Here is a 576,716-nt window from a genome sequence, read left to right as displayed (position 1 = left end):
GGCTGCTGCCTCGAGGGACGGGTTGAGAGTAAGCTCACCTGTGGCCTCTCTACGTAATGTGGCATTGAAATCCATGTTCTCTAAGGCAAAGAGAAAAACACAAGACACAGCACCGTTAAAAAAACACATATACACCAGTATGAAAAGCCTGAACCGGATTTGAACCGTGGTTGCTGGGGCTACAATGCAGAGTACTAACCACTATACGATCTCGCCTGGCCAACAGCCCTCTGGCGAAGATGACGTAGCAGGACTTCATCACTACATCTGTAAGGAGGGGATTGGCAGCTTTTGCTGAGGTTTCACGGAAATCCTGACGCATGTGCTCGATGAACTCCCTCCTCAAAGCTCAAATGTCGACTCCAACGTAAGAGCAAAGTGTTTATTTTAATGTTAACAACAGAGGGCGGGGCAATTGACTTACAATGGGGAAACTCTTCGCCCGAACATGTTTTAAAAACTGCCCTGACAACTCAACTTTGGTCTTTTATCTGGCCATGCTTTCCTTAAAGGTCCCTCTTAAGAAGGCATTTGTAAAATCACATCAAAGGCTATGAAGTATGTACACATTGTTTTAGATTGTTGTGTACTACATTGTTATATACCAAGTTGCAATGACAAACCATCGAGCAGACCTGTACCCGTCAATTTGGCTGAGATGGTCTGCAGGTACTTAAAGTGAGATGCGATTTTAAAAGCTGCCTTCATAGCAAAGTCCGAGGGCAAACTGGCCATATTAAACACCAGCATCTTAGACTGCTCGGCCACGCTACCACATAACTGCAGCAATGGAAGACCATTTTTCACCACTCTATCTCTCCGAGCGCTTTACATGAATAAGTCAAAGAAGGAAAGGCAGGACTTCAATAACACGAAAAGGGCACATGGTCCCTTGACGTGACCCGGATTCGAACCGGGGTTGCTGCGGCCACAACGCAGAGTACTAACCTCTATACGATCACGGCTTGCCAACAGCCCTCCGGTAAATTTGCATTAGCAGGACTTCGTCATTACATCTGCAAGGAGGGGATTGGCAACTTTTGCTGAGGTCTCACAAAATTCCTGACACAAGTGCTCAATGAAATCCCTCCTCAAAGCCCATATGTCGACTCCAACGTAAGAGCAAACTTTTTATTTTAGTCTTGAAAACATAGGGTGGGGCCATTGACTTACAATGGGGAAACTCATACTTTTTTGATGTAGGGGTGTTCAGTCCTATCTCTGGAGGCGTTGCCACCTGTAGATTGCGGTTCAGCCAGTCAGACGTGTTTTCAAAACTGCCCTGACAACTCATCTTTGGTCTTTTATCTGGCCGTGCTTTTCTTAAGCACTTTGAATTGCCCCAGTGTATGAAATGTGCTATATAAATAAACTAGCCTTGCCTTGCCTAAAGGTCCCTCCAAAGAAAAATGTGAAAAATCACATAAAAGGCCATAAAGTATGTACAGTCGTGGCCAAAAGTTTTGAGAATTACATAAATATTCGTTTTCAAAAAGTTTGCTGCTAAACTGCTTTTAGATTTTTGTTTCAATTGTTTCTGTGATGTACTGAAATATAATTACAAGCACTTCATACGTTTCAAAGGCTTTTATCGACAATTACATGACATTTATGCATAGAGTAAGTATTTGCAGTGTTGGCCCTTCTTTTTCAGGACCTCTGCAATTCGACTGGGCATGCTCTCAATCAACTTCTGGGCCAAATCCTGACTGATAGCAACCCATTCTTTCATAATAACTTCGTGGAGTTATTAGTGGGTTTTTGTTTGTCCACCCGCCTCTTGAGGATCGACCACAAGTTCTCAATGGGATTAAGATCTGGGGAGTTTCCAGGCCATGGACCCAAAATTTCTACATTCTGGTCCCTGAGCCACTTAGTTTTCACTTTTGCCTTATGGCACGTTGCTCCATCGTGCTGGAAAATGCATTGTTCTTCACCAAACTGTTGTTGGATTGTTGGAAGAAGTTGCTGTTGGAGGGTGTTTTGGTACCATTCTTTATTCATGGCTGTGTTTTTGGGCAGAACTGTGAGTGAGCCCACTCCCTTGGATGAGAAGCAACCCCACACATGAATGGTATTAGGATGCTTTACTGTTGGCATGACACAGGACTGATGGTAGCGCTCACCTTTTCTTCTCCGGACAAGCCTTTTTCCAAATGCCCCAAACAATCGGAAAGGGGCTTCATCAGAGAATATGACTTTGCCACAGTCCACAGCAGTCCATTCACTATACTTTCTGCAGAAGATCAATCTGTCCCTGATGTTTTTTTTGGAGAGAAATGGCTTCTTTGCTGCCCTTCTTGACACCAGGCCATCTTCCAAAAGTCTTCGCCTCACTGTGCGTGCAGATGCGCTCACACCTGCCTGCTGCCATTCCTGAGCAAGCTCTGCACTGGTGGCACTCCGATCCCGCAGCTGAATCCTCTTTAGGAGACGATCCTGGCGCTTGCTGGACTTTCTTGGACGCCCTGAAGCCTTCTTTACAAGAATTGAACCTCTTTCCTTGAAGTTCTTGATGAACCTATAAATTGTTGATTTAGGTGCAATCTTAGTAGCCTCAATATCCTTGCCTGTGAAGCCATTTTTATGCAACTCAATGATGGCAGCACGCGTTTCTTTGCAGGTCACCATGGTTAACAATGGAAGAACAATGATTTCAAGCATCACCCTCCTTTTAACATGTCAAGTCTGCCATTCTAACCCAATCAGCCTGACATAATGATCTCCAGCCTTGTGCTTGTCAACATTCTCACCTGAGTTAACAAGATGATTACTGAAATGATCCCAGCAGGTCCTTTAATGACAGCAATGAAATGCAGTGGAAAGGTTTTTTTGGGATTAAAAGTTCATTTTCATGGCAAAGAATGACTATGCAATTCATCTGATCACTCTTCATAACATTCTGGAGTATATGCAAATTTCTATTATAAAAACTTAAGCAGCAACTTTTCCAATTTCCAATATTTATGTGATTACATTTACATTTAGTCATTTAGCAGACGATTTTATCGAAAGCGACTTACAAGTGGGGTAGGTAATGGAAGCAATTAGGACAGCATAAGTACAACAAAAGCATAAGTGCAATCAAAAAGAATGTTCATATAGCCTAACACAGTATACAGAATCATTCATTCATACATTTTTTTTACATGAAAGTGAGATGTGATGTAAAAGCTGTCTTCATAGCTCAACTCGAGGGCAAACTGGCCATACAAAACCTCAGCTGGCATCGGTGGGATTTGAACCCACGCCTACGAAGAGACTGGAGCCTTAATCCAGCGCCTTAGACTGCTCGGCCATGCTATGCGCTACTTCCCTAAAATTGTCTGCAAAAGACGCGCGTTCTCGGACTATGATGCATAAGTCAAAAATATGCAAACGTGGCCGAAATAGCTCAGTTGGGAAAGCGTAAGAATGAAGATCTAAAGGGTGCTGGTTTGATTTCCCAGGTTCAATCCTGTGTTTCGGCAAGCATGAATCTTTCCAATGCTTTGCTCTCGTTACGATAGAGCTTGTGACTTCACAAGACCGAGCGGCTTATTCTTAGGTATCTGGCAGGTTGGAAACAAATTGACATTGGGTTTCATGGTGTATTGCTTAGCACTCTGCACTCTGAATCCAGCGATCGAGTTCAAATCTTGGTGAGACCTCTCATTGGAAGTCTATGCTTTTTCGAGGGGTCCTTGCCAGGGATCGTTACCGCCCCACAGTATTAGCCTATGTCCTAAAACGTTTACACTGTCAGGTAAGCCAAGTGAATTTCATCTTTGTTTATTTCCAGAATAGTGTTGTACTTATGGAACGATCAACCACATATAAAATGGAGGGTCTTTGTAATGATAAACTAAGACAATGGTAGGTTTTCAACTAGGTTTCAGTAAACCTCAAGTTAAAGTAGCATTTGCTGCTTTTCACACTATAAACAGGCCAACGGTACACAATGAACCAATGGTCAATACACCCAAAGGAAGGCGGAAAATAAATATAACAAATTGCCCATGTCTGAAACGTTAATGCGATTGCACACAAACATAAATAGATTAAAAAAGAAAATTTGGGGAGAAAGATTTTTCATGCCCTGGGCTAAGGACTTATTTTGACATTTGCCCAATAATAACGGAAGATAACAATTTTCAAGACACTGGAAGAAGAGGGCAATGAGACGCAACACAGCACACATCCACACTGGTTTATTGAAAATGCAAGTAACAATGCAAAAAAACCAAAAAAAAGCTCAGCCCTAGGGCAAACTGATCTCGGCTAGCTAACAGCCCTCTGGCAAGGTTGCGCTAGCAGGACTTCGTGACTTCATCTGCAAGGACCAAATTTTTTATTTAAATTTTAACAATAGAGGTTGTGGCCATTGACTTACAATGGAGAAACTCATACTTGTCTGATGCAGGGGTGTTCAGTCCTATCTTTGGTGATAGGTGATGGTCAGCAGGTACATGAAAGTGAGATGTGATGTAAAAGCTGTCTTCATAGCTCAACTCGAGGGCAAACTGGCCATACAAAACCTCAGCCGGCAGCGGTGGGATTTGAACCCAGGCCTACGAAGAGACTGGAGCCTTAATCCAGCGCCTTAGACTGCTCAGCCATGCTATGCGCTACTATCCTAAAATTGTGTGCGAAAGACGCGCGTTCTCGGACTATGATGCACAAGTCAAAAAAATGCACACGTGGCGAAATAGCTCAGTTGTGGATAAAACATTTAGATATAACAATTAGCCTTTTATGCTTAACCTGAACAAGAAAAAGCATCCTAAAATATAAAAAAACATGTTAATGTTACTACACTTAACACATTATTACACTAATTTCATGTTTAAAAAAAATGATGAGCAAATTGTTAGTGTTGCTTTAATGAATGTTTGGCATGTTTTGAACCTTATAAGCAGAATGTGATTTTTCAGAATTAGAAGGTTCTACATTTTTAACCAGTGCAAACGGATAAATTTAAATTAAAAAAACCAAAGCATTTATTTAAAGGTTTTGTAAAATGCTTTCAATGTTGACTCTTATCTTAAAGAAAAGAGCAGATTCTGAGTTAGTGTCGGAACCAAGAGTGTTAAGACACATGAAAATCCACTTTATCTGTGTCAAACCAGTTTAGTGTGTGTTTTAGGGATTCATTCACTTTTTGTGGGTACCAGTATGAGCTGAGCAGTGTAGAAAAGATCCAAAATCATCCACTTTGTCATTGTTGATGTGAGTTAAAGAGAGAGAGAATATCTGATGTGATGTGTGTCTTTAAATCATTTGCCTTGAAATTCTCAGCCTCAACCCAAAATGTAAGAGATGTTTCCCCCTAGTGGTGATTATGTGGTATATGTTGGATTTTCAAACTTGTGTAATTATGCTTTACAATCTAACTTTGTATAACTTATAATCAACATACTCTATAATAAACCATCTTGTTGAATTGAAGATGAGAAGACAGATGAGTTCACAGGGTGACATAAACCTTTCAAATCTATTTGTTACACACATTCTGGGACTGTATTTTAATATATTTAATCATTAAGGCAAACAGTGATTGTTCTTCTCCATTGATTATTTAGAGCCATTATGTGTTTAATATTTAGGAATAACATGTTTCCAGACTTGTAATATTCACAAAGTGTTTTTGTGTGAGTGTTGATGTGTTTCAGTGACTGTGGGCCTCAGAGCGCAGTAATACACAGCAGAGTCACTCACATCTACATCCTGAATGATCAATGGAACAGTTTTTGTTGAAAAGTTCAGTGTTGTATTAAATCTCTTCTGATATTCAGGCTCAGTTGTTCCTCCACCAAAGGAATATTTACTCAGAATGAATGTTGGTGATGTGTTCGGCAGCTGTTTGTACCAGAAAAGATATGCATTTTTATCAGAGGTAGAAAAACTGCACTGTAGAGTAACTTCATGTCCTTCATTTGAAGGAATTCCTCCTTGAGTCTGTTCAACACTGTCCTTTCCTTCACATTCTGAAAAACCATGAATCATTTGCATAGGCTATATTAAAGATTAAAAACAGATATAGAGTCAATAATAAAAACAATATTCTAACCTGAATAATGTGCTGTGAAGATAAGAGTAATAATCACTAGCTTTGACATGTTCACTTACAATTCACTGATACACTTTAATGTTTTCTCTCTTTGTGTTTTCAGTTTCTGAGGTCAGACAGACGTATATAAGTATCAGAGGAATGATGCCTCCTTGTGGTGAAAAGATTGAAAGGGTTTTGTGGAGCATGAACAATTTACATTGTATTATCAACATCTACATGGCCAGTGTTTTTCTGGGTTTAAGCCAGGATAGTTCACCCAAAAATAAAAATTCTGTTATCATTTACCACCCTTCAAGTTGTTCAAAATCTGTATACATTTATCTGTTAAGAGACGGGCATTTCTGATCCTGCAGGCCCGGTTCCTGTCAGATGCAGAAGGGTGGGCTAGCAGATATCCTGTCATCTATATACTCCAACCACATATAATAGCTGCAGAAAAAAAAGAATAGCCCATTTCAAAAGTATTTTTTTCTGATAGGAATGTGTTTAAGTAAAATCATCGTGTGAACTCCTGACAACATTTCTCCCAAATTTCATAATTGATTTGCATTTATTTGCAGATAATTTACTAGAGAAAAGAGGGTAAACCAACAGAAATGATGATCCGGATTCTTTTAACTTAAACATCGCAACAAAACAAGTTAATATTCAGCTTTAAACAGCACAAAACTAATGTTTGTACAGGTTTTAGAAAAAGTAAAAATAATGTTTCATGAAGTAACCCTGATTTTTAAAATGAGCTCATGATCATGCTCTCAGTCTTTCGTAGTGCTGTTGCTTTGTCACTCTTGAGGTTTCCTTTTGTTGGAATTCAACAAACACTTCAATATGACTGCAATACATGAGGGATACACAGTATTTTGCTTCCACCTGTAGCATGCTTCTCTCTTACAAACTAAAGATGCTCTGTGAGTGATACTGCTTAAAGCCAATAGAAAATACAGCATATTGGTGTTTTTTTATAATTTCTAATGCCTAGAACCGGCCTTGGCTCCAGCCCTTATTAAACACACCTGAAGAAGGCTTTTACTCTGACAGCAAGCAACTATTGATCCATCAATGTTAAAAATGTTGATTTGACAATGTTCATGGCATTGAATATGGGTCAATGACAAATAAGATTTTCAAGAAGAAAAAAAAAATATTTTAAGCAAAACAGTTTGAAAATGTATTTTTATGTCCAAAAAATGTATTGTGTTGATTTATATTGGTTTTACAGCATTTTAGGGAGCATTAATTCATTATTAAACAAGATTTCTGATTTTACCACCCAGAAAATGTCAGATGGTGCGACCATATATTAATTTAAAATAATATACATTTAATGTATTTAGCACTGAGTATTTTTCCCCTCATATATAAGAAATTTAACATAAAATCATGCCAAAATATTTTTTTAAGAATTTTATTGAGAAAATTAACATTTATTTCTCAGTTTTGTTCTCTGTTTGTATGTTCGGACGGTCGCACCACCTGACATTTTTGGTCTTTCAAACACCAAAACTCAAAAAATCTATTGAATTTCAATGAAATGAAAAGGGTTTCTTATAAAGGACATATTGTAGATCCATTTGATATATGACATGTATTTATTCAAATTCTTTTTAGGAAAATAATGAATTTGGACACAAAAAATACATGTCACGTCATTGACCCATATCACTTTTGCACCTGCAGTTAATTAAAAAAATGTTGAACTTTGAAGAAACCACCATGATTGTGATCGATGTTTGCTTTAGTTGAACTCTTAACTCTTGATATTTAGGATTCATTTTTCCTCATGTGTTGTGTAATACATAAACATGTCAAATCAATTATTTTTAACATTGATTCAATGGTTGCTTGCTGTCAGGGTGAATACCTGCTTCATGTGTGTTGAATTATTGAAGCTCCAACCAATAACGTCCTCACACCCTTTAAAAAACTCCACATTATGACCATATCGAAACGTTCTAGTCTTAATTTCAGTAATGTTGTGCTGTATATAACAACAATAATAGTAAACTGTATTGATATGTGTATTTAATATACTGATATCATATCTCTCTCTCTCTCTCTCTCTCTCTGTCTCTCTCTCACAGAGCACACAAACTGATAAAACATATAAATTCAATGTAAGTCGCGTTTGATAAAAGCATTTACGTGTAAATAAATTCATACATGCTGAAGCACAGAAGAGAATAAGTGTATAAACATCCATTACACATGCAGCACTGAATTCAAGAGAGGACACAGAATAGTTTCATCTCAGTGTGAAATGAGCAGATCAATAAATCTACTGTATGAAGCTCCTCCTCTTCAGACCACATCATGATTCTCATTAATATTTCACATTCACTCTCTTCTGGGTATTATTAATATGTGTTACAAATTATTTTATTAATCAGAAAAATCAGAACGTCAAGTTATAATATGTATCTTATACTCATTATTATTGCGAGTGGAACTTTTATTGGAGTTTCTGAAAAAAACACAATTTCTTGTTTTACTATGTAATGTCATTTTAGATATTTGATTTATGATATTCTTCAATAATTCATCAGCCTGTCATCCATCTGTCCTGTCTATCCTGATCAGCCTGTAGAAGGTAAATCATTTTTCCCTTTCACAAGTGTGTCAGGTTTATGTGAACTGTAGTTGTGTTTTGTGTCACTGTGGGCTCCAGGGCACAGAAATAAAGAGCAGAGTCTGATAGAGCAGCAGAGGAGATCTCCAGATGAACATGTTTATCATTTCCTTTAGTAAGTTTAGCAGTGAATCTTTGATCTACATCAGATGTCTTGTCTTCTTTCTGACCATCTATGATGTTAAGAGGAACTGAGGAGCTGATCTTGGATACTGACGGTACCAGAATAAAGTGACTGCAGATGAATAACTGCAGAATAATGAAACACTTGAACCCTCAACAGCAAACTCCTCAGTTTTGTTTATTTTAATTTCAGTTCCATGTGTGACACCTGCAAAAGTAGATCTGATATAAATCTGTGAAGAGTTTGTGTTTAGAATCAATCATAAATGTGGTCAGTGATTATATGTTATTTAAAAACCATAAAGTATATAGACTATAACAGTTTATGGGTCACATGATCTCCAAATTCTGGCAACTTATTTACAAGTATTGAAGAAAAGAATAAAATACTTACATGTAAAGGCAAAGAGCAGAATTACAGAATGGAGAAACATTGTGTTTATTTAGTAAGACAGCTTGAATGTTTACTGTAACCGACTGTGAATGGATTTCACAAGATGACATCATAGATGAACTTTGAGCTCCTCCTCTTCAGATCAATAGTAGCTCACATTTTAAAATCTGCTTAGACAAGCAAAGTGCATTTGAATGAAAAGTTTTACTTACAACCAATGTATTAAAAAAGAAATTAAAGCCAAGGCAACAATAAATGATTGTGTTAGATGTTACTGAAATTATTTTACCCTGAAGATTTAATGTGACACTGATGTCAAACATTTTATTAGAGCTGTAGTCTTGTTTTTATCAGTAGATCTCAACCTTTTTACAATCTCAAACTATCCACAACAATATTATAAGGTCCTTCTCACTCTGTCATGTTTTCTTATGTTGTGTTTCTGAGTTGAGTTTTATTCCTATTGTGTTTTTTTCTACACAATAGAAGTACAACCAGCAGAGGTTGTACTTCTTACATCAGCTGAAGAAGTTCAACTTACCGCAAACTCTATTAAAACAGTTTTACTCAGCGGTCATAGAGTCTGTTCTCTGCACATCCATCACTGTCTGGTTTGCTCAGGCACAAAGTCAGACCTCAGAAGACTACAGAGGACAGTTCGGACTGCTGAGAAGATCATTGGTGCTCCCCTGCCCACCCTCCAAGAACTGTATACATCCAGAGTGAGGAAAAGGGCTCAGAAAATCACCCTGGACCTCTCACATCCAAGCCATCATCTCTTCACAATACTGCCGTCTGGTCGGCGCTACAGAGCACTGAGCACCAAAACAACCAGACACAAAAATAGCTTCTTCCCTCAGGCCATCTACCTCTTGAAAAGTTAATTTATTTTTTTAATTTTTTCTTGCGTGCAAGACTTCTTATGTTCAATTAACTCTGTGCAATAATAACAAAGTGCAATCTTCAATATCCTTCAGATAATACACTATCTATTTTTTATACAACTTTTTCTGTAAATTATATTTCATCTTGCTGTATATAACGCATACCTTTTACTGAAATAGTCTATTATATTGTTTACTTGTACATATTTACATACACACATAACTTTACTCTCTATAGCTTTACTCTTATGTTTACTGTATTGTATTTCTTAATTTTTATACCCATAGGCCCTTATTTAACTCATCTGTGTAACTGTTTTTTATATTGTTTGATGGTCTGTGTGTTGTTGCTTATTCTGTGTACTGGATGCTCCTGTCACCAAAACAAATTCCTTGTATGTGCAAACATACTTGGCAATAAAGCTCTTTCTGATTCTGATTCTGATTCTGTGCTCTGTCATCAGCTGTAGTTAATGATTTTAATTCATGTTTTGTTACATCAGTTACTGATGAAGTTCACACCTGTTTCTGTTAAGGTTTCTATATTAATACTGTCTGGTCAGCTCCTGTTTTTTATCAGTCTTTGCTTAAATTCAGTTGGAATTATATTTTGATTAAATGTATCTTCCTCGTATTCAATGGATTGTGTTACACACCCACAATTTCTGTTGTTGAGTTTAGTTGTAAAATTATAATGCTTGCTTTGTCTTATTTAAATAATTTAAGTCTTGCAGCTCTTTATATTTCGTTGACAACTAAGCAACTAGAAACCCTTTAAGGGTGAGCAGCGCCCTCTTCTGGTTATATACAGCTATTGCTATCTTTATATACAAGTGATGTATTTTTGTACAGTGTTGTTGTGTTTTATGTCACTGTGGGCCTCATGGCACAGTAATACAGAGCAGAGTTTGATAGAGAAACAGAGGAGATCTCCAGATGAACGTGTTTCTGCTCCTGCTCAGTGAGTTTCACAGATATTCTTTGATCTACATCAGACGTTCTGGCATTTGTAGCGCCATTGTAAGTAAGCACAAGAAATTCAGGAGCTGCTCCGGGATACTGACGGTACCAGTGAAGATAATCTGCAGAGGAATAACTGCAAGATAATGTGACATGTGAATCCTCCTCAGCAGAAATATCTTCTTATCTGCTGTGATGTCTGATCCAGAAACAGCATCTGAAACACAAGAGGTACTATTACAATACAGAATCTTTTACAGAACACGCACACTGATAAAATATATAAATGCACTGTAAGTCGCTTTTGATAAAAGCAGTTAATATACATACATGCTAAAGCACAGAAGAGAATAACTGAATAAAAATCCATTACAAATGCAGCACTGAATTCAAGAGAGGACACAGAATAGTTTCATCTCAGTGTGAAATGAGCAGATCAATAAATCTACTGTATGAAGCTCCTCCTCTTCAGACCACATCATGATTCTCATTTATATTTCACATTCACTCTCTTGTGGGCATCATTAATATGAGTTACAAATTATTAATCAGAAAAATCACAAAGTCAAGGTATAAAATGTATCTTATTCTCAGTGTAATACATGTCCATTGTTATTGTGAGTGGAAGTTTTATTGGAGCTTCTGAAAAAAACACAATTTGTTGTTTTACTATGTAATGTCATTTTAGATATTTGAGTTATGATATTCTACAATAATTAATCAGCCTGTCATCCATTCTGTCGTGTCTATCCTGATCAGCCTGTAGAAGGTAAATCATTTTCCCTTTCACACGTGTGTCAGGTTTATGTGAACTGTAATTGTGTTTTGTGTCACTGTGGGCTCCAGGGCACAGAAATAAAGAGCAGAGTCTGATAGAGCAGCAGAGGAGATCTCCAGATGAACATGTTTATCATTTCCTTTAGTAAGTTTAGCAGTGAATCTTGGATCTACATCAGATCTCTTGTCTTCTTTCTGACCATCTATGATGTTTAAGAGGAACTGAGGAGCTGATCTTGGATACTGACGGTACCAGAATAAAGTGCGTGCAGATGAATAACTGCAGGATAATAAAACACTTGAACCCTCAACAGCAAACTCCTCAGTTTTGTTTATTTTCATTTCAGTTCCATGTGTGACACCTGCAAAAGTAGATCTGATTTAAATCTGTGAAGAGTTTGTGTTTAGAATCAATCATAAATGTGGTCAGTGATTATACGTTATTTAAAAAACATAAAGTATATAGACTATAACAGTTTATGGATCACATGATCTCCAAATTCTGGCAACTTATTTACAAGTATTGAAGAAAAGAATAAAATACTTACATGTAAAGGCAAAGAGCAGAATTACAGAATGGAGAAACATTGTGTTTATTTAGTAAGACAGCTTGAATGATTTCTGTAAGCCGACTGTGAATGGATTTCACAAGATGACATCATAGATGAGATTTGAGCTCCTCCTCTTTCAGATCAATAGTAGCTCACATTTTAAAATCTGCTTAGAAAAGCAAAGTGCATTTGAATGCAAAGTTTTACTTACAACCAATGTATTAAAAAAGAAATTAAAGCCAAGGGCAACAATAAATTATAGTGTTTGATGTAACTGAAATTATTTTACCCTGAAGATTTAATGTGACACTGATGTCAAACATTTTATTAGAGCTGTAGTCTTGTTTTTATCAGTAGATCTCAACCTTTTTACAAGACCTCATATTATCCACAACAATATTATAAGACCATTCTCACTCTGTCATGTATGTTTTCTTATGTTGTGTTTCTGTGTTGAGTTTTATTCCTATTGTGTTTTTTTCTCTTTCTGTGCTCTGTCATCAGCTGTAGTTAATGATTTTAATTCATGTTTTGTTACATCAGTTACTGATGAAGTTCACACCAGTTTTCTGTTAAAGTTTCTTCATTAATACTGTCTGGTCAGTTCAGTTTTTTATCAGTCTTTGCTAAAATTCAGTTGGTATTATATTTTGATTAAATGTATCTTCCTTGTATTCAATGGATTGTGTTACACACCCACAATTTCTGTTGTTGAGTATTGTTGTAAACTTGTAATGCTTGCTTTGTCTTATTTAAATAATATAAGTCTTGCAGCTCTTGATATTTTGTTGATGCCTCTTCATAAACCCTTTAAGGGTGAGCAGCGCCCTCTTCTGGCTATATACAGCTATTGTAATCTTTACATGCATGTGATGTATTTTTGTTCAGTGTTGTTGTGTTTTGTGTCACTGTGGGCTCCAAGGCACAGTAATACAGAGCAGAGTCTGATAGAGACACAGAGGAGATCTCCAGATGCACATGTTGATTTTCATTTATTTTTCTGAGTTTAGTAGTGAATCTGGGATCTATTTCAGATGTCCTGCTCACTTTCACTCCTTCAGTAATGAGCACAAGAAATTCAGGAGCTCTTCTGGGATACTGACGGTACCATTGAAGATAATCTGCAGAGGAATAACTGCAGGAGAACTGAACACTTGAACCTTCCACAACAACCTCTTCAGATCTGTCTGATGTGATTTCATTTCCAAAACTGACATCTGGAGAAATAGACCAACAGTTATTTCACTATCCAATATTATAAATAAACTTGTTATTCAAACATTACGCATATAAAGTTAACAAGTACATTAACATTTTTTATGTTGTTCAAAATTATATAAAAGTGCAAAACATTATTTAGGGATTAAGTAGATTAAAACTCCAAAAATGTGTTATGTATAATATTAAAGTAGACGATTTACACACAAAGACAGAAAGCAGAATAACTGAATATTTTTGATACCACTGATGACTATTTACTAAAGATGCATTATATTTACAACATATTGTCACCGTCAATAGCAAATACAGTTTCATAATGGGCATATGGCCTTAGTGCCTGTAAATGAGCGTTAAACATACATTTATGTTTTATCAATATAATACAAACACATTTTGTTATGATCATTTTTGTTTTATTGTTTTTATTTAAACTCATTATCAGAAGGTTTTAAATTTCAATAACAAATCAGATTCTGTGCAGTTTCTTACCGCCAGTTGATGACATTAATATTATTATCCAGATCATCGTGATGTACTCTAAACAGACTTGTAGTCGTGATATAGAAGTCATCTGCTCTGAGGTTTGTGTATCAGATGATGTTGTGTTAAGCTCCTCCTCTTCACACTGTATGAAAACACATTACAGACACACAACAGCAAAACACACATTAAAGATCACAACACATTAAACGTGATGCATGTGCATGTGAGGATTTGATTAAATTAGCGTTAATTAAATATACATATACACACTATATTGCATAATACATTCATATTGCTTCATGTTAGATAAGACAGTTGTGTTTTCCAATTGTGATCCATAAAGTTTGTTTATTTGACTTTTGAGGATGTTAAGAATTGTAGTTTTACACTGAACAGTATTAAATATAATATCTGAGTCTTAACTCTGTGGTTGTTCTCAAAACTGCTGGTTTAAGTTGGACAGAAGATCATCTCATGATCACCGTGGGCTTCAGATCACAGCAGAGTCAAACACACACAGGTTTTGAATTGTCAAAGGAAAAGTTTCATTTGTGTCTTTTGTGATGAGACTTGCGTTAAATCTGTCTATGAACTCTTTGCTGTTCTCTTCACTATACTTGTCCTTTCTTATACAGCTTTCCTGTAGCTCAGCGGTGAGAGCATTGCATTAACAACCCAAGGTTGTGTGTTCTCTATTTGTCTTCATTACTGGACTGTTCGGTTCGGTTCAGTATAAGAAAGATATGAAAGATTAATAATAGAGCTCATTTATATTCACACATACTACAGTATATTCAGATGTCTGCACGATAACCAAACCCCTTTCAGCTCAACATTCTGGCACTCTCTAGTGGAAAAGATCAGGTGTTATCAGATTTAACCATTAACTGGACTTTTATTTTCTCATATCTCTATTGCTTTGTTCACATTAATTTCTGTCGCTGTCGATGTGTCTATTTGTATATAAATTGTTTTTCAATTGTGCTGTATGTTACTATGGATTTATTCTCTATGAATTCTCACACTTGTTGATTGATTTGTTAAAGATAAAGAACAGAGATAAATGTACAGTATAGTGTTGATACAGATGTACCGGTTCATTTACAAGCTCAAAAAATGTTTTATGAAACACCTTCTACGTAAAACCTCTTCATTTCACAGGTGTGGCCACATCCCCTTATTTCCACAGCTGTGGTTATGAAAAGTAACAGTGCTTTGATGTGGTTTGATTAAACACAGTTTAAAGCACATTGAGTTTTTGTAAAGACTTTCAGGCTTTTTGTATCACTGGGCTACATCTCTCAGAGCACAGTAATATAGAGCTGAATCTGACAGAGACACACGGTCTGTTATCAGTTTAGTGGATGATTGAGATGTTTCAGATTTAAACCGCTTGTCTTGTATAAGCTGATCAGCTTCGTGATCGAGCACCTTTGAGCAGTATAAACTGAGGTTCTGTGTTAGGAAACTGTCTGTACCAGTAAAGCCAAACATCATTGCTGACTGTCTCATATGTGCAGCTCAATGTCACAGAATCTCCATCATTTCTGATTATATTTGCGTCTCCTTCTGGTCCAATTCCATCAGTAAATCCACCTGAAATAAAATTAATTATATTTATATCACATTTTGGCTCTATCTTTAATCACACATGTTTTAAATAAAACATTATTCACTCTTTAAATATATCATATCAGTTATATTAAATTATATTTGCTTTGCAGGTAAAATGTGGTCGTTGTTTCTTCTGATATACTTGGTAACAATGAAATATTTACCTGAGACTGCAGTAAAAATCAGGAGAAGAGTCATCTGTGTGTCCATTTTAACAGCCAGACAAGTTCTTCTTGTACAGGAGTTTGTATTGCTGATCGATTATTGAAGTATTAAGCACTGATACCTTACACACTGAATGTGGTTTTACTGCAGATTGTCAAATGTGAAATTCTGGTGGTTTGAGTATATTACTGAAGGGTAGATATGTTTCAGATTGTTGTGTAGGTGGGTGTGGTCACTGAAGTGTTCTCTCAATGAATCAGAAGTGTTTAGTAGTGCTGTTTATTGTGTATATTTTAGTATCATGATGTGACAACAAATAATAATAAAAAAGCTAATAACACAACACAATCCAGTACATTACTTAAAGAACTTCACAATTATAACATAACCTGATATACTGCAAGTTTTCTTTTACTTATACATATTTGGCAGACCCTTTATCCAAAGCGACTGCATCCTATACATTTTTTGCAAAGGCATTTGCAGTCCCCTGAGATCAAACCCACAACCTTAAGTTGTTAACACAATACTCTTACCACTGAGCTATAGGAAAGCTTTTCCACAACAATTGTGTTTTAACACACTGTTTGCTAAGAAATCACGTACTAATTACTTATTTTTCTTATTGAATCAGGAGCCCATATAAAGCAATAAATAATCAAAATAATTGTGATTTAATGACATTTAAAAAAATAACGGCTGCAAAAGTGATATTCATTCAATGCAATGAACATTGATAAATCCAGATTTTTTTTAAATTGTGGTCACTTGCTGTCGGGTGGTTATTGCTAGCTGGATATATTTTTTTAGATATAGTTGCATGTTTCTGTTTGTGCTATCTGAGAAAAGCCAACAAGAGAGATGATCAAAACAATAAAATATATTTAATTCAGGTCTGAATAAACGATTTTTTAAATATATTTCAGTTGAACAAGGGGGATGTTTATTAATCTTATATGCTGCCCCCTTCTGTTTATACTCAGAACAGTTTTAAAATACATGTTTAATTTATAAAGCTCTAATAGCAGATCTTATTCTTGATGTTGTGATTTGATGCAGTTATGATCATTTTGGAACCACTGAATGGAGATGACTCATCTCAGATGAGGTAAACCTCTTTTCTTTAATAAGGATAATGTTGCAGTTTAAACCTCAGACATGTCTGAACTGCAACGTGCAAGAAAACAACTGTTGAGAATTCACATTTTTAAACCACTTTTTATTGTAATTTTTGAGATATCCCTGATATTCTTGCATAAATGTAACTACAGTGGACAAATATCTCTTCAAACAAAAACAAAGCGTACATGACCACTCAAAATCTCTTTTAAAATATGTGTAAAAATCGTGTTTACATGCCCTATAAGAGCAATTACAGAATATCTGACTGATGATGTCATAAATTCATGCATGAAAGGGTTCAAGTAAAATTGTTGTGGTTGATTTTATGGTTCTACGCTGACTTTATTGGTACAATTAACTCTACATTGATAATATGACAGATATTATTATGATATAAAGATGAACATTTCTGTACATATATGATTGTGCAAATGAGATATCAGATAATATATTTCTATATGAAGAAGATGAGAGTGTTTGATGTTTTTGTATGAGTGTTGATGTGTTTTAGTCACTGTGGGCTGCAGAGCGCAGTAATACACAGCAGAGTCACTCACATCTACATCCTGAATGATCAGAGGAACTGATCTTGTGTCCAATCTTGCATCAAATCTGTCTTTAAACTCAGAACTGTTGCTTGATCCATATTTGTATCTCATCAGTATATATTCAGGGTGTTTGTTTGAGCGCTGAATGTACCAGTAAAGATATGGATCAGATTGAAGTGTTTCATATTCACACTTCAGAGTAATCTGCTCTCTCTCAATGACAGTTCTTTCCTCCTTCGGTTGATTGACAGCGTCTTTACCAAAAGATCCTGTAATACAGAAGATCACAGTCACACAAACATAGATTTATAGACAAATCATTAAAACTTACTGCAAAAAACTTTTTGATTGCTTACCATCGAAATGAAATGTAGAAATGACTAAAATTAAAAACTTGTAAGTCATCTTTGATAAGTAAAAGGTAAGACTGTCGTGTAAATGCTCAGCTGTGGGAGAAACTTTGTTTGCTGTCTGTCATGTGGACTGATTCCATGATAATGTTCAACAACAGATGAGTTTGTTAAACAGGAGTCACAGTCTCTGTTATGTGTTTTCATGTGTGTAGATATTGCCATCTACAGGTTAATAGTGATTTATAGTTGAAGAATATATAGTTGATGTTATACAAATCACAATAACTCAAGTAACAAAGGGTCTTTGCACCAGTTTCAAAAATTAAAAGCAAGATAAAAAAAGAGACATTAATAGACCGATTATGTTAAAGTAATTTAACTTCAGTTAAATCCGTCATTTAGGGTTAGGGTTTGGACTTGGACATTTTGGGCATGGGGCAATAATAATTTAAGGTGTTTTATAGATTATAGTTGAGCTGTGTCTTCATCAAGAGCTCAATCATAGTTTATGTTTCAGTCCATGTGGAGATCAAACCACAGTCTGCAGGTGTTATTGTGATAGTGGGATAAGTTGATGGGTAGTATTTTAAAAACAAGTATTTAAGATACGTATGTAAAAGACACACAACATGCACACAAAGGGCCTGTGTGGTTTTACACTTAATATTTGTTTTGTTGAAAGTAATTCATTTGGTTGTGTTTCCTTGAGTTGGGCTCTTGACTCCATTCCATTCCATTTTCTACCGCTTATCTGAACTACCTCGGGTCACGGGGAGCCTGCGCCTATCTCAGGAGTCATCGGGCATCAAGGCAGGATACACCCTGGATGGAGTGCCAACCCATCGCAGGGCACACACACTCACTCATTCACTCACGCAGGCTCTTGACTCTTACATTTAAAATCTTTGATTTTTTTAATGTGCTGTAAATGTGTGCTTTCAATACATATTTTTTATTGGGATGCAAATGAGACTCTAGAGCACGTTGTTGGTTGTCGAAACTTGTAGCTTGATACACAGATCTCATCTGGATTGTGTGCTGTGTTTCTAATCCTGAGAGAACATCATGATGTCAGGCAGTTTTTCTAAGTTAACTCACTATAACTGATAAAGTTGACACAATTTTCTATTCTTTCAGGCGTTAAAAAATGATAAGTTTTGCTTGTTTTCATTCACATGTCAATTATTTTTGTGATTTTCTTCCAAACTGCATAAAAAAACATTCTCATTATTTCAAAGGTTTAATGCATGTTGTCAATAAGAAAACACAAACACACAATGTAATGAGTTAAAGTGTCACAATGTAAACTCACATTTATGCATCAGTGAACATTCAGTAGCAAAACTGAGGACACGCCAACCAGAATCTCAGAGTGATATAAAGAGGAGCACAGGTGATAGTACTTTAGACATTGAATAATCAGGGGTATTACATACAGTATAATAAACGTACACAATACAATAACAGACCTTGATATGAGAGAAGTTTTACTATTCTGTATCCAGTAAACTGTAGCACATTTAAACACTAAAATTAATGATTGTCAAGTTTATTTGTAGCATCTTTTGCATGTTCTGTATTTTTGCAGAAAACTTATTTTATAAAAAATATTTGGTCATTAGACCAAGAAATTGCTCTTGTAAATATCTTGTAACAGAATTAGGCCAAAGATGCATGATGCCATGTTTATTTTAATATGAATGCAATTTTATACTGTATTGTGTTGCACACTCAGTGTTGTTATTTGGATGTCTTTGAAATGAATATTTGTATATAGAGATTCAAATGATTCTTACACAAGGTTTTTGTATGAGTGTTGAGTGTGTTTCAGTGACTGTGGGCTGCAGAGCACAGTAATACACAGCAGAGTCACTCACATCTACATCCTGAATGATCAGAGGAACTGATCCTAATGTTGAATTCAGTGTTGCAGAGAATCTCTTCTTAAAATCAGGCTCAGTTGTTTCTCCACCAAAGGAATTTCTGCTCAACATTAATGTTGGTGATGTGTTTGGTAGCTGTTTGTACCAGTAGAGATAGAAAGTTGTAGCAGTAGTAGAATAACTACACATTACAGTAGTCTGATCTCCTTCATTTGCTGTAAATCCCTTTGACTGTTCAACACTGTCTTTTGCCCAACATGCTGGAAACAAACATGAATCATTAATCATCAATAACATTTAAGTAATCTGACACAGTTACTAAATTATTAATGTTCTTACCAAATTCATGTGTTGTAAAGACAAGAGTAATAATCACCCATTTCACCATGGTTGAGATATTAAAACATATGTTCTTCTGTCTTTACTCTACATGTACTGTTGCTCTCTCTCTTTGTGCAGCTTCTTTCTTGTTCCTTTCATTTCTAATCCTGACCAAGATGTATTTTAAGATGTAGATGTCACGTGATACACTTATCAAGAATGATGCCCCCCTGTGGCAAATCCATGTATGAACAGCTCAATGTTCAGAAGTTTGAACATTTTGGGGTACAGATCAGCATTTTATCCGACAATATTGCACTCTTGATTGAGAAATAATCTGTTCATGGTGAATAAGAACTGACTTTGTATATAAAATCTGCTTTGATCTGAAACTTGATGATTTGATGATTTCTATTAGGTGTTAAATACGGGAGACATACCAAATTTGGTGGTGGCTCTACAGGAACTGACTTGATAACCATTGCGAGAGTATAATATGCGTTGTTTATTTGTAATGCTAATTTAAGAATTTCATCTACATGACCGTATATATTTCAACATTAAATACTGAGGATCACTGTTTAGAAATTGTATGTATGAGTAAAGTGTAACAACTCTGCTGAACAGCTCAGTGTCACAGTGTTGTCTTCTTTAACAATACTATCTGCACCTTCATTTGACCCAATTTGCTCCACAGTCATCACAAAAAGGAATTATCAAGTCCTATTACAATTAGTCATTTTTTTATATTTAACACCTGAAAGACAATCCATGCATCCATGCATTCCATATAGCAGTAGCAAACAGTGACCTTTGAACCCAGGCCCTCAAGCACCAGAAGCAGACGTCTCTGTGGGTTCAGATGGCCCTGATGGTTCAGAACTGCTATATAGCAGGTGAAAATAAGTTTGTGTCATGAATAGTATAAAGACCTCAGTATGCAAAATAAAACTGAGAAATACTGGATGGTCTACTGCTTCTGCCTTCAGTAAATATAAAAAAATGTATGCTCAACATTCTGTCCTTTATGACACACGTTATATTTGCAGTATGTATTTATTTGCAAGTGATGTGAATAAAGAATGTGTTTTTTTTTTGTGGATTGAAATCACATTTTCAAACTGTCAATTTAACAACTGATAAACAAAAATATTTGACATTGTTAACTTGTGTTTTCTGTCATTGTGGGCTTCAGTGCGCAGTAGTAAAGTGCAGAATCTGTTACTTCAGCAGGAAAGATCTCCAGACTCACAAGATTTTTGTTTTGATCAACTTTAGATAAAAGACGAGGTGGAAGGTCTTTTGTGGTTCCGTGTTGATAAATCCAAAGCAGAAACTCTGGCTTAGATCTGGGAAACTGACGATACCATTGAAGGTAATTTACAGCTCCACCATATTCACAGGAGAGAGAGACTTTTTCTCTCTCAGATGCAAATGTCTTGTTTTGTAATGATGTGATTGACTGTGCAAATGTGTCACCTGAAAATCAAGTATAATGCATCATATTTAAAATGGTTTAATAATAATAGAAAAGAATGAACTCTAAACATCAATCAAAGCTTAAATGTTATTACAGCAAGTAAACTTCACTTACTTTTCATGAAGAATAACAGAAGCAGAGCACAGAGAATCATCATGTTTTCACTGTGAGAAGTGAATAACGTTTGGTGATTATTTTTATCTTTTTCTAATCTTCACAGGCTCCTCCTCTCTGTCTGTGTAACTGCACTGAATGACAACACTACATTCACATTATTACACTTCTCCACAACATCTGACACTGAATAGAGCATTGTGTCAGCTGTTTTTTTACCAGTAAACACAAATGCTAATAAAAAACATACAGCTTGAATGAACTGCAAGTCACTTTTTGTGATTGTAGCTCAGTGGTAAGAGCATTGCGTTGACAACTCAAGGTTGTGTGCTCGATCCCAGGGTATTGCAAATACCTATTTATACTATAAAGCAATGTAAGTCGCTTTGGATGAAAGCGTCTGCCAAATGCCTAAATGTAAATGTTACGGCAGCAAACTCTCTTGATTATTACGCCGGAATGGTAGTGGGCCTTTAGTTTCTAATCAAATTGACCTAGAAAATCGCAACTTTTCATTTTACGCCTGTCTTAGTACACGATATAACTACAGAAGAGTCAAGTTTTAAATAGGAAAAATATCGAAACTCTTTGGTAATTTTTGAACACGATGGTCTAAATGGATTCAATTATCTATGCTAAGCTTTGCTAAAAGTGCCATCGCCAGACCCGGAGATTGGTAGAATACAAACGGTAAAAATCAATTTATTAAAACTTGAAGAGCTGGAAAATTGGCCTATTTCCAAAAACAGTGGAGTGTTTATGTGCCATAAAAAACACAGAATCTGAGTTTATCTAAACATAGCAGATCTTTGAGATAAAACAACAGAAATGTCATTCATGGCTTTTAAAGCACACATAGCTCATCTCACATATAACATGATCTACTCATTTGTGTCAAACATGGAGAGATCAATGCTGACCCCTTGTGGTTTACAAGTGAAATCCATAAACACTTGCCAAAAAAATTTAGAATATGTCACAATATGCTTTCAGTATGATGAAATTATATAAATATATAAATGTTTTTAGTAGTAATCTGAATTTTTTATCAAAATTATTTAAGTTCTGAAAAACCCTGTCAGCACATTTACAGTGGGTTATAGACAGATGTAGATTCTGAATTATCAATGAAACTGACACTGAGAACACATTGAGATTTGCATTAAATCTCTCATTCCGTTTGTCATCTTTAGATAAAAAAGAACAAAGACCACTGAAGGTTTAATTGTCACAAAGAAGAGTAAATAGAAAAAACAATTTCGTTTTTAAGTGAACTTCTCTTTAAGATGTTATTACTCGAATAGCACAGTGATAGTGTTCTCATAGAAACAAAATCACTTTAGATCCAATATCATTAAAAAAAATATTTACATTCAAATGAAATTTCAATACTTTCAACTGGCATTGGAGCAGGTTAGTGTAGCGACAAATGAAGTTAGGAAATATAATGTTGTGTGTGAGGTTTTTGTACAGTGTTGTTGTGTTTTGTGTCACTGTGGGCCTCAGGGCGCAGTAATACAGAGCAGAGTCTGATAGAGACACAGAGGCGATCTTCAGATACACATGATTTTCTTTCTCTTTGTTGATGACAGCAGTGAATCTGGCATCTATATCAGATTTCTGAGTTTTCACACTGTCTGGAATAAACACGAGGAATTCAGGAGCTGATCTGGGATACTGACGGTACCAAAGTAAAGACCGAGCAGAGGAATAAGTGCAGGATAATGAAACATCTGAACCATCTTCAGCAAACTCCTCTGTTCTGTTTGCTGTTATAGTATCTCCATTAATGACTCCAGCTGTAAAGAAAAACTTTTGATTTAAAGAAATCTGAAATTGAAGCGTACGATAGTTTTTGTTCATCACATTATTTAAGTAAGTTCTGACAAAATAACTTACATAATACGGCGACGAGCAGAATAACTGGATAAAGTTTTATTGTACACATGTTCACAGAGACAGATCTGAGCTTCAATCATATGATGTCAAAATTTCTGTCAAGATCAAAACAAGATCTACTTTGAGCTCCTCCTTACTCAACCACCAGCCAATGCAAATGCATCAACATGTCATTTTCTCAGTATCACGTTTAAACATTTTTGTCAAATTGCTGATAAGAGCCATGTAGCCTTGTGTTAAAATGTTATTCATATTTATTTAACAAATATCCTTGAACAATTTTATCCACAACATTACAGATTCAATGTAAGTAAATATAGATTATGTTTTAAATGTAAGATTTCCATACGAAAGAAAGTGACACAGCGGAACGTATTCTTTTTCTGATTAAGTGTTTTTTTTATTTTATAAGTGTAATGATGATGAACAATATACAGAATTTCCAGTTGACTTGAAAGTCTTGTCTTGTAAGTGTAGGTCATGTTTAGACGCGAGAAACAATTTACAATTGAAATAAAAGTTTCATACAAAGCATTAAAAGTACATGATCTTTACTCAAAGAACAGTGAATTTGACTAGCAGCAATAGAGTTTATATATGTATGCTACACTTGCAGTGTTGTGTTTGAGGTTTTTGTTCAGTGTTGTTGTGTTTTGTGTCACTGTGGGCCTCATGGCACAGTAATACAGATCAGAGTCTGATAGAGACACAGACGAGATCTCCAGATACACATGTTTGAGATGTTGTACAGCATGTGAATAGAGACGAAGAGCAGGTTCAGATGTGTTTGAATATTCTGTGACTGACAGTAGAAACTCTGGTTTTGTGTTGAGATTCTGTCGATAACACTGGAGAGAGTTAACAGTGACACCACTAGTGATAGTGTATTTACAAGAGAGAGTCACATTTTTTCCCTCAAACTCATGTTTTCTGTAAATGACGGCTCTATTGTATCAGCAAATGAAGTTCCTGTGAAAAAAAGGAAAGAGACTCAATTAATCAAGCTGTTAAAAATTATAAATGTAATGAACAGTATGTATTTAGTTTATATTATAACTGAAAATAATTAATATCTCTAACCGATGTAAAGTAGCATTATTGTCCAGGTAAAGAGAAACATGATGTGTTCAGAGATTCTACATATAGTGAATGAAAAAACAGCATCAGATGATTCTCTCTCTCTGTCTCTCTCAACATCTTTGTGAATAAGCTCCGCCCACTGCTTATATACTGTATATCACTTAAAATGTGAAAATAAACGTTTTTGTTGTTGAAAGGAACTCAAAGTTAACACATACACTCTGTAAAATGTTGAGAGTTCTGAGTTGAGATGTTTGACAATTTGAAGATAATCTGAGTTGAGATGTTTTGGGCTTCAGACACAGCAGAGTCACTCACACTCACATCCTGAATGATCACAAAAACTGAGGATTTGTTCACATCTGCATTAAATCTTCAAGTTTGTTTCACTGTTTGTTTGATCTTTTGCAGCTTGTATGTTGGGAATCCGCTGGGTTTATGTTGGTACCAGTAAAGATAAGGTAAAGGGTCACTGGATTTGTATGTACAGTTACATATATATATATATATATATATAAGAAGATAGATAGATAGATAGATACACTGTATGAATATGAGGTACCGTATAAGTAACCTTAGGTAAGGTAGCAGTTCCAAAATAGTTTTTGTTAATAGTTGGTATGTGTGACGAGACCACAGTCATTTAGAAATACATTACACAAATACAGTGAAAATAAAGTAGCATTTTGAGGGTTAAGGTCTGTTACCATGGTAAATTTGCGCGCAACGAGCACAGTAGCCTATGACTGACAGGACTGGAAAGTTCGTTTTTTTTTAGGTGAGGGAATTTTTATTTTATAACAAGTTATAAAAACGTTAGAATAATGACACCGATATAAAACTTGACAACATCTCATTTGACCGTAAATACTGAATGAGGAAAAAGCGTTTTTGATAGTCAACCGCTTTCACGCACGTCTGTCAAAATAAAAGTCTAGCGTCAGAAAAAAACAGAATTACGTTTGTTGTTTCTTTGAATGCACACTCCGCAACCCACTCAAAACGTTTTTGCGACCCACCAGTTGAAAACACTGCATTAATTTATGTTTTTTGATGACTTAAGGTTAACTAAAGAGCATGAGACGTCATCCTGCTGGTCAGTAACGTTATTTGGCAATGGCATAGCCTATTTCATTCTGTAACAAACATATTTGTATTGTGCTATTGTTTTTGTTGGTGTTAATCATTTCTTTCAGATATTAACGATGATCACTGCGTTTGTCTTACCAATGGTGGTATCTTCCTGTCAGCAATTAAGTTACAGTTTGTCTGTAAGCTTTTTTTTATTAATGTACAATGTTGCCAGATATTGCTATGAAAAACAAGCAATTTCAAAAAGAAAGAAAAAGATATCCGAAATAAGTTCAAAGCTTGTGTTTTGTGAATAAGATTAATATATCACTAACACTAACGTTCAACTTTACACTTTATAAACGTCCCAAGACTCCCAAAGTGTCACAATAAATTGGAAAAACGAGTAAAAAAACACGTATAGTGTAACAGCTTCATGTTCAAAAGCACTTTGAACTCTTGTTGGTTGATAAACAAAATCTACTGTAATCCATTCTTCCCAAAATATAATCAATAAATAAAGTAAACAACAACAATAATAATATCAAAACAAGATCATAACGTTTCAGGCATATATGTATTCAAAAGTAACAAGTAAAAACATGAGAGTACATCACATTCAGTTCTGACACATGGTGGCCAGGACTGCAAGAATTTAAGATTCTCTTGAACATGCATACTACCCTTGATAGAAGCCATAGATTCTTCTATATATCTTTAAAATACAAATATTTTAGTTACAAAAACCCATCTATCCACTTCACAATACATGTGGTAATCCCCTGCAGCCGTATGGGTTAGTTTTATGATGGACATATGCACTTTTATGTTTCAGCTCGAAAAAAATGGCCACCATCCACCGCCATTGTCAAGCCGTGAAGAGCCAGGATATTATTCAATACTACTCTGTTTAAAGAAGAAGGTCATATACACCTGGGACGGCTTGAGGGTGAGAAAAATATAGACATGTTTAATTTCTGTACTTGAGCGTTCCTTTAAAGTAGAACAACGTTTCTTGCAGTTTTCCTTGTTTGACTTTCAGAATTTATTTTGTGCCACGATAAGCAGGTCTTAGAGGGTACATTTTAAATAAATTATCTTAAAAATGTGTATGATACCTGTACTATTTTTCTTTTCTATTTTGTTCACAAGATACTCATGACTCCCTCTACTGGCATCTAGAAACATTGCATTACACCATAGTTATATCAGTTTGACGGTATCCTTATGTTGTCAAAAAATGAAATTTTAACAGAATATTTAAAGAATGTGTAAATGTAGTATATGCTAAATATAAAAAATTAACAGCTTAATTCTGACTGTTTTAATATACATACATCTCCAGACACACACCAACAAAAAACTTTACCATGATCTGTTTGAATACTCGACTCTGTTTGTCTGGAAGGTATGCATTTCACCTGTCTGGTCAAAAATTGCATATCTGAGGATATTTGATATGTTATGTTTTTGCTTTATTAATACTGTACACACTCAATAATCTCTTTCTTTAGTATCAAACAGGTGTTATCACATATTGATTACGTTCAGGTCTGAGAAGATTGTGGTTTGTAATTGTGGTTTCAGAATTCATGTATAAAGCGTTCAGGTTTTTGTGCGATATGCTTCATGTTTTGTATCACTGGTCCAGTACTCTCAGAGCACAGTAATATAGAGCTGAATCTGACAGAGTCACATTATTAAAATTGAGTTCTGTTGAGCTGGCCGATGTACTTGCTTGAAACCGTTGTTCAGATGTGTCTCCTCCACCCCACGATCGAGCACCTTTATGTGCTACATATACAAGTTCTCCATTAGAAAACTTTCTCTACCAGTAAAGCTGAATATTGCTGTGTGATGTACTGTATGAACAGCTCAGTTTTATAGTTTCTCTTTCATTCGTGATAGTTTTTGTCTCTTTATCAAGATAAATTTTGTCCCCAGCAATTAAACCTGAAATTAAACACACACACATAATCTAATAGATTTATAACAGTTATTTATAGACAGACCACAATAAATCATGATCAATATACCTGTTGTCAGAATGAGAATCAGTAAACAGTATTCATCCATGTTAAAATATGGCTTAACATAAGAAGTTCTCTGTAGTGTGTATCAGACACTGTGAGTCACTGTAGATCAGGGGCCTCATTTATAACCAATGCGTACGCACAAAACATTTCCTGAAAGAATCATACGCCACACCAGCAAGCAAACTCTAACCCAGGAGACACATCGAATTTGCGACACAAATGGCGAGTAAGTGAACTCAAATCAGATTACGGAAAGTCAAAGTTAGAAGACAGATTACAAATATTGATGCCTCACACACATTTAATTTCACTCCATATCATACGTAAGATCCACATCATATTTATATGTTTTGTAAGGATTTGACTTTTCCCCTGCGACGTTAGGTTTAGGTGCGGGGAGTTTGAGGAACCATTTATCAATGCTTTGCCAACGTGTGAAACTCACATTTTTAGGAGTGTGTCCTAAAATACAGGTATGTATGACTTCTTTTTATATCTGGTTATATATATATAAATGTCTATGTCTGTGAATCAAAAGTTGTGTTGGGTGACATAAAAAAAGATGGTGCTGACAGACATGAAAAAAGTTTCATGCCTATGCCACAAACTGACTTGAGACGGGTTGGACAAGACACATGAAACTGTGATAAAAATCCAGCTTATCCAAAGGAAACCATGTTTTTATTTGAAATTTAGTAAAAATAGAAGTTATCAAAATGAAACAAAAAGGATAATTTTACCTACACACATAATCAGAAAAAGTGTCTCTGAAGTGGTCTCTGAATATTTTTTGAGAAATGTAATGTGACATTAATGTTAAACAGTTTATTACAGCTGGTTACAGATGTTTTGCATTCAGTGGTTAAAGTAAATGTTTTCTTCATCTTCATTATTAGTGGATCTCAACCTTTTGACTTCAAGGACACCCATTGTCCACAACAATATTTAAAGGCCCTCCTCACTTCTCACTCATTTCTCACCCACTCATTAAAAGTCTTGCAGCTCCTTTTGAGTTTCTCTGAAGCTCCGACCCCTCGTTGAGAAACCCTTTAAGGGTGAGCAGCGCCCTCTTCTGGTTATATCAAGCCATTGTAATCTTCACATGCAGGTGATGTATTTTTGTTCAGTGTTGTTGTGTTTTGTGTCACTGTGGGCCTCATGGCACAGTAATAAAGAGCTGAGTCTGATAGAGAAACAGAGGAGATCTCCAGATACACATGTTGTTTTTCTTTTCTTTTCTGAGTTTAGTAGTGAATCTGGGATCTATTTCAGATGTCCTGTCCACTTTCACTCCTTCAGAAATGAGCACAAGAAATTCAGGAGCTCTTCTGGGATACTGACGGTACCATTGAAGATTATAAGCAGAGGAATAACTGCAGGAGAACTGAACACTTGAACCTTCCACAACAACCTCTTCACGTCTGTCTGATGTGATTTCATTTCCAAAACTGACATCTGGAGAAAAAGACCAACAGTTCATTTATTATCTAATAAAGATCTTATGCTTTAAAATATAACGTACGATCAGTGTTGGGTAAGTTACTCTGAAAAAGTAATTAATTACTAGTTACTCATTACATATTCAATAGTGTAATTAGATTACTGTCCAAATTACTCTGTCCAAAAAGTATTTAGTTACTCATTACTAATTACTTTCTATATACTACATCGACCTTTATTAGTTAAGTGATTCAAGGATAGACATGAAACGGCTTTTTAATTCATTCAAATAAATAATATTATTAACTAACCAAAGTATAACAAATGTGAGCACAGATTTTAAAGTAAGACTTTGAATTTTGATGTCAATTACACTATTGCACACGCATATATTTCACAAAGTATTAAGTTTAAGTACATCAAAAGTAACTGTAATTAAATTACAGAAAACATACGAGTAATCCCTTACTTTACTTTTTCAAGGGAAAAGTAATTAAAATACAGTAACTAATTACTTAGTAACTAGTTACACCCAACACTGCGTACGATATCAACCATTACATTAAGGGTTTTATGTTACTGTGGTACATTTCAATCCTCAGACTGAAGAAGGCATTAGCCGAAATGTTTACCTTTGTCCCTCAATGATTAAATATAACACCTAAATACATTTGTAGTTCTGTGAGTGTGAATTATTTTGTATGGAGACAAAGATTTAGATTAATGCACCACAACAATAGAAGAAAAACAAGACTGCAGTGCAAACAACTTGTGGAATTGTGGTACGATTCCAACCTGTACAAATATAACAACACATTTTTAAGGATTTAGTAAATATACTAAATGTGTGGTATGTACTGTATATTATGAAGGTATTTAGTAAAATACAATAAAGAGAAATGTACTTACACACAAAGACAGAAAGCAGAATAACTGAATGAAGTGTCATTGTGTTCTCAGTGAATCTCTGCTACAGTCTCTGTCAAACTGAACAAGATCACACATCTCACACACAAACCCCTCCTACCATCACATAACATAAATGGAACGGAAATACAGACTTTATACTGTTTAGAGAAACTAACATAAAAAGAACACATTATATACTTCATAGTTTTTAACATATCATACCAGTATGTTTATAGTTATAAGTTTATATAGTTATAAGTTATATAGTTTATAGTTTTTTTTTTTTTTAAGAATTTTACTGTGAATGTAATTTGAGGAAATCTAAAAGCATAGCAGAATCTGTGACTTTAACAGAAGAGATCTTCAGATCCACACTGATCTCAGGTTAGCACGTTCGCCTCACACCTCCAGGGTTGGGGGTTCGATTCCCGCTTCCGACTTGTGTGTGTGGAGTTTGCATGTTCTCCCCGTGCCTCGGGGGTTTCCTCCGGGTACTCCGGTTTCCTCCCCTGGTCCAAAGACATGCATGGTAGGTTGATTGGCATCTCTGGAAAAAATTGTCCGTAGGGTGTGAGTGCGTGAGTGAATGAGTGAGTGTGTGTGCCCTGCGATGGGTTGGCAATCCATCCTGGGTGTATCCTGCCTTGATGCCCGATGACTCCTGAGATAGGCGCAGGCTCCCCGTGACCCGAGGTAGTTCGGATAAGCGGTAGAAAATGGAATGGAATGGAATGATGATATACTCTAAATAAACTTATGAAGGTGATATAGATTAAATCTGCTCTGCAGAGGTTTGTTTAAAGTTCCCATTATATTCTATTTTTAAGTGTCCTAATAGTGTATGTGACTCCCCAACAACAGGTTTACCTGCATCCCAGTTCAAAAAACGCTGTCATTTTCTATAAATATGCATTTAATATCACCCACTTTTCTCAAAGATCTCTGAACAGATCTCTCCATGCAGTTCGGTTCGGTTCAGTTTCTTTAAACCACTCCCTTTCACAAACCAACTGTGCTCGGATTGGTCGACGACCCAGTCCCCATTTTTAGTTGCATGTTTTGTGTTTAACAATTTGTTTTCAACTTTCTTATCAAACAGTCATTGAGGACACTTATCAAATGGCCTGATGCAAGTTTCGGCTTTGATAGCTGGAATAGCCACAGCCACTGAAATCTATGAAAACTCAAAGTCATTTCTTCCACCTCCATAAGAGATTAAACAAATTTAGGAAGGTTAACATTAATTTGTATTATTTTTACTGCTGCCATTTGATCATCTTTTTATCTTTCTCCATTACAGTCAGTGTTGAGGCTTAAAAACGTTTACTGTAGATTCTTCTCTGTTCATTCACATCCTGAGTCTGTATTAAATGTTCAGCAGGTGTTTTGATTCTCTGTCTTCAACAGTCTTTGTGGTTTATTTCTGTGGTTTTACGTTTATTTGATTGTGTCTGTTCAAAGCAATAATTGTGTGTGTGAGTTTTTGTAAAGACTCTCAGGCTTTTTGTATCACTGGGCGTCAACTCTCAGAGCACAGTAATATAGAGCTGAATCTGACAGAGACACACTCTTAATAATGAGTTCAGTGGATGATTCTGATGTTGTTGATCCAAACCGACCGTCTGGCATATTCTCATGACTGCTGTATGTTCGAGCGCCTTTCCACAGTATAAACTGAAGTTCTCTGTTTGGATATTTTCTGAACCAGTAAAGATAAACATAACTGCTGCTGGTGTCGTATGAACAGCTCAAGGTCACAGTATCCTGTTCTTTCTTTATGATTATTGTTTCTTTATTTGGACCGATCTGATCTGCAGTCATCACACCTGTAAGTAAATAAATAATCAAGAATATTGGTATTAATGATTTACAATGTTTTTATTCATGTTGAAGTTTGTACTTCATTCTATTACACCACTGGAATAGAAAACATTAGTCATTTACCTGTAGTTATGATGAAGATGAGAAGCAGGTGTGTGTTCATGTTTGTGAAATCAGTTGTGTATTGATGTTGTGTATGATCTGAGCTGTAGATTTGTGTTACTGTCACCTCACACAAGAAACTTCCTGCTGTCTGTCAGATGATGCTGTGACTCTTAACATACACAACGTCAAATCATCCACTTGTCATCGATGAGTTAAAGAGACAGAATAACTGATGCAAGTCTCTCTTTAATACATTTCTCTTGACATTCACATGTGTTGAGATGTTTCCCCTAGTGGTGATAATGTGTTGGAGTTACTTTAATCATTTGAGATGTTAAACCACAGAGTTAATTGTGGCCCCAAATGACATAAAAGGCAAGAATTGAACTCAGTGCAGTCACACATGTCTCTAGCTTTCAGATTTTATGTCACATTTATATTTTGTATTCATGCAGGTTCAACAGATGCTGGGTAAAACGTTTCCAAATATGAATCAAACGTCATTACACCATAAAGCACAAGAACTGCTAAGGTTCAGGTTTTTTTGTGAATGTTTCAGTTTGTTTAGTGACTGTGAAACAAAAAATATTTTAACTATTAATATTAATATGAACAACTATATGAAATATATAATTTTACTACAAACAAGCTCTACATGTCTGTTTTTATTGTGTACCCCCTACAGGCGTGTTTAAGATTCCCATTTTTTGGTGAAGTCTGCCCTCTGGTGGAATATTTCCATGATTACATCAAATGCATCTTTCAAAACTTGTTTTAAGGAATTGTCCTTCATACTTTCAATTCACAGGTCAACTTACTTTATGGAAGACCTCTCTTCCTCTTTCAGAGAACAAATACCTTTTTAAATAGACACCTAAGGGGCATTAGTGAAAGTTCAGACTCAAGAGCACAACTAAAGCAAACACTGATCACAATAATGATGGTATTGATGAAATTTCAACATCTTTTCAAGTTCAACATTAATTGTGGGTGCAAACGTGACATTGATTCAATGGTTTCTATCTGCTCTCTTGTGTACAGTGACTGTGAGATGATTTTCTGACGATGAAAATGCTTTGCTGATTCTCTGGGCATTACAGCACTGTAATATTTTGACTAGTCTGTTATTTATATGATCTTATTGTGAAGAGTCAGTTTCATGTGATTTTCATCTTTAGCAGATCACCGGTGTTTCAGAGAATCAGCTTCTGCAGCTCCAGGATTCCTGATACTGATGATATGTAGATTTGTGATCACAAGTTTCATATCTGACCCCAAGAGTTTTTATATGAGAATTTAGATGTGGATCCCACCAAAGCTTGGTGACAATCGCATGAATCTAGGAGGAAACAATGAGGAGTATTCAAGAGTTCACAACATGATGTCACGGTTCTGCCTATCTTGGTTGATTTATTCCTGGTCTTGAGGCAGAACCGAAACAGAATCCTCTGTTTCATGTGGGGAGAGACGTTTGTTGACCTTTTGGCCTTCCATACTCTCCCCGAGTCTCGTCTGTGTTCCCGCCCTTTCCGTCTCATTAGCTTCCCCTTAGTGTTTGATCTGTTTCACCTGGCCCCTAATCAATTATCCTGTGTTTTGTCTCCCTATTTATAGTCCTCATGTTTCATTGTCATGTGTGCGTTCATTGTAAGTGCTTCCTGGCTGTTATGCTGTGTAAAGAATCGTTTCTTAGAGTCTCCCCTTGTCAAAGTAAGTCTAGTTTATTGTGAGTTACTGTGGTCCTGTCTAGTTAATATTTAGTGTCTGTTAGTTTAGTATAGTTTGTCTCCAAACCAGTTTTGCCTTTGTCTTGTTTTCCCCATCGAGGGTTTTTGCTTTGTTCCTGTTTTGTTATCATTAAAGTCTTGTTAACCCCTCAACCATCTGTGTCTGTCATCTCCTGCCTGCAATTGGGTTCCCAAGCCATGTCTTCCCTGAAGATTCATGACACATGAATCCAAAGTGGTCGACTGAAGTGTGGATTGTGAACAATTCAAAGCTTTAAGGAAGTTGTAGAATTGTAAAGTGACAAGACATATATCATAACTGTTTTTGTACGGCGTCAAAGCGTTTCCTGTCACTGTGGGCACCAGAGCACAGTAGTAAATCACAGAGTCTGTCACTTCAGTGTTAGAGATCTCCAGGTCCAGCTGTTTCATGTTCTTTTGAGCTTTAGCAAGATGACGGCCCTTCTGATATGGAGCCACATCCTCAAATGTTTGCAAGAGAAATTCAGGTGCAGTGTTGACATTCTGTCTGTACCACTGAAAACTTTGTATATTACTTCCACTGTAGGTACATGAAAGAGTGACCGTTTCTCCTTCCAGTGCATGAATTTCAACAGAGAGAGGTATTGCTGCATTTGCAAAAACATTTTCTGAAAAGAGTAGTTGTTTTGGTTCACTGTTAGTTTTTCTGGTTTTGAATTTAAGTATGTTGTATATGTTACATATAACAAAATATATATTAACATGTAAACATTCAATTTAAATACCTATAATAAGCACCAAAACTGTGATGCAGAAGAACATTATTCTGACTGAAGCTGATATGAGATGATATTTGAAGTGATGTCCAGTGAGGTTGTGTTAAGTGTTCTGTATGTTCTCTCAGAGCTCCTCCTCAAAGATCAAAACACTCTCTTAGAAGGTTAGAAGCAAACACCTCTTTTTCTATAATTGATCTGAAATATTATATGTTTTAATTAAGATGCAAACATAATAGGTTGTAGTAAATGTATTTTCTACAGTAGATTTTATTACAAAACAAATAAACAAACTTTTTATCGTATGGTGAACCAAACCAACTCTCACAGCTCAGCAATGTTGTTTTTGTTCAGTGTTGTTGTGTTTTCTGTCACTGTGGGCTGCAGGGCGCAGTAATACAGAGCAGAGTCTGATAGAGAAACAGAGGAGATCTCCAGATGAGTTTTCTCTTCATTTAGTTTAGCAGATATTCCATGTATTGGAGGATCAGCTGGCTGTTTAAAGTTGCTTTTACTTATGAGAAACAGAAACTCTGGTCTGGAGCTGAAGTATTGACGATACCACAGGAGATTATCACTGTTATAAGCGCTGGTGAAGTTACAGGACAGGGTGACAGAGTCGCCACTGACAGCAAATGCAACAGAAGAGAGAGAAGTTATTCCTTCTCCACTCACAGCACCTGAAATAGACAAAGATCATTGCTGTTTCTTATTATTTTAAATCATTAATCAAATATTGATTCTTGCCTCATTTGTGATTGAGAAATATTTACTTATGTCACATGAAAGTCATGCATTTTACCTGGAAAGTAAAGAATGAGCCAAACACTGCACAGAAACATCATGACTGATCACCTTCAGCAGTTTAACATCTATTGAGAACTATTTCCACTGACTGGTTTTCATTCGTAATGGTTAGATTTAGTGAAACAAAAGCAATTTCTGTGTAAATACTGCCCTCTACAGCACATTTACATCTATCACGTTGTTCCTTGGGTCTACACTGATCTAGTGACTCTAATAGTACTGAGGTTGTTACTGAGGTGCTCTAGGCAGTTATTCAGACATTTTTCTTCTATAGATACTTTATGTAAGCATGGGTTTTACTGCTTTTATTTATTAATTTGCTCACTAGAAAATGCTATTATGTGCTCTATTATTATCATCATAACGTTTTGTGAAAGTAAGTGGGGTTTTGGAAACATTGTTGCATAACCAATCATTGTATAGTTGGTTTTAAAATAGCAGTTTATAAGAGCAGATCCTCAAAATACGTAGGTATATTGACAAAACATGTTTATATTATTCATTAAGAAATACATTGTAGTAGTAATTTGAGATCATCTCTAACAAGAAATATCATGCCAATAATTTCTTTGTATATTTTCGTTTAATGTACATGGCATTTTTAAAGGACCATTTCATTTACTCATTTAGCAGATGCTTTTCTAAACAATGACATTCAAATGAGCAGTGACCATTGAGATGCTCTCTCTTACAGCAAGAGTGCAGATGAAAACCATTGAATCAATGTTAAAAATGGTTGATTTGTTAATGTGAATGTCATTGAATCAATATCACATTTGCACACGCAACTAATGTTGATTTTTTTTTTAAAGTTCAATAAACCATCATTGTTGTGAACATTGTTTGCTTTATTTGAGCTCTTGTCTCTTCAATAAGTTAATTCTTCGTTCAATGCTTGCAATAACGTTTCAATAACAACACTTGTCCATTGGAAAATAAAAAGATAAGGTTATCAGTGAAATAAACATTGACAAATCACCATTTTTAACATTGAATGATTGCTTGTTATCAGGGTTGTTATGAGTATTTGTGTTTAAATCACACCAAAAACATCTGAGAACACAGGGATGTTTTATTATGAACATGACAAGTAACATTTCATCACCTTTAAAACTATCATCATGCCTGTCTGTCTGTCTTATATACTGCATAAAATATAGGATGAAGAAGACACACAAAACACGACGATAAATAGACAGCTATTCACTTATGTTTTGTGTTGTGGTTGTTTTCTTTCACTGTGGGCCTTTAGGCACACTCAGGGCTGGATTGGTAATCGGTCATGCTGGACATTTTCCTGGTGGGCCGATGTGCTTTTTAAGGTGGTACATCTCATACACTGTTTTGTAACCTGGTAAATTGATTTGTGTCTTACATCTTTCTGGCAACGCAATACATTTGTAAAAAAACAGATAGAGCGGCCCATGAGACACTTAATCAGTACCCATTGGTTCTCTTTTAAATGACATTTGGATGGACCAATCACACTACTCCCTGGCTGTTGTGAGATTGCAGCATCAGTGCACCGAGTGTGTCAAAATAATCAGAAAGATTATGAAGAAAAGCAAATGAGCCACAGAGATATTACACAACACTGGCCTTTATGCAGACGCAGCTAAATGTCATCAGGTCCTGTAGCTGAGGCTGATTATGGTTGTGGACAATGAAGTGGAGATTATGAACTAGAAGAGAGAGATGGAGAGAATATAAAGTGCTTTCAAAACAGCGATACCTCTTGATAAAACTCAGCTCAAAAACACACGTGATCTTTGCAAAATTATGATGATGACAACACTCCAATAAAACAATTGCACTTTCAGCCTGTGACTACCTCAGTTTGTGCTTTTCTATTGATATTTTTAACTAGGTGCCTCATTGGCAGATGTTTTTTTGGCCTGATTTTCGTAGATCGTCTGCCATATTGGAACATTGCGCACAAAAATGTTTTTCATTACCAATATTTTGACTGAATAACTTGATGTAATTTACAAAGGATTATACAACATAATGTAATGAATTAATTTATAAGTTCACTTGACACTGGGTTGAACTCTTCATCTTGACAATGACAGCTGCAGATTCATCATGTGCTTAGAGCTTTATTTATCTTCCCCTTCAGAGTCATTTGTCAGAAATAATAATAAACAATATTATTATTAAAGAATTCTGAATTTAAATCCTGTGACATTGTTACAGTTTAAATAGCATATACATGATAAAAGATTTAATATTGAATCTTTAAAGCCGTCATCTGTATAAAACCCAAATTCACAGGTGTCTCCACATCCCCTTATTTCTAGAGCTGTGGTTTACACACAATAATAGTGGTTTGATGTGGTTTCATTAAAGCACATTGAGTTTTTGTAAAGACTTTCAGGCTTTTTGTATCACTGGGCTCCAACTCTCAGAGCACAATAATATAGAGCTGAATCTGACAGAGTCACACTGTTAATATTGAGTTCAGTTTGAGATGAGTAATACTGAGGTCCACTGTTAGGATACTGTCTGTACCAATATGTGTAGCTGCCGGATATTTTATGTTTGCAGCTCTCTGTCACAGATTCTCCTTCTTTTCTCATTATATTATTATCAGCAAATGCACCTGAAATGAAATTGTATTATTTTATATGGTGGCATCTGTAATCAGACTTTAATAAAACATATTACAGTTCAGTCTGTTAAATCATATATCAATTGATAATTGCTTTTGCAGTAAAATGTGGTAGTTTTTTTCTATCTCTTACTTTGTAATATAATGAAAGTATATTTACCTGAAACTGCAGTGAAAATCATGAGTAAAGTCATCTGTGTCTCCATTTCGACAGTCCAGACAATACAGAAGAGTTTGTATTTCTATATATATGTGTTTAGCACTGATGTCTTACATGGAATGTAGATTTACTGTATATTGATAATGAAAAGTGAACTGACTGTGGTGGTTTGTTACTGAGGAAAGTGAAGATATGTTGCAGATTATTATGTATGTGGGTGTGGTTATAGTGAAGTGTTCACTCAGAAGTGTTTCTAAAAAGTCATTAATGCTGATATACTGATTCAAGTTTAGTATCATGATCAGCACAGACTTGAGAACAAAAAATAAAGCAATTTCTCTTTTTAATGAATAAACAATTCTTTGAAAAAATGGCCCTTTTAGTGTCAACCCTCTTTTACTGCTTTCTCATTTCCTCCTCACTTCATGTGTTTTGTTCAGCAGGTGTTTAAACACATTCAGTTTTCTTTGTGGGTTCTTTGGGAAATACATGTGGTTTAATGATGCGATAATTTGGCAAGTGAGTTTTTGTAAAGTCTTTCAGGCATTTTGTATCACTGGGCTCGACAGCACAATAATATAGAGCTGAATCTGACAGAGTCACACTTTCAATAATGAGTTCAGTAGATGTATCTGATGTAGTGGTCTTAAACCGGTGGTCTGGTGTATCCTGATCTTCACTCCATGATCCAGCACCTTTTCTCAGTAAATATTGAGGTTCTTTGTTCAAATCTGATCTGTACCAGAAAAGCATAACATCGCTGCTTATTGTATTATATGTGCAGGTTAATGTCACAAGTTCTCCTTCTCTCTTGAATATATTAGTTTTCTTGTCCTGTGGACCAATGCTGTCAGCAAATCCACCTAAAATCAAAATGACAGCATCACATTAATACATTTAAAACCTTAAGTCAAAAGCATCATGTGATCTTATTTTACATAATTTAAAGATATTAAAAGTGTTTGTCTACAGTGTAAGTGATGTTTACCTGATATTGTTATGAAAATCACTAGATATCTCTCCATCTTAATGCATCAGTTTATGTTTGTTTAATAGTTTATGAAGACAGACTTATGAGCTTTAACTACAGTATTTGGGTTTGTTGGAGGTTCATAAGCAGATAGATTTATAGATAACTGAAGTAAAGAGATGATCTGCTGTTTCTGAATTGTGTGGGTGTGGTCAGTGACATCAGTAAAAAAACACTTTCATCATTTTGTGGGAAATATCGATTATACATTATAGCCGTGTAAAGATACACGTGTAAAAAAATATATTGTGTCATTTTTTAAACATAAAACATGTCCCTGTTCATGTTTGTGTTTATATTTTATTCTGCAGAATGTGGCAGTATGAAACCAGTGATATACAATGATCATGAAAGTGAAACAGAAATAAAGAAAGCAGAGCTCATGTAGTGTTTTTGTGTGAGTGATAAATGTGTTTTAGTGACTATGTAGGTTATCCTCTGATCTGAAAACATTTAAGTTAATAATTCAGTTTGAATATAATACAAATAGCACTGTTCAATAAAAATGTACTTGAATAAAATATTCTGATTATAATCATTATTATAGTCAGTTTACAGAATTACATGTGAATATAAATAAACTCTTACTAGATTCTTCATTAACCCTTTACTTCCTGAGTCTGTATTTAATGTTCAGCAGGTGTTTTGATTCTCTGTCTTCAACAGTCTTTGTGGTTTATTTCTGTGGTTTGATGTTCATTTGATTGCTGCTTTTCAAAACAATAAATGTGTGTTTGAGTTTTTGTAAAGACTCTCAGGCTTTTTGTATCACTGGGTTCCAACTCTCAGAGCACAGTAATATAGAGCTGAATCTGACAGAGTCACGCTGTTAATAATGAGTTCAGTGGATGTGGGTGATGTAGTCGACTCAAACCGAGGATCAGAAGGAGTACCAGTATCAGTCCATGATCGAGCATCTTTCCAGATTAAATACTGAAGTTCTGTGTTTGGATATTGTCTGTACCAGTAAAGTGTAACTCCACTGCTGCTTGTGTCATATGAACAGCTCAAGGTTACAGTCTCCTGTTCATGCTTTATGATTATTGATTCTTTATTTGGACCGATCTGATCTGCAGTCATCACACCTAAAACAAACACACAAGAATATTAGCGACCTTGCACACAGTCATGTAATAACATTATTGTAAAATCTATTTTTTTTAAACTGTGTCAAGTTGACATTATACTGTAATTTACCTGAAATTATGATGAAGATGAGAAGCAGGTGTGTGTTCATGTTTGTGATGTCAGATCAGTTGTGTGTTGATGTTGTCTGTGATGTGAGCTGTAGATTTGTGTTACTGTCAGTCTCTGCACCTCACACATAAAGTCACATGAAACTTCCTGCTGTCTGTCAGATGATGCTGCTTTATTTTTCTTGCCATTGTTTAAAGTAAAGCTTTTGCTATTTCTTCCGGAGAGCACATAAAAATATACAGTATTTATAAATACAATTAGAAACGTTTTATTTATGTTGATTCATAAACATCTTTTATTTATTAAAGAATTATTTTTCTACATTTTGTAGATCCTGTATTATCAATTAAGCTTTTCTAGAGCTATTTATTTTTCCCTACTTTTATCAGTTTTATTTCTATATTATATAAGTATAATTCTACAGTGATATATAACAAATCAATAATGGCAGAGGAACTGAATCTGACTTCACTTCAGACTGAAATCTCTCATGAAACTCAGTCCCATTATCTCCTCCATATTTACTTCTCCTCAGGATGTATTTAGGATAGTCATTTACTCTCTGAATGTACCAGAAGAGATCTGGCTGAGCTGAATCTGTTTTGTATTTACAGTGTAAAGTCACTGATTCTCCTTCAGATTCAGAGATTAGTTTTGCTGGCTGATCAACTTTATCTTCTCCATGACACTCTGAAAAAATAGAAGTAAATGTATAAAACCTATTATAATGATATGAAACATTCAGTATTTATTGGAAATAAACTTACCATAACACATCAATGTAAAAATAACCAACTTCAACAACCAAAGTGTCTTCATTTTCATGTGGTGACTAAAATATGAAGAAAAGATAAATCAGTGAGTTGAGATATGGTTAGTGTTGAGTGAGATGTAAAAGACAAATGAGATGGAAAATATCAGAGGATGAAAGTTTGTGTCAACATTGTGTGTTCAGCGCCACCTTCTGGATTTTATTGCAAAGTTTTTCTGAGTTTCACAATATGTCACCAATATTAAGGGCCAAAACATAAAGGAATTCAAATAAATGTAAAGTCTTATTGCATACTATGTAATATTTTAACAGCTAATGTCCAAAAAACTAACAATAATAAACAATTGTTTTGTAAAATAACTTTAACCAAGATGAATAAATGCTGTAAACGATTGTGTGTGTGACATAAAATTAAATGTAAAGTAAGCAACATTTCATTTTACCTCAACCATACACAACCACATTTATTTAACTGTGCGTTTGGCTAAATTGTGTTTCGTATTTGTTTGTGTCACATTACATCACAGAAATTTAAAATTGTTGTCAACAAAAGCATTGTGTCTGGTCCAGTTTTGTCCATTTGTCACAGTTGTAAATTATGTATATAGTCTACTAAATGATAAACATATTAACTATTACACACAAAAAAATCTGAAAAAGACTTAAATGATATTATCTATAGAGTTTTAGTGTTCAGAGGGTTTTTGTACAGTGTTCATGAGTTTTCTGTCATTGTGGGCTTCAGTGCGCAGTAGTAAAGTGCAGAATCTGTTACTTCAGCAGGAAAGATCTCCAGACTCACAAGAGTTTTGTTTTGATCAACTTTAGGTAAAAGACGAGGTGGAAGGTCTTTTGTGGTTCCGTGTGGATAAATCCAAAGCAGAAACTCTGGTTTAGATCTGGGAAACTGACGATACCAGTGAAGGTTATTTACAGCTCCACCATATTCACAGGAGAGAGAGACTTTTTCTCTCTCAGATGCAAATGTTTTGTTTTGTAAGGATGCTATTGACTGTGCAAATGTTTCACCTGAAAATCAAGCATAAAGCATCATATTTAAAATATTTCAATAATAAAAAACATTGAAGTGTAAACATAATGTAAAGCTCCAGTTCTAATACAGTACATTACATAACGTATACAATGTCTAAAGCCAATTATCATTAAACTTCACTTACTTTTCATGAAGAATAACAGAAGCAGAGCACAGAGAATCATCATGTTTTCACTGTGAGAAGTGAATAAAGTTTAGTGATTATTTTTATCTTTTTCTAATCTTCACAGGCTCCTCCTCTCTGTCTGTGTAACTGCAGTGAATGACAACACAACATTCACATTATTACACTTCTCCACAACATCTGAAACTGAATATGAAAACAATAGAAGTATTAAAGTTTACTATAATAATGAGGCGTGATATTGTCGAAGTGACATCTAGCTTCTCTATGAGATGAATAAATTGTATTCATGTCAGTTATTAGAAACACAAGGAGCCCATCTCAGTATAAGACCAACTCTGAAATGTCATTTGTTGAGAGATCAGTGCTGACCCCTTGTGGATGAAAAGTGAAATCTAGGAAACACTAAAAACATCACAAGGTGCTTTCAGTATGATCTATAAATGTTTTTTAATGAAATCATATTATTTAACAAAGTGATTTAAGCTTGGGTTTAATTAACTGAATTATCTGAATTATCAAAGAAACTGTCAGTGAGGACACAGTGAGATTTGCATTAAATCTCTTAATCAATTCTTCATCTTTACTGTCAGATAAAAAAATAACATATGAGAATGAATTGGCTCAAAGGCAAGTTAATAATTATTAATATTCTTTTTTTAAGTGAACCATTTAACATATTATTACCCCAAAATAACTGGCTGCCATTTAATTATTTATTTCAAATCAATTCAGAACAAATGTTTCAAAACATTATTTTCAATACACAATGAAATGACATACTTTTAGTGTAGATAATGACTTTCTTACTACGCTATTGTTAATGATAAGTAAATAGTAAATGAGTTTGAATAAACGTATGGTAGCAGGATAATATAGAGAAAAAAGAAGTTATAGAGGTATATGACACAAGCAGTGTTGTGTCTGAGGTTTAGGTTCAATGTTGTTGTGTTTTGTGTCACTGTGGGCACCATGGCACAGTAATACAGATCAGAGTCTGATAGAGAAACAGAGGAGATCTCCAGATACACATAATTGAGAAGTTTTACAGCATATGAAGAGAGACGAAGAGCAGGTTCAGATGTGTTTGAATATTCTGTGACTGACAGTAGAAACTCTGGTTTTGTGTTGAGATTCTGTCGATAACACTGGAGAGAGTTAACAGTGACACCACTAGTGATAGTGTATTTACAAGAGAGAGTCACATTTTTACCCTCAAACTCATGTTTCTTTGTAAACAACGGCTCTATTGTATCAGCAAAGAATTTCCTGTGAAAAAAAACAGCCTACAATTATTAAATTAAATTAAATAATTGTTGATGCATTTTTAATGTATTTATTCATTCAACTGAAATGTTGTTTAAAATGTTATGTCTTACCAATGTAAAGTTGCATTATTGTCCAGGTAAATAGAAACATGATGTTGTCAGAGAATCTGCATATAAAGAAGAAAACAGCATGAGATGCTTCACTCTGTCAGTGACACAATCATCTTTGTGAATAAGCTCCGCCCACTTCTGATGTATAATCTAAAAAAAATTGAGATGTGTTAGTTCTTGTAAGGAAGTTTAGTGTGTTTTAGTGACTGTGGGCTTCAGAGCACAATAATACACAGCAGAGTCACTCACACACACATCCTGAATGATCAGAGAAACTGAGGATCTGCTCACATCTGCATGAAATCTTTCCTCAAATTGTGTTTCACTGCTGCTTGATCCAGTCGAGAGCTTTTGCAGCATGTATGTTGGGAATCCATTGGGTTTATGTTGGTACCAGTAAAAATAAGGTAAAGGGTCACTTGTTTTATATGTACAATGAAGTGTAACAGCTTCATGTTCAAAAGCAGATTGAACTCTTGTTGGTTGATCAACAGAATCTTCTGTGTTGCATTCTGCAGAAGAATAAACAAAAATAATGTAAAAAACAATAATATTATCAAAACAAGATCAAAACATTGCAGGCATATAATTGTTATTATTATTATTATTATTCAAGAGTTACATATAAAAACTAAATTAATTATTTAAGTCAACATTAAATACACTTTACCTTGAATTGCAGTCATTAAAAGTAAATGTATCAGCCAGATGAACATTGTTTGTAGGTAACAGGCAATAAATATTGTGCTGATGAAAAAGAGTCAATTTACTGTTTATTTTTCACAATGTGAGACTGTTAGTTTTCTCTGAACTACACACAGATGTAGGAGGAGTTTATCACATCTGCAGTTCTGACATATGGTGGCCAAGAAGTGAATTACATTATTTCCTCAAAAAATATTATTTCCCCCTGCTTGACTTGACCCATTATTAACATTTTTTTAAGTTTTCATATTTTGCATATTCCATATATGTTAGATATTTATACAAAACATACTGTATTGTGTAAAATAACAATGAAGTTTGTATTAATGTAGGATGTGAAATAAATGAATAATTAACAGTTTCATTCTGACTGTGTTTTAACTGTTAAAACATCTAGACATCGCATAAAGGAACAAACAAGGAAACAGATCTACAAAAACAAACACGAATATAAATACAAGAGTATAGATGTAAAAAGATGAATAATTGCTTGTGTTTGTAATTTGCTCTGTTTGTATCATTTGCCTATTGGAAGTCTGTATTCTTACAAAGAGTTGAAATTGACACATTCATGTAACAAAATAACTGAACATAATAATACACACAATGATCTCTGACTTTAGCATCAAGCAGCTGTTACCACATGTTTTATTATATTTGGGGCTGAATAGATTGTGGTTTTGATTATGGTTTGTATTACAGGTTTAATGTAAAAACATCTATTAGGTTTTTGTACGACGTGTTTCATGTTTTGTATCACTGGGCTCCAACTCTCAGAGCACAGTAATATAGAGCTGAATCTGACAGAGTCACATCATTAATATTGAGTTCAGTGGATGTGTCTGATGCTGTTGCTTTAAATCGTTGATCTGAAGAATTTTCAGCACTTAATGATCGAGCACCTTTATACGCTAAATACAGAAGTTCACTGTGAGAAAACTTTCTGTACCAATAAAGTCGAACATCACTGCTGGTTGAACTATATAAACAGCTCAGTTGTATATTTTCTTTTTCTTTTACGGATTGTAGTCCCTTTATCTGGCTCGATTTTGTCCCCAGTCACCAAACCTGTGAACAATTAACACAAAATAATACAATTTACTTTAGCAAAGTTGGAAAATACTAATTATATTGCAACAACAGTACAAAATCAATGAAACTCTGAAATAATTACGTTTTTGTATTCAGTTATTTGTAAATCTTTGATTCTATAAACAATACCTGTTGTCATGATAAGAATCAGTAAACAGCATTCATTCATGTTAAGTAAGATGATCTCTGTGTCGAGTCTTTCAGATCTGTGTTTGTGTGTCAGACACTGTAAGTCACTGAAGTTCACATATGAAGACACACATCAACTTCCTGTTCTGCTCCTATTGGTCATCATGAGGGTCAAACTGATCACAAAGGTTTTATTAATATTTATTACATGATTCAAAGTGTTCTGTCAGTCTGAATGTATTCTCAAATTGTGTTGCTTTCTTATTTATGAACACATTAAACAGTCAGTTTGATTTTGCATGTTGGAGTCTGCATCAATGTAACATAAGAATTTCATTACATGAGGATTGTCCTCCTGCGCTGTTTGTTGTCTCTGTATTATTCATTAATGTCTTGAGTTTTGTATAAGTCAGAGTTTTGTTTTCTGTTTTGCTCTCCTTGGTCGAGTTTTTTATAGAAGTGTTTTGTTAAAGCTGTTGTGTGTGTCTGGTTCCTGTTCAGGTTTCTGGCTTACACATACTAACCTGACAGCTAACTCATATTCAATAAGTGCATGTAAAAGATTTAAGCCGTGTGCAGTTTACAATGAGTTTCAGGATCTGCATCTGACTTTTAACTTTGTGTCATTAAGAATAAGCATAAGAAATGAGCTGACGGTACCAGCTGATAATTAGATGTATAACTGAATGATAATATAAGTTCTGCACTCACTCTCTTTGCTCTTTTGACAGATACCGTTGTGTTCATCCTGATCCTCCCCAGCACCGTCAGGTCAGACCCTGTCTATACATCCAGGGGTAGGCTCTCCCTTTGCCGTCATTTTCAGGCAGGAACAGAATCTGTAAGCCTACAATAACCCTATAGAGCAACTCAATAACAGCTCACATTTTAAAAGTCTGCTTCGATAACCAAAATGCAAAGTTTTACCAAAGTTTAACAATACAATAACAATAAATGAATGCTTGTGTTTGCTGTGTTTTGAGTTTATTTAATTTGAATGAACATAGTGTAATATTGATGTATATTTAATGTAGTATAATACATTGTTGTTGTTAAATGTAATTGTCATTTTAAAACCTGTTTTGATTTGATTGTCCCACAATTCTCTTGAAATGTATCTGCCCCAAACCCTGGTTCAGTAGCACCATCTTCTGGTAATATACAGCTATTGATAATATTTCACAAGCTTTCACACCTCAGTAATGAGCACAATAAATCCAGGAGCTCTTCTGGGATACTGACGGTACCACTGATGATTATTAGCAGAGGAATAACTGAAGGAGAACTGAACACTTGAATCTCCTAAAACAAACTCTTCAGATCTGTCATTGTGTTCTCAGTGCGTTAAGCATCGCTCTCTCTCTTTCTCGCCCACCCTGAGAGCCGCCATTGCATCGCCAGCGTGCATGAAACGGGTAAAACCTGACTTGTGTTGCACGAAACAAATCAAAACACTTTAACAATATTTCTAGTGTACATTTCTATCATTTTTGTGTCTTTAATTTGTGGAAAAACTGCCCAGGTTTCGTTTTACGGATAGGCACCGCGACGGTCTCCTTCCTTTGGGTCCTTATGAGAGACCGTGTTTTTTTTTTTGGCATCCAATAATTAATTGTTTTTTTGCGACCAATAACATAAAAACATGCATTTAGGGAGTTGCCATCAGCCATTAAAATAAAAAAATAAATCTATCTGTGGTTTTTATTGCTGTAAACTTTTTTCCTCAACGGTCTGGCAGTGGACCTCAATGTTAAAACAAGGTGGCCAGCCCATTAGCCAATCAAATGTAAGAAGGCGGGAGTTACTGTTTACAGGGCCAGCGTGCTGACCAATCAAATCAAAGAAGACAGCTTAGTTTCGACTGCGCAGTTATGTTAGATGCTAAACTTTCACTATTTTACCGTTTTTTAACAAAATAACTGTTAAGTGGTAGAATCCATGCAAACTACAAAACACCGTTTTGAATGAGAATATGTAATTTACTTGATTAATTTAATGTACACATGCCTCATTATTTCAGGTTCTAATTGAGAAATGCAACCGTTACATTTCAAGGTAAGAATGAAATTAAGAGAAATAAATGTTAATGTTATTTAAATTCATGCATTTGGCATAGTCGCTTTTATCCAAAGTGACTAACATTGTATTATTATACTTACACATGTTTTTAACTAAAAGGGGACAACCTCGATGACGTATGATGGAGACAAATGTGACTTGCGGAGGGCGCAGCTCTTGTGTGGTCTGTGCTCAAGATATGAAGGGACATTTCACGTAAAAGTAATGAAAGCCATTAAATTGTTATCACAATACTTCAAATGTAAGGTTTTTGTGTTTTTATACGACTTTCCCCCATCCCATGCCCTCTGCAGATCCTCCACAATACAAACCCTCTGGGACTTGAATAAGTGGATAGTCGGCTACCCAGCACAATGGATGCAGACAGCCTTCAATAACTTTGGGGTTTTGCTTTGTACAGTAAATTTCAGTACCAGTAAATTAATTTTCGTATTTTATCTCGTATATTAATTACATAAGATGGCAGAAATGGAGATGAGGGAGTGGAGGGCCTCTCTCAAAACAGGCATTGCTGACAGAAGATCTCTGGCTCTTGCGTAGGTATCACGCGTCATCTTTGTAAGGATATTCAGCACTTGACATACAAGAGGTAGGCCTATGTGTTACATATGTTCTCATCATTATAAACATTCTGAAAAGCCAATCCAAGTAAAATGCTTTCTCATTGTAAACTACAGGACAATGGAGGAGGTGAAAAGAGGAGGAATTGTTTCTCTCATCAGTGATTCCGAAATCCAGGTATGTATATTCATCTGGAGCACCAGAAGTCTTCCCAGTTGGCCCCACTGATAGTACAAAGGAATGGAGGGCCCGTCCCTTGAACATGGACAGAGCTGGTGTATTGTGGTATGTTGCGAGGGTGTGTTGGGCTGCTCTTGACAAAGAAGTCCAGGGCCACTTTTTAGTCCTAGTCAAGCCCCTGTATGTATCATAACATTTTAGAGGATAAAAAAATATGTATAGTATAGATTGCTGATACAATTTGCTCTTCAGGACATCTTCCAGGGGATCCATCAAGGCTCCGTAAAACCCACATGGAACCAGTGGTGACAATACAAGGCTGGAAAGTCATCTCAGTACCCCAAACGTTTCATCCTGCATTGTCGGCGCATATGGAGGACCTCCTAGCAAAAATAAGCAATGTTCCGTTGGAGGGCAAGAAGAAATAATTGCAAGAAAACATTCAGCTGGTTTTTAATTAACTGATTCCCGAGATACATTTATTTAGTAAAAAGAGGGGTACTATTGTATATTACTATTACATAATTACTAGACGTTGTGAAATTTACATAACTTTTTTTTGCCAAACAGCTCAGCATTCTGTTACTGAGAAGAACCGAAGGGTTCAGTACATTTTGGGCAGAGAAGTCATATCTTGTGGAGTGTGTCATTTAAATCACCAGATAGATTCTTCAACACAGCAAGAGAAGTGATTTCTGAGTCTTCAAACTTTTCTTTTGTTCTCCGACATTATTCATTTTACATTTTTAAGGTTTATTGGTGTCAAGTTTTGACATACTGTCTATGTTTTGCAGAAATCCTTTGCCTACCTTTTGACTGCAACAACGTTTAAAGGGATAGTTCACCCAAAGATGAAAATTCTGTCATAATTTTTGTCAGATCAAACCTGTATGACTCTCTATCTTCTGCAGAACACAATAGAAGGTATTTAGAAGAATGTAGGTGACCGGCGTTGTTCCATTGTCCCATTGTCCGTTTTGCCACTTTCCTCAAAATATCTTATTTTGTGTTCTGCGAAAGAGATAAGTCATACTGCTTTGAAATGAGTAAAGAGTGTGAGTAAAGATTACAGACTTTTCTTTTTTTGTGAACTTTTCATTTAAGGCAGGGCTGCCAAAATTACTGTAGGGCAGGTGTCCTGCAGAGTTTTGATCCAACCTGCCTCAAAACACCTGCCTGCAAGTTCCTGCTGGGCTTAATGAGACCTTGATTAGCTGCTTCAGATGTGTTTGACACTGGCCCTCCAGGACCGAACCTGTGGACCCTTGCTTCAAGGTAGGTATCAAATTGACTAAACTTACTTAAACATTATGTTGTTATTATGTATTATACTTGAGTAAACGCAAACCTTATTATACTAAGACATACATGATATGTACCAATCCCACCTTTTTTTTGTTGTGTAGTTGGGGAATGACTGTTGGGCATCTGAGATATCAGCTGACATCTAATTGCTGTAAGGACATCTTCGGACCCCCTTCTGTCATGATGTCCATATGGTCTTCCAGGAAACCCAATCCGGGCAAGGCACTCAAACTTTTGTCATGAAATAGCGATTGATATGAAGTCTTACACAAGCACTTAATATTAACAGTAAATATCTATTAAACCTTATAATACAATACCAAGACATACATGATCTGTAATAATCCTGTCAGGTCTCGGGTCTGATCACATGTTTCTTTTTTTTCTTGTTTGTCTCTGTGTTTGTGTTTTTGTCGAGCACACAGAGTTGTTTTAACAGCTCGCTATGTGCTTGAGGTCGACCCCTTCCCATTGTGGTCCCAGTTATTACTTCACACTCTGCCATTAGATATCCTATTCAGCTTTCTGTGTTTTTCTGTCCTGTGCCTGACGGTTTTGGGAAAAAAAATAGTGCTGACTGCCATAGTTAACCCAATGTAGTCTTGTCTTATAAAGTATTAGTCTTACCTGTATCTCATCTTGTTTCGTTCAGGCTCCAGTGTCTTTTGTTGCATGCCAGTTTTGCCTTCAGTTTTCTCCCCTGGCTTTCCTCTCTCTGGGACACTTTGTGGATCTCTGAGTTCTCAGCTATTCAGCATCTATCACAGTTCTGCAGCAGACTTCAGTCAAGCAGTGGATTATATCTCTCCCAGAGACGGTTTCGTCTGTATTCCCGAGTGGATTATATCTCTCCCTTGCACTGTGTCTACACCGGACCCGACATGCACGACGTCTTGCCGTGCCGCATTCAATGTGGACAATATTTGGAATTTATAAGGGGTTCTGATGCGTTTGTAATGTCTTTTGTCGTGTCCGGTGTAGACATGGTGCTAGTGGGTTTCGTCACTCCCCAGAGCAGGTCCATCTCAGCCAGGAGGCACTCTCAGTCAAGCTGTTCTTCCCCCCGGAGCGTCCCAGTCCCACGCTGACAGCCCCAGCCTCGTCACCTCTCTCCCCCGACCTGGCCGAGTGCTTGAGCCTGTTGCCCCAGTCCAGAACTGTCTTGTGCTATTTGTGACTTTGCACTGTCTGTTTATTTAATAAATCTTGTGTACGCTGCATCTGGATCCGGTCTCGTTCATGAATAATCCCACATTTTTGTTTGTGTGTTTGGGGAATGACTGCTGGGCATATCAGCTGACATCCAACTGTTATCTTTTTTGACAATTTTTCTCAACTACCTAAATCTTATTGAGTTTTCTTTACTTGTCATGGTTGCATTTGGCTTGTTAAATGTGGTCATGAAGACTAAAACAGAATAATTTTACCAAATGTTGCAACGGTGGATACTTGACAATATAGACTATATAGTTAACACTCTGAAATATACATCCTTTTGACGGCCATGCTAGAAATATGCAGTGGTCTTAAATATTTTGATTATCTTTAATAAGCATCAATATGCACATTTTGTTTCCACTGTTTCGTCTGAATGCTATGTAGCAAGTGCCATACACAAACGCCACCCCTGTCATTATGGTAAACTTGCTTCCTTTAGTGAAGGTCTTACCCCTGGTAATTCTTTATTAACAGCTACAGTGTTGTTGTCTTAATGATTTATGTATGTTGTTACAAAGTGAGGTTAATTGTGGAAGTTGTACTTTGCTGGTTTCCGTTGGAGCTATAAATGTTAAATGTTTTATATAACACATAAATTATGCTCCTGTAGAAAAAAAAACACTTTAATCTGTCTGACTCTGGAGAAACAATTACTAAACCAAATTAATAACACTGTCACTAGATACATTCAGATTTTTGTGCTCTATTTAAACACGATGTTTGTAAGAATCTAAGCAATTTTCAGTTCTTAGACATCATCCACTACCGTAGTAGAACAATATTGTATTTTTTATTTTGTTGAACACTATAATAAGATAGTTTGAAGGATTTGGGAAAAGTCTGGGGCACCATTGACTACCATTTAATTGATCTTACTATGGTAGTGAATGATGTTTCTATAACAACATGCGAGGAACGTGATTGGTCGAGAAGGCTCAATCTCGAAAACACAAAATGGCGGATGAAACGGCCGTTGGATCAAGTTTTGTATGAATGACTGTACGTTTTATTTTTACTTTCAACAACTTCTGATTTTTAAATATGTGATTAGTTATTGCAAAACGCTCTCTGTCTTTATTAAATAAAATATTCTTCCGTAACGCTTACATTAAATCTGTTTCTCTGAGCTGTTTTCGTGTTGAGACGCTGCATCCGAAGTCATGGCGTTCGGCTGTTATTTGTTATACTAAAATAGCGCATTTGTCAACTTTTTGTTGTCAATAAAGTTAAGATTGAACACATTGCTCTATTGACACTTGAGACCTGCTAGCTCAAGGGCACAAACGTTCTAAACATGACGTAACAATGAACATCAGCATCATCGGCATCTTTCAGCTCCCATATAAACAGTTCACACACTTGGTTTGCTCACTCGCTTAAAGTTAACTTACAGCACGATATTAACAGTTATTATGGGGCAGATATTTGGTAAAAGCGACGAAGCTCACCGCTTCGACGACCATGTGTACAACCAAGGTACAGACGAGGAGATGGATATTTTTTGGGCGACGGCTCCTTCGATCGCATATGCGATTTGCGACGAAGACCCAGATGAAGATTTATTTTGGTCTTCAAAACTCAAACCGTCTATCATAGATACTTCTCGTGAACCATACGAAGAGGTTGATTTCTTTTGGAAATATACACCTGGCCCGCCGACAATTAATATGAGATTTGAAGGCGTCGAAGCGGTGGATTTATTTTGGTCTTCAAGAGCAGGTCAAGATAAGAGAGATCAGACTCCCGAAGTAGTCGCTTTGCCAGCTGACAGACATGGGGATGGTAAGTAATATAATTAACGTTACTTTATGTACACTTCCATTCAAATGTTGAGGGTTACCTCACTTATCCATGTTTTCCAGTCGTGCAGTTTTTTGAGGTTTCACCGAGAGATGCTTTTAAACGTTATATTAACTCCTGTCCTTGTGTGGATCATGATATGCCCCATGCCATCCAATGCCCAATTTACAAAGCGCCAAAAACGAATATCTTTGTCTTTAAAACTAAAGCATACAAAGTCAAGAGATATTTTACACAAGTGTCCCTAAACTTTTGAATACAAATGTAGTGAAGGATGATGACAACAAATGTAATGGTTTATGAACGTAAAACAATCTGTAAAGCCTGGATGTGGTCATTTATTGCTAAGGTTAAGGTTTTCACCTTATATTATTATAATTATTTAAGAATGCTTGTGAAAAGTTTAATGTTAAACATGTGCTGATGAATGAACAGGTCCTCTTGTTTAGAATCTGAGTGAAATTTGTACTATAATACTCTCCTTTCATTGTACAATATCCTGCTATCAATAGGATTGATTAGTAATGTAGGTGTTCATTATTTCATGAATAATTCTTTGCTTTTTTTCGCATTCGACTCTACAGACGAGATTCCAGGACAGAATATCCCTCAAGAGCTTCTGGAAAATCTGGAAACTCTTACCCCCGAGTCTTCGGTCAGTCAGTCTGAGGAGAGGCTGGAGGACAGTGAGATACCCAGTGTGGTCATTCAGGGTAAACTTCCACAATCCAAACATTATCATACACACTCGCACACACACACATACATACATGTACACAATTTTGATCTAATTCGTCTCTACAGATGAGATTCCAGTACAGGATGTCACTCGTGAACTCCTGGAAACTCTTACCAGTGAGTCTTCGGTCATTCAGTCCGTGGAGACACAGGAGGACAAAAAGAAGTCCAGTGCGTGCATTCAGGGTAAATTTACTTCCATAATCATACACACATACACGTACACAATTTTGATCTAATTCGTCTCTACAGATGAGATTCCAGTACAGGATGTCACTCGTGAACTTCTGGAAACTCTTACCAGTGAGTCTTCGGTCATACAGTCCGTGGAGAAGCAGGAGGACAAAAAGAAGTCCAGTGCGGTCATTCAGGGTAAATTTACTTCCATAATCCCAACATAATCATTCACATACACACACACACACACACACACTCTTTGATCTGATTCATCTCTACAGATGAGATTCCAGGACAGGATGTCTTTCCAGAGCTTTTGGAAAATCTGGAAACTTTTCCCAATGAGTCTTCGGTCAGTCAGTCTGAGGAGAAGCTTGAAGACAAAAAGAAGTCCAGTGTGGTCCTTCAGGGTAAATTTACTTCCATAATCACATATATATATATATATATATATATATATATATATATATATATATATATATATACACACTTTTGATCTAATTCGTCTCTACAGATGAGATTCCAGAACGGGATGCCTTTCAAGAGCTTTTGAAAGATCTAGAAACTTATTTCAGTGATTCTTCAACATCAGAGGAAGATGACTCCGTGATCATTCAGGGTAAATTTGCTTCAGTAATCCCAACACATACACGTACAGTACACACTTCTGTTCAGATGTAACCATAATAAGTATATATAAAGACAAATGCTGTTGAAACAGTTTTGGGTTAAGTATTACTACTGCTTGGTGTTTTATATCAACTTAATTTCTCTTTTAACAGAAATCAATGGCGAGAAGTATGAGATCAGAGACCTGCTGGGTAAAGGCGGTTTTGGATGTGTCTTTGAAGGGACCCGTGTTAAGGATGGCTTGAAGGTTTGAAGCTTCTTTTCTAGTGCTCATCTTTTTAACATCCTTTTTTTATCAAACCTTAATTTATCCTATGTAAGTCCATGACTTTAGTGCTCCATCCATTGAAATCTGACCGAATTTAATGTTGTAAATGTATTCTAGTACAGTTCTGTTCAGAATGAATGCTTACACAAATCCATTTTTTTTATTTTGCTGATCAGGTGGCAGTGAAATGTGTTCAGAAGACCCGGGATGTGATCAAGCAATACATCAACATTGTAAGTAGCTTTTGATATAAGTTTTATATATGTACAAACTTAATTTTGTTTGAGACTGATCTAAATCCTTGTTTGTTTAGCCACCTTCATGTATTCATGATTCATTTTTCTTTCTTCTAGCCGGGTCATGATGATCCCCTCCCATGTGAGGTGGGTCTTCAGATACTTGCTTGTGAGGGAAAAAATGTTCCTGTGATCGTCCAGTTTCTGGACTGGCAGGAGTTTTTGAAGGACTACCTCATAGTCCTGGAGCGCCCTTCTCCCTGTGAGGACATTCTCCATTTCATGGATCGCACAGGAGGCACCGTCACAGAGAACATAGCTCAGTTAATCTTGAGGCAAGCGACAGAAGCGGCTGAAATCTGCTGCCAGCGGGGGGTTTTCCACAGGGACATAAAACTCGAAAACCTTCTGATAAACCCGATCACACTGGAGGTCAAATTAATCGACTTCGGGTGCGGCGATCTTTTTAAACTATCAGCCTACAGAGAGTATATGGGTATGTTTTTTCACTTTCCATTATGAACAGCAGTTTACACAAATGCTAAGATGATATTTTCACATCATATTTTTTGCATGCCAATCTGTTTTCTTCAGGCACACGACAATACGTCTGCCCCGAATATTATAAAAGGGGCTACTACTACGCCAAGTCGGCGACGGTTTACTCCCTCGGGGTGGTGTTGTATGCCATGCTGTGCGGGAATTATCCCGGTGTTCTAAGCCTCAGACTGATCAAAGAGAAGACATGGAGCAAAGACGGCTTGACTGAAGGTGAGATCTTCATCTGGTCAACTTAAGTTCTGAATGATAGAAAACAGAACCAGTGGTTTGATAAAAGAATTGAATAAGATGACGAGCATTTGTGAAGTTTAAAGTGACATTCAGATGAATTCACAGTTTAAGGTAATAATCGTCTCTTCTGTCTTTCTGAACAGAATGCTGCAGTTTGATTCGAGTCTGTCTACAGGAGGATCCAGAAGAGCGTATCGATCTGGAAAAGATCAGAGACCACAAGTGGTTTCCGGTACTGAGCTGTTTATACACCTGACACCCAGAAAAAAAAGGGATTTGAATTTTGTTGTTGGTTTATTCTAAAATGTGGAAGTTGGCAAGTCAGTGTATGTCAATATAATATATCTACACAACACACCACTTACATTAATGTTCATTTCAGCCCAATGATCCCGCAGACGGCCTTCTTACTCCAGAAACTTCGGTCCGTCCGTCTGAAGAGGAAACTGAGGATGATGAGAAGTCCAGTGTGTTCATTCAGCGTGAGTTTACTTTCATTACTCCAACATATAAAACTGATCTACTCTGAGTCCTTGGTTCTGATTGGTCAGTAGCTGTTTTATTCATAGAACAATTCTGTGCATCACTACTAACCTCAGCAATGTAAACATTCTGTTATTTATTTTTGTGAATGTAATAACATATTCAGCAACAAAATTCTTGTTTATTTCGTTTTTTTTTTTAAACAACTATATATTTTACATGGTGAACAAATATTGTTAAAATGGTTTTAGCTTAAGTACGGCTAATCTTTGGTAATTCATGTATTTATCTTTTACCAGAAATCAATGGCCGGCAGTATGAGATCACCAGGAAGCTGCATGAAGGCGTTTTTGGAACCATCTTTGAAGGGACCCGAGCTCAGGATGGCTTTAAGGTTTGATTTTTTTCACTCGTTTTTTTTCTATCTTGTGCTCATCTTTTTACCATCTCCCCCTTTCCTTTCAAACCTTAATGTATCCTAAATCCATGACTTTAGTGCTTGATTTATTTAAACCCGACCAAACATCCTCTTTAATGTTGTAAATGTATTGTAGTACATTTCTGTTCAGAATAAATGCTTACACAACTCCATTTTTTGTCGATCAGGTTGTAGTAAAAGTTGTTGAGAAGACCAAGGATATAATCGAGGATTATATCAACATTGTAAGTATCTTGTGCTGTTATTTGAATGAAAATATCTTCATAGTCTTTAAGGACAGACTTAAGTTTGAGACTGAGCTAAATCCTTGTTTGTTGATCCACCTTCATCTATTCTTGGTAAAAAAAAATCTTTCTTCTAGCCGGGTCATCCTGAACCCCTCCCACGTCAGTTGGGTCTTCATACGCTTGCCTGTGAGGGAGAAAATGTTCCTGTGATCGTCCAGTTTCTGGACTGGCAGGACTATTCGGACCACTACCTCATGGTCCTGGAGCGCCCTTCTCCCTGTGAGGACGTGAACAGTTTTGTGAAGCGCAGAGGAGGCAGCATCAAAGAGAACGTAGCTCGGTTTATCTTGCGGCAAGCTATCGAAGCGGCTGAAATCTGCTGCCAGCGGGGGGTTTTCCACAGGGACATAAAACTTGAAAACCTTCTGATAAACCCGATCACCCTGGAGGTCAAAATAATCGACTTCGGATGTGCCGATCTTCTTAAAGAATCAGCCTACACCGAATATATGGGTATGTTCTATTACTTTCCTTTATGAACAGCAGTTTACACAAATACTAAGATGATATTTTGAGAAGCTCTTTTCTCAGTTTTGAGACATCACATTTTTTGTATTCAAATCTGTTTTCTTCAGGCACAGAAAACTACATCTGCCCTGAATTCCTTGAAACGGGCGAGTACCATGCCAAGCCGGCGACGGTTTACTCACTTGGGATGCTGTTGTATGCAGTGGTGTGCGGGAAATTTCCAGGCTCCCTGAACCTGGACCGCATCGCTGAGAAGATCTGGTACAAAGATGGCTTGACTAAAAGTGAGATCTTCATCTGGTCAACTACAGTTCTAAATGTGGTTTGATAAAAGAATTGAATTGGATGATGAATGAGAGCATGTGTGAAGGTTAAAGTGACATGTTTTAATCGTCTCTTCTGTCTTTCTTAACAGGATGCTGCGATTTGATTCAAGCCTGTCTACAAGAGAATCCAGAAGAGCGTATTGAGCTGGCAAAGATCCTTGACCACAAGTGGTTTCAGGTACTGGGTGGGGGGAATGGCGCGTCATGGGTGGGGGGAATGGCGCGTCATGGGAGGGGGGAATGGGAGGGGGGAACGGCGCGTCATGGGAGGGGGAACGGCGCGTCATGGGAGGGGGGAAAGGCGCGTCATGGGAGGTGGGAATGGCGCGTCATGGGAGGTGGGAATGGCGCGTCATGGGAGGGGGGAATGGCGCGTCATGGGAGGGGGCAATGGCGAATCTTAAACTAAAAAAAAGTCTTGCTGTTAACTCTTGACAAGTTGGTGAATGTACACCGGTCTGTTACTGTGGGCACATTTCCACTAGGGGTGGCACGGTTCACAAAACCCACAGTATGGTTCGTATCAAGGTTTTAGGGTAACGGTTTTCGGTTCTGTTTCGGTTCTTGTTGTTATTTTTTCTTTTAATCTTTAACACTCCAGAAATATCCTGCAGCATATGATATAGAATATTAGCTTATTTATCCACAATTTAGGATATAGTATTAACATTTTTGTAATGTAATCATGCACTAACTGAATTTGACTTGACTTTAAGCACATTTTTGGGACCATCTTTGAGTAAAAGCTAGGTGAGTTTTTATACAGCAAGAGAGAAGATATTGATGATGACATGCGTTTCGTTTATTTGGCAAAAAAAAGAGAATGTGTACCGTTATCTCTACAGGAACTTGTACCTTTTAAGCAAACAAAGATTGAAATTAACTTGCATTTATCAAACTTCCAACATCCGTGTAGCTCTTACAAAAAAAATATTTTAATAGAAAAGAGAGGAACTCTACAAGCTCTGTCTTTTAAACAAGTCAAAATACTTTAAACATAAATATATAATATAATGTAATAACATAATATAATGAGGCTATAACAATAGCAAAGGCCATAATCTCAAAGTCAACCATAAGTTTAACCATCTTAACACAAAAACAGTATAAACAATGCTTCCATTCCCTGAGAGTGAGGATACATTTCTTTCACTTGAAATTAAAGTGCAGTATTTGGAAACTAGACATTAAAGTGCCACTGTATATATTTAAATATTTAAAACAACAAAAAGGCTGGATATCAAAATTGATATAAATTGTTGCATAAAAAAACACTCCTCTGTCACTTAATTTTCATATTCTTCTGCAAGAATATCAGTTAGTTCACATTTTCTGCCAAGAGGCGAGACCTAGTTGCAGTTACTATGTCCCCAGCCGTTGAGAAAACACGTTCCCTTGCCACAGATGTACCTTAGACAGTGAGGTTACGTTGGTCTTCATCCACAGAGAGGCAGCCTGTGGCCTTGTATGAGGTGATCTCTTCATGAATGATATCTTACAAACGCTTTGTTCTTCTTTCCTCTGTTTTATAAAAATCTGCAAATAGATTTGTCATAGCAGATTTGTTCTGGGGAGGAGAGGTCTCTGATGGCCCTGGCTCCGCTCCTGAGGATGAACTGAGCGCTGGGGCTTCACTGCTTTGACCCTGATTAGTATATGACAATATAGACATTTTGTAAATGTTGATAACAACAAATAGCTCTCTTGGCAGCAAAATATTATTCTCTACTGGACGGTGGGAAATAGAAAAATATTACAAAGGCACAAACAGATTATATATGCTTGGTTTAGTCAAAAAAATAAAATAAAACTGCAATTATCATTAGGATAAAAAACTAAAAAATTATAAAATATTAAATAAATCAAATTTAAGTTAGATACAAAAAACAAACACAATACCTGCTTCTCAATGTTTACAATGTCCGTGGTTAGATCATCGTAGATTTTCTGAACACAGGCTTCTTCCAGGTAAAGCAGGGACTTTAATCTTGGATCAAGTGCTGTGGCTCTGTGCAGATTATCCTGAACACCAGGGTCATTGTATCTGCTTTTAAGGTCTTTAGTGATGGCTGCCTTAGCTTCTTTGATTGTGGTACTGTCCTCTGCACTTACTGTCATGGATTTCAGTATCATGTTCTGCAGTGGGATAATCATTGAAACTCAGGGGGATGTTTCTGTGCTCATGAGGGTGATTACATTCTTCAGAGGTTTGAGAATATTAATGAGACCCTCTGCCAGTTTTGTCTCACTTTCAGTTAACAATGCAATGTCCTTGATTTTCTTCTTCATATCCTTGTCCATCACGGCAGAGTAGATGGCAGCCTGTTGCTCCACATAACGTTCTAACATGTCATATGTGGAGTTCCAACAAATTGTTACGTCGGGAATTAATTTGTGAACAGGCAATCTGTGGCCCAAGTCCCGCTGCTAAATCGAGAGCATTCACTATATTTTTAGTATTATCTGTAGTAACAGGAATTATGCTATTTACCCTCTCCAGTTTCCATTTCGCCACCGCGTCTTTCAGCATTTCAGAGAGATGCTCACTGGTATGACTTTCATAAATGGGGCGTGTTTTGCAAAACGCATTTTCTCATTTCCCACTCCGAAGTAATATGGTGAGCAGTCACCATGAGGAAACTTTCAGTGGCCCTGGAGGTCCATCCATCTGTAATGAGAGCTACGTGGGCTTTGTTGGACAATTTGTTTTCAATTTCTCATCGTGTCTCGTCATACAGTTTGGGAATTACAGTGGTGCCGAAGTCTCGGCGAGAGGGAATATTATACCGTGGCACCAGTACATTCATCAGCTGAAGAAATCCTTCCCACTCAATCACTCTGCACGGTTGCATATCTTTTGCTATAAACATCCCTAATGCTTTAGTTGTGGCTATTGCCCTGTCCGAATTATCCCTGAGAGGTTGCTTAAATGCTGCGGACAGTAGAAGTTGTTTCCTAACCGGCTCTCTCCTGTTTGTGCTTATCGACACATTGGCGTGATGTCTTCTCAAATGAACTGTCATACTAGAAGTGTTGCCATTAGCATATTGAATGCATTTTGCACAATGCTTAAACACATTCGTAGTTCTAGCTACTGTTTTATTTCCGTTGTCATCGTAAGTAACATGAAATCCAAAATGTTCCCACACACCGGATTTGAACGAAGCTGGTGCACCCGCCAACTCCGGGCAGCCTTCATTATCTCCTCCATTTGCCATTTCTGCAGCACTCCTTACTCCACTTTTACTGTCTATGTTTGTTCGCGCGAAACTGTCTGAGGGCGAAAATGTCTGAGCACGGGGCTACATTGCGCATGCGTCGAACCGTTCTATGCACACACGAACCTAGCCGAGATGAGCGAACCGAACGGGTCGGGTGTCTTTTCATGTACCGTGCCACCCCTAATTTCCGTGCCACCCCTAATTTCCATGCCTTTAAACTTGCTGAATTAAAGTTCTAAAAAAATTGATGGAATGACAACTTATAAGCTACTTAAGCGTTTAATGTATTCAATCAAACAGAAAAGTTGCACACTTTGATATAAGCCTTTTTTATGAGACTTTTTAGCCCATAAGTAACCAGTCTACTTAATGAGCAAAACTCACTCACAGCCTATGTTCACTTGTAAAAATATTACAATGATGTACAGCAAGTTAATTTAGGAAACCTTTTTAAGAAATTCAGGAATATGTAAATTGAACATAAAACACCTGAACAGCAGTGAAACATGGCTTGCACATCTCTTAACTCATTCCCAACCAGCCTATTTTTTTAAAGTTGCCCGCCTAAGCCAGCGTTTTTTTACATTTTCATCTAACTTTAATGGCTCACAGAATTTGTCTGTAAAGAATATATGGACAAACATATGTCAAATGAAAGAACAGAGTCTCAGCTTTTAAACAAAAGAAACCGTATTCTTCTATCTTCATTTGTTCGTTTTTTATCACTCCGTAAATCTGGGAAAAATGCATTACTTTGATTTAACAGCTAAGATAATTAGCGTTTTTTGTCAAAGACTCTGCGCTCATAAAAAAAAATAAACGTTCCAATTCAGTATGGGTACCACTATGGGTACTTCATTTTCCGCTCCTCGTTCACTCTTCGCTTCTTCCTTGCTCACTCTTCGCTCCGCGTTTGCTCTGAGGCAAAAATGTGTGTCTAAGTGTCGCTTTAGTGTCATTTTTATATTTTTTTGTTAAATATCACCTCTGCACAAAGCTAAACTATTGTTGATAAATTATGTTAAAACATACACAGTCAATAATATATATATCTTTTTTTTCTAAACCAACACGTTACAGCAAACGAAGAAATAAGTTAAAACGCCAACCGAAATATATACCTATCTAGCTCTTTGCAGAACGTGCAACTAATGTACATGCAAGGTATGTAGCCAGGTTGTGCAATGTTCGCAAAAAAATGCATGCCTTCAATTCTCCTTTGGTAAGTGGATGGCGATAGCATTTTGTAAGTTATATAAAAATTACACTGTGTCGACTCGCCATAACATCTGTATGTTATATGTATACGCTGCAACTGTGCGACAGTGACACGCAACAAGAGATCGTACAATGATACTGCATTCGATTTTCATTGTAATTAGTAAGAGTTAAGCATTTATTGTTGACACACAGCGTTAATTGACAGTATTACCAACATTCAGATTTTCTTTCTTTTTTTGAGTTAAACACTTTATTATGTTTCTTAGAAAATTTCTAAAAATGTTATTTTAGAAAATCGTTCTTTCTATCTGTAGTTTGCAACTGTGCATTACATATAAAAACACTGCAATATGGGCTCGTGATGGAGCGCAGCGGAGCTCTCTTGGAGTGGAGAAAATGTAGATGCTCCAGATTTATAAAAAAAAAACAGCTTCTCGCTCAGGTCAAAATTACATCACTCCGCTCTCTTATACACTCCTGCTCCGCTCACATACTCTGCTTTACAACCTTTAATGCATTTAAATGTGACCAAATTTCTGTACTAGTGCGTAAAGTATGAATCGTTAGCACTGATGTTATTATATTATGTCTTTATGTGGCCATCGGTCTGCGCAGTGGAGTCAAACAACCTTTCTACCCTTGAACTGGCCCTCTCCTACCAAACTCACAGCGCTCTTTGTTTGACAGATGTTTTGGTCCTCAGTCATTATAACTCTGGTGTCTGTGTTCATGGAGAAATACTCACCTGCACATTATCATTGCTTGTGGCCGAGAGAGTGTTGTGTTTGGCGGGACAGAAAGGCGCTGCTGCTGTAGGAGCAGCAGTGTAGTTTTTGTGGGAGAAAGCAGAGACTTCGGCATCAATCTTTTGTAAATCGTCATTTTTCTCCTCAGATGTAGCAGCGTTTCTTTGTTTTATTTCCCTGCGGCTTTAGCTTCATTTTGCTGCTACCACACACTGACACTCTTGCTATGGGCAGTTCTAATTCTACTAATTCCGCTACTGCTTTAACTTTCTCTAACTGGTGTCGAAATTGTCTAGTGCATGTACGGTGCTGATGGAATGGTCCACTCTAATCTATAGTGATGATTACTTAGGGCTCTACTTGGCCGCTGTAATGGTTTATTGGTTAAGTCCACACCTTCCTTTTTGGGCCCCTAGTAGCTCGGGGCCCCATGCGATTGCCTACCTTGGCATAATAGCTAAATCCGACCCTGGATTAAATGCGCGTTGAGTTGTTGGAAACAGTTGTCATAATGATGATGTTAAGTATATTTGTGCATGTAAAACCCCCTCAACATTTGTGTTGAATTCAGAAGTTTAATGTTAGACGTATTAATAATTAAATCATCCGTTAACAATATTTCATCAGTTCTCTTCGTAGCATTTATATACTTTGTCCAGCAACACATATATATTGAAGAGAACTTATCGTGATGGAAACTTCAGAGAGATATATTTAAGGCAAAGTATGTGACGTGCATGCTTATGTGTCAGAAAACCACTTCCCGCATTTCAGAAGTGCAATGACATTTAAAGCCTATTCGTTTTCAAATCATGGGTCGCGAGACTTAAAAAAAGGGGTCGATGGTTTAAAAAAAATAGGTGTATGTGAGTTATCCTAGGCAGACATTCAAAATTGTATTAAAATCTAAACATATTTTTCATAAAATCATTGTCTAAAATAAATAAATAAGCTCACCCTAAACCTAACCACTCTGCTGGAAAAACACTCACCGTATGTTAAATTAAATGCAAATTAAACACTGGATAAAAGCGTCTGCGAAATGCATAAATGTAAACTATAAATATCATGATCTACGGTGTCAAATGCAGCCGTGAGATCTAGGATCATAAGTACGGCGTAGTTGCCCGAATCGGTGGCAAGTAGTAAATCAATAAAAACTTTCAATAGAGCTGTCTCTGTGATTTAAAACCAGACTGAAATACCTCATGAAAACCATGTACATTTAAAAATGAGTACAGTTGAATATAGACAACTTTCTCTAGTCTCAGATTAATCCAAATTAGGTTTTTTAATAACTGTTTCCACAATTGCATGTTTAAATGATTTTGGTACCACTACCGTAGCAGGACTGCTATTTATGATGGATTGAATTTTAGATCCAATTGTTCCAAAGGCCTTTTTTTTGGAGGAGGAACAATATCCAGGCTACGAAAAGATGGTTTCATCTTACCATCAATCTCTCACAAAAATTCAATAGATACAGAGGTGGAAAGTAATGAGTTACATTTACTAGCGTTACTGTATGGAGTAGGTTTTTTGTGTACTTGAACATTTTTAAGTAGCTTTTAAAATCTTTAATTTTACTTGTAATTAAGTATGATTTGTGTGATGTATTGTACTTCGTCATATTTAAAATCACATCCGTTACGGAGTAAAAAATATAATGAAAGCATTGCAAGGGAAAAAACGCAACCGAAAATTACTCCAGTGAATAATAGGCGCAAGTTTGAGTTTGCGCCGATAACACAAGAGCGATGAACACAGAGAATTTAAACTTCAGTATAGTGCGCCTGTCCTTGGTTAAATCCTTTGATACTCTGGCCCCTGGCCACATTTAAGCAACCATTTCAGCTTCAAGACAGGATTATGGACGCTGTGCAAACTAGCATCTTATACAATTCCTAATGTGCAAGAATGTAGAGGTAAGATAAATAATATTTGTTTAAATACTACTCGTACCCTTGTTGCACTGGTAACAAATAAAAAGTTTGAACCGTATAGTAAAATTCAAAACAACATTGGTGCATAGTGCTTATATTGTAAGTGTTAAGTCCAGCTTTGTAGACGCATGGTTCACTAATGTGTCTGCACCACATTTACGCAGTGTAAATGGAACCGAACTGAACAACTTCTGCTTGACATATTTAAACGTGCATCATATGTCTCTCTCTTTTGTAAGCGCTGTCCACGAAAGTCATATGAAAATGTGCTTGATATTTTGTGCATTTTGAAAAGCATCTCAGCCCTCCTGGGAAATGACTGTTTTGCCAGATCATATTGTTGAAAAGAACAGCAATGATAAGCAATAAGGCAAAAAAAAACTACTGTTCACTTTATTAACTATATAATGTATCTGGAGCTTCATAAGAAAAGACTGAACAACAAATGTGAAGCTCTTAAAAATATGTAAACATGGCAACACCGCGATAGTGCTGTGAAGCTCTAAACATAAACGAAACACAATTCAATTCAAGTTTATTTATATAGCGCGTTTCACAATGTGCATTGTTCCAAAGCAGCTTTACGGGGGCAAACAGGAAAACAGAAAAGGTAAAACACAGCACAGTGCATGGTGTTTATAGAACCAGCAAGATTATTCTAATAAATAATATCTAATTAATAAATAAATGCAGTCTCCCGGTGAGCAAGCCAACACTGCCCTGCTGTGGCGAGGAACCCAAACTCCAATGATTGATTAATGGAGAAAAAAACCTCTGGAGAAACCAGGCTCAGCCGGGAGGGCCAGATCCCCTCTGACGTGTCATAGCTGCACTCAGTGACCCCAACCTAAAGCCACCGAGCAAATATCAACGAGTGCTCTCGTATTTGTGCTCTTGATCTGCCTATAGGCTAATTAATCATGTAGATGTTAAAACACAGGGCATGATTTAAACCAAATAAATACATTTATTTAATTATTTATTCCTGTAATAGAATTTGCAAGCATGAACTTACACAAAATTGTTACTGTAAAATAGTAACCATAACGGATTAACAGAACAGAAAACCGAAAAAAAAATTCTCTCTATCCTATTATTACTTGTCTAGCTTTAAAAAAAAACAAAGTGCACAAAATTATTACTGAAGAACAAAGCTTTTAAAACGGCTTTTCCGTTTTTGTTCAGTGTTATGTTTAGACACAATAATATAACAAATGAACACGTTTCCCTTTCATTACACTTTTTTAAGTGAATTTATAAACAAAGTGCACACAATTGTTTGGGAAACAAAATAAATAAAGTGGTTAAATAATAAAGTACTTTAAATCTTTGGCTTTTTACCCCCGAAGGCCCACTGTCATACATCGCAGTTTGCAGTGTTTTTTATTACTGTAGCTGGCCTAATCTGTAGTTGGGGTTGGGCATATGTCAATCATCTGGACCTGGTGGAATTTCTCCCTACCTCGGGATGGGCATCCCAGGGCGAAGGCAGAAAGAGAATAAATTGCGTAGCTGCTGTTCATTAACTCTGCATTAAGTGAAAGCTTGGCTGGCTATTCCAGACTTTAGGTGCTACATATGAGAAAGCTCGACCCCCTTTGGGGATTTAGTTATTCTAGGTTTTATTAAAAGTCCTGAGTTTTTAGATTTTAGAGAGCGTGATGGGTTGTAATTTGATAAAAGCTCAGTTAAGAACTAGGGGCTAAACCGTTTAAAGCTTTTATAGTAATTAAAATAATTTTAAAATCAATACGATACTTAATGGGTAGCCAGTGAAGCGATGATAAGACTGGGGTTATGTGATCGTATTTTCTTGATCTGGTAAAAACTCTGGAAGCAGCATTCTGAACTAACTAGTTTGTTTATTGATAATACAGGACAACCACTAAATAGAGCATTACAATAATCATGAATGCATGTATAAGCTTTTCTGAGTCAGCAACACATCAAATATTTCGTAATTTGTCAACATTTCTAAGGTGGAAGAAAGCTGTGTTTGTGATATTTGAGATGTTATTTTTAAATGACAGGTTGCCGTCTAGAATAACGCCAGGGTCTTTAATTGTATTTGTCGTAGTAACAGTGCAGGCTTCAATTTGCAGGTTGTAATTCAAGATATTCTGTTTACGTGTTTTTGGTGCTATAAGTAATATTTCTGTTTTGCTAGAGTTTAAAAGAAGGAAATTACTAGACATCCAATTTTTTATGTCTTCGATGCACTTTGCCAGTTTGGATAGCTCGAAGGAATCATCTGGTCTTCATCTGGTCTTCATAACAGTGGAAGCTAATTCCATGTTTTCTAATAATGTTGCCAAGGGGCAGCATGTATATGGAGAAAAGCAGGGGTCCTAAAACCGATCCCTGAGGTAATCCATAATTTACTTGCGTGAGATTTGACGGTTTCCCATTTAAATGGACGTATTGATATCTGTCTGATAAGTAAGATCTGAACCATTGTAGTGCCTTAGTATTAGTATGATATGGTCTACAGCAGCGGTTCTCAACCCTGGTCCTCGCGCCCCCCCGCTCTGCATGTTTTTTGTATCTCTCTTGTTTAACAATCCCTGAACTGTGTTCATTGCTCTCTAATCCCTGCAAACAGGAAATCAGCTGACGTTAATTTAAGAACACGAATTTGCGCAACACTACTGCCTGCAGCGTCTTCACACAGACAAAACCTACTAAGGAAGGGTTATTTAACTGTAATCTTGAGGTTTGCACAAAATTATGCCCATTTCGTACTGGAATCATGGCAGAATATTTAGTGATGTTTACTTCGCAGAGCTCTTGCGGGCGTATTGAACAAACCTCCGAAGCGGTAGGAGAAGCATACAAAATATGCAGAGCGGGGGGGCGCGAGGACCAGGATTGAGAACAACTTGTCTACAGTATCGAAAGCAGCACTAAGGTCAAGCAGGACTAAGAGTGAGATGTTACCTTTATCTGACGCAATAAGAAGGTCATTTGTAATTCTAACGAGTGCAGTTTCAGTGCTATGATACGATCTAAAGCCAGACTGAAACTTTTCGGGCATGTCATTATTTTGTAGGAAGGTACACAGTTGAGTTGACACTACTTCTAGTATTTATACAAGTACGGGAGATTTGAAATCGGTCTATAGCTTCCAAGTTCATTGGTGTCTAAGTTTGGTTTTTTGATAGGAGGCTTAATTTCAGCCATCTTAAAGGGTCCTGGGACATGGCCTAGATTAATTGACAAGTTAATAATGTTATAAATGGGCTCAATTGCAATAGGTTGTAACTCTTTTAATAAAGTACTCGGAATGGGCTCTAATAAGCATGTCGTCGGTTTGGATGTTGCAATAAATTTAATTTAATCTTCCTGATTTATAGGAGAAAAACGCTGTAGTTTTTCTTTTTGGGGGATGGTCGATACTAATTCTTCAGACACACTTGGAGGTTTGATTTTAGCTATGTTTTCTTGTTTCATGAAGTCATTGCTACCAAGGTGCGGCGGAATAGCCAGGTCCAGTGAAGTCTGTTTGTTTGTTAATTTAGCAATTTTACTAAATAAAAACGTTGGATTGTTTTTGTTAGTTTCTATGAGGTTACGGAGGTGCTTAGCTTTTGCTACTTTTAGTGCCTTTTTGTAACAGTTTGCACTCTCCTTCCATGCAATTTTAAAGACCTGTAATTGGGTTTATTTCCATTTGCTTTCCAGTTTACGTGTTTCTCTTTTTAAGGCGCGAGTGGTGCTATTGTACCATGGTGCTATGATCTTTTCATTAATCTTTTTTGACTTCATAGGTGCGACCGCTTCTAATGTATTAGAGAAAATAGTCCCCATGTCGCTGGTCATGATATCGAGCTATTCTGTATTTGTTGACAGGGTTATTAAACGCGTCACATCTGTCAAGTTCTTCATGAAACTATCTTTAGTAGTTGAGGTGATTGTTCTACCCTGTTGATAACGAGATATACAAGTGATTTCTGCAGTGCGCAGTGTACATGTTATAAGATGGTCATCGGAAACATTGTCTCTTTGAGGTATTATATCGGTTAGATCGGCTCTGTGAGATATAATCAAGTCTAGTGTATGATAAGTCGATGAGTGGGTCTATTGATGTATTGTGTTACACCAAAAGAGTGTAGTAGCTCTTTAAATGCTACTGCGAATGGACCGTTAGCAGTATCTACGTGGATATTAAAATCTCCTACAATCAGAACTTTATCGACGTTAACATATAGGTCCGATAAGAAGTCTAAGAGAAACCAATGGTTTTTTACTTTTGTTTGGAACAATTATGTTCAATGCAAGCACTTCGTCTGTCTGTGTTTTAGTTAAAATTGCCTCACTTACCAGTCTTTAACCAAAAACAGCAGATACGTATCAAACGGATTGGGATTAATGCTTCTTGTTAACTGCGATCAACGGCAATGTTTCAAGCCTTTATTTATTATATGCCAAGTCCTGCTGGAAAATGAAATCAGCATCTCCATAAAGCTTGTCAGCATGAAGTGCTCTAAAATGTCCTGGTAGAAGGCTGCGTTGCTTGTGGACTTCAGAAAACACAGTGGACCAAAGACCTCTTTTCAGATGAAAGGACATTTAGCATTCCATTTGGACATCAAGGTCCCAGAGTCTGGAGGAAGAGTGGAGAGGCACACAATCCATGTTGCTAAAAGTCCAGTGTGAAGTTTCCACTGTCAGTGATGATTTGGGCTGCCATGTCATCTGCTGGTGTTGGTCCACTGTGTCCACAGTCAATGCAGTCATCTACCAGGGTATTTTAGAGCACTTCACGCTTCCTTCTGCTGACAAGCTTTATGAAGATGCTGATTTCATTTCCCAGCAGGACCTGGCACCTGCCCACACTGCCAAGGGTACCAAAAGCTGGTTCAATGGCCATGGTTGTATTGTGCTTGAATGGCCAGCAAACCCGCCTGATCTGAACCCAAAAGAGAATTTATGATGAGAGACACCAGACCCAACAATGCAGATGACCTGAAGGCCTCTATCAAAGTAACCTGGGCTTTCATTACACCTGAGCAGTGCCAGAGGCTGATGCCTCCATGCCAGGCCACATTGATGCAATTCATGCAAAAGGAGGCCCTACCAAATATTTAGTGCAAAGAATTGAACGTACTTTTCAGAAGTCTGACATTTCTGATTAAAATTTCATTTTTTTTATATGATCTTATGTAATATTCTAATTTTCTGAGACACTGATTTGGGTTTTCATGATCTGTAAGCCACAATCATCAAAATGTCAAGAAATAAAGGCTTGAAATATTTCACTCCATGTGTATTGAATCTATATAATATATGGGTTTCACATTCTGAAATGAGTGACACAAAGTATTGACCTCTTTCACGATATTTGAAATTTTTTTTAGATGTACCTGTATTTAAAATTATGCACTATGACTAATGTTGGTGTGGCACAAAACAGGAGAGGTCTCCCTCCCCCTTTTAAAAATAACTAAGTAACTTTTACTTTGATAATATTCTACTCAAGTAAAAGTAGAAAGTATTATGTATAGCATGTTAAAAATTTACTCAAAGTAGTAGTATTTATACTTGACAGCATGACACAAATTATTGACAAATGGAGAGAAGAGATATATTTGCTGTAACATCCACGATCTTGTTAAAAAAATTTTTTTCACATATCTCTGCTGAGGACTGAAGGCAAGTGTATTGGGAAGTATTCTGACCAGAACACAAGGCTTGTGGGAATTGTTGTAGATCATATTTGAAAGATACTTGGACTTTTCAGATCTAACAGTTTTTTTTTAATTGTATGCAATCTGTCTTTTAAAATGAGTTCCGCTAATATTCAGCGATGATCAGCACTAGGAAACACTGCTATAAGGGACTTGACATTTTCCAGCAAACTGCCACACTTTTCCCGTCGTCTGGATCTCTTCCTCCGCTGAGAAGGACACAGGGTTCGACAGACAGGATGCAGGTATCCCATGCAGGTGCAGAGGCGAGGGCAAGGCTGAGCATTTTCACATCTGGTACCTGTCTGTGACACTCTCCGCCGGTTTAATTCTAATGTAAAGACACATCTCTTTAGTCGAGCTTTCACATAATGTGTCTTGATTCTTGCATTCCAGTTGTATGTCAGATTAATTGCAAATTATTATCTTTGCCTGAAATGTTCTGAACAGCAGTTATGATAATTATTCTCCATCTGTTTTTCCGTCTCTACCTCGGGTGCCCATCTCGAAGAAACTAGATTACACCGTCTCCAGTTTAGATCTGGATTCTAATGAAGACTTCATAAGATCTTTGCAAAACTCTAGTTGATGTAAACTCTGGATCATCATGCAAAACTCATGAATTCTACAAATATGGTAATCTCTCTGATTACTTTATCATTGCTTTAAAAAGCACATTAATTTAGCTATTTGTAAATAATAGAATGTATGTATACAGTGTATTTCTGATATCACATCTTATAAGAGGTTTTGTCTGGTAACTTAGAAACATGTATTTTCTGTAAAGCTGTGAATTGAAATGAAATAGTGTAAGATTAATTTTAAACAATAAATTCTATTAGTTGAAATGTACTGAGGTCCTGTGACACTTCTTCATCGTGTTCATCATGTTTAAAACAGATTTTTTATTAACTCGCTGAAGTTCATACTTGTTTAATCTGCAAACAGTTCAATGAAATAATTTGTAATATGATAAACATGATTGCCATATAAGAATTAAAGTGTGAATAGACAGTTTTAACGGACGCGTGCGCGCCTGGACTCCCAGCTAGGAAAAGTTTGTTATAATAACGTTCCTGAAAGGTTTTTCAAAACGTTCTGAAATCATTCAAGATGTCCAGTTTTTTTTGTTTTAAGAACCCAAAACCAACTGACAAACTACAAGAGAAACACAAGGGCTATAAAAACATGATAACATGACGACACACCTGCAGAAAACTCATTAAGATGAAACTACAAAAGACTAATCACTCTTCTGTGCATTCAGTTCAAAATGGCCTCCAAAATCTGTTCTGATATAAAATATGATCATTTTAATAGAATCATTTACATAGACGTATCACTGATAGCAAGCAACCATTCTCACTTTTTATCAATGTTAAAAACCGGTGATTCGTCAATGTTAATAACATTTGATCAATCTCACTTTTGCACCTGCACTCAATTGGAAGAAATGTTGATATTTCATCAAACCAGCATTATTGTGATCAGTGTTTGCTTTCGTTGGGCTCATGACTCTTGTGCTTTAATGTTAGATGACCTTTGACCATCCGTGTGTGTTAAAATACATTTTTAATGTGGCAAAGAGAACAAAGATCTAGTAGGATCAGGTAAGGATTGTGTTTTCATCACTATGAAGTATTGTAACTGTGTCTGACTTCTGTTCGGATGTCTGACATATACAGTTTGTCTCAACTCTACAGCTTTAATATTTTACTGTGAAATCAAGTAAATGTTTGATTCATTATCAACATGTGGCGACAATGTTCCTGTTCAGTGTTGCATATTATATTTATTAACCTTGATGCTTTAATCATATTTTAGACTTCATAATATTTTTTCGGATAGTCTTCATAGTAATTATGTTGTGCTGTATGGATTTAAGAGTATTGATATCGGGTCTGTGTGGTTTCTGTGGGGTTCATGGCACAGTAATACAGAGAGTCTGATAGAGCATCAGAAGAGCTCTCAAAATGAACGTTTTTCTGGTTCTGTTCAGTGAGTTTCACAGACATTCTTTGATCTACATCAGACTTTTTGTCATTTGTTGCGCCTTTGTAAGCACAAGAAATTCAGGAGCTGATCCGGGATACTGACGGTACCAGAGAAGATAATCATTAGAGGAATAACTGCAAGATAATGTGACTGGATTTTTTTTATTAAAAACTCTTCAAAGTCTTCATTTTGTGTGTGAGTTTTTGTAAAGACTTTCAGGCTTTTTGTATCACTGGGCTCCATCTCTCAGAGCACAGTAATATAGAGCTGAATCTGACAGAGAAACACTCTTAATAATGAGTTCAATGGATGTTTGAGATGTTACTGACTGAAAATGATCTTCTGGTATATCCTCATAACCCTTATATGTTCGAGCACCTTCTCGCAATATATACCGAGGTTCTGTGTTCTGTCTGTACCAGTAAAGATAAACATCATTGCTGGTTGTTTCATATGTGCAGCTCAGTGTTACAGATTCTCCTTCATTTCTGAGAATATTACTCTCCTCTTCTCTTGGTCATATTCTATCAGCAAATCCACCTGAAATTGAATTCATTGTAATTTATCATACAGTATTGTGATTTAAAGAAGTTTTTGTCTTGTCATCTAAATGACTTGTAATACCTGAAACTGTGATGAATATGAAGATGAGCATCCGTCTGTTCTTCATGTTATTCATCCAGAAGAGATCTTTAAAAACCACAGTGTTCATTTTAGGTGTAATGCGCTGAATGAATGTGTGAGAGCAGCTGGAGGATTAATGAATGTATGTTTCTGAGCCAAGTTTTGTCAGTGTTGTGTGTACTAACAGTGTGGGTGTGGTTACATGAAACTTAAAAACCTGGTGATGTGAGGGTGGAACCTTGAACATAAACAAATGACCATGTCATGTTCTGTTTAATGTTGACTTAAGTTTGTATTGTTAGCTTCGTTTCCAGTATTCTTCAAATTGCGCAAATTGAAATTGCTTATTTGAAATGCCCTCAATTGTTTGTTGACAGTGACTGGTGTTTTTGTATGAGTGTTGATGTGTTTTTGTCACTGTGGGCCTGCAGAGCGCAGTAATACACAGCAGAGTCACTCACATCTACATCCTGAATGATCAGAGGAACTGATCTTGTGTCCAATCTTGCATCAAATCTGTCTTTAAACTCAGAACTGTTGCTTGATCCATATTTTGATCTCATCAGTATATATTCAGGGTGTTTGGTTGAGTGCTGAATGTACCAGTAAAGATATGGATCAGATTGAAGTGATTCATATTCACACTCAGAGTAATCTGCTCTCTCTCAATGACAGTTCTTTCCTCCTTCGGTTGATTGACAGCGTCTTTACCAAAAGATCCTGTAATACAGAAGATCACAGTCACACAAACTGTGATATTCACAGAGAAAAAAAAATGAAATTATACAGCAAGAAAAGGTTTATGAAGGATTTTTGATTGCTTACCATAGAAATGACAGATAAAAACGACTAAAATTAATATCCCACAAGTCATCTTTGGAGAAGTCTGATAGTAAAAAGTGAAACTGTTATATGTTAATTCTCAGCTGTAGGAGAAATTTTGTTTGCTGTCTGTCAAGTGGACTGATGTCATGATAATGTTCAAAAACAGAAAACAGTCAGTTTTGTGTTGTCATGGAGGTATTGCCATCCTCAGGCTATAAGTAGTATTACATTTCCTGTCATTCCTGTCTACGTTACATTATATGAATTTCCAAAATGAGATCAAAAATCATGTTTTTTTATTTTGCATTCCAATTAATATCAATCAAACGGTTGGTTGGTTTTGAGCCAGAATAACAACAAAAAATTCAGCTAACTAACACAAAAAAGACAATAAAACATAACATAAAAAAATGAATTTGGAAAAGCATAGTTATCTCAATATGGAAGCAAATTCTTCATATAATCACCCTCTTATTCACATAAAGGCGTTAAAAAGTATTTAGGTGAAATGTTTAGAAATCTATTTGAAAAGGCTGTTGTAGAAAGATTCAAAGTAGTTTTGTCCAGTATTTTGCAAACACAATCTTCAGCGAGTTACATAGTCTTAAATTAATGCATAGAACATGGGATCAAGCGTAAGTGAAGTACAAGAATATTCTTCAAACTGGTAATCCTTTCTACTTCTACTGTTTAGTATCTGTTAGCAAAAACATTTTAAATGATGTGTTTGTCTGTTTATAATCAGCAATCAAGAAAAAGGCGGAGCAGAAAAAAGCAGGTGGTGGTCCTGCACCCCCATATTTTACCCCCTTAGGCTAAATGAAAACCGACCCATTGTAAAGGGCATCCCTGGGGGCAGCTATCCTTAGACCTAAAGCCAGCGACCAGTAAAAGCAAAACCTTAATAACAGGTAAATGAGTTTTAAATCATCTTGCTACACTGTAAATAATTTATTGCTTCGTTAAATTATGTCTATAATCCAAATGGCTGGTACAGTCATTTCAACAGATAAATATTGAGTCAATTGCTTTGACTTGAAGTTGAAAACTGCATAACAAATGTAAAAATATTTTGCAGTATGTCATTGCTCATATTTTTTCCTAGTGTATTGTAATGCCATTGAGTTCTCCACTTTTGTGTAGTTTTACATAATACACCATGTTCCCAAGAAACCTGTTCCCAAGAAAGTGCTGGCTGAAATATGCGCAGTAAGTTGACATTTCTAACTTTACATCAAAAGGAAAGAAAGTGCAACACTTTGTCACATTAAGCCCAAGGGCCAGCTCTTCTGCCGGGGTATAATGTGGGGGTGCAGGACCACCACCTGCTTTTTTCTGCTCCGCCTTTTTCTTGATTGCTGATTGTAAACAGACAAACACATCATTTAAAATGTTTTTGCTAACAGATACTAAACAGTAGAAGTAGAAAGGATACCAGTTTAAAGAATATTCTTGTACTTCACTTTTGCTTGTTCCCATGTTCTACTGGGTCCTAGCTGGCTCTGACATTAAGCAATTATGAAATTATTAAAATAAGACTATATACTGTAATAATAAGTGATATAATCATAACATGGAACACTTATGCATTTAATTTGTCTGCTACTTTTTGCCAGCCCTCTCTCCTGGCTTTTGCACACTTTGAAGTGTTCCTTGGCGTTATAATTATTTTTTCAAACTCAGCATACCCTTCCAGTAATAATTCTTGCTCTGCTGCGTTGAAAAACTGAGCAGCCAATAGCAGCGTTGCTGATCAATGATTCTATATCGATACATATCCCCTTTTAAACAAGCGCATGAACGCGCAATTATCTCACTAACTCAATCCAGCTATACTAATCATAACAGCAGGTGTGTTCGAAGAACCCAATTAGCCAGATCATGATTAGCACGATTATATCATCTTGGATATCTCATTTGATCTAGGATGTTTTGAGCAACGTACGAAGAACGGGCCCCTGCTCAGATCAGCAGCGCCTAAAGTATGGGATCAGATTTGTTTCATTATTCTGAATAAATAAACTACGATACGCAAATAAATATAGAAAATTTCACAAACATTTTTTAAATCCACATATTCACAAAAAAGCGAACCATAAATACATGTAAAACGTTCCACAAAAATAAATGGAATTCGCAAATAAATATAATGAGATTTGCAAATAAAAAATATTTACAACTGCATTTTAATGATATTTATTTGTAGATCGCTTTCTGTGCATTTGTGGATCGCTGCACGCATTTGTGGATCAGTGCACATTTGTGAATCGCTGCACGCATTTGTGGATCAGTGCACACATTTGTGATTCAGTGGACACATTTGTGGATCAGTGCACACATTTGTGATTCAGTGGACACATTTGTGGATTGTTCTCTGTGCATTTGTGGATTTTGAAACATTTCTAACGTCAAATCGTGCGCCGAATCCACAAATAGGTGGACTCCGCCCACTATCTACGCAAGCCAATCGGTTAACTTCCGCTTTTGTTGTCCAATAGGCCACGTTCTAACTTCAGCCAATCACGTTTTGCTCTGCACTAAGATTCAGGGAGCTAACATGGCGACTAGGGGTGGTCTAAAATGAGTGTTATACTAAAAAATGATAATTGACTCTTCTTTATTCTATGTAATGATTTCTTGTGTTTATATACATTGTCCATATTGTTACATATATGCTGTATTTAAACGTGTATGACTTGATAACAGCGTGCACGGACTGAAGTGGAAAATCCCGGTGACTAGGGAGTCGAGACTAATTTGGTCTGCCAGCCGGCCATTTTATTGTGTTTTTATACCAAAGGGTTAAATTACGATTTTTTTGCAGCTGACGGTGTACAGTTTATGTAGGCTATATTGCAAGATGATCATGTGGGAAAAGTCTGTCCACAATTTAAATACCGTAGTAGTATAATACATTTACTAAACAGCTCACATAATGTGACAAGACACAGGTAACAAAATAATAAAAAATGAATATGTAATAGACAATACACATATGGAAAAAAAAAATGTCAAAAGAGAACCGGATGCTATATTTTTGTGCCATATATACAAGTTAAAAGGTGCTATAAAAAATCGTGTAAGGTAATGGGATAGCAGTGTTTCCCCTACCATTATATAAGGGGGGCGCCCCGCCCTCCTAACGGCTCGCCCCGCCACCCTTGGACGTCAAGTAAATTTGATTTGATTTTCTTTATAGCGCCAGATTACAATTTGTTATTTTATTAAACAAACTAAATAACCCTTAAGTAATATGTTATTTATCTTATTTCCACGATGGCATGTCTTTTCTGTCTGTGTTTGCGCGTTTACAATTATCCCAATGAGTGCGCACACGCGCTCACACAAACAAACATTAGCGGACAGAGAGCGCGCGGCGGGAAATATGTCGCTTCAATCAGATGAAAACCAAATGAAAATATTTGCGTTTTTTAAGCGCTCACAGGGAACTGAAGATGGCAAAACTCACTCCACTGCGAGTAGCAGCCGGAGTAGCTCTCCTGCTCCAAGTCTAAGTGTTGCGCATCCTGCCCCTGACAAACATCAAAAGTCCATTCATCACCGGATGGCGGTTAAAATGTATATTAATGAATTACATGCCGCTTACTATTCACATATTTGTGTTTAAAAAAAATTTAGTCAGGACATTGTAAATCTGCTGATTAAATAAGACAAGAGATATTTAATACGCTATGCAGATGGCTCCGTGTTGTATGGGAATGTCACGTGATGACGTTCAGAACAGCGTCCGCGTCCGACAGGATTAATTTCCAATAAATGCATCATAGAAATTAAACCGTCTCACAAAAAAAGCCCATTTAAAATTAGTTTATCATATATAGGTATTAACTAACATTAACGAACAACGAATGAGCAATATATTTGTTAGTATTTATAAATCTTTTTTTAGTTCTTTACTTTTTTAAGCTCTGCCCCATTAATATTAACAAATACTTCTATACATTTAACAAAGGTTATTTGCCAAAGTCAATTTTAAAAAGATTTAAATACATTTATTTATATTTATATATAACATTTTTTTAATTTTACAAAGCATTACCCTCCCAGACAATCAATGTATGTGACTAGATAGATAGAAATACATATTTATTGCACAGTGGGGAGAACATTTAACATTTCAACTGTTCATGGCGTAGATGGCCTGAGGAAAGAAAATTGTCCTATGTTTGGCTGTTTTGGTGCTCAGTGCTCTGTAGCGCTGAACAGACGGCAACAGTTCACAGAGATAGTGTTGCGAGAGATTTTACGAACCATTTTACTCGCTCACTCTGGATGAGTAAAGTTCTTTCAGTGATAACGGTAGTTGTCTACCAGTGATTCGCTCAGTAGTCCGAAATATCCATTGTAGTATTCGGAGTTTTTATGTGTCCCGAGCATGTTTACTGAAATTGAGATAGAATAGGCTATGTCGCCTCTAAATGCAGCAAGTTTTAAATTACTTCATCGATCAACACAAAATTACAATGCTAGAGCACTTCAATAAACTTGAACGCTTGAACGTTTCTGCAATCTTTACGTTTGATGTACACGACGCGGAAGAGCAATTTTTTTGTTAACAGACTGATTCGAGCCTACCTGAGCATGCTCGTTTTTTTCTAAACAAAAACAAAATCTTTTTTTTTTGCAGGTCACTGGCATTGTAAATGTAACGGGTACCGTGGCAACGGCACCCGGAAGGGACAGATTATTCTCCTGTAACACACAGGAGAGAAACGAGGAGACAGTGTGTCACGTTCAAGCTCTCTGGAGTAATTTATTCACAATATCATTCAACAAATATCTGTCTCTCAAAGTCACATTATGCTTCACATATCACTTTTTCAATGTCTTCTTAACATTATAATGACTTTCAGTGTTCATGTCAATTCAAATTCTGCTATAAAATAAACTTTTCTATTTCACATTTATGTTCACTGACTTTGTATTTTTATATTTCACTCTATTCATCAAAAAAGAAATACAAAAACCATAGTAATATACCTCAATTACTCCTATTAAATGATTAAACATTTCTATTCACAATATTTACCAGTATCACATTAATACAATGCTGCAAATCACTCTCAGAATTATTAATATACTTAATATATAACTTTAAACCTTATTTAACACATTAACCATTATCAATCGACATTCAATACACATGTATAGTACATTTAACAATTCTTATTCACCTTTAAAGCTTATAGAATACCTTCATGTGCATTTGCATAAGGAAAAATGTATTTTTTTAACTGACGTGCTCACCAACGTTACATGTGCGTTTTCAGCAGGCTGCTAATCAGTCGAGCTTTTCTCTCTCGCTTCAATCAACTCAAAAACAACCTCTGACGAACATCACTTCTCTAAAACAATTCACTTATTGTCTAAACACATTTCAGCATGGTTAAATTAAACTTTTAAGTGCTTTTATACATTTACCCACCTGTAACACACAGGAGAGAAACGAGGAGACAGTGTGTCACGTTCAAGCTCTCTGGAGTAATGACAAACTCACGACTCGCACAGCTTAACACCGTTCGCTCGACTCTGCCCCTAACGGTCAGGAGTAGCATTGCACACTACTGATTACAAGGAATCACATTAAAATAAAAGCCCTTCTGAATGTTTCTTTTTTTCAAAATAACACAATAACATTTTCAAAATGAAACCAAAATTTTTAAATATACCTAAAGTACAAGTAACATACTTGTGTGATCGTCACATAAAGCAAAATCAACCCCGTCATCCCGGGACACACCTTCCGCATATTTTCCGGGATCTCTGTATGAAAAGGGCTTTACTGAAATGGCCAGTTATATCCAGTGCGTTTTGTGCATTTGTATAGAGAACTCATTCATTTGTGCAATTAGCTTCAATAAATTTTTATTTGGCAATTCATATTTTGCTTCATGCTTTTTTTCATCGAAGAAAAAAGTTGTGTTGCCTCCCTTGCGTTCTTAAAGCCCCCGTTGTTTTTTTATTTGCCATTAAATAATGGATATACACGGTATTTTAAAGCTGTCCTATATGTCATTTAAAAGGCAGCAATATATACATAATTTTAACCTAACAATAATTAGCACTAGGTAAAATTGAGACGTTTATCGTATAACACGCTACTGAGAACACTGCCACATCCATTATTATCAACTACAGTAAATTAATTATCTTCAGTTGTAGCCTATACCAATATTTACGATGGTAAGTTTCGAAAACACAAATTTTATAGGCCTACGTCATTTACTTTGGTCACCGGAATTTTCCACTCCAGTCCGTGCACGCTGTTATCAAGTCATAAACGTTTAAATACAGCATATATGTAACAATACGGACAATGTATATAAACACAAGCAATCATCACATAGAATAAAGAAGAGGCCATTATCATTTTTTAGTATAAACACATATTTTTGACCGCCCCTAGTCGCCACGTTAGCTCCCAGAAACTTAGTGCAGAGCAAAACGTGATTGGCTGAAGTTAGAACGTGGCCTCTTGGACAACAAAAGCGGAAGTTAACCGATTGGCTTGCGTAGATAGTGGGCGGAGTTAAATACAGCATATATGTACCAATACGGAAAATGTATATAAACACAAGCAATCATTTCATAGAATAAAGAAGAGGCAATTATCATTTTTTAGTATAACACATATTTTAGACCGCACCTAGTCGCCATGTTAGCTCCCAGAATCTTAGTCCAGAGCAAAACGTGATTGGCTGAAGATAGAACGTGGCCTATTGGACAACAAAAGCGGAAGTTAACCGATTGGCTTGCGTAGATAGTGGGCGGAGTCCACCTAATTGTTGATTGGGCGCACGATTTGACGTTAGAAATGTTTCAAAATCCACAAATGCACGGAGAGCAATCCACAAATGTGTTCACTGATCCACAAATGTGTGCACTGATCCACAAATGCGCAGAAAGCGATCCACAAATGTGTGCACTGATCCACAAATGCGCAGAAAGCGATCCACAAACGTGCAGAAAGCGATCTACAAATAAATATCACTAAAATCCAGTTGTAAATATTTTTTAATTTGCAAATCTCATTGTATTTATTTGTGAATTACATTTATTTTTGTGGAACGTTTTACATGTATCTATGGTCCGCCTTTTGTGCATATGTGGATTTAAAAAATGTTTGTGAAATTCTCTATATTTATTTGCCTATCGTAGTTTATTTATTCAAAATAATGAAACAAATCTGATCCCATAATTTCGAGTCTAACAGCCGGCCAAACACAGCACAGACGGATAGTTTAAAACAAGGCAAAATTGGGGTTATCAGTGAAAATCTAATAAACGTTTAACCGTAGCCTAACCTAAGAATTTACCGGTCATCAATTAGACAGCAAACGACTACGTCATCTCATAGAAAACAAAACAATGGCTAAATAATTATTGTTATTCATCAAAACAACTTACATCTTTTACTTAGAAAAATAACATTTAAACAGTAGGAAAAAAATGAAAGAGAAAAAGTGAAATGTTATTCATACAATATAGTTACAGTAAATTTGATAGATTATGAGACTAATGAAAATATGTAAAATTAAAAGGTTAACGCTTTGTTAAAATAAGTAAACAAACAAACAACCAACAGTGAACTTCAAGGAGAATATGTTTTATTTCGTCATACCCTGCATCTTCTCCCCGGTGCTTGTTGTGAAGTTGATCATCACCTAATCTGCCAAATAAGAAATTAAAAATATGTGTGAGAAAAGTATTTTTTACTTTAATGAAACTAATTAAATCTAGAGTCATTGTCTTTAGCTTGGAGACACACTACGGAGGTGCAACATAACTTTAAAAACTTTTTTAATAATATTATTATATTTTCTTTATACAATGCCATTAATTGATTGATGTTTTATTCAAAGCATTTACATTTACATTTAGACATTTAGCAGACGATTTTATCCAAAGTGACTTACAAAGAGTTTAGGAGCAATAAGCGATAGTTATTCAAAGCATGTTAGATCATATTGTTGTTAAAACGTACCTCGCCAAAGCACAGCTATATAAACGCTATAAATAAAATATATTCTTTCATAACAAATTCTAATAGGTTGCACATGTTGGATTCTGATAGAGTTTATGGGTACACGGAAACACGTATATGCAAGTTAACCTGTTTAAGCTAACCACAACATGGCTCCACACTGTTAGCCACTAAAATTATAGAGTTCCTACACACATGACAACAAATATTGTAGATAAATAATGAACACAAATCAAAATAAGAAAAACACAAAAACAAATACAAGACAACAGTATGTTGTCATAACCTAAGAATAGACCAGTCATCCATTAGACAGCTAATAAACGACCACGTCATCAAATAGAAATCAAAACAATTGCTAAAGAATTATTTTTATTAATCAAAACAACTTAACTTTTATTAAGAAAAATAACATTTGACCAGTAGGAAAAATAAAAACATGAAATAAACAAAATTACATTTTATTAATACAATATAGTTACAGTAAATATTATTGAATATGATAATGATATAAAATATGTAAAATTGCCCACGGTAACTTAAGATAAAAATAGAATGACAATATATGTTTTTTAAACTTGGCCCTATTCTAAAATAATACATATAATACAAATCAAGAGCGAAATTAAAAGCTTAGCCGTATTGTTGGTTTACTTATTTTAACAAACAAATAACCAACAGTGAACTTTAAGGAAAATATGAATAATTGGTTTTATTTCTTCACCTCACCTCCCATCTCTCAACATATTGTCTTTATACAAGACATAAATTGATTTACGTTTTATGCAAATCGCCTCGTTCTAAAAACTTATCTTGCCAAAAACAAGACTAACTTTATTTATCATAATGATCTAAAGACTAAAATATATACACGGCTTTCATATCAAATTCTAATAGGTTGCACATGTTGGATTCTTATGGAGTTGATGGGTAACGTTACACTGAAACACTTGCATGTGAGTTGATATGTTTAGGCGAACCACAACATGGCTCCACACTGTTAGCCGCTAAAATGTTAGGGTTCCTACACACATGATAACAAATCAAAACGAAAACACACACTTACACGACAACAGCAGGAATATCATATCACGCTTGCTGTTTGTCCGATTCTCTCCACACTGCTTAACGAAATGATCTCTCTCAATTCAAAATACGCTTTCTGACGAGATCTGGCAACAGTGATCGCTACTAACTTTCAAGTCTTGCGTTGCCAGAAGTTTCAGTAGGGCTACAGCTACCATCTAGCGTTTAATAATTGAAGATCGAAAATGAACCAGTCTTGACATGGGCTACAAATAGCTGGTCTGAATTGGAGCAAAATCGTGGCAACGGAAAAACATGTCAAGTAAATTTAACCAAGCGCCTTAAACACTGTTGTTTTTGTTCACATGATGGAATATCATGCATCATAGAAGTTTGTTTTAGGCAAAAACGAATGATTCAAGTTTATTTGGGCTAGAGTGGGTTACTGCTCAGGCCGGCCTATTGCTGCGTCCTAATACCCCCACTTGCGGTCTTTGCATTTGACCACTTGACTACTTTCATGACGTATTTCCTGTTTTTGGCCCTATAATGTTCTAATGGGCATCAAGATCCCAAGTGAGTGTAGTGTTTCTAATCCGGTGGGACACACTTAGCAAGTCCGAATATATAACGTCAACTAAGGTGGTGTTTCTAATTATGAGATAAAATGCCGTTTTACGAACTCTGGAGTATTCACTAATAAAATATGTTACACTACGTTTTACTACGTAAAAATATGTAATATCTAATAATATAGTGAAGTCAAGTCAGATTTATTTTTATAGCGCTTTACTTGTATCAAAGCAGCTGTACCCCGAAACACATGTTAGCCAAACGTAGATTAAATAAAGATATAACCTTAAAATGTTGTAGTCTAACATACAATGGAAAGCTTGCCGCAACATCTCGCGAGACGCGAGCAAAAAGTCTCATGATTCATATCCAGAGCATGATGCATGATGGGATACACTTAGCCTTAATATCAACTTAGTGTGGGTTTAGTGTGCTTTAGGTGCACTACTATTTGCTATTTATAAGACATTGGACACACTTTCGCTTCCTGTCGCATGCAAGCGCTCTCAAGTGGCCAGGACCAAAAATGGGGATATTTGGATGCTGCCATGACATGGTCTATGCTTAATTGAGATGTTAAAATGACGGCTATTGCTTTCTGGGAAACCAGCAATCAATTTTGCGTCTAAAAGATGTCTATTAGCGGTCCAAACATAGCCCAGACGGCTAGTCTAAAACAAGGCATAATTTGGGCTGTCAGTGAAAATCTAATAGACGTCTTACCATAGCCCAAGAATAGTCATCATTAGACAGCTATTAAGGACTACATGTATATGTTTAATAGACGGTGAATATGGGTGTAGGCTAAAACTAGGCTGAATTTGGGGTGTCAGTTTAAATATAATGAACGTCTAACTATAGACCAAGAAAATCAAACAGTCAAAATATAAAGATTTTATAAAGGAAAAGATCAATTTACCAACTTGATACAATACAAAATCATAAAGTATAAAAAAGAAAATACATTAAAGAAAATGGAAAATTACAAAATATGTATTCATTTATTTTCTATATTAAGATTCCCAGCAACCCATTTTGGTGCATGTCTCTTTAAATGATTAGTTACAGCACAGCATACCCCATCCCCCTTCCGTCCAGTGTCTCAACAAATGTGTAGTACTACCATGGCAATGGTTCAGATGAATTGTGTTTTTCAAGCTCCTTTGCGGTTAGTTTGGTTTAAATCAGCTCAAATCATTCGTCCGGAAAATCCTTCACAGCAAACAGCGCTTGTACGGTCCCATGATGATAAAGTACACCTGCTTTATCATCCTGGACAAACAAGCAGGTTTTTACTTGGTTTCTGAGGGATTTGCACTAAAAATAAAATAATCCACTTCGGTCTCTTCAAAGGTTAGGACTCTGTGAAAGCACTACATTGTATGAGGTCCACAAACTTTAGCCATGGCATCACATACACAGCTTTTACTTGTGAAAACAATGTTAGCAGCGCTGTGGGTGGAATTGTGAAGATTGAGGGGCGGTAAATTTATAAAAGGATCCTGCATCCACATCACAAGCAAAATTTTAAGATCGATTTCTCACTTGCTTGCAGAGAAAGGCTTACCAAAACAAAGTTTCTCAAACAAAGATCTTGTTTTTCACACTTTCTAGGTTGTTAAATGCACCAGTGACCAGATTAAAGCACTTAAATACAGAAAACAAATTGACTTATTGCTCAGGCCCTTAAGGTAAACCATTCCTTTACAGGACAAAAAGGTATATCATTTATGGTGTAAAATTTCGTTTAGGATGGTGTAAATGAATCGTAAATGACAGAACTGGTATGGCCAGGTTTAAGCTTTATCCTCAAAAAAAAAAAAACCTTTATCAAAGCTTTAAATTTAAAGCAAATCAGAGAAACTTTTTAATTATTCATTCAATTTGACTTTATTTCAGACATCAACAGAGAGCGGTGGAAAGATATAAGGATAGAAAGGACCATGTGGCTTTTGGGTTAGTGTCAGATAGGCTGGTGTTACAGTAACATCTGCGGGTAATTGGGATGGTTTAAAATAATGGTGGTTATATGTGGTATGGAGGGTATCCCGGAGGCGTTGCTTGCAGGACTGTTGAGGGAAATGATGGGGGCAGCTGGTGTATCATAGGTGATTGGACTTGGCTTCCAGGAGTAAGAGTTGAAAAGAAATGAGTTGAAATCCAGACATGGTCACATTTGCAAAGGACTAGGTCATGGGACAAGAGATGACAACAGGGTAACCCTGCAATAGCATCCGCATGAAATAATTTCCTCCCTGAAAAACAAACATCCAAGTTGGTTTTATAGCTTTTAACCCTAAAGAGCAAAGTAAACCTGAATACCTGTTGTTCAACACCACATCCATCATAGGGTGTAGCATAAACAAGACCTCCAGGAGTGGGTGAAGTGCGTCCACAATCAGGTGGCAAATGGCCAAGAGGAACAGGCGCAGAATTACCTGCGAGACACAAGTTAAAAGCGTCTCAATACTGAATTTATTTTACAATATCCATGCCGGAGACTTTCACCTGCAATTACAATGGAAGACCAATTATCTAGCACTGGAACGAATCAAGGTGTAACAAACTTACAGCTTATGTGGATCAATTGTGCATAAACACTGGAATATGGCCCGTTTTAGAACATGGATTCAACACGTTTTTTTACCTTGTTACACTATTCATTAAAGGTCCAGTGTACTGGTCAAGTGAAATTTAGTGGCAAAAGGCCAAGATGTCATTTTGATTTGGCTTTGACGAAGGATATAAAATGTTCTGTAGAGCAGTTTGCCCGTTTAGGGCTTCTGTGTAAACATGGCAAATTACATAAAACTGAATGCAACAGTTAGATTTTATAGGATATTTAAGTATCGTGTATATAGTCAAACTGACGCTAAATGAAACTAATACAACATACAATTTATGGTAAATTTTGGCAGTGAATGGTCACCATAAGCAAGTCACAAAAACAAGCGGGAATTCCCAACTTACCCCGACAAAGCTCAACTTGGTCCACACCTGAACCAAAGAGTTGCAAATTCATTAAATCATCACCACACCTCAGCTTTGGAGACATTGCAGCCCAGCCTCTTTCCGATGAATTTCCGAATTGTTCTTGCGTTACTTCGCTGCCCTGCAGATCTGCAATACAATGCAAGTGATTCATAAGACATTTAAAATTCAAGTGCATTCCACTTGATTCCTTTAATACCATCATGCCTGACCATCTCTCTGACAAACTGACCCAGCTCTCCGTTTCCAGCCAAATCTGTTAATGGATCGGTAACCTTGTAACAGACAGGCAGCAACTAGTGAAGCTGGGCAAACTCACATCTGGGACTCACAATCAGCAATGGTGCCCATCAGGGATGCATGCTCTCCCCACTGTTCTTCTTTTTGTATGTAGTGCATTATTGTGATTTACTTTTTATTTCTATCTTTATGTATATCTGCACTATATCTGCACCATGTGTAAACTATTTTGCACTAAGCTCCTGTTGCAAAGTGAATTCATTGTGTGTGTAAACATACTTTGCCACAAAGCCCCTTCCGGTTCCCCTTCCGGTTCCCCTTCAGTTTCAGATTCAGATTCCGGTTCCCCTTCAGTTTCAGGTTCCCCTTCAGTTTCAGGTTCCCCTTCAGTTTCAGGTTCCCCTTCAGTTTCAGGTTCCCCTTCAGTTTCAGGTTCCCCTTCAGTTTCAGGTTCCCCTTCAGTTTCAGGTTCCCCTCCAGTTTCAGGTTCCCCTCCAGTTTCAGGTTCCCCTCCAGTTTCAGGTTCCCCTCCAGTTTCAGGTTCCCCTCCAGTTTCAGGTTCCCCTCCAGTTTCAGGTTCCCCTCCAGTTTCAGGTTCCCCTCCAGTTTCAGGTTCCCCTCCAGTTTCAGGTTCCCCTTCAGTTTCAGGTTCCCCTTCAGTTTCAGGTCCCCCTTCAGTTTCAGGTCCCCCTTCAGTTTCAGGTCCCCCTTCAGTTTCAGGTCCCCCTTCAGTTTCAGGTCCCCCTTCAGTTTCAGGTCCCCCTTCAGTTTCAGGTTCCCCTTCAGTTTCAGGTTCAGATTCAGGTTCCGGTTCCCCTTCAGATTCAGGTTCCGGTTCCCCTTCAGATTCAGGTTCCGGTTCCCCTTCAGATTCAGGTTCCGGTTCCCCTTCAGATTCAGGTTCCGGTTCCCCTTCAGATTCAGGTTCCGGTTCCCCTTCAGATTCAGGTTCCCCTTCAGATTCAGGTTCCGGTTCCCCTTCAGATTCAGGTTCCCCTTCAGATTCAGATTGCCCTTTCGTTACAGATTTCGTTTCAGAGTCGTCATAAATGGGGAAGTCAAAATCAGCAAACTGCTCAACAAATCCCTCATCTTCTGACATATCAGACAATGTTTGATCATCACTGGTTGATTCTACAGCGCTCCTCGGCATATCTGCAATACATTACAAACATTTTGTAACCGACATTTCAATTACTTTTGAATCAATATACACTACAATGATGCACAAGTGCATTACATACAAGAGACAGTGTCGTCATCAATGGGGATGTCAAAATCAGCAAACTGCTCATCAAATCCCTCATCATCAGACGGTTCGGACCACATTTTGTCCCCTTCGTCACTAGATGTTTCTACAGCGCTCCTCGGCAGATCTTCAAAACAATACAAACGATTCATTACTGCATTTAAATAACGTTTGAATCAATATACACTACAATGACGCACAAGTTCATTACATACTAAAGACGGTGTTATCATTGGGGTAGTCAAAATCAGCTAACTGTTCAAATCCCTCTTGATCGGACATATAAGATAACATTTTATCCCCTTCATCATTGGTTGTTTGTGTCCCAGACAAATGTAGCAAACTTCTACAGTGTATCAAAGTACTGAACGTAAACGCAAACAGTATCACAAATTCAGTTCCTCTGCTTTTACAAAACGCCATTCTGTGAGCGGGTCCTGGAAGAAAGTACATACGCTATTAGTGCACCAACAAGATACTGTGCTGCTTTATGAGCTCCCATATTGCTCGTTTGGTCAATTGTAATGTCAATGGCCAATCGCAAACTTAGTTCAATCACTGACGTATAAGGTTCAGGTGTTTTCAACGACTCTTAGCAGACGATCGGCGTATGAAATGTCAATTGCGAATTGTTCTGCACAGCGGAAGTCTGGCACGACAGTTGCTTGGTTTGCGTTTTTCTCCCTCAATGCCAGCAAGCAATTTCGAGTCTAATAGCCGGTCAAACGCATCCTAGACGGATAGTCTAAAACAAGGCAAAATTTGGGTTATCAGTAAAAGTTTAATAAACGTCTAACCGTAGCCTAACCTAAGAATAGACCAGTCATCAATTAGACAGCAAACGACTACGTCATCGCATAGAAAACAAAACAATGGCTAAATAATTATTGTTATTCATCAAAACAACATACAACTTTTAATAAGAAAAATATAATTGAAACAGTAGGAAAAAAATGAAAGAGAAAAAGTTAAATGTTATTCATACAATATAGTTACAGTAAATTTGATTGATTATGAGACTAATGAAAATATGTAAAATTGCCCAAAATAAACTTAGGATCAAAATATAAAAATTGAAAAAATACATTGGTAAATAAATAAGCCCTTTTCTAAAACAATAAATCTAATACAAATCAATAGCGAAATTAAAAGGTTAACGCTTTTGTTGGTTTACTTATTTTAACAAACAAACAACCAACAGTGAACTTCAAGGAAAATATGAATAGTTGGTTTTATTTTGTCATACCCTCCCATCTTCTCCCCGGTGCTTGTTGTGAAGTTGATCTTCACCTAATATGCCAAATAAGAAAATAAAAACATGTGTGAGAAAAGTATTTTTTACTTTTTAAATCTAGAGTCATTGTATTTAGCTTGGAGACACACTACGGATGTGCAACATAACTTTTAAAACTTTTTTAATAATATTATTATATTGTCTTTATACAATGCCATTAATTGATTGATGTTTTATTCAAAGCGTGTTAGATCGTCTTGTTGTTAAAACGTACCTTGCCAAAGCACAGCTATATTAATAAATAAAATATACTCTTTCATACCAAATTCTAATAGGTTGCACATGTTGGATTCTGATAGAGTTCATGGGTACACGGAAACACGTATATGCAAGTTAACCTGTTTAAGCTAACCACAACATGGCTCCACACTGTTAGCCACTAAAATTATAGAGTTCCTACACACATGACAACAAATATTGTAGATAAATAATGAACACAAATCAAAATAAGAAAAACACAAAAACAAATACAAGACAACAGTATGTTGTCATAACCTAAGAATAGACCAGTCATCCATTAGACAGCTAATAAACGACCACGTCATCCAATAGAAAACAAAACAATTGCTAAAGAATTATTTTTATTAATCAAAACAACTTAAAACTTTTATTAAGAAAAATAACATTTCACCAGTAGGAAAAAAAAAAAAAAACATTTTATTTATACAATATAGTTACAGTAAATATTATTGAATATGATAATGATAAAAAATATGGAAAATTGCCCAAAGTAACTTAAGATAAAAATAGAATGACAAAATATATTTTTTTAAACTTGGCCCTATTCTAAAATAACACATATAATACAAATCAAGAGCGAAATTAAAAGCTTAGCCCTAATGTTGGTTTACTTATTTTAACAAACAAATAACCAACAGTGAACTTTAAGGAAAAATGAATAGTTGGTTGTATTTCTTCATCACCTCCCACCTTCTCCCAGGATCTATTTGTGAAGTTGATCATCGCATCATCTGCCAAATAAGAAAAATAAAAACATGAGAAAACTATTTTTTACTGTAATAACTATAATTAAAACGAGTCATTGTCTTTAGCTTGGAGGCACATTAGGGCTGTGCAACATCACTTTTTACAACGTTTTTAATATTCTTATTATATTGTCTTTATACAAGACATAAATTGATTTACGTTTTATGCAAATCGCCTCGTTCTAAAAACTTATCTTGCCAAAAACAAGACTAACTTTATTTATCATAATGATCTAAATATATACACGGCTTTCATATCAAATTCTAATAGGTTGCACATGTTGGATTCTTATGGAGTTGATGGGTAACGTTACACTGAAATACTTGCATTTGAGTTGATATGTTTAAGCGAACCACAACATGGCTCCACACTGTTAGCCGCTAAAATGTTAGGGTTCCTACACACATGATAACAAATCAAAACGAAAACACACACTTACACGACAACAGCAGGAATATCATATCACGCTTGCTGTTTGTCCGATTCTCTCCACACTGCTTAACGAAATGATCTCTCTCAATTCAAAATACGCTTTCTGACGAGATCTGGCAACAGTGATCGCTACTAACTTTCAAGTCTTGCGTTGCCAGAAGTTTCAGTAGGGCTACAGCTACCATCTAGCGTTTAATAATTGAAGATCGAAAATGAACCAGTCTTGACATGGGCTACAAATAGCTGGTCTGAATTGGAGCAAAATCGTGGCAACGGAAAAACATGTCAAGTAAATTTAACCAAGCGCCTTAAACACTGTTGTTTTTGTTCACATGATGGAATATCATGCCTCTCAAGTGGCCAGGACCAAAAGTAGGGATATTTGGATGCTGCCATTGTAACCGGAAGGAACCACAGTCGGGCGCTCTAGCGAGGAGGCTAAAGACCGCAGTCTCTAGCGACTGTCGCTAGAGAGTCCTTGAGGTCGGGAAGTGAGGTTTACACACTGCACAGCTCTACACTAGCTTGCCTCCGATACACCATGACATGGTCTATGCTTCATTGAGATGTTGAAATGACAGCTATTGCTTTCTGGGAAACCAGTAAGCAATTTTGTGTCTAAAAGATGTCCCAAAATTTGGGGCTGTCAGTGAAAATCTAATAGACCTCTTACCATAGCCCAAGAATAGACAAGTCATCATTAGACGGCTATTAAGGACTACATGTATATGTTTAATATACGGTGAATATGGGTGTAGGCTAAAACTAGGCTGAATTTGGGGTGTCAGTTTAAATATAATGGACGTCTAACTATAGGCCAAGAAAATCAAACAGTCAAAATATTAAGCTTTTATCAAGGAAAAGATCAATTTAACAACTTGATACAATACAAAATCATAAAGTATAAAAAATAAAAATATATTAAAGAAAATGGAAAATTACAAAATATGTCTTTATTTCTATATTAAGATTCCCAGCAACCCGTTTTCGTGCATGTCTCTTTAAACGATGAGTTACAGCATACCCCACCCCCCTTCTGTCATGTGTCTCAACAAATGTGTAGTACTACCATGGCAATGGTTCAGATGAATTGTGTTTTCAAGCTCCTTTGCGGTTAGTTTGGTTTAAATCGGCTCAAATCATTCGTCCGGAAAATCCTTCACAGCAAACAGCGCTTGTACGGTCCCATGATGATAAAGTACACCTGCTTTATCATCCTGGACAAACAAGCAGGTTTTTACTTGGTTTCTGAGGGATTTGCACTAAAAATAAAATAATCCACTTCGGTCTCTTCAAAGGTTAGGACTCTGTGAAAGCACTACATTGTATGAGGTCCACAAACTTTAGCCATGGCATCACATAAACAGCTTTTACTTGTGAAAACAATGTTAGCAGCGCTGTGGGTGGAATTGTGAAGATTGAGGGGCGGTAAATTTATAAAAGGATCCTGCATCCACATCACAAGCAAAATTTTAAGATCGATTTCTCACTTGCTTGCAGAGAATGGCTTACCAAAACAAAGTTTCTCAAACAAAGATCTTGTTTTTCACACTTTCTAGGTTGTTAAATGCACCAGTGACCAGATTAAAGCACTTAAATACAGAAAACAAATTGACTTATTGCTCAGGCCCTTAAGGTAAACCATTCCTTTACAGGACAAAAAGGTATATCATTTATGGTGTAAAATTTTTTTTAGGATGGTGTAAATGAATCGTAAATGACAGAACTGGTATGGCCAGGTTTAAGCTTTATCCTCAAAAAAAAAAAACCTTTATCAAAGCTTTAAATTTAAAGCAAATTAGAGAAACTTTTTAACTATTCATTCAATTTGACTTTATTTCAGACATCAACAGAGAGCGGTGGAAAGATATAAGGATAGAAAGGACCATGTGGCTTTTGGGTTAGTGTCAGATAGGCTGGTGTTACAGCAACATCTACGGGTAATTGGGATGGTTTAAAATAATGGTGGTTATATGTGGTATGGAGGGTATCCCGGAGGCGTTGCTTGCAGGACTGTTGAGGGAAATGATGTGGGCAGCTGGTGTATCATAGGTGATTGGACTTGGCTTCCAGGAGTAAGAGTTGAAAAGAAATGAGAGTTGAAATCCAGACATGGTCACATTTGCAAAGGACTAGGTCATGGGACAAGAGATGACAACAGGGTAACCCTGCAATAGCATCCGCATGAAATAATTTCCTCCCTGAAAAACAAACATCCAAGTTGGTTTTATAGCTTTTAACCCTAAAGAGCAAAGTAAACCTGAATACCTGTTGTTCAACACCACATCCATCATAGGGTGTAGCATAAACAAGACCTCCAGGAGTGGGTGAAGTGCGTCCACAATCAGGTGGCAAATGGCCAAGAGGAACAGGCGCAGAATTACCTGCGAGACACAAGTTAAAAGCGTCTCAATACTGAATTTATTTTACAATATCCATGCCGGAGACTTTCATCTGCAATTACAATGGAAGACCAATTATCTAGCACTGGAACGAATCAAGGTGTAACAAACTTACAGCTTATGTGGATCAATTGTGCATAAACACTGGAATATGGCCCGTTTTAGAACATGGATTCAACACGTTTTTTTACCTTGTTACACTATTCATTAAAGGTCCAGTGTACTGGTCAAGTGAAATTTAGTGGCAAAAGGCCAAGATGTCATTTTGATTTGGCTTTGACGAAGGATATAAAATGTTCTGTAGAGCAGTTTGCCCGTTTAGGGCTTCTGTGTAAACATGGCAAATTACATAAAACTGAATGCAACAGTTAGATTTTATAGGATATTTAAGTATCGTATATAGTCAAACTGACGCTAAATGAAACTAGTACAACATACAATTTATGGTACATTTTGGCAGTGAATGGTCACCATAAGCAAGTCACAAAAACAAGCGGGAATTCCCAACTTACCCCGACAAAGCTCAACTTGGTCCACACCTGAACCAAAGAGTTGCAAATTCATTAAATCATCACCACACCTCAGCTTTGGAGACATTGCAGCCCAGCCTCTTTCAGATGAATTTCCGAATTGTTCTTGCGTTACTTCGCTGCCCTGCAGATCTGCAATACAATGCAAGTGATTCATAAGACATTTAAAATTCAAGTGCATTCCACTTGATTCCTTTAATACCATCATGCCTGACCTTCTCTCTGACAAACTGACCCAGCTCTCCGTTTCCAGCCAAATCTGTTAATGGATCGGTAACATTGTAACAGACAGGCAGCAACTAGTGAAGCTGGGCAAACTCACATCTGGGACTCACAATCAGCAATGGTGCCCCTCAGGGATGCATGCTCTCCCCACTGTTCTTCTTTTTGTATGTAGTGCATTATTGTTTTTATTTACTTTTTATTTCTATCTTTATGTATATCTGCACTATATCTGCACCATGTGTAAACTATTTTGCACTAAGCTCCTGTTGCAAAGTGAATTCATTGTGTGTGTAAACATACTTTGCCACAAAGCCCCTTCTGGTTCCCCTTCAGTTTCAGATTCCGGTTCCGGTTCCCCTTCAGTTTCAGATTCAGATTCCGGTTCCGGTTCCCCTTCAGTTTCAGGTTCCCCTTCAGTTTCAGGTTCCCCTTCAGTTTCAGGTTCCCCTTCAGTTTCAGGTCCCCCTTCAGTTTCAGGTCCCCCTTCAGTTTCAGGTCCCCCTTCAGTTTCAGGTCCCCCTTCAGTTTCAGGTCCCCCTTCAGATTCAGGTTCCGGTTCCCCTTCAGATTCAGGTTCCGGTTCCCCTTCAGATTCAGGTTCCGGTTCCCCTTCAGATTCAGGTTCCGGTTCCCCTTCAGATTCAGGTTCCGGTTCCCCTTCAGATTCAGGTTCCCCTTCAGATTCAGATTGCCCTTCAGATTCAGATTGCCCTTTCGTTACAGATTTCGTTTCAGAGTCGTCATAAATGGGGAAGTCAAAATCAGCTAACTGCTCAACAAATCCCTCATCTTCTGACATATCAGACAATGTTTGATCATCACTGGTTGATTCTACAGCGCTCCTCGGCATATCTGCAATACATTACAAACATTTTGTAACCGACATTTCAATTACTTTTGAATCAATATACACTACAATGATGCACAAGTGCATTACATACAAGAGACAGTGTCGTCATCAATGGGGATGTCAAAATCAGCCAACTGCTCATCAAATCCCTCATCATCAGACGGTTCGGACCACATTTTGTCCCCTTCGTCACTAGATGTTTCTACAGCGCTCCTCGGCAGATCTTCAAAACAATACAAACGATTCATTACCGCATTTAAATAACGTTTGAATCAATATACACTACAATGACGCACAAGTTCATTACATACTAAAGACGGTGTTATCATTGGGGTAGTCAAAATCAGCTAACTGTTCAAATCCCTCTTGATTGGACATATAAGATAACATTTTATCCCCTTCATCATTGGTTGTTTGTGTCCCAGACAAATGTAGCAAACTTCTACAGTGTATCAAAGTACTGAACGTAAACGCAAACAGTATCACAAATTCAGTTCCTCGGATTTTACAAAACGCCATTCTGTGAGCGGGTCCTGGAAGAAAGTACATACGCTATAAGTGCACCAACAAGATACTGTGCTGCTTTATGAGCTCCCATATTGCTCGTTTGGTCAATTGTAATGTCAATGGCCAATCGCAAACTTAGTTCAATCACTGACGTATAAGGTTCAGGTGTTTTCAACGACTCTTAGCAGACGATCGGCGTATGAAATGTCAAATGCGAATTGTTCTGCGCAGCGGAAGTCTGGCACGACAGTTGCTTGGTTTGCGTTTTTCTCCCTCAATGCCAGCAAGCAATTTCGAGTCTAATAGCCGGTCAAACGCATCCTAGACGGATAGTCTAAAACAAGGCAAAATTTGGGTTGTCAGTAAAGTTTAATAAACGTCTTACCGTAGCCTAACCTAAGAACAGACCAGTCATCAATTAGACAGCAAACGACTACGTCATCGCATAGAAAACAAAACAATGGCTAAATAATTATTGTTATTCATCAAAACAACATACAACTTTTAATAAGAAAAATAACATTTAAACAGTAGGAAAAAAATGAAAGAGAAAAAGTTAAATGTTATTCATACAATATAGTTACAGTAAATTTGATTGATTATGAGACTAATGAAAATATGTAAAATTGCCCAAAATAAACTTAAGATAAAAATATAAAAATTGAAAAAATACATTGGTAAATAAATAAGCCCTTTTCTAAAACAATAAATCTAATACAAATCAATAGCGAAATTAAAAGGTTAACGCTTTTGTTGGTTTACTTATTTTAACAAACAAACAACCAACAGTGAACTTCAAGGAAAATATGAATAGTTGGTTTTATTTTGTCATACCCTCCCATCTTCTCCCCGGTGCTTGTTGTGAAGTTGATCTTCACCTAATATGCCAAATAAGAAAATAAAAACATCTGTGAGAAAAGTATTTTTTACTTTTTAAATCTAGAGTCATTGTATTTAGCTTGGAGACACACTACGGATGTGCAACATAACTTTTAAAACTTTTTTAATAATATTATTATATTGTCTTTATACAATGCCATTAATTGATTGATGTTTTATTCAAAGCGTGTTAGATCGTCTTGTTGTTAAAACGTACCTTGCCAAAGCACAGCTATATTAATAAATAAAATATACTCTTTCATACCAAATTCTAATAGGTTGCACATGTTGGATTCTGATAGAGTTCATGGGTACACGGAAACACGTATATGCAAGTTAACCTGTTTAAGCTAACCACAACATGGCTCCACAATGTTAGCCACTAAAATTATAGAGTTCCTACACACAGTGGCGGTTCTACATTGAATCACTCCCCGGGCGAGATCCGCTCTGGGTGCCCCCCCATCTACTCCCACCCATCCGAGAGAAAAAAAGCCATGTTTTACCATAACTATATAAGTGTAAGACGAACCTTATATTTCTCAATTGCACAAATCCTTCAACAGAACATTTTAAAAACACAATTCTGCACAAATCAGTATAAGTTATCAGAACTTAAATATACTCTATGTACATAAATGTTGCAACATATGTACATGATGTACATATGTATCATGATGTAACACGACCAGAGAACAACAACATTAAAATATTAAGAATAATATACAAATAAAATATAGAAAAAATATTCTAAATAGCACAAATCCTTCATCACACAAAAGCAAATCTAATTATTACACTATTGCACTAAGAACAGAAAACACAAACTAAAACCTGACCTTTCTGGCCTTCCTTAATGCAAAATCATCAATAATGTCATCATACGAAATCTGCCCCCTATTGAGTTATTGATACTGATGATAGGAAGGCCAGTGAGCTGTTCTTGAGACATGGTTGACCTCAGGTATGACTTGATCAACTTTTGAAAAGCTCCTCTCTGCTTGAGCCACAGTGACTGGCAGAGTAAGTGTAATCCTGAGAGCAGTCCAAAAGTTGGGGTAGATCTCTGATAGATCCTTATCATGCATAAAAGTGATAAAATTCAAGGAGGCTGATGGTTTTTGATGGCTGACCAGTGACAGAGGATTCTCCAAAATACTTTAGAAGTGCCCATGAATTTGCAATTGAAATTGACATCAAAAGACAGTAGGCTACAGTATAACTCTTATGAATTGCAAATTTAAATAAACATGCCCTTACATGCCAAATGTCTGTCATGACTCATTAGACGCTTTATTAATCTAATCTAAGGGAGGAACAATTAGCTCCTTGGTTACTGCCTCAAATTATATTCTTTGTCACGCAACAGAGTTATAGCAAATGTTTGCCTTTGAACACATCCAGACATATGTTAATTTCGTTGGCTAATTACAGGGCCCAACATTAACCCCAATGATGGAAATAAATAATAACTTTACTTGTAACAGTTTTGTTGCAAAGCACAATCTTATGGTGAAATTAGATCTCGTGTTTGTTGAGTTAAGACCGAATTATTGTTGTATAAGCATCATAGCAAGAAGGCTAACAAACGTAAGAGTTAACGTTACCACCCATTAACATTAGCCCTTCATTGATGATGGATAACGTCACCGTAATCATACAGAGAGAACGTAGTTACATACCTTTATCTTTTGCTCCTTTCTCCGCTTCTACTTTGATTTTTTCTTATATTGGGCACCTGACGGCTTAAACCTTTTTCTCTCCATCGCTGTCATGTTTATCTGGCACTCGACAATCAATACTAAACCACTTCACCTCCACATAATCGTTTTGGATTAACTTTTTTTATTAGCCATTTCACACACAATGCAGAAAAAAAACGTGGAAAAATAGGCCTGTGCTTTAAAATTATGAATGAAATGTGCGTTATTTAGAAGAAAGTCAAGGTGTGACTGATTTTAGCCCACTAAATGGGCCCCCCTCCTTGTCCGCTCCATTTGGGAGAGGTGAACTGTCCATCAGGGGATCAGCCCCTCCCCTTTACACTTTTCACACAGCTTCTGCGCTTCTCAGCAAGCAGGGGCGGCGATTTGCCAATTCCCCACACAGACAGTTATATTATACATAATAGAAACCTGCTTTGCGGCGCGGATTATTTTTCTTTTTCAAGTGCTTGTGCCGCCCCCCACGTGTCGTGAAAATTTGGCGCCCCGGGCGGCTGCCCGGTTCGCCCGTGCCTAAAACCGCCACTGCCTACACACATGACAACAAATATTGTAGATAAATAATGAACACAAATCAAAATAAGAAAAACACAAAAACAAATACAAGACAACAGTATGTTGTCATAACCTAAGAATAGACCAGTCATCCATTAGACAGCTAATAAACGACCACGTCATCCAATAGAAAACAAAACAATTGCTAAAGAATTATTTTTTTAATCAAAACAACTTAAAACTTTTATTAAGAAAAATAACATTTCACCAGTAGGAAAAATAAAAAAAATACATTTTATTTATACAATATAGTTACAGTAAATATTATTGAATATGATAATGATAAAAAATATGGAAAATTGCCCAAAGTAACTTAAGATAAAAATAGAATGTCAAAATATATTTTTTTAAACTTGGCCCTATTCTAAAATAACACATATAATACAAATCAAGAGCGAAATTAAAAGCTTAGCCCTAATGTTGGTTTACTTATTTTAACAAACAAATAACCAACAGTGAACTTTAAGGAAAAATGAATAGTTGGTTGTATTTCTTCATCACCTCCCATCTTCTCCCAGGATCTATTTGTGAAGTTGATCATCGCATCATCTGCCAAATAAGAAAAATAAAAACATGAGAAATCTATTTTTTACTGTAATAACTATAATTAAAACGAGTCATTGTCTTTAGCTTGGAGGCACATTAGGGCTGTGCAACATCACTTTTTACAACGTTTTTAATATTCTTATTATATTGTCTTTATACAAGACATAAATTGATTTACGGGAAGTGAGGTTTACACACTGCACAGCTCTACACTAGCTTGCCTCCGATACACCATGACATGGTCTATGCTTCATTGAGATGTTGAAATGACAGCTATTGCTTTCTGGGAAACCAGTAAGCAATTTTGTGTCTAAAAGATGTCCCAAAATTTGGGGCTGTCAGTGAAAATCTAATAGACCTCTTACCATAGCCCAAGAATAGACAAGTCATCATTAGACGGCTATTAAGGACTACATGTATATGTTTAATATACGGTGAATATGGGTGTAGGCTAAAACTAGGCTGATTTGGGGTGTCAGTTTAAATATAATGGACGTCTAACTATAGGCCAAGAAAATCAAACAGTCAAAATATTAAGCTTTTATCAAGGAAAAGATTAATTTAACAACTTGATACAATACAAAATCAAAAAGTATAAAAAATAAAAATATATTAAAGAAAATGGAAAATTACAAAATATGTCTTTATTTCTTTATTAAGATTCCCAGCAACCCGTTTTCGTGCATGTCTCTTTAAACGATGAGTTACAGCATACCCCACCCCCCTTCTGTCATGTGTCTCAACAAATGTGTAGTACTACCATGGCAATGGTTCAGATGAATTGTGTTTTTCAAGCTCCTTTGCGGTTAGTTTGGTTTAAATCGGCTCAAATCATTCGTCCGGAAAATCCTTCACAGCAAACAGCGCTTGTACGGTCCCATGATGATAAAGTACACCTGCTTTATCATCCTGGACAAACAAGCAGGTTTGTACTTGGTTTCTGAGGGATTTGCACTAAAAATAAAATAATCCACTTGGTCTCTTCAAAGGTTAGGACTCTGTGAAAGCACTACATTGTATGAGGTCCACAAACTTTAGCCATGGCATCACATACACAGCTTTTACTTGTGAAAACAATGTTAGCAGCATTGTGGGTGGAATTGTGAAGATTGAGGGGCGGTAAATTTATAAAAGGATCCTGCATCCACATCACAAGCAAAATTTTGAGATCGATTTCTCACTTGTTTGCAGAGAAAGGCTTACCAAAACAAAGTTTCTCAAACAAAGATCTTGTTTTTCACACTTTCTAGGTTGTTAAATGCACCAGTGACCAGATTAAAGCACTTAATACAGAAAACAAATTGACTTATTGCTCAGGCCCTTAAGGTAAACCATTCCTTTACAGGACAAAAAGGTATATCATTTATGGTGTAAAATTTTGTTTAGGATGGTGTAAATGAATCGTAAATGACAGAACTGGTACACCCTAAAAAATGCTGGGTTATTTCTGTAAACACATTTTTGGGTTAATTGTGCTGGGTCATAATTTTGGTTGTTTGAGGTACTGTAAACACACAGTTGGGTTGCTCATGCTGGGTCAAATGGAATGTAGGGGTTCTTTCACCACTGAACAGCTGGGTTGGGTTATTTTGACCCAACCGGTTTGTTAATTTTTCCACTTCATCGAACCTTCTGGATCCTTCACGCGTCTCCTTGTCAGACGGCAACGCACATCACAGCAAGCTGATTTTATAAGGTAAATTAATATGATAATATGATTATTTTTAATAACTTGTGGTAAGAGCACACTGATTTTACTGTTTAATGCAGTATTTGATCTGTCGCTGTGGGGAGGAAGTGTTTTATTCTGTGATTGATTAACATTAAGTAATTTAGCAGCTTAGCATGCTATTTTTTTTACAAAAAAAGGCCTTAACAATCGCTTTATCGTTATATTATATATATGTGTGTACGTGTGCATATTTTTACTTTAAAAGGTTTTTATCCTTCACGTTAAATCCTCATGGAAATGTATGAACTAGCCTTAGGTCAGAAATACATGGTATAGTTCGGTTACTGTTTGCCTACTGTATGGCTTTGTAATGTTTAGTCAGAATTAGATAATTTCATACAAAACTTAATCTAAGGGGATATTTTTTCAAGTGTCTGTGACGTGCCGGATCCAACCAACTAGCAATAATTAAAAATTTAGCATTTTCGCGCTTTTTTCCCTCAGGTAACGTTACCGTTAGCTGCATTAGCTAAAAGCTATGCCTCTTAATCTCACTGATTATTACAATTAATGACAAGAATAATGTTTGGAAAATTAAACAGAAATTTCCTTCTGACACACGACAGCAAATGATAGAAATAACTGACTTTTATTCCATTTTCCAGCTGGTAAAAATACTATTGTTCTAATAGTTTTGGCCATCACTGTGTGATATATGTATCCTCAGAAGTAAATGATATACAATATGAATGTAGTGAATGAAGTAAAATACTAAAAGTGAAGTTTGAAGTTTTCTTCTAAAATTAGCATTTTTATAAGGCCTCTGTGTTTGTTCATTAAATGCATTTTAACTTAAATTTTAGTTATGTTTTAAGACTAACTGTCATATATTTAACAGGTGGGGACTTTCATGGTGGAATACTTGCAAAACGCTGAGACCAGTGATGTAATCTGCACATTTTGTGCCTTTGGGATGAGGCAGCAACGACATCCCAGACCTTCGCCATTGTTTCGGGACATGCCATTGAAACTGACTTGTTGCTCAGTTGATCTGTTTCAAGTCCTTTTCTGTGCTTGATGTTAACTAAGCAGTCTCTTCCTACTTAGAAATTTCTCCGGCATCAGTTTATCGTATTGATGGACATGAGTGAAGAGGGACGTTTTTGAGGACACTTGTAACATGCTTTAAGTTGTCACATGTATTGTCTGTTGTTTTGAGTCTTTGTTTGGCTTAGTTTTAATGGCACACTGTTTGGACTGATTCTCATGTGCCAATAATATATTTTTGACTGTTCTAATGCTGCAATGTTGACATATAGAATAGGAATCCTAATTCACCCAGTTTTGTGTTTTTAAAGAAACTGATCTACAAAAACTTGTTTTTATGTGTCTGTAGGTGTTGGATGAAATGTATGACAATTGCACCCATTCAATAAATGTAAAGAAATAAATTTAATAAAAACGCATATTTACAATTGCATTTGTTTTTGTTTTGTGTAATTGTATTACAAAAAAAATATAATTTTACATTCCCTTGAGATTATTTATTTTTATTGGTAAATATAAAAGTAGCAAGGCAATGGGAAAACATATAACCCAATGTTTAGGTTATGTTAACCCAGAAACACAGTTAACCCGACCCACTAGTTGGGTCAAACAAACAACCCAGCATTTTGGGTCAAATGGTTCAACCCAGCACTTGGGTCAAAATAACCCAGCGCGTGTTCTGTCCCATAGTTACCCAGCAGCTGGGTTAAGGTTGGGTTATTTTCTAACCCAGCAATTCTTAGTGTGTATGGCCAGGTTTGAGCTTTATCCTCAAAAAAAAAAAACCTTTATCAAAGCTTTAAATTTAAGGCAAATCAGAGAAACTTTTTAATTATTCATTCAATTTGACTTTATTTCAGACATCAACAGAGAGCGGTGGAAAGATATAAGGATAGAAAGGACCATGTGGCTTTTGGGTAAGTGTCAGATAGGCTGGTGTTACAGTAACATCTGCGGGTAATTGGGATGGTTTAAAATAATGGTGGTTATATGTGGTATGGAGGGTATCCCGGAGGCGTTGCTTGCAGGACTGTTGAGGGAAATGATGGGGGCAGCTGGTGTATCATAGGTGATTGGACTTGGCTTCCAGGAGTAAGAGTTGAAAGAAATGAGTTGAAATCCAGACATGGTCACATTTGCAAAGGACTAGGTCATGGGACAAGAGATGACAACAGGGTAACCCTGCAATAGCATCCGCATGAAATAATTTCCTCCCTGAAAAACAAACATCCAAGTTGGTTTTATAGCTTTTAACCCTAAAGAGCAAAGTAAACCTGAATACCTGTTGTTCAACACCACATCCATCATAGGGTGTAGCATAAACAAGACCTCCAGGAGTGGGTGAAGTGCGTCCACAATCAGGTGGCAAATGGCCAAGAGGAACAGGCGCAGAATTACCTGCGAGACACAAGTTAAAAACGTCTCAATACTGAATTTATTTTACAATATCCATGCCGGAGACTTTCATCTGCAATTACAATGGAAGACCAATTATCTAGCACTGGAACGAATCAAGGTGTAACAAACTTACAGCTTATGTGGATCAATTGTGCATAAACACTGGAATATGGCCCGTTTTAGAACATGGATTCAACACGTTTTTTTACCTTGTTACACTATTCATTAAAGATCCAGTGTACTGGTCAAGTGAAATTTAGTGGCAAAAGGCCAAGATGTCATTTTGATTTGGCTTTGACGAAGGATATAAAATGTTCGGTAGAGCAGTTTGCCCGTTTAGGGCTTCTGTGTAAACATGGCAAATTACATAAAACTGAATGCAACAGTTAGATTTTATAGGATATTTAAGTATCGTATATAGTCAAACTGACGCTAAATGAAACTAGTACAACATACAATTTATGGTAAATTTTGGCAGTGAATGGTCACCATAACCAAGTCACAAAAACAAGCGGGAATTCCCAACTTACCCCGACAAAGCTCAACTTGGTCCACACCTGAACCAAAGAGTTGCAAATTCATTAAATCATCACCACACCTCAGCTTTGGAGACATTGCAGCCCAGCCTCTTTCAGATGAATTTCCGAATTGTTCTTGCGTTACTTCGCTGCCCTGCAGATCTGCAATACAATGCAAGTGATTCATAAGACATTTAAAATTCAAGTGCATTCCACTTGATTCCTTTAATACCATCATGCCTGACCTTCTCTCTGACAAACTGACCCAGCTCTCCGTTTCCAGCCAAATCTGTTAATGGATCGGTAACATTGTAACAGACAGGCAGCAACTAGTGAAGCTGGGCAAACTCACATCTGGGACTCACAATCAGCAATGGTGCCCCTCAGGGATGCATGCTCTCCCCACTGTTCTTCTTTTTGTATGTAGTGCATAATTGTTTTTATTTACTTTTTATTTCTATCTTTATGTATATCTGCACTATATCTGCACCATGTGTAAACTATTTTGCACTAAGCTCCTGTTGCAAAGTGAATTCATTGTGTGTGTAGACATACTTTGCCACAAAGCCCCTTCTGGTTCCCCTTCAGTTTCAGGTTCCCCTTCAGTTTCAGGTTCCCCTTCAGTTTCAGGTTCCCCTTCAGTTTCAGGTTCCCCTTCAGTTTCAGGTTCCCCTTCAGTTTCAGGTTCCCCTTCAGTTTCAGGTTCCCCTTCAGTTTCAGGTTCCCCTTCAGTTTCAGGTTCCCCTTCAGTTTCAGGTCCCCCTTCAGTTTCAGGTCCCCCTTCAGTTTCAGGTCCCCCTTCAGTTTCAGGTCCCCCTTCAGTTTCAGGTCCCCCTTCAGTTTCAGGTCCCCCTTCAGTTTCAGGTCCCCCTTCAGTTTCAGGTCCCCCTTCAGTTTCAGGTCCCCCTTCAGTTTCCCCTTCAGTTTCAGGTTCCGGTTCCCCTTCAGATTCAGGTTCCGGTTCCCCTTCAGATTCAGGTTCCGGTTCCCCTTCAGATTCAGGTTCCGGTTCCCCTTCAGATTCAGGTTCCGGTTCCCCTTCAGATTCAGGTTCCGGTTCCCCTTCAGATTCAGGTTCCGGTTCCCCTTCAGATTCAGGTTCCCCTTCAGATTCAGGTTCCCCTTCAGATTCAGATTGCCCTTTCGTTACAGATTTCGTTTCAGAGTCGTCATAAATGGGGAAGTCAAAATCAGCTAACTGCTCAACAAATCCCTCATCTTCTGACATATCAGACAATGTTTGATCATCACTGGTTGATTCTACAGCGCTCCTCGGCATATCTGCAATACAATACAAACATTTTGTAACCGACATTTAAATTACTTTTGAATCAATATACACTACAATGATGCACAAGTGCATTACATACAAGAGACAGTGTCGTCATCAATGGGGATGTCAAAATCAGCAAACTGCTCATCAAATCCCTCATCATCAGACGGTTCGGACCACATTTTGTCCCCTTCGTCACTAGATGTTTCTACAGCGCTCCTCGGCAGATCTTCAAAACAATACAAACGATTCATTACCGCATTTAAATAACGTTTGAATCAATATACACTACAATGACGCACAAGTTCATTACATACTAAAGACGGTGTTATCATTGGGGTAGTCAAAATCAGCTAACTGTTCAAATCCCTCTTGATCGGACATATAAGATAACATTTTATCCCCTTCATCATTGGTTGTTTGTGTCCCAGACAAATGTAGCAAACTTCTACAGTGTATCAAAGTACTGAACGTAAACGCAAACAGTATCACAAATTCAGTTCCTCTGCTTTTACAAAACGCCATTCTGTGAGCGGGTCCTGGAAGAAAGTACATACGCTATAAGTGCACCAACAAGATACTGTGCTGCTTTATGAGCTCCCATATTGCTCGTTTGGTCAATTGTAATGTCAATGGCCAATCGCAAACTTAGTTCAATCACTGACGTATAAGGTTCAGGTGTTTTCAACGACTCTTAGCAGACGATCGGCGTATGAAATGTCAAATGCGAATTGTTCTGCGCAGCGGAAGTCTGGCACGACAGTTGCTTGGTTTGCGTTTTTCTCCCTCAATGCCAGCAAGCAATTTCGAGTCTAATAGCCGGTCAAAAGCATCCCAGACGGATAGTCTAAAACAAGGCAAAATTTGGGTTGTCAGTGAAAGTTTAATAAACGTCTTACCGTAGCCTAACCTAAGAATAGACCAGTCATCAATTAGACAGCAAACGACTACGTCATCGCATAGAAAACAAAACAATGGCTAAATAATTATTGTTATTCATCAAAACAACATACAACTTTTAATAAGAAAAATATAATTTAAACAGTAGGAAAAAAATGAAAGAGAAAAAGTTAAATGTTATTCATACAATATAGTTACAGTAAATTTGATTGATTATGAGACTAATGAAAATATGTAAAATTGCCCAAAATAAACTTAAGATCAAAATATAAAAATTGAAAAAATACATTGGTAAATAAATAAGCCCTTTTCTAAAACAATAAATCTAATACAAATCAATAGCGAAATTAAAAGGTTAACGCTTTTGTTGGTTTACTTATTTTAACAAACAAACAACCAACAGTGAACTTCAAGGAAAATATGAATAGTTGGTTTTATTTTGTCATACCCTCCCATCTTCTCCCCGGTGCTTGTTGTGAAGTTGATCTTCACCTAATATGCCAAATAAGAAAATAAAAACATGTGTGAGAAAAGTATTTTTTACTTTTTAAATCTAGAGTCATTGTATTTAGCTTGGAGACACACTACGGATGTGCAACATAACTTTTAAAACTTTTTTAATAATATTATTATATTGTCTTTATACAATGCCATTAATTGATTGATGTTTTATTCAAAGCGTGTTAGATCGTCTTGTTGTTAAAACGTACCTTGCCAAAGCACAGCTATATTAATAAATAAAATATACTCTTTCATACCAAATTCTAATAGGTTGCACATGTTGGATTCTGATAGAGTTCATGGGTACACGGAAACACGTATATGCAAGTTAACCTGTTTAAGCTAACCACAACATGGCTCCACACTGTTAGCCACTAAAATTATAGAGTTCCTACACACATGACAACAAATATTGTAGATAAATAATGAACACAAATCAAAATAAGAAAAACACAAAAACAAATACAAGACAACAGTATGTTGTCATAACCTCAGAATAGACCAGTCATCCATTAGACAGCTAATAAACGACCACGTCATCCAATAGAAAACAAAACAATTGCTAAAGAATTATTTTTATTAATCAAAACAACTTAAAACTTTTATTAAGAAAAATAACATTTCACCAGTAGGAAAAAAAAAAAAAAACATTTTATTTATACAATATAGTTACAGTAAATATTATTGAATATGATAATGATAAAAAATATGGAAAATTGCCCAAAGTAACTTAAGATAAAAATAGAATGACAAAATATATTTTTTTAAACTTGGCCCTATTCTAAAATAACACATATAATACAAATCAAGAGCGAAATTAAAAGCTTAGCCCTAATGTTGGTTTACATATTTTAACAAACAAATAACCAACAGTGAACTTTAAGGAAAAATGAATAGTTGGTTGTATTTCTTCATCACCTCCCATCTTCTCCCAGGATCTATTTGTGAAGTTGATCATCGCATCATCTGCCAAATAAGAAAAATAAAAACATGAGAAAACTATTTTTTACTGTAATAACTATAATTAAAACGAGTCATTGTCTTTAGCTTGGAGGCACATTAGGGCTGTGCAACATCACTTTTTACAACGTTTTTAATATTCTTATTATATTGTCTTTATACAAGACATAAATTGATTTACGTTTTATGCAAATCGCCTCGTTCTAAAAACTTATCTTGCCAAAAACAAGACTAACTTTATTTATCATAATGATCTAAAGACTAAAATATATACACGGCTTTCATATCAAATTCTAATAGGTTGCACATGTTGGATTCTTATGGAGTTGATGGGTAACGTTACACTGAAACACTTGCATGTGAGTTGATATGTTTAAGCGAACCACAACATGGCTCCACACTGTTAGCCGCTAAAATGTTAGGGTTCCTACACACATGATAACAAATCAAAACGAAAACACACACTTACACGACAACAGCAGGAATATCATATCACGCTTGCTGTTTGTCCGATTCTCTCCACACTGCTTAACGAAATGATCTCTCTCAATTCAAAATACGCTTTCTGACGAGATCTGGCAACAGTGATCGCTACTAACTTTCAAGTCTTGCGTTGCCAGAAGTTTCAGTAGGGCTACAGCTACCATCTAGCGTTTAATAATTGAAGATCGAAAATGAACCAGTCTTGACATGGGCTACAAATAGCTGGTCTGAATTGGAGCAAAATCGTGGCAACGGAAAAACATGTCAAGTAAATTTAACCAAGCGCCTTAAACACTGTTGTTTTTGTTCACATGATGGAATATCATGCCTCTCAAGTGGCCAGGACCAAAAGTAGGGATATTTGGATGCTGCCATTGTAACCGGAAGGAACCACAGTCGGGCGCTCTAGCGAGGAGGCTAAAGACCGCAGTCTCTAGCGACTGTCGCTAGAGAGTCCTTGAGGTCGGGAAGTGAGGTTTACACACTGCACAGCTCTACACTAGCTTGCCTCCGATACACCATGACATGGTCTATGCTTCATTGAGATGTTGAAATGACAGCTATTGCTTTCTGGGAAACCAGTAAGCAATTTTGTGTCTAAAAGATGTCCCAAAATTTGGGGCTGTCAGTGAAAATCTAATAGACCTCTTACCATAGCCCAAGAATAGACAAGTCATCATTAGACGGCTATTAAGGACTACATGTATATGTTTAATATACGGTGAATATGGGTGTAGGCTAAAACTAGGCTGAATTTGGGGTCTCAGTTTAAATATAATGGACGTCTAGCTATAGGCCAAGAAAATCAAACAGTCAAAATATTAAGCTTTTATCAAGGAAAAGATCAATTTAACAACTTGATACAATACAAAATCATAAAGTATAAAAAATAAAAATATATTAAAGAAAATGGAAAATTACAAAATATGTCTTTATTTCTATATTAAGATTCCCAGCAACCCGTTTTCGTGCATGTCTCTTTAAACGATGAGTTACAGCATACCCCACCTCCCTTCTGTCATGTGTCTCAACAAATGTGTAGTACTACCATGGCAATGGTTCAGATGAATTGTGTTTTTCAAGCTCCTTTGCGGTTAGTTTGGTTTAAATCGGCTCAAATCATTTGTCCGGAAAATCCTTCACAGCAAACAGCGCTTGTACGGTCCCATGATGATAAAGTACACCTGCTTTATCATCCTGGACAAACAAGCAGGTTTTTACTTGGTTTCTGAGGGATTTGCACTAAAAATAAAATAATCCACTTCGGTCTCTTCAAAGGTTAGGACTCTTTGAAAGCACTACATTGTATGAGGTCCACAAACTTTAGCCATGGCATCACATACACAGCTTTTACTTGTGAAAACAATGTTAGCAGCGCTGTGGGTGGAATTGTGAAGATTGAGGGGCGGTAAATTTATAAAAGGATCCTGCATCCACATCACAAGCAAGATTTTAAGATCGATTTCTCACTTGCTTGCAGAGAAAGGCTTACCAAAACAAAGTTTCTCAAACAAAGATCTTGTTTTTCACACTTTCTAGGTTGTTAAATGCACCAGTGACCAGATTAAAGCACTTAATACAGAAAACAAATTGACTTATTGCTCAGGCCCTTAAGGTAAACCATTCCTTTACAGGACAAAAAGGTATATCATTTATGGTGTAAAATTTTGTTTAGGATGGTGTAAATGAATCGTAAATGACAGAACTGGTATGGCCAGGTTTAAGCTTTATCCTCAAAAAAAAAACCTTTATCAGAGCTTTAAATTTAAAGCAAATCAGAGAAACTTTGTAATTATTCATTCAATTTGACTTTATTTCAGACATCAACAGAGAGCGGTGGAAAGATATAAGGATAGAAAGGACCATGTGGCTTTTGGGTTAGTGTCAGATAGGCTGGTGTTACAGTAACATCTGCGGGTAATTGGGATGGTTTAAAATAATGGTGGTTATATGTGGTATGGAGGGTATCCCGGAGGCGTTGCTTGCAGGACTGTTGAGGGAAATGATGGGGGCAGCTGGTGTATCATAGGTGATTGGACTTGGCTTCCAGGAGTAAGAGTTGAAAAGAAATGAGTTGAAATCCAGACATGGTCACATTTGCAAAGGACTAGGTCATGGGACAAGAGATGACAACAGGGTAACCCTGCAATAGCATCCGCATGAAATAATTTCCTCCCTGAAAAACAAACATCCAAGTTGGTTTTATAGCTTTTAACCCTAAAGAGCAAAGTAAACCTGAATACCTGTTGTTCAACACCACATCCATCATAGGGTGTAGCATAAACAAGACCTCCAGGAGTGGGTGAAGTGCGTCCACAATCAGGTGGCAAATGGCCAAGAGGAACAGGCGCAGAATTACCTGCGAGACACAAGTTAAAAACGTCTCAATACTGAATTTATTTTACAATATCCATGCCGGAGACTTTCATCTGCAATTACAATGGAAGACCAATTATCTAGCACTGGAACGAATCAAGGTGTAACAAACTTACAGCTAATGTGGATCAATTGTGCATAAACACTGGAATATGGCCCGTTTTAGAACATGGATTCAACACGTTTTTTTACCTTGTTACACTATTCATTAAAGGTCCAGTGTACTGGTCAAGTGAAATTTAGTGGCAAAAGGCCAAGATGTCATTTTGATTTGGCTTTGACGAAGGATATAAAATGTTCTGTAGAGCAGTTTGCCCGTTTAGGGCTTCTGTGTAAACATGGCAAATTACATAAAACTGAATGCAACAGTTAGATTTTATAGGATATTTAAGTATCGTATATAGTCAAACTGACGCTAAATGAAATTAGTACAACATACAATTTATGGTAAATTTTGGCAGTGAATGGTCACCATAAGCAAGTCACAAAAACAAGCGGGAATTCCCAACTTACCCCGACAAAGCTCAACTTGGTCCACACCTGAACCAAAGAGTTGCAAATTCATTAAATCATCACCACACCTCAGCTTTGGAGACATTGCAGCCCAGCCTCTTTCCGATGAATTTCCGAATTGTTCTTGCGTTACTTCGCTGCCCTGCAGATCTGCAATACAATGCAAGTGATTCATAAGACATTTAAAATTCAAGTGCATTCCACTTGATTCCTTTAATACCATCATGCCTGACCTTCTCTCTGACAAACTGACCCAGCTCTCCGTTTCCAGCCAAATCTGTTAATGGATCGGTAACCTTGTAACAGACAGGCAGCAACTAGTGAAGCTGGGAAAACTCACATCTGGGACTCACAATCAAGAAATGGTGCCCCTCAGGGATGCATGCTCTCCCCACTGTTCTTCTTTTTGTATGTAGTGCATTATTGTTTTTATTTCTATCTTAATGTATATCTGCACTATGTCTGCACCATGTGTAAACTATTTTGCACTAAGCTCCTGTTGCAAAGTGAATTCATTGTGTGTGTAAACATACTTTGCCACAAAGCCCCTTCTGGTTCCCCTTCAGTTTCAGGTTCCGGTTCCCCTTCAGTTTCAGGTCCCCCTTTCAGGTTCCGGTTCCCTTTCAGGTTCCGGTTCCCCTTCAGTTTCAGGTCCCCCTTCAGATTCAGGTTCCGGTTCCCCTTCAGATTCAGGTTCCGGTTCCCCTTCAGATTCAGGTTCCGGTTCCCCTTCAGATTCAGGTTCCGGTTCCCCTTCAGATTCAGGTTCCGGTTCCCCTTCAGATTCAGGTTCCGGTTCCCCTTCAGATTCAGGTTCCGGTTCCCCTTCAGATTCAGGTTCCGGTTCCCCTTCAGATTCAGGTTCCGGTTCCCCTTCAGATTCAGGTTCCGGTTCCCCTTCAGATTCAGGTTCCGGTTCCCCTTCAGATTCAGATTGCCCTTTCGTTACAGATTACGTTTCAGAGTCGTCATAAATGGGGAAGTCAAAATCAGCTAACTGCTCAACAAATCCCTCATCTTCTGACATATCAGACAATGTTTGATCATCACTGGTTGATTCTACAGCGCTCCTCGCCATATCTGCAATACATTACAAACATTTTGTAACCGACATTTCAACAAGTGCATTACATACAAGTGCATTACATACAAGAGACAGTGTCGTCATCAATGGGGATGTCAAAATCAGCCAACTGCTCATCAAATCCCTCATCATCAGACGGTTCGGACCATATTTTGTCCCCTTCATCACTAGATGTTTCTACAGCGCTCCTCGGCATATCTGCAATGCAATACAAACATTTTGTAACCGACATTTAAATTACTTTTGAATCAATATACACTACAATGACGCACAAGTGCATTACATACAAGAGACATTGTCGTCACTAATGGGGTTGTCAAAATCAGCCAACTGCTCAAATCCCTCATCTTCTGACATATCAGACAATGTTTGATCATCATCACTGGTTGATTCTACAGCGCTCCTCGGCATATCTGCAATGCAATACAAACATTTTGTAACCGACATTTAAATTACTTTTGAATCAATATACACTACAATGACGCACAAGTGCATTACATACAAGAGACAGTGTCGTCATCAATGGGGATGTCAAAATCAGCCAACTGCTCATCAAATCCCTCATCATCAGACGGTTCGGACCATATTTTGTCCCCTTCGTCACTAGATGTTTCTACAGCGCTCCTCGGCAGATCTTCAAAACAATACAAACGATTCATTACCGCATTTAAATAACGTTTGAATCAATATACACTACAATGACGCACAAGTTCATTACATACTAAAGACGGTGTTGTCATTGGGGTAGTCGAAATCAGCTAACTGTTCAAATCCCTCTTGATCGGACATATAAGATAACATTTTATCCCCTTCATCATTGGTTGTTTGTGTCTCAGACAAATGTAGCAGACTTCTACAGTGTATCAAAGTACTGAACGTAAACGCAAACAGTATCACAAATTCAGTTCCTCTGCTTTTACAAAACGCCATTCTGTGAGCGGGTCCTGGAAGAAAGTACATACGCTATTAGTGCACCAACAAGATACTGTGCTGCTTTATGAGCTCCCATATTGCTCGTTTGGTCAATTGTAATGTCAATGGCCAATCGCAAACTTAGTTCAATCACTGACGTATAAGGTTCAGGTGTTTTCAACTTCATGCGACTCTGCGCAGACGATCGGCGTATGAAATGTCAAATGCGAATTGTTCTGCGCAACGGAAGTCTGGCACGACAGTTGCTTGGTTTGCGTTTTTCTCCCCCAATGCCAGCAAGCAATTTCGAGTCTAATAGCCGGTCAAACGCATCCCAGACGGATAGTCTAAAACAAGGCAAAATTTGGGTTATCAGTGAAAGTTTAATAAACGTCTAACCGTAGCCTAACCTAAGAATAGACCAGTCATCAATTAGACAGCAAACGACTACGTCATCGCATAGAAAACAAAACAATGGCTAAAAATTATTGTTATTCATCAAAACAACATACAACTTTTAATAAGAAAAATAACATTTAAACAGTAGGAAAAAATGAAAGAGAAGAAGTTAAATGTTATTCATACAATATAGTTACAGTAAATATTATTGATTATGAGACTAATGAAAATATGTAAAATTGCCAAAAAAGCAACTTAAGATCAAAATATAAAAATTGACAAAATACATTGGTAAATAAATAAGCCCTTTTCTAAAACAATAAATCTAATACAAATCAATAGCGAAATTAAAAGGTTAACGCTTTTGTTGGTTTACTTATTTTAACAAACAAACAACCAACAGTGAACTTCAAGGAAAATATGAATAGTTGGTTTTATTTCGTCATACCCTCACATCTTCTCCCCAGTGCTTTTTGTGAAGTTGATCATCACATGATCTGCCAATTCAGAAAATAAAAACATGTGTGAGAAAAATATTTTTTACTTTAATAAAACTAATTAAATCTAGAGTCATTGTCCTTAGCTTGGAGACACACTACGGAGGTGCAACATAACTTTTAAAAACTTTTTTAATAATATTATTATATTTTCTTTATACAATGCCATAAATTGATTGATGTTTTATTCAAAGCATGCAAGATCGTCTTGTTGTTAAAACGTACCTTGCCAAAGCACAGCTATATTAAGCATAAATAAAATATCCTCTTTCATACCAAATTCTAATAGGTTGCACATGTTGGATTCTGATAGCGTTTATGGGTACATGGAAACACGTATATGCAAGTTAACATGTTTAAGCTAACCACAACATGGCTCCACACTGTTAGCCACTAAAAGTATAGAGTTCCTACACACATGACAACAAATATTGTAGATAAATAATGAACACAAATCAAAATAAGAAAAACACAAATACAAATACAAGACAACAGTATGTTGTCATAACCTCAGAATAGACCAGTCATCCATTAGACAGCTAATAAACGACCACGTCATCCAATAGAAAACAAAACAATTTCTAAAGAATTATTTTTATTAATCAAATAAACTTAAAACTTTTATTAAGAAAAATAACTTTGACCAGTAGGAGAAATAAAAAAATGAAATATACAAAATTACATTTTATTTATACAATACAGTTACAGTAAATATTATTGAATATGATAATGATAAAAAATATGGAAAATTGCCAAAAGTAACTTAAGATAAAAATAGAATGACAAAATATATTTTTTTAAACTTGGCCCTATTCTAAAATAACACATATAATACAAATCAAGAGCGAAATGAAAAGCTTAGCCCTAATGTTGGTTTACTTATTTTAACAAACAAATAACCAACAGTGAACTTTAAGGAAAAAATGAATAGTTGGTTTTATTTCTTCAACACCTCCCATCTTCTCCCAGGATCTATTTGTGAAGTTGATCATCGCATCATCTGCCAAATAAGAAAAATAAAAACATGAGAAAACTATTTTTACTTTAATAAATAATTAAAACGAGTCATTGTCTTTAGCTTGGAGGCACACTAGGGCTGTGCAACATCACTTTTTACAACGTTTTTAATATTCTTATTATATTAGTATGTAATGTTTACTTGCATTTGATGATGTCATAAACAATTAAACACTTTTTGGATTTACGTGTCTTAATCCGACCTAAACTAAGCAGTTGAAATTAGCCCATATAGCCTATCGCCTCAATTTCACCGGGAAAGGAGACGGCACGTAACCCATCCGATTTAGAGCAGATCGATCATGTAATGAAATGACACAACATCGTGCTGATATTTTTTAAATATAGAACATGACAAGATACATCAACAATATCTGATCTAACTAGACAAAGATCGAAAATGAACCAGTCTTGACATGGCCTAGCGAGAAGGGTCTGTTTGCAGACCAGATGCACTCTCCGGCCAGATGCACTCAGCAGCGCACTCCAACAAATGCACTATTAGACTGTGAATTAAAAGCACCTACAGGCCAATTGTAAGTATATTTATTCAATATTCAACTTATTTATTTATTTATTCTCATACAATATTAAGTCGAAGTTAAAGTGTCGTTTTAACTATATGTGACCCTGGATCACAAAACCAGTCTTAAGTAGCACGGGAACATTTTTTGTAAAAGCCAAAAATACATTGTATGGGACAAAATTATAGATTTTTCTTTTATTTAAAAAATCACTAGGATATTAAATAAAGATCATTTTCCATGAAGAAATTTTGTAAATTTTCTACCTTAAATATATCAAAAATTTATATTTGTGAGTGGATGGCCTGCTACAGTGCCTCTGAGGGACAACTTTAAAGGTGATTTTCTCTGTGTTTGGATTTTTTGCACTCTCGGATTCCAAAGTTATAAACGTCTGTATCCTCGCCATATATTGTCCTATCTTTTACAACTTATACATCAATAAAAAAGCAAAATTATTCAGCTTTCAGATGATGTAAAAATCTCAATTTCAAAAAATGTACCCATAAGACTGCTTTTGTTGTCCAGGGTCACATATTCAATTCGAACAAGATTAAGTCGAAGTAAAAGTGTTATTATGAATTATTTGACAAATGTAATCGAAAACGTTCTTTAACATTATCAGACGAATGTTGTAAGTATATTGATTTAACGATTCACTCAGCTCACGATGCGATTTATTCAAGATTTATTTTTACAAATTGAACAATTTCCCATGTAATGTTTCTTAAATACGATGCGATTCACGTTTCTTTGTGTAATAAATTATGGTTTATTGCTAATAAATAATACTGTCTGGGTCTTTCTTGGATTTTTATGCATTTTTACGAAATATCAGCCAGTCCACGTTTAGGTTTGCAGTGAACATAGTGGCCCCTGCTGTTTAAAAATGTATTTCCATTCAGTTCACACCTCAACCGATTTGAATCGTCACTATGGGATGAATTCCGACTCAAAATGATTAACAAATGCACGCACAGTCATCCGTGAACGTGATACACGTTCCATTTGTGTTTTACGATTCACAAACAAATGCCTTATGATTTGATTCTGTGAAATTTAGATTTGAATAAACACAAAGCGATTTGTACAAATAGAGGCAGATTTGTGATTGCCATGTTTTATTTTGTGTTCATGTATATTGATTTTGCGCATACCAATGAGAAGTTGTGCATTTGTGTATCCTGCAACGCGCGTCCATTTATCCTGTTTGGTTCATTCGGATTTTTATACTTTCTTTACGCGGTTTTGCATTGGACAATCCACACACGCAACTGCAGATCCATGCGCAACCATGCATAAAATAAGAACTACCACTAGATGGCAGGCTTACGGAAACCATAGGTGCTGGTCCTATCGTTAGAATATCATCAAAAAGTTGATGCATTTCACTATTTCACATGTCACTACAAAATTCAAACATTTCAAATAATTTAAACAATTTGAAGTGAGGCGATTGTCTCAGCACACCAAGGTGACTAGAAACATGATGTTGTCCAGTCACGACTTCTTGTTGCACAACATCAGGGCAAAAATATTAAAGTTTTAGGGGTGGTTTTCCGGAAAGAAATTAGAATAGACTAAAATAAATGAAATAACTGTCCAAACTGAAAAAACGTATGCTGAACAAATTTTGCGAAAAACTAAATTTGAAGTTTACTAAACAAAAGTAATAGACTTATTTCTATTGACTGCAACAACAGTCATAGGCTTTTTGCTACTGTGGAGAGACTAACAAACCCCCAAGTCAAGTCCCCTTCTAAATGCTTTCTGATGACAAGTTTGCAACTTTTTTCCTTGAGAAGATAAATAATTTCAGAATGGCAGTCAGCAAAGCCCTGCATGGCACTCAGGTCAGTCTGACTTTATTACAACAATCTAAGAAATTAGCAACATTATCTGAATTTCAGACAATTGATCAGAAAACTTTGGAGAAAACAGTAACGCATCTTAAGTCCTCGACATGCAACCTGGACACACTCCCCGCATCCTTTTTGAAAAGGTGTTTAACTGTTTTAGAAGCAGATCTTTTAAAAATTGTAAATACGTTATTTCTCTCAGGAACTTTCCCAGAGTCCCTAACAACAATAAATTAATATTATACACATCAGAATGGTTTTTCATTTCTGTCTCAATTTTTGCTCACAGATGCATCAGTCAATAGTCTAGCAGGTGTAAAGCACCTGATACCAAAGTGCACTTCTTGTTTCACATTGTTTCATTGCCCTTTGGACATGGATATGGAGGCCTCAATTTTGCAAGAACAGACGTGTCTCCTGTCCTGCTCTTTATGTCTACATAATAAAACTTTATAATTAAACCATTGATTAACAAGCACCTGTTTATTGTAGAATGAGACATTTATGTATATATGTGTGTTTGTTTATAATTTTAGGCCGGAAGAATACGTGTACAAGAAAAGGTTTTATTTAGTAATGTATTTTCATTATTAGTGTAGATGTTCATTAATGTATTTCAGCTATAATTATAATAAATACCTGGCCTTGACCCGAACCAGCATTCACGGTACTCTTAAAAAGCAGTAACCTTTACATTTTATTAATAGAATCTTACAGTTCTTCTCGTGAAATACGTTTGAGCTTGCATGTGACGAGTGCGCATGTGCGGCAGAGCGTGCATGTGTCGAGTCCGCATGCACGGCTGAGAGTGCATGTGTCTGACAGTGCATCTCGTCTGCAGACAGATGCTATTGCAAAGGCCGGTCTGAATTGGAGCAAAATCGTGGCTACGCAGAAACATGTCAAGTAAATTTAACCAAGCGCCTTAAACACTGTTGTTTTTGTTCACATGATGGAATATCATGCATCATAGAAGTTTGTTTTAGGCAAAAACGAATGATTCAAGTTTATTTGGGCTAGAAGTGGGTTCCTCTCAGCCGGCCTATTGCTGCGTCCTAATACTCCCACTTGCGGTCTTTGCATTCGACCACTTGACTCAATGGCGTAGATTTGGTTTGAACCTTGGGGGGTTGAACGTCCCAGATAGCCCACAAACATCACGGAGACGTCTATTTGATGTGTGTGTTTACATCTGGAAGACATATTTTTTAGAGTGTTTGCTCATCTGCAATACGTCTATAGGACGTTTCCTGTTAGAAGATGTCTTTAAGATGTAATGATTTAGAATGTATGTTAAACTGACATAAATTCTAACATACAAGAGATTATAAAAAGAAAGAAATTAAGTATTGAAAGCGCCAGTAGGCGGCAGCGATTCACTGTTTTAATGAGTGAGACACTTAAATTATTCATTCATCCAATTCGTTCAAAAGTCAGATTATTTTAGGAAGAAAACAAACATAAATGTGAATGCTTTTGTCATGGATAATTACAGACAATATTGAAAAATGAACTAGCAAAACAGATGGCTGCTTTGGTAACTTGTTATACTGATAGTTATAGCTAAATACATTTCAATGGATTAGCTAGCTAACATATATGGTGTGTACTTAGCAATTATTACACAATATTCTCATACCTCATTCTCAGTACATGCTTTATTTTTTTTGCTTCCCTCTCTGACCAGCAGTTAAATATAGTCCGCTGTGCAGCACTTCTCTTCATTTTTGGAGTACGTTAAGTTACCCGTGTGCTCTCCCATTCAAACACCACTCGCGTTGTTTTGGTGAAAGTGCGACTCATTGGTTGGGCGTTACCAATCGGTTCAATCTAGGGGGAGTATTTTTTGTCTAATTTATTATGACAAACTCATATTTGATTAGGAACAAAATTATTGTCACAAAATAAAGTAATTCTACATATTTTTCATTTGATCTACTGTGATTTTCATGTTGAAATATTGGAGGTGTTGTAACTGATGGATTTGAATATTGGCCCCCCATAAACTACGCCTTGACTTGACTACTTTCATGACGTATTTCCGGTTTTTGGCCCTAATGTTCTAATGGGCATCAAGTTCCCAAGTGAGTGTAGTGTTTCTAATCCGATGGGACACATTTAGCAAGTCCAAATATATAACGTCAACTAAGGTGGTGTTTCTAATTATGAGATAAAGTGCCGTTTTACAAACTCTGGAGCATTCCCTAATAAAATATGTTACACTACGAAAAAATATGTAATATCTAATAATATAGTGAAGTCAAGTCAGATTTTTTTTTATAGCGCTTTACTTGTATTGTATCAAAGCAGCTGTACCCCGTAACACATGTTAGCCAAACGTAGATTAAATAAAGATATAACCTTAAAATGTTGTAGTTTAACATACACTGGAAAGCTTGCCGCAACATCTCGCGAGACGCGAGCAAAAAGTCTCATGATTCATATCCAGAGCATGATGCATGATGGGATACACTTAGCCTTAATATATAGCTATTGTTGGTTTAGTAGGTGCACTACTATTTGCCATTTATAAGACATTGGACACACTTTCGCTTCCTGTTGCGCGCAAGCGCTCTCAAGTGGCCAGGACCAAAAATGGGGATATTTGGATGCTGCCATGACATGGTCTATGCTTAATTGAGATGTTAAAATGACAGCTATTGCTTTCTGGGAAACCAGCAAGCAATTTTGCGTCTAAAAGATGTCTATTAGTCGTCCAAACATAGCCCAGACCGCTAGTCTAAAACAGGGCAAAATTTTTGGCTGTCAGGGAAAATCGAATAGACCTCTTACCATAGCCCAAGAATAGACAAGTCATCATTAGACGGCTATTAAGGACTACATGTATATGTTTTATAGACGGTGAATATGGGTGTAGGCTAAAACTAGGCTGGATTTGGGGTGTCAGTTTCAATATAATGGACGTCTAACTATAGGCCAAGAAAATCAAAGTGTCAAAATATAAAGCTTTTATAAAGGAAAAGATCAATTTACCAACTTAATACAATACAAAATCATGAAGTATAAAAAATAAAGAAAATACATTAAGAAAATGGAAAATTACAAAATATGTATTCATTTATTTTCTATATTAAGATTCCCAGCAACCCGTTTTGGTGCATGTCTCTTTAAATGATGAGTTACAGCACACCCCCTTCCGTCCAGTGCCTCTACAAATTTGTAGTACTACCATGGCAGTGGTTCAGATGAATTGTGTTTTTCAAGCTCCTTTGCGGTTAGTTTGGTTTAAAACATCTCAAATCATTCGTCAGGAGACTAAAAAAATCCATCACAGCAAACAGCGCTTGTACCCAGGATGATAAAGTACACCTGCTTCATCATCCTGAGCAAACAAGCAGGTTTTTAATTATGGTTTCTAAGGGATTTCCACTAAAAATTAAATAATCCACTTCGGTCTCTTCAAAGGTTAGGAATCCGTGAAAGCACTACATTGTACGTTGTCCACAAACTAGATATGGCATCACATACTCAGCTTTTGCCTGTGAAAACAATGTTAGATGCACTAGGGACCCGATTAAAGCTCTTAAATGCAGAAAACAAATTGACTTATTGCTCAGGCCCTTAAGGTAAACCATTCCTTTACAGGACAAAAATGTATATCATGTTTGGCATAAAATTTTGTTTAGGATGATGGCCTGGTTTAAGCTTTATCCTCAAAACCCTTTATCAAAGTTTTAAATTTAATTCAAATAATCCGAAAAACGACTTCATTATCATTCATTCAATTTGACTTTATTTCAGACATCAACAGAGAGAGGTAGAAAGATATGATAAGGATAGAAAGCACCATGTGGCTTTTGGGTTAGTGTTGTAGAGGCTGGTTACATCTGCTGCCGGGGGAAATTGGGATGGTTTAAAATAATGGTGGTTATATGTGGTATGGAGGGTATCCCGGAGGCGTTGCTTGCAGGACTGTTGAAGGAAATGATGGGGGCAGCTGGTGTATCATAGGTGATTGTACTTGGCTTCCAGGAGTAAGAGTTGAAAAGAAATGAGGGTTGAAATGCAGACGTGGTCACATTTGCAAAGGACTAGGTCATGGGACAAGAGATGACAACAGGGTAACCCTGCAAAAGCATCCGCATGAAATAATTTCCTCCCTGAAAAACAAACATCCAAGTTGGTTTTATAGCTTTTAACCCTAAAGAGCAAAGTAAACCTGAATACCTGTTGTTCAACACCACATCCATCATAGGGTGTAGCATAAACAAGACCTCCAGGAGTGGGTGAAGTGCGTCCACAATCAGGTGGCAAATGGCCAAGAGGAACAGGCGCAGAATTACCTGCGAGACACAAGTTAAAAGCGTCTCAATACTGAATTTATTTTACAATATCCATGCCGGAGCTTTTCACCTGCAATTACAATGGAAGACCAATTATCTAGCACTGGAACGAATCAAGGTGTAACAAACTTACAGCTTATGTGGATCAATTGTGCATAAACACTGGAATATGGCCCGTTTTAGAACATGGATTCAACACGTTTTTTTACCTTGTTACACTATTCATTAAAGGTCCAGTGTACTGGTCAAGTGAAATTTAGTGGCAAAAGGCCAAGATGTCTTTTTGATTTGGCTTTGACGAAGGATATAAAATGTTCTGTAGAGCAGTTTGCCCGTTAAGGGCTTCTGTGTAAACATGGCAAATTACATAAAACTGAATGCAACAGTTAGATTTTATAGGATATTTAAGTATCGTATATAGTCAAACTGACACTAAATGAAACTAGTACAACATACAATTTATGGTAAATTTTGGCAGTGAATGGTCACCATAAGCAAGTCACAAAAACAAGCGGGAATTCCCAACTTACCCCGACAAAGCTCAACTTGGTCCACAGCTGAACCAAAGAGTTGCAAATTCATTAAATCATCACCACACCTCAGCTTTGGAGACATTGCAGCCCAGCCTCTTTCAGATGAATTTCTGAATTGCTCTTGCGTTACTTCGCTGCCCTGCAGATCTGCAATACAATGCAAGTGATTCATAAGACATTTAAAATTCAAGTGCATTCCACTTGATTCCTTTAATACCATCATGCCTGACCTTCTCTCTGACAAACTGACCCAGCTCTCCGTTTCCAGCCAAATCTGTTAATGGGTCACTAACCTTGTAAGAGACAGGCAGCAACTAGTGAAGCTGGGCAAACTCACATCTGGGACTCACAATCAGCAATGGTGGCCCTCAGGGATGCATGCTCTCCCCACTGCTCGTCTTTTTGTATGTAGTGCATTAATTTTTTATTTCTATCTTAATGTATATCTGCACTATGTCTGCACCATGTGTAAACTTTATTTTGCACTAAGCTCCTGTTGCAAAGTCCATTCATTGTGTGTGTAAACATACTTTGCCACAAAGCCCCTTCTGGTTCCCCTTCAGTTTCAGATTCCGGTTCCGGTTCCCCTTCAGTTTCAGATTCCGGTTCCGGTTCCCCTTCAGTTTCAGATTCCGGTTCCGGTTCCCCTTCAGTTTCAGTTTCAGATTCCGGTTCCCCTTCAGTTTCAGGTTCCGGTTCCGGTTCCCCTTCAGTTTCAGATTCCGGTTCCCCTTCAGTTTCAGATTCCGGTTCCCCTTCAGTTTCAGATTCCGGTTCCCCTTCAGTTTCAGATTCCGGTTCCCCTTCAGTTTCAGATTCCGGTTCCCCTTCAGTTTCAGATTCCGGTTCCCCTTCAGTTTCAGATTCCGGTTCCGGTTCCCCTTCAGTTTCAGATTCCGGTTCCGGTTCCCCTTCAGTTTCAGATTCCGGTTCCGGTTCCCCTTCAGTTTCAGATTCCGGTTCCGGTTCCCCTTCAGTTTCAGATTCCCCTTTCGGTACAGATTTCGTTTCAGAGTCGTCATAAATGGGGAAGTCAAAATCAGCTAACTGCTCAACAAATCCCTCATCTTCAGACATATCAGACAATGTTTGATCATCACTGGTTGATTCTACAGCGCTCCTCGGCATATCTGCAATACAATACAAACATTTTGTAACCGACATTTTAAATTACTTTTGAATCAATATACACTACAATGACGCACAAGTGCATTACATACAAGAGACAGTGTCGTCATCAATGGGGATGTCAAAATCAGCCAACTGCTCATCAAATCCCTCATCATCAGACGGTTCGGACCACATTTTGTCCCCTTCGTCACTAGATGTTTCTACGGCGCTCCTCGGCAGATCTTCAAAACAATACAAACGATTCATAACCGACATTTAAATAACTTTTGAATCAACATACACTACAATGACGCACAAGTTCATTACATACTAAAGACGGTGTTATCATTGGGGTAGTCAAAATCAGCTAACTGCTCAAATCCCTCTTGATCGGACATATAAGATAACATTTTATCCCCTTCATCATTGGTTGTTTGTGTCCCAGACAAATGTAGCAAACTTCTACAGTGTATCAAAGTACTGAACGTAAACGCAAACAGTATGACAAATTCAGTTCCTCTGCTTTTACAAAACGCCATTCTGTGAGCGGTTCCTGGAAGAAAGTACATACGCTATAAGTGCACCAACAAGATACTGTGCTGCTTTATGAGCTCCCATATTGCTCGTTTGGTCAATTGTAATGTCAATGGCCAATCGCAAACTTAGTTCAATCACTGACGTATAAGGTTCAGGTGTTTTCAACGACTCTTAGCAGACGATCGGCTTATGAAATGTCAAATGTGAATTGTTCTGCGCAGCGGAAGTCTGGCACGACAGTTGCTTGGTTTGCGTTTTTCTCCCTCAATGCCAGCAAGCAATTTCGAGTCTAATAGCCGGTCAAACGCATCCCAGACGGATAGTCTAAAACAAGGCAAAATTTGGGGTATCAGTAAAAGTTTAATAAACGTCTAACCGTAGCCTAACCTAAGAATAGACCAGTCATCAATTAGACAGCAAACGACTACGTCATCGCATAGAAAACAAAACAATGGCTAGAAATTATTGTTATTCATCAAAACAACATACAACTTTTAATAAGAAAAATAACATTTAAACAGTAGGAAAAAATGAAAGAGAAGAAGTTAAATGTTATTCATACAATATAGTTACAGTAAATATTATTGATTATGAGACTAATGAAAATATGTAAAATTGCCAAAAAAGCAACTTAAGATCAAAATATAAAAATATACAAAATACATTGGTAAATAAATAAGCCCTTTTATAAAACAATAAATCTAATACAAATCAATAGCGAAATTAAAAGTTTAATGCTTTTGTTGGTTTACTTATTTTAACAAACAAACAACCAACAGTGAACTTCAAGGAAAATATGTATAGTTGGTTTTATTTCGTTATACCCTCCCATCTTCTCCCCAGTGCTTGTTGTGAAGTTGATCATCACATCATCTGCCAATTCAGAAAATAAAAACATGTGTGAGAAAAATATTTTTTACTTTAATAAAACTAATTAAATCTAGAGTCATTGTCCTTAGCTTGGAGACACACTACGGAGGTGCAACATAACTTTAATATTATTTATATTGTCTTTATACAATGGCATAAATTGATTGATGTTTTATCCAAAGCATGCAAGATCGTCTTGTTGTTAAAACGTACCTTGTGATAGATCTGGATAGAAACATACATTGTTTCTTGTTTAATTCATTTTATTATTCTATTTCATTTATCACATTTATTACAATATTCATCATATGTATTCATTCATTTATTTTATTATTCACTTCTATTCATATTATTCGCTCCTTACTTTTCTGTTGTTTAACCTCATTGGGAGTTGTATTGTGTCTTATGCTGATATGAGTCTCCATCTCAAGGTCCATAATAATGTCATGAGACAATGTTTTGATACTGTAATCTTGAATGGTTAAAAACACATATTGAATCTGTTTCTAGTCTGACGAAGTTTGGCAGAGCTTGACTGAGCTTCAACACACAACTGAGATTATTCAATAAATCATTTGTCTGTCTATTTAACATCACTTCGTCTCCTGCCTGCTGTTCTTCCCTTCAGCTCTATATCTCCCTGGTGGTCGGGTTAAAGGATTGACTCACAATGGAGTTGATATCTCCAGGTGTAATTTGTTCCTGACGGAGAGAGATCTAGTGAAACTGGACTCAAAGTTTGGATCTATAAGATCTACAAGCCATATCTCATAGTTGGATCTATCACTTGCCAAAGCACAGCTATATTAAAGCCATAAATAAAATATACTCTTTCATACCAAATTCTAATAGGTTGCACATGTTGGATTCTGATAGAGTTTATGAGTACACGGAAACACTATATATGCAAGTTAACCTGTTTAAGCTAAACACAACATGGCTCCACACTGTTAGCCACTAAAAGTATAGGGTTCCTACACACATGACAACAAATATTGTAGATAAATAATGAACACAAACCAAAATAAGAAAAACACAAATACAAATACAAGACAACAGTATGTTGTCATAACCTCAGAATAGACCAGTCATCCATTAGACAGCTAATAAACGACCACGTCATCCAATAGAAAACAAAACAATTGCTAAAGAATTATTTTTATTAATCAAATAAACTTAAAACTTTTATTAAGAAAAATAACATTTGACCAGTAGGAAAAATAAAAATATGAAATATACAAAATTTCATTTTATTTATACAATATAGTTACAGTAAATATTATTGAATATGATAATGACAAAAAATATGGAAAATTGCCAAAAGTAACTTAAGATAAAAATCGACAAAATATATATTCTAAAATAATACAAATCAAGAGCGAAATGAAAAGCTTAGCCCTAATGTTGGTTTACTTATTTTAACAAACAAATAACTAACAGTGAACTTTAAGACAAAAATGAATTGTTGGTTTTATTTCTTCATCACCTCCCATCTTCTCCCAGGATCTATTTGTGAAGTTGATCATCGCATCATCTGCCAAATAAGAAAAATAAAAACATGAGAAAACTATTTTTTACTTTAATAACTATAATTAAAACGAGTCATTGTCTTTAGCTTGGAGGCACACTGGGCTGTGCAACATCACTTTTTACAACGTTTTTAATATTCTTATTATATTAGTATGTAATGTTTACTTGCATTTGATGATGTCATAAACAATTAAACACTTTTTGGATTTACGTGTCTGAATCCCACCTAAACTAAGCAGTTGAAATTAGCCCATATATCGCCTCAATTTCACAGGGTGGACTAAAAGGAGACGGCACGTAACCCATCCGATTTAGAGCTAAATCGTGACCACAGATCGATCATGTAATGAAATGACACAACATCGTGCTGATATTTTTTAAATATAGAACATGACAAGATACATCAACAATATCTGATCTAGCTAGACAAAGATCGAAAATGAACCAGTCTTGACATGGGCTACAAATAGCTGGTCTGAATTGGAGCAAAATCGTGGCTATGCAAAAACATGTCAAGTAAATTTAACCAAGCGCCTTAAACACTGTTGTTTTTGTTCACATGATGGAATATCATGCATCATAGAAGTTTGTTTTAGGCAAAAACGAATGATTCAAGTTTATTTGGGCTAGAAGTGGGTTACTCTCAGCCGGCCTATTGCTGCGTCCTAATACCCCCACTTGCGTCTTTGCATTTGACCACTTTACTACTTTCATGACGTATTTCCTGTTTTTGGCCCTAATGTTTAATGGGCATCAAGTTCCCAAGTGAGTGTAGTGTTTCTAATCCGATGGGACACACTTAGCAAGTCCGAATATATAACGTCAACTAAGGTGGTGTTTCTAATTATGAGATAAAGTGCCGTTTTACAAACTCTGGAGCATTCCCTAATAAAATATGTTACACTACGTTTTACTACGAAACAATATGTAATATCTAATAATATAGTGAAGTCAAGTCAGATTTACTTTTATAGCGCTTTACTTGTATTGTATCAAAGCAGCTGTACCCCGAAACACATGTTAGCCAAACGTAGATTAAATAAAGATATAACCTTAAAATGTTGTAGTTTAACATACCCTGGAAAGCTTGCCGCAACATCTCGCGAGACCCGAGCAAAAAGTCTCATGATTCATATCCAGAGCATGATGCATGATGGGATACACTTAGCCCTAATATATAGCTATTGTGGGTTTAGTGTGCTTTAGGTTCACTACTATTTGCTATTTAGAAGACATTGGACACACTTTCGCTCTTCCATCCTGTCGCGCGCAAGCGCTCTCAAGTGCCCAGGACCAAAAGTGGGGATATTTGGAGGCTGCCATTGTAACCGGAAGGAACCACACCTGCATTGGACGGGCCTCGAACCGGGTCGGTCTGGCATGAGAGTCGGGCGCTCTAGCGAGGAGGCTAAAGACCGTAGTCTCTAGCGTCTGTCGCTAGAGAGTCCTTGAGGTCGGGAAGTAAGGTTTATACACTGCGCAGCTCTACACTAGCTTGCCTCCATTACATTCACCCCCCTAAACCTCACTCCCAATCCGGATCATGGCACCAATGTAACCGAACGAACCACACCTACACCAGGTGGGCTTCGAATCGAGTCGGTCCGGCATGGGAGTCGGGCGCTCTAGCGAGGAGGCTAAAGACTGCAGTCTCTAGCGACTGTCGCTAGAGAGTCCTTGAGGTTGGAAAGTGAGGTTTACACACTGCACAGCTCTACACTAGCTTGCCTCCAATACACCATGACATGGTCTATGCTTCATTGAGATGTTGAAATGACAGCTATTGCTTTCTGGGAAACCAGCAAGCAATTTTGCCTCTAAAAGATGTCTATTAGCGGTCCAAACATAGCCCAGACGGCTAGTCTAAAACAGGGCAAAATTTTGGGCTGTCAGTGAAAATCTAATAGACCTCTTACCATAGCCCAAGAATAGACAAGTCATCATTAGACGGCTATTAAGGACTACATGTGTATGTTTTATAGACGGTGAATATGGGTGTAGGCTAAAACTAGGCTGAATTTGGGGTGTCGGTTTAAATATAATGGACGTCTAACTATAGGCCAAGAAAATCAAACAGTCAAATATAAAGCTTTTATTAAGGAAAGATCAATTTACCAACTTGATACAATACAAAATCATAAAGTATAAAAAATAAAGAAAATACATTAAAAATGAAAAAAATTACAAAATATCTATTCATTTATTTTCTATATTAAGATTCCCAGCAACCCGTTTTGGTGCATGTCTCTTTAAACGATGAGTTACAGCACACCCCCCTTCCGTCCAGTGCCTCTACAAATTTGTAGTACTACCATGGCAGTGGTTCAGATGAATTGTGTTTTTCAAGCTCCTTTGCGGTTAGTTTGGTTTAAAACATCTCAAATCATTCGTCCGGAGACTAAAATATCCATCACAGCAAACAGCGCTTGTACCCAGGATGATAAGAACACCTGCTTCGTCATCCTGGGCAAACAAGCAGGTTTTTAATTATGGTTTCTAAGGGATTTCCACTAAAAATAAAATAATCCACTTCGGTCTCTTCAAAGGTTAGGAATCCGTGAAAGCACTACATTGTACGTTGTCCACAAACTAGATATGGCGTCACATACTCAGCTTTTGCTTGTGAAAACAATGTTAGATGCACTAGGGACCCGATTAAAGCTCTTAAATGCAGAAAACAAATTGACTTATTGCTCAGGCCTAAACCATTCCTTTACAGGACAAAAATGTATATCATGTTTGGCATAAAATTTTGTTTAGGATGATGGCCTGGTTTAAGCTTTATCCTCAAAACCCTTTATCAAAGTTTTAAATTTAATTCAAATAATCAGAAAAACGACTTCATTATCATTCATTCAATTTGACTTTATTTCAGACATCAACAGAGAGAGGTAGAAAGATATGATAAGGATAGAAAGGACCATGTGGCTTTTGGGTTAGTGTTGTAGAGGCTGGTTACATCTGCTGCCGGGGGAAATTGGGATGGTTTAAAATAATGGTGGTTATATGTGCTATGGAGGGTATCCCGGAGGCGTTGCTTGCAGGACTGTTGAAGGAAATGATGGGGGCAGCTGGTGTATCATAGGTGATTGTACTTGGCTTCCAGGAGTAAGAGTTGAAAAGAAATGAGGGTTGAAATCCAGACGTGGTCACATTTGCAAAGGACTAGGTCATGGGACAAGAGATGACAACAGGGTAACCCTGCAATAGCATCCGCATGAAATAATTTCCTCCCTGAAAAACAAACATCCAAGTTGGTTTTATAGCTTTTAACCCTAAAGAGCAAAGTAAACCTGAATACCTGTTGTTCAACACCACATCCATCATAGGGTGTAGCATAAACAAGACCTCCAGGAGTGGGTGAAGTGCGTCCACAATCAGGTGGCAAATGGCCAAGAGGAACAGGCGCAGAATTACCTGCGAGACACAAGTTAAAGGCGTCTCAATACAGAATTTATTGTACAATATCCATGCCGGAGCCTTTCACCTGCAATTACAATGGAAGACAAATTATCTTTTATAGCTTGTTACACTATTCATTAAAGGTCCAGTGCACTGGTCTAATGAAATTTAGTGGCAAAAGGCCAAGATGTCGTTTTGGCTTTGACGAAGGATATAAAATGTTCTGTAGAGCAGTTTGCCCGTTAAGGGCTTCTGTGTAAACATGGCAAATTCCATAAAACAAAGCGACAGTAAGATTTTATAGGATATTTAAGTATCGTATATAGAGTCAAACTGACACTAAATGAAACTAGTACAACATACCATTTATAGTCAATTTTGGCAGTGAATGGTCACCATAAGCAAGTCACAAAAACAAGCGGGAATTCCCAACTTACCCCGACAAAGCTCAACTTGGTCCACACCTGAACCAAAGAGTTGCAAATTCATTAAATCATCGCCACACCTCAGCTTTGGAGACATTGCAGCCCAGCCTCTTTCAGATGAATTTCCGAATTGTTCTTGCGTTACTTCGCTGCCCTGCAGATCTGCAATACAATGCAAGTGATTCATAAGACATTTAAAATTCAAGTGCATTCCACTTGATTCCTTTAATACCATCATGCCTGACCTTCTCTCAGACAAACTGACCCAGCTCTCCGTTTCCAGCCAAATCTGTTAATGGGTCACTAACCTTGTAAGAGACAGGCAGCAACTAGTGAAGCTGGGCAAACTCACATCTGGGACTCACAATCAGCAATGGTGCCCCTCAGTGATGCATGCTCTCCCCACTGTTCTTCTTTTTGCATGTAGTGCATTATTGTGATTTACTTTTTATTTCTCTCTTAATGTATATCTGCACAATGTCTGCACCATGTGTAAACTTTCTTTTGCACTAAGCTCCTGTTGCAAAGTCAATTCCTTGTGTGTGTAAACATACTTTGCCATAAAGTCCCTTCCGGTTCAGATTCCCCTTCCGGTTCAGATTCCCCTTCCGGTTCAGATTCCCCTTCCGGTTCAGATTCCCCTTCCGGTTCAGAGTCGTCATAAATGGGGACGTCAAAATCAGCAAACTGCTCAACAAATCCCTCATCTTCAGACAATGTTTGATCATCATCACTGGTTGATTCTACAGCGCTCCTCGGCATATCTGCAATGCAATACAAACATTTTGTAACCGACATTTAAATTACCTTTGAATCAATATACACTACAATGACGCACAAGTGCATTACATACAAGAGACAGTGTCGTCATCAATGGGGATGTCAAAATCAGCCAACTGCTCATCAAATCCCTCATCATCAGACGGTTCGGACCACATTTTGTCCCCTTCGTCACTAGATGTTTCTACGGCGCTCCTCGGCAGATCTTCAAAACAATACAAACGATTCATAACCGACTTTAAATAACTTTTGAATCAATATACACTACAATGACGCACAAGTTCATTACATGCTAAAGACGGTGTTATCATTGGGGTAGTCAAAATCAGCTAACTGCTCAAATCCCTCTTGATCGGACATATAAGATAACATTTTATCCCCTTCATCATTGGTTGTTTGTGTCCCAGACAAATGTAGCAAACTTCTACAGTGTATCAAAGTACTGAATGTACTGAACGTGAACGCAAACAGTATCACAATTTCAGTTCCTCTGCTTTTACAAAACGCCATTCTGTGAGCGGGTCCTGGAAGAAAGTACATACGCTATTAGTGCACCAACAAGATACTGCTGCTTTATGAGCACCCATATTGCTCGTTTGGTCAATTGTAATGTCAATGGCCAATCGCAAACTTAGTTCAATCACTGACGTATAAGGTTCAGGTGTTTTCAACGACTCTTAGCAGACGATCGGCGTATGAAATTTCAAATGTGAATTGTTCTGCGCTGCGGAAGTCTGGCACGACAGCTGCTTGGTTTGCGTTTTTCTCCCTCAATGCCAGCAAGCAATTTCGAGTCTAATAGCCGGTCAAAAGCAGCCCAGACGGATAGTCTAAAACAAGGCAAAATTTGGGGTAGTCAGTAAAGTTTAATAAACGTCTAACCGTAGCCTAACCTAAGAATAGACCAGTCATCAATTAGACAGCAAACGACTACGTCATCGCATAGAAAACAAAACAATGGCTAAATAATTATTGTTATTCATCAAAACAACTTACAACTTTTAATAATTTAAACAGTAGGAAAAAAATTAAAGAGAAAAAAGTTAAATGTAATTCATACAATATAGTTACAGTAAATATTGATGTTACGATTATTACAGTTACAGAAATGATCTCTCTCAATTCAAAAGACGCTTTCTGACGAGATCTGGCAACAGTGATCGCTACTAACTTTCAATTTCAAGTCTTGCGTTGCCAGAAGTTTCAGTAGGGCAACAGATACCATCTAGCGGTCAAGAATTGTAATTGCACATACGTTTAATTTGTTAAAATTAAAGGAAAATAATATCGTAAATTCTATGGTGACAGCGAATATAATAAAAATGATGTAATGAATGTTTACTGGCAATTGATGATGACATCCAGGCTAAACCAAGGCGTTGAAATTAGACCATACATCGCCATTTTGGCCGGGTGAACTAAAAGGAGACTGCACACAACAGTGGCGGCTGCTGATCTTTTAAAGAGGTGAAGCTCATTTTCGGCCTAAATCAAAAAAAATGTCCATTTATTTATATGTAAATTCTGCCCTACGTTCCTTTTCAAGAAAATGCTCTGTAACCCTGTCGTACCAAATAGGCTCTTTTCCAGTGACTTGACCAGTGTTCTCTCAATGGCCAGCAGAGCTAGGCTGCTTAAACGGCCTTGGCCCATTGTGTTACGGGTGTAGGACTTGAGACGCTTTAAACAGGAGAAGCTCCTTTCTACACCTGCAGATGTAGCTCCAATTGTTGCCACTAATGAGAACAGTTTGTAAAGCTGAGGCATTGCACTGTCCAACTCCATGTCTTTAAGGAACACCAAGTAATCACACAGCTTTCCCCTGTTACTCTGCAAGTCCTGATCTGAATACAGGACTTGAAGTTCAGACCTCAGTCTCCCTGAATCAAAGTGATGGCCATAACTTTTCAGGACACTTTGGGAGGCCTCCTCTGGAAATGCTTGTCTCATGTCATCAAATTTCCCTGGATTGACTAATTCTAACAAAAGCATACTTTCCAAATTTGAAAAACGTCAAGGAATCTGCTCCAAGATGTTATCAAGGATGGCCATGTACAGATTTCTGTAGCGCTCTTTGGGATCCTCCAATTGGGTCAGACGGCGCTTTCTCGTGGGCTCATCTCTTGGGTCTGATGTGAGATCTGCTGCTTTGGCATAAACGGCTTGGAAAGCCCCCTCTGACCTCTTCTCTTTGACAAATGCAAGAAGAGACTCAATTCTTTTCTTGCAGTAAAGAACATCCATCGCTCTCTGCTGGACAATATCAAAGACCACATCAGTCTCAGAGAAGATTTGTTCATATGTGTACAACATGAACACAAACTCAAAATCCTCCAGTTTCCTCACGAAGCCTTTGGCACAATCCAGTGTATCATCATCCATTGTCGTATCTGCAATGATGTTATCAAATGTCTGCAGTAGGCCATCATAATTGTTTGCCACAGTGCTCACTATCCGTGATGTGAAATTCCATCGAGTAGGAGCGTCTCTGGGCAACCTTGAGCAGCCTGCAGACTCCAGAAAAGACGTCCTCTTTGCAGATTTTGAGAAAAATGTGGCAAACCCAGAGAGTGATGCAGAAAAAAATCTGCACTCAGGCAAGCATTTGGCCCCCTGTGACAGCACCAGATTCAGTCTGTGTGCATAGCAATGCACAAACATTGCACTGGGGGCTATTGCTTTCACTTTGGCCTGCAGACCATGGAGGGCTGAAGCCATGACAGCAGCCCCATCATAGGTCTGTGCCACAAGCTTATCCTTAAAATTGTAGCCCTGCATGTTCTCATTTAAAACATCAAAAACGGACTGAGCATCTCGCCCCCCCACAAACATAAAAAATCCAATGAAGCGCTCCTGAATTTTACCTGCACTATCCAAATAGCGAGCAATGACAGAAAGTTGGGCACGGCAGGATATATCAGTGGTTTCATCCACCTGCCATCCAAAAAAGGAGCATACTGAATTTCATCTCTGATCTGATCAGAAATGGTGGCTGCAGGAGCAGAGATCAAGTCATTTTGAATAGTGTGTGACATACCAGAAAACACAGTTGAGGACTCGAATTGTGTGGACAGGAAAGAGTTATATTTAGCTAATGTTTCTGTGAACTCTCTGTAATTCCCCTTGTTGGATGATTCACTACTCTCATCATGTCCCCTAAATGACAGCTCCTGCCGGCCAAGCAAGGATGTCACATCAATAAGGCGGTTTAGGAAGGCCCTGTTTTGTTTTTGTTTTAGTTTCATTATGTTTAGCCACTTGAATGCGAGCACCTTCATTGATTGCATGCTCAACCCTGATCCTGCCCATGCAACTTTATCTTGCACATGCACTCACATGTTCATTGCTATTTTCATACCTTTTATATGCCCTGTCAAAGTTTGACAGATCTCCAAACCCCAATTTTGACCAAACAACACATCCATGAGATGGTTTCATCAAGAGACATGGCCAGCAGTACATTTTCTTTTTCACAGCACTTCCAGTCAGCCAGCTAACTTTGCCATACCAGGAGAGCTGAAAAGACCTGTTACTTTTTCCCTATCTTTTGCACTAAATCAATCTTAGGTGTTGATCTGCCCTGCTGTTTAATTCTAAGTTTCTCCTCGTAAGGAAGACTTTCTAATGGCTTTGCCAAAATCAGGTCGACAATTTTAGCACTGTCTGCCATTGTGTGCAGTTTGCTAGCTGGCTAGTTCAGACTATATGAATTAATGAACAAACGATCTAATATATATATATATGTAACTCAACAAGAGGAAATGTGGGAATTATGTTAAACTGAAACAATGAATGTGGTGTGAAATTGTGTGAAATATATGATGAAGGTTGCAGCAGTTTGTCTTTCGACTACACATCCAAAATCCGCGATGGGACTGAGTTGGAAATGGAGACACAGAGTGATACGCGTCATAATCTGAAGACCACGCCCACACCAACCGTCTCTTTGCATTGCGAGAAGCTGCCGCCTCCTCGTCATTTATGATTTATAACAAAAAGAAAAAAAAATGTCTAAAGCTGATATGTGACAATGTGTATAGCAAACAAGCTAAAAAAAAAAAAAATACGTTTTTATAAGCTGTCGACCCCAAAAAACGAGCGTTTTAGGACATAAAAGTGGATTAAAAAGAGATGACAGACCCTCCAATCATCACGCAGACGCTCGGAGTCCGGGCCAGCCCACTCCTCCATTCATCCCAGAGACGCTGAGCGTCCGTGGGCGGGACATAATCGCAGCATTATCCAATGACCGTCTTGTTTCTAAGCACTGAAAAAAACTGTTTAAAGCATCCCCGTTGAAGTCAATGGACGCTGGGCTTCAACAGAGTAATGCACTGTACGCTACGGGAATGAATGAGAAGGAAATCGAGTCAGCCGACCTAAGTAGCTGATTATGAACGAAATTGTTTTCGTTTGAGATGAACGTGTTTAACGCATTTTTAGTCAATAAAATGTTAACATAATAGTACATATATTTGACCATTCATTTTTTGACAATTATAGGGGAAGCTGAGCTTCCCTTGCAGACTTAAAGAAATCGCGTCTGGCACATAACCCATAACATAATATTTTAAACAAAACCATAAACTTTATCTAGTTATTATGAAGAATAATGAAAACATTGGAACGAGTAACGTCCTGACCGGACACATGCAGGCTGGATGGAGATTGACAGATGGGTTCCATTTGTGCCAAAAATGTGTTGACTGCTATGTTTCTTGTACTTATCATTTGTCTTTGTCTGTGGTCGTTGCCTACTTGTTCAGGTAAATCAGTATATGTTGACGTGTATGTTGTCCGTTGAAGTCGTCTTAATCTCAGTGGCGGAGCTACACTTTAAAAACTGGGGTGGCAAAGGGGTGGCAAGGTAAAAATAAATTATTTTACACAAAATGTATATAGATTAAATTAAAGTTGTTTATTTTCCAAAATGTACACAATTTTATATGTATTAAGTATACAGCAAAAATAGAACAACAAGTATTCAAAGTGCTCCTTGGACTAATCAAGTCCAAGAGAAAAAACTGAGGTAAACTTGGACCTGTCAAAACAAGGCAGGAGTAGGCTGTTGTACACATTCAAACATGTACTACAAGAATAATAGTAGAACAACAATACAAAAAAAACATAGAGTCCTTTAACACTGACTCTAATGATAAACTTCAATAGTTGTACCAGGTATAACCTGCATCTACCCATGGTATGGCACCACCAAGTTCACAAATACAAACATTCAGATTCAGAACAGCATAATTCTGTGGTTCTGGTGAGATGAAGCAAAATATTTTACACACCTCATGAAGAAACCATAATTTGGAACAATTTGCTTGTTATTATTTACCATGAGTACACCGTTACTAATAATACAAATACTAAAGTAATACATGACGACAGAATCTGAGTATATTGAGGTCTAGCCTATTTGACAACACAAGGAAAATTGCTTAAAGACATCTAGACATGTTATGTTAAGTAAGGGATAATGTATAGCGTGGCGGTTGTCATAGCGAATACAACACCGACAGGCTGTTTATGAGCCCGGCGTGAAGCGGAGGGATCTTAAATCAGCCTGAAGGGGTTGTATTCGCTATAACAACCACCTCGCTATACATTATCCCGCTTATTACATGGCTACCTACCAAATAAATAAATAATTTGACACAACATATTGATTTAAAGGGAGTTTATTGATTTAAAAACTATTTATATTGCTTCCGCTAAAGAAAATAGTCCGTTCGGTCTCTACGGTTAGAATCCTACGTCCATGGCAACGCTCTGTTTTTCATGACAACGGTCTGTTATACTAAGATTAGTGCTGCATTACACGTGCCAATATGAATAAGCCTACCTAATGTCTGTGATTGTTGCTGAACATTTGCTAACGACATGTTTTAAGCATATTCACGCAGGCGTGACAGTATTAGTCAGCCAGTTTTACGACTAGTAATGCTCATGAAGTATTAATGCTAAGCACTAAAGTGCAACGTCTCCCTTACTTCCCGTTTAAACACTACTTCGTTTAATTTAATACCAATAAAAGCCGTACATACCAGCAACATGCTCTTCATCGATCCCGTGAGCTGTCGGCGTTGTTTTGGAGCCGTTTGGAGCACGTCACGAAGGTGCTGCGTGTCAGCTTAACCAATGAAAAGTGTAGCAGCAACAGCACGCTGCGGCTGCACGCTTGTGCGTGCTGCGTAAGGATGCATTCACGTCCGCTGGGAGATTTGGGAAATGTTCGTAAAAATCTAACAGTGTAATGTTTTCAGCGGGGTGGCAAGGACTTCGTCTGGGGTGGCAATTGCCACCCCAACTAGCCCTCTGGCTCCGCCACTGCTTAATCTGTCGTCCTGCAGTCTTTTTCACTGTCGTCCTCGCTGTCGTCCTATCTTTTGTCCGTTCTGTTGTCCTGTCTTTCGTCCATGCTGTCATCCTGTCTGTCGACCATTCTGTCGTCAATTCTGTCGTCCTTGCTGTAGTTTTGATCTGTTACCTTGCTCTGTTAGCTTTAAAATTTTAATTTAAACTGTGTCAAATATATGAACAGACACAGACGCAAAGATGTCCAAACAAATGTCTTTTCATCCTCACAAAAAGGTTTCCGAAATCCAGTGTGCCGGTGTTTCAGTGTGAGGTTCAATATAGTTTCACCTCTTGATATCTGTACTCTATGTTTTAAGTTCACTGCACAATGCATAACAAATATATTCTATAACATGCACAACAAGAACAAAATACAGAGTCAGATCGATGTCCATCGAATACTACATATTCATGATAAATATTGTTAGTCTTCCTGGCATCCTTCCAGTTACGAGTCAGACGTGACTTCCACGTTGCGTGTTCAGGAAAAAGTAATAGACCTGTAGGATGATAAGTCGATTGTTTGGACATCTTTGCATCTGCTCCTGTGCACAGATTTGACACAGTTTAAAAGATTTTAAAGCTAAGAGAGCAAGACAACAGATCGAAACAACAGTAAAGACGACAGAACGGACAACATCTAGGACGACGTCAGGAGGACAGACAGGACGACAGCACGGACGACAGAACAAAACGATAGTAAAGCTGACAGAACAAAAAGACAATAAGGACAACAGTGAAGAAGACGGCAGGGTGACAGGTTAAGACGACTTCAACAGACAACTTACATGTCAACATATACTGATTTACCTAAACAAGTAGGCAATGACAAAGATAAATGTTTAATACAAGACACAAAGCAGTCGACACATTTTTGGCACAAATGAAACCTCATACATAGTTTCTTAATTATGCAATATTGGTGTATTCTTCGCATAAAGCTATCAAAATACATGACGTATAATACAGTGCATGAAAACTTTTGAGGTGGGTTCCAGATAATTAGGTATTTCCACAGGTAGGCCTAATCTTACGTATCGGATTTGAATGGAACCCGTCAGTCCGATTTCCGATCCATCCAAAAAGACCCGTATCCAGAGTATCGGATAATTTTTATTATTTGGCCAGTTAGCGCAGATATTGTTGGTGTATCTTGACATGTTCTTTGTTTTAAAAATATCAGCAAGATGTATTGTCATTCCGATCTATAGTCACGAGTTATCCCGAAATCGGTAGTCTGTGTTCATTATTTATCTACATTATTAGTTGTTATGTGAACCGTAACATTTAAGCGGCTATCGTTGTACAAGTATAAGCCACGTTGTAGTTTGGTTTAAATGCTAAATTAACCTACGTGCTCTTGTAACTTTAACACCAGTGTTTCCCTTAAACGGTGCCCTTTGTACATTTATCTGAATGTTTGTAAGCATAATTTATGTGGAACATTTTATCATTCGTTAGGAAATACACAAAAATCGTGCACGCTTTACATCAGCATGAGAAGGTTTAGATGCTTCGTAACATAGGAAAAGATCATAAATGTTCTTTGGGCATTGTAAGAATATAACTTTTTATCAAGGTAGAAGACTGAAGAGTCTGGTCGATGGAACACACAAAGTTTCGGATCTGGAGACCAAGAATGACACAGACACAAAAGTGCAGTTGTGCAGTATTGCAGACTCAAAGTCCAATGTTTATTAAGTATGGGTCCAATATATATGCATAAAAGGGGAAATGAGGTATGGCATGGAAAAATACCAGACCTCTGTGTTAATAATTTTAGCAAAGGGCAGCACGTAGTTGGTCCCTTATTCTCAGCATCTGGAACATGCTGTTATCTTGTTACAGACACTTGAAGTCGTAACTACTCGATGACATTTAAAGGCTAGACATAACATAACTCATACTTTTTAAACATCATAAGCAGGATATATTGCTTAAACAGTCTGGATACGGAAATGCATTTCCCACATTTATTTGGGACCAGAAATAGATTTCTCACAATTTGTGAGGGACACAGGCAAACCCCACCTTCTCATAGGCTTAAACCATTCAGTTCTTTATAAAACTAAAATTAAAATTTGAATAAAACGAAACCAGTGTAAAGACTTCAGAATTGTTGTGATGTTATCCATTGGATTTAATGACGTTAAGGCCTGGTTTCACAGATAAGGCTTAAGGGTAGTCACCGACTTAAATGAATGTTTGAGATGTCTTGAAAGTTTATTTTACACCACTTCGCTACAAATGATGTACAGTGTACAATGACTTTGTCAAATTTTTGTTTAGTGGAAGGGTTGTGATGTCAAATTTTCTCATTCATTTATTTTGTATTTGACAGATGCTGTGATGACAAAATTTCCGACAGCAACGCAGTTAAACCGCATGAACGCAATTGGAAGGCATTTTAAACAAGCACAAGGGAGAGCAGGGTGGTGGTAATATAAGTAAAACAAAATAATGATTCGCTGGAAAATGTCAATATCTTAATATAGAAAATAAATAAAAATTATCTTACAAACTTTTATTTTTATTGTAATATTTGTTTATTGCATTTAAGTCTTCATTTATAGATTATGTTTTGTCATTCTCTATTTTCTTTAATATATTTCACTTTCTAATTTGGTATTATATCAAGCTGATAAAATGGATCATTCCTTAATAAAAGCTTTATATTTTGAAAGTTTGATGCAAGTCTATTCTTGGGCTATAGTTAGACGTTTCACTGACAGCCCAAATTTTGCCTCGTTTTAGCCTTGATATTGATATTAGACCATGTTGTAGTTATCTATCATCCCCCAGGTCGGATTGGACATTTCTTGGAGGAGTTAGATACACTTAATAATTAAGTTATTACATACTTATAATCAACCAATCGTTGTTTCTTTTGTTAAGATTGAGAGTCTAATCGCACAAATTGTGTGGCATTTTATGAAATGTATACATTTTTCATTGGTTTTATTTATTCTATCAAACATCAGAAAAATAATACTACCAACCAAAAGAATTCCGTTCTGGCATTGTGTGACTGAATATGTTTTTGTTTAATGTTAAGTTTAAGATGACAAGTCTTTATTTGGGGGCAACAAAGTGATCCACTCTAGACAAACGGGGGCTCATAACGAAATAGTTTGAGGACAACTGACTGTATGAACTGCATCACAGATATCTTACCCACTTCTGATAGAAAAGTATGCCTTAAAGCCTGTAGTTATGTCTATGCATAACACCATCAAACCTTTTTGAATGCATTAAAAAATAAGTTATGATAACCACTGATCAACAAATTCATTCAACGTTTAACTTTAGTTGTATTCATAATGAACCTAATCTCGCAACTATAATGAAAACAGAAGGATTTCATAATGATCCTAGAATTTTGGACCCTACTGGGGAGTAAAGACTTTTTTTACTGTGGACAATGTGTGTGTTTGGTGACTGTGGTGAAAGCATTTTAAAAATGTTTGAAAGTGTCATAATTGAAAATGGACATGCACATTCTGGAGAAATGTGTTTTTGTGTGAGTGTTGAGTGTGTTTCAGTGACTGTGGGCCTCAGAGCGCAGTAATACACAGCAGAGTCACTCACATGAACATCATGAATGATCAGAGGAACTGAATCTGACTTCACTTCAGACTGAAATCTCTCATGAAACTCAGTGCCATTATCTCCTCCATATTTACTTCTTCTCAGGATATATTTAGGAAAGTCATTTACTCTCTGAATGTACCAGAAGAGATCTTCTTGTACTGAAGATGTTTTATATGTACACTGTAATGTTACTGAGCGTCCTTCAGTGTCTGTAACAAATTTGTCTGGCTGATCAACATTCTCCTCTAAACGGCACCCTGTAAAAATGTAAAAACATTTGATTGACAGTTTGATACCAGTCATAAATAATCTATATGAACATCTATATGCATGTGCAGCTGTATATGATGACAATACATACCGATAATGAAGAGTGCAAAAATAAAGATTATCCTGAACCTCTGTAACATGTCTGTGTCAATGTTGATTGTCATGTGGATGAATCAATCAAAAATAGTTTTTTTTCTTTTGTTATTGTAAGTGTAATAAGAGGAGGAGCTTGTGGGTCTATTAAAAAAGTGTATTCTTAAATATAATATTGAGTAGATAGTGCCCTCTTTTGGTTACTTGCAAGTATTACATAGGTCAATAATGTCATATTAAAACACTCATGTAATGTCAAATGATGCATTTAACCAGTAACCCATATTTTCTTTACAAATAAAGTATTTATATTTAAAGTACAAATATTTATGTATATTTAGTTGCTGAATAATTTAACAATGCTGTCAAATATGTCTGTGAGTACTCTTTACTAATGCTTTAGTAAGTTTTTACGATTTAAGATTTTATGATGTTTTTTCCTCTTGGTTCTTAAAAACAACATCAAATGTATTTACCAGAACTAATATCTCAATGAGGAAATCTGCACAATAAGAATCTGTATTTTGCATTGCACCTGATGTTTTAGGCATATTTGATTTGTCTGATATCCTCATAACTGTAACTTTGGCAGCTCCAGAGTCTTTTTCTCTGTGTTTGTTATTTTGTCTCATTGGAAAAGGTTTTTGTAGTGAGCCGATGTGTTTCCTGTCACTGTGGGCTGCAGGGCGCAGTAATACAGAGTAGAGTCTGTGACTTTAACAGATGAGATCTTAAGATCACACATGAGCTTGTCCTCTTTTTGTGACTTTAACTGAGAATCTTGGATCGACATCAGACGGCTGAGCTTCTTTTTCACTGTTGATGCGAAAAATAAAATCAGGATGAAATCTGTCAAACTGACGGTACCAGTGTAGATACTCTGCAGAGGAATAACTACAGGACAATATGATATCTGAACCCTCCTCAGCAGTAACATCTGTTCTGTATGGTGTGATGACATTTCTAAACACAGCAGCTAAATAGAAGAGAGAGCATTTCGATTTTTTGCGTGAGAATGATTTTAAGCAATACTCATAACACAAAATAAATTAATGAAGATTCATTGTTCAAGTGTTCAGTCTGAGAGAGAGAAAAAAGCATTTTAACCATTGTCTCTGACAGACACGACTGCATCATTTCAGACACTGAGTCCCTCCTCCTCCTGCTGCATTATGCATAAATCATAGTTTTACAGCCTGTTGTTTGCCCCTCGGCTCTCCACCTGAGAGCGCCATGCTGCTCTGTGTTTCTGCCTGTGTTTTGGTTTAAGATTGAAATTTGCTGAAAGAACGTCTAACTTTGCTAAAATTATCATTAACATATTTTACATTAAGTGCTTGCTATGCTAGTATGTATATGAGGCTATAGGTAGTGAAATCAAACAAATCTCGTTCCTACTGTTTTAGTTCGCTTATAAACTATCATAGCATAGAACTCGGTGGTTAGCTAGCGAAAAAAACTTGCAGAAATGTTAATTTTGCGTGTGATGACTTTAATGCTTTTCCTAGGCGCTTGAGGCTGGTATCAAAATAGGTAGACCCACCTTTGAGGTCGGTGAGTACAGCTGGCATCCCAAGGCTTTCAGCAGAGAAGATTGTGGAGTTATGTCCCCTGTCTACTGTGGTGGCTACTGCTCTGAGGTGGAGCCCAAGAGTCCGATTCTGAGCCCAGTCAAGCCCAAGAGTCCATTCCTGAGCCCAGTCAAGGCTAGGAATCCATTTCCGTCCAGTCCACGACTCTGTTTCTGGTCGCTCCACTCTGGTCACCGATCCAGCCGGAGCCACCTAAGCTACCAAGGGCTCCACCGAGTCCACCCAGACCACCATCTGCGCAACCAGATGGACAGTCTACTCCACCTACTCAGCCTGATCTGCCTCTGCTCTGGGAACCGCCCTCTGCTCTGCCTCAGGCTCAAACACCATGGCCAACGCCACCAGTTTCATCAGCTCCAAATCTGACCCTGCTCTGGTTCTTGCACTTGACTCTGCTGACTCTGCCCTGGCCTCCGCCTTCAGCCCAGTCGGATCCATCTCCTGCCCTGCCAGCTCTACCTCCAGGTCTAACCTGGCCTCTGTCTTCAGCCCAGTTGGCTGTACTCTGCCTCCTGCTCTGCCAGCTCTGTCTCCAGTTCCTCCCTGGCCTCCTCCTTCTGCTCAGCCTGTGTATGGCAAGGCCCTGTGCCCGGTTAGAAGAAGCACCTTAAGTTTTTTCCTTAAGTGTGACACTTAAGGGGAGATTTCCCTTTAGCAAAGATAATAAGAGAATAACTTAAGTAAAATTTAAAATATATTTAAGGGCACACTTAAGGGAAAATTACAATGGTCCCCAAACCCTCCCCCGGTTCCGCCTCCACTCAACGGCCCTCCTCAACTGTTATTTTGAGGGTGTCTGGAACCAGCCCTTAACGGGGGTTGTGTCCCAGCCTGTTGCTGTCGCCTCGGCTCTCCACCTGAGGGTGACATGTGGCTCTGTGTTTCTGCCTGTGTTCTGGTTTAAGACTCCCATTTCCCATAATACATTGTGTCCTGTTATTGTCTATTTGTTTCACCTGTGTCCCATTTCCTGATTGTCCCTGCATCTATGTGTATATAGCCTAATGTTCAGTTGTCAGTTGATGTATGTTACACCCATGTTTATCTCTTGAACTCTTGGATTTCATCTTTTTCTTTTGACCTTTTATTACTCTGCGGACTTTAATAAATTCCCTTTAACTGCATTTGGATCCGCTCCCTATTTTCCCTTGTCCGCTCGCAACACACAATAGCGCAATAATATTTACTAATATTTTTTCCTCATGCAGAGACGATAATAAAACAAAGTAAAATATCTGGATAGCTCTGCTATTTTGAAATATTAATCAAATGGAAATACTTGGTAAAACATATTAGAAACACATTGAGAAATTGTGCAAATGTGAAGACAACAGTCTGATTTTAACAAAAAACAATAGCATAATTTGAGAATATAACTATCCTTTTTGAACAGAGAAATATGCAAGCAAAGATAGAAAGAACCTTCAAATCAATGTCTAATTGCATTGAATCAATATCATATAATTACTTCAGAAAAAATGATGACATTTTAAGAAAAACACATTACAATGGTTATCAGTGTTTGCTTAAGTTTGGCTCTCAAAACCTTTTTTCTATTGTCAGGTTAGGGTTTTCTAACAGTGTGTTTTATGAATGGACAATGGCACCGTCGACTGCTAAATGGTGGTGTAATTATTATGAAATTACTTGAATCACTGATAAGTGTATTAAAGTATTAAAGTATTTTTTATATCGTACCAATCACATAAAAACACAGTGTGACATTTAGACAGTATTGCAGCTATCATATATTCTCAAAGACAAACTAACTTCAATTTGCTGAAATTGTAACATGTTCTCACTAAACACATCATTCTCCTTTTTTAGTGCTATGAGAGCAGAAATGGCTAAACTGGCTGAGATTTAAGCAGAAGGTCGACATCGCCTTGTGTGCATATACCTCATTGCTGAAGGAGAATTATTGTAGAGAAGGGTCAATAAAAGTCCAACTAAAGCAAACACTGACCAACATGTGGTGACATCAAACTAATTCTACAAGACGTCAGTATTTGGAGTTAATTTCCAATGGGAAAGTTTCAAGGACAGATCTTCTTTAGTCTATAGTCATGGTGGTTCATTAGCATTACATTAGATGCTATCAACATGCACACTGAAGCATAATGCTCATGTGTTCAGATTAATAATGTTGAGCAGTTGGTTCAACAAATTACTTCAAGTTCGATTAACTTCTCATTTATTTTTATACTGTACATTTATTGTACTCCACTGTAGTGTCAGTAAATCACAGTATTGTGAATTTTTTGTATTATAAAATTACTAAGAATCTAGATATAGTACAGACAACACCTTAACGCATCAGTCCAAGTTCAGAAATAACATGCAGTTCACCTTGCGCACACAATAAAGTCTATGTGTAGGAATCACTGTAATATAATAAATGAAAACAATAACATTTTCACTTAAATGGGGGGTTCCTAGCATTTCACTTTAAGATGAAGTGTAATGTTGCAGTTTCACACTAAATCAAACCTGCAAATCCACAACACGCAAAGTTCACAGAAAAGTGAGATATTTTCATTAATTCAATGGAGGAAAGCCTGCTTTTTAATTGACTGGGTTTGTGTTATTAACGTGTCAACTCTAAAATATAAGATTAAAGCAGTGTTACAGCTGTGATATTTTCCTATAAAGTAACAAATAGATTCACAAACTCTTACACTCTTAAACAAATCAACAACTCAGTTTATTTCAAACAGTCTCATCTAATGATTTATCTCCATGTGAAAACTGAAATTTGTCTGGAAGCTCCACATCTGAAACAGTTTAATTTTGTACAGAGGTCCATTGGACGTCAATATCAGACATTCAGTGGATGTTTTAAAAAGTTGTAGAAAAACTTTTCAACTTCTTTTCAACCTCGACAACGACATAGAAATGACGTCCTTTAGACATACTTTGCTTAGGCTCAAACAATTCTAGAATGATAAAACAACAAAAAAACTACTAGATACAGGTTTTTTTCTACAAATGTATTTTTAACAAATCAGACTAGACATGTCACTCACATCTTAAGTATGTTTTCCTTTATTTGGCAAACTCCTTCAACACCCCAGACACGTGTACAGTCTTTCTTCAGCATGAATTCGAGCTTGTGTTTCTTAAGACTAATTTCCTGTTTCTGTACAGGTGTGTGGACGTTCTTTAATGTGAACCTTCATGTGGTCCACAAGATTTCTTTTGTATCTAAAACTCTTTTCACACTGTACACATGTGTATGGGCGTTCTCCACTGTGAGTTCTCATATGGACATAAAGACTGTTTTTTTGTACGAAACTCTTTCCACACTGACCACATGTGTATGGACGCTCTCCACTGTGAATCCTCATGTGGGTATTAAGATTTCTTTTATCTGTGAAACTCTTTTCACAGTGAACACACATGTATGGACGCTCTCCAGTGTGAACTCTCATGTGGATATCGAGGCTGATTTTTTGTATGAAACTCTTTCCGCACTGAGAACAGGTGTATGGGCGCTCTCCAGTGTGATATCTTATGTGGACATCAAGACATTTTTTTTGTGCAAAACTCTTTCCACACTGAGGACATTTGTATGGACACACTCCAGTATGAGTTCTAACGTGGGTTTCAAGATTGCTTTTATCTGCAAAACTCTTTCCACACTGAACACATGTGTATGGACGCTCTCCAGTGTGAAGTCTCATGTGGGCATCAAGAATGCTTTTTCTTACGAAACTCTTTCCACACTGAACACATGTGTACGGGCGTTCTCCAGTGTGAACTCTCATGTGGACAACAAGATGTTTTTTTTGTGTGAAACTCTTTCCACACTCATCACATGTGTATGGTCGCTCTCCACTATGAATTCTCATGTGGTAATCAAGATTTGTCTTCACTGTAAAACTCTTTCCACAATGAACACATGTGTATGGCCGCTCTCCAGTGTGAGTTCTCATGTGGACCACAACATTTTTTTTTTGTATGAAACTCTTTCCACAATGATCACACGTGTATGGACGCTCTCCAGTGTGAATTTTCATGTGGTTATCAAGATTTCTTTTCTCTGCAAAACTCTTTCCACACTGAACACATGTGTATGGGTGTTCTCCAGTGTGAACTCTCATGTGAGCTTGAAAATTAAGTTTTAGTGCAAAACTCTTTCCACACTCATCACATGTGTATGGACGCTCTTCAATGTGGATTTTCATGTGAGCAGTAAGTCTTCTTTGGCTTGAGAAATGTTTTTCACACTGAGGGCAGGTGAAAGGCTTTTTTCCAGTGTGGATTCTTATGTGCTTCACAAGCTGCTCTTCACTTTCAAATCCATTTCCACAATGAGGACAAACTGATGTTTCTTTCACTTCCATTAGATCTAAAATCAAAGGAAAGAAGTATTTTATAGTTATTTTATTTGAAGTATTGTTTTTTTAGTAAAGTCTTCGATCTGTCAACATAAACGCATGAATGCATGCAATTAAAAGCACAACATGTAAGATCTTTGTATTAAAATATCCAAAAACCACAAGCACAGTGGAATATACACTCACCTAAAGGATTATAAGGAACACATGTTCAATTTCTCATTAATGCAATTATGGTGGTGGTGTAATGGTGTGGGGGATGTTTTCTTGGCACACTTTAGGCCCCTTTGTGCCAATTGGGCATCGTTTAAATTCCCCAGCCTACCTGAGCATTGTTTCTGACCATGTCCATCCCTTTATGACCACCATGTACCCATCCTCTGATGATAATGCACCATGTCACAAAGCTCGGTTCATTTCAAATTGGTTTCTTGAACATGACAATGAGTTCACTGTACTAAAATGGCCCCCACAGTCAACAGATGTCAACCCAATAGAGCATCTTTGGGATGTGGTGGAACGGGAGCTTTGTGTATCCCACATATCTCCATCAACTGCAAGATGCTATCGTATCAATACGGGCCAACATTTCTAAAGAATGCTTTCAGCACCTTGTTGAATCAATGCCACATAGAATTAAGGCAGTTCTGAAGGCGAAAGGGGGTCAAACACAGTATTAGTATGGTGTTCCTAATAATCCTTTAAGTGAGTGTATATATATATATATTCACATGTGTACTTTCATTATACAAAACCGCATTAATTCAAAAACACTCTTACACTTATTACCATAGCAAAACTATATACAAAAGCTTAAAATGCATTATTATAGATCTAGTCACCAAACAGACCTGCAAAAACAATTGGTCATTTTTATGATAAGCATAGAATATATTTTGAATAATCAAATTTGATTAATACCAAGAAAACATATTTTTCTGATATATTACTATATTATATTTACTGATGTTCAGAAATTGTTATTTTAATACCATAAAACCTAAAAAAAAAATGTGTATGTGTATGTGTATATATCTCTTATGCATGTGTATGTAGGAAAGACATGTTCACGCAAAAACACACACACATATGTGGTTAACGAGGACTCTCCATAGACAATGATTTTTCTACTATACAAACTGTATATTCTATTACCTAACCCAAACCTAAGCCTTCCCTTCACAGAAAACTTTTGCCAATGTTTTTCTTTTTTAAATAGTTTCATTTAGTACTTTTTTTTGTGATTTTGTTTACGAGGACACAGGAAGTGTGTTCGTAAACCATGTATACATGCACACACACACACACCCACATGTGCACACACACCTACACAAAATCACAAAGCTGAAAATTCAAAATGCACTTACACTCTCTCTCGCACACAAACACACACAGAGGTTTTAGGTTTATCTCTAATCAGCAGAATTTTACACATATGACCTAGATCAATATCCAGAAGAAAAAACTAAGATTATCGTTTAAGTGATATCTTCATAAAAGTGGAATATTTCACAATCAAGCTAATGTTATAGTTGAGGAATTTTGTGGTGAATATGTACAAAAATAATTCATATCTCCCAAAATACAGCATTAATGTATAAATGAGAAGTATACAAAAAAAGGATATATTATTAAAAATATTACATATATTAATGTATATTCAATTTTACCAGTAGTGTAAACCATTATGAGGGTTAATTAAGAATCAAAAATGGACACCAACCTCTTTGTTCTGGAACATCTTCAGTTTTTATTCTGCTGGTGTCTGTATCACTCATCCCTGATAGTGAGAGAGCAGATGAATGAGTCATGAATGAGTTTTGTTTGTTAATACCAAGCATGCATTGCAGCTAGAGGTGTGCACAACCTGTCAAATATTAGAACAATCGATCTGCAACAATAATTAGAAAATTAAAATGCTATTTGAATAGGTTTTTGATAAGAAAAAAAATGCTATCACAAAGGTTCTAAAGCAATTGTTCTGACAAGATTGTTGACAAAGTTAATCTAGTCATACCAAGAACTAGAGGTTGGCGGAATGGCCAAAAATCTATTTCACTGAATGAGTAATTTCATTTCAGGCTAACGATATATTTCGTGAAACAATCTCCCATTATAATTCTATATCTTATACCTAATTTTTCTTAGATTGATTTAACTCATTTGTTTATCACAGTTCATTTAAATGCTCACCATAGTTCAAATGTAGGCAAGTTGTGAAAATGTACTAAAGATATCAAATTAAGTTCTGATAATCAGATGTATTATTTATTTATATTTATCTTATGGCTATATCTTATTTATACAGTAGGAAGATAGACAACATGTATAACAATGAAGTATGAATATGCACAAAAATGAGAGTATATATGACTGGTGTTATAAACTGGTGTTCATGGGGTCTTGTAGTACTGTAGGTCTTTATCGCTCTAAACTCTCTATTAGATAAAACTTTTAGTGTGTTGCGACTCTCTGTCTTTAGGATTGTTTATTCTCGGGCTTGTTTTTGCACTTCTAAATATGTGTTGAGAATGAGCTTTTTTATAGGCTTTTTTATATTCACTTTTAGATAGACTGAATCTTTTGTTCCCACACTTATATTTTTGCAATTTTAAGTGTCTGATACATAAACGGGCGATTTTTAAAACACCAATAACACAGAAAAACAGGTATTCACGCCATATGACCTCTTAAAATTTCCAATCTGCTTGTTCTACGTGTGAATGAGTGGTGTGGTTTTGTGTACTGTGGTGGGCTTTTTGGCATCTGGCGGACGCGAACACATAAACTGAATCAGCGCTGCTCTGAAAGAGTTTACTTAAGGTGCATTTTACCGTTTCATTTGAGAGAAGCTGCTGTCAAACTTTGCAGCAAGCCGTCAAAATTAAAGTTCGGCGTCAAATTAAAAGTCCATTTAACCGCATGAGAAAAATGCTACTAAAAATGTGTAAAACTAATAATTAAAAAGTAAGTAGACTTAAAACAGCAGATCATAAGACATAAGACACTCGTTCATATTAACAAAGTTGTACACCACAAAAAAATTAAACACAGAAAAATTAAAAAAAAAATGAATTTGGGAAAAAATTTAACTGAATTTAGGAATAAAACTAAATTGATTTCATAGGGCCCTTGTTATTAATTAATGAGGCAATGAGTTGGATGTCGGAATTCCAATTTTTCTCTCCGAGCAAAGTAATTACTGTAAATAGCAACAGCACAGACTTTAATTACATTTTTTAAAGAAATTTCAATTTTAACTCAAATTTGAGTTGCGGTGATGACCTCAACACCGCGGTCGGCCTCTCATTACTCTCAGTTTATGCGATTGTGAAAAAAAATCTAATTAAATAGATGAAATGCAAAAAAACATGTTTGGTGTTCGGTATTCATCAAAGTGTTTCATTTTTATTCTGCTTCGGCCAAGAATTTTCATTCTGGTGCGTCCCTATCAAATTCCGGCCGACATCCCAAAAATTGCCCAGAGTTAAACAGGTTAAGAAAAAAGTCAAATTCAATTTAAGATTAATAAAAAAAAAGTATTCTGCCCTCATAATCTTCAATTAAAATGTCTCTTTGGAATGACTGTTCATTTTAAATTACGTATGTAAGACGGCATGGGAGGATTTAAATTTAAATCTGCTGCCAGTTCCATTTCAATGTGCAACAGCTGTTTTTATGCATCCAAACAAATAGCATTAAAAGACGAAGGCCACGCCCACTCTTTCTCATTAGATATTCCATTTCACTCGGAAATGCCTCATAATACGTAAAAAGGAGGAGGGGACTTTATGCGTTTCTAATATCTTTTGTCGTGTCGCGTCGCTCCGATCGCGTCCGGTGTTAGTTTGCATGTGATCTCCATTCACTCCAATCTACAATACGGTCTATTTCCGACATCTTTTTCAAACTTTATCTGAATGAATCTCCATCAACGTATTCAGAGATTTGTGTCTATAATATCTGTATGCGTCAAGAGAGGAAGTTTAACTGGTTTGTGTTTAATGTCATAAAATAAAACATGAAAATAGGGTTCGTTCACTCATAAAAACCAGTGACTGGGATGCGATGCACCGAAAGACCTCAGATGCTAACTCGCTTACGGGTTTTGCATATAAAAACATCATCTTTAATGTACTATATTCCAGAAGTAACTCTTACCTGTTAAAGGTCTTGTTCTCAACGCCTCCGTTTCTGGTTACGTTTTCCCGACTCAGTCCTTCTCGTGTTTCTTGACTTCTTTTAACTTATATATACAGCTGCTTCGTGTTTATGTTCACTAGCTTGAACGGACTTACAATTGTATTGGTTAACCCGCGGGGGCGGGGATCATTTCAAAGTATCGCGACAGTACACTGCTTCTTATGTTTTTAATTTACTCTCGCGGTATCTTGATGTCATACGCTGATCCATCTGTGCAGCGCGCCATGAGGTTGAACACTAACTATAGAGAATGGCTTTGACAGGTCTTATGATAATGCACCTTGTTTGAATACCTCGTATTTTGATTTTTTTCCCCCATCAGATTACATAAGTAATTGAGCACCACTGGCTTCTTCCCATCTAACCACAGTATCAAATAGATTGCTATGTTTTATTTTGACATGCATTACAGTCAGTATTAAGTATATAAGATTTCACATAATGTTCTTTACTGTATTAAGGGAGATTTTATGTAGAAAACAGTATTTGACCAAAATGACTTTAGCTCGGTTTTCACAAACTGGGTCACTTATGATCACTCTTACACGGTCAGTCATTTACATTTAGGCATTTTGCAGATGCTTTTATCCAAAGCGACTTACATTGCTTTTATCCTACACATTTAACATAGGTATTTGCAATCCCCTGGGATCGAACCCACAACCTGCTCTTACCACTGAGCTACAGGAAAGCTTTAACATGTGTTGCAAATGAACCAATTATTATGTGTTAGATTATTTCAGCTATTTTAATAACAATATAAAATTATTATAGCTACAGTAAGTTTATAGAATATGACTAAAATCTTGTGAAAGTTTATGGTTAGGCATATTCAAATCTCATCATGTTTCCAACCATGTTTTACATAATCATTTTGTCATGTTTTGTTAAATCTCTAAATCTTTGAGATTCTCTAGAATACTTTCTTAAAAGGTATTTCTGATTGATTATTTTTTTTAGGTCAAACATTGTAAAATCACAGTTAATACTTACTAATGGTGATCAGAGATCTTTCTCTATATAGCATCAGTGTAAATGGCCGCAGCATTGACACAGTGATGGGCAATAAAGAAAACATTAAGCAATCTGCTACAAACAATAAGCTTTTGACTGGTCTCATATAGCCTAACACAGTATACAGAATCATTCATTCACACTTTTTTTTATGGGTAGAGAAGAAAAGAGTAGAGAAGAAAATAGAGTCAGAACAGATCAGTAAGATGTTGGCGGAAGAGATGTGTTTTCAGGTGTTTCTTAAAGATGGCTACAGAATCTGCAGATCTTGTAGCAGCGGGCAGGTCATTCCACATAGGTGGAACAGATCTGGAGAAGGTGCGGGAGAGAGATTTTTTACCTTTATGGGATTGCACCACAAGACGCCTTTCGTTTGCAGAGCGTAGGGATCTGGCGGGTACATATGTCTGTATTAGGGAGTGAAGATAAGGGGGTGCCGAACCAGTGGTGGTCTTGTAGGCCAGGAGCAGAGTCTTGAATTTGATGCGAGCGGGTTAGCCAATGTAGCTTAATGAGTAGAGGAGTGACGTGTTCTCTCTTCGGTTCATTAAAGATAACTCTTGCTGCAGCATTGTGGATCATCTGTTGAGGTTTGGTTGTGCAAGCTGGAAGTCCACCCAGTAGCGCATTGCAGTAGTCCAGTCTGCAGGACTAGAGCCTGTACTAGGACTTGCGTAGCATGCTCTGATAGGAAGGGTCTAATTTTCCTGATATTGTAGAGGTATATTGTATATTGTACATTATACAATTACAGTATGTTAAAGATTTTATGTTATTGTAAAGTGAGCTTGAAGGGTACACTTTGAAAATGTCAGAGCTTCAGTGTGACAAGTGACTGATCATCAGTTTTTTCAAAACTACAGTGATTTATAACAATGTTTTACGTTAAAGCAACCAATACAAAGCAACTTGAGCTAAAAAAAGGAATGTAAAAAAGCATATTGCTATTAAAACTGTCCAAAGAGTCTGTTTATATTCTTTAGCAGAGGAGATCTTTAGAAGCATGTTTATCCTGAAGTCTGATGGACATATGTGCTTGAGGTGGAGTAGATTGGTGATTATTGAAAAGATCCACTGGATCTAAGAATGGGAAAACAAGAAGTTGCAGTAAGTATATGTATTTCTGTCAGGTTCACTACCGTCAAACATAATTGACAGTTAGCATAAAGTTTAGACTGGTGGTACGGTTATGATCTGGGCAAAACTGAATCTAGAGCTCAATGAGGACCCCCCTTAGGGTAAAAGACACTGAAGTGCAACACATAATTAAAAAGTAGTTGAGACTTATGAAAAGGAATAACTAGAGGCAAGTCCTGACTGTAAATGTGAAGTGGAGCTGGGGATGGAGGAGGGTCATTTGCTCCTGTGCAATGCGATGAGCTGCTATTAGCTGAATGAATTTTTAAACAGAAGCTGAGATTGCATCATATTTCTATAGCTAGAAGAGGATCAGCTGATGCAAGTTTGACTCAATTTAATCAGTTATTACAGTATGTTATATGTCAACAATATTAACAAACCATATAAAAAAACTCTTATAGTGAGACTTTACTTTTTTGAGCATAACTGTTAAATCCAGTAAATCGTGACATGTATTTAGACTGTTCTTTTTCAGATAAACACTGTTTTTAGCATTTTATTTTAAGATCATAGTAAGATATGTCATATCCCTTTAGTATCCTGCACCACAGGAATCTTAAACATAACACTGAAACACTTTTGATGGATAGGAATGCTTATGCCTTAAACCCTGCACTTATTGTACGTCTATCCACACAGGTGTTACCACATGCTTTATTACATCTATTCAATTCAAAGCTGACTAGATTGGGGGTTTTATGTGGTTTGTGTTTACAGCTTCAAAGTGAAAATAACTGTTAAGTTTTTGTACGACATGTTTCATGTTTTGTATCACTGGGCTTCATCTCTCAGAGCACAGTAATATAGAGCTGAATCTGACAGAGAAACACTCTTAATAATGAGTTCAGTGGCTGTTTGAGATGCTTCTGATTGAAACCGTTGGTCAAAGGTGTTTTCACCACCATACGATCGAGCCCCCTTCCACAATATATACTGAGGTTCTCTGTTTGGATACTGTCTGTACCAGTAAAGATAAACACGACTGCTGCTGGTGTCATATGAACAGCTCAGTCTGACAGTGTCTTCTTCATTGGTGATGACTTTGGTCTCTTTATCTGGATAGATATTGTTTCCAAAAACCAAACCTGTAAAAAGTAAGCACAGTGAAAAAGATTTTTGTTTTATTTAAAGCAAGGTGTAACAAACAACAGACCAGCAATACTCAGCATGTGATCAGCAAGGCAGCTGGTCTATTCAGGAGAAAGTTTCTTAATAAATAATGTACCTGTTACCAGGATGAAAATAAGTAGGAAGTAACTATCCATGTTAAATAAGATGAACGTTCTGTGTTCAGTCTGTCAGTGATCTGATCTGCCGATTTGTCATAAAGACACACATGCACATCCTGCTTTCTGAATCTCTTTTTTTGTTGGTGTCGGCGTCATCGGCTGAGGATGCAACATCAGTTTTGACTGATACAGAAATGTACTGCCAATATACCAGCAGACAATAAAATGCAGGAATATTGCTGACAAGTTCTGCTTTTAAAGATATCACATTAACAACTAAAACAACAGCAGCAGACAAAACAGAATATAAAAAAAAGAACAAGCATCACACAAACAGTAAACAAAAGTCCTCCTTGAGTGCAGTAAACCGGTTTTTAATAAAAAACAATCTTCATACTAAAGCATATCCACATGCATCAAGCTTCTGAACAATGGCAAACTGAAAGCAGAAACTCTCTCAAACAGCATAAAATGATTTTATTCCACTGCGTTGTGCTTTAGTTTGTACTGCCTACTCCTTTGCACCATAAACTTGAGGTCATGATTTTATCAAAGCAAAATCACAAGCCAAATTCTGAAAATCCAGGATATTTTTAATTCAACATTTAACTCAAGCTACACAACTCACAAAATGTTAGGTATATTCGACTTTTGGGTGATATTTCAGAATGCACCTAAAATGCACTGTAATCTTTACAGAACTCAAAGGAGTAGTTCACCTTCAAACTGAAATTTCTGTCATAATTTACACGCACTTGTCATTTCAAACCTGTATGACTTTCTTTTTCTGCAGAACACAAAGTATATTTTGAAAAATGTTGATAACAGAACAGCACCCCATTCACATCTATTGTAACCAATACCAAGTGAACGGGGGGCTGTTAAGTACATTCTTCAAAATATCTTATTTTGTATTCTGCATAGGAAAGAAAGTCATACCAGTTTGAAATGACAAGAGGGCATGAATGAATGAGACATTTATATTGCGCTTTATTGTGTGTTGCTGTACACCCAAAGCGCTTTACAATCATATGAGGGGGGTCTCTCCTCACCCACCACCAGTGTGCAGCATCCACTTGGATGATGTGACGGCAGCCACAGTACAACGGCGCCAGTGCCCTCACCACACACCACTTATCGGTGGAGAGAAGAGATAGAGCCAATTCAGAGGGGGTAATATTAGAAGGCCTGTGATGATGACAGAAATTTCTTTCTTACACTCTCCGAAAAAAGGTACGATTTTGTACCAAAGAAGGAACAAACCATTGTCACTGGGGCAGTACCTTTTAATGGTACACATTTGTACATTAATATTGGCCTTGAAGGTACCTCCCCAGTGACAAGCACTTTTGAACCTTAACAATGAAAATGTGTTCCTTTAAACACTATTACAGGTAATTTATCGTTGTTATACCTCACATTAAACAACTAAACTGAGAAAGCATAAATTAATGTAAATACATTGCATCAAATACATAGGTGTTTGAACCAACACTGTTCTTAAGCATAAACTAGAATCTACTTACCAATAAAAATGTTTTTTTTTTTAAAACATTCCTCTTTTGCATTCAAACAATTTTAGTAAAACGTGTATATATAATGTAAAATAGAATTTCCCATCAACAATATAATACTTGTCATAAACTGCAATACAATTTAAATACTGCAATACCGGTCATTAGTTAAGTTATGGTTCATGCAAAAATGAAAATTGTGTCATCATTCTCTCACCCTCAAGATGATCCTAACCTGTATACATTTATTTTTCCCGCTGTATACATTTACATTTATGCATTTGGCAGACGCTTTTCATCCACAGTGACATATATTGCATTTTCCTATACTTTTGTTTTCCAAACATGTGCAATCCACTGGGATCGAATAAACGACCTTGCATTGTTAACACAATGCTCTTACCACTGAGCTAGAGGAAAGCTACATTTCTTTGTTCTGCTGTACTGATGGTAAGATATTTGGAAGAATGTTGGTAACCAAACAGGTCTCGACCAAATTGCTTATCTCAGGAAAACACAGTGTGACATTTAGATAGTGTTGCAGCTATCATATATTCTCAAAGACAAACTAACTTCAGTTTAGTTGTAACATGTTATTACTAAACACATCATTCTCCCTTTTTTAGTGCTATGTGACCGGAAATGGCTAAACTGGCAGAAGCACGACATCGCCTCGTGTGCATATACCTCATTGCTGAAGGAGAATTAGTGTAGAGAAGGGTCAATAAAAGTCCAACTAAAGCAAACACTGACCAACATGTGGTGACATCAAACTAATTCTACAAGACGTCAGTATTTGGAGTTAATTTCCAATGGGAAAGTTTCAAGGACAGTTCTTCTTTAGTCTATACTCATGATGGTTCATTAGCATTACATTAGATGCTATCAACATGGATTAAAAATACCTATGTAAATGTATAGGATAAAAGCAATGTAAGTCGCTTTGGATAAAAGCGTCTACCAAATGCCTAAATGTAAATGCAAAGTTCACAGAAAAGTGAGATAATTTCATTGATTCAATGGAGGAAAGCCTTCATTTTAATTATCTGGGTTTGTGTTATTAACGTGTCAACTCTAAAATATAAGATTAAAGCAGTGTTACAGCTGTGATATTTTCCTAGAAAGTAACAAATAGATTGAGAAACTCTTACACTGTTACACAAATCAACAACTCAGTTTATTTCAAACAGTCTCATCTAATGATTTATCTTCATGTGAAAACTGAAATTTGTCTGGAAGCTCCACATCTGAAACAGTTTTTATTTTGTAAATAAAAATAAAATTTTATTTTTTCGTCAATTTCAGACATTCAGTGGATGTTTTAAAAAGTTGTAGAAAAACCTTTCAACTTTTCAACCTTGACAAAGACATAGAAATGACGTCCTTTAGACATACTTTTGCTTAGGCACAAACAATTTTTAGAATGATTAAACAACCTAAAAAACTACTAGATAAAGGTTTTTTCTACACATTTATTTTTTAACAAATCAGACTAGACATGTCACTCATGTCCAAAGTAAGTTTTCCTTTATTTGGCAAACTACTTCCACACCGCAGACATGTGTACAGGCACTCTTCAGCATGAATTCTAGCTGGTGTTTCTTAAGACAGCTTTTCTTTTTCTGTACATGTGTGTGGACGTTCTTTAGTGTGAACCTTCATGTGGTTATTAAGATTACCTTTATCTCTGAAACTCTTTTCACAGTGAACACACATGTATGGACGCTCTCCAGTATGAATTCTCATGTGGACATCAAGATTTCTTTTATCTGTGAAACTCTTTTCACAGTGAACACACACGTATGGACGCTCTCCAGTGTGAACTCTCATGTGGACATCAAGGTTGAATTTTTGTGTGAAACTCTTTCCACACTGAGAACAGGTGTATGGGCGCTCTCCAGTGTGACATCTTATGTGGACATCAAGATATTTTTTTTCTGTGAAACTCTTTTCACACTGAGCACATGTGTATGGACGCTCTCCAGTGTGAATCCTCATGTGGGTATTAAGATTTCTTTTATCTGTGAAACTCTTTTCACAGTGAACACACAAGTATGGACGCTCTCCAGTGTGAACTCTCATGTGGGCATCAAGGTTGACTTTTTGTGTGAAACTCTTTCCACACTGAGGACATTTGTAGGGACGCTCTCCAGTATGAGTTCTAATGTGGGTATCAAGATTTCTTTTATCTGTGAAACTCTTTTCACACTGAGGACATGTGTATGGACGCTCTCCAGTGTGAAGTCTCATGTGAACGTCAAGAATGTTTTTTCTTACGAAACTCTTTCCACAATGAACACACGTGTATGGTCGCTCTCCAGTATGAGTCCTCATGTGGACAACAACATGTTTTTTGTGTGTGAAACTCTTTACACAGTGAACACACACGTATGGACGCTCTCCAGTGTGAATTCTCATGTGGGTATCAAGATTTCTTTTATCTGTGAAACTCTTTCCACACTGAGAACAGGTGTATGGTCGTTCTCCAGTATGACTTCTCATGTGGATAACAAGATTGTTTTTTTGTGTGAAACTCTTTCCACACTGAACACATATGTATGGACGCTCTGCAGTATGAACTCTAATGTGGGTATTAAGATTTCTTTTTTCTGTGAAACTCTTTCCACACTGAACACACGTGTATGGTCGCTCTCCAGTGTGAACTCTCATGTGGACAACAAGACATTTTTTTTGTGTGAAACTGTTTCCACAGTGCACACATATGTATGGACGCTCTCCAGTATGAGTTCTAATGTGGGTATCAAGATTTCTTTTATCTGTGAAACTCTTTCCACACTGAGGACATTTGTATGGACGCTCTCCAGTGTGAATTCTCTTGTGGATATCAAGATGGATTTTATTTCTGAAACTCTTTCCACACTCATCACATGTGTATGGACGCTCTCCAGTGTGAATTCTCGTGTGGACATCAAGATTTCTTTTTTCTGCAAAACTCTTTCCACACTCATCACATGTGTATGGACGCTCTCCATTGTGAGTTTTCATGTGAGCAGTAAGTCTTCTTTGGCTTGAGAAATGTTTTTCACACTGAGGGCAGGTGAAAGGCTTTTTTCCAGTGTGGATTCTTATGTGCTTCACAAGCTGCTCTTCACTTTCAAATCCATTTCCACAATGAGGACAAACTGATGTTTCTTTCACTTCCATTAGATCTAAAAACAAACAAATAAGTATTTTATTAGCATTTTATTTTCAGTATTGTTTTTAAGAAATTTCCTAGATCTGTCAACAGTAACACATGAATGAATGAAATTAAAAGCACAAAATGTAAGATCTTTGCATTAAAATATCCAAAAACCACTAGCACAGTGCCACATGTTTATACTGTTATACTGTCAAATACACACTATGCTATGTCAAAAACATATGTGTTTTAAATGTAGATCCGAATCAATAAAATAATTTGACTTAAAGTGAAAGTAACCTAAAACATCTGTGTCACATCATAAAGAGAAGATGAAGCTCTTGTAGCATTATTTTTTATTTTTGTAGCACATATCTTTTAGTCGTTGCATATTTATTTTATACAGTGAAGACTGTACAATATTTTATTTTTATTGATCATTCAGTTTTCATCTTGAAAACTATTAATAAATAGACCTACTTGAAACATTTAATTGTTGTTTGAAATGTAATTGTGTGATTATGATGATAAATCTATACAACCAGAGCATTTTTCAGTAATACAGTGTAAAAGTGTAAAAATAACATGGTATAATACATATGTAAAATAATATATAAAATATGCATTAAAGCAGTTTCATGCAGTCGTCTTTATATTTTTTCTAATCATTTATTTTGGGGCTGGTTGTGGATCACATACTATGTGGTACCGATATTAGATTACGGTACCGAACCGAAGCCAACACACTCCCCTGCGTGGCAAAACACCAAGAAAAGGAGAAACAAAGAAACCGAAACTTAAACACGCAAGTATTTGCTGAACTTACAGATGGACTCGATCCTTACGGCTTCACTACGACTTACAGATGAATCAGGTGTTCATGGACACTGAGATGTTGCGTTGACTTGTGTTCCTGATATTGTATGTAGGGCTGCAACTAACGATTATTTTAATAATCGATTAATCTGTAAATTATGTTTTCGATTAATTGATGAATCGGATAAATACATAAACCAAGAAAAGCATTCATTTCCAACCCTTTATTCAAAAACAGAACTTAAATCTTTAGAAACTGCACAAACATGTTGCTCCTTGAACATCCCTGAGCTGTAATAATAATAATAAAATAAAAATGGACTAACACAAAAAACATACACATGTATGTTTTATATCTGCCAAATATATCGATTTTTTTTTTAAATAAAAGTGCCACCTGAGCTGCCAGAACAATAAATAATTTATAAAAAATAAAGAACAATACAAATCAGAAATTTGACAGGATTTGTTTGAATGTCAGAACTCGCTCTCAAATTCACTTGAAGTTTATTCATTACATTATTACCATCATTGTAGTAAGTGCAAGCTTCATTTATACACCACATTTTAACAAAGCTTAAGATGACCGAGTGCTATAAAAGAACTTTAAAATTAAATTAAAAAGTACAACACACACAAATATATTTGTCAATAATAACCTATATGGGAAAAAGCACAGAATATATACTGCAAACATTGCTTTTCTAACTTAGTAGTTTTGTCCTGTTGTCAGTTCAAATATCAAAAAAATCTTAAATCAAGATACATTTACTAGACACATGAAATAGCATAAGAAATTATGTCTTGTTTTCTGAAAAAACACCTCAAATTAAGTGATTGTTTGCTTAAAACAAGCATAATTATCTGCCAATGGGGTACGAAAAACAATCTTAATGAGATATACTTTCAAACAGAAGTTATAATCATCAATTAATTTTCTCATGCCATTTTTCTTGTCTAGTAATCTTGATTTTTTTAGATACTTGGACTGGAAACGAGAAATAAATTACTAAGAAAGGCTTTTTTTGCAGTGTAGCTATACATGACAACAGATTGATAAGTGAATGGTTCAAAAAAGGCTAGTGAATAAAAACGTGTTTTTATGCTTGCAATGCAAAGTGCAAAGTAACTATACCACCCCTGCTTATTGCTAACTTGTCATGCTTGTCAAGCTGGATAACGAGTAAACATAAGCACCAGGGACATTACGTTCCTCACTTCAAAACGGAACAAAAGTAGGATTCTTTAATGACTTAACCTGCTGTTGAACTCCCTTCCTCCTCATCAAAGACAAGTTTGTGTTTCAGGTGCTGGATCATTGCCGTGGTGCTCCTGTGCCATGTCGCTTTTGCATATTTTGCAGTTAACACAGTTTTTCTGTTTATTTAGTGTGAAATGCTCCCGCACATTGGATGACTTGGGTCGCGCGGATTTCTCTGCCTCCGTCATGTATCTTTGCTCCGCTCGTTTTTTTTACTTTTGCTCCGCCCCGTCTATGACGCGCCAAACTCTGCTAGCATCAGTGCGCGAGAGAGACCGAGTGTGTTCACTCCGCTCCGCGCTCAAATAAAGTTTTTTTAATATAATCAAACGTCTCCGTGTCGCGCGACACAACGAATCGATTATGAAATTCGTTGCCAACTCTTTTAGTAATCGATTTTTATCGATTAAATCGATTCGTTGTTGCAGCCCTAATTGTATGCAGTCATTTCACGTGGTAAAATGACGACACGTATACCCTCTATTCCGTGAAAACTACCCACAGACGTTTTTAAGGCGTTTAACAAAAAAAAAAACATTCATAAAAACCAGTGACTTAGGTGCGATGCACAAAGAGCTAAAATGCTAACTCGCTAACGGGTTTTGCATACAAAAACGTCATCTCTAATGTATTCTTTCACGAAAAAACTAGGAGAGGAAAAATTTAGAGCAAGTCCATAAAGTCAAAATGCATGCAGAGCACTAACCTGATAAATGTCTTGTTAACCAGCAGTTCGTGTTTACAATTGTATTGGTTTCCCCACAGGGGCGGGGCTAGAGGACGAACGCACGATGTTGTGATTTTCGGTGACCCTATAGGCGGAGTGAACATGAATATTTATGAGTTTCACTTAAATATGTGCATTCGAAGTACCGCGACAGTACACCGTTTTTCATCTATTTAATTCAATCTCGCGGTGTTTCGATGTCATACGCTGATCCGTCTGTGCAGCGCGCCATGAAGTTGAACACATAACTACTAGAGAATGCCTTTGATAGGTCTTTTTTCATTTTATTTACTTATGAAGCACAAATAAACACAACAAAGGTTGACCACTGTGCTGTACAAAGGAGACAGGTAATATGAAAGGAGTAAAAGAACACACAAGCATAGTAGAAAATAAAAACATTACAATTATAACTATTAGATACAATTTAGTATTATAGTGTTTTAAAAGTAAGGCTAAGTAAATGCAACTTTAACTTAGATTTAAAATCATGAACAGAGGATGATGTAATACGAATCCCAGTTTTATTTCAATCGTTAATTTGACTTTATGATTGCTATTTTTGACATGCATTGAATGAAGTATTACTAATACTATGGTTATATTTTCATAGAATGTTCTTTAGGAAGAAATGTATATGCCAAAAATGAATTCAGCTCGGTTTTCACAAAAGGGGTCACTTATGATCACTGTAACACAGTCAGCTGCACCATATACATATTTCTGCAAACACAAAACTGGTTGCTGTCTTTTTATTTCACTCATGGCTGCAAAATATGCAAAGTCCCTAGTATCTTTAACATGTGTTGTAAATGTGCTATTTATTACGTGTTCGATTATTTCAGCCATTTTAATTAAAACTTTAAATTGTTATCGCTATGCAAGTTTATAGAATATGACTAAACGGTTGTGAAAGTTTGTGGTTGCTCATTTTACCATTTCACTATGTCTCCAACCATGGAGCATTGTATGTTTTAGGAATGTTAGGAATGTTCAATTTCCGAAAAAGACTGAAACACTTATTCTTAAGTCTGATTGTTATATAGAGCAACCGCCACAAAGCCATCACTTCTCTATATAACATCAGTGTAAATGGCCACAGCATTCAAACAGTGATGGGAAATAAAGAAAACATTCAGCAATCTGCTACAAACAATAAGCTTTTGTCTTCTTGATGTACACATCTACAAATGTGCCCAGACAGAAAATATTTTGCTAATAGCAGTAAGTGGTTGAGACATAAAGACTATAACTGACTGATGAGGACTCGTCTATTTTACTGACTCAGTTATTTTATACAGTACATTAAATTATATCAAATTATGTACCACACTAGATCGTGTTTGACAATATGTCAGTATTTGTGGTTAATATGTTTTTGCACTCTCAGATTCCAGAGTTTTAAACTGTTGAATCTCTGCCAGATATTGATATTGCTTAATTATTCAGCTTTCAGATGATGTAAAAATCTAAATTTACCCTTAGGACAGTTATTTTTGTCTATTTTTAAATTAAGAGATTAATGTTTAAGTTTTTGCATATTATTATCTATAATTTGGATATTTGAAGTAACTCCAGTTAAATCTAAAGATTGTTTAGCAACATTGCACAGATGCTTCATAGTGCAGGGACAAACCTAACCTAACTAGCGTTATAATATTATGTGCTACAATAATATATCACTTACAGACGATACTGGATTGTATTTTCAAATCCATAACATTATGAATGTAGTTTAATGATGGTCTGGCGATTTACAGGGATGTTATTTTGGAAGATTGTATATTATTGTAAGGTGAGCTTTGAAGGGTACACTATGAAAATCTCAGAGGTTCAGTGTGACATGAAAAGGATTATTTCATAAAAACGTCCATGTATATACTTCATAAACAGACTTTGAAGTAAATCTTTATAAGATGACTCATAAGTAATTTTTGCAGCAATAAGATGAAGATTTTCTTATAAAATTGTAGTTTATGCTGATAGAACCAACTATGAGATATGGCTTGTAGATCTTATAGATCTAAACTTTGAGTCCAGTCTCACTAGATCTCTCTCCGTCAGGAACAAATTACACCTGGAGATATCAACTCCGTTGTGAGTCAATCCTTTAACCCAAACAACAGGGAGATATAGAGCTGAAGGGAAGAACAGCAGGCAGGAGACGAAGTGATGTTAAATAGACAGACAAATGATTTATTGAATAATCTCAGTTGTGTGTTGATGCTCACTCAAGCTCTGCCAAACTTCGTCTGACTAGAAACAGATTCAATATGTGTTTTTAACCATTCAAGATTACAGTATCAAAACATTGTCTCATGACATTATTATGACCTTGAGATGGAGACCAATGGATACTCATATCAGCATAAGACACAATACAACTCCCAATGAGGTTAAACAACAGGAAAGTAAGGAACAAATAATATGAATAGAAGTGAATAATAAAATAAATGAATGAAAACATATGATGAATATTGTAATAAATGGGATAAATGAAATAGAATAATAAAATGAAATAAACAAGAAACAATTTATGTTTCTATCCAGATCTATCAATGCTCAAAGATGAAAGTGGCATGTTGTCTGCACAAAGAGGGAGCCATCTTATCTTATCTGTCTAAGAAAATAGAAATAAGTTCACATCCATTTAGTAAGCAAGTAAGTCATTTTGTGATTTACCATTTTGGACATAAAATCTCATTACATATAATGTAAGAACATTATTTTTGTTTCAACCATGGGTACCAAACCATGCCTTAATTCTGAATGAGTTTTAATTGGTGTGTGTTTGTATATACCTGTGTCATTATGTTTTGAATTATTATTTTTTATAATTGTTTTTTCTCTCTTTCATTTCTAAATTTCTTTTTTTGTGATAACTGAGTGTGTTTCATCACTAGGGTTGAACTCAGAAATTTTGGCTGCTGATTCTCCCTCATGCTGGGGCCTCTGATCTCCACCTGAGGGCGACATTTTACTCTTTGTTTCTGCCTGTGTTTTAGTCAAGGACTCCATATCCCATCATGCATACCGCATTGTGAATGTCAACTGGTTTCACCTATTTCCTGTTTGTCCCTGGACCTGTCTATGTATTGCCATTGATTTCAGTTCCAAATTGTCGATAGTTGTTGAATTTTGTGTCTCGTGGTTTTAGATCAGGGGTTTTCAAACTGTGGGTCGCACAGTGGCATGAAGTGGGTCGTATAAACTTGGTTTTTGATTGACTCACAAAAATACAGTTTATTCCAAGTAATGACTGGCACTAACAATAGCTTGGATATTTTGCCATTAGATAGATTGGTGTTGCAGCTCAAATGTAATTTATTCTATGCAGGGAATATAAAAAAACTTGTAGTGGATGAATGTGTAGAGAGATGCGGTGAAAAATTAAAATTCTGTTATCATTTACTCACTCTCAGGTTGTTTCAAAAGAAATATATTTGTTAGAATGTGATCAAATTTCAGATTTGTGACATGATCCACTTCCATAGTAGGAAAAAATATTGTATATTTTTATTGTTCTGTTGAACACAAAGTGGGATATTTTGAAGAATTTAGGAACACAAACAGTTCTGGGCACCATTGACTACCTTCGACTACCTTCGACTATTGTTCCTACTATGGCAGTCAATGATGTCAGAGAATTAAAAATTGCTAACATTCTTAAAAAATATCCTTCTTATTTATACAGGTATAAGATGACATGAGGGTGAGCGAATGATGAGAAAAACTTTCATTTTTTGGGTGAACCATCACTTAAATGTTAAGACTTTTGCATCTATTTGATGTGTTTGCTGTGGTTCTGGGTTCAATTGTTCAGGTAAACCCCATGGTAAGCCAACACAAAGTACATTGAAGAACTCAAATCAGTTCCCCATCAATCAAAACCTCAAAATTTCTCGAGTTGATTAAATCTACTTATAGAACGTTTTCTGTGACTGTGAGCTTCAGGGCACAGTAATACAGACCAGCAGAAAAGATGTCCAGATACACATTAATTTGTTTCTTGAATTTTGTGATTTTTAACAGAGAATCTTGGATCGACATTAGACAGCTGAGCTTCTTTTTCACTATTATAGGCGAGCGCAATAAAATCAGGTAGAAATCTGTCAAACTGACGTTACCAGTACACTTTTAGTGAGAATAGAATATAATAGAATATTTATTTTTTGTTATTGTACAGCTGTGCAACAAAATTTTTGCTGTCTGTACAAAAGAGGGAACATGTACACATACACATGTATAAGCAAAGATATACAAAAAAATATATATAGAAAAGAATGGGGAGTGTAAACAGGCATAAACTCTTGAGCAAGTATGCATATGATATGAACAAAGTCAATACTGTACTAGTGCAAGTACGCATATAATGCAAACAAGAGGTAGATAACCAAACGTGCAATGTATACAAATATAAATAATTCAATAAAAATATGGTGTATTTGTATATATGAAAACTTTAAGCAGCACAGTCTCGACTCAGTCCTGAGTAATATCTTAGTCGATTGAGTCTTTGATAGCCTTTGGAGAAAAACTGTTTTGAAATCTGGAAGTGCGTGTCTTGAGGGATCGAAAGGGTCTTTCAGAGGCCAACATGGTGAATAGGTCATTGCCAGGGTAAGAAAGGTCTTTTATCTTTCTGGACCGCCATATACATCTGGTGCTGTAGATGTTCTACAGAGAGGACAGCTGTGCTCCTGTGACTTTCCATGCCGAGTTTATGAGTCTCTGCAGAGCTTTCTCAATCTTAATCAAAGCAGCTTTTTGTTTGTACATTTTCACTACCAGGTACAAGATAAAAAACTAGCTTTTCATAGCAATTTAACAATACTGTATAATAAATATAATATAATACCAAATAATAGTAATTTTCATTTTATCACATTACATATGTACAAAAAAAAAATGGTGTCAATAATTTGTGAAATCACCACAAGACTGCACAAAGGGAGAGTTAGGACCATTTGCTCAATCTGTTGAAAAAGTAGAAAAAGATCAAATGTAAAATTTCAAGCAATTCCTGTAAAATATTTTTTTTTCTAACCTTAAATGTTTAATAAAATTTTCTTGGAAGGGCAGTACTTGTTTTAATATTACAAAATAATCAAAACAAAGACTATAGATCAGAGCAACAAGTCTATAAGAGCAAAAACTACAGAGAGCAAATGTCCAGAATATCCAGAAATGAATTCAGGAACAAACAATTAAGAGGAATGATCAAAACAATTCAGACAAAATACTTATTATTTAAACATTTAGGTGAGAGAAATGACTGCTTTCTAACAGGACACAACAGCACTTACGTTAAGACTAAAAAGAGCAATCTCATGAAGACCAAGGCCATTTTAGTCTTGAAGATCTCACAGTGTTGAGTCTCTAAAACAAAAAAGTTGAATTTGCGGTTAAAAATGTGATTTTGGTGATAGTTTTGTAACATAAAAATGTTACGCAAGTAGTCATATGCTTGTGGCCATCAGATACTTTATTATGACCTCATGCTATTCATTACAAATATTACAAACTTTATTCATTTGTGGCTTTAATTATATGGAAAGATTAAGGTGATGTCTTTAAGTAGATCAAATTTACATCTTATTTCAGCTTGCATGTCTGTTTTTCTCTCTCACCCGCTGTGTACTTGAGTTACACTGGAAAATACAGAACATTATCAAATCTGTATTATTAAAATTAAAGCAAATGAGCAGCATTAAAAGTTCTTTGTGCTTTATCTAAGTAAAAAGATTAGCTCCTGGTTTCAGAGACGAGGCTGAAAACTATCCCAGGGGTGTAACAAAAGGACACGCAGGGCACACACTTCAGGGAGAGACATGTGGTGGGGCTCCCAAAATTATCTTATGACACAAATAAATGGGACTTTTATTTTGTCATTAATTTGTTCCTTCCAGTTTGTGCTGATCACAATATCTGTTGTTGTTGCTAGTCAATTGCAAACGATAGCCACCATTGTTCTGAAGCGTAGTAGATGATTCTTTGCAAATTGAGTAAGATAAAATATCTCAAAAATGTTGTCCCAAGTGTCACTGATGCAGCAACTGCCCTGTAGCTTTTTTTTTATAATCCGCTAAATGTGGCAAGTGGCGAGATGACATTTTCTAAATTAAAACTAATTAAACCGAGAAACACTGTGGGGAAGGACAGACTTTCTGAGATTGCCATTCTCAGGCCGTGGGAAGAGCGGTCAGCACTGAGACTGAGACTATTAATCGCATTATGGATTATATCTTGAAAAAGCTCACGGCTATGGAAAGGAAAATTGATGATGCTAGAGACCAAAATGGACAAAGAGAGTAGCCGTGGAATTGGAATGCGGTTTACTCGCCTCAAGACGAAACAACTGCAATCTTATCTTTTCGGCCCCCCATGTACCAGGATTGGCCTTGGCCGATACTGGAGAAACAACCCTGAAGGGCAATGTGGCGAGACGCTCTTGCGTTCCCCCCCCCATCATACACACACACACAGACTTTTGGACCTTATCGCTCATACAGACACACACACAAACACAGACTCTGACCGATTCCAAACCTCCGTAGCTTTGACCCACCAGCTTGGCAAGCGGGCCGGTGTTAAGCGCCGTAATGGCTGCGGAACCGGATGGCTGCTTGCCGGAACTGGATTACTTACCCTGTTGCAAGTCTTGTCTATGTGTACTGTGCTTTTGGTTTTCTCCCCACCTTCCTCACGTTATGCTGTACTTCCTTCTTTATACATTTCGTTGCATTGTACTTGTACATGTGTAATTACAATAAATTGAATCCAATCCAATCCAATATCTCGATTTTTCCTTGACACTGGCCGTTCCTACGGTTCGCTTTCGAGGGTCAGGCATATCAGTACAGAGTCCTCCCCTTTGGTCTGTCCCTGTCTCCACGATTCTTCAGATCGTGGAGGCCGCCCTTTTTCCCCTCCGGGAGAAAGGTGTGCGAATACTTAACTATCTCGACGACTGGCTTATCTTGGCGCACTCGCGAGATCTGTTGTTTACACAGAGGGACCTGATGCTCCGGCACCTAGATCAATTGGGCTTTCAGGTCAACCGAGAAAAGAGGAGCAAACTCTCAGGCAGTCGGCAGTCCCCCTGAAACAATTTCAGAAGCTCCTGGGACAATCCTGGGATTGATGCACATGAGACCGCTTCAGCATTGGCTACAGAGTCGAGTTCCGAGGACGGCGTGGCACACCGGCAGCAGGCGTATGGTGGTAACTCCTGTAACTCTCACCACCTTTGCAAGGTTTTACAACCTTTGCGTAAACCCGGTGTCAGCCCACGTCCCACGTGGCGGCCTGGTGCTATCAGACGCAGCAACACCCCCACCATGGGCAGTTCCGTCTGGTATACCCTCATGACAATGGTTCCCACATATGGTAACCCATGAGCTTCCCCAGGTGGACCTCCACCTCGCGGTTAACTACCCAGTCCGCACGTCCCATGTGTTCTCCTCCAAGGACGAGACCATACTCATATCCACCATATTCCTCCCCACGGGTAGGAGGTGACCTCTGCAGCGCTTCTCTGATTAAGAGTCGCGCTCACCCGGTGTAAACTGAGCCGGACGGCCTCTCGCCTGTAGAGAGCCAAGGCCCCGTCCGTGAAGGTTACCGGTCAGGGCTGTACACATCTTTCTCCAATAAAGCTCTGGGATCCCCCGACCACCACACTGGAAGGTTACAGTTTCACGAAGCTTCGAGCTGACACGCCCAGGCTTGTTACCGTCGCTTTGCTGAGATACAGCGTTGTGGCGTTTTTATATAGGCAACCCCATCTGTAGTTCTCGACACAACGTCGAGAGACCGACAGAAAGGGAACGTCTTGGTTACGTATGTAACCTCAGTTCCCTGATGGAGGGAACGAGACGTTGTGTCCCTTATGCCACGAACACGTATCGTACTCTGCTGCAGTTTGAGAGGATCTCAGGCTCTACAGAACAAGAGGAAAATGAATGCTGCACGCCGGCTTCCTTTTATGCCGGATATCCGGGGGCGGAGCCCGGCATGCAAATTTCATTCGCCAAATTTCATTGGCCTTTTCTATAGTAGTCAGAGTTGATAGGTTCTCAAGGATGAACCCCATCTGTCGTTCTCGACACAACGTCTCGTTCCCTCCATCAGGGAACTGAGGTTACATACGTAACCAAGACGTTTTCATTCCTAGTCAGAAAACCGATAGACTACGGCAAACAGTGTGTGTGTGGGTTAGAATGGTGAGAGAACTAGTAGCTAGGTTGACCAGTGTAGCACGCATGCATACAGTTTGCCAGGTCCATTAAATAGAGCCGCTTGTTTGTGTGAAATGCATTTGTCGTCTCGCTTATTTCTGTATGACGTTATGGCGCACCGCTATTTTACTCAGTCTTATTCTATTTTGCAAGTGAAACTTGTTTTCTGGCTGCATTGAGTCCATGTAACTAGATGCGGACGCCAAATCCTGTTATTTAAACATCCCATCTGAGAGTTTATTTCCGAACATTTTACTGAGTGAAACAAACAACCTGCCAAAATAAAATTCTGGCTTACTACAGCAGATTTATGTGGACAAATATATTACTATTTAATAAAAAAAGGAACTTTGATAAATTAAAACTAATTTAAGTAAACTAAATGCATCATGCATAAACTGAATTTAGCTGTGTACCTTTTAAACAGCTAAATGATTCTTTCTTTAAATGATTCTTTAAAAAAAATTATGTTTACATACAGTATTTGTATTATATTGCATTTTTTATGTAATATGGCAATGGAATGTATGAAATGGGTTTAGTTTTCACAGATGTGCAATGTCAGCTATAAACATGTTATTTTTGTCTAAAAAGGAAACAAATTAGTTTTTTCATTTTAAGAGACCCATCTTACTTTCTCTTGTCTATTGCAGTTTAATAACAAAAAGTCATTTTAATCTGAATACTTCCTTAATCGACGGAATAATTGGTAGAATACTCGATTACTAAAACATCAATAGCATCAGCCCTATGAAGTCTACAATGTATTTTTACCTTTTGGTCTCTGATCCAGTGTCGCCTCATCGGCAGGATGTGGAAATGTTTGTTCTCAGCTGTTCTAGTGTATTTTGTTTATTAAATTCAGTTGGACTGTTCTGCAGTTTTCCAGTTGGAGCACAGCAGTGAGGAGGATGTGTATTCTTCAATGTGTATTCTTAGTAAACAACTTGCTTGTATTTTTATGAAAATACTATTTAGATATTATTTTGCACTTGAAATACTTGTAATATACCTCTAACTCTACATGTACAGGTGATTCAAAATCTTTAATTACATTAACATATTAATGTTCACCTTACTAGGAAAATTTGAAGTAAGCTAAACCAACAAAATTTGTAAATTCAATTTTCTTCAGTTCAAATGTAATTCTATAGCACCAATTAAATTTTTCACAGCTTTACAAATTCTTATTAATATCATAAGTATATTAATATAATAAGTAGTGACAGAAGAATAAAACAGGAAATTATGCAATAGAAATGGCAAATACAAAAATAAATAACTTAAGAGAGTCAAAACATTCATTTGAGGTCACATGTAATAACTGTACAAAATATTTGTACATATATCTGTACATATATATATATTGTTGACATATAACAGAGTATATATCATATATATGAAAGGTATTCAAGGTCATCCATTAATGTATTTTAAAACAATCACTTTTAGAAGCCTCCAAGTGCAGTACTTGTTGAGAAACTTGACTGTCTCTCTCTGACAGAAGATTGGGTTTGTAACAATCACAGTTCTGTAAGAAAGAAAAACAATATTCCAATCCTACTAACATTACAAATATGAACAAGTGTACATGCCATTTAAAGAATCAGAAACATCCTCTTTTTTTGTATCAGTGTCTTAAATTGAAATATTGTGTATAATGTTATGGGAGACAACAATATATAGTTATTTGATGTAAAGAAGAATTCTCAACGCAGTGTTTAGAATATATAAATCTTTGTTCTGATCTTAGTATCTGATTGACCAAGCTGCATTTTCTAAAGAGTTTATATACAGACTAGGAATGATTTGTTTATAAATACACCTTTAATTCTTTGTATTCCCCGAATGAAACAAACTAACACAAATTTAAGTGTTTTTATGTTTTATGACAATTTACAACACGATACTTACCATGTTTCCACTTGTTTCAGAATCCAGCTTCTGCAAATGAAAGTGAAAATTAGTCTACATAATCCATAGAGTATGGATTAATATTAAAAGCTGTTAATATATCAAACATTTACAATGGACTAAATTATGCAAATCACTAGTTGTGGAATTCATTTTTTAAACTCCATATTAGTCTGTATTCTAATACAGACTACGTGTTTCCAGTTTTCAGTTCCTGGGGACCCACATTTCGGAGGACCTGTCCTGGACCACCAACACCGCATGCCTGGTCAAGAAGGCTCACCAGCGTCTCTTCTTTCTGAGGACACTGAAGAAGAACCAACTGTCTTCAACTATCCTGGTGAACTTCTATCGCTGCACGATAGAGAGCATCCTGACCAACTGCGTCACAGTCTGGTACGGGAACTGTTCTGTTGCTGAGCGCAAGGCACTGCAGCGGGTGGTGAAAACAGCCCAGCGCATCACAGGGACTACACTCTCTTCCATTGAGGACATCCAGAAGAAACGCTGTCTGCGTCGAGCTCGCAGCATTCTCAAGGACTCCTCTCACCCCGCTCATAGACTGTTTACTCTCCTACCTTCCGGTAGGCGCTTCAGGTGCCTCCGGGCAAGAACCAGCAGACTAGGAAACAGCTTTTTTCCCAGAGCTGATTCATTACTGAACTCTGCTCCCCACTGATTTCACTACCTCTCATAACTTTAACTTAATGCTGCTATTACAATGTTTACATTGCACTATAGGGCTGCCATGCATGACTGAACTGTACACACCAGTACTTCATGTATCTGCTCTACCGGACTGTTTACACACACTCAGCATCATTTGCACTCTATTCTGCTCACTTGCACACCAGGAATATCACACTGAATGCTCATTTGCACTAATGGACTACTCTCATAACTGCATTAACTCATCTACTGCACTGTAACCTTAATAACTGCATTAACTCATCTACTGCACTGTAACTCATCTATTACATTATTGCATCTATCGCATAACTAACTGCATCTACTCATCTATTGCACTATAGCTTCAATATCTGCACTAACTCATCTACTGCACTGTAACTGTATATCTGCATCTACTCATGTATTGCACCGTACCTTTAATAACCACATTAACTCATCTACTGCACTGTAACTTTAATAGCTAATGTCTGTAACTAATGCACACTCAAGTCACTTGCACTATTGTATAGTCTATATTGTTATCTGTTCATAACCTCCTGTACATTAATGTTCACAGTATATAGCCTTCTGTATATATTGTTCATAGTACATACCGATTGTCATATTTTTATAGTACATGCCCATCGTAAATTATTTTCCTAATATTGTATTCTGTATTTATTCACACTGTATATCTGCACTTGCTAATTGCACTTCTGGTTAGACCTAAACTACATTTCGTTACACTGTACTTGTATATGTGTAATGACAATAAAGTTGAATCTAATCTAATCTAATCTATTCTGGCAACATTAACTCATCTAAAATAATCAAACAATTAGCAGTTGCTAGTTTGTTAATCTCAATTCAACACAGTGGAGACATGTTTTTACAGTCCTATGATGTAATCGTAACATGGAACTTACTTAACATTACTGTTATGTCGTTGAACACTGAAAATTTATTTAGCCATTCAGAGATAAAAATATGTTAGATATACATACCTCACGGTACTTCATCACTTTCATTCACTCAGTACATGTCAGTATTTAGAAAGTGACCTATTTGTCAGATATGGTGAACCTCTGCTTTTAACCCATCCAGTGAATAGTGAACACACGGACAGCAAGTGGTGAACACACGTACACCCAGAGCAGTGGGCAGCTATCACTGCAGCGCCCAGGGAGCAAGTAGGGGTAAGATGCCTTGCTCAAAGACACCTCAATCCTTACCCACCGGCCCTGAGGATCGAACTGGCAACCTTCTGGTTACGTGTCCGACCCTTTAACCATTAGGCCACGATTGCGAGAGGGACTCCACCTACAGGTTGAACTGTAAAATGCACACATGTAACTTACACTTTAAAGTACAGCTAAATGAATATGTTGAGTTTAATTGGCTTCTATAATTCCGAGTTTCCATTACTTGGTTAAGCTAAGAAAAGAAAAATGTCAAACCAAAATAACTAAAAATTTTAAGCAAGCATTTAAGTTCCACATATTTGTATTAATTTTATTCCAACCCAAATCAGACTTGTTACTGTATAAATTAAAATGTTTTATGAAGTTATATGACAATGTGAAAATCTAGAAAAAAATATAATAATTCTGAAGTATGTAAAGCTCTAAGAAAATAAACTTAACTTGCTGTGGCAAAGCTTGGCACTTTGTTTCTCAATTGTTTTTAGGGGGTTGTTTTGGTGTTGCTAAGGCATTCTGGGTCATTGTAAATGAGTTGTAAGGTGGTTTTTATGGGGCTCTAAAGGATTGCTAGGAAACGGCTTGATAGCTTCACCACCATCATATGTAAGATCACTAGGGCTGTTCGATTAATAATTTTTTGGAGTCAAATCCAATTCCTGATTCCAAGAATCGATTCCTAGTTGTTGTTTTCGATTCCTGTTCATTGCCCTGTTTTACTACGGATTTTTATTTATTATGTTAAGATGTACATATTTTTTTGCAATAAAATTGTATAAGCTGTCACTTTTTACATGTATAAATTGTTTATTGTTTCTATAACAAAAACCCTAAGATATATCGATCATGTCCTGCAACTGCAATGTATGATTAATAAAATAATAATGTTAAATTTAAAAAAGAAAGAGTGTATAATCTAATTTACTAGCTGTTTTCAATAAGTAAAGCACAGGTCAAATGATTATTTTAAAAGTTATTCAGCAGCATACACAAAAATACTTGAGTAATATAGATAGACAGATCGCTAATCAGTAAATAGTATTAAAAATATATAAGATGCATATCAATGCGTATTAATATTAATGTCTGCTGACAATTTCAACACACACCCAGAATGTTCTTCTCATGAATTACACCCAATGATTGTGAAATAGCTTCCAAAGAAAGCATACCTTTGTGTGGGTTAATGACTAGAGATTAAACTAAAAAAACACCTTAACAATCTTCACTACACAGTTGTAAACTTTTGAAAAAGAAAGCTTTATGCTGCAATGCATGCTGATAACATGATAGTACAAAACTTATTCATGACTCCCATGTACTGCAGTTAATCTGTATAAGTTTATTGATGGTAACCATTGATGAGATTTGTGTGATGAATGTTAATGTCCAAGTGTGGCCATAAAAAATATCCCCATTTGTCACCATAATATTAATAGGATCAACACTAAAAAGCTTCTTAACTTTACCACTGATTGATACTTGTCATTTAAAGCAATCAACGGCATGTTAATATTACTGTTCAATGCAGTCCAGACAGGTGTTGAAAGGTGTTCTGTCCAGCCACTTTAAACAGACGACCAAGTTCATATGTTTTGAGACTGTGCTTTATATACATGTATTCACTTCATGCACATTCTGAGCTCATCACTAGATAGACAAACTTGTGTGGACACATCAGAGACAGTTGTTGCCTAATGGTTAGAGAGTCTTACTTGACTGACTGCTGGTTTGATCCTCAGGGCCAGCAGGTAATGACTCCCCGCATGAATATTCAGTGGTGACTGGTTAACTGGGTTGTGGCCTGTCGCTGTAAATACAGTATAAATACATATACGTGTGACTGTAAAACAAACCAGTCATTCAGAATTCCCTCACATCAAGGAAGAAGCATCCAGCATCATCACGGCATTACATTCTAGTAAGTCTTTCATAACTTTGAATTTAAACAGCACTAGGTCAGTTTTACCTAACGATGTTTTGACTTTATATCTGTCAGCCTCAGACAAAACATTCAGACATTAACAAATTAACTGACAGTTTTTTGCTACGGGATCTCCTATGTCAGTAGATACTTTGAACAAAAACAAATTTCTTAAGACATTTTTTTCTACTATGGTAGTTAATGATGCCTCAGAACTGTCAATTGCTAACATTTTTCTAATTATCTTTATTTTAAACATGGTTTGGAACAACTGGAGGGTGAGTAAATGAGGACAGAATTTTGAGTGAACTTTCCCTTAAAATATTTTTTTTTATGAGAAAAAGTTGATTTTACTGTAACTTTGTCCACAGTAATTCTAATTCATTGTAGTCTTTCTAGCTGATCAAGAAGGTGCTGGTTAAAGTTTAACTTAAAGTTTTATTTGAATTATATTCCAGGCTGTAACAATGAACTCAATATACCCAGTGATATTGGCAAATACAAAATTCTCTATTGACCTGTTGAAAGAACTCTGCCTGAAAGACGAAACATCCAATGTATTGTTCTCACCTCTGGGCATCTCCTCTGCATTGGGCCTGGTTGTCCTGGGTGCCAGAGGTAAAACTAAAGATCAAATGATGACGGTAAGTTTAATCAAGCCTCAAGAAGCAGTTGCCTTATCTGGCTCTATGATTAAATTTTATTATCAATATTTATTTAATTTGTGTAGCATGACTGATAAACTTAGACGATCATTTTTACTTAAGAATTTTATAATAAATATTTTATAATAATAATATAATAATATATATTTTAATATTAAATAATAATAGTTTAAGGGGAGAGATACATAAAAAGATGAACACTGTCAACTCTTAATCAGTTTTAATATTATATTAAATACTATTTTTAATGTTCCTATCTCTTATACTACAATTCACTAAAGGTCATGTTTTGTTTTTCTCAAGAGTCTCCACTTTGGCCAGATGAAGATCATGTACCATGATCTCTATGAGGCAATCAACAAAAACTCATACTGCTACAAACTGATTATGGCTAATCGACTTTACGGAGACAGAAGCTGTGATTTTAAAGATGTGAGTTGGGAAATAATTTTTTTTTTTTTTCTGTTTAAAAATACTCAACATTCACTGAAAATGGCATTTTTCACACCCCGTACAACAATCTTATAGAGACTCTCTGCTTATTCCACCACTGCTTACAACTTACAACAACAAGAACAAGAACTCTTTTAATATTGTCCTGAAATAAAGCGTTTGAATTGTATTTGTCAAACATTTCATTTTTTAGGATTACTTTGATGAATATGATTACGTTTTATTTGGTGGCCTCAGAGCTGTTGACTTCAAAAACAATCCGGAAGATGCAAGAGCGAAAATCAACAAATGGGTGAAGAAAAACACTGAAAGTAGGCAACTGAACTGAAACATAGACGAAGTCTGTATATCACTTTATAAAGCCTTTGGACAATATTTTTGTATTGAAAGAACCAGTGTGTAACATTAAGGAGGATCTATTGACAGAAATGCAATGTAATATGAAAGGGATAATCCACAGCTAGCCGTGCATTAATGCATGACATGCAGGCCAAGAACATCCTTTAAATCCTTCAATGCACGGTAAGCTTTGGATTATTCCGCCCTGGTCTTTTGCCAAGTTAAAGCTGTCATTGATGATTACAATGTATTTTTTGATCAGACAGGTGAAAATGACGATTATTTTTGTCAGTTAATTTCGAACATTGATCGAACTGACTGGAACTATCTGTGCATTAAATGGTTTTAATGCACACCTTCCAGCCAATCAGATTTGAGTATTTACACAGACTATGGTATAAACTTTATGAAGAGTTATGTTTGTATTCTCTTAGTATGAGCTATTTCTACCTAAATTAACCACAGACCCCTTTACATAGAATTTGCGCCAGCATGTTTCTACAGAAGCTCTAAATAGACAAACCACAGAACGAGTTTCTTAACTACTTTATCTTACTAAGGCACAAAGCAAAAACGTGACATCACGTTTAATTCTGTAATTCAACAACACTTTTTTTAAACCTGTCCGACACCTGTCAATCATGTTTGTTTTTATTGGTACACAATTTTTTAATGATTTTTTTATCCATATCACAGATGTTTTAATCGTTTTATTATAGAGACATTTGAAGTCTGTTGGATAAAGGTGATGTGGATAAGAACACATTGCTTGTTCTTTTAAGCATCATGTACTTCCAAAGTAAGTGGAGAAGCCATTTCCAGTTCAGGACACACAATTCCAGTTTAACACCAATCAGGTAATATTGTCAGATATGACATTTCTTTGTCCACCAAAAGTATAAAAAACAAATATCATTCACTGCTGTGAACTCACTGTAAAGCTTTGTCTCTTCTGTTTTAATGCTTAGAAATAAAACATTGTTTGTTTATTCTATTAGTAAAAAACACTTCAGTCAATCAGTGTATGTGAGACAGCACAGTATCTATTATGTCTTTTCTCTCTATGGTTTCAAGGATGGAATCAAGACTGTGCCAATGATGTGTCAGACGAGTGACATTTCCTTTGGCTACCATTGATGAAGCTGACTGCAGGATTCTGGAACTCTTCTATGAGCATAAAGATCTCAGCATGTTCATTCTACTCCCAAATCAAAATGATCTAGAGAAGGTACAACAAAAAATTCCAATAAAATCATATACTTTAATAGGTTTAGTTCTTACACAATGCACGGATTGTCTTTGTTTCTTTTGTTAAGATTGAAAGTCTAATCACCTATGAGAAGCTTCAGGAGTGGACTCAGGAGGACAAGTTTTTAATCACAGAAATGAAAATATGTCTGCCCAAAATGGAAATGGAGATCACGTACAAACTGAATAGTATTCTCACCAGTCTGGGAATAATTGATGCCTTTACTGATAATTGTGATTTTTCTGGCATGGCATCTAACCCATCGAAACTGTCCATGTGGTACACTTATCTGGTATTTTCATAAATGAACAAGGCACAGAGGCAGAAGCGGGCACTGGTCCAATAACCACAATGCAGAATTCAGAGAAGTTTGGTTCCGCTGATGGTAATCCAGTGAGTTTCGTGGCAGACCACCCCTTCCTTTTCTTCATCCGCCACAATGACACCAAGAGCATCCTCTTCTGGGGCCGCTACTGTTCTCCGTAATCCAGTGAACCTGAATTAAAGAGCAGGACAAATTCTGCTGGGGTCGGTTACAAATTGGGCTGTTATCATTACTTAAGGTCGTAATCTTGTAATCATTATTGCTTTAAATAAAAAATCATAATATTCTTCAACATTCCTGATAATCTTATTCTCTGAGACCTTACATGTAATTTAGCCATATCAATAAACCATCTATGGTACATAACAAACTCTTGTTGCGACTCTTTACTCTTTTGAGCATACACGTGTAAAATACATTCAGACTTTCACAAGTTTTGATAATGTTCTTTTTCAGAATTGTATTGTAAGGTCATAGTTAGTTAGGTCATATTACTTAAATCTGCGTTTTTCAAACTGGGACCCAAGCCCCCCCCCATGATGAGTCCGGGGGGCACTGATTGTGTGGCATTTTATGAAATGAAGAAACTTTCAATGGTTTTATTTATGCTATCAATCAGACAAAATAAGACTTTTAAAAAGAGAATTAAGTGTCATAATTGAAATGGGACATGCACATGCTGGAGAAATGTGTTTTTGTGTTTTTGTGTTTTTGTGTGAGTGTTGATGTGTTTTAGTGACTGTGGGCCTCAGAGCGCAGTAATACACAGCAGAGTCACTCTTGATCTGGCTTCACTTCAGACTGAAATCTCTCATGAAACTCAGTGCCATTATCTCCTCCATATTTACTTCTTCTCAGGATGTATTTAGGAAAGTCATTTACTCTCTGAATGTAGAAGAGATCTTCTTGTACTGAAGATGTTTTATATGTACACTGCAATGTTACTGAGCGTCCTTCAGTGTCTGTAACAAATTTCTCCTCTACACGCCACCCTTAGAAAATGTAAAAACATTTGATTGACACTTTGATACTGGGCAAAAATAATCTATATGAACAATCTATATGCATGTACAGATGTATATGATGACAATACACACCAAGAATGAAGAGTGCAAAAAGAAAGATGTTCCTCAACCTCTCTTACATGTCTGTGTTAATGTTGAATACGCTTTGACATGTGGATGAATCAATCGATAAGAGATATTTTCTTTTGATATTTTATATGATAAGAAGAGGAGCTTGTGGCAAATTAAAAAGCTTGTGTTTTTAAATATAATATTGAGTAGATAGTGCCCTCTTTTGGTTACTTGGAAGTATTTCATAGGTCCAATAAGGTCAAATTAAAACACTCAAGTAATGTCAAATGATGTATTTAATCAGTTTTTGTTTTATTATTATTTATTTTTGTATATATATTATTAACCTTTCAGGTTTTGATGTGTGTTTGAGTTACAAACTTTACACATATTTAGTTGCTAAAGATATGCCAGATATGTCCGTGAGTATTCTTTAAAATGGCTTTAGTAAGTTTTTTATAAAATAAGATTTTATGATGTTTTTTTCTCAGTTCTTTAAAAATCAACAAATGTAATTAACTGAACTAAATTAAGCTCTATAAGGAAATCTGCACAAAAGGAATCTGTATTCTGCATTGCACCAGATGTCATTGGTTTATTAGATTTGTCGGATATCCTCATAATTGTAACTTTGGCAGCTCCAGAGTCTTTTTCTCTGTGTTTGTTATTTTTTCTCGTTGGAAAAGGTTTTTATAGTGAGCCGATGGGTTTTCTGTCACTGAGCAGAGTCTGTGACTTTAACAGATGAGATCTTAAGATCCACATGATCTTGTTCTCCTTTAGTGACTTGAACTGAGAATCTTGGATCGACATCAGACGGCTGAGCTTCTTTTTCACTGTTGTAGGTGAGAACAATAAAATCAGGATGAAATCTGTCAAACTGACGGTACCAGTGTAGATACTGTGCAGAGGAATAACTACAGGACAATATGATATCTGAACCCTCCTCAGCAGTAACATGTGTTCTGTTTGGTGTATTGACATTTCCAAACACAGCAGCTAAACAGAAGAGACAGCATTTAGATTTTCTGCAGGAAAAAAAATCAGCAAATCTCAACACAAAATAAATAAATGACCAAATACAATTACATACCTGATAATGTAAAGACTAGAAAAAAAGAATGAAGATTCATTGTTCAAGAGTTCAGTCTGAGAGAGAAAAAAGCATTAAGTAATTATAATTAAAATATACAGTAAGATTAAAGCAGTGTAACAGCTGTGATATTTTCTTATAAAGTAACAAATAGATTAAAAAACTCTTACACTGTTACACAAATCAACAATTGTTAATATTGATTTAATGACTTACATTTACGCCTTTGGCAGACACTTTTCTCCAAAGTGACTAACATTGGATTGTATTATACATTTGTTTCTGACTATGTGCTATCCTCTGGGATCGAGCCCATGACCTTAGCATTGCTAGTACCATGCTATAACAATTTATTGCTTTATTCACCTTATTTTTGGCGTAAATCTGGGCTGCCATCTTTGAGCCATTTATGTTTATTTCTATCTTATTTATTACTACCATCGCGTTTGTTTAGGATGTGTTAGGCATATTTTGCCTAAAACATGGGAAATTCAAACTTGTTTTTAGATATGACCTTTTAAGCTCATCTAAAATGATACCAAAATCTAAACGATTAAAAATAATCCCTCAAACCTATTTTGAATAAACGACAAGCATTTTTGAGCTCCAATATTTAAATTGTGCACCGTTAAACAGCGTCGAGCACTTGTGACTTTTCAAAAAAAGGTTTCTGATGGTAAATGTACCTTGTCCTGTGTGTCGCAAAAATAGAAAAAAAACACTAATGTTCATGTTCAAATTCATTTTATTTGTATAGCACATTTACAACAGCCAGCAGGCTGACCAAAGTGCTTTACACAAGAAAACATTTATTCTACATATACAAAAACAGACCATGCATGCACAAATTTAACACACCCCCATATCATTGTAGTCAACAGTTTAAAACAACCTGAATTAAAAACTTTAATGGCCAAATCACAGTAGTCAATACACTAATGAAAATAGATATGTTTTAGCCGAGACTTAAAAACAGACAGAGAAGGGGCTGTTCTAATCTCCAGAGGAAGGGCATTCCAGAGTTGAGGGCGTAAACATTTCACAAGAGAAGTAATCGCAGTGGAATTGTTTCTTTTAATAGGTATATAGATTTGAGTATCATCTGCATAGAAATTAAATGACACTTCATGATTACGTAGAATAGAGCCCAGAGGAAGCATGTAAAGAGAAAATAGGGAGGGAGCTAAAATCGAGCCTTGTGGAAGGCCACAGGTCAGGGGTGCAGGAGAGGAGGTAAAATAACCCAACTTCACTAAAAACTTTCTATCAGACAGGTATAGCTGAAACCATATCAGAACGTAAGCTCTTAGACCTACCCAAGATTCCAATCTTAATATTAGTGTGGAGTGGTCTGTGGTATTGAAGGCGGATGAAAAATCTAGAAGAATTAGAACCACAGAGTCTCCGGAATCAGTAGAGAGGTAAATATCATTTAACACTCTCAAAAGAGCAGACGCAGTGCTGTGAGCAGACTTAAAACCAGATCGATACAAACTCATAAATATAGTTGTTAACAGAAAACATTGAAGTTGATTTAGAACAATTTTCTCCAAAACCTTTGAAATGAAAGGTAAGACCGATTTTGGCCGAAATTATTTTAGGTCAGAGGGATCCAGTGATGGCTTCTTGAGAAGGGGAGTGACCATAGGGACTTTAAGATAAGCAGAAACAGAGCCAGTTTGGAGACACTTAATAATAAGAGACACCAGACCTGGCCCAATCGAATTAATAATTCATTTAAAAAAATTTGGGTGAATGATATCACTAGAACAGAAAGAAGGTTAAAGCTTGCAAATCACCTTCTTCAATTCCTGGATACTGATAGGTTTAAAAGCATTTAAAACGGCTAAAGCAGATGACACGATTGTGGACACAGTTAAAGTGGGGCAGACGCTAAGTCTTAAGTTAGTAATTTATTCACTGAAATATCTCGAGAACGCTGCGTCCGAATCCACATACTATGAAACTACTAGCTTTTAATTAATCTGTACTTACATTAAAAAAACTGAGTTTTCTGCTATTTTTATTTGATAAACTTTTGAAATGTGACTGTTGCTCAGCTCCTGTGGCATCATGGGATAGAGAAGTGTCCATCTGATGCACACTTACAAATCTTTTTACTGCACATTGCTCTCTGTTGTTTACAATATAACAAACATGAACTAAAAGACAAATAACTAAAGTAAAAGATGCTGTACAATTATATGATTATTGTTTATTATGGTTTGTACATGCAAATACAAGCACTCCGGTCAAGTTCTTCACTTTTTGCATCCGTTGTTGTCCCTCCTGCTTTGCATCACATTTCAGTATTTGGTTATATTGTGAGTATTCGCAGCGCATGTGTTATGAAACTGATGATGTTTTCTTGATTAGGTGTGTTTCTTCTGTTCGCATTCATTTTATTCCATTGCAGCGCATTGACACCAAGCGGCATCACACATGGTTTTGTGCACTCTCCAGTGCGAGTTCTCATGTCTAAAGTAAGTTTTCCTTTCTTTGGCAAACTACTTCCACACCGCAGACATGTGTACAGGCGCTCTTCAGCATGAATTCTAGCTGGTGTTCTTAAGACTACTTTTCTGTTTCTGTACAGGTGTGTGGATGTTCTTTAGTGTGAACCTTCATGTGGTTCACAAGATTTCTTTTGTATCTAAAACTCTTTTCACACTGTACACATTTGTATGGCTTTTCCCCGGTGTGAGTTTTCATGTGAGCATGAAGAATATATTTAAGTTTGAAACTCTTTCCACACTGAGGACAAGTGTACGGGCGTTCTCCAGTATGAGTTGTCATGTGGACATCAAGACATTTTTTTTGTGTGAAACTCTTTACACAGTGAACACACACGTATGGACGCTCTCCAGTGTGAATTCTCATGTGGGCATCAAGATTTCTTTTATCTGTGAAACTCTTACCACACTGAGAACAGGTGTATGGTCGTTCTCCAGTATGACTTCTCATGTGGACATCAAGATTGTTTTTTTGTGTGAAGCTCTTTCCACACTGAACACATGTGTATGGACGCTCTGCAGTATGAACTCTAATGTGGGTATTAAGATTTCTTTTATCTGTGAAACTCTTTCCACACTGAACACACGTGTATGGTCGCTCTCCAGTGTGAACTCTCATGTGGACAACAAGACATTTTTTTTGTGTGAAACTGTTTCCACATTTAACACACAAGTATGGACGCTCTCCAGTATGAATTCTCGTGTGGATATCAAGATGGATTTTATTTCTGAAACTCTTTCCACACTCATCACATGTGTATGGACGCTCTCCGTTGTGAGTTTTCATGTGAGCAGTAAGTCGTCCTTGGCTTGAGAAATGTTTTTCACACTGAGGGCAGGTGAAAGGCTTTTTTCCAGTGCGGATTCTTATGTCCTTCACAAGCTGCTCTTCACTTTCAAATCCATTTCCACAATGAGGACGTACTGATGTTTCTTTCACTTCCATTAGATCTAAAATCAAAGGAAAGAAGTATTTTATTTTCAGTATTGTATTTAAGAAATTTCCTAGATCTGTCAACATTAATAAATGAATAAATGCAATTAAAAGCATGACATGTAAGATCTTTGCATCGAAATATCCAAAAACCACTAGCACAGTGTCATATGTTTATATATATATATATATATATATATATATATATATATATATATATACACAGTTTATGTTGTTATACTGTCAAATACACACTATGCTATGTCAAAAACACAAAAGGTTCACATAAGCACAGTCCGTTGTGTTTTAAATATATATCCATATCAACAAAAGAATTTGACTTAAATGACAGTAACCTAAAACATCTGTGTCACATCATAAAGAGAAGATGAAGCTCTTGTAGCATTATTTTTATTTTTGTAGCACATATCTTTTAGTCGTTGCATATTTATTTTATACAGTGAAGACTGTACAATATTTTATTTTTATTGATCATTCAGTTTTCATCTTGAAAACTATTAATAAATACTTGAATACTTGAAACATTGAATTGTTGTTTGAAATGTAATTGTGTGATTATGATGATAAATCTATACAACCAGAGCATTTTTCAGTAATACAGTGTAAAAGTGTAAAAATAACATGGTATAATACATATGTAAAATAATATATAAAATATGCATTAAAGCAGTTTCATGCAGTCGTCTTTATATTTTTTCTAATCATTTATTTTGGGGCTGGTTGTGGATCACATACTATGTGGTACCGATATTAGATTACGGTACCGAACCGAAGCCAACACACTCCCCTGGGTGGCAAAACACCAAGAAAAGGAGAAACAAAGAAACCGAAACTTAAACACGCAAGTATTTGCTGAACTTACAGATGGACTCGATCCTTACGGCTTCACTACGACTTACAGATGAATCAGGTGTTCATTGACTTGTGTTCCTGATATTGTATGAAGTCATTTTCATGAGTGTTTTGCATTTCACGTGGTAAAATGACGACACGTATACCCTCTATTCCGTGAAAACTACCCACAGACGTTATTAAGGCGTTTAACAAAAAAAACATTCATAAAAACCAGTGACTTAGGTGCGATGCAAAAAGAGCTAAAATGCTAACTCGCTAACGGGTTTTGCATACAAAAACGTCATCTCTAATGTATTCTTTACCCGAACAAACTAGGAGAGGGAAAATTTAGAGCAAGTCCATAAAGTAAACATGCATGCAGAGCACTAACCTGATAAATGTCTTGTTAACCAGCAGTTCGTGTTTACAATTGTATTGGTTTCCCCACAGGGGCGGGGCTAGAGGACGAACGCACGATGTCGTGATTTTCGGTGCCCCTATAGGCGGGAGTGAATATGAATATTTATGAGTTTCACTTAAATATGTGCATTCGAGTTTGTGCGGCTGCTCAGACTACTCAGCGGATGATTTCAAAGTACCGCGACAGGACACAGTTATTCATGTATTTAATTCACTCTCGCGGTGTTTTGATGTCATATGCTGATCCGTCTGTGTAGCGCGCCATTAAGTGAAGCACACCAACTACAAGAGAATGCCTTTAATAGGTCTTATCCTTATTTGAATACCTCGTATATTAGTATTTTTTCCACATCGGATAACATGAGTAACTATGCACCACTGGCTTCTTCCCATCTAGTTTCAAATAGATTTTTTAATTCTCAAAGGACTCGAAATAAACTTTTGTTAATTCATTATTCAAATACAAGTGCCATTCTTATGTGACCACGTGATGCTCTAGCGTTTTCGACTTCCGATGGCAGAACTCTCTCTATTAATGGCTCTGGAGTGTGTGAAGATGTCACACCCATACCATATTCGCGAGTTCCGCTCCTCAAGCTGTTGTGATTGGTCGGTCCTCCTCTCAGTGCAGGTGAATTCATAAGCTTTGGCTTTAAACAATAAACAGTAACTTCACTTCAGGGTATACTTATGATAATCATTCACAAATAAAAATCACAATATGTCAGTTTTATTTTAATAAAGCATATTTATGCAGTTGGCCTTCACATATTAAATTCACATATAAGAATCTACAAGCACTTGATACCATTGAATTCCCTTGGATAAAACAAGTGTGGAAGTAAGTGATGTTTTGAGGTCCCCACAAGTGTTCTTTACCTCAGTTGTAAACGTGAATAGACTTACATACATATCACTGACTCACGTCTTTTTATAAAGTATAACCCATATTCTCATTTAAACTATATTGTTTGTGCTCTAATGTGGGAACGGACATGAAACGCATCCTTGCTTTAAAGGCGTTCCCGTGCCTGCTCCGAGCAAAATCAACCCAAAAACTCAAGGCATAATTCCTTTAATAAGTGACTCTTCAACAAGTTTTAAAAAAAAAACACTAACACATTTACAGCATATGATGATCTCTGACAAGAGAGTCTCAACAAACACATCTGTAAAGAAACATGGTGACCTCCAGAGTACAGGAGTATTAATACTCAAGAATCTTGTTATAAATTGTCTGTGTTATTCCACATGATATCAGTACTCATCAGTCGTCATTGTCTACCAGGTCTAAAAGACTTCAATGAGAGTTTGAATACGTTTGAATAATTCAAAGTAATATGAATAAAAAAATTCTGCTATAAAACAAAGACTGTCACTCAAATAGATGGTCAGAAATGTATTAAATAAAATGAATATCTTTATACAAAACAACCCTTGCATCAAACACAAAGCTTTATTTGGACTGACATTTGAACATAATCTCTCAATGCACCATGAAGATAAAAATCCCTATATACGTATACGTTTTGCTCTTAAATATACTGTAAAAATTATGAAATAATGATGCCTTCGTTTTTTCGGTCCTCATCGGCATCGAATTCTTAATTATGTGAAATTTACTCGTTGTTATAAGGATTATTTGCAACGAGTCATCTTTTTATTTTATGACATTTGTTGGAAAATGTCTAGCTGCGCTGTTTTATTTAAGGTTATGTTGATTCACAAAGACCGAGAGAACAAAAATAACACCGTTGAGATCCTCCTGAAAAGATAAAAGCTGTTGATATATGTCCGTTCTTCATACTATCCATAAAGTAAAGTTACATCGGATAAAGCTCTGCAGAAGTAACGCTCTTGTTTATAAAGTTTAATCCTTAAAACAGCTGCTCAAATCACAGATTTCCTCTTTCTCTCTCTGTAAAGCAAGTGCACGGAGATGTTCATACTGTTCAAGTCTATTACATACAGTACATACATAGTCAGATCTATAACTGACATAAAAAAAAGGATAAAAAAAATATGATCATCCTTAAGAGTCTCTGTCTTTAAGTAGTAGCTGCACCGGTCAGATGTGGAAGTTCATCTTGAGCTGATGGAGGAGGATCCTCACACTGATCTGTGGTATCAGTGTCCGGCTGCTCAGGGTTCAACTGCGGCTCATCTGTGGACTGTGCGGTTCGAGTACAGTTTATTGGTTCCATGACGATGGGAGGAGGCTGAGGGAAGAAACCGGAGTAGGATGAGATACACAATTTATCAGTTCCACCTAAACATCTTATACTTTCACACAATTGATGGTTTCAGCGGCAACAACATAAACAAAGGTGGCTCAAACCTAACTTCCGGTAGACCTCCGTAAAGAATCAATAATTGTTGAGTAGTTTAAATTTAATTTAAAACAATAAGCATACAATAAGATATGAATATAAATTAAATACAAAATGATAACCAGACCGGAAGTTAACTTTGGGCCAAGCGTGTGTTCGCGATGAAACCATCTCGATTCAATAGTCTGAGTCAACAAGGATAATTTAAGATTTACAATCTGATTTAAAGAAATAATGTTTTGTTAATGTGGAATATTAAATAAAATGTGTTAACAAAATCTGTGAATTTGTAAGTCTGAGCAAGTGGATGTATTAAAGCTCAGCAAAAGTGGCATAACTAAACACAGCAAACGGCTACAATTCATCTCATCTTCACTGTTTAACGTTTTTAACTTTCATAAATTGTAAAAATAAAAATGAATAAATAAAACAATTTTCCTAAAATGGTTTCAGACTATTGGACCCCCTATATAGGGTATTTGTGACGTAAAGAAGCAGAAGATTGCAGAGAAAATGACCTCTCATCTATAACTTGAGTAAAAGAGAGATCACTTTTTCTCAGGGATGATAAGATTTAGTCAAACTGATTATAGGTTTACAAAGCACAGATTAAACATAAGCGCTGAGGAAATGACATTTGAGCCTTTTCTGACACAAATATAACTGATCACACCTACAGGACAGATCTGGTCTACCCAAAACTAAATGAAATGTCATCTCATCATCTATAATGTCCATTTAGCAGAGCCCAAAAACTTCTTTTCTGTTAAGCTTTCAATTCAGTTTAAATACAGTAAAAATATGATCTTGTCATTTAAAGCTTTCAAAATGGACTTAACAAGACATTTAAAGAATCTGAACCAATTTTTTTGAAACTAGACATAATACACCTGCCGACTATTTGAAAGGTTTCAGACGAAAAACACTGACAGATCAAATCTGCAGACTGGCACAGACCTTCTTTAACAAGTCCAGTCTGAAAATCGGGGCAAAATCTGAGCAAAAGTCTTGTAATGTATTTTAGCCTTTAGTCTACACCGACGCTGAAGGATGAGGTGACGTTCTTATCATTTACTCAACCTCGAGTTGTTCCAAATCTGTGTAAATGTCGTTGTTATGATAAACACAGAGAAAGATATTTGAAAGAATGCTTGAAACCAAACATTTCTTCTGTTTGCTGTCCTACATTCTTCAAACTATCTTCTTTTGTGTTTAACAGAACAAAGACATTTGAAAAGTCCTTTATTCTACTATGGTGGTCATACTAGTCATTGGTGGCGAAAAACTGTTTGACTATAAGAATTCTTCCAAATATATCTCTCAAAGTTATTTATACAGATTTCGAACAACTCGAGGGCGAGTAAATGATGACAGAATTTTTATTTTGGGCTAAACTGTTCCTTTAATGAGGTGTTTTTTATTTATAAGGCTTACAGTCACCGGGTCTTTGCTATCTATGTTGCAGACATCTCAGACATCCTGTGTTATGGACAATTACAGACGACTGAAAAGGAGATGTTAAATTATAGTTTAGAAAAACGCCAAACCCATCCTTTAAAGAAAACACCCACAGTACAAAAAATGAGAGCGGAACAAAAACACACGTGGGTTGTTTTACTCAACTGTAAGTCTAGCAACTGTACATAACCCTAGAACTGTCCCGACTGAAGAAGGCACTCATATCAAACTGGTATTCACCACAAATCCACTTCCTGTCCAGAACAACGGCAGCTCCTTGCGCCACAGCGCCACCGCGAGGCTGGTGAGGAGAGTACAGGGCACCAGGTACAAGAGGGCGGGCTGGCCCATCTGCATCAGAGCCAAAGCCACGAATGTGATGAGCAGACCGATGCCGTAACCTAAACAGAGACAGATCTTAGATCAGATGCTCCATTTAATCTGCACATGATTGACCGTAAAATGTCTATGAAAGATAAACACTGGTATTTGGAGCACGTCAGTCACAGTGTCATATACCGCATTTATGAAAGGTGTTGCAATATGAAGGTTAACAGTGTCTTACCAAAAGTGCAGGCCAGGAAATAGATTCTAGATGTTTGCATGAGAATGTCAAATCTGTGACAGTACGCTACAAGCAAACCTGAGGACACAACATGAAGAGGAATGTGCATACAATCATTAAAACAATGAATAATAATATTGAAACATGTTACGTGAGGGATAATGTACATGCAGCCGCTTGTTATCGCAGAAATGAGACTCGACACCGAAGGGGCTTTTTAAGCGATAACACCCAGCTGCTTGTAAATTATCCTGCTTGTTACATGGCTACTTGCCACATGAGAAAAAAACTGGACATAAAATGTGAATTTGAAATATTTGATTAGCTCACTTTAACCGAATGCAGACCTTCCGCGAGGAAAAGCCGTTTACTTTCGGTTTTAAAGTAAGAAACGACTGTCAAACGTCACAAACAGGCAACTTGGTTTAACGGTTTGTAAATATAATCTCATATATGTTATTGAAAGACATATTTATAATAAATTTTTGTGTAATATTAAACTGCCCCTCTCAAAATGGTTTGCAGAATCCGTGTTACAGGGTTATTAGTTTTGAGGGGTTGTTATATGAAAATAACAACCCTTTGAATGCGACTGGCCAATCAGAATCCAGCATTCAAATGAGCCGTATAATAAATGGTGATGTCAAATTTAAACAAAGTTCTTGAAATAAAAGGGATAGTTCTCCCAAATATGAAGATTCTGTCATCATAGACTCACCTTCGAGTTGTTCCAGATCTGTGTAAATGTCTTTGTTCTGATGAACACAAGGAAATATATTTGGAAGAATGCTTATAACCCAAAAGATTTTATCTCCCATTGACTACCATAGTAGGGAAAAACAATGGTGATCAAAAATGCCCCAGAACTGTTTTCTGTCCAACATTCTAAAAAACGTCTTCTTTTGTGTTCAACAGAACAAAAAATATTTAAGTCATTTTTCGTACTATGTTAGTCAATGGGGTCCAAGAACTGTTTGGTTATAAGCATTCTTCTAAAGATCTTTCACTCTGTTCATCAGAACAAAGGCATTCATACAGATTCGGAACAATTCGAAGGTGCATAAAAGATGACAGAATTTTTATTTTTAGGAGAATTATCTGTTTAAAGAAATCCGGCACGATGTTAAATTGTTGATACTGTTCTGAATGTTGACGTGACTATATGAAGGACGATCATCTGCGTTTACCTGGTACCAAGATATCCCCGAATCCCAGCAGAGAGAAGGGTCTGTCACACAGGACTAGAGGAGAAGGGTTTAGCCTGGGCACTTTCAGCACCATTGGAAGCTGACGAATAAAAGAATGAAGAGATTCAAGCAAACAAAACAAACCTGTGTGTCAATATACTCAGATTGATATAAACAAACCTTCTCATGTGTAGAGGAATCAGAGGGTCCAGTCGCCACCTCCATCATGATACTTTCACCACTCTACACAGACGCCATTAAACACAAAAACACTGATGTTAATTCTCAAACACACCTCTTCCGTTAGCAGCTGACCAATCATTTCTGATTTCTAGATCTTTACTATAATATCTAAAAATATATTTTAAAAAAAACTTAGCTATTTACACTATAGTAGGCTTTGTGAGACATGTTTTTTGATTTTATAAATTAGTTTGGTATAATTTGAGCTGCATAATTGTTTACAACAAAACAAAGCGTATCAAAGGGATAGTTCACTCAAAAAGGAAAATCCTGTCATCATTTATTCACCCTCGTGTCATTCCAAACCGATATGACTTACTTTCTTCCGCAGTACACAAAAGAAGATATTTCAAAGAACGTATGTAACCAAACAACATCGGACCCTACTGACTTCCATTGTATGAGCACAAAACCACTGAGACATTTCTCAAAATATCTGCTTTTGTGTTCTACAGAAACAGTCGAATACAGGTTTTGAACGACAAGGAGAATAGATGATAAAATAGTTTTTATTTGGAGGCGAGCTTAAATATAGCAAGCTGTTTGCATTGTTGATGTTATAGTGCGACTGTTTATAGCTTTCAGTGTTAAAAAAAGCTTCATACCTTAGTTAAGAGCGGTGTTATGAAAACAAAAAATACATCATAGATAAACAGGACGACCAGCAGCATAGTGCAAGCCTGTAAAGAGAAGAGCCAGTGAGTGAGTCAATGCTAGAGTCTGTGAAACATTGCTCAGCGTCCGTCAGTATTGTTACTGACCTTGAAAGTGGGCAGTCGTATTGTTTTTAGCATGTAGAGACAGAAAGCAATGCCTAGCGTATCCTGAAGCACCCACGCCCACCTAGCAAACATAGTTTTGACATCAAACACAGCGATAGTACTAAAAGGGCCGAGACACGTTGCCTTGAAGCGGTTTTATAAAGCTTACTGGTCTTCATTGCGGAAAACTCCCCAAGTCACACTGACTCCGATACAGAAGGCTGAAAGAAGCAGCATTCGCACCTGCGGCCGCTTGTGACAGTACGGCAGGTTATTCTCAGGTATCCTGTCAACATAAACACAAAGCATTTCATTTAACACCAGTCCAAGAGATGTCGTCTCGTCATTGTTATGCAAATGGCTAACCTGCATTTCCCGAAGGGTAGTCTTCGAACAAACGGCCAGAGACAACTGTACAGACCGACAGCAGACGCCAAACAGAATGTGGCTATTGTCATATACACTGTGGGAAAACCAAACAAAATGAGAAAAAAAAATCAGCACCATCGTATAGAGTCTTGGGTGAGTAACAGCAAACCGTGAATAATTTATTTACCCAATTGATCATAAAAGAAGTACAAGAGCACCAGCATCGAGCAGCACATGACCACAAACACACAAATCATGATGGGGGTGACGTCAACAATCTCCTCATCGTTTTTCTCGGCACTGTCGTCTCTCTTGTGCTTCAGATAACGTCTGCCAACACACACACAGACAGACAAGGCCCAAAATTCAAGTAAAAAATGCTATGTTTGGACAGTGAATATATTAGGACTGGAACAATGTGCTTTAGAAAGGAAAACGTCAACCAGAAAAAAAACCCTCCTTTGGACCCTTAAATATCTAGGATGCCTCATTTTTTTCCAGAACGGCAAAACATACACATACATGTTCCAAGGTTTTGATTAGTGGTGGGCCGTTAACGGCGTTAACGGCGTTAACGCAGTGAGACTATTATCGCGCGTTAAAAAAAATGTCGCCGTTAATCTATTCTCAAAGTTGGGTTGGGAGCTGGGTCTATACTACGCAAGCTATGATGTCTTTCACCTTGATATTTTAGCGCGGATGTATACCAGCTTAACTGCACTGTACGGGGCGAGAACGAGATTTTTAAACTCGCGTGATTCGCGTCATTCGCGGAAGCGGAAGCAGAAGCCGCCTCATCATCTCATAACCAGGGCTTCATTCGCGCGATTCGCGCAGCAAGTAGGTCTATTGGCTCTTTGCATTAACATATAAATCACTCGCGCTTGACACGCCATTCGCGTTTGGTCTGAACACAACATAACGTTACTGTGAAATTACCGCATCAAACGTGACGTGCTAACATGAATGCAGCTATGAAGCCGCCGGGTTTGCTTCAGGGAACATTAATTTTTAAGAAGCTTCCCAATAGAAACATCGACAAGACTAAGGTTGTTTGCACCTTGTGCAATGCGGAATTGGTTTAAAAAAACACTTTCTCTCAACAGGTAGTGGTCTAGCTTTAGTTGAAACCAGTAACTTTGTATTGAGATCTAATGTATTATGGCTCCTGTATGACATATTGCTTGTTGCTCCCTCACTCTTTGTAAGTCGCTTTGGATAAAAGCGTCTGCTAAATGACTAAATGTAAATGTACTGTAGGAGCTCTTCCAGTCTCAAGTACCACCTAAACGCAAAGAATCCCTTAGCTAATGCGGAAGTAAACACAAGTTAATTTTCCATCCATCCATTTTCTACCGCTTATCCGAACTACCTCGGGTCACGGGGAGCCTGCGCCTATCTCAGGAGTCACAAGTTCATTTTATTGAACATAATTTAATTTTCATCACCAATTATCATAGTAGAACAGCTTTCTCAAGCAGTTTGTGATGCATTTTGGAAACAGGAGATGAGCCCCTGGTCTAATGCGCCACCTGGCTTTAGACACCCGTTCTCAAAGACTTACTTTTAGTCATTATTTGGGTAGCACACATTCTGAATGCCTTCGGCAGAATTCAAATGAGCCATTTTAATCTAGATTAATCTAGATTAATCTTGGAATTAATCTAGATTAATCTAGATTAAAAAAATTAATCTATGCCCACCACTAGTTTTGATAAAATCTTTTAAAATGAAGGTGTTTGTTTAAATGTAAAAGTATTTTTTGTTCAAAATTAATTTTGTCAAGATATTGATTTCATCAAGTAGAAAACTTTAAATATACATTTTTCATACAGGAGACTGAATAATGTTGAAAAGTGGCCAATAAGAGCTCAGAACAGATGGGAATTCCTTCGAAAAAAGCATCTCCGGCTAAGAATTCATGAAGCTATCTTATAAGATGCCGAACCAATGTTTTGACAAATTCTAGGCACATAAAGCATAACAGTTCGATCCATGTTTTTAGTCACAATGTAATTCAAACGTAAAACGTGACAAAACATTTGTTTTATTCTATACCCAGATAGCACAAGCCATCTGGCTCACGTCTATTTGACTTCTGCATTTACATCTGCAATACATAGTGTGCGTCTGAACGTCTGTAATTCGTCTACTAAAGATCTGGAGATCTGGATAACATCTGTTTCGTAAAAACATCTGCTAAACATCTTAGAAAGAGCATCTTTACATCTATTCTAAATCAAACATCTTACAGACATCTTGTAGATGTCTATTCTATATGACGTCTGACAGCAGACATCTCAGAGACGTATTGCAGATGAGCAAACTATGTATTGTAGATGTCTTGCAGACATCAAATAAATGCAGACATCAAGTAAAGTAAACGTAACCCAGATGTATGTGTGCAAGATGTCTGCAAGACATATTTTTCTACGTTTGCTCATCTGCGATACGTCAGAATTATCAGGTTAGTCTGTAGTCGTATCAATTTACTCCTTTACACATACATCTGGAAGACGTCTATTTGATGTCTGCAAGACATATTTTTCTACGTTTGCTCATCTGCGATACGTCTCTGAGAAGTCTGCTGTCAGATGTCACATAAACAAAGGTTTCTGTAAGAGGTTTGTGATTTAGAATGGATGAAAACCATACTTAGACGTTTATCATATGTTTTGCAGATCTCCGGATCTTGAGTAGCAATCTTACAGATGTTCCTGTGCTATCTGGTCTTTTATTTATTTTAATTTGGGGAAAATATTATTAAAGATTGAGTGAGTGACAAACTTTGGAATGTAGTGTATGTCAAATTGGTACGAAAATGTATTGTGGCAGGTGTGGGTTTACATAGACATGAAGGTTAGCTTGTGATACTCCAATTAATATGATGATTGTGGTGTTTATCACTAAATGCTAAAACATTTAAATTAAGTTTAAAAAGATCATTTTCCTGGGATGCATGATAAATTATCGGTATCGGCCAATACTGATAACTGAAAGAATGATAATCAAATTAAGGCCAATCTATCATAGCCGATATATTATGAATTATTTCCGCTGGCCGAATCACACAGTTAAAATCCAGTACAGCACTGTCTTTCTGTCATGATCATTTCCTCACTCTTATTAGCAAAACATTGTTGAAGTACTATGTAGATATTTATGAATGTCTAATTATAGTAACAAAAGCATTTGTGTCTTGAGACCTGTTAGACTTGTGGCTACTGAGAACACCTTACTGGGTTGCTCTGGAAAAACATCTATAATTTGTTTAATAAATAAAAAATTTACTAGAAAAGTTTAAAAGCTAAAGAATCTTGAATTAGTTGAAAGTAGGCTTGGAACATGATTTTCAGGGGGATGTTCAGTCTCAGAAAATGTTATATTGATATTTAGGTACTGCATATCGGCCAATATATCGGTTACCAGCTTCCAATGTTTAAGAATTATCGGTTAACGGCCAAAATGTGCGTATAAATGCATCCCTAGCATCTCGAGTCTTTATGAGCTGCAATATTTCTTTACCTGTCAACCTAGAAACCTGTGTTTAGAGGCTGTAGAGTACCGGTTATAATGTTAAATATTAACTTTTTTGTTTCTTGCACAGACCGATCAATTTTTTTCAAAAGTTTCAGCTAAAATCTTGCTTTCTGTTCTACCAAAGAGACAATGTCACCTACATCCAGGATGGTCTGAGCATAAGTTAATTTACAGCAAACAGTATTTTCTATCATTTTAAGTGCGTTATTGTCCTCATGTTAAAAATAAACAACTCTCACTTCTTAATATCTCTGCTGCCGGCCCAATATCCTCCAACAGCCACAGTGCCCACTGCCATCAGAAAGATGATCACCATGTTATAGTCCACCACTGGTTCATGAGGCGCATACATGGCAACCTGCCTCTTCTCCCCAAACTTCTGAAAAAAAGAGAGGCAGAAAGACCTTTAATGCTGCTTTCAAGGTCCGCCAGCAAGCTCCAACTTACAAGTCAAAGTTGTCGTTGTGCTTTCAAGTGATTTTGTCTATTTACCATAACATTTCTATTCATAATATATAAAATAAATGCAACAAAGAAATTAACAACAAAATCGGCTGATTTACCTTAATGATGTCCAGCATGTCTTTATAGCTGAGCAAAGCCACTGGGATTCCGATCTCTTCATACTGGGTCTTGTTGCCTGAGGGTGGCGTCTACAAATGATTTCAGACAGAACGAAAAACAAACTCATTCTTTAAGTAAAGCATCTTTAACTGTCAGTCGTGGCACATTAGGTGTTAAATTGACTTACCAGTCTATCTTTGCTGACGATCAGAAGTCCCTTGGCACCGTTAATCTGTGCCAATCTGACTTTCTCATAGAAAGTACAGTTTCCTCTCATCACCATTGGGATGGTGTTTGGAAAGCCACCCTCAGGAACATCCGAGGGCGAGCAGAGCACAGAACTGGTGAGATCATATGTCTGCAGGCGTGTCTTTAAAAACATAAAGCCACTAGTAAACAGTTTTATTATCCATCATGTCCAATATAAAAGCAAGCTTTTTAACAGTTTGCAATAAATTGGATTTGTAAATATGCTTTCACTAACATGAACTAACGATAAAGAATGATCAACATACTTTTTCTGTGTCTTTTGATCTCTGTTACTGTAGTCAATACCAAAACAACTGTTGCTATTTCTTCACTGTGTGTCTAATGTTTAACAGTTTAAGCAAAATGTTAAAATTACCTTTAACAAAGATGAATAAAAGCTGTAAAAATATTGATCATTGTTAGTTCATTTTAGTTAATGCAACTAATGTTAACAAATACAACATTATTGTAAAGTGTTACGATTTTTATATTGTTTGTTGTGTTAAAATAATAAGGGATACTAACTGCTTTACTGAGGTCCTGAGGTAGTCGAGCCCATTGAGAGTTGAAGAAAATGCAGTAATCTTTGCCTTCGTTTTTACCCAAGTCACTGAAATGTGCCATACCATATTCACCCAATACCTGTCAATCACAATAGACACAACTCACACCACTGACAAGTTTGTGTATTTACTTCACATTGTGAAAGGAGTGGATCTTTGATATTATAAAGAAAAGGTAATAAGTAAGGGATAATCCACGGCTAGCTACGGGTGGTTGCCTCCGCGAAGTGCATTAAAATCCTTTAATGCACGGCTAGCCATGGATTATCCCGCTTATACCATGGTTATTTTCCAAGTGTTTGTTTATGTTTACAGTGTCTTTTTAGATCAAACAGGTGAAAATGACGCTTATTTTGTAAGTGCATTTTAAATGTAATCAAACGGACTGGAGCTACCCATGCGTTAAAGGCTTTTAATGCACACCTTCCAGCCAATCAGAATCCAGTATTCAAACAGACCATGGTATAAGTCTTATTGCAGGTACAGATTGGTTCTGGGTATAAAACTATTCTACTGTATATGAGAATGTATTACTAATGCATAACTTCTTTATAATACATAGCAATAAGTGTACAGTATTTACTCGCCATTTGATAACTCTATATAGATTTAAATAAAATAAAGAACAACATGTTTAACGATTTTGTTGTTCTTCGATTTTATTAATTTAGTATTTCTATAAAAAAATTACAGACAACTTATAATATAAAAAAGTATTTATAAACTCATAGCAGCATGTAGTGTTTAATAAACAAATAAACATACTCAGTGTTTGCCAAATTCAGAATAAAAGCTCTTCATGAAAGAAGCATAATACACGAGTGGTTTTCGACTAAAAACGATCATTTGATCAGTGTTTTGTGTTTTATTTACAGTAAAAATAGAGAGTATGTGTCATGTCAACGGGAATACACGTCCGCGAGGGCCTCGTGAGCACGAGCCTGAAAGCAACGTTGCCAGTGACGCACATGATCGGCTATATAACGGTACACCATTCCTATTGAAAAAAACAATGTTTTTAATGTCGATGTCCTACCTGTTCAACCAAAAGAGCTGCCCAAAGGAGACTTGACAAAAACCTCATGATGCTAGATTGTTGTCGTCTCCCCCATTTGCAATTCCCCACAGCGCCCTCCTACGTCCTCAAGGATCAGCTGTTCCGGGATCTCCCGCCCACATTCTGCAGTACGTTCACTATTGGTCAATTTGTCGGCTCCGAACCTCTGCTCTTTATTTATTGGTCTTTGATGCGATCAATCGGTGTTTAACCACGCCTTCACCAAAACGCTTCCACATTTGCGCTTTTTTCTTTTGACATCATTACATTACACAGTGTTAAAGAGTTAGACGATTATGTGATTATGTGATATATGATTGTAATTCAACTAAAAAAGTTTTTGCTGGCTTATTTTTCACATTTCAGAATTTTTGATATTCTGAAATATCAAAAATATCAAATTGTTTACATTCTTATTTGTCATGATTTCAGTTATAAAAATGTCACTATAGTCCCAGACACTGATAAGTTTCTGTTCTGTGATAAAATTAAAATGCAACATAAAATGTTTGCAGGCTGTATTTGATATCTATACACACAGTGAATCCCACTTCTCAGTTTAATGGCTGTTGCTCTGCGTAACCATTTTATACAATAATGGTCATCCAACAAACATTTAATAAATCATAAAAGTCATAAAATGTAGCATAAATAATAACAAATCCTGCTATTTTAGATTAAATGATTAGATTCAACTTTATTGTCATTACACATATACAAGAACAGTGTAACGAAATAGTTTAGGTCTAACCAGAAGTGCAATTAGCAAGTGCAGGATATACAGTGTGAATAAATACAGAATACAATATTAGGAAAATACTATACAGTGGGCATGTACTAAGAAAAAAAACTTTACAGAAGGAACGTTCTATTAAAATATGACAGTCGGTATGTACTATGAACAATACAGAAGGCTATATGTGAACATTAATGAACAGGTGGTTATGAACAGATAACAATTAGACTGTACAATAGTGCAAGTGACTTAAGTGTGCATTAATTGACATAGCTATTAAAGTTGCAGTGCAGTAGATGAGTTAATGCAGTTATTAAGGTTAAAGTGCAGTAGATGAGTTAATGCAGTTATTGAAGTTATAGTACAGTAGATGAGAAGATGCAGTTAATAGAGTTATTCAATAGAGTTAATCATTATAGCAAAAATGCTATATTGATGTTGTTGGAATTTTAAAATGTTGCAGCAATTGTGAGCAAACTGAACCAGATTAAATTAAATTACTCTAAATACAGCTACAAGTGGTCTAAGCAAAGGCATGTTAACACCATGAGTAAATTTGTGTATTCATATTCATCCGGTTACTTGTGACTATATTGTAAATGCAATTAAAAAAGTAGTATTCTCATTATATACCGTTCTATATTGAGAACAGCTTCAAGAGCCTATTTTAATGTGGGCATGTCCGACAATATATAGGCGATAAGAATTCTCCTGTAAATGATCACAATTATGATTATTGACTAAAGCATCACACATACTCATTCTATTTTACATGTAAACCTTTGTGTGTTATGAGGCTGTTATGGCAACATAACAGGAACAGTTCACGAAACAAGCCGTAACAAGTTTTCTAACTTAAATCAGAGCTTTGAGTGTACGAACACCTGGCAGGCTGACGACATCCTGCGGCGGAGCCAGAGTGACGTCAGTGGGCAAGCCACGCCTCTCAAGAGCGCTGCAACCGGAAAATACTCATTGGTTGAGGAATGCAGGGACGTTAAGGTATGTAAAGAAACTTTACGTTTTTGGATTTCTAGATAATCTTATCAGGAATACAGCGCATAACACGGGGCGAAATATTTCTTATAAGTTATATTGCGTGAAGTGTTTTGTTTGTGTCAGAGTATGTATTAGCCTGCCGGTGTTGTCCGTATTTTATGGGACTTAGCCAGATGGCTACCTCAAGCAGTCACTCAGTGTTTTGTTAGATACTTTGTGGATAAGAATAATATGTCAATGCTAAATTAAACGATATCAGGTGATTTGTTGTATATAAATGGTTTCGTGTCATGTTTGTCCCTGTGTAAAAACTGCATTCTGGAATTTGTAGTTTTTTTATAAACATGGACGGAAACATAAAAGATGTCGTATAGAGTTAAATTATTGATAATGTACAGCTTTTACACTGCGGTGTTATTCAGTTTAAAGTTACTAAGAAAGACGGTGAAAGTCTGGCAGCTCTGGTTCATGGCGGTGACGTGTATAAGAATGGAATGTCTCTAAAACCTTAACATGTTCAAATCCAACTTCCGGTGAGGTCATGAGTAAATACGGCTGCATGTGGACCCTTCTCAGTCCCCCTTATCTATTTAGTGGTTAAGAAAACACAGAACGTGAAAGAACAGTCAGAAACCATTTATAGTAAAGCTTCAACCAGGGGACCTGGGGACACTAGGGGGCCTCAATACACCTCCAAAATGACTTCAAGATGACTTAAAAAAACACTATAATAAGACACAACTGCTAAAATCAAGACAGTTTTAGCTTTTTTATTAGAATATTTTATTGAGTAGAAATTGTCAGTTGTTGGAGGCCTTCGAATACTGTTTAGACTGTCTAGACTTAAGGAGAATATACACTACAAGACTTTTGCTCAGATTTTGCCCAGATTTCTAGTCGGGACTTTTTGCAGAAAGTCTGTGCCAGTTTGCAGATTTTATCAGTAAGTGTGTTTCTATCTGAAACTTTCAAAAAATCTGCTTTACATATTAAAAGTCTTGTAGTGTATTCAGCCATTAGTAAAAGTTAAGCATTGTAGTAGTCCTCAATATTGTATAAATCACGACTGTTTCTGGTTGTTTTCCAGCTGAGCGGTCAGTTGAAGTCAGCGAATCATGGCTGGCTTCAGACAGGAGGATGTGGAGCTTTTCTACGTAATGGGAGAGGAGTTAGGAAGGTAAGATATGACATCACTCTTTACAAGTCCGAGCAACACTGTGTTTAACCCTGACTTAAACCGTGATCACACACAAACAGAATCAAGATCTTATATTTGAATGTTAGCTTTAAATGCTATAATTATGTAGCGATGAAGGCCTTTAATTATATAAACACATAACGATATCTTGTTTTTATTGTATCGTCAATGTCATGTGTTGTTGGCTTTGGGTTGACTTGACAACACCGTGTTTGTTCTTCTCGGTGCAGTATAAAAAACCAACATTATTGTACCAAGGCTTTTTTCACAATGTCTTGGAATTTAAATAGCCTCAACTCATTGACTCACAGACACGCACTGAATCAAGTCTTTCTATATATGGATGTGTGGCTTTCTCTGCTATGCTGCTGCAGCATGACATCACTGACTCACAATGCATGCGCTCTCTCCCTCTCGCTCTGCTCGAGTGCAGCTGTTGTGTAAATAAGACGGCGAGAAGCAAGACCTTCTCTGAGGCTGCTTTGTGCAACATTTCTTCTTTAGAAAAAGTTGTATATACCTTTGACGTTAGTTAGCGTTGACTGCTAAATTAAGTGGCATTATTGCTATTAAACTTTACTGTATTTTGAAGGCTCATGGATGAACAAGCATTAAAGTGATATTTGAAATTGTGCAGCTTTTATTATGAAACGTTTGTATCCAGACTTACAATGTATGCCTAGCAGACAAAAACTTGCAAAGTATGAGAGACTCAAGTTATGTCTCGGTAACAGAATATCATAGAGAATTGGTGAGATCTGGGACCAGCAAGCAACCACAATGTGCATCCTAGCATTCAGACCTCTCACTTCTCGTTTCTTGAGATGATGTAATTGTTTGATCTGTTCTCAGTTAACCTCTGCTTGGTTTCTGTTCTCATTGTCTCGCAGTGGACAGTTTGCCATCGTGCGCAAATGTAAAGAAAAGAGCTCTGGAACAGAATACGCTGCCAAGTTTATCAAGAAGAGACGGCTGTCTTCCAGCCGACGGGGCGTGAGCAGAGAGGAGATCGAGCGAGAGGTGAACATCCTCCGAGAGATCCAGCACAGCAACATCATCACCCTCCACGACATCTTTGAGAACAAGACGGATGTGATCCTGATCCTTGAGCTGGTGTCTGGAGGGGAACTCTTTGACTTCCTGGCTGAGAAGGAGTCGCTGACGGAGGAAGAGGCCACACAGTTTCTCAAGCAGATCCTGGATGGAGTGCACTACCTCCACTCCAAACGCATAGCGCACTTTGACCTGAAGGTATGCAGAATGGTTTGAGGCTGATGTGTTTTGTTAGCCATGTCGATTGCTGTTCACTTAAAATATTTTGGGGTTGGGTGACATTAGCCTCATTGTAATGGAAATGTGAAACAAACATATTCAATCACTGCATCACTTTTTTTCCTGCAGCCTGAGAACATAATGCTGCTGGATAAGAACGTTCCAAACCCCAGAATTAAGCTGATAGATTTTGGAATTGCGCATCAGATTAAAGATGGAAATGAATTTAAAAACATCTTTGGAACACCTGAGTTTGTCGGTAAGTCCATTAAAACACAATTTTATATTTTGGCATTATGATAATATTTAAAATAAGCATTAACTCAGCATTTATTCATCTAAATATTTTATTTAATATCAATACAGTTATTCGTGTTAGTTCACGGTGAATTAACTAATGTTAACAGACACAACTGCTGATTTAAAGAATTTATTAGTAAATGCTTCATGTAGCATACACCAAGATTAATAAATGCTGTAGACGTGTTGTTCATTGTTAGTTCATGAAATAACTAATGTTCACAAATACAATCTGATTGTAAAGCGTAACCACATTTTTTTTTTACAAGTATTAGGAGTCTTATATTGATAAATCTTTAAAATATGTATTTTGTAGCGCCGGAAATTGTAAATTATGAGCCCCTTGGTTTAGAGGCAGACATGTGGTAAGTCCGTTATTACTGTCAATCCTTATTTGAAAATATTATTTAGGATTTGCAAACATAATTCCTTGAACGTTTTCTGTCATTTCTGTTTTTAACCAATGGCATTCTTTGCCTGCAGGAGCATTGGTGTTATCACATATATACTGTAAGTATCAAATTGTGATCTAGTTTTTACTCCATGTTTTTTTACATGCCGTTGTTCTTTGCTTTATAAATATCAATGCTTTTTTAATGTTCTTCAGTTTGAGTGGTGCTTCTCCATTTCTTGGTGAGACCAAACAAGAAACGCTCACCAACATCTCAGCTGTCAACTATGACTTTGATGAAGAGTACTTCAGCAACACGAGCGAGCTTGCTAAGGACTTCATTCGCCGACTGCTGGTCAAGGATCCTAAGTTAGTACGCGTTTTTTGATCTTAAACATTTGCTGTCATCCAACGAGGAATTACAGGAATCAAATACTTTGTAAAATGACATTTAAATTCAATATTTTCCTTGAAATTTTAGGAAGAGAATGACCATTACTGACAGTCTCCAGCATCCCTGGATCAAGGTTCGAATGTTTAATTTCTCTTCCGAGTTCTTTCACGTAGCCATTTGTGCTTCTTTTGACTCTCGGCTTCTCCCGCTACAGGTCATTAAGAGGCGTAACGTGAGGCCAGAGAGCGAGAACAAGCCAGAGCGCAGACGTCTGAAGACCACACGTCTCAAAGAGTACACCATTAAATCCCACTCCAGCATGCCTCCCAACAACACCTACATCAACTTCGAGCGCTTCTCCATGGTCATGGAGGAGATAGCTGTGGCCGAGGACGGCCTGCGAGAGCTTGAGAAGAACCAGCGCTCCTGCAGGGAAGATGTGGCCGCTCTGCTCTCCATCTACGAGGAGAAGGAGAGCTGGTACAAAGAGGAAAACGAGAGCATCGCCACAGATCTCAATCACATCAAACTGGAGCTGCAGAAAGCGCAAACCCTGCGCAGACAGAGCCAAGAAGACGCCCGCGCCGCCATGCTGTCGGCCAACGCCCTCAAACGCAAGTTTAGCCGGCTAGAGAACCGATTCGAGGTCCTGGCTGAGCAGATGGGCTCCGAGGTGCGCTGGGTGGAAGAGCTGGTGCGCTCGATTTCTGCTGAGAACGACGCTCGCAGCACCGGCATGGCATGAGCAACTCTTTGCATTCTTAACGCAAAATTATCTAATATCTTCGCTTGGGCAGATTTAGAGTATTAAGGGCAGTAAGCTTCATGCCTTTAGGGTTTACATGCATCAGGAGCTAGCAATGCAAAATGTATTACTTGAGGTTAAAGTGATAGTTCACCCAAGAATAAAAATTCTGTCATTTACTCACACTTTTGTCATTTCAACCTGTATGACTTTCTCTCTTCAGCAAAACACAATAGAAGATATTTTGAAGAAGAGGTCCAGTGCTGTTCGGTTACCAACTTCCTTCAAAATATCCTCTTTCATGTTCTGCGGAAGAAAGAAAGTCATAAAGGTTTGAAATGACAAGAGGCTGAGTAAACAATGACAGAATTTAAATTTTTGGATGAACTATCACTTCAAGTGTAAGCATTTGCCTGTGTGTTGCAATAGTCGCATGTGATGCCAGGCTGTTGCCAATGCATTGCAGTTGTATTTAAAAAGATGTGCCAGTAAGCATTAGCACACTCGACTACTATTGCAGCATTACAAATAGCACTTGAAGTAAATGTACATTGTGAATAATGCACTACACATTCCTCTATGAGGAGTAAAGAATCTCAATTGCCTCCATTGTGCTGCAGTCGCTTTTATTGGGATGTGCGTCCGATGCAAAGCTCTGTTCCACCGATGCAACACAAATGCTAATTTTATGCAATAGAAGGTGCTGGGAAACTGCTTTATTATTTAATATAATACTCTGCTTAAATCATTTACATCATGCTGTTATTTTACATATAAGTACTTTTTTTGTATATAACACACACTTCAAACATTCCATTTGTCTCGCATGACATTCCACGTGCAGATGAGTGTCAGTAACATGACGTCAAGCTCATTTGTACAGTACAAGGTTCATATCAGTTTGCTTATAGTACTGTACTCTCATTATTTGTTTTATTTACAAATATAATATTATATATGCAAATAAAAGAATTGAAGAATATGGTTACGTTGTCTTTGTTTTGGGGAGTTAAGGAGCAACTGGGTGGTACAATTTAATGTCTAAATGTGAACATCTATCAAACTTCTTATCTTGATTTCAACATGTCCAGAGCTGATGGATGTCCTGGAGTTTCAATTATGCAAAGGAATTTTTCCATCTCCATTATCACATGGTCAGGTTTTGTAAGTCAGATAAACATTTGGATTTCAGGGGATGATTATGTTTACTTTAATATCTCAAACTAAAGTGCATCTAAGGGGGGAAGGAAGGTATACAGTATACCACATGATCCTGCATCTGGCGTCGGTATGATTCGTACCAAAATAACTGAAAGTGCCTAGACGTGCATGAGAACTGTGCATGGACAGTGTCCTTACAAAGATTTACACACAAGGAATGTTTCCAGGAAAACACTAGATCTTATCTAAAATAATAATGTCCAAATATTCTTCCATTGGGAGTAAAGAAAACAACATTGTAGATTTGCTTGATGTAGCTGTCACTCACATTCAGAGCCGATGCAGTCCAGCCTCAATTGGAAAAACAAAGCTGGTCCAGCCCTGACTGTATATATAAACGTCTCTGTCATTCCAGGTCAGTTTAGTCTGTATGCTACCTCGCCTCCATCACTTTCATGATGGCCCGGTCCAACTCGGCCCAAAACACCTGCAAATGGATTCTGGCTGTCCTCACGCTGTGGTCCATGGTGTCTCTGATCATCATCGTGGTGTGGGTAACCTGGCCCCCCAAAGCTAGCATTGAGCAATGCCAAGCAGAACAACAGGCCTTAATTGAAAAGATGGAAGGAGCCAAAGTGGTGAAAGAAAAAGAGCAGAGTGTCTTAAACTCAACGCTGAAGCTAAGCTTCGAGAACCAGACTGATCTTCAAGAGGAGCTGGAGATTATTTTGGAGAGCAAGAGAGAAATAAATGCGTCTCTAACTGAGATCTTGCAGCTACAAGTGAGTCTTAGCAAATTATTACTAATAGTGAATCATTTTATCTTTATAAGACAATAAGGAAAAAGCCAACATGGTATACCACACTATTTTGGACTTGGCTATGGATATTTTTTATTGAAGTACTATTATATCAATATATGCGAGTTCTGACTTTTAGTTGTATCTTCTTTAGATGATCTTAAAGCAAAATGAAACTGCTTTGGAAAATAAATCAATTCTGCTCCAGAATAAACATCACAGACTTTCTTCCGAGCTGGCTCAACAGCAGGGTAAGAGCGGCTGCTATACATACACATGTGGGAATTCACTTATGACAAATTTGTTGGTCACATTATAACATTATCAATTATTATTATGTCATTGTTAGAACATATATTTCTTTGCTGTTTTGTGTGTAAAGTAGGCCTAACTAAAAGTGGATTAAAATTTAACGTTGGAATAAAACGGGTATTAAATGTGAAATGAAATCTAAGTCAATGTAATAAATGTGCAGATCTTATTGAGACAATGTGGATGAATCTGAGCAGTGGAGCTCATCATTTGGATTCGTGTGAAGCTTTACGCGTTGCCGCGATCAGCCAGCAGATGGCAGCAGAGAGTCAGAGGAAAGCCTGTCAATCCACAGCAGTTTATCTGGCCAAACAACGGTGAGTCATTAAAACACAAACATGTCAGATGCATGATGACTATTTTGCATTCATTTTTTATTTTATCCAATTGCAGAGAGAACTGCTAGATGAAGAAACGAAGGACCAAGGATGTCCAAACCTTGAACTCAATAGGACAGAATTGTGTTCTCTTCTCCTAAACATCAGTTACATTGTTGCCTTCAAGAGATACTATCCAAAATAAATGCTTATATTCAGAGCTTTATTGGATAAGATTGTTACATTCTAACACATTGCGTTTCACCATGTTGTTGTCATTGCATAATAAGTTATAACTTTAGCTTGGTATCATATCTGCTTATATGCAATCCTCTTTATACTGAAACGGCTTCTTACTTTGTAAAGTTAAATATTATCTGATAATTTATCATTCTGTATTAATAGCTTAACTAATGCATTCAGTTTTTACTATTTTTCTCTAATCACAACTGAACATAACTGTAGCCTACATATCTATTATTCGGGTGCTTGGCCTCTCATCTTATCTTAAAAGAGGCACGTAGGATGACATTTGTTTATAAATAATATGCATTTACAGTTTATGTTAAAATATTAAACACAAGCCTGCATAAATAATAAAACATTATTAGGGCGGATGGATGAAATAAGGTATTTGCATTAGTCAACATACTACAAATAGTTAAATTATGGTTACTGTGCCCTTTTTGCGCAGGAAATGTGTGTGATCGAAAATGTGAATTACGCAACAAAAACACAAACATACGTGCAAAACAAGACAAGAGCATGTTGAGTTTTTAGGGGATCGGATGATGAGAGGGGAGGGAAGAACGCAACACACAACTTCCGGATTCAAAACCGATCAACTGCTCGCAGCTCGAGCGTTGTAAACAAGACAATCCAATGAGTAAGTGATTCTCGCTCAAATTTTGAACACTTTATTAATGTTAAACAGTGGTAAGTAAACCCGCGTTTAATGACTTTGTGCGTAACTTTACTCTGACACTTGCTGTGTTTTCATTGGCTGTGCATGGAGCTGCTAATGCTAACGTCCCCTGACAACACGTCTTCGGGATCTTGGGTTCATGTGGAAATTTGTATTTTAACTAAAAGTAATATCACAATTGAAGTAAAAGAGTATTATTATACGTGTTTCTTTATATCGGTTGTTGCACGTTTTATTTTAAAGCTAATGTTGGAGTTACATTAACGTTATATATGAAATTGATACCAAAATAGTGCGTTGATTTGGTGTAACGGTACGTTATACGTTGGTAAGCTCTCGTTATCAGTGCCGAAATATGAGGAGGTTATACTGATAGTTTTATATGATGTGTTGCTAATACAATCTATTATGTTAGTAAAGTAGGATTTAAAAAAGCTAAGTCAACACGACAACCTGTTCAATGTGCATGGGTCACGTGGTTTTGCAATATTTTCTCAATGCATGTCTGACACTACTATGTTTGTTATGAATAATGTATTATTTTTCCCCCTAAACCAAAAAACACATTTATTATTATACATTTTTATTCTATTTATGCAACAGATTTGTGCATCTCAGTCCCAGTTGATAAAGAAAACTGTTGGTTTGTTTAAGACCGTTTCATCGCTGACCCCTAGTTAACTTCCGGGTTGTGTTTGGCTAGGGTCTAATAATATAACTATATATATTAAATTTATGTTTATATACATTTTTTATAATGTTTATTGTTTAGTAATTGTCATTAATCATTTTATTAAATAAACAATTTGTTGAATGGGTCCTGTAAACCGTATGGTACATCTGACGGTTGCGCTTGGTATCGCAGTCTAAATTCAAAATATTGGAGAGACAATTTTAGCCAAGTTATGGTTTCTTCTTGGTTTCTTTTGATTGTTTTCATTATTAATCTACAGGCACTCCATTGTTTGACAATGTGTACCAGAAGTTAACTGCAGTGCACACATGCGCAGTAACTAGGGATGCACCGATATAAAAAATTTGGGTGAGAACCGATATATTGGCCGATATAGTAATATTAATTTAACATTTTCTGAGACTGAACATTATTTTTCCAATGTAAAGCATGTAATTTACCAAGCCAACTTTACACTAATTCAAGATTCTTTAACTTTTAATCTTTTCTGGTAAATTTTTTATTTAATAAACAAATGATAGATGTTTTTTCAGAGCAACCCAGAACGGTGTATTCAATAGACACAAGTCTAAGAGGTCTCCAGACACAAATGCTTTTGTTACTATAATTACATTCATAAATATCTCCATAGTACTTCAGCAATGCTTTGCTAATAACAGGATGCACGCTATTATCAGCAGATTAACTATCGGCATTGGGCCGATTTAGAAAAAAGCGCCGATATGCCTCGCCGATATGACGATGTGTTGATTAATATGCGTTTGCGTCTATTTGCGTTTTTGTACTCCAGCGAGTACTCAATAATTTAATATTTGAGCTCATGAAAAACAAATATTCGAATATTTGTTTATTTAAATTAAGTTAATAATGACGTAATTTGATACGTTTTTATTTTGTCACAATTTCACATCAAGCTTATAATTATGATTAAATTTTCATAACGTATTAATATTATATCCTGTATATAGTTTTTTAAATATAGAAAAATACATAAAAGCTGCATTTAAACCTACCCGTAATGGGATAATTCAAAAAGAAAACATACGTAACAAAATGAAAAAATTGCAACGTACAGTGAGTATATTGACAGTCTGTGTTATAAAACAATATTGTTTATATTGTTTGACATGTTGTTGATAAGAAAAACAAACATATAGGCTATTTTACTCTGGTGAAAGTCTGTTCAGTAAGCCGACAGTGAAAGCCAACAGCGGAGAAACCGCGGTGATCTTCTCTAATTCCCGGTAACAAAACCCAGATCTGACAAGAATATCTGTCTTTATTGTTTATAATGTTGATAATCAATAAAGTAAACAGGCTTGAAACCTCCAAGCCGACAGTTAAGATCCTAAAAAAATACCTCGTGCAACATAGACGGAGCAATTATAGTGCTATAGATCAGCGCCACATATAAAAAAATGTCTTTGTCCTTCACAGCCAGTGTCTTACTTGTTGAGCTTTGCATTGCATTTGCATCAATAAATAAGATAGGCCTTTTTATTTCAACTGAGGTAAGGAATCACACCTCATTTCAAAATAAACAAAAAAGGCATGTGTGAGAATTTAATAACAAGATGTAACTTGAAGGCGACGACCCTAGTTGAACTTCTAGAAGGAAATCTCAGGCTTTTAGCTATGGAAAAAAGTACCAGTCTTATTTTAAGGCCAAATAACAGAAGACTACGCTACGAACAAGTTATGGTTATAAATTAATTATTGGGAATCATTTAATATTACGTCGGTATTTTTTATACCTAATGTAAGTAATGTTAACAAATTCTGTGGCTTAAAAGTTCTGAAACATTTTAATATGGTGATGTTGGCCGAGCATAACACACGATCCGGGCATCCGGTGTGTAAACTTAAAATAATTAAATAGATGCAATCTGAGTGAATAAAGATTTAGGAACACATACAAATTATTATTTTTATTTTCTGTGTATTATAAGATCATTACAGTTGAAGCGTTGATGCTTTAAATAAGACGCGACAACTCTATAGGTCTTCTGTAGCAGTGACTTAAACTTGTGTTGACGCAGTTTATTCTTATGAAAAAAAAGAATATTGTTATCGTATTTTTAATATTCGAATAGTAATTGAGACTTGTAAAAATCAGCACATTCGCACATTAACCGAGAGCGCAAAAAAATACATCTCTGCGCTCATTAGCCGTGCACTGCCTATTTGATTAACGTTTTTAACTAAAAAACAGAGTAAAATGAAAGTTAAACCTGCACAACGTTCATCGGGAGTAGACTTTGAACTTCGGCTATTTTGAGCATAGGCTATCGGCTTAATTGAGGTGGAAATTATCAGCATATCGGATATCGGCAAAAATCCAATGACAGAAAGATAGTGCTGTACTGGATTTAACTGTGTGCACCTGAAGTGATTCAGCCAGAGGAAATTATTCATAATAATTCATAAATTGATCGCGCATCCCTAGCAGTAACGTTTATGTTTGTTTATGTTGTCACTTTGAAACCGGCATCTATATTGACCTTTTTCATGCTAATGCCGATATGCCGATATTTTAACATTGATTGAAACTTGTCCTAAGAATCAGTGCATCTCTTATCTCATTGTGGTTTTCTCTACAGCCTGTCCAAACAAAACCGTCCACAATTCTCCCATTGTGCTAAGACATCAATTGCCACAGGAATGAGTTCCTCAGATGACAACTTCACTTCACATCGTCGAAGGAACCCTCACAGGAACTGTCGGCCCATTGTTGAAGAACCGGACAAATCCCACACATCTTCTTCAGTTGACAAAGTTTCCGTTTTGCATAGTAACAAAAAGACAGCAGATTTGCATCCTGCCAGATCACGTGGGTTATGCAAAACCAGGAAAGACAAGCAGAAACCTGAAGCAGTCAGTCGAATTGGCTCTCCTGAAAGATGCGTAAATGGACACTTGTCTCCAAATTCGCATGAACCTGAGCTGAAAAAACGTCTCAAACCCAAACAACCGGCAAAGACTACGAAACGATCTCGCAAGGGAAGAACGAAATCGGATGTTGAACCTTGTGAGAAAGCTGACGTTCCCTCTTCAGATGATGTCGCTTGTTTTGAAAGACTGGAAAATTCAGAACCCACTGCAAGCGCAGAATCACAAAAATTTGGGAAAACAAAACGGACATGCTCTCGGCCCCCTAAAAATGTTTCTCCAGGACTTTCCACACGCACTGCATTAACTCCTCAAAAGCAGAAAATCTCCCGTCACACTAAAAATGATCGAAGTCCCAGTCCACACACACCAAAACGCCTTAATGTCCAGCCCCGCCCTCTTCTAAGCTCCACACCAAACCTCAACACTCTAAATCGAGCAGACATAAGTTGCTCGCCGTGTCATCAGGACGTCTCACAGTCTAGTCCCGTAAAGGTATGTGTGATATTCATTCAAGCACGATTGAGTGTTTGGTGTATTAACCAGGTTTTATATTTTCGGTTTTCCTGTCAGCTGTCTTCCACAGACGTCAAGCCAGTAAGAAAGTGCAAAACCCAGAGGCTCCTGGGAGCGGAGAGACCAGCGGGACGCAGAAAAAGAATTGTCCAGGAGCGTCCAGGTTCATCTCGCCCACCAAAACACAGCAGGAAGAGTGAAAGCTTGTCAACAGAATCTCCTCAGAAGGAGCCCTCGGTTGAGACGCTGCCTACAACTAGAACGGAGGAACTGGGTACATAGACTTTTTCCCACAATGTTACTGTGATGTAATAATATAGATCAAACCCTATTATATGCACTCATGCTTTTTCATGTCAGCGAATTTATGGCTGTGATATAATGTGTCCAGCAGATCCGAGCATGTCCTCTGACCTATCCATCGAGCTGAGCCTGCAGGAGGAGCTCCAGCCATTCTATCACTCTCTGTCCCTGCAGGAGGAGGATCAGGATAATGAGGAGGAGGAGCTTCCCAGTTTCTTGCAGGACAACAAAAGTAAGTGAATCTGTTTAAAGTCAGTTCTGATGGGGCTCAGATCTGGTATGTTGGTGCACAATGTAATAATGCAAATGCTTTAACCGTAGAGCCTTCCTCAATCTCGGAGGGACTTTGTGTGTGGTGTAAACTGAGGAAATACCCCTACTGGCCGGCAGTGGTAAGTACAAGGACTGCGCATCATTCTGAGAATTGTGAATTCATAGAGTTGAATTGAAGGATAGGCCACATAAAAATGAAAATTCAGTTATCGTTTACTCACCCTCGAGAAGTTCCAAACCTGTATACATTTCTTTGTTCTGCTAAACACAAAGAAAGATATTCGGAAGAAGATTCATTTTTGGGTGAACTGTCCCTTTAACGAATGTAAGGAATTCATGGAACTGCAGCAATTTCTTAAGACATTTCAAAAATGTGAAAATGTGCAGTTGATGAACAACTCACTTATCTGTTCTGTAGGTTAAAAGTGTCAATCACAAAATCAAAAAGGCCAGCATCCTCTTTATTGATGGCTACATAATTGACCAGAAGAGAAACAAGAAAGGGTAAGAATTCACCCGTCATCATAATGCTCGTAGAACACCTAAACATTTCTAACTTATAAAAAAAGCGTATCCACACTGCAGTTTTGTTAGTTTGTTTATAGTATCCTTATCTTTAAAACATGGTATTCTTGGCATTGAAGATAAAAAGGAATTTTGTTCTTGTATAGTTGTTTTCTAGTATTTATTTGTACTCTGTTTGTAGACTCTATAATTTTGATCGGTTGGAATGTCTTCATTTCTTTCTTTTGAAGGTTTTCTGTGTCAATGCGGACCCTAAAGCCCTTTAACTGTGAAGACTATAACTTACTTGTGGTAAAGTATAAAGTTGTCTTTATATATCATTATGAACTATAAGTAAGTGTGATCATGCCTTTTAATAGAAGCATGTTTTTCTTTTTATAGGACATAGCAAAGGCAAAGTACGGCAGTGCATTAACCTGGTCTCTGGAGCTGATATCAGACTATAAAATTCGAATTGGTATTCACCTCTAGTTATTTTGATGCTTTAAAGAAAATCAAATATATCTCACACAGATTTGAACTTTAATGTTTTACACGTAAATGAAGTTGGATTGAGAAATGGCATGTAAGACGTGTTTCCTGTTTCCTGTCAGGTTGTGGCTCCTTCGTTGGTTCCCTTATAGAATACTGTGCTGCTGACATCAGTAGGTCCTCTCTATGACAAAAACACTCAAGTCCACTTGCTTTCTAATTCTAGAAGTGATGGTGTAATTCTGTGATCTCAGGTTGCCCAGTGAGGAGGAAATACACCGAGGGGACGTCTGTTTTGACCTTCCCCAGTCAAGAGATCCTGAGCGAAGAGAATCACAATTTCGATAATTCGGAGGACATCATTTTGGCAGAACACGATGATCTCTCAAAGAAAGTGCTGCCGGACCGAGCCAAAGCTGCGCGGAATCGCGCCAATGTCCACCTCGTTGACTTCATAGTCAATAGGCGAAAAGTCGAAAACCGCTTGCTGGTACATTTTTTATTAAATGTGCACAATGAAATTCTGAGGACACGATGCATGAAGTGACGCTCTTGGTTTCTGGTTGACAGGCAGTAATCAATGGCGATGAATCATCTCAATGGATCCGAGCCCTCCGGAAGCCCACCCGGCAGTGGGTCGACGTCTACCTGGAAGACGAGGAGCAGGTGGATAAAGTGTATAGTTACCTGAAGGAGGTGTGTGACAGCTCTCCACATACAAACGCCTGTCTGGAGAGAATCCAGGCCGACCGGATCAGTTTTATTCTGGATGTGCTTCTGCCTGAGGTAAACGCATTCATTTATTAAAACGTTTAATAATACTGTACTTGTGCATGTTGAATCAATAAAATAAAATGTGTTGCAGGCAATTATCCACGCCATTGCTGGAGTCCACAAGCTTTCTCTGGAGAAAGCAGAGGAGAAATATCGCAGCGGGCCGTGCTTCAGTAACAGGTATATGATGAAGACGAGCGTTTGTGAGGCTGTTGGACTCGTAACCCCTAAACCTGAATCTTACATCCATTTTGTTTTTGGTTTCAGAGAAAGACAAGAGTTCGACATGATGATTGAACAACAGATGAAGCTCAAAGAAACTACACTGCGTCGAAAACAAAAAGAATAAAAACAAAACACGTATTTTAAAGAAACACAGATCATTTATATAAAAAAATCTCTTTGGACAGCACTTAATCATTTTATACAAGACATGAAATACAGATTGCTTTAGCCAAGTAATTAAGTTTTGCAAATAAACTAAATGTATTTTGATATTTTGTCTTTGCTGCTGTGTCTGTGGAAGAGTTTCTTATAGAAACTTGAAGACCTTGTTCTCTAGCATATTCAGTAATGTGATCCAGATGCTGGAGTCGTCAACGTGTGGTGCTGTCAATGTGTATGTGCCTGGCTTGCTATGAACTAATACATCATTTTCATTTGTTACTTTACCTAAAAATAAAAAATGACTCGCCCTCGGGTCATTTTGAACCTGTATATGACTTCTGCACAGCACAAAAGAAGATTTTTGAAAAACGCTAGTATGCAAAGAACACTGAACCCAATTGACTTACATTGTTAAAACCAACATTTTCAAAATATATTTTTTATCCACAGAAAAAAGAGTCGCATAGAGGTTTTTTAATGGCGTGAGGGTGAATAGATGATTACAGAATGTTCATTTCTGGGTGAACTGTCACCTCAAGCAACTGTGGGAAAGTTGTGTTTTATTTGCTTATAATGTACTATTTTTAAATGTCAAGCGGTGTGTATTAAATCTTATCTCTAGATGTTTCTCAAAATCTGTGAAATGTTCATCTTATTGTGGAATAATAATTAGTATTAACTATCGTTGTGCGAGTGCATTAAAGTACCGTTGCCATTTTTGCTACTTGACAGTTCAGGAGCTTTGCAGATTGTTTCTATACAGCCAAAGACTAACTTCTCATTGTTTTTCAATAAACTTTTATTGTACAACACCCACATATACAGTATATACTCTGAATTATTATAAACAAGGGAGTTCTTCTGAAAAGACCTTCTTAAAACAGTTGTGTGTAAACGTTTCGCTTTAAATACTTTGTACATGATGTCCCATTATGTTCAGCGTCTGTATCGTACCTCATTCTTCAATATATAAAGGTATTTTCTAGCTTGTCTGTTTCCTTTAAATACAGAATACAAGTTTGCAATATACATCAAATATTATACACGAAACCCTGGCCGCAAATGGTCCAAGTTGGTGTTTTCTCGAACGGAATGAGTTCAGAATAACAAGCTCACCGTGAAACGGGTAAGATCTTGTCTGAGGTATCTGAAGAGGGCAGAGTCCTCATGAATGTCTACAGTATCGATACAATGGCCACGTGTTTACTGGAACAATGGCACTTAAGTGGAAGTAGATCTTCAAATATGTTATGGCAGGACGGGACAGAGGGGGCATAAACCATATTTGAGACTTGGAACACCGCCCAACTCTCAACGAGACGATGGACTCTAAGGATCTTTGAGAGAGTTTATGCGTGCACAGATTTTGAGAGCAGGGCCCAGTTTAATGTTCATCGCGCTCATGAGGTGATCCTCTGTCAGCAGTAACAGCGCCTGTCCGTCAATCTCCTGTGAGCGAAACTCTGCGGCGAGCTCCTGACACCCTGAGAACATCCAACAGGAGATGTTTAGATGTGTGACCACGCAATCCTGCATCTGTTATATCAAAATTATATGAATCCACTCAATGGAGTCCAGTGGTGTGAGGAAGAAGAAACATTCAAATGCATGTACCTGGTAAGGAGGCGATGAAGGAGCATGCGTTCTCAACGCTCCACTGCGACGGTCTTGAGTCAAGAAAGCAGACAGAGCTGCTACAACTCTCCACCCTACTCTGTTCTCGCTCTCTGTCCTGCTCCTTCTCTCTCTCCACCTGCAGACGCAGCCTGGTTGTCATCGGGCCCGGTGGATCCTCCTCCTCTCTCTCGATCCACATTGAGGAATTGGAAACCCTCTGACTGTCATCGGTAGGATGCGACTCTTGCAGCTGCTTAAGGACACAGTTTGTTACAGAAAGTCACGCATGGTGTGATGGTCAGTCGTTGGATGTTCCGACTGACCTTTCTGAAGTAGTGCTCCCTAGACACGCTTTTTACACGGCTGGGCGGTCTCCCGCGCCTTCCCATGGGTCTGTGGGGCCAGCGGCTAATTTTCTCCGTCCTCAACAGGTTAAGACGCTTCTTACAGCTCACATTGAATCTGTGAGAGATAAAGAGAGATGATTGTGTTCGTCGAGGCAAGCGTGCACAGTTTTGCCTCTCAAGTGCCATCTCTGTTTAAACATAAAATTAAAGTTACATTGCATAGTTTTAAAAAAAAGTCAATTTAAGGGGACAGTTCACCCCAAAATGAAAAATTATGTAATTTTTTCACTCTCATGTGCCTCAAACATGCGTACGAACACAATAGAAGATATTTTGAATAACGTCTCAGTGGTTTTGTGTTCATGCAAGGGAAGTCCAATTGTATTTGGATAAAAGCGTCTGGCAAATGATTGAATACATTTAAAGTTGAATGGGGGTCAATGTTGTTTGTTTACCAACATTCTTCAAAATATCTTCTTTTGTGTTCTGCAGAAGAAAGAAAGTCAGACAGGTGAGGAATGACATGAGGGTGAATAAATGAAAAAAGATTTCTCCTTTTGAGAGAACTATCGCTTTAAGTAAAAGAGAAAGTTTCATGACAGAAGATAAAAACTTTGGGGAGATGTGTGAGTCCTTCTCTCACCTTCTGACGCACGTCATGGAGCAAAAGCGTTTGGATCTGAGGAAGGTGTGAGCGAAGCCTCTCTTCCCACAGAACTCACATTCCAACACATCGCTCATGTTTTCAACGGTCTGTTCTGAAATCAGAAGAGAAGCTGTCTTAAAGCTGTCATGATGATGTCACGCATCTTTTTGAACGTCAAGACAAGCGCCAATGAGCCCACCATCCTCAGCGGGCAGGTCGTCCATGTCAGAATCGCTCGAGTTGTCTGGATTGTCGTCATCCATCAGGGCCGATCCTCCCTGAACGTCTCTCTCCCCATCTTCTGGCAGCGTGGCCTGCAGGTTCAGCTCTCGGCTTCCCGCCGCGTGTCTTACCTACAAAAAAGACAAGCACATCAACACTGGACCTACCAAGCTGTTTCTGTGGTTTGGACGTCTGAAAGTATGGACCACTTTGCGACGAATGCCAAAATGGATGAGTAAGTACACATGGCCGCAGACCCCTCGCCGAGCCTCACCGTATCGCTTTGTGCTTTTAGAGACGGAGAGATCTTTGAGCTCGATGGCTTCATTATAGAAGCGTTCACCATGGGCGCGATTAAGGCCTCATGGCGGCTGTGAATTGCTACATTGTCAACCAGTGGACATACCGGGAACGGCTCCAGGCCCTCTCGGATGACGAAGCCCTCAATGAGGTGTGTGAGGATGTGAGGTCTAACGATGGCCTGTGAGGGCTGACCCTCGGGGTTCCCCGGAAGGCTGGCTGGGGGAAGCCTGCTGGAGCTTCTTACCGCAGAAGAGAGGAGGGGAGGGGGGGAACCCTTGGCATAGGTGCGGTCCTCCGACGTGTCGATCGCAGGCGCTACGCATGGTTGGTCCTGATCAGCTGTGCGTGAAGAAGAGCTCTGGTCAGACGGTTGAGCAAAAATCTAATTATCGGTCTTAAGTTTGGATTCGTGGACTGTACCTGTGCAGTTTTCTGGGACTGCTGCTACATCATCAGAGGTCGTCTGGGGCTCGGCCGGTGGAGATGCTGGTGGTGGGGTGGGCGTTTTGTTCCTCAAACCATTCTTCATGAGATTCATACCACCAGTTTCTTTAAACAGCTGAGTCGCCTGTCAAATGCCAGAACAGAAATAAAAAGTCTGTCATCAGTTATTCATTTTTAAACCTGCAGAATTCAAAAGTATTTTGTCTCAGTGGTTTTGTGTTTATTAAATTCTGTTTTGTGCAGTGTAAGTGTTGTTTTTTGGTGTTCTTCAGAGTTTTTCAAAGGTTTGGATCCACTTGAAGGTGATATAATAAGAATAAGAATAAGAAGAAGGAAAGTATTTGCCCTTTTTAGGTGAACTACCCCTTTAAAGCTGCAATTCGTATTTGCCTCTCTATCGCCATCTCTCTTTTTAACATCAAATTACAGGTTACTTTACATTTTTTTCTGTTGAAGTGGGTATAAAAATATGGTAGTATTACCATATTGGTAGTATTTTTAAATGATGTTTTATATTTGCTTAATAACTGATCTGTTTTTTTCTGGTTAAAAAGAAGCAACTTCTTAAAAACAGAAGTTGTGTAAGTAAATTATATTTTATTTAATCCAAACCTGTAAGATTTTCGTTCGATTTTGCAAAGCAAAATGTGTTTTTAAGATAAAAAAAGTACCATGAATGTATAAAGTAGTCAAAACAACGTGTGCTGTATTCAAAGCTTTCTAAAACCTCTGCAAGAGCTTTATGTGAGGAAAACACCAAAGTATACGTAATTATTCTATAGAAATCTTCTCCTCGACATAATAACGTCAAGGAGTCATTCGAGACGTTAAACTGAGGTCCTGACTCCCTGTGGTCATTATAAATCGCATGGCACTTTTCATAAAGTGTAGGGTGTAACCCCTGTGTCCTAGCCAGAGTCCCTCCACTGGCCCTTGTCAATCATGGCCTCCTTATAACCCCCCACCTTCTCTGAATTGCCTCTATCTCTCCTCTCCACCTATAGCTGGTGTATGGTAAGCGTACTGGCGCCGTTGTACAGTACAATGGCTGCCGTTGCATCATCCAAGTGGATTCTGCACACTGGTGGTGGGTGAGGAGGGACCCCCCTCATATGATTGTAAAGCGCTTTGGATGTACAGCAATACACAATAAAGCGCAATATAAATGTCTCATTCATTAATTCATAATTCCTCTCTTTTGTGTTCACTTGAAAAAGAAATTTGCTTTGCTGAAAAGAATAAAAAACAAATGAGGTCTTTTGCAGAACTCCTCTGCATTATAAAACTCCACAGACGGCTTTGATGCATACTAACCGCAGGTGCTTTTGTCTGTGTAGAAGGCTGCACCTTTAGGTCCACGGCCACTGTCTGCGGTGGTGGAAGAGTTTGGAAGGGAAGTTGAACCAGAGCTTCAGCGACCGGAAGTTCTTCTTCAGACACCAGCACATGGTCAGACTGGACGGCCACAGTCTGAACGGAGCGCAGAGACAGTCTCGGCGGCTGCATCAGTCTGGGCAGGGCCATCGTGAGAGGAGGGGGACAGGCGAGCGGTGAATACTGGGAGACGGGCTCTAGTGCCGCGCCCAGGTGAAGGGGTGGCGGGTTGGGGAGTGTGGCGGGGGTAAACGTAGAGGTAGACACTACAGCTGGCGGATTGGCTGGGTGATTTGTGGAAGGGGGCACAGAGAAGAGATCGGTGTGCTGTGATTGCACGGTGGCTGTGGTGGGAGTTGTACGGGTCTGATGGGCGAGGGGTGGAGGAGAGCCGGCCCGTGACGTGACACGCAGAGCGATGGGCTGGAGTTGTCTTTGATCGCTGGTGCTCTGCTGTATAAAGAGATGGTGTGGCGCCACCCTCTGGCTGGGAGGGCAGTGCAGATGGTGTCTGACCAGAGTATGAGACTGGACTGGTGAGAAAGTTGCTGCGGTAGAAAAAGTTAATATTCAGTTTTAACAGCACTTAATGTTCGAATAGAAGATAGCTGTTAGATGTTTTTGCTACAGAACCAACTTGCTTTTTCAGTTGCGTCAACAAATGTATATTGAGGAGCCCATTTTGAGTTTACACATGAAAACGCATGTTGGAACTAAAATGGCGGTAACTCGGAATTCTTTGGAATTCAGACTTACGGTTAGTCTCGTTTAAAAAAAGAAAAGTAGCTGATTATTGCTAAAAAAAAAATCACACACACACACACACGAAAAAGAAAATTAAAGGTATGTTGTTAGGTTTATTTAAAAAAATTATTAAAAAAGTTTGTTTTTCTTTGATTAAAAAATACATTAAAAATACAGGTCACAAAAGGATAACAAAAAATCTAAGTACACTCTTTATAAAAAATAATCAATTACTCTCCCTACATAAATTATAAAAAAAAAAACACCAAAGAAATCTGTATTCTAGAGTCTTAGACCTTTCCAACGATATATAGTTTGTCATGATTCGATTAGAAATTACATGCACAATATTGATGCAAATTTAGGTGTCCCGTATACGGAACGGGTTACAGTTAACAGGCTACAGAGCAATTATTTACCACATTCTAAAGCATGACATTCAGTAAAGTAGAGATGTAAGTGTGAAATGGTAACTTACAGGGTGCAATGAGTGAATGGGTTGATGGTGGCTGGGTGACATCGGCCAAAAATGACTCACTTCGAGAGCTTTCTACCAGGTTCTGGGGTATCTGTGTAGACTTCAGTGGGCAAATAGACATTTTGGGAAGGGGAGACACGAGCGTCTGGCCTTGAAAGGACGGCTTGAACTGGATGTTGTGGGGAGCAGCAAGAGATCCTGAGAGATTTGTGCGAAGAGCCAAGCTTTGAACCTTAAAGAGACAGTTCACCCAAAAATACAAATTCTGTCATTATTTATGTATCCGCATGTTGTTGAAAACCTGTACATTTTTTATTTACATCGATATCTCTGTGTATCTCTGTATCAAGTATCTCTGTGGCTTTGTGTCCATGCAATGGACGTCAACATGGGCCCTAGAAAACTTAGGGGTTTAGCTTAAATGAATAGTTCACCCAAAAATGAAAATTCTGTCATCATTTATTCATCCTCACGTCGTTCAAAACCGTTATATGACTCATTGTCATTTTTGCTGAACTATTCCTTCAATAACACTACAAACTAAGCAAAAACACTCAATACACTCATTATTTAATTTACACGTCCACATCATCCTACTGGTTTTACACAACCACCACATTTAAAAACTTAATACAACCTTACAATTCGGTTTTATTGACATTACCATATCATGGCTATCAATCTGTATAATTGAAATATACAGAAGGTATAATTTATAATGCGGAATATATGAAACGGTGCTTTTGCATTTCTAATATAATATTTTAGAGAAGATAGTTACATAGATCTTTCTCACCTGTGATGATGCTGACTGAGAGACTGACGTGACTGTTACATCAGGTTGAACAGCAGCTACAGTTGCCGCAGGGGTGAGAATCAGCTAGAGAATACAGACAATTGAAAAATAAAAAGAGAGAAAACCAATAAAAAGCATACAACAGGGAAGAAGGAAATTAAAAGAAAGATTTACAAACCAATCAGTAAATCAGTGGAGATGACCTAAGAACATTAACATGAATTCTTTTTAAAAAACACAGATGAACAGTAAAAACTTGCTTACCATCTGAGTGCGCAGGTACATTTGGGCCTGGCTACCTGTGGGAGAGCTGTTTCCTAGGAGCATGGTCTGCTGGGATATGGCCCCTCCTGTGCTATTGGAGCTGCTGGCCTGGATGCGGCCAATTGGCTGTGTTACAGGAGATGTTGGCATGGTGATCTGTAGAGAGGGGAGAGGGGTGTTGTTGAATTCACCTTTGATACAAAGCTGAGCTCCCTGCATAAAGTCTCTGTTTCAAAATCTTGTATAAGGAACATTTATAAGAAAATGTAATTTCTTGTGAAACTAAATAGTCTTTGCTGTAAGGTTAAAATAAATGGTACTAGAAGTAAAACAACTCATACTAGAAACAGAAAGCACTTACTGATGTCTGAGTCACACTCGCCAGAGTTACATTTCCATTGGTGGCTGGAATAGAAGATGTGGGCTGCCTGCCATTGGTTTGTGATGCCTGATAAGAAATGAGATACCGCTTAATGTCATAGATAATATGAAACCACAAACATTAGAAAACTTTTTCTGTTCATGTTTCCTCATACCTGCTGTGTAGTGGACAGTATCTGTGCAGCAGTGAGGTTTTGCTGATGTTGCTGTTGAAAAGCAGCTGTTTGTAGCAGGATGTGCTGTTGTTGGGCGGCATACATCTGCTGCAGGTACTGAGCTGTCATGCTGTGTGGTCTGTGCAATGTCTGTTGAATTACCTGATTCAACACCACATTAACATAAATCCATTTGGCAGACGCTTTTATCCAAAGCAACATTGCTTTATACTATACATTGGGATTATAATTATGTTTCACATCAAAAGCTTCACACTGCATTGGACTCAAACATTTTTGTTGTATGACTTTAAGCCACAATAGCTCAGCTACAAGTAGTCTAACAAACAATTGAGCTACAGGTAGTCCACCAAATAGTTAAGCTACAAGTAGTCTAACAAATAGTTGAGCTATGCGTAGACTACCAAACAGTTTAGCTACAAGTTGAAGATACATGTAGTCCATCAAGTCATTTAGCTACAAGTAGTCCACTCCAACATACAGCTACGCTCCAGATACTCTAACACATAGTTGAGCTACATGTAGTCCACCAACCAGTTAAGATACAAGTAGTTCACTTCACCAAATAGATGAGCTACAGGTAGTCTAACACATAGTTGAGCTAAGTAGTCCCAAACCAGTTAAGATACAAGTAGTTTACTCTAACAACCAGGTAAACTATAAGAAGTCCACTCTGAAAAAACAGCAAAGCTATAGATACTCTAACACATAGTTAAGCTTCGCGTAGTCCACCAAACAGTTGAGCTGCAAGTAGTCCACTCCATCAAAGAGTTGAGCTACAGGTGGTCCAACATAACAAATAAACTACAGTAAGCTGATAAGTGAATTTCAACAAACAGCTAAGCTACAGACAGTCAACCAAAAAATACAGAAAGTCCAATAAACAGGTGAGCTACAGGTAGAACAGACACAACTTTAGATAGTTGAGCTACAGAAAGCCCAAGAAACATTTAGAATAGACACAAAATCAAATAGTTGAGCTACAGAAAGTCCATTAGCAACAGCTAATCCAATAAACAGGTGAGCTACAGGTAGAACAGACACAACTTTAGATAGTTGAGCTACAGAAAGCCCAAGAAACATTTAGAATAGACACAAAATCAAATAGTTGAGCTACAGAAAGTCCATTAGCAACAGCTAATCCAATAAACAGGTGAGCTACAGGTAGAACAGACACAACTTTAGATAGTTGAGCTACAGAAAGCCCAAGAAACAGGTAGAATAGACACAAAATCAAATAGTTGAGCTACAGAAAGTCCAATAGCAACAGCTAATCCATCCAACAGTTGAGCTACAAATAATTTAGATATGCTGTTGGTAGTCTAATTAACACAGACTCACTGTTCTGTTTAATATTTAGTAAAAAACATTTACAATATATATATTTTGTATCTGGACTTGGTTGAAAATTACCTGGACCGCCTGCCTGTCTGAAGATATATTTCCTATAGTGGTGGAGATGGCCTGGGTGCTGATGGGAGTGTTTGGTCTGGGTGTGGAACTGACAGCTGTGTTGTTGGTGGGTGCAGTGGTGCTGGAGGCTGCTGGTACACAGCTTTGCACCTCCATCTCCTCTATACCCTGTTTCTCTGCATCACCCATCAGTGTAGTTTGCTAGTCAGCTGAGAAATTGCAAAAACATAAAGTCAACCACCATCATCTGACACAGGTTTTGTTCATTAATTTAAATAAAATAGATGTTTAATCTGGAGAGTGAAATATAAAATATATATTAAACAAAATACAAATATAATTAATATAAATAGTTTGCCATCAACATATTGTCAATTATCAAGATATATTTTTAACATTTTGCTAATTTGCTAATCTAATTTTTATTTGCTTCATTTCAATTCATTTACATGTAAAGTAAACAGCGATTTAATTATTACATAGACTAATTACAACAGAAAATAAATACTTCAAATGTATACTTGGGTAAAAATGTGTTTAATTATAGACAAGTATAATAATTAAAGATATAATTTGCATTTTCAGGAAGAAAGAAATCTAGAAATTAAATTTTATATCTGTCATTGCTGTAAAAGTAAGAGGTAATAGAAGACACAATTTGGGGCTATTCAGCTTTCATATGAACTTTTAAAGAATACACAACTAAAGGAATAACTATATTACTTTACCATACTGAGATCATTTTTCTGCAAGTGTGTTAGCTAAGAAGCTAAGTGGTGCCTCTACAGTCTCTTCATTTTTAAATGCAATCTTTAAGCTCAAATATTAATAGCTAAACCTTATGATGATGTTATTTTAAGCCAACAGCACAGAACCAAGACAAATGCACAACTCTTTAAAATCATATAAGTAATGTCCTAAATAATCACAGATTCCAGCAATATTTATGCTGTCTCAGTATGATAAACAGAGTTGCTTATATAGTGTATAACTCCATGAAACTCAAATTACAGCTAACAACACGAATGAACAATTTTCTTTTTAAGTGCTTAGCACACTCATAATAAAACCTTTGAGAATTGTACAAACTTAAGACAACTATTTTTACATTTTACCCACAATGTTTTACTGCGTTAAACTTACGCAAAACAACTAGGTCAAAATTGTTTTTTTATTTGATAAGATACGTGTTTTTTTCGTTTTGCCTGCTAACGTCTTTAAATCATAAATGCATATTATTCATACTGTTAAAATTATATTATTTTCTTTCATTAAAGTTACATTAGGCTATTAAACCAAATGAAAATGTTGCCTGTTTTTATGAGTACAACCTGATATGCGCAAAATTCGCTCGTGCTTTGAACCCATTTGGCCTACTGCATTCAATGACACACCCTTAGAAATATATGTTTTATATAGATTACAATCTTATTTTCTAAATAAGTATAATACCAATAATTTATTTACTTATTTTTATTAACTTGTTTGTTGGAAAATGTCAATAGTTCATTTGTTTGTATAGCTGCATAATTAAAACGTGCGCCTCATCTTAATATAAATCTTGATATAAACACGTCCAGCTTGTCTCAATTCGATCGTTTTAATTAAGTCAGTTTTTATTAGCAATCTTATTTGTAATAGATCCTATTCATTCTCAAACTATAGCCAACAACATTCAGAGTTTGACATATCATTGACGCATTTCAGATTTTAATCTTGAAATTGTAGGGATGTTAAACAGATATATTTGAAACTTAATATCAGCCCTAAAGGTTGACAATAAGTTTTCCACTTGATTTGCACAAGCAATAACCTATATTATATTATTTTTTCATAACCAGCAACAAGCAGTTTACAGATTAAGACATAAATTGTTAATTATTCCGAAAAAGAAATGTATGATCACACTACTGAGAAAACACACATGGGTCTTTTCCGACATACGATGTTGAACATTTCCACAGGACGAATGTTTAATGTTTTACAGTCACCTCTCTTGAAATGTACTTCACAATTCCATGACATGAAGAAACGCCCACCACGAAATTATGACACTAAAATCATTTTAAACAAACGATTTGACGAAAATCATTTCTACAATTAATTCAATAAGGATTTTATTAGGATTGGGAAACCGTGCAGTCATGACGCTTTTCCTCGTGCAGTGTTCCCGTGAGGGCGCATCAGTTGAATGCGTGTTACCTGCCTGATATGAACACGTCCTGTCACGGCCTCAGTCATGTTATAATGCGACAGTGAGCTCTAAAATGGAGATAAAAACAAAACTGCACAGAGGTAGAGACATTTCCGAGCCAGCAGCACCGCTTGCTGTGTAGGAGGACTTCGTGCAGCGCTGCTCTTCGACTTTAACCGAGCTGATGCCTGTTAAAGATGCTGATCACGGTATGTCGATGCCGCACGGTTTCAAACACTGGCAAACATCTTGATTAAGAAAAAAAAACGAAAATTAAGTTGTCCATTAAATGACGTTTCTAGTCTATCAATATGGATAATTTGAAACACACATACAAGACATTTTAATGCTCTGCAGAATAACACACTTTAGTTTAAAGACACCCCACACTTTTCACAAATTATTCGTTTGAACTATATTTCGTTTTAACTAAATAACTTCGAACGCTAAATTCCTACTGGATTGAAACTCCTCCAAAAGTTTATTTTGAGAGTTATGAATATACATTATTTAGTTTGAGGGGTTATACATGCGCCTTAATGCTATACGTTCTTATAAGTTTGCATTTGTGTCTGCTTCGTGTTAGAGATATTTAACAGGAACTACAAATAATTATTTATTGCATATGCCAGTTAAAATGCGGAGTGAATAAATGTATATCTGAGGCAAAAAAAATATGGGCATCTATCGAAACATGACTTTTGCACACAAATATCTCACAAAAGTCATATTCTTGTAAGTTTGATCACAAAAAGTGGGCTACTATATATAATTACAAGAAACTCCCACGTTTTAATCGTTAAACTAAAAAATCCGCATAGGCCTACATTTAAAATGATTAATCGAAACGATTAACATCGATGCGTAATTGAAAAATTAGGCTGAATGCCTTTTTTAAATAGCTAATATTCGATTATTATATTCGATTTAAACTAATCAGCAACTAAACAGCAAAGTTTCAAACTGATGGTTTTTATGTTTCAATGGAAGCTACAGTATTTAAAGTTAAATAGTACAGCCGCACTGTGACTGTAATGAGAGTCTTTTTGTCCCTAGACGGCGTACTACACCATCAAATTTAATCGTTTATAACAAAACGTTGCAAGTCCAAAATACATTAAATTAGAAAATTTGAATGTTTTAACTCATAATTGACTTTGAGGATGCAAAGCACCTATTTTGCAGTTCTCCTCTCCACCCTCGGTCAGATCCTTCTGTGGTATAATCGGAATGCACCCAGACGCTCCCATCCTACCGAGCTCATTTAAAATCAACAAAAAACGTCAAACTTTATCTCGCAGGAACAAAATATTCACGTTTTAACCAAAAATGACCCATAAGAAACAACTTTACGAAACAAGCAGTCGCTGATGAAGCGTAATGTCTTTGATGGAAATCCCCTCGACCCCCCCTCCACATTCCAGTGTTTGGATCCGTCCGTCTCCAGGCCTGCAGACAGTGAGAGAAGGGAGTGTTTTCCCGTCAGACGCTGAACTTTTAGGAGTCCGGTTAAATTCCACCAGAACTTTATTTATCATATTTTAGACTGACCAGTCCAACCACCCGCGTTGGTTTTATTTTCGTCCGAGGATTGATCGTTTAATTCGGTTGTTGTTGTGTTTTTACGTGTCGGACGATAGCAGGCTAGCGTAGTTAGCCCGGTTAGCTCGTTAGCCGAAGTGCGGAGAATCCATAATGCCCACGCTGCGGGACAGCACCATGTCCCACCCCGGAGAAAACCCGCACCAGGTCCGGGTGAAAGCATACTACAGAGGGTGAGTGTCTAGAAGGACTGTGTGTTGTTTTTGTGGCTCGTGTTGAGCTTTCATACACTTTTGACAGAGTTTCGGGATGTACACAAATACACGATTAGCCAGCTAGCAGCGTTAGCGCATCCCAAAACTCTGCTAAGGTTTCGATGTGAAATCAGCTGTAATAAAACCTTCAGACGTGTTGCTCTTAAGTTTGACCTTGTCTTGTTCCCATAATTGTTCACGTTATGACTTTTATAAGGTTGTAAATTGTTTCCAAGTTAAACTGGGTGTTGGTTTCATACGAGCGCCTGTCCATGGAGCTTTATAGTTATAATAGCGGTCTGTCATATTTATTTAACATGTATCATGTAAAATGGTTGTCATGTTTATTAAAATAATGCGACTTCTTGTCATTCAAGCTATGTAGAGCAGCATTTTATTACTGTGCGTAATGGCAGGATTAAGCATCTTTACAAACAAGAGCAAAACAACGAGTTTAGGGAAGAGACATCCTGTAAATGTGGAACACTCTTATTCCTCTTACCGGCCAAAAAATGAATAGGAGACATAGCTGTTTTAAATATATTGTGCACTTGTCTATTACCTATTTCTGTATGTCGGATTGGACTTTCGGTCAGAGCTGAGTTCCTTTCACAATGACGTATTCACTTGTCAAGCACTTGAAAAACTCGTACTGCCAGTATCATTTGCCAGACCTGTTGTAGTCTGATTCCTATTCACACTCCCCATGAGCCCTATTGTGTTTGTGCAGCTGTATCTATGAGTCAATCACTTCCTATTGTAGCTGAACGACACAGTTATGTGTATTATGATGGAGTTTCAGTTATGATCAACAGGTCAAAATGATAGTGTATGTTATATGTGTAATAATTATAATGAATAATACTCATGGCAGGGAACTGAGATTCGTCTCTCTGAACCATTTTCTTGTATTGCATTAATACTTGCTTGTTTTGTAGAGTAGCTGATTTTCTTTCTGAATTTCAATAAGTGTTCTTCAAGTTTTAAGATGTTGAATAAAAGCTGTAGGTGTAAGCCCCCTTTGCTCGCTGTGTAGGCAGTTTTGAATGCAACTGCTTGATTTGTTTGGATTTTTATATTTAAAGCTGTATGTGGAATTTCTGGGCCAGTAGCGGGACCAAGTGAAATACAATGACACTTCGCCGGCCCAAATACACATCACTGGTTAAGACGTTTACTTGTTGAGCTGCTCAAATGCAACCATTGAGCCGTAATCCATGGCCTTGACGTTGTCAATCAAAATTGTACTTTAATGTTTGCCGGCTTTTCGCATGAATGAACTAACCATAGTCAAAAACAAATGTATAGTACGATGCAACATAAGTCCATTTCGATAGAAGCGTCTGCCAAATGCATAAATGTAATGTAAATGTAGATAAAAGATGCCGTATCCTACTTGACCTTCATGTCATTCAGTTAGTTTATACCTCCGCCTTGATAGAATGTGTTTCTGGCCATAGAAAAGAGTGTGTGCTCATTGTCCTCAGGGGAGCGTATGCTGACCCACAATGTGCCCAACAGATTTTCAATGATGCTGAGCTATTGCAGAGTGCATCTGTTCAAGTGATCGTTCATCCAAAATAAAACCCATCTTCCGCAGAACATGAACGAAGATCTAACCCAACAGCAACAGTACGCAATCACTTGCGTTGGTTTTTATGTCCATAAGAGAAGGGAATGGATGCTGCTGTTTGGTTACCAACATTCTTCAAAATATCTTCTTTTGTGTTGTGCTGAAGAAAGGTCGCATGTTTTTATGTTATGATGTTTTTGTTGTGTTAGTAAGCTGTGTCTTTTTAGTTGTTCTTACTGAAATCAAAACAAACCTGCTGCAGCTCGATCTTTATTAGTTGGAATGCAAAATAAAATAAAACATGATCTTTGAATTTCTTAAAAACAGAGTTATCTCATTATGGAAATAAAGTCTTTATTTTCATTTTTGTGTGAAGGTAGAGGCTTCAGCTCCGCAGTCGCTTTAAATCCATATTTGTTTTACAGCACCAACAGTATCAGTGTGTCAGAATCTGTCGTCATTTCATTTGACAGCGTTGACTAAAGGAAGAAGTTTGTCTGTCATTCCTAACATTTGTCATTCCTTACTGTAAATACAGAGTACAGCTCACATACACAGAGCTATTTTAATGTCACAGATATAGATCAGAGAAACACGTAGCTACTCATTAACTGTTCCTTGATCAGATAAAACCAGGTTTGTGGTGTCCGTCATCATCAGGTGGTATGTTTGTTCTTGTGCCAGGGGCAGGAGAAGTGAAAGGCCACCAGAAGGCATGCGTGGGTCTCGAAGTCAGGAGAGACTCCCCCGCTGTCAATAATTAACCAAAACAGTCTGAACACAATATAGACGCTGCGAGGGAGCATGCCACTATGAGAATGAGCAAATAATCTTACACGGCCGCCCAGAATTTGATCATTTGCTTCATGCATTGGCATTTTGTCTCTGAAGGTTTTAAATATGGAGCTTTTCTTTGCCTTTAAGTCTTATAAAAAGGAGCAAAAACATCGTATTGAATGTCAAATGTTTACATATATATATAAACCTTTTTTTTTTTAGGGACATAATGATAACACACTTCGAGCCCTCCATCTCTTATGAGGGGCTGTGCAGTGAAGTGCGGGACATGTGCTCCATGGACAACGACCAGCTCTTCACTATGAAATGGATTGACGAAGAAGGTTTGTCATTTTAATGCAAGTTCTCCTTTAGTCTCTCTGGCCCTGTTTACCCCTAGTGTTAACATCTGTCTGAGGTAAACCAAATGCAAATAGTAAACCGACACATGTGGTCAATAACAAACCTGAGATCAGATTTCATAGACAGAAGGTTTTATGATTTGCTGGATACAACCATCGCTTACTTTAAAAACGAATGGTGTTAATATAGGGCTGTGATATTCTATCGCTGTTCTTCAAACCTATTCACGTATTTTCATGATAATAAAGTATATTTATAATGATGATGTTTGACAAGTGTTGCTTTTTCAAATGCATGCTATCAACGACTCAATCTTGTGATGATTTTAGATCGAGCAATACTTCCTAATGATCAAAGAGACGTAGTTCATGGAAGAGCTGTGTATATAACGCAGAATCCATTTGCATTTAGTCATTTAGCAGACGCTTTTGTCCAAAGTGTCTTACAGAGAGTTCAGGGAGCAATAAAGCGATATGTCAAACAGGGGTGATAATACAATAAGTGCTAATACCAAGTTACTAGTTTTCACAGAAGCCAGAACAACACCCGTTGAGAGAGAGGGTTAGTGTTTTTTATTTTTTAATATGTACAATCTATAATTACTGGTGTGAATCGCGATATATCACCCAGCCATATGTTAAAGGATTTAATAATTATTTCCTGCTGTACAGAAGACCCTGCTTGTTCTTTCAGCTTTTGGTTCTCTGCTTGTCACCGTAGCAACTAAATGCCTCCGACCTTGCTCCTGAAATGCCTGCTGCATTTGTGCCGTCGCTTTATATTTTCCAAATGAAACCGCTGTAGGCAGAATATATTCAACGCTCAAAATTACCCTGGACTCTATTGGCGAAATAATAAAAATCAATGTATTTTTCACGAGGATGAAAGTGAATTTGAATGCTGCACACAGCGGGGAGGATGTTCTCTGCTGGAAAGATTGACTGCGTGTCATGCTTAACTGCTGCATTTCTCATGTGAGATGGGAAGTGGAAGTGGAGAGACGTTCAATTAAATACCAAAATCTTCACCATTCCACGCTGAGCCCAGAGTCACGCCGGTCATTATAGGAGTTAGGGAGAGTTCATCCAAAAATAAAAATGCATCATATTTCAATCATTCGTTCATCCTTATGTTGTTCAAAACCTGTATATAACTTCCTTTTGTGAAACACATAGAAGATATTTTGAGAAATGTTCTTTTCATGCAATTGAAACTAAATTGGGCTCAATTTTGTGTGGATCAGAATAAACATCACTTCACGTGCGCTTATGAACGATTTGAGTATTCCAGCGTAATTTGTAGTCTGCTTGTCATTGCAGGAGATCCGTGCACAGTTTCTTCTCAGCTGGAGTTGGAGGAGGCTTTGCGTCTCTACGAACTCAACAAAGACTCTGAGCTCATTATTCACGGTATGCTGGGCTTTGACTTTTGATGTGGGTGGGTGGCCTGCAGCGCAATATATTCTTATATATTTTTTAAGTCTGCAAGTATTTTGACAGATAACGTCGCACACTTTGTCTTAACCAGATGCAGCAAGTACTGATTATAAATAATTAAATGAATTTCGAAATAGAAAATGTTTAATAAACTGTGTATTAGATGGGTAATACCCTCTGTTTGGGTGTTATGGTTTCATGTCACTAAAAACGTAATCACGCCTAGTCATACCAAGTCATTTTTGACAAGTGTTTCTGTATTGAATTGAATAGAACTGCAACCAAATGTCATTGGTTCGGTCACAGACTCATTGGATTAAATGTAAAAGATATTTTTACTGCACAGTCCAGCGGTTTACATGGTTAGTGGAGATGTGAAACTGGAATCCAGCAGAGTTGGGCACAGTGATTGACAGAGATACATAGATCTCCCTGTTGGCTCAGTCAATTATCTGTGGAGGGAAGGAGACGTCTGGTCATCAGGGTCGGCAGAAAAAAAGCAAGATGACTGTCTGTCAATAGCCGCTGTCCTCCCCTGCTGACCCCGCAGGCCTGGATAGACTCTGTTTTTTGACCCCGTCGTCCTTATCCACTGTCTCATGAGGAGAGGTCACAGCGAGGTCATTCTGGTGTTTGTGTAGTACTGAGCTTACTGCAGACTCACTCTCCTCAATCTCTCCTTTTCCGCAGTGTTTCCCTGTGTTCCTGAGAAACCTGGAATGCCATGTACTGGAGAAGACAGTATGTTTTTGCTTCTTTTAAAATACATTACAGTACTGAGATATTCTTGCGTTCGTATGGTGATGGATCATCAACGGTAAGTTAAATGTTTCTCTTCAGAATCAATATATCGCCGTGGAGCTCGACGCTGGAGGAAGCTCTACTATGCCAACGGACATGCGTTTCAAGCCAAACGCTTCAACAGGGTATGTTTGACGTTTGAGTTCTAATAGAGTTCCCGAACAAATATTGCTTGGGTTATTTGTGTTTGATATGGGATTAATGCTTTTGTTCTCCATACAGCGAGCTCATTGTGCCATCTGCACGGATCGTATCTGGGGTCTGGGCAGGCAGGGATACAAGTGCATAAACTGTAAACTGCTGGTGCATAAGAAGTGCCATAAATTGGTCACAGTGGAGTGTGGTCGACAGGTTATACAGGTGAGATCTCAGTGCATGCACAAATCTCCAAACTCTTGCAAAATAAAAGCACAGTTTAGTTATAAAAATATAAATGCCTACTTTCTAGAATTTAAAAAGGGTCAAAGTTCAAGTGTTCAGTGGCATTGAGTAGTGTTCTCTCAGTGTTAGTGGAAATAGTTTATAAATTAATAGTAAAGAGGTGTGCAATTCTGCGGAATATATACTGTATTTATGGATGTACAAGTGTTTTCGACCACTTTAAAAAAATGTTAACCTTCATCTCAAGGTGTATGCTTAAATGTATGAAATAAGTTTTCATAGTCAAAAATATAATGCATATAAAAACTTTTTTTTATAAACTAATCTTAAAAAAAAAAAAAATCTTGATGACTTTGACTAAATAAAAAAAAGAATAGCCGATAAGAGCTCAGAATTGACGACAAACACAATAAAACATAATTAAAAACATGATTTTGGGAAAATTATCTAATTTTTGAAGAAGACTCTTAACATGTATATGAGTGTATAAATATGTTTGATTAATAAACAATCATTATACATAACATACGCTGTAATGTCTAAAAACTGGAATAAAATGGCAGTTTTTTCAGATTTATTTCTTCGTTGCCCACTGTATCATTTATTTTATCATATACATATGCCGTTCTAGGACCCAATCATTGGAAGAATTGATCCAGGGTCCACTCCTGAACACGCTGACCAAGGTAAAGTAGGCTGACTTATGTTTGTTATACTTTACACATGCTTTATTTATTTACAAAATTGTCATTGTTCCTTGCCTTATGACTGGATTCCAGGCTAATTGTTGAGGTTTTTAATTTCAATTTATTACGGTCCACAACACAATCAACCTCTTGTACTGTATCATGTATTTAAAATAAACAGTCACGTTTAAAAATTTCAGAGTTTAAATCAGTTTATTATTAGTTATATATTAGAACCTTTGAATATGTAAAACTTACATATTTAAAATGACAAAATTAGAATTGATTTTAAATGTAATTTAAATGAAAAAAATTGTTTAATTACAAATGACAAAGCTTTCCCAGATTCTCATATAAGACAGTAAGAAATGGCATTATCTAAACAGCTTGTGTTTTGATGTTTAAATCCCTTAAGTAGCTTGTTATTTACAGGTGTTAAGCAGAGCTCATCAGACTAGGTTTCTGAATCGATTCACTGTAATCTATAGTGTCACATCGATTTGATAGATTTGTATCTCGAGTACTTGTAAATGACTGGATAGGTTGGAGCGATATTTCTTGTTTAGCGATGAGCTGTGTTTGCATTGAAACAGACTGATGGAGCGGCCTACAGGCTTGAGTCTCCTCACAAGATTAAGCTTGTTTGCCGGAATTAATGAGCTGATCGAGCTCCTGGCTTTAGCCACCGTGCTGCTCCAATACATTTCAATCCTCCCAGTGCTTGTTAAAGGTTGATTTATCAAAGTGCCTATTTTGGTTCAGAGGCTTGTGAGTGGAGAGGGTTTTGTATGAGAAAATCATTGAATAAACTCCTTTCGTTGTTTTTTTCAGTTCTAGACAAAAAGAACTCTACAGAAAGCATCAATCATGAGGGAGAGGAGCACGAGGTAAGACATTATTCGACTCTTGTGTTGATGTCAGGTAAAGCGGGGAACTTGTGTGCTTCCGAAATGATCGACCGGGCGATGATATTCCTAGATTCTTGTGCAAATGAGGCCATTACGAAGCAATTATGTGAGCATTCAGGAACACAATCTCAGAGTCGTCACTTTTGGAATGGGATGGGGGTGTGTTTCACAAGCAAACGTATTCTGACTGGATTGATTTCCATTAGTGGAGCTAATGAAGTAACCTTCTATCGGGGTTACTAGCATCTCATTATGGATCTTTGTTCCGGTGAAAAAACATGCAAAAAAAGGACAAACCGCGACAAGAAAGGGCATCAGAAGATACAATTGAAGCTAATCCGTGTGACTAAATATAGGTCCAACATATATGAAGGAAGGCAGCATCACGTTGATGTTGGTTTAACACTCATTTTGTCCGTCCCTCAGGCTGTAGGCAGTCGGGTGTCGGGGAAGGCTGTGTCCAGTTTGGGCCTATCAGACTTTGACCTGCTGAGGGTGATCGGCCGGGGAAGCTACGCCAAGGTGCTCCTAGTGCGTCTAAAGAAGACGGAACGCATCTACGCCATGAAGGTGGTGAAGAAGGAGCTGGTGAACGACGACGAGGTAACATTTCAGCTTTCTCCTGATGCTAAATCTGCGCTTGTCTTAGAAAAACTCAATAAATGGAGTTATTTCAGTCAGCGAAATGAAGGGAGGGCATTGAGAAGCCTAATCTGTGTAGGATGCGCTGAAGTATACATAGAGATGACAAGATGCTGATGAAGTGGCCATTTAACTTTGATTAGATTCACTTAAGTCGTGTGTGATGAATTGACAGCAGCTGTGGACGGTCAATAACTGCAGCAGCACTCCACTGGCCTCTTTAAGCGAGTCTCACGGTCAGAGGTATTTTTATCGGGCTGTCAATAAAAGCGCCTGGATTTTCTCAGTATCCGTCCATTGTAAGTCTCCTCACATCCAGACGCTGCTCCTCGGGAAGACCCCGTGCCCCCATCCTCTGAACCTTTATGAGATTTCAGCCTCTGCTCAATAAAGTCCTGTGTGCCCTTCCAAACGTAGCCTCTACTGACAGAAAGGATGCACTGGATTTCAATTGGACATTGATTTTTGTGTCTGTTTTTTGTTTGTTGCTTTCCTTCTGCGTGTTCAGGATATTGACTGGGTTCAAACAGAAAAGCATGTGTTTGAGCAGGCCTCCAACCATCCATTCCTCGTGGGACTTCATTCTTGCTTCCAGACCGAGAGCAGGTAGATAAATAACATTTGCAGGTGTTGCTCATATCGTGGGGTCCATAGTGAACATAAGGGATGTCTGATATAACGGGAAAAATCTGGGCGAAAGGTTTTATGTGGGGAAAATATTGGGATTCTCATGAAATCTTAGCGCTAAAATGTCAAACATGATTTTCTTAAAAACACCAACATAAACAAATTTAATTTGGATTCATTAAAAACAAGGTATGACATGTTTAAAAGCATTAATTTCAGAGCTTTAACACAATTTTTAACATTTTACCAAAAAAGGCCTTAAAAATGATCATTACCGTAATCATTTAAAACTGTCAATCCTGCAGCAGGATTAAGCTATGATGCCTAAGAAAGTTTTTATTAATCCTACGTTATAAAACATTAATGAATTATATTTTAATGGAAATTATGCATGTCATTTCTTTGTCGAAAACTACCCGTATTGGTAATGAGCATGAACAAATGTGTGTAAAAAGCATGACACGACAATATTAAGCTTTTCCTAGAAACATATAAAAGAATCTCTTAACCTGTTAGCCATATGAAAGGTACTGGTAGATGTAATTCTTCCAATAAAATCAAAATTTATGTAAAGATCTTTGTGTGTGTGTAAAAGTTACGGAAGGTGAGAATCTCAGTCATGAATATTATGCACGAATATGCTGTCATTATTTTTTGTGTCTTTTTTTTGTCATTTGAGAATATCTAGTAGAACATCCAATTGTTTTTCTCAAGAATGACATCATTAAATTTTTTTAATTTTAAATAACAACATATAATGCACAGTTTGGGACGCGTTACGGTAATGAGAATTTTAGCAGGAAATGCAATAAAATACATCAATAATTAATTTTGATGTTAAAATGATGCTTTGTGCAAGGTAGAAAACACAGTTTAAAGTTTATTGTGAGAATTTTCATGTTACTGAATTATATGTTTTTTAATTAAAATCTTGACTGGCGTTTCAGTAGTTTTGTGAGAATGACCCATTTAGAAAGGAACTGAATGTCATATAGTGCTACAAAAGATGTATTTGCAATTTAATAGTTTGATTGACAGCCTTAATATGATACACAGTTACTTAAAATATACTGTAGAGATTATCCGTCTTTATTATAGTGAATCATAAATGATTCAGCACCATACTTTCCCCTCAGGATGTCACCTGTTTTCCATTTTTAATGCATTCTGTAAGCCGTGTTTATCTGTGATGACTGTTGACATGCGTCCTTCACAGCATGTACTGTGACTGACACTACTATTTCCATTTTGGAAAAATTATATAAAATCATCAATAGAATAAATGCATGTTAGCATATAACTACATCAAACTGGAACACATAAAAATGACATGATGGATGGATCAATACATTTGCTGTTGTATTTGACAGGCTGTTCTTTGTCATCGAGTATGTGAATGGAGGGGATCTAATGTTCCATATGCAGAGACAGAGAAAACTTCCAGAAGAGCATGCCAGGTATGAGGAGATGGGCCGTGTAGCGTAAAGAACAGATCAGTGTTCGTGAAGAGTTGTTGAATCTTTATGCGGCTCACCCTAAATGATGTCCGAAGCGTGACCGAACCGTTTTTCTTGGCCGGCAGGTTTTACTCGGCAGAGATCAGTCTGGCTTTGAACTACCTCCACGAGCGTGGCATCATATACAGGGATCTGAAGCTCGACAATGTGCTGCTGGACTCCGAGGGACACATCAAACTCACAGATTACGGCATGTGCAAGGTGAGTCGCAATCACGACCAAGAAAATCTAGTTGAGTAATGCACGTTCAGCTGTGCAGCCGATGGGTTATATTAAAAACCATAACGTGTCCCTGAGGGTGTCTCTGGTTTCAATATTCATCTCTTCTGTAGGAGGGTCTGAGACCAGGAGACACGACCAGCACGTTCTGTGGAACCCCCAATTACATCGCCCCTGAGATCCTGAGAGGAGAAGACTACGGTTAGCACTGTTTACACATATTACGTCTTCAGCTGAAAAAACTAAATGCTATTAGATCTGCATCAGGTTCTTTACGTCCATGCTAAACTTCTCCTTTATATGGAACCTCTGCAGGTTTTAGTGTGGACTGGTGGGCGTTGGGCGTCCTGATGTTTGAGATGATGGCTGGTCGGTCACCCTTCGACATAGTGGGCAGCTCTGATAACCCTGACCAGAACACAGAAGATTATCTCTTCCAAGGTACATGACGTCAGCATGTTTATTTCAGAAATGGCTTTTTACTGCTTTTTCGGTATCTCTGATTTCTTTCTCCTTGCAGTCATTTTGGAAAAGCAGATCAGAATTCCTCGATCGCTGTCGGTTAAAGCCGCAAGTGTTCTGAAGGGGTTTCTAAACAAGGTAAAGAGGGATCAGACCCGACACGTGGAGCTGTTACATACCTCTTTTACTCCGTCCTTCATTTACCCTTTTTTTATTTCTTTTCACACTGCTGCATCTTTGTCTTGATCTGATTTCTTCTGTTTATTGTAGGAGCCAAAGGAACGGCTCGGATGTCATCCTCAGACAGGCTTCGCAGACATCATGGCCCATCCTTTTTTCCGAAATGTAGACTGGGATCTCGTGAGTCACCACAATCTTTACTTGCAGTTATCTGACGTAGGAGTTGTTTTGACTTGTGGCCGAGGAGGAAGCATGAGTCACCCGTTTCAGCCTGACCGTAGTGAAACTAACAGTGCTTTTTCTGGAGCCAGAATGACTTAGTGCTGTTTATGACCTTGAGAAGCATTACAGTTTCATTACTCATTTATGTCATCTAACATGAGAATCATTGCCACTTCATCATTCAACGATGCGTTTGATTTCGTTTTATAGGCTTGCTGTCAAGTTTCCTTTTGCAACTCTTTGTTTCTGATCAAATGAAATGCAAATAATGAGCTGCAGAATCATTGATTTTCTTTTTTTGGTCGAGGTTATATTATGAAATGAACTCTGTAGAGCGGGTGAAGCATAATGAAGGTGATATGGTGTCCAGCCATTGATTTTATTTTCCCACGTTTGAGACTGTGAAAGTGAACTGGATCATGTGTAGGGCAAATGTGATTGACACTCCATGAGGCGAGACTCCGACACGGTGACCTCTTGTCCCTGTTTGGTCTGGGCGAGAGAAAGAGAAGGAAGCTGTGGTTAGATTGTTTCAAGGGATAAGGTTACACTTTCCATGCAGATAGATAGACCGCAGTCCGCCAGCAGGGGGAGCAAATCCTGAGTCTTGCAGAAACATTTTGAGGTTCATGTGGAAAAGAAAGACATAATAAAAAGCAGTGAATGTAATGTTGTTGGTAATAAAAAATATATAATAAAAAATAAAAAGTGCCACCAAATACAAAATGCGTTAGACGGCAATGAATTAGGTTTTGGATTAAAATGTATTGCTTTGTAAAAATGAATAGACTTTTGTGAAGCATGTTTTGAAATTGAAAGCAGATTTAACGGTAAATATTTCTAAGCTGAGCACGTGCAGTGCTTTCTGACACATCACATCATCGGCGCCATTATTTGACTCATGTTATCTGTATTTCAGATGGAGCAGAAGCAAGTGGTCCCGCCCTTTAAGCCCAACATTTCCGGCGAGTTCGGGCTGGATAACTTTGATGCCCAGTTCACCAATGAGCCCATTCAACTGACGCCCGACGATGAGTGAGTGTCTGTTCATGCACGTCTGTCTGTGTCATACCTCAGGCTTTCTGAATCACCGTTAATGTCCTTCAGATCTTCACAGCAGCTATGCCGCGTCATCAGTACCAAATGTGCCGTCAAATTTTACGATGCACTTCCTTGACGACACATTTTTCCTTAATGTCCACATCTCCTGTTTTCCAGGAGGATATTTTACAGCCGTCAGTTTGAAAGCCATTGTGAGTTAAACGGTGGAGTTAAGACTAATTGATTATCTTTCTTGTCTCCCTCAGTGACGTTGTTAAGAAGATCGACCAGTCCGAGTTTGAAGGGTTCGAGTACATCAACCCCCTGCTGATGTCTGCGGAGGAGTGCGTGTAGACGGCTCGCCCGCCTGCCTTTTTACTCGCATGGGCGCAAACAATCAAATGAAAGGAAACAACGACTTGGTTTGTTGGGGCCATTCGAAACACTAAATTTGCCAAAACTCTTTCACTTTCTGCCATATGCAACCACTAGTCCTTAAGTCTTGATTATTTTTGTATGATGTCAGTCTGCACTGATAGAAGATGATTTAATGGTGCCTTGGCACATTAACCAACATTGGTTGGAAGGTCAGTTTTAGGTTACCGGACACTCGTCAGACTAAAGGAAAAGACTGACCGTGATGGTACGCGGGACTAGTCCTGATGATGTTTTGATATACGTTTTATTTGTACATACTAAAGAAAAACATTGAGCATATATAGTATACTGTTTTTTAGACACACGTCAGATTACATGGGATATTCTTGAAAACATGTTTCTCATCAGCCAAATGTAGAGCAAGAAAGAAAAAAATGGAAGTGATTGTTTTAATTTTTTATTTAAGTATATTGTAATCTATATAGAATGTGTGCAGAATCAGTTTTCCAAAAAACAAATCTCTAGATTGATTGGAGGCGTGGCCTCTGATTGGATTAAAAATAGCAGGGAGAGAATGGATTCAAGGAACACTAACGGACACCGTTGTGAACACTGACAAACTGTGAAGGGTGGCGTTTTCTGTACAGAGAGGAGAAGGTTGAGAGATTGTTGAATGGACGTAATGTACAACGATACAGGACCAAAACAAGACACTAAAGCGAGTATGTCATTACTCTCAAACTGCTGCATGTATAAAGTGTTTCTCACTGTTTTGTCATTTATTTTATTCTTTTTGTGGTGTTTTGCGATACATTGCCTTTTTTCTTCTCTTTTTGTATATTTAACAAATGATCAATGGATGTTTGTTTTGTTTTCTGAACTGTCATTGAGCAGCCTTTTTTTGCCCCGTGGGGAGATTTCACGTCAGATCAGATACATGGCATCCTTAGGGCCTCTGGATCGTGTTTGGCCCCCATGTGCCCGTGAGTGACACCCAGCTCTCTGGGTGGTGCGTTTCCTTCACAGATCATATCGGAGCACGTCTTTCAGATGCTACAGCGAAAGGACCTTTGACACTAATGACCAAATGATAACATAGAAACGTCCTCTCGCATTCCTGGCCATGCAGATATCAACACTCCTACATTTTTATCAGCCTGGTGGTAGAAATGATAAAACGGCCATTAATGCATAGCTTGCTAAGGTTTTAAAAAAGCCATCAGGGGCCAAGGTGGAACTGGAAATGTATCATTTTGTTTCTGTATGTATTAAAAACACTATCAACTGACTGGAATTAACTGTACCTCCTTTTTTGTTAACACCTAATTAAAGTATTTAAGGAAATCTCATCTTTGTGAAAGCAGTTTGTATTTTGTTATTAAATTAAGAGACCATTCCAAACGCTCATTTAATCATAATTTCTAGATGTCTTGTGGTCATTCTAGTCTATTGTCTGTTGAACTCAATATCAAATCTCAGGATTGACATAAATTACCAATGTGACAGCATGACAAGACGTGATGCATTCTTTTTATTTAATTAATTAAATTAACTTTTTTACATAGTGCTTTTCAAAAACATGAAAAACACCAAAAAAGCACAGTGCATGGTGTTCATAAAACAAATGTTTTTCCACGGCTGTATAGTATTGTTTGAAGTGTGTAAAATAAAAAACATTCTGTACTCGAACTTCTAAGATGTCATCGGGGTTTGGAGTCCATCACAGTTTGTATCTCACACAATGATTGGACATTTTGTGTACAGTATATCTTGTTATAATGTCATTGCAGATATCAGGATGCGTAATCGTCTGCAGACTAAACACATACAGCTAAAAACATCAAGGTCTTGTATTCAGAAAAGTCATCGCATTACATTATATGATAATCATCTGTTATCTAAACAAGAAATGCCTAAAGACTGCATTAATATGGACTCTGTGCACACGCAATCAAATGTAAAGATCAAAACGGCTGTGTGCACAGCCCAGATGGTTTTGGACCTCAGCTCATGTGTCCATTGACAGTGCCAGTGGAATACTTCACCTGAATGACTTTGCCCATTACAGTAAATCCACGAGGGGCAGTGAATGTTTTTCTGCGTCAGCCTGATCTCTGTGACATTGTCTCAGTGTCCTCGCCCTCTCAAGAGACTAGCACACAAGATTCCCCGTGGAAGACACGGCCAAGTTGCCCTCTAAAGTAGAGATCAGTAACCTTGCTTGGTTAGCCGTGGAGAACATCAAAGGATCAGACGTTCTATTCTTTTATTTCTGTGGAAACCAAAATGGGAATTTTCTGACTTTAAGTCCATGTTAGCTATTTTTATATGAATGAACTCTGAAAGGTTGACAATATTCACCAGGTTCAGGGCTGCCAGGTCAGCTGTTTTCGCTGCAGTTGGGCTACTTTTAAAGGAATAGTTAGCACAAGACTGAGCTTAATATGGTTAACCGTAATTGATATCCTATATATGTGTTTTCCATTATTCAGCTGAGCACAATTCAAATTATTTTCAGGCTTTCCTAGTATTATGGCATTGGATATTGGCCCATTTTTAAAGTCCCAGTAAAATTTACAATGCCTATTTTTTCATGAAATGTTGCAGCGTTTATTGTAAATAGTTTATCGATTAGGGTCATTCTCATTTTAAAAATAGTTTGCCCTCGTAATCTTCAGTTAAATCTGAAAATGCACTTCCGTCCTGTAATGACGTATGTTAGATGGCTCAGGGGGAGCATCCGTTAACTCCTCCCATTTAACCGTCTATCTGCTGCCAGTTCATTTCAATATGCAACGGCTGTTTTTATACATTCAATCAAATCGTAGAGCAAAGTGGACGCCACGACCACTATTTTTCTGATTCAAAATTTCACTCGAAAATGCGTCAAAATACGGACGTAAAAACGTCATCGTTTTGAACTGAAACGATGTGTGTGAGTCAAAATGATTCATATTTTTATTTTTTTCATTTAGTTTGGATATAAGCATAATACATTTTTTGTATTCGCCATTTTTGGACACAAAATGTCGGAACGCAGACTATGAATCTCAACTTTGAATCTCCTTTGAACACGAATGGAAATTATTTATAAAAGCGGAGTGTGTTTATGATTCAGGATTGCAAAACGAAATTGCATGTAATGCAAACAGTGACTGTTAAATATGTATTTTAGTTTTTGTTTTGTTATGCAGATCTGGCAACCCCGCCTAAATCAATTTTTTTACTACCAAGTTCAAAGCTGGGCTGTGAAGTAACAGACGCCCAAACTTTCATGTAGTCCTTCATTTTTAGCTTTGGTTGGTATGATTTACATTGTTTGTGTTGCAACCACCAGCTCCGCTCTCAAAGTTGTGTGTATTTGCACAACATACAGTACGTCTGTCATTCCGAACCATTCATTGTTTTTAGGGAGGGAGCCAGGTGTGTGTCCTTTTGTCGTCTGTTTAAACAACAACCTAAAAATCTTTTCAGAGCAGGAACAACAAGAGCTCGCTGTAAGAGTAAGAGTTTGTTTGTCTCCCTGTCTGATGATGCATTTCTCTATAGATTTTTTCTGAAGCCAGGCCCTCGAGGGGGTGCTTAAGGCTTAGTCCTATAGTCTCTAATGAAGACAGCTGCTTGACTAACTGTGTGGCCCATCAGAGCTTAATCCATTTCCCGGCCTTTCTTTATCCTTCGTTTCGTGCATGCAAACAGCATTATGTCAAGCTTTAAATGTACTATCAGCTATTGGAGAGGAATTACCCTTATAAAGTTGAAATTACTGCACACAATACTGCGATGATGTTATTACCCTCTGTTATAAAAATCAATGTGCCAGTGTTGGGTGTTCAGACACGATATACTGGGAGTGTGGCCGTACATGCTTTCATAATACATCTGCTGACTGTGCTATCCGAAGCGAGTGGTGAAACGCTGAAATGGATCCTCGACGCATCAAAGCACCGGACAGTGACGTCAGAGGAAATCTCACAGAAACATTTCCTTTTATATTGCACACTGGTAAAATCACAGTAAGCAGGTGATAATAAATGAAAAAGGGGGGCTGTTGGTCATAGATTATATACATAGATTGGCAATTCCATGCAAATGTCAACCTTAAACTGACATTTGCTTTCCTGTAGCTCAGTGGGAAGGTTGTGGGTTCGATCCCAGGGGATTACACATACCTAAGTATAAATGTATAGGTTCATGCAATGTAAGTCGCTTTGGATAAAAGCATCTGCCAAATGCGTAAATGTAAATGAAAAACTCATGATAGGTCAGATGTCACAATTTGATGGTTTAAATACTCTTGTGAAGTCTTTTAAAGGTTTGCGTGTGTTTTAAATCATAGTTTTCCATAGTCAGGTGAGTTAATTGTCACATCCATAACAAAGCCGTCACATCCATAATGGTCCAGATTCTTGATAAAGTGGCAAATGAAAATAAAAACAATATTATGGTCCATAAAGAGCCACCTCTTCTCCATTTATTGTGTATTATTGCTTCCGATTTGTTCATTTAATTTACAGAAGTAAATTTTTGACACATCCATAACGCATGCATTTTCCCCTCTAAAATAGAAAATTCATGCATTGACTAATATTTTTCCGATGTCTGGACTTCATTCAAACACAAACAGATGGTTGAATATATTAGTAATAAATACATTCTCTGAGAATTGATGTTTCGGAAAATGTGACATCCATAACACTGGAATTGGCCAGATGCTTTATTAGCATCTGTTTCTATATTGGAAAGGTCAAGCTGATCCATGAACACTTGAGAGCGAGCTGACCAAGCGTAGTTTTACACATGAATTCATTAAAACATGAATTGTGTGCTGTTATAGACCTCAATATTACAATTGCCAAACAAACATAATATAGCCAACATGATTTTGGTATGGTTAAAAAAATGAGGCTCAATATCTACAATTATAGCATCCAAATATCCAAATGATTCTGGCACGGTGTTATTTCTTTTGTTCAGTCTTTACACTACCCCAGATGTTTCCAGGAGTTTAAATCCTGGGAAATGTGAGATTTTATCCACTGTAATGTCCCTTCTCGTTGCATTTCTTTGAACACTCCTTCCTCAAAATTCTTGCTTTTGTTATTTTAAAAGTGTGACTTCTAGCAAAGAAGTTATGTTGTACATTTTATGGTTTTAATTACCAATGTAAAGTATAATGCAATGTAAGTTGCTTTGTATAAAGTGTCTACCAAATGCATAAATGTACATGTAATACATAAAAATTAATCAATTTTTTATCAGCCAGAGGCTTCGCATTGATGTAGTATCTTAATTCATTCATTTTGCTCTGAATGTTGACAGCAACTGAACTGTTTACCATTCCAAGATGTTGGATGTATTGAACGTTGTGGAGTGGTCAAATATTACATCTACCTATACACATCACATCACACATCTCACACCCGTGCGACTGTATAGTTACGAAATATCACTTGAGATGACTGTTGTCTTTGCTTGTAGTTTAACATCTACTCCAAAACTTCCAATCCACCTCCGTTGTTTTCATTTTACAGTCACTAAAACACTACTGAATTACCCGACTTCAGCTCGAACCTTTGTTGTTTTGCATATTCAGACAAATGTCATCCAAGCTCTTCACATGTTAGATGTTCCTTCGCAGGTGTCAATGTAGCCTCTTGCTCTTTCGTGGGAGCATTCGGTCTAAACAAAAACACAACACCTCCGAGCACATCAAAACTATTCAAATCCTCACAAACCCATCTTGCCTGAACGTGACCCGGGTCAGTGTGCTGGAGAAGCCTTTAAAAGTGTTAATGCAGTCTGTGTTTGTGAATGGGCCGGGCCCTCATAGCTCTGCCTCTCCCATTTAACATTTAAATGACACCTAACAAATGGCTCCCACAGAGATGGATACTGAACCAAAGGTGATCCCGGGACCCCATAATGGGTTCATTGAAACAAAAAGAAGCCCATTGGATGGCAGAAGCCCCACGGACCGAGCGAACTGCTGGATTGGCTCCAGGCAATTACTCAGCCACAGAGAATGTTCTTGTGCTGTTGCTTAATGTCCTTGGCAAATACCTGAACAACATTTGTGCAAGCCTTACCATCACTCAAAGTTAACATGTCTGGACGCTTTTTAATTAGGTCGATTTAAACATCATTTTCACTTGCGTTCTTTTTGATCTTTCAGATGTAACCTTCCCACCACAACCTGTGTCAAGTCTCTGCGTAGCCAAACACAGAAACCTGGTGCATCTCTGGTACCAAACAGCCCGTGCCGTTATGCTGAATTTGGTCATGATTCATTATTATTTCCAGAAAGAAATGAGAGGCAAAGATTGAGGTTGAGGTGTCATCGCGGTTACCACCATTAAATGCATCCATTTTTTCTACTGTGCTGCACACTCATTGTCATGCAATATGCGGCTGAGAGCAGATGTCTGTGAAAGTTTCGTAAACAACAAAAACTCCAGAATGTTTAATACACCGTTTAACTAAACTTCCTCTGTTTTGACATATTTAGCATCAAAACAACGACCCCTGATTCTGAAAGGGCAACATGATGTCATAAAAACCCCAAATTCAAACGTATTTCTTTAGCCCTTTTCACAAAATAATATATAAAATAAACAATGCAAACAAGACAAAAAACATCAATGATATCGATTATTTAAATCAAATGTACATTAGCAATACTAGCTGTAAAAATAACTAGCGTTATCAACATATCTCAAGTCTTACAAGTCTGAACTTCACTGGGGGAGGGCGTCAGACAGACAGACACGCCCGCGCGCCCGTCTTCCGCGCTCGTGCTCGTGCGCGCGCGCGCCCCGGCTGTCTGAAGGCTTTCAGTCAGTGCGCGTGTTGTTGACGCTCAGACAGATCGAGGTAGAGAGACACAGCGGACCCGAAGCGACCATCCTGAGGCAAGTCCCTTTAAAAAACACCTACAACAAATTTGCACGTTCGCTGTTTTATTTATTACATGTTTGAACATAACATCCGGTTGATTTTAAAGCGCCGTTGGTTGTTTTTAATAAGTATGTGGGATTTACTGGTTTTGTAGCGTTAGCTCGGTTAGCTAAAGGGTTTAAACCGTTCAGCCGGGGCGCTGCTAGCCTCACTGCTAACGCTGTCTGTACCGGACCGTTTTTCACACGGATTATGGAAAAGTGGTGTTTTGGGGACACTGGGAATACTGGAAATCGGGATTTGTGGGGTTTGAAGTGTCATGTTAGAGGAACCGTCATGTTAATGTAACGATATGCCAATATTCATAGACAGGAGCCGCATCGTCCTGGTGAAAATCTCAGGCTGAGGATTTTACAAATCACAATTTAACATTTGATCTATTTACAAAAAAATGGTTAAATATGAAAAATCTGATAAGATAAATACATTTGGTGATTTTAACGTTTCATTGGTCAGGTGTCAATCCATCTTGCTTGGAAGATGACTCATTATCATGTACAGTAATCGAAATATCATGTAAAACGTTATGTATAATATTTACTTTCGTTTTATTGTGGCACATGTTTTTAATAATAATGATCTGAACTGGTGATAAGGGACCTTGTCACACCGCGGGCGCTCAACGCAGCTGTGCCGGGAGATTGAGCGGAGTGAGACGGGTAGAGGCGGAGACAGAGTCGCGGTGTCCTTGCGGGGATTATCGCAGTGACAATGTGCCTCTGAGGCAAAAATAGGCTGCGTTTTGTCAGGGTCTGTTAAAAACAGATTGTCTGACGAGGAAACGAAAGGTTTGCGGTCAGGGTCAGTCGAAGTGTCAGAGCCTTGGTGAATCAAAACCATAAAATCTGTCCTTTTGTGTTCGAGGAACTTGTATTATTCATTCCAGGGAAGTTTGTTCGAGACACATTCGTGCTTCCCTTTACATTTCTGGTAGAGACACAAAAGCGCGTTTCAGGATTTTACTCGAAACCTCACTGGCACGCGCTGTTTGATTTTTTGGCATCGTTCATTTTGCCTTCATATAGGCTAGTCATGCTCGGAAATTCCGTTTCCGTCCATTTAAGGCTTTCATTCTTAAATATTTAACTTAACTATAATTGTATATATATATATATATATATATATATTCATTTTATAAGTGTTTTGCATATAGTGTAATTTTTTTCATCAACCGTGCAAATATTCTGTTGTTAAACCTAGGTGATAGGTGCTTTTCCATCTTTTCTAAACAGCCACATTGATTTCAGTTACTGTTGGTTGTTGTTTTTTGTGTTCATTTGTTAAACTGACATTATAAGTCCATTATCTCCATTAACAGTGTTGATAGGTTGGACATGTCACAGACTGTGATAGCGCACTAAACCACTGAAAAGCGGATCAATGTGACATAAAATGATCCCGGTCTTTCGTTTTTTTTATTTGACTACTATGTAAAAAAGCCTAAAACTGTTCTGTATTGTGTTACAAAACCAGCAAAAGTGGTTGATGTACAGTAAGTGATGTTATGAATTTCACAGGATTTGTTTTATTTGCAGGAAGCTGATCGGACCATTCTTTCTGTCACCATCATGCATGCAGCTGGACGCAAAAGGATTTGCAACCTTTAAAAGAGAACGGAAGACAAACCTAAGAGTGTCGCGTTTGAAGCGTAGCCAAATATTTTCCGTCCAAACGAAACCATTGGTCTGTGCACAAGGATGGCCAGTCCTCAGACAAGTCTGAAAACCCCTTTCAAAGACCTGACGTCATTCAAAGGCAACATGAAGAGACTTTACAGAGAGCGATTGGAAGACGCTCCCATTAAAAAACGAGTAATGGCAGAGATGCACTTGAAACGTCGCAGTCAGGAGAGTGCCCCCAAACCACTGAAGGTGAAGAAAGAGCGCGAGGAGCACATGAGCTCTGAAGTAGACATTGACTGCAGAGAGTTTCCCATGGTTGGCCCTTCCAAGGCTTTAGATCTCAGTGCGGGTCTCAAGCATACTCTGGCACAATTCACTCTAAGCAGCCAAAGCTCTCTGGGGGGTCCCGCAGCCTTCTCTGCGAAATCTGCTCAAGACCGCACCTCTCCTGCTGGCATGGCAGCGCTCCCATCACCCCCGGTTCTTGGAGGGGGCCCGCTCTTGGTTCCCTGCGACAGCTCCACAGAGCTTACCCATTCTCTGCTAGAGGGAGAGTCCATTTCCTGCTTTGTTGTGGGGGGTGAGAAACGTCTATGTCTACCCCAGGTACTCAACTCGGTGCTCCGAGACTTCTCTCTGCAGCAGATAAACGCCGTCTGCGATGAACTTTACGTTTACTGCTCCCGTTGTGATGGCGAGCAGTTACATATCCTCAAGGTGCTAGGCATCCTGCCCTTCAACGCACCTTCCTGCGGCCTCATTACCTTAACCGATGCCCAGAGGCTCTGCAATGCCCTGCTCCGCCCAGGAGCCATCCTCCCAGCCGACCCCAGCAACAAACTGCCAGGCCACGGCTTGCTGAAGGAGAGCGAGGCCAGTTTCCAGGTGGAGCACCATTGTCTGGGGAAGTGCCAAGGCCTGTTCGTGCCCCAGTTTTACGTGCAGCCAGACGCCCCCTGCATTCAATGTATGGAATGCCAGCTGCTCTATTCCCCGCAGAACTTTGTCATGCACTCGCACAAGTCCCCCGACAAGAGGACGTGCCACTGGGGTTTCGATTCGGCCAAGTGGCCATGCTACCTGCAGCTGGGCCGCAACCACGAGGGCACACCGGAGGAGCCCCAACTCAAACAACTGCTGGACGAGACGAAGGAGAAGTTTCACTATCAGCTCAAGAGACCTTTAGACAAAGTAAGTGTGTTTTGTCTTTCCTTCTATGTCGGTGGTTTTCAGGAAGGCCGGGGTCAAGTTTTGCTTCATGTTCGCCAGCGTGTGACCAGATGGTGATGTGTGATAGTCTGCTTTTCTAATGGAATGGCTAGGCTGCAGTTGTTTTGATAAACTAGTGCTGACCTGGTTTTATGGGGTGGTGTGGGGCAGGTGACACTTGCTCAGCGGGGAGGTGCGGAGGAAGGGAAGTCCAGTTGGTCTGGCTGAAGGGGAAGTACATTATCTACTTCTTCGGTCACAACGGGGTCATCCTTTAGGGGCAGACAGAGTAAGCACAACTTTTAAATGACACAGTCAGGAATTGCACTATGAAGTCAGATGAACTATTTGCCTTTTTTTTGAAGCACAAAATGTCATGTTCTCAACAACAAAATTGTAATTGTTTAAAAAGCCCCACCGCATCATGAACTAGAATCTATAGCCCTTCATGATAAAAAGATCTGGATTGTTTCACCCCCATTGACCATCCACGTCTCGTGACCCCCTTGACCAAGCCAGCAAAGCTTTTTTGTTGTCCTTGCTAATGTTAGACAATGATTGACCCCCTGTTGCTCCTGTCAAAGCCGGCCATTTTTTGTTGTTCAAATGCAAGTGGCAGCAGTTAATGGTTTAACGTAGCGCATGTTCCAGTTGACACGATTGCTTGTACTTGCTAGTACGGATGCGAGTGAATGTTACATTCACTCACTCAATACACTGATCTGTCTTACAGATGAAAAAAGCCCCAGGCCTCTCCTGTGTGCTTATGCAAGTGTGCCGGAAATACCGTCTGGTGTCTCGTCTAGCACCCAAACCACATTACCCCCCGCCACCCCTCCCGCACAGAGAATCAGTCTAAGACCAACCTTGAGTCTATCAGTCATACAGGCACATCTGCTTCACAGACTGACTTCACCCTGACACAAACACGCACACGGTCACACTGTAACGCTCGGCCCACTTACACTCAACATACATTAATGAAATTGATTCACACACACACACGCTAAACCCCCTCAGGGATTGTTTCAGTTGTACTGGGGCGAGGGTGAGATATCAAGCTCAGTGAGTGAAGGACACAACTTACATGTATCTATTCACTAGCGTCTTGCACTTGCCTTAACGCCTTGAATCACATCTTTCTAGGAATGTGTGTGCACTTCCTTTTATTTCACTGTAAGACTTGTCTAGATTTTTTTAATATTTTGCACCAAGGTGTAATGAAGGTTTATGTAGATTTAAATATCCAATAACTCATGCGTGAGTACTATGCTTATTCAAGCATGCAGTCTGGAGTAACCTAGCGTCAAGGAAACAGGTGGTTGTGGTATTGAGACGTCATTTTTGTTAAACAGCTTTTGAAGGAACTGTAAACAAACATGTGTGTGCGTGCATGGTAGGTCATTAGTCTATGACTCTACACAGGGCATGCTGGTAAATAGAAACGACACAGGCACGCTCATCTAGTGGTCTCCATGTGTGTACGTACAGGAAGAAGGGCAGACAGGCTCGTGGGTTTACTGGGTGAAACGTTCACGCTAAACATCTGCGATGCTAAAGTGCCAGAACAAGTGACTCAGATTTTCCACAGGGGGCCGTGTGGATGTTGGTAAAACCCAGACCCTCGGTGACAGACCTTTAGTTGAGGATACTTGGAAACGCGCAAAACCTGATAAAATGCTAACAAGACAGCCTTTTTATGCTTTTAACATGTTTTCAAATAGTACGATTTGAAACACGGTCAGTATGTGCTTGTTTGAGTTGGCAGCTCACTGGGTTTTGAGCTGTAGACAGTGCCTGTAATGTCCAAAAATGTTGTCTGGAAAGGGCCAAATAGACTGTTGAGGTAGGCGAGAATGAAAGAGAGTGGAAGAACGTACTTGGAAAGGTTTTCTGTTTGTGTATGTCTGTATTTACATGAGTTGCCTAGCACTGTATCCTGCAGTGTGTCTACATAGCACAAGTGGTTAAAGCTCATAGTTAAATACAGACAGGACCACCTGACTAGAGACCGTCTGAACTATATTTAATTCACTGTTAGAGCACTCGTTGTGAAAAAAATGACATTTTATTACAAATATTTTCTGAGTCCACACCCTAGTTTAGATTTTTCAGACATTAGGCCTGAAGGATTACATCAGAGCCATGAGCTAGCTGTTAGCACACATGACTCTTGACACATGACCTTAACTTTTGTGCACATAGCACCAGTGCTACAGAGTTTTAAAGTTGTGTAGCACAGCCCAAACAGTTGTACCACAAGTATACATTAAAACACAGGTGCAGGTCATCACATACATAGATAGAAACTGAAAAAGTTTTACAAATGGATATATTATGGCAATTTTACGTTTTTACCAAATTCGAGTTTGTATTTTCAATCCCCTACTATACCGTAGTAATACATTTGTCCATAAAAAGACTTTATACTCTATTTTTTACAACAATAGACCGCACTAAAATTCATGTAGTAAATGTATAAACTGTAGTAAACACTGTTGTATACAAGTAAATTATTTTACCATCTGGTTCAAATTAAGTTAACCTCATTAGCTAACCTCACACACGAACAAGCACAATGACAAACACACTTCACACAAACAAGCAACTCAGTCAAATGCACCTGTCAAATTGATCGGATATTGATATATATTGATAGCATATTCGAGATATATGTTGCACTATACAGCCTTGTCTTGAAATCCGCGCTGCGTCCGAAACCGCATACAGTGACAGTATGTACTGAATTTGAATAAGTACCTACCTATCGTCCATTACAACAGTACATTCTATGTAGCATGAATGGGAGCAGGATTGTCATGTGACCCCTATGCTCTTTGACCTATGTCGTATTAACCACAACCTATACTTGAGCGTTGATTAAAACATAATTTAGTCACGAAAAATTCATTTATTAGCACTTACGTTTAAAACAGATGTCCGCCTTAAAGTTTTCCGCAATGTTTATTTGATTTACTTTTGAAATCCGTTGCTCAGCTCCCGAGGCATCATGGGATAGAGAAGTGTCCATCCTATCTACACCCAAGAATCTCGGCGGAAGTAGACCCTCCGTGTATTTCTCGCTTGTTGTTTTTTGCATACTGAGGTTTCGGACATACTATTCGTGACTTTTACACATTTTCGAAGTAGGTAGTTGATTTCGGACGCAGCGATAGATTCTTCAGTTTTGTTTCACTCAGTGCCTTATTTACTCATACTACATTGATTTTATGTAGATATCTAGCTTTTGGTTGTACATTTGTCAGTTGGTGTGTTTTTGTAAGGCAGTGATAGACAGACAGCTGTGTTGGTTTGAGGCTTGGCAGGCAGACATGTCCGGCAGACAGATGGAGCCCTGTCCATCTCCTAGTGAGGCTAAGACAGCGTCTGCACTTAAGACACCAGACAGCTGCCACTCTCTTTCTGTCTCTGTCTCTTCCTCTCTTTCTTTCTTTCTTTCTTTCTTTCTTTCTTTCTTTCACTCTTTCTTTCTTTCCTTTTATAAATTGCAAGCCAGTGACTTCATGCTCCACTGGAAAGGAAGCCTCGTCTCCACTGTTCAAGCTCTCTCTCGTTTCCACACAGTTTTTCTTTCCTTCCTTTTTACACCTACCACAGAAAAGCAGTCATTTTCCTGTCTGCACTCATTTCGTTCTCTCATCCTCTAGCCCGACCACAAACCACGTCTGTGACGTGACTTCCTTTTAAGCTTCTTTCTCTTTTTTCCTCTTGACTTCCTCTTTGCCTGCTGTGACCTTCGCTTTGCTGCGCTTTCTCTATTTTGTCGCATGTCTGATCATTGTATCAAAGAACATATGGCGGTACTAAAAAATGTAACTCGGGTATTGATTTAGCATGAAGTCAACCTTAGTGTCTGTTGTTTTCCGTTCTCTCTGTCTCTTCGCTTTTTATTTCTCTTACACATTCTCTGTCCATGTCTCATCTCTGCGCTGTGATAGGTTAGAGTTGCTCAGGCTTTCACTGTGGGTTGTTAATCTTATATTCCCTCCTCTCTCTCTCCTCTTGGCACAGAGACGTGCCTGACATGGAAAGCATGGCAGTTTCGGATGGAGTTCATGACATTGTGTCATGGGAACTTAATCTTCATGTGATCTGTATTTGGTGAGAGATTGAAGGGTAATAAAAGGGCCGAGGCTCAGTTGGAGGGTGTTGAGCTCAGGGTCTGGTCCAGTGTAAACAGCAGATACTCCAGTGGATGAAGCTTAGCCTCTCAGAACAACCCAATCCGTCAGTGTTTACGTAAAGAGAGCAGACGGCAATGAGTGTGTGTTTATGTGAGAAAGAGAGAGAGTGATTGAGGAGAACTATTGATCTGACTGGAGGGGATTGATGGATGAATTTAGTCAAACAGTAACTGTGACACAATGACCTTACAAGGTGTGCTTCAAGAAGTAGACTGGGTTTTCTAAGAGAAAATGCTGTGTGTTACTACAATTTCACTGCTGTTTATTGTTTCATGTATGGATTTTAGACCAAATCGCTTTACACGGAGCTACCCGGCGCAAGAGAACAGAAATAGAACCATTGTAATGTCTTGATGCACGTCACTTCTTACATCACGTCTGGTCAGGATACGGGAGAGTTTGATTGACTGCATTGGTCAGACTTGCTTCTCTTGGTACGTAGACAGTAATTAACATCAAGACATGTAGTCAAACACCCACAGACGTAAATAAATAAAATTCTTGCCAATGCATACAGACACGTTCACTGATGACTATAAAGACACTTGCTGACAAACGCACATTTACGCAAAGGGTGAAGATAAAAACATGGACAGGTGTGCACACCCACGGACCGCTAGCGAGTATATTCCTGCTGAGAGATGGATGGGTTAATATAAAGAGACTGATAATAATGTGAAATATGAAAGAAGTGCAGAGAGATCTCCAGGAACACATTCAACGGCTGGTTCAGCTCAGGACATCAGTCTTTGTGTTCAGCGAGTTTTACTTGTTTGCTTCATGTCGAAGCATTCACCTCACAGTACCTTGATGTACTGTCTCCACTTCAGAACGGTCAACGTGCTCAGCCAGCCAAACTCGATGCCATTTTGTGTATCCCCATCCGTCCTCATAAACAAACAAATCGCTAACTAACCCCAAAGCCCCCCCAGAGAAGCACACAGTATGTGATTTGGCCAGTGCATTCTATTTATATAAAGCCCAGAGTTCCTGTTGGCTGTTAAGACAACATACTCCTCCCTGCTGGCTCAACATTCAGACGCCGTGGGTAGATCTGGGGCTCTGCTCTTTGTGCTCGCGCTGGGAATATTGTCGTACCAGCATTTCGCCTGGTCCCTGTAGATGAGCCAGCAGCCAAAACAGCCCCAGGACAGCACAGACTGTGTCGAGACGGGTCCAGTTGATCCTACCGCCACGACACTTGCGTCAAGCAGTTTAACAGGAAGCAACATGAAAGTGTTGACTTGACTGCTTAAAAGATGAATTTGTTTGTTAGCATTTAAAAAGCTGTCACATTCAAATCCCCAGTGGGTGCAGTGGTTCATGTCAGGAGACTGAATGGAGGCTTCCAGTAGCACCAGCCAGATCCACCAGTAGAGCATATGGGGCAGATAAAGAGAAACGCTCTGTATGAGGTCCCACAAACCCACTATTCATTATCAGGTTTACAGGGAAAACAACACGTATTGTTGAAAATCAAGTGCACAAGGCACTCTTTAAAGACAGTTTGACATCTGCCTGTTCTTTAAATAACTATATAAAAACCATAATGCGTTCTAATCGTTAAAGGAAAACTGCCGTAGTTTATCAAAACTGGCATTTATACCTTGTGTGGAATATTAAAGTGTTGGTTATAAATGATTTATCCGTGCAAGTCCTTGTTTCTTTTAAAAATAGATGTGCTTTTATAACCTTTAAATAACGACAATAACCCCCCCTCCAAATAACATTTCTCTTCACAACACATTTGAGGGTGAGACAATATTGTCTGTCAGTTGGCTTACAAAAATCCAATAAATTCCAGAAGGATGATATCAACTCCCACCTTACATTCCTTCTCATTGTCTCGCTTTGATATGTGTCACAAAAAACCACAATCATAACTTTAGTTTTGTGCCACATTTAAAGGTTATGTATCTAGATTTTAACAACCGCACAAGGGACTCTTTATGCCCTAACTTTTGAAGCACTCTGGCGGCTGACACAGGACAAAGATGTCGTCACACTTTCGCTTCTTTGCCGAAGAAGATAAAGTATTTACGAAGTGCACTCTGTAGAGCAGTTTGTCCAATTATGGCTACTTTAGAAACTTGCCTCTATATCGCCATCTATATCTGAGATATAAAATTGCAGGTTACTTTTTCATATTAACGCGTGTTGAAGTCAAATGACCGCAAACTAACATTTCCAGTGAAATTGTTCCTAACATATCAAATTACAAATCATAGGCCGACACTGATTTTATAATTTTAATAATTGTAACTTTTTTTGTCCTAAAAAGTCACAGTTTGCCGTGTCTGCAAACCCAGCATAGTTTGTTTAACATTGTCGTACAGGAGCCCGACGTCCTCAGCTTCAAATGGGGACACCAGCAGAGTCAGAACGTCCCTCTGCTCCAGATAAAAACGTCTAATCTTGCTGACTAGCGATTCATCTTAACGTCCCCTGATGGATAACGTTTCCATACGGAACCTTGAGAGCGCTACGATTATTTTCTCTCGCTTTGGTCGGACATCTTCCCGATGGCTTGACATGCAGGAGGCCGCAGTTGTCTGGCTTCATCAGGGAAGCTGCTAAAATGGGTCATGAAGACTCTCCCTGCAGATTCACTCGCCTGTGCTTGTAAAGCACTTTTCCGCGTGAAGCCGCTGCTTCCCCCCCGTTTCACCACGATGTCATTAGGCTGCATATTTTCCCCGTTCCCGTTTGCTAACTCCCGAGCTCATCTCCAAGGAAGATCTGCTGTTCAGCTGTATTTAATGCACAGGTACACAACATGACGCTACTGTACCTGTATTGTAAAAGTACCTTCATCTCTCTCGCTCTTTCCTTCACCCACTTGGGAGTGTATTTCCCAAATCATCAGTGATTGAGGTGCCGGCAGCCGTAGCACAACACTCCCCTCTTGTCTCTTCCCTTCATTCCCTACGGAGACTCGTTCTGCTCTCCTGGCTGTATGAAGACAGTCTGTTCCAGGCTTGCGTCAAGCTGCGGGACTCCTCCAGCCGAACAACGGCTCTGCCTGCGACTTCGCGTCTCTCTAGAGAGCGGCAGTCAGAGTTTTAGCACATTTTGATTCTCTGTTACAGCTCAAAGAAAGGACAGACAAATGAGATGTCAGGAATGAGTGTCCAGTAATTATTGATCTATACAACGGGACTCCATTGATCTCTCAGGAAGCAGTTCTGTGTCTCAGACATACATCACTCCCTGTTTGTTGTCTTGACATGTTTCGGCTCTTCAATGTGTTTGGATATAGGATATGTGTTTTAGGATGCGTCACGTAATGGAAATACATCTTGCTTCTTTAGCATCGGCGCAATATTTGTAACCCCCACAGAAAAGCATGAACATGTGGTGTCGAAGGACTTAACGCTTGCATTGCGTATAGAAAGCATTTGCTTCGCGTGGAGTATGTTTTTGGTATTTCATCAAAATATTTTGCATTGTCAGAATTTATTTATTTATTTGTCTGTGCTTCGGCAAAATTCGGTTTAAAAATAATCATGCCAATAACATGCATATAATCAAAATGGTTTATTTTGTCGAATATTCACCTGTTTGTCTGTGTGTTATGTTATTTTATGTTGAGAGTGATGGCTATTGTGTGAGCATTTCTGTGTGCTAGTAACAGGGTGGATCTCTGCTGACAGCTTCCTCTTATGGTGGATGAGTAGGACACCGCTCTCTCTCTCGCTCCCTCTCCCTCTCTCTCTCTCTCTCTCTCTCTCTCTCTCTCGCTCCCTCGCTCCCTTTTTCATTCTCCATTTCTCTATGCAAAGGCAGTCACTGTGGTCTGAAACAGGCTCTGCCATGTAAAATGCATGAGTTGCCTTGTGTCGAGTGTGTAAGAGTAAAACTGTGTGTGCGGCAGGTCTCAGTGGGTGGGCATTTTCCCTCTCTCTCTCTCTCTCTTTCCTCTCTCTCTCTGTCTCTCTGGGGCAGTTTTCAGATGGCAGTTGTGAAATTCACATGCAGTTGGGTGCGTCAAGCTGCCATGTTGTTGATTCTTGCACAGTTTAATGCACCGGCTCCTTCTTTCACTCGTACACATCAAGAAAATGTTTTGTTAGGGTGTGTGGTAAATTTTGATTAAAGATGGCAAAAGTACATATACTATAATCTTCCCTTCCTATGCATGCATTTATTGGAGGTGCGGCAGATCAGTTAGATCTGTCAAGTGCCACAGCGTAACAAATGTTTGTTTCGCTCAACGTTTTTATAGTTATTTTACAATTCGCTGGTGCTAATTATTGTGGTAATATTTATTTTCATGTAGCATCAACATTTTTGTTGTATATTTAGCTCGAGTTAATGTTGAGCTTATATCAATAATTCCGGTATATATATCGGTATATTGCATTTTTTTTTTTACAAATTGTCCAACTGTCACCGTCAGAAAGTTCAGGAAATTTCAGTAATACAAGGAAGGTGCATTGATGGTTGACTTCGTCTGGAACTTGACTTGTAAGGACAGTATTAGTCGTAAAAGACCAAAAAAAATCAAATATCCACTTCTTAAGCTTTGGATGACTAATTTTTAGTAAATGTTATGGTGAACAGTGTTTTGCCAGTACTCTCTAAAATGTTTGAAAGAAAATTAAAAGTTACATAATGTAGTTGTCCTTGTGTGGATAGAAATAAATTGGCAAAAATCATGTAAACTGTTGGGAATTAGATACAGGGATAGATTTTAATTTTTAACTGATAAAATGAACGTTTGTCGTTTTAACCAAACCGATTACAATCCTGACCTTCCCCTAATACCGATACTGGTTTTGATGCTTTTTTTGAATACTTTTGGTCTTAATGCAAAGGCCTCACAACTGCCATGCTAACACCCAGATTTTTGTGTTCTGTCTTGTGACGTCGTTCTCCTTTGACCAGCTTTCAGAGGTCCCACCGAGTGAGGAAGGTCACATCCTGCCTCTTTCTGCGTCCTACAGAGAGCAGCGTGGGTGTGCGGGGGGCGTTTTAAACGCCACTGTGTCTGATGGCTCTGGGTGAGCTTTTTGAAAGCAACCGTAGGGAGCCACAGCCAGAAAACGCACACCTCAGAAACTCCTCTCCATCAGGCCTGTTTCTGCCAATGTCTGTTTGCACCGCGTCACGAGAGGCTTATGCGTTTTGTGCTCGATGCACTTAAAGTATGCTCGATTCTAACACACACATGCACACAGATCTCCCATTCATAGACCTATTTAAAGCAGCTTGTGTCGAGGAAAGCGAACAGACAGATCTCTGTTTGACCGTGTGAAACCTGAGACATAGAGAAGCTGTTCCGTCTGTGTTTACTGCGCCCAGGCCTCTTAGCCCATCCACGGACGCCGGCACAGTATGTTGGTTTTGCGAGCGTGTGCGCCCATGTGAGTTTTGCTCTGTGTAAAGCTCTTATCAGCTTGCGTGCTGAAGACTAGACTGTGGATTTGTGCTGTCTGGAAAGGGCAGACAGGCAGGCAGACTGTGTACTATTGATGACCACGTCTAGACGGAATGTTCGTCTCCCTCGCTTTTTCAGCCCTCCCTCTCCTCCCTTAAAAAATGTGCCCCAGGCTGACAGCCAAATCCTCTCAGGAATGAACTCTGAGCCTCTGTCTGTGTGTGTTTGATCCTTTTGTGTGCGTGTATGTGTGCGTTTGATCTCTTATTTTGATATGAATGTTTGTGTTGTTTTTGTGTGGGATTGTTAACAGGTATTAAGCAGATGTAAGAGAGGACGTGGACATAAGCTTGTTAGTGAAATATTTATATTAGACAACAGGGTTTCTGTGTTGGAGTATTTTAATGTCAGGAATGCTTTCAAGAGCCGTCTACATGTGCGACTGTGAGAAGTCCAGGTCAACTTTCACTAACACAGCTCCAAAATTAGAAATACGTTGCTGTCTGATGCATAAGTCACGTACAGAACGAATGTAAATACGGTTGACACTCGTTGGTCCCATTTTTTTCTTTAAGCATAAACTAAACATCATACCCTTTGGTTTAACTACAATTTAATACATGTGATAATACCTTGAATTATTCAGCACTGATGTCCAACACACCAACAAAGTAGATGGTGGTTTTGCACCGGTTTAACATTTTGCCTAAAGTCGGAATGGTTGTTAACTCTTTCTCTCCACTTCTACATCGTGTGATTCATTGCCCAAAAAGAGAAACCTCAAAATAAACAGAATTAAAGATGAATTTAACAATAACATTTATTTTCCAAGAAACTAGTAACATTACTTTAAATTATTTTGGCTAATCCATAGTAATCATGTAGTGAAACACAGAGATTTTGACAGGCCTAGTGTGAATACTACGAAGGACTAAATAAGTTGCGCAAAGGTCATATGAAAGTTACGCCTTTGCAACGTCCTGTGGGTGCCTGTAGGTCATTGGGATTTCATTCTTCATTATCAATATAGATAATCTTACTGACATCTCACGGTCTCACGCTACTGTATATGCCTCTGGCAGTGTCTTCTCCCACACAGATACACTAGTATGATTATTTCTCTGTGTGACAAGTGCTCCAGAAGTATGATTTTGCGATATTAATTGGTTATTCAACTACTAGGTAATATATATAACATCTATAGCGTTAATTTCAGTATAACATTCACAAGGCATTTTAGTCTCTCTCTCTCTATCTTGTCCCTTATTTCCCTTTTGCCGCATCAAGCTGGCCTACATTTGCCCGCTATCCGCCCGGCTCACACGTGTCCTTTCTTTATTCCTGCAGTGGAAATGTGTGTGAATAGGAGTCGTGTGTGTGTGTCTTTACAGAGAGGGGCCCCAGCAGATGCAGCTCTGCGTTTCCAACCGAAAACTGCACGTTTGCATTGCGTTCCGCTTTATTCAAACCTTCTGCCAGGACTGCAACAGATGGACACACATTCACTCGCATGTGCCACCTTTCACACGGATTGTGCCAAACCGTGTGTGTGTTTGTGCCAATCTTGAGTCCGCACACACTCTCGGCATCACGGGCACGAGAGCTTTTATACAAGCAAGTTCACATAAAATACACAATTGCGTGTAAAATCGTATAGATAAGATTTATCATCTTGTAATTCCCAGCTAACACTATAGAGCTTAACCGGGAACTGTGCGTGTTCCGGCTCGCTCTCGCCAACATGTATGTCCTGTACCTTGACGATTTTTTCCTCTCGTAGCCGTTGTTTTCGTCAGGGGATCTCCATAGTTAGTAATATAGCGATGCGGTCAGGTGCGTACATGCGTTCTGCACGGATGTTCCTTGTCAGAGCAAAAGCAGAATTTGTGTTTGTGTGCCAGTGACCTCATTGCGCATGTGATTTGGGAGGGTTTCAAATATTTGTAGATCTAGGGCGATTTCTGTTTGGGTGTTTGCGTCTGAATGAGGTTAGGTTGGAAAACTAACGTGCACGTACAGGGCAACACAGAGGCGCCATGGGTGAAGATTGTAATGTGTGGGACACTGTGGACCCTGACGCTGGGGGGCGAGGAGTGTGTGTGGATGGATTAGAAGCGGCATGAATGAGCCGCAGGAATGCTAACTTCCCCCGGCCGCCTCTCTGTCTCATACACTTTTTCGCAGAGTTTTGCATATCACATATGCTTGTGACAAGCGGGCTTTGTGTCCACAGAGTATTTGTGTGTAAGTGTTTTGAATGCAAATTGTGTCCGGAGGGTTTGTGTTAGTCACATTTGTTAATAGTGCTGTAGTATGTAGTGTTACTGTAGATGTGTGTGGCTTTAATAAAACACTCATTAAAAAGAGATTAGAGACGACTGAGGTGTCGCTTCCCTGGGAGAGAGAGAGAGAACTCATAACTACCTGATCCACAGGATTTGGCAACTTCAGCGAATGAAATAAGAAATACACGTCTCGGGAAAACTCACGCTGTTATTTACAAACAGTGTAGAATAAGCAGACACGTGTGTTTACCGTACAACGGCAGGCAGTTTCTTACTACAAAGATGTAAAAGACTTTGTTTATACAGCCGTGGAAAAATATTAATTCTGAAATTACTATTTATAGGTACTGTATGTGTTCAGGTGAAATGATGATTTGTTGTTTCATTCTATGAACTAATAAAAATATTTCTACCAACAAAAAAAATTATGTTTCTATTAGCAGATAGTGAAAACTGGAGAAACAGGTCGAAATATGATGCTCTCAAAAACTGCAAAGAAAACAAGTTCATATTCACTTTTAAGCAATACAACAGTAATAATTACACACGTATTTAGAAAAAGGTTAAAAAATAAATAAAGATTTTATCACAATTTCCATGCGTTTTATCATGATGTCCGTCATTCACATTGCTGTTGGATGACTTTGTCACTCCTGAGGTTTAATTTCAAGACTGGAATGGCCACAAAACATCAAGAAATACCGACTAAATGAAAATTTGGAAGGGTCTCTTCAATTTTTCCTTGCCTGTATGGTTCATATAAAACATCTTCCGGTATATTTGCTGGATTTATGTTTTATTTGTGTGTGAAAGCCAGAGATTGTCCTTGAGGAGAACAGAGCTGTAATTCTCTCCGAGCCATCACAATCACTACAGGCCAGCTAGATAAATCCTCTTCTTTTACTTTCGTGTTGATATAAGACAGGAAGCTGTAATATGAAGCCGCTTGTCTGTTCTTCACTGGTGAAGAAGATGATGTATAGAATAGCATACTATGTAAATGTATACTGTGTTGTGCATAATATGCACATTCTCTCCGTGTGTGGAATTCTTGCATGACCTACTCATGTAAATGTGCAGTATAATGCAGACTAACCACTGAACACTGTATCCCACAAGGCAGTGCGCTCAACTTTGGTAACCAATAAACTAGAAGCTATCTGCAGCGTTTATTTTTTACATTCATTTTGTTACCTTGATGTAAACGTGTTTCTCCCTCACATAAGATGCAACCAAACAAACAACATGTCAGCGGAGCATGTAGGCGGAGCTTTCTTCTCAATTTGTGTGATTTATCGTATATAACATCCGCGATCCATTTTTCAGCTTCCATTTAATATTCACGATGAACAGTGTTGAGTGAGAGCTCCGCGTTTCTAAAATGAAATCCACTGTCGGTTGTCAAGTATCACAGCGTCGTGTCTGGTTAAGACACGGCGATAGACTTTAAAAGAGAAAAGGCGATAGATCTGAGAGGGTGATAGCCGGCGAGAGACTGCTGGCTGGGTCATGAAATGTGGAAGAGACGGTTAGACGTGAGTGTGTGTGCTTGTCAAGGTTAGACGGGCTCACCACTGCAGTGTGCTCATTGTTCCTGCCCCCTCTCTCACACTGCAGTCCTCCCTCCAGAAAAACGCCCGTATCTCCCCCACACACACTTTCTTATGTTTATCACCGGGTTGCAATGTCGCCCTACCACCGCACAGCTAGCTTTAATGTCGCGAGACGACATCGCTATTTATTCTTCCGCCTACAGGAAACGGGAGAGCTCATAGTCTGGAGGAAGAAGTAGTAATTTACCCCAGTCTTCCTCTGGCAGCCACCCAACCGCTGCTGTCCCTGTCTGATTATAGCACGGGACGGGTGATGTTATTTCTACTCTGCTCGGCTTGGCCTCGAAAAAGGGTTCGTTCATAATAGTGTGTGTGATGTTGGATAAGTGTGAGGTCTCATCCCTCTGTGTCGGCTATATTCGGCTTTGTCTGATCAGCGCCGAGCTTGCCCTGGATTCACTGTACGCGACTTCTGCACACGTATTTACTTTTGTTAAACATGTCGAGAAGAGGTAGTGATGTGACAGGTTTCTTTAGTTATCAAATTCATTTGATTGACACTAATAATGTTTTGTGTGTCTTGCAGAAGGTTGTGGATGACAACAGTCATGGCCGGAAGTCCAACCCTGCCCCCAGCCCCCCCAACTGCAAGCTGTCTGACAGCGCCCTGGAGAAAAAGGTACTTCAAGGATTCTACCCTGCATTACACCGAAAAACCTTTATGGACAGTCGGTCCACTTAGCACCTCCCATGGAAAGCTATTTTCTGTGTAGTGCCAGCACAGCTCCTATCTCGACCTTCACATTACAACCCCCGAAACATATAGAACAGAGAATAGTTACGCATGCACCAGGCTTCGGAAAAACACCTTCAAGTATGTCTGACATTGATCACGTGCAGCTGCTCGACTAAAATATCACGGTTTTGGGTGCGATTATAATAACATTTACATTACATTTAGTCATTTGGCAGACGCTTTTATCCAAAGCGACTTACAGTGCACTTATTACAGGGACAATCCCCCTGGAGCAACATGGAGTAAAGTGTCTTGCTCAAGGACACACTGGTGGTGGCTGCTGGGATCGAACCAGCAACCTTTGATTTACCAGTTCAGTGGTTTAACCCACTAGACCACCATCTCACATCTCTAATAAATGATGTCAGATCACGAGAGTAACCGTTAAGGCCACGAATGTCGGTTTTTTACACACGTGTTTGTTGTTGTTGACAGTACTTTCAACTTTTTTGTGATTAAATGATTTATAATTGCACAATATATAGTCTCAGCCCTAGTTCCAAGAAAATATTTTTATCTGACCACGTTCATTCCCTGGGAGATAAAACCATGACACATGGAAAGTGTGGTGACATTTAGAGGTTAGTCAGCAGTGACCCAGCATCATAGACGTACACAAGGGACGTACAGTACTTGGTGATAAAATCAGACACCCTTCTCTTAATGAAATCCAATCACAAGTGGTCATGTGAGATGCATATAGCAAAACTCTGTCTCACCGTATCACTCATGACAGAAGACAAATGTTAACGGCAGACGTTAACAAGGCCAGCAAGGCTCAATCCCACAGACAGAAACCCCTCTCTAAACACACACATACTCTATTCTTCATTAATGTCTCTTTAGTGCTCCACCTGTCATCGTCTGCGCCGCCGCTGCTAATGGATGTGCTCTTTTCATGACGCGGGACATTACAGCAGGATGTTTGTGCTACTCTCTCAGACTTCCTAACCCAGTTCGTCTCCGTGTGTTTGTACGTTTGGGTGTAATTCTCACTGTGTGGCTGGTTCCCGCAAACATGCTTGATAATCTGTGTGTAATGAAACCGTCAACGTGTTTTATTCCAGCACAAATATGTGAAGGCGTGTATTTCCATGCAGTTCAAACAGTCCATTTCGTATTGAAATGCTTTATTAATATTTATACTGTATGTGCTTGTGTGTGTACGCAGGGTAACTCCCAATCTTCACTAGTGTTGAATCGACTGTTTCCTGATATCAAAGAGGAACCAGGACATGAACCCATCGTCCACCCGAGGTGAGGAGCAAAATCTTGTTGGCCTGTATTGAATGACAGAAGACATGCGTAGGATGGAAATTCGAGTTATCACTCAGAATAATGGGCTATCTGCCAATACAGATTGTGAAGGTTTAAGGAAGATTTCTTCACTTTCTGAATGTTATTCATTCATATAGTGACTATTAAAGGGACAGTTCACTCAAAAATAAAACTTCTGTCATAACTAACTCACCCTCAAGTTGTTCCAAACCTGTATACATTTCAAAGAAATACATTTTGAAGAATGATAGCAACTGAGATTTCTGAGGTTGTCAAAAAGTAGTAGTCGAAGGTGCCTCAGAACTGTTTGTTTTCCTAAATTCTTCTCAAAATATCTTCTGTTGGTGCTTAACAGAACCAAAAAAATACAATATTTTATCCTACTATGGGAGTCAATGGTGCCCTAGTAATCTCACATAGGTACATTTTTCCAAATATCTTTCTATGTGTTCATCAGAAAAAAGTATATGTATACAGATTTGAACAACTTCAGGAGTAATTCATGACAGAAATGAAGGTTAAATGAATGTTTCTTCGTTTGCTGAATGTTATTCATTCATATAGTGACTATTAAAGGGACAGTTCACCCAAAAATAAAACTTCTGTCATCATCTACTCCAAACCTGGATACATTTCTTTGTTCCAATGAACGCAAAGAAATACATTTTGAAGAAGATTCTGGGGTAGTCAGAAAATAGTAGTCAAAGGTACCTTTGTTTTCCTAAATATCTTCTTTTGTGTTTAACAGAACTAAAAAAAATACTATATATATTTTTCCTACTATGGTAGTCAACCAGTAATCTCAGTCACAAACATTTTCCAAAATATCTTTCTTTGTGTTCATAAGAAAAAAGAAATGTATACAGATTTGGAACAACTTGAGGAGTTATTCATGACATCATTTTCATTTTTGGGTGGACTGTCCCTTTAATCCCTTTGATTGACAGGATAACTCTGCCCTGATCATTGGCTGTTTTTTGACCGAGAATGTAAAAAATTGCTTTTACCGTCTGATACCGATTATTGGCCGATAAATCGGTGCATCTCTATTGAAAATAAAACAGCCCCTAGATTTATCAATTATAAAACTATTCAAGATGCTCTTATTGTAAATTCTATTGGTTGACCAGAAGTTAATGGATCAAAAGAAGAAATCGACCTGCATCATCACAACTGAACTAGATGCTAGTTTGTTTAATAGCTAATGGTTGCAGTTAGCATTCATGTTATGTACGTGTGTAAAGATCTCTTACAGTAGCGATTCTTGTTACTGCTGGATTTTTCTTGTGTTGTATGTGTGCAGCTGTAACGCTTATCTTTTGTATATGTGTCACGTTTGCAGTTATTACCTTTACACATACGATAAGATGGTGGCCCCGAACGTGTCCCTGCGGAAGGAGGAGGAGGTGAGCCATGAGATGCTGGGTGCCCTTCTTAAACAACACTACGGCCGGAAAACTCTCACCCAAGACGGTCAGTACGCACACCTATAAACAAATCAATTCTTTTGCAAGCTCGAAGCCGTAAATAAATGCACGCGACACGCATGTATTCACACACACACTGCAGCACAGTCTGGCAGGTCACAGTTTCAGGGTCGTGTGTGTGTTTGATTCAGAAAGGATGAAGGGCAGCGGAGAACGTCTCGCTTCTGATTAATACAACTCACATTTTATAGTTGCCAGGAAAGAGACAGCATGAAAAGAGGCCGCTGTCCCTGCATGTCAGATCACTGTAGAGTGGAGTACGGGGGGGAAGGGTCTTTAGTTTTCACCGCAGCACAGCCCCCCCATGCCTCTCTCTCTCACTCTTTCTGTGTCGTACTCTTCCCTTTGTACACTTTCTTCATCTGCTCTCTATCCCCTCTGGCCCCCCGCTTCATCTCTCTCTCCTTTTTGGTCTTTCTCTGCTTTCTGATTTGCTCCCTTCATTCTCGTGTTCTTTCATGTGTCCATTTTCAGTCCCGTCTCTCCATGAGATTCTTCATCTCCTCCTTTTCCATGTACTTGCTTTTCCATGTCCATCTTCTCTCTCTCTCTCTCTCTCTGACTCATTCGGGGTGTGTGTGAGCGTGACAGACAGGTCTTAGTCACATTAGCAGCTAGCAGCAGAGCGTTATTCTGCTCTGCAGTGCCAGACCTGCAGTCTGCCTCTCCTACATTTAAATAAGTCTCTCTCTCTCTCTCTCTCTCTCTCTCTCTCTCTCTCTCTCTCCCTCTGTCCCTCTGGACTTCCATATCGCTCAGTTTGTGCCCAGGCGACGTGATTCATATGTAACTTGGGTGTGGGTGTATAGGAAAGCTCATTTGCGTTCGCTGTTTCATGCCTCGCGTTCCGATGTAATACTTCAGCACTTTTCCAACACACTGTCACCAACAGACAATAAGTCACACAGGCCTTTCAGCACACGACAAAGACGAGGTGTGTGATCTTATGGAGGCGTCAACTCTGTTCCTCTTTCTCCCTCAGATCTTCCCGCATCTCCTTCCTCCACCACAGAGGAGGCCAAATCCCAATCGCGCGAGCGCCGGCAGCCTCCTCCGCCGGTCGCCATGGAGACAAGCCCGGGCAAGCAGCACGCCCCCGCGGCGGGCGGAGACGGCGACGCTGAGGACGACAAGGACAGGATCATGTTGGAGATCGTGCAGATGTACCGGCGACAGCAAGAGAAGCTCAACTCCACCCTTCAGAAACAGCTGCAGCTGGAGATGGTGAGAATCGTCAAAGCACTCTTAGAAGTCCTAGCTAATATTTTTTAAGGAAGCTTTTTAACTGAGATGGAACATCACGACTGGTGTGAAGTTCTATAGATGGACTCGCATGCCATGCCTAACGAAAAGCACACGAGGGACGTGACCTTTGTGGTTGACAATGACTTTGCGTGATAAGCATCATAATGGTACAATACTGCAGACCATCCCTGACAGCCGCCTCATTTTCATTTGTGTAAAACGAGCTGTTTACCAAAGTACATAAGCACGCATTTTACATGGCACACGCATTTTGATTTATTAGTTTTCAATACTTTACATACATTGTATAAGTTCATATTTGTATGTATATTGACCACAAATGGTTCTTAAATACTTCTGACAAGACCAAGTCCCGTTCATCATTGTCCCGTGTATCACATTTTTACCAAATTGACAAGTTTTAGAATGTAGCCTACTGTAGATGGTGGTGGGTTGCCTATGATGTCTAAAAATGTTCCTCTAAAACGTCAGCTCAGTAGAGTTGGGAGCAAAGCCAGAGCGATGCATCTTGTGGAGAGAAAGACAGAGATGGTTCTGTCGAGAGGGAAGGTGAAGGCCAGAGCAGAATGAAATATGTTAACAGTTGAAGTTTATCACCTCCCACCACAATCACGCAGCCTTCACGGGGCATATTGTTTGACGCATGTCTGCGTTTGCGTAGGAGCTGGAGGCAGTGCGCGGGGGCGAGGCGGCCAGGCTGAGGGAGTTGTCTGCGGAGCAGCTGGAGCTGCAGAGCGAGCTGGAGGCGGTGCACACTGAGCATGCTCAGAGACTGGGGGAGGTGCGGCAGGAGCAGAGACAGCTGGAGCACCGACTGGAGCAGCTCAGACATCAGAGCTGCGCCTGCCAGCCTAAAGTACAGGAGGCGCAGTACAACGCGCAGGTGAATGCGGGATCAGAGGCCTCTGTGCATGCCTGGGAATAACTGTAATGCAGCGACACAATGTGAATTATTCCTGCACTAATGCATCAGAGCTGCACGTATCAGCACGCCGTATCTGTGTGTGGGAGTGATTGTGTAGCAGAAGAGACACACACACACACACTGGCAGTGACCGGCTGATTTGCACACTGCCTCTGATGTGTGAATATTAACTGCTTATTGTCTCTTAATGCAGCGCTTCTCAAAGGTCTCATGTTCGATCGAATATAAGTAGAATCTAGCATGTTGGCGGTTTATTCCTGACAGTACAGGGAATATGATTGTATATTACAGTTGTCACAATATTCGATTTTCGCCACATTATTATTGTAGCCAAAAGAATTCATGATAACCGTATTATTGCAATATGTATTGAAAAAATGCTACGGTCAAATTTATCTTTAATTGGAGCAAAAGAGAAAAAAACGCAGTAAACAAAATGAGAGTTATTGTAGTATTTGTAGTTTTATTTATATTTTGAATTCGTCTTTAATTTATTTCTCAGATATTGTTTTTATATTATTTTCAGTTCAATTATGTTGCGCTTTTGACATTTTAATATTTATATTTGTTGGTTAAATTTAATATATTGGCTTAATAAATTGTTCTTACAGCGTTAGTCTAAGTTTAACTTTTTTAACTTTCTGTGTTTTGGTACGTTACCATTGTTGAGAACCACTGATTTGGGTACATTTACACAACAAAGCTGGTTTGAAAATGTTTTGCAGTTTGAAAAGGCATCGCCTACAGTGCAGATGACAACATCTATACAAATCCACGAAAGTGAATAAAACGCTATATTATGCATTCCAGGCCAGTAGTTGGAGACATCACATTGCAAAGAAACACTACAGGTCATCGTAGTGATGCAAAAATCCATTGCTTGAGCATTTTCACACATTAGTGTTTTTAGTTCACAAAAAGACGATAATAGTATCGTTTCTTAGAAACCGCTTTGAATCCCATTTTTTAAGTTTGCAGTTTTAGGTGCCAAAAACCGTTCTTGTGTAACGAACACCCAAAACGCACACAGTAAAAAGCAAAACATTTATTATATAAATTGACTGCCCAAAACACAAAAGTTTTTCCATTCTTTTTGTATCTGTGGCCCCCACCAATTAGGGGGCCCTTTTGAGGCAGGGCCAATAGTGCATGTAACATGATTATTGTGCCAAAAAAGGGTTTTGAAATGTGTTCGCAATGTACAGAGAAAACAGACACATGGTCATCGTAGTCACTTGCTAACTCCTTTCTCTCTTTCTTCATGCAGTTATGCGAGCTGCGCTGTCGTCTTGAGTGTGCTGAGGCGGAGCGAGAGGAGCTGCAGGACGAGCTGCACAGAGAGCGAGAGGCCAGAGAGAAGTTGGAGCTCATGATCTCACAACTTCAACAGCAGATGGCTCAGTCTGGCACCAAAGGGAGCCACTCCAGCAACAGTCCCGCCCAGCCTCCCACCCCCTCCGCCAGCCCCCAATCCCAATATTCCCCCACCTCACCGGCCCTGGAGGCAACCTCTGGCTAAACTCTTCCAACGGCCCCCTTTGCTTACCCCCCACTCTCGCACGGCTGTACCCCGGGAACCCGCTCGTCCACTCCCCGCAGAGTACAAGACAATGGCAAAACAAACCCTCTGCAGGATCGAGCCACTCTCCCCATAACCGTGCCCCCTCGTGTCCCCCGCCACAAAAAGACTTGACGTTCGTCTTTATTTAAAACAACTTTTGTCTGACCCAAGACCAGTGATTAAGCATTTGTTTGGATGTTTGTGTTTATTTATAATCGTGCCAGAGAGGCTGATCGGACAAAGTGGCGCTGGTTCTTTTCAAGACTCTGTGCCGCCTGTGGTGTTGCTGAGCGCTTTACCCGTCCCAACTCTTTGTGCGTGGAACAGGAAACTGGCACTCACTCGAATACTACCTGTCACCCGGAGCCACAGGACGCCAAACATTAAGAGGCCAAATGACTGCGCGAGCAGCGGCACGACACCACCCAGATGTTTACCTTTTTTGTGTTTGCTGCAAAATCTGTTGAGCCATACATATGCATCTGTGGAATGTTTAAAGGAAAGGGGTTCACGAGCCCCGTGGTTTAAGATCACAGTTTGTCTTGAGTCTGATTATGCGTTTCCTGTCTGTACGGCTGACCCTTGTGCAGGCTGACATTCCTGTGCGGTGCAGTAAGTAAAGATTCACGATCGCCCTCTGCTGGTGACCAGAAAGAACACTCAGCCACGTTTAACCACAGCGAATATCTGTAGTTGAATGAAGGGATTTTTCTCCTTGTCTCTTACAATCACACAACACACTTTTGTGTTATTTTTTCTTCAAAGATTAATTAGTCGTCCCCCATAATGCATTGTTAAAGCAAATTTCTGCAATTGTCCTTAAAGGGACACTGCAACCAAAAAGTGAAAAATCTGCCATCATTTATTCGCCCTTGGGTTGTTCAAAACCTGTGTAAATGTATTTTATTCCGGCTTAACACGAAGGAAGATATTTTAATGAATGTCAGTATCCAAACACATCTCATCCCCCATTTACTGCCATTGTAAGGGGAAAAATGCTATGGGAGTCAATGTGGACGAGATCGGTTTGGCCATTTTTCCAAATATCTTTCTCTGTGTTCAGCAGAACAAACACATTTTTACAGGTTTGGAACCTGAAGGTGAGTAAATGATTACAGAATTTTCATTTTTGGGTGAACTGTCCCTTTAAATGGTCTCAAACGCTGCATTACAGGTAAAACGAACCAGCTGTCACGTGTTTGGTGTTTTGCCTGTTTTTTTCATCCCTCTGTGTCATTATCTTGTATGACTGAACAAACAGGTTTGGCAGAGAGAAGGAAAACACAGGGGGAGAAATGTTAAGGGACTGATGTTGTCATGTTAGCTCGCAGTCGCCGTGGGATGAGGGACAGGCTTTGTCTCGGCAGAATGGGGCAGCTTATGCCCAGGGGCCGCTTGTGGTTCCATGCCCACCCGTACATCGGCCATGCGTATGTCCCCATCCAACAGAAAGCACACATAAATGCATAGGGAGAGAGTGACAGGAAGTTAACTATTTAGTTTTCGTTGAGTGAGTGTGTGAAAATAGTGGACAGATATATTGCCGTTAATCAAAAATCTTCTTTTGAGTTGCATATAAAGCTTACAGAAAACATTCCACTGTGCACAACTCATTGAATTCAATAGCAGCCGAGCCACAGCTGTGTAACTTGTACAGTGAAAACCTCACAGAGAGAGAGAGAGAGAGAGAGAGAGATGTAAGATGCCCGACTGATGTGAATACATCCAGCCATGAAGAATAAAAAACAAAAGCAAAGCTGTCCCGAATCAAGGACTGTACTGTAAATGAGTGCTCTGTTATTGTTAAAACCTTATTCAGAAATAATTTAATGTAACTAATAAAGATTTATATACACTTTGTACATACAGTAGTCATTAATATATTAACGAAATTCTTATAAAAAATATTCGTTTTCTAAACAAGTTTTGAAAAGCTGGGTGCGTCCGAGCTCTATCGTTTCCTTTTTTTCTAAAATATATATATGATATAGTGTAAGGTGGTATGGGATGCATGGTGCCACTCATCGGAGAAGCGGAAAAGTCAAGCATGCTGTTCAGTGTCTCTGGAGCCCCTGACTTGATATTTTGGTGACGTTAGGATTTCCCCTCCCCATGATTTCGATATGATATAACAAGGATTCTTGCAAAGAAGAAGTGAAAAGATGCATGTATTGTGAGCTCTATGGTTATGCTGAATGACAGATGATTATTGCAGAAATGTTTTTTGTATTTCACACACACAAGCTTTTAAACAGATATTTCTTAATGTTAAATGGGAAAAGTGGTCTTTGTGTAAAGCGGCACAAGACGTGCTGGATAGCAGAATGCCTGAGACTTTTGATATGAGAGAGACCGCGTGCATCATAAGCAAGAGTGATTTTATATAAAGCTCGGGTTTTATGTGCTGACCTTTTGTTTCCCTCTTGAAAGGTTAAGAGATTGTAGCATCTGTTTTGCCACTGTAATGAACGGCATTACTACAGTGTGTCAACTACAATGTATGTACAATCAGTATTAGGTTTGTTTTTTTCACCACAGTTACCTCTGTAGCAGCCGTTTCAATGCTGTTTTTGATAGTTTGGGGTGTTAAATGTGTTTTTGAAGCTTTCTAGAGCAAACCTTTTCATTTTTGAGAACTCTATGAAACGCGTCATTTGCATTTTGTACACAAGGGGGCGCTGTATGTCTTCTATGTAGAATGATATGTTTATTTGAATTATGAGCAATTGTGGGCATAGAAATCCAGTACTACTTAGACTCTTAAACGCTTTTGCAGTGTTAAGCAACTGAATACACGTAACATTGTACATATTAAAAGAAAATATGTATCTATAGGCCTAGTATGATATCTTAAGCAACAATGTACCTTCACAAAACAATCTCATAGTTTTGTATTATAGAGAAAAAAATATGTCCCACATTTACAAGGGATGATAAATACTGTGGCTCCCTCGAGCTGTTTCTGTAAAGGGAAGAATTCAAAAATTACGAACGTTTTTATAATGGTTGTATGACTACCTACCAGCACAGCATGTGTCCCATCATCTTTGATCCCACAATATTTGATCACACCTTTTATAAAGTTGAACGAAGACATTGCTATACTAAAACCAGATGCTTCTTTTTTATAACACACTCACGTCAACACTGTAATAAAAATTATGACTTTTTGTAAAACGGCCATGTTGCAATTCTGAAAGATGATATGCAGTGTTTGTGTGTCACGACTTCTATTTGCCAATCTTAAAGTGTGATGAGAGTTTTTTTCTCTTGCATGAAAACGAGACGCTGATCTCCTACCTCATGTTGTGATATAAGATGTTTTCTAAAGCAGATGACACATCTCAAATGGTTTATCACGATCGATATTTACTATAGTTAAATACATGTACATGCTTTTAGCTAATACCTCAGTTGTATACAGTGTTTTTGTTGATTTCCCCGATTTCAGACATTGTAAATATATATTGTATAGACAATGAACTTGGATTCAATTCAAGTAAAGCTCTGTAGTGTCAAACCTGTGTCGTTGTGCTTTCTGCATTTTATGCACATTTTGTCGGGTGGGTTTCATTGATACAAAACTAAAGAAAAATTACAAAAATCAAACAACAGTATCTATAGAAGGGCATTGCAGCAAAAACATAAAAACAATATGTGGCCCGAAATTTAACTTCCGCAAAGATAAAATAACTTTAGGAGTTTTGATTTAATTAATATACTATTAAATATTTATATAAACGAATATAAATTCAATAAAAAATACATGACTGTATTAAAAACTACCACAGACTTCCACAGGCAATAGAAATGACAAATTAGAAATGAACAACTGCACTTTTATTATTTCTCAAATTCTGCAGATTTTATGTCAAATAACAAAACTAAACTGTAATTTTAAACAAATTCCAAATAAAATAAAAAATAAATAATACAAAAGTCTCTTTAAAAATATAGAAACTAAGACTTTGTGCTTTTCTTGCACATTTTTACATTTAAGAAATATCAGGATATCCACGTTTTCAAAGCTGACAGTAAACACAGCGGCCCCTGCTGTTCAACATGTGTATTGCGATTCAAATAAGCGTTCAGCCGCTTTGAATCAACAGGTATAATTTGTGACCCTGGACAACAAAACCAGTCCTAAGGGTCAATTTTTCGAAAGCTGAATAAATAAGCTTTCTATTGATGTATGAGTTGTTAGAATAGGACAGTGTGTGGCTGAGAAACAGCCGTTTAAAACTCTGGTATCTGAGAGTGCAAAAAAATGAAAATATTGAGAAAATCACCTTTGAAGTTGTTAATCAGGGGCACTGTATCAGGCCATCCACTCACAAAAATAAAGTTTTTATATATTTAAGGTAGGAAATTTACAAAATTTCTTCATGGAACATGATCTTTACTTCATATCCTAATGATTTTTTGGTATTAAATAAAAATCTATAATTTTGACCCATACAATGTATTTTTATCTTTTACTTTAAATGTTCCCGTGCTACTTAAGACTGGTTTTGTGATCCAGGGTCACATATAATCAAATTTTCAATCCCTATTACTTATGCATAAAAACGCATTTAAAACAAACCGTTTTTCAGAATGTGGGTGAACACATGTTACAACGCATCTTGCAAAAATTGTCAATGCTTTATAGAGTGATTTGCTTTATTTGTACAGCTTTTGATTATTAAAGAATTTATCAAATAAAAAATTAAAAATGTATTTCTCTTTCCCCTAGATTATTTTTCAATCTGTGATATATTGCAATGCTACCAGTATTGTGTTATGAGTGACAAAATGCTTTTGAAATGATGAGGTTCGGATTGTATTAGTAGGGTGTGTGCAGAACACAGCAGGCTGTCGATTAGAAATGAGTGTGATGGTGTTTTGTTGAAGAGAAACGAGCCATTGTAGTTTTTTCTTTGCTTTACTTTAAATATGGATGAATATATATATACATGTGTGTGTGTTTTTTTCTTCCTTTGTACGCACGGACACGATAACTCAAACCAATATTAGGATGAAAGGATTGAAGCATGGATTAATCAATGATTGATGATAACAAACTGTTTGCTCAATCTGTTCATTTTCTTAGTTCTCAATTACTTCCTCACTGGTACATGGCGCTCCGATGACGTGATACGTTTTGATTGGTGAAATGACACACAACACCTGATCCTTTTGATAAGCTTTTGATGGATATAAATGTCAAAAAGAAAGATAGCAGACGTTTTCCTTTGACTGTACAGCATAAATATTATGTTTATATTAGTTTGTCACCAAAGTATCAACACAGTATACAACTGTTGTTGCCTTTTAACTTTAAGAAGAAAAGGATATGTATTTAAAAGAACTGCAGCGCTCCAAAGGTTAAACAAACTGGGTAACACTTTACATTAAGTTTCTCTTCATAAAGCATGTAAATGTGTTCATTAATGATCAATAAGTCATTTACAAATGTATTATAAAGCAGTTATATCTGCATAAATAAAAAGGGATTCTAATGAAATACTTGCCAGAGAGTGATCCATTTTTGACTGACATGTTATAAATGCTTAATAAATGTATTTATCCATTATTTGACTCGAACGCAGATTCATTATTATCATAATGTTTGCAAAATAGGCTGTCAGACGGGAGACTGTAGGGTGTTATGTTGGTTTTTCTTATTATTTTATATTTCCTATTTTTTGTCACTTTTCACCAGATCTAATTCTGAACGTCTTACGGCGTCCTCCAGAATGCCTTCAGATCATGATGCTTATCCAAAGCAGTTTTTTCTTGCTTAGCAGGAGAAATTCATCAAACTTTTGATCACTTTCTAACACTAGGTTGTTGTGAACTTGTTTGTGTACGGTGTTTTATTAATGATTCAATTACTTCCAACATTTGATCAAAACAAGAAAATAATTATTTATTATTTATTGTAGAAACAAAATGCTCACAAGGCTACATCTCTGATGTGAATCATATATATAGAAGATTTGACAGTCCATGAAAGTGCACTTTAAAGAAACGTGGATGCCTGTGAAGGATTCACAACCAAACTTGAAAAAAAATATAATGCAAACCTTGAAAGTGTGCCTTAATGTAGAGGATTCATGTGAACCATTTATGAAATAAAAAATAATAAGAAAAAGCCAGAATTGCCTCTTATACTGAAGTGTGACTGAACCAACATAACATACGTTCTCCAGTCAGACAGCCTATTTTTCAGATAAATAATGAATTTATTAATCATTTATAACATGTTAAAAATGGCTCACTATTTGGGAGCTTTTTCGTTAGAATCCCTTTTTATTTACCCCATTAAAACGCATTTGTAAATGACTTTTGAATTGTAACAGTCTTAAATGTAACCTGGATTGTTTTACCTTTTATGGTCACTGTGACTTATTGCAGAGAAGGTGTCATGTGTTATCACAGGCATCCACTTGAGGATTGAGTTTGATTTTGTTCATCTCAAATCCATCATGAACTCTTATCTAACTTTGAACTCCCACGGTAAGATTATTTTATTATCAACCATCTTTAAGGTTTCAAGGCAAAGGTTGTTCAATGGTTTAATGTTTATGGTGGTGGCAGTTTATAATTGGGAATAAAAACATCTCAGATAAAATGATTTGTTAGGTGAAGTAGGTTTGATTCATACCAGCGGCTGTGGTTGCCAGTAAAATTACGTGAAAATTACGGGAAAAGCACGTAAACAACTTTGGAGTTTAAAACTTCAGGGCAAAAACGTTAAGGTGTGTATGAACTGAATACATTCAAGCTTTTTATATTAAAAGCATTTCGTTATATAAAATTGAAACATGAACCTAACGCATAAAAGTGAAAACATTACATTTACTTATTTTATTTCTTTGGAATTCATCATTAAAAACCATCAAAGTCACTTTTAAACAAAGTAACATGCAGCATAACATCAATACTTCCTTGCCTGACCTTGACTTAAACACAGAGTTCACTCTCCAGCATAGTGGTGACCCATAAAACATTAAATGTCACAAAAGAAAAAATAAAAGAAAAATTCTGTATATTTTATGGAAAAATACCGGCAGCTGTAGGTACAATGCAGAAGTTAAAAATGCTATTGATGCCATTGCTCCAGTAAAGGTCAAGGCGATAACTGGCAGGCGTAAAGCACCCTGGAGAAACACACCAGAAGTACAAAGCATGAAAGAACATGCAGAAAAGCTGAGCGTATGTTGCGAAAAACCAAACTTGAAGTTCACTATAACATCTATAAAGACAGACTGCATGCCTTCAATGTTGACTTAGGCAAAGCTAGACAGAATTTTTTCTCCAACATTATAAACTGCAAAGTAAATAACACTCGCACCCTTTTTGCAACTGTAGAGAGACTAACAAATCCCCCGAGTCAAGTTCCGAGGGAAATTCTGTCTGATGACAAATGCAATGAATTTGCAACATTTTTCCTTCAAAGGATCAGTAATATCAGAATGGAAATCAGCAAAGCTCCATGCGGCAGTCAGGTCAGTCTGACGTCAGTACATCAGAAATGAGTTACTTTATTTGAATTTTAACTTTTTAACTGTTTGGAAGCAAATCTCCTAAAAATAGTTAATACCTCACTGCTCTCAGGAACTTTCCCAGAGTCCCTAAAAAGTGCAGTTGTCAAACCTCTTCTAAAAAAGGGCAATCTAGACAAGACCTTACTGTCTAACTACAGACCAATATCAAATCTTCCTTTTATAGGCAAGATCATAGAAAAGCTTGTCTTCAATCAGTTGACCAAATTCTTGAACTCAAATGGCTACCTGGACAATTATCCGTCTGGTTTCCATCAGCATCATAGCACAGAGACAGTGCTCATAAAGATAATTAATGATATTCGATTGAATTCTGATTCAGGCAAAATATCAGTTCTGGTTCTACTAGATCTCAGCGCTGCTTTTGACACGGTAGATCACACCATTCTCCTACATAGGCTGGAAAACTGGGTAGGGCTTTCTGGGTTGGTACTTAAATGGTTTGGGTCATACCTTAAAGGGAGAGGTTACTATGTGAACATAGGGAACCATAAATCTGACTGGACACCCATGACTTGTGGTGTTCCACAGGGCTCAATTCTTGCTCCGCTCCTCTTCAATTTGTATATGATCCCACTTGGCCAAATAATCAAAAAGTACCAAGATGCAGATGACACTCAGATCTATCTAGCCCTCTCACCCAATGACTACAGGCCTATTGACTCTCTTTGCCAGTGCATTGATGAGATTAACAGCTGGATGCGTCAAAACTTCCTTCTGTTAAATAATAACAAAACTGAAGTCATTGTTTTTGGTAACAAGGATGAAACTAACAAGGTAAACGCAAACCTTGACTTAAGAGGTCTAAAGACACAAAGCAAGGTAAAAAATCTTGGGGTCATTTAAGAGTCTGACCTTAGTTTCAGCAGTCATGTCAAAGCAATAAGCAAATCAGCGTACTACCATCTCAGAAACATAGCCAGAATCAGATGTTTTGTCTCAAGCAAAGATTTAGAGAAACTAGTCCATGCTTTCATCACCTGCAGGGTGGATTACTGTAATGGACTCCTTACAGGTCTTCCCAAAAAGACCATCAGACAGCTGCAGCTCATACAGAACGCTGCTGCCAGGATTCTGACCAGAACCAAAAAATCTGAGCATATCACTCCAATCCTCAGGTCCTTACACTGGTTACCAGTTACTTTTAGAATCAACTTCAAAGTATTATTAATTGTCTGTAAATCACTTAATGGTTTAGGACCTAAATACATCACAGATATGCTCATTGAATATAAACCAATCAGATTTCTCAGATCATTAGGATCAAGTCAGTTAGAGATAACAAGGGTTCACTCAAAACAGGGCAAGTCAGCGTTTAGTCATTACGCCACTCGTAGCTGGAATCTTATTCCAGAAGACATCAGACATTTACCAACAGAAGCTACTTTTAAATCCAGATTAAAAACACACTTGTTTAGCTGTGCATTCACAACCTGAGCACTGTGCTGGTTTACATCAACTGCACTTCTATTTCTAATTTATTTTTATTTTGCTCTTATTCTTATTATATATACACTCACATTTTTAATCAATTTTATTGCTGTTTTATTGTTTCTTAAAAATCTAAAGTATTTGTGATCTTAAATCATTTGCATTTTAAAGATATACTGAAGACCATCACAACATCTGCTTCACGGGTTCTGCATCATAACATCCATGACTTGACTATTTATTGATGTTTAAAGTCACCATTATTGTGATCAGTGTTTGCTTTAGTTGGGCTCTTTCATCCTTCTTTTGCTAAACAGCATTTGTCATGACAGTCTTTGTAGCAAATAATATCAAAAGAAAATGCAAAAAGATACTTTTTCAAACATTTTTTCTGATGTTATTATCTAATTGAGTTTTTGGTACAACAGTCTGAATGATCCTATATTGGAGATCCACATTTCCTGCAAGAATCCATATGAAGAGTTTTTAAACAGTTAAAAGGTCTGCATATATTTTTTTACTCAAACATCAAGAATCAGTTTCTCTTAAGAGGTATTTTGGTTGTCACCATTGTTGAGATGAACAGGTTCATTCTTGATGTCTGTCCATCTCTCATGTAAATTATATTTTGCTGAAAACTTTAAGAACATCATTTAATTTCATACAATTTTATAAATGAGGATGACAATACCACTCTGGATCAGTGCCAAAACTCTTAAAAAGGCAATGACGCTCCCAACAAAATTTGAGATGACATCAATTTTGCTTAGCTTTTCTCCACCTGTTTCTGTCGGTTATAAAAACTATTGAAAGTCTTAACATACAAAGCTAAGGGTCAAGATCCCAACTGAAGCAAACACTCATTACCATAATGGTGACTCGTCAAAAACCATCAGCATGTAAATTTATGCTAATTCTCAATTCAAACTTTTGTAGACATACAACAGAAATAAGGTAAAGTGGTGTCTGTAAGTGAAGGTGGTTATAGTGTTTGTGGAAAAAGCTCCTTGAAAAAATTATGGACTTTCACTGTTAATTTTACAGAAATTTTACTGTGTTTTTCCGTGTTTTTTACAAACGATTTCCAACAACAGTTTTATCAATGAAACCTACAGAATTTCACTGTTAATATCACAAGCATTTTTTAACAGTGAAGCATCCCTTAAAAGTAGACTTAAATTAAATTAAATTAAATAATATGAAGTGTTGAAAAATCATTAATGCACTATACAAATGCTTTATAAAGGGAACCTTATTGCAAAGTGTTACCAAAAACTTTAAAGCTGTATTTGGCGTTTGATAAATGTAAGTATGGGCAGTGTCATGTCGTTGAATAAAGAGGTAATATTTTCTGATGTAAAACACTCTTCCCTATTGCGGTTTGATTTTCCATTTCAGGTAACCTTAATGGGTTCAGTTTATTTGGCTAGAGAGAAACAACGCTCGCATGTAGGAGCACAAAGCCATGATTTACATGTGAAAACTGATGTCATTTTACTTTAACAGAATCCTTACACCAAAATATATCATCAATACATTTATAAATGTGTGTAATACATTATAATAAAAAAACAAATATACCGAGCAGATGAATGAACCGAGTGGTGCACAAATACATTAAAGGCTTTAACACAAAAATAAAAAGAACGAAAAATAAACCAGTCTTCAAAAAATCAGTTTAGAAAAATGTGTAGTTTCTCTCCATCTTGAGAGTCAATTTTCTTCCCGTCAAGTGCTTGAATGGGACCTTTGTCTACATTTTCAGTTCTGTACATAAAAGTGAAGGACCAGGAACAAAAACCATCCGTTACGCTTTCGATGTTTCTGGAATCGAATACAAATGAGCGGCCGCACAGAGCCATTGCGACTGAGAAGCTGTTGAGAAAACACAACCAGACGCTATTCATTTCTAGGTATGCATTCAGCTCCATCTGTAGCAAGAGCAAGACAAGCATCAGAATGATATAAATTGCCCACGTGTTGAGAAACGTGAACATAATCTGTCTCGAGACAAGGAAACAGCTCTGTTGAGTTCCCCGAGTAGCATGTTGAAACTCCTGTCCTCTCGGTTTCACACACGGAGTGAACGAGTACAGAATCACCCAGGCGACAGTCATCACTAAAACACAGAGTACCTGAACACTTTGAGAGCTGCTGAACAGATCGCATTGGTTCCTAACGTCTCCTGGTAGTAAAACAACATCAGGAAGCCAGAACACATAACAGGTGGCAAGAATCCAAAGGAGACACGCTGCTGTAGCGTACGCCAGCTTTTGCACCCGGGACACGTGCGATGCGATTGGTGAAAGAGTCCAGAAATGATCCAGCACCCCGAGGAGGAACACTGGCCAGTGGAGAACGGCGCAGACCAAACAGGCGATCTGGGGCAGGAGGCAAGCGTGGTACCTGGTGAGACGCCAGCCTGAGATGTTCAAATCCTCCAGGTAGTAGACGATTGTGATCGTTAGACTGAAGAAACTATCAAGCAGTGCCAAAGAAATGCAGAAGAATCCGGAGAAAGAGCGGATCAGGTGGTCTCGCTGTACTGTCACAACCACCCAGTTGATGAAACACTTCAACCAGAGGGAAAGCAGGAGCGAAGGGAAAAATGTATCCATTATGAGGCATTACCCAAGAGCTCGATGGCAACACATGCAAGGTATGGTTTGGACAAACAGGACATGACAAGCAGTGGCAAAGGTTCACAGTGCTCTCAGTTAGACACACCCATACTGAAAAGTAAAGGCCAGCCCCAGAAATAATAAGGAGGCTAGAAAAGTATATACAGTGTGTTACTTCTTTCTGATCCTGGAAAAATACAGGAGAAAGAAATACTTTGAAACTAATGTGTAGTTATGATGCAATGTGAGTCGCTTTGGATATAAGCGTCTGCCAAATGCATAAATGTAAATAAAATATGTGAAATGTTTTAAAGGGACAGTTCACCCAAAAATGAAAATTCTGTCTTCATTTAGGCTACTCACCTTCATGTGATTTCCAACCTTTATGACTTTCTTTCTTCTGCAAAACACAAAAGAAGACATTCTGAAGAAATTCGGCAATTCTTCAAATTATCTTCTTTTGTGTCCTGCGGACGAAAGAAAGTCATTCAGGTTTGAAATGACAACAGGGTGAGTAAATGATGACAGAATTTTTCTTCTCATCGGTCATCTGTTCAGTTTTTAAGTCCTCCAGAACTACGATATCATTGTTCTCTGGATTCAATGCAAAAGAGGAGGAGTGCAGAGCCGTCATAGAAGGATTAAACGGCATTCATTCACAGGTGTGCATGCATCTCTTTATCCCCCCTTTGACTAACCAAACAAGTCTGTAAAGTTCAAAGAGTGAAAAACAGAAACACCTGCTCGGTCAGTTTCCCTCAGGTAAAGAATGATACAGGTGACTGCTCGGCCACAATAAAGCTATTCAAAAGAACGTTTTCATAGTAAACGTGTAAAACGAAATTGTAAAACTAACATGAGCAGTACTTTTTTATCATAGAAGTTGGTACGCTGACAGTGAAAAGATTTATTCGGCTGAATTGTAATTTAACTGAAAATGAATGTTTATTTCCATTTTTCTTTTCAAGTCGACTACCTTCGAGGACTGTTGTTAGCTTTGTGTTTTTACTTGTCTTCTCATGAATACTTACCTGTTTCTGGAATTACCGGTTTTTGCATTCCTGTTTTTGCTCGTTCCTTATTTTGTCTTTGACTCATTTGAATAAACCCGTCTCCCAGTATTCCATGGTGAGCTCGTCTATTTGAACCCTTCCAAAGTGACATAGGAATTGACCACACAAAGACGATGCTCACACTGCATGTACAAATCACCAGCAGTTAATATTGTGCTAGTACAAGTATTAGACTACAAGAAGCAGGACAGTTGTAAGCCTTTAATTAGAGTTATGTAAAGCTTTTGATGGGAAGGTCCTAGAGATGTGGTGACAACAGCTGCGCAGAGGGGGCCCAATTTGTATTTTTGTCATGGGGCCCAAAATTCCTGGCGGGATGGGAGGCCTCCAGGACGATACGTCCAGCTCGGGAGGTCTGTAGGGTGGCGGCCACTCGGGAGGCCTGGAGCCCTGGAGAAAAAAATAATATTTGGGCCAGGTGCTCCTATGGAGGTCGAATGGGACCAACTGGGTAGCGGGCTCTGGCGGCATAAAGTTTGAAAAAAAAAACATAAGGTTTTATTTTTAACAATAAACCTAACAGCATCCCTGTTTGTTTTATTTCCGCCATTTTAGTTTCAACATGCATTTTCTTGTGCAGGCTCAAAAAGGGCTCCAACAGTTAACAGATTAAGACATGACAGCATTAGAACATCAACACTGCAAAAAAAATAATTTTTTGTCTTGTTTCCTAGTATATTTAAAACCTTTTTAATAACGATACATTCACATAAAAAGAAAAGTGACCTAAGATATTTTTATAAAAGAAAATATAAGAACTAAGTAAGTTTATGTTTAAAACAAAATGTAAATTAAATCAAGTAAATTACCGGCAAACCGATATTCGCTTAAAATCCATATACGGTTACAGTAAAGTATCGTAAAAGTCATTCAAGTCACATTTTAATGCACAGTAATAAACTGTAAAAGGAACCTATTCTGTGACTTATTACATTTGATAAGTGATGTAGATTAGGGTGTTTACATTTAGTCATTTAACAGACTCTTTTATCCAAAGCGACTACAAAGAGTTCAGTGAGCTATAAGCGACATGTCATACAGGAGCAATAATACAATAGTGCTAATACAAAGTTAGAGATGTGGTTGACCGGACTGAGGTATGAAGAATGTTCCACCAGGAAGGAGTTGTGAAAGAGAATGAGCGGGACCTTTTATTATTTCTTGTTTCTTGTAATTAATATTTGTTTGTTCATTCTACGAATAGTAACCACTATGGTTTCGCCGCAATTAACCTAGTTTAACCTCACACTTTATCTTCCAGTCCTGTTGCACATATATGTACTAATTCGGAAACTCTGTAATTTCCACCAACCCTAACTATACCTAACTGATATTAAGTGTATGTAGTTACCAGTATTTTGTTCGGCCAGTATGGTGCAAGTGCACGCCTGTAAAATTAAGGTCAATGTGGTTTTAACAATGTTAATCCATTAGCCAATAAAAATTGGCATTGTTTAGGTTTGTTTTCCTATAAGGCTTATTTTATTGCTTAGGCACTAAGCAGAAGACAGCTGATAAATGATCATGATGTTATTGCCCATAGCAGTAATCAATCACTCTTTATGAGATGAACAAGATGTGGCCGGACACATAATACGCGCACAGTTAACAAAGATAAAACGAATAAAATAAATAAATACACATGAACTCGTCTGAAAAAGTATTGAGTCTTCACTGATGACGTCAGCTTCCTGGTTTGAGCAGAACATTAACTCATCACTCCAGTGTTACTACTACTATCATTGATGTTGTTGTTATTGTTTTAAATTAATTATTTAATTTTTAAATTATAATATATGTATAATGTTAGACACGCTTATAATGAGATTTGATGTATATATTGTATATAATTTAACATTTTATTTCAGGAAGCGTTCACACTGAAATACATGAGCCGGCGTGCTCGTTTGACTCACTTGACGTTCTGCGCAGGCGCGTGAGGTTGACGGCGCGACGTGACAGCCCATAACTTCCCGGAAGTGTTCCACAGAAGTAGTGTTGCTATCAACTAGGTAACGCAGTGCTGTGTGTTAAATCCGACGAGCTGTGTTCAGTGGTGAAACAAGACTGCAAACAGGAAGTTTGGTAAGCAGACGGAAAGTTTTCGGTTAGCTAACCGCGGCTAATTTAAGCTAGCGGCGGTTACATTTAATGTTGCGTCCTCTGTGCAAATGTCAGGCTGTTTTGTGACACGACATGTAATGTTTCCACTGTTTTGTGACATGACGTTTAATGTTTCCATCGCTTTGCACCCATGAGAAGGAAAATAAGGACGAAATGCGCTAGCTTCCAAGTGTCTTGTTGTACAGGTGTAACATTAAGCAATTTACAGTAGATGAGAGATCAAGACTACATACCATCAAATTTATAATAAATAAAAACGTTCAACACTTTATGTATATGTCTTATATACACTTGTCAGGGTCATATAGCTGTGCTGGTGAAACATGTCGGTGTTTACATCGTAAATTGGTGACGTAACATGTTAGCATCAAGGCTATATAAAATTGTCCCATTACCTCCAGATAAAATTCATTTAAATTCATCTGTATATTATTGTTAGAGCAGTTTGTCAGTTCCCTAAAGGGTTTAAATGCACACATATACATAAAGTATACATTCAATTCATTGCGAGTCACTCTGAATGAAAGCATATGACAAATATCGTAATAATAAATGATTGTTTTTCAGTAAGAATGGAAGGTTTTGCGGAAAGGCTGCGCACCAGAAAGGTGGAGGAAGGTGGGAATTGCAGCGCCACCATCCGGTCCCACAGGCAGCAAGAGAAGCAGGGAAAGCCCGCGAGAAGACGGAGGGAAGTGAAGAGGTCTCAACGCAAGCCGGACTGTCCGGACCACCTGTCGGGGCCTAGCGATCTACATCGGTTGCCAGAGCAGCAGGGACCAGAAGCCTCGGTGTCTATGGATGAAACCGCAGAGAATTCCACTAACAGATGGGATAGATGCAGGTACCCTAAACCGTCCGCACGCCATTGAGAGTTCCTATTCTGATTGTTATTGATAGTGTTGAAGAATATACATCTGACGTGCCTTTTTGTTTCAGACGAGGACATTTTCTGCATGGACCACACCCTGCCACTCACTTCGGACCCAAAGCTTGCATACTTCCCAATCCCACCTCAGTCATGTAAGTACCTCGGGCAGGTCACCTGCATCTGTTGGTAATGTTTAAGCTACAAGTCAAACAAGGATTGGACGCAGAAGTGATAAGAAGTGTGGTGTGCAGTGTGATTGGCCGAGTGATATTTGTTGGTTGATATGACAGTTAGAAACTACAGCACTTTTCCTTCTGGAATTAACGCACCCCTTTAAAATAATGCCTGCTTTGCACCCCTTAGGACAACAAACCTCATGCAAATGGTAATGTAAGGTTTGGTCATCTGTTTAGGGGTTTTCTTTGTGATATCTATTGTTTTATTTAAAAATGTGCTTGTCAGGTACAGAAATAGTTGTCTGAATTGTTTTTGCATAGTAAAAGTAGAATTATTAATTATTAGTAGAATTATGTATTTTGATAATTTTTATTGCACTCCAGTTTGAATGAAATACTCTGAGAAACTTAAAAAGGTTGAAACAACACCAACAATCTGGCATGATCTTTCGGGTAAATGAATAAAACATGTTGTACAAATTAACCCAAATCCTTAATATTTAGTAAAGTTTGCTTAGTTTCAGAGTGGTTACCAACCTAAAAGTGTTAATCTAGTCAATGTGGGTAATTCATGAGATTCAATCTCGTCAATTTGTTCATATAATATTCCTGTCTGTCTGGAATTGTTTTCTGTTTCCCCAGAAGTTTAGAAATCACATATATTGAACAACACATTGCATTTCCTAACAACTGTCTTAAAAGCGTCAACATTTACAGTGCTAATAAACGCACAACCATGACTGTATGTTGCAAAACAGCTGTAAAAGGGTGCAAAGGGCATGTTGGGGGTTGTCTGTGAGGAGTGCATTGCCGGCAGAGAGAATGTTTGCCCACGCTGCCGTTTTATCCTACAGGCACATTCAGGATCCGGCCAGCCAGCGGCTCACCTGGAACAAACCCCCCCTCAACGTCCTGGTCATCAGAAAGATCAGAGACGAGGGCCTGCTGGAGCCATTCAAAGAGCTTTGCAGGTTTCTTGTAGAGGTAGGCCACACTAAAGCACAGGGAAAAACGCTTGTTGATTATTTACAGGTTAATAGATGGCTTTACACTTTTATCATCATTGTTTGGATTAAATAAGACGTCTGTTTGTGTTATTCCGTGCTAGAATCAAGTGCTAGGATGGACCCCAAATGTCGCATAATATATAGAAATTTATGTAATATTGCAAAATGACATTGAAATGATTTGATAGTTTTTAATACTTTTGTATATTTAGTATATATATATATATACATTTTATATTCTTTTTATATATATTTGAATGATTTTACAAACATTATATTGACCAATCAAAATCAAGCACTGGAACTCATGATTCATGATACTGATCTCACGACACGATTGATTTTTACAAAATGAGTTAAGACAAATTAGAAATGCCTTTTTACTATTCCTCAAATGATTTCTTTGTAAAATTAAAATATTGTTTATGTCAAATAACGGAACCAAACTGCAGTTTTAAAACACATTCCAAATCAAATAAAAATTGAATATTACAAAGGTCTCTTTAAAATAAACAAACCAAGACTTTGTGCTTTTCTTGGATTTTTAAAATATTAAAGGGGTGATTCGTCGGAAATACATGTTTTTCTGTGTCTTTGGTGTGTTATAAGTTGCCCAATGCATGTATTAGACGCGTAAAATTGCAAAAATGTAAGTGTGGGAACAAAAGATGTATTTTATCTAGAAGCAAATGCTCACGCAGACCTGCTTGAAACGCCTCATGTAACAACACCCCGGCGAATCTACGTCAGTTCGTTACATGACTTGACTAAGACCGCCCCAATATAACGCAAGTAAGGTGGACATATCTGCCAGTACATATGCTTTTGAACCTGATGTATAAGAGGCGTTACATTTCCGTGCAGTATTCGACCAATCACTACACACTAGTAAACTGGCCAATCATAGCACACCTCGCTTTTCAGAGCGATGAGCTTTCTAAAATATCAGCACGTTTCAGAGAGGCGGAGCTCTCTGAAAGGATACTCGATTAACCTTAAATCGTGTATACATGTTGCATTACATCTAAAGCAAACCATAATATTGGTTTTAGCTGCATCAAATGACCCATATATCAGTGTATCCACAATATCCAAGTGGTCAGTTAACACAGCGGCCCCTGCTGGTCAACACATGTATCGCGATTCAAATAACATCTCAGCCGGCTTGAATCGTCACATGTTATAATTACCAACCGGTTTATGGTGAATCAATACATAACCGGAACTGTTTTTATCATTATTACATCTTTGCAATATTCACATATCACATTTATCTGTAGTATCATGCAGCTGTAGTAAAAACGATCAGCACGTTTGCAAAACTCTGATTGTTTTTGTTTTCAGGAGAAACACCTGATGGTTTATGTGGAGAAGAAAGTCGTGGACGATGCCGCTCTCATTGAGGATGAGCTCTTCTCATCCATTCGCAATCAGCTGTGCACGTTCAGGGAAGGTACTGACACCTCAGTCTGCTCAACATTATCTACAGACCCACGTGTACTCCGATACGTATAATCCTGGAAAGCTTTTAAACCAGTAAAGTGTGGTGTGCATAAGGCAAATGAGTCATGTGTTGTATTTCGACCAGGTTATGACGACATCTCGGAGTGCATAGATCTGATTATTTGTTTGGGTGGAGATGGAACTCTTCTCTACGCATCCTCCCTTTTCCAGGTATTTGCATTTGATCTCATTTGCTTCTCATTCGCGGCTACTTTCCACAGAATGGTGTCTTTGTGGGGCGCACCGTGTATGCAGAGACGTTTTGAATATTCAAACATGAAACATTAGAGATGATATCATGAATCAAATGTGGTTTGACATGGTTATTGTTTTGCTTTTGCTGTTCAAGGGAAGCGTTCCTCCAGTCATGGCCTTCCATCTGGGCTCTTTAGGGTTCCTCACACCCTTCAAGTTTGAATCCTTTAAAACTGAGGTGGATAAAGTCTTTGAAGGTAGAGTGATGTGAAAGGCCTTGACAAGAGTTTTGATATAGTTATGATGTATTATTTAAGAGTACTTTGTTAAAGTGTCTGACTGTTGCAGGCAATGCCGCCATCGTCCTGCGCAGTCGACTGAAGGTGAAGGTGGTGAAAGGCATGTTTCAGAGAACTGAAGATGAGGAGAATGGCACGGCGCCTCATAACCATATTAACAATGAGGCAGGCAAGATCTCCCTACAGTTACAGGTGACACACCACAGTAAAAAATTTCAATTATTTGACAAAGGTTGAGGAGAAGGTTGAAGATTCATTTACATGCATTGTTACGTTACAAGGTCCTCCAGAACTGGTCTCGAGTGGGCAGAAGTAGTCTTATAATTTTACAAGCAAGGTGTCTGATAGTTCACCCAAAGATGAAAATTCTGTCATCATTTACTCTTACATCCTCATGTCATTTCAAACCTGTATGACTTATGCAAGAACTCAAAAGAAGATATTTCAAAGAATGTTGGTACCCAACAACCCCATAGAGACAAAACCACCGAGACATTTTGCAAAATATCTTCTTTTGTGTTCCACGTGAGGAAGAGTCACACAGTTTTTTGGTTAAAGTGTTTCTTTTAATGCGATACATTGTGATTGACATACCAACAGTTGTGGTTGCTCGGTTTTGCCGGTTGCTTTATGTCATTGACTGAGGTGGATATTTGACCCGTGTGGCTTTAAGTTTTAACAAAATGTATTTGTCAAAGGCTTTGAATAAATCATTTGACTCTGGGTCAGAATACACAGATTTCGGTTAAGATAGAGAGACACCAATGTATTCATTTAAAACCATAGCAGCTATAGCATGATAAGGTTCAATGCAACAAACCAATTTCTTTGTATGAAATGCACGAAGTATGTTGAATAATCTAACGTTCTCTTAAATTTGTCTTATTTGATTTTTTTTTGTTGCTTTTCTTATACTGTTGGCCTGTTGATTGTTCAATAGATGCCGTCATGTTCAACGAAAATGATTTAATGCAGTGATAAACTAGCTGATGTTCCTTACTGGAGTGGTTCTCAAACTTCTTTTGTTGTAAGGCCCCCTTTGTGGAAGGTGCGGCCCCCCCAAATAAAGACATAGAATTTTAATTGAACCAAAATCATATTCAGTTATACAACGCTGGAACAGGCGTCGAACAGGAATTCTTTTGGTTGGTGGGCTTATTTTTCTGATGCTTGATTGGATAAACTGAATGATAAATTCATAAAATATCACAAAATCTGTGGCCCCCCTTCCTGATCCTTTTTGGGGCCCCCTGTTTGAAAACCACTGTCTTACCGCATGTGTTTTGTAAACTTTACTCTTTTGAAACATGATCCAAACTGATCTAACTTAACAAAAAAAAGCATCTCTAGTTAATGGGTTAATTCATTGATGTGTTTTGGTGTGATGTGTAGGTGCTGAACGAAGTGGTGGTGGACAGAGGACCCTCCTCCTACCTGTCCAATGTTGATCTTTACCTGGACGGACGTCTCATCACATCTGTACAGGGAGACGGTGAGCACACATGATCTAAGTGTGTATTGTGGCACAATCTCACACAGCAATCGACTTGATGAAAAACTTTGTACAGACATTGTTGCTAATATTCTTGGGTCTGTTTTAAGGAACTTAACCTCAGAGTGCCAGAGAGCTATTTCCACTGCGGTTAATGTTGAAACAATTTGCAAAATCAAATAATGCAAGACTGTTGCAAGATTTTGAGCCAACATATTTTTAACTAATAGGAGTGAATAACAAGCTCTGCGTTGTTTGTGTTTAACTCATGAATCTCGTATTGTGTGGCTCGTTGAAAAGACGACTTGAAGAGATTCACATCAGACTTTAAGACCCGATTCAGGTCAGAATATATTAGCCTTAAATGCAATGCACCAAGAATGATATCTATAAAGAAAAACTTTAATGGTAAGTAGATGAGTGTCCACGCCAGTAGACATCTTGAGTCTGCCTGCTGCATCCATTTAAGCAAGAGACTGTAAAAACTGGGTTGTTTGGGTTTTGTCGAGAGACCCATCTGTCATGAAAATCAATGCAAAACAGCGGTGTGTTTCTGTGCAGGTGTAATAGTTTCCACCCCCACGGGCAGCACGGCCTACGCTGCCGCAGCGGGAGCTTCCATGATCCACCCCAACGTCCCGGCCATCATGGTCACCCCCATCTGCCCCCATTCCCTCTCTTTTAGACCCATCGTGGTGCCTGCTGGAGTGGAGCTCATGGTGAGAACAAAAAGTACCTTGAGAGAAAAGCAGAAATGAAATTGTCAAATCAATAACTGAACAAGTATGTTTGGCAAACAAGCGGTTGAGGAAACGCCGGTGTGGTTAAGCTTGTGAAGGTTTAACGGTTTACAAAAGTGTTAAATGCATCTGCTCATCCTTTGTCGCTAATTCGTTTTTTTGCAGATAACGCTGTCTCCTGATGCTCGCAACACGGCCTGGGTGTCGTTTGATGGCAGAAAGAGGCAAGAAATCCATCACGGAGATAGGTGCGATTTACAAAATCTGCTTTAATCCGATATTGCAACACAGCTGTTTTTACAGTTCTCATTTTTTCTCTCTCACAGCATTAAGATCACCACCTCTTGTTATCCACTTCCTTCTATCTGTTGTCATGACCTGGTGTATGACTGGTTCGAGAGTCTGGCCGAGTGCCTTCACTGGAACGTCCGCAAGAAGCAAGCGCGCCTAACAGACATCAGCGATTCCTCAGAGACCGAGAACTGAGCCATAAACAAACCCATACACAGTCGGCCTATCAAAAATACACATTCCACAACATTTCACATGTCCGTTATGACTCACAGAAGTGTCGAGTGAAGTGGTTGGAGCACACGTTGGTATAGTTCGGAGGCTTGTCATGATTTTTTTTTGTGACCGGATAAAGTCAAACCTGGGACTGTCTATGCTCTGTGAAGGTGAACATGGAAATGTTTCGTGTCACGTGAAACGTGGTCTGTCTGGCGGCTCAGGGCTTCTGTCAATGTAAAGGACAGTAACATTATGCTGAGCATGTATTGTAGCGTTGCTGTCGTGAGAAACTCTTCGTCGTAGAAAGCAACTGCAGGTCCCGGAAATGCCGTTCTGAGCACTTCTGATGAATTGATGTCGAAAATAAGTTTATATGAAAGTAGAACTTAAAGTAAACTTCGACCTCCAGGCTGATAAACGGCTTCAGATACTTTCAAATCCTACAGTTTTTCTGCGTGTTAGTGGGTTTCTCTTAAGTGAATTAAAATAATTATTGGATTTAAATCAAGAGCTTAAAGAGATGAATTACCCAAATATGAATTGCTCACTGTCTAGTTGTTCCTGTATCAATTTCATTGGTTGGTTAAACGCAGAGAAAGATATTTGGACGAATGCTTGTAACAAAACAGTTCTTTAACAACATCGACTACCATAGTAGGAAAAATGCCCCATAGCTGTTTTCTGTCCAACATTCTTCAAAATATCTTCTTTCATGTTTAAAAAAAAAAAGGAATTTTACTTACTATTGTAATCAATGGGGCCCAAAAACTGTTTGGCATTCTTCCAAATATCTTTCTCTGTGTTTATCAGAACAAAGACGTTTATACAGATTTGAAACATCTCAAATGTGAGTCAATGATGACATGATTTTTATTTTTGGGTGAACTATCCCTTTAACTTATCCTACAGCAAGAACAGACGGCTGATGCAGAAGAGCAGCAGGGCCTCCTTGTGGTGGATAGTGTTCATTGTAAAGCATTCGGTTACATTTCACTATATCTATCTATAATCACTATAGCTTTATCATAAGACCAATAGACTGCAACATTTACACAACTGCAGCTTTGTTTATTTAACAATGATAACATCATATCACATATAGAAGTGCTGGTATGTCTACATCTGTTTAGGTTTTTACATTTTAATGTAAGTAGACACGTATTCATTCTGTTTGTAATGTTTAAATAAATATGTGAATCCCTTGGATCTTTAAACTAGTGATATCTTGGGTTTTAAAGGCACACTCCACCCCAATATGATTTTTTTTCATCATGTACTCCCCATCAAGTAGTTCCAAACCTGTATATTCTTTTCTCTTTGTTTGGTAATACTTTACAATGAGGTGCTATTTGTTAACAATTAGTTATAATATATAAATAGTTATTATTTAGCGTTAGCTCAAATGAACAACAATTAACAATACTAATACAGCATTTATTTATGTTAGTTCATGTTCATTTCAGCATTTACGAATACATTATTAAAATCAAACGTTGTCACTGATAACATAAACATTAATAGGGATTAATAAATACTGAAAAACTAAATTGTTCATTGTTTATGCATTATTAATGTTAATAAATACCACCGTTATTGTAAAGTATTTCACATTGTTCTGATGAACACAAAAATATTTGGATTTTTTTTTGTAACCAAACAGTTCTTGGCCACCATTGACTACCATAGCAGGAATAATTGTTGTATACATTTTTGTTCTGTTGAACACAAACGAAATTTTGAAGAATGTAGTGCATAAAAAAATCTACTATGGTAGTCAATGGAGCCCCAGAACTCGCATTCTTCCAAATATCTTTCTTTTTGTTCAACATAACAAATAACTGTATACAGGTTTGGAACGGACCGAATTTTCCTTTTTGGGTGGAGTATCCCTTCAAATCTCTTCACAAATATTTAGGAACTATTGATATATTCTCAGGATTTACTTGTACCTATAATACAGTAACTCGCAGTATTAAGATTTATCGTTCAAACTTATGTTGTAACTTATTTGTGTTCGTCAACGGTGTTCTTCCTGAAACAGAAATTAAGAAAAATATTTTGTACTTGAAACAGAGTTGGTTTGCAAACAAAAGCATCCTGTTCTAGATTTTTATTGCAATGAAAGGATACAGATACACTTTTAGACAGACATTTAAATTATACTGCAGCTATTGTGACAAAGTCCTCATTATTGATCCAAATACGGACAATGAATTAGTTAATAAAGACACCTTGAGCAGATAATTGGGTCTATAGAAATATGATTCAAAATGACATTTGTACATGACTGATACTGAGCTGCAACACCCAATAACAAACTGTGACGCATTTTCTGCCAATAAAGAATGAACATCAGGTACATTATAGCATATTTGACCCCCAGACACAATGAAACCAAAAACATTTTCATAGAAAGTGAATGTGTTTTCTAAATCAACTAGATATTTCTTACTAGTTATATGCCCAGGCTACACAGGTCTTCAAAGTCAAAGATGAAGAACATCTAGGACATATACGGTACTTCTACAGAAACACTAACTGCCGCCCATCTGCAGATATCACTGACAAGATCAACATGTTAAGATTCCTCGAGAGATGAGCGACATTCACTTAAGCGGCTCCTTGAGATGTTGTTTGTATACTTTAACACGGGTTCTTTGTATTTTTAATGGACAGAATAGTCGCAGTCTCGTGTACACTAACTCTATGCATTAATCATGTATCCAATAGACTGTAATAAAACCGTCTGAAAGCATTTATTTGTGGTTTTAATATTTGCAAAAATACACACTGAAATAATAAACCTGAAGGAGTAGTTCACTTCAAAATTTGCCCCCGTTGACTTTTCATAGTAGGAATAAAAATGACTATTGAAAGAGAAAGGAGGCCAATTTTAAATTGAACTACTCCTTTATTCAGTTCATGTGTAACACCATATGAACCGCTGGCACGAACATTGCTGATAGATTTATAGAATCCATATATAAATGATACATTTTTCTCTCTTAAATATTATCCTCAGTATGAGTGAACGAAACAGCAAATGAAAAATAACACTCTAGCCAACAGTATGCATCCCTATGGACATGTATTAAAGTATTGGACCTCAGCTCTATTAGAACACACAATTACTAATAGGCCATTTTGGACCACAGACGCTCGGGTGAGATTGTTTGAACAGAATTACATGTGACTGAAAAGCCTATGATGCAAAGATGCGAGATGTACAGCAACTCTGGCTAATATAGTTCAACTGTAGTGACATCTTGAATATATATATAATTTGGCACAAATGTGAATGTGGTTTCCCCTTTGAATGCAAATTCTTATTATGAATATTATAACACTAGTAGCAGTCAAAGATACTCCAATTTATTACATCATCATCTCGCTATGGGTCCTTTAACAAGAATTATTTGTCACCAGGGTCACAAAACTTGACAGAAACGCGTGACACAGAAACGGCTCGCAAGATCTCATAGAAATGTGTTAAAGGTCATTCAAAAGTGCCATTCGGATATTTGCTTAAAATGACGTAGACAAAATGTTGGTCCATCCAAATAATCCAATATATGTTTACTAACGGTACAGATGAACACAAACGCAACCAGTCAACAACAAGCCGACACAAATCCAAAACGACTGTTTTGTGAAAGCTCACCTCATCCTTCGACAATTAACATTACTAACGTGTATAAAAAAAAATGGTTGACATTAGATGACGATAACAATTAACAAAGAAAAAAATGAAGGTGTAAACCAGTTGTTTAGGGAAACACAGGGTCAGGGAGACTCGCACAGTTGCATCCACATATTCAGGGAAACGAAAGAGCGTTTGCCGTTTTTCTCTCTCGTTTAACCGTTTAGCCTGTCTGTGTTCACAGAGGAAGATCTCAGCCAGAATAGAAATGGGAAACATCTTCTGAACATGACAGAAGTACGTCAGCAGGTCCACATGGAGCATGGGAGCGGCATGAAGCCCAATGTTTATGTCTGGACAGTCAAGGGTTTTGTCTCGCCTTCCTCCTCCTCGTCCTCGTCCTCCTCCGTGTGCTGTTCCAGCTCTTCTCTGGTGATCATTTCGAAATCGTTGCCGTTGCTGTGCTGCGAGCCTTCGTCCTCTCTCCTGTCACTGTCCGTGTCCGACTGACGCTCCCCGCCCGCCTCCTCAATCCCGTCGCCCGCCTCCTTCGCGTCTTCGTCCTCTTCCTCCTCGCCGTCTTTTTTCTCGCTGTCCGATTTATCCTCGCTGTCCGATTTCTGCGCTTTGCCGGAATCCCCTCCCTTGTTTTCACCGCTGTGTTTCTTGGAGCGCGGGCCCTTGTACTCGTGCGTGTAGAGGGGCCGGAAGGAGTCGATGAAGCCCACGTCCGCCGTCAAGTTTGGAAGGAACCAGAAATGGTGACGGCCGCCGGTCACCAGCCAGATGATCAGGAATAAGATACAGCGAGCTGAGACGAGAGAATGAACACAAACGTTAAAGTGGGAATAGAGGTCTTACGACACAAGTTGAAAGTAAAACGCCTCGTACCGACAGCCAGGAGAAGGATACTGGCGACGAAGCACCCAGCGGCCACGCTTAGGTAATAAACACCAACTCTCATCTCAGCCGGCCACAGGGGGAACAGAGTGGCTGCAATGACCGCAATGACTACAAACAAACAAACACAAGGCGTTGCATGAGACAAAAGCATGCGAAGACACGCACTGAATGATCTGAAGGATCACACATCTTACCCAGAATCAATCCCATTGCAAAGGTTTTGAAGTGGACTGGATCGTAAATCCAAAAGTAAACCTGTTTGGAAGGCAAAGCATTAGACAGACAGCAATGTCTCTTAACAAAAATGTAAAACACAAGTAACATTACAAGCGTCATTCAAGTCTCATTCTGACCTCACTGCCATCTAAGAACATCTGATCATCATGAGGTTCCAGCTTGAACTTCTTCTTCACGTCCTTTTTCTTCTTCGGAGATCCTGGACTGTCATCCTACACAAACAGAAACAAGCCATGAAACACAAACTAACTATACCAAAGTTTAGCTTTCCGTCAAAGTTCCTGACGTACAGTTTTGTCTTTCTTTGCGTCTGTGACTTCACTGTCTTTCTTTTTGTCTTTCTCCTTTTTGCTCTTTTTCTCCTCTTCCTTGCCGCTGTCACTTTTCGCCTTCTCTTTTTCCTTTTCTTTCTCTTTTTCCTTCTCTTTCTTCACGTCTTTCTCGGGTTTCTTCTTCATCACTTTAAGGGCTCGGTGGAAAAACTGCTTCTTGAGGAGCCTGTGAATCGATTGAGAGCTCAAATTAGTGGTGTACAGATATATGTTTTTCATTTACTGCACTGCTGAAAAAACAAACAATTAAGATCCTGCCCAAAACACAACAGAAAATGTAATTGTTATAATGGGAATTGTACTAGTTAAACAGAAATTATTCAACTGTATGTGATGGATTGTATTGGTGGGGTATTATCACTACTGAAAAAACCAATAGAAATCACTATTCATTATAGGTCCAGGACACTGGTCCAGTGAAATTTAGTGGCAAAAGGCCAAGATGTCATTGTGTTTTCGCTTCTTTGACGAAGAATAAAACATGTTCTGTAGAGTAGTTTGCCCATTTAGAGTTACTGTGGAAACATGACGAATTCCATAAAACTGAAAGCAACTAAAGAAGTTGTAAAGGTTTTAATGGGAAATATAATGGTGTCTACTGGTGTGTGATGGATTCTATTAGTAGGAAGTTATATCCTATTGGAATAATGCTCAAAACACTGCAAAAAGGAATTTTGTAACGGTTTTAATAGAAAAGAGCTATTGGGTTGTAAGGGTATTCTAAAACAAACCATTAGAATTTCTGTAATGGTTTCTATTGTGTTTTAGCAGGGTGATGTTGAAATATCCACAGCTAATATTTCCTTTAATTTGTAATTGAATTGAGTAAAAATAATTCGCATTTAATCTGAAGATGTATGCTTAAATGTTTAAGTGCAGAATTATTATTGTGCTAACATTATATGATATATCAATAGTGGCTATTATACAGATGCTAAAATATAATATAGTTTTGGCTGATTTGATTTTTTACATTTGTATTATTTTCATAGTTTTGATTAGATAAATGTGGAAAGAACACAGAAAGACCCCAAATCTTTACTATGTATATTATATACAGAAAATATGTGTCAAATATTGCAAAAGTAATATTACTTGATATCCCTGCGGAAAAAACCCCAATAGAACCCATTACAGAAATTCTAATATTTCCATTGTAATGTTTCCATTAAAATACCATTATGAACCATTAGGCTTTTCCATTAAAACCATAACAAAATTCCTTTTTGTAGTGTGTTTGGGCATTATTCCAGTGCGATTTAACATCCAACCAATAGAATCCATCACATACCAGTGGACGCATTACAGTTTCCATTAAAATCAATACAAATCCATTTAAACCACTATAACTTCTTCAATGGTTTCCATTGTTTTTTTTCAGAAGGGATAATATGCGACGATGGCAAGTGATACAAACACAAAATACGAATGCTACATAATTTGATAAAAATATGTGTATATATATATATAGATGTGTTAATGCACCTATTGCAGTAGTCCACCACAGACTCCCTGGTGGTGAACAAAGCCTCCTCTCCCTTCTTGGCTTTGGCCCACTTTGAATCTAGCAGACAGTCCACTGCTTTAGAGGCTGATGAACACAAAACAATCCTTTAATTCAGTGTCAGCCGAGTGAAACACTTAAAACTAAACAAATCTATCAAACAAATCCTTTATTAAAACCACATGAAAACAAGAGAAATGTAAGGCAGAAATGAGAACACTGACCGACAAAGTAATCCACTCGATGTCCCATCATGTTGGTGGATTTAGTGAGGCAATTAAAACGCAGGTATTTGGCCACCGCCTTCTCCTCCTTGGTAGGTTCACTGACCTCCTGAACAGAGAGAGATGAAGGACTTAACAAAAGTTTCGATGACACAACTAAAGGCACTTTTTGTGAATAAAATAAGGCCTAAAATATTGCATCATTTTTTAACAAATGAGGAGGAGCTTAACATAATGATCACCAACAAAATCATTAGGATATTAACCAAGTAAAGATCATGTTCCATGAAGATATTTTGTATATTTCCAACCGTAAATATATAAAAACTTTATTTTTATGAGTAATATGCTTATGCTATGCTAAGGACTTCATTTGAATATTTTTGGCAATTTTTTCAATATTTAAATTTTCACTAGGGCTGCAATTAACGATTATTTTAATAATCGATTAATTTGTCGATTATTTTTCGATTAATCGGATGAAAAACAAAAACAAGAAAAGCATTAATTTCCAACCCTTTATTCAAAAACAGAACTAAAATCTTCAGAAAGTGCACAAACATGTTGCTCCTTGAACATCCCTGAGCTGTTATAATGATAATAAAATAAAATAATAGTCTTGACTAACACAAAAAACAAAACACATGTATGCTTTACATCTGCCAAATATATAGACTTTTTTTTTAATAAACTGCCACCTGAGCTGCCAGGACAATAAATAATTTATAAAAAATAAAGAACAATACAAATCAGAAAATTTAACAGGATTTGTTGAATGTCAGAACTTGTTCTCTACACTACACTGCAGCACACACTAGCAGATGCACACACTTTTGCAGACGCACAAACTCTCACACTTACACACTCACACACTCTCTCTCTGTTTAAATGCATAGTTTAAATGTTTAAATACCTGGACAGGTAGTATTTTTACATTTCTCTACAAATGTTAACGCAATTAAAACAGTTCCACAGAATTCTGCAGATTTTTCCAAAATTTTTGCACAGAATTCACAATAAAATCAGTAGTCCATATCCAATGTTTATTGACGCCTTTATCGAGCTAAAGATCATAGCTCATAGTGCTATGTAACCAAAAGTTACAACAAAACTAGTCAATAAGCCTGTCTGTATAGAGACATTGTTCATTTATCCAATGAATGTCTACCAGACATAGCCAAACTCCTAACCAAATGTTTTAGCACATAGTTCTGTTTTATTCTACAATACTCCAGTCATATGTTCCAATCGTCTTCTGCATGATTCAGATGGAGAAAGGCAATTTAATTGAGATCATATAAAGATGGTATTTGTCTGAGCTTGGTGTCGTTGTTCTGAGGGTTGGCCTGAGATTTCTTTGGATATGTTTTTGAACAATGTTTTGATTTATTATCTTAGACCCACATTGCTCATACAAAACGTTAATCTTTGGCTGTTTTTTTTATTCTGTACCCAATAACTACTGTCAGCAACTAATACTCTACAACAACCACTACTGTTGTCATCACACGTGAATTGTGCGTTTGTGTGCCAGTTTGTTGTGTTGAGATTAAATGTGAAAATCTGCTAGCGTGTGATCCTGTAACCATGTACAGCAAGTGTATGATGCTCACACCCTACACCAGATGTGAAGGCCACGACAAACAGCTTCTTCTTAATGAGTTAGTCATGTCACATCACATCCAGTGTGGACAAAGTATAAAATGATTACGGGTTCTATTGTCTTTGGTCGTGTGACTCATGTCAGGTTTTAAACATCATGCAGTGTATTATAGCAGACATTAGATGCACAGTACTACATGCATAAACAATACATTTTAAAACCTTATTAATAAAACACAAAAACAGAACAGAGAACACTATTAAAAACAAGCTGGACAGTGGAATTTAACCTGTTGCATAAGAGCAAAACACACTGAAGGCCCCATAATTCTCTTATCATGGCTCAACACTCCATCATTCTTACATAACATCACTATAAGCCAACAGCTGTTCCTCAAAAGCATGAAATGACTACAACAAAAAACACGTGTACATTACAAGTCAGCCGAGAACCAAATCTTGTATACAAAGACAACAGGCCAAGTTATAAAACACCATCAGCCAGTCGAGATTTGACACAATGTGTCCGTTCACAAACTGAGACTGTGAATGTGCGAATGATGAATGTGAGGAACACAGATGAGATGTGATGATGATCTAAGCACATCATAAAGATCAACAAACACTCACACTGACATTTTAATGATGAGGAATATTAAACAAATGTGTGTGATGCGCAACAAACACGTCACGGTGATATTTCCCGGCTGCCAACATGGCATCGGCTTTATACCGCGCTGGCATGCGTAAAATAACACACAAAACGCAATCGTTCCGTGTTGAACAGTTATTGGCGATGGTGAACTGCTTTGAGAGGATTTGGGTGAAATATGCGAAACATATGGCACAAATAGATACGTGTGTGTGTGTCGAGCTAACATGTTAACACTCGATCAGCTGTTGTACCAAACAGATACTTTCTATTCAGTAAAGCATCAGAACAAGAACTGAGAAAAGATGAATCGACCAAATATCAAAATCATTATATTAATGACAGAAGATGCTTTTCATTACTGACGCAAAAACTGCGCCTGCAAGCGCTGATAAATAATCCACCTCCAGATTCTGAGTTTACTGGACAAATAACGGGTCGCGTTACCGTCGAGCGACACGCTGACTCTAATAACGACTTGATGAGACACAAAGACGAAATATCAGTGATCTGATCACGACTGTTGTGTTAAATGTTGTACCTGGATTCGTTTCTTGTGTCTCCTGCGCTCCGCCATGATTTCTAACTTCTGTGTTCGCTTGACGTGGTCACGAGCGGAGTCGGGACGGGAAATCTCGCGATAATACGAAGGGAGCGAACGGTCGCTTCTTCGCTTGGCTGCTTCGGATCGCATCTGAATGAATAGCGCCATCTACAGTGCAGGTCAGGAGAGACTCACGCACGGCGGGAGGTGGAGGCTGTGTTGGTCAAAGTATATTTGCGTGACTTATATCGACTGCCTCAGGTGACAGGTGAAAGTGAAACTATTAGACTCCATTTTGCGATTACGTGGAAAAGTACGTGAGAGGAAAAATAAAACCATAAGAAGAACTAAAAAGAAGATTTCTGAATGATTTTGACACAGGTGAGAACTGAATTTCTGCGCAACATTGACATCAAATTTCTTTAACAAAACTCTCATGACAACATGAATAAACCTGAGACTTGTTGTGTTGATCTGAAGAGTCTTTATATGTGTGTGTTCAGTTTCTCTTCAGGTATAAAATCAACATTTGATCTGCTGTCATGAGCTCCAGAAAGAGTCTCTCTGGAGAAAGTGACACAAACACAATGAACAGGTGAGAGAGTTACTGTAGAGAACATGTGATCGCTTTAAGCAACAGGTAACATGGATTCTTATTAGTTACTTTTTTACATTTCAGTTATTTTAAATAATATGTCGATGTGACATAAAAAACATGATTTATCTGTGATCAATATATTTATGAACAATAGAGAGTTTGTAAGGTTTTATAAACAGTGTTGTTGTTTTAGTTTGACTCATGAATCTCCTAAACCCAGCTGTGTGTCTATGAAGAGTGATGAATCAATGGGTAAACCACTTAACTTCAGTTCAGGAGACTGTGATGATACAGATGTGAGGTGAGAACAGTCTGATAATTGAAATGAATAAATCAAATAATCAGTCTGTATTCTTTGAGCCAAACTGACGTTTTAATGTGATGTATTCAATTTTTATGTATTTTTAAATTACAGTAACACAACAGATGTATCAAACTCAATCAAAGGGAAGCAAATGGATTATGTTTTCGAGGTAGTATTTTTTGTGTGTGTGTTGGTATTAAAGCTATAAACTTTATCCTTAAACTCAAACCTTATCGTGAGTTAATGATAAACTCTTCAGGTCGTGTACATGAAAGTGTAAAGTTCATAGTAAACAGCTGATCACGTGAAACATGGAGAGAGTCAGTCCAAACATGGATTTACATAGTCAAGAATATAACAAAATATAAGAATGTCACTGCTCTCAATGCAGGAGGCACAAGTCAAGAAGACAGACAAGATTCACCACAGAGTATATAGTGATAGAATAATATAACAGTCAGAAATCACAGCATGCACTCAAAAAAATTATTTTTGCTGCCTGTTCAATTTACTTAACTTGCTTAAGGTAAATCAACACAACTTTGGAAAATATGGTTACAACATGATTGTTTTATGTTTAGTCATATAACTGAATCCATTCATGTTGGGACAACATAAAGGAGTTGTGTTGTGTTAACATAAAATAGTTATAATGGGGCAGAGGACTTATATTTCCCAGAATGCTCTGCGTACACTGCTATTTTCTTAAATAAGTTTTTTATATTATGCATTTTTCAGAAAAAAGAAATACTTATTAGTGTTTAATGTTCATTTATCTTAAAAGTTTTAAAGAGTTAGTTATATTTTTGAGTTTGGTGGTTACCCTTGTTCAGAAAAGTGTTGCCTTTGGTTAGGTCGTGGGCGGTTAAATTAATTTTTTGTGCATTTCTGTTGAGTTCTATTTCAATTCAATATTATCTCAATATCATCTTATTGAAGTTAAATGAGATAATGTCTAATAAATGTTACAAATGTATAATATAAAAAATGTTGAACATTTTATTTTAGTGTTTTTATTTGACCTACAGACTTAGTTGCTCTAAGTTCCAATCATTAAGTACAATCAACACAAATGGATAACATTAGCAAAGCTTATTTCTGTTAAGTAAATTTAATTTAATCAGGTCATCTTAGATCAAGCTATAGTCATAAAATTCAAGACAATAATTTACATTTATTCAAAAAAAAGTGTGTGATGTACCATTTAATTAACACAGTTATGAGCGATTTACTTAAAACATTATGTTACAACTAATTGTATATTACCTTTTCCATTTAATGTTATGTGGGACCGGTTGACATAACACTATTAATTAAATAGAACATTTCATTTCTAAGAGTGTGTAACCATGATATTACAAAGAGGTTTAGTGTGGCACATTAAACATTGTTTGAGTGTTGCTTTGTTTTTCATCCCGGTGGGGACTTAAGGGGGGGGGGGTTGATTTGGAAAGATGCTATTTTTACCCTGCTAGCACTGAAGTTATAATCCCACCCTCTATGTGATTCGCTGTCCAATGCCACACCTCCTCCAAACACATGAAAGGATTTTGTAAATCCACGAAAACGAACTACAAACTTGAAACCTGAGTAAACACCAACTCATGAGGACTTGTGTCACCAAAATTGAGGTCCCCATGGGCATAAAGTTTACAAATCCTACAGAACAATATTTTTGGAAAATCTAAAAATGCCAAAAGTTGTTAATGATCTTTAGGTTTAGGGGATAAAATACACAGTTTGTACAGTATAAAAATCATAAAGCCTATGGACTGTCCCAACGAAGATAATAAACCAGACTTGTGAGTGTTTGTGTATGAACTAGACATGCGCGGATAAGCTAAAATGTCACTAAAATGTCACCACACCTGCTTCAAATAAATTATCCACCCGCCACCCGCCCGCACTTATAATTTGGTCTGATATAGATATCCGCACCTGATCGTCACTTTAATTACTCCAATTCTTTGTTTTGAGCATGATTTTATCAGATTCAGTGACGTTAGAACTAAACTGCCAATCTCTGATGATACAATAATACGCTGATCGTAAAATGATTTTAAAGGATCATTTATTTATAACACAAAAGTTTGTCTTTGGCCAGATTAGCCTACATTTTCTTAATAAAATAAACACAGGAGTTACTACCTTCAGACTTTGAATATCGCCGTTTCTGTCACTGCAACACACAAGAATGACTGGATAACGGTACATTTTCTAGCACTGTCTATGTCTGCAAATGCTTAAATCTAATCCTTTGATTTAGCACACACATGATGCACCAAATTCAAGGCCTTGTGGCTTTCATATACACACACAATGCCTCACCGTCGTTGCATATTACATACCCAGCACTTGATTCATCCTCGTTAACCACTTCACAAAAATGCTTACACACAATACTTTTCTTTCTTTCCTTCCTTTTGTTTCTTTTTAATTCTCCCACCCTCCCGTAGCTTTAAGAAATGGACCCCCCTCTCTTCCACCGGCACACGCATATTTCTTTTAAATGAGTGCAAATTAGTGTCTGCCTGATAAAAAAATGCATTTAAAACACATTTGTATTTTTAGAGAAATTTAATTATTATTTATATATGATCTCATCCACCCGCGACCCTCCCGCAATTAATCAGAATGTATTTTTTTATTACCCAAACCACCCGACACGAGGATCATACACAGCGCCCGGGGATTTAAACGCCCATCCGTGCATGACTAGTGTGAAGACAGCTGACATTTTGCTTAAGAATATTGTCTGCACTAATAAGTAAACACTGTGTGTTTGAACAATGATTTCAGGAGCTTGAGCACAAACTCATCTCTCTGATGAAGAAAGAGCTGAAGATCTTCAAGAGTCTACTGAGTACAGATTACCCATCATGCTCTGAGAGAGAAGAGGAGGATGATGAAGATCAGATCAGAGTCAGAGAGATGTTTCTGAAGATCACACTGAACGTCCTGAAGAAGATGAAGCAGACAGACCTCGCTAACAAACTACAGACCAGTAAGAGCTCTCAGTCATGTGACTATTACATCACTTTACCTTCAGATGAACAGATACAGTTGCTCTGTAAAAATTCAGTACGTACTGTCACAGTATGAGATTTCATTTACATTTAGTCATTTAGCAGACGCTTTTATCCAAAGCGACTTACAGGTGGGTTAAGCAATGGAAGCAATATTTTTTAATAAATTTGAATAAGTTCCTACCAATCTGGCGTTAAAACAGTACGTTCTATATAGTATGAGAGGGAGAAGTATGACTACATTTAGGACATACTGCGTCCGCTATGTTTTTCTCTTTGACCTATGATGTATATTCAACATCCTACACGTGAGCGTTGATAAAACATCATTTAGTCACGAGAAATTAATTTATTGGCACTTACATTAAAAACGGACGTCCGCCTTTAAAATTTTACGCTTTATTTATTTGATTTACTTTTGAAATTTGACCGTTGGTTTGTCTACTGAATATAAAAACAATATATTTCCAACACAAATACTAAGAACAAACTACCCAAATACTACTTTTATCGGATCGAGCACTATGTTTAAAGTTGTACTTCATCTACCTGTCGTTGAGACCATCCATCATCTGCTGTGAGCGGAGTCAGTGAACACAGACTATGAGCGGGAAATGGAAAACCCGGAGCTGAATACACGGATCTCTTGCGGAGTGATAACAGAATGCCTTCAGCAGGGATGTTCATGCTACTTCACTCATACAGCCTTTAGTACAGTTTGTGTTGAGTCATGACCGACGTCTGCCGAAGCTTCTTGAATTTAGCGGAGAACAGACGAAAAACAGAGAAGTTTCACAGACGCGCAGTATAGACGCACAATTGATAGCAATAATAAATATAATTTCAGGAACTTCAAGGCCCATTGAATGCCTAGGCCACATGCGCCACCCCTGAAATAAGCTACACTACTACTACTTTACTATATAGTATGAAAAATAGGGCATTTTGGACGCTGTGAGTGTCTTTATTTACTACATAAAGTAGACTTTTATATATAAACATGCTGGATAAGAAAGTACAACTTGGAGAAAAGAAAAATGGAAATATTTAAAGAAATGTAAATGTAATGTAAAACCAACAAACAACAAGTTACTTGCAGCAAGTCAACCATTATTTCCCTTTAGAGGAAAAAACTCTATAGTGACAGCTCGGGCAAATATCTGTTCTCTCGTCTTCTTTGACTGTTCGTCTGCTGCTCATTTCTAAATTAAATGCTTATTTATTTAAAAAAAACATTCATAAATTAAGTTGTCTAATGAATGCTCTTGGAACATATTTTGTTAGCTCGGTTGCCTACTTGACGACTGAACTAAAAATCATCTTCTCTGAATCAAATGTCTTTAGTTCATGAACTTTAAATACTACTGTTGATAGAGATGAGAATAGACAACTAAAATTGCAAAGCTTGAATGTATTCAAACCTGTAACTTTCTTTCTTCTGCAAAACACAAATGAAGATATTTTTTAGAACTGTGAGGACATTTCCCAAAGTATATCATTATGTGTTCCACAGAAGAAAGAGTCATATTCAACTTTTGAACAACATGATTGAACAATTTATTGTTTTTGTTTTACTTTGTTATTCTGTAGAAAAAATTTAAAAACAGCTAATAATTACAATAATTATAATCTGATTATTTTAAGTTTACATCTAAGATTTTAAACTCAGTTTTAAAGTTTTGTGAAACATGGTGTAAGAGGATGTCATGTGAATTGTGAATGAGTTCAAACATTTGATTAAAATTTGTCTCGTCTTTACACAACAGGACTTGGCCCTTTGTGCCTGAAGAAACACAAATCCAGACTTAAAGAGAAATTTCAGAGAATGAATGAAGGAATCTCTGCTCAAGGAAGCTCAACACTTGTGAATGAGATCTACACAGAGCTGTACATCACAGAGGGAGGGAGTGAAGACATCAATAATGAACATGAGGTGAGACAGATTGAGACAGCATCCAGAAGATCAGAGACACAAGAAACACAAATCAAATGTAATGACATCTTTAAAGTCTCACCTGAACAAAACAAACCCATCAGAAGTGTGCTGACTAAAGGAGTCGCTGGAATTGGAAAAACAGTCTCTGTGCAGAAGTTCATTCTGGACTGGACTGAAGAAAAAACAAATCAAGATCTTCACTTCATATTTCCACTTCCTTTCAGAGAACTGAATCTGATCACAGAGAAAAATATCAGTCTGATGGATCTTCTTCATCAGTTCTTCACAGATACAAAAGAACTGAGATCAACAGACTTTGATGATTATAAAGTTGTGTTTATCTTTGATGGTCTGGATGAGTGTCGTCTTCCTCTAGATTTCTCAAAGAATCTGAGTTTGTTTGATGTCAGAGAATCAGCGTCAGTGGATGTGCTGCTGACAAACCTCATCAAGGGGAATCTGCTTCCTTCTGCTCTGATCTGGATCACCTCTCGACCAGCAGCAGCCAATCAGATTCCTCCTGAGTATGTTGATCTGATCACAGATGTACGAGGATTCAATGACCCTCAGAAGGACGAGTATTTCAGGAAGAGAATCAATGATGAGAGTCTGGCCAACAGAATCATCACACACATGAAATCATCCAGAAGTCTGTACATCATGTGTCACATCCCAGTCTTCTGCTGGATTTCAGCCACTGTTCTCCAGAGAATGTTGAGTGAAGCAGAGAGTCAAGCACAGATCCCCAAGACTCTCACTCAAATGTTCACACACTTCCTGATGTTTCAGATCAAACTGAAGAGTCAGAAGTTTGATGGGAAATGTGAGGTAGATCTTCAGCAGGCTAGAAAGAGTCTTGAGTCACTGGGAAAACTGGCTTTTCAACAGCTGGAGAAAGGGAACCTGATCTTCTATGAGGAGGATCTGAGAGAGTGTGACATTGATGTCAGAGAAGCGTCAGTGTACTCAGGAGTTTGTACTCAGATCTTCAGAGAGGAGTTTGGACTGAACCTGGGGAAGGTGTTCAGCTTTGTGCATCTGAGCGTTCAGGAGTTTCTCGCTGCTTTATTCAAGTTTCTGTCAATCCTTCAGCAAACATCAGGAATCTTCAGCAGATTGAGATCAAATATGAGTGATTTACTGAAGAGTGAAGTGAACAAGGCCTTACAGAGTGAGAACGGACACCTGGATCTTTACCTCAGATTTCTTCTGGGTCTTTCAGTGGAGTCCAATCAGACAATCTTACAAGTTCTGATGAGACAGACAGGAAGAAGCTCTGACAGTAAACAGGAAATAGTCGAGTACATTAAGAAGAAGATCAGAGAGAATCTCTCTCCAGAGAAATCCATCAATCTGTTTCACTGTCTGAATGAACTCAATGATCATTCTCTAGTGCAGGAAGTACAAACATATGTGAACAGAGGAGATGAGTCTAGTCTTACTGGAGTCCTTATCTCTCCTGCTCAGTGGTCGGCTCTGGTGTTTGTGTTACTGAATTCAGAAGAGAAGCTGGATGAGTTTAATCTGAGGAAATATGATCCATCAGATGAATGTCTTCTGAGGCTTCTGCCAGTGATCAAAGCATCCAGAACAGCTGAGTGAGTCATTTAACCGCATTTCACCTGAACATCTAACAGTCATATTACTGTAACAGTGATCAGGTAATGTTGTGTTCATGATGAGAGACATCATTTAAAATATGAAAGAATTGTTCACTGCATCTATAGAGTGAGATCTGGACTTTTTGGCGAAACTCATGATTTGTATTTATTTGTTTGTTTTTTTATTTATTTATAATTGTCTGTCAGGGTTCAGTTCTTGCAGTAATTCTCTGTCAGATGCAGATGTTGCTTCAACTTCTGATTCTCATGTTCTCTGTTCAAACAAGATCTCTTGATGTGTTTATATTTTAGTGTGTTAACTCACTGTTGTGTTGTTATTTCTCTCTCAGTCTGAGTCGCTGTAATCTGACAGAGAAAAGTTGTTCATCACTGGCGTCAGTTCTCACATCAAACTCCTCAAGTCTGACAGAACTGAACCTGAGTCTCAATAAACTGAAGGATTCAGGAGTGAAGCTGCTCTCTGATGGACTGAAGAATACAAACTGTAAACTGAAGACACTAAAGTAAGAAAATACTTAAACCAAAAAAGTTAAACATGTGTTTGTTTTTATTGTGTAAATTGGGTCTTTATAAGTTTACCAGAATCATCTTTATATATAAGAGACTCAACAGTGACTGTCAGTCAATGACTTTTGATTTAGATTCATACAACATCATTGAGATCATCAAAAATGGACGTCATTTGATACATTTAACTAATAATACATTGAGTTGTATATTAAATAATTACAATTTATTAAATAAAATATAATAAACAATTGTACTCCTAATTATTGTCTAAATGTTATTGACATTATTTAATTTATTTGTCTTCTCTCTTCAGTCTGTATAACTGCAGTATTGGATCTGAAGGTTGTGTTGCTCTGACTTCAGCTCTGAGATCAAACCCCTCACATCTGACACAACTGGATCTGAACTATAATAATCCAGAAGATTCAGGAGTGAAGCTGCTCTCTGATCTACTGAAAGATCCACACTGTCATCTACAGACACTACTGTGAGTTATACAGTCTTTTTGATCATTATTCATAGTTTGATAATTAAAGGCTAATAAAAACTTAATTGAATTAGTAAGAATCACTTTTTCTTCCATTAGCTCTTATTGAAGCTTCATGTGCTGTTGAGAGTTAAACAACTACTGATGTCTGCTAGTCAGTTACTTCACAACACAAAACTCAAGTTACTTGAGTACTAAAATAATTCAGCTATTGGGATTATTCAGAGATGTTGGTCAGTGTTAACTCTTGACATATAGGACCTCATGCTCAAATATCACAAAACATACAAACAGTTATTGATCATCAAGAAGACAAGTGAGGGATAATGTACATCCAGCCGGTTGTTATTACAATATAATGTATGACAGGGTTATCAAGACTTGAATCTTGTTTATTTTGTTATAACAAAGTCTGGATGTACATTATTCCACTCTTAACATGGATATTTACAACATGAGTAAAGGATTGTTGCTTCTTTAAGGGGTGACAGTATGAGCGGTACTGTTTGATTGTTTTAATGATCTCAGTGTTACTAAAATCTGTGATTTAACTGTTGTGTTGTTATTTCTCTCTCAGTCTAAGTCTCTGTAATCTGACAGAGAAAAGTTGTTCATCACTGGCGTCAGTTCTCAGATCAAACTCCTCAAATCTGACAGAACTGAACCTAAGTGAGAATAAACTGAAGGATTCAGGAGTGAAGCTGCTCTCTGATGGACTGAAGAATACAAACTGTAAACTGAAGACACTAAAGTAAGAAAAATATTGAACCAATAATGTTAAACGTGTTTGTTTGTATTTTGTAAATTCATTTTTTTATTTGCTGTGAGTGTGAAGAGTTTATTTCTCTCTTCAGTCTGTCTAGTTGCAGTATTGGATCTGAAGGTTGTGTTGCTCTGACTTCAGCTCTGACATCAAACCCCTCACATCTGACACAACTGGATCTGAGCAGAAATAATCCAGAAGATTCAGGAGTGAAGCTGCTCTCTGATCTACTGAAGGATCCACACTGTCAACTACAGACACTACTGTGAGTTATACAGTCTTTTAGATCATTATTCATAGTTTGATCATTAAAGGCTAATAAAAACTTAATTGAATTAGTAAGAATCACTTTTTCTTCCATTAGCTCTTATTGAAGCTTTATGTGCTGTTGGGAGTTTAACAACTACTGATGTCTGCTAGTCAGTTACTTCACAACACAAAACTCAAGTTGGTTGAGTACTAAAATAATTCAGCTACTGTGATTATTCAAAGATGTTGGTCAGCGTTAACTCTTGACATATAGGACCTCATGCTCAAATATCACAAAACATACAAACAATTATTGATCATCAAGGAGACAAGTGAGGGATAATGTAAATCCAGCCGGTTGTTATTACAATATAATCTATGACAGGGTTATCAAGACTTGAATCTTGTTTATTTTGTTATAACAAAACTCTGGATGTACATTATCCCACTCTTAACATGGATATTTACAACATGAGTAAAGGATTGTTGCTTCTTTAAGGGGTGACAGTATGAGCGGTACTGTTTGATTGTTTCAATGATCTCAGTGTTACTAAAATCTGTGATTTAACTGTTGTGTTGTTATTTCTCTCTCAGTCTGAGTCTCTGTAATCTGACAGAGAAAAGTTGTTCATCACTGGCGTCAGTTCTCAGATCAAACTCCTCAAGTCTAACAGAACTGAACCTGAGTCACAATAAACTGAAGGATTCAGGAGTGAAGCTGCTCTCTGATGGACTGAAGAATACAAACTGTAAACTGAAGACATTAAAGTATGAAAATCTTTAAACAGTAAAGTTAAACGTGTTTGTTTGTATTATGTAAATTCATGTTTTTATTTGCTGTAAGTGTAAAGAGTTTTTCTTCTCTATTCAGTCTGTCTGGTTGCAGTATTGGATCTGAAGGTTGTGTTGCTCTGACTTCAGCTCTGAGATCAAACCCCTCACATCTGACACAACTGGATCTGAGTTATAATAATCCAGAAGTTTCTGGAGTGAAGCTGCTCTCTGATCTACTGAAGGATCCACACTGTCAACTACAGACACTACTGTTATACTGAATTATTAATCTGCTGTTAGAAATCTAGAGACACAGAGAAGGTCGTATGCCAGAATCACTTTTCAGTATTTGCTCAAATGAAATGTTTCTTTGTAATCTAGCTTCACTACCTGTATACAAAACAGATAGGAAGCGGGTGATCTATATAAATTGATATACATTTGATATACAATCATTACAAATGACAAACTACTACAAAGTGCCTTCTGTACTAGAGCTGTTTACTGTCTCCAACTGGACAAACAACAGAAGTGACCCAGCAGAGCTCAACATGACCAACATGTGTATAAATATCTACATGATTCAGCTGAAAAGTCAAATGATGTTTTATATGAATGAAAGTAATTCAATTGGTCATATATTTAATCTTTTTTTTTGTGAAAAATTAAAATCCAAAGATACTCGTTATATTCTGCATCTATAAAAACAAACAGTAAGTGTCACTGTATGATCTGCTAGTGTGTGCATGTGTAAGATGGACATTTGTTTACTGCATAGCCAATTGGATAAAGAAAAGCATTGTCGATTAATAAGTAATTTTTATTTAAAAAAAAAAAGAAAAACTCCAAATCATAACGGTAAAAAGTCTTCAATTCAACGAGCGAATTATGTTTTTTTACATGATTGACTCTCAAGTAGGGAAGTGGACAAAAACTAAGTTTTATATAAAACAATTTTTTTTTACCACAGTATCTATAGTTAAATAATGGTAGAAATGTACACTTGTATCAGTTTAGCAAAAGTTTTTAGTACAATTTTGTAATACAAACTGATCAAACTACAGGTCATTTTCCTAAAGAAATTGCTTTATATTAAAATCACCATTTAAAAACAAATTTGTTTTTATACATATTTTATTTTATAGCAAACAATAGAGAAAAATACAGAATTTGAAAGTAAAAACAAAAATAAATTTTTACATTAAAAAGGGCAACTAATTTAAAAAATATACATAAAAATGTACGGACTGCATTGACAGTCTTATTGAGAGATGATGTTTTAAACCTATTGCATTACACACATCACAAAGTATTTATAATGTCCTGAAGTCAGTATTTGTCAGGCCAAAGAACCGGATGCAAACATCACAGGTGTTTCAGAGGTCAAAGGTGAATAGATCAGTAGTTCTGTATGCTCTCTTCAGGTGGTGTCACTCATTTGTGTAGGAGATGGATTGTCAGCTTCAGTTACAGGATCTGTTGATTTAAGAGCGTCTGTGTCTCTGGGACTCCCGATCATCTCCACACTGTTACAGATGAGAGGAGAGCTGATGTCTGATGATCTGTCTCCACTTTTCTCAGCTGGAGGCTGCAGGCCCGATACAGACAGAGGCAAATTCATCATGTTGTAGAACATGTTACCCATCCGACGGGACAACTGAAATAAACACAATGTGTGTAGTAGAACATAGATTTTTTAGTTGTTTGAGAACCCTGTTCTGTGAGCAAATTAAATAAAGTTTAATTATTTGAATTTGAATACCCATATAAACCCTGGCTCTTGAATATTTAATAAAGGTTGAATAAAGGTTTGTTCTTTGCTTTAAGAATAAAAACTGAAGGGACATTTAAATAGTTGTTAATAAAATATCAGAGAGGTTTGAACTTGTTTTATTATTTTGTATGTTTTTTTGTAATAAAAACAATAGCGCTGTAAAGTCGTCCTTCGGATGATTCGTGTTTGCTTTGGTAAACCTGGATCCTGTTCTGTGCTTTTCTTTTTACCTACAAATGCATTAAGTTGGATGTCAAAATGCAGTTTGTTGTGTATTTAAATTAAAATGAACTTAAAAATGTCAGTTTGGAGACCCTTAATTAAAGAGTACAGACAGCTTATTCAACCTGAGCTCACGGGAATTCGTAACTATTTGATGAGGTCACTAATTCGTACAAATTTCATAATCATACAAAATCATACGACTACTAGAAAAAAAAGCAACATTGAAGCCCCGCCCCTAAACCTGACGTCACCAGCACGAAAGAAAATCGTCAATCAAAACAACGAAAAAGAAAATGCATCTTGATTCAAGAATTTTTAGACATTTATACCGGAAACAAGACAAAAATACTGAGTAGACATGTCATTCTCTCCAGTGTACACTAGATGAGCTCAACTTCAGGAAAAAGTGCCACATTTAATTTGTTTGAAATAACACTGTTGTTGTTGTAAGCAGCTTTAGTTTCCATTTCATATGTCTATGTGTGTCTGTTAACCATAATTTAAAATAGAAGACTTTCACATGTTTCTGTTAAATATTTTACACACCACACAGCACTTTTTTCACGAGGATAAAATGTGTGCTGTACCTTTAAATGTCCATGTGCTTGTTTTGACCTCCTCAAGGGACCTCAAGGTAAAAGTGAAACTAAATCAGACTCCATTTTCCGATTATAAATGAAGAGGAAACACATAAGCGAGCAAAACAAAGTATGTGAGTGATTTCTAAATCATTTTGAAGTTGATATTGCAGTCAGTCATGATGAGGAATTAAAGATCAGCAGATCTACACAGGTGAGAACTGAATTTCAAACTGACATAAAATTTCAATAACAAAACAAAACTCTCATGACAACATTAATAAACCTTTCAAACATCTGCTGCTGCTTAGACATTTGATCTGCTGTCATGAGCTCCAGAAAGAGTCTCTCTGGAGAAAGTGACACAAACGAAACGAACAGGTGAGAGAGTTATATAAAATAGATTTAAGCAACAATTAACATAAATTCTTATTAGTTACTTTTTTACATTTCAGTTACTTCGATGTCAATTTGTAAGAAACAAAAATAATTTAATAGTGATCAATAGTACATTTATAAACAATAGAGAGTTGGGCTTTAAAAACAGTGTTTTTTCTGTTGTTTTAGTTTAACTCGTGGAGAATCTCCTAAACCCAGCTGTGTGTCTATGAAGAGTGATCGATCTAAAGATCTTCCACTTAACTTCAGTTCAGGTGACTGTGAGGATACAGATGTAAGGTGAGGATAGTGTGATGATTTAGTGGAATAAATCAATTCATCAGTCTGTATTCTTTGAGCCAAACTGACTTTTTCTGCGATGTTTTAGGTTTTAATGTATTGTTAAATTACAGTAACACTACAGATGAATCAATCTCAATTTGCTAATGTTTTAGTTTGACTCGTGGAGAATCTCCTAAACCCAGCTGTGTGTCTATGAAGAGTGATGATTCAATGGGTTTTCCACTTAACTTCAGTTCAGGAGACTGTGATGTGAGGTGAGAATAGTGTGATGATTTAGAGGAGTAAATCACTTCATCAGTCTGTGTTCTTTGAGCCAAACTGACAAATACAGTTATCCATGTATTTTTACTGTGATGTATTAATGTGTAATGTATTTTTAAATTACAGTTACACAACAGATGAATCAAAGGCTATTAAATGGAAGCAAATCGATAATATTTTCAAGGTAGGCTTGTTTCAGTGTGTGTGTGTGTGTGGGGGGGGTATTAAAGCTATAAACTTTATCCTTAAACTCAAAACGTAATCCTGAGTTAATGATGAACTCTTCAGCTCGTGTACATGAACGTGTAAAGTTCATAGTAAACAGCTGATCACGTGACACATGGAGAGAGTCAGTCCAAACATGGATTTACACAGTCAAGAATATAACAAAACATAAGAATGTCACTGCTCTCAATGCAGGAGGCAAAAGTCAAGAAGACAGATAATATTCACCACAGAGTATATAGTGATAGTTTGTTAGCAAGTGATAGTTTGTTAGCGAGAAGAATGAAACACTCAGAAATCACAGCATGTAACAGTGAGGTTTACAAAAAAGTACAAAGGACAAAGAGGTTTAGTCGAGCACATTAAACATTGTGTGATTGTGGACTTGTTTTTAAATCCCGGTGGGGACTTAAAGGGGGGGGGTTGATTTGGAAAGGTGCTAACTTTAGCCTGCTAGCACTGAAATTATAATCCCACCCTCTATGCGATTCGCTGTCCAAAGCCACGCCTCCTCCAAACACATGAACGTATTTTGTAAATCCAGGTAACGAACTACAAACTTGAAACCTGAGGAAAAAAAAAAACTCATGAGGACTCGTCTCACCAAAATTGAGGTCCCCATGGGCATAAAGCTTACAAATCGTACAGAACAATATTTTTGGAAAATCTAAAAATGCTTAAAGTTGTTTATGAACTTTAGGTTTAGGGAATAAAATATACAGTTTGTACAGTATAAAAATCATTATGCCTATGGACTGTCCCCACGGAGATAATAAACCAGACGTTTGTGTGTTTGTGTCTGTGAACACAGCTCAAATTTTGCTTAAGAATATTGTCTGCACTTATAAGTAAACACTGTGTGTTTGAACAATGATTTCAGGAGCTTGAGCTCAAACTCATCTCTCTGATGAAGAAAGAGCTGAAGATCTTCAAGAGTCTACTGAGTCCAGATTACCCATCATGCTCTGAGAGAGAAGAGGAGGATGATGAAGATCAGATCAGAGTCAGAGAGATGTTTCTTAAGATCACACTGAACGTCCTGAAGAAGATGAAGCAGACAGACCTCGCTAACAAAATACAGACCAGTAAGAGCTCTCAGTCATGTGACTATTACATCACTTTACCTTCAGACGAACAGACACAGTTGCTGCGTCCGAAATCTCATACTGTGACTCTACATGCTGAATTTGAATTAGTTCCTACCAATCTGCTGTTAAAACAGTATGTTCTATATAGCACGAGTGGGAGAACATTTAGGACATATTGCGTCCGCTATGTTTTGCTCTTTTAACCATGATGTATAAACAACATCATACACGTGAGTGTGATAAAACATCATGTAGTCACGAGAAATTAATTTATTGGGACTTTGCTGAGTGATAACAGAATGCCTTCAGCAGGGATGTTCATGCTACTTCACTCATACAGCCTTTAGTACAGTTTGTGTTGAGGCATGACCGACATCTGCCGAAGCTTCTCAAATTTAGCGGAGAACAGAGAAGTTTCACAGACGCGAAGTATAGGTGCCTATAATTAATTATAATTAACATTTTAGGAACTTCAAGGCCCCTTGAAAGCCTAGGCCCTATGTGCTAATCCCCACTTGAGCAACCCCTTATATTAGCTATACTACTACTACTTTACTAAATAGTATGGCAATAGGAGATTTTGGACGCTGTGAGTGTCTGAATTTACTACATACAGGTGACTTTTATATATAAACACCCTGGATAAGAAAGTACACTTTAGAGAAAAGAAAAATACTCTGGGAAAGGAGAAATATTAAAATAACGAATTCATGTAAAACCAACAAACAACAACAAGTTACGTGCAGCAAGTCAATAATTATTTCCCTTTAGAGGAAAAAACTATATAGTGACAGCTCGGGCAAATATGTTCTCTTGTCCTCTTTGACTGTTAGTCTGCTGCTCATTTTTAAATGAAATGCTTTTTTATTTACAAAACATTCATAAATAAAGTTGTCTAATGAATGCTCTTGGAACATATTTTTTGTTAGCTGGGTTGCCTACTTGATAACAGAACAAAAAATCATCTTCTCTGAATCAAATGTCTTTAGTTCATGAACTTTAAATACTACTGCAGATAGAGATGAGAATAGACAACTAAAAATACATAGCTTGACTGTATTCAAACCTGTAACTTTCTTTCTACTGCAAAACACAAATTATTGTTTTTGTTTTACTTTGTTATTCTGTAGAAACAATTTAAAAACGGCTAATAATTACAATAATTATAATATGATGATTTTAATTTCACATCTAAGGATTTTAAACTCAGTTTTAAAGTTTTGTGAAACATCGTGTAAGAGGATGTCATGTGAATTGTGAATGAGTTCTAACATTTGATTAAAATTTGTCTCGTCTTTACACAACAGAACTTGGCCCTTTGTGCATGAAGAAACACAAATCCAGACTTAAAGAGAAATTTCAGAGAATGAATGAAGGAATCTCTGCTCAAGGAAGCTCAACACTTGTGAATGAGATCTACACAGAGCTGTACATCACAGAGGGAGGGAGTGAAGACATCAATAATGAACATGAGGTGAGACAGATTGAGACAGCATCCAGAAGATCAGAGACACAAGAAACACAAATCAAATGTAATGACATCTTTAAAGTCTCACCTGAACAAAACAAACCCATCAGAAGTGTGCTGACTAAAGGAGTCGCTGGAATTGGAAAAACAGTCTCTGTGCAGAAGTTCATTCTGGACTGGACTGAAGAAAAAACAAATCAAGATCTTCACTCTATATTTCCACTTCCTTTCAGAGAACTGAATCTGATCACAGAGAAAAATATCAGTCTGATGGATCTTCTTCATCAGTTCTTCACAGATACAAAAGAACTGAGATCAACAGACTTTGATGATTATAAAGTTGTGTTTATCTTTGATGGTCTGGATGAGTGTCGTCTTCCTCTAGATTTCTCAAAGAATCCGAGTTTGTTTGATGTCAGAGATTCAGCGTCAGTGGATGTGCTGCTGACAAACCTCATCAAGGGGAATCTGCTTCCTTCTGCTCTGATCTGGATCACCTCTCGACCAGCAGCAGCCAATCAGATTCCTCCTGAGTGTGTTGATCTGATCACAGATGTACGAGGATTCAATGACCCTCAGAAGGACGAGTATTTCAGGAAGAGAATCAATGATGAGAGTCTGGCCAACAGAATCATCACACACATGAAATCATCCAGAAGTCTGTACATCATGTGTCACATCCCAGTCTTCTGCTGGATTTCAGCCACTGTTCTCCAGAGAATGTTGAGTGAAGCAGAGAGTCAAGCACAGATCCCCAAGACTCTCACTCAAATGTTCACACACTTCCTGATGTTTCAGATCAAACTGAAGAGTCAGAAGTATGATGGGAAATGTGAGGTAGATCTTCAGCAGGCTAGAAAGAGTCTTGAGTCACTGGGAAAACTGGCTTTTCAACAGCTGGAGAAAGGGAACCTGATCTTCTATGAGGAGGATCTGAGAGAGTGTGACATTGATGTCAGAGAAGCGTCAGTGTACTCAGGAGTTTGTACTCAGATCTTCAGAGAGGAGTTTGGACTGAACCTGGGGAAGGTGTTCAGCTTTGTGCATCTGAGCGTTCAGGAGTTTCTCGCTGCTTTATTCAAGTTTCTGTCATTTCTTCAGCAAACATCAGGAATCTTCAGCAGATTGAGAACAAATATGAGTGATTTACTGAAGAGTGAAGTGAACAAGGCCTTACAGAGTGAGAACGGACACCTGGATCTCTACCTCAGATTTCTTCTGGGTCTTTCACTGGAGTCCAGTCAGACAATCTTACGAGATCTGATGAGACAGACAGGAAGAAGCTCTGACAGTAAACAGGAAATAGTCGAGTACATTAAGAAGAAGATCAGAAAGAATCTCTCTCCAGAGAAATCCATCAATCTGTTTCAGTGTCTGAATGAACTCAATGATCATTCTCTAGTGCAGGAAGTTCAAACATATGTGAACAGAAGACATGAGTCTAGTCTTACTGGAGTCCGTCTCTCTCCTGCTCAGTGGTCGGCTCTGGTGTTTGTGTTACTGAATTCAGAAGAGAAGCTGGATGAGTTTAATCTGAGGAAATATGATCCGTCAGATGAATGTCTTCTGAGGCTTCTGCCAGTGATCAAAGCATCCAGAACAGCTGAGTGAGTCATTTAACCGCATTTCACCTGAACATCTAACAGTCATATTACTGTAACAGTGATCAGATAATGTTGTGTACATGATCAGAGACATCATTTAAAATATGAAAGAATTGTTCACTGCATCTATAGAGTGAGAGCTGCTCTCTTGTGCTCTGACTTTATTCTGAAAATCATGATTTGTATTTATTTGTTTCTTTTATTTATTTATAATTCTCTGTCAGGGGCAGATTTTGCTTCAACTTCTTATGCAGCTGATTCTCATGTTCTCTGTTCAAACATTATCTCTTGATGTGTTTATATCTGAGTGCGTTAACTCACTGTTGTGTTGTTATTTCTCTCTCAGTCTAAGTCTCTGTAATCTGACAGAGGAAAGTTGTTCATCACTGGCGTCAGTTCTCAGATCAAACTCCTCAAATCTGACAGAACTGAACCTGAGTCTCAATAAACTGAAGGATTCAGGAGTGAAGCTGCTCTCTGATGGATTGAAGAATACAAACTGTAAACTGAAGACCCTAAAGTAAGAAAATCATTAAACAGTAAAGTTAAACGTGTTTGTTTGTATTTTGTAAATTCATGTTTTTATTTGCTGTAAGAGTTAAAAGATTTTCTTCTCTCTTCAGTCTGTATGACTGCAGTATTGGATCTGAAGGTTGTGTTGCTCTGACTTCAGCTCTGAGATCAAACCCCTCACATCTGACACAACTGGATCTGAGCTGTAATAATCCAGAAGATTCAGGAGTGAAGCTGCTCTCTGATCTACTGAAGGATCCACACTGTCAACTACAGACACTACTGTGAGTTACACAGTCTTTTTGATCATTATTCATAGTTTGATAATTAAAGGCTAATAAAAACTTAATTGAATTAGTAAGAATCACTTTTTCTTCCATTAGCTCTTATTGAAGCTTCATGTGCTGTTGAGAGTTAAACAACTACTGATGTCTGCTAGTCAGTTACTTCACAACACAAAACTCAAGTTAGTTGAGTACTAAAATAATTCAGCTACTGTGATTATTCAAAGATGTTGTTCAGCGTTAACTCTTGACATATAGGACCTCATGCTCAAATGTCACAAAACATACAAACAGTTATTGATCATCAAGGAGACAAGTGAGGGATAATGTACATCCAGCCGGTTGTTATTGCAATATAATCTATGACAGGGTTATCAAGACTTGAATCTTGTTTATTTTGTTATAACAAAAGTCTGGATGTACATTATCCCACTCTTAACATGGATATTTTCAACATCCATCCATCCATTTTCTACTGCTTATCCGGGGCAGGGTCGCGGGGGCAGCAGTCTAAGCAGGGATGCCCAGACTTCCCTCTCCCTAGACACTTCCTCCAGCTCTTCCGGGGGGACACCGAGCCGTTCCCAGGCCAGCCGGGAGACATAGTCCCTCCAGTGTGTCCTAGGTCTTCCCCGGGGTCTCCTCCCGGTGGGACATGCCCGGAACACCTTCCCGGGAAGGCGTCCAGGGGGCATCCGGAAAAGATGCCCGAGCCACCTCAGCTGGCCCCTCTCGATATGGAGGAGCAGCGGATCTACTCTGAGCTCCTCCCGAGTGACCGATCTTCTCACCCTATCCCTAAGGGATCGCCCAGCCACCCTGCGGAGAAAGCTCATTTTGGTCGCCTGTATCCGGGATCTTGTCCTTTCGGTCATGACCCACAGCTCATGACCATAGGTGAGAGTGGGAACGTAGATTGACCGGTAAATCGAGAGCTTCGCCTTGCGGCTCAGCTCCTTCTTCACCACGACAGACCGGTACAACGACCGCATTACTGCAGAAGCTGTACCGATCCGTCTGTCAATCTCCCGTTCAATCCTTCCCTCACTCGTGAACAAGACCCCCAGATACTTGAACTCCTCCACTTGAGGCAGGAACTCTCCACCTACCTGAAGTGAGCAAGCTACCCTTTTCCGACTGAGAACCATGGCCTCAGATTTGGAGGTGCTGATTCTCATCCCAGCCGCTTCGCACTCGGCTGCAAACCGTCCCAGTGCATGGTGAAGGTCCTGGTCTGATGGGGCCAGCACGACGACATCATCCGCAAAGAGCAGAGATGAAATTGTGTGGTCCCCAAACCCAATGCCCTCCGGCCCCTGGCTGCGCCTAGAAATTCTGTCCATAAAAATTATGAACAGAACCAGCGACAAAGGGCAGCCCTGCCGGAGTCCAACCTGCACCGGAAACAAGTCTGACTTACTGCCGGCAATGCGAACCAAGCTCCTGCTCCGATCGTACAGGGACCGGATAGCCCTTAGCAAAGGGTCCCGAATCCCATACTCCCGGAGCACCCTCCACAAGATGCTGCGAGGGACACAGTCGAATGCCTTCTCCAAATCCACAAAACACATGTGGATTGGTTGGGCAAACTCCCATGAACCCTCCAGCACCCTGGAGAGGGTATAGAGCTGGTCCAGTGTTCCACGACCGGGACGGAAACCACACTGTTCCTCCTGAATCCGAGGTTCTACCATTGGCCGGATTCTCCTCTCCAGTACCCTGGCATAGACTTTCCCGGGGAGGCTGAGAAGTGTGATCCCCGATAGTTCGAGCACACCCTCCGGTTCCCCTTCTTAAAAAGAGGGACCACCACCCCGACCCCCACGCGATGCTGCAGAGGCGTGTCAGCCATGACAGCCCCACAACATCCAGAGACTTGAGATACTCGGGGCGGATCTCGTCCACCCCCGGTGCCCTGCCACCGAGGAGTTTCTTGACTACCTCAGTGACTTCGGCCCGGGTGATGGGCGAGTCCGCCTCCGAGCCCTCAGCCTCAGCTTCCTCAATTGATTGAGGAGATCCTCGAAGTATTCCTTCCACCTCCCGACGATATCCCCGGTCGAGGTCAACAGCTGCCCCCCTCCACTGTAAACAGCGTTGGTAGGGCACTGCTTACCCCTCCTGAGGTGCCGGACAGTTTGCCAGAATCTCTTCGAGGCCGACCGATAGTCCTTCTCCATGGCCTCACCGAACTCCTCCCAGGCCCGAGTTTTTGCCTCGCCAACCATCCGGGCTGCCGTCCGCTTGGCCTGTCGGTACCTGTCAGCTACCTCTGGAGTCCCACAAGCCAGCCTTGCCCGATAGGACTCCTTCTTCAGCTTGACGGCATCCCTTACTTCCGGTGTCCACCACCGGGTTCGGGGATTGCCGCCTCGACAAGTACCTGAGACCTTACGGCCACAGCTCCGAGTGGCCGCGTTGACAGGTATATTGATATATCGCGTTGATATTTTCAACATGAGTAAAGGATTGTTGCTTCTTTAAGGGGTGACAGTATGAGCGGTACTATTTGATTGTTTTACTGATCCCAGTGTTACTAAAATGTGTGATTTAACTGTTGTGTTGTTATTTCTCTCTCAGTCTGAGTGTCTGTAATCTGACAGAGGAAAGTTGTTCATCACTGGCTTCAGTTCTCAGATCAAACTCCTCAAGTCTGACAGAACTGAACCTGAGTGACAATAAACTGAAGGATTCAGGAGTGAAGCTGCTCTCTGATGGACTGAAGAATACAAACTGTAAACTGAAGAAACTAGAGTAAGAAAATCTTTAAACAGTAAAGTTAAACGTGTTTGTTTGTATTTTGTAAATTCATGTTTTTATTTGCTGTAAGTGTAAAGAGTTTTTCTTATCTCTTTAGTCTGTCTAACTGCAGTATTGGATCTGAAGGTTGTGTTGCTCTGACTTCAGCTCTGAGATCAAACCCCTCTCATCTGACACAACTGGATCTGAGATATAATACTCCAGAAGATTCAGCAGTGAAGATGCTCTCTGATCTACTGAAGGATCCACACTGTCAACTACACAAACTACTGTTATACTGAATTATTAATCTGCTGTTAGAAATCTAGAGACACAGAGAAGGTCGTATGCCAGAATCATTTTCAGTGCTTGCTGAAATGAAATGTTTCTTTGTAATCTAGCTTCACTACTTGTATACAAAACAGATAGGAAGCGGGTGATCTATATAAGGAGTTGATATACATTTGATATACAATCACTACAAATGACAAACTACTACAAAGTGCCTTCTGTACTAGAGCTGTTTACTGTCTCCAACTGGACAAACAACAGAAGTGACCCAGCAGAGCTCAACATGACCAACATGTGTATAAATATCTACATGATTCAGCTGAAAAGTCAAATGTTGTTTTGTATGAATAAAAGTAATTCAATTGGTCATATGTTATAACACACAATCTTATTTTTTTAAAGTTTTAATCCAGAGATGCTGGTTATATTCTGGCTGCTGTAAAAACAAACAGTAAGTGTCACTGTATGATCTGCTAGTGTGTGCATGTGTAAGATGGACATTTGTTTACTGCATAGCCAATAGGATAAAGAAAAGCATTTGGCAAAATGGAAAAGAAAAGCAGTCGCGATCCCTTTTTAATACATTTGAAATGTGTATTTTAAATGAATTAATTTCTTCTTTTTAATCTAGATTTGTGTCAATTAGTAAGTGATTATTATTTAAAAAAATAAAAGATACTCCAGAGCACTTGTATCATAAAGTTAAAAAGCCTTTAATTCAGCGGGCAAATTAGGTTTTTTTTACATGATTGACCCTCAAGTAGGTAAGTGGACAAAAAATATGTTTTATATAAAAAAACAAAATTCCACCACAGTAACTATAGTTAAATAATGGTAAAAATTTACAATTGTATCAGTTTAGCAAAAGTTTTTAGTGCAATTTGGTAATACAAACTGATCAAATTACAGGTCATTTTCCTAAAGAAATTGCTTTTTATTAAAATAACAATTTAAACAACACAACATTTTTTTTTTTTTTTGTATAGCAAACAATACAGAAAAATACAGAACTTGAAAGTAAAAAACAAAATATAGTTTTACATTAAAAAAGGCAACTAATTTACAAAATATACACATGTATAAAAATGTATGGACTGTATTAACAGTCTTATTAAGAGATGATGTTCCAAACGTACATTTACATTTAGGCATTTGGCAGACACTTTTATCCAAAGCGACTTACATTACTTCATCCTATACATTTTACATAGCTATTTGCAATCCCCTGGGATCGAACACACAACCTTTCGTTGTTAACGCAACGCTCTTACCACTGAGAACCGGATGCAAACATCACAGGTGTTTCTGAGGTCAAAGGTGAAATGAGCGAAACATATGGCACAAATAGAGCTGTGTGTGTGTCGAGCTAACATGTTATTACTCGATCAGCTGTTGTACCAAACAGATACTTTCTATTCAGTAAAGCATCAAAACAAGAACTGAGAAAAGATGAATCGACCAAATATCAAAATCATTATATTAATAACAGAAGATGCTTTTCATTACTGACGCAAAAACTGCGCCTGCAAGCGCTGATAAATAATCCACCTCCAGATTCTGAGTTTACTGGACAAATAACGGGTCGCGTTAACGTCGAGCGACACACTGACTCTAATAACGACTTGATGAGACACAAAGACGAAAGTCGGGACGGGAAATCTCGCGATAATACGAAGGGAGCGAACGGTCGCTTCTTCGCTTGGCTGCTTCGGATCGCATCTGAATGAATAGCGCCATCTACAGTGCAGGTCAGGAGAGACTCACGCACGGCGGGAGGTGGAGGCTGTGTTGGTCAAAGTATATTTGCGTGACTTATATCGACTGCCTCAGGTGATAGTGAAACTATTAGACTCCATTTTGTGATTACGTGGAAAAGTACGTGAGAGGAAAAATAAAACCATAAGAAGAACTAAAAAGAAGATTTCTGAATGATTTTGACACAGGTGAGAACTGAATTTCTGCGCAACATTGACATCAAATTTCTTTAACAAAACTCTCATGACAACATGAATAAACCTGAGACTTGTTGTGTTGATCTGAAGAGTCTTTATATGTGTGTGTTCAGTTTCTCTTCAGGTATAAAATCAACATTTGATCTGCTGTCATGAGCTCCAGAAAGAGTCTCTCTGGAGAAAGTGACACAAACACAATGAACAGGTGAGAGAGTTTCTGTAGATAACATGTGATCGCTTTAAGCAACAGGTAACATGGATTCTTATTAGTTACTTTTTTACATTTCAGTTATTTTAAATAATATGTCGATGTGACATAAAAAACATGATTTATCTGTGATCAATATATCTATGAACAATAGAGAGTTGGTAAGGTTTTATAAACAGTGTTGTTGTTTTAGTTTGACTCATGAATCTCCTGAACCCAGCTGTGTGTCTATGAAGAGTGATGAATCAATGGGTAAACCAATTGACTTCAGTTCAGGAGACTGTGATGATACAGATGTGAGGTGAGAACAGTCTGATAATTGAAATGAATAAATCACTTCATCTGTCTGTATTCTTTGAGCCAAACTGACTTTTTACTGTGATGTGTTCAATTTTAATGTATTTTTAAATTACAGTAACACAACAGATGTATTAAACTCAATCAAAAGGAAGCAAATGGATAATGTTTTCAAGGTAAGATATCGTGTGTGTATGTGTGGGTTTTAAAGCTATAAACTTTATCCTTCAACTCAAAACTTAATCCTGAGTTCATGATGAACTCTTCAGCTTGTGTACATGAAAGTGTGAAGTTCATAGTAAACAGCTGATCACATTAAACATGGAGAGAGTCAGTCCAAACATGGATTCACGAAGTCAAGAATAAAACTAAATATAAGAATGTCACTGCTCTCAATGCAGGAGGCAAAAGTCAAGAAGACAGATAATATTCACCACAGAGTATATAGTGATATAAGAAATCACAGCATGTAACCGTGATATTACAAAGAGGTTTAGTGGGGCACATTAAACATTGTGTGAGTGTGGACTTGTTTTAACATCCTGGTGGGCACTTAAAGTGGGGGTGGTTAATTTGGAAAGGTACTAACTTTAGCCTGCTAGCACTGAAATTATAATCCCACCCTCTATGGGATTCGCTGTCCAAAGCCACGCCTCCTCCAAACACATGAACGTATTTCGTAAATCCACGTAACGAAAAACAAACTTGAAACCTGAGTAAACACCAACTCATGAGAACTGTGTCACCAAAATTGAGGTCCCCATGGGCATAAAAGCTAACAAATCGTACAGAACAATATTTTTGGAAAATCTAAAAATGCTAAAAGTTGTTTATGATCTTTAGGTTTAGGGGATAAAATATAAAGTTTGTACAGTATAAAAATCACTAAGCCTATGGACTGTCCCCACGGAGATAATAAACCAGACGTGTGTGTGTTTGTGTCTGTGAACACAGCTGACATTTTGCTTGAGAATATTATCTGCACTAATAAGTAAACACTGTGTGTTTGAACAATGATTTCAGGAGCTTGAGCTCAAACTCATCTCTCTGATGAAGAAAGAGCTGAAGATCTTCAAGAGTCTACTGAGTCCAGATTACCCATCATGCTCTGAGAGAGAAGAGGAGGATGATGAAGATCAGATCAGAGTCAGAGAGATGTTTCTTAAGATCACACTGAACGTCCTGAAGAAGATGAAGCAGACAGACCTCGCTAACAAACTACAGACCAGTAAGAGCTCTCAATCATGTGACTATTACATCACTTTACCTTCAGACGAACAGATACAGATGCTGCCTCCGAAATCTCATACTGTGACAGTACACGCTGAAGTTGAATAAGTTCTTATCTATCTGCCGTTAAAACAGAACATTCTATATAGTATGAGTGGGAGAAGTATGACTACATCTAGTATTTGGCTCTTTGAACCATGATGTATAAACAACATCCTACACGTGAGCGTTGATAAAACATAATTTAGTCACTAGAAATTAATTTATTGGGACTTACATTAAAAATTGCGGAGTGATAATGCGCGATGTCCATTCTACTTCAGTAATACAGCCTACAGTGCAGTTTGTGTTGAGGCATGACCGACGTCTGCCGAAGCTTCTTGAATTTAGCGGAGAACAGAGAAGTTTCACATACGCGCAGTATAGACGCACAATTGAAAATAGTAATAAATATAATTTCAGGAACTTCAAGGCCCCTTGAACGCCTAGGCACAATGTGCTCAGTCACCCCCCCCACTTGCGATGCCCATTATACTAGCTATACTACTACTACTTTACTATATAGTATGGAAATAGGCGATTTTGGACACTGCGAGTGTCTATATTAACTACATACAGGTGACTTTTAGAATAAAAACAAGCTGAATAAGAAAGTATAACTTAGTGAAAAGAAAAAAACTATGGGAAAGAGGAAATATTAAAATAACAAATTCATGTAAAACCAACAAACAACAACAAGTTACGTGCAGCAAGTCAATCATTATTTTCCTTTAGAGGAAAAAAAAAAAGCTTGGGCAAATATGTTCTCTCATCCTCTTTGACTGTTTGTCTGCTGCTCCATTTCTCAATGAAATGCTTGTTTATCTTACATTTACATTTAGTCATTTGGCAGACGCTTTTATCCAAAGCGACTTACAGTGCACTTATTACAGGGACAATCCCCCTGGAGCAACATGGAGTAAAGTGTCTTGCTCAATGACACACTGGTGGTGTCTGCTGGGATCAAACCAGCAACCTTTTGATTTACCAGTTCAGTGGTTTAACCCACTAGACCACCATCTTACAAAACATTCATAAATAAAGTTGTCTAATGAATGCTCTTGGAACATATTTTTTGTTAGCTAGGTCGCCTACTTGATAACAGAAATAAAAATCATCTTCTCTAAATCAAATGTCTTTAGTTCATGAACTTTAAATACTACTGTTGATACAGATGAGAATAGACAACTATAAACACAAAGCTTGAATGTATTCAAACCTGTAACTTTCTTTCTTCTGCAAAACACAAATGAAGATATTTTTTAGAACTGTGAGGACATTTCTCAAAATATATCATTATGTGTTCCACAGAAGAAAGAGTCATATTCAGCTTTTGAACAACATGATTGGACAATTTATTGTTTTTGTTTTACTTTGTTATTCTGTAGAAACAATTTAAAAACGGCTAATAATTACAATAATTATAATCCGATGATTAAATTTCACATCTAAGGATTTTAAATTCAGTTTTAAAGTTTTGTGAAACATGATGTAAGAGGATGTCATTTGAATTATGAATGAGTTCAAACATTTGATTAACATGTGTCTCGTCTTTACACAACAGAACTTGGCCCTTTGTGCATGAAGAAACACAAATCCAGACTTAAAGAGGAATTCCAGAGAATGAATGAAGGAATCTCAGCTCAAGGAAGCTCAAGACTTGTGCATGAGATCTACACAGAGCTGTACATCACAGAGGGAGGGAGTGAAGACATCAATAATGAACATGAGGTGAGACAGATTGAGACAGCATCCAGAAGATCAGAGACACAAGAAACACAAATCAAATGTAATGACATCTTTAAAGTCTCACCTGAACAAAACAAACCCATCAGAAGTGTGCTGACTAAAGGAGTCGCTGGAATTGGAAAAACAGTCTCTGTGCAGAAGTTCATTCTGGACTGGACTGAAGAAAAAACAAATCAAGATCTTCACTTCATATTTCCACTTCCTTTCAGAGAACTGAATCTGATCAAAGAGAAAAATATCAGTCTGATGGATCTTCTTCATCAGTTCTTCACAGATACAAAAGATCTGAGATCAACAGACTTTGATGATTATAAAGTTGTGTTTATCTTTGATGGTCTGGATGAGTGTCGTCTTCCTCTAGATTTCTCAAAGAATCCGAGTTTGTTTGATGTCAGAGAATCAGCATCAGTGGATGTGCTGCTGACAAACCTCATCAAGGGGAATCTGCTTCCTTCTGCTCTGATCTGGATCACCTCTCGACCAGCAGCAGCCAATCAGATTCCTCCTGAGTGTGTTGATCTGATCACAGATGTACGAGGATTCAATGACCCTCAGAAGGACGAGTATTTCAGGAAGAGAATCAATGATGAGAGTCTGGCAGACAGAATCATCACACACATGAAATCATCCAGAAGTCTGTACATCATGTGTCACATCCCAGTCTTCTGCTGGATTTCAGCCACTGTTCTCCAGAGAATGTTGAGTGAAGCAGAGAGTCAAGCACAGATCCCCAAGACTCTCACTCAAATGTTCACACACTTCCTGATGTTTCAGATCAAACTGAAGAGTCAGAAGTATGATGGGAAATGTGAGGTAGATCTTCAGCAGGCTAGAAAGAGTCTTAAGTCACTGGGAAAACTGGCTTTTCAACAGCTGGAGAAAGGGAACCTGATCTTCTATGAGGAGGATCTGAGAGAGTGTGACATTGATGTCAGAGAAGCGTCAGTGTACTCAGGAGTTTGTACTCAGATCTTCAGAGAGGAGTTTGGACTGAACCTGGGGAAGGTGTTCAGCTTTGTGCATCTGAGCGTTCAGGAGTTTCTCGCTGCTTTATTCAAGTTTCTGTCAATCCTTCAGCAAACATCAGGAATCTTCAGCAGATTGAGATCAAATATGAGTGATTTACTGAAGAGTGAAGTGGACAAGGCCTTACAGAGTGAGAACGGACACCTGGATCTTTACCTCAGATTTCTTCTGGGTCTTTCAGTGGAGTCCAATCAGACAATCTTACAAGTTCTGATGAGACAGACAGGAAGAAGCTCTGACAGTAAACAAGAAATAGTCGAGTACATTAAGATGAAGATCAGAGAGAATCTCTCTCCAGAGAAATCCATCAATCTGTTTCACTGTCTGAATGAACTCAATGATCATTCTCTAGTGCAGGAAGTACAATCATATGTGAACAGAGGACATAAATCTAGTCTTACTGGAGTCCATCTCTCTCCTGCTCAGTGGTCGGCTCTGGTGTTTGTGTTACTGAACTCAGAAGAGAAGCTGGATGAGTTTAATCTGAGGAAATATGATCCATCAGATGAATGTCTTCTGAGGCTTCTGCCAGTGATCAAAGCATCCAGAACAGCTGAGTGAGTCATTTAACTGCATTTCACCTGAACATTTAACAGTCATATTACTGTAACAGTGATCAGTTAATGTTGTGTACATGATCAGAGACATCATTAAAATATGAAGGAATTGTTCACTGCATCTATAGAGTGAGAGCTGTCCTTTTTTCCAAAAATCATGATTTGTATTTTTATTTATTATAATTGTCTGTCAGGTGCAGATGTTGCTTCAACTTCTTATGCAGCTGATTCTCATGTTCTCTGTTCAAACATTATCTCCTGATGTGTTTATATCTGAGTGTGTTAACTCACTGTTGTGTTGTTATTTCTCTCTCAGTCTGAGTCGCTGTAATCTGACAGAGGAAAGTTGTTCATCACTGACGTCAGTTCTCAGATCAAACTCCTCAAGTCTGACAGAACTGAACCTGAGTCTCAATAAACTGAAGGATTCAGGAGTGAAGCTGCTCTCTGATGGACTGAAGAATACAAACTGTAAACTGAAGACACTAAAGTAAGAAAATCCTTAAACCAAAAAAGTTAAACATGTGTTTGTTTGTATTATGTAAATTGGGTCTTTATAAATTTACCAGAATCATCTTTATATATAAGAGACTCCACAGTGACTGTCAGTCAATGACTTTTGATTTAGATTCATACATCATCATTGAGATGATCAAAAAGGGACGTAATTTGATACATTTGATTAATAATACATTGAATAATATATTAAATAATTAAAATATATTAAATAAAATATATTAAATAATTGTACTCCTAATTATTGTCTAAATTTTATTGACATTATTTAATTAAATTTTCACTCTTCAGGTTGTTTAACTGCATTATTGGATCTGAAGGTTGTGTTGCTCTGACTTCAGCTCTGAGATCAAACCCCTCACATCTGACACAACTGGATCTGAGCTTTAATAATCCAGAAGATTCAGGAGTGAAGCTGCTCTCTGATCTACTGAAGGATCCTCACTGTCAACTACAGACACTACTGTGAGTTATACAGTCTTTTAGATCATTGTTCATAGTTTGATAATTAAAGGCTAATAAAAACTTAATTAAATTAGTAAGAATCACTTTTTCTTCCATTAGCTCTTATTGAAGCTTTATGTGCTTTTGAGAGTTTAACAACTAATGATGTCTGCTAGTCATTTACTTCACAACACAAAACTCAAGTTACTTGAATACTAAAATAATTCAGCTACTGTGATTATTCAAAGATGTTGTTCAGCGTTAACTCTTGACATATAGGACCTCATGCTCAAATATCACAAAACATACAAACAGTTATTGATCATCAAGTAGACAAGTGAGGGATAATGTAAATCCAGCCGGTAGTTATTACAATATAATCTATGACAGGGTTATCAAGACTTGAATCTTGTTTATTTTGTTATAACAAAACTCTGGATGTACCTTATTTCACTCTTAACATGGATATTTACAACATGAGTAAAGGATTGTTGCTTCTTTAAGGGGTGACAGTATGAGCGGTTCTGTTTGATTGTTTTAATGATCTGTGTTACCAAAATGTGTGATTTAACTGTTGTGTTGTTATTTCTCTCTCAGTCTGAGTGTCTGTAATCTGACAGAGAAAAGTTGTTCATCACTGGCGTCAGTTCTCAGATCAAACTCCTCAAGTCTGACAGAACTGAACCTGAGTAACAATAATCTGAAGGATTCAGGAGTGAAGCTGCTCTCTGATGGACTGAAGAATACAAACTGTAAACTTAAGACATTAAAGTAAGAAAATCATTAAACCAAAAAAGTTAAACATGTGTTTGTTTGTATTATGTAAATTGGGTCTTTATAAATGTACCAGAATCATCTTTATATATAAGAGACTCAAGGGTGACTGTCAGTCAATGACTTTTGATTTAGAGACGTAGTTTGATACATTTAACTAATAATACATTGAATAATATATTCAATAATTAAAATGTATTAAATAAAAATATATTAAATAATTGTACTCCTAATTATTGTCTAAATGTTATTGACATTAATTTACTTATTTTTCTTCTTTCTTCAGTCTGTCTGGTTGCAGTATTGGATCAGAAGGTTGTGTTGCTCTGACTTCAGCTCTGAGATCAAACCCCTCAAGTCTGAGAGAACTGAACCTGAGTGACAATGAACTGAAGGATTCAGGAGTGAAGCTGCTCTCTGATCTACTGAAGAATACAAACTGTAAACTTAAGACATTACAGTAAGAAAATCTTTAAACCAGTAAAGTTAAACCTGTTTGTTTGTATTTTGTAAATTCATGTTTTTATTTGCTGTAAGTGTGAAGAGTTTATTTCTCTCTTCAGTCTGTCTAGATGCAGTATTGGATCTGAAGGTTGTGTTGCTCTGACTTCAGCTCTGAGATCAAACCCCTCACATCTGACACAACTGGATCTGAGATTTAATAATCCAGAAGATTCAGCAGTGAATCTGCTCTCTGATGTACTGAAAGATCCACACTGTCAACTACAGACACTACTGTTATACTGAATTATTAATTTGCTGTTAAATCAAATGTTCCTTTGTAATCTAGCTTCACTACTTGTATACAAAACAGATAGGAAGCGGGTGATCTATATAAGGAGTTGATATACTTTTGATATACAATCACTACAAATGACAAACCACTATAAAGTGCCTTCTGTACTAGAGCTGTTTACTGTCTCCAACTGGACAAACAACAGAAGTGACCCAGCAGAGCTCAACATGACCAACATGTGTATAAATATCTAAATTTTGACCACAGTAACTATAGTTAAATAATGGTACAAATTTACAACTGTCTCAGTTTAGCAAAAGTTTTTAGTACAATTTGGTAAAACAATCTGATCAAACTACAGGTCATTTTCCTAAAGAAATTGCTTTATATTAAAATCACAATTTAAACAACACAAAATGGTTTTTAATTTTTTTTATTCTATAGCAAACAATAGAGAAAAATACAGAATTTGAAAGTAAAAAACAAAATATAGTTTTACATTAAAAAAAGCAACTAATTTACAAAATGTATAAAAATGTATGGACTGCATTAACAGTCTTATTAAGAGATGATGTTTCAAACCTATTGCATTACACACACATCACAAAGTATTTATAATGAAAGAAATGTGTTCTAAAGTCAGTATTTATCAGACCAAAGAACCGGATGCAAACATCACAGGTGTTTCTGAGGTCAAAGGTGAAATGAGCGAAACATATGGCAGAAATAGAGAAGTGTGTGTTGAGCTAACATGTTAACACTAGATCAGCTGTTGTATCAAACAGATACTTTCTATTTTCTACTAAAGCATCTTAACGAGGACTGAGAAAAGATGAATCGACCAAATATCAAAATCATTATATTAATAACAGAAGATGCTTTTCATTACGGACGCAAAAACTGCGCCTGCAAGCGCTGATAAATAATCCACCTCCAGATTCTGAGTTTACTGGACAAATAACGGGTCACGTTACCGTCGAGCGACACGCTGACTCTAATAACGACTTGATGAGACACAAAGACGAAATATCAGTGATCTGATCACGACTGTTGTGTTAAATGTTGTACCTGGATTCGCTTCTTGTGTCTCCTGCGCTCCGCCATGATTTCTAACTTCTGTGTTCGCTTGACGTGGTCACGAGCGGAGTCGGGACGGGAAATCTCGCGATAATACGAAGAGAGCGAACTGTCGCTTCTTCGCGTGATTTATTTCCATTGCTTCAGGTGACAGGTTAAAGTGAAACTATTAGACTCCATTTTGCGAATACGTGGAAAAGTACGTGAGAGGAAATTTATCGAAAAATATAACCATAAAAAGTACACAAAAGAAGATTTCTGAATGATTTTCTAGGCGGAATTAAAGCTCAGCAGCTCTACACAGGTGAGAACTGAACTGTCTGCTGCGAAACACTGACATCAAATTTCACTCTCACGAACAAAACTCACAACATTAATAAACCTTTCAAACTATCGGCAGCAACAAAACATCCAATAATAGTTGTGAATATTTTATACAGCTGTATTTGAAATAACGTTAATGTTTCCTCAGCGTACAAGAAACTCCAGACACTAAAACAACAACATCATCACAAACAAATACTTTTGTGTGTGTGTTCAGTTTCTCTTCCGGTATAAAATCAACATTTGATCTGCTGTCATGAGCTCCAGAAAGAGTCTCTCTGGAGAAAGTGACACAAACACAATGAACAGGTGAGAGAGTTATATAAAATAGATTTAAGCAACAATTAACATAAATTCTTATTAGTTACTTTTTTACATTTCAGTTACTTCGATGTTAATTTGTAATAAACAAAAATAATTTAATAGTGATCAATAGTACATTTATAAACAATAAGGAGTTGGGCTTTCACATTATTATTGTTGTTGTTTTAGTTTGACTCGTGGAGAATCTCCTAAACCCAGCTGTGTGTCTATGAAGAGTGATCGATCTAAAGATCTTCCAGTTAACTTTAGTTCAGGAGACTGTGAGGATACAGATGTGAGGTAAGGATAGTGTGATGATTTAGAGGAATAAATCAATTCATCAGTCTGTATTCTTTGAGCCAAACTGACTTTTACTGCGATGTTTTAGGTTTTAATGTATTGTTAAATTACAGTAACACTACAGATGAATCAATCTCAATTTGCTAATGTTTTAGTTTGACTCGTGGAGAATCTCCTAAACCCAGCTGTGTGTCTATGAAGAGTGATCGATCTAAAGATCTTCCAGTTAACTTCAGTTCAGGAGACTGTGAGGATACAGATGTGAGGTGAGGATAGTGTGATGATTTAGAGGAATAAATCATTTCATCAGTCTGTATTCTTTGAGCCAAACTGACAAATACAGTTATCCATGTGTTTATACTGTCGTGTATTAATGTATAATGTTGTTAAATTACAGTTCCACGACAGACGAATCAAAGGCTATTAAAGGGAAGCAAATCAATAATATTTTCAAGGTAGGCTTGTTTAAGTGTGTGTGTCGGTGTGTCTGTGTGGGGTTTAAAAATATAAAAAATGTACCTGTCAACTCCAAACTTGTCACCAAAATGGAGGTCCCCATGGGTATAAAAGCTTACAAATCCTACAGAACAATAATTTTAGAAAATCTAAAAATGCTCAAAGTTTTTTATGATCTTTAGGTTTAGGGGATAAAATATAAAGTTTGTACAGTATAAAAATCATTATGCCTATGTACTGTCCCCACGGAGATAATAAACCAGACGTGTGTGTGTTTGTGTCTGTGAACACAGCTGACATTTTGCTTGAGAATATTGTCTGCACTAATAAGTAAACACTGTGTGTTTGAACAATGATTTCAGGAGGTTGAGCAAAAACTCATCTCTCTGATGAAGAAAGAGCTGAAGATCTTTAAAAGTCTACTGAGTTCAGATTACCCATCATGCTCTGAGAGAGAAGTGGAGGATGATGAAGATCAGATCAGAGTCAGAGAGATGTTTCTGAAGATCACCCTGAACGTCCTGAAGAAGATGAAGCAGACAGACCTCGCTAACAAACTACAGACCAGTAAGAGCTCTCAGTCATGTGACTATTACATCACTTTACCTTCAGACGAACAGATGCAGTTGCCGCGTCCGAAATCTCATACTGTGACAGTACGTACTGAATTTGAATAAGTTCCTACCTATCTGCTGTTAAAACAGTACGTTCTATATAGTATGAGTGGGAGACGTATGACTATATTTTGGACATACTGCGTCAAAATAAAAATAAAACATACTGCGTAAAACCAAAATCTAAAAATATAATGAATTAAAAATTTGGGTTTGAAATCCTGGACAGAGGCAGATCGCACAGATAAAGAAAGATTGTTCCCTAATCTAGGACCGCCCACTGCAAACACACGATCGCCTTTTTTCTAGTTCTTCGGTAAATTAGTTTAATACTCTTTGAGGATCGCAAACATCTAGTCGACCTATTCACATTAACAAGATCAGATAAATAGCAGGGGAACAAACTTTTCAGTGACTTTAAAATTATGTTTTATTATCAAAGTTCGGGAGGAGATGGAGCATATAATCTGGTGAATAACAGAGAAAACGCTTTGTTGAATAAAGAGGATAAAGGAATCTGCATAAAGGAGTCGAACTGTGAATGAGGCCATGAGGATCAGCAAGCTAGAAAAGGAATGTAACGAGCGAGGCAGGACGAGAGCCGTGAGGGTACGACACCAGGCTGGTGACGCTAATGATAAAGAGTGTCAGCTGTGCGTTGCACCGGTCTCGCATCTCTCAGGGAGGAGATCGGGAGCAATTCCTATTTATTATTACACAAAGGTAGGCATTTTCCCTCAAAACGATACATTGTTAAGCATAGCAGGTCAAGTATACCAAGTAATATTAGAAAATGTGCTCCTACAGTAGTTTTGCAAAAGTCATTATGAAAGATTTGTAATTATCCAGGGTTTGACCAATTACTTGTGCTTTTGTTGTTGTTGTGAGAGGAATAAAGGATGGCATTTCTCATGTCAGATTCTCATCGCAGTTTGAACACGCTTTACACGATGCCTCTTATGCATGCACTGGTGACAGTTGGTCGGAGGCGATATGCTTTAATAAAGTTTAAAGTACTGGTGCTTTACTTCAGACATTTATTAATCCATCAGGTTTGTATGGAATACTGACGTTATGGCTGTGTGATGTTTGATCCTTAAATTTATAGGAACCATGAGTATTCTAGACTATTTTTACTAAAATCCTTGCTTGTGGTAATGTATTGGGGGACAAGGACTAAAAAACTTTTAGCCTATACACTCCTATAGCAATTGCGATATGTTTTGAAATAAGAAGAGGAATTGGTTGCTACCCCTGTATCACCCATACTTAAAGTATTGTTCCCTTACACCTACAAATATAGGTACACTATAATTACCTAAACTTACACTGTAAATTTAGCTTTACTTATGCAAGTCTTTTCAGATTGCATATCTGGTTGCTACCCCATTATTACCCGAGCTTAAAATATTGTTCCTTTATACAACACATAGGTACACTACAGTTACCAAAACTTACACCGTAAATTCAGTTTACTTACGCATTTCTTTGCGGGTTGTAATCTAAAGTGTCACCACTGTGACTTTTGTACATCGATGACAGAATTAAAGTATAATATTTATTATAAACTGGTTTATAATAAGGTGATAGTCTTTTGTACTGCAATTCTTTTACATATAAAGTTTTTATTATGAATGTTCATTTGACATTAACATAACAAAACAAAAATCTTAAAATAAACTGGAAGTTTTAAAAGTTCATAACCCTTTTAAACATTAGAAATGTCTAATGAATGTTCTTAAAAAAAAAATTGTTAACTGGGTACTTGACGACAGAACTTAAAAATCTTCTGTTCTAAATGAAATGTCTTCAGTTCCTGAACTTTACATTTGCATTTGTCCTGTGCTTGTTCGTACTCTGTTTTTGCCAAGTCTAGTCTAACTTGCCTGTTTGATTTGTTGCATTGTACGTACCCTATTGGATTACCCTACCTTGTTTGGACTACCTTTCCCTACCCTGATGGATTACATTGCCGTGTCTACCTGTTACCCTGTTAGTACATTGCGTCGTGTATATTATTTAAGTCTGGTTACTGTTTTTACAGTAAGTCCTAGTTTAAGCTTTGCTATTGTTTTATCCCCCACGTGGGAAGTGTTTATTTTCAGTTTAGTCATTTTAGTCCTGTCTGTGTTTTTACCCCATCGCGGTTCTTTGTTTTGTTATAAATAAAAGTCTTGTTTCGTGTACTACCGCTGCCTGCGCTTGGGTTCTCTCACACTTTCCGTGACAGTTAAGCAAACTCAAAAATAAAATCATTAAAACCTGTAACATCCTTTCTTCTGCAAAACACAAATGAAGATATTTTGCAGAACTGTGAAGACATTTCTCAAAATGTATCACTATGTGTTCCACAGAAGAAAGAGTCATATTCAGCTTTTGAACAACATGAGTGAAAAATTAAGACAGATTTTTTTTGTTTTACTTTGTTATTCTGTAGAAACAACTTCAAAAAGGCTAATAATTACAATAATTATAATCTGATGATTTTAATTTCACATCTAAGGATTTTAAACTCAGTTTTAAAGTTTTGTGAAACATGATGTGAGAGAATGTCATGTGTATTGAAATGAGTTCAAACTTTAGATTAACAGTTGGTGTCTCGTCTTTACACAATAGAACTTGCTCCTTGCCTGAAGAAACACAAATCCAGACTAAAAGAGAAATTCCAGAGAATGAATGAAGGAATCTCAGCTCAAGGAAGCTCAACACTTGTGAATGAGATCTACACAGAGCTGTACATCACAGAGGGAGGCAGTGAAGACATCAATAATGAACATGAGGTGAGACAGATTGAGACAGCATCCAGAAGATCAGAGACACAAGAAACACAAATCAAATGTAATGACATCTTTAAAGTCTCACCTGAACAAAACAAACCCATCAGAAGTGTGCTGACTAAAGGAGTCGCTGGAATTGGAAAAACAGTCTCTGTGCAGAAGTTCATTCTGGACTGGGCTGAAGAAAAAACAAATCAAGATCTTCACTTGATATTTCCACTTCTTTCAGAGAACTGAATCTGATCAAAGAGAAAAATATCAGTCTGATGGATCTTCTTCATCAGTTCTTCACGGATACAAAAGAACTGAGATCAACAGACTTTGATGATTATAAAGTTGTGTTTATCTTTGATGGTCTGGATGAGTGTCGTCTTCCTCTAGATTTCTCAAAGAATCCGAGTTTGTTTGATGTCAGAGAATCAGCGTCAGTGGATGTGCTGCTGACAAACCTCATCAAGGGGAATCTGCTTCCTTCTGCTCTGATCTGGATCACCTCTCGACCAGCAGCAGCCAATCAGATTCCTCCTGAGTGTGTTGATCTGATCACAGATGTACGAGGATTCAATGACCCTCAGAAGGACGAGTATTTCAGGAAGAGAATCAATGATGAGAGTCTGGCCAACAGAATCATCTCACACATGAAATCATCCAGAAGTCTGTACATCATGTGTCACATCCCAGTCTTCTGCTGGATTTCAGCCACTGTTCTCCATAGAATGTTGAGTGAAGCAGAGAGTCAAGCACAGATCCCCAAGACTCTCACTCAAATGTTCACACACTTCCTGATGTTTCAGATCAAACTGAAGAGTCAGAAGTATGATGGGAAATGTGAGGTAGATCTTCAGCAGGCTAGAAAGAGTCTTGAGTCACTGGGAAAACTGGCTTTTCAACAGCTGGAGAAAGGGAACCTGATCTTCTATGAGGAGGATCTGAGAGAGTGTGACATTGATGTCAGAGTAGCATCAGTGTACTCAGGAGTTTGTACTCAGATCTTCAGAGAGGAGTTTGGACTGAACCTGGGGAAGGTGTTCAGCTTTGTGCATCTGAGCGTTCAGGAGTTTCTCGCTGCTTTATTTGTGTTTCTGTCACTTCTTCAGCAAACATCAGGACTCTTCAGCAGATTGAGATCAAATATGAGTGATTTACTGAAGAGTGAAGTGACAAGGCCTTACAGAGTGAGAACGGACACCTGGATCTTTACCTCAGATTTCTTCTGGGTCTTTCACTGGAGTCCAGTCAGACAATCTTACGAGATCTGATGACACAGACAGGAAGAAGCTCTGACAGTAAACAGGAAATAGTCGAGTACATTAAGATGAAGATCAGAGAGAATCTCTCTCCAGAGAAATCCATCAATCTGTTTCACTGTCTGAATGAACTCAATGATCATTCTCTAGTGCAGGAAGTACAAACATATGTGAACAGAAGACATGGGTCTAGTCTTACTGGAGTCCGTCTCTCTCCTGCTCAGTGGTCGGCTCTGGTGTTTGTGTTACTGAACTCAGAAGAGAAGCTGGATGAGTTTAATCTGAGGAAATATGATCGATCAGATGAATGTCTTCTGAGGCTTCTGCCAGTGATCAAAGCATCCAGAACAGCTGAGTGAGTCATTTAACTGCATTTTTATCTCAACACTAAACGGTAAAAGATTAGTTTATGAACACACAGTGTGTAGAGGTGGTGGCGATTGGACAGTAACATTATTCGTAATAAATCATCTTAAATGTGTCATGAGACAATGAGAACAGAATGAGGTGGTTTGTGCGTCACAAGTGTCGTGCCAGAATTAAAACAGAATTACTAGGAAAGCTTTCACATCGCAGGTGAACAAATGTTAGTTTTTTTTCAACCAGTGTGTAAATTATTTTCATTCACCTAGCGTAGAAACGGGCCATCCAATTCGATTTGACCTTTACATCACGTTTCTGAAGACATTGCTGTTGCACAAAATACTAGAGCACTGAAAACTGTCATTATGGTCATCATTATGGTGGTCTAGTGGGTTTAACCACTGAACTAGTAAATCAAAAGGTTGCTGGTTCGATCCCAGCAGCCACCACCAGTGTGTCCTTGAGCAAGACACTTTACTCCATGTTGCTCCAGGGGGATTGTCCCTGTAATAAGTGCAATGTAAGTCGTTTTGGATAAAAGCGTCTGCCAAATGACTAAATGTAAACGTAAATGTAGATTTCTTATTTTGAAGACAATTTTCTCATTAATTGGAGTGGCTGTTGATCATATTTGCATCATATTCATCAGTTTGTTAAAATGCACTGCAATTTTAGATATAAGTCCTTAAATGATAATTGCTTTACATAAATATAGATATTATAAATATGTACACTGTAAATTGAACAGCCATTTTTACGTAGCTAAAAATCTTATCTTGTTTACGTTTCCTTTAGTTAAAAATAGGGTTGTCAAATGAATAATCGTGATAAAGCACATCCAGAATAAAGTTTGTGTTTATACAATATATGTCTGGCGACTGTTCATAAACACATACACATACATGGATATATTTTAGAAACATATAAACATTTATAAATGTTTATGTAATTTAAATTCTTGGTAAATATAATTAATCAAAAACAAATATATATACTGTATTTAATTTATGTGTATGTTTTTGTATTTATACATTTTCATATACATTTATACATTTTTTGTTTTTTATAAACTTTTATTCTGGATGAGCTTAATTGCGGTTAATCATTTTACAGCCCCAGTTAAAACACTAATTTCAGCAGGGTAATGTCTACGATCTGCATGATTACTTTATAAACATAACAGCTGTGGAGTAAAGACACGAGACTGGCACAGTTGTTGGTGAAAACAATCCCCGGAGGGTGATTTATTTCAAAAGACACGTGCAGGTGAAAGTGGATTCTCAGTGAACTGGGGTTTTTCCGTAATGTCCTGTGAAGAGGTTTGTTTCCCGCGTAGGCAATTCAAGTGTGTGGGTGCTCGTGCTTGTAAGGGAAATGTCCGTTGGTATAAAAATCCCGCCAATATTCAGGGGCTCGAATCCTTAAACAAGAGAGAGAGAGACAAAGCATCAGTGTCTTGGAAGTTGTGGAGTTGTAGCTCACTCTTCCTAGTGGCTCTCTCCTTTTTATCACCCCTGAAGATTGGCCACAGGTGCTGGTGATCTGCTGATTTCCTCTGTAACCATGGCGACGCTGATTGGGTGCTGCCTGACTCGCCACACCCCCCCCCCAAGCGTCGACCTGGAGAGAAGAATCTTTTTCCTTGGTACCTTAGTTGTCCTTGGAGGAGAGGGGGGTAGTGACCTTGACCGGGTGGTCCAACCTGACCACATCCTCGACAGACCGTCCGCGTTGCCGTGAGAGACCCCGGCCCGATGTTCCACCATAAAAATGGAAGTCCTGGAGCGCAAGGAACCACCTGGTTACCCGGGCATTGGTTTCCTTAGCCTTGGACATCCACTGTGACGGAGCGTGGTCGGTGACCAAGGAGAAGCTCCGACCCAGGAGGTAGTACCTGAGCTCCAGGACTGCCCATTTGATGGCCAGGGCCTCTTTCTCTACTGCAGCGTAGCGGGTCTCTGCTGGGGACAGTTTCCTGCTGATGAACACCACCAGGTGCTCCTCTCCGTCCTTGATTTGTGAGAGAACTGCCCCCAGTCCGGTATCCGACGCGTCGGTCTGGAGGATGAAGGGGCAGTCGAAATCCGGGGCGTGTAGTACCGGTAGTACAGATGGCACTTCCTGGGATTCGCGGCCAGCCCCGCTCGCCTTAACTCTGACAGCACCGATCGAGATGGTCCTCCCAACTTGTGGAGTGAACTACCACATCGATGTATGCAGCTGCGTATTCTTGGTGGGGTCGGAGAATGATGTCCATCATTCTTTGGAATGTCGCTGGTGCTCCATGAAGCCCAAATGGGAGGACACGGTATTGCCAGTGACCCGAAAGTGTACTGAAGGCCGTCTTCTCTCTGTCCTTCCGCGACAGTGGAACTTGCCAGTACCCTTTAGTAAGATCCAAAGTTGAAATAAAACAAGCTTTTCCAAGGCGGTCCAAGAGCTCGTCTACCCGGTGCATGGGGTATCCGTCAAACGTTGATACCTCGTTCAATCTCTGAAAGTAATTGCAGAATAGGAGAGGGCCGTCCGGTTTTGGAACTATGACGATGGGGCTGGACCATGGGCTGCGATGGCTCGATGACCTGGAGTTCCTTCATCCAACTGATCTCTTCCTCAATGGCCAGTCGGCGAGCCTCTGAGACCCGATAGGGTCGTTGCCGAACCACGACTCCGGGGGGGTTACGGATCTCGTGTTGAATAACTTTCGTACGTCCTGGTTTTCCCTGGAACACATCCTGAAACTGACGGACCAGGGATGTAAGTTCGGACTTCTGCGTAGGGGAGAGCTGTTCTCCCATTTGTACCACGGGGTCCTCCTTTTCTGCGAAGGCGGCCATCTGAGCCGGGCGGGCCACCCACTTCTTTAACAGGTTCACATGGTACAACTGGGCCACCTTCCGTCGTCCCGGCTGCCGGACGTAGTAATTAACCAGGCCCACTCTTTCGGTCACTGTGTATGGTCCCTTCCATGCTGCCAAAAATTTGGAGGTTGCCGACGGAGTGAGCATTAACACCCGATCTCCCGGCACGAATATCCTGGGTTGTGTAGAGCGGTCATACAGGCGACTCTGGGAGCGTTGGGCTTCGGCCAGATGCTCCCTTACCAGGGGCATAACTCGGTCGATCCGGCTCCTCATTTGCTGTACGTGCTCTATGACACTACGGTGGGGCGCTGGTCGTTGTTCCCAGGCCTCCCGGGCCACATCCAGCAGACCACAGGGTTGTCTCCCGAACAGAAGCTCGAACGGGGTGAAGCCCGTGGATGCCTGGGGCACCTCACGAATGCCAAAGAGCACGTAGGGTAGCATCAGATCCCAATCGTGCCTGTCCTCTGCCACCACCCGGCGAAGCATCCTCTTCAGTGTTTGGTTGAAACGTTCAACCAGCCCGTCTGTCTGGGGGTGATATACGGACGTCCGGAGCTGCTTTACCTTCAGGAGGCGGCAGAGGTCCGCCATCAGCCGGGACATAAACGGAGTTCCCTGGTCCGTCAGGATCTCCCATGGAATTCCTACCCGGATAAACGCGCGCAAGGCTGCTGGCCCTGATGGCATCCCTGGTCGCGTACTCAGGGCATGTTCCCCAGCAGCTCGCTGGGGTCTTCACGGACATCTTCAACCTGTCCCTCGCCCAAGCAGTGGTTCCAGCATGTTTCAAATCCACCTCCATTGTGCCCATTCCAAAACATTCCAGCCCAACATGCCTGAACGACTACCGCCCTGTAGCACTCACACCCATTGTTATGAAGTGCTTTGAGCGGCTGGTCCTGTCACACCTAAAAGACTCTTTACCATCCACACTGGACCCATACCAATTTGCCTAACGTAGCAATAGGAGCACAGATGATGCAGTGTCCATGGCGCTGCACTCCGTGCTCACACATCTGGACAATAAGGACACTTATGCACGCATGCTGTTTGTAGACGTCAGCTCTGCATTCAATACCGTAATCCCCTCCAAGCTAATCATCAAACTTGGAAACCTAGGCATTAACAATTCAACCTGCAACTGGATTATGGATTTCCTGACAAACAGGCCTCAGCTTGTTAGGTTAGGCAACATCTGCTCCACCACAACCACCCTCAACACTGGTGTACCACAGGGCTGCGTACTGAGCCCCTTTCTGTACTCCCTTTTCACACTCGACTGCAGGCCTGTGAATGGATCTAACTCCCTCATCAAGTTTGCAGACGACACAACAGTGATTGGTCTCATCACCAACAACGATGAGACTGCTTACAGGGAGGAGGTACGGCACCTGGCCACATGGTGCTCAAACAACAACCTGCTCCTTAACACCTCCAAGACAATAGAGATCATCGTGGACTTCAGGAAGGCGAAAGGAGGTACACACGACCCCATCCACATTAACGGGGCGGCTGTTGAACGTGTTTCCAGTTTTAAGTTCCTGGGGACCCACATTTCGGAGGACCTGTCCTGGACCACCAACACCTCATGCCTGGTCAAGAAGGCTCACCAGCGTCTCTTCTTTCTGAGGACACTGAAGAAGAACCAACTGTCTTCAACTATCCTGGTGAACTTCTATCGCTGCACGATAGAGAGCATCCTGACCAACTGTGTCACAGTATGGTACGGGAACTGTTCTGTTGCTGAGCGCAAGGCACTGCAGCGGGTGGTGAAAACAGCCCAGCGCATCACAGGAACTACACTCCCTTCCATTGAGGATATCCAGAAGAAACGCTGTCTGCGTCGAGCTCGCAGCATTCTCAAGGACTCCTCTCACCCCGCTCATAGACTGTTTACTCTCCTGCCTTCCGGTAGGCGCTTCAGGTGCCTCCGGACAAGAACCAGCAGACTTGGAAACAGCTTTTTTCCCAGAGCTGTTTCATTATTGAACTCTGCCCCCCACTGATTTCACTACCTCTCATAACTTTATCTTAATGCTGCTATTACAATGTTTACATTGCACTACAGGGCTGCCATGCATGACTGAACTGTACCCACCAGTACTTCATGTATCTGCTCTACCGGACTGTTTACACACACACAGCATCATTTGCACTCTATACTGCTCACTTGCACACCAGGAATATTACACTGAATGCTCATTTGCACTAATGGACTACTTTCATAACTGCATTAACTAATCTACTGCACTGTAACCTTAATAACTGCATTAACTCATCTACTGCACTGTAACTCATCTATTACATTATTGCATCTATCGCATAACTAACTGCATCTACTCATCTATTGCACTATAGCTTCAATAACTGCACTAACTCATCTACTGCACTGTAACTGTATATCTGCATCTACTCATGTATTGCACCGTACCTTTAATAACCACATTAACTCATCTACTGCACTGTAACTTTAATAGCTAATGTCTGTAACTAATGCACACTCAAGTCACTTGCACTATTGTATAGTCTATATTGTTATCTGCTCATAACCTCCTGTACACTAATGTTCACAGTAGATAGCCTTCTGTATATATTTTTCATAGTACATACCGATTGTCATATTTTCATAGTACATGCCCATCGTAAATTATTTTCCTAATATTGTATTCTGTATTTATTCACACTGTATATCTGCACTTGCTAATTGCACTTCTGGTTAGACCTAAACTACATTTTGTTACACTGTACTTGTATATGTGTAATGACAATAAAGTTGAATCTAATCTAATCTAATCTAAAAAAAGGAATAGCTCCTTGGCGATGGCTTTTGCTGTGGCCTTCCTCAGGGGTACGGCTTCGGGGTACAGGGTAGCATAATCCACGATAACCAGTATGTGTTCATGCCCCCGGGATGATTTCCGCAACGGGCCTACCAGATCCATCCCAATCCGATCGAAGGGTACCTCTATGATGGGTAACGGCACGAGCGGGCTGGGGGGAGGTTTATTTGGCGCTGTGACCTGGCAAGTTGGACAACTCTGGCAAAACCGTTTCAGGTCTCCATCCAGGCCTGGCCAATGGAAACGATCCCGAATCCTCTGAGCGGTGTTGGCCGGTCCGAGATTTCCAGCTAGCGGGTGTGTGTGTGCCAACTCTAGGATGGGGTTGTAACAAATCTCAATACAATGGAAGGAAGGAGGCGGGAACCGGCAAACATTTAAACATTTAATAAAGTAATATAACAGCCGGCGGCCCCTCACGGACGACCGCCGGCGAACAAAACATAAATACTAAACACAAGACCATAAATACAAACATAACATAAGTTCGGGCCCGGTCCTCTCTCTTCGACGGTCCGGTCGCTCGTTCCTTTTATATGCTCCCATCTCCTACGTGATTCGAGGCCGGTGTGCGCACAGCTGGCGCTAATTCACAATTACTCACCGGACTCGAACCACGGTCTCGCCCCGCCTACTCTACTACAGGGGTCAACCTTGGACTTAGGTACAACAAGTAGGTATTTTTCCTCCCCCCTCCGTTGTGCGACACAGTAGAGCAGACCATTCTGTACCGCAAAATAGGGGAGCGGCTGGGGTGGGTTCTGGCGCACTTCTCCGTCGACCACTCGAACCTGGGACCAGCAGTTTCTTAGCCGGTCGTCTTCCCTTTGTTCACGGCCGAAAGACCCCCCTGTGACAACCTGTTGATACAAATCGGAGAACAGGTCATTTACCACATTCTCCTACTCACCCTCGGTGGCCAACGTCACGGTCCGTCTTGGTCGAGTCATGGTCGGTCCCTGCGGACGGCGGTTGCGGCCCTCCTCCCTTAATGGACGTACTGCTTGGGATAATAGCTGCTCGAACCCCGGCCAATCTCTCCCAAGGAGCACTGGGACGGCCAGGTCCGGTTGAAATCCCGACTTCCAGGGGCCACGATCCAGGTCCAGCCGTTATGGTAACCCGTCGGGCTGGTACACTGCGGGTATCTCCGTGGACACAGGTGATGGGGATAGTCATCTTCCCCCTGGGTTGAACTACCGAGGTCTGGACCATGGTCACGGAGCTTCCGGAGTCCAACACTGCCGTAACTTTTCTTCCATCGAGAGACACCGTCCTTTTCGGTGCCCCGAGAGGTGGGTTCCGATGTCCTACACATCCTGCCAACCACACTCTAGGTCCTGGGGTGGCGGGTTTTGTCGGCGTGAGCTCATCTCAAGGGGAGGGGGCCGCTGGTCTGTCTACTGTCCGCTAGGTACCCTCCGGGTGCCGCCATGGTGTCGTCACCCTCCGGGGTCGGTCCGTTACTCTCTCTCCCACATACCGAGCTGCCGCGGCCTCTGCCAGCTCCAACGCTTGCACCAACTCCCGATACGTTCCGGGATTCTGCATGCTCACCGCACCTCTCATCCGTCTGGGAAGGGCACGCAGCAACCGGTCAATTACCACCTTCTCAGCGACCTGTGAGTTAGAGGGATTCCCCTGGAGAAGCCAGAGGTGTGCCAAGCGCGTGAGTTGGGCTGTTTGGGCGCAAGGGGGCACCGTCTCCTGGAATTTCCACTCCCAAAACTGTTGGGCTGCCGAGGTTGGGGAAATACCAACACGGACAAGGATTTCTTCCTTCAAAGCGTCATAATTTCATTTAAGGGAGCCGGTAAGGAAAAATAGGCCCGTTGAGCTTCCCCGGTCAAAAACGGCGTCAGGATTTTGACCCACTCACTTCTATCCCAGGCTTCCCGAGCTGCCGTTACCTCGAACGTGTGGAGAAAAGCCTCGATGTCATCTGCTTCTCCCAGTTTAGTAAGGCAGCGTTGGGCGGTGGCGCAAGAATCCGCGGGAGGTGATCTGCCGGCGGCGGTTTCCGCCATATGGGTGAAAGCTTTCTCCAGTCTCTCTTGTCGAACTGCTATTTGTTCGTTGAAGGTCTTTTGGTGGATGTTCAAATCCGTCAAGCGTCGTACGATCTCTTCCATCTTCCGCAAACCCGGAAGTCAGTAAAACGGCTGGGAGAGAGAGCGAAACAAAGGAGCACAAACGAAAGAAAAATTATTACCAGTTCCCGGGGTGGTTGTCTTGTGTCAATTCTGCCCACATTCTCTACCAGTTTGTGGGGTAAAGACACGAGACTGGCACAGTTGTTGGTGAAAACAATCCCCGGAGGGTGATTTATTTCAAAAGACACATGCAGGTGAAAGTGGATTCTCAGTGAACTGGGGTTTTTCCGTAATGTCCCGTGAAGAGGTTTGTTTCCCGCGCAGACAATCCAAGTGTGTGGGTGCTCATGCGTGTAAGGGAAATGTCCGTCGGTATAAAAATCCCGTCAATCTTCAGGGGCTCGAATCCTTAAACGAGAGAGAGAGAGAGAGACAAAGCATCAGTGTCTTGGAAGTTGTGGAGTTGTAGCTCACCCTTCCTTGTGGCTCTCTCCTTTTTATCTCCCCTGAAGATTGGCCACAGGTGCTGGTGATCTGCTGATTTCCTCTGTAACCATGGCGACGCTGATTGGGTGCTGCCTGACTCGCCACACAGCATACGTCAAGATCTCCTAAGGTAAACTGCTTGGAAGATAAGGAAGACTTGGAAGTGAGTTTCTGGTGACTGTGAGCATAATGAGGGAGTGAGGTGAGAGCCTAGCGATTCCATGACAATGGGCCTATATACACCTGGTCACTTCATGCGTTTTCTGTCATCAGATATCTATCCGATCGTGAAAAGACCAGATGTAAATGCCCTCCGAAATGCATTCGAGATTTAAATCCGATCACCCAAACCACTTCAGGAGGTGGTCTGGGACGCATTCTTTTCAAAACTGATCAAGTCTGAGTGCATCTGGTTGTCAAAACCACATACTTCAAAATCAGGGACGCCCCAAAAAACCTAAACTCTCTAACCAAAATAAGAGCAAAATCATACAGAGAATTGCACTCGCTCCTTACCCAGTGAACTAATACAGTAAGTGAATAAACCTTTCACAAATATACACAGCACACAGACATAACAGTCAGTTATGAATATATGTTGAATAGAGAAAGGGACAAAGTTTCAATGACGTGTTTGGTCCATTTGTACTTGTTTTTGGGGGTTAACACACTTGTTATTTCTCTCTCAGTTTGAGTCGCTGTAATCTGACAGAGAAAAGTTGTTCATCACTGGCGTCAGTTCTCAGATCAAACTCCTCAAGTCTGACAGAACTGAACCTGAGTGACAATAATCTGAAGGATTCAGGAGTGAAGCTGCTCTCTGATGGACTGAAGAATACAAACTGTAAACTGAAGACACTAAAGTAAGAAAATCTTTAAACCAGTAAAGTTAAACATGTGTGTTTAATGTAAATTGAACTGAATTCATTAAAAGCACATGACTTCATCTCTCTTACACTGGGAAATAACAACATCAATAGTTTTTTAGTCATATTTATTTGTAAATATGACTCTTTTTTTATCACATTTCTAGATACTTCTCATAACAGTCACAACCAATTCTTTATCATTCATGACATTATTTGCTGTACTTGTTTCTCTCTCTTCAGTCTGTATGACTGCAGTATTGGATCTGAAGGTTGTGTTGCTCTGAGTTCAGCTCTGAGATCAAACCCCTCACATCTGACACGACTCAATCTGAGCAGAAATAATCCAGGAGATTCAGGAGTGAAGATGATCTCTAATCTTCTGAAGGATCCACACTGTCAACTACAGAAACTACTGTGAGTTATATTATAATTATTAGGTTGTACAGTTATAATGTTGTTCATGAAAAAACATTGTGTTACAGTGTAATTTTCCCACATTAGTGTTCCCTTCTAAAGTCCCTTGTATTCTCTGTCCCGTGCCGGTTCGTCATACCATACCATGTTTGTGTCCAGTCACCGTGCTAATTATCTTGTTCCCGCCTTGCTTTGTCTTGTCCTGCTGTGTCTGTAGACTTACCATTTGTGTTATAGTCCAAATGCAATGCATACATCAACCCAAGCAACAATGCAAATGCATCAGCCAAGTTAGGGATATCACTCATCATAGAAAGGTCAGACTTGTTCAATATTTGGAGTAAGTTGGTCCTGTGGGCACAGATAAAACAATCAATATGAAACCAGTCAAATTATGCAATCAACCTCTTTACAAATTAATGATACAAAATTCCAAGTGTTAATGTAACTTACCGATAAAGTTGATCTCTGGTGACAATGTAGGTCTGCTGCACATGCACACAAAACAGACAGCAAGATATTACATTTTTAAGAGACGTTTAATTGATTTACTCAAGGAAAGCAAAAATAATTGGCAACGACTGGGTTTTATAGATACCATTACAACTCACTTTGCAAAAAACGATCAAAGTCTTCAGTGTCCATGCATTCACTGCTGACTGCCTAAAATAACTGATCTAGAACAAGAGTGCAAATAACAATATTATCAGATTTCAAAATACAGGTGGGGTATTATCTGCTTTATGCTTTGATATTATGAAATCACATAGAATGTGTCTGCTTCCGCTCTTTATAAACATTTAAATGACTTGTCTGACAACACAGAAACCTTGTTGTTCCACTTTAGAGGGTGGCTAACGTTAACTTGTTATTCAAAAATATTAGCTCAAGAGATAGTGTAAGGCTAGATTTATATGGTAATGAATTAGAAATGGAATTAGAAAATAAAATAAATGGTGAAAAATAGGTTACAGCCTAAATTAACATTTCAGTCACCTTGGTTTTGGGGGATGCTCACTGCACTTCTTCCACTTCAACCTATAATGAAAAGACGTTTGTAAAGGTTTAATAAAAACTTGCAGAGTTCATTTGGTAACTATTATGTACATGACCTTAACTTTGTTTGAGTAAAAGTTACAGCTAACCTTAGCCACTAGTTAGCTCACTTAGGTGCATGTAACGTTAGGAATAACATCACATTGAACTTACCAGAGCAGGGCGCTTAACACAAACAGCAGCAACACACTCAAAAACAGAAGGACTATCGCTTGCTGAAAAGAGTTATTAACTAACGTTAACAATATTGTCTTGCCACGACCTTAACAGTACACGCCATATTATCTGTCACTAGCAGGCGGACTGATGGTAATTGCGCTTTCGCCGCCTAAAAAATGTGCGCGGCACCGTGAAGATGCGCGTGAAACTTATATATTAATAATAGCCTCGTCTAGCAGTCAAATATCACGTGTAATATGATTCTCTTGCAATGTTACAAGAAGCAAAGTAGTTTTGAAGTGTTTTGGTTTACTTACAAGTTGCTTCATGCTTGATACCACGTCGCTCGAGAGGGTAGCCGTCTTGGATAGATTTTTCTGGTAACGTCAGTAAGGGCCGCACGTCATGACGTCATATCACGTGATCAACGGTAAATTTAAAAATAGTGAGTGAACCAGCGGTGTCTATATGGGGAGTCTGCAGACCTGGAGCATGCAGTTTTGCGCCCCCACGCAGTTTTACGCCCGGCAGTTTTACGCCCCTGCTGTTCCTTATTTCTCCAGTAGGGGGAGTATGCAGTTTTACGTCCCTGCTGTATAATTAATACAAGTTCAAGTGAGATTTATTTTTCTAAAACTTTTTGAAATAACAAGACAGTACAACTGGATGATCATTTAATGTTTTTTTAATTATTTCCAAGTATTATTACAAACGAGATCAATGATATCACAACATAAGCCTAATTAGCCCGCCAACAACTAAGAAAACAAGATACACAAGTATTAATTGTATTGTCTTTGAGTTTAAATTACACTTACCAATATCTATATTATATATATATATATATATGTTAAGATGTTTAAATTAATTCTAACAATATCAATTAATCGTCAAAAAACGATGCATGTTGGACCATTTCTTAGTAAGAAAAACGATTATTTACCATACCTCTAACTCGCGATTGACGACGAAGTTATCTGTTAGGTCTGTTCTGGTGGTTCATAATGAACAGCGAACCCCTAGTGGAGAAATAAGGAACCACAGCGTCGTAAAACTACCTGGGGCGCAAAACTACATGCTCCAGGTCTGCAGACTCCCCCTTCTCAGCGGTGTTCCCTTAGAAATGCTGAGGCACACAAACCTAAAAATACTTATTTGTTCATAGACATTAATCGTTTAAACGTGGATTAACTCAGCAAGAGTTAGAGGTTTTTAAGTCCCAGCTAAAGTCGAATTTCTTCAGCCTTTGAAGTAGGGAACATTTGATGTGGGATTCTTTTACAAATGTTGTCGTATGTGTATGTTTGTTATATCTGTATTTTATTGGATTTAAAATTTAAGAAGAACTTTTGGCAAAAGCGTTGGATTTAAATTTGATGTATTATTACATGAAGTTGAAAAAATTTGATTCCGTTACAGTAGTGATGTATGATTGTTTTGATTCAAATTTGAGGTTAATTCTAAAATTTGAGTTTTAACTTGTTATTTCTCTTTCAGTCTGAGTGGCTGTAATCTGACAGAGTAAAGTTGTTCATCACTGGCGTCAGTTCTCACATCAAACTCCTCAAGTCTGACAGAACTGAACCTGAGTCTCAATAAACTGAAGGATTCAGGAGTGAAGCTGCTCTCTGATGGACTGAAGAATACAAAATGTAAACTGAAGACATTATAGTAAGTTTATCCTTAAATCAGTAAAGTTAAATATGTTTGTTTAATGTAAATTGCATGGAGTTCATTAAAAGCACATGACTTTTTTCTCTTACAGTAGGAAATACCAACATCAATATTATAAGTATTATCTGTGCAATATTGCTCGAGTAGGAGTGTATGTAGTGTTCTTATATCGTCATGGCTGTGATAAGGCCAGAGGCACGAGACTGCAGGCCTACAAACAAGACTACGAGAGCGATATTGCGTTTATGCATCACTTCGACGCCACAAGTGTGTAGATAAACAAGAAACAATGTCGGAGTGTCTTTAAACCCCTGTGGTTTTAGAGAAGAAAATGGGGAACTACATTCTTCTGCCACGAGTCCATGCTCAGCATAACAGTTAAACCTCCACTACCGAGTCCAAACAATCACTTCTTTAAAATTTGCGCTGTGCTGAGAGAGACTTTTAAAAGACAACTCACCGAGAATGTGTTAATCCCATTTGTATTATCTTGATCGAGACCCTCGCGTCCCACGCTGTAACATTTTTAAGCTATTAGTGCAGAGCTCTGTGAATAAATTGCTAGAGACACCGCTAAAACTGACAACGTTGCAATTATAATGGTGTATGTACTCTACCTAGTGGCCATTTTTCAGTAATAAAGTTTGCTCAGTGTTGTAATTTAGATGTCATTCATTGTACCGTAGTAACTTAGCCTAGTTTAGGTTTATAACGCGGACAATCTTTGCCTGGAGAAAGATATGCCTGTAAATTGATTTACTCTCTGTATGCGTTCATAATATGTGCATAATATTGATTCTTGGAAGTTAAACTGTGATCAATATAATGTTAATGACAGAAAATCCTATCGCATCACATGTACACCCATGTGCAGATCGCAGTGCACGCATTTATATGTAGGCTATAAGGATAAACTGCTTTGTGTGTTTGTTTGCTAGCAACTTCCTCAGAATAACGCAGAAGCTAGGACAGTTAAATCTGAGTTATTTTAGTTGCGGAGTGATACAAACAGTAAGTGAAGCGGTTCAACGGTCCGTTCCCGTGATGAATATCTCACGGCTATCAGCAAATCAGTTTCGAGAACCAGAGAGAACTGATGTATAAAAGTAAATAGATAATTGTGTCTCATTGACTCTATTTTCCATAACATTTCTTTATACGGCTCATAAGAGTCACAACCATTTCTTTTTCATTAATGACATTATTTGCTGTACGTGTTTCTCTCTCTTCAGTCTGTATGACTGCAGTATTGGATCTGAAGGTTGTGTTGCTCTGAGTTCAGCTCTGAGATCAAACCCCTCACATCTAACACGACTCAATCTGAGCAGAAATAATCCAGGAGATTCAGGAGTGAAGCTGCTCTCTGATCTACTGAAGGATCCACACTGTCAACTACAGACACTACTGTGAGTTATATTATAATTATTAGGTTTTATAGTAATTATAAAATGCTTAAAGTATAATGAAACATTGTGTTATAGTTTATAATTAATTTGTTTCACTTTATTAGGAACCATATCTCAGTGACACTGTACAATAATTTTGTATATATTTTAGCAAATATAACCTCATTGTAAAGTGTTGCTGACATCTCATCGACGTCTGTTGTTTTTATCTCTAACATATTATTAGATTTAAACCAAAAGATGATTTGAGGGATTTATGGGGCTGTTGTCATTAGTGTAAATCTTTATTTAATTTGTCACTCAAACGTAAAACAGAACACTAATGCATACGTGCAAATGCGCACACAAGTACGCACACACACATACACACACACACACACACACACACTGTCACGATTCTGAACGTGTTTCCTGTTAATTGTGGACTTTTAATTTGTATGCCGTAGTTCCTGTCTCCTGTCTAGTGTTGTAGTTAGTTGTAGTTCTTTTGTTCATTGGTTTTGTAATAATCAGATTCAGGTGTGTCTTGTTAACCTCTCGTTAACCTGTGTATATATATCCCTAGCGTTTCATTTGTTTTCGTTCTCAGTCGTTGTTTCAGAGTTCCTGTGTCTTTTGTTGTCTTTGTTACTTGTTCTTGTATTGTTTTCATTAAATTTACTGCTCGTGGATCCGCTCCTTGTTTTTAGTTTATTTGGCCTGCCTTCACCATGGTAATAATTTCCTTGAGGACCATATACAGACTTTCCTGGACATTGCCCATTTCTCTCAATACCGGGACTGTATTCTCATAGAACTGTTTTTGAACAATTTAAATGATCACTACAAACACTGCATCTCCCGTTGTGGTCATCGATAAAATACAATACAATTAATATATGCATTTCTGAAATTTGCCCCTCCGCCCCTCTTGGTTTACGGATAGCGCCATGCAGTTAGATGACAGACGCAGAGTGACAGAGAGACATGTTCTTTTATGAGGGTGTTAAAATGGAAAAATATTACCCATAAACCATGCAAACTGCATTTAACTGAGTGAATCGAAATGCCATTTTAAGACTTTGGATAATCGGGAAATCTAAAACTGAAGTGTTGACTCGTTGTGTTTACCACTGATATAGCTATCCTTACAAATGATTGATAAAACATTGGATTGTTAGTATTGTTTCTGTTGTATGTGTAAGTGGAAAATGATGCAATATTGTGATCTTGTATGGGATGGTTTGTTTATCACACGTGATTAGGCCAGACTGCATGGTGTATCGCATGTTCGCAGTGCCTGACGCCATTTTGGTTATACGTGCCTGTAAAGAAAAAAAGGAAAAGAGAGAGAACTTGAATGGACAGATATGCCAGGTTTTGGCGAGCTTCCCACCTTGATGCGGAAAGTATAATGGAGCTGGAGTAAAGGACACTTCTTATTTTATCATTTGTATCCAGACAAGTAGGAGAATTTGTTCTCTTACTTGTTCTCTTAGAGACTGATTTTTTTTTTCTTTATCGGGCTGAAACGATTTAGGAACATAACTAAAAGACTGATCCGTTTTCTTATTGAAAAATGTTTTTTTTTTGAAAATTGAATTCTGTGTGGGTAACATACATTACGGATTTAATGGTTGTTTTTACATTGTGTTTACTTGATTACAGTGATTGTAATTACTATTAGAGGGTGCACCCTAACCTGCACCCTAACCTTTTGCGTTCCTTATAGTCTTTCGATAATATTGTCTGGTCCAATAGTAAGTGAGTAAAGACCTGTAACAGACGCTTTTGAGTTCCCTGCCTCAGTCAAGATGGCTGCTTTAGCTTCCCCTCCAGCCCAGCCTGTCGGCCTCTACTCCACGGCCCGGGTCGGCCTCTGGTCCTGTTCCCCTTCACGGGCATGGCCCTCCATCCCTCCTCCGCCCTCCCGGACTGTTGCTTTGAGGCGTCTGTTATCCGCCCTTAGAGGGGGAGGGCTCTGTCATGATTCGGTCTGTGTTTCCCTGTTTTTTGCAGACTTTTAGTTTGTTTGCCTTGGTTTTGTAATGATCAGATTCAGGTGTGTCTTGTTAGCCTCTCGTTACCTTGTGTATATATATCCCTAGCCTTTCAGTTGTCATTGTGGTTTCAGAGTTCCTGTGTCTTTTGATTTTCTTTTATCACTTGTTCTTGTATTGTTTACATTAAATATACTGCACGTGGGTTCGCTCCTTGTTTTCCCTCTGCTTATCGTGACACACACACACACACAAATGACAACTACACTGTCAATTACAGAAACTACTGTGAGTGAAACAATCTTTTCCATTTTCTCTTAATGAAGCTTTATGAAATTTGGGAGTTTAACAACTACTGATGTCTGCTAGTCAGTTACTTCACAACACACACTCAAGTTACTCGAGTACTAAAATAATCAAGCTACCGGGATTATTCAAAGATGTTGGTCAGCTTTACCTCTTGATGTATAGGAACTCATGCTCAAAATCACAAAACATAGCCGGGTAAACACGCTTCGGTGGATCTGGGGCCCAAGGGATAATGTACGTCCAGCCGCTTGTTATTGTACAGTAAACCATCAAAGGGTTATCAGGACTTCAATCTTGTTTATTTTGCTATATCAACTGTCTGTATGTACATTATCCCACTCTTAATATGGCTAAACCTATCATGAGTAAAGAGACGGCAGACTGATCTTGTGAACTTGAGCGTCTCTATTAACACAAACCCTTTCGACGTGTCTGCAGCAGGCACGTATTTTGACATGAAGCACAAGCAAATAGGTCAACATGTGATACACACAATGGGCAAAATAAATGTTTTGACGAGCTTCGCATTCCTGCTTCCCCGGAGGAGTCACGGATCACCACTGGTTATCAAAATATGACTTAAACACGTGTAAATTTAATGAATCGCTATTAACAAGCTCTCCTCACCGAACAAAAAATTTGCTCAGTAAGTTGTACTTAAAGGAACTGAGTGCAGCTGTAACGTGTCAGAGTTTTGTTTTTCCTGAGTTTTGTTTTTTCATTATTCATCATCAGTTTTGGTTCCTCGCCCCTTGGCTGTGTTGACTTGCTCACTGGGAGACTGATGATATTAGATTAGCTAAGGGTTCTTGAAATTCCATTATAGACATACTTCAGCCAAGAAACTAAAAATCCACTTGACCAGATGTAAAATCCACTTGACCAGATGAACAGTCACACGACTTGGCTAGACAAGAGCAAAGGCAAACATATCAACGAAAATCAAAAGGAACTAGCACAGGAAAGCAGACACAAGGGCATTATATATGGGAACTAACAAGCTAAAACAACAATAAATGTCTCTCTCCATATTAAACATGTTGCCCTGTCATGATCCTGCCACTAGACCAAGAAAAGCATGACAAGAAGAGGCAGAATCATTCCATGAATTATTGTCGGATAACAAATGTAGGAATATCGTAAATTAAAATAAAGTATTTTAGCAAGACCTATAATACAATTACCATATTACAAACCAAGATAAGCAGTTAATTTGTGTTAACTTCGTTATTATTTTAGTTTATGGGACGATTATTGATATTAATAAACCATTAACTATGACTATTGCCTCAGTAAACTACTAATTTGTTGCTAATTAATAGTTAGTAAGGTAGTTGTTAGGTTTAGGTATTAGGTAGGATTAGGGATGTAGAATATGGTCATGTTGAACATGAGCTTTATAAGTACTAATAAACTGCCAATTTGCTAAAAATAGACATCTAATAAGCAACTAGTTAATGTTAAGAATGGGACCCGATACTAAAGTGTTACCCAAAATGCTTTTAAAAATTTGATTCTGTTACAGTGGTGATGTATGTTTCAATTCAAATTTGAGGTTAATTCTAAAATTTGAGTTTTAACTGTTATGTTGTTATTTCTCTCTCAGTCTCTGTGTCTGTAATCTGACAGAGGAAAGTTGTTCATCATTGGCGTCAGTTCTCAGATCAAACTCCTCAAGTCTGACAGAACTGAACCTGAGTGTCAATAAACTGAAGGATTCAGGAGTGAAGCTGCTCTCTGATGGACTGAAGAACACAAACTGTAAACTGAAGACACTAAAGTAAGAAAATCATTAAACCAGTAAAGTTAAACATGTGTGTTTAATGTAAATTGAATGGAGTCTATTAAAAGCACATGACTTCATCTCTATTACACTAGGAAATACCAGCATCAATCGTTTTATCAGTAAATGGATATTTGTGTCTTATTCATTCTATATTTCTCTATCATTTATTTGTACGGCTCATTAGTCACAACCATTTCATTACAATTCATGACATTATTTGCTGTAAGTTTTTCTCTCTCTTCAGTCTGTATAACTGCAGTATTGGATCTGAAGGTTGTGTTGCTCTGAGTTCAGCTCTGAGATCAAACCCCTCACATCTGACACAACTGGATCTGAGCAGAAATAATCCAGGAGATTCAGGAGTGAAGCTGCTCTCTGATCTACTGAAGGATCCACACTGTCAACTACAGACACTACTGTGAGTTATTCATTCTTCTTCATTGTTACTTTATTAAAAGGATATTATAAAAATCACGTATAGAACGAATTAAGAGTGGTATTGTAAAAGATGGAAAAGGAATAGGACTTTAGATCGACTACAATCTATAACTCACCCTGCAAGCAAGCCTGTGCTGGTACTTTACAGGCCCACTCAGGGGTAGCCTAAGGGCCCCTTGCAGAATTTGCATACTGGCCAAACGTTGGCACCTTAGTGCTGGTCCTTCATGGGCAGCTCTCACTTATGATGGATTCACACGTTAAGTGGCAGTCGCGTTTGTCCAGTTAATTTTCAAATGCGGCCCACTTTGTTGGCGGAGCAGCATGCCAGCTGAAGATAATAAAATGTATCATTTTGTGAACGGCAGCGGCACATTGGCTTAAAGGTGGCTCCCGCGCGGCAATTCCACTGCTCACCGCGTACTGTGTGAATACACCTTTAGCGTCCACTGTTGATTTGTTGAAATCATGATCACATTTGCACTAACACTGCAATAAGCCCTTATCCCATTGAATCTTAGCTTGCTTTACCACAACAAATGCATTTTAACACACTGTTGACCAAAGAAAACTTGAGTTAAAACTCAAGGGTCAACAGTCCAACTAAAGCTAACGCTGATCCCAATAATTGTGCTTGAACAATTTAAACATTTAATCATACAATAATAGCGAGTGCAAAAGTGATCAATGTTTCAACAAATCAACAGTGGAGGCTAAGTGAGAGCTGCCAGTGCAAAGCCAGCACTAAGGGGCAAACGTTTGGCCAGTGAGCAAATTCTGCAAGGCTTGCTTGCAGGGTCAAGAGATCGCCAGTAATATTGTGGCAATCTGATATAAACGGAACATAACTTTGACAATCAAAATATGAACACATTCAGGGTGACACAAGAGATAAATCATTACATAAAAAACAATGAAAAGTGTCTGGATGTCCTAATTATCACACATCTACTTGCCTCATGAGTAAATTAGTACTATGACAAAAAATCAAATTGGGCCCCCTATCCCATCAAAAGCTTTACATAACTCTAATATAAGGCTTGCAACTGTCTTGCTTCTTGTAGTTCAATACTAGTACTAGCACTATATTTACTGCTGGTGATTTGTGTCAGGATTCCATCACCATCTCACTCCACTCATTCCCTCACTCCGCCCACTCAGTCATTCACACGCTCATTGTCACCCGATTACTAATCACTATAACCTGGACCTCATCAGCAGTGCACCCATTTATACCACAGACCAACATTCACTCATTCTACACATCTCGTCTACAGATGACACAGACTCTATACCAGGGTTCCTCAACTCTTACCCTGGAGGTCCGGAGCACTGCAGAGTTTAGCGCCAGCCCTGATCAAACACACCTGAGCAAGCTAATCAAGGTGTTCAGGATCAGTAGAAAATCAAAGGTAGGCAAGTTTGATCAGGGTTGGAGCTAAACTCTGCAGTGCTCCGGACCTCCAGGGTAAGAGTTGAGGAACCCTGCTCTATACCATACGTACCTGTATTCCTACCTACTATCCCGATCTTCTCAGCAAATCTTCTTCCCGCCTGCAAAGGAATTCATCATTAGCTTTATCTGCAAGATAAAGAGAGAGACTTGGTTACACTATGGATAAGTTTCCATCTGTTTTGTCATCTTACCGGATATTCACCTATTTCGTTGTACCGATTGTTGGCTTTGGGAACCTACATCGACATCCAAACACGGCGAATCCAACGTGTTCGAGCAGCTCACTGTAACTTGTACAGACAGAGATTTCAAGCACTTTGCGCTAAGACAGGACCAAACCAATTTTATGCAGATAGGTGGTCGGACAATATGGATTTGTTTTTGGACAATGGGACTTTTTACTTTTACTGCCAACATCAAAGCATTTATATTATTAAATATCTAAAAATATCTTGAGAACATTTTTAAAGATTGTTCTAATGCCAGTGAAGTAAACCAAATCTGCACAAATATTTATTTATTTTTCTCTGTGCTGGTCAAATGGTTCAACACCAACTCATACTTTCAATATTTATAAATATCTGTCTGTTTCTCTTGATATACTCGTTTTAATAGTCAACCTTTTCATAAAAATTCATGACATTATTTTCTGTAAATTAGACGAATTTTTCCTCTCTCTTTAGGTTGTGTAACTGCAGTATTGGATATGAAGGTTGTGTTGCTCTGACTTCAGCTCTGAGATCAAACCCCTCACATCTGACACATCTGGATCTGGGTTGTAATAATCCAGGAGATTCAGGAGTGAAGCTGCTCTCTGATCTACTGAAGGATCCACATTGTCGACTACACAAACTACTGTGAGTTATACAGTCTTTTTTTATCATTTTTCATATGTAACATTATTTGTTTATTAGATTTTAGTAGAAAACTTCATTTAATTTTTAAGAATCACCATTTTTCCATAATCCGTGAATGAAGCTTTATGTGCTGTTGGTAGTTGAACAACTACTGATGTCTGCTAGTCAGTTACTTCACAACACAAAACTCAAGTTACTTGAATACTAAAATAATCCAGATACTGGAATTATATAAAGATGTTGGTCAGTGTTAACTCTTGACATATAGGACCTCATGCTCAAATATCACAAAACATACAAACAATTATTGATCATCAAGTAGACAAGTGAGGGATAATGTACATCCGGCCTGTTGTTATTACAATATAATCTATGACAGGGTTATCAAGACTTGAATCTTGTTTATTTTGTAATAACAACTGACTGGATGTACATTATCCCACTCTTAATTTATTTCTATTTCCCATATGGGTAAGGCTTTCCTGTAAAAAGCATTGTGTTAAACACACAAGGACATGGGTTCGATCCCAGGGGATTGCACATACTTAGAAACAAGTGTATAGGATTATACAATGTAAATCGCTTTGGATAAAAGCATCTGCCAAATGCATAAATGTAAATGTGAAGGATTGCTGCTTCTGTAAGGGGTTTCATATGAGCAGTACTTTATGATTGTTTTAATGATCTCAGTGTTACTAAAATCTGTGATTAACTGTTATCTTGTTATTTCTCTCTCAGTCTGAGTGGCTGTAATCTGACAGAGAAAAGTTGTTCATCACTGGCGTCAGTTCTCAGATCAAACTCCTCAAGTCTGACAGAACTGAACCTGAGTCACAATAATCTGAAGGATTCAGGAGTGAAGCTGCTCTCTGATGGACTGAAGAATACAAACTGTAAACTGAAGACATTACAGTAAGAAAATCCTTAAAGCAATAAAGTTAAACATGTTTGTTTGTATTTTGTAAATTCATGACTTTATTTGTTGTAAGTGTAAGGAGTTTTTCTCTTTCTTCAGTCTGTATAACTGCAGTATTGGATCTGAAGGTTGTGTTGCTCTGACTTCAGCTCTGAGATCAAACCCCTCACATCTGACACAACTGGATCTGAGATTTAATAATCCAGAAGATTCAGGAGTGAAGCTGCTCTCTGATCTACTGAATGATCCACACTGTCAACTACAAAATCTACTATTATACTGAATTATTAATTTGCTGTAAGAATTCTAATGTTGGTGTTAAATTCAGTATTATTATTAAGGGGGACATCAAATGTCCATTTTCCATGATTTGGTATGATTCTTTGTGGTCTTAATGATAATAAGTTAGTGTGCATCCCATCCCTCTCTTCTATCTAAAAGCTAGGATTGGATGTAAAGACAACTATGAGTCTTTAAATAAGGTTGTATGCCAGAATCACTTTTCAGTGATCACTTTGTTTGCTTAGTCTCAGCCCCAGACGTCATGCCAACGGACGGTTCACTAAACGTCTTATGCATAAGGCACACTTTTCTGGAAACACTTCAGCACGTTCAAAGTTATCTGATTTCCAGGAGACGTGCGCGCAAACATAGCATTATACGTTAGCATCATTATGTTCAGTTTACAAACTATTTCTAGCTAAAATAGCAATATGCATTAGGGACATTTGACCAACAAAATTTCTGTTGATAAAAATGAGCAGCGCATTCATACGACGGAGCTGTACGCGCTTTGTCCTCTAATATCCTTATTTAGCGCCAAAAGCACTCCGTTTACCCTTTTCACATTGCTTCAAGCTTGAAAAATGTTGTTGTCAAAACAAAATGTTGTTCAACTGTTAATCACTTTTTTGCTTCATTTTTTGATGGCTCATGCTCTACATGTTTGACTATTTGTCAACTCGCATTTTACCATGTGTTGTGTCCTATTATCACCAATTATATCTATGGAGCCAATGATTTAATTGTTACTATTGTATTCTTTATAGATTGAGTCAGATAATTTTGCTCTTAAAATTCACCAGATTGCAGCATTTCCATTTAAAATATGCAAAATTTCCCCCATAGTCTTCCTAAAATCTGTGGGAAACAAGCAGAGCTCAACATGTATATAAATATCCACATAGTCCATCTGAAAAATGATTTGAATGTTGCGAGTCTGTGAATGTTTAGAGATGTTATCGTTGTATGAAAAAAGGTAATTCTATTGGTCAAATGTTTTTACTCGCAATCATTTTTTTCATTAAAATTTAAAATCCATAGATCTTGTGTATATTCTGGCATCTGAAAAAAAAACAGTAACTGTCAATGTGTCATTCTAATTCATTCTAAGATCCATCCATCCATTTTCTACCGCTTATCCGAACTACCTCGGGTCACGGGGAGCCTGCGCCTATCTCAGGAGTCATCGGGCATCAAGGCAGGATACACCCTGGATGGAGTGCCAACCCATCGCAGGACACACACACTCACTCATTCACTCACGCACTCACACCCTACGGACAATTTTTTCCAGAGATGCCAATCAACCTACCATGCATGTCTTTGGACCAGGGGAGGAAACCGGAGTACCCGGAGGAAACCCCCGAGACACGTGGAGAACATGCAAACTCCACACACACAAGTCGGAAGCGGGAAACGAACCCCCAACCCTGGAGGTGTGAGGCTAACGTGCTAACCACTAAGCCACCGTGTCCCCCATTCATTCTAAGATCATTCTAATAAATAATATCTAATTAATAAATAAATGCAGTCTCCCGGTGAGCAAGCCAACACTGCCCTGCTGTGGCGAGGAACCCACACTCTGATATATGATTGATTAATGGAGAAAAAAAAGTCGGGAGAAACCAGGCTCAGCCGGGAGGGCCAGATCCCCTCTAACGTGTAATAGCTACACTCAGTGACCCAGACCAAAAGCCACCGAGCAAATATCCATGAGGAAGAGGTAGAGCCCACCATCTGCAACCCAGAAAGTCCCACTCAACGAAAACCGTGCAGGTTCAACCCCGTCCCACTCCACAATCTACACCAGAAACAGAGGAACAACCAGGGAAAATAGTAATGGCATGTTGTAACTTTATTCCTCTGTTGTCCGACATTGACCACAAAACAAGGCCAAAACGGACCCACACAGCAGATGAATCCCCACAACCAACAAGCCCCCTCACTCCCCACAAACACCCAGCCAACAACCTCCAATCAGGACCACTGAATGCAGCTATAACTTCAAACTGCTGACATCTGATGTGAGTTTAGCATTAAATTAAATTAAAGTATTGTAGCTTCAGCATTAATGTGACAAGTAGTAAATTTTTGGTGGTGGAATTGCCTTAGATGGAGCTGGGATGGCCAGTCAGTCTGCAGCTGTAGCTGGTGTAAACTCTAGGTGGGGATGGGCATATGTCGATCATCTGGACATCGTGGAATTTCTTCCTACCTCGGGATGGGCATCCCGAGGCGAAGGCAGAAAGAGAATGAATAGCGTAGCTGCTGTTCATTAACTCTGCATTAAGTGAAAGCTTGGCTGTGTCTTTAATCTAGATTTAAATTGGGAGACTGTGTCTGATCCTCGAATAGTATCAGTATTCCAGAGTTTAGGTGCTACGTATGGGAAAGCTCAACCCCCTTTGGTGGATTTAGTTATTCTAGGTGTTATCAAATGTCCTGAGTTTTGAGATCTTAGAGAGTGGTATGGGTTGTAATGTGATAAAAGCTCAGTTAAGTATGTAGGGGCTAAACCGTTTAAGGCTTTGTAACTAATGAAAATAATTTTAAAATCAATACAATACTTAATGGGTAGCCAGTGAAGCGATGATAAAACTGGGGTTATGTGATCGTATTTTCTTGATCTGGTAAGAACTCTGGCAGCTGCATTCTGAACTAACTGTAGTTTGTTTATTGATGATACAGGACAACCACTGACTTGAGCATTACAATAGTCAAGTCTTGAGGTCACAAATGCATGAATAAGCTTTTCTGCGTCAGCAACACATCAAATATTTCTTAATTTGGCAACATTTCTAAGGTGGAAGAAGGCTGTTTTTGTGATGTTTGAGATGTGATTTTTAAATGACAGGTTGCAGTCTAGTATAACGCCTGGGTCTTTAATTTTATTTGTTGGAGTAACAGTGCAGCCCTCAAAATATGCTGGTTGTAATCTGAGATATTCTGTTTACGTGTTTTTGGTGCTATAAGTAATATTTCTGTTTTGCTAGAGTTTAAAAGAAGGAAATTACTAGTCAACCAATGTTTTATGTCCTCGATGCACTCTGCCAGTTTGGATAGCTCGAAGGAATCATCTGGTCTTGATGAGATATATAGCTGAGTATCATCTGCATAACAGTGGAAACTAATTCCATGTTTTCTAATAATGTTGCCAAGGGGGAGCATGTATATGGAGAAAAGCAGGGGTCCTAAAACCGATCCCTGGGGTAATCCATATTTTACTTGCGTGAGATTTGACGATTTCCCATTGAAATGGACATATAGATATCTGTCTGTTATGTAAGATCTGAACCATTTTAGTGCCTGTCCCTGAATACCGTTATAATTGTGTAAACGATCTAATAGTATTTTATGGTCTACACTTGTAACACTCCAGCCTATGTTCCCCTTGTGTTCTGCCTTGTTCATTGTTTACACCTGTCCCTCATCATTGTTAAAATATTCCCGCACCTGATTTTGTTTTCCCTGAGTGTTTTCCCCGTGTATTTAAGCCCTGTGTGTTCCTTAGTTCTTTGTCGGGTATTGTATTGTAAAACCTGGTTGTGTCTCCCGTGTTTTCCCACTCCTGTGTTTGTCTTATGAAACCCCGTGGATTGTACCTGTTGCGTCTCCGTTGTCTTCATCTGGCGTCCCGTGTTACAGAATACTCGACCCAAAAAAGGTATGGATTTCTTGTGGCTCAACATCTCTCCAGAGGACGGCCATCCTGGCTGAGATGGTGTGTCAAGTTGTCCTCTGAGGGACAGATATGTGGAGGAGAGATATGTGGAGGACTTTCTGGAGCTCAGTCAGCAGCTGGGTTGGGACGATCGCTCCCTGAACGCGTGCTTTGTGATGGGGTTGGATGATGACTCCCATCAGTGTCTGGCACCCGAGTTTAGGGACAGACCCGTTGGGGAGTTTATCAGCCTCATCCAGTGGATAATGGAATCTCGCCCCAGTGTGGGCGAGACCATCCTGGGTGAGGTTGATCATCCAAGCATATCACATGCATTGAGCGACCTAACTCACCTCACCCCGGAGTCCTCCACCGGAGACAGAGTCCACAGTAATCCTGGCCCCTTATAGCCGGTCCCGTCCGGCTATTTGTGGCTCTTGGAGCCGGTCCCTTCCGGCCTTCCAGAGCCCCTCCAGGCGATCCCGTCCGGCCTTCCAGAGGCCCTCCAGCCGGTCCCGTCCGGCCTTCTAGAGACCCTCCAGCCGATCCCGTCCAGTCCTTCATTGGTCACTGGGCCGGCCTGCCTAGGGGGCCCCATACGGGCAGGACGTCCCCGATCGACCAGACCGACCGTCTGGTCTCCCGAGCCGCCGTCACCCTCCAGGCCTCCCGAGCGGCCGTCACCCTCCGGGCCTCCAGAGCGCCCGTCACCCTCCGGGCCTCCAGAGCACCGTCACCCTCCAGGCCTCCCGAGCGCCCATCACCCTCCAGGCCTCCCAAGCGCCCGTCACCCTCCGAGCTGCCGGCTCCTGGACCCATTGAACTCTGGTGCCGGCAGCACCGTCCTGTGTGCCTGCGTGCAGGGGGGGGTACTGTTACACTCCAGCCTGTGTTCCCCTTGTGTTCTGCCTTGTTCATTGTTTACAACTGTCCCTCGTCATTGTTTATTAGTCCCGCATCTGACTCTGTTTTCCCCGTGTATTTAAGCCCCATGTGTTCCTTATTTCTTTGTCGAGTATTGTATTGTAAAACCTGGTTGTGTCTCCCGTGTTCTCCCACTCCTGTGTTTGTCTTATGAAACCCCGTGGATTGTACCTGTCACGTTTCCGTTTGTCTTCATCCGTCTTCCCGTGTTAAAACAGTATCGAAAGCAGCACTAAGGTCGAGCAGGACTAAGAGTGAGATGTTACCTTTATCTGATTAGTAGATGTTACCTTTATCTGACCTTTATCCCAATTAGAAGGTCATTTGTAATTCTAACAAGCGCAGTTTCAGTGCTATGATGCGGTCTAAAGCCAGAATGAAACATTTCGTGCATGTCATTATTTTGTAGGAAAGAGCACAAACGAGTGGACACTACTACAGTTGAGATCTATTTTTAATACATTTGAAATTTGTATTTGAAATTAATTATTTGATAGTTTTTTTCCTCTACTTTTAAAACATTTAACAGGTTTCATTGTCTATTAATTAGTCATTTTTATTGAAAAAAGCCACTTGTATATAAAGTTAAAATCCCTTTAATTCACCACGCTACATCATTAAAGTTGTGTAAAGTAGATCTGCACTTTCAACAATTTTTATGAATTGCAGGTGAATAAAATGCTTTTTAACTTCATTATATGTGTCATGAATCCCTCATTGCTTAGTATTCACCGGAGAAGTATACAGGAGTAGTCAAGAGTCTTAAATAGCACAGGAGAAACAGGAACACAGCATAAGATTGACATATTACAGACTAGACCCGACAAAGACTAACAAACAGAACAGGCTACATATACTGTGGAGGTGACGAAACGATGGCTGGCAGGTGTGCTGATTAAACAGTGAGGAATTCTTGGAGATGTAGTGCACTGGAGATGACTGGTGACAGGGGAACTGTGACAATACAAGTGCCATTTTATTTTTCAGTTTGATATTTTCCTCCGATTATCCAAAGAGCAAAAGTGATTACATGAAGAGACCATTGAAGCATTATTGGCTTCTATTGTTTTACAAACATTTCCATTTTAATGTTTGAATTATTATGTTGATAAATGATTCCTTTCTTTAAAGTGTCAGTCGGCCTATTAGTGACATCTGGTTTATCACTAACTATAATGAATGTAAAATTACATTTCTGGATGATTTCTTGCATTAGCATTCTAACTATTGAAATATATAAAACCATAATAGATTTGAAATGATAGGTTGATTTATTAGAAAATTACATTAGGCCTAATAGATGTTAATTATATTAATTTAATTACTGTTCTTTCTCCAGTTTTTACATGTTTGACTCAAGTAGTAAAATGGAATTTTTTTTTTAAACATAACCAAGATTTTTATTAAAATCACCATTTAAACAACACAAAATAGTATTTAAATATTTATTTTATTTTATAGCAAACAATAGAGAAAAATACAGAATTTGAAAGTAAAAACCAAAATATAGATTAACATTAAAAAAGGCAACTAATTTACAAAATATACATATGTATAAAAATGTATGGACTGCATTAAGATTCTTATTAAGAGATGAAGTTTCAAACCTATTGCATTACACACATTACAAAATATTTAGAATGTTCTGAAGTCAGTATTTGTCAGGCCAAATGCAAACATCACATGTGTTTCAGAGGTCAAAGGTGAATAGATCAGTAGTTCTGTATGCTCTCTTCAGGTGGTGTCACTCATTTGTGTAGGAGATGGATTGTCAGCTTCAGTTACAGGATCTGTTGATTTAAGAGCGTCTGTGTCTCTGGGACTCCCGAGCATCTCCACACTGTTACAGATGAGAGGAGAGCTGATGTCTGATGATCTGTCTCCACTTTTCTCAGCTGGAGGCTGCAGGCCCGATACAGCCAGAGGCAAATTCATCATGTTGTAGAACATGTTACCCATCCGACGGGACAACTGAAATAAAAACAATGTGAGAATGAGTAAGATTTCAGTATGATTAGTCAAAAATTGTTTTTGTTTAGTTGTAAGTACTGAAGAATAAATAAAAATATTATGATACATGAATCTTTGCTCTGCAAAACACAAGAAAAAGATTTATTGAAGAATGTTGATACACATTTACTTGCATTGGTTTTGTGTCTATTCAATGGAAGTCAACGGGTACCGCCGTTGTTCTGTTACCAACATTCTCTAAAATATCTTTTGTGTTTTTATGACAAAATGAATGACAGAATTTTCATTTGTGGATGAGCTCTCCCTTTAAAGGTGAAGTGTGGGATGTCTGTGACCTGTAAACTTCATTGTTACATTATCTTTACCTGTAATGTTTTGTTTTCACATTCTGAACAAAATGTTACAATAAGATTATATACATTTGCCTGTTTTCTTTTCTCTGAGAAACATTTTTGTCTTTTCCAGTTTTAAAATGTCAATTTTAATAACATTTTTTATCAGATGACAAATGAAATGTATACATTTCAATTCAAATAAACATGTTTTTTAACACTGTCTATATGAATGTAGCAAATCTGAAGTATGTCCCTGAAGTAACAGAATTTAAGTCACGAAAGTGATTCCCCCAATTTGTTTACTGACTTTAGATGACTTCTCCCATCCCTTTCTCTTATGAAGTAAACGACTGCTAGAAGTCAAAACACACCTGTGATCGTATCTTAAGGGCCGGGCCGAGCTTTAGTCCGAGTGTGTCTAGAAGGTGATCCTCTGTGAGAAGAGGCAGTGTTTCTCCATCAATCATATGATCTTTAAAAATCTGCATTAAATGACACATGAAAAAATGATGAAAGAAATGTTAATGGGGTTAGACTACACTCTTCGATGCAATAAAACAACCTTTTGGTTCCATAAAGAACCTTTAACATCTGATTATAAAAAAGTGAGAAAGAGATGTTTTTTTAAAGAACCATTGACTGTATTGTTCTTTTTTTAAGTGTGTATTAGTGTTATCATAATTAGCATCACGGCATTAGTTATTACCTGTGCGTATTCAGAGCAGCTTGGTATTTCCCTGATAAAGTTGTAGACGTCTTCAGTTGTCCACTTGCGGACATCCTCCAGAGAAGACATCTCTTCTCCATTTACAAACAAATTTGGAGTTCCTGGTTCAGCAAAACAAAGGAATGTTATAGAACACATGCACAGGTTTCATAAACTGTACACAAACTACATTTAAAATACTTGAGAAGAACTGACAAACCCACCCAATGGTAGAAGTCCATTTGGTTGCATGGGGAACATGTAGGGCAGGCCTGTAAGTGGACCCGGGGCAGATGGGTACAGAAACTTTTCTTGGAAAGCTGAGCACGGGTTGGATATATCTTTGTCACTGTTGCTCACATCACAGTTGTTGACTTCCACACAGGCCTCCTGTCTACTGATACACACCTTGCGAATCCCAGTCTCATCCTTAAAACTTTTTCTACTGCTGCCTGAAGACAGCTCAGTTTCCATTTTGGTTTGGTGTGGTTTGGTGATGATGACCTCACTGCACATTTCAACTTTCCCGTCTACATCCTTGTCTTCCCCTGAGCCACCGCCTGGACTTTGTTCGATGTTCTTCTCTTCTGACTGGCTTTTGGGGAGAGTGATGTTGGTGTCTGAGATCTTATGATTGGTGGCCCTTCGGTTTGTCCTGCGTCCTCGCTCTCTTTGCAGCGTGCTGATTGGTGGGTAGGGGCTGGACATGAGGAGACTGTTGGCATGCAGGTCTTCAAGGGCGGTGCGGTGGACGAAGACGTCGTGTCCATCTGGAAGACGCTGACGACCCCTGAAGGTCATGTGGTTGGGTTGGATACCCTGGTACATCATGGGATTCTCCATGCCAATGAGACCCTTTTGTTGGGCGTTCTCCAACTCTTTCTGGTGCAGGATAGCATTCATCTCCATTCTTTTTTGAGAAAAAGAGCGTTTTATTAAATGTGATCATAATGCTTTGCAAAGTGTTTCATTAAAAAAAAGTTTGAATCACTTTAAAATGCAAATAGTGTGAATCAAACGCAATAAAATTGTACCTGGCTATGTTCTGTTTGTGAATTAACTCATGTCTTCTAGCAACCGTCTCCATGCTCTCGGCGGGAAGAAAGCCGTAACCTGTAAATCATTTTAGGGTGTTAAATTTCTTTTCTTCAGTCAGCCACTACAGGATGAATGTAGAATCGCATCCTAACCTGTGCCTGGAAATCCTCTGCCTGGATTGACATTGGAATTTGGAGGCATCGGTGGACCAAGATGGGAACCCATGTGGATTTGTCTGCCATCAGCTGATACCATCTCAGGCGGTGGCACCAGTTCCCTATGAATAGTAAATAGAGATAAATAGACGTTTCATTGACGATGACCTTTTGCAAGAATATATGTTTGCAACTCGACTTTTATCATTTTCTCATCCTCATTTTAAACCTGTCTGGCTTTCTTTTGCAGAGCACTAAAGAAAATATTTTGAAGAACGCTGGTAACCAAACAACACTGATCACCGTTGACTTAAACCATGAGAGTGAATAAATGACAGAATTTTTATTTTTGGTTCAGGTAATGTGAAGTATTCAGACCTCTCCATGAAGCGGTGATCAAACTGTGTGGGTACACCCTGCAGTCTCTGTTGACCTTGAGTCAGGATCTGCGGAGTCATGGCCATCTGGTTCCTCATCATGAGCTCCTGCCTCTGCCGCAGCTCTGCTCAACACAACACATACAAGCGTACATCAACTTTATATCTTCCCTGAACCCTTGCGATCTACCCAATGTTGAGGGATTTCGCCGAATTCTGATTATCTTATAAAGTTCTCACCTCCAGCAGACATGCCATTTACCAGTCTGTACCAGTGTTTCTCATCCAGAGCACCCTGCTCTCCCAGTGCTGTTATCTTCCTCAGCTGCTCGCGAGGAGTCATGACACCGCCTCCTTCCTTCTGAGACCACACAAACCCGTACATTAAAGAAAAATGGCTTACACTGGAAATTACATAAAGAGGTTTTCTGGAAGTATTCTGGTTTGTCCAAATTAATTTAATATTGATATTAGTTATCTCATAAACAGTTGATGAATCTTATAATTTCCAAGATGTACAATATAATGCAAGTATAAATTATAAAAATGATTTATATTATAATTAAGTATGTATGCATTTCGCTAAAGAGAGAAGATCATACACTGTAGCCTACCTTTGTGATATGTTCAGTAATTACAATTTTTGGTAGTTAGGCTTTACGAGGTTTTGGAGTGAAAACAAAATTTTTTCCTTGTGTTTTTCCTCTAATTCTAGTGTCGTCATTAAATATGTAATCATAAAAAAATGTACATCACAACAGATCTTTCCTGAAAAAAGAAACTCTTGTAAATGATCTGTCCATTTTCCAACCTCGAGAACATTCCCAAGAGAATAAAACTCAGCCGAGATAACAGATCTCAACATGTCTGTCTCTTTGATAAACTCTTTCTGTGTGTTTAACTAACCGTTTACGAGGAGGCGACCTAATCTGAGTCCTGTAATCCTCCTGTTAGTCCAGCAGTCTGCCAACCACATCTGCTGACCCGTAAATGTGCAATGTCCTGCTGTCAGCCAACCCCCAAACTACCTTCAGAGCCCCTGCTCCCCCTTCAGATCCTATTAGCTAAATCCTGACTATACAGCACTTTAAAGAGATGTGTTGGAGGTAATCCCAGAGTTTAGAGTTTTACCCTCAGCAAACCTTGCCTGTAAGCATACCGGACAATACACCCTTAGAGCTAAGCCTATTAGCCTCCATTAGCCTCAGGGATGTCCTAAAAACACCTCGAGGATCAATCTGAGATACAATCGGTTTATGGAGAAACAGACAAACCGTCAACCGTGCCAATAGTCTGGCTAATTTGCAAAAGGAAAATGCTTGTCGTTCATTTTACTGTGGTTTCAGGATATTCAAAGTAGAGCCATTCTATTGGATTACATCTGGCAGTATAGACACAGACACCAACAGCCTTGATCATTTGCTAGTATTAAAGACTTGAATGACCATCAAATAAAATATTTTCATTGACACGTATATCATAACATATGGCCTGCATGTTTTCAAAATAAGTGCAGTTTTTGGCATGTGTGCGTGTGACAAGTGATGCCATATCCAAGTCCAAGGCTTGAGATGGACGCATTTGCTTCTGTCTAATCTCATTAAAGGAATAAATTAAAGGAAAACTGCTGACAACTTAAATCAAGTCTTGTATTTGTGTAGGTCATAGATAAGACGACAGTAATCATCTGATGCTCTTATATATTCCTTCAGTGTAATAAGACCATGTGATAATACCAATGATAGACATATACAGGTACACACCCTTGTTTAAAAGTGTTTGAAATTACTTTTGTAGACAAAAAGTATTTTTTATTAAAAACCATTTCATACTTTTTTTTTTCAAATGAATAACTTTAACTAAAATATGAATAGAAAGCAGCCAATAAAAGCCCTGAATAGATGGTAATTCCTCACTCAAAAAAATATTTGGGCCTACTGATAAGATTTATGTATTTTGATTGCATATAGAATTTCCATCCATTTGAAATAAAAAAAAATTAACTGAACAAAGTAATAAACTTAATGTGATTCAAATTTGCAAGACATATGACAATGAAACGAGTCCATTTTATGTAATAATATTAATAAATAAAACGTGTTTTGAAATGATAAGAAACTTATCACATATTCGTACGTACTAAACCCAATTTAATTAATATACATCGCATTTAAGTAATTTTCATAAATGCAATTTCGATCAAACTCATAAAAATAGACACATGTCGTAGTCGTGCACTGAAATAAGTAAAACTTTGGACCAAGTTAAAAAAATTATGTAAACTTGTTACAAGGAATTTTTATAATTTTTTCTCAAATTCTATGTATTGCTTGGTTCAAATCTAAATGTATATGTTTCAACAAGCCACCATTATTGTGATTAGTGTTTGCTTTAGTTGAGTAGTTTTAATAAGTTTTTATTGTCTGTTGTGACAGTGTGTTAAAATGCATTTGTTGAGGCAATGATGACTGGTGACTAAATTAACTGCTCAGGATTGTGTTATTATTTTGTGAATATTGTGTGATCCTATTGCGTGAAAATTAAGTTTATTACTTTGTTTAGGTGAAAAACATATGTATTAGGCACAGAACTGTTTTGATTGTATTGTTTCAAACTGTATTCTGTGTTGAATTTGATTATTTTCCTTTTGATAAAAGTGTCTGCAAATTGGATACATGTGAGGAGCATCTTACTGTGAAACCTTATGAAGCTGGAAAATGAAATGCCAAACAAATAATTCTGCAAATTCTGTAAAAGGTTATTCTACTGAAGATCTGTAACCAGTTATAATTTATTTTGACTTATTCTTAGTTCTAAAAGTTATTTGTGTATTTTTTTGTGCTGTCAAGAGTTAAATCGTATCCAGAATAAAAGTTTGTGTTAACATAATATATGCCCGTGGTACTGTGCATAATAATTTTCTATAATAAACACATACACGCATAAATTTAAGAAAAATTATATAAAATATAAAAATGACTAAATGTTTACATATAATTCAAACGATTTGCAAAAATAAATAAATACACGTAACTATTTCCTAATTACATTTGTATGAATATGTGTCCAAATTGATGTGCACAGTACAAAGACATATATTGTAAACACAAACTTTTAATTTGGATGCGTTTCATCTCGATTAATCGTACGACAGGCCTACTATTTCTTTCTACTGTATCCTTGAACTATCCTGCAAATCAACCAGCCAAAACATATCCATTGAACAATTTTAAACAAATGAATCCACGATCAAATGAACATGAATCTAATTCTGGATCTAATACTTATAAATCACAAACAGTGGACAGTAGAGACAGAAACTATAAATGCACAGAGATAATACTCACCCCTAAATCTCTGATACAGAAACAGAATAATGTCCAAACTCTCACTCGGAAGACAATAATGCTGAAATAATTATATCACACAAGCAAAATATTTCCAGATCACTTGGACACTTGAAGGTGACTTGCTGTTAGAAGTAACAAGTCTGAATGAAGCTCTGCAGATGCAGTGCCAGCTCCTGGTCTTAAATAAAAAAGACCTTTAATTACAGATTCAAGTTATCTCTATTAGCTCGGCTTTATCTGCCTCTTAAGCCCCCCCCCCCCCCCCCCCATACCTGACATCACTATCATCTCGTCCAACTGCACGCGGGACACTTGACTGAAATGTAATTAAGAGCACTGCCTAAGCATAGCAGCTAAACCTCTTTTCACGTTTACCTCACTAATCCTCTGTTAGCACGTTAAGACTCAGGGTAAGACACCTAAATGCCCAGCTTCCTCTTCCATTGAAAACACACAGTCAGCTGAAATCGTATTGCGAGTGGAGGGTTCTTCCAGTGTTTTTTGTTTGCTTAACAGAAATCATTCAAAGAGCGTTCATCATTGTGACCGGGCACCGGTTCTGTATGTGTCGTTGGGGGATCATGTTCTCAGACTTGTTAATCTGACAGTTTGTGCTCAACACCCGCTTACAGTTCAGTCTACAGTTCCTAGATTTATATTTTTGAACACCGAGAGGATCAGGGGATTAGATCTGGGATAGGTGTGCACACAATGGACCGGTTTTGAAGGAAAACAGGTTCTTGGGGAGACACAAGCATTTGGAGATTGGCGGCGAGCGTTTGCCTCCCACAGTGATAATCTGACAGAAGCTTAAATAAGATGTTTTACTGATGATTATAAATGCGACAACATACTATACCACCTCATCTGCTATATGAAGCTCTGTAGGAAATTAATAGGCAAATGCATGTGATGAAGACTCATATAATGCATGACGTTGTAATGGAGTCCATTATGGCAATTATTTTTATTGAACTATATAAATACACAGGTTGACCAAGGTGCTTCATAAGAATAAGAGGGAAGTTAAATACCAAAACACTTTTACAGTATTGACCAAAAGTGATGGATCCTCAGCTTCAATTATTTAGCAAAAAGACAAACCACACGATAAAATTCATAGAGGCACACATTGAGTAATTTTATCTGTTATTTGGTAACACTTTAAGTTAAGTCTCCCTTCATGAAGCATTTGTAAATGTGTTCATTAATGAAGTCATTTACAAATGTATCATAAAGCAGTTATAACTGCATAAATAAAAGGGGATTCTAACGAAATACCTGCCAAATATTGAGCCATTTTGAACTCACATTTTATAAATGCTTAATAAATGTAAATAGTTTGCAGGCATCCACTTTTCTTTAAAGTGTATTTTCATGGGCTGTCAATACTCTTAAATATGATTCACATCAGAGTTGTAGCCTTGCGTTCTTTCTGTTTCTACAATAAATCATAAATAAATGTTTTCTGGTTTTGAATAACTATTGGAAGTAATCGAATCATTAATTAAACATCGTACACAAACTGACTTCTATTACTTCTCTACTCTTTATAAAAAACTCTAACTTAGCTCTGTATACTGTGTTAGGTTATATGAGACAGTCTTCTTTTTGATTGCACTTATGCTTTTGTTGTCCTTATGTTGTCGCAATTGCTTCCATTGCCTACCCCACCTGTAAGTCGCTTTGTATAAAAGCGTCTGCTAAATGACTAAATGTAAATGTAAGTTCACAACAACCTTTGTGCATTTAGTGTTAAGAAGTGATCAAAAGTTTGATGGGAAGCAAGAATAAACTGCTTTGGATAAGCATCATGATCTGAAGGCATTCTGGAGGACGCCATAAGACGTCCAGAATCAGATCAGGTGAAAAGTGACATAAGATAAGAAATATAGAATAATAAGGAACATCAACATAACACCCTAAAGTCTCCCGTCTGACATCCTATTTTGCAAACAACATCAAGATAATAATGAATCTGCATTTGAGTTAAATAAATAATGGATAAATACATTTATTAAGCATTTATGACATGTCAGTCAAAAATGGATCACTCTCTGGCAAGTATTTCATTAGAATCTCTTTTTATTTATGCAGATATAACTGCTTTATAATACATTTGTAAATGACTTATTGATCATTAATGAACACATTTACAAATGCTTTATGAAGAGAAACTTAATGTAAAGTGTTACCTTATAGTTAACATGAACTATGAGCATTCTTGTTTCTGTCACGGTTCATGGATCCGTGTGTTCATTCCTGCTTGTTTGCCTTATGTTCTGTGTACTGATTAGTGTTCCCTTGGCAGCCTGGGTGCTAATTAGCAATCAGCTTGGCGGCACCTGTAGTGCATTGCCGGCTGCCTATATCTGCCCTGCTATCCCTAAACTCCTTGTCAGATTGTTGTGACTCTTGCTCTGTGTTCACCCTTAGTCTCTTGTCGGATCTGTCCAGGAGTAGTGGATATTATCTTTCTTGCTGAGGACTACCAGTGGAGATTATCATTCTTGCTGAGGACTACCAGTAGCCGTTGGGTTCTTCGGGACGGTTGGACTAGATCTGTATATGATCGGAGATCAGCATCTAGACACTACTCACTTTGGTTTCCTCCTATTATTGTCCTGTCTTTGCTCTCATTATAGCATTAAATCTGTTTACACTTGCGATTGGATCTTGTGTTCTCTCGGCCGTGACAGAACGATCTGACCAGCATGGATCCAGCAAGTATGACAGAGATCAGAGACTTTTTTACCAACAGTAACGCTCGCATGACACAGCAGGATGAACAAATCTTGGCCACAGGACATGCTGTTCAGGCCTTAGCATCACAGGTTTCAGAGTTGACCGCTCAGCTTCAACAGGTTAGGACGGAGTCTGCTCAACAGCCTGCGGCGCACCACCCTCTTGCGGCTTCATACCCTCAAATCTCCAGCCGGAATGTCGAGCCCCGTCTACCGTCTCCTACCTGTTACTCTGGTGAGCCCCGATTATGTCGCTCATTTCTGACTACCTGTTCTCTTCACATTACTCTACAGCCATCATCGTTTCCTACTGAAGCAGCCAAGGTGGCTTTCGTGATTTCACTGCTATCGGGACGAGCAGCTCTGTGGGGAACTACTGTTTGGGAACAGCAACACCAATGCTGTTCCTCATTTCAGTCTTTTTCGGACGAGATCAAGAAGGTGTTTGACCGGGCTGCATCTGGTAGGGAGGCGGCACGGGAATTGGCTGAGCTCCGCCAGGGCAAGAGATCTGTGACTGATTACTCCATCGAATTCCGAACGCTGGCGGCCGAGTGTAAGTGGAATGTGGAGGCTCAATGGGATATGTTTAGACATGGACTGGCAGATCGCATTCTCGATGAGATCTACACTCTCGAGCTGCCCACCTCCCTCGATGGATTGATTGACCTGGCTATCAAGGTGGACACTAGGCTACGACATCGCGATCAACAACCTTTTCTGAGGACTGGGGTCGATGCTGAGAATCTACCGTTAATTGGAGCGTATAATACCACCGAACAGGGTTTTGATCCGGAGCCTATGCAGGTGGGCAGAGCTCGTCTCACAAGGGAGGAGAAGGAGAGGCGCAGAGCTCGTGGACTTTGCCTGTATTGTGGTACTGCGGGTCACATCGCGGCAGGGTGTCCAGTAAAATCCGAAGCCCGTCGGTAGGAAGGAGGTTACTGACGGGCGGAGTCGCTTTTGAAAAATCCTCCTCTACAACTACTCATCTCCCGGTGCAGTTACAGGCCGGCGGCACCACTTTTTCATGCAAGGCTTTGATTGACTCAGGAGCAGAGGGTAACTTTTTGGACCGCAAGATTGCGTTGAGGCTAGGGGTTCCGTTGGTTCCTCTCAAGCCTTCCATTGCAGTCAGTGCCCTCTGCGGTCAACCCCTCCCACCCGTCACCCATGCCACGGAACCGGTGAGTCTCATTACATCGGGGAATCACTCTGAGAACATCTCTTTTTTTTTGACTGACTCTCCTTTGTCCCCGGTGGTTTTGGGTCACCCCTGGCTTTCATGCCACAACCCTAGCATTAACTGGTGCCAGAACACGGTCTCCTCCTGGAGCGATTATTGTCATGTTTCTTGTTTATTGTCTGCCCGTTATCCTGTTTCTCGTTCTATGTTGCAGGATGAGCATGCGGATCTATTAAACGTGCCCGTTATGTATCTTGACCTGAAGGGAGTGTTCAGTAAGTCCCGGGCAGCTTCTCTTCCTCCTCATCGTCCCTATGACTGTGCAATAGATTTAGTGTCAGGTACATCTCCGCCTAAGGGCAGGTTATACTCGCTTTCTACTTCAGAAAGGGAGGCCATGGAGAAATACATTTCTGATTCTCTGGCAGCCAAGATCATTCGCCCTTCCTCGTCTCCGGCAGGTGCAGGGTTTTTCTTTGTGGAAAAGAAGGATGGTTCCTTGCGTCCCTGTATCGATTATCGAGGGTTGAACAGCATAACGATAAAGAATTCATATCCTTTGCCGTTGATGTCGTCGGCCTTCGAGAATCTGCAGGGTTCTTCTATTTTTACAAAGTTGGACCTTCGCAATGCCTATCATTTGGTCCGCATGAGGGAAGGGGATGAATGGAAAACTGCATTTAATACCCCCAGGGGGCATTTTGAATATTTGGTCATGCCGTTTGGGTTGTCCAATGCCCCCGCGAGTTTCCAGGCGATGGTTAATGATGTGCTGAGGGACATGGTGGATCGTTTCATTTATGTCTACCTCGACGACATTTTGATTTTTTCTCAGTCGTTACAGGAACACACTCAGCACGTCAGACTAGTGCTTCAGAGGCTGTTAGAGAATGGGCTTTTTGTCAAGGCGGAGAAATGCGTTTTTCATGCACAGTCTGTTCCTTTCTTAGGGTACATTGTGTCGTCCGAGGGAGTACGCATGGATCCCGACAAGGTTAAGGCTGTGGTTAATTGGCAAACTCCTGATTCCCGCAAGGCCCTGCAGAGGTTTCTTGGGTTTGCCAATTTCTACCGGCGTTTTATTCGCAATTACAGCCAGCTAGCCGCCCCTCTGACTGCTTTAACCTCAACCAAAACGACGTTCAGGTGGTGTAGCGCGGCTGAGACTGCGTTTTCCAAACTCAAGAGTTGCTTCGTTTCAGCTCCTATTCTCATTGCCCCTGATTCCTCTCGTCAGTTTGTGGTTGAGGTCGACGCGTCAGAGGTGGGGGTTGGTGCGGTTCTGTCACAGCGTTCTTCCGCGGACGCCAAGGTTCACCCTTGCGCGTATTTTTCTCATCGTTTATCCCCTGCCGAGAGTAATTACGACATTGGTAATAGAGAGTTGCTGGCAGTCAAGCTTGCCTTGGAAGAATGGCGTCATTGGTTGGAGGGTGCGGGGAAACCTTTTATCGTCTGGACCGACCATAAGAATCTTGAATACATCAGTTCTGCCAAAAGGTTAAACTCTAGGCAGGCTCGGTGGGCATTATTTTTCGGTCGTTTCCGTTTTTCTATTTCCTACCGTCCAGGTTCCAAGAACGTTAAACCTGACTCTTTGTCCCGTATTTTTGACCAATCTGAACGCCCGCTGTCTCCCGAACCTATCGTGCCTCAGAAGATCGTGCTCTCTACGATGATTTGGGAGATCGAATCGAAGGTTCTAGCCGCCTTAAAAGGGGTAATGCCTCCGCCTGGTTGCCCACCGGGTCGTTTGTTTGTGCCAGAGGATTTAAGGTCCGACGTCATTCGTTGGGGTCATTCTTCCAAGATAGCTTGTCATCCAGGGATTAGTCGATCCATTTTTCTTATTAAACAACGGTTCTGGTGGCACTCTATGGCCCGTGACATACGAAGTTTTGTTTTGGCCTGCTCGGTTTGTGCCGTTTCTAAGACTTCCAATAGACCTCCTGCTGGACTCCTTCAACCGCTGTCAGTTCCATCGAGACCCTGGTCCCATATATCGCTAGATTTCGTTTCGGGACTCCCACCCTCCAAGGGCAACACGGTGGTTTTGACCGTGGTGGACCGGTTCTCGAAGGCAACTCATTTTGTTCCTCTGCCCAAATTGCCTTCTGCCAGAGAGACAGCGGTTGCTGTCATCGACCACGTTTTCCGCATTCATGGCCTCCCGGTGGACGTGGTCTCTGACAGGGGGCCTCAGTTTATCTCCAAATTTTGGAAAGAATTTTGTCATTTGTTGGGGGCTACGGTTAGTCTTTCTTCCGGGTACCACCCCCAGAGTAACGGTCAGACGGAGAGGGCTAACCAAGATCTTGAGCGCATGTTGCGGTGTTTGGTATCCCAGAACCCATCCTCATGGAGTCAGCAACTGTCGGTTGTGGAGTACGCGCACAATTCGTTACCAGTGTCGTCTACGGGCCTATCTCCATTTAAGGCTAGTTTAGGTTACCAGCCACCTGTTTTTCAGAGTTTGGAATCCGAAGTCGCGGTCCCTTCTGCCCACGCCTTTGTCCAGAGGTGCGTCCGCACCTGGAGCAAGGCTAGAAGGGCTATCCTCCAGGTGAGGTCACGCACCAAGGCCCAAGCCGATCGCCACCGGTCTAAGCCTCCCGTCTACGTCGTTGGTCAAAGAGTGTGGCTTTCATCCAAGAATATTCCTCTCCGTACCGTTTCTAATAAGCTTGCTCCCAAATTCATTGGCCCATTTACTGTCACCAAAAAGATTAGTCCGGTGGCAGTCCGCCTCAAACTTCCTCCTGCGTACAGGAGAATTCATCTCGTATTTCATGTTTCCAAATTAAAACCTGTTTTTTTTGCTACCATTAATCCGCCTACCCCAGTTCCCCCACCGCCGCGACTCGTAGATGGGGAACCGGTTTATTCGGTAAAACGTATTCTGGACTCTAGGCGGAGGGGACGCGGATTTCAATACTTGGTGGACTGGGAGGGTTACGGTCCTGAGGAGAGGAGTTGGGTTCCTGCCAGGGACATATTGGATCATTCACTTATTGATGATTACAATCAACAGGTAAGTTCCCCGGGAAGCGCCAAGCGGCGTTCCTAGGGGAAGGGGTACTGTCACGGTTCATGGATCCGTGTGTTCATTCCTGCTTGTTTGCCTTATGTTCTGTGTACTGATTAGTGTTCCCTTGGCAGCCTGGGTGCTAATTAGCAATCAGCTTGGCGGCACCTGTAGTGCATTGCCGGCTGCCTATATCTGCCCTGCTATCCCTAAACTCCTTGTCAGATCGTTGTGACTCTTGCTCTGTGTTCACCCTTAGTCTCTTGTCGGATCTGTCCAGGAGTAGTGGATATTATCTTTCTTGCTGAGGACTACCAGTGGAGATTATCATTCTTGCTGAGGACTACCAGTAGCCGTTGGGTTCTTCGGGACGGTTGGACTAGATCTGTATATGATCGGAGATCAGCATCTAGACACTACTCACTTTGGTTTCCTCCTATTATTGTCCTGTCTTTGCTCTCATTATAGCATTAAATCTGTTTACACTTGCGATTGGATCTTGTGTTCTCTCGGCCGTGACAGTTTCAGCATTTATTATTATTTAGTAAAAGAAATACAAAGATAACATTCTGATCATGTGTAATGGTGCACTGTAAAAATGTATTCGGTGTCATAGTAGATTTCAGGAAATTAATTGAGTAAACTTTGCTTAATACAACCGTGTTCTTTTTTTTTAACCAAAATTAAAGTTAAAATTATAGAAATATCTCAGAATTTCAAATGCACAAATAATTGAATGAATTCAACTTAATTTTATCATGTTCAACCCACTTAAACTTGTATGAAGGATCTTTACTTAATTATTTTGTGGTGGAACTACATGAATTATTTAAGTTATTTTCGATAACTGAGCAGTGAATTTAGAGTTCCCAGCATGCTCTGCATGCGACTGAATTAGGAGAGTAATTTTTGTGAAAAAGTGCTATTTGATGTTCTTTAGAATGAAATGAAAGACTTGATAGTGTTTATTGTTCCGTTGTCTTTAAGATTTAGAAGATATTCTGTTTGTATTTCTGAGTTTCGTGGTTACCATCTTTCAGAAGAGTGCTGCTTGTACTTAGTTTCGTGGGCGAGCTTGTGCAGTTTTTTTTTTCATGCAGTGAAAAGTAATGCTGCTAATGTCAGTACTGAGTTAAGATCAAGTTAAATTCAATGCTCAAATTAGTAATTCTCCTTCATTTTTTAAAGTTAATCATGTGACCTGCTTAAATAATTTAGGTAGTTTTACTTGATTTATTCATGGAATATTGCGTAAAAAATATGCTTCAAAGTACTTAAAAATATTTTGTGTAATACTGTTACCTTAATTTTTTAAAGTAAATTTCTGTGTTATTTTTTACAGTGTGTGGCCCTCAAACAAAATTTTGTCCCTTTACAAAACTCTGTGAAAATAAGACACAATATTAACACGTAAATTAACAAGTATTAACATGAAGGATTGTCCATATTCTTTTATTACAGTTGTTTTATCCGTATTTTAAATTTGAACTGCATAAAATTTAATTTTAGCATTAAGAGAAATGTCTGTAATATAAAGGAAAATGTTCTGGCCGGTACTTTATCTGTTTTTTTACAGAGCAGTTGAAACAGCACCACACCACAAACTACACATTAACTAAACACACACAAGGACCAACAACGGGACTGAGTTATATTGATATACAAGTAACAGGTGTCTGGCTAATTGTTAACTAAAGAAAACTCAGAGCATAGAAACAGACAAGATAATTGACTAAACAAGCATTACAAGTATTATAATAAAACAAACAATACAAGGACTAAACCTTACTCTGACTTGTCGGTTACATTGCGCTTTTTATAATGATTTATAATGTATTTGTAAATGTTAAAATTAAGGTGGTAAGATGAAGAATGATGTTTAGGTTCGGAGAACCAACAGTGCCTTATAATTTTACAACAACCAAATTAAATAATGACATAATAATAATACTGCAAATAACATAATATATTTTTGCCTCAACTGTTCCCACAAACATGCAAGCATGTGCCCAGAAATCCTAAATCTGACCCAGGTAAAGTAATCTTATCAGACTGTCTTGTTACACTGAATAACACTTGAATATTATGTGTTTTTTTCTGAGGACAACTATTAACCATATTTTGGTGCCCTTAATTTAAGTGATTCAAGATTAGACAAATATGTTACGCTGATGTTGCTCATTTCAGCCAATGAAGTAGAAATCGCATAACCTGCTTAGACATTAAGAGAGCAGAGAATTAAGACATGAAAACCGCTAATTTAAGAATCTGTGCACGAGTAAGCGTTTTAGGAAGGATTTCTGGCCAGCTTGTTTTGTTCACTGTATTATAAAGTCACGGTGAGGCAAAGGGATAATGAAGGGTTTAACCCCAAAACCACTCTGAACAGATTCCGCTTACAAAGTCTGAACTATGCCGAGGGATAAAGATGAGCTAATCCTAATGACAATTTAACTGATAAAAAAAAGGTTTTTATTTATAACCTTATGCACCTCATATATAGAGTAGTGGCCAAATGTGATGTCTGGGGTGCTTTTAATGCCTCCTTAGATTAACCCTCATATTATGGTGTGGGGTCCTCTTCAATTTGAAAAATAAAGTATGAATCATTACTTCTGATATTTCATGACTTTAAACGTGTTTTTATATTATTTTTAATGTGATGACCCCAGTAATTAATATTATTTAGAACAAAGGATTTTCTTAGGCATTGAATCTATTTGGTACCTGAGGTCAATACAAAAAACTTATATCTGAATTCAGTTGTGTTTTTAAATGTAAATTCCATTGAATATAATAATGCATTTATTAAAAAATTTCATCAGTTCAACCATCAAAATATGAAGTCTATATGATTAAAAAAATGGTAAAAACATTAACTATAATTTTTTTAATTTATTGGACAAACTATGCAGCATAAATAAATAGTTTGAATGCTGTTTAATAATTCATTCTTATTTTATGTTTAATAAGTTGAACATCAATCTCGTCCAGAACTGTACTGTACGTATTAATATTGTTCATTGTTTCAAATAACATTGGCTGTTTCATTTCTTAATTTTTTTATTGATCTTAAATTAGGGCTGAATGCATTATTATTTACATTTCTTAAATGTTCTTTTAAACAACACATAGGCTCCTGCTTTAAACTAAACATTAACTTGACAAGATTAAACTAAAGGTGTACATTTCAGGTAAAGAGAATGACGGCAGGGTTATTCATATTCTCACGTCACAAATCAATGACTAATCTTAACATCTCACATAGACATATCTCCAGCGGTTTCTTTACATTTAAGGCACTCTGCTGCACAGCTCTGGTCTTTGGTCGGTTTCTTTGAAAATAGCCGTATTGATGTTGTTGGATTTGAGAATGTTCAGCAGCTCATTGATGGTCTCTTTGGGAAGGGTGCGGGTTCTGCTCATGATCCAAGCAAACTCAACATGAACGAGTCCAACAAATTCAGAACAACCATAAACCAGGGTGTAGTTGTCATAGTCGGTAGCCAGAACCCAGTAGGGAGCACCACTACCTGAAGAACCACAAAGTGTAATGACGATCAAATCAAACATTCTTTAAAAAACTGAAACAAACAAGTAGGGAAAACTTTGTAAAGCTTTCCAAATATTCTGTCATCGTTTATTCACCCTCATGTCGTTCCAAACATGTATTCCTGTCTTTGTTCTTTGAACACAAAAGAAAACACTTATCTTGTCTTGTGTAGACTTACCTTCAAAGAAGCTGACTTCAAGTTTAGCGGGTTCTGATGGATCTACAATCTTGGCAGTGCCCTCAATGAAGTTGATAGTTCCATCGGCACTTAAAAAAAAGAAAAAGCTTTTTGCTCATTTTTATTCATATTATTACATTTGTGCCTTATGACTAAATATATAAGGTATTAAAATCCACTTACAGAAGCTCATCGTTTCTAACCAGGACAGTATTACCGCTCAGAGAGTATGTAGCCTGAGAGCATTCTCCTAACTGAAATGCGGCTGGAATTTTCATGATCTCGTACCATCTTCCCATATACTAATGTAGAAAAATCAAGAAATTGTACAGAAGGATTTTATGAAGATGAGGAGAAGAAATAGTGATTTATATGTTTTATAAAATGTCCATTAACTAAACTAAGGCAACTGAATGCAATCCTTTAACCCTATATAATTATTACACATAAACGAGTATAGTTTAGACATGATATCTCAAAACACGAGGACTGTTAAACAGAGGTGTTCTTGAACTCTACATGATTATTTTACGGTCTTTTTAAATGGTATTTTCTGAATTGATTATACTGCTCTGGTTTAACACTAAATTAACCGGATAGTTCAACCAAAAATGTTGTTACAAGCCTCTAAATATATACAAGTTTGTAACAATTTGACGGCGAGCACCCATTTTTGTGTGGACTATTTCTTTAGAACTCTACATATGAATTACTATTGTGACTTTCGTGCATGAAGAGATTAATTGTGACTGGTTCCTTAAAGTGAAATCAATGCTTAAATTCGATTGGATGATGATGAATGCATGAAATAATTTTTTCTTCCCAAATTGTCCTCACGACACTCCACTACAATTTCTGCTAAATAATAATAATTTCACCTTTGCAGGATCAAAGTTTTGCTGAACAGGAGGCTGTGGGCATTTTCCAGAGCCGATGGACTGAGCGTTGACCGCCAGAACACACAGCAGAGTAAGAGACACGACGTGTAGAGTCTGCATTTTGACTGAGTGTAGAGTCTAAAATTCACTTAAAAAATGAGAAACGTTTAGTGAATGAAACAAAACTTCAGCAAATGTAATAAACAATCAGACATCTCTTACCTGTTTGGTCTCTGGTGTAAAACCTTGGTATGAAACAACGGCAAAGGTGGATATTTATACACCAAGACACCTATTTGTTATGTCACCAAACCCCACCCCCTCACAAACTTGGGGAAACTTGGGGGTCCGGGCATCTGCGCAAACAGATGTTGAAGGTTGAGTAAACACACTTTGGATGGAACAGGTGAAGATGGAATCACAGGACGTCTCGCACATGTAAGCATTGTGGTAGAGATTAAAATCAAAGGGTTAAAATAGACAAATGATACTTAATATATCAAGTCACGGGTTTACTTCTTCAACATCAAAATGCAAATCACAACATTCTTCCCGCCTGTGCTTTATTTCATAGGTCACTACTTGTCTAAAAACTGTTCTTATACAACTGTCCTTATATAGCCGCACGTGCATATAGCCCCTTATCAATGTGTTGGATAACATATCACAAACACCTTCAACATGTAAAATACACGTGAGGCCACGGTCCAGTTTCGTATTTGATTTTCAGGAATTTGTATATATGGAGTTTTCATTAAAGTAGATGCTAAAACATTGTTAAGACATGTATACCATAATCATTATTGGAATTAATTTTCCATAACTTCTATAAAAATGTAAGGGGCATTTTTCCCAAGCACTAGGTCATTTTTTGTCATAATGTAAAGACGTGTTTCTTTATTTTTGAAAAAAAATTGTGCAAGTTTTTCTTGATATTCAGAATTACATAGAGTATGCTTTAAAGTCATATATACAAAATGTGTTTGTAAAAAACTGTGTATATAAATATATTGCAAAACTTTTTTTAGCGTTTTTGGCTAAAGTTGAACGGATTTATAAACTCAGCCAATCTAAGATAATACAGCATTTCGGAAGGGAAAGAGAAGTGGTTCCCACAACAATACCCATCATTTTTAAGATTTTACAAACTTAACCTGGATATAGGATGTCCTAATTTTGGTAATAAATGCATATTAGCATGACAAATTTTTGAAATAGATAGTTAATTTTCAATTCCATTATTCCATACGGGGAAGGATCTGGATTATGACCCTTTATTTGATTCTATGCAAAGTTCCTGCCTGAGTGGCTTCGCAGATTGCAAGAGGCAGCAGAGGCAAGCTTTACCTGAGGTAGCTGGCACTAAATAAATATTCCTTTTTTATCCAGGTTTATTGAAAAAACGTACGTTGTGTTCAATGTTTTGTGTTTTGTTGTGTTTAGAAGTGAGAAGAAGAGAGTATTTCGAGGGAAGGAGCTCGAACAAACCTGATGGCACACATACATCTGTCTTACATCTATTTGACTTCACTGTAAAAAATGTTCCGTAATTTTTACGGAAAAATACCGGCAGCTGTGGTTGCCAGTAAAATTCTGTAAAAAATACAGGAAAAGAACGTAAACAGTTTAAAACTTCAGGGCACAAACTTCAAGCTGTGAATGAACTTTATACATTTTAGTATTTTATATCAACTGCATTTCTTTATTATCAATGAAAACTTGGTCCAAATGGATAAAAGTGAAAACATAACATTTACTTAATATATTTCTTTGTAATTCTTTATTAAAACATCAAAGTCACTTTTAAACAAAGCAACATGCAGCATGACATCTGCATCTCATTGCTGACCTTGAGTTAAACACAGACTCCACTCTTCATCATAGTGGTGACCCACAAAACATTTAATATCAGAAAAGAAAAGAGAAAATACAAATTCCGTAGTTTTTACAGAAAAATACCGGCAGCTGTGGTTGCCAGTAAACTACCGTAAAATTACGGGAACATCCTGTTTTTATTCATCCAATCAATTCACAGTAGAAAACATGAGCCACACCCACTATTCATCTTGTAAATACATCAGAATACTGAAGACGATCATCACTTCTGTTTCACAGGGACTGCAGCATAACAGCCATGACTTAATGCTTTATTGGTGTATTCAAAGTCACCGTTTTTGTGATCAGGGTTTGCTTTAGTTGGCCTCTTTCAGCCGTCATAAATAAGTTTCCAGTTATCTTTGGGCTGCTATGACATTGTTTTATATAAAACATAGTTTTGTAGCAAATGACATCAAATGAAAATGTCTTTAGATATTTCCAGAAGCTTTTTCTGGGATGTTGTTTAATTACTTAATGTATTTTTGTTACGAATGTCTCAATGGATTTACATTTAAAATTCAAATTTCCTGCAATTATCAATATAAAAAGTTTTTGAACCGTTTAAAAGCTTGCGTTTGGTCTTTGACTCATAAATCAAGAATCAGAGTATGAATCTCAACAGTGGTGAATAACAAATGAAAAGCTTACAGCCGCAATGCATGCTGGGAGTCATTGATGAGTTTTGTGCTTTGATGATACCCAGAATGCATTGCGTTTATCTTTAGAGGTTTTTTCTGTTGTCACCATTGTTGAGACAAACTGTTATATTTTTAATGTCTGCTAGAACATTTATCATGTATCAGATTTGCCGTTGAAGATATTCAGTATATTATTTTATCTCATAAATATCATAGATGTGGACAACAAATAACATTAAAGCACTACTTAAACTCTCAAACATGTACTTCCTCAACAATCTAAAGAAGTTAACTTTTTCTGAACTTTTTACCCTGCTGTTTCTGTGTCTGTTTCCCCACACAGATATCAAAACTAGGCAAAGACTTCTTCACATAGAAAGCAAAGGGTCAAGACGACAACTAAAGCAAACACTCATCACCATAATGGTGACTCAACATAACCATCGACATGTAAACTTGTGTTCATTTTCAATTAAAACTTTTGTAGATGTGCAACAGAAATAAAGTGACAGTGGTGTCTGTAAGTGAAGGTGATAATAGTGTTTGTGGAGTTGAAAAAAAACTCCTTGTGAAGACTTTGGAATTTCACTGTTCATTTCCCAGAGAATTTGACAATATTTTCCATATTTTCTCTGTGAAAACTACAGAATTTCGGCATTTATGGCATTTTTTACAGGGTTTTTCCGTAAAAACAATGGAATTTTTGCTGTTAATTTTACAGACAATTTTACAGTGTTTGTCCGTATTTTTTACGGACACTTTCTGATAACAGGATTTTGTGTGAAAACAACAGGATTTTACTGTTAATTTCACAGGCATTTTTAACAGTGTGCATTTACATCTACAAGACCTCTAAAATACATAGTTTGTTCATCTGCAATACGTTTCGGAGATGTCTGCTGTCAGACGTCTGTAAGATGTTTATGATTTAGAATGGATGTAAAGCAACTCTTTCTAAGATGTTTAGTAGATGTTTTACGCAGCAGATCTCCAGATCTTTAGCAGACGTATTACAGACATTCAGACGCGTTCAGACGTATTGCAGATGAGCAAACTATGTATTGCAGATGTCTTGCAGATGTAAATACAGACGTCAAAAAGACATAAGACAGATGGATTGTGCTATCTGGGAAGGTAAAAGGTGCATAGTCTTTCACCTTGTTTAATTCATAAAACTTGTCATTTTAAAAAGTTGTATTATTAAAGTTTGTTTTAGGTTTAATTTTGGCGTGTTGTGTAATATTTTTTATGTATTTTTGTGCGAAGTGATGGCATGAAGCGAATACTTTCTGTCATTGTAAGCCATGCAATGTATGCTAATTCTGATGCTTAATTTTAAAACAACTAAATGAAAACTATCAAACATGATTTGTTACATGCAGTAATGCATTGATGGAACGTTACCAGGTGGATTGTGTGTTGTGTGTACAAACGTAATAACACAAATCTTGTCATGATTTTCTAGTCTAGTGGAAGGATCATGATAGACCCACATGTTTAGTGAAGAGAGAGACATGGCATTGTTTGTTTTCACATGTCTTTGTCCCCCCCTCTCGTTTTCTCATTATTGATTGTTAATTATTTTGTGCCCCACAGCTGTGTCCAGGATCAGGATCAGGCCAGGCCTTGCCTTTAATGTCAAGTATTTCCAAAGAATATTGGGTCTAATGGCGGCAGCGTCCAATGTGGTTCCTTTTGGCCTCCTGCATATGAGACCCTTACAGTGGTGGCTAAAAAGCAAAGGGTTTTCCTCAAGAGGCAATCCATTCTGTATGATCAAAATCACGAATGAAGGTCTAAAATTGGGGGCGCAATGTCACAGGAAGATAGTGACAACAGATCCATCCCTCACAGGCTGGGGGGCAATAGTGGAAGGTTGCTCAGCCAGTGGGCTGTGGAGAGATCACAATGGCACATAAATTCCCTGGAGATGTTAGCTGTACTACAAGCACTGAACTACTTCCTCCCAGCCCTCAGAGGCCAACATGTTCTGGTGAGTAAGTAAGTAAGTAAGTACAATTTTTTTTAACACTTTCAAGCTACACACTCAAAGTGCTTTACATGGTATGCATTACAGAACATCACTTTCCAAAGAGACAATGCAACAGATTTTACAAAAAGCACATCTATACATGTGTAATGTAGAACAGCTAGTGAAGTGCTGTGCAGTGTGTAAACCTCAAAGACGCTCTAGCGACAGACGCAAGAGACAGTGATTTTTAGCCTCCTCGTAAGAGCACCTGACTCCCATGCCGGACCGACCCAGTTCGAAGACCCGGTTTAACATGCCGTTAAAAATAGCTAAAGAATGTGCCACCCCTGGTTGTGAAAGAATACAGTCGCTGCATAACCTTCCTTCGAGTGCCGATATTAGGATTTAGTGATTTGGTATTATTTCGGGTGCTGGGTGATATCCATAAGTTACCAAGAGTCTTTCGTTTGTTTTTTATCATGTAGCCTCTCGTAACATTTGAGACCCTTGATTGCAGTGATCTTTTGTCCGGTTTGTGATCACTGGTCTCAAATGCTGACAGGTACGGTCATATATCATTAAACGCAATACAACTATAGGCTATACAAACTATACACAAGGCCTTGCCATCACATCCGGAAAATAAGTCAGTAAATTTGAGTAATATCATCACGTGCAAATGTGTCACATGAAATACTGATGTGGGGAGGTCATTTATAGATCACAGGAGATCTACAGATAATACTAACGCTGTTTTAAAACTGTGAAAGGTGTTAATGTGTAACCTAACGTTACGTCTCAAACCAAATTCACAGAAACCTCCAACTTCGCAAACTGCTATCAAATCAATGCGGTTGGTGTTTACTTCCAACTGTCTTCAATGCGGCACTCCCATTAAAACTGAGTGTTTGCAGAGCTGGCCTCAAAACCATTGTAGAAAATAACCTTTTACTTCTTGATTTTGATGATTTTGGATGTAAAAACCACGCGAAAGTCCTTAGGAGACCTCATATAACAGTATAAAACAATAAACAAGCACAGTTCATCAGACCTTTAAAATGAATCCTAAAACACACAGGTAGCAAATGTAATGAAGCTAAGACAGGTGTAATAGGCTAAGTTCTCTTAGTTCGAGTCAATAGTCTGGCTGCAGCGATCTGCACTAATTGTAAACTAAATAGATTATAACACTTAATGATGAGAACAAGGCATTGTAGTAATGGAGAGAAGAAAATATAAAGGCATGAATGAACCCTGTGGAACTCCACATAAAATTTCAGAACGTTGGGATACTTCATCACCCGCTAACACAACAGAACGACTTCCATTTTTCTTCATTGAACTTTAATACATTTTTCATTTCCTAAAGACATCTCAACAAAGGTCTCATAGAATTTGCATCTTTTCATTTCAAAGGCAGATAAAGTTGAGAATACTCTGCATAACAATGAAATGAGATGTCCTATTTCCTGAAAATGGACCCCAAAGGAAACATATACCAAGGAAATAAGATGGGCCCAAGAATGGAGCCCACTGTGTAAAAATGAAACAATAAAATCAGTGAAATCGAAACAAAATGTACTTCTGCCATCTAATGGTTTATACAAGGCACAACAGAACATGAACTTCACATCTCCATCTATAAGTCTGCTTTCAGTTCTATTTCAAAATGAAACGCCTGTTTTAATACATTCAATCAATATACAGTGAAAACCGTGAATTCATTTTGTTTGACCCATATTCAGTCTCACCCCTGAAATACATCAGAATACTGAAGACGGTCGCCATTTCCGGTTGACGGGACTTTGAAATGAAATGAAATAAACTGTATTGTCCCCAATGGAAAAGTTTATTTGGACTCAAAAAATAATAAACAGAACATCATAACTCAACATAAAAGAAACCTGTACAAATAATAAAAAAGCACTACACCCAGTCCTAAAGTGCACATTAATTATTTAACAGTTTGACTGAAATGGGTAAAAAATGAGTTTTTTGCCATATTCCAGAAGGTTACAATTCATATAGTGGATGACATGATTCGGTTTAGATTAAAATCTGCACACTAAGTGTTTCCTCAAGAACCCACTGTACATACAGGGACAAAAGGGACATTCAGCATAACATCAACATCATGACTTGATGGTTTATCGTGTGTGAAGTCACCATAATGGTGATCAGTGTTTGCTTCAGTTGGAATCTTCCCCCTTGAGTTTACAAATGCTGGTTGGCAGGTGGGATTGGGTTTGTTTGTCACAGCAGTGAAAGCAAAGAAATAATGTGATCAGATGATTTTCTCTGATTGTGTTTTACTGTAATTTAATGAGATCACTCACTTGTATCAATCATCTTTTATTCACTTTTGTTATAATACACCTATTGTGCTTTGCCCTAAATCTCAGAATTTTTGCTGAAATCTTGATTTGAAGATTATTTTAAACATATTATGCTCAACAGCTGCTGACTTTTCAGAGATAAACATCTAGAATCAGCCTGTTGAGAATAACAGGCTGTTTCTGCATGTCTCTGGGTGTTTAATTCCCGCCGTTGTTCATATTGCATGATGTTTAAAAATCCTTTAGGATGTCTTTCTCAGTTAAAGATTTGTGATCCAGTACAACTGTAGCATCCCCAAGCAGAAGAAAACCCTTTAGATCAGTATATAAGCTTGATTGAAAACACAACAGTTGATAATTCCCATCAACAAAAACTAACAGACCTATCATAACGTTTTATCTTAACCTTTTCCATTGAAAGATATTCCAATTGAAACAATTAAAGGCTGAAGAAAACCTAAATTAATATCAACAACCAAATGTCAGTGCCCAACTAATACAAGCAATGATCACCATAATGGTGACTCAACAAAAAACATCAACCTGTTAAAATGTGAAGACAAACTTTGTAGATGTCTGACAGAAAAGAAGTGAAAGTGGTTTGTAATAAGTGGAAATGGTAATGGTGTTAGTGGAGTTATTTAATGCTGAGAACTTGACAGATGGAATTGGTCAACTTGGAAAAATGCTGCATAAATATATATAGTGAATAAATATTAACACTTCATCTTATTGTAAAATAGTGTAAACTTTGTAAAATCATAAAACTGGGATTTTTTAAAGTGAAGAGTATATCATCTTAATATAAATATAAAACTAGTTTTTAGTGGACTCAAATGAAATAAGTTCATTCAACTAAGAGTTGTAGAAAATAAAAGACTTTGCTGTCAAACATTCAGTTAAGGATTGTAAAACATACAAATATAATCTGTTAATGTGTACATGTTTTTTTTTAAGGTGACCACAGCTGCTAGTTGTTTTTTTGGTAAAAACTGCAGAATTTCACTGTAATTTTAGGACCAATTTTTAAAAGTATAGTTTCAAATTCGTTTTGTGATAGGACAAACATAGTGAGAGTAATTCCACAAAATGTCACAGGCTCACACGAGTACTCAAGTGTTATTGCATAATACTAACACTAATATTCTATTCAAAACCTAAAATAATCTTGACAAACTATATATCATCTGAAAGCTCTAAACGTTTCGTTTTCATCTTTGTTTGAATAAACACAATAAGAGTAATTTTGTTTGTAATGTTGACCTTGAGGTTATAAATTTCCAGTATGAAGGAATGATGTAGCGATAGTAATTCCAATAGATCTCAATGACTCACATCGACCACTTATTATTACATATTAATAACACCAATATCCTATCCTAAACCTAAAATAAAGACAACCAAGATTTTTTTTAATAGAAATTATGGCCTTTTAAATATATGGTTTCTCAATTCCAAAAAGGCAAAGAATGGACTTTTGGAGATCATTCTAGGGAGGCAGCCTTGGAAGAACGAACTTGGATGGATGTGCCGCAGTGACTTCTGGGACTTCAAGCGGATTCCGTACATGCACAACGCTGCATGCGATGCATCCTTGATATCGAGAACACATCCGGGCACTTTCATGCGTTCTCTTTTCTTCTGTTCTTGATTATTGGAACTGGACTTTGACAGTTATTGATGACGTAGAGCGAGAACCGAGGACACAAGACCGCTCAAGAACACAAATTGAGGAACGGCCTATGGTTAATGTAACTGACCTACAGGCTGACCCATTTGGTACCGTAATATTTATTGCATATTTTATTGTAAATCCAAAATAAATCTTAACAACCAATATATCATTGGAAAGCTCTAAGAGTGTACTTTTAATAGATGAACAGATGTTTGAACAAATACTTCAGTTGTGGCAGTAATTATTAATTTGTCAAAGAGTATGCAGCTAACCAAAGGAGTGTACAAGACACCTTGGCCATTAGTTGTACTGCGGTTAAAAGTATCACAGAACCCTCATTTTTATCATATCATCTTGAAATTGGAAACACAACTGGGTTAGAAGTGTGGCTTTCATTTTCTGGCCAATTTTGGTGAAACAAATAGATCTTTAGCTCTTTTGTAAATACAATATTTATTCAGATTTGAACAGTTATAACTTCTTATAAAGACGTTTTTAACTTCTGACACCACCAGCTTATATTAACAACAATATGCCTTCTATAAAATAAGACCAAGATTAGGCGTCTAGACTAAAGTGTTGCAGAGTTCCAGTAATTTACACGTCATAATCGGCCAAAAAAGGTGGATTACAGCATTTATTTATATTTTATTTTAAATGAGTCGAACATCACTTCCACCTAGGACTGTACTTACTTATTACCATTGTTCATTGTTTGAAATGATGTTGCCATGGACTGTTTAATTAATTGGATTTTTTAATCTAAAATAAGATTATTTGATCTTAAATTGGGGATTTATTATGTTATTTTCATAATAGATAAACTCCAGGAATAAACTAACCCTTAATTTATTGATAGGATTAAACTAAAGGTGTACATTTCAGGCGAAGAGAATACACGGCAGGTTTGGTAATACACGGCAGGTTTATTCACATTCTCATGTCACAGTCCAATGACTGACCTAACCTTAACATGCCTCTCACATAGACATATCTCCAGGGGTTTCTTTACATTTAAGGCATGCTGCTGCACAGGTCCGGACTTTGGTCGGTTTCTGTGAAAATAGCCGTATTGATGTTGTTGGATTCGAGAATGTCCAGCAGCTCAGTGATGGTCTCTTTGGGAAGGGTGCGGGTTCTGCTCAAGATCCAAGAATACTCAACAAAAGAGAGATCAGAAGTTTCAGTACAACCATAAACCAGGGTGTAGTTGTCATAGTCGGTAGCCAGAACCCAGTAGGGACCAGGAGGAGCATCTGAAGGACCACACAGAAAGTGTAATGATGATCAAATCAAACATTCTTCAAAAAACTGAAACAAATAAGTAGGGAAAACTTGAAGTTTGCCCGAAAATTCTATCATCTGTTATTCACCCTCATGTTGTTCCAAACCTGTATTCATTTCTTTGTTCTTTTGAATGTGGAAAACCAAATAGCTCTGGGACACTATAGTAGTTTTCTTTTCCTGGTAGTTATCAATAGTGTCTCAGAAATATTTGGTTTCCAACATTCTTTCAAATATCTTCTTTTGTGTCGACCAGAATATCAAAATACTTGAAGGTGAATAAATTATGACAGAATTTTCATTTATGGGTGAACTGTCCATTTAAGTGTGATCTCAAGATTGTTTGTGTAGATCGACTTACTTTCAAAGAAGCTGACTTCAAGTTTAGCGGGTTCTGATGGATCTACAATCTTGGCAGTTCCATCAATGAAGCTGACAGTTCCATCAGCACTTGAAAGAAAAAAAGCATTTGCCATCGGGTTATTTTTATTCATATTATTGCATTTTACCTTATGACTAAATATATAAGGTACTAAAATCCACTTACAGAAGCTCATCGTTTCTAACCAGGACAATACCGTCGCTCAGAGTGTATGTAGCCTGACAGCATTCTCCTAACTGAAATGGGCTCGGGATTTTCATGATCTCGTACCATCTGCCCACATACTAATGAAGAAAAAACAAGAAATTATACAGCTGGATTTTATGAAGATGAGGAGAAGAAATAGTGATTTATATGTTTTATAAAATGTCCATTAACTAAACTAAGGCAACTGAATGCAATCCTTTAACTCTATATAATTATTACACATAAACGTGTATAGATTATCTTTAGACATGATATCTCATAACAGGAGGACTGTTAAACAGAGGAGTTCTTGAATACTGCACTGGTTTAAGATAATTACAATTTTGTCATTGTTTACTCGCCATTAAGTTGTTACAAGACTGTATATATTTTATTGTTCTGCTGAACACAGGAGAAGATATTTTAAAGAATGTTTCTAGCTAAACACTTCTGTGGCACTACTGACTACAGCAGTAAAAAATGATGGTAGTCTGTTTAGTTACAAACACTCTTTAAAAACAAATTTTGTGTTCGATAGGTTTGTAACAATTTGAGGGCGATTAAATGATGACAAATTTTTCTTTTTTGTGTGGACTATTGCTTTAAAACTCTACATATGAACAACTTTTGTGATTTTTATCTATAAAGTGGTTAATTGTGACTGGTTCCTTACTGTGAAATCAATGCTTAAATTATATTGGATGATGATGAATGAATGCATGAAAGACACATTTTTCCAAATTTTCCTCACGACACTCCACTACAATTTCTGGTTAATAATAATAATTTCACCTTTGTAGGATCAAAGCTTTGCTGAACAGGAGGCTGTGGGCATTTTCCAGAGCCGATGGACTGAGCGTTGACCGCCAGAACACACAGCAGAGTAAGAGACACGACGTGTAGAGTCTGCATTTTGACTGAGTGTAGAGTCTAAATTTCACCTAAAAAAAAGGAGAAACGTTTAGTGAATGAAACAAAACTTCAGCAAATGTAATAAACAATCAGAAATCTCTTACCTGTTTGGTCTCTGGTGTAAAACCTTGGTACGAAATAACGGCAAAGGTGGATATTTATACACAATATTTGTTATGTCACCAAACCCCACCCCCTCAGAAACTTGTGGAAAACTTGGGGACCCGGGCATCTGCGCAAACAGATGTTGAAGGTTGAGTAAACACACTTTGGATGGAACAGGTGAAGATGGAATCACAGGACGTCTCGCACATGTAACCATTGTGGTAGAGACTAAAATCAAAGGGTTAAAATAGACAAATGATACTTAATATATAGAGTCACTGGTTTACACATTAAATCTTCAACATCAAAATGCAAATCACAACATTCTTCCCGCCTGTGCATTATTTCATAAGTCGGTTGTCTTTTAACTGTTCTTATACAACTGTCCTTATATAGCCGCACGTGCATATAGCCCCTTATCAATGTGTTGGATAACATATCACAAACACCTTCAACATGCAAAACACACGTGAGGCCACGGTCCAGTTTCGATCAGATTTTCAGGTATTGGTGTAAATGGAATTTAATAAAAGTAGATGCTTAAACACTTTAAAATATGTATAAAATAATTCTTATTGGAATTCATTTTCTGTAACTTCTCTAAAAATGTACGGGGCATTTGCCCCAGCACTGGGTCATTTTGTTAAGATGTGTTTCTTTATTTTATTTTTGAAAGAATACTTCGTGTGTTTTTTCTTGATATTCAGGATCACACAGTATGCTTTAAAGTCATATATATAAAATGAACTATAAATCATTGGAAAGCTCTAAGTCTCTAGTTTTCACGTTCTTTTTCCATTTTGTGATTGGGAAAACGACAGCAAGAGTAATCCATTTAACGTCACAAATCCATTTGTTACTAATATATATCTTACAAATTCACAACAGAAAATTATTTGTCTACACCTTTAACCTTGACTATACTGTATATCATGTGAAAGCTCTTAGTCTGTAGTTTTCATATTTCACAACAGTTTGGCAAAAGGAATGATGTAGTGACTCACGTGGACAATATAATGACTTAGATAGATATATTTCACGAGAACACTTTGACGCATTCGGTTTGAGAATATAACAATTAAAAGTCGTTATTTTGTTCTGTTTTTCGCACATAGACTATTCTCGTCACTTCAAAAAAATTAAATTGAGTCACTATGAGTGGATGTACCAATTTAACGATCTCTTTAGGACATTTTTTTGGACATTGACAACAAATATAACCATGATGTCTATGAGTAGGCCAGGGAATCTCTCTGATGTCACTTAAAATATCTTTATTTGTCTTCCAAAGAAGCCGGGAGGTCTTAAAACATCTTGATGGAAAAAGACATGGGTGAGAAAAAATAACACAATTTAGATTTTGAGGTGAACTTTTCCTTTAAGGCATGCCACTGCACAGCTCTGGTCTTTGGTCGGTTTCTGTGAACAAAGCCGTATTGATGTTGTTGGATTTGAGAATGTCCAGCAGCTCAGTGATGGTCTCTTTGGGAAGGGTGCGGGTTCTGCTCATGATCCAAGCATACTCAGCATAAGAGAGATCAAGAGTTTCAGAACAAGAATAAACCAGGGTGTAGTTGTCATAGTCGGTAGCCAGAACCCAGTAGGGAGCACCACGATCTGAAGGACCGCACAGAAAGTGTAATGACGATCAAATCAAACATTCTTAAAAAAACTGAACCAATTAAGTAGGTAACACTTGAAGTTTTGTCCAAATATTCTGTCATCATTTACTCGCCATTATGTTATACATTTCTTTGTTCTTTTGAACACAATGAATCACTTCTAGCTCAGGGGCACTATTGACTACCAGTGCCTCGGAAATGTTTGGTTACTTACAATCTTTCAAATGTCTTCTGTTGTGTTCAGCAGAACAACAAAATATATCCATGTTTGGAAAAACTTGATGGTGAATTAATGATGACAGAATTTAATTTACGGGTGAACTGTCCCTTTCAGTGTGATCTCAAGATGGTTTGTCTAGACTTACCTTCAAAGAATCTGACTTCAAGTTTAGCGGGTTGTGATGGATCTAAAATCTTTGCAGTGCCATCAATGAAGCTGGCATTTCCATTAGGACTTATAAGAAAAAAAGCATTGAGTACATTTTAGCTATCTCAGCAGATACTTTTGTTGGACGACATTGATCTAAACTTAAGCAAAGATTTGGCTCACGTTTTCATGCATTTGTGCCTTATGACTAAATAAGTTAGTGAAATCAATATTCCACTTACAGAAGCTGCTCATTTCGAACCAGGACAGTATTGTCGCTCAGAGCATATGTAGCCCGAGAGCATTCTCCTGACTGAAATGTGTTTGGAATTTTCTTGATCCCGTACCATCTGCCCATATACTAATGAAGAAAAAACAAGAAATAAAGTAGTAGGATTTTATGAAGATGAAGCACTTATATAGTGATTTATATGTTTTTAAATTTCTATTAACTATCTAAGGCCACTGTGTGCCATCCTTCAACCCTATTTATTCCACGTGGCTGTTGAATGCTTCAATCTGATAAATGTTCCGTGAGTATGCATTAACTATCAGTAAATGCACACCTATGAAGGTGTTCCAGGTCTGCTGACCGCATTACAGTCCCATATAACTTCACCAAGTTTAAACAACAGAACTTATAGACTTATAGTGTAGCCCAGAGCCATTGGCAGAGAGAGTTGCGTCAACTTTGTTGACTTCAATAGAACGGTTCATGGAGGCTCTCAATAGTTACTAGTTACGCATGGAACTGCGTCTAAAAAGACCAACTGAGCTGAACTTCCAACCCATTTAAAGACAAAAGCCATTTAATGAATAAACTATGAAAGAAATAAAGCATTTAAAGAGAAAACATAACTTCCTGGAACTATCTGAAGGCTCCATGAATAACGCGACGCTCCAGTACATCACCTTACACAGCAATCTGCTCTTGAGCTGACGTCAAACTTTACTGTTAATGGAAATGCGTGCACAGTTTCGGTTCAATAAACAAAGCATTTAGAAAATAAGAAATACATATACAGAAATCACTAACTAAATCATCAACTAAATCATCATCATCTCTTCACAATGCTGCCGTCTGGTCGGCGCTACAGAGCTCTGAGCACCAAAACAACCAGACACAAAAACAGCTTCTTCCCTCAGGTCATCATCCTCTTGAACAGTTAAATGTATTTTACCCACCGTGAAATTAATAACTAATTGCAATATGAATTATATCCTTGAGATAACACACCATCTATTTTTATACAACTTTTACTGTAAATTATACTTCATTCATTCTGCTGTATATACCACATACCTTGTACTACAATAGTCTATTCTTATTTTTTACTTGTACATATTTACATACTTGCATGTCTTTACTCTACATCTTTATTTTATGTTTATTGTATTTTATTACTTAAATTTTTATACCCATATTCCCTTTAAATCATCTGTGTATTGTATTCTATTGTGTTATGGTCTCTGTGTATTGTTGTGTTTCTGTGTACTGGATGCTCCTGTCACCAAAACTAATTCCTAGTATGTGCAAACAGACTTGGCAATAAAGCTCTAAATTCTGATTCTAAATAGAAAAACAACACGCACTAATAAACACTGATAGCCTTCTGGTTTTTCCTTTTCGTGCTGCTTATAACTGATAACAAATACACACACACACAAACACACCTCGTGGCTCAAGCTTCCGATTGAGATGTGCAAGAATGTAGTCCTACCATCCACAGCATTTTAAAGAAGATAACATGACAAACAGTGAAATTAAACATTTGAACAATGTCCTGTGGTGTGGTAACCGTGGTATAAGCAGAATAATTTAATCCTCTTCGTCCAATTATTCGAAAGTTAATGCGTTGGGCCGCATTACCACCTCGGGTGTGCATTTATTTTTGAATAATTGGATGGACCGGATTAAATTATTCCTTATATATTTATACTACATATTGTATAGTTTATCTTTAGACATGATATCTCAAAACACGAGGACTGTTAAACAGAGGTCTGTTAAACAGAGATCTTGAACTCTACATGATTATTTTACGGTCTTTTTAAATGGTATTTTCTGAATTGATTATACTGCTCTGATTTAACACTAAATTAAAGGGATAGATCAACCAAAAAAATATAATTTGTCATCATTTACTCGCCATGAAGTTGTTGCAATATTTTATTGTTCTGCTGAACACAGGAGAAGATATTTTAAAGAATGTTTGTAACCAAACAGTTCTGGGGCACTACTGACTACAGGAGGAAAAAATCTACTATGGTAGTCACTGGTGCCCCAGAACTGTTACAAACACTCTTTAAAAAGAAACTTGTTTGTGTTCGACAGGTTTGTAACAATTCGAGGCAGAGTAAATGATAACCAAATTTTCCTTTTTGTGTGAACTTTTCCTTTAAAACTCTACATATGAATTACTATTGTGACTTTCGTCCATGAAGAGATTAATTGTGACTGGTTCCTTAAAGTTAAATCAATGCTTAAATTCGATTGGATGATGATGATGAATGCATGAAATAATTTTTTCTTCCCAAATTGTCCTCACGACACTCCACTACAATTTCTGGTTAATAATAATAATTTCACCTTTGCAGGATCAAAGTTTTGCTGAACAGGAGGCTGTGGGCATTTTCCAGAGCCGATGGACTGAGCGTTGACCGCCAGAACACACAGCAGAGTAAGAGACACGACGTGTAGAGTCTGCATTTTGACTGAGTGTAGAGTCTAAAATTCACCTAAAAAATGAGAAACGTTTAGTGAATGAAACAAAACTTCAGCAAATGTAATAAACAATCAGACATCTCTTACCTGTTTGGTCTCTGGTGTAAAACCTTGGTACGAAACAACGGCAAAGGTGGATATTTATACACCAAGACACCTATTTGTTATGTCACCAAACCCCACCCCCTCACAAACTTGGGGAAACTTGGGGGTCCGGGCATCTGCGCAAACAGATGTTGAAGGTTGAGTAAACACACTTTGGATGGAACAGGTGAAGATGGAATCACAGGACGTCTCGCACATGTAAGCATTGGGGTAGAGACTAAAATCAAAGGGTTAAAAAAGACAAATGATACTTAATATATAGAGTCACTGGTTTACTTGTTAAATCTTCAACATCAAAATGCAAATCACAACATTCTTCCCGCCTGTGCATTATTTCATAAGTCGGTTGTCTTTTAACTGTTCTTATACAACTGTCCTTAAATGGGCCATTCTACAGAATTGGTGCACAATCAGAGTTGAAAACGATTTTTTCTGCCCAGAAATGTTTTATGTGTGCAAATTGTATAATATCAAAGGTACCCATTTCTAGTAATTGTGCATTTAATTTTCATATTGTAATTTCAGAAAAATTCAGAAAAATCCTCTTCTCCCCAATTTTGTCAATGGAAAACAATGCAAAAAATATGTATCATTTTTGTAAGTTGGAATTTAGTGGTTTGTCCGGGACACCCCTTTCACAATTAAAGTACCCAATAAAGTATGATTTTATATATATATATATAAAGCTTTCTGATATTATAAATATTATTGTGGGTTTCGAAAGATGATAGAAGGATTTAACAATTAAAATTTGAATACTTGATGCTTTTTAAATGTGTTTTTTTATGTGGGACAGCAATTTACATGAATTATGTAGCCGTATAGCGCATGTGCATAGATAGCCCCTTATCAATGTGTTGGATAACATACACCTTCAACATGCAAAATACAGCTGCACGTGAGGCCACGGTCCAGGGTTAAATGGGATTTTCATTTGCATTTGAATTTGTATATATTTAATTTAATTAAAGTAGATGTTTAAATACTTTAAAACACATGTACATTAACTATTATAGGAATTAATTTTCCATAACTTCTCTAAAAATGTTAGGGGCATTTTGCCCAAGCACTGGGTCATTTTTTGTCATAAAGATTATTTTTATTTTTGAAAAAAAAACGTTGCAAGTTTTTCTTGATATTAACAGTATGCTTTGAAGACATATTTACATGATGTGCTAATAAAAGACTGTCTATATAAATATATATTGTAAAACTTTTTAAAAGTGTTTTTCAAAAATGATTACGATGCTATAATGAATGATATGTATACACAGAATTGTCACACATTTTCGAAAAGCTAAAAATGTCAAATTATGGAGGTTTACAGTACTCGAGAATTTTATTCAGGGGTGTCCTCCAGAGTTTAGTTACACACCTGTCTGTAGCTTTCCTGATATTAAGAGAGTAGATGAAAACCATTGAAACGATGTTAAAAACAGGGCTGCGTTCAGCCCCAACAAAACGCTGAAAAACATTTATTAAACAGAAACGGTTGTGCGTTGAACAAGGTGCGTTTCTGATGACGCAAGAGTTGAACTATGGCATCTGGGAAGGCCATCATTTGTGTTCTTTTTGAGGAATTTCGGGGCCTGATGAAATCGGTTTAAATACATATTTAATAATGCGAAATACATGTATTTTAACATCTTAAATTGTTGCGTATGCTGTGCTGAATCGGACACATTTGTTAACCACTTTACTTGGACTCATTGTGTGCAGGTCTCTCATTAATACTGTGTGGTTTCAGCTATATACTGTACATGTAGAAGCTAATTGGGTTGACATTTTTGACAAATGTAGAAAGAAAACGTATCTTTTATCGTGAGATTAAATGCAGTGGTACAGCATCAGACTTCTATTGATTAACAAAATAAAATTGAGGTTTGTGTTGACGTCTAAGCTTGTCTAAGTTTTGTTTAGTTTGTCACAGTGTCTTTAAACTTGTAAACCAGAACATTAAAATCAGTCATGAAAGATAATCTGGGCAATTCCAGCGTTATGGACGTAAAATTTGCGTAATGAAAGTGACATAAAAATGAATGAATTTGTTACGATTATAGTGAACCATCTTATGTTTAACTGAACCCCTGTTGATAGAATCTAAAAATAAATAAATGTCAGTCTATGAAAACAAATTATATGTTAAAAAAGGGATATAAAAATGTGTTATGGATGTGACAAAAATGGACACGTTTATTGGGAGATGATAAACTTTGTAGGATTTCTATCAAATAAAATGCAGAATCCTGAAGCAATAATACCCAATGAATGGAGAAGGGATGCCTCTTCAGTCTTTATAGAACATAAAATAGTTACTTTATATTCATTTTCATATGTCCATTTATGAGGAATATGTAGCGTTATGGATGTGACAATCCTGAAAATGGCACTTACCTGACTATGAAAAATCATGCACTAAAAATAAGACAAAAGCTTTACAATGTTGAAGAGAGATCTCACATGTGTATGTGAACTACCAAATGTTAAAATCTGTGTTGTTACCAGATATTTGATATATGATATTTTCACGGAATTGGCCATCTTCAACATTTTTTGTATTATTTCTCATCTCCATAACAGCTTCACAAAAAGGTCAACTTTAAAACAACTCTATAAAGCACAAGTGTTCTCATGGAACCATTTCTGTGAGCATTTAAAGAGGAACTAGAAGACTCTTAATAAGAGAGGCCAACTAAAGCAAACACTTAACACCATAATGGTGGTTTTTGTTTCAATGTAAAACAGATTCAATATTAATTGCGTGTGCAAAAGTGATATTGATTCATTCACATTGACAAAACAACACATTTCAACATGGATTCAATGGCGGCTTGATGTAAGGGTTGCTAGTGATCTTGAAAAGGTTGATAAACTTGTTCCGATGTGTTTGATATTTTTTGCTTTGTGTTGGAGCTCAACTCTGCAGGACACCGGCCCTCCAGGGCAGAGCTGGGCAGAGGTGTACAGTACTTCAGTATTTTACTCAAGTTCATTTATTAAGTATCTTTGAGTGTTTTTACTTCGGGAAAATGTTCACTACATTAAGCAAATACATATAAATACATATATATAGTTTACTCCACTACATTTCATAAAATACATTTATACATTTACCTTTAATATTTAAGTACATTTAAAACCTACTTTCTGGTTGGGAACAATGTACTGCGTTCCATTATAAAGGACATAAGGAGGCGGGTCTCTGCATGCAAAGAATCTGCGCAAGAATCATGGGAGCCTGAAGTGACCATCAGTTGTAGCCTTAGACATCCTTCATTCTGAAGGGCCCTTTGAAGTGGCCAGTTATGAGCACTTCGGTTTGAAACAACCATTTAGTACGGTGGCCATCATTCCCTGACTGCACTTCCCATCAGTCTCTGCACTTCCTCACCTACCTTGTATCAGCCATCATCCTCCTCTGCCACTCATCTCCTTCATTACTCGGACACTTTATAAACTCACTCTGGTTCCACCATCACTATCTTGTCTTAAACGTAGTTGTATACTTCATGTGGTCTTATTATTACGGTGCTTTTTCGTTTGGACTTTTCTTCATCTGTGTTCTCCGGAGACATTCCTGTGACAAGTAGGTGTATAATAAATCAGCCTCTTACATCAACAAGCTCTGTACTATTGGCCTTCCTCTTTAACAAAGAAGGAGAGATTCACCAGAATGAGCTAGAAAGTATACGTATATGCTTCAAACGGGATGAAATAAACAAACTCCTCCTAAATCTATTTCAGGAACTTGACAAAGCGTTTTGTGTTGTGATGTGAGAATAATAACAGAACATTCCCTCATGGTTTCTGTTAGTTTTAATGACTTCCTTCACGTTGGAAATAGAGTCACAAAGACTCTTTCATAACACATCACATGATCCCAAACACGGAGAGAGAGTCAAATAAATAGTCTTCAGCTTCTCAATCCATCACATACACCACATCACATCCAGAGGTAAGCATTCTATTTATTGAACTGGAAAAGACGTAAAATGTAATATTCCAGAAACTGTGGCGCCTGGAAAAACTTAAATTATGAATATTATTTCACACACAATTTTTGAAATATTATACACTGAAATGACATTTTTTCCTGTGTGGGCAATAGTCAAACTGTGTTTCCTCTAATACCTTAATTGTGTTATTATATTACATTATATTATATTAGTTTTTAGAGGTGGACAGTATTTAACTGTCTATTATTTAATATTTTTACTTTGGAACAATTTAACCTCACTACATCACAAATCACACCGTTTACTCGACTATATTTCATAAATACATTTTTACATTATTTTAACCTTTAATACTTTAAAAAGAACATGAAATGTAATACTGTTAAACTTAGTAAAGTTTTTAAACGTTTATCTGCCAAATGCATAAATGTGAATGTATTTAAAATGTACTTGAGTATGCCGTCCACCTCAGTTCTCTATCCAATGGAATACATGCAAGGTTGCAAGATTATTATCTTATTAATCTTCGCCTTTTTTAATAGTAAAGATTTATCAAAGAAAATGAAGCCATTCCTGGTGGGTCTGTTGGCCCTCGTGCTGCCCTTCACAAATGCCCAGGTGCCCCACTGGGGTCCATGCCCAGAACCTGCTACCCAACCTGCCTTCAACCTGAAGAAGGTAACGCACCTCCACTGACATCACAGCTCACAGCTCACGTCTCCATCTCATTTCTCTTGCGTTCTTTGCGTGTCTGATGCAGTTCATGGGGAGGTGGTTTGAGATCGCAAAACTTCCAGCTCAGTTTGAACGAGGGAGATGCATTGAGACCAACTTCACTCTCACGCTGGACGGATCTGCTCGAGTCGTGAGCTCTGAGATTCTGTGAGTCCTTTGATTTGATATGAAAGATACATACTGGATTACAATCTATTCCGCTATATTGAACTACACATTTTTATCAAATTTAATTTTCTTAGAAAGGGAGAAGTAAAAAGAATCGAGGGAACCGCAGTGGTGGAAGACAAAAAAAATCCAGCGAAGCTTGGAGTTAGTTTTTCTTATGGTAACAATAACTAGTGTCCTATAAGAAATCACATTCAGCATTCGAGTAGTTATGAGTTAAATTAATCTTTTATTTTTAATATTTCAGTGTTGCCGTACACTCCATACTGGATTCTGTCCACTGACTATGAGAACTCAGCAGTGGTGTATTCCTGCACCGACGTTTTGAGATTGTTTCACGTGGACTTTGCTTGGATTCTGGGCCGCACCCGATCACTGCCTGCTGCCACTGTTGAGCACGGCAAGGAAGTTTTTACCAATAACAACATCGATGTGAGTCGGATGATCCTGAGCAGACAGAAGGACTGTGACTAATGACATGTTTATGTGGACTGCTAATATAAGATCCTCACGTTCTTATTTATAACAAACACCATCTATTGCATGAAATGGACATTGAAATTGAAAGCACAAGTTTCCAATTTACTCAAATAAATGACTCTAATCAAAACCACATGAACCTTGACTCTAATTTCTCACATACAGTATCACCATAGCATGACTAGATCACTACTTGTTAAGAATCTTTAAATGGATATATTCAGAAATCATGGAGTCATATAGAATACTTTTAAGGACTTTTTTTAAGACCCTTTCCATACATTTTCAATCTCATCGGCACTTCAAGTTTTAATCAGGTAACATTGGCGACACTTTAAAGGGCTGGTTCACCCTAAAATGAAATTCCCTAAATTTACTCAACCCGTGTTGTTTAAAATCTAAATAAATGTTTGTTCTGTTCAACACAAAGATATTTGTAAGAATGTTGGCAATTTTAAGTTCTGGGACATCACCATGCTAATGGCTAATTCGACACACAGAGCAGTACACCTAATGGTTATTCCCAGAGACGGCCCTCAGCCATGGTTCCAACTCCTTATCCTCCAGCCTTTTGCATGAACTTCATTTCCCCATTAGCCAACAATGTTGTTTAACAACCGGGTGTAGATGAACCTCCCACTATTCGCCAACGTAATGATTAAATTCAGGCAAACTTATGCGTATGACCTCTTTGGACAAATATGAAAAGATACCCAATTTAATACCTTGGAAAATTGTATTTTTTTTGATATAAATGAAAACTAGGCCTCTCCTAATAGCAAACATAAAACACTGTAATACACTCGTTTACTTGAACTTTATTTCCATATTTGAAGAGAACAGAAAAATAGTGTGTTGCATCATGCTTCTAATGCAGTCATGAAAGAGTTAGAGATGTGCACTTAGTTATTTATATTAATTGCAGTTAACAGACGCTCTCTGTTAGGTGAGCATGTAGATATAGAATGATGCAGACGACAGTAACATACAGAATAGTCATTAGGTATTTCTTTATCTCTGATCACATGTAAGGTTTAATTACTTCATCTTAAAGAGTAAAAGAGACAGAAGCACAACCGTTTCCATCCATGCTGGTGTCATTCGCTCAGCGGAACTGCAGCGGGCTGACGCGCAACCCAATGACATCTTTACCGATCTCGGTTGCCTGGGAAACAGAAGAGACAGCCAATGAAATAGATTCTTTGCAGCAGTCTCTTGACTTTTTGCCATCAATACACTCTTTTCTAAAGTTGGAGTTTGGTCACTGTTGTACATAGACATCTTAGCTTTTTACACAATTAAATTATTAATGATGCATTAAAAATGTTTTATGCCTGTTCTAGTTGTGCTTGGAGTTTAAACATAAGCTCAGCTTTGAGAACATTTTTAAGAGATTTGGCAAAGACTTTACATGTGTGAAGGTAGAGAATGACTATAAAGTACTACTACAGGAGTTTGTCAACACAATGTTAATAATTGACAAAACTATCATCAACAATGCTTGAAAGGGGTCATATGGCGCAAATATATGTTTTTCTGTGTCTTTGGTGTGTTATAAGTTGCCCATGCATGTATCAGACACGTAAAATTGCAAAAATTAAACTGTGGGAACAAAAGGTGCGTTCTATCTAGAAGCTAATGCTCACCCAGACCTGCCTGAAAGGCCTCGTGTGACCACACCAGCACAAATCGACCAATCACAACGCACTGGTTAACTGGCCAATCATAGCACACCTCGCTTTTCAGAGCAATAAGCATTGTGAAAAAAATCGGTCCCTTTCAGAGAGGTGGGTCAAAGAGGAGATACAAGAATTCACGGTATATGGAAAATACACCTTAAATCGTGTATACACATTGAATGTTACATCTAAAACAAACGATAATATTTGTTTTAGCCGTGTCATATGATCCCTTTAAGTACCGTGAGCTTTTTGTTTTCCTATGCATTTGTATATTAGAATTGTATTCCTTTATTTGATGTGGCTGATCAATAATTTTTAACCTTAAGTTTAGTGTTTTGTCTGTTTAAAGGTAGAGTTTGTACGAATTTTGCAGTAAAATATCCAAAAAACACTAGGCCTATTTTATTTTTACCAATGTTACTTTTTCTACGATAGATTTGAACACTTCGTTCAGTGTTATCACACCATCTAATTGGACAATCATTCCACGCTTCTACATATTGTCATCAACCTACGCGATTGTTGTTGTTTTGACTGTGCACCCTCTAGAGGCAATTTCTACAAACTGTACCTTTAATACCATACTATTCCTATTATAAATATAGCATACATTTGCCCTCCACTACTGTACAAATGTGATGAGGGCTCTGTACTCACCTGTGTAACCCTGCACACCTCTCCTTTGTATTTGGGGCAGTAGCAGGCTCCAGACAGGGGGCACTTCTCTACGGGCCGCCCACGGTACAAGGGAACAAACGAGGCTGCGCAGATGTCAAAGGGATTGTGTGGGTCGTAGTTAAGTTGTTGAGCGTCTGTCAGGTTCTTCTCACATGCTGCAAGAATCTTTCGTGTCTAAGAGACCAAAAACACGACGGATTAATGAACAAGAAATAAGTTGCCCATCAATCCATCAATGTTGATCCAGTAATGTCTTGACAATACTGCCGCACACACACAACCTTTCATAAACACAATGATTTTCATACCAAGATAACATAAACAACAATACAGCAATACAAGCGCTTTCAATGATGCAGATGAAATGTCCTCATCACATTTCAAATGTCAAACACACAATCCACGCATCTCTTCACCTGTTGTGCCACCTCTGGTTTGGGGCCGAGCTCGAGGAGACGTCGAGCGAATCCCGCTGCCGTTTTGAAGTTACGGAGTTTGAAGAAAAGATTGAGAGCCGTCCTCAACACCAACACCATATGGATGGGCTGCAGACTGCAGTGTGTGAAGTATGCCGCCATCTGACAGACACAAACGCCAGATAAACAAACATATAAACTACAATCTGTTACACTTTTTCATGAGAATGCAACTGAACATACCTCACAGAGCCGCTTCTGCTGATCTAGAGAGTCTTTAGGAAGCTTCTTCCTCTCGGTCTCCATAGTGAGGCCGATGATGTACTCTTTACAGATGGTTATGAGCTGCTGTGCCTGTAATGAAGAAGTTATATAGAAAATCATGATCCAGAGCAGAGGAAAATGTACTGTAGCAGTTTCTCCCCTCACATACCTCTGCAATCTCTTGTTTGTTGTCGACCACGAGCAGAGGAACCGAGAGCAGGATGACCCTGAAGCGTTCCACGGCTTCCTCGAAGCGTCCCGCCGTGGTCAGCTGGTAGCACTGCTGCAGACGCGAAATGAGGTCAGACAGACGCAGGCCGACCGCTGGCAGGCCTCCTTTAGCCCCGCTGTCCTTCCAGTTCCTCTGGGGGTAACTGTGCAAGCAGGGCAGAGACGGCAGGCCCAGGTAACACGTGTGACCACGGGACAGGGTCTGCATGAAAATCTGCTTATAGGGTCCAAACTGAACCACGCCAACTTGATCGTGCAGCAACTACAGAAAGGAGAAGAGCAGTTAGAGACGGCAACAATTATGTCCATGATTTTCATTTGTTTCAATTCTTATGAGATATTCAACTTAAGTCAAATGTGTAGATTCTCTTACCCTCATAGCCGTCTCGAAGGATCCGGCTAGAATATGATCCACAGCCAGTTGAGAGTTGTTGCACCATGTCTGGGTGGGACTTGTGCCCTTGGTGGGCGGTACAAAGAATCCTTCTCCCTCAGCTCCGCCTCCACCACCAGCAGGTACATCCTATTTGTCAACGAATACCACAATTAAGCTTCAAATAACAGACATTTTCTTTCCCTTACACAGAAAAGACAGGTGCTCACCAGTTCAGGAGGGAGGTCCAGATCTTCCTCAACATCCCAGCCTTCACCTTCCTCCTTACCGATAGCCCCCTCGTCACCTAATCCCTCCTGAGCATCCATAAATCCATCTGAGGACAAGGGTATGAGACATAAGTCATGTAATATTGCTAAAGAAAGAGTGTCTACACCTAGGGCAGTCGCGATTATGACATTTAACTGGCAATTAATTGTCTAATAAATCATTGCGATTACGACTATTAATCGTCTAATACATCAATGCGATTATGACTTAGTCGTCTAATAAATCTTTGGGATTTTGACTATTAGTCATCTATTAAATCATTGTGATTATGATAATTAATTGTCAAACAAATCATTGCGATTATGACTATTAGTCGTCTATTAAATCATAGCGATTAAGACTATTAATCGTCTAATAAATAAATCCTTTTTGCAAAAAGCCTAATAATACATATAAACAGAGATGGAAGACCTTCATCCAGATGAAGCTCTGCATCTTCTCCCCAGCCTTCAGCTCCAGCAGTATCCATATCCTGATCGGCAACCATCTGTCCTGCTTTTCCTACTCAACAAAAACACATTATTTAACTTCAGAACTCCTGGTAACCCACTATGAGCTATGCATCACAAATCAATCACCTTTGGCAGCAATGGCTCCCTCAAAGAAGCCCTTAGAAACGGTGAGCAAAGGCCAGTTGGTGTCCAGAGGGTTGATGGGAGGAGGTGGCTGCAGCAACTGAGCATTGGGGTCGACCTCGGGCACCTGTACATCGGAAGTGTTCACGTCTCAATCCTTCAGACGTTTATAAGTGTTTGTCAGTCAAAGTAAGAAGAGCAGAACTTACCACCTCCTTTTCCAGGTCAAAGGTTTCTTTGAGGGCTTCGGCTTCTTCATCCATCCCATGAGTGGCCGCAGTCAGGTACGCCAGAGACTCTACAAATATTGGGGATAGAGATTTCTTTACAATTATCATCGTTCTTATGTGAAAAATCTTGGTAAAACGACACTGTGAGACGTGCGAGTGTGATAGCAAAGTAAAGGCACATACTCTGTCCGCAGTTCTTCAGGATTCGCACACGCTCGCTGACGTCACCCAGGTAAAGAGCGCCCTGATAGTGTCCACTCATGTCTTTTCTTATCTCGGCTGTAACCCAAACCAGAAACAATTAATTGAATGAAGAATTAATTCCAAACTCGTGCTCATGCCTCTTTCTCTTCACCCACCTATCTTCATCATCTTCCTGAGTTTGGACAGGTTTCCAGTGATGAGGTACAGGAAGGTGAGCTTGTCAAAGTTCTTGGTTCTCTGGTAGCACATCTCCACCACCTGGTGATGACCCTGGAGAAGAGCCGCCTCGCCGAGACGCTCCCAGCAACTACGTTCATCTAGAGCTTTTGCAGCTTCCAGCGCCACCTGCAGGATAGGAGTTTATATGAACACTTTTGTATTACAGAATAAATTATGGGAAAATGGTTATTTCCTGGTAAACCGTCACTCTTGCATACCTCGATGTTTCCACACTCCAGTGCCAGGCTGAAGCGAGTCTTCTCGTCCTTCACGAAGTGAAGCGCGACCTCTGGGTAGCCCTTCTTCTGCAGGTATGCAATGATAGACTGGCCAACCAGTTTAGCATTACGCACCATATGAAGAACCTGGGGAGATTAAAGGTGGTTTAAACAATCCACCAAAAGAAAACACTTGACTAACTTTGTTAAAAACAGACACGGACCTCCTCGTATTTACGATTGACCAGAGCCAGTTTGAAACGGTACTCGGTTGGGTCGATGTTGAGCACTCGTGGCCTGCACTCGCGATCCAGGCAGTACACACTGTTGCCTCGAACTCTCGTCACATAGATGGGCAGGTCGAGTGTACGAATTATACCGTGATCACTGCGAGACAATTTGAAAGTTAAAAAAAGTCAAGCAGAAGTAAAGGTATAATGGCAAGCTTTTGTTTTTGGCTGGTGCAGTACCCTGAGGTGAGAGCGTATTTGATGTGGTTGGAGGTGGTGTAGATGAAGACCTCATTCTCAGCCCAGGCACCGCTCTTCACTCTGATGTTCTCATGGATGTTGCACAGGCTCTCTAATTTTTTGTTGCAGATCATGATGACTGAAAAGCAGAAGGTTCAGAACAATTTAATGAAACTAACTGTATTGTGCATTCAGCAGCAAAAACCTGGCCCAAAATGGGGGAAGGTACAACCCAAAATGAAATATTTCATCATTTATTCACCCTCTTGTCATTTCAAACCTGTATGACTTCTTTTCTTCTGCAAAACGCAAAAGAAGATCATTTGAAATGTTGCTAACCAAACAACATTGGACCCCATTGAACACAAAACCACTAAGACATTTCTCAAAATATCTTCTAATATCGATGTATACATGTTCTAAATGACATGAGGGGAAATAAATGAGAATTTGTATTTTTTTGGGGTGAACTATCCCTTTAAGACTTTCTTAATACTGCTATAAATACAACAGATCATTTACAGTTCTATGGATACTTTTCAGTTTTCAATGTAAGATGCAAAAATCAAGTTTATTTTTATATATTTTTCATTCACCGCTAAAATGTCTTCTGTATGTAGCTTTGCAACGATGCACACTGTAAAAAGCTTTATGATACATAACATATAATTATAAAAGTTTATTCTTGACAGCGGTTTACTGCGAATAGCCCATTCACACCAAGAATAATAACTACAAAAATGAACTACATTGTATTTAAAAGTGTTTTGAAAGTCGTTTTAAATGCATGAGAATATCAGCATCTGCACCACAACTATAATAGCGAAGTGGAACAATATTGTTGTTGCTATCATATTTCAAAGCAATTATTTCAGCCGATGAATAAAACGCAAAATTTAAATCAATAAAACATTGTAACCTATAAGGTTATTGTTATCTTTATAGTCTTCGTTATTGGTGTGAACAGGCCTTAACTGAAGAATTTGCAGTACCGTGTTTGGCCAGCAGGGCCACGTGGTTGGCATCAGCGCTCCACACCACATATTTCACTTTGGCGATTTTGACCGTGGCGAGGGAGCGTTTCTGCTGCACGTCAAACAGCGTGACTCCATCAGCGTCCCGCAGTAACAGAGACCCCGTCCCAGCATAGAAGATCTCCTCACAGCTCGGCACCTGCACCTTCTTCACAATCTCATTCTTCAGATTCTTTATCAGCAGCTGGAGGGGTGCGAAAATGAGGAAACATTCTTGACTTTGGCTCATCCAAACATTAACACGTGTCATTACACTCCTGCTTTTTAATGAGTTCAACACTGTGCACTTTGAATAGTAATGATACTCACTGAATGCATGCGATCGAGCACGGCAAACCGGTTCCTGGCCACCCACACCGCAGTCAGGCCCGAGGAGCGTTTACCCTCAGGTGCTATTCAAACAGAAGTTAAAAAGTGAACAACTACACGACTGAAAACAAACATTTGGGAAAAATAAAACAAAAAGTTACAAAATATTACCATCAGGATTCTGCGAGTCACTCTCCCTGGGGATGGAGTACAGGTCATATGTGCTGTTTTCCAGGTTAGTGGCTCTCTAAAACAGGAAAAAATATACATGTATGTTTAATCCACCCTGTTACACCTGTTCATTTGTTTCAACATCTCTTCTCCATGAAATATATGAAGTGTTTGGTTACAAAATGATAAAACTCCGTTGGTTAAATTCTTTCTCCAAAATCATGTTTTTTTATTGTGCATTAATATAAATCAGACTGCATTTGGTTTGATTTAAGCCATAATAAGTGAAAAAAATACAGCTTACTAACACTTTAAAAACTTGATAACAATAAAAATCCTACTTTTTTTTTTTTTTTTTATCAGAGTTCTCATTTCTGAACCAAACTCTTCATATGTTAGTAATGTATGTGAATACGCACGGTGCACAACAACACGGCGTTTTCCGCAGGATTATAGGACATACTGAACACCGGGAATTTTGATCCGCTGTGAATGTCAAAGAAATAAGCTCATTAAAAAAATCTTGTTGAAAATGTTCACCAATTGACTTCACTCAAAAATATCCGTATGTACTTAAGGGGCAAGTGTCTGCCTACCTGCGCAGCTGCATGACAGCTGTATCCTTACTACTGTTGAAATCGAGCTGACGCAGGAATCGGTCTTTCACATAGTACAGCATGTTACCGTACACAGCGTAGGCCGGACGCTCTCTCTCCAGCTTAAACACCAGCATCCCGCTGTCATGACCTGAGATGGAGACAATAACCGTTTAAATGCATTTCATCCATCACCCGTATCGCTCATCCACATAATCTCTACCAGTAACCTACCAGCAGCAAACAGGTTGAGGTTGGGGTGAGCTCCCAGCACCCAGAAACGGTCGTGGTCTCTACGAAAAGTCTGGACGCCTGTCCTCTTGGACATGTCCCACACGCGGATGCTCTTGTCCTCAGAGTTGGACAGGATGAGCTCCTGGCGAGGGTGAAACACTGCACAGGACACATTGTTGTAGTGCCCCCTACAGGTGTCCAACTCCCATGCTTTTGACTCTGAAAGACAAGACGAAATGTTTGTGTGCTTTGCATTTTTTATGTCAAGAGTACGATGTAACCTTACTATTCACTTTATAACATTACTTTCATAACGTAAACTCGATACTATACATTAGGTTTAGCAGCTAGGTAACTTGCTAGCTTATGGAACAGGAAGTCCAGAAGTTTTCCGACTACGTTAACATTTCAAACTTACCGTTCATTCTCCAGATCTTCACCTGCCGGTCATCTGCTCCTGATACAATGAGAGGCATGCTGGGATGGAAAGCTGCCCAGTTTACCCCTCGATCATGACCCTGAGAGCCAATAATGGAAAGAGTTTTATTCAAGCTATGTGTCACAATATAACGGTTTATTGACAATAATCGTCATATTTGAAAACACGGTTATCGGTATTTTGTTAATTATAAACATAATATCCAAAACGATTCAGCACACTTTTTTTGCAGTAGATAATGCGAAAAGTTGTAGTCCATCAGCCAGTCTGTCATCATTTATTCAAAACTTAAATCATTTCACAACAAATGAAAAACATGGAAGGAAAATTAAGGTCTAAACATTTTTTTATCAAATTAAGTCAAGCAAATTCTCACCTCTAGAACGTGCTTCACTACAGCATCAGAGACCCCAAACAGGTCGACACCAGAGATGCCACGCACCTCTGTGTCCACAGCCCCGGGGGACAGATTCTTCTTCCTCAGACCTGGAAGCAACATTTATAGTCCGACACACACAGGGGAGCCATATACAAGTTACACAGGAACACGCACAAACCGGGGAGGGAAAAACAAAAGGAACAACATTAAACTGATGCTCAATAACAACGTGAGTTGTGTGAGAGTAACGGTACGCGAGACGCATAAACATTTTGTTGGACTGTTAAACATACACAGGTACTGTAGAAAACAAACACAACAAACATCCTCCAGTACTGTGGCTCTAAACTTGAGTTATCATATTATAGTTTGCTGTAATCGAGGAAAAACTACAATCACAACAAAACAAGCGTTTTAAAGAAACAGTTCTCCCAAATTTGAAAACTTACTTCCAGCATTTTTAAATAAAATGATTTGTTTATTCTCTTTTTTGGGGAGAACTATTCCTTTTATTAAGAAGCTGTAACTCCGATTGGGTTGGATGATAATGATCAATGACAGAAAGATGATCGGTGTAGCTCAGGTCAGGACACAGAGACGAGGAGAACAGAATGCGTGTCTGAGATCTAAGCACTTCAAATGCAGAATGAATAAAAGTCCAACAAAAGCTGCAGCTGTTGATCAATGTACATTACACGTGGATGTTTCCAGGGGGGTGTGGGGAGGAAGTGAGCAGTGAATGAACGGACTGGTGGATTGATGGAGATGAAGCGTGTCAAAATAATCTCTGGATGGCTGGAATACTGCGGTTAATTTGTGCATTTGTTAGCAAATGGAAAGATGAATTCTTTCTTCGTGCATTTGAGTTATGTTATAAACACTTAAAAAAATCAATTATATGTTGTGGATTTATAACATATAATTATTTAATTAGGAGATCTATAAAATGACAAATGATACCAATCTGGCAACAAAATCTACAGACTAACATAATAGCGGTGACATAAAAATGATTAGTGGTGAGACTATAATGGGTAGCAGGGTATGTGAGAAGTAAAATGGTCATGGGTTTTAGCGTTAGGATTAAGTGGTCAAATCACCTGACATTCAATCATGCACAATATCAAAAGAGGGTATTAACAACACTTTTGGTGGTCAGTATTTCACACAATTACATTCCATGTCCTCATACTATCCATGCAGCTGTTTTTTATGTTGGTGTGAGGAGTACATTTATTTTCTCTGTATTAATTTGTGTGTGAAAAAAAGGATGGCAGAGGGTGTGAACAGTATTCAGACAGTGCAGACAGGTTAAAGGTTAGCGAGAAAGAAGGTGCTGAGAAAAGAAGTCCGACATTAGCATTGACAATATCATTAAAACATGCAAAATAACAAAAACACCTCTCAAGTCAGCATTCCTTAAAAGGACCGTTCACCCGAAAAATGAAAATTCTTTCATCGTTAAGAACATGCAGAACTCAAAATAAGATATTTTGAAGAATGTTAATGATTGACTTCCATTGTATGGTATTTCTCAAAATATCTTCTTTTGTGTTCCACAGATGAAAGAATCACATACAGGTTTTGAACAATATGGGAGTATATAAATGATGACAGAATTTTTATTTTGGGGTTCTCTTAAAGTATTTGCCCTTAAGAACAGTGTATTAGATATGGTATCCTCCATTAGCCAATAATAAAACTTCACAAAAATGATTAAAGAGTGAGAGGTATTTTTGCATAGAGCCCACAGAGTTTTGTTCTGTACACACTTTAAAGGGAGAACGGGGAAGGGTATGCCATTAGGCAACCTCATTCTGTCTTTCTCCCTCCATTCCCAACTCCCCAGTCTTCCCAAACCACTCCAGCCTGTCCCAAACCTCCTCACCGGAAATATCCCACACGCGCACTGTCTGATCCAGGCTGGCCGACACCACCAAGTCTTCAGAGGGATGGAACTGAGCACACATCACATAGTGATTATGACCAGTCAGCACACTGCGGAGGAGAGAGAGAATATATAAGACTCGGCCCATATTAAAATACAATACTGCTCATCTTACTCTTACTTATATATAAAAATATAATCTAATAATAATATTTATATACATGTTAACAGTTATTTTGCTCAGACCAGAAGCCAACCAACATAAACTCAAAATGTGTAGAAATACTCACCAGACACACGTTCTGGACTGCCAGTTCCAAATGCGGATGGTCTGATCATCCGAGGCGCTCAGGATCCAGGGATAGTCCTGAAGAACATAATTACAAAATTGTAGGGCTCTTGTATGACTTCAAAACATGACTACAACAAATATCAAAGTGCATTATAAGGTTGACAGAGCTTACGTGGTGGAAGAAGGTGGTGCGAATGTAGTCAAGATGTCCCAAAAGAGTGAAAAGACACCGACGCAGTTTATAGTTCCAGACCTTAAATCAAAATCAGAAGTTTTTAATTCATGTCAGATATTCTCAACCTAAAGACCAGCCAAATAACACTGTGCTCTCCTCGTCAGCACTGAGTATAAAGGAAGCAAACCTTGATCTTGTAGTCATCACCTCCCGACACAAACAGCGGCTGCTGCTTATGGAAGTCAATACCTCTGACTGGACCTGAATGACAGTTCACAAAATCATGAGACATCAGAATAAATAATAGAAGCTATAAGATCCTTATGAGGCCGATTCTTACCATCATGCTCGTCAAACTTGTCAATCAGGGTACACATGCGATAGTCCCAAAGCTGGATGACACCATTGTGCAGACTGGCGAGAATCCAGGGCCGCTTGGGATGAAAACTCAGCCCTAAATGAGAAAAGATGATAAAAAGATGCGTTTAAACTGCACGTTTTATAAAATGAAGACAATCCGTAATAGATCGCGGACGTGGATTAGTCAAATTATCCGGACTCTGCCATTAACATTGTCTTCGTTTAAATATGATCAAACACAACACAAAATAATAATAAAAAATTCAGTGACGTCATCAGCACAACAAGTGAAAAACGACAGTGGAGATACACCGAAATGTTCAAAAGTACAGTTATCTGCCTCTGCTGCTAATAAACCAATAGCTTAGCTGTATGCTAGCAGCACCGACTGACATATAGCATATTTCAATGGACATAATTCACCGCAGAAGCCAAAATAAATACAATTCTATAAACGTATTGAATCATATTACCGGTAGTTTAAAGTGGTTAAGACTGACAAACACAAACATACATAAAAGAGTTCGTTAACTGAAACAGTCAATGGAAGTTAGCCAGCACAGATATTGTGTTCCATACCTTTCACTCGGGCCGACTTTGTCTCAAATTTGGTCAGCATCTTCTCTCGCAATAATGACCGACTTGGAATGCGTTATGTCTTACGATATTGACAAATGTACGTAAATGTAATTCATAAAATCATCCCCTGTTCTTAGGGTTTTGCCGTATGTTTCTGCAGCTCCACTTCCGTAGCTGACACGTCTACTGAATCCACTCAATCCGCGCAGTGTGTCCATGAACGCGAACAATAAAGTTTGACGATTCAAATGCCAACATCTCAAGCTCCACGTCATAGATCCTTCCGCATTTTAAAATCAATAAAACGCAAGTTTATCGATATCATATAAGACATGGGGGGCGAGAACTAGCTGGTTTAAAAAACTAGACGTAATTATAGCGTTTTGTCATTGTTTAATTGTTTTCTATATTTTATTGTGCTGCCTATTATACTAAACAATAGATGTTTTTTTATAAAATATTTCAGTTTTCTCATGATGAAAAATATATGCAGGAAAACTGACTTAAAATAAATAAATCTTTGTAAATTAGATGCTTATTTATTCCGGATGGTGTCGCTATTGTTGCAGATATTATTATATAAACACTCACCTCTGTGCAGAGCGTTCTAACGTGAATACTAAATGTTACTTATATTTAAGTTTCAATCACTAACATTTGCTATTTTCTGTTAGAAAAATAACCAATCTTATAATTAAAAGTCTGACATGACGCAAACTAAAGGCGGGTTTACTGATACACTCCATGGTGGTCAAAATACGGTTGATTTTTGGTGTAAATTGCTAAAATGCAAGACAATAAATAAAGCAAAATCTCTTATTTGAAATATTTTACCTTTGTTTATTTGTGAATGTAAGATTTACAACAAAGGGCAGGCAAAACATCTCAAACAAAATTAGTTTATAACATTTATTTAGATTTTTACAGTTTTTATTATCTTATACAGTATATTAAGACAAGAACAATGAACCATACACCTAAAGGAAAACATTGACAGGATAAAAAATGTGGGTGAGCTGATGTAAGTGCACGGGTGTTTGAACAACCCCTGAGTGTTATAACCCTTAAATCCTTCTGTTATACTCACACCCCCTTCATATCGGTCCTTTCCATAATCTGTATTTTGGCCACAGTATCATGTCGCACTGTCATGTCAAGCAATGAAGTTGATGACCTCTAATTTCCCATACACATTCAGACCGGTTCACTCAAAAGACTCCACAACCTCTGAAATGTAAATAGCTTTATATCCCTCTCTTTTGAAATTTAATGGTTTTACCGTCATTTGTATTTCAGCATCACCGAAACAAACTTCTTAAGGTCGACAGTAGTACAATACATCAAAGAGGCACCAACATAGGAATGACTTGTGTCTTCATGGTTATTCAAAAATACATATGTCCACTGCTGATCTGGTGATATGAAGACTTTAAAAAGACACGAGGAAAGCGAGTTATTCTACTCAAATCACAAATGCCATCTAGAGGAATCAGAATGGTACACTGGGATATATTACACAACAGCATCTTCTTGAGTATCTGCAGTGAGAATTTTGGATTTCAGGGATCAATTCTGGTCACTGATTATTTCAAATCATGTAATCCCTATGACACTACAGTATGAAGACAGATGGACGCATCAACAGCTACACTGTTGCTAAAAAAAACTGAACCGTATGTTAGCTGAATCTGCACACCTGAAAATCTTACGTTAGCTGTTTTTTGAGACTTAGAAAATATATACTCTTAATTAATTGTACACTCATCCACATCCTGCTTAAATTATTTGTCTCCAATGGTTCTCAACACAAATGGCAAAACTACTTGTCAAATGCATTCGAATTTAAATCTATGAGACTTACAAAATTCCAATGACCCCTACCAAGCTGTCACCTCACATGATATCAAAATTTCGTTCAAATGTGAGTTACACTGAGAAACTTGAATTAGGCTTGAAAAATCAAAGGAAAGTCTGTGGACAAGAACTATGAAGTAAAATGCATGTAGTGACCGTTCACAGTTTCAGCGCCGACACAAAATAACTCCTTTAAAAGGGGAGCATGATTAATTGTGTCCAACTCCGGTTGTCCTAATTCGTTCCAATCTGTGTCATTGTTAAACGTGTTGCGATTAGACCTCACTGAGATCACATGATTGAGCACTGCTCTGCTCCTGGGACACCTTGTGCTCCGGGAAGATGCAGAGATTCTGGGTCAAAGTTCAGGCCAGGAGGCTGTAAATGCAAGAGAAGAAACATTAGAGAAGATATAATTTACAAAAAAAGATAGATAAGGGATAGCACTCACTGCCTCTCCAGCCAGCTCTTTCGGAGGTTGACCCAAATCTTGCAGCTGATGTACAAAAACAACGAAAAATAAATATCACCTGTAAATTCGCTTAATCTACTCGAACTCCTTTTCTGAAAACAGATATTCTCTTACCTTCTGCATAAGTTCTAGAATGTTTTCAAAGGTGCTCTCTCCTTCTCCATCTTTCTCAAACTGGGTGCATATCTCTCCCATTATCTTGTACTGTTGCTCATACCGCATAAACTCGTCTGGAGGGATGGACTGCCTGTTGCTCTCCAGCCATTCGGGATACTAAATATAAGTTGAGTTATAGAAGTTCTTTAATTGCAGACGTATATCAATGCTGACAGTTGTGCAGATACTGAACACATCTCACCTTCTCCGTTATCTCTTTAAGAGAAGGGTACAGAACATCTTTGGACAAGAGATTTTGCATAATAGACTGCATAATAGGGAGAATATTGCCATCTTCTGCTCCCTCCCCATTTTCGTTTAATCCCAGGTTCTCCAAGGTTTTGACTAAGTCTTCTCCAGCCAATCCTGCAGTCTGCATTAAGGTAAAGAGATACAAAGATGGCTTATGTTTCTATCCACTCAGATTGTTTTAAACTAAACGATTTACTTTATTAAAAAGTTTCAAAGTTGGTTTACCTGCAGATTGTCTGCGTTTTTGGCCAAACCACTAAGGGTGCCTTTAAGACAGGAGGTGAATTCTTGCTGAGAAGCTACATCTGAGCCTAAATCGAAAAAAAACTGTTGCAATCAAACTAACTGTGCTAATAGCATAATAAAATATACAACATTTTCAAAACGTCTTGATCCAACAAAGATCTCTTTTATAGGATTACGTACCCACTTTGCCTGCAGCCTCGGACAGCTTCTGAAAATGTTCTAATAGCTCAGGCTCCTCCTGAGCCAGCTCGCTCATTGCTTTGTCCCATTCCTCCTTGGCCTGATTGGCCATCTCCCCGTCAAACAGAGACTCGAAAAACTTACTGTCCTCCAGCAGAGGTGGCTGAGGATCAAATGCAGCAGCATTAACCAGCAGCCATAAGCAACACTGAATAAAACTCAATCAAGAATCCAACATCAATCGAGGACTTTGGGTACAGCTCTCCCGATGTGTTATCAACTTCTGATATGTCGACTTGTGACTGAAGAAATTACCTCAAACCTCTGATCCGATACATTGTAACTGACCCCCTTGAAGTTATCAACACATAAATGTAAAGTTGCAAACTAAATTGCTCAAACAAGCAATACACAAGATCCTGCCAATTGCAAGGTCTCCAGTTCTCCATGTAGAACTCGAGAACATAGGAGCAAAAGAGCATCAATCCAGAAGAACCGTGCTACACTATTGAAGAGAGCATATAACATATTAGACCAGATACAGTGTTTAATACCTTCTCTTCAGTTTTTGCTCCTGTATCTGGGGCAGCTTGGGCTTCAGGGGCCGCTGGTGGCACATTGGTCTTGTCAAAATCATCAAGAGCATCTGCACGTGAGGAAACACCGAAGGTCAATGTACATTACACATACGTCTACATGTTTTGACAGTGCTGTGTCACGTGACTGATTTCATCCATTCACAAAGCAGGAAAATTACAGTACTTTTGGGTGTCAGATACACGTGAAACCTGACTGGGCATAACCTGCGAGTTTGGAGGACACATATAAGTAACAGTTATATGAGTAAGTGCTATATAATATATACAGTTATAACAACAATCACTGAAACAAACGTGAGCTGTCAGGCTAGTTAGCCGAGGAGCCACTGCATTACTCTGTCAACGCTATGTAAACGCTAGATTGCAGAAGGGCAATGATAAAATAAACTCATAGTTGATTATTATCTGACATTAATGTAACATTTTCAAGCCACAATATCCAAGCTTACTGTCCAATAATTCATCCAGCTCTCTGTCTGGAGCATCTGCAGCCGACGCCATCTTGCCTCAATGACAAGCGAATTTGTCGCAAAGTGATGACGTCAAACCCAAAAAATATTTTTAAGTTTATGCTTTTAATCAAAACTTCATCCAAATATACTTAAACGATATTATGTTTTCTAAGAATTTAACCCCAAGGAGGTAAAGGAAAGGAGAATGAATTATCTTACATTTCCAAGTCTCCCTAAAGTGTATATATACATCTAAAGAATTTATAAAATCAAAATTTGATGTTGGAGAAAACTCTTGTCAATTATTGATATTGAAACCACTGAACATATTTTTTTCACTGTGATTACTCAAAGCGGTTTTGGACTCAATTGTGCAGTAAAATGTTATAAGTACATGTGTAAATCCCATAGATTTATACAAACAAATTACGTTCGGTCTGCTTATGAAAGATTGTTCACAACATTACTTGGTTAACAATCTTCTTAAAGTTGCTAAACACTTCATTCATATATTAATTCGTTCATACTTTCCTCACTTTACTAGTGAACTTAACTTTTTTGCGGACTCTCTTGTTGCACTTTCAAATGTAAAAGCTACTTTTTTCATTGAGCTAAGTGCCCCATAACTCCTTGCTACTCCTTATAAGAACTTACCTTCTATAAATGTTTTTTTATTTCTATTTATTTCCTCTTCATTTTATTTTTTAATTTCCGTTATTTCTATTCATGATTGTACACTTAATGAAAAAGTTCATTGTTATTATAATTGCTAATATGTCTGCCTTTGAGAGTTGTAAATGGTAAGTATTGTTAATTCAATGCTTTGTATGTAAAATTGTTTATATGCGATAAATAATAAAAATAAAGTTATTGCTATTTATCAAAATGAATGAAAAAATGGGATTCCGTTCGTTAACATTGATTGACTAAATAATCATAAACAATTCCTTTACAAAAATGCATTAATTTCAGTTTCGTTCGATTTAAATAAGCTAATTTCAACATTTACTTATATTTTAAAATCAAAAGTTGCATCTGTTAACATTAGTCAATGCACATCATTAACAAAGAATTGGTCACTTCCGCAATCTTCAGTTTTTGTTTCGTTTAACTCACAATGCATCAATTGGACTGGACGAGATCTTGATTTTGCAGCGACACAAATGCGTGTGTAGATGATCTCGAGAGATTTAACAGAGTCATGGATCTAACGAAAAGAACTCTCAACATTATCAACAAGACCGCTTGTCTAGTGTTATTGGTGAGCCTGTGGCATCATCTTCCACTTTATTATTTGTTAATTCAAGTTTGGCTGCCTATACAGTATCTGTGTCCAACAGTACGATATTGTGGATGCTGTGTCTGAAGTATAGTTACAAAACCGCGCTTGGTTTTTGTGTTGTGAACATTTGCTGACAAAGAGTATGCACATGACAAAGTTAAACATGCTGTGTTTTATCTGCTTTTCCTCTGCACTTTATCCAGCTGTTCGGGATTTGGATATGTCTGGGTGGCTTATTGTTGCTGCTTAAATACAGATATACGGGTGTGTTTTTTAGCAGTTGCTATATAGATCTGCCTGTTCTGCTGGCTGTTATCAGTGGAGTTCTCCTCCTCATCGGTGGAAGCATTGGCTGTGTGTTGTCACACATCGACTCCTCATGTTTACAAGCTCTGGTGAGGATGAAAAGACAGCAGAAAGCAGAAAAATAACAGTTATCAGTACAATGTAGTACCTTGCAGTATATGGCTCATATTTTCACATTTAACACTGATGGTGCATTCTTTTTTCAGTTTGTGTATTTCCTTATTGTTGTGTGTTGTTCTGTGAGTACTGCTACAGCGTTGGCTTACTTCCATATAGGCAAGGTACAGATTCAAGGAAATGTTTTTTTATATGTACCAACTTTAATGTTTTTTTATTTTACTAGATGGTTTTACCTTAAATGCACTTTAATGTTTAACAGCTTGATGTGGACTTGGCACCTCTTAAAGATGTGTTTCAATACTACAGTGGTAACAGCCATGATCCTGATGACCGGGCAGTGAATGCCCTACAAAGTGAGGTATTTGGACATAAACAGTATAAGTACACTCACAAACAAACACACACACATAATGTGGGTTCCATATGTGTTTGGCACAGTACACATTTTTGTTACAGCTGCAATGTTGCGGTGTAACAAATTACACAGACTGGATGGATACACCTTGGTTTAATCACAGTGGGAAATATGAGGTTCCTCATAGCTGCTGCAATAAAACCTTTCACATCTGCAATGGGACTATAAACTCACCCCAACTTCTCTATAATGAGGTACATACACTGAATTACATTTGAGTTACCAATTTTACTGTTCTCATACCTTACTATAATCATTTATATCTTATTTTACTTGATTTTATAGTAATAGTAATAGTTTATAGTTTAAGATTTTTTTTTACAAATGTATTAAGGCAAATTCTTCTTTATGCAAAAAATGGTTTGAAAACCCCTGGTGTATACAAGCATTCAGTATCTGAGGACACTATATGTATTGTTTATTAGGCCTACGTCCATTTTCATATAGTGTTAACATGTTTTTTGTTGTTGTTTTACTTTAGGGATGTCAGATTAAATTTAAGGATAAATTACACCTGGTCCTTGTGGTCATTATGTTAACATCTTTTGGGCTTATCTTAACACTGGTGAGTTTTTTTAATGATTTGATCATTTACCACATTTACTGTAACACTGACGTCCAATGATTTCTTCTGTAGATATTTTCTGCAATAAGTGTGGGACATCTAATGAAACATCACCCCCCACAGGAATACCAAATCCTCGATCAACAATAAATTCTTGAGATAAAATGAAAATGTAGTTCTCTTTTCTTCTAAATGCTACATCGTTCTTATGTGTATTTTATTGTACTGTGCGTCTACAGGTTTTTATTTGTTAGGGCCAAACGTCCTCCATAATAAAGTGAATTTACATTACAACCTACTTGTAAGAAAATTTTACTGGCTCTCACTAAATAAAAAGGCTTGTAATTCGGTCAAATTTTGTTATATTTTTGTGATTATTAGGTTAAGGTGTTGGGGTTGGGTTATGGAATATATCATAAGCCTAATATGGAAACAATGGAAGTCTATGGAATTCTATACAAATGTTTGTGCGTGAGTGTGTTATTGGTTATTGGTGTGTTATTGGTGTTATTGGTGTTATGAGTTATTGGTTCAAAATAAAATGTAAGTTTTGTATACATTCCATCAAATCCTTTTAAAACTTATTCTATGCAATTATGTATTCAAGCACAGCTAAAGCATTAACTTAATTTACTTTGCACGCTAAAATATTAAACTGGCACGGTTATACCACACCAACTGTCTAATTTTACAAAATCAAAATTTTATTTTATTAGTAGCTAAATATTGTAACATTCATTCAAACAAGAGGCGTCACAATAAAAGTTCTTCAGTGTAGCTGCAGAAACATAACACGTTATTTATTCAAGTGTATACAATAAAAAATAAAAACAAGTAAAGTTTTTATTGAATACACGCCGTTGTTGTCAGGAATTAAACAACATTGATTGACAAATAAATTGTTAAAGTAGTGACTGTCGGTGAATATCAAATGTGTGTTCGCCTTTAATGCGGCGCGTCGCAGACCGATCACAGTATGACGCAACTACCGCGAGAGTGAGGCGAAAGCTGTTCTTTTGATTGACTATCGCGGTATTATATACCAAACGCCATCGGTCTGCGCAGCGCTGCTCGAAGTGGGCGGAACTACTACTTCCGCTTTGTCTGTTCCCTCGCGCGCGTGTGTTCTGTATCATCACGAGAGCGTAGCGCCACGTTCTGCAGACAACCCGTCCGCGTTCATTAAATCTTATTATCTGAGAGACGTTCACTTCGGTGAGTATTGTTTTTTTTAACACAACTACTAAATGACATATTTGCACCTGTTTATTGGGACTCTAGATGCCCGCTGTGCGCCAGAGGCCTCGCTGTATTCAGTTTAGGCCGCTTATCGCAGCCCGCTCGAGTTTGAACTCAGTTGCGGGGGATTTGCAGAGCGAGTCGTCGCGAAAATAAGGGGACGGTGTGAGGGGCGAGGCCTCGTGTTGTGGGTGATTTTAATGGTAGATCTGAATTTAAAAACGTGTTTCTTATATGCGTGCTGTGTCACGCACACGTTTGTTGATCTGTAGCTAAGCTACGAAGCCGTAATTCAGACAGGAATGACCGGAAGAGTCGCGACATGCTCCGCGAGGAAGTTGTACATTTCACGCCCCCTCGACCAGGCAGAGGCGCGATTGTATTTTGCTCAGTTTTCCCAACACTAACGTTAAATATAAATCATCAAGCGAGAATTCTGTAGTTTAGCGTCATGCATTTTATACCAGTTGTCTAAAACCCTGAAGATGTTGTGTAAATGCAGTTATTTTGGCTTGGGTCGTGTAACGTAGTGTGTGAAATGATGCATAGCTGTTTCTGAAAGGCTTTTATATCCAGTTCGTTCAATGCATTCCTGTTTTTCCCCAAGTCTGTGTTTTCTCAAGTGTTTGTGACCTCAATACAAAGGAACAGTTCATCCAAAAATGAAAATTCCCTTCTAGTGTTTTTCCTCTCGTGCTGTCTATAATCGATAACTTTCTTGGGTTTTTAAAGCACTTAAAAATGATTAAGTTAAAGTTAAGCGGAAAATGTGTGTAAGGAACAGAGATGGGTATTTCTGGTCCTGTAGATCAGTCTGCGTCCGATCAGATCACTTGCGGTCTTGTGCCGGGGCCTCACCACAAGACAATCGGGCCGATTTCTACCTTTCCGACAATCCTAGGTAAAGTCCCGATAATCTTAAACTGATCTAACGATTATTTTATCAGATTTTCCTGCGGTGTGATGCTTGTTACGAGTTAATGAACCTGATCGGAAGAACATCGGAGCCGCCCCGATCGCGAATCGTAAACATCATAAATCCTTATGTGTGGGGTGCACCCCGATGACAAACGCACAAGGACTCTGTTGATTGTCATTGAACAAAAAGACACCCAATTAAAAACTCTTTTCTTTATTCTTTCAATTTTCTGTCAAAAGAATAACAAACACTATCATCGCAATCACAAATAGTTTCAATAAAAATCAGGCTGTGTGTGCTGATGCTTTAAGGTGGAACTGAAAATATAGTTCCAGTGGAGCCAGGAGACCTTTTCAAGTGATAATGTCAGCAGCTGTTTTTTACAAATGAATATAAATATATTCATATTATTTTATAATTACTGTTATGACGTAAATACAACAGTATTTGGGTTCCAATACAATTATATCTAGTGCTGCCCCACCTTAATTTAAGGCCACACTGCTTGAGCAATTTCTCAACTATGAATAATATTTTAAGAATTACATAAAAGATTATATGTACATATTTGTTTATATTGAACACATATGTAATAAAGAAACCTACAGAGAAATAATAAAAATGTATTTTGAATTCTTGAGAGAATTTGCAAGATATTTTATGTTGACAGGCAGGACTCTGTTTGAAAACCTGTTTGTGTTTCGTGTGCTTTCGTCATCACAACACGCCGCACCACACATTATAGGAGGAAGACGAATAACTCTAGTATTTTTTTGTCCTCGTCTTTGTGGTCTCCCACAGTTTGGAACTCTTCTAAGATTTAAAAAGATCTTTTGGTGAGGCCCTGGCATTCGCCACAAGTCCCTGTAAAAATTTTTCATGAAATATTGCAGCGTTGATTGTAAATAGTGTATAAATATGTGCCATCATGATATTTCGTTAAACCCTTTTTGTAATGACTATCCGTCTTAAATGGATTGGGCGGGGCATCTGTTAACCCCTCCTCTTCAACTTTCACTCTGCTGCCAGTTCCAATAAAAAATGTAACGTCTGTTTTATACATCCAATCAAATCACAGATAATGACTAAAGCCACGCCCACTTTTTTTTCTCATTTGAAATTCCTTTTCGCTCGGAAATGCTTCAAAATACGGAAGTAAAACGATCATAGTTCCGATTCCAAATTAGAATTGATTTTCGATTCCCGACTCTTCATTTTATGTATAACTTGTTCTACATGGATCTAATAGAGCATGAAACAGTCGGATATAACAAATCCAAAGTTTTGCAATCTATTTAAAAAACACTTTGTTGACGTTCTGGAAAGGTATTTTGCTCATTGATGTATTTAAAATAATTCAATAATAATTGAAGAAATTATAATCGACAGAATATTACTAACCTAATCAAAATGTTAAATAATTAGTTAAAGATAAAATATTAAAAGGATGGAAGTGCTACTGGACCAGTGTTTACATCTTGCGAAGTGATCTATGCCTGGTGGGTCTTGGATTGAAAAAGTTTGGCATCCCCTAATTTAGAATCTCATTGGTTCTCAGAAGTATTGGGATTAGTTGTAAATTATACACATAAGGATGAATTAATCATGAGATAATCTGCATCTATGGGTGAACTGTTTCTTTTGCTGATGTATTTTTTTTGACATGTTTTAATGTATAAAGGCCTTTTAATCCATGTACATATTTTTTGAGTTTTGGTGAAGAGAAAAAAGCCTCAAAGTGAGGTGCTAAAAATACACGCTGAAATTACACCAATCTTAATGGTCAATGGTTGTTATGCTTTTTCCACAGGTCATATCAGAAGGCGGCTCATCTTTTTGCTTTCTTATTTTGCTTTATTTCCTCAACCCCAAACCCGCTATTTACTCAGCGTGTATTTTTATTACCTTATTTTGATTTTGGTATCTTCAGAGTCGGGATCTTTGACGGCTCTTCATGGCAGTCAGAAGGGGACACATTAGATACTTAAAAGTGAGTAAAAGTTGTGTCCATCAGTGACTGAATGTGGATTTGAAGTCATTTTTGCTGTTATATTGAAACTTTTTAGTGCTTCGCACCTTGTTGCCCATCTCATAAGAGAGCAATGTTTAGTTTAATGGTTGTAAGTTCAGGTAGTTTAACAAAATACAACCAACAAAACATTAATATCCGAATCAAAATGTTAAGCGAGTACATTTATGATTTAATTATGTATGTTACATTAAAAAATAAAATAATTAAAATGAAACGGGAAGTGCATTTGGATCAGTGTGTTTCCATCCTGCAAAGTGGTCTTTAGGGACTAGGGATGTCAACAATAATCAATACTAATTCATCATTTGATCAATTAAGGTTTTAGATTGAACATGAATCACCTTAAACTCAAATGCATTCAGTAAGCATGCAAGCAGATGCCCGGAAAACTTAATACATAACCCCATATAAAATCAATATACATTAAAGCTTGCACTTTACATATTTATGTTTTGTTCAATGGCGAAATATAATTGTGTTGATTTGTGTAGCATGCTGAAAGCACTGTATCTGTTCAGTTCAAGCCTCCAATCAAGTTAAAATACTCATTCTTTATTCATATTTTTCCATTTTACCATATTGGAAGAGTTTGGTTCCCAAATGAGAACAAATCAAAATTAAAAAAAATATATTTTTATTATGTTAAAGTGTTTTTCTAGTGTTAGTTAGTTAGTTTATTTTTTATTCTGGTTTGAATCAAAACAAACCAACTGGGTTTGATTTATATTCATTGGAATGCACAATAAAAAAAAACATAATTTTTGAAAAAGATTTAAACGGAGATATCTCATTTAGATCCAAACTCCTTATTTGAAAGCTCATCAAATCTATGAAATGACATGCATGTCACCAATGAATTGCAAAAACAAATAAATGTAAGGGTTTTATGTTATTAATGATTAATTCATATTTGAGGATCGATTAAAGGCGGGGTGAGTACCAAAACAACCTTGTAGCCAATCAACAGTAAGGTGCACAGGGCACAGAATGGACATTAGTAGACACCATATCAAACAGCTTGAGTGTTGGGTTGGAGAAGTGTCTGTAATAATGCCTGTTTGTTTCAGCTGTGAAGGTTGACTGGTTACTCTTGTAGAATACACAATAAGACCTCTCTTCCAGCATGAATGGAGCACACTGTCGACTATCAGAATGATCACAGATCAGTTTCTTATACACCTTCACCTACAATGCCATAGGATTGTTTAGCCTTCCCGGGCAATTTTTTTAGCATTTTTTTGTTATGTGCAGTTTCAACTCCGTTCCATAAGAGGCAGTGTTGTTCACAAATGATATATATATATATATATATATATATATATATATAAGCATAGCATTGTCCTAATTAAAGAGATATTTCACTCTGTCATTCACTCACCCTCATGTCATTTCAAACATGTATGACTTTCTTCTGCAGAAAACAAAAGATAATATTTTGCAGAACGTTGTTAACTACACAGCGGCACCACCCATTCACTTGTATTGTATGTAGTCTACGGACACAAAACCAGTGCAAATGAGTGCCCCCGTTGTTTGTTAACCGACATTCTTCATAATATCTTCTTTTGTGTTCTGCGGAAGAAAGTATGTCATACAGGTTTGGAATGACACGAGGGCGAGTACATGATGACATAAGTTTATTTTTTGGATGAACTATAACGTTTATTCTAAGCTCACGAACGAAGCCCTTTAAATTGGGATGGATTTTGATTTTCTCCTATGATATTATACCTAAAATGATTCAGATTTTTTGTAACATTGTTTATTATTTTAGGAGCTGAATGATATGTCGAACGGTTACGAAGATCACATGGCCGATGAGGCGAAGGATGCCAATACGAACCTCATCGTGAATTACCTGCCTCAGAATATGAGCCAGGATGAGCTGCGGAGTCTCTTCAGCAGCATCGGGGAGGTGGAATCTGCCAAACTTATTCGTGACAAAGTAGCAGGCGAGTACTCATTCCACCATCGGCAAACTGCTCTCAGAACAGACACAAGAACAACATATTAATGTCTGAAATGTGTAGGCTTGGCCCGTCTTTTCTTTCTCAATTTGCAGGCATTACAAAAGCGCTGTATTTTGTGGGGTACAGCTATATATCTGTAAAAACAATTACACCAAACTCGGAGGCTTTGTTGGGATTCATCCAATTGAAAATGTATTAGTTTTTGTCTAATGTAACCTTTATTTCAGCGTTGACAGAGAAGCTCAGTCTATGGAATTTGTTTTGTGGCATCACATTTAATGCTAGGATGATTTTTTCTTTGTATTTGGAACATTGCATTTTTTGCGTTTTGTTTTGTTTTATTGTTTTCCTTTTTTTTTCTAGGCCACAGTTTAGGGTACGGATTTGTTAACTATCTTAACCCTAGTGATGCAGAAAGAGCTATCAGTACTCTCAATGGACTGAGACTACAGTCTAAAACTATCAAGGTAATGTGACAAAAGGTGCTCCTGTGTACAGTTGAATTGTGTCATTGCTTCAGACCTCTGTTTCGTCCAGGGTAGCGAGAACAAGACCGAAAGATTTTTTTGAGTTGAATAGGATCGTTCTTTGATCGGATGAATGTCTGGTTGTGGTCTTTAAATCAGACTTATTCATTTATAGATTTACACAAATTCTTTGAAGTTAAAAGTATGTGTTTTTTGGAGGATCTATTGACAGAAATGCAATATAATGTACATAACTGTCTTCAGAGACTGTACATAATGAAGCGTCATGTTTTTATTACTTAAGAATGAGCTGTTTCTGTCTATATTTACCGCGGGTCTCCTTACATGGAATTAACCGTATTGTTTCTACTGTGGCCATAAACGGACAAACTGCTCTACCGAGCATGATTTGTAAATAAGCTCCTTCGGCAAAGAAGCGAAAACATGATGACATCTTAGTTTTGTGTCAGCCACTGTAGTGCTTTGAAAGGGAGGGCTGGAGTGAGCCGTTGGTTGTAATTCGCAACCTCAGCACTAGATGCCGCTAAATTTCACATACCGGACCTTTTACGTTGTTTTGATTTCTCTTTACTTTGGTTTTTTAAAAGTGCTTACAAAATACCACTTTATTTCAATGTAAGAAAAAGAACTTGATTTTTTTCAACATTTATTTTGTTGAAACGCCCATTTTCGAAAACGTAAAAATGTGCCAGTGCACTAGAAGTAGCATATTTGCTTTACCGTTTAAATGTACATTGACCTTGTTTTTTCTCCAGGTGGAGTGTTTCGTAACTATCTGATGATTTATCATAACTTCTTTTCTTCTGTCAGGTGTCGTATGCCCGGCCGAGCTCCGACACGATAAAGGATGCCAACCTCTACATCAGCGGACTGCCTAAAACAATGACGCAGAAGGATGTTGAAGACATGTTTGCACGATACGGCAGCATTATCAACTCCCGCATTCTTGTCGATCAGGCCACAGGTCGGTAGATTTAAAGTTGCCTGTGGTTAGCTGTGTACGTGAGCATGCAATAAAATGATTTTTTGCGGCTCTGCAGGGCTTTCCCGTGGTGTGGCTTTCATTCGCTTCGACAAGAGAGCAGAGGCAGAGGAGGCCATTAAAGATTTGAACGGGCAGAAGCCGCCGGGATCCACAGAGCCCATCACAGTCAAATTTGCTGCCAACCCAAACCAGGCTAAAAACACACCGGTCATTTCTCAGATTTCTTACCACTCGCAGTCTCGACGCTTCGGGGGTCCCGTCCATCACCAGGCCCAGAGATTCAGGTATGAATAAAGTTGTGTATTAATGGTGTTTCTCTGGCATGTCTCTGTAAGATATGATTTGTGATATTCTGAGGATGACCTCATGTGAGATTTCTGATCTTCAGGTTCTCGCCCATGAGTGTAGACCACATGGGCGGTGGCGGCATGTCTGGCGGTAACATGGCCGGAAGCTCCTCGTCGGGCTGGTGTATTTTTATCTACAACCTAGGCCAGGATGCAGACGAAGGCATCCTGTGGCAGATGTTCGGTCCCTTCGGAGCCGTCACGAACGTCAAAGTCATCCGCGACTTCAACACCAACAAGTGCAAAGGATTCGGGTTTGTTACCATGCCAAACTATGAAGAGGCAGCCATGGCTATCGCCAGCCTCAACGGCTATCGCCTCGGGGACAAAATTTTGCAAGTGTCGTTCAAAACAAGCAAGTCGCACAAGTAGAAAGCAGGGTTGCAAGGCAAATGAAGGAGAGGCATGTTTTCTGTTAAGCCAGAAATGACATGGAGTTGAAACAAGAGAAACTATTATTTTTAGTGTAATCTTTGCGAACGTTCATGTTTCTCTGTCTCTGTTTTTTTTTATATTGAAGCTGTTGGACGCTTCAATGCAAGTGTTTTTAGGCGTTCTGGTTATCCCGATATTCCACCAGATTTGCATTTGATGAAAAAATTTGTGTCTGTTAGCCTGATTCTGTTGCTGTGTGCCATATACGTGGTCGAACACTTCATTCACCAGGTGCTGGATTTAAGACCCCGATTTTTCTGTTTCGCTTCTCTCTTCAGTGTTTATGATGCCTTAATTTGACCCATTTCCCCTTTTTGCTCTGAATTATGTAGCACTTTTTTGGTTCACACAGAAATATCTCCGGTCTTCACAAGTTCATTCAGATGTTGAAATCTGAGTTTTAAATCCAGCATCCTGAGCGATCAATAGAAATAAGAAGGCAAGCTTGAGTGAGTGCGAAATTGACATTTTTAAGATGAAGTCTTGAACAAACTAAGATGTTTTGTAAGGGACCCTCTGAAAAGATCGATAACTAAGTAGGACCAAAGAATTGAAAGGTGTAGTCTCCCCATCAGAGGTGCGGGCTGCACATCCCTAAGCATATCCAAAAAAATATTTGGACATTTAAATACTAGGTACTGAGAATTTGTGTAAAACACACGTAAACACATTTGAGCATCAGCATCTAATGGTTAATGTTTTCGTTTTGTTTTGTTTGTTTGTTTTCTTTTTTCTAGGCTTAAACAATACGTTTTGGTTGTTATTTTGAAAAGTAGATATCCAGTACTAATCCATATGCTTTTTAAGACTTTAAGCCTTGTGGCTTTTTGTGTTTTGTTCTTTTTCTTTGCTTTTGTGGTTCCTTTTGAAACCTTTCGTTTGATTTGTTTCCCATGGCATTTACATTCATTAAATTTTATTTTGTTTTGCCGAACTTTGTTTTGTTTCCTTTTTTCTTAATTTACCTTTTAGTTTTTTTTAGTTAGTTATTAGGTGCCTCGAGACCATGTTAATATTTACAGGTGAATTCAAGGTAGTCCAGCTTCTATCTGGCTGTCCTTATTAAACTACCACATTTCACGATTTTAATGAAGTTTGTTTTAGGCATTGGACCAAATTGTGATGCACATAATATACGTGTAATGGATCGTGATTTTGTTCACTTGGCAAAGTGCCTCTTAAGTACACATAACTTTTATTTTATGGTCATAATCATAGATTTATAGACGTGTGATGATGTTTATAGAATCAAGTGCACAAACCCTCAAAATGTGTCACGTTTCCCATATGGTCCTAACAGCAACACATGAAATCCCAAACACCCGAGTTTATGAATCAGTTTTCCAAGATTGCATTTGTAACATTTCTGATCATATTCAGCAGACATATGTTTCATTCTAAGTTTATAGTTAACCCAAAATGAAACTTCTGTCATTTGTTCACCCTCTGTTTGACTTTCCTACTTCCGCAGACCACAAAAGAAGATATTTGGAAGGATGTTGATAACCGGCACACTTTCATTTGTTTTGTGTCTACAAAATGGGGCTTGGCACTGTTCAGTTATGACATTCTTCGAAATATCTTTTTTTTGTGTCCTTTAAGTGCGGTATTATCTGTGACTGCCCATAGTCATTTTTTATTTCTACATTCATGTTTTCAGGTTTGTAATAAGCAAATCGGTACTGCAGTTGGATGAAACTGCATCATCTGTTACTCTCCGGTTCATGTGAACCTGTAAGCAGCTTTATAATTTGAAGCTTCGGCTTCTGGTCTCACACCACTTTTAGCTCTCTGTTAGTTTGAAACACATTTAACTTTGGCATTCTCATCATGTGGTTGTTTTGCCATATTATGTGCAATATTGTAAAATTATTAGTGATAAGCTATTCAGATGCAGTAGCCTTTTCTTGTACATCTTTGTGGTGATGTGATGTTTTAAGGTTAAATTGTAACAATTCACAATAAGGTTGTATTTGTTAACATTAGTAAATGCATTAGCCAACAGTGAGCAATATAGTTTTTCAGCATCTTTGTTAATATTAGTTAATGCCAGTACATGCATGTTAGCTGTGGGGCATCAGCTAGCAAAGTTAGCATGAATGAAGACGAATAAATGCTGTATTCATGCATGGTTAGTTCATGACCGATGCGTTAAATAATTGTTAACAAATGCAATCCCATTGTAGATGTTACCGGTTAAATTGGGCACTTGTAAAATATCAGATCAGGTTTATTGGGTGGTTGATCATTTCATTAAGCCTTAATTTATGTAGAAAATACTGGAGGAGTTTTGAATGGGAGAGTTATTTATTGAGGCTATTGTATATTGTTTTATGTGTTCACATTGAGTGTTTCTTCATTTTTTAAATTAACTTTTATTTTGATTCTACAGCAAAGACATGTTACGAACTACTGTCTAACGTGTAGTTGTGAAATAAAATGTCAGGATCTTTGCAATTCTGGAAAATTGTGTCTTGGTATTAGTTGCCAACTATAGTAAAAAGAGCAAATCTCTTACAATGGTGTGTTTGAGTCAAACGGCACTTTAATTTTAGCCATAATATAAACTGTATATATATATATTAATGATATATTCTGTTTTTTTATTATGATCGTGGATATTTCAATGCAAGGCTAAAGAGTATAAAAGTAAGTCACTTACAGCGTCTTTTAGTACGAATCTTACAGAATGACTAATGACACAAAGTGAAATAATTTTAAAGTTTTATTAAGAAAATAAACAATATATAAATAAAGTACAGAATTTTGTCCAAAAAACTAATTGAAGTGAATCAAAACTTTGTGTGTTCTAAAACGTCTATGTGATATCTAAGTAGTACCGTATATTTTTGTTTTTGGTCATCGACACACACGAGGCAACTGGTGATTTGTCATGCACAGTTTGAGACCTGGATTTCCAACACGGAAACTAGTTGAACTTAAACTTTTATCCATTTGGATATTATATTGCAGTTAACTGTGCTAATTTATTGCATTTTAAAGCAATTCTAGTACACGCATGTATAAAAACCAATCTGAACATGAGGTTTTAACTTTCACAAAACTTTAACAATACAGTCTCGTGGCAATTCATAACATTCACGGGGTGCCTGATTCGTATGAATTCAAGTGCTCATATCTGTACCTTTAAATATGAACCCCTAGTGAATTTTAAGGGGTTTATGGTTGAGGCTTTATTCTTTTTTAAATCTAATCTGTAATTCACTTTGAATAAGCTACCTCACAAAATAGTTACAAATTCCTGTGATATCAGTAGGAAAAAGCCCACATTTAAGCATCAGCCCGTTTTTCAGCTCCACCAAAGGCGAGTGTTGAAGTCAAACCATCATGTCTGATGTCAAAAGACAGAATGGCACAAGAGTGTAACAAAAACAAGAAAAAGAAGAAAGTTTTTTTGTGAACTCAAGGCAGCTTCTGTTCCTTCTCAGTATCGCGACGTTAGACTTGGCGGAGGTTGAAAGAGGGCGACGGTCTCTCGATCACCTGATCCCCGATGACCTCTAAGATGTAGTCCCTGTTGGCCAGCAGCGGCGTCTCAGATGTGGGAAAGCTCTGCATGCTTTGGTTTCCAAAGGATATCACAGTATCCCTCTGTAAGATACAGCCATCAAACATTATATCAACACATCTCTAACACTACACTCGGTTCCTTGTGGACATGAAGGACATCTTACCCTTGCCGAGTTGTTTGACGATGGGTTGTTTTTCTGAAAGTCTTTCCTGCACACGTGGGCCATGATCCCCGCCGCTAAAGCGTCTCCGAGCACGTTGATCATTGTCCGAAATCTGTCTCTGATCAAAGAAAGTTGCGTAAATGAGACTGTTATCAAACGGTTGGATATTTCTCTTGCATGTAAAGGTGGTTTGCTTACAGGATCCAGTCAATGGCCACAATGAGTGAGATGTCATCCGGAGGCAAACCCACTGAGGTTAAGACGATAACCATGGTAACAAGACCAGCCTGTGGGATTCCAGCTGCTCCTATGCTGGCCGCGGTAGCGGTGATGCTGAGGAAAGACAGTAAGTGGACTTCAGTACATCTCCTTCCAAGCATAAATCTTCATGTGTTGTTGTGTATCTGCCTTAATGGAAATACGTCACCTGATAGTGACGAGTTGTCCAAAATCGAGCTCGTACTCATTGACCTGTGCGATGAAGATGGCAGCCACTGCCTCGTACAACGCAGTGCCATCCATATTGATAGTTGCACCGACGGGAAGCACGAATCGAGCTATTTTCCGATCCACGTGGCAGTTTTCCAGCAAACACTTCATTGTTATGGGCAGAGTAGCTGAACTGGAGAAAGAAGGAATGTTATGATAACAATTTTGTCTCGCTCTATATGTATTAATGCAAAAATCAAAGCAGTCAAAAAGCATCACAAAGTTGCACATACGATGCAAGAGGTCATATGTTGAAATGCATGAATTATGTTTGATGTTCTCTCAAATTAAGGATTTTGTGATCCTTTTAGGCCGAAAGATTTATGTCATAATAAGTCAGTAGACGCATTTGCTAAAGTTGTATTTACATCTTTCGGAGAAATGATTTCTTTACCTGGATGAAGTTGCCAGAGCTATAACCAGAGCCTGCAGGAGGCCACGGATGTAGCTAAATGGGTTTTTCCGGGTGATCAGGAAGAAGAACATCGGTAGTAATATCACACCATGGACGAACAGTCCGGCAAGAACAGTAATGAAGTACATGCCCAGCTTCTCAGCGAGCACGGCCGGATCATGCATATCCAGAATCTTCCCAGCAACCAGAAACACAATTCCAAACGGAAAGTACCTGAACAAAATAAATAAATGAGTCTTAATCTTTGGATTTTGTCACTTTTCATCATTTTACATCTGTAATTTACCAAGCACAGATGGTGTAAGTACTGTAAACTTTAAGAAAAACTTAATTTTTCTGCTATGTTAACAGTATTTCAATGTTTTTTTTAAAATACTGTAAAAAAAATTAAAATGACAGAAAAGACTGCAAATGTACAAAAACAAAACGGAGGGAAATTGTAATTTTACAGGGAGGGTTTTTTAACGTTTTTTTTACTGTTTATTTTTGGCACCCAAGCTGCCGGATAATTTTCTTTTTTTTAAGATTTCTTCTTTCACATTTTAACTTTTAAATATGGACAAAAACTATAAAATTACAGAAAAAGCCAAAAGATTTTATAGAAAAATATATCCTTACATAATTATTTTACTGTATAATTCTGATTTTCCAGAATGTTTTTTTTTTATGTAGACTTTTTACAGTGTATGTTTTTAGTGAGATGCCTGATGGATTGTGGGTTCATGCATTACTGACCGACTAAATCAGCTTTACAGTTTACCTAACATGGTTTAACTCCGGCAGATTTCTCTTTTAAAAGAAAAAAACAGAAACCATCATACAAATTATGATGGATTAAATGGTTATAATGGAAACTCTGTGTGTACTAATGTGTTGGGTTATGTTAGTGAGATGTTATTTACATTTTACATTTAGACATTTAGCAGACGCTTTTATCCAAAGCGACTTACAAAGAGTTTAGGAGCAAGAAGCGATATTTCATACAGGAGCCATAATACATTCTGTGCCAATACAAAGTTACTGGTTTCAACTAAAGCTAGACCAGTACCTGTTGAGAGAAAGGGTTAGGTTTTTTTTTTTATCTTTATGTTATCTGGTGAATGGGAACCAATAGAACACTAATAAAATGTAATAAAACTATGATCACAGTAAATCAAGACATTTTTGAATAGTTCAACTGTAAACAAAAATAATCTATTTTATCCTTACAAAATAAAAATATATATGTACAAAACATAATGCAATATATTGGAACCAAGTACTTCTATTTTAAATTGATTAAAAACAGCAATTCCTTATGTATTATTCAATAAATTGTAATATATTAAAATATTTTACTCTATATATTTTATATTAAATGTTTTTATATATTGATTGTTAATATATTGCAAAATATATTATGTTGCATAATGGAAACTTCTAATAGTTCATAATGGCATATGTGAATGCCAATATTATTCTCTATCAATTCAATATCATTTTCTTCAGCAACTTCTCAATGTTATGAGTAATTTTAGACGTTTTTGTCTCTGTATTTGATGGTTTAATGCATCAGTTTCCTAGTTTACTTTTACATACCACATAGCTGCATTGATGATCTTCATCACACACTCGTTGACACACAGACACACGTTCACAAGCGGTAAACCTCTCGATCCCATTCTACCAAGCAAAAGACCTACAAAACAAAAGGTTGGAAATTTGACTTTTAACTGGTCAAATAGCAAGATCTCCACCAAACCAACACTAAAAGTCCGCTGGTCTAAACTAATACGTTTACGCACCCATAGTGGCCGAGAAAATGACGATTCCCAGTACGTTCATCCCATTGCTTCTCCCTGGAACGATCCTGTAGTGGATCTCAGGTGGAGGAGTCAGCTCCAGAAACACAGGGTGACCCATCTTTGGGTTCTCATGGTCTGGCATAATGTACACAAAGTTGGCCTGTGATGATTTTTCACTGTTTTTAAAATTAGGCACGAGCTCCGTTTTATACTGAAACACAAGAGTAGATATGGACAAGGTTTAATGAAATATCTAACAACACAAATGATTTCAGATTTGTTTAATACAAACCTGCTGAAATGTGGCCTCGATCAGATTGGACGGGATCATGTTCCTGTTGGAAAACAGACACAATCTCTTAAACATAAAGTCACAGATTCAAAACCATTCTGTCTACTTAAGACTTGTTAGCAAAATGCAAAAATGTGGTTTTGTTTGTTTTCAGACGTGTCAAAACCAAGTCTGATCTTGAGGAGAAGAAGCTGGCGGGAAAACTATTTTGTCACTATTGAAGCTTCATTCTACAGGTGGCTCACTGTGAAAAATCCCATTAAATCTGTTCTAGAGCTCATGTAAAGCACTGCCGTTCACATCCTCTTAGATGACTCTCTAAATAGGCCTAAATTTAAATCCAATCCATCTGTCCAGTGTCGGGATTTCAGCTTAAGACTCATTAGGAAAGTTGTTATGTAAAGTTGAACACTTTTCTTTGAGCATCGTTTACATTTTATAGAGAATTTACTCAACTTGGATTGTTCAACTGAATAGTTTCAATGGCAAAATAATTACTGTTTGCTGTTAAAAAAATGTGTTGTCCTCCAAATATAACTCTTCTCATTACAGAAAATGATAATAAACTATTCCTAATCAATATAGCATACAAATGATAACACATGACGTTATTAAGTTGTGGTTATTGGGATAAAATTGCAAGTCTGTGAACTTGGTTGCCATCTTAAATGGACACCTCACCCAAAAATAAAAATTGTGTCATCATTTACTCACCTCCGAGTTACAAATCTGTATACATTTCTTTGTTCTGATAAACTCAGAGAAAGATATTTGGAAGAATGCGTATGACCAAACAGATCTCAATCCCCATTGACTCCCATAGTAGGAAAAATTACTTTATCATTTTGAAACACAAAATAAGACATTTTGGAAAATGTAGGACAGAAAACAGTGCCTTTTTTCCCTACTATGGTAGTCAATGGGGGATGAGATCTGTTTGGTTATAAGCATTCGTCCAAATATCTTTCTCTGTGTTCATCAGAATAAAGAAATGTGGACGCATTAGGAACAACTCAAAGGTGAGTAAAATATGACAGAATTTTCATTTTTGGGTGAAGTATGTCTTTAACATGCACAATTTTGTCTATATCATAAGTGCAACAAAAGCAAAACCGGGTTTCTGTTGCATTGCTTGTAAAGCACACATATGTTTACTTTGGGTAAGAAAATGTTAAAAATATATAAATACAGCAATATATTTCCAGCTAAAACTACAAATGGAACCCGATTAGTTTGACTATTAACTATTGGTCCTACTAATCAAAAAAAAAAAAATTTGGCTCTTTAAACCACACAGCATTCTTTCCGAAGGCTTTTTTGCAGAGTCAAGTGTTGATATTTTCAGGAGGGTTACCTGATCAAATCAAGAAGGGCATCGGCTGATGTCATCACCGGTCCTCCTGCAGCTTTATGGCCTTCTTTCTCAATTCCAGCACCAGGATGAATGATCAGCACAAGGACAATGCCCACAATCACAGCGACGAAGGTCGTCCACAGGTAATATGTGATGGTCAGAAGACCCAGACGTCCACTGGCCTTTGTGTCCATAGCAGACAAGCCAGACATTAAACTGTAAAAGTGTCAAAGTCTTAGAGTTTAGCCCTCTAACCTTTTTAAATGTGTTTATCTTTTTTTTATTTGTTCTTAGTGTTTTTTAAACAATAAAATAATCAGAGATACTTCACACAAAATAAACATTAACAGCTTAAAAATAAACATAACAGCTTCAGAATTCCTCAACCCAAATACAGGTCACATGCCTGAGTAAATATGATCATCTCAAACAAAAATGGATGGAGATGCTGAAAGCACGGACACGGTTATGAGCGTGTCTCTAGACCTATTTACCTGGATGTGATGAGAGGGAGAATCAACATTTTCAACATTCTCATTAAAAGTTCTCCAGGAAAAGAAAAGTAGATCTTTGCCTGCGAGAGAAAAGGCAGAAAGAGTTTCAAGGATCTTTCTGATCAATGATTTGAACATCATGCTTGCACATAAACCCTTTCACTCTTTTCAACCCTTTCAGTAATGTTTCAAGTAATATTTTTCTTCTTATCTGATCTTGTTAAGAGCTAGAAACACAGATAACACATGACACACAGTTTATTGTTCGTGTATTTAATTTAACAGATATAAATTGTGAAATATTTATTGTTTTTTATTATGTCTGTAACTTATGATGTACACTGTTAAAAAATAGCAGTAAAGAAACTAGTATTCCAGCAGCTGAGGTGCCAGAAACACATTTTTTTGTAAAGTAAAATTACATTTTTTTAATGTTATTTTACTCCCAACATATGCAGTCTGTAAATTTCTGTGCAAATTCTGTAATTGACATTTCTAGCACATTTTAAGAATACATGAAAATCCTGCAAAATGTAACAATAAATTGCATATAATTACAGTGTACATTTCTGCAAACAACTTTCTATTTCTGTGAATAATGTCAGTGCTTCAATTATGAATACTAGACTTTGAACTGAAAAGTAGTAATTGGAAATATATGCAGTGTATGGCCACATATATAAACATACTGCAAACATTTATAAGTTCACATACACTCACCTAAAGGATTATTAGGAACACCTGTTCAATTTCTCGTTAATGCAATTATGGTGGTGGTGTAATGGTGTGGGGGATGTTTTCTTGGCTCACTTTAGGCCCCCTAGTGCCAATTGGGCATTGTTTAAATGTCACGGCCTACCTGAGCATTGTTTCTGACCATGTCCATCCCTTTATGACTACCATGTACCCATCCTCTGATGATAATGCACCATGTCACAAAGCTTGGTTCATTTCAAATTGGTTTCTTGAACATGACAATGAGTTCACTGTACTAAAATGGCTCCCACAATCAACAGATGTCAACCCAATATAGCATCTTTGGGATGTGGTGGAACGGGAGCTTCGTGCATCCCACAAATCTCCATCAACTGCAAGATGCTATCGTATCAATATGGGCCAACATTTCTAAAGAATGCTTTCAGCACCTTGTTGAATCAATGCCACGTAGAATTAAGGCAGTTCTGAAGGCGAAAGGGGGTCAAACACAGTATTAGTATGGTGTTCCTAATAATCCTTTAGGTGAGTGTATAGGCTACCCATATACAGTATCTTATTTTTGTAAAGGGGTTTTATAAAGATCAAATTCTCACATCCTCCAGTGCTTAAATAAGCAAGCCTTGGCGTTACTCTGGACTTGGATATCTAATCTGGGTGTCTATATGCTAAATTCTTAGGGCTGATAAAAATATACAAAGACATTTTTCATTTGGCTTGAAGAGCAAAAAGTGAGAGCAACCTTCATGAATGGGCATGTTATTATTATTTCTTTAACTTTACTGCAACCCACACTTCTGATCTGTAAAGAAAAAAAGTTGCTATTGATTGCAAATAATTTTGACTTTGTAAAAGCAAATAAGAATCTTAAAATGGAAGTCTGAGGGGCAAGACATAAGCCTACCATATTTTTTTGAAGCGCTCAATTAAAAAAAATTGTGTGCTTTAAAAAGTCATTTCAAATCATCCCTTTGGTTTTATTATATTAAAGGTGGATGAACTTTTTCAAGAACCTATTTAATATTTTTGCACGTCTTAGATGTCTATTATAATGCATTACTATTATGAAGATGTCTTTACACTTTCATTGTTATGCAGTGACTGTATTTTTCAGAAATTGCTTTGAGATGAATGAACCCTTTGTATTTTAGTGAGTAAACATTAGTCTCGATTATTTAAAACAACATCAGCCCACTATAAACATAGTAGTATTTTTGCCTCAAAAAGGCGCCAACAGATTAAAAGGCACAAACCTGTGTTGACAAGTTCAAGCTTCTCAACGTGAACCCCACCACACAGCCCGAGACCACCGCTAACACGGACAAAGTGAGCAGACCGTTCCTTTTACAGTAGTCCTTTACCCATTCACGAACCTTCTGAGATATGGAGTTCTTGATAAGCCTCTTGAAATATTCCACCATCTTTCTCCAGGGGCTTGCAGGTGGGGAATGGCATTGGGAAGATGCCGTCCTTGAGCTCCTCTGATTCTCATCCATGTTATGTGACGTGTGTGGGAGAGACTTTCTGTCTTACCCTTTTCTAACAACAGATTAAGCCATCAAGTATAGCTCCCAACCACTGCCTTCATAACAGCCCGGCCAGAGGGGATTAACGGGAATAAAGGTATTAAATGCACCTACATGAGAGCCTGCAAAGAGACATTTCACTATGGAAAGGTGTGTGAGAGACCAAGGTCCGGTTTGGGTTCATTTAAAAACATTTAGCTTTTCTAAAAGTTTGAAAAGGACACGTTTCTTCATTGTGGTTAATACTTATTTTTTTTTCATGCAGTTTTTTTAATAATAAGAATTATTTATTAATTATTTTACAGTATTTTAGAAACCATTAAATGATTTCAAATGCATTCAAATATTGTCATATTAACACATGAAAATGCACAGAAGTCGTGCTTTCCCACAGCACTGTTAAAGCACGTGGAAAACGGATGTTCTCTATTCATCGCTCTTTAGGCTGCACTGCTTTTACCCAGAACACACAGGGTTCAGGCTATTCAGAGACGAGGGCCGATGGCTTTATTAGTCTGAACGTCATGTCTTAATGGGATTTCGGCCTTTACGCTCCACAGTCATTTCCAACAGCGGCGCGAACAGACGGTATTGACTTGATTACTAGAGAGCATTGCAAACACTCGAGGGAATGCAGGTGCAGGTCTCGATTCTGAAAGATAAAACTAAACTAATACAATCCAATTCTAATGACCTGTTGCATTATGCAGCAACGTGATTTAATGTTGATGAAAAATCGACACTGTTATATTTTTTGGCTGTAGTTTTGCAGCTAGTTGCCAGTAACTTACTGTAGATTTATTTGCAACAGTTTGTTCAAAGATAAATGAACAATAACAAGTCTATACTGGAAAAAATCATAAAATAACAGCCTCATGCAAAGCATTCTGGGAACCAGAAACCCTCATCAACCATTTACTGTTTTTTTCGATTTTTGGTCCCCAGAATGCTTTGGATGAGGATGTTATATCATAGTTTTATGTAAAGATAAAGTCTTGTTAATGTTCATCTTTCAACAAAGTGTTGCCAGTAAATTACATAAATGTAAATCTACAGTAAATTACTGGCAAACTGCTGCCGGTAATACTATAATTTCTACAGATTTTTTTACAGTGTAACTTTTTTACACTGGGGTTCGTTGTAATCTGGGACACACAATACACATAAAACATAAAAACAAGTTTAAGCCAAGTTGGCATGCAGCCTTCTGGAGCTCTTGATCTGAGTACTAAACATCTGACTGTGTAGTTGGAAGTTGACCTGCCGGTGCACCATGTGAAATCGGAGTGGCCTTGAGTGTCTGGAGTTTCTCCAAATGTGACTGTGATCATGACTGGTGACGACAGCGGAGTCTCAGGTGCTATCAAACACTAAACCGTTTACTGAGGACGGATATTGACTGGCTTTATCAGCCACCTGAATCACTCCGGCGACTCCTTTGACGCCATTTCCCTACAATGAGTGAGATAGAAAGCACAAGACTCAATGGTCACTGATTCATTATTTGACCAGGATTTATTATAATAAGGCACTTGCACAATTTCTCAATGATAAAGTAATGGCATTGCTAATCGCAGAGGTAAGGTTAAGAGATGAGGTTGGCAATCCTTCAGAGTTCTGTGAAAAGAGGATTAAGTCTTCTGCACAATTAGCGCATCCTCCTCTGCCGGCACAACATGACATTGTTATCCATTGTTACCCAACAATTTGGTTTAATTCAAATCTGGCAAGATTACGTTTTTAAGAGCTTTACTGTCCTGGGAAGTAACACTGTTGAAAGTTTTGGTGTATATTAAAGGGATACTTCAAACAAAAATGATTTCAAAATTCTTACTGATTTAAAGGGTTCAACCTCTCATAAGAACGAATGTTTGGTCGTTATGACCTGGAAAGGATCAGAATGAGTAAAAAAAATAAAAATGAGTAAAATAAATAAAATATATATCATATTTTATGAGCGTTTGTGGACATGAACATTTTTGTCTATTTTGTGACCTTAATGTGAGCAATGTATTAAACCCATATTTGCGATGCATAGATGATCCCCACTTGCAAGAGCAGATAATAACATCTATTAAATCCTAACAGGTCTGCAACAGCTGTAAATTCGCACAGAGGTTTTGTTAATAAGAGCAGTGCAGTCAGTTGTTATAAATCATCTGATAGACTCTCTGGTACAAAAGAAAGCAGCGAGATAGAGGAACAGCGCCCTCCACTGGCCCGTTTAAAACATGACAGATGTGTCTGAACTTCTGACCAGCCTCGGCTTTATTTGTGCCATCACGAGACGGTCCTCACTGCAGAACACGACATAAATTAAATTGCAAACAGTTGTCGTCAACGTGTTTGCTCTTATTATTGTAATCATAATTTAGTGTTCACCTGTAAGCAGTTTTGGGTGAGTTACTCTGAAAAAGTAATGAATTAGTTACTTATAACATTTTCAATAGTGTTATTCGATTAATGTACAAATGACTCTCTCCGAAAAGTATTTAATTACTCATTACTGATTACTTTCTATATCCCATCAACCTTAATTAGTTAAGTGATGCAAAGATAGACACAAAACGACTCCTAATTCATTAAAATAAACAATATAAAACTACATAAAGTACTCTTATTAATTGACTAAAGTATTGCAAACGTGAGAACTTGAGAAAGACACATTAATGCATTCATTAACTTACCACTGAGCTACAGGCGTAAGAGCATTGCGTTAACAAAGGTTGTGGGTTCGATCCCAGGGGATTGCAAATACCTATGTAAAATGTATAGGATAAAGCAATGTAAGTAGCTTTGGATAAAAGCGTCTGCCAAATGCCTAAAAAAATCATATTAAAGTTACCCTTTGAATTTTAAAGTCAATTCCACTATAGTATACATTACACAGTATTTAGTTCATGTACATCCGAAATAACTGTAATTAAATCACAGAAAAATAAAAGTAATCCCTTACTTTACTTTTAAAAGGGGAAAGTAATTAATTACAGTAAGTAATTACTTAGTAACTAGTTATACCCAACACTGCCTGTAAGTAATGATCACAAAGATGTTAACCATCATAAATCTTATTATAATAAAATACGTTATTCAAAGTACCCTTACCCACAACCTAAAATGTAAAAAATATGTTATTAAAACACGTTAATAAATAAAGTTAGTAATTTCTGTCAAATTAATAACTTAATTTTGGAAATGGTAGAGTAACAACACGGGTATGACGTGTCCACCAATCGATCCATCAAGGCGCAGTGGGAGGAGACTGGATCCAGTGTCGACCAATCCCGATGCGATAGGAGGAGACTGGATCTGGATCCAACCCTGCCCCCTAGATTTTGCGTTCTGCAGTGAGCTACAAGCATTCAGCCGCAAAACATTTTTAATATAAACCACCTGCGTTATGCTTCAATAAAACAATATAGAGATAGAAAGAGTCTCAATGACGAATTAATAAAAAGAATCGAATATAAAATTATGTTAAAGAATGAACTAAGACAGGTCACAGTTATTTTAAATGTGTTTTCATGTTTTCATAAATGTGTGGTTTTCAAAAAAAGAAAATCTAATATAAGATGATGTCAAATAATGAACTACACCGTTTTTAACCATTTTTGTACTTTTTTTAATGTGTTTTTTTAAACACAAAACAATGCCTTGCTCCATTCCTTGAAACATGAATTCGGTGTTCCCAGGTCAGGATAAAGCACGTTAATGGTTTCACTGAATGACAATCACCTGTTACTCGTCATTGGTCGTCACGAGTTTGTGCGCAACTCCGTCTCCGCCTGTATTGAGTGCGTCTGCCGTGCGCGTGTGTGTCTGCGCGCGTGTGTGTGTGTGTGTGTGAGAGAGAGAGAGAGAGAGAGAGAGAGAAAGTTCACACGAAGACTTTCCTATGTGTGGCTTTAGCCTAAAAGGAAGTTTACAGCCCTGGTCCTAGTTTTTGTTTGCAGTATTTTCACTAAACAAGAAAGTAGGCGACGCGATGTTAAACACTCTCACGGAGCGCTACGGCGCGTTTTTAAACCAGAAGAACGTCGTGACCGATTTCCTAAAGCTGTTAGAGGAAAAGAGCGGAGTTCAGAAACAGTACATCGCCTCAGGTACGTGCATTGTTTTAACTTTGCGTTTGACAACACGCTTTCCTTAATTATCCAGAAGCGCATTTGGAGATCGCCAAGTGTACCATAAACGTCGCGCGCTGTGGTGTCATTTAACCCGTAACGATTTGGAGCAACGCGTGCGTTTCAATGTCTTCTGTTGTTCATTACAAAGTATCGTTTTTCTTTACCAAAGAAATGTATTGTTATCTGAAGTCATTGTGACCGGATCATAGACTGGTTAACTTCGCAAATGAGTGCAAAGGGCTTTTACTGATAAGATGAACTGTGTAACTGCTGTGTGTGCTTTAGGTGACAAGAACAGAGTCTGCTCACACGCAGGTCTATCACTCACTCATTTCCCTCCCTGTTTCATTTACATCTGTTTATCTCCGAGCTTCACAGACCTCAAACAAATGATGGGTGTGCTGTCATGGTGTGTTAGGCAATATGCCAAAAAAAATGATATCTTAACATCTTTTTGCATATTGACAGTAGGCAAACTCCATCTCAACATTTGTGTATTTGTTGCAGAATAATTTCTAAATGATTTGAAAACAACTTGTTTGCGAAACGCAGCAGAATAGGGGACACTTTATTCATTTTTGCACATGTAGATAACGCTTCGGGGGATGAAAGAGATGGTTGTGCTTTCACCACTCTTTGTCCCTTTATCATTTGCAAATGGGGGTATATTGTTTAATATCTGTTGTCTGTGACCTAAGCATCCCCATATCTCATGTCTCTTTCCACACGTGTTTTGCTTTCCGCTTTGATAACTTGGAATGAAAAATTTTGGCTAATTTAACTCTTTGTCCATATTTGACCCAACCATATTTTGGTTGTAAATATTTTGGAGTGTACGTTTTGTGAGACATTAATCGTAATTAAACAATATTTAAGAATATTCATGATTGAGCACAAATATCTTGATAACAATGTAAAATTCCTTGAAAAAGTCCCAGTCCTGCTGTCAGGTAGGTTTTGCCAAGTTACATGACCGGTTACCTGAAGTGTCTCTAGTGTGTGTTGTGTGGCTAGTATTTCTTGTAAGATCTATCAGGAGCTCATTTCTATTTCTACCGGCAGCTGGTGACTCCCAAGGGTTATTTTTAAACATGTATGTCCTCAAGTGTCTCTGATGTTTTTTCAGTGGCTAAACTGTGTATACTAACTAGACTGCACATCCAACTCACTCATCTCACAGATATCCATAAATATGTTGTTTATCACAAGTAGAGTTGCTGTATTGCCAAGGCACATGAACGTATGTGTAGGATCTGCAGTGTTGGGCAAGTTACTCTGAAAAAGTAACTAGTTACTAAATACATAGTGTACAAATTACCCACTCCAAAAAGTATTTAATTACTAATTACAAATTACTTTCTATATCCTACATCAACCTTGATTAGTTAAGTGATTCAAGGAAAAACATAAAATGTCTTTTTTCATAATTATATAAAACTACATAAAGTAGTATTACTAACTGACCAAAGTATGACAAATGTACTATAAAGCACAGATTTTAAAGTTAGAATTTTGATGTCAATTCCACTATTGCACGAACACAGTTTACACAAAATATTTAGTTTAATAACATCAGAAGTAACTGTGATTAAGTTACAGAAAAAATGAGAGTAATCCCTTACTTACATTTAGGCATTTGGCAGACGCTTTTATCCAAAGCGACTTAGATTGCTTTATCCTATACATTTGTTCTTAAACATGTGCAATCCCCTGTGATCCAAACCACAACCTTGCTCTTACCACTGAGCTACAGGAACATGTTTAATTCATTGTGTTACTTGAGGTTCCTTTGTAGTTATTTGTGCTCTAATACATAAGTACATTTAATGAAAATGAAAAGTAATATTTACTTTGTTTTGTCATTAAATTAATCGATGTATGAAACTGACCAAAGCAAGTAAAATATACTCAACAGCCTGAGGAAAGCTTGTCCAACAGAACATTTTCTTAGCGCCTGAGGGTATTAAACTATGGTAATTCATTTGTAGCATAATGCAGCTTTTAATAAACATTTATAGGTGTTGTTGATACAGATAGAATGGCGGATCTTGAACTAATTTGTTCTAGAATAAACAATTGGTCTATGTTCAATGCATTATAAAAAAAATCATTTGGATTATTATTAACAAATAATCTTATTCGTTAACATCCACTTTACTTTTCATAACTTACAGTAAATAATTACTTAATAACTAGATACACCAAACACAGAGGATCTGCTACTGTACTTGAGAACAATTTGTGAAACGAAATGTTTGTCAACGTTAAAAAACGTCTTTAAATTAGATATGAACTTATTGTATTCATAAGGACATAACTGCACTTCATTGGTAAGCTGCTTTGAATAAAAGCATTTGATTTTAACTTGTAGAGCAGTTAGCAAGCTAAGATCAAGGTTCAGTTCCAAAGGAATGATCACATTACTAACCAAACTATGTAAAGTACATTTGCACTCCACCAACACATGCAAACGTGTACACATGAACTGTCATGAGGAATTTCACACGCTTGGGTAACATAGCAAACACCTTTCTGTACAAATGTAAATTCTTCGTATATAATAACATTCACCTGTGCAGTATTGTCAGACCTTTCTAGTGTTTCAGCAGGCTTTGTTAGTTTTCATTCTGTCCTGTTTGGTGTCAACATCACATCCCTCTGTGTACAGTGCATTAAATCCTCCATTTGAAGTGGATCACCTGTCAGTGTTTGTTCTGCAGGTGTCGTGTCGGTTCTAGCGCTCTATCTGGTTTTCGGATATGGTGCCTCTCTCCTCTGCAACTTGATTGGTTTCGTGTATCCAGCATATGCCTCGTAAGTACACACCAAATGTCTATTGAATGAGGATTCGTGCTGTATGAATGCAATGCATTTTTATGTGATATTCTGTTTGTGATGCAGCATCAAAGCCATAGAGAGCAACAATAAGGAGGATGACACTAAATGGTTGACCTATTGGGTGGTTTATGGAGTCTTCAGTGTGGCCGAATTTTTCTCTGATATCTTCCTATTTTGGTGTCCTTTCTACTATGCAGGAAAAGTGAGTTGATGGGAATTTATCCAAAGTCTTACTCCAGGTTTTTTTAGAGATTGGTTTGTATATTAGCTGACTGTAAAGGGGCTTTAAATTGTACTGGTATGTAGGTCATTGCTGACAGGTTTTTCATTGAGTATATTTAGCCAAGGGTGTAACTTGGGTTTGAGAAGTGGGGGGATTGAATTCTATTGATTTGATTTGATTTGAATTCTATCACAAATGTGTTGTTTCTGATCGTTCAAATTGATTAAACCATGAAACTCAAAGGTAGCAAAAGTAGATGTGCACGAAAGGGGGAAAATACGAGTATTGACTGAGAAACAGAGGAAAACGTGGCTTGTTCACCTAAATCTGCGGTCCGAAGTAGAAGAGCCGGATGACTTTCTAAAATGAGGTTTAACGTACCTAAACAAGGACCAGGGAAGCGCACGTTTCTGTCAAGCCTTGTCATAAACAATAACGGCTGTTAAAAGAAGGAGTACTATTTAAACGTAAAAAGTATTAAATCACGTGTTACGCGCTTCTTCCCCATAAAAGTCCATAATAAGGAAACAGCTTAACATAACCTACCGAAACAAAAACAAATTCTATTAAATTGAAATCAAAAGAACGTCAATGAAAACAATCTTTCAGGGATGTATTTTTAGTGTGCACGCATCACGCCAAAAGAAGGTTAACGGCGTGGCGATAACGCCGTGCGAATACAAAATAGTTACAAACTCATTTGAAAGTGAGGGGGACGATAAGGGGATTTTGAAAAGTTAGGGGGACATGTCCCCCCTGTCCCAACTGGAAATTACATCCCTGTATAGAGCATGCCTGACCGACCATCAACCTGACCAACAGCCTCATTAATGTGTCTGTTTTAGACAATTTAAAACCAATTGAGATATCTTTAAAAAGGACATACATTAATGCTTTTTTGCCATTATTATGTTTAAAGATTTTAAGCCTTTTCTGGTGTTTGACTATCGGGCTTGTTTTCAATATTTAATAAAACGTTGAATTGTTGTTTTTAAACCTCAGAGATTTATACTTTTTTAGGATAAACATGTTTTTTACTCATCATAGTAACACCATATCATAAATGTGATTAAAAAAAGATAAATGACTAATATTAACCATACGCTGTTGATGTTGGTTGTAATTGGGATTAAGTAAATGTGTGAAATATTTTTACACAATTTTTATGGCTTTCGAGATGTATTGTATAATACATTTGTCTGTGGTTGACTGAGCAACAAACTTGAAGACCATACAATGTCTCACAATCGTTGGCTTAAGAAGGCTAGATGTAATATTGGATAAAGAATGCCTGGATTTATTTTAAAAGCATTAAAAGTGAGTTTTGTGTCAAAGCCGAAGCATTATTAAAGCCCACTGTCAGATTTTTGTTAGCCAAACCCGGAAGCGAGTTAGCATTTTAGCTCTTCCGGTTCTTTGGTTAGCTCTTGTTTTTTTTTTGATGTTTTTTGGGTTAAATGCCCAAAATAAGATGTCTACTATCACAACCTCAAATAAATTCACGTATACTTCTATGACACATAAAACACCAGTTATAACCCGCTCTTGATTTTTAAAACTTCATCATGTGTTTAAAACGGCAAATGCTAACAAGTTGCCAAAAGCGTCTACTTCCTTTGGCGGGGACGTTAAGCGTCATCACGCATACAAATCTCACATATAATTCAACATAGACACAAATCTCTAAAGCGGGATGTGACTTCATTCACGGAGTAATTACTTACCCGGGAACACGTTTTTAATAAAGTTTGAAAGAGTTGTCAGATGCTAGCTGGTGGTGACCGTTCTATCAAGAGACCAGAGAGTACTGTACGTTTTCCAGTTACCAAATGTTTTATTTACGAAAACAATTGTTAAAAGTCAGTAAATCTGCAGGGGCAAGGCTAGAGAAAGTGGCATGTGCGTGTTGAACATGTTTTTGACGGAAACTAAAGATAAAAGGAAGTTGCAATCTGATATATTCTGCATCTTTATTTCTCTTAATTCCAGTGTGTGTTCCTGTTGTGGTGTATGGTTCCAGTTTCATGGAATGGCTCTCAGATCATATACACACGCCTGGTGCGACCTTTCTTCCTCAAACATGAACGAGTGTTTGACAATGTTGTGAGTGACTTGAGTGGCAAAGCCAAAAGTGCAGCGGAAGCTGTGGCAAAAGAGGGTAAAGTATTTCCTGTCAGATCACCACCAGCATCAGTATTTCAGTGTCTGTGTCTCATGCGTAACACTTGAATGTTTCATTTGATTTTGCTGTGATGTAAGCTAAACAATATGTGGAAATTGGCAGCAGTTCACAGTTTAACACAATGTTTCTTTTTTCCCTACAGGATTTACGATGCTGAACGCTGAAAAGAACAAATGATTTGAGGGAGGGAACGGGAGAATCACTTTTATCAGGAGCCCTCTGTTTACATTTGCTTCTTTATTTTGGTCGGGTATTTTGTTCAAGTCACTAAAATCACTAAATTATTAATGTTTGCTGCATCTGAGCCAGACGGCACAATCACCGCAAGTTCTCGAATTGCTCAAATGGTCCTTTCACACATATGTTTTGTATTCGTCCTATAAGTTATTTTAGCACTTTGACCAATGATAGAAATATTTGAGTCACTGACTTTTAAGAAACCAAACTGGACTTTAATCAATAAAACTGGAAAGAAAGGTGCCTGAATATAAAAAAACCTTGCTTGAAGTGTTTTAAATTCATTTTTAACTGTTTATAAACGGTTTTCTCGCCTATTAGTTTCAAGTGTGACAAAGATAGTTGGATTCGAAATCGGCGTGTGTCACTTTTTAATTTAGTTTATTTAAGTCAGTGTTGTGTTTATGGCCTTAACGTGATAGTTCACCCAAAGATAAAAACGTTATCATCAACCCTCTTGTCATTTCAAACCTTTATGACTTTCTTTCTTCCGCACAACACAAAAGAAGATATTTTGAAGAAAGTTGATAACCAAACAACGCTGGATCCCATTCGCTTATATTGTATGGACACAAAACCAATGCAAGTAAATGGGGGCCAGTTAACAACATTCATAAAAATATCTTATTTTGTGTTCTGCGGAAGAAAGGAAGTTATACAGGTTTGAAATAACAAGAGGCTAGTACCAGACTAAAATGAATGTGACCTGTCTTAACTGAATAGAACTTGCCCATGCAGAAAATGCATTAAATATATATCAATGCTGTAGTCTTATCTCGAGATGCAGTAATATATTCTTCTAAGGTATTTTTATAAAAGCGACATAAATATCTTCATTCAACTAAGGCATAGTCTTGGCTTAAACTAAGCGGTGTCCCGTGGGTATCAGGCCTACGGTTTAAAAATTTGATTTGGCTATTAAGATGTTGCGCAACAGAGTTGATAATCCAAGTTTTCCAGAGGAACGGAGAAATATGAAGCCCTTTTACTGTGTCAACATGCTGAGCAAACTTATACCACAACCGAAGTTTCTGAGAAAGAAACTAAGCCATTAGTCATACGCTCAATTGGAGGCACTTATCAGAATATCTGTGTACTTGTGGCCTTATTTAACTGCACTTATCTACGTCTTTCAAAATCACAAGTAGCTTTCAGTAACTCATGTCAATGACACAATTCTGTGAGCAAATCAAAACCTGAAATCATTACACAACATTAAAGGTTACAACACGAGCATGCATCACGTATGAAGAAGTGCTGGAATATTTATTCAAGGCAGGTAACAGTTACCGTGGAAGTGAGACTTCATATAGTCCAGAGAGGGCTACTATGTCTCATGTAAGGCCTTATGTCTCACGTGGGATGAAGAGGATTAAGTAAGCAAGAAGAGGGGCTACTAACACTTCTACGTCTTCAGGAGCTGTAGTGAAAGAACAACCTTATTTGGTAACTTAACTGAAAGAGGACTGCAAAATGGATTTGGTATTCATTCAGTAATTTCTTTTCATGAAGACCAGAGCGAATCAATTTTCTTAAAAACTGCGTTCTGAGTGATTGTCTTTAAACGGGCACAACCGTAGCTCTGTAACACATATATCAGCATTTTCACAGCATATTTACATTTGGCAGACGCTTTTATCCAAAGCGACTTGCATTGCATTATACATTTTTTGTTTCTGAATATGTACCATCCGCTGGGATCGAACTTATGACCTTGGCATTGCTAGTGACATGCTCAAACTATTGAACCACATGTCTTGGGATGGCAATCTACGACCACTACCTGGGGATACAATACACTGCTGTTTGCAAAAACATTCATGAACATCTTTACAAAGTCTTATATGAAACTCTGCAATAGATTAAATGAATAATGATGATAATGTTTATCTCTTGTGGTTTCTACACATACAACATATGTGTTTGGTGTAGTACTGACTTTCACAGGGAGAGGGAGACAAAGCTGATTTACTGTAATGCTCGTTCATGCGGTCAGTTTATCAAAAGATAATAATTTACTCACGTTCTACTGTATTTCTTTCAAGAAATGAATACATGTATGATACATTTCTGTCCATTAATATGCATGTCTCAAATTAAGAGAATAGCGTAACAAGTGTCACAAATCACAGCACAGAGATTCACAAACTGTGACAAAGACTGTCATTCTTATCTGCCTTGTTAGCTATAAAGTTAAAGCTCACCCAGGCTTGGGAGCAAAACAGCTTTTTCTAAGTCTTCTACGAGGAATGTGTCAAAATCACACTTGAACAACGCATAAAACATCGTGATTTTAACCGATGTAAAATTAATATGTCACAGAAAGAACATTCCTTACAGGATTCCCTAAAAATTGTATACTGCTATGTTCACACCAAGCGCGAAGGATCGCGTCCCTCGCTCTTTATAACCGACGGGAATAGTTTGTTTTATTTTCACGCAATTGATGTGAAAAATAATTTGCGACGAGGAGTGTCTTTGAAAATCAATTTTTCCCGATTCAAGTTATTCATGTCGGGGCGATTTCTGATGTTATGCTGACCTGTGCCAAAAAATTCTCGCGACGCCGAGGCGGCCTGACCGAAATCCGCAGGCGAGCACAGTTGCTTACTCCTGACTGCGTTGATGAAAAGCACGATGGGAAGCAACTTCTGACGGCACAGTTTAAAGGGGGGTGTCCGATTACTGCATTACGCTTGTTTAGACAAAATCGGGCCTAGTACAAAACAACCTTGTAGCCAATCAACAGTGATGTGCACAGTTCACAGGACAAACATTAGACAAGCCGAGCGCTGACGAAAGCAGAAGATGGGGGGAGGGGGTGTTTGTTTTGGTGATATGAACAACAACGGCTAAGAGAAATCGAACACCCCACCTTTAAATGCTCATTGGGCGAGAATGTCAGCTGATATTTTTCTTAAGTGTTCCATTAATAAGTCCATCAGTTGAAGTAGATTGTAATTTTTGTGATTAACAGTATATGTGGAAAAAACACATGTGACTATGTGAAATATATTGTCCTCATAACCACCTTCATTTAAAGGCTGTGCCAATTCAATTGCATTGATTTCATTAAAACGCACGTTTTTATTAAAGTATAACAAAATCATTACAAAACAAGATGGTATACAGTTTACATTCAAAAACATCAATTCTAAGAGGGGCTATGACACGAATAAATAATAAAAGTAAATACAAACCGTCCATATAAATAAATTGAAAACAAGAAATATCATTTATATTATCGAATAAGTCTAACAAATTCCAGCTCTTTATTATTTGCTTTTGACAGCATTTTCCCAAATAATTTTTAAATAAATAAATAAACTTTTATCTACTTTTTCACAGTTTCCATATTTCATTTGATATAAACCACATGTTATTAACCACACCTATTGCACCTTGTCCAGGAATGAAAGGAATATGATCTGTGTTTTCTGGAAATTAGTTACAGAATTTACACAATATATAAAGGATACATATGCACATACACATTTTAAATGAATTTCTTAGATTTTTGGGACAAACTGGAAACTTTAAATGAGAGGTTCTAGTTTGTGCATTATGTCAAAAAAGATCTAAACTCTTTCTTGCAGACTTGACGTGGTTGAGAGTTTGTCTAATATTTTAAAACATTTATCACTTTTAAACTCAGTTGCCCCAAGAAAAAGTCGAACGCGATTTATTTCAATGCTGATGTTTCCAGTCGACTCGACAGCACGATTTGGGAAATGTCCGTGTTTCCTCCGCTGTTTTCACTCCTCCCCATACTCAGTGTTGTGAGTAACGCATTACAAAAGTATATTGCAGAAATCTATTAGTTTTGCTGTAACGCAGTAATATAACGCATTACTAATACAATTTGGGTAATATTTTACTCGTTACAATCTCAGTAACGCGCGTTACAACAACGTATTTCCCCCCATAATATTTTTTTAATAATTGTCAAACATATTCCACCCCCCATAGCATAAATACAGTGATTCAAATGCTATGATAATCATACTATTTCCTCTTACTGGAATCCGATGGATTAGATAACTGCAACGGATTCTACAACAGAAACAATGCGAAAGTAAAGTAAAGAGGTTCTGCGTTTTACAATGTCCTCAGGCTATAGGTTGCATTATATTGGTCTCCACCATAATTCACCAGATGATCGTTTGTATGTCTAATTTTGCGATTCTGACAACGATTGTTATGGGTCATTTTTGTTCACTCAAGTATTTAAATGCATCTGAATACGCCGACCGTAGCGCTTGAGTAACCATTGCGCCATCTGCAGCATAAAATGCGCCTCCAATCAAAATCAAATCCCTTTATTGTATATGGTTGAGTTGCATTGTATGCTTTGAACAAAATATTGTCAAGCTATTATTAGTTTCGCAGATGTTGTTTAATTAACATTTTATATATGGTGGTAGTCTATGGATATTCCCATGTACTTGATACTTTCCTGTAGCTCAGTGGTAAGAGCATTGCGTTAACAAGTTGTGGGTTCGATCCCAGGGGATTGCAAATACCTATGTATAACGTATAGGATAAAGCAACGTCGCTTTGGATAAAAGCATCTGCAAAATGTAAATGATACAGACATAGACACTCGAATCCTAAAATATCAATTCCTGCATTGTAGCCTATGGAAACAAAAGTCCCTGTACTGGTATGTGTTGGGTTCTATTAATGAGACCATAAAATAATGCTCAAATAATGTCCAAAACATACCACACAAAAGTATTAATATAACCTAATGGTTTCCAGTGGGGTTTAAATGGAAACCATTAGAATTTCTGTGGGGGTTTCTTTTCAGCAGTGTAGTCATACGTTTGTGGTTGTTTTGATAAAAGTAACTCAAAAGTAGTGTAACGCATTACAACTCAAAGACAGCAATATTATAATACACCAATTACTTTTAAATGACATAGCTAGACATATATCATGTATTACATTTTGGAAGTCACTTGCCCTTATCTGCGCTTGCTTCTCGTGTTCTTTTCAGGCGAGGCAAAGCGCATCTACTAAATGTGGATTTGTCCATTTCTTCGATGATACTTGTCTACAGTGCTTCTTAAGGCAAACATATCAATTAACGCAAAAAACGTTAATTTTGATATTATGGAGACTTCAACCAGATCTTTGTAGCTCAAATGTCTGTGCTAATACATTTGGCAATCAATCAAACCAAAACACCCATTTTCCCAAGGGTTGCGTCTTTTATGTTGTCCACCCCCTGTTGGCAATATGTTAAAATCTCCCACTTTCTCTCCAGATTGTAGGAAGTGAGATTGTGAGGAGGAGGGCGCGCGTGTGTTTGCGCGTGAGAGAAGAGAGCGAGCTGCAGTGGAAACTGGAATCTATCGCCACTTCATTATTACTCTAAAATGCTTTAGCGCCGTGTCTTCTCTCGCTGTCATTCATCCGCGCTGTCAGTCACAGATCAATCAGCCACGCGGGATCCGCCGAGTTCAGGTAGGTGAGTCGAATCGTGCGCCGACGTATGAAATCAATGAATCGGGTTGGCGCCTTTTGTGTGTGTTTTTATGAATGCACACAGCGCCACGAGCCGGGACAACCGGCGCACATCTCCCCGTTAGACCACTTATGGTTGCCTACGCACGGACGCGTTGTGTTAACTGCACTGATTTTCGCTGTATGATATTGGCGTCGGGGAATCGGCTTCTGGACCAAGCGGGGATTTAAACGCGTAGAGCAGCTTCACAAATGCATGTGAACAGCATCACCGCCGGAGAAATGGAGAGTCTGCGCTTCTTTATGAATGAAACGGGCTGCGTATGATATCGTGATGCTGAACTGATAGTTTACTCGCGTGTCCATCATCCTCCAACACAACCGGCTTAAATTGATATGATGCACGTTTACAACCTCTATATACTGTAGATGTGTTGAAGATCGCACCGCACAGTATCGACTTTAGTCCTATATAATTTCCTATACATTTCCAGTGCACGTGTGCGCGCGCGCGACACCTTAAGCAGGACGGGCATAGGATGCGCTTCGTGGAAAATGTATGTGCGCTTATGTCACTTTACGTGAGGAATGATACTGCAATATCCGGTTTAAAAAAAGTGCACGTGGTTTTATTTTAAAAGGCTGAACGTGTTGTTATAGTAACTTACAGTAGCTATTGTGTGCTTTGCTGCGCTACGTGAACGGCAAGTTGCGAAAGAAGATCCGCTGCTGACGTCGACCAGTGCATTAGTATAATAATACATCATCATATAGAGTCCATGCATGACGCTTAGCAGCCTTGTTGCGATGATGCAGGCTTTGCCCGTAATGCAATCTAATGCAGCAGAGAATCATTTGCAGGCTGGTATCACTAATGGTGTTGTGCTGTAGGGCAATATAATAATGCCATATGCCGAACGAAGAAAGGGGGAATCATGTTTTTCTTTATTTAAAATAGGCTTATGTGGTAGTATTACTAAAAAAGCAATATGCACACTCAAAAATACCATATTTAGTTAAACAATTAATTTTGTTTTAACAACAATGTATTAGGTTTTATCTTCAAACACAATTGCATTGTGTTAAACGGACTAAAAACAGTCAATGGCTTAGCTAAATGTTTACATTTTTATTTAACATGTTTCAATCGAGAAGATCAAAATAATATTATTTTAGTTGTATTAAAGTAGCGTTATAAACTAGGTTATAAACAAGGAAAAGGATTTCCACTTCCCCTCATGCTTTGCAGGGAGAGTAAAAATTGCAATACTTTTTTTTTTGTACTTTTTTTACATTTATCAAAATGACGATTTTATGTTTGTATTTAAAAGAGTTTCTGGTATGTCCATGTTTTCTGGGGGTTAACACTGTGATAAAGTGAAGAGCATGTGCTTGTTTTGAGGACCTGTGAACTAGATTTTAAGTTGCCTTAATAATAAAAGCAAGTACTCGTTGTATGCCGAGAGTTGAACAAAACCAACTTCTGGCTAACTCGGACCCATAAGAGCTTTATTTAGTTTATTTAGTGTGTTAAAAATAACAGCTGTATCAGAAAATAAATTGATTCAAGTATGGACAGTGGTTCCACATAATTGAAACATTTTATCTCATCCTAAATACTTTTAGTAGGATGAACTTATTTGATTCAAGTTATTTGGACAATGTTTTGTTCAAGTTTACTCCGTTCAGTTTAGTTCATCATACATTCAAATACAATCAAGTATTTGAGTAGAGATGACATATTTCTGTTGTGTGGAACCACTGTCCAAAATGTAATGAAGTTAGTACAAAGTATCATTTTTTCGACTTCCCCGACTTTGAAGCTTGCTGTAATAAGGGGGTCAGGTGTTATCCCATGTGGCTTTACTTTGGATCAGGCCAGTTCTTCCCTCACTGAAATCTACTGTGACAGATTGGTCCTGCTGCTGTTCCCGAAAACTCTAGGCTGAGGTTGAGACAGTCCTGTAACAGCTTACAGTGAACGTGGCACTTAGAGCACTCTGGCCCGGATTGAAGTCAGATGAGATGTTCTGTCTTTTGGTTCTGTACCAAGAGGCTTTGCTGGGCTCTGGGGCATGAGAGATGCAGCTAAACGAATGTTACTGTCTGCACAACCTCCTGTGTGATTTAATGAGGTTATTTAATGGTCCACGTGTTTGCAGAGAAAAACAGGATATCGGTTATGTTAGAAGTCTGCGTAGACTCTTTAGAAGCAAGCTTGTGTTTTATTTTTAGGGCTAAAGGTCTGTTTCTGGTAAACTGATGATTTTAGACATTTTAGATTAGCTTTTATTATGCATCCAAATTTAGGCATTTATAGCCCACCCCAGCCATAAATCTTGTGAAAATTCCTGTCTAGAGAGTTGCAGTGCTATTATCTAATTAATGAACTAGACATATAGCAGCTAATGGAGAAAAAGCACTACGCATCGGGACTAGCAAAAAAATCAATGGATTTGCACGTTTCTTAAAACGTTCAAGTTCTCCGGCAGCGAACTCTTAATCATTTGCAAATAGTAATGATAATTGATTGCGTTTATGTGGGGAGTACCATCCATAATTTTTTTTATTTGGTTCACTTTAATAGACATCTCTGTACAAATGAATTAGAATTAAGGTTCACTTCATATTACAGCACAGTTCATACGCAAATATATATTTTTTTGTCGTGTATACCTCACATGATTTAAAAGCTGAATATGACTCTCTCTACTGTGAAACACAAAAGAAGATATTATGAGAAATGCCCCACAGTGGAAGTCAATGGGCTAAGGTTGTTTGTTTCATTCTTCAAGATATCTTGACGTTTGTTTTGTGCAGAAGAAAGAAAGTCATACGGGTTTGAAATGACAGAAGGATGATTACATGATGACAGAATGTTTTACAGTTCCTACATCCGATGTGCAAGTCAGTTATCTTTAATAAAACATGACATATTTTCCCTATTTCCCTATTCTCTACCGAACTGATAATACCACAGAATCCAGTGGTCTGTTTTAAAGATCTCACTTAATGTTTTCTATATTCATGCACGCTGTGTGCATATGGTACGGCTTCATCAGGAGCTTTGCTCTGTGGTGTCGTGCATGCATGCTGGGAGTGTTAAATCCTTTGAATTGGGTCAGTAGAAGCACGTTCAGCCGGACAGACGAGGGAAAGCACAATGATTAGCCGCTAAGCCCAGCCCACAGAGGAGCAATCTGTTTGACCCATCGACTGGACGCAGAGGGATGTTTCGTGCAGCGTTGGCAGGGAGACAATTCAACTAGAACGCTCATGGTAAGGTAAAATGCAACGGAGAGATGATCCGATGAGCAGTCGGCTGTAGCAGTCACATTTGTTGGGTTGAGTTAATGAGATGGTTTGCAGTGTTGCTGTTTTATGCGTTAATTGTGTCTCTTGTTGTTATTGTTTTGACTCGAGCTCTGGGATCTACAACGATGACGATTTGTTGACAAATATTCACGTATTGAAATGTTGTTGTTTATGAATTTGTTATTTACAGAGATATTCAAACATCTATAGTTACATACATTTGAGTGAAATGTATTTGTAAAGAATTCCTACATCAGGGAATCTGATTGTATTTGTGAATTTGAGCCCAACAATTTGTTAGTTGTGGTGTGTACTCTCCTAAATTTCAACTCATAAAACTTGATCTTTATAGTTACCATTCTGCTCTTGGTGTGAGCGAGGCTCTAGTCCGGTAAGTGTTGTTGTTTAGCTGACTCTGTGAAGCACTTTGGACAGCTCTGCTGTATTTAAATGTGCTATAGAAATAATATACCTGCTTATTTTACAAGGTATTTGTTCAGTGCCAGTGTTTGTTTAGATCAAGTGTTTTATTATTTTTCTTCACAGCTTATTGAGTAAGTTTGGGCTGATCCAGACGACATTTGGCGCATGGATGTGGCAGATGGTGCTGGGGTATTTTTAGGCTGTATCCCTGCTCTCAGAATTTTTAGCGACGATACTGTACACACTGTATAATGCCAATGTAAACATTCAAATGAAGTCCACCTGTAGGATTGGAAAACACCTGGGATTCCTGTGACAATAACAATTGTGTGCTATTGGAGGTAGGGCATTTCCCAGGAGAATAATTGCTTGGGGGATTTTATAGAGTGTGAAAATCTAAATGGAGATCTCGGTTTTGTTTTGAGTGTTTTATACGAGCAGTTGTTGACATTCATTAAACTACAATGCTGCACATTATTGTGGATGGCATAATCCATATTATAAAACAGTCGGTTCTGGTCCTTGATTCTGATTGGTTGAGCCACGTTCTAAGCCGATATAAAATGTATAACAATATATATAAACATTTTCAGGGTTTTTCCGGGCTCAAAATGAGGCGGAGATGGTGCCATCCTGATCAAGTACTCACACACACCACGGCCTACCGTACCTTTAAGTGACTTGAGTATATTGACCTTGACATATTAAAAGTTCTAATAAAATTTGATGAAAATTACAGTTGTTAAGTTTTATAAAACATTACTTTTATTCAACCAAACAGAACTGTTTTTATAATCAAATAAGGCCTTTTATCATTTTCAACTAACTTTTCAGCCCACAACAGCCAACTGAATTAACCGTCTTCATACTGGCGTATTCATACTGGCACAGTCGCTCTGGGCAGAATACTCTGTTTCAATGATCCAACTGCGCATTTTAAGACATTACAATGATGTACGTCATTTTAATTTAAGAAATGAAACGGACTTTGATGCAAAACAAACAGCCGTGAACACAGCTAGCTCTTGTTCTGCAACTCTTTTTAGCGCTTCAGTGTGCTGATAACGAAACAGCGCTTCCACTGTGGCGTAATGCCGCAAATGCAGTTACAAATTACAGTGTTAAATGCACGCAGCATTTCTAGTGAAGACACCCGACATAATTTTGCAGAGAGTCGGAGGCGGCACGACGTTTGACGGAGGCGGTCGCCTCCAATTTCTTAATGCAGCAAAAAACCTGACTTATTTATCAAACAAATTAGCTTTCCTGTAGCTCAGTTGTTAGAGCATGTCTCTAGCATTGCCAAGCTCTTGGGTTCGATCCCTGGGGGTTGCACTTAGTAAGAATCAAATGTGTTGTACAATATAATGTAAGTCGCTTTGTATAAAATAAAATGCCAAATACGTAAAAGCACTTTAGCCCTGTGGGTCTTATTGCTTTATTAATGCATAGAAAAGCCTGTACTTTGTAGAATTTGATAAATAAATGTTGATATTGAATCTTTATGTTTGACCTTTTTCTCGTCACCTTGGAATTATAAGGTTGAGTTATTCACAAATCTCTATTCTGTGACAACGTATTTACATGATGTGATGTTTTTTCCTTTACCTTGTGTACATTTGAGGACTTTTTGTCCTAATAATAACTGTTTCAAGTCCAATGGAATGCAAAAACTTTGAACTTCCAGTATCTAAAAACTGCTCAGAATGCAGAATGAACCAATATTTCCAAGGCAACTAAATATAAGCACAGTTTAAGACATTGTTGATTCTGAAACTGGTTCTGAGACATGAAATTGCTGATGTCTTTCCCAGGAGAAATGTCTGAGATGCACAAATCTACTTTAAGGATACAAACAGATTAGAATTGATTTATTTTCATTGATTTCTTATAGTAGATATACAGGAGATGTAACCGAGACTTGAGGCGTGTGTAGGTTCTGTGTCTTTGGATTCAGATTGAAAATCAAAGGATCACAATATATAAAAGTTTCGGTCTGCTTTCAGGCTTTAACCTCTGAACGAATTTCTTCATTATTGCAGTGCATTGTTTATCTCGAAACGCACTTTACAATTTGAGTCTTTCTTCTTTCTTTTCAATATGCACTCATTGTTCAACTTTGCCTCATTCCCAGACTCCGTCATTGTTGAAAAGTTTCAGGGAGTGTAAGTTGAGGAAACCTTATCTACTTTGCTTTGATTCGCACCATGAAATAAAGATAATGACAAAATACAGAACCGAATCGAGCTCTGACTAGAGCTTTTTTCTGTTTCCTCCCTTTGTCTCATTACGTCTCTCTTCGTCTTTATCCCACACGTCCTTTCTTTTTCATTGTATGCATGCAGAAACCTTCACTTTTATGCAAATCTGACTTCCCGGAGTACTGCCTTGATGAATTGGTCCAGAAAGCTAAAGTGTGTGCACACGCTTCTCTTCTCACCCCGGTGCACTCTAATGTACGCGTGCAGATGCTTCCCCGTCCCCTATCAGCATCTATAGTACTAAGTGAACATACATGTGATTCCCACAGAAGGAGTCAGTGTTGAGCACAAAGCCCTTTATTCTTCATGAGAATGTTGGTATCCATGGAGATATGACCACGGAGGCACCAGTGAAAGCTGCTTTGACTGATAAAGAGAAGGCAGCCCTTTAGACAGTATATTATGTGCTTCTCGGTCAGATTAGAGCAGACTCAGGGCTAATGGAGAGAGCTTGATGGGCATCCTCCACAACACAATACAGTGATTCACTCCAGGGCTCCTGTGCCAGCGTGGCTATTGAAAAGATACACAAGCTATTTTAAGCTTGTGTAACTTACGCGTGATGTGGAGATTTGTATCATGTATATAGAAATAAGAAATGGAGTCAGGCACGGAGAACGGGTTCTTATTTTTATGTTTTTGCTTTAATTTCATTTACATTTAGTCATTTTGACGACACTTTTATCCAAAGCGACGTGGGGGGGAAACAATAGAAGGGATTTGTGCAGAAAAACAACGCGTAGGTGCATTAAAAACTGGTCTCAGTCAGCCTATGACGGTATACGAAGCTAAGATTTTTTTGGGGGGGATAGGGAAGTAGAAAAGAAGTAGAAGACCGCACTGTAAAACTTTGCTGTCGTTTTGCAGCAGGTTTGCCAGTAACTTGCTGTAGATTTAATTTACGATTTTGTTTTAAACAAAAACTTACCTAGTTCTTATATTTTCTTTCATTTAACAACACTAAATGTCTTATGTAAATGTGTCGTAATTTATGAAGTTTTAAATATTTTTACTAGGAAACAAAAATTCTCAGGAAGAATGTCATTTTTGCAGTGTACTCTCAAAAGTCAAAGTGTTTTACTTTTGATTAAAGTAAAAATAAACTCAAATTAAAAACAGTACTAATAGGAAAATATTGAGAGAAATCAAATCTAAATTAAGTTACTGGCAAAATTACATCAAAGTTTTCCAGTGTGTGCTAAGGGGTCAGATGTTAAAGGAAGAGATGTGTTTACAGCCGAGTCTTAAAGACACCCACAGAATCCGCTGATCTTGTTGCAAGAGGGAGATCGTTCCAGAGTCATGGAACACATCCGGAGAAAGTGTGTGAGAGTCGTTTTTTCCCTTTCTGGGGCGTCACCACAAGACGCTGTTTCAAACAATATGCTTTTGTTCCTATAATTTACACATTCGTAAACCAGAACCATGCACACTTAATCATAAAGTGGTTCTATAGTGTGACACGCGGGCCGGTGGCTGGGAGCGTATCATTTAATAGTGTTTCATGAATATTAATTACAGTGTGCTTCCCTATTCCAGTAAAGGAGGTCAAACACCGGTCAGAAACGCTGCGTCTTTAACAACACATTGTTTTTTTTATTAGTGCTGCATGTGTAGACACACTGGCTGTGTTCAGATACAATTCTGGAAGCTCAAAATCATGTTGCATCTCTCGTATAGTTTGATATAACGTTAAACCTTTTTTATTAAATATTGTTATATTTTATTATAATTTTCTCAAATTGTCATGAATGAACATACTGACTTGACAAAATAAACAGATAGTAAGTTACTATTTTTTAGGGATGCACCGATATGTAAATTGTGGCCGATAACCGATAATTCTTTCAAATTGGAAGCTGATAGCGGATATAAATATTATTATAAAATTCCCGACTGAAACAAAAGTAAAAAAGTGAGCAACTTTTTATTTAATTATTAATTAATATTAATTTATAGTCACATCTCTAACAGGTCTAACAGAAAGCATTCAGAAAGCAGTGTAATTCAAACAATATCCTATCATTTACACATTTATAAATACTGTACCTTCATCAACGTTCATCAATGTTTTGCTAGCAGTAAGTGAATGATCACGACAGAAAGATAGTACTGTATATATATTTATTAAGTTTAACCAGAGGAAATGATACATGATTTATCAGCTATAATTTATCGGCTTAAATATTATTATAGGTTGATACCGAGAACCAAGGTATCCTTTATGGGACTCTAAGTAGAATTTTATTTTCCTTGCTGAACTACAGCTGAAGACGTGACAGTAGCTCTGTCTTCTTTGATTGGTCACTGCTCGGCTCCGTAACTAGTAATTCCCGCCTCCTTTTATTTGATTGGCCACCTCACTTATATGTTGCATTTAGTCAGTAATTTCACAAATTTGAACACACACCACAGAAGAAATAGTGGGTACAGCCCTGCGTGACAAAATGGATGTGTGTCCTGAATATATCACAAAATAATGTAATTTCATGCGCTCTTGGGGCCCCCCAGTGGGGGCGAGGCCCTAATCAGCCGCTTAGTTCGCTTAGTTCGTTAAAGATGACCATTTATCGGCCCATACTGATATGGCCGATAATTAATCGTGCATCCCTACTATTTTAACTATTTGGCATGGGACTGTGTCAATTGTTCCTAACATAATAATTGTTGGAACTTTTTTATCGTGGTATCAAGTATCATCATGATATTGAGTTTAATGGATTGAACTTCAGTGTTGTCCTCTTAATAACAAGTTTGACGACGTAAAAAACTAAAACTTGAATATGGATGAACATGCGTTACTCAAGAACATTACAGTCACACTTTATTTTTATCGACACAAATGGTAGGATGAGGCAGAAATTGAACCGCAACTGGAATTGTAGGATTTTTTATGATACACAGCCCCAAGAAAAGTGAAAATGATCGTTATTTACTCACCCTAATTTTATTGATATTTTTATAATATTTATCATTTTAACATTCATAATACATAAATAAAAACATTAAAAGATTGAGGACTAAAAAGTGGTATTGTTTCTGTTTTGTAAAGGCCCTATTTGTAAAGTTTACAGTTACAAACAATTATTCTCCTACTACAAGATGAGCTAACGCTCCCATTAAGGATCCAGAATCATTAAACTGACTCTACGGGAGTGTGTGGTTAGCAAACAGAAGCACCAGCGCATGACGCCCACTCTTCCATTTACTGTGATTGTTTAAAAGGAAGTTACACAATGCCCATACCATTGAGCCAACATTACCCTTCCAATCCTAATATCCGAGTGATTTACAGTATTCCACATCCACTCTGTTAAAAGCAAGGTCATTCCCAAATCCAGCTGCATCAGCACATTGCTGCGAGAGTGCTCTGGAGAACCTTGAATGAGGGACATGCATTATAATCTCTGCCCGTGCCAAAGTTAATCTATAACAGAGTTTGGCTGGAATAGTGAGGCATTGTAACAGTATTAATAAGTTCAGCGGATGTCCGGCCCCTCCACGAGGTACTTAAATAGATAACACGGCACGGCACAGATCGACATCAATCACAGAGCACAAGCATGTGAGACGGGGTAGCGGCCTGTCAAAGGTCTGAAATCCGCAGACACCGGCATTGATCAAAGGCTCGGGGGTCCTCTGTTGATTGATTCGACGGCACGCAGGGTGTGAGCGAGAGGGTGGGAGGCACAGGGGCTCCGGCGAGATGAGAGGTCGACTGCTGTTCGGTTCGCTGCACCCTGTCAAGCGTGTCGCTGCGCTTTAAGCCAAGAGTGCAAGTGCCTTGATTTAACACAGGGTGGATGCAGTTGTTCTTAGCTTTTTTGAAGAACTTCACTGTCAAATTTGCTTTATTTTACATCGTCACAAACCACAACAGCTTCAAACAAGTAGAACTGATTCACATTCCTGATAAAAAATTTTTTTATTCTGGATGATGAGCATGATGTAGTCTCCATTCGTACTGGTGTGAAATGAAGGTATTGATTCCTGAGCTTGAAGTGCGTGTGAAGCCTGGAAATTGTGTCTTTGCTGGTCTTTTGCATAATCTACACACAATTCAATGTTTGTTGATGGCTGACATTGATGAATGATGTGTGTCTCCGGTTAATAAACTGTTGAGGTTGAGCATGTCATGAAAAGAAACGCATCACCCGCGACCACACAAAGGCCACAACATAAGTGCATAACAACAGCCGCTAATGCACATTAATAAATGTGATGAAGTACTTCAGCGATAGAAAGATTAAAATCATACTGTATAAGCACATATGAGAGCCTAGTGAAAGTCTCACACACAAAAAATCTGTTTCACTCCCAGACAGATACAGATGCTTTACGATCGTGTTCTCGGCAGAGTTTCAAATGATTGTTTTGGCTCCGAGGCAATAAATAATGCACTGCTGTAAACCGCAGCGGAAGATTGAGAGTGTCTGAGGGGAAAGCACAGATACATTATGACGGGATACAGGATTTCATAATGGCATGATGGATCGTGAGGCTCATCTCTCTTTCTTCAGAAAAGCCACTCGAGTCTTGTCTAGATGCAGAAATGTCTCTCTTCGTGCCAGTTTGAGTAACAGAGATAAATACCCGATGAATAGATTATGAGCATGTTAAGTGTTTAAGGCATGTTGGATTATAAAAGGTGTTATCTTGTCCAGTGGTGCAAACCGAGGCATTTCCGTTGATATTCATTTGTGAATTAGAAAATGCTACTATGCGTAAGTTGAGGAGTCCAAATCTTCCCCAGTGTGACCGTTCTTTCAGCATCCCTCCTCTTATCAAGGCTTGAGGATCATTCTGGAGCGAGCCAAACTTTTAACTGTTTACCACAGAGCTTCCCAAGCGTATAATGGGATAAGGCCTCCCAAAAACATACCAAAAGAAAAGTTTCTCAGACCTCGGATGATGTTAACAGTGCTGGTTCAATGCTGGTCCAGAAGAACTGTTTCAGTTACCAGACGTTTGGACCAAAAACAACCAACAGAATCTTTATGATTTCTTTATTTATGTAAGATTACAAACATCTTGCTTCTGGAAGTGCTTCTGGACCAGTGTTTTCATCTGGCGAAGTGGTATATGTTGGTTGGTGTAACTTACTATTGTATACTGTAAAGTATTAACTATAAATAAAAATATAATAAATACTATAAATAAACATAACATAAAAGTTTACTATAATAATTATATACTCTACTTTTACCGTACATTTACAATAATATTGTAGTGTACCACAGTGTTTTATTGAACATTTAAACAGTTTGATTTAGCTTAAGCCAATACCGCTACGGCCCAGCAGGGGGCCAAGACCCACAGTTAAGGATTCACTGGTTTACCATATGCTTTTATATTTAAAACATTTTTTAAATCCAAATATCAACTTAATTACTTTTAAAAAAGGTAACATGACAGCATTTTCACATAATGAAAAGTATTTTATTTATGTTCGGCCGAGAAAAAAAAGTCGTTTACACGGGTGATACATAGCATGAGGGGAGTAAATTATGGGACGATTAATAAACGATTTCTTTAAGATTCCAGTGACACAATTTATGAAATGTAGATTTAACATGATTGTGCACCAGAAGCGTAATCCGCGTACATTTTTGTGTTTTAGGTCTAAAAGGTAAGAGGCTCACCTGAAGGCCCAAGATGCCAGAACAGAGCAACGACTACCGCGTGGTGGTGTTTGGAGCAGGAGGCGTGGGGAAGAGCTCGCTGGTGCTGCGCTTCGTGAAAGGCACATTCCGGGACACCTACATCCCAACGGTGGAAGACACGTACCGGCAGGTGATCAGCTGCGACAAGAGCGTCTGCACTCTACAAATCACAGACACCACCGGCAGCCATCAGTTTCCCGCCATGCAGCGGTTGTCCATCTCCAAAGGCCACGCCTTCATCCTGGTCTACTCCATCACCAGCAAGCAGTCCCTCGAAGAATTAAAGCCCATATACCAGCAGATCCTCGCTATCAAGGGCAACATGGAGAACATCCCCATCATGCTCGTGGGCAACAAGAGCGACGAGACTCAACGGGAGGTGAAGACGGATGATGGAGATGCCCAAGCCAAGACCTGGAAGTGTGCTTTCATGGAGACCTCGGCTAAAACCAACCACAACGTCACCGAGCTGTTCCAGGAGCTGCTCAACCTAGAGAAGAAGAGGAACATGAGTTTAAACATCGACGGCAAGCATTCCGGGAAGCAAAGCAGGGCCGACAAGCTGAAGGGTAAATGCAGCGTCATGTAGACGGAAGACGGAGGCGCTGGGAGATACGGCCGAGATGGAGAGATACTATGACAAAGGAACTGGAGATAGCATTTAACTCATCGTGCTTATTTCCAGCGACAAGCAGTTGGCTCCGACACCCTTGATTTCATCCCGCACCATCAGTCTTGGCCTTAACAAGCACTGCTCCATTCATACGGCCTTGTCTGTTTCTATTACAGTGCATCTCATTCACTGTTTATATTCTACATCAAGAGAGCGCTACATCTGGTTTCAGACAAACGCAATAGCCTTTAAGGAAAAAGTTAATTATGCTTATTTTTCTTTGTTTTTCTTTTATTAAATCCCTACAAAACCACACGGTTAAAGTAGAGTTTGGCTTTAACATGGCGGTGAGGTCAAGAGTCAGTTATGATTTTGCATATGTAGCAACTAAAGTTAAAGTCTATATTTATTCATGAAAAGAATTTAAAGTACTCTGTTAAAATACTTTATTTTTTAAATATTGCTGATATACAACAGGTTATCGGATAGATGTCAGTGTGATTTATATAACAATATGGTTAGAAAAAGGATGCTTTAATGTAAAAACGAATCAAAATAAATCACCCTTTAATAATGTTATGACCCACCTCGCTGTGTTGTTCTAATAACATTAACTATATTTTGAAATGTCAACTTATTTCTGAAAGGGATAACTCACCCCAAAATGAAATTTCTTTCAAAGTTTATTCACCCTCATGTCATTTCAAACCTGTGCGACTGACTTTCTTCTGCACAACACAAAAGAAGATATTTTGAAGAACGTTGGTAACCAAATAACGGCAGTACCCATTCACTCTTGTATGAACACAAAGCCAATGCAACTGACGCCTTTGTTTGGTTACTGACGTTCTTCAAAATATCTTCTTTTGTGTTGTGCAGAAAAAAGAAAGTCACACATGTTTGACATGACAACAGGGTGTGTAAAAGATGACAGAATTTTTGGTGGAACTGTCCCTTTAAATAACAACAGACAATATTTAAGACAATCATTGGTTGAACATCGTCAATAGGGTGTTCGTTGATCTGCGTTGCTTTGCAAAATGTAAAAATGAATATAGATCATTGAAATTTCATGCGCACGTGCTTATGTAAATCAACAAGCACTCAGCCGTCATCATCTCCAGCATTCAGCCTCTCTGTGTTCTGACACTTCCAGCCTCTTTGAAGTGGCCATTTTCGTTTTCTCCAGATGAACTGCTCATTTTTCCACGAGTGTGATTAAGACGGTAGGAAATCTGGCACTCGCAGGAAGGAATTTGCATGAGGTGTCTGTTGGCAGAGGGTGCCCGCTGGCACAGTGGGCATTGTTCAAGCCCTGTATGTCCTGCCCGTGGACTACTGTTTCCCCCACAGTCCAAAGACACACCGGTCTGGTGAATTAGAGTGAGTGTTAATATGTTTGTGTGGATTAAAAGAGTGTCATGATAAAAACTGTTTACTTGCTAGAACATCACAACTCTTTTCCAAATTAAATATTTTCATTCGAACATCTTAAAAATCACCTCAAAGTATCATTCATGATCAACCTTGAGACATTTGCATTTTTCCATCAAACTCTTCTATTTACTTTAACCTCCAGATGTTGTGTACTAAATGAACCTATACCTGCGAGAAATCATAACACCAACCCGATTCCGTTTCAGTAAACTCTGCCTTTGAAATAAGAAACCATTGGAATACAAAAAAGGGCCTTGAACATATTATTTTTATTTTACCATCTGACTGCCTTGTACAAATATGAATTGCATCGCAAAAGCGCCCCTTTAATACGCTTTCAGCTTGTGCACTAAGTAAATACAGATGGCATTGTGTTATCCTTGTTGGCCGGCGTACAAAGACACTATTTGAAATGAACAGGGTACGAGATATGCACTGTAAACCCAAATGTTTAAAGTAATTAAATAGTTTAAGTGCTTCATTTTACATATTCTTTTTTAACTAACTTTCATATTTTGTGTTCCTGTAACTAATTCTAACTGGAGTTAGTTTAACTTAATTTAAACAAGTTAATTCAAGACAATTAGTGATTTTCAGTTCCCAGCATGCTTTGCGTGAAATTAATTTTGAAATCAAGAGTTATTTTATAGGTTTTTAGACAGGAAAAAGCATTTTTAATGATGAATGTTCATTTATCTTGGATATTTAGAAGAGTTTGTTGTATGTTTTTGGGTTACCTTGAAGAGTGGTGCTTATGATTAGATTTTGGGAGGTGCAAAAGCTATATTGTGTCATATTACTGTCTGTTGTTAGTTAAATATTGATGTTGCTTAAATATTTATTTTGTCTAAATAAGACCTTTCCTATATTAAGCTGTACATTAAAAACTTACCTTACCAAATAATTAAAATTAAAAGGTCTTAACATACAACAAACTGAAAACTTGATAGTTCTGCTCACTTAAAATTGTGAACATCATAACTCAAAGGATTTTATGTAATCTCAATTTTTTTCGTTTTCCCAACTTGTTCGGGTTTACAGTGCGAGTCGAAAAAATAGGCTTGACGTAAAACCCCTTCTACTCAGAAACAGCATACGACAGATTTCAGTGACACAATGAGTTTTATAAAAGATAGTGATACTATTGTTTTCTCACCTCTGTTTTTGTGTTGGTTCTGTTGCAGTCGGAGATCCTGATCTAATTGGCAGTACAGTTTACTTATACAAATGTGTGCAAGTTTACATTGCGATAAGGTGTAACAAAAAGAAACTTAAAGGAACGGTTCACCAAAAAATTAGAATGGGGTCAACATTTACTCATCCTCAAGTTGTTCCAAATCTTTAATATCTGTTGAACACAAAAGAAGATATTTTGAAGAATGTGGGAAGCGAAGAGTTCTGGGGCAGTTTGACCACCATTGTCATTTTTTCTACTTTGATAGTCAATGGTGGCCAAGAACTGTTTGTCTACAAACATTTTTCAAAATGTCTTTCTGTGTTCATCAGAACAAAAAAGTGATACAGATTTGGATCAACATGAGGGTGAGTAAATGATGAAAGAATCTTCATCTTGGGGTGAACTGTCCCTTTAACAAATATGACATTTATTAGTTTGACATGTGAATACATTTTTTAGAGATATCATTTATAATTATTTAATCATGTAAAAAAACGACTAAAGTAATAGCAAAAACTATATTAAAGACAGCTATTAAACATAATGTCAAAAAACACGCCAATACCACTGATATAACATGCACTTCAATAGAATAAAAAAATATTATTATTTCATTTTTTTTGGCTATCCCACCAACTCATTTAAACCCCCCCAAAAATGGTGCTATAATTTACCCCCCCATACTGATGAGAATACAATTTATGCAATCACATCATGGTTAAAACATTTCTCTCGTATATCCATCTGCAGAGTTTTGCTGAGAGAGAAAGTTGCTTTTTAACAGCATTGTAATTTTCTAAATTCAGGAAATCGTGCCGATCCACCTTGCCGCATGAAGTTTAGTCCTGAGTACGGTGGAGTATATCAATGTATGTGTTCAATCTCTATAAAGCCCACTCAGCTGGCGTATGACTCACACTGCTGAGACCATCGCGGCACTGCATACTGCATGAGAGAAAAACTGCAGCATATTGGACATTTCACATGCGTGGTGTTTCTCTCTGATGAGTGTCAAATGCATCCCACATGCTTGTAGACTTGCCTCTCCACCGATTTCTTATCATTGTAAATACTTGTAAAGAAGATGACGCTTTGTAAAGTGACTCCCACACGGATGACATCGGAAACAGTCACAAGATCATCCGGAGGAAACCTCTTCAAGCACTCATATACATGTTTGCTTGGAATGTACATGTGAAGTCAGGATCTGGTCTTCATGCATTTCTCAATTGTATATTAAATCTGGTTTACACAGTGAGCACTTTAAATGCCCAAGGGTAATGGAATGTACTGTGAAACACATTTTCAACGTTAAATCATTCATTTGTAAATGATGGCCTTCATTTCATCCTTCAGACAGCGCATGATCCAAATAGATGTTAGCCAGCATGAGGGCAAGGAACAAAACTGTGAAGTGACTTTAAAACTTACACCCTTTTGCTTTATTTATTTCTTTTTTCTTTTTCTTCGTTCATTTTTGTATAATATTTTATACGTTTTTTTATTTGTAACTGTTAGCTCTACTACTATGTATGATACGTCTTTTAGCAATAGTCTTCCGAAGACATGGTATGCTGTGCTTACGCATCTCAAATGAAGGAAAATACTTCTACATGATATACTAATATATAAGTGCAAATATTCTCTATAATAAATCTGATTTTACTAATAAAACCATAAAGCAAAAAAAAATCCAGATTCTTTATTGACCCAAGCATTTCAGGCCCATTTGCTAAACCTGGTTGCCATGGCAACATCATGAGGAACATCACACGTTCGGCTGACCCACGACGGGGATCCTTGAATACACAAATGATGGAATTCAGTTTGTATAAAAGCACAAGCACTAAAGCCTTAACTGTGCACACGCAACGCTCAAAGTAAAGACGCAGAAAAGTCATGTTGACTCAAAAGTCTTTGTTTTGCTAAAATATTCAGAATTTTAGTATTGTATTAGTATTTTATAATATTCATTTCACTTTAAAATTGGCACTTCTAATGCACAGTAAATCTTAAAATAAACACGTCTAAATTTTACAAATAATGTCTTAAGCGCATTAAAATGGTTGAAGTATCGATTTATTTTCTAACGCAATAAGTCAATAAATGAAGCTTTGTAGCTTGTGTAGATTATTCAATGTCTTTTATATTTTAAATACAGTACGTTCCTGTATCATATTTAGGTGTTGCAAAGTAGAAGAAACACGACAAGTTCACTCAAGAACTTTGATGTGACGTTCTGTGAATCCGATGAGAAAAATGGCTGCTGTGGACCAGAATGAATCAACTCTCATGTGACTGTGATCCACTGCCCTCCTCCCACCCCATCCTCTTTGCACTCCCTCCCACCACATCCCCCAACATCCGCACCACCCCATTTCTCCCTCAGTGTTGCAGACGCAGCCAGTTAAATGGACTGCTGCTGTCACAGAGGAGAGAGGACCGTGACTTCAAAGAGCAGGAAAATGGTCTAGGAATCACACAGGCATCAGCTAAATGTAATGTTGCAGAGGAAACGCACTAAAAGTGTTTTTCCTCCCCATTTACTATTAATACATCACACTGTAACCACAGCAGCTGTCCTGCGCTTTATGTGTATCCACAAATCATCTGGGAACGTTGAAAAACCAAAGGCACGATGAGCATCCTGCAGAAATTCCCTGCAGACTAGAAATGAAACATACACAGTGGGTCCATCTTTATTAATATTTCCTACTGTTCATCAGTTATGTGACTGTTCACCTCTATTCTTTCTGCTTTTGTAAACGTGTTACCACACTCATACCTACTTCCTTCGTGTCTGTTTGGACAGTGAAGGTAAACTCGCACTGTGCACTCTTTTAATGCAACACAAATAAAAGAGGTGTTGTGTTACAGTAACCAACCACATTATTATTTTCCCAAGCTCAATGATACCCATGCTATGTTTACTTCCAGAAGGCAGTATACCCAATAAACACCCTTTAAATGGCATGATTTTATTTTTAAACTTTATTTCAGGTTTGGTGATCTAATCCCATCATGTAGATTTTCCAGTAAGAACATCTTCTTACGTTTTTTAACACATCAAAAACAAGTATTAAGAATTAACGTTGCGTAAACTATTGAATCCTTCATCTCTTCCACCACCGAATGGTATTTATAGCAGATACTGCACAAATCTGCGCACTCTTCATGCAGAATAAGCGCTTGCGTCTGCAGATGCGAGCAGATATTGTGCACCAGCGCCCTCTAGAGTCAGCGCGAGTCTCTGCACACTGCGGTGCCATAGGAGGCGAGCTTCGGAGCGCCCAAACGCGTCGCCGAAAAAACCCCGTGAGACGATAAACCGCCGCGTAAAGTGCGCGTATTAGACCGGTCGGCAACTCAAAGGCCAAAAATCACACGGAGCAGCGAAACGGTCCATCGACGGACGCAACCAAACCCGGTGTCGCCCGTTGAGGGTGGAGAGAGCGGATCTCGCGAAACTGATTGGTTTCCGATTTTACCGAAGAGCCGCCTTATTTGACTCAGAACCGACTCGGCTTTTTCCCAGGAGAGAAAAGCAAGTTTGTGTGCGAGGACGCTGTCACCGGCGGTGGGGGGACTGACTGGGTGGACACTGGTGCACGGAGGGGGTGGTGTTTGTTTGGTAGGGGGGCAACAAGCTGCGCGAACCTGGCCCTTTAAATTACCTCCACAAGCACCGTGGACGAGGTGAGTATGCAGCACGCTTTTATTTTTCTCCTTTCTTCAGCGTTCGCATGCGAGCATCCGTCCGCTTTGGCGAGCGTCGGCGTTTTTCGATGCGCTTTCGTTAGGCAGGGCGCGCGGCGCGCAACTCCGCCGGTGTCACGAATCCGAAAGCGCTTGGATTTTCCGAGCTTTGTCCGGCCGGGCGGGCAACGGGCTTAATATCGGGAGCCTTTTGTACGTAATACGTTTTAAATGGATACGCTGGGGGGGAAACAAGAGGCCAAGATTGGCATTTGGGTGTTTGCGTTAAGCGAGCTTTACTCGAAAGCCGGATATTTCCACTATGTTAACGGGCGCTTCCTGCGCCTCCTGTCAACACCTTTACGAGCTATATGGTGTTATTGCGCGAGCGCCCGGGGATAAAACGACGGTACGTCGCCGCGTATCGTTTGATGGAGTCTGTGGAGATACGTGGTGTACCGTTTGTCAAAATGCCCGCATTGTCTTAACATCAGTGTGAGCAAGGCCTACCAGCAGCAACAGAAGCAAAATGCTGTGCGCTTTTATGCAATTGACTGCACTTCTGTATTGTTTAAGGGGGATTTATTGTCGCGATGACATGGAGACAAATTCGCATGAACGCATTAATATTGTCATAGTTCATTAGTTTCGGCGAGCGTTTGAAACACAGCCAAACATCACATATATCAGTCGCGCAGGCCTGCTTTCCCTTGCATTCACGCTGTAGGTTACTTATTGGGTTGTGCATCAATAATACTGTGACACTGAAATCTTTTTCATAGTTAGGAGAGACCTGTGAAGCGTGCGTAACTGATTTACACGGTAATGAAAATGATTTCCCCTCAAAACATATCTCTGATAAAGTAAAGCTGTTATGCGTGCAAGGGATGTTTCATTTTTTCCTTTACAGAGAAATCTCAGGAATTCTAAACAGACAGGGCTGTGATTTCAACAAAGTATTTGCTGTGCTGCGGTCAGGGGAACGTATTATATTTGGAGAGCCGAGGGACTGCTTCTGTTGACTTATTATAGAAACGTGATGTCATGAGGCATCATCGTGATTTTCAGCAACATTACCATACTGAGCCACTGGACATGGGTAGATTCCTACCCGCACTTGTGCTTCAAAGCATGCTCTCGTAAAGAGAAAGGTGCAATTCTTTTATCGTTTACGCATCCTCGTGTCATTCCAAACCTGTATAACATTGTTTTTTGCAGAACACAACAGAAGATATTTTGGAGAACGTTGTTGACCAAAGAGCTTTTGCCCTCATTGACTTTCATTGTATGGAGACAAACCACTCAGACATTTCTCAAAATATATATGTTTTGTGTTCTACAGTAGAGTCATTTAGATCATTTATTTTTGCATGAACTGTCATTTTCATCCTATATATTGAACAAGTGTTTCAATTTGGCCTGGAAATGGAAGAACCACCCCCATATTGGGCATTTGAGAGAAATCCAATATAATACACAAAACTATATCTTCAGATGCGTATAAAGAGCGAATATAATGAAGCGTTATGTTTTTAATACCTTAGAATGAGCCATTTCTATCTACATACACCGTGGGTCTCCTTACATGGAATTAACCGTGTTGTTTCTTCAGTAGCCCTAAACAGACAAACTGTTCTTATACGTTTCGTAAATACGTTATCTCCTTCGGCAAAGAAGTGAAAATATGACGACATCTTAGCCCCGTGTACTCTATAGTTTTGAAATAAGGCACTGTAATGACCTGTAGTTGACAGATATTTGTCATGTTTTTGAAAGTGATTTGATTATTTCCAGGATGAAATTTTGCCACTTTATAAAAGCAAATTTTGGCCCCACAATGTGTATATTTTGCATTTTTTAAACATAAGAGTTAACAAACGGTCAGCAGTATTTCAAGTCATTGAGCTCGGGCTGTTCGGATGTCTTGATGTGACCCATATCTTCCCGGTGTTTCCAGGGACCAGCAGCTCATAATTACAGCTGGACGAACACTCGGTGCTAATTACACAATCAACTCCCACACTCGTTCTATAGCAACATAATTAAAACATACATTTCATCTACACTTCCATATAAAGTAACAGATGGTTGGCAAAATGTTTGGGCTGGTTCTGTTTTGCTGGTCTAGGATCAGAGCTCTATTGAATGAGATGAGATCAATTATTCATGGGGTTTGATTTTGGCGCCTCATATCTCTCTCATTGTACTCATGGCCTGCCTTGTTGGAAATGGTTGTTTTGACACCATGAATAATGGTTATTGCCGTTACGCTCATTATTTCAGCGTCCGAAGTTCGATAAGACATTATATGTTGGAATATTTAATTTTTAATACTGTATTATATATTAATGGGATTGGATTGCTGTGAACTGTGTTAGCTTTACTACAACATTTCCTTAAGGATATGTGGCATTTAAATCACAATGACATTGATGTGGAAATAAACATGAAAATGGCCATTTTAGTATGTGAGTCAGGGGTTGCAAAGAGCGGCGTGTTTGTAAAGTTAAGGTAGATTTGATAAAGTGATTTGATGCATTAAAAATTGCAACTTGACTGTGCCCATGTTTCTTTGTCAATATACATTAAATATGGGCAGCATTTACAGTATATTGACACTTGCTTGGTTTAAGCTTCTCTGAACATATTGCTTTGTTGTGATTATAGAGGGATAAAAACAAAACCTCACAGATGACCGTACAGGAGATTAATTCGTTCCGACTACTGAAAGTGGATTAAGGTTTTAATAATGCCAATTCGGCCCTAATCTGTATTATATGAATTATGTGAGTGGCCTTGCATCAACACACTGCCCCCTAGTGAACCAATGTGGAATTCTCAAAGCATTCGTTTTTCCCCTTGGGTTTCAAATATTTTTTTCGTTTTGTTGGTTTATTTATAGTATTTTGCTAGAGTCAGTCCTTTTCTCGTTCTTATACCTGATGTGTGGCCGTATGTTTTGTTCCACAGATAAGTTACCTGAAGGTCCCTGACTTGGGTTTGGTCTTCAACTTCTCCATCATCAAGGTAAGGCCAAGATAGACGTAATAAAAACCAAACTATGAATGCAGATACATGTTATGCTGACAGTGAGCTATAAATGCAGGACTTTGTGTTATTTAATGCAGCACATGCACTTCCGTATTTTGACCACATGGGGGTGTTAATGCACAGCCTATGATGTATTCTCTGCAGCTGCAGTGAGCTGTATCCATAGCAACCGTCCAGGTCTGAGTCCATAGTTCAGTTTTGTTAATAGAGATGGGGAGGCCTACATATGGCTCAGTGCTGATATAAAGCCAATTGATGTCAGCATGCATCTAAATTGCACATTGCTTGTGATTGACCTTTGTTTGCACATGATATTGATTGGCTTATAGAGTTTATGTTTTTATTCTGCACATTTACATGTGAAAGTTTTAAGAGTTTCACGTGGTTTCGCTCAATGTTTTGCTGTGTAGGTGTTTTTATTTAACTTTATGGTTTAGATAATTTTGTGTTTGTACTAATAGTACAAAAATTAGTATTGAGTTTATCTGTCCATAATCTTTTTTTAGAGACTCTTTACAATGTCTCAGATTGAAATCTGTATAGTTTCTCTCTATAGCACCATGTCTGTTTCAAACAAAGTATTTCAGGTTCAAAATATTATAATGTTTCATAATATTATTTATTTTGCATAATTTTGTTTTGGTGTGTTGAAGTCAAATGTCGTCAAACAAACATTTCTAGTGACTTGATACCAAGCCCGGTTCCAGAACCAAATCACAGAGGGTGCTTTTGAAAAAAGTGAGCGTGCTCACTAATATTTGTTGTAAATAGCCTGTAATCATAAACAGGTGTACACATATTACCACCAAACCAAACATGGTATTATCCATATATACACTCACCTAAAGGATTATTAGGAACACCTGTTCAATTTCTCATTAATGCAATTATGGTGGTGGTGTAATGGTGTGGGGGATGTTTTCTTGGCTCACTTTAGGCCCCTTAGTGCCAATTGGGCATCGTTTAAATGTCACGGCCTACCTGAGCATTGTTTCTGACCATGTCCATCCCTTTATGACCACCATGTACCCATCCTCTGATGATAATGCACCATGTCACAAAGCTCGAATCATTTCAAATTGGTTTCTTGAACATGACAATGAGTTCTGTACTGAAATGGCCCCCACAGTCAACAGATCTCAACCCAATAGAGCATCTTTGGGATGTGGTGGAACGGGAGCTTCGTGCATCCCACAAATCTCCATCAACTGCAAGATGCTATCCTATCAATATGGGCCAACATTTCTAAAGAATGCTTTCAGCACCTTGTTGAATCAATGCCACATAGAATTAAGGCAGTTCTGAAGGCGAAAGGGGCTCAAACACAGTATTAGTATGGTGTTCCTAATAATCCTTTAGGTAGATGTATATAGATTTAGTAATAAGAACAAAATCTGTAAAATTAAAAAATATATATAAAAACAACAGCACGTTACCCAGAAATAGATCACCGCCCTTGCGAAAATTAACCACGAAAACCATGTTTTTGAAAAGCTATAGTTAAACGATGGTAACTGTAGTAAAACCATGGTTTTGCAAGAAGTAATCAATAGTAATAGCAAAAAAGTAATTTTCGTTAGGGATGAGATTTATCAAAAATCATTTAATTTAAAAAAACATGTAAACAATAGCTTTATAACTCACTCACAACGGATACAGCACCTAAACGGAAGAGAAATACAAATTGAAGAGCTAAATGAACGAATATTTCCACAGGCGCTAATAAATGGTCGAATGGAGTATTTCTGTAAACATGTCACATGTAATGTCAATAATTTAATTGTTTAAGAACAACATGGACGATAAATGTTTATATTTTTGACCAGTCAGCAAGCAGAGTTGACTTCCAAATTGGATTGCTACAAACAAGAAGTAAACAATTAAAGAGACCGGCTCACATGCGCTTCATTATAACGCCATTATAATAATACAGACACACAGAAATTAAGAGTTTTATTCGAAAGGTTGTGTTTGTGTATTAATTATCTAAGTTGTTTATGTGTGCATCTGCTTTTATTGGCTAATTGTAGTTTACGTTATTAATAATAAGCTATTCATATACGCAATTAATAATTTCATCTTATGGGTGCCTTTCCTCTTAGTGGTTAGCACGTTCGCCTCACACCTCCAGGGTTGGGGGTTCGATTCCCGCCTCCGACTTGTGTGTGTGGAGTTTGCATGTTCTCCCCGTGCCTCGGGGGTTTCCTCCGGGTACTCCGGTTTCCTCCCCTGGTCCAAAGACATGCATGGTAGGTTGATTGGCATCTCTGGAAAAATTGTCCGTAGGGTGTGAGTGCGTGAGTGCGTGAATGAGTGAGAGTGTGTGCCCTGCGATGGGTTGGCACTCCATCCAGGGTGTATCCTGCCTTGATGCCCGATGACTCCTGAGATAGGCACAGGCTCCCCGTGACCCGAGGTTGTTCGGATAAGCGGTAGAAAATGGATGGATGGATGGATGGGTGCCATTCCTTTTGTTTGAGGGAGCTTAGCATCCTCGTAGAACCGGGAATGTGTTAAACCAGACGCTGAAATTATAAATCATTATTATAAGCTTACCATGATGAGTTGTGGTTAGGTAAGGAGACGGTTTTTATACTGATGTTTTGAGTACTTTCAAAGTAAAAAAGTCATGGATTGTCGCCTTAAATGATGTGTAATACATATACACGTTATACGAAGAGGCCTAATGTATACATTTTAGAATGATGGGTCATTCTCATGAATCATGAGATATTTCAAATCTAAAACATATAATTCAAGATAGTGATAAAGATAATTGTGTTATTTGCCTTAAAAATGTTAACATAGGAATTCATTATTTTTGTATTTTGTTTTTTCAGCTGAAAACCTCATTACCGCAATACATATAGCCGGAGTATGTCTAAGTGCATGACGTGTTTTAATTTAAACCGATTATAATAAATATGGCCAGCAAGTAATTAGATGTTGTACTAGATGTTCTCAAATGACAAAAAACATACACACAATAAAGTTAAATAATATCTGGGGCATGACAAAACATGCCCAGGTATTGCCCTTTCTAGACTGTTACGGTAATGAGATTTTTTAGGTCTCCTTTAATCAAACTCAATAACCTTTTGAAATCAACGTTTTAAACACGTCAGACCTTGTTTGCAATGCATAGAAAGGAAATTTGTTGATGCGAATATATAAATACACTAAACTTAACGCAATCACTGCTGTAACAGTCAACCAGTGGTGTAAAGAGTACCTGAAAACCATACTTAAATAAAAGTACAGATACCTTGCAGCGAAAACTACTCTATTACAAGTTACAAGTCACCAATTCACAAATTACTTCAGGAAAAGTCTTACAGTATCTGAATTTAACAGAACTTGAGTGTTTTACTCATACTGAATGTAGGCTCAAAGCAGCACTAGTCCTCAACACTTGAGAGACATGTCAGTGAAAAACTAGATATCGCATTTATTTCTTAAATCAAAATAAGACTGTACACCTAAAAATTGCAACAGATCATGGTCGACACCATAATCTACGTCTATTACAAACACTCAAGTCTCATTTAAGCTTAAGTGTTCAAAATAAACCAAACTCTTTCAAAAGGTTTCTTCAATACAACTGATTAATAAAATAATGTTAAGCAAATTAAAAAGTCAAAGAACTGGACATGCTGGTTTTGGCCTCATCATCAAATACTGTCATGTCCTTCTTTCAGATATAAACCGCCAGCGATTGACATTGATAACCATAACCTATTGTTAATTGATAACATGTATTCACATAATGAAGCCATGTTGACAAGTTTTAGTAAGTAAGAGCAAAACCCACAAGATAAATTTCCTTCAATGCCCTGTAAATTGCCATATTAATTCTTCTGTATCAAAAATAAACTGCAGCAAAAGAATAATAGGTGCAATGCAAAATATAACGTGTAATTGCATTATTCATTACAAATGTGGTGGATTTAAGAAGAACATATACTTGTTCAAAAATGTAGTCAAGTAGAGAGTAAAAATTGGTAATATCTTTAATACTCAGTACAAGTACAAAGTAGCAAAAAATATGCTTAAGTACATTTACTCAAATACTTTACACCAATGCAGTCAACAGCATGAGGTGCTGTGGTGTCGTGCAGTAAAGCTACTACACCACAGAGTGGCGGTATAGGACCTCGATTGAGAAGCTCTTTTGTTTTTCTCTCTAGTAACTTTCTGCTTAGTCTAGACGGGAGAAACCTCCGACCAGATTCCTGCAGTCTTGCGTCAGCTGACTGACTCACAGAGTCTGGGGGAAAGTGTGGGGTCCCGCTCGGAAAAAAACATGCACAAGTTAAAAACACCTTCCGAGACTTCAGTCTGGACTGCACACAAACACAGTCTGGTTTTAGATGAGAGTTTTTTTTGCGGGGCAGACAGAAAGTTTTCGTCACGTGTTGACTATCAACATGTGCGTGAGTGATGGACAGTTGGCCCGTCTCAAGCCAAGCATCTATTTTTAGACTTTATAATAGACCCGTGTTGTATAATTCCATATGTAACATATTACATGTGCCCACACATTGCTGGGGCATGTGACATGATTGTCTTGAATAATACCCAGAATAAATGTGCTGTCATTATAAAACACTTCTAATGTTTTGCAGCGTTGGAGGTTGTTATTAAACAGTTGGATGAGTGGTTGGCAGGTGAATATCCCACTCTTAAGACCTTCGCTATCCGTGTTGTGAAAGAACTGAGCCGTTATAAAAGGCTTTGAGAGCAAGAGAGACTACAGAAGCGTGTGGTCATGATGACTGTGCTATTTGTGTAGTAAGCTTTCAAAATATGAGTCAGCAGCTGCTCGAGACTGCTGTTGTCTCCCTCATAGTGAAGTGGATGAAAACTTTGAGCGGCTGACGTGCACATCAGGGCTTCCGGTAGCTCGTATGACTGGTGTCAGTGTTGCATAAACTCTTCCTTACAGCGATCCTGTGGGATTTGTCTTGTAACAGCTTATGTCACTTCTCCGAACCTCCACATGGAGCAGATGATAAAGGCTCCGGGGGTTTTATCTCTCTGCTTGTTATTTATTTGTTTGAAAGATTTACTTAATTAATATTACATATAGGAATTGATACCGTGTTTCTCTCTCCCTTATCTTAAATGTGTGCTTTAAATGTTTTGCTTATAGTCAATATGTTTTATAAAGAGCTGTTTTGTAACAATGGAAATTTTGAAAAAGCGATATATAAATAAGGTTGACTTGACTTGACTAATGGACGATAACAGAGCGCTTGAGGGATGAGGAAATACAGAGTCCACTCAAATATTCAGTTTGTGTGTTGCTTGGAGACATGCAAAGCTGGAAAGCTTTTTTTGTAACTGTCTTGTAACTGTTCTATTGTAACAGATTGAGTTTGCAAAGCAGCGTGCCAGATTTTGTCAGAAACATACGTTGAATGATAATCATTGCAGGGAACTGTTGACTAAATCAGTGGTGTGTCTTGGAATGATAGAGATCTGGGAGCCAAAGTATAATCTCACCAAACCAAGCAAATGTTTTCAACATAACTACTTAACTTTTAACTATGACTAAGTTGCTGGCGTCTTTGCTCATATTTACAAATCAATCATGCCCCCCAAAATATTTTGTTGTTGAATATGCATTCATATGAATTATTGCAATAGAGCAACGGGTTTTAATAACATAAATATTATTCTAGCTTCATTCTTCTTGACTACGTTTTCATACAAAAAAATAGAAGTACAGTAGTTTAAGTAGAGTAAGTGCTGCCAAACGATTAATCGCGATTAATCGCATCCAGAATAAAAGTTTGTGTTTATGTAATATATAACTGTGAACTGTGCATATTTGATTTGTATTTATAGACGCATACACACACATGCATTCTTTTAAGAAGAATACAAAATACCGAAATACAAAAATGTTTATATGTAATTTCAATTATTTGTAAAGATAAATAAATGCATCTAAATATCTGTCCTGTGTTTGTTTTTATAAATACAAAATGATTATGCACAGTACACAGACATTTATTATGCAAACACAAGCCTTTATTTTGTATGCGTTTGACAGCGATTAATCGTTTGACAGCCCTTGTATGAGATTTTGGCAGTATAACATTACCATGAAGAATAAAGATACAGTATTTTTGGTGCCATTTACTGCAACAAGCAAGTAACTGTGCAACCCACCTTGGGGTTGGGTATTGTTTGAATTTTTCCGATTCTAAATCCGCTTATCATTTCCTATTTTTATCGATTCCAGAGTTGTAAAAATACGAAACACTGTATGGCCATTAAGCCTGCCTTTTGACTGGTTTGCACAAAATATATGTATTTCTTTTAGTATTGACATAATTTGAAGCAATGTACGTTTGTTAACTACTTATTACATGGCTTGTTGGAATGCTTGATTCTGATTGGCCAGTCATGAATCGTGACATACGCAGGTTCGTTATTCCCAGATAACAACCTCTCAAAACTAATAATGCAGAAAATCATTTCGACAGGTTTTTTCAACCTATTAAATATAAATATGTCTTTTAATAACATATATGACAATGCATTTACCAATGATTAACCAAATTGAAAATTTGTGACATTTGAACGTTGTTTCTTACCTTTGAACCGAAAGTAAACGGCTTTTCCTCGCGGAAGGTCTGCACTCAGTAAAAATCAAATATTTCAAATTCACATTTCATGTCCAGTTTTTTTCTCATGTGACAAGTATCCATGTAATAAGCGGGATCATGTACAAGTAGCCGGCTGTTATTGCGAAATACGCCCCTTCAGTGTGTAACTGATCACACTATCGGGGCTAATTTCTGCGATAACAACCGGCTGCCTGTACATTATCCCTTACTTGGAATAAAATCTCTACATTTTCTTTACTGCAAATACTTAAGTTAAACTTTGGTTACTATTGTACTAATTAAGTGAACTAAATATCAGCAGATCACAAGTTCACAGATGCACATTTTTGTCTAAAAATGTGCACACGGGATTTGATTAGAGGAAACAAATTCCTTAACGTAAGGATCCGATTCCAGAATTGAAATTGATTTTCAATTCCAAATTTTTGTGTGACCCACAGTTTTGAAACCCCTGGACTAAATCAATATCAAACCCGCAAGCATGCTATTGTATTAAATACGGTGGCGTGAAAGTCATGACACGAATACAAAAGACTCTTTCTAAAGTTTTCAGCCCGTTTCTATCTATATTACAGTATGACATGACAGAGGATAGGCCTAATAATCATGTGCATCTGCAGTTTGGAGGTGCAAGCGTACACCCCGTCATAAATAATGACTAATACATGCTATTTGTACATGACAGCAAGAGTCCTTCTGCCTCGTTCTGCGCTGCTTTTCTATGTTTATTTCACCGCGGCCCCCTCATGATCTCCTCTGCATTTACGAGTCCCTATTCAATGCAACTGTTGCCCGCATTCCTCTCGTTCACTCCTGGCTTGTCGTTAGAAAAATGATCATCATGTGGGAGAATGTGAGTAACGGCCTCCGCTCCTCCACAAGCCTCTCCCTCCATCGGTTGATGGGTTTTTGTGTGTGTGCGGCCCACCCCGGTGCATGTTTACTCCACCGCACCACCTCCTCCTGTATAACAGTTTATTTAACGCTACGTTATTAGGCCAAATACTCGCATTCTTTGCATATTTACAGCAATCTAAAGTCAAAATAAGTGCGCAGTTAATGGAATGCAAATTTGGATTTGGACTCTTTGCTAGTCCTCACACGTTTGCATCGTAGTTTTCATCCGTGTCTAGGTAACACCAACGGTTAAAGGGTGTATGCATGTTTTAAATTGTTGGAATGACTGAAAGGCCCAATGGAACACTGAAGCGCGACAAGAATGCCCTTCTCATGTGTAACGTTCCTCTTGCTTGAATAATGATGCTTTCCTAGAAGTGCTGAAATGCTTGCATCCTGTTTCTTTGAAGGAACTTAGATTGGTTTGATTTGCATAAACCGAAAGGACTTGTGCTTGAAGGGCCTTAAATGTGCAAGTTGATGATTCGCTTCAGGACATAACAAACAGTTTATTTTGTTATTCTTTCTATGTTCGGAGTCATTTGATAATCTGTGTCCCACTCATGGGCCGTCTTGTCTGGTGTACTAGTTCAGAGCTGCTATCTGTATTGCTTTATAAACCTTTGGTACATTAGGCTGGTGCCACATCATGATGTCTTGTTCTGGAAGTGGGTGCGCTTGAGGATTATTGACATTGCAATCTTTCAGCTTTCATAATAGATAGATAAGTCAGCAGATATATGCAAATGTCGGAATGCAGGCTGTATGTTAGTGTTATTATGTTCTCGTGAATTGAGGGTGTTTTGAATCATGGGATAGTCTGTTTCATGCGAACAGAGGGTGTGTTTGGGTATGACATGCATATGGTATTTAAACTGTTTGTGTAGTATGCACAGTGTGCACTTTTTGTAGTAATTTGATAAATGTGCAGTATTCAACTTTAGCTCGCTGTTGGAATGCTGTGACACACAGGGGCGGACTGAGAGGAAAATTCTGTACAGGATTTTTCGGCCCTCCACCAATTCTGTCGGCGGGGGGGGTGTTGTATATAACTTTTGCATTGCATTACATGCATAAGTGTCGCCTCTGCCTTCGTGTTGCGTGCATCCGTTCTGGACTTTGAGAGAATGTCATGCTGGTCATTCCGCCCCTGGTGACCCCCAATGCAACATGACGGGATGTGTAACTGTGCACCAGCTGCGATGCGATTTACGATATTGATCTACAAAACGATTTATTCACGGTTTATTTGCACCAAACGAGTGGAGAGAAATTAGAAAAGAACAACTGGCCTTTTATGTTTTCTCAAATGCTGCACATTTCTTTGTAAAATAAATATATATTTTATAACAAATAAACGGCAATTCAGTTTAAAACTGAATTTAAAAAAATTCCAAATCAAATAAAAAAATGAATAACACAATAGTCTCTTTAATGTAAACAAACTAGGACTTTTCTACATCTAAGAAATATCAGCATATCCACGTTTTCCAAGCTTGCAGTAAACACAGCGGCTCCTGCTGTTCAAAACATGTATTGTGATTCTAAAAATATCTAAACCGGCTTGAATGTCACATACTATAATCGATTTTCAACCAGCTCACGGTGAATCGTTACAGCCCTAAGATATTTTGAGACACAACTTGATCAAAAAATTCACAAAATATCCTTATTTTAAAGATTATAACTGGATGCTACTTGATTATATTTTTTATATTCGAGATCACACAGACTGAACCCATGACCGTTAGCACCCAGGACTCATCAACTTTGACCCGAGTCTGACACAAGTTGACCCTTCTCATGACTAGACAGAAGAATGTCCTCCACTCTCCCCCTCCTCAGGTTATCATGGGACCGAGGTGCTGCAGCTGACACCTGCCTGTTTTGCCACCAACGCACCAGAACTCTTCAGTCAGCTAGACAAACACTTGAAATAACAAACCTCTTTGCCCGACTCTTTCATTTATCTACTTATTACAGTGCATTTAAAGGCTCGGCCGATATTAGGCTTGGCATGGATCCTTTCCATTCCTAGTAATATGAAGATTTTCTCTCATGCTTACACAAGTAGGTTAAGCTCCTGGAGCACTGACCCAATTTGAAGGGCCTTTCCACAGACGGTAAACGTCTCTACACTTGGGGAGGATTGGAGAGAAGAGGTGTGGCTTCCCAGCAGTGAGGTCTGTCCTGCAAACCATGGCCAAAGGTTTAGCATGTGCACATCAGCGATGTAGATAACCAGTTATCATGGGTTTAAGTGATGCAGTAAATATAGCGCGAGAACGTGTGATTAAAGACCAGTTACAGTGCTGTATTCTGACTTTAACATTTTTTTGGTCTTATGCTAAAATGGCAACTCTTATTATTTAGGGCATTACAACACCTGACTTGACTAACTTTAAATTTCCATCTGGCGTTATTTTATCGCAACAAAAGCAATGCTTCGCACATTATCGCATGGCCAGGCTGTTTATTATCAATGGGTCTTTTAGCACCCTTTTCTTTCAGGCCATAGTTTGCATTCTCCGTGCAAGCTTTATACAAACAGGGAGCACATGTGCTAGAGTCAATTACAGTCTTGGCACTGAGGGTGGCTTGTTTGGGAAAGCAGGAGCGAGGTTCGACACCTGCGCAGCTGATATCTGCAGCAGCTCCTCACAGCTGGGCTCCCGTTGGGACCAGGCTCGGACCCACCCAGGGCCTCCACCGCCATGCATGTGAACCGCCTGCTTTAGGCAGTTTCACGACAGAGGTGCGAAGTGACCTGCCATATATCTTCCTAATGCCCTGCTGTTTTAGGTTGCAGCAGACGCAGTGAATGGACGTCGACCGGCTCGGAACAATCTTTCCCATTCTCTCTCTCCCTCAATTACAAAACCACAGATGACATGGGTACCTTAATAAAGCTGCCTTAGTAATTATTAAGATCTGTCTCCGAGTCATGTGCAATTGATTCCATGTGCCCCAGCAGGGACTGAAATGTTCCTCCTACACAATAATGACTTGTTCTACCTGGTTTGAGAAAGGTCTGAACGATCTCCGCTTGGTGTGCGGCCTTCGATTGAATATCATCTTTATAGGATCTGTTCTGTTTCTATGGTTGCATATGCGTTTATATATATTAAATTAATGTATAGATATTTAAAAGAAATGCAGTGTGTATTAATATCGACATTGTTGGCTCTTTCAGTAAATTATTTTTTTATGGGATTTTTTTTAATAAGTGGTGAAAGATTAATGAAGAAGTTACTTTGTTAAATAACAGTTAATTATTTTATGATAGCTTAATATAAAGTTTAATTTATAAATTAGTAATTATTGTTAATAATACATGGATTATTTGACAAACTGAAAAAATAAATAGCTAGATTAATTGAATATTAAAAACAAGGTAGATTAGTCGATTAATCAAAAGAACAAAAGATAGATTAAACAATTAAAGAAAAGAAGGACCTAGATTAATCGATTGATAAATAACTGTTAGTTGCAGCTTTTGTCATTAGTCATTTATTTTAAACCGGCATAATAATTATTATGTGTATATGTACCATATCATAGTCATCAGCTTTTGCTTAATCCTGCTCGTTCGGACTTACTTCAATTTCGTTGCAGATTCATGTGATCTATGTTTTATGTGACATTTTTTGTCACACGGCAACATAGACTCTGTGTGTTTGTGATATATATATTTTGTTCGAAATAAATACATTTAAAAAATCATAGAGGTCTGTATTTGTGTTTCAGAACTATACAGAGTTATGTTTTTGTCTCACTTTTATTTATTTCTATTCAGAGCAGACACATTATGTGCATCATGGGGCACAGCGGTCAGCCTTTAGCAGAACTGTGGCAGTTGTATTACATCACTCAAGTTGTTCCAGAGAACTGTGTGAAGAAAGAGAGATTAGCTCTCTGGCAGTGTAGATCAGCACAATGTCACATCCTGGTGCTGTAACATCAGATTGAAGACTGAAGAGGAAGAGCTTCCCAGTGAGGCTTTTGACCACGCATGGCAGCTTCCTTATAACTTTGCACAGCTTGCAAAGGTGTTTAAAATGATAAAAAGCTTTTTGCAAGCATACTGCAACATTTTCTACCACAGTTGACTGCGTAGACTAATGCAGGTTTCGTTTCGTTTCATTTGATTATTTTATGGCAGATGCTTATCTGTAAAACTTGACTGGCGTTCCCAACAGTGCTGTTGCTTTAGTGAAGTGTTAAGAGCAGAAAAGGAAAGGGCGTGCACAGGCTCTTGCGTCATAGGCTGCCTTGACTGGCTGTGTCTCGCGTCATCTCAAATATCTCCCAACCTCCACATATGGGCATTCCTGCAAGGACGGATCCAGCAGAACGCTCTCGGCTTTCAAACCAGTCCTGGTTGTTTGGCAACTCCATGATAAACGTCAGATTGTCAACAAAAATGCTTTCACCACATGTCTTCGATATTCACAATACGGTGCAAAGTCAGATTAAACGTCTGCTCGGTCGTAGGACCAGAACAGTGGATTCTGTCCTATATTAGGCTCAGAATCCCCTGCCACTCACGCTTACTGGAAGCCATGGGTCGGGCCCCTCAGGAGTTCCCCGCTTCCGTCTACACCACGTCCTCTGCCCATATAAGGAAGCGGATGGAGGAGGAAGTCGGCTGTTGAGAAGCCGGTTAGTCAGATTCTCTACTCAGCACCGTGTGCTTGTTTACCAGCTGAGCACAATGGTTATTGGCACCTGGCTCTCACCTCAAAGGCGGTGTTTGCGTCCAGCGTGCACGCACATCAAATGGAAGCCACGTGTTTGCACGAGTGACCCAGGGAGTGAAAAGACCCTCTTACTCACAAAGGGTCTCATAAGCATGTACAGCTTGTGAATCATGAAAGACTCGGGCCGTCTTGTAAACACACATTTCTCAGAATAGCCGGAGGGCAAGAGACTGTACTTTTTTTGTCGTGGTGCAGATGATTATCAGGTTGTGCACCTTCCTGTGCACGGTCACTTACAGTGTCTCGCAGCATTTCTAGGAGTTGTCATGCAATCGAGCATTTCTTTTTGTCACAATCATTGTTGCATGTACGCATCCGTAATGTAAAAAATGTCACCAGTGAGGTGGATCCGGAGAGGGCGCGTCTCTCCCACACATACTCTCTGTTTAGACTAGATGCACTTCCTGACCTCAGGCTCCTGTCGCCCGCATCCCAGGCGCTGTTGGGACAAGTTATGGTTCATTTTTCCTCCTCCCCACGCATGAACCTCACCCTGGCGTCTCTTGCGCAGTCTGCAAAGAGACGTCTGCTCCCTAAAACCTTTCAGATCTTCGCTGAAAAAAACCCTTTTCTGACAAGTTGTTTGTTGGTGGCGGGGGGGTTGTGTATTTTCAGGCCTGGCTCTTAAATGAGTATTTTCCCAGATAGCACAGCCTAGTCTGCTAAAGATCTGGGAAACATCTGCTGTGTAAAAACATCTGATAAACATCTTAGAAAGAGCAAATTTGCACGCAAACAGGGCTCGATATTAACGCTTGTCCGGGACAAGTGAATGTTTTATATGGGCGAGCGAGAGATCATTTTACTTGCCCGACTGGACAAGTAACTTGAAAAATGAAATAACAACAGTGCGACATATATGTAGAATAATATGCACCGCACTGAGTCCATGTAACTGCATGCGGACGCGGAAACCTGTTATTTAAGTCGTCTGGCTGTTCTGCGTGACCGAGTGAATTATGTGCACTGTTTAACATACAACACAAGTGATGCTCGAGGATTTATAGGAGTCTGCACTGTATGAGGATATGAACATATGAACTTCATCTCCAGTCAGAGAGTTTATTTTACGAGCGTTTTACTGTTTGAGTGAAGCTATCGACAAACACACAAAAAACCTGTCAGAATAAAAGTCCCGTTAAATTGAACACTTCAGACAAAAAGTACTGTAGTGTACTATAGTATTTGGTTTTGAAAATTTTACTGCCCTTGTAGCGAATTGATAAACACTGTATACTATAGTAAAGTTCAAAAACAATAGTATCTAAGAATTTTTCTGCAGTTCACTATAGTATACTTCAGTAATTTATGTGGACAACTTGTACCACTATTTTATAGTTAAAAGGGAAACGTATACAAACAAATGTAGGGAGTCTAAAAATGATATGGCCCTAATTTATTCATCCGTGTGTAACATTAATGTCCTTATTCAGTTACCTGTCTATTCATGATGAAATGCACTTGCATATTTTTTTAAATGAGGATAACAGACGATTTATACACAGTTTGGCCTGTGCTACGAAACTTTAAACCTTTCTAGCACCAGTGGCATGTGCAAAAAAGGTTAACCTACAGCCTTAACACTAATAATAATTACTGCTTGTCTTTGTTTTATAGCAGTCACGGAGACTAGGCCTATAACCAAAATAAGGTGGCGAAAGCGGAACTAGATAAAATGCTTAGAAGCAAACTTAACCAATCTAGATCAGGAATAATTATGTTGAGAATTTAAATTAAATATTTTTTTTATCGTTGAACAAGTGATTTTTGTACTTGGACAAGTGAATTAATGTCAAGTGGCGATTCTAAATCATGAACATCTTACAGACATCATTCAGACGTCTATAATATGACATCTGACAGCAGACATCTGAAGAGACGTATTGCAAATCAGCAAATGATGATAATTGCGAACATCAAATAAACTTCTTTTAGATGTATGTGTCCCATCATGGTTTTGCTAGAGCGAACTGCTAAAAGTGTATTAAAAGCTGTTGCGTAATATACTTGAAAAATGAAACAATGCATAGTTTTGTGGACTAGTTTCGCATGCATTGACATCAACGTGCTCTTGCATTCTCTTTCGGTTATGTCCGTATTGTTTCCGCTGATCAATGGGAATATTTCATATGGTTTCTGTTCTTTTAAGACCCATTATGTTGGCTATTGTACGTTGTTTGCATTAGTATACTATTCATGCGTTTCAGTGCTTTTGATCACACGATTTCTAGTCTCAATACTTTCTTGCACTCTGAGACACAAACTGCATTGGACGGCATTCCTGTAATTCTTTAACTATTTAAACAAAAAGCCTTCCCAACCATTTTTGCACCGCTGGGCAATTTAATGGTATTATCATAAAGTGGCTTGACTAAAGCGAGTCATAGTCTCAAATCCCTCTTTTGTCCGCCCCACTGTCAAACAAGTTTCTGACTGGGTGTTGTTGGTACCACCGAGTGATGCACGCACATGCAATGCCAGCTACACCTGTCTGATCAAACGTTTGGCTGGGGTGTTGCCCACATCGCACCTGTCCCGACTGCAAGAATTCCGCATCATTGCAATAGTAATAAAGTTGTATCGACCAAACGCACTTTGGTACTTTTAGTATTACAAAAGACTGCAAAGCACTCCCAGAATTGTCATTGTTCGAGTACCCGATCATTTTTTTTTGACACCACACACGTGCCTGACAGACATTGTATATGCACGTCCAAACAATTTCCTTCCTCTTTGGTCATTTGTCCCTCACCAAGACTCGGCTGTCTATTTTTCTGTCTGTCTGGTCATGAGACCGTCTGTGCTTTTGTCTCTCTATTCATACAGAGGCTTGCCCCCCCCCCCCCCACACCCACGTTGCTGAGACCTCGCTGTGCACATGCGTGCTATATTGAGCAAACGCTCCATCACATGATCTCTGCAGGGAGATGAGAAATCCCGTTTATTTTTCCCTTGTTTTTCCCTTCCCTCCCCTTCTCCTCCCCCTGTTTCTTGCAAATGCGTTGATATCCTGGAATCTCCTGTCAAGCAGTTCTGACATTTTGCTTGGCAGCTGATCAAGCGGCGCATGTTTTTCGGTTTCTGATTCCTGTAAGGAGACAGTTGAGCGAGCTTATTAAAGAGAGGGGAGGTGGAACAATAACAGTCGTGCTGTTTAGAGTCGCCCGTGCACGCAGCAAGGTTATTGAACTGTCATTAGTAACAAAAACTCTTATCTGCTGTTCGTGAAATGTTCCTTTGTAAATAGTCGCAGTGTTTACTGTTGCTTATAGGTCAGAAGAGGAAATTAAGAGCTTTTATGAACCGAGCTTGTTTTGACTGTAAATTCTGGTTGGTTGAGTTGCATTTAAAGGAATCATACAATTTAGATAAACGCACAACTGACTGCACATTCTATAACAATGCACCAGAAGGCTATGAGGCATACAATAATAAGCTGTTTTACTTAGCTTAATATAGATGAACTGTGCCATTAACTAACTATGCTAACTGTTATCAAAGATTATAGACATTAATAAGCGGTCACAGCTTTGTTATTTTGAACGGGGCAAAGTGTAACATTTATTACTGGTCAGTCATTGCACATGTGCAGTAGCTAAAGCAACATGGCAAAACGGTTTTAGTGCAATCTGACCTTAAAGGTCAAATGTGTATTTTTTTGTTAGAGGATCTATTGACAGAAATGCTATATGATATACATAACTATGTCATCAGAGACGTATAAAGATCTTACATAACGAAGCGTTATGATTTTATTACCTAAGAACAAGCTATTTATATCAACATACACCGCGGATCCCCATGCATTGAGTCCACCATGTAGTTTCTACAGTAGCCCTAAACGGACAAACTGCTCTAGGGATCGCGTTTCGTAAATAAATCTCTTTCAGCATAGAAGGAAAATGTGATGACATCTTAGTTTTGACATCTTCAGACACTGTGCATTGAAAGGGAGGGGTGAAGTGAGCCATTGGTTGCAATTCGCAACCTCACCACTAGTTAAGAATATGTATGGTACACTTATACAATACAATACAATACAATACAATTTTATTTATATAGCACAATTTAAAAACACCCGAAGGTGACCAAAGTGATTCACGAAATGACGACAATCAAAAATTTTTAACGCACAACATAAATAGTCAATAAATAAAACACAAGCTGTAACATAGGCGACGGGTTACTTAATGCCAAGCTTACACGCTGTAACTTAATGTCAGGTTTGGAAGTTGTATTAGGCACATTTGCACAATACTAAAAAAATAAGTGATATGCAATAACTTTGTTGTGGTATATATGATAGAGCTAAAGTTTGTAAAATAAATTAAATGATATCAAAATCAAAGAGCATAGAAAAAGATGGACGACACTTCCCCCAGTTACTTCCACTGTAGAAAATGACGCCTTAACTTTTCATAGATGGCCGCTGACCTACTGCATTGATGACATGATTTGGAGTCATAAGCGCAAGCTAAAGCCGTGGTATCAAAGTCCCACCCATATTCCCTAATGACTCAAACGGAAATTAAGAGGTCGCCCCATTTTATAACATCTTCCATAACTAACACCAAACTTTTTAGAAAAGCAAACTTTTGAACATATATCAACATAATACTAACAAAGTAAAAAAAAGCAGAAACCACTTTTGCCAGAAAAGTATTTGAAGTGCAATATTTACATGGAGAGGGCAGTGTGAATGACTTATACTGCATCCGCAGCCACGAGGGGTCGATTCAATTGCGTTTGCTCCACTTGTTGCAGCTCGTTGCAATATTGCGTACTGCGATATATCGATATATCTTGCAGCCCTATACATTGCATCCAAAATGTGGATACTGACTTCTTGTTTGATTCTGACTTCCAGGCTGTGGTCACCTGCGGACCACGTGCCACAATTCCATTGGCCTCAAAAATCAGTTAGTCTTTTAAAAGTATGAGACATCTTCCCCATTCAGGCTCGATGGGCCGTTGGTCACAATCCGTTGATAGAGCCAGAACACTCACTTTTTTCCCTCTCTCCCCCCTTTTCCCATCACACTTCTTGTTCAGAACAGTCATACACGGTCTTCCCGCCAAACACTGCGCCTCAGCCAAAAGGCCAGCAGCGTAGAAGCATGGAGCCTGGTGACTAAACAAGTCGGCACGATGCCGTCAGGTGGCCGTTACAGTCTTTTTGATTTAACACCACGTTGTGAGGCTTGATTGGAAAGCTGGCGGGTGCTGCCGCCTCGCTTTGAACTAAGATTGAGCCTGCAAAGCTGCACATATCCAGGCAGACTGCGACTGAACACTGCGGCTTAGAGCAACATACTGCAGAATCTGCATGCTTCACATTCTCACTTGACCACTGTTTACATCCTGCGTCCTACATGTAGCACTGATCTTGGCTTGCAGGGGAATACCAAAACACTACGGGGATACGTTATTGGGAGAGTATAGCTGTGGGTTAACCATTTGGGATTTATTTGAAAGAAAGCATGAACATTTTAGTAAACGTTTGCTAGGTTTTAGTATTCCTTTAAGAATAGTAATAGTATTATGACGCTCTTGTTCAGTGTTAGTGTATCTATTCACCGCAGTGTTTCAGTTACTTTTTTGGCACAGAATATGCTTACATGTTGAAGTGGCTGAAAACAGCACAAGCAATGAAGGGTGGGGTGCAGCTTTCTAATGAAGGGAAAAACGGCCACTCGGCCCCCTCCCATATGAATTCCACGGAGCGGAGAAAGAGGCGCCTGTTTAGGAGAGTCCGCACGGCGCTGCAAACCGCGCAGTTATGCGAAGAAGAAGTGTTTGCGATTGCACGTGAGTCTGCTTCCAGCTCAGAGAGAGTGAATGTATGTGTTAATAATCCTCACTAGCTCTGAGCGGAAAATAAAGTAACGTGTGGATTAAGGGTGCTCGGTGGTGCTTTGTGACTTGGCCGAACTCTCTGTAATTTTACACATTTACACACATGTTTTTATACAAAGGGGCTTTCAGTGCATTCAGGCTATGCATCTGATCTGTATGTGGGTTCTATAAGTATCAAATTTAAGACCTTTGTGCAGTTAACCCGTTTCGTCCTGTGGCTCTTTCTGTTGCTCAACTGTTAGTGCATGGCGCTCGCAACAGCAAGGTGTTGGGTTCAATCTCAGGAACGCACAACTTGAGAGGATGAACATCTGCCAAATGCATACGGAAGTCTAATGGGTAATATATGCATAGGGAATATGTAAATAAGCGATTGCAAATTTGAGGTTGCATTATTTTGCATCAGGAAGTGTAGTGCGATATTTAACACGTGTCCAGAGGTTCACGATTAATTGTGATCGCAAAAAGCTTTTTCCATCATTTGTAAAATCATTGTGATTTTCATGTGTTAATATTAAGCACAAAACATCATCTTGATATCATCAAAAGACGTTCACTCGATCATTTATGTGGATGATAGGACGCTTTGAAATCCGGAGTCACAGAAGTTCAACAGCAGCAAATTTTAACATACTATAACGTATAATGATAAATATGATGAATGCATTAAAATAACGTTATAATAAAAATGCTGAAGTGAGATAATAAAAAAATATGTGAACTGACCGAATAACCGTTATTCCAATTTTTGAGCAAAATAATCGTTATGATCGTTTTCTCCTATTCAGGGTTCCCAAGGGTCATGGAATTTCTGGAATGTCATGGATTTTAAAATAACTTTTCCAGACATTGAAAGCCATGATTTTTTTTTTGTGGAAGTCATGGAACATCATGGAAACAAAAAGTAATTTTGTTTCAATTTATCGAAAAGTGATATTTCTATACTGTCTTTTTTCGTTTTCTTAACTCATTTTTGCGTTTTGTTATGCTTATCTTCAGCGCCATTTTATTCCCTTCCTGCTTGTCACCTGCCAATCACTTTAGTCAAATGCAGTCACCTGTACCTCTTAACTAAGGCAGAAGGCCAGGAAAATGTACATTTGGGTTACTTTGGTTAAAAAACGACAACGTCAAACTCACGTTTCATTCATTATAGGTCATGGAAATTCAGGTTTTAAGTCAGTGAAAGTCATTGAATTTGACATTTGGCTTAGAGAGGGAACCCTGACTATTACCAAAGATTCTGCAGCATACATTCTCCCGTCATCTCTCACTTAGCACTCAGGATGTGCACTGAATAGGGTTCAATGTCAGCAGCCTACGTGGTGCACTCCATGGCTCCATATATCCAAACCTTGTGCCAAATGTTTTCCTGTCTGGGTTTTCTTAAAAAATAAAGGAAGACGTGGTTGGAAAGAAAGAACCGAGCAGAGATCTTCCTTCATAAGGACTGTATGTTTAAATCAATACAGCAATGTGCTGGACAGGGCTGCAGTTCAATATGCCGGTGCCTATTTCCTGGAATGCAGCAGGCCGTGAAAGAGACTGTGTTTGCCGTGACAAGACAAAGCCCAGGCACTAAGCAACATGTGTTAAGCGCTACGATCCTTCTAGGAAAGTCCTGGAAAGCCGGGGGTACGCCGCTGATTTAAGAGTGCGTGTGGAGAGCGAAAGGGGCGCTTGTATAAGGAGCGTGTTTGTGTGGAGAGAGAACGAAACCTTTCATTGCCTCCAGTGTTTCCTCCGCGTCTGCGGTTACTTTGATACTCGCCTCTCTGTGGGTGTCCTGTTATTAAACTGTGCACATCTTGGCGTAAGTGCTTTTTAAAAAGACCTCTCGGCGAACGTGTATGTGAAAGGCTCGCGTTGTGCAAGATGCTGTTTGACCGCATTCAAAACTGTTTATAGTTTAGATGAACTCAAGATAACTTCGGCTGTATTGTTACCTTGCTGGAGTTTTCCAAAGCAAGACCTTGAAGTTGTCAACGGTACAAAAGATGTTCTCTGCACAAGGCGGACCCGCAACCTTATGTTGCGCCTATTTTTGATCGTAACTGAACCGCTGTCGGAAATATAAACTGTTTTTTTCCGACACATGAAGCTTTTTAGCTGTTCGGAACACTTGGTCCCAAAACAAAGAGGGAGAGGATGAGTCTGTGAGCCTCGCAGCACAACTGCACCTGTTTTCAGTCGTAGAAAACTGATTGATGGGCATGTTGATCTGGGTGGTCCAGACTGTGTGGTCAACGCTGTCAGATAGTTTCTGTGATATACATGTTCACTGCGCTAAGCCGTTTAAGAGGTTTGACTTATTGAGAGACATGACTGTAAGTGAAATATTTTGCATATTTGCCGTCCTTGCACGTGTCATTTTGAGGCTTTCTGCAGTCGTAAAGAAAACAACCCGCAAGTAGTGTTTTATCTCGTACTTCTATCCTATACATCGTCTGCATGAAGTAGATGCCTGAAATTGTGTCTGCGCTTTAACCGTGACGCAACTTTTTTTGTTGCAGAATTTTCTCGCTTTTCCTGGCACGATAACCGATGGCAGAGAATGTCGACAACTAATAACATAGCGCAGGCCAGGAAGTTGGTGGAGCAGCTGAGGATCGAGGCTGGCATCGAACGCATCAAGGTACATGACGCATGCATGATTCTGTGTTACATTACAACTGTCAAGCATCACCTGTTTTGTCATGCGTTCATTTTGCAGCGATGACTAAACGTTATGCCATTTATCACGAGGCTGCTTGCCGCATAAATAATGGACCTGAAATATTGATTGGGGTTTAAAATTACGATATGTGAGTAGAAGGAGATGACAAAGCTCTAGATGAGAGACAGCTTGCACGGTGATGTGGCATATCAGTTGCCCGAAGCAGTGTTTACTGATATAGTTTAGTGGTCTTTACGTAATGGATTATCAAACCTCACAGTGTGATCAGGACTCGACGCAATGTGAAGAGCATTCTGTGAAAATATAACCTTGATGTCTTAAATAATGACTGTGTAGGATTTAAATCAGTAGGTGCATCTCAAATCGTACACTTATGCACTCTTCTACGCCATTTTGTTGTATAAATAGTGAGAGTAGTGCTTTCACATTGACAATTCTCAAAAAAGAAGTGCACTTTAAGTACCTGGATGATGCACTTTTTCAATTTTAAACATGAAGTGTGGTACTGTGGACATTTCACGCACTTAGCGGTCGCGTTTTCGCTTGCGTAGCGAGAGGGAGGCGGGGCTATACTGCTCCAGCAAAACTCTTATGCAGAGTGATAACCCTTCCGTCTGATGATGACTAAAGTAATGCTGGGCAAAACACAAAAACTCCATAAAATTTACAATTTACAAATTGGTATTTATTCACACACATTGTGCCGTAGTTCCGGTTAGCATAAAACCGTTTAGTATTCCATTTTTCGGACGATAGCATAGTGCATAGGGCTGCATGATTAATCGTATTTTAACTAAGCATAATCGTTGTGATATTAGTGTTTTAAGAGCAAGCACAAATCTCCTGATAATGTCGGAAAATCATCGCAAAGCTTGTATGTTTTAAACCGCCACATACATAAAACATTATGTCACTGCATTTCTACAATTTAAATACATTTTTGCAAAACCCACAGTCGAAAATGAAGGTTTACCAATGATTTATAAATGAATGAACAAGAAATTAAAAATAAAGAAGCAAGGTTTCATTCCGAAGGTCACAAAATGTTCAATTGTGGTGAAGTGTGTAGAGGATTGATTGCGCGTTTTGAAATACGGTGTTGAAGAAGTTCAATGACGGCAGGTTATAACATATTCTGAAGGAATAATATGCTGAAGGAAAATAATCGTATAAACGCTGATAAAAAATCAGCAAAATAACCATGATTATCATTTACTTATAGTGCATAGGTCATCATTTAGGAGTGTTTAGGTAAACGAAGTTCTAATATCTTTGTGCAAGGTAATAAAACTTTGTGTCCATAAAATCATTAATTTTAGTATTTATTATATTACAATTGAGTATGTTGTAGGATGTAGCATGTAGCATGAGGTAACAGTGATGTGAGGCAGGCTGTACACACGTCTATACAGTTTACATTCGGGTATGAAAAATAAAAGGCTTTCTGGTCGGCTCAGACTCGGTTCTGTTTCAGCTGGGTTTTTAACAATATAAATGAATTTATGAACATTGGGTTCGGGTAAGAAGTCGTTTGGGTCAATTTGGGTTGGGTACCAATCTTTGGACCAACATATTGAGCTGTGATGCGATTACGGGGAAAGCAAGGTCAAATCTTGCAATCCCGAAAAGACCAAAATTAAACCTCTCTTTGTGTTTCTCCTCAGGTGTCCAAAGCTGCCGCGGACCTCATGAGTTATTGCGAGCAGCACGCCCGCAGCGACCCTCTGCTGGTGGGGGTTCCCACCTCAGAGAACCCGTTCAAAGACAAGAAGCCTTGCATCATCCTATAGCTACTCTCTCTCCTTCAGCTATCTCAGTCCCAACAACGCCCATCCCCAGTCAATGGGCATTTCAGTCCAACACTTCTTTTACCTGGAATCCACAGTATTGTCCAGAAAATCAATGCCACACTCCGTCAGAATTAAAACAAAAGGCGGCAATGTCTGAACACCTAGCGTCATGTAGCCCGGCGTTGAGTGCGTCTATATGAATGAATATACGCACGCTTGCGTACTACACTTCACGCATATGGACTCACTTAACAGGAGGTGGCAGATTTTGAATTTGGAAACTATTTTCACAAGATTACACAGCGCAAATTACACTCTTTTTCAGTGCAGCTGGTGATGTTGCTAGCATAGGTGATAGAAGAGAGCGGTTACGCTGACTGACTAGCTGGCTAGCCCAGTAACACTGTGGTAAGCGCTTCAGTTCAGTATTAACCCTGCATCGCTACGTTTGATCCGCAAGCTAAAGGTTCATTTTAGATTTGTATGGCCAAAATGGAACCCAGGTATGCTCACCTTTATCAAAACGGCACATTTTCAAAAGGGATTCACAACATTAACCAGAGTTGCCAATAGTCTGTGAGCTGTAATTTTTCTTTTCGTGAATAACAACATGTTTTTTTTTCTAGCCTTTATACTATATTTCAGAATCCTTTGACACTAAGTTATGGAGTCATTTTATATTTCACAGAAAAAAAAACCTTATACGCCTTTCCAAGCCCCCTGAAATGGCAAACTCTTATTTCAGATGCCGGTTTGAAGAAAAACGAAACGTTTGCAACATTTGTGGTGAAAAATAGTCATTAGCCTTTAGTACCAGTGTTAAAGGTGTTAATAACAGAGGCTCAGCCCCGTACGAACGTGTCATTTCAAAAGAAACGTCCGAGCCCCGGCGTCAGCTAATCCTTTTCTCTAAAGCCAAACTTGATTGTAAAATCCACACAGAAGGAAAAAAAATGTACAAACTTTCTTTCGGATATGTTCAGAGGTGTTAACTTTGAGAATAGCTGTCTGGATTTGTTTGTTCCGATTTCTTCTTTCTATGGAAACATGGGATCTGGTCATTGAGTATGAAACTGTACAGTGTTTGATAACTAAAGCGCATTCATTTTTTTTGGTGGATGTTTTATCTTTTTGTAATCTTTGTGTAATATTTCTGTTTCCTCGCCACTCATATTTAACCTTTTGGTTCGTCCTCTTTGAAGCAGTGAAGGAAACGATGGACGACTCCAGTGCTCTTACATGGGTTACGCTTGGTCACCTGCGCCCTTCTAGGGAATGTGGAACGGATTGTTGACACTGTACACACAATGCCGTTAGGTGCTCAGGCCATTGTACCTGTTCCATATGTTTAAGGCACATATCATGAGGTGGTCTGTTGTTTGGATGTTCAGTGTTATACAACCGGTCAGTGGGTTTTGCCTCTGTCTCGTGCAAAATTGAAAGATCGGAGGGGGGTGCAAGGTCAAGCCACAACACTGAATGTGTCCATATGCACCCAGCACATGATCCGCGCTTGCCTGGAAGTGTTTAAGGGGTATGGCCCAGTGTGCAAAACAATCCTTGATAAGGAACAATACGAAGAAGAAGAGTAATGAGATTTGTGCCGAAACTAGAATCGCCCCATTATCCCTCCTTATACGACAAAAACAAGGACAGTGCAGCCAAGTGGGCCTTGGGAATAGTGTCGTACTGTAAGGGGGATAGAGGGGGGCCTGTGCTCTTCGCGGTCGACAGGATGTTGTCATCTGCCCTTGTTTGGCATGACGAAGATGCGTGTAGTGGTCACAAGTTGGTGCGAGTCATCCGGGAGGCCACCAAACAACAGAATCTCATCACTCCGTCAGTCAGCCTGCCGTGGACAGAGCAGTTTCGGTGACATCACTTCCTCTTTGGTGGAGCAGGATTGTTTGCGACATCTTTAGGTTGAAGTTGGTTTGAGCACGGCGCAGTTGTAGGGTTGTCGTGAAGTAGAGAGACGGAGATCTTGGATGGTCTTGCATTTGAAAAAGAATCTTGAGATACTTTGGAAAAGGAATAAAATGCAGCGTGTTATGAAATGAAGGGTTGTAATTGAAGCTTTTAAATTATTAGAAACTCACTCGCTTCTCCATGGCTAACCACATTACTACTAGGACACTTGGGGCCGAAGTCAGCATTAGGAAAAAGCCTTTGGAGAGGTGCATTAATTCACTTCTGACATGTAATGAGTGCTGAGGTATAGCGCTCAAGAATCGTTTATAAAGAAAGACATGACGTTTTTTCACCAGTTGCCAACTCGCTGTACAACATGTGATGGAATATCACTGGAGCAAACACTGTGAAATTCAGCTAAATTAAGTTTGCTTATCAGTTATGAGTTCTCCACCCTCTTGACTCACAGTGTCGGGATGCACTGCGCTCCAAAGTATTATTTTACCCTTTAGTATGCTCGCACCACCTGTGTAAGGTAACTCCTCATGCTTGGATTTAAAGACCGCGTATTCGTTTCGCTCGCTATGAAACCCGATGTATGCAAGGGAGCGCGCTCATTTCCACTTTGCGTCGCACACGGCAAGAACAACTAAGGTGCTGAGAAGGCCACGATACCTTAACCTCGATTCCTCGTTCCCAAACGTCATTTTCACACCATCGCGCTCCCTCGTGACCGCGAGAGATGAGATTTGGGCTTCGTGTGGGTAAAATCTGTAGCCGAGTCCTTAGCCAGTAGATTCGATCTCAGCCTGTCCCATTTCTTTGTGTTTTTTCCTGTGTATGCATATGTATCTTTCTGCCTTGATTATGAAGAAATATATCTATTTTTTGTAATTGTTCTTCTCGGATGTGCCATAAATCATGTTTTCTTGCACACTGTTAATATTTTGTGGATATTGCTGTTTAAAAAGGATGATATCAAAAAAGTAGACGAAATAAAGACAAAATGTTATTCTGCATCGACGGGAGCTGTCTCATGTGTTGTGCTTGAAAAAGGTGGCGTAGTCAGCCGGATCTCACAGGAATGTCTGAGAATGAGGTAGCGAATTCGTAGAAAACGTAGGATTGTTTAAAAACAACAACGATGCTCAACACCGTTACCTTAGTCAATGGTGCTAAAAGCTAATCGTACTAAAATGTACAACTGACATTAGCAACCTTGTAAAATAGCTTTGAACTGATATGAGATTGTGTGGTTAAAATTTGGAGTAGGATTATCACGAAATACAGTATTGGCAATAGCCGCGATATTTCACACATTGATAATATCAGAAATAATTCACTACTTGTAGTTTTGCAATAAGAACTACAATGGCTACAAAGTCTCTACACTCATATTTTAAGTTCCATTTATTGATCAAGAGAAAGCAAAAACAGGCAAGATTAAAGATACATTTTTGAAATTGTTCAAACTAATAACTTTGTATTAGGACCTATTGTGTTAATGTTCCTGTATGACATATCGCTTAGTTCTCACTGAACTCTCTGTAAGTCGCTTTGGATAAAAGCGTCTGTTAAATGACTACATGTTAATGTAAATTTGACTGGTTTATTTATTAAAAAAAAGTTTAATATTCATTGTGTGATATATCGCTCTTGAGAATTATGTCCACCACAATACATTTGTAGTGAAAAATCTGATATTGTGACAGCATCACTTTGGAGTATTTGTTTCAACCTCACCGTAGTTTGGTTACTATTGGACTGTTTCTTAAAAATGGTAAAATATATGAATTTTTGGGTAAGTGTTTATAAATATCTGATATAGCAGAGGGTTACTCGCTGTTATATTTCATGTCCTTCCTCAACAAAGACACTGTTTTCATTCTGTCACTTTAAGAATGATGTTTAATTCATTTACACTAAAACTTAACACTAAAGTTGGTTGTTAACATTACACCCTAAAAAACGGTTATATTAAAAAAAAAAGATGTACAATAACACGGTTACACCTTATATTAAGGTAAGAAAATGTATCATTGCCTACTTGGTTGTATATTAGTATGTATTAAGCACATGTTAATGCCTTTTTCTGCATTACCTCCCTTAATCCTACCCAATTCCTAAACCTAAAAACAACCTTATAAGCAGTAATTAGGAGTTTATTGAAGAAAAAGTCGTAGTTAATAGCGAGTTCATAGTGCGAATTGGTCCCAACACTAAAGTGTGACCAATAACACTTTTTGTAAAGTAATATGACTTGTTTTCCATGTTATTGTACACCCAACTTAAACCTGACCAGTAAATGTGCGGTCTTACCTGTAATTTAACATTTTTACCATATTTTCAGAAATACATGAAAGTCTGCTAAATAAAACATGAACAACAACGACTAATAATACACAATTTATTCATCTTTGTGCATGTTCATTTTTATCAAAACCTGCACATGTTTTCTTTAGTCAAAGTGAACATACATGAACAATTGTATGAAGATTAACTTACAGGTAGATTAAATGCAAATATTAAACAAATGCTGAAAAACTATGTTGCTAATGTATTTATTTTATTTATGTTTACAAATACTTCCTTCTTGTAAAGTGTCATTTCTTTTGCAAGATTTCGCTGTTTTGTGGCTTTTTTGTGGCGACATGCACCTGTCCAAAAAAAAGCTACGCTAGTACCACGTGTACTTTTTGTGTAAAATAACACTTGACTAAACTATACAACAAATATGCATGCGTCTTTCTTTGTTCTCTGGATCCTGTTGGTTGTGTTTACACATTTCAGCTGCATGTTGACCTTTTAGAAAGAAAGGCGCTTAACAAGGGGATAAACAAGGGGAAAAGGTGGTGAGAAACTGTAGTGTCAGTCGCCTGCAGGGGAGAATCAGCCAACCAGCAGCAGGTGGACGGTAAACAACCTGGAGGTGCATGTGAGTGATTGTGACTGCGCTCTTGTAGTATTCTGCCCTGACATGTGAGTATGCAGGGAGTGTAGTCGGAGCATGTGTCAAGTGCACACTAAAGGAAAGTGCTGGGTCGGGTTCTTTTCAGAAGAGGACAACAGACCTGGTACATCAAGCTAGAAATGTTACATAAGTTGTGTGTGTTTGTGTGCATTGATAACCACAGGACACAAAAATGTGTGTACGGGGACATTCTCTTCCCTAATTTGTCGGTATGCACGAACCCTTGGGAACGGCTGGGGTGACTGCATGCTCCTCCGAGGGGAGGACCGAACAAACCAGACTTCATCCAGATCTTTATTTACAAACACGAGAAAACACACAGCAGGGTGGGGCAGAAGATGCAAGGGGGATTACGGGAGGCAGACGCAGTGTTTTCGTGGTGGAAAAATGACAGTGACCGCTGTCGGCTGTTGTTGTTTTGCATTGCACTTTAAGGTGTTGGTTTTGCTCGGGCACAGTCGCTATCATTACCTCGGTGTTGCAAAGCAATGCTTAATGTCTTAAAAGGATTAAGACTGAGCCGTGAGCATGTGCATGCATGCTTTTCATTTTGTTTACTACAGCCTGTTCGCTGGAAAATCGATTGCTGGACCGAGAAAACAAAACGGGGATTGCGCAACTTCTCTCAATAATAAAGTACAGCTGGAAAAAGTGTGCAACAGTGTTCAAATATATTCTTTCATGTTATGTACCTTTAAAGTGCAAATTTGTATTGCAAAACAAATGCACATGGTTTAAGATGCAAGGTAAGGTCATGCAGTCCCATGCCTCTCCGTCTTCAGCAATGTTGCCTGGCAACATGGCTCGGAAGGGGTCGCCATGTGTATCACTAATAGCGATGATGATTCATACTCTCATTACAACTACAGAACATACAGTATGTGTTCAGCATGCGCTCGCTCTTAATAAAAACAAGGTTAATGGTACAGCACTGCAACATGGCTGAATCTTGGCCTGACCTTCTGGCTTATCAGCGGCCGTAGTGGAGATGGCTTTGCGTCAGCTGATCGGGTTCAGAACAAACTGTTATTACGCTATCAGTTGATCAAAGCAGACGTACCCAAGCGTCTGTCTGTCCTGCACAAACCACGCGGAGGAAAAAAGAACTTGCACTTTCTGTCCTGCCACATTCCAGCTTCGCCTACGATTTCCTCTGGAAACACGGTGTGAATATTTGACATTGTGTGCGTTTAGACACTCCTTGCGTTTAGTCTCGTGACAAGAATGCGCTTTTGGCAGCCGATGCCGTCCTGCCCCGGTTCCTCAGGAAGAACTGCTATCTTTAGCAGTGATATGGCTAGTACCAGTCATGCATTACTAAGTTATTAGTAAAGGACGGGCATGGCTAGATGATGGAACAAATGGCTCTGGAATTTTAATTGACTTAATGTTTCTCCACAAGTTTCCATCGCTTGTGCTTCCAGTAGACCTTCCTCTGGTTGGCATGCAGGTAAATGGATTTTCTCCATTTAATGCCTTTGGCAAAACAATGTCTTACTCACCTTGACACTACCCTGACTGGTAAACGTGCTAACTGTGCAAATGCATCAAAATGCAACAAGGTCCTACTATGGGCAAGATATCAATTGTACATTTCTTTTATGTTTTTTAAAGGGACAGTTCACCCAAAAATGAAAATGTTGTCATCATTTACTCCGATTACCTCAGATAGTTCCACATTTTTCCCAAATTTCTATGCTCTGCTGAACACAAATAAAGATATTTTGAAGAATGCCTGTAACCGATCTCACCCCACATTGACTTCCGTATGGTTTATTTTCCATGCAATGGCAGTAAATGGGGGACAAGATCTGTTTGGTTACAGACATTCTTTCAAATATCTTCATTTGTGTCCAGCAAAACAAATACATTTATTCAGGTTTACAACAACTTGAGGGTGAGGAAATCGACAGAATCTTCAATTTTGGGTGAAGTGTCCCTTTAAAACGCATTGAATCTGGTGACAGTGAATGTGACAGTGTTACATTGGTGGTGCCAACACGACCTCATGGAAAGTCGCAGAAATTGTACAATATCATTCGTAAAATTTCATGCGATATGATTCATACAGCGACGCTTTTTCTGATCATCGGATATTTTTGCATGATTCACTTTGCACGTTTAAAGTAGCTACCGTGCGTTTTCCTGTGAGATCAGGTTGGTTGTGCCCCATAGGAAAGAAACTTGATCTCGTATATCTCTGGGCACGATATGCAAATACCAACCTTAAGATGAACAAAGTTTTTATCAAAGGTTTTCATCATATTAAAGGTCAGATGTCTCTTAAAGCATAGTCAGGTAAGTGAATTGTCACATACATAAAATCACATAAAAATGCAAATAAAATAAATATTTTATGGTCTACGAAGGATTCATCCCTTATTGCCTCTTGTTTGTACATTTTAATTCACAGAAATACAACAAAGTCTACGGATTGGTCAGGGTTCTCTACTTAGTGTTACAGTGTTTAAACTCTTCAGGAAAATCAAGCTTTTTTACGCCTGACTGATATTTGCTTACCAAAGTAATCCAACAAGTATGTCACAAAATGTTTTCAGATTTTCCAAAATGTAAAGGTTTGCAGTTTACAGAAGAAAGCTTCCTGTCAAATTCATGTGTAGCACAATACACTTTGTTCGGTGCTTTGATGAAATGCCAATTCTAAAAGTGTTAAAAAAAATTAATTTAATTGAATAACTGTATGTGAGTAAATGTAGACCTAATTCATTTATCTTGGATTTGAGCTGAGGCATAAATAAAAGCAAAAAGACGGTGGCTTAGAAGTCCATCGGGTGGGCTGAACTATATAATAGTAATATTAACTCTGGGCTAACCTTGTCTGACAGTGGTGGGCTTCAGTAGGAACCTTATAACAAAATGAGATATTAAATTATGTAATAAGAAATGATTAGACTGTGTGAGCCGAGAGTGTGTTCGCCCCCTGGGTCCCTGCACATGGATGCTTACATAAACATGTTCTCTAAATCTTGTCCTTGCGTATCAGGTGGACAACAGATAATGAGGAGTCGTCTCCCCGCTGGGACCGAGACATACTTATGTCATCTTCTCAACCGATAATCAACATTTTATACACACTGGAATCCATCTGGCCTCTCATAATCTCTTTCATAATGAGGCGTGCTTCATAAAGGAAACCTGTTCAGTCCGATATCCACGATCTAAATCTACAGCCTTACATGGTAAGTCTCTGTCAGCTTTACAACACGTCCTGAAACAGAGACAACTCAGAGATAAAGCATACGGAGCATTCTGAACATGGTCAATCATTTACACAGACGGTAAAATACCAGGAAGTTTCTGTTAGAAATGAAACCCTATATGGAGAACAGTTGCTAATTGTGTTCAATAAAACATGCAGTGGCTTGTGCGTTGAAACCTTTGGTTTGTCACCCGCATCAGAGGAATGCATAAAGAATGATAAGAATGCGTAAACCTCAAGCTATTCATGACTTATGATATTGCACGCTTTTGGATAACCAGTTAGATTTTGTCACACCTTTTTTCACAGGAGCACACCTGTGTCACATTTCATACAAATGCCATTCAATGCCAATGTCAACCTTACTGTGAAAAACATGCTTAAGGCTTTCACCATACTGATAGTTGCCAATATTTGGTGGATTAAATTGGTGTCAGAGTTTTTAAAGACGATTTTCAACAGTTCGGTAATTCTGCTTTCAGGATTGTCACATCCATAACGATTCATATATTCAATATAAATGGGCACATAAAAATATAATCATTTTTGGGTTCTGTGCAAAAATCATAAAAATCTCTTAAAACTAATTTTAATCTATTTTTCCTCTTTTAAAATAGAAAACTCATAATGTCTGGACTCTATCGACAGGGGATTAGTCAAATATAAACAGATGGTTGTAAATAGAGGTAATGAATACACGTAACACTTCAGTATAGGGGCCAATTCTACATATGAACTAGTTGTTATTAGCATGTTATTGATATATTGGCTGTTATTTAGTACTTTTAAAGCACATATTCTGCATGACCAAACTCTACATCCCTAATCCTATCCAATACCTAAACCTAATAACTACCTTACTAACTATTTATATGCAAGAAATTAAGAGTTCATTGGGGAAAAGGTAATAGTTCATAGTATGTTAATAGCGAGAACTTCCTAAATACATTCTCTTCAAACATATATTTTAAGTTTTGACTCCAAATGTCACATCCATAATGCTGGAGTTGCACACAATGCGTGCTAAAAACTATGATTATTAGAAATAAACTAGACAGAAGCCCTTGGGAATAAAGTTTTCACATTTTGAGTGTAAAAGCTAAATCACCAAAATAAGCTTAAATTGTATTTTTATATATATATCGCTTTTCACAATGTGCATTGTAAAGATTTATGAAGAATTTGGAGAGCGTATTAGTTGTGATTTATGAAGTTTCATTTGTTGAAACTGTTTTGGTCTAATTTGGTCTTAAGTTTTGATTGACATCCCATCTATGACATTTGTTCATTTGGCAGACGCTTCCGTCCAAAGCCACTTACAAGTAGGAGAACATAAGCATTAATGTGACAAGTAGTCCGTCATTGCTCTTGGTTGGGAATGGAATTGCCTGAGCTGGGATGGTCAGATGGTCACTTTGACTTCAGCTTTATTATTATAAAAAATGTCACAACACTCTGTTCTCTAAAACTGTCTAATTTACTGCACTAAAATGCCATTGTATGTGAGTGTTTGTTTGGTGCAAATGTTGTTAACAACAGAAGTGTGTATAGAAACGTGCCCAGCAGTTCGTAAATAAAACGATTATCGGCAGATCTCCTAAGATTAGCATTTCTTGCAATAACAGGCCGTTCTGACACACCTGAGAAAAAAGAGACAAATAACAAACAATTAAAACAGCTTAGGGTGCTGTTTAGGAGTAAAATCAAGCAATGAGCCAATTACCAAAGTCATCTCATACGTGACACAAATGCTAAGCGCGCCACATAAACCGTTTGGAAGTAATAGACTCGTGACAGGTCACATATCATACAGTTAAGTACTTCTATTCTGTTCAGGGTGTACTCTGTACTCTGTATACTGTACGCCGGCCGCCCACAGTGACCTTTGAGGTGAGGAATGTTTGGAATGCAAGTCGTGCCGCATATCACTGGCAACGTGGTGTTGAATTCCAACCTTTTCCCTCTTACCTACCGGTTTCGGAAAGTGAACAGACGCTTAAGTCGGTTAATTTTTACACAGCAGTGCATTCTTTAACCTTGGTTGACTGTAAGAGGATTTTAGATCTTGCATGTGACAGTTTTGCTAAATGTTCCCGATAAGTGTTTTCTTGTGAATTTGAGCTGCAAGAAAGTTTGAAAGTGGATATGTTTGTCACCAGTGGTGGAGGTTTTTCAGCCCCCTGCCGAGCCGGTTTCTGTCCCTCTTCAGCCATCTGTATTCACAGGGATTAACCTCAAGAAGAGCTACTTCCCTTTTCCCGTGCATTGCAATGGTTTATCTGGAACCGCTCAGCGTGCACAGCCCACTTCCTGTTAGCTTGTGAACAAATCGATGACGCAGAAGATGTGACATTTACTGGAGAAGAGGTTTTCGTAAAGTTGTAGAATCCAGGACTTGAATAAGTTGCAATATTGAGAGCTTTTACCGGCAATAGTGCAACCTAGACACATGGTGTGAATATTCTGTCAGGAAAGTGAGACGTTTTAGCAAAAAGATAAAAATGCTGTCTTGTGTATGTGCAAGATACAAAAAACAAAGCCTACAAAAATAGCTGTGAGGTGTGAATACAAAAATCACAGATAATGGAAGGTGTGCCGTGTTATTACAGTAGATTCATGAATCTGTGGTAAGACTGTACATAACAAAGTGACTTGAGAGCTCAGAAAGAGTAAACAAGTGTCTTACGTGGCTTCTTGCTGCTTGTTTTGTTACCTTGTCCTGTCTGATAGCAGGAAATAATGTGTCCATATAGCCAAATAAGTAACGCTTAGAATTTTAGTACTTTACTGTGATATTTTCCAGACATGTTTAAATGTGTTATGTCTGTAAAATGACAGAATATTCATGATTTATACACAGTTTGGTAATATATTTATATATAGGAATGCATTTGGTTTGTAATGGACTTGTATCCGAAGTAGCTTGAGGTGCAAGTACAACAATGAACTAAAACAGAAACTTTTCTTCAGTTGCATTTTGGAAACGATTTGTATGCAGATAACAGTGCAGATAACAGATGGACCAATTAAATGATGTCTTTAGTACTTTTCTGGACCTTGACAACAACTTTAACCATGAAGTCTATGACGAGACCAGAAATCTCTCGGATGTCACCTAAATATCTTTGAGGGTATTATACACTACAAGACTTTTGCTCAGATTTTGCCCAGATTCTCAGTCTGGACGTGTTGCAGAAAGTCTGTGCCAGTCTGCAGATTTCATTAGTTAGTGTGTTTCTATCCGAAACTTTCAAAATTCTTCAAGTGTATGATGTCTAGTTTAAAAAAGTATTGTGTTGTATTCCAGCCATTATTTGTGTCATGAAGATCCTGGGAGGTCTTAAAACAGTGTGAAAACACCCTTAAAATCTGAATAGTATTTCTTGGAAATATCAAACCCATGACATTGGTTTTACACCAGCAACACAAGGAAGCAGATATATCATTAAAGACTTAATATTAATGTCTGAGACACATGCACACTCCCAAAAGACTTTACAGACACTTCCATTGTTATTACCCAATTTGTCTCTTGATTGCAGAAACCACCTACATAGTCAGACAGTTAGCTGCCGTCTGTCAGACATGAGACTGTGTGCTGGGGCCGCTGAGGGTTTGTTAAGCCGCTGGGATGACTGCACGATTAGAGCTTGAACTGTTAGGGATCCCGCTGTCTCCTGGACACCGATACACATACAGACGTCTGGCGGTGAGCCAGTTTGTCAGAGATGTTCAGACAGCCTCCTGCGAACGTTGTAAATATTTTTTTCCACACATCATCAGCATGATGACTCAGATAGCAACAGAAGAATACGTTTTTTACAATTTTGTCAGACAGAAAAATTACTCTTTCAGAGTTTGAACGATGGTCTCCGATTTGACAATGAGCCAAGATACTTAACAGAAATCGAGAACTGCATTAAACAAGGAAAGAGCAACTTATAAACATTATCTCAGACATTGCCTGACAAATACTTTGGCAGAACAGTATTTAGTGTCTTATGTGCAGAAACTGCACTCACGTAAAATCTAAATCAATCTGAAAAATACCCTAAACATGGCTCAACCCTGCCTTCAAACAACATGGATGAAATAGCGAAAGACTGAGTCATCAGATTTAAATCGTTCCATTGAGGGGATTTATATGATGAGATATGTTTGTATTGCCTGTCCTGTGTTTTTCTGTTGTGTGATGTTTGTATTTGTTTATCCTTATGTCTCTTGGACAGCTATTTTTAAACACTGACCCTTGCACTTCCAGTTTTTTTTAAAAGATGATTCAGGGCAACTGAACAGCAGGAAGTCAAAGTTAAGCCGCCCTCTCTTTTTGTCTGCCCTTAGCAGGCGCTGTTAAAATGACCTGCACACTCAAACCTTTCCAAAGAGTCAATGAGCGCAATGACCCGAGGTTATCTGATGACCTCGATGCTTAAAGAGGACTAGAAAGAAAAAAGTTTGCTAACAGCAAAATTGTGAAAACAATGTGCCAAAAAACTGTACTTAAATGGAACTGCATGGTTTTGTTTGACAGAGTTTTCAAAAATGTTGAATTACAGAAATAAACTGCAAATCAACAAGTTGGGTGTAAAATAACATGAAAAACACAAAAAAAATGTTACATTTTATTCTAGTGCCTGAAACTCCTGGAATATTTCTTCATTGTTATATATCGTCACTGTCCTTCTGTACCCTTGTGTGTCCAAATTTAGTGCACTTTTTAAACTATTAGATTGTAGTCAAAGTCGACAAGCACTTTTTTGTACCTTTTATTGTCCAGATATTTACAAAATGCGGTGACAAACATTGAGGGGTGACTAATAGTAATAATTCATGGCCAACAATGAGAATCGCAAAATATGGAGATAAGAGGTTTCAGAAGGACAGCAATAAAATGTATTTATTTATTACTATGCTATTTGTTTATTGTCTTAATGGGATGTTTTAACAGTGTAATAATTAAACCAGCTAATAAAATAAATAAATAAAATGTATAATGAACAGTACAGGATTTTGGCAACATGAGAAATCTTTTACTATATATACATTTTACAGTCATTTTACAAGTTTAGGTAACCAGAGCGAGCCGTGTCAAAAATGATCTTTTACAAAACAACGGACAAGTCTAAATGATTTAGTTTGTATAATCAGCCACAGGACGCCATGAATATTTCATTTCTTTTATGGCAAGTTCCACCGCATAATATGAGCAATAAACAGACAACAATATATTGATTTACCATGCATGAGCAAATAAGACTGTCAGAGTTTACTGTTCAATGTTTATACAAAACTTTTTCTGACTCTCATGCACGATCCTTGATCCAACAATACATAAAAAATGTCATTGAAATTCAAATGAATTACTTAACTTAAATGCATACTTTAAACATGTAAAGAAGATGAGTAGTTGACAGAATATGACAGTTTATAGTAAAAGTGTACACTGTAAAAAATGAGGTATTGACTTTACTTAAAATATACGTGCACCATTTGCATCGTGGTTTTTAAGTAAATTCAACTTAAAATAACAAGATAATCTTTGTTGCGTTTCCACAGATATATCAGTTCGCTTGACCTTCTTTACTTAAAAAATGATGTAGCGTACAAATTCAATCAACTTACAGTGCTCATGTGGGCTGTACTTAAATATGTCATTCATTTACCTTAATGTTCATGTATATTAATATAACAAACAGTTTTAAAATAATTGATGACTGATTTGATGTCAGTCATTGAATGATTCTCCACAGAAGCACACAACATACTGCATTTCTGATGTGTGTCTTCCTTATTGTGGTAAGAAATATGATGCTTTGAACAGGATTTATGCACAAAGCAAACACGAATTAGCCTACCTGAATGGTAACTTCACAGAAAACGATTATTCACTACAAAACAACATCTATAACACTAAATACATCTTAAATTAACTTATTAACATCTATATAAATGCCCCAAAAGTGAATGAAGAATCAAACTTTTCAGGCGCAAGGGCTTATGGGTATTCCTCACAGCATTTGTACTGATAATATTAAGTTCATTGCACTAGAAGTGTATGCTAGGTTTACTTAATTTTAACTGTAGTTTGCACAACTCAAATTCTTCCATTCACTTTATGAACACTTTTGAGCTTTTCTTGTAATTGATATGTTTGTGTTGCATGAACAAAGGATTTTAAGTTAAGCTAGAAATGTTATAAATTTGTTTATTTTTAAGTAGGAGCTACTTAACATAATACAATATGGTTGTTGAGACAACGGAATCACTTTTTGCAGAGTTTGTTTAGTGACATCTTTTCGAGAGCAGGGCTGTGCGTTCTGAATAGGTCTTTAAACTTTGCACATGCTTTAGCTAAACCCGTGGGAGTAAATCTGACTGTGTTTCTGACCCTGAATCCTGTAATGTTTGGCCGTCACTGCTGATTGCTCCAGACTGATTGATTCCTGCAAAGGAAACAAGAGCCTAATAATTACTTTCACATATGAGAACTGACGGATTTGTTTCGGACAACATTTCAAGTCAGACCTGCTTTTTAGTGGAAGTTGAAAGGCAACTGAAATAATGAGTCGCTCTGATCAAGCCCTGTCAAAATTACATACTAAAAAATACCAACACGTTAAACCTTGCATACAACCTATATAAACATTCTCATTGGTAATCACGTTATTGTAAACTGGACGTTGTCTCTAAGGTCTCCCTTCACCACCTATACAGCCCACATCACCTGAGTTATTACAGCATGTGTTTACGTGAGCTTTTATCTGCGCGTGCAGTCGCATTACACGCACTGGGCCGCCGGGCGCGTGCATGACTTCCCACCGGCTTTGTCAGACACTTCTGCTAATTTATCAGTCACTTGGAGCCGGTGTTTTTCCTCTTTCCCTTTAAACTTCAGTGTAAAGACACAGATGAATGAATCTGCATTAGCAGACATATATGGTGTTTCCTGAGCAGAGGGGAAGTGGAGGAACCTCTGAATGCTCTTATCACGTTATGGCTTGCACTTACAGAGAAGTGATAGTCCCAGCAGTCATAAAATATGGCTTCACAGTATGATAACCATTCTGCTTTTACGTACAATACAGACAATAATTAACCTATGTTATGACAGTATAATATACTGTGCGAAAGCACATAGGACGCTTTGCTCCAAAACATCATTATATCATTAGCTTTGCGGTAGGAAATATAAATATTGATTTCAGTCAAGTTTTCGTTTGTTTTGTTTTAATGTAATAAACAAGATTTGTTGTATTAATCAATTGAGATTTTTGTATGAACAATGACTATCAACTTAACATTCCTATGTTTCTCTTAAATTTGCTTATAGGAGAAATGAAACAGAAACAAATGGGACTATTATCAAAATACACCAGGAGTATGGAGGTGTTACATTACTGTAGATTGTATAAATAAAATGATGTAAATTTTATAAGAAATGTTCATATCAAAATCATTCACATTGACTTTTTTTTAATCTGAGCTCAGTGTGATCTTTTCTTAAAGGAATAGTTCATCTCAAAACGAATTTTGTCATCATTTACCCACCCTTGTCATTTTAAACCCGTATGACTTTATTTCTTCCTCATAACACAAAAGAAGATATTTTAAAGATTGTTGGTAACCAATGGTGGTATCCATTGACTTCCACTGTATGGATAGCCACAAAACCAATGCAAGTCAATGGATACCGCTGTTGTTTGGTGACCAACATTCTTCAAAATATCTTTGTTTGTGTTTGACAGAAGAAAGAGTCACACACCGGCTTTGAATCACACTGGAATTTTCATTTATGAGGGACACATTTGTGAGAGGGGGGCACGGTGGCTTAGTGGTTAGCACGTTCGCCTCACACCTCCAGGGTTGGGGGGTTCGATTCCCGCTTCCGACTTGTGTGTGTGGAGTTTGCATGTTCTCCCCGTGCCTCGGGGGTTTCCTCCGGGTACTCCGGTTTCCTCCCCTGGTCCAAAGACATGCATGGTAGGTTGATTGGCATCTCTGGAAAAAATTGTCCGTAGGGTGTGAGTGCGTGAGTGAATGAGTGAGTGTGTGTGCCCTGCGATGGGTTGGCACTCCATCCAGGGTGTATCCTGCCTTGATGCCCGATGACTCCTGAGATAGGAGCTGGCTCCCCGTGACCCGAGGTAGTTCGGATAAGCGGTAGAAAATGGAATGGAATGGAATTGAGATATAACGCAGACTACCTATCCTTGATTTTACTTTCTTAAGGGTTCCCATGTGACTTCAATGCAGTTTGTATTCATTTTAATTGGTTGCTTCTGTCTTCTAAAGTTGTTGCTTCTAAAGATGTGGCTTGCGGCTGTTATGTTTTGCTCATTCTTCCGTATATTTGTCGACCATTTTTCTCCACTGCCGTAAAAGGAAACTCGATGCGGTGACACCAGGAAATGTGGGCTGTGTTTGACATGCATTTGAGTGTCTGTGGCCTTAGGTTTATAAACAGGGTCCCATTGCGTCAGGGAGAACGGTGGGTGGATGCAGCGTTAGAATTTTCTGTGTGTAAACAAACCGACATGGTTAATGATACAGCAATATGTGTACACTCAACAAATGTGAAAAAGGAAAATTTCGCCTTCAAAATGAAAATTCTGTCAACATTTACTCACCATGTTGTCATTTCAAACCCGTTTCACTTTCTTTCTTCCGCAGAACACGAAAGGGGATATTTTGAAAAATGTTGGTAACCAAAACCCGTTGCTCCCCGTTGACTTCTATTGTGTGGACACAAAACCAATGCAAGTCAATGGTGACCAATGGTTTTCTGTTTCCATCATTCTTCAAAATATCTTCTTTTGTGTTTTGCAGAAGAAAGAAAGTCACACAGTTTTGAAATGACAAGAGGGTATGTAAATAATGACAGGATTTGAATCTTGAAGGTGAATTACCCCTTTAACCAACATCTCTGAGGGGTTTGTACCTGTCATCTTCTAGTGAGTAATCTTTGGCTATATTATGCTGAGAACCTCCCTAGGTTCATCGAGTTCCCATTTGACCACAACGCTTAGAAGTCTCTAGCCTATGCTGGCCTGCTGATTTAGATCAAAAACACTGCTGGAGGCTATTCACGATCTCAATTGCATAAACAGATTTGAGCATTCAGACTACTCACTGCATCATGTGACTGATCTGTTTACTCATCCACTGAAGTGAACTTCATAATGGAGGCAGTGATGAGAGGGTCTTTATTTCTTGACCTTTGACATTGGCTGAGCCGAACACATGAGGCCATTAGTGTGTCAGAAGTAGCGGGATGACCCAGCGGCACATGACTATACCAACTTCACGCCGGGTCAATAACATGACCAACCGTAACCTCGAGGATTCATGACACAATTAAATGTGTTACGTTGATGTCAAAACAGAACAATGGCTTTTTGTTGATACGATGTTGTGTTTTAATTCATGCAGATATCTGGAGTGCGGCATATTTTCTGGAATATAGGAAAAGAGCGTCTGTTGGGTGACAATTGAAAAATTATTCTTTCTTCTGCAGTACACATAAGATGTTTAATGTTGTTAACTGAACAATCCATTCACTTACATTGTATGAACACAAAGCAATGCAAGTCAATGGGTGCCGCCATTGTTCGGTTACCAGCGTTCTTCAAAATATCTTCTTCCGTGTCCTGCAGAAGAAAGAAAGTCATACTGACTGGAACCGACTAGAGGGTAAATAAACGATGACAGAATTGTGCATGTCTGGGTGAACTATCCTTTTAAAACAGACTGTCTCTCAGTTCGTGTGCTGCAAATATCCTAACTGTGATGCGAGGTGACCCATAATTTAGATTTTATGTCTTTTACTCTTCACGTCTTTCTGTTCAGTGAATAGTCACTGACGCGCTCAAATATAGCCCCTGACAGTCTAAGAATAGCACACGCAGCCAGACTATTCATAGCTTTGGCTGTTACCTCAGTATAGCCAGCATCATTGTGAAAGGGGTGTGCTATTGCTGCCATGGAAAACAGCCTTCTGTTCCTGTTTTTCTTCTATTTTCTCCTTCTGGCTTGACGTCAGAGCAGCCCTGAAGTGCGCTGCTCACTCCAGCACTTACAGAGAATACACACCATGCTTTGGTCATGTCTGCGGGTCAACGTCGTCTTTGTGCTCGGAAGACAGCCTCGGGGAAGAAAACATTGTCTTCTCACTGGCTGTTACAATGAGGATATAATGTATATCTGTCTGTCTCTAACTGATCCTTCCCCGCAATTACAATGAGCCCTCTGACTTGGATGATTGTTGCTGGCTTTCTTGAATGGCAGCATTGTTTTTTACCTTTCGAGAGCCAGACGTTTTTTTGGAAGGGGGAAATTGTAAACACAGACACATGTATGAACAGCCCCTGTATTACTGTTCTGTGGAAAAACAGACACGCCTTTCCACTCAGCAGGGTACGTTCTCCAGGAAAGATCGATCCTGAGCTGGTGTTGATTCCAGTAGATGCATCCGTCTTACATTATTCACTGAGTCGTACTAAAGTTACAGCTAAGTTCTCGGCAGGCATCTTCACTGGAGTTTAAAGGAGAATGGTGGAGTTTGGCAAGACGTTATTGAGGTTGTAGGGTCCTTGCGTGCGGTAAAAACGGATACTTTATATTCATCCTGTAAATGATCCAACTTGCAAAATGTTCTCCCTACTAAGATAAATAAGTAACATGAACAAAGAATTTTATGTTAAAGAAGTCAAATGATTGTTTTGCGTATTCTAAACAAAATGAGCCTAAACATGTTTCTAACAAAGATTATTTCTTAGATTCCCAAGGTTTTGGTCAAGATGCGTCAGAAAGTTTGCCCAACTTGCAAAACTGCGTATTCTGAACAAACACTATTGAAAGAGTTTGAAAGCTCCCAAGATGCATTGCAGCAGTAAAGACAGATACTGTATATTCGTCCTGTAAATGATCCAACTTGCAAAATGTTCTCTCTACAAAGATAAATGAGTAATTTGAACAAAGAATTTTTGGTTAAAAGAGTCAAATGATTGTTTTGCGTATACTAAACAAAACGAGCCTAAACATGGTTCTAACATAGATTAGTACTTAGATTCTCAAGGTTTTGGCCAAAATGCGTCAGAAAGTTTGCCCAACTTACAAAACTAAGTATTCTGAACAAACAGTATTGAAATAGTTTGAAAGTTCCCAAGATGCATTGCAGCATGTTCAATTCTGTGTTTCTTATTTGTTTTTCTTTTGAAGATTTGTGTTTTAGTTCTTGCTGGCTTAATTTGTGCTTATATCATTGTTACTGTTAGTTGTCTATTGTGTTTAGAGGTTTTTTTAATGAATGATGGTGTTTGATTGTTACCATGGTTGAGGAACCTTGGTTGACATATGGGCAGGGCCAGTGAAATGCAATCGACACAAATTGATTAATGGTTGAGGCAGAAAACATGTCCTGTTGGAGGAAAATACAAATACATTTTAGCCAACAAAAAATATTTTGTTCTGTTGTTCACTAAGTAAACTTGACCATGTTGTGACAACTAATGACTTAAGACATAATCTTTTCAGTAGGGTGGACCTCAGTTTTTGTTTGTTGAGTTTACTCAAAAACTTGCTTGTGATAGGTTGCATTAATATTTGAAGTCGACTCAACTAATATTTTTTTACCAAGTGAAAAGTGAATGGACCAATCATGGGTTATGTCAGTGGTTCCCAAACATTGGCTGGGGACCCACTGCTGTGCACATTTTGCGTGTCTGTCTTATCTAACACAGTAGCTCATTAAGTGAGGGATCCATGAACTGAAGTGTGCCAGCTAAGGGAGACAAAGCTGTGGTTCTCCAGGAACAGGTTTGCGAATCACTGGCTTATGGGATCTCAGCAGACTCCTCCCACATGTTTTCTGTGGCCCGCAGTCAGGCTGACCTTTCACTATGACCAAAGGAAAGGTCAGTGAAGTCAGAACGCTCAAACTACTTGCCAAGACTTTGTCCCTGAGCTGAATGAGCGTGTGATCAACGAGATGCTTGTAAAGGTTTTCATGTCAAACCTATAAAAACATTGAAGCACAAATACAGAGGACTGCTATAGTTGTAAATATAATCACGGGTAAAGGGCCAACCACATAATAAACATACCAAAGATACAAATGTTTTGTAGTTTTAACTAACTTTCTTAAGGGGACAGTTCACCCAAAAATGATTTTGTATAATTCTATCATCATTTACTCACTCTCAAGCTGTTCTGAACATAAAGATAGATATTTGGAAGAATGGTTGTAACCAAACATCTGGGGCACTATAGACTTCCATAGTAGGGAAAAAAACTACTTTGGTCGTTAATGGTGCCCCAGAACTCTTTAGTTTCCCACGTTCTATAAAAAAAGTTTGGAACAACGTGAGGGTGAGTAAATCTGATAAAAGATGACAGGATTATCATTTATGCAAAAACATAACTGCCATGCTGTGATATTAATACAATCATTTTACGATGCATTACTGTATTACTTTAACACGTTTTACTTTTCTAGAGAAATATATGTGTGTACACTGGAAAGTTTGTTATCATTCATTGTTCTTTGTGATTTGTTCTGATCTAGTTTCCAAAAGCTTCATTTCCGTATGGCTCCTTTTCCTTATGTGCACAAAGATCTTATTTCGAAAGCACAGTGTTTTTTCAAACAGCTGTGTCCTCAATGTAAATGTAACTTCCCCTTGCAAGTCCCCCTCCCTCCCGGAACAGATAAGCAGTCTTGTGCACATAGTGCTGGATATAATGCATTACTTGCGGTTCTGAGCAGTATAAACAGCTAATTCCCCCTTAATAGTCCCATAGAATCATTAAAATCCCTCTCTTCCTCATTGTGCATTGTGTACATTGCTGGTAAGGAAATATCTCGCATGCCAGTTGTTAGACTCTGAAAGGAATGTCTGTTGACATTATGATTTTACCGGCATGCATAGATGCTTTAAGAAAATGATAACTGGTCACACTGGCCTTTAGACCCCAATCCAACTGCACCGCTGTCCAATAAACTGAGCATAAAAAAACAACGCAAACGGATACTTGTTAAATATAAAGCATACAATTTATTTCATGAGAAAACCATTTGGAAAGTCATAAATAACCAAATATATTACTTGTTTAAAACGGCATCAATATTATGCATAAATAAAATCACCAAAGTAAGATTCAGTCATTAAATAGCAGTCTCTTTTTGAAAACACAAGTCTTTCTCTCCTGCAGACCTGCGACAGTCAGGTCTGAGTCATGTGTTCGACAACATCCCCCACCCCCAGCGGGGCAAAGTGCGGCCAAGCGCCGCGTCGGTCTGGAAATATCCCCTATAGCATCCTTGACGCGTCCCGTTTAGATACGCGACACGACCACCCTGGTGCGCCTTCGCTCCGAAGGCCAATAACACCTCTCATGAAGCAGGAGGAGCGCAGACGAACGTCTCCAGTGTCCTCTGACGCTTAAATCCCATAAACACGGAGGTGGGAGCTTCGGAAACTTCCCTCGTGTACTGACGAGTATGTCCTTGTGACTGTGGAAGGACGACGTTAATTTTCCTTTCAAACTTTCCTCGACGCGCGGTGGCTTAGCGCTCCTGCAGGGCGATGGAGGGCACCCACTGGTTCCTGCAGCGGCTCTCCTTGCAGTAACTCCCGACCTCGCTCAGCTTCAGATGCTCGGCTTGAGGGTTCTAAATGAAGAAGAAAACACCATGAGCATTGCATATCTTCTGCATATCGCTTGACGATTTATAGGTTCGCGTTGAAGCGCATTTGCAATGCGTAAAAACACTTACAGTTACAAGTATGCAGTGGAGATCTCTCGGTTCGTTGGCGTTGGCGTCTGTGGAGAGGGGTTCGCCGAGAACTTGTGCCAATCGGCCCATGCCGGAGACGCGGACTATGTTGATGTCAATGTCGCAGCAGAAGGCTTGGATCAGCGTGAAGTGAATCTGGAGCGCGACGTCATTCTCTTCCTCCTCGTCGGTAGCCAGGACGCATAAAACTACGCTGTCTGGATCTCTGTGGAAGTACACAGTTCCGTTAAAATGCAGTTCGGTTTTCATGTTGAGTCTCGCAATTCACATGACCGAAAGCGCACAGACATCCAAGAGGACACTTACGCGTTCATGAGTTGTGCAGACTCGTAGACTCCCACAGTCAGACAGTTTTTCTGCTGTGCAGCCACCAGCAGCTCCTCCAGAGCTTCAATCACTGTCTCCATTCTGCAAGAAAATAAACCATTGTTAGCTTATGAAAATAACACAATAGAAAACGTCTTTCTTTGGAAACATTTAGGTCTTCTTACTTTCTGTCTGTGCTACTGCATCCAACAACTTCTTCCAGAGTCATGTTTTCCTCGAATTGCAGTTTAATTCAGAAACCAAAATTCCTCCAAGTAATAAATCCAAGCGAATGTGCAGCTGTTAGATATTAAAAGTAATCCAGAGTGAAAGTGAGTGCGTCTCTAGCGATACTCCTCTTTACGATACTCTCTCGTGTTTGACGTACAGTGTCGAGGCGCGTGGGTTTTATAGCGCGAGGAGCAGTGGGAGTGGTTGAAACTTCGGCCGAAACCTCGCGCTAACTGGCCTGCAGGTTTCTATGGGCTGAAGTCTGCTATTGTGTCATGTATTGTGTCAACTGCCATTGACTTTGCCTGAAACGATCAAGCGCGCACTCGCTCACGTGAAATCCTGCAAAGCAATTTGTTTAAACTCGCAAGTGTGATGAATATTGAGAGATGACTTTGATGAATAGTCTGACGTGATGTCTTCACTGGTGCAATAATGCAAAATGCATAAGCTACTATTTACAAATACTGAAATGAAAGAACAGCTTACATCGCACTGTTTTATGCATTATTGTTTAATAAATAAAGTGCAAAGTGTTGTATTAGTCTGTATGGTTTGCATTTATTTGTGACTTTGAAAATATTTTATTGACATTTCTTTAAAAGTGAATACGTAAGTTATTTCTCAGAGCTGTTTTACTTGGAAAATCTTGAGTAACAACAGTCATGTTGGGTATTTTTTAGGTTCTGTATGCCATCTGGTGGTGACAACTGCCCCTCGTGTGTGTGCACGAGGCAAAGATCACCGTGAGACATGTGTGGGCAAGTACCTGAGAGAGAGCAGAGGTCTGTTTCAGATCAAGGACACCGTGATGGATAAGCGCAGAAAAAGGGACAGAGACCCCATGCTTAATATTGTATATATGTATATGCCTGTTATAACTAATATAAACATTTTAACAGTAAAAATAAGAATTTGACATATTATGATATATACTTTATTAAGAATAATAATAAAAAATCAAGCAAGGTCAAAATAAAGGATGGCCTATTATATTGCCAAATAGGTGTTCATTGTACGTTGTGTATCGTTAAAGGTCTATGTATTAAAAAACATTTTTTTATATTTTGATATGAAGAATTGACCCCCTGCAGGACCACCACGGACCCCCTGACCTCTTCCCCCAGAGAATGTGCTCACGAGATAATCACTGTGTGATTACATCAAAACTAATCATTAGATTCAAACAACGAATGGACGTTTTTGTTGGTGTAGGTAATAATGATCGGATATATATCACAAGATTAAGATGTCTTCCTTTTGCGCAATTGCAATATGTCAGATGGTGATAATGTGTGAGGGCAGAATAAGGATGAGCTGTGAATAGGAATACGTAGCAGATGTTAAATTGATTGTTTTGCATAATAATAATAAGTTTAATCAGGGCTGCTGTGATTACATCAAGTGAAGACAAATACAGTTTCATAAAGTTTTGTAGCGCTGCAAATCTGTAACTTAAAAGTAAATCAACCTTCACCACAGGAGGGCAAACTAGGCTTTTATAAAATAAATCTGAACTTTCTCAGTTATCATACAACCAGTTTGATAACACAAAGATCAATCATGTGAGTAAACAAATCTTCTCACTCTCAGTAATATAATGTAAATAAGCCGTAAAGTCATCGTATTATAACTTTAATAATGACTTATCTTTAGGCTTTAATAAACATAATCTTTATGTTTTAATGCTTAAAAAATATGTGGCTCATTCGTGGCACTTCCTTTTTTAACAGTCAGTGTTTCTGTATTAGAAGCATGGAAATTAACCCTTATGTGGTCTCACACTATGTGAGATCAAGGTTTACATTTTAGGAAAGCATTAAATCAATAGATGTGTGCATATATTTAAAAAAAACTAAAAGCAGTGGGCTTTAAGTTGCTTTTTTTATTTCCTCTCATATAATTAGTTTACATTTTAGGCTCTATAATTTGAACATATTAAAATGATGTAGAGAAGAATAAAATACATCACAAAATTATTTAAATTTTGAGTAAAAACATGCTTTTATCCAAAGCGAATAAATAAAGAAAATCAATAAATTATGATAATAGTATTTATATATGAAATTAGAACTACACAAAGATGCATCATTTTTTTTTAATAAATTTAGAAATAAAAAAGGTTTGACTCTCATTTCACTGTATTTTAAAGTAAAATATTGTTGTCTGATCAAGAGGTACTTGGTTTGAAAATATCCTAAAAAGGGGTACTTAAGCCAAAAAAGTTTGAGAACCACTTCAGTAGAGGAATGTAAAGTAAAGACCAGTTGACCAGTTATAATGAATGAATACAAGGAGTCAGAGATGAAGATGATCAAACAACATTTACTGAAGAAACACAAGCAGAGGTCAGCTTCAGCACTCATGAGGAGTTCAACAGACTGACCTGCTGTTACATCTGTACAGTAATATTAATGATAACAGAAACAACTCATCGGTTATTACAAAAGTACTTTGTTTCTCACTGGTCGGCAGAATGTTCTCAAGACTTGATGAGAAGACACTTTCTCACTTCCAGAAGTTTAGACTATATTTAATGAGAAATAATCTGATGGCACTGTGAATCATGGAAATAGCACCTTTCCGTTTTTACATGTCAATACAACTGTCTAGCTCGATTTCATACAGTCATGACAACATAAAAAAAGTGTTCTAGTAACACTCAATAATATTTATCACACAATCACAAAAAGTACTTATTAGATCTCAATCACATTTAAATCATTATTGTAATTGAAGGATAAATGTTGAAAAAAAAATGGATTCATAATATTGTCAGAATCACATGTTTCTAGCAAGGTGGAGCCACAGAACCCACCTTACACACATACATTATACTGCACAAATGTTGGCTCGGCCACAAGAGGGCACTACATGCCATACCTTTGTTATTAATTCTGGACTCCATTTCCCATAACCCTTTGCCGGACTCATGATTGTTGATTCATTTCTTTGTTTATTTAAACAGGTCTTATGTCATTGTTCATGTAATCTTATTAATGTAACACTGCCTCTCTGCCTTATTTTCTTTGTTTATTTCATCTGTTTTCCGTTATTCATTTTTCAACTGATTATGAGGAATTTGACTTTCGCCTGTATTTTTGGATTATGGTTTTGTATTGACCCTTTTAAAATGCAGTTGGATCCTCGATCTGTGTCTCATTCCAATAAGTGCCGAACAGCTCCAGCTCCCTGGAATACCTGATCAGCACCAGGACTCTTAAAATGTTTTCTATTCTCTTCTTCTGTGATTTTAGCATTGTTTATCAGATCCATTAACAGAGGAATAAACGCTCCAATTCCTGCACGGCGGTCATTTGCACCTTTTTTTTGTGTCTTGCTTATATATTCGTCAGTAAATTCAAGATCTCTGTGTGCAGAAGCACTCATTGCCCAGGTCCTTGAATTGGTGTGGAATTTACACTGTTTAGGCGGACTGGTAACAACTGGATTTTTGTCTGCAAACACCGCTTTGAAGCCTTCACGTGTTTTAACTTGAGTTATCAAAATAGGAGATTCCATGTCTTGGTTAAAATCTCTTGGATAATCAAACTTCTCAGGAAGAGTGTCTTCTTCATCAGGTAGAAGCACACAGAAATTGGCCTCTGGGTAGTAAGTGCCCAGAGGAAAGTGCTCGGCTGTTTTTATCCGCACCTGTCGATCACGTTCACTGTTTACTCTGTTCTCACTGTCCTTTGGGAACACATAACCAGTTGACATCACTGTTGGGTACTTGTGCTCGTGGATTACATCTATGTAAGAGCTCAACACATGATTAAAATCGACTGCGTCTGCGTCAAAAAAGCAGAAATAGATTTTGCATTCCGGGCTTTCTGTCCTAAATTGTTTCACAAATTCCCTGGTGTGTTCATGTTCTTTAATTGTTTCTCGGATTTTTCGAAATGGGATGTTTTTTTCCCATGTAAAGTTGAACTTTTTAAAAGCGATTTTGGATTGAATTGGCTTTTGAAATTCCGTTTCTATGGCACCTTTCTCGGACTCCTTTCCATTAATGCCGAAAACGACAGCAATATCATTATAACGAAATTCATCTTCTGGCTTGAAAGCTGTTCTCCTTAGAAGATCAAGAAATGTCTGGCAATGTGATTCAGGTCTTTCACTCATCTCAGGTGTAACACCCACTGGGACATTGATCAAAATTTTGACCTTGATTTTATCTCTGTCCGATGTTGATGTTGGCACCTAGACAGACAGATAAACAGTTTATAAAACCTTTCTTCAACTCCACTTTCAGAAAATAAGTACAAAACCTGTCGCTGGGACAGTATCTTTTCAAAAGGTACGACTTTGTACCTAAATGGAGCTCACACTTTGTTTTAAGCAGCCCTTAATACACGTCAAATTATAGTACTTTTTACTATAAGTTTCCTATATATTTTACACAATTACATTTAACTAACAATAAGCCACACATTAATCGTGACTCTAACCCTATAGAAAGTATTCATAATTAAATGTATAATTGCAATGTAACAAATATATTTAAGATAAAGTGAAACCTTTGTACTTTCTTTTCTGAGTTGCATTCATCGATTCAACAGCTGTTTTTATATATCTAAAATGTACTAATCATCATGATAACATGAATGACATTTTAGAGTAAGATGGGGAAGAAGCCACCCTTAAGAACAATGTCAATGTTCTGATGTGATATAATTACATATGAGTTATGGATCATTATGGGGTTCATTATGCATCAACTAACACACTTTTATGCATATTAACTTTCACAACATTTTGTTGTAATTTGAATAAGTTTACAGAAATGGAATATTTTATAATGACAAACAAAGAATTAAACGTAATGCGCATGCACTTTGAGCTTTTTGTTAAGTTTCCAGTCCCCCAAAATGGATTAAAGATTTCCATTTATAGTTGAAATGGTGACATGAAAACAGCCTTGTACCCTACTTAACAGTTATCATAAATTAAATTCATAAGATCTAATCTCTTCCTTACAAATGAGGCTGAATGGTGACCTGTCAAACCAGATCTTCAAGACAAGCCTGTTCCTCACACAAAACTATTACATTATGACCTGAAATTAAGGGGATAGTTCACCCAAAATGATACTTCTGTGATAATTTATTCACCCTTACGTTCTTCCAAACATATATGAGTTTCTTTATTTTGAACACGAACAAAGATAATTTGAAGAATGTTGGTAGACAGACAGTTGACAGTAGCCACTGACTTCCACGATACATGCAAAAACTATCCCTTTAAAATTGACAGCCATCCAGTTTTAATTTATGGAAAAGCATTTCACAGAAGAGTTGATCTTTATATTTGGCGTCATTATATACCTGAATAACATGCATAGAAAGTGTTATGGATTTAAAATGAAAATATATTTTGGGTTTAACTGTTCCTTGTAATTGACTAGACAAATTGTAAAGGCCTCAATAAAGGAAGAACGTATCCATACATTGTAAATATTTCTACCGTTACCTCAATACTGAGTTTATCGACACCAGCAGCAAGCTGGTCAGAGCTGGAATGTTCTGTCTTCTTTCCTCCCTCATTCTTAGATTGTTTCTTCATAGCTGATGGATCTGTTTTCTTCTCTTTGTGTGAATGATTGTCGGATGTAAACACTTTAGTCTGAGAAAACGGTGACATAACTGTAAAGATCAGTGCATGCAAAGTGAAAAAGGACGGCGTCTTTTATCCAGATGACAATTTACACTGAAGTATGTTTTAAAGTTTAACAGTGACTTCTGCGTATGTCATCAAATTAGCAATTACTAACTAAACAATAAACAAAGTATATACATTTTACTTTATTCACAATTGGACTATTTAACATCCCCAATGCAAGATGGGAAAATGTGAATAGATAAGCTAATGAGTTCCATCAAAGCCAAGTTGTTTGTGCAAAAAATCAAAGATTTAGATTTGAAATAGTTGACTTGAATATTGCTGGAAAGGCAAATATATCATAACTTTTGTTCACGATAGAGATGTAACGTTGTGAAAATTTCACATCATGGTTATAGGTTATCAATATTATCATGGTTTTGTTCAAAAAGAACTGATACACAAACTGAACATTTCAACAAGTTTTATATTAGAAAATCAACTGACAACAATTATCAGAATATTTAAAGTGCTTTATTGCCTGAATTAAGGAATTTGTCTTGGTGATAGACGCAACTTTGCTTTAAATGTTAAGCATAAATATCAAATAAACATTTTCTATTGCAGGTTTTAATGAACAGTAAGTTACCTTGAATGAGAACACCAAATCCACACATAAAACAACACAAGCAATGTGCACAAAAGAACAGCGAATGAAATGTAAACAAATCAAGATCGTATGTCCGTCAATGCATGTGCTGTGACGCAGCGCACATAACGTCACATATCTGACCAATCACGTTCAAGAAACATGCGTTCATTTTGCGTTACTTAAAACAAGTGAGATCATGAAATATTTTGCTCAGTTATTTGCACGAGTTAGTTTTGTTATCGAGTTAAAAGATAACGTATCTCTCATTCGCTATATAACAGCAGGTCTTGTTCACGAATGTGACTCAGCAAATTTGACGCAACAGTTCCTCCCCACTTTTGCGGCGATTTCCTCTTTGCGTGATTTGCAGGGTGCCCATCCTCGATTAACTTGCCCAAGACTCTTGTTAGAACCATAATGTGCCCAAGACCTCCGATTTGGTCCATTTAAATGGCGAACAAATCCAAGCACACCGAGCGCTGTCAATGCCTTCCGCTATTTCTGCTCGTGCGCAACAACGTCACGAGCTACGCATGCATCAAACAGGCTGCACACGAATCACTGCGAGTTTACAAAAGCACGATATTCACACGCGGTTATCATGGTAAGTAGAGTTAAAACGGTATTACGAACAGTCAGGACATTTTGCGTGGTTTATCGTGTAATCTCTAGTTTACACCTTCATCAATTACATCTGTTTAATGATCTTTTCTTTCCATCTTTTCATCCTCTTTAAAACAAACATGAAAGAACATTTTACACAAAGAGGATAAAAAGTGTTACTTACTTCCTCGTGTGGTCTCAAGATCTGGATGAAGCTGGTATTATTTTGTACTGCAGAACAGAGATGCTCCTCCTCTAACATGTGATTAAATTGTTTATTCAGAGTGTCCACATCATTGCTGTGACGATGTTATAAATGCCCTTACATTGATGTTTTGTTTAATAGAGACTTTAAGTATGAAATGTATGTATTGAAAATGAGACAGAAAACTTGTATGTATCCAATAAGATATATGACAGTATTTTTGAGAAAATCGACAAAAAAACTTTTATACTTCTAAATGTTTTGAACTTATTATTATCTTTGAATTTAGTCCTAGTTTTCATATAGTTGTATTGCAGTCGGACATCTCTCTCCGCTTTTAATTCAATCGCCTGTCAAATCTTCTTAAAATGTTCTAGGTGTTTCCAGAACATTCCAGAACAGTGTCATACTTTATTGAATGTGCAGTCTTGATAGAACATGAAGACAATGAGGCTTTGTGGGATGATTATCGTACATGTCTGATAAATTAATTGTCATATTTTCTGAAAATGTCAGTCATTTCAACAATATTGTTAACGGGATGAACCGAGGGATGGGTGTTAAAAGTGACCCCCCCAAAAAAATGTTGGTCTGAGGAAGAGAGATTTATTGTGTTCTCTTCATCAAATTTAAAAATGTAAGGTGTAAACAGAAAGTGACGAACTAACTAAAAGATAGTAAACCGTGCACTACATACAATATCTACAGGCTAGTTCAACTGAACCTTGAGGTCTGAACAGCATCTGTGAAAACTCTCTGTGATAAGCTCCAGCACACTTAAACAAACACCTATTCAACCACCCCAAAAGGAGTATTTGGGAGCAATCTTATATTCTAGGCCCCACCCTTGGATTGTACCATGTTGGAAGTCAAATTGTAAATAACGTGAGATGAAACATTTAAACATTATGAAACAAAATGCAAACTAACACAAATTACACAAACACAATTCAAAATAGCTCTCACCATACAGGACATAAGCATATAAACAACAAATAATTGATTTTTGCAGGTATGAAGGTTGTGACCCCGATGATGTCACATTTAAGATGGCTGCTAGTCTTATATAAAAACCCCAGGTTGTGTATTGTACAGGTTTGGTTCTGCAAAACTGAGATTGTTGAGTATATGTAATCCATGTTGTTGTATTTGAAATAAATGATGGTAGAAAATAACATGTGTCTGTGGTAATTTGAATGTGCTGAGAAAATGCAATGTGGTTTGAATTGGTTTGTACTGAGATGCTAGACAAATACAGAAAACACATCACACAAGTACATTGCAGCATGAAGGTGAGTACATGTTTGTTTATGGGTGTACTGTGTGTGTGTATGTGTCACAGTGTCAGTCTCAATGTCACACTGACAACTGCTTCCTACACGTGAAAAGATTATGGCACAGTTTGCAAATGCCAAATATTTTAGCAAGCTGGATGCATCATCAGGATTTTAGCAGTTTAAATTGGATGCTGCCAGCTCAAAACTTTGCACGTTTAATACAACAAATGGGAGATATTGTTTAAGGCTTCCTTTTGGAATTGCTTCAGCTCCTGAGGTGTATCATAAAACAGTGCATATGATATATGAACACATGGAAGGTGTTGATACATCGATGGATGACATATTTGTTTGGGGAGCGTTGCAAGAAGAGAATGATGCAATGTTAAGAAAGGTCTGGAAGCAACCAGGCGTGCACATTTGAAGTTGAGTAGAGAAAAGTGCCAATGGGGAGTGACTGAATAAACGTTCCTGGGTGACATCATCAGTAAAGCAGGAGTGCAACCATATCCCATGGAGATATCTGCTATTGAGCATATGCCGAGACCAAAATGTGTAAAACACGTACAGAGATTCATACAGAGTAAATTCATACCTAATCTGTCTGAGAAGATATGTCCATTGAGATGGTTAACTGTGAAAAAGAATGAATGGAATTGGAAACATGGACAGGAGTCTGCTTGGCAACATTTGAAAGTGATATTAACCAAAGAGCAATTGTTGAAGTTTTATGATCCTAAACGTCCCATTAAAATTTCAGCTGATGCTTCACAAACAGGATTGGGAGCAGTCCTACTCCAGGATTCTGATGGAACCTGGCAACCAGTTGCATTTGCTTCACGCTCCATGATTGATGTAGCGTGCAGCTGTGCTCAGATTGAAAAAGAGTTTCTAAGCATGACTTTTGCATGTGAGAGATTTCATCAGTTTGTGGCAGGACAGTCTGTGGTTGGTGTAACTGACCATAAACAATTGATTGCATTGTTCAAAAAATATCTCAATGATTGTCCATTGAGAATCCAAAGAATGATCAGATTGCAACGTTATGCACTAACTGCACTAATTGTCTGTTTGTGCCAGTATTCTATACAAATGAAAGAAAATATTGTTTCCGAAAAATCTGAGACATGAGTCGTTGAAGAAATTCCAAAGTGTAAAAAAAATCTTCCTTTTGTGCAATTGCGATATATCAGATGGTGATGATGTGTAAGGACAGAATAAGGATGAGTTGTGAATGGGAACACAAAGCAGAACTCGATTGTTAGATGAGCAACTTTTGCATAACAATAATAAGTTTAATCAGGGCTGCTGTGATTACGTAAACTTAAGACAAATTCAGTTTCATAAAGTTTTGTAGCGCTGCAAATCTGCAACGAAAAAGTAAATTGAGCTTCACGTTTCAAAACATCACCACAAGAGGGCAAACTAGACCTAAATTATGAGAGAGATATTTTCCCAGATATCATACAACCAATTTGGTAACACAAAGATCATTCATGTGAGTAAACAATTCTTCTTGCTCTCATTGATATGATGTAAACATGCTGTAAAATCGTCCTATTATGACTTTAATAATGACTTATCTTTAGGCTTAAATAATAATGACCTTTATGCTTTAATGCTTTTTAAACATTTTTCATTCATATGTGTCTCATCCGTAACAGTCAGTGTTTCTGTATTAGAATCTTTGAAATGAACCCTTATGTGTTCTCACACTATGTGAGATCAAGGTTTACATTTTAGGAAAGTATTAATGAAATAAATGTGTGCATATATTTTTAATAAACTAAAAGCAGGACAGTGGACACAAAGCAGTGGGCTTTAAGTTTCTAATTTTCTAATTCCTCTCATAGTTTACATTTTAGGCGCTCTAATATGAACAGATTAAAATGAAGAAGAGAAGAATACATTACAGATATCACAAAATGATTTCAACTTTCAGTAAAGAAATTCTTAAGCATCACAGCATGTTGTTCATTTATCTTTTTCACCAGTGCACAAAACAATTTAAATGTCATTCTTCTCTCACGGTTGTTATGCATTAACGGTAGTATAGCCTTTTCTGTTGACTGGAGGTCTCTGCCCAACAAGCTCATTCAAGACCCCCATCAGCTTCGTCATGTTCAGATCATGGTCAACATTAGACTTCACCCTGAATCATGCAATCATCCAGACACATTCAATTCACACCAGTACCTGTCACTTATCTTATTACTTGTTTATTGTAAATAAATTGTGTTAATTATTTATATTTTACATTGTTTAAGTCATTTAACATGTCGTCTAACAATTATAGCAGTTGTATTCAAGTTACTCTTGTTTTCTTGTTAAGGGCACATGTTCAGATTTTCAACAGGGCCACAGACCGCTTGTGGTTAATGATGGTGTTGCATGAGTTATTTTGAACAGAAATGATCCATTTCAAACTATGGGCCCAAAACACAAATGTTAGTTGTGCATCATGGTGTCCAGTTGAGTCCCACCTAGTGTCAGGTGCAATCCTATCCTATAACCATTTTCAGCCCATTTCATACAGGAGGGGAATGTACAGTAAAGACCAGTTGATCAGTTATAATGAATGAAGACAAGGAGTCAGAGATGAAGATGATCAAACAACATTTACTGAAGAAACACAAGCAGAGGTCAGCTTCAGCACTCATGAGGAGTTCCACAGGCCGACCTGCTGTTACATCTGTACAGTAGTATTAATGATAACAGAAACAATTCATCTGTCATTACATAAGTACACATGTGTTTCTCTCTGATCGGCAGAATGTTCTCAAAACTTTATGACAAAACACATTTCTTTAGGAAGTCTAACCCGTAAATGAGCTATATTTAATATTCTGATGGCACTTTGAATCAAGGAAAGAGCCTCTGCACGTTTTTACATGTCAGTACACCTGTCTATCTCTTTTTCATACAGTCATGACAACATAGAAAGAATATACATCCTTGGAAAACAAACTAGGAACTATTCTGGTAACACTCAATAATTCTTGTAACATAATCACAAAAGGTACTGATCAGATCTTAATCATATTTAAATCGTTATTGTTATTGAAAGATAAATGTTGATTAATAATTTGTTCAGATCCACACATGTTTAAGGTGGAGACCTGTAACCCACCCATTCAATAAGCATATAGGGGCACAACATACATTATTCTGCATAAATGTTGGCTTGGGATCAACCACAAGAGGGCGCTACATCCCATACCTCTGTTATTTATTCTGGACTCCATTTCCCATAACCCTTTGCTGTACTCATGACTGTTGATTAATGTCATCTGTGCCTCCTTAGACCTGCTTTATGTTTATTTAAACTGGTCTTATGTCATTGCTCATGTAGTTTTGTTAATGTCACGCTGCCTCTCTGCCTTGTTTTCTTTGTTTATTTCCTGTGTTTTTCAGTTTTTTCTTTGTGGATTGATTATTAGGAATTTTACATCCGCCTGTATTTTTGGATTATAGTTTTTGTATAGACCCTATTAAACTGCAGGTGGATCCTCGATCTGTGTCTCATTTTGCTGTTCAAGTAATTTCCGAACAGCTCTTGCTGCCTCGAATACTTGATCAGTGCCAGGTCCTTGAAATTGTTTTCTATGCTCTTTTCTAAGATCTTTTACCAGATTCATTAACAAACGAGTATGCTCACCATTTACCATACGGTCGTCTTTATATTTATTTTTTATAATCATTTTTTTATATTTTTTTACCTCCTTTTCCTGGTGTCTAGTTAGTGCAAATTCTTTGTGTATATTAGCACCAGTTGCCCAGGTCCATGGATCAGTGTGAAACTGTTTCTTCGATGAAGTAAGGTTAGGAGTAACAATTGGATTTTTGTCTGCAAACACCGCTTTGAAGCCTTCACGTGTTTTAACTTGAGTTATCAAATTTGGAGATTCCATGTCATTATTCGAATCTCTTGGATAATCAAACTTCTCAGGAAGAGTGTCTTCTTCATCAGGTAGAAGCACACAGAAATTGGCCTCTGGGTAGTAAGTGCCCAGAGGAAAGTGTTCAGCTGTTTTTATCCGCACCTGTCGATCACGTTCACTGTTTTCTCTGTTCTCACTGCCCTCAGGGAACACATAACCAGTTGACATCACTGTTGGGTACTTGTGCTCGTGGATTACATCTATGTAAGAGCTCAACACATGATTAAAATCGACTGCGTCTGCGTCAAAAAAGCAGAAATAGATTTTGCATTCCGGGCTTTCTGTCCTAAATTGTTTAACTAAATTCCTGGTGTGTTCGTGACTTTTAACTTTTTCTCTGATTATTCGATATGGGATTGTTTTCACTTTCGATCCATTTTTGATCCCCTTTCTGACCTTCAACTTTTGCCATGTAAATTTGAATTTTTCAAAAACAATTTTAGAATGAATTGGCTTTTCAAATTCCGTATCTATGGCACCTTCCGTATCTGCGTCACTCTCCGTATCTGTGTCACTTTCCGTATCTGTGTCACCTTCTGCATCTGTGTCACTTTCTGTATCTGTGTCACCTTTTGAATCACCTGTGGCACCTTCCGTGGCACCTGTGGCACCTCTATCTGACTCCTTTCCATTAAGACCAAAAACGACAGCAATATCATTATAACGAAATTCATCTTATGGCTTGAAAGCTGTTCTCCTTAGAAGATCAAGAAATGTCTGGCAATGTGATTCCTTGCTTTCACTCATCTCAGGTGTAACGCCCACTGGGACATTGATCAAAAACTTGACTCTGATTTGATCCCTGTCTGATGATGGTGTTGACTCCTAGACAGACAGATAAACAGTTTATAAAACCTTTCTTCAACTCCACTTTCAGAAAAGAAAGTACAAGAGATGTCGCTGGAACACTATCTTTTCAAAAGTACGCCTTCGTACCTAAAGGGAGTTAACACTTTGTTTTAAGGAGTCCTAATTACAAGTTATATTATAGTATTTACTACACATTTTACAAAATTTCATGTAACTAACAATAAACCACACCCTAATCCTAACCCCAACCCAATGGTAAGTATGTGAATTATTATTACTCAATACTTAAAGTAAAGTGAAACCATTTGTACTTTCTTTCCTGAGTTGCATTCATCAATTCAACAGCTGTTTAATAAAAAAAAGATATTATAAACAGAAATGTCAGGCTTCTGAAAAGGCGTTGTCGACTTTGGACTACAGAAAACACAGTGGACCAAAGTTCTCTTTTCAGATGAAAGTAAATTTTTCATTTAAATTGGAAATCAAGGTCCCAACGTCAAGAAGAAGATTGGAGAGGCACAGAATCCATGTTGTGTTTTACACAGTGAGTGATGATTCGGGCTGCCATGTCATCTGCTGGTGTTGGTCCACTGTGTTTTCTAAAGTCGACCGTCAAGGCGGCCATCTACCGGGAAATTAAGAGCACTTCACGCCTCCTTCTGCTGACAAGCTTTATGGAGACGCTGATTTCATTTTCCAGCAGGAGTTAGCACCTGCCCACACTGCCAAAGGTACCAAAAGCTGGTTCAATGGCCATGGTTGTATTGTGCTTGAATGGCCAGCAAACCCACCTGACCTGAACTCCCCAGAGAATCTATGAGGAGAGACACCAGACCCAACAATGCAGATGATCTGAAGGCCGCTATCAAAGCAACCTGGGCTTCCATTACACCTGAGCAGTGCCACAGGCTGATGCCTCCATGCCAAACCGCATTGATGCAATAATTCATGCAAAAGGAGGCCCAACCAAATATTGAGTGCATAGAGATGAACATACTTTTCAGAAGCCTGACATTTCGGTTTAAATTTTTCTTTTTTATTGATCTTATGTAATATTATAATTTTCTGAGACACTGCATTTTTGGTTTTCATTATCTGTAAGAAGCCTGTACGAAATATTTCACTCTATGTGTAATGAATCTATATGATATGATATATGATACATTGGTTTTACTTTCTGAAATGAGTGACAAAAAATATTGACTTTTTTCACGAATTTCTAATTAGTTGAGATGCACCTGTACATGGTGATATGGAATTAAAGAGATAGTTCACCCGACATTAAACTTCTATCATAATCTATTCACCCTTACGTTCTTCCAAACATATATGAATTTCTTTCTGTTGAACACAAACAAAGATATTTTGAAGAATGTTGGTAGACAGACAGTTGACAGTAGCCACTGACTTCCACGATACATGCAAAAATGAAGCATTTAGTATTTGAAATACATGTCCATCCCTGCTCATGTCCGGTGTAGACTAGGTGTAACATTGAGTTCAAACTCAAAACTCTTGTGCTGCTTCTCAGATGGAATACAGTCAAGGTTAGGGACAGGTTTTGTGGTACTGTATGAACAGGAAGTATTACGAATATAAAATAAAATAAGACTGAGTAAATCATGACAGAATTTTAACAGTAAACTGTTCCATGTAATTTACTAGACAAATACTACAGGCCTAAATAAAGGAAGAACGTATCCCATACATTGTAAATTGTTCCACCATTACCTTAATAGTGAGTTTATCAACACCAGCAGCAAGCCGGTCAGTGTTGGGAGGTCCTGACTCCTCTTCTCTCTCATTGTCAGATTGTTTCTTCATATCTGATGTATCTGTTTTCTTCTCTTTGTGTGAAGGATTGTCAGATTTCGACATTTTGGTCTGAGAAAACAGCAACATAACTGGAAAGATCAGTGCATGCAAAGTGAAAAGGATTTCCTATTTTCCAGATGACAATTTACACTGAAGTATGTTTTATAGTATTTACAAGGGCTTCTGCTTATGTCATTAAATTGCCAATTACTAACTAAATACAAAATAAAGTGTGGTATATTACACACAATTGGACCATTTATTATTGACAATACGAGATGGGATCATGTAAACAGCTAAGCTTATGAGTTCTCCCAAAGCTAACTGGTTTCTGCAAAAAAATCTTACAAAAAATCACCAAAGATTTAAAATAGTTTACTTGAATATTGCTGGAAGGGAAACTGTATCATAACCTTTGTTCACACCTTTATTAACTACATCTCTTAGTTTAATGCTCTTTTCTTTCCATCTTCCCCCCTCTTTAAAACAAACATGAAATAACATTCCATACAAAATGATCCAAAGTGTTTTACTTACTTTAGTCTAGTTGTGTACCTCGTGATCTGGATGAAGCTGGCAGGTATTTTATAAAGAATGACAGAGATGCTCCTCCTCTAACATGTGATTAAATTCTTCATTCAGAGTGTCGACAGACAACATAGTATCTACATTGTGTAAAAATTTTATGAATCTTTAAATGCCCATCGATTGATGGTTTATTCAACGGAGACCTAAATAATGAAATTTGTGTATTGAAATGAAAAATGAGACAAAAAACTAGTAAGAATCCAATTATCCAATAATTGAGCTTCTTCTAAATCTTTGGTTTCAGTATAGTTTTCCTTTAGTTTTATTGAAGTCAAACATCTTTCTCCGTTTTTAATTCTTTGCCTGTCAAATCTTCTTAAAAGGTTCTAGGTGTGACCAGAACATTCAATAAAGTATGAAACACTTCAGGTTTGTACAGTTTGTCTTGATTTAGAACATGAAAACAATGAGACTGAAACGAAACGAAACTTTGTGGGATGATTATTCTAAAGAATCACATTTCTGATTAATTAAACTGCTGTTGAGTGACGTGTCACATTTTCTGAAACTGTCAGTCATTTCACCTATATCATCATCTAATGACAAATAAAGAGATAAATAAATAAATAAAACATATTAAAAGAAATTCACAGTATTAGTAGTACAACTGGCCTAAACATAGCGCAGGGTTTCTTGGAAAATGAAGGAAGCTTTGGCATGCCGTTCAGGAAATTTAAGTATTTATAATATGATTGGTTGAATATATGAAATAAATCTTGAATTTGCGTGAAAGATAGTATGAATATATACGATTGGTTGAATATATTGTATGAAAGTATGAATATACAGTATGGAATGAAAATCAGAATCAGAAGATTTCTTTGCCAAGTCTGCTTGCACACACAAGGAATTTTTGTAGGTGTTGCAAGCTTCTAAATACATTTAACAGAATGACAATACAAATATAATTAGATTTACAGTCTAAAAGATTCTAAAATATGCATGTATATAATTAAAAACTATTGTACAGACTGGAGGCCGTCGTATTGTTTTTGAGTACAATCGCACGACTGAATGCATAATACACATGCATCTGACATCAGAGATGATAACGGCTGCGTTTGAGAAAACTAGCACTTTGAGACCCATTTTTAAAAGTTTGCGTTTACAGGTCCCCAAACCGCTGTTGCCTTGTAAACGAACAGACTAAATAGATAAAAGTTTTTCATTCTTAAACGGCGTCATGTATACGGCCTCTTACCCTACTTAAGAGTTTTCATAAGATCTAATCTCTTCCTTATAAATGAGAGCGAATGGTGACCTGTCAATTTTCAAGACAAGCCTGTTCCTCACACAAACTATTACATGTGACTTGAAATTAAAGGGTTAGTTCACACAAAATGAAACTTATGTCATAATTCATTCAACCTTATGTTCTTAAAAAGATGTACGAGTTTCTTTCTGTTGAACACAATCAAAGATATTTTGAAGAATGTTAATAACCGGACGCTCGACCTGATTTTGCCAAGTGGTTGATGTCTTCAGGACAACATATTTTGTTGACCTAAGAACAACATTTTTAAAAAAAAACCTACACCCAACACCAAACCCCAACCATAACTTAACCCTAAAATCAGAGGGAAATGTTAAGTTAAAACAATGGTCTAGAAGCATCTAATCCTGGTTGGAAGATTAAACTTAAAATAAACTGTAAATTTATTTCTGCAATCTGATTGATTGATTTTTTTTTAATATTGTCTCAGGGTCAACATGATGTTGTCATAAGGATATCCACCACTTGGCAAAAACAGGAGAGCTGTTACGCGACAGTCGACAGTTGCCACTGACATCCACACTACATGCAAAAACTATCCCTTTAAGCAATCCTGTTTTAATGTATGGAAAAGCATTTCACAAGAAAATTGATCTTTATGTTATCATTACTGTCACGTATGTCATATTCTATGTTTGTGGACTTTTAGTTTGCATTGATTTACGGTTCCTGCTGTAGTCTCATTGTTCAGTGGTTCTCTGTGATTGTTTGCCAAGGTGGTTCTTTTCTGCTTGTTGTCCTCAATAGTTCTCTATATAGAGGGCATGCATTGGCATAACCTTCCCATGTGAACACGCCCCCCTTGAGCACCAGGACACGTTCTTCTGAATGGTAAATCGCGCAGCAAATGGAGAAAAAAGCGTGACTAAAACACTCAATTATTTGGTGCAATAAAGAGCTGGACTTGACGGCGATCATTACGGCTTCCCTACGACTTACAAAGGAATCATGTGTTCCTGGACAATGAAATGTTGCACTGAATTGCATTTCCTGATATTTTAAACAGTCATTTTGCGGAGTGTTTTGCCATCCAGGAGGGCTTGGTAAAATAACGTCTGATCATGTCCTCTATAGCCCTTGTATTACACTTGTCATTTCTTTGCCATTGTTTAGTCATAGATTTACTCTTTGTGTTTGTTGTTCTAGAGGGCTGTTCCATAAAACAAGATTACGAAATAAGCCAGGCTTTTGTTGGTAAGTCAGACTTACTGTCCATCGATTCGGTTTCATAAAGCAAACTTAAAATGGTTCAAACTCGGTTATTATTACTGGGAAACTAGCCTGGTCCGGGGCATGCTAACAGTGAGGCTAAGCCATGTTGCTAGAGCTTGGTTAATGCTAATCTCTGGTACTTCTTTGTAGTTATTAACTGCTGCCAGTCCAGAAATGAAAGAATATTAGCTTGCATTTAACAAATTAATATATACAAGCAGATATTTAAAAAACTAGTTTACATGTGATTTGTTAGCTTTAGGTTTTTTATTAATTACCGAAAATTGTATAAATATAGGGCACTCAACCCGCGTGTCAGACTTTAATAATCATGGCATGTCCTTTTATTGATGAGGTGGTGAATGAGGGAGTTATTTCAGGACATTTCAGAGAGAACAAACTTTCAGGGATAGGTCAGACCCGTTGACTTTTCCTGACAGCTTCCTGTACGAACGGTACAGTTTCTCTAGAGATGGGATAGTGTATGTTTAAAGATTATTGAAAACCCTATATTTCAAACTGAACATGCCACAATAAAGCTATCACAGTCCCACAGACTGCGTGCATTGCAATTAGTTTTCTTGCCAGTGGAACAGTTTTGTGCTCCGTTGAAGATGCAGAGAATATCAGCAAAGCAGCGGTTTGCCGCTCTGTTCGAATTGTGTACCTGTCTTTAAAACTACTTAACTGTCGGAGCCCTTTTTGAGCCTACAGATGAAATCGCATGTTGGACTTGGAACTAAAATGGGGGTAACTCATGAATTCTTTGGAATACAGACTTGCGATTGGTCTTGTTTGAAAAAAGAAAAGTAGCTGATTATTGCTAAAAAAAAAATCACACACACACAACAAATTTTTAAAGGTATGTTGTTAGGTTTATTGTAAAAAAGTTTTTCTGTGATTAAAAAATATATTCGAAAAATACGGGTCGCAAAAGGATAACAAAAAATCGCTCTATTTATAGAAAAGAATCAATTACTCTCCCTACATAAATTTATTTAAAAAACACCCCAAAAAATCTGTATTCTAGAGTCTTAGACCTTTCCAATGATATATAGTGTGTCAGGATTCGATTAGAAATTACAAGCACAATATTGACGCAAACGTGGGTGTCCCGTATACAGAACGGGTGACAGTTAACAGGCTACAAGGACTACTAAATGTGTTCATTGGCTTCCCTGGCCAAAGAGCGATTGGTACCATTAAACAGGCTTTCTATGGAATCACTGGTAAGTTGAAATAAATGAATAGAAATTAAATATTTTATTGAAGCGTTAATGTTAACCATGACATTTTGAAGCCTAACACCTAACAAAAGTTAGACCTTATCTCACGGAGCATTCGGCACAACTCCTTGTTCAGGCCCTGGTAATCTAAAGGTTGGACTACTGCAATGCTCTCCTTGCTGGTCTTCCTGCAAAGGCTATCAAACTGCTCCAGCTGGTCCATAACGCAGCAGCACTCCTCGTCTACCAACAGCCCAAAAGGGCTCATGTGACTCCCCTTTTCATCTCTCTCCACTGGCTGCCCGTCGAAGCCTGTGTCAGATTCAAGCCAGTGATGCTTGCCTACAGGACTATCACTGGATCTGCACCGGCTTACTTTCAAACCCTCCTGCAACCCTACACCCCATCAAGATCCCTGCGTTCAGCAAACCAGCGGCGTCTTGTATTGCCTTCTCCTAAGGACAGTAAATCGCGTTCCCGCTCATTCCGCTTCACAACTCCTTCCTGGTGGAACATTCTTCCTAACTCTGTCCGGTCCACCACATCTCTCACAACATTCAAAAAACTACTTAAATCCCAACTCTTCTGTGAATATCTGACAGACAAATAAAAAAGAAATAAAAAAAAACCCACTAACCCTTTCTCTCAACAGGAAGTGGTCTAGCTTTTGTTGAAACTAGTAACTTTATATTGGCACCTAATGTATTATGGCTCCTGTATGACATATCGCTTGTTGCTCCCTCACTTTATGTACGTTGCTTTGGATAAAAGCGTCTGCTAAATGACTAAATGTAAATGTAAATGTGTTGCATTCCCAAATGTGATCGGTGCTCTGGACTGCACCCATGTACGTATCAAGTGTCGCTCTGGTCCGCATGAAGCAGACTACGTTGACAGGAAATCATTACACAGCATTAATGTACAGGTTTAGTCCCAACGAGAATATGATGCATGTTGGATATTCCACACTATCTTCCCTATGCAACAACTATTCATTTGAATACCATGCCGTTAATATCACTTTTTCCACTCAGCTCAGCAATGTAGTAGTTTACCGCCCCCCAGGTCCTCTTCACAACTTCATTTAAGAGTAAGATGTGCTGCTCTCATCATTCCCGGAGGATGGCGGCCATCTTGTAGTCTTTGGGGACTTCAACATCCAACTGGAGAAACCCTATTCTTCTGACTTCCACACCCTCATCGCCTCGTTCGACCTCACACGCCTCGTCACAGCCTGTACTCACAGATCGGGAAATCATCTGGATCTCATCTACATCCGTAACTGCACCACAGACAACATTTAAGTCACACCTCTTCACATCTCGGACCACTTCTTCATCACTTTCAACATGCTCCTTCCTACATGCACTACACCAACACCACCAACCATTTACTTTAGACTGAACCTTCGCTCTCTTTCCCCTAGCACACTCTCTGTTAAAGTGACATCCTCTCCTCCCTCCAACTTTGCAATTCTAGATGCTGACACTGCCACCGACACCTTATGCTCAACACTTACATCCTGTCTAGAAAACCTTTGTCCTCTGTCCTCCAGAACAGCTCGTCCCTATCCCCTCCTGCCCATGGCTGTCTGACATCATCCGTGAAAAACGGCGTGCACTCAGGGCTGCTGAAAGGAAATGGCGCAAGACCAAGAATACTGCTGACCTATGGGACATCCAGTCACTACTCTCCTCTTTCTCTGCTAGTGTTACCACAGCTAAAATGTCTTTCTATACCACCAAGGTGAGCAATGCACCTAACACTCGACAATTTTCAAGACATTTAACTCTCTTCTTTGCCCCCCTCCTCCCCCTCCCACTTCATCTTTGACAGCGGAAGACTTTGCTTTATTTTTCACTGAGAAAACATCATCCATCAGCAAACAATTCTCTGTACCGCAGACCTTGATACACACCTCCGTCACTTCAACCATCAAACTCTCCTCTTCACCCCACTGATGGACACTGAAGTAACCAGACTTCTCTCGAGCCACCCCACCACCTGTCCCCTTGACCCAATCCCCTCCGATCTCCTTCAGGCCATATCCAGCACACTCACACCTGCACTCACACACATCATCAACACATCTCTGCTAACTGGCACTTTTCCATCCACATTCACACAGGCCCAGGTCACGCCCATACTGAAGAAACCCACATTGGACCCCTCTACTCCCGACAGTTACAGACCTGTCTCTCTCCTCCCATTTATTGCAAAAACACTTGAAAGGGCAGCGTTCAACCAGGTGTGTCCTACCTATCCCAGGACAAACTACTGGATGACAAGCAGTCTGGCTTCAAAACAAACCACTCCACTGAAACTGCACTGCTATCGGTCAAAAAAGCACTGTGGCTAGCCAAGGCGGAATGTAAATCCTCTATCCTGTTTCTGCTAGACCTATCTGCAGCATTTGACACTGTCAATCACCAGATACTGCTAGCAACCCTATCATCGCTAGGAATCACAGGCTCTCCTCTACGCTGGTTCAAATCTTACCACTCCAACAGATCTTTCAGGGTGTCATGGAGGGCCTCGCTGTCCACTGCTCAACACTAGATCACTAGGGTCCCTCAGGGATTGGTGCTCGGACCGCTGCTTTTTTCCATCTAGACGACATCCTTGGGACCCATCATACAGGAACATGGCTTCTCGTATCACTGTTATGCTGACGACACCCAGATCTTTATCTTGTTTCACCCAGACGATGCCACTGTAGCTGCTCGCATTGCAGCTTGCCTTGAGGACATCTCAGCTTGGATGAAAGAGCATCACCTCCAGCTGAACCCTGCCTTGACAGAATTACTTGTGTTTCCGGCACACCCTACGGTGCAACACGATCTCAACATCCATCTTTGCAATACCACAATCATTGCTTCCAAAACAGCCTGGAACCTCAAAGTCAAATTTGATGAACAGCTGTCCTTCAGTGATCACATTGCAAAGACAACGCAGTCCTGCCGCTACGCCTCAACATTAGAAAGGTTAGACCTTGTCTCACTGAGCATGCGGCACAACTCCTTGTCCAGGGCCTGGTCATCTCAAGGTTGGAATACTGCAATGTTCTCCTTGCTGGTCTTCCTGAAAAGGCTATCAAACCGCTCCAGTTGGTTCAGAACACAGCAGCACGCCTCATCTTTCAACAGCCCAAAAGGGCTCATGTGACACCCCTTTTCAAATCTCTCTACACTGACTACCCGTCGAAGCCCCATATCAGATTCGAGTCAGTAATGCTTGCCTACAGGATTATCACTGGATCTGCACCGGCCTACTTTCACATCCTCTTCCACTCCTACACCCCATCAAGATCCCTGCGTTCAGCAAACCAGCCGCGTCTTGTATTGCTTTCTCATAATGGCAGTAAATCAGTTTCCCGCTCATTCTGCTTCACAACTCCTTGCTGGTGGATCATTCTTCCTACCTCTGTCCGGTAAACCCCATCTCTCACAACAATCAAAAAACTACTTAAAACCCAACTCCTCTGTGAATACCTGACAGACAAATGAAAAAAAAAAATATTAAAAACAAAAACTAACCCTTTCTCTCAACAGGAAGTGGTCTAGCTTTTGTTGAAACCAGTAACTTTGTATTGGCACCTTATGTATTATGGCTCCTGTATGACATATCGCTTCTTGCTCCTTAACTCTTTGTAAGTCGCTTTGGATAAAAAGTCCGCTAAATGACTAAATGTAAATGTACCTGTACGTGGAATCTTAAAGGCTCTTCTTGTTATTGGAAAAATACATCACAAATTTACCTAGTTTGTCATGAAAACAGGACATTTTTAACCTTATGGTTTGGTAGTGTGAGCATAAATGATTTAAGTATACAGTATGTGCGACAAAGATTGATAGTGAATGACTTTGATAGTGTGTGAGAGATGTGAGAGTGTGTGAAAGAGTTTGATAGTGTGAGTGAAAAACTTTGATGTGAGAGACATTATAGTAGTGTATGAGAGAGTTTGATAGTGTGTGAGACAGTAAGTTTGCAATATGTCTTGAACAACAACAGACACACTAATACACTAATCTTTATCTTGAAAAATGATTGCTTTTTTATATACACTTTCCAGTCAGCCAGAACTTTCTGAACTGCATCTGTAAGCATAAATTGAAAAAACAGAAATAAAAATCATTCTGATGTGTATTATATTCTTTACATTTTTTGTAGTATTCCACGTATATCTCGTTTTATAGAACCATTGTTAACAATATTTGATATTTTAAAGATTCTCACTTCATATTCAATCATGTTAAGTAACACTTTGTCTAAACAATAATTAAATAGAGCCGGTCTTATTAAAACTTCCCTGTCACTTTTTTAAATATCAGCCCAAAACACAGAGCCAGTAAAACACTCAATATGTTAAATATCTAAAAGAAAATGAATTTAGATTGTTCTTCACTAATTTAGCTACTGTATGAAGGAAAAGTACCCAATTAGCACAGACACAATATATTTAGATAGATATCCTGGTCGTTTTCATAGACTAAAACAAAACTTTTACATCTACCTAATATTCTGTAAATGAAATAAATATACTCTAACAACGTCGAGAGGCCTGTGCCTGCAAAATATATTGTATAACGTTAAATATCAGGATCGTTTTCAATAACATTTACCTGATAATTAAAAACAACACTTTTACTTCAACTTAATCTTGTACGAAATTAATAAAAATACTTACAAGTGGCCTATGTGTGTACCTAAAACAAGCATCGGTCTGACAGTGCATGTGTCCAAGTGCGCAAGCGCGGCTGAGAGTGCATCTCATCTACAGCCAGAGCCAGACAGACGCTATTGGGATATAGACAGCTGTTAAAATGACCGCTGTGAATTCCCTCGGTAGCCAGAAGGTCGACGCAAAAGCATGAGAATTCCAGATCAGGGGGCAGAAAGACTTGATGACATGTACGTTCCTATGATCGCACCATGATTTGTTGATCATAAAACATACACCACCATTCTCTTCTTATCCCCGAGAGGTCTTTTGCTCGGTCCGCTCGATGCGGAGAACCCCACGAGTTCGATGGCCGAATCTGGATTTCCCGCTGTTAGCCAGGTTTCAGTAAGGCAGATAATGCAGCAACCCCCCCCCCCGGTGAAAAGTGATCCGCGCACTTGGTTCTCAAATTGTTATCCAGAGACTGCTCGTGTTCCAGTAAAATACTATGTAGCGGGGGTCGGTTTACTCGGCGTCTTAGTCTGATGAGAACGCCGGCTCTCCTTCCACTTTCCCGTCTGCGTTCCGCGGCCGGGCTATCCAGACAGAGGGCTCCGCTTGCGTGTTTGTAAATAGCAGGTCAGCGTTGACGTGTTTAAAGTCCGGTTTTCGATGTGCCAGTTCAGAAGCAATGTTGAAAGTGTTTGTCTGTCGTAGACAATAAGGGAAACAGTATCCAATATAAGTGGCATAAGGAAGGTCGACAAAACAAACAAAAACGACAAAGTTGTGTCGGAGCTTGCGACTCAGCAGCCATACTTGGCGCCAACTTGGAACATAAAATACTACAAACATTGTTCAAGTCGTTTAACATGCCATCTAACAATTAAAAAAGTTGTGTTCAAGTTACTCGTGTTTCCTTATTAGGCTTAGGGGTACATGTTCAAATTTTCAAAAGGGCCTTAGACCCCATGTGGTTAATGAAGGTGTTGCATGGGTTAGATTGAACAGAATTGATTATTTTTTCATTTGCAAATGACATGGGGACGTTGTGGAACCCCACATAGTCCCACATAGAGCCCATATTTTAATCCATTTCAAACCCAGATGGGCCCCATACACAAATGTTAGTTGGGTTAAAGGCACTGAGGGTCTTGAGCATGTTGTTCAGTTGAGTTTCTATAGTGTCAGGTGCGATCCTATGTAAAATCCAAAAAGGCAATTAGCATGTGGCCCATTTTCAGCCCATTTCATACAGTAGGGGAATGTACAGTAAAGACCAGTTGACCAGTTATGATGAATGAAGACAAGGAGTCAGAGATGAAGATGATCAAACAACATTTACTGAAGAAACACAAGCAGAAGTCAGCTTCAGCACTCACGAGGAGTTCCACAGGCCGACCTGCTGTTACATCTGTACAGTAATATTAATGATAACAGAAACAACTCATCTGTCATTACATAAGTACACATGTGTTTCTCTCTGATCGGCAGAATGTTCTCAAAACGTCATGATAAAACACCTTCTCACTTTCAGAAGTTTAATCTACATTTAAAGATAAATATTCTGATGGCACTGTAAATAAAGGAAAGAGCCTGTGCACGTTTTTACATGTCAATACACCCGTCTAGGTCTATTTCATACAGTCATGACAACAATGAAAGAACTTATGTCCTAAGAATTTTTGGAAAACAAACTAGGTATTCTAGTAACACTCAATAATATTTATAACATTATCACAAAAGGTACTGATCAGATCTTAATCATATTTAATTCATTTTTATTATTGAAGGATAAATGTTGATTTATAATTGATTAAATTTTTTGTCAGATCCACACATGTTTGAAGCAAGATGGAGCCACGGGACCCACCCCTTCAATGAGCATATAGGGGCACCACAGACATTATACTGCACAAATGTTGGCTTGAAATCAACCACAAGAGGGCACAACATCCCATACCTTTGTTATTAAACATGGACTCCATTTCCCTTTGCTTGGTCAATGTCAATGATCAACCTTTGCCTACTTCGACCTACTTTCTGTCTCCTTATTTCTCTTATGTCATTGTTCATGTAGTTTTGTTAACGTAACACTGCCTCTCTGCCTTGTTTTCTTCGTTTTTTTTTCATGTTTTCCGTTATTTCTTTGTGGACTGATTATCTGCTTTGACTTTTGACTGTTTGGTGGATTATGGTTTTGGATTGACACTATTAAACTGCAGTTGGATCCTCAATCTGTGTCTCATTCATTAAGTGCTGAACAGCTTTAGCTGCCTGGAATACCAGATCAGCACCAGGTCTCTTAAAATATCTTCTATTCTCTTCTTCTGTGATCTTAGCATTTTTTAGTAGATTCATTAACAAAGGAATATGCGCACTATTTCTTCCACGGCCGTCTTTTGGTGTTTCGTCTTCTTTTGGCTTTTCGTCTTTTGGTGTTTCGTCTTCTTTTGGCTTTTCATCTTTTGGTGTTTCGTCTTCTTTTGGCTTTTCATCTTTTGGTGTTTCGTCTACTTTTGGTGTTTCTTCTTTTGTTTTTTCTTCATCTTTTGGTGTTTCGTTTTCTTTTGGTGTTTTGTCTTCTTTTGGTTTTTCTTCTTTTGGTGTTTTGTCTTCTTTTGGTGTTTTGTCTTCTTTTGGTTTTTCTTCTTTTGATGTTTCATTTTCTTTTGGTGTTTCGTTTTCTTTTGGTGTTTCGTCTTCTGTTGGTGTTTTGTCTTTTGGTTTTTCTTCTTTTGGTGTTTCGTCTTCTTTTGGTGTTTTGTCTTCTTTTGGTTTTTCTTCTTTTGGTGTTTTGTCTTCTTTTGGTGTTTCGTCTTCTTTTGGTTTTTCTTCTTTTGGTGTTTTGTCTTCTTTTGGTGTTTTGTCTTCTTTTGGTTTTTCTTCTTTTGTTGTTTTGTCTTCTTTTGGTTTTTCTTCTTTTGATGTTTCATTTTCTTTTGGTGTTTCGTTTTCTTTTGGTGTTTCGTCTTCTGTTGGTGTTTTGTCTTTTGGTTTTTCTTCTTTTGGTGTTTCGTCTTCTTTTGGTGTTTCGTCTTCTTTTGGTTTTTCTTCTTTTGGTGTTTCGTCTTCTTTTGGTGTTTCGTCTTCTTTTGGTTTTTCTTCTTTTGGTGTTTTGTCTTCTTTTGGTGTTTCGTCTTCTTTTGGTTTTTCTTCTTTTGTTGTTTTGTCTTCTTTTGGTTTTTCGTCTTTTGGTGTCTTGTCTTTTGGTGTCTGTTTTAGTTTTTCTTTTCTTTTTTTTTCTATTTTCTCATGAATATATTCGTCAGTAAGTTCAAGCTCTTTGTGTGCATAAGCACTAATTGCCCAGGTCCTTGGATTAGTGTGATACTGACCCTTTTTTGAATCCCTAGTAACAACTGGAGTTTTGTCTACAAACACAGCTTTGCAACGTTTTTTAACTTGAGTTATCAAGTTAGGAGATTCCATGTTGTTTGCAGAATCTCTTTTTTTACAATCAAACTTCTCAGGAAGAGTGTCTTCTCCAAGAGGTAGAAACACACAAAAGTTTGGCTCTGGGTAGTAAGTGCCCAGAGGAAAGTGCTCAGCTGTTTTTATCCGCACCTGTCGATCACGTTCACTGTTTTCTCTGTTCTCACTGCCCTCAGGGAACACATAACCAGTTGACATCACTGTTGGGTACTTGTGCTCGTGGATTACATCTATGTAAGAGCTCAACACATGATTAAAATCGACTGTGTCTGCGTCAAAAAAGCAGAAATAGATTATACATTCAAGGTTGTCTTTCCTAAATTGTTTAACAAAATCCCTGGTGTGTTTATGTTCTTTAATTCTTTCTCTGATTTTTCGATATGGGGGTGTTTTATTTTTGCTTGTTTCTTTTTTTTCTTCCCATGTAAAGAAGAACTTTTTAAAAGCAATTTCGGATGTAGATATCTTTTCTGATTCCCTTTTTATAGCAGCTTCATCTGACTCCTTTCCATTGATGCCGAAAACGACAGCAATATCATTATAACGAAATTCATCTTCTGGCTTGAAAGCTTTTCTCCTTAGAAGATCAAGAAATGTCTGGCAATGTGATTCCTTGCTTTCACTCATCTCAGGTGTAACACCCAATGGGACATTGATCAAAAATTTGACTTTGATTTTATCTCTGTCTGATGATGGTGTTGACTCCTAGACAGACAGATAAACAGTTTATAAAACCTTCCTTCAACTCAACTTTCAGAAAAGAATGTACAAAATCTGTCACTGGGAAAATACCTATTCAAATGGTACACCCTTAAGGGAGTTAACACTTTGTTATAAGGAGCCCTACTTACAAGTTATATTATAGTATGTACAATACATTTTACAAAATTTAACTAACAATAAACCACACCCTAATCCTAACTCAAACCCTATAGTAAGTATATTAATTATTATTACTCAGTACTTAAAGTAAAGTGAAACCATTTGTACTTTCTTTTCTGAGTTGCATTCATCAATTCAACAGCTGTTTTTATATATCTAAAATGTACTTATCATCATGATGACATGTATGACATTTTAGAGTAAGATGGGGAAGAAGTCACCCTTAAGAACAATGTCAATGTACTGATAACTGTAACACATTTACATATGAATTATGGATAATTATGGGGTTCATTATGCATCAACTAACACACTTTTATGCAAATCAACTGGAATGAAGTAACAGTTTAATTGTAGCACAAAAAATATGAAAGGTGGCAATCTTGCCTAACAATTGGGGCAAAATGACCCCCTTCATGTGTAAAGAAGTCCCCAGGGGTACCTGAACTTCAGAGAACAATTGATCAAAATCTCAAATTAATCCTGATTATTAAAAAAGTCATTAATTAATTAATGACAACGAAAAGAACACAACGTAATACGCATTCATTTTGAGCCTTTTTGTTTTCAGTCCCCTAAAATGGCCAAAATGGATTTAAGTTTTCCATTTATAGTTGAAAATGGTGTCATGTAAACGGCCTCTTACCCTACTTAACATTTATCATAAACTAAAGTTATAAGACTTTAGTTATCATTCCTTACAAATGAGAGTCAATGGTGACCTGTCAAACAAGATTTTCAAGACAAGCCTGTTCCTCACACAAAACTATTACAGGTGCCTGTCAATTAATAAGAATATCGTGAATAGGGTCAATATTTTTTGTCAATCATTTCAGAAAGTAATACCATTATATTATATAGATTCATTAAACATAGTGAAATATTTCAAGCTTTTATTTCATGACATTTTGATGATTATAGCTTACAGATAACGAAAAACCCAAAATTCAGTGTCTCCGAAAATGTGAATATTTCATAAGATCATTGATCTCCGTGTTGACTGTGGACTTCAGATCTAAGTGGACTGAAGTCCTCTTTTCAGATGAAAGTAAATTTTACATTTCATTTGGAAGTCAAGGTCCCAGAGTCTGGAGGAAGAGTGATTCTCTACGGGGTATTGTCAGGAAGGAGATGAGAGACACCAGACCCAACAATGCATATGACCAGGGGTCCGTTTCAGAAAGGAGGTTTAGTGAAAACTCTTGAGTTTATTAACCCTGAAATGAGGGAAGCTCTGGGTTTTCAGTTTCAGAATGTGAGGTATGTCAAACCCGGGAAAGTGGGATAACTCAAGCCTGTTTCTAAAGGAGAGGTAACCATAGTCATTTACTCTGTGAACCTAACCTGGTCGGGAGCAGGTTTTCTATGGCAAACCCAGAGCTTATTTCAATCTCCTCCCCCTTTTAAAGCGCCAGCGGTGTAACTCATTCATTCATAATACAGTCATTCATGGCACACAGTATGATCACACATCTCAGTGACTTATGTCATAATGTGCTTTTATAGATGATTCATTAAGAGGCTCAATTTATTGGGATGTACTTTGATTTCAGGAGAGAAATTTAGGACCCAAGTGGAATTTTGAAATTTCTCTGTGCATTTTTATTAAAACTGTACCATTTTTCTTTACCGTGAATTTGATATCAAAATATATCTCATCCATCCTCACATCAATAACATTAGCCACCGTACTCGAATTACATCAGAGTATAATTTTTTTTCATGGACGATAAGAAATGACTTCATAAAGCGTGTAAATAAAGTGCATAAAAGAATATAATAAAGTGATTAAAGAAATTAATGAATACAGACTTCAATGAAGCATAAATTAGGTAATTTTGACTTGCAGCCATTCCGACTCAAATCTGCTCCGAGCAGGGTACGAACCGGCGATCAATCTAACATTGCACGAGAGTCTGACGGCCTACATGTGTTCTATTACGCTACAATGTCTCATTCGCGTTACTAAAGCACTGATGGCGAGTGAAAACATACAATTTTTATTATTTCTGTTGTTTCATTCATTCAATGATGAATTTATTTGTTTATTGATACATGTATAATATTATATATTAACAACCAAATATTACGTGGATATAAATGTCAGGCTTCTGAAAATAATGTTCATTTCTGTTTAAAATATCCTTTTTTATTGCTCCTAAGTAATTTGCTAGTTTTTTGAGACACTGCATTTTGGCTTTCATTATCTGTAAGCAATAATCATCATCATTTTAAGAAATATGGCTTTACATTTTTCACGACATCCTAATTATTTGAGATGCACCTGTACATGGTGATATGAAATTAAAGGGTTAGTTCACCCGAATTGAATCTTCTGTCATACTTTATTCACCCTTACGTTCCAAATATTCCAAATATGTATGAGTTTCTTTCTGTAGAACACAAAGATATTTTTAAGATGAAAATAAATTATACGATATCTGTGCTTTCACACACATTTGACGCTCACCAAAAACGCACACATGCGCAGAAAACCCCTGAAGCTTAGTAACATTTACTTAAAATCAACTAACCTTGGAACTAAACATGCAGTAGAGAGATCAAGTTGCTATGGTTACTTGCATACCCTGATAATTAGTAATCTCCATTTTGGAACGGAAAGTTAAGGTTATTAGCTAACTAACCCTTAAACTTAACCGGGTATGTCACATAACCAGCTTTCTGGAACACCCCCCAGATCTGTCATTGTCAAGCACAGAGTCCAATGCGTATTAATTAATCCGTTGCAAAACATATAGCTAAACACTGCAGCCTGACACTGGTTTTGTCACCAATTGACTACCATAGAAGGCAAAAATACAATGGTAGTCAAAAGTGCCCCAGAACTGTTTGCTGTCGTACATTATTCGAAATGCGTTATTTTATTTTTTTCAACGGAACAAAACAAGTCATTTTTACTAATATGGGAATCAATGGGGGGCAACATCTGTTTGGTTATAAGCATTCTTCAAAATATCTTTCGTTGTGTTTATCATAACAAAGACATTTAAACAGATTTGGAAGAACTCGAACGCAAGTAAATTATGAGTTTTTGGGTGAACTATCACTTTAATATTTATTTCGTTGAAAGTTATTAAGTTGAAACCTGTGAGTAATTTAGTTAAGTGATTTTTCTTTTCTCTTGATTTTTTAGATGTTTGATTGTGGCATGCTGTAACTGTGTGCTTTTTTGGTTTATATTGTTTGTTATGGCCAAACAAATATCAATTTAATCAAAAATTGTTGGTTGTTGAAAATGTCATCATATTTTAGCATGATTAAACTGATCTAATCTGGATTCTGTGCTGATGTTGAAACATTATAGTGTAGTGTTGGTTGGATGTAGAAAAAAAACATCTAACACTTAAAGTTAAGAGTTAAAGAGCCTCAGAAAACACTGATCAACATGATGGTGACGTCCAAATAAATTACTTTTTACAAAACGAATATTGGGTGTTAACCCGCCCATGGCCTCTGTGCATGTTAAGAGTTAAGTATTTAGTATTTGAAATACATGCCCATCCCTGCTCATGTCCAGTGTTGATAAGGTGTTACAGAGTCATAAACAAAAAAGTTCAAACTCAAAACTCTTGTGCTGCTTCTCAGATGGAATACAGTCAAGGTTAGGGACAGGTTTTGTGGTACTGTATGAACAGGAAGTATTATGAATTTAAAATAAAATAAGAGTAAATCATGACAGAATTTTAACGGTAAACTGTTCCATGTAATTTACAAATACTTTAGGCCTAAATAAAGGAAAAGTGTATACCATACATTGTATACTTTTCTACCATTACCTCAACACTGGGTTCAGGAGGAAGGTTGTCATTGCTGGAAGGTCCTGCCTCATTTTTTTCCTCCTTCTCAGATTGTTTCTTCGGGGCAGAGGGATCTGTTATCTCAATTTTCTTTGAATGATTACTAGAAGTTTCGCCCTGAGAAAACAGTAACATAAGTGCATGAATAAGTGCATGTAACGTGAAAAGAGACGGCTTCTTTTATCCAGATGACAGTTTACACTAAAGTATGTTTTAAAGTATTTACAGTGGCTTTTGCGTGTGTCATCAAATTATCGAATTATCACTTAATAATAAGCAAAGTCATTTAACATTCCCTATGCAAAGTATGAATTGCTCAGCTTATGAGTTCACCAAAAGCACTGCAACACCTTATCAGCCATTTCTACAGTAATATATTGGCAGCTAGTTACTGCAGATCTTTTACAGTAAACTGTCTGAAGATACATCATTAAAATGATCTAATAATTCACTTAGGTCACACAGCTTAAGATGAACATCAAGTGTAAATAACAGATAAACACATTAAATCTGTAAAGATCTCACCAGAGGAGAATTAAACATAAACATCATTAACATGTACACTTATTACAGACACCACTTTCACTCTTTTTTCTCTCATCTGTCTAAACTCTTATTTTCTGTATAAGCTCTTGTTTCCGTTGAGTCTTACTTCATTATTATGATGACCAGTGTTTACTTTAGATGGACTCTTGACTTTCTTTTGCGTTGTGACCTTTTTTCCTTTTTCACTAATGGCATTAATGTTTTATAACGCACACACATGCAGTGATATTGAAAGGGGTCTCTAGATGGTCAGATTTGAGTAAAGTGTCCTCTTCTTAAACAAATATATTTAGAGAACTCAGGTCAACACCACAACTAAACAAAACACTGATCACCTAATGGTATGTTTTTTACATTGAAATCGAAATAGGAGCTTTTATAGATGTATGAAATACAGTAACTAGCTGGCACCCAGTGTTGCCAATATATTTTTGTAAAAATAGCTTGTCAGCTCTAATAGTGTTGTAATACATTTTAGGGTAAGATGGGGAAGATGCCACCCTTAAGAACAATGTCCCTATGCTGATGTAACACATTTACAAAGAATCTATTTTTTTAAGTTTGCAAACCTAAATATTCTCAGTGAGCATATAGCTGGTTATTTGAGTAACTGTATATTATAAATAAACATTGATTTAAATCGATATATATATTTAATGTTTGGTTAATCTTAAATTTAGAAGTGACAACTTTAATTACTCTGGAACATTATTTTAAACAGCTGAAAAAGTGAAAGTGAAGTGAGGCCAAGTATGGTATTCCATACTTGGAATTAGTGCTCTGCATTTAACCCATACAAGATTACATCATATGTTGGTAAAAAAAACGCCACAAGAGGGCATATGTTGGAAATGAAAATATGGTTGAATCAATTTTTTTTCTATAAATTCCCTAAGCTCTAAACTTTAGCATGGTTGTAAAAACTTAAATCTCTGATAGAGGATTGAATGAGCTCATAAACAATAGTAAGTTAAACTTTTTTGCACATTTTGAGTACGAGGTACTTTCCATCATAAATTACTTATACTGTTTGAGTTTACAGTGTAAATATTTTGCATCAGGATGATTATCAGGATTATTATGCATCACTCAACACACTTTCATGGGAATCAAATGTAATCAAGTAATGGTTTAGTTGTAATGGCACAAAAATATGAAAGGGGGCCATCCCACATTTGGGGACAAATGACCCCATACCAGGGCAAGAAGAACCCAGGGGTATTTGAGTTCAGAACATTTGATCTTAATCTCAAATTAATCCTAATAATGACATTTTGGGGGAAAATTATAGTAACTGTACTGGTAAAGTATGCATTTTGTCAATGTAATTTGAATAGCGTTGTCATGTGATCTGCATTCCATGTTACAAGACCACCACTGGTTTGGCACCCCCTTATCCTATTCACTTATGCAGACTTATGTACCCGCCATATCCCTACGCTCTACAAACGAACAATGTCTTGAGGTGCCATCCCAAAAAGGTAAAAAATTGCTGTCACAAACCTACTCTGGATCGGTTCCACCTATGTGGAATGATCTGCCTGCTGCTACAAGATCAGCAAATTCTGTCGCCATCTTTAAAAATCGGGTGAAAACACACCTCTTCCGGCTTTGTGAGAGATGTTTTTATTGCTCTTATGCTTTTTGTTGTCCTAATGTTTGACCCAATTGCTTCCATTGTTTAACCAACTTGTAAGTCGCTTTGGATAAAAGCATCTGCTAAATGACTAAATGTAAATGTCAACAGTTTTAAAACGTGCAGTTTGAATAGAGACGATAACGGCAGCATTTTGGAAAATTTGCACTTTGGGACCCTTTTTCAAAAGTTTGTATTTTTGCGTAACCTCACACCCTACACAAGAAAACAATCAATTTTAAGCTTGACAGACATCCAGTTTTAACTTATGTAAAAGCATTTCACAGAAAAGAGTCCTACTTTATGTATACCTGCATAACATACATAGGAAATATTATGGATTTGAAATAAAAATTTATATTGGGGATAATTGTACCATGTAATTTACTAGAGAAATACTACAGGCCTAAATAAAGGAAAACGTATCCCATACATTGTAAATTGTTCTACCATTACCTTAATAGTGAGTTTTTTGACACCAGCAGCAATCACTGCCTCCTCTTCTCTCTCTTTCTCAGATTGTTTCTTCATAGCTGATGGATCTGTTTTCTTCTCTTTGTGTGGATGATTGTCAGATTTCGACATTTTGGTCTAAGAAAACAGTAACATAACTGGAAAGATCAGTGCATGCAAAGTGAAAAGGATTGTATCTTTTCCAGATGACAATATACACTGAAGTATGTTTTTAAGTATTTACAAAGTATAAGCAATTACTAACTTAATACTAAACAAAGTCTGCTATATTACACACAATTGGACCATTTATTATTGACAATGCAAGATTGGATCATGTAAATATCTAAGCTTATGAGTTCTCCCAAAGCTAACTGGTTTCTGCAAAAAATCTAACAAAAAATTACCTAAGATGTAAAATTTTTACTTGAATATTGCTGGAAAGGCAAATCTATCATAACCTTTTGTTCACACCTTTATTAATTACATCTGTTAGAATACTGCTCTGTTCTTTCCATCTTTTCACCCTCTTTTAAACAAACATGACATAACATTTCATACAAAAAGGGAAAAAAAAGTGCTTTACTTACTTTATCCTTGTTGTGTGTTTTGGTGATATGGATGAAGCTGTTTAGTATTTTATACAGTAGAACAGAGATGCTCCTCCTCTAACATGTGATTCAACTTTAAGAAAGTTCATTCAGATTGTCAACACCAGACAACATAGTTTCTACATTCTGTAAGATGATATGAATCTATTAATGCCCCTAAACTGATGATTTATTGAACAGAGACCTTAAGTGTGAAATTTGTGTATTGAAATGAAAAATGAGACAAAAAAACAGTAAGATTCCTATAATCCATATTAATGTATTTTCGTAGAAAATTAACAAAATCTTTTTACATTTCTATATATTTTGAGGTTTTCTAAATCTTTGATTTCAGTGCTACTGTTCCTATAGTTTTATTGAAGTCAAGCATCTCTCTCCGTTTTTTTAATTCTTTAACTGTCAAATCTTCTTAAAAGGTTCTTGGCGTGACCAGAACATTCAATAAAGTATGAAACTCTTCTGGTTTATCTTGCTTTTGAACATGAAAACAATGAGACTGATGTGAAACAAAACTTTGTGGGATGATTATTGTAAAAGATTACATGTCTGAGAAATGAACCTGCTGTTGAACGACGTGTCACATTATCTGAAAATGTCATTCATTTCATGTATATCATTTTAAATCTACAGTATACTTCATCACTATATGTTAAGGTTTTGAGAAACAGCTTCTTTCATTTTCCAAGAAACCCTGCGCCATGTTTAGGCCAGTTGTAGTTTGAATTTCTTTTAATCTGTTTTATTATATTAATTTATCTCTTTATTTGTCATTAGATGATGAAATTATTTAAATGAATGACATTTTCCTCGATAAATCGGGGAAAAAGAGAATGTGTTTCTTTATCGTTAGATGTGTAATGAGTCCAGTTGCCAGTATTTTGTCCTGTGCACGCATTGGCCAGCATGTTTATGTTAAGTTGTTGCTTAAAATTGCTGCTAATGGATTACGCGCAGACTCACTCATTGTTCAACATCTGAACAATCACAAATAAAAACACAACATGGTGCTTTGATGACATCAGTTACAATCCATATATTTATACTTTTATTCAATATATTCAACCAATCACACTAAAATACTTAAATTTCCTGAACGCTAGACATGTTTAGATGTTGTGAGTCTGCGTGTAATCCATTAGCAGCAATTGTAAGCAATAACCAATTAATAAACACGCTCGCGAAGGCGTGTACAGGACAAAATGCTGGCAACCGGACTCATTACACTTCTTACTATGAAGAAATACGTTTGTTATTTCCTCGCGGTAGCCATTTTAAAGTAATCAAATTGAGAAGGTTGTTTTTCGGATAACAATTTGAAATTTCATTCCAAATCTTTAGAGGTTTAATCAATATGTTTAGGACTTTCATTTCATATAATAAAGTTTCAATCCATATTTTCAAACTTTCATTCAATATAGTTTCATTTCGTATATTCAGACATTCATTCATCCTCCGACGTGTGGCTAAATTGTTAGAAAGTTCATTCAGAGTGTCACCACCAGACAACATAGTTTCTACATTCTGTAAGATGTTATGAATCTATAAATTCTCATACATTGATGATTTATTCAACGAAGACCTTAAGTGCGAAATTTGTGTATTGAATTGAAAATTTTGACAAAAAACAGTCCATATTATTGTATTTTTTTATTAAATTAACACAATCTTTTTACACTTCTATACATTTTGAGTTTCTTCTAAATCTTTGATTTCAGTGCTATTGTTCCTATAGTTTTATTGAAGTCAAACATCTCTCTCTGTTTTTAAATTTTAAATCTACAGTATACGCCATCACTATATGTTAAGGTTTTGAGAAACAGCTTCTTTCATGTTCAAAGAAACCCTGCGCTATGTTTAGGCCAGTTGTACTTTGAATTTCTTTTAATCTGTTTTATTATATTAATTTGTCTCTTTATTTGTCATTAGATGATGAAATTATTTAAATGATTGACATTTTCTTTGCTAAAGCGAGGAAAAAGCGAACGTATTTCTTCATCGTTAGATGTGTATTGAGTCCAGTTGCCAGAATTATTAGTAATGTTATCATATACTGTGTGTCAAAAGTTTGATTGATTTATAACCCCCTGTCAAAGTTCTGACAACCAGTCACTCAAACGAAGACTATTATGGTCTGTCAACCCTGATGACAGTTATGTTTTATGGCTGTTGTTGGGGACTCCTCTGAACAACACTTCCTTCAGTGGGTCTAACTACCTACACCCCTCTCATCACTCCCTAATCAAAAAGGTGTGTATTCATCTTGTTTGATTTTACTGTAGGTTATTTGTGAAAGACGTTTATAAATTAGAGAGATAAAATAAATGTTTTATGGGGTTTGTTTCCTTGTTTTATGTCTTTTTTCATGATAATGAGTGAATAGAGACTTGAGGTTTGCAATCTTCTCAAAGTGTGACTGTCCCCTACTGTCTCAGGCAAATCATTTGACCAGTAAATCAAAGAAAGTGTTTTTATGATCGGTCAGTCTTGTTTGACAGTTTATATCTTTAGACTTTTGTTGTTGTAGGCCTATCCCTGCAATAAAATGTCTTTTCATCCTGCCGGCATGACACCCTGATGTTGTCTCATTACAGTTTAAAACCTGACGGTTGTGTTTTTAAATTTGAGAGATAATGGTTATGTGTTGTTGTTTTTATCTAGAGTAAGTTAGTTCCTGGTTTAAGATTTTTATCTGATAAATGATTAAAGTTTTTGGGTCAGCATTTTATCATTGTGTCATAAACTATATCTTTTGATTCAATGACATGCCCTGCATAATCTTCCTGGTCATGGAGGAATGGGGGATAGTTTATGGTTAGTAACTCTAAGGAGTGCGTTCTACACTGTTTTATTTAATAAATGTTACGTTTCAGATGATATCTTAAGATCTACAAGAAGGATGGTGCTGTCACCTATACTTCTAACCATGGGTTACAATACAATTGTTTAGAGCTCCTTTCAAAATTCAAGATCTATTACTGTATTCTTTACAAAATGTAGAATAGTCCAATAACTTCTTGGCATCCTGTTGAGTAAAGACTGAGTCACAACAGTGGGGTTTTAAGTATAGCTTCTGTAAATAGAGTTGTAGAGTTGTGTTTATGGTAATAGGTCGAAGAATTTTTGGGGGACTCAAACACCCCTACATCCACCTTTCACAGCATAATTTATGAGACTGCATCAGTCTGAGACTATAGTACTTTCTTTTTCATTTCAACCCTCTTCATCGCCATTATTTCATGTTGTACATCTGACAGCAAAGAAGTCTAAACAGATAGTATTTCCATTTCACATTGTTTTAAGGGCAAACATTTGTAAGTGTTAAACAAATGGTGAAATGTTTTTTTAACGGTTCTCTTCAGATCTAAACTTTACCCAAACAAAGAATAAGAGTCAACTGGGCATGTTTTATATACTTGTCATCCTTTTCTTGTGTTGCATGCTTTTCACTCACAACATGTGTGAATATAATTCCTTTCCTGACAGAAACCAACTGAACGTATTAAAAATAATAGCGAGAAGTCCATTCTGCAAGTTTTTTAAGTACCACTGTATTTTCCTCAATGAGTTAAAAGCTTTTTATGTTTTTCCAGACAGATCTGAACGTTTGTGTGCAGTATTGTGCATTACACGTGATTGGTAAAATGTAGTTGCATTAAAGAATATATTTTACGTGAAAAAAAATCTAGATTTAAAGTTCTAACAAATAAACCTAAAATGGCTATTGCGTAATGTGTCTTTTTAAATGTTTAAAAAACATAAAGAGCTGCCGAGATATATTTTCCAGCGTTTCCACTTTTAGAAAGTTCTTTAATTTAAAAGATTGGATGTTACCTCTAGATTTTAGCCTAGTTTTATCTGATTTAGACTTATTTTGTCTTTTCATCTTCTTTTCTTGGTTGCTCTACAAGTACTTGCAAACATGCACATCATTAGCATTTTATCTGACCTTCACCTTATGTCTTTCAGTGGTGTAGACAAATGGGAAGTCAATGAGCACTACTCAATCCCAATCTTATGCGTTACTTAAGTTAAAGATGGGTTTAGTCATATAGAGATACTTTTAACATTGCATCAATATCTCTATAAACCAGTGTGTCAGTAAATGAATCAGTTGATAAATAACTGATAACTTCCATCCATCCATCCATTTTCTACCGCTTATCCGAACTACCTCGGGTCACGGGGAGCCTGCGCCTATCTCAGGAGTCTTTGGGCATCAAGGCAGGATACACCCTGGATGGAGTGCCAACCCATCGCAGGGCACACACACTCACTCATTCACTCACGCACTCACACCCTACGGACAATTTTTTCCAGAGATGCCAATCAACCTACCATGCATGTCTTTGGACCAGGGGAGGAAACCCCCGAGGCACGGGGAGAACATGCAAACTCCACACACACACAAGTCGGAAGCGGGAATCGAACCTCCAACCCTGGAGGTGTGAGGCGAACGTGCTAACCACTAAGCCACCGTGCCCCCCTTAACTGATAACTTGAATGATGAATACACGTTTTGTGTTACCACGTTGTCCCATTAAATAGATATGCTTTAAGAATGAGTTTGTGATGTCATCCTTATACTTTACCCTCAAATACATATCACGCACGCGATGTGGATCTCTCACTATATATCAACAGTGTTGTTTAAAACTTTTCAGTTTTTTACTACAAAAGTTTGTATTTGTATTATATAAGTCAAGAACATTTTTACATTTCTTAAGTAGTTCTTCTTTTGCAAACCTTTTGTTTGGTTTCAACATTTGCAGTTGTCAGTACAAAGTTGTCAGGCATTTACACTTAAGTTTTTACAAGTCGTTGGTTTGTCACCGTTTTGTGAATATTTAGAAATGACAAATTTGATCAGTGACAGTGACGTTTGGTAGCTTCATTACATGTGTGATGAATGCATCTGATGGTCGGCATTTCAACTGCTAACCAGTAAATGTAGGACAGCTTTTACATATTCTGATATTATCTACAGAAAGTGATAAAACAGACATGGTATGGCTACGGATTTGTATTAATATTATTTTATATAGTTTCTCATTTGAACTTTTTATAATGTTTTCATTAGTTTTTCAGCCTTATTTTCTTACGTCTTAGTATTAGTTGTATGTTTACTTCTTTGTGATTTTTTGTTTAATTGTTCAGATAGCCTTTGTTATACATACACTCTAAAAAATGCTGGGTTATTTGTTTAACCCAACAGCTGGGTTGAGCCTGTTGGGTCATTTTGTTGGGTTATTTTCTTAGTGTTGGGTCATTTTTTGAGTAACCCAAACGCTGGGTTACCAGTCTGGTCCAATTGAGTGACAGTTGAGAGAGTAAACCCCTCCCACACCTCGACGCATCAGACAAACTTTACCTTCGCGGGCATTTTGATCCACTTCATCTCGGAAAGCTGTTATTCGGAGAAGAAAAGGTATGTTTTACGAGTTTTTAATGTATAAAACTATTACTGTAAAAAAAAAATGCAAAAGTATGCAAAATTCGTCTGTTCGCATTAGGTTTGAAAGTAACGTTACAATCTAGCTTCGTTAGCTTTGTATAGCTAGTCTGTAACCTTATGCCCACGTTGTTCTAATTTACAGCTTTTTAATCATTTAAACTTCATTTTTGGTGAACATTTCCTCTGAAATGTGTGACTTGTGTGAGTATATAATGTTCAGTAACTTACGCAACTTGATATTAGTTTAAGGTCGACACGAGAGCGTCGTGTCAAAAGCAAACATCCAGCTCATTTGTTTTTATAAATACCGCTAATGTTCGGTGACGGAACTTAGATTTAAGAGTCTTTTAGACGAGAATGTTGTTGTTAAGAACTCAAATACGTGATTTATATATAAACATAACGCCTCTTTGAGATTTTGTTAAGACGCTGTCGGAGGTGTGAGCTTCAGGCTGTCAGCGGTCGTGTCTCCGTGGAGAGCAGCTCTATCTCGGCCATTGCTTCGGGAATAGCCGCTGGCTCTTATAACGTTAGTGGTTAACAATGCGATATAGTTAATTTTGGGTATATGAGACGAACAATTGTTGCTCTTTTTAGACTTAAACTTATTCCCGAGTGTGTCGAATTAGTGAAGGGTTGTTTTAACGTTTATAATATTATTTTTTAAGACTGTATTTCGCTTTCTGTACTAGATCCCACTCTTCTTTTTCCCCCCACTGACAGCGTGCAGAATAACAGCTAATATTAATGGATCATTCTATTCAAGAGAAAGTCAACTGGAACGTGGATGTTTTCATAACAGGCTTAAAGGTAAACATTATTTAGGTAAAATGTTAATGTACTTCTTTATATGTTTATTATAATCCATTGTGCTCTGGGTAGGCCAGTTTCCTTACATTCTTCTCTTGTCTCTTTTCTTGTCTCTTTATAGATGAACAAATTGATAAAGAAACCCTCCTGCTGAACATCCACTTCCAAAAGTGCACACCACACTGTTGTCTTCAACTCCCAGGAAAAGAATCCTCTTTAGTAAGACTGCTCCGTGGATATGTCAGGTTAAGCAGTGCTGAAACCGAAAGAACTAACACTATTTAAAATGTTTTGTGAGTTTATATGAAGAGGAAAGTTACGGTGTCCCTTTTTCACATCCATAACGCTTGTTTATTTCTTTTTTTATAGAAAACTTGTGCATAGACTTATATTTTAACATATAAATGCGGTTCTATTAACAAGGGTTTAGTAAAATACTTTTTATAGCGTTTTGAAGTGTTAAGTTGTCTAACTATTTATATTTACTTGTGCCACTTTAATAACCTTGTTAAATGTATATGTTAAAATCTAAACTAATGTAATTTATTGAAATTAATGTTCTTTAAATATGTATAAACATACATTTCATCAAAGTGTTTTATATGCCATTTTATTGTTCATTGAGCATAACATATTGCATGTTTTTATGAATTCCTTTTGTCTTGCATTTTGATCCTTAATAAAACTATTGATTCTTACTGATGCCTCGAGTATTTCTCTGTGATTTTGTTATTATTATTTTTAAACATTTCGGGTTTGTTTTAAACCATCAATGTAATTTTTAAGCAAAAGTTGATTTAAATAAAACAACCCAGCATGTTGGGTCAAAGATTTAACCCAACGCTGGGTTTGTCCATATTTGACCCAATGTTGGGTTACCAAAATAACCCAAATTGGGTTATTTTAACCCAGCCTTTTTTTAGAGTGTAGTTATTTGCCTTTGTAATAAAAGCTTATTCATACGTTTTGACCCGTTCATTGTTTTGAGTTCTTGTTCAATTGTCTTATTTTCTTTACTGATTATCCAAAATGTCTTGTTTTTATGCTGGTAAGATCAGCTGTTCTAAGTTTTCTCATTGTTCGATCCGTGTTTTACACTCTAAAAAAAGGCTGGGTTAAAACAACCCAATTTGGGTTATTTTGGTAACCCAACATTGGGTCAAATATGGACAAACCCAGCGTTGGGTTATTTTAACCCAGCCAGTTGGGTTAAATCTTTGACCCAACATGCTGGGTTGTTTTATTTAAATCAACTTTTGCTTAAAAATTACATTTCTGGTTTAAAACAAACCCGAAATGTTTAAAAATAATAATAACAAAATCACAGAGAAATACTCGAGGCATCAGTAAGAATCAAAAGTTTTATTAAGGATCAAAATGCAAGACAAAAGGAATTCATAAAAACATGCAATATGTTATGCTCAATGAACAATAAAATGGCATATAAAACACTTTGATGAAATGTATGTTTATACATATTTAAAGAAAATTAACTTCAATTAAATTACATAAGTTTAGATTTTAACATATACATTTAACAAGGTTATTAAAGTGGCACAAGTAAATATAAATAGTTAGACAACTTAACACTTCAAAAACTCATAAACACACTCTAAAAAAAGGCTGGGTTAAAATAACCCAATTTGGGTTATTTTGGTAACCCAATGATGGGTCAAATATGGACAAACCCAGCGTTGGGTTATTTTAACCCAACTGGTTGGGTTAAATATTTGACCCAACATGCTGGGTTGTTTTATTTAATTCAATAATTGATTAAAAACTACTGTATTGGTGGTTAAAAACAAAGCAGAAATGTTTGAAAAGAATAATAATGCTAATAAAAATCACAGACTAGTGGCAACAGTAAAAATATATATTTTTAATAAGGAATAACATTGCAAGCCAAGGATTTCATGTACAATAAAATAGCATAAAACATTTTAATTAAGTTTCTGATATATAAATAAAATCACAATAAATAACATCTCAATAAATAACATCATTAAATTACATTAATACATATAAACTCACATAACATTTTACAGAGGGTTTTATGAGGAGGATTTAGTCTAGAAACTCTCCTGTTCATATAAACTCTCATAACATTTTAGAAAGGGTTATAGTCAAAAACGTTCCTCCACCTATAAACTCAAATAACATCTTAGAAAAGGTCAGTTGTTGTGGCTCCTATTGCTTAAAATGACAAAAATCCACGGAGGAGTCTCACAGAAGGGGATTCTGTTCCTGGGAGTTTATAGACAGCAGTCTGGAAAAACTCCCACACCGGTGAGCACTGCTTCGGGAAATGGATGTCCATAACATAAAAAAGTTTAAAGCATGTGTCCACAGCACTAAGGAGTGTGTTTTGCTCGAGTGCCTGTTTGCCAACAACAACAAAGGCTTGATGGCATTGACTGTCATCCCCAAGACCAAGGACAAAGGGGAAGGGTTTTGTGAGCTCGGCCTTCTTTAAGTATTCAACCATGTTGGTCCCAACCTGTTAAAAACAGATTTTTTTTTAAATGTAGTTGATTCAAATGAGATTCTACATGAATTTGCATAATTGGTGCTTTAGTCTTCAGGATACTTCTCAAATGGAAGCCTGCATCTTAAGTCCCTTTCGCACCACATAGTTCTAGAAAGTTGGTTTTAGGAGCCAGTATAATCTTTGGAACAACAGGGGGGTGAACTATCTCAGTGTTTTTTTTATAGTAAATCACATCACCAATTAATGTGGAACACCAAATAACTCCGAAGGGTTCTAATACTTCTTGCCAGAGTTCTTTTCTTATTCTAAGACATTCTTAGTCAAATAAATAGTTTAACATTTTGAAATACGTTTAGCCATTTTAAGTTGCTCTTAGTATGGATTGGAAAGTGATGTATGCAATACATTACTTACATGCTTGAATTCAATGAAAGCCTTGATATTTTCTTCCAAGCTTGGTTTGAACATTTTCATCCCGTTTTTGTAGACAGGGGTGGGCAGTATCACAGGAAGCAGCCTGAGTGCAAGGTCACTTTGGGCATCTGTACAAATTGATATTTCGTATCAATAATTATTTTGTATAAAATATGTATATAGTCACTATTTTAAGGATCAACTCTTGAATTCACAACTGTACCTGGAGACAAACTGTCAATATTGTGGAGAAGCTCCTGAGCCTTTTTCTCCTGGCTGGCAAATCGAAGGATTTTGTCTTTGAAACTAAATTTCCAAGTTTGACTAAGTCTCTCCGCATGGTTGGGGAATAATATAGCGAAGTCTTGTGAAATCTGAAAAAGACAAATCAATAGTGCAATAATTCCAATTTTCAAATTTGGCAATGCACAGCCTTTACTGAAAGCGTTTAACCCTTTTCATTACTTTTTCAAATTTTTAAGACTATTAAGCTCCAAAGGAGAACAGGCAAACTAATTTCCTTATTTAAAAATAACCATACATTACACAATGTTCTTCGAATAGCACCACAAGAGTTTGCAGAAAAGAAACAAAGCTTTGAACCAATTCTTGCAGAAGTTGTATGTGCACAGTGCAGACCTTGTTAATCAATATGCAAATCGCTGTCAATGATTTTTATTATTGATTTCATCAATTCATTGTTGCAGCACAAATTACAATAAAAAGGAATTTGGATTTTCTGTAATTGGAGGAACAGATTTGGACCTACCATTCCTGGAGTATCCAGGAGTCGAGGGAATTCAACAGTTATATCCTCAATAGATTTTGTCCCGTTAGCTCTTATCCAGTGAGCCCTGTGGATAGCGGTTTCTTTCATGTACTCTGCAACTTGGTTAGCTGGCCACATATTATTTTTGAGCCATTCTGCAAGTTGTACTGCCCTGTCAGGTGAAGTACTTGGCTCTGCAAGTACATATCATTTTACCAGCAATGAAATGAAGGGCATTTGCCAAAATAAAAAAAACTTTTTATGTAAAAGATTACAATTATTTTTTACCTGGAATGAACAAGTTTCTGCTAATGCTGCTCATGGCTTCAGAATCATTCTTCTCACGGCTTGTGTTGGTTTCACGGCGTGATCGCTTCCTGACATTTCGCAAGCGTTCCTCCAAGAAACCAGTTGCTGGACGATGGCTTCGTCCTGGGCTGAACCATGCTTCCTAAAAACTCAAAATAATGTTTACAGTATAAGATTGTATGCTGTGATGTTGTCGAAACTAAATACTTTATTTGGAAAGGCACAGATACTGAATAACACATTCCATAGAGCCCCTAAAGCAATTTGGTGATGGATAAAAATATGATATAGGAAAATTTTATTTTATTAAAGTTTTTTTTTCATCACCATGTCCCTTTAGGAGATCAATAGAATGGGTTACTCATTTTCTCTGCCTTTCTGAATAATGCATTCAGATTCAAGCACATCTTTAGTATCCTGTAAATGTAAAAAGGCCATAAAGCTTTTCAAAATTTAAGCTTTAGAACTGTGACAATAAGGACGTTGTACTCACATGGCCTTTACCCTGAGAGTCCTTCAGACAAGGATATTGCTCAACCAGAGAGACGCATCTTTTTCTCAGAGGATGGGCTAGAAACAATAATAAAAATAGAATTCAGGAGGTCTATTTATACAGAGATTATTTAATAAGACATTAAAAAAATTCCAGCATTAGACAGAGATTAGCCATATAAACACAGTAGCTAAATTTGATTGTCAATCAACCTTTAATGGGATAGTTCATCCAAAAATAAATCTGTGATTGATTCACCTTCATGTTTTTCCTATGCCCTAAGACTTTCGTTCATCCTCACAACACAACTAAAGATATTTTAAATGACATCCAAGAGGTTTATGTTACCCCATTGACAGCCTAAGCATCTTTCACTTTTGGCCCATAAAGGTAGAAAAAACATCATGGAAGTAGGGCAAGTTCAACAGTAATTTTCTGAAGTGACGGGACAATTATCAAAAATTATAAAATAGTATTTTCACTTCTGCTTCAATCTCCAACTCATTTTCACACGTTCGTCCTCGAGAACATCATGATGCACTTATTATGAGCGAAAATTTTGAATGTAAACAATCTTAAAGTGGAAGTGAAGAAAATGTTGAATAGATTTGTTGTTTTTGTCACACAAAAAGCATTACCTTCAAAAAATTACAGTTGAACCCATGGAGTAACATTGACTACTTTCATGACGTTTTTCCTACCTTTGTGGGCCTTCCAAGTGTAAGTTGCTCTGAAAACTTTCGTATTTCATAAAAAAACTTTAATTATGTTGCGAAGATGAACGAAAGTCTAAGGGGTTTTGGACAACATGAGGTTGAGTAATTAATGACAGACTTCCAATTTTGCGTGATTTACCCCACGGTGCATGGTACTGTACAGACAGATTAATCATTTTTACTACGGACAAATGCATACATACTTTTCTCCAAAGTGACTCATGAGGTTTGAAACTAGTATTCTGACCATGCATCTTCGCTGATGTAAAGATAAAGTATTCTTCTTAAGACTGGCCAAAATGTCCTTGCCTTCAACGCTGCTCATCAAGACCTCAGAAATATTCTGTTGTAAAAGACAAAGCAATCTTTATAAACCCAGCGGCAGATCCTAATAAATCGAGTAAATATGATTACACAGGACTAAATACAAAATATAACTGACAAAAAAAGGGATAGTTCACCCAAAATGTTTTATTCCGTTTTACATTACTCATCCTCACATTGTTCCAATCCCCCATGACTTTCGTTCATCCTTGGAACACAATTTAAGATATTTTTAATTAAAACCAGGAGGTTTTTGTCCAACCATTGACAGCCTGTCAATGACAGCAACAAATTATTCAAAGGCCCAGAAAAAACATTATGGAAGTAGTCTGTTAGTCAATACGTTTGTATTCTTGGAGCACATAAAGCATTCATGTCACTTAGTTGAACCCTTGGAGTAACATTGACTACTTCAATGTTTCTACTACCTTTCTAGGCCTTTAAAGTTGCTTAGGCTGTCAGTAGACAGACAGAAACCTTTTATTCAAAATATAATACATTTTGTTGTGAGGATGAAATAAAGTCTTAGTCGATTGGAACAACATGAAGTGGGAGTAAATAATGACAGACTTTCATTATTGTTTGGTAAACTTTCCCTTTAACAAAGTGCAAATCCCTTTTCCAGAGATTCACATTTGACCGTTTATTTGGTTTTACTTAGGGCAGCCTCCTAATAGTCAACGACAAAAGGTTAAGTTGACCAAAATTGTATTAGTCGCAGGAATTAAAATTCACGGGAAGTTGCAAAGTCATAAAGTTCTGGTGCTGCATTTTGACAAACTATATGCCTGCATGAGTGATTAGTCGACAAATCCCTTAACATGAACAACAACTGGTAAATCAGATAAATCTTTAGTCGAGTTTGCTTCGGGTTGTTGGTTCACAGGAGGTCCAGAGGTGGAGCCACTTTGGGTCTGCTCTGGTTGTGGCTCCTATAAAAGTGCATAGAGAAAGGGTTACATGGACATGGTTTAATTTATTTTCACAAATACAAAGCTACAAGACAATTTGTAATTTTCATGTTGATATTTATTTTACCCATAATAGAGCTTGAACGCTTGCAGTTTATTTAGTATTCTCATATATAATACACATACTTACGCAAACATGGTAAAAAATTCTGAATTGTGGGACTCTTCAGGCAAAATCATTGCCAAAATTCCTGTCCAAAAAATAAAAACGTGGTTCATGGAAGTTCCAGTTGA

The 576,716-nt window shown here is 37.8% G+C and overlaps 36 protein-coding genes, 4 long non-coding RNA genes, 1 pseudogene and 4 gene segments (V, D, J or C); 17 read left to right on the top strand and 28 right to left on the bottom strand.

The window, feature by feature from the left end:
- Positions 1 to 15,355: 15,355 nt before the first annotated feature.
- LOC130415989 (T cell receptor alpha variable 38-2/delta variable 8-like) lies at positions 15,356 to 17,984 on the bottom strand. The segment is given in 3 exon segments: positions 15,356 to 15,502; positions 17,488 to 17,789; positions 17,877 to 17,984. Coding segments are annotated over 3 exon segments (498 nt in total).
- A 16,857-nt stretch (positions 17,985 to 34,841) lies between these two features.
- On the bottom strand, positions 34,842 to 35,362 carry LOC130415982 (T cell receptor alpha variable 18-like). The segment is given in 2 exon segments: positions 34,842 to 35,197; positions 35,320 to 35,362. Coding segments are annotated over 2 exon segments (399 nt in total).
- Positions 35,363 to 39,893: 4,531 nt separating this feature from the next.
- Positions 39,894 to 40,427, bottom strand: LOC130415973 (T cell receptor alpha variable 18-like). The segment is given in 2 exon segments: positions 39,894 to 40,210; positions 40,323 to 40,427. Coding segments are annotated over 2 exon segments (357 nt in total).
- A 4,567-nt stretch (positions 40,428 to 44,994) lies between these two features.
- Positions 44,995 to 46,926, bottom strand: LOC130418451 (uncharacterized). The gene is made up of 4 exons (XR_008906342.1): positions 46,773 to 46,926; positions 46,289 to 46,435; positions 45,578 to 45,684; positions 44,995 to 45,424 (listed from the first exon to the last, which is right to left on the bottom strand). It is a non-coding gene; the product is annotated as an uncharacterized LOC130418451 (long non-coding RNA).
- A 493-nt stretch (positions 46,927 to 47,419) lies between these two features.
- Positions 47,420 to 50,920, top strand: LOC130418450 (uncharacterized). 6 transcript variants are annotated; one of them, XR_008906341.1, is made up of 8 exons: positions 47,420 to 47,632; positions 47,756 to 47,857; positions 47,950 to 48,071; positions 48,162 to 48,245; positions 48,334 to 48,394; positions 48,650 to 49,085; positions 49,192 to 49,672; positions 49,804 to 50,920. It is a non-coding gene; the product is annotated as an uncharacterized LOC130418450 (long non-coding RNA). The 6 variants fall into 6 exon arrangements; XR_008906338.1 differs by having other exon boundaries at positions 47,950 to 48,245; positions 49,192 to 49,321; positions 49,502 to 49,672; XR_008906339.1 differs by having other exon boundaries at positions 47,950 to 48,245; positions 49,192 to 49,335; positions 49,502 to 49,672.
- Positions 50,921 to 51,837: 917 nt separating this feature from the next.
- LOC130415964 (uncharacterized) lies at positions 51,838 to 59,051 on the top strand. The gene is made up of 18 exons (XM_056742007.1): positions 51,838 to 52,702; positions 53,305 to 53,433; positions 53,525 to 53,644; positions 53,711 to 53,830; positions 53,917 to 54,045; positions 54,150 to 54,254; positions 54,418 to 54,512; positions 54,710 to 54,766; positions 54,887 to 55,265; positions 55,364 to 55,540; positions 55,705 to 55,793; positions 55,944 to 56,043; positions 56,344 to 56,438; positions 56,651 to 56,707; positions 56,845 to 57,223; positions 57,346 to 57,522; positions 57,654 to 57,902; positions 59,011 to 59,051. The coding sequence occupies exons 1-18, from the start codon at positions 52,333 to 52,335 to the stop codon at positions 59,049 to 59,051; spliced, it is 2,868 nt and encodes a 955-aa protein (XP_056597985.1). The 5' UTR covers positions 51,838 to 52,332.
- A 43,614-nt stretch (positions 59,052 to 102,665) lies between these two features.
- LOC130415955 (retinitis pigmentosa 1-like 1 protein) lies at positions 102,666 to 112,355 on the bottom strand. The gene is made up of 9 exons (XM_056741998.1): positions 112,289 to 112,355; positions 112,069 to 112,200; positions 111,854 to 111,979; positions 111,633 to 111,764; positions 104,847 to 104,978; positions 104,032 to 104,757; positions 103,489 to 103,638; positions 102,843 to 102,958; positions 102,666 to 102,775 (listed from the first exon to the last, which is right to left on the bottom strand). Exons 1-9 carry the CDS (start codon positions 112,353 to 112,355, stop codon positions 102,707 to 102,709), a joined length of 1,650 nt encoding a protein of 549 aa, XP_056597976.1. The 3' UTR covers positions 102,666 to 102,706.
- Positions 112,356 to 120,578: 8,223 nt separating this feature from the next.
- Positions 120,579 to 123,516, bottom strand: LOC130415947 (protein TsetseEP-like). Its single transcript, XM_056741988.1, has 6 exons — positions 123,401 to 123,516; positions 122,832 to 122,963; positions 122,142 to 122,741; positions 121,609 to 121,758; positions 120,963 to 121,078; positions 120,579 to 120,895 (listed from the first exon to the last, which is right to left on the bottom strand). Exons 2-6 carry the CDS (start codon positions 122,914 to 122,916, stop codon positions 120,827 to 120,829), a joined length of 1,020 nt encoding a protein of 339 aa, XP_056597966.1. The 5' UTR covers positions 122,917 to 122,963; positions 123,401 to 123,516; the 3' UTR covers positions 120,579 to 120,826.
- Positions 123,517 to 128,529: 5,013 nt separating this feature from the next.
- On the bottom strand, positions 128,530 to 131,417 carry LOC130418448 (uncharacterized). 7 transcript variants are annotated; one of them, XM_056744603.1, is made up of 7 exons: positions 131,326 to 131,406; positions 131,148 to 131,195; positions 130,339 to 130,470; positions 130,040 to 130,249; positions 129,498 to 129,647; positions 128,960 to 129,075; positions 128,532 to 128,892 (listed from the first exon to the last, which is right to left on the bottom strand). In XM_056744603.1, the coding sequence occupies exons 3-7, from the start codon at positions 130,421 to 130,423 to the stop codon at positions 128,824 to 128,826; spliced, it is 630 nt and encodes a 209-aa protein (XP_056600581.1). In that variant the 5' UTR covers positions 130,424 to 130,470; positions 131,148 to 131,195; positions 131,326 to 131,406; the 3' UTR covers positions 128,532 to 128,823. The 7 variants fall into 7 exon arrangements, with proteins under 7 accessions (XP_056600580.1, XP_056600578.1, XP_056600581.1 ...); XM_056744602.1 differs by lacking the exon at positions 131,326 to 131,406 and having other exon boundaries at positions 128,530 to 128,892; positions 131,159 to 131,197; XM_056744600.1 differs by lacking the exons at positions 131,148 to 131,195; positions 131,326 to 131,406 and adding an exon at positions 130,555 to 130,591 and having other exon boundaries at positions 128,530 to 128,892.
- Positions 131,418 to 144,860: 13,443 nt separating this feature from the next.
- Positions 144,861 to 150,815, bottom strand: LOC130418445 (gastrula zinc finger protein XlCGF57.1-like). Of its 2 annotated transcripts, none has more exons than XM_056744596.1 (3): positions 150,676 to 150,815; positions 148,238 to 148,294; positions 144,861 to 146,525 (listed from the first exon to the last, which is right to left on the bottom strand). In XM_056744596.1, exons 2-3 carry the CDS (start codon positions 148,290 to 148,292, stop codon positions 145,300 to 145,302), a joined length of 1,281 nt encoding a protein of 426 aa, XP_056600574.1. In that variant the 5' UTR covers positions 148,293 to 148,294; positions 150,676 to 150,815; the 3' UTR covers positions 144,861 to 145,299. The 2 variants fall into 2 exon arrangements, with proteins under 2 accessions (XP_056600574.1, XP_056600573.1); XM_056744595.1 differs by having other exon boundaries at positions 148,238 to 148,405; positions 150,676 to 150,792.
- Positions 150,816 to 153,642: 2,827 nt separating this feature from the next.
- Positions 153,643 to 154,165, bottom strand: LOC130415939 (T cell receptor alpha variable 26-2-like). The segment is given in 2 exon segments: positions 153,643 to 153,956; positions 154,097 to 154,165. Coding segments are annotated over 2 exon segments (354 nt in total).
- Positions 154,166 to 156,943: 2,778 nt separating this feature from the next.
- On the bottom strand, positions 156,944 to 161,052 carry LOC130418444 (gastrula zinc finger protein XlCGF57.1-like). Of its 2 annotated transcripts, none has more exons than XM_056744593.1 (2): positions 160,831 to 161,052; positions 156,944 to 158,784 (listed from the first exon to the last, which is right to left on the bottom strand). In XM_056744593.1, the coding sequence occupies exons 1-2, from the start codon at positions 160,889 to 160,891 to the stop codon at positions 157,217 to 157,219; spliced, it is 1,629 nt and encodes a 542-aa protein (XP_056600571.1). In that variant the 5' UTR covers positions 160,892 to 161,052; the 3' UTR covers positions 156,944 to 157,216. The 2 variants fall into 2 exon arrangements, with proteins under 2 accessions (XP_056600571.1, XP_056600572.1); XM_056744594.1 differs by lacking the exon at positions 160,831 to 161,052 and adding an exon at positions 159,583 to 159,732.
- Positions 161,053 to 175,973: 14,921 nt separating this feature from the next.
- On the top strand, positions 175,974 to 178,698 carry LOC130415936 (leukocyte elastase inhibitor-like; annotated as a pseudogene).
- A 2,735-nt stretch (positions 178,699 to 181,433) lies between these two features.
- On the bottom strand, positions 181,434 to 185,458 carry LOC130418447 (gastrula zinc finger protein XlCGF7.1-like). 2 transcript variants are annotated; one of them, XM_056744598.1, is made up of 2 exons: positions 185,400 to 185,458; positions 181,434 to 184,170 (listed from the first exon to the last, which is right to left on the bottom strand). In XM_056744598.1, the coding sequence occupies exon 2, from the start codon at positions 184,163 to 184,165 to the stop codon at positions 183,281 to 183,283; it is 885 nt and encodes a 294-aa protein (XP_056600576.1). In that variant the 5' UTR covers positions 184,166 to 184,170; positions 185,400 to 185,458; the 3' UTR covers positions 181,434 to 183,280. The 2 variants fall into 2 exon arrangements, with proteins under 2 accessions (XP_056600576.1, XP_056600577.1); XM_056744599.1 differs by lacking the exon at positions 185,400 to 185,458 and adding an exon at positions 185,037 to 185,120.
- A 1,029-nt stretch (positions 185,459 to 186,487) lies between these two features.
- sppl2 (signal peptide peptidase-like 2) lies at positions 186,488 to 198,430 on the bottom strand. 3 transcript variants are annotated; one of them, XM_056743268.1, is made up of 15 exons: positions 198,294 to 198,430; positions 197,220 to 197,336; positions 196,633 to 196,815; positions 196,445 to 196,534; positions 196,121 to 196,260; positions 192,529 to 192,671; positions 192,339 to 192,435; positions 192,142 to 192,258; positions 191,973 to 192,054; positions 191,817 to 191,891; positions 191,149 to 191,211; positions 190,969 to 191,068; positions 189,782 to 189,859; positions 189,457 to 189,617; positions 186,488 to 187,647 (listed from the first exon to the last, which is right to left on the bottom strand). In XM_056743268.1, exons 1-15 carry the CDS (start codon positions 198,339 to 198,341, stop codon positions 187,477 to 187,479), a joined length of 1,665 nt encoding a protein of 554 aa, XP_056599246.1. In that variant the 5' UTR covers positions 198,342 to 198,430; the 3' UTR covers positions 186,488 to 187,476. The 3 variants fall into 3 exon arrangements, 2 of the variants coding, with proteins under 2 accessions (XP_056599246.1, XP_056599247.1); XM_056743269.1 differs by having other exon boundaries at positions 196,121 to 196,257; XR_008906196.1 differs by having other exon boundaries at positions 187,507 to 187,647; positions 189,382 to 189,617.
- Positions 198,431 to 199,964: 1,534 nt separating this feature from the next.
- Positions 199,965 to 205,333, top strand: dapk3 (death-associated protein kinase 3). Its single transcript, XM_056743270.1, has 9 exons — positions 199,965 to 200,052; positions 201,137 to 201,226; positions 202,138 to 202,498; positions 202,649 to 202,778; positions 203,136 to 203,184; positions 203,303 to 203,329; positions 203,427 to 203,579; positions 203,692 to 203,737; positions 203,819 to 205,333. Exons 2-9 carry the CDS (start codon positions 201,165 to 201,167, stop codon positions 204,347 to 204,349), a joined length of 1,359 nt encoding a protein of 452 aa, XP_056599248.1. The 5' UTR covers positions 199,965 to 200,052; positions 201,137 to 201,164; the 3' UTR covers positions 204,350 to 205,333.
- Positions 205,334 to 205,920: 587 nt separating this feature from the next.
- On the top strand, positions 205,921 to 215,514 carry si:dkey-127k13.1 (PWWP domain-containing DNA repair factor 3B). 2 transcript variants are annotated; one of them, XM_056743266.1, is made up of 16 exons: positions 205,921 to 206,292; positions 206,465 to 206,561; positions 206,786 to 206,939; positions 207,016 to 207,825; positions 211,159 to 211,942; positions 212,021 to 212,237; positions 212,358 to 212,498; positions 212,588 to 212,658; positions 212,958 to 213,043; positions 213,295 to 213,355; positions 213,446 to 213,521; positions 213,658 to 213,708; positions 213,790 to 214,025; positions 214,106 to 214,321; positions 214,401 to 214,489; positions 214,577 to 215,514. In XM_056743266.1, exons 5-16 carry the CDS (start codon positions 211,220 to 211,222, stop codon positions 214,656 to 214,658), a joined length of 2,049 nt encoding a protein of 682 aa, XP_056599244.1. In that variant the 5' UTR covers positions 205,921 to 206,292; positions 206,465 to 206,561; positions 206,786 to 206,939; positions 207,016 to 207,825; positions 211,159 to 211,219; the 3' UTR covers positions 214,659 to 215,514. The 2 variants fall into 2 exon arrangements, with proteins under 2 accessions (XP_056599244.1, XP_056599243.1); XM_056743265.1 differs by having other exon boundaries at positions 212,355 to 212,498.
- Positions 215,515 to 215,656: 142 nt separating this feature from the next.
- phc3 (polyhomeotic homolog 3 (Drosophila)) lies at positions 215,657 to 227,407 on the bottom strand. 3 transcript variants are annotated; one of them, XM_056743261.1, is made up of 16 exons: positions 227,270 to 227,407; positions 226,108 to 226,343; positions 223,902 to 224,110; positions 222,468 to 222,629; positions 222,293 to 222,379; positions 221,932 to 222,087; positions 221,668 to 221,751; positions 220,872 to 221,103; positions 219,590 to 220,197; positions 218,252 to 218,399; positions 217,935 to 218,170; positions 217,506 to 217,659; positions 217,304 to 217,418; positions 216,637 to 216,775; positions 216,311 to 216,563; positions 215,657 to 216,180 (listed from the first exon to the last, which is right to left on the bottom strand). In XM_056743261.1, the coding sequence occupies exons 3-16, from the start codon at positions 224,088 to 224,090 to the stop codon at positions 216,026 to 216,028; spliced, it is 2,718 nt and encodes a 905-aa protein (XP_056599239.1). In that variant the 5' UTR covers positions 224,091 to 224,110; positions 226,108 to 226,343; positions 227,270 to 227,407; the 3' UTR covers positions 215,657 to 216,025. The 3 variants fall into 3 exon arrangements, with proteins under 3 accessions (XP_056599239.1, XP_056599241.1, XP_056599240.1); XM_056743263.1 differs by having other exon boundaries at positions 218,076 to 218,170; XM_056743262.1 differs by lacking the exon at positions 227,270 to 227,407 and having other exon boundaries at positions 226,104 to 226,131.
- Positions 227,408 to 227,548: 141 nt separating this feature from the next.
- On the top strand, positions 227,549 to 241,453 carry prkci (protein kinase C, iota). Its single transcript, XM_056743267.1, has 18 exons — positions 227,549 to 227,870; positions 230,464 to 230,585; positions 231,924 to 232,013; positions 232,731 to 232,781; positions 232,881 to 232,966; positions 233,064 to 233,201; positions 233,854 to 233,908; positions 234,740 to 234,795; positions 235,243 to 235,419; positions 235,967 to 236,064; positions 237,456 to 237,542; positions 237,668 to 237,803; positions 237,935 to 238,022; positions 238,137 to 238,262; positions 238,342 to 238,421; positions 238,554 to 238,643; positions 239,605 to 239,720; positions 239,993 to 241,453. The coding sequence occupies exons 1-18, from the start codon at positions 227,791 to 227,793 to the stop codon at positions 240,078 to 240,080; spliced, it is 1,764 nt and encodes a 587-aa protein (XP_056599245.1). The 5' UTR covers positions 227,549 to 227,790; the 3' UTR covers positions 240,081 to 241,453.
- Positions 241,454 to 248,600: 7,147 nt separating this feature from the next.
- Positions 248,601 to 274,550, top strand: skila (SKI-like proto-oncogene a). The gene is made up of 7 exons (XM_056743507.1): positions 248,601 to 249,874; positions 263,902 to 263,994; positions 265,283 to 265,368; positions 266,732 to 266,862; positions 267,859 to 268,100; positions 268,804 to 269,025; positions 270,335 to 274,550. The coding sequence occupies exons 1-7, from the start codon at positions 248,759 to 248,761 to the stop codon at positions 270,584 to 270,586; spliced, it is 2,142 nt and encodes a 713-aa protein (XP_056599485.1). The 5' UTR covers positions 248,601 to 248,758; the 3' UTR covers positions 270,587 to 274,550.
- Positions 274,551 to 280,641: 6,091 nt separating this feature from the next.
- On the bottom strand, positions 280,642 to 282,289 carry gpr160 (G protein-coupled receptor 160). The gene has a single exon (XM_056743994.1). The coding sequence runs from the start codon at positions 282,225 to 282,227 to the stop codon at positions 281,283 to 281,285; it is 945 nt and encodes a 314-aa protein (XP_056599972.1). The 5' UTR covers positions 282,228 to 282,289; the 3' UTR covers positions 280,642 to 281,282.
- A 2,964-nt stretch (positions 282,290 to 285,253) lies between these two features.
- On the top strand, positions 285,254 to 292,921 carry nadkb (NAD kinase b). Of its 2 annotated transcripts, none has more exons than XM_056743910.1 (12): positions 285,254 to 285,388; positions 285,995 to 286,271; positions 286,367 to 286,450; positions 287,329 to 287,458; positions 288,826 to 288,934; positions 289,070 to 289,155; positions 289,334 to 289,436; positions 289,528 to 289,670; positions 290,871 to 290,970; positions 291,532 to 291,689; positions 291,876 to 291,958; positions 292,037 to 292,921. In XM_056743910.1, the coding sequence occupies exons 2-12, from the start codon at positions 286,000 to 286,002 to the stop codon at positions 292,194 to 292,196; spliced, it is 1,428 nt and encodes a 475-aa protein (XP_056599888.1). In that variant the 5' UTR covers positions 285,254 to 285,388; positions 285,995 to 285,999; the 3' UTR covers positions 292,197 to 292,921. The 2 variants fall into 2 exon arrangements, with proteins under 2 accessions (XP_056599888.1, XP_056599887.1); XM_056743909.1 differs by having other exon boundaries at positions 285,275 to 285,388; positions 285,999 to 286,271.
- A 1,394-nt stretch (positions 292,922 to 294,315) lies between these two features.
- sec62 (SEC62 homolog, preprotein translocation factor) lies at positions 294,316 to 301,953 on the bottom strand. Its single transcript, XM_056743926.1, has 8 exons — positions 301,856 to 301,953; positions 299,061 to 299,169; positions 298,818 to 298,923; positions 297,291 to 297,498; positions 297,117 to 297,212; positions 296,958 to 297,018; positions 296,752 to 296,871; positions 294,316 to 296,671 (listed from the first exon to the last, which is right to left on the bottom strand). Exons 1-8 carry the CDS (start codon positions 301,889 to 301,891, stop codon positions 296,208 to 296,210), a joined length of 1,200 nt encoding a protein of 399 aa, XP_056599904.1. The 5' UTR covers positions 301,892 to 301,953; the 3' UTR covers positions 294,316 to 296,207.
- Positions 301,954 to 302,100: 147 nt separating this feature from the next.
- On the top strand, positions 302,101 to 324,225 carry LOC130415931 (uncharacterized). The gene is made up of 23 exons (XM_056741954.1): positions 302,101 to 302,239; positions 302,362 to 302,453; positions 302,650 to 302,757; positions 302,872 to 302,929; positions 305,560 to 305,764; positions 307,553 to 309,320; positions 309,674 to 309,847; positions 310,168 to 310,341; positions 310,919 to 311,092; positions 311,196 to 311,369; positions 311,948 to 312,121; positions 312,225 to 312,402; positions 313,552 to 313,738; positions 315,022 to 315,085; positions 315,272 to 315,382; positions 315,538 to 315,639; positions 315,773 to 315,830; positions 316,752 to 316,956; positions 318,267 to 320,034; positions 320,378 to 320,551; positions 320,655 to 320,828; positions 323,409 to 323,582; positions 323,686 to 324,225. Exons 2-23 carry the CDS (start codon positions 302,401 to 302,403, stop codon positions 323,867 to 323,869), a joined length of 6,441 nt encoding a protein of 2,146 aa, XP_056597932.1. The 5' UTR covers positions 302,101 to 302,239; positions 302,362 to 302,400; the 3' UTR covers positions 323,870 to 324,225.
- Positions 324,226 to 325,675: 1,450 nt separating this feature from the next.
- Positions 325,676 to 333,753, top strand: LOC130417981 (NACHT, LRR and PYD domains-containing protein 12-like). The gene is made up of 11 exons (XM_056743878.1): positions 325,676 to 325,801; positions 325,924 to 326,015; positions 326,212 to 326,319; positions 326,434 to 326,491; positions 327,339 to 327,543; positions 329,149 to 330,916; positions 331,233 to 331,406; positions 331,724 to 331,897; positions 332,474 to 332,647; positions 332,937 to 333,110; positions 333,214 to 333,753. Exons 2-11 carry the CDS (start codon positions 325,963 to 325,965, stop codon positions 333,395 to 333,397), a joined length of 3,072 nt encoding a protein of 1,023 aa, XP_056599856.1. The 5' UTR covers positions 325,676 to 325,801; positions 325,924 to 325,962; the 3' UTR covers positions 333,398 to 333,753.
- Positions 333,754 to 334,637: 884 nt separating this feature from the next.
- Positions 334,638 to 368,013, top strand: LOC130417972 (NACHT, LRR and PYD domains-containing protein 12-like). Its single transcript, XM_056743858.1, is given in 18 exon segments — positions 334,638 to 334,767; positions 334,936 to 335,096; positions 335,280 to 335,390; positions 335,546 to 335,656; positions 335,788 to 335,845; positions 336,209 to 336,413; positions 339,077 to 339,445; positions 339,448 to 340,395; positions 340,398 to 340,839; positions 349,823 to 349,996; positions 350,243 to 350,416; positions 353,129 to 353,302; positions 354,538 to 354,711; positions 358,606 to 358,779; positions 359,030 to 359,203; positions 361,363 to 361,536; positions 362,275 to 362,448; positions 362,552 to 368,013. Coding segments are annotated over 17 exon segments (3,873 nt in total). The 5' UTR covers positions 334,638 to 334,767; positions 334,936 to 335,043; the 3' UTR covers positions 362,736 to 368,013.
- On the bottom strand, positions 350,427 to 352,172 carry LOC130418057 (uncharacterized). The gene is made up of 5 exons (XR_008906265.1): positions 351,949 to 352,172; positions 351,413 to 351,454; positions 351,028 to 351,093; positions 350,870 to 350,904; positions 350,427 to 350,767 (listed from the first exon to the last, which is right to left on the bottom strand). It is a non-coding gene; the product is annotated as an uncharacterized LOC130418057 (long non-coding RNA).
- Positions 368,014 to 368,845: 832 nt separating the features above from the next.
- samd7 (sterile alpha motif domain containing 7) lies at positions 368,846 to 372,244 on the bottom strand. Its single transcript, XM_056743906.1, has 8 exons — positions 372,142 to 372,244; positions 371,903 to 372,026; positions 371,522 to 371,646; positions 371,366 to 371,444; positions 370,556 to 371,241; positions 370,332 to 370,453; positions 369,997 to 370,107; positions 368,846 to 369,290 (listed from the first exon to the last, which is right to left on the bottom strand). Exons 1-8 carry the CDS (start codon positions 372,242 to 372,244, stop codon positions 369,054 to 369,056), a joined length of 1,587 nt encoding a protein of 528 aa, XP_056599884.1. The 3' UTR covers positions 368,846 to 369,053.
- A 13,256-nt stretch (positions 372,245 to 385,500) lies between these two features.
- On the bottom strand, positions 385,501 to 386,935 carry LOC130418043 (apolipoprotein D-like). Its single transcript, XM_056743981.1, has 4 exons — positions 386,816 to 386,935; positions 386,121 to 386,239; positions 385,938 to 386,026; positions 385,501 to 385,739 (listed from the first exon to the last, which is right to left on the bottom strand). Exons 1-4 carry the CDS (start codon positions 386,933 to 386,935, stop codon positions 385,501 to 385,503), a joined length of 567 nt encoding a protein of 188 aa, XP_056599959.1.
- A 9,309-nt stretch (positions 386,936 to 396,244) lies between these two features.
- LOC130418039 (apolipoprotein D-like) lies at positions 396,245 to 398,196 on the bottom strand. The gene is made up of 5 exons (XM_056743977.1): positions 398,183 to 398,196; positions 397,959 to 398,107; positions 397,146 to 397,264; positions 396,960 to 397,048; positions 396,245 to 396,570 (listed from the first exon to the last, which is right to left on the bottom strand). The coding sequence occupies exons 2-5, from the start codon at positions 398,076 to 398,078 to the stop codon at positions 396,329 to 396,331; spliced, it is 570 nt and encodes a 189-aa protein (XP_056599955.1). The 5' UTR covers positions 398,079 to 398,107; positions 398,183 to 398,196; the 3' UTR covers positions 396,245 to 396,328.
- Positions 398,197 to 399,561: 1,365 nt separating this feature from the next.
- On the bottom strand, positions 399,562 to 402,882 carry LOC130418042 (apolipoprotein D-like). The gene is made up of 4 exons (XM_056743980.1): positions 402,763 to 402,882; positions 400,415 to 400,533; positions 400,171 to 400,259; positions 399,562 to 399,800 (listed from the first exon to the last, which is right to left on the bottom strand). The coding sequence occupies exons 1-4, from the start codon at positions 402,880 to 402,882 to the stop codon at positions 399,562 to 399,564; spliced, it is 567 nt and encodes a 188-aa protein (XP_056599958.1).
- Positions 402,883 to 407,506: 4,624 nt separating this feature from the next.
- Positions 407,507 to 408,363, top strand: apoda.1 (apolipoprotein Da, duplicate 1). Its single transcript, XM_056743979.1, has 4 exons — positions 407,507 to 407,636; positions 407,719 to 407,840; positions 407,936 to 408,021; positions 408,109 to 408,363. The coding sequence occupies exons 1-4, from the start codon at positions 407,520 to 407,522 to the stop codon at positions 408,333 to 408,335; spliced, it is 552 nt and encodes a 183-aa protein (XP_056599957.1). The 5' UTR covers positions 407,507 to 407,519; the 3' UTR covers positions 408,336 to 408,363.
- A 776-nt stretch (positions 408,364 to 409,139) lies between these two features.
- Positions 409,140 to 420,858, bottom strand: copa (COPI coat complex subunit alpha). The gene is made up of 29 exons (XM_056743860.1): positions 420,649 to 420,858; positions 420,050 to 420,163; positions 419,897 to 419,970; positions 419,707 to 419,787; positions 419,533 to 419,609; positions 419,243 to 419,352; positions 417,352 to 417,461; positions 416,955 to 417,054; positions 416,537 to 416,755; positions 416,303 to 416,453; positions 416,126 to 416,192; positions 415,707 to 415,782; positions 415,536 to 415,618; positions 415,185 to 415,410; positions 414,193 to 414,331; positions 413,947 to 414,109; positions 413,723 to 413,869; positions 413,441 to 413,630; positions 413,265 to 413,360; positions 413,061 to 413,149; positions 412,855 to 412,978; positions 412,688 to 412,777; positions 412,216 to 412,322; positions 411,986 to 412,135; positions 411,551 to 411,874; positions 411,361 to 411,471; positions 411,118 to 411,279; positions 410,681 to 410,875; positions 409,140 to 409,506 (listed from the first exon to the last, which is right to left on the bottom strand). The coding sequence occupies exons 1-29, from the start codon at positions 420,686 to 420,688 to the stop codon at positions 409,447 to 409,449; spliced, it is 3,675 nt and encodes a 1,224-aa protein (XP_056599838.1). The 5' UTR covers positions 420,689 to 420,858; the 3' UTR covers positions 409,140 to 409,446.
- Positions 420,859 to 421,543: 685 nt separating this feature from the next.
- Positions 421,544 to 424,930, bottom strand: pex19 (peroxisomal biogenesis factor 19). Its single transcript, XM_056743951.1, has 8 exons — positions 424,857 to 424,930; positions 424,363 to 424,454; positions 423,809 to 423,971; positions 423,608 to 423,693; positions 423,333 to 423,503; positions 423,089 to 423,247; positions 422,954 to 422,998; positions 421,544 to 422,880 (listed from the first exon to the last, which is right to left on the bottom strand). Exons 1-8 carry the CDS (start codon positions 424,906 to 424,908, stop codon positions 422,794 to 422,796), a joined length of 855 nt encoding a protein of 284 aa, XP_056599929.1. The 5' UTR covers positions 424,909 to 424,930; the 3' UTR covers positions 421,544 to 422,793.
- A 1,049-nt stretch (positions 424,931 to 425,979) lies between these two features.
- On the top strand, positions 425,980 to 427,835 carry tspan37 (tetraspanin 37). Its single transcript, XM_056743960.1, has 7 exons — positions 425,980 to 426,120; positions 426,345 to 426,536; positions 426,654 to 426,728; positions 426,827 to 426,925; positions 427,024 to 427,176; positions 427,464 to 427,547; positions 427,620 to 427,835. Exons 1-7 carry the CDS (start codon positions 426,061 to 426,063, stop codon positions 427,695 to 427,697), a joined length of 741 nt encoding a protein of 246 aa, XP_056599938.1. The 5' UTR covers positions 425,980 to 426,060; the 3' UTR covers positions 427,698 to 427,835.
- Positions 427,836 to 428,629: 794 nt separating this feature from the next.
- elavl1a (ELAV like RNA binding protein 1a) lies at positions 428,630 to 436,896 on the top strand. Of its 4 annotated transcripts, none has more exons than XM_056743941.1 (7): positions 428,641 to 428,762; positions 431,636 to 431,695; positions 433,512 to 433,689; positions 434,071 to 434,174; positions 435,006 to 435,159; positions 435,236 to 435,464; positions 435,569 to 436,896. In XM_056743941.1, exons 2-7 carry the CDS (start codon positions 431,660 to 431,662, stop codon positions 435,897 to 435,899), a joined length of 1,032 nt encoding a protein of 343 aa, XP_056599919.1. In that variant the 5' UTR covers positions 428,641 to 428,762; positions 431,636 to 431,659; the 3' UTR covers positions 435,900 to 436,896. The 4 variants fall into 4 exon arrangements, with proteins under 4 accessions (XP_056599920.1, XP_056599919.1, XP_056599918.1 ...); XM_056743940.1 differs by having other exon boundaries at positions 428,643 to 428,762; positions 431,516 to 431,695; XM_056743942.1 differs by lacking the exon at positions 431,636 to 431,695 and having other exon boundaries at positions 428,630 to 428,762.
- Positions 436,897 to 439,421: 2,525 nt separating this feature from the next.
- On the bottom strand, positions 439,422 to 446,620 carry slc1a8b (solute carrier family 1 member 8b). Its single transcript, XM_056743907.1, has 11 exons — positions 446,453 to 446,620; positions 444,486 to 444,565; positions 443,992 to 444,207; positions 442,638 to 442,680; positions 442,346 to 442,556; positions 442,140 to 442,239; positions 440,541 to 440,774; positions 440,085 to 440,279; positions 439,856 to 439,990; positions 439,658 to 439,775; positions 439,422 to 439,574 (listed from the first exon to the last, which is right to left on the bottom strand). Exons 1-11 carry the CDS (start codon positions 446,618 to 446,620, stop codon positions 439,422 to 439,424), a joined length of 1,653 nt encoding a protein of 550 aa, XP_056599885.1.
- A 3,940-nt stretch (positions 446,621 to 450,560) lies between these two features.
- On the top strand, positions 450,561 to 458,209 carry zgc:101744 (Receptor expression-enhancing protein 6-like). Its single transcript, XM_056743978.1, has 5 exons — positions 450,561 to 450,828; positions 453,573 to 453,666; positions 453,754 to 453,892; positions 455,903 to 456,071; positions 456,238 to 458,209. Exons 1-5 carry the CDS (start codon positions 450,711 to 450,713, stop codon positions 456,270 to 456,272), a joined length of 555 nt encoding a protein of 184 aa, XP_056599956.1. The 5' UTR covers positions 450,561 to 450,710; the 3' UTR covers positions 456,273 to 458,209.
- Positions 458,210 to 461,640: 3,431 nt separating this feature from the next.
- On the top strand, positions 461,641 to 476,223 carry diras1b (DIRAS family, GTP-binding RAS-like 1b). Of its 2 annotated transcripts, none has more exons than XM_056743974.1 (2): positions 461,641 to 461,801; positions 473,421 to 476,223. In XM_056743974.1, exon 2 carries the CDS (start codon positions 473,456 to 473,458, stop codon positions 474,050 to 474,052), a length of 597 nt encoding a protein of 198 aa, XP_056599952.1. In that variant the 5' UTR covers positions 461,641 to 461,801; positions 473,421 to 473,455; the 3' UTR covers positions 474,053 to 476,223. The 2 variants fall into 2 exon arrangements, with proteins under 2 accessions (XP_056599952.1, XP_056599953.1); XM_056743975.1 differs by lacking the exon at positions 461,641 to 461,801 and adding an exon at positions 464,973 to 465,080.
- A 3,741-nt stretch (positions 476,224 to 479,964) lies between these two features.
- On the top strand, positions 479,965 to 508,989 carry gng7 (guanine nucleotide binding protein (G protein), gamma 7). 2 transcript variants are annotated; one of them, XM_056743990.1, is made up of 4 exons: positions 479,965 to 480,386; positions 483,357 to 483,413; positions 504,102 to 504,223; positions 505,930 to 508,989. In XM_056743990.1, the coding sequence occupies exons 3-4, from the start codon at positions 504,143 to 504,145 to the stop codon at positions 506,053 to 506,055; spliced, it is 207 nt and encodes a 68-aa protein (XP_056599968.1). In that variant the 5' UTR covers positions 479,965 to 480,386; positions 483,357 to 483,413; positions 504,102 to 504,142; the 3' UTR covers positions 506,056 to 508,989. The 2 variants fall into 2 exon arrangements, with proteins under 2 accessions (XP_056599968.1, XP_056599969.1); XM_056743991.1 differs by lacking the exon at positions 479,965 to 480,386 and adding an exon at positions 480,493 to 480,599.
- An 18,194-nt stretch (positions 508,990 to 527,183) lies between these two features.
- gadd45bb (growth arrest and DNA-damage-inducible, beta b) lies at positions 527,184 to 528,649 on the bottom strand. Its single transcript, XM_056743982.1, has 4 exons — positions 528,444 to 528,649; positions 528,259 to 528,360; positions 527,932 to 528,157; positions 527,184 to 527,826 (listed from the first exon to the last, which is right to left on the bottom strand). The coding sequence occupies exons 1-4, from the start codon at positions 528,485 to 528,487 to the stop codon at positions 527,722 to 527,724; spliced, it is 477 nt and encodes a 158-aa protein (XP_056599960.1). The 5' UTR covers positions 528,488 to 528,649; the 3' UTR covers positions 527,184 to 527,721.
- Positions 528,650 to 530,794: 2,145 nt separating this feature from the next.
- Positions 530,795 to 535,660, bottom strand: LOC130418007 (uncharacterized). 2 transcript variants are annotated; one of them, XM_056743923.1, is made up of 3 exons: positions 535,530 to 535,660; positions 533,962 to 534,114; positions 530,795 to 532,692 (listed from the first exon to the last, which is right to left on the bottom strand). In XM_056743923.1, exons 1-3 carry the CDS (start codon positions 535,605 to 535,607, stop codon positions 531,649 to 531,651), a joined length of 1,275 nt encoding a protein of 424 aa, XP_056599901.1. In that variant the 5' UTR covers positions 535,608 to 535,660; the 3' UTR covers positions 530,795 to 531,648. The 2 variants fall into 2 exon arrangements, with proteins under 2 accessions (XP_056599901.1, XP_056599902.1); XM_056743924.1 differs by lacking the exon at positions 535,530 to 535,660 and adding an exon at positions 534,740 to 535,224 and having other exon boundaries at positions 533,962 to 534,134.
- Positions 535,661 to 539,426: 3,766 nt separating this feature from the next.
- LOC130418059 (uncharacterized) lies at positions 539,427 to 543,917 on the bottom strand. Its single transcript, XR_008906267.1, has 2 exons — positions 543,310 to 543,917; positions 539,427 to 541,593 (listed from the first exon to the last, which is right to left on the bottom strand). It is a non-coding gene; the product is annotated as an uncharacterized LOC130418059 (long non-coding RNA).
- A 9,759-nt stretch (positions 543,918 to 553,676) lies between these two features.
- LOC130417990 (titin-like) lies at positions 553,677 to 563,729 on the bottom strand. The gene is made up of 4 exons (XM_056743890.1): positions 563,716 to 563,729; positions 563,129 to 563,263; positions 560,470 to 560,607; positions 553,677 to 556,495 (listed from the first exon to the last, which is right to left on the bottom strand). Exons 2-4 carry the CDS (start codon positions 563,255 to 563,257, stop codon positions 554,570 to 554,572), a joined length of 2,193 nt encoding a protein of 730 aa, XP_056599868.1. The 5' UTR covers positions 563,258 to 563,263; positions 563,716 to 563,729; the 3' UTR covers positions 553,677 to 554,569.
- An 8,128-nt stretch (positions 563,730 to 571,857) lies between these two features.
- Positions 571,858 to 575,642, bottom strand: LOC130418023 (uncharacterized). 2 transcript variants are annotated; one of them, XM_056743953.1, is made up of 7 exons: positions 575,391 to 575,642; positions 574,472 to 574,548; positions 573,958 to 574,120; positions 573,670 to 573,863; positions 573,124 to 573,274; positions 572,901 to 573,028; positions 571,858 to 572,495 (listed from the first exon to the last, which is right to left on the bottom strand). In XM_056743953.1, the coding sequence occupies exons 3-7, from the start codon at positions 573,989 to 573,991 to the stop codon at positions 572,193 to 572,195; spliced, it is 810 nt and encodes a 269-aa protein (XP_056599931.1). In that variant the 5' UTR covers positions 573,992 to 574,120; positions 574,472 to 574,548; positions 575,391 to 575,642; the 3' UTR covers positions 571,858 to 572,192. The 2 variants fall into 2 exon arrangements, with proteins under 2 accessions (XP_056599931.1, XP_056599930.1); XM_056743952.1 differs by having other exon boundaries at positions 574,472 to 575,642.
- Between the last annotated feature and the right edge of the window lie 1,074 nt (positions 575,643 to 576,716).

Source organism: Triplophysa dalaica, chromosome 3 (genome assembly GCF_015846415.1).
Source record: "Triplophysa dalaica isolate WHDGS20190420 chromosome 3, ASM1584641v1, whole genome shotgun sequence".
In the NCBI taxonomy this organism is placed as follows: Eukaryota; Metazoa; Chordata; class Actinopteri; order Cypriniformes; family Nemacheilidae; genus Triplophysa; species Triplophysa dalaica.
This window is presented reverse-complemented; position numbering and strand designations above follow the sequence as displayed.

Excerpts from the sequence above, each read along its gene's own strand:
- LOC130415964 (XM_056742007.1), top strand. The coding sequence starts at position 52,333 with ATGGGGCAGATATTTGGTAAAAGCGACGAAGCTCACCGCTTCGACGAC. Across the intron at positions 55,794-55,943 it reads GAGACCACAAGTGGTTTCCG|CCCAATGATCCCGCAGACGG; the intron begins GTACTGAGCTGT and ends TGTTCATTTCAG. Across the intron at positions 57,224-57,345 it reads AGCCTACACCGAATATATGG|GCACAGAAAACTACATCTGC; the intron begins GTATGTTCTATT and ends TGTTTTCTTCAG.
- LOC130415955 (XM_056741998.1), bottom strand. The coding sequence starts at position 112,355 with ATGTCCGATCAAGAGGGATTTGAACAGTTAGCTGATTTCGACTACCCC. Across the intron at positions 112,201-112,288 it reads CAATGACAACACCGTCTTTA|ATCTGCCGAGGAGCGCTGTA; the intron begins GTATGTAATGAA and ends ATTGTTTTGAAG. Across the intron at positions 102,959-103,488 it reads CCAAGTTGAGCTTTGTCGGG|GTAATTCTGCGCCTGTTCCT; the intron begins GTAAGTTGGGAA and ends TGTGTCTCGCAG.
- LOC130415947 (XM_056741988.1), bottom strand. The coding sequence starts at position 122,916 with ATGTGGTCCGAACCGTCTGATGATGAGGGATTTGATGAGCAGTTGGCT. Across the intron at positions 122,742-122,831 it reads TGATGACGACACTGTCTCTT|ATATGCCGAGGAGCGCTGTA; the intron begins GTATGTAATGCA and ends ATTGTATTGCAG. Across the intron at positions 121,079-121,608 it reads CCAAGTTGAGCTTTGTCGGG|GTAATTCTGCGCCTGTTCCT; the intron begins GTAAGTTGGGAA and ends TGTGTCTCGCAG.
- LOC130418448 (XM_056744600.1), bottom strand. The coding sequence starts at position 130,576 with ATGATAACACCGTCTTTAGCAT. Across the intron at positions 129,648-130,039 it reads GGAAGGGACTTTATGGCAAA|ATCTGCAGGGCAGCGAAGTA; the intron begins GTATGTTTACAC and ends ATTGTATTGCAG. Across the intron at positions 128,893-128,959 it reads GATGTGGTGTTGAACAACAG|GGAGGAAATTATTTCATGCG; the intron begins GTATTCAGGTTT and ends TTTGTTTTTCAG.
- LOC130418445 (XM_056744595.1), bottom strand. The coding sequence starts at position 148,355 with ATGCTTGGTATTAACAAACAAAACTCATTCATGACTCATTCATCTGCT. Across the intron at positions 146,526-148,237 it reads AGATGTTCCAGAACAAAGAG|ATCTAATGGAAGTGAAAGAA; the intron begins GTTGGTGTCCAT and ends CTTTGATTTTAG.
- LOC130418444 (XM_056744593.1), bottom strand. The coding sequence starts at position 160,891 with ATGATCCAGCACCTGAAACACAAACTTGTCTTTGATGAGGAGGAAGGG. Across the intron at positions 158,785-160,830 it reads GGAAGGGAGTTCAACAGCAG|ATCTAATGGAAGTGAAAGAA; the intron begins GTTAAGTCATTA and ends GTTTGTTTTTAG.
- LOC130418447 (XM_056744598.1), bottom strand. The coding sequence starts at position 184,165 with ATGGAAGTGAAAGAAACATCAGTACGTCCTCATTGTGGAAATGGATTT.
- sppl2 (XM_056743268.1), bottom strand. The coding sequence starts at position 198,341 with ATGAGGTTTTTGTCAAGTCTCCTTTGGGCAGCTCTTTTGGTTGAACAG. Across the intron at positions 196,816-197,219 it reads CTCAGGACCTCAGTAAAGCA|ACACGCCTGCAGACATATGA; the intron begins GTTAGTATCCCT and ends ATGTTTTTAAAG. Across the intron at positions 189,860-190,968 it reads CGGGGATATCTTGGTACCAG|GTTTGCTTGTAGCGTACTGT; the intron begins GTAAACGCAGAT and ends TTGTGTCCTCAG.
- dapk3 (XM_056743270.1), top strand. The coding sequence starts at position 201,165 with ATGGCTGGCTTCAGACAGGAGGATGTGGAGCTTTTCTACGTAATGGGA. Across the intron at positions 202,499-202,648 it reads TAGCGCACTTTGACCTGAAG|CCTGAGAACATAATGCTGCT; the intron begins GTATGCAGAATG and ends TTTTTCCTGCAG. Across the intron at positions 203,330-203,426 it reads GGTGTTATCACATATATACT|TTTGAGTGGTGCTTCTCCAT; the intron begins GTAAGTATCAAA and ends AATGTTCTTCAG.
- si:dkey-127k13.1 (XM_056743265.1), top strand. The coding sequence starts at position 211,220 with ATGAGTTCCTCAGATGACAACTTCACTTCACATCGTCGAAGGAACCCT. Across the intron at positions 211,943-212,020 it reads CACAGTCTAGTCCCGTAAAG|CTGTCTTCCACAGACGTCAA; the intron begins GTATGTGTGATA and ends TTTTCCTGTCAG. Across the intron at positions 212,659-212,957 it reads ACCCCTACTGGCCGGCAGTG|GTTAAAAGTGTCAATCACAA; the intron begins GTAAGTACAAGG and ends TCTGTTCTGTAG.
- phc3 (XM_056743261.1), bottom strand. The coding sequence starts at position 224,090 with ATGGGTGATGCAGAGAAACAGGGTATAGAGGAGATGGAGGTGCAAAGC. Across the intron at positions 220,198-220,871 it reads CCATTCACTCATTGCACCCT|CAACTTTCTCACCAGTCCAG; the intron begins GTAAGTTACCAT and ends TTTCTACCGCAG. Across the intron at positions 216,181-216,310 it reads CTTCATCGCCTCCTTACCAG|GGTGTCAGGAGCTCGCCGCA; the intron begins GTACATGCATTT and ends GGATGTTCTCAG.
- prkci (XM_056743267.1), top strand. The coding sequence starts at position 227,791 with ATGCCCACGCTGCGGGACAGCACCATGTCCCACCCCGGAGAAAACCCG. Across the intron at positions 232,967-233,063 it reads AAGCCAAACGCTTCAACAGG|CGAGCTCATTGTGCCATCTG; the intron begins GTATGTTTGACG and ends TTCTCCATACAG. Across the intron at positions 238,644-239,604 it reads GAAATGTAGACTGGGATCTC|ATGGAGCAGAAGCAAGTGGT; the intron begins GTGAGTCACCAC and ends TCTGTATTTCAG.
- skila (XM_056743507.1), top strand. The coding sequence starts at position 248,759 with ATGGCCAGTCCTCAGACAAGTCTGAAAACCCCTTTCAAAGACCTGACG. Across the intron at positions 249,875-263,901 it reads TCAAGAGACCTTTAGACAAA|AAGGTTGTGGATGACAACAG; the intron begins GTAAGTGTGTTT and ends TGTGTCTTGCAG. Across the intron at positions 266,863-267,858 it reads GAAAACTCTCACCCAAGACG|ATCTTCCCGCATCTCCTTCC; the intron begins GTCAGTACGCAC and ends TTTCTCCCTCAG.
- gpr160 (XM_056743994.1), bottom strand. The coding sequence starts at position 282,227 with ATGGATACATTTTTCCCTTCGCTCCTGCTTTCCCTCTGGTTGAAGTGT.
- nadkb (XM_056743910.1), top strand. The coding sequence starts at position 286,000 with ATGGAAGGTTTTGCGGAAAGGCTGCGCACCAGAAAGGTGGAGGAAGGT. Across the intron at positions 286,272-286,366 it reads AACAGATGGGATAGATGCAG|ACGAGGACATTTTCTGCATG; the intron begins GTACCCTAAACC and ends TTTTTGTTTCAG. Across the intron at positions 289,671-290,870 it reads AGATCTCCCTACAGTTACAG|GTGCTGAACGAAGTGGTGGT; the intron begins GTGACACACCAC and ends TGTGATGTGTAG.
- sec62 (XM_056743926.1), bottom strand. The coding sequence starts at position 301,891 with ATGGCGGAGCGCAGGAGACACAAGAAACGAATCCAG. Across the intron at positions 299,170-301,855 it reads GACACAAGAAACGAATCCAG|GAGGTCAGTGAACCTACCAA; the intron begins GTACAACATTTA and ends CTCTCTGTTCAG. Across the intron at positions 297,499-298,817 it reads GTGGTGGACTACTGCAATAG|GCTCCTCAAGAAGCAGTTTT; the intron begins GTGCATTAACAC and ends ATCGATTCACAG.
- LOC130415931 (XM_056741954.1), top strand. The coding sequence starts at position 302,401 with ATGAGCTCCAGAAAGAGTCTCTCTGGAGAAAGTGACACAAACACAATG. Across the intron at positions 302,454-302,649 it reads GACACAAACACAATGAACAG|TTTGACTCATGAATCTCCTA; the intron begins GTGAGAGAGTTA and ends TTGTTGTTTTAG. Across the intron at positions 320,035-320,377 it reads AAAGCATCCAGAACAGCTGA|TCTAAGTCTCTGTAATCTGA; the intron begins GTGAGTCATTTA and ends TTTCTCTCTCAG.
- LOC130417981 (XM_056743878.1), top strand. The coding sequence starts at position 325,963 with ATGAGCTCCAGAAAGAGTCTCTCTGGAGAAAGTGACACAAACACAATG. Across the intron at positions 327,544-329,148 it reads CGCTAACAAACTACAGACCA|AACTTGGCCCTTTGTGCATG; the intron begins GTAAGAGCTCTC and ends TTTACACAACAG. Across the intron at positions 332,648-332,936 it reads TGTAAACTTAAGACATTAAA|TCTGTCTGGTTGCAGTATTG; the intron begins GTAAGAAAATCA and ends TTCTTTCTTCAG.
- samd7 (XM_056743906.1), bottom strand. The coding sequence starts at position 372,244 with ATGACTCCTCGCGAGCAGCTGAGGAAGATAACAGCACTGGGAGAGCAG. Across the intron at positions 371,242-371,365 it reads CACAAACAGAACATAGCCAG|AATGGAGATGAATGCTATCC; the intron begins GTACAATTTTAT and ends TTCTCAAAAAAG. Across the intron at positions 369,291-369,996 it reads CCCTTAAGATACGATCACAG|TTGTCCCGTCGGATGGGTAA; the intron begins GTGTGTTTTGAC and ends TTTTTATTTCAG.
- LOC130418043 (XM_056743981.1), bottom strand. The coding sequence starts at position 386,935 with ATGCAGACTCTACACGTCGTGTCTCTTACTCTGCTGTGTGTTCTGGCG. Across the intron at positions 386,240-386,815 it reads AAAACTTTGATCCTGCAAAG|TATATGGGAAGATGGTACGA; the intron begins GTGAAATTATTA and ends TTTCTACATTAG. Across the intron at positions 386,027-386,120 it reads GTTAGAAACGATGAGCTTCT|TGCCGATGGAACTATCAACT; the intron begins GTAAGTGGATTT and ends CTTTTTTTTAAG.
- LOC130418039 (XM_056743977.1), bottom strand. The coding sequence starts at position 398,078 with ATGCAGACTCTACACGTCGTGTCTCTTACTCTGCTGTGTGTTCTGGCG. Across the intron at positions 397,265-397,958 it reads AAAGCTTTGATCCTACAAAG|TATGTGGGCAGATGGTACGA; the intron begins GTGAAATTATTA and ends TTTCTTCATTAG. Across the intron at positions 397,049-397,145 it reads GTTAGAAACGATGAGCTTCT|TGCTGATGGAACTGTCAGCT; the intron begins GTAAGTGGATTT and ends TTTTCTTTCAAG.
- LOC130418042 (XM_056743980.1), bottom strand. The coding sequence starts at position 402,882 with ATGCAGACTCTACACGTCGTGTCTCTTACTCTGCTGTGTGTTCTGGCG. Across the intron at positions 400,534-402,762 it reads AAAACTTTGATCCTGCAAAG|TATATGGGCAGATGGTACGG; the intron begins GTGAAATTATTA and ends TTTCTTCATTAG. Across the intron at positions 400,260-400,414 it reads GTTCGAAATGAGCAGCTTCT|TCCTAATGGAAATGCCAGCT; the intron begins GTAAGTGGAATA and ends TTTTCTTATAAG.
- apoda.1 (XM_056743979.1), top strand. The coding sequence starts at position 407,520 with ATGAAGCCATTCCTGGTGGGTCTGTTGGCCCTCGTGCTGCCCTTCACA. Across the intron at positions 407,841-407,935 it reads GTCGTGAGCTCTGAGATTCT|AAAGGGAGAAGTAAAAAGAA; the intron begins GTGAGTCCTTTG and ends TAATTTTCTTAG. Across the intron at positions 408,022-408,108 it reads TGGAGTTAGTTTTTCTTATG|TGTTGCCGTACACTCCATAC; the intron begins GTAACAATAACT and ends TTAATATTTCAG.
- copa (XM_056743860.1), bottom strand. The coding sequence starts at position 420,688 with ATGCTGACCAAATTTGAGACAAAGTCGGCCCGAGTGAAAG. Across the intron at positions 417,055-417,351 it reads TAGTGAAGCACGTTCTAGAG|GGTCATGATCGAGGGGTAAA; the intron begins GTGAGAATTTGC and ends ATTGGCTCTCAG. Across the intron at positions 413,361-413,440 it reads CAGGAAGATGATGAAGATAG|CCGAGATAAGAAAAGACATG; the intron begins GTGGGTGAAGAG and ends TTTGGGTTACAG.
- pex19 (XM_056743951.1), bottom strand. The coding sequence starts at position 424,908 with ATGGCGTCGGCTGCAGATGCTCCAGACAGAGAGCTGGATGAATTATTG. Across the intron at positions 423,972-424,362 it reads GAGCAAAAACTGAAGAGAAG|CCACCTCTGCTGGAGGACAG; the intron begins GTATTAAACACT and ends TTTGATCCTCAG. Across the intron at positions 422,881-422,953 it reads AAGAGCTGGCTGGAGAGGCA|CCTCCTGGCCTGAACTTTGA; the intron begins GTGAGTGCTATC and ends TTGCATTTACAG.
- tspan37 (XM_056743960.1), top strand. The coding sequence starts at position 426,061 with ATGGATCTAACGAAAAGAACTCTCAACATTATCAACAAGACCGCTTGT. Across the intron at positions 426,926-427,023 it reads TGAATGCCCTACAAAGTGAG|CTGCAATGTTGCGGTGTAAC; the intron begins GTATTTGGACAT and ends TTTTTGTTACAG. Across the intron at positions 427,548-427,619 it reads TTGGGCTTATCTTAACACTG|ATATTTTCTGCAATAAGTGT; the intron begins GTGAGTTTTTTT and ends TTTCTTCTGTAG.
- elavl1a (XM_056743941.1), top strand. The coding sequence starts at position 431,660 with ATGGCAGTCAGAAGGGGACACATTAGATACTTAAAA. Across the intron at positions 431,696-433,511 it reads GACACATTAGATACTTAAAA|GAGCTGAATGATATGTCGAA; the intron begins GTGAGTAAAAGT and ends TTATTATTTTAG. Across the intron at positions 435,465-435,568 it reads CACCAGGCCCAGAGATTCAG|GTTCTCGCCCATGAGTGTAG; the intron begins GTATGAATAAAG and ends TCTGATCTTCAG.
- slc1a8b (XM_056743907.1), bottom strand. The coding sequence starts at position 446,620 with ATGGTGGAATATTTCAAGAGGCTTATCAAGAACTCCATATCTCAGAAG. Across the intron at positions 442,681-443,991 it reads GCCCTTCTTGATTTGATCAG|GAACATGATCCCGTCCAATC; the intron begins GTAACCCTCCTG and ends GTTTTCCAACAG. Across the intron at positions 440,280-440,540 it reads GCTCTGGCAACTTCATCCAG|TTCAGCTACTCTGCCCATAA; the intron begins GTAAAGAAATCA and ends TTCTTTCTCCAG.
- zgc:101744 (XM_056743978.1), top strand. The coding sequence starts at position 450,711 with ATGTTAAACACTCTCACGGAGCGCTACGGCGCGTTTTTAAACCAGAAG. Across the intron at positions 450,829-453,572 it reads GAAACAGTACATCGCCTCAG|GTGTCGTGTCGGTTCTAGCG; the intron begins GTACGTGCATTG and ends TTTGTTCTGCAG. Across the intron at positions 456,072-456,237 it reads GGAAGCTGTGGCAAAAGAGG|GATTTACGATGCTGAACGCT; the intron begins GTAAAGTATTTC and ends TTTTCCCTACAG.
- diras1b (XM_056743974.1), top strand. The coding sequence starts at position 473,456 with ATGCCAGAACAGAGCAACGACTACCGCGTGGTGGTGTTTGGAGCAGGA.
- gng7 (XM_056743990.1), top strand. The coding sequence starts at position 504,143 with ATGTCGACAACTAATAACATAGCGCAGGCCAGGAAGTTGGTGGAGCAG. Across the intron at positions 504,224-505,929 it reads CTGGCATCGAACGCATCAAG|GTGTCCAAAGCTGCCGCGGA; the intron begins GTACATGACGCA and ends GTTTCTCCTCAG.
- gadd45bb (XM_056743982.1), bottom strand. The coding sequence starts at position 528,487 with ATGACTCTGGAAGAAGTTGTTGGATGCAGTAGCACAGACAGAAA. Across the intron at positions 528,361-528,443 it reads TGCAGTAGCACAGACAGAAA|AATGGAGACAGTGATTGAAG; the intron begins GTAAGAAGACCT and ends ATTTTCTTGCAG. Across the intron at positions 528,158-528,258 it reads TCTGCACAACTCATGAACGC|AGATCCAGACAGCGTAGTTT; the intron begins GTAAGTGTCCTC and ends GTACTTCCACAG.
- LOC130418007 (XM_056743923.1), bottom strand. The coding sequence starts at position 535,607 with ATGTTAGAGGAGGAGCATCTCTGTTCTGCAGTACAAAATAATACCAGC. Across the intron at positions 534,115-535,529 it reads TCTTGAGACCACACGAGGAA|ACTAAAGTGTTTACATCCGA; the intron begins GTAAGTAACACT and ends CCGTTTTCTCAG. Across the intron at positions 532,693-533,961 it reads TCGATAAACTCAGTATTGAG|GTGCCAACATCAACATCGGA; the intron begins GTAACGGTAGAA and ends CTGTCTGTCTAG.
- LOC130417990 (XM_056743890.1), bottom strand. The coding sequence starts at position 563,257 with ATGTCGAAATCTGACAATCATCCACACAAAGAGAAGAAAACAGATCCA. Across the intron at positions 560,608-563,128 it reads TCAAAAAACTCACTATTAAG|GGCGAAACTTCTAGTAATCA; the intron begins GTAATGGTAGAA and ends CTGTTTTCTCAG. Across the intron at positions 556,496-560,469 it reads CTCCTGAACCCAGTGTTGAG|GAGTCAACACCATCATCAGA; the intron begins GTAATGGTAGAA and ends CTGTCTGTCTAG.
- LOC130418023 (XM_056743952.1), bottom strand. The coding sequence starts at position 573,991 with ATGAGCAGCATTAGCAGAAACTTGTTCATTCCAG. Across the intron at positions 573,864-573,957 it reads CAGAAACTTGTTCATTCCAG|AGCCAAGTACTTCACCTGAC; the intron begins GTAAAAAATAAT and ends ATGTACTTGCAG. Across the intron at positions 573,275-573,669 it reads TCCTGGATACTCCAGGAATG|ATTTCACAAGACTTCGCTAT; the intron begins GTAGGTCCAAAT and ends TGTCTTTTTCAG.